Raw genomic sequence first — 464,904 nt, 5'->3', positions numbered from 1 at the left:
GCCTGTCCCTTCCTCTGAGAACTCCATCCCAGGGAGGTGCACACCTGTTGCTGGCTCAAACACACCTGTAGAAGGTGGATGAAGACCCCGGTTGGGTAGATCTCACCCAGTAAGAAGGAAGGGGATCAGGGACCCACTTAAAGAAGCAGTCTGGCCATGCTTTTGTAGAGCAGCCATGCTGTGCTGGGATATACTTCCACTCCCAGTTGGCTTGGGCTCTTCAACGCCTAGAGGTTGGAATGGTTAGGTCTCCCAAATAGCAAAGATGGTAACTCACCCCTCCCTTTAGGAGCTTTGTCTTAGGAAGTTTTCAAATCTCTGTTAGCCAGAGAACACTGGCAGGGTGGCTGGAGGCCCCAGTTGGGAGGTCCTGCCCAGTGAGGAGGAACAGTTCAGCAACTCACTTAAAGAAGCAGTCTGACCATGTTTTGGTAGAGCAGCTGTGCTGTGCTGGGGGATCCCTTCCACCCTCAGTTGGTTTGGACTCTCGAAAGCCCACAGGGTGGAATGGCTGAGTTTTGCAAACAGCAAAGATGCGTCCCCAATTTTAGTATTTTTTAAAGCCATCAAACCTTAGACAGAATTTAGGAAATGCATATTAATACATAGTATACCATGAGTAAATAAGAGCTATTAATGCAGAATGATATTCAAGTCATGAGGCTTACAGGAATTTTGGGTATCTAATTTCCTACTTAATTATTATTACACAAGATTTCAGAGTGACAGAATATAACCTTTCCTTTGCAGTAGTAGAAAGAAACCTCAATACATATCAGCTAAAAATTAAGCCTCTGTCTCTCATCTGTATTAAAGTGATTTTCTTTTTCTAGAGACAGAGTCTTGCCCTGTTGCCCAGGCTGATCTAAAACTCCTGGGAAAGTGACATTGTTTTAAAAGAAGTGATGTAGGCTGGGCACAGTGCCTCATGCCTGTAATCCCAGCACTTTGGGAGGCCAAGGTGGGTGGATCATGAAGTCAGGAGTTCAAGACCAGCCTGGCCAACATGGTGAAACCCCATCTCTACTAAAAATACAAAAATGAGCTAGGCATGGTGGCAGGCGCCTGTAATCCCAGCTACTCGGGAAGCTAAGGCAGGAGAATTGCTTGAACCTGGGAGGCAGAGGTTGCAGTGAGCCAAGGTTGTGCCACTGTACTCCAGCCTGGGCAACAGAGTGAGACTCTGTCTCAAAAAGCATAAATAAAGGAAATGATATGCCTATTGTACCAGCACTTCAGTGGCCACCAGCAAAGTCTGGTTAATATCAATTGGCTAAGCCATTTTGTCTAATTGGTTGTCTAGTGCCTCTTCCATCATGAATGCTTTCTGCTGGGCATAAGCATGTGATACAAAGATCTTCACACTTTGTGCCTATTCCTTTTTTTTTTTTCTTCTGAGGTGGAGTTTCACTCTTGTTGCCCAGGCTGGAATGCAATGGCACAATCTCGACTCACTGCAACCTCCGCCTCCCAGGTTCAAGTGATTCTCCTGCCTCAGCCTCAGGCATGTGCCACCACCCCCAGCTAATTTTTGTATTTTCAGTAGAGACAGGGTTTCTCCATGTTGGTCAGGCTGGTCTAGAACTCTTGACCTCAGGTGATCTGCCCGCCTGAGCCTCCCAAAGTGCTGGGATTACAGGCATGAGCCACCGCACCTGGCCATTTTGTGCCTATTCCTATATGTTCATCCACGTGCCACAACTCCAGACCTCCCTTTCTCCAGTCTTCTGATTTTCCTTCCAGGCTCATGACCAGCCAGCCGACACCATTCACCACTGCCAATGAGTCCATATATATTCTAACCTCAGACCACTTTTCCTTCCACACAAACTGAATGGTCAGGTGCACCACCCAAAGCTCCTCCTGTTACTGTGTTGTTGTTGTTGTTGTTAACTACTATGATTCAAGGCCAATGCTGAGTGATTGCAGCTATCATCCATTTCTACCTTGCACCTATACACCACACTGCTTTGTCTATAAACCAAGTTGGGGCTTTTTTCTCCTCCTTCAGCTCGTCATACAGGCCCTTGGGCATGAGCTGATAGAGGAGCAGTGGTGTAACTATGACAAGTGATATGGGAGTCTGGGCTACCTATTCATGTACTTGTTTGTTGCCCTCTGGTCCTGTTTGTGCTTGTTCCCAAATGTAGTGTTTTAGCTTACAAAGGATTAATGCTGGTCCTGACCAACTTAATGACTTGGTAGATCCAGGAGAACCCAACTCAGAAAGCATGGTCATTTGGTGCCTCGTGGTTAAGAGTTCCATCTCTATCTGGGCTCAGTACACTAGGAGCTATTTTTCAAATGGTATATAATTCCTGCTATAGATGTCATGACCTTGCCCCAAAACCCTGTGGGCCTGCCTTGTGATTTTCCTACTGGGGTTTGCAACAGATTGCATCTTACACACGGAATACCTTAGGCTCTGCTGGAGTATATGGTCCAAGCAGAAGGGCTACTTAAACCACAGCTGGGACCTGCTACCAGGATGGGCGTCATGGATATGTTGTACAGAACCCCACTCTCAGAAGGTCTTTACTCCTGGTTTAGTGCTGTATTATCACCATCATGAAATGGTGAATAATTTTGTTTTTAAATTTGGTGTTTTGGCTGGGCACGGTGGCTCACAGCTGTAATCCCAGCACTTTGGGATCTGCCCAGGTGGGCAGATCACGAGGTCAGGAGATTGAGACCATCTTGGCCAACGTGGTGAAACCCCATCTCCACTAAAACACACACACACAAAAAAAATTAGCTGACCATGGTGGCATTCGCCTGTAGTCCCAGCTACACGGGAGGCTGAGGCAGAGGAGTCGCTTGAACCTGGGAGGCGAGGTTGCAGTGAGCCGAGATCGCACCACTGCACTCCAGCCTGGTGACAAAGCAAGACTCTGTCTCAAAAAAAAAAAAAAAAAAAAAAAAGAAGAAGAAGAAATTGGTGTTTTATAAGCGCAGTCATATGGGACAATGGTCACGTGCATAAGAAGTGGAGTTATGCCAAGCTAGGAGGTCCAGCAGGCAGCACCAGGCACCATGCGATTGTCACACATGCACACCTGAGGGCAGTCATGGGCACTTAAGGGCCCCAAAGTAGCTAGGTAGGGACCAGTGCCGGCTGACAGCAGCAATAGCTGAGAAGCAGCAGCAGTGGTGGAAGCTGTAGGAAAGTAAAGGGATTCTGCATAAAGCCAGCCCTGGGACCTGCTGTGGAAGCCTAGCTTGCCTGGCTACTTCCCAAATCCCATCTCTGTGGCATTTGCACAAATCTTAATTTTCAGGCTTGAGAGACAGGACAGAAATTGCCAGTTCAGGTAGTATACACTGTCATTAAATTATTACCAAAAAAAAAAAAAGCATACTCAGACATTGTAATAAACCATATCAGGGAACTATTACAATTCTTCAGAGTTTAGAGTCTCTACTTTCAAAAACTTCTGCAACGTGGCAAATCAAATATCCCGAACTCCTCGAACTCCTGACCTTGTGATCCACCTGCCTTGGCCTCCCAAAGTGCTGGGATTACAGGTGTGAGTCACTGGACTTGGCTGAAAAATTTTAGAAATATAAATTTAGAAATATAAATTTAGAAATATAAATTTTAGAAATATAAATTTAAGAAATATAAATTTCTTAAATTTATAGAAATATAAATTTAAAGATGTCTGTATTTGACAAAAAAGAACACTATTTTCATAGGAAGTTTCGGATGAGCCAATTATTAATTAAAATTACTTTTTCCTTGTAATTAGAGATACGGTGATAGAATGTATAAATAAGCACTTTGAATTGTATAAAAGTTTGAAGCCATGGAGTTTTTCAAATGACCTTCAAAAGTTACTGGAAATGTCAAAGGAAATGTTACAATGTAATTGTTACGCCAGTTACAATTTTACAATTGCAAAATTACAATAATTTATACTTTACGTTAAAAATTAAATTCAAGGCCGGGCGCGGTGGCTCACGCCTGTAATCCCAGCACTTTGGGAGGCCGAGGCGGGCGGATCACAAGGTCAGCAGATCGAGACCACGGTGAAACCCCGTCTCTACTAAAAATACAAAAAATTAGCCAGGCGCGGTTGTGGGCGCCTGTAGTCCCAGCTACTCGGGAGGCTGAGGCAGGAGAATGGCGTGAACCCGGGAGGCGGAGCTTGCAGTGAGCCGAGATCGCGCCACTGCACTCCAGCCTGGGCTGGGCGACAGAGCGAGACTCCGTCTCAAAAAAAAAAAAAAAAAAAAAAAAAAAAAAAAAAATTAAATTCAACTTGAAACTGATCCATAGGAAGAGTTAAATACTTTTCAAAAAAATTTTTCAGCCAAGTCCAGTGACTCACACCTGTAATCCCAGCACTTTGGGAGGCCAAGGCAGGTGGATCACAAAGTCAGGAGTTCGAGACCAGCCTGGCCAACATGGTAAAACCCCATCTCTACTAAAAATACAAAAAGTAGGCCAGGCGTGGTGGCATAGTGGCTCACGCCTGTAATCCCAGCACTTTGGGAGGCTGAGGCAGGCGGATCACCAGGGCAGGAATTCAAGATCAGCCTGGCCAGATGGTGAAACCCTGTCTCTACTAAAAATACAAAAAAAAAAAAAAAATAGCCTGGCGTGGTGGCACACGCCTATAATCCCAGCTACTTAGGAGGCAAAGGCAGAGAATTGCTTGAATCTGGGAGGTGGAGGTTGCAGTGAGCTGAGATCACACTACTGCACTCCAGCCTGGGCAACAGAGGGAGACTCTGTCTCAAAAAAAAAAAAAAAAAAAAATTACACAAATTAGCCAAGCCTGGTGGCGCATGCCTGTAATCCCAGCTACTCAGGAGGCTGAGGCAGGAGAATCACTTGAACCTGGGAGGCAGAGGTTGCGGTGAGCCAAGATTGTGCCATTACACTCCAGCCTGGGCAATAGAGTAAGACTCAGGCTCAAAAAAAAAAAAATTCTACAGGAATCGTCAGTTCTACATGTACTGAAATTTCCTTCTTTCTAATGTTTTTTGAGACAGGGTCCAGCTTTGTCACCCAGGATGGAGTGCAGTGGTACAATTACTGCTCACTGAAGCCTCAACCTCCTGGGCACAAGCAACCCTCTCATCTCAGCCTCCTGAGTAGCTGGGACTACAGGTGCACACAACCATGCCCAACTAATTTTCATATTTTATTGTAGTGATGGGGTTTTGCCACGTTGCCCAGACTGGTGTCAAACTCCTGAGCTCAGGCAATCCGCCTACCTCAGCCTACCCAAGTGCTGGGATTACAGTCATGAGCCACCACAACTGGCCCATGTGCTAAAATTTCTATTTTGAAATAAGTTGTCATAAATTTATTCCTTTGCTATACAGCCTATAAAATAGTCTTAACAGCAATAGTGACAGTTATATCGGAAGAAAGATCCTTCTCAAAATTAATGTTATCAAAAAATATTTGCAGGCCAGCCACAGTGGCTCACGCCTATAATCTCAGCACTTTGGGAGGTTGAGGCAAGCAGATCACGAGGTCAGCAGCTCAAGACCATTCTGGCTAACACGGTGAAACCCCGTCTCTACTAAAAATACAAAAAATTAGCTGGGCGTGGTGGGGGGTGCTTGTAGTCCCAGCTACTGGGGAGGCTGAGGCAGGAGAATGGCGTGAATTCTCCTCCAGCTACTGGGAGGCGGAGCTTGCAGTGAGCCAAGATTGTGCCACTGCACTCCAGCCTGGACGACAGAGTGAGATTCTGTCTCAAAAAGAAAAAAAAAAAATTTGCAGTCTTGCATTTGCAAGAGTCACTGATATTGCTTTCAATTATATCCATTGAAAATGAATTTGCTGAAAACATATGATGGCCTAGGAAATGAATTTGCAGGCCAGGCATGGTGGCTCACACCTATAATCCCACTTTGTGGAGGCCAAAATGGGAGAATCACTTGAGGCCAGGAGTTTGAGATTAGCTTAGGCAAGGTAGGGAGAGCTCATCTCTACAAAAATATGTAAAAATTAGCTGGGTGCGGTAGCATGCACCAGTAGTCCCAGCTACTCAGGAGGCTGAGGCAGGAGGATTGCTTGAGCCCAGGAGGTTGAAGCTGTAGTCAGCTATGATTACACCACTGCATTCCAGCCTGGGAGACAGAGTGGGACCCTGTTTAAAAGAAAAAAACATTGAATTTGCAGAAAAGCAAGTCAGAAGAAACTTGCAATCAAGATATCAGATAATAAAGTCTCATTATTTATATCATATAAATTTAAGATTATGTTGTTACTTATATATTATTATTATTATTTATTTTATTTTTATTTTTTTTTTTTAGATGGAGTCTTGCTCTGTCACCCAGGCTGGAGTGCAGTGGCTGGATCTCAGCTCACTGCAAGCTCCGCCTCCCGGGTTTACGCCATCCTCCTGCCTCAGCCTCCCGAGTAGCTGGGACTACAGGCGCCTGCCACCTCGCCCGGCTAAGTTTTTGTATTTTTAGTAGAGACGAGGTTTCACTGTGTTAGCCAGGATGGTCTCGATCTCCTGACCTCGTGATCCGCCCGTCTCGGCCTCCCAAAGTGCTGGGATTACAGGCTTGAGCCACCGCGCCCGGCCGTTACTTATATATTATTATAACCCCTATATATTTTGTAAGTAATAAGATACTTTTAAAGAAAAACGTTTATATTTTAGTAACTTAAGTGGCACATTTTTTCTGCTTTTTGAACAAAGGACCCCATATTTTAGTTTCACACTGGACCCCAGAAATTATGTAGCCAGCCTTGCCTGTTACAGAGCACGTTTATGCTCCAGTCCCCATCAAAGCTGGCAGCCTTTCATATATGGGCTGGGTCAATGTTCCTAAGCATACAATGTATTTCACCCAGAATCCAAAGAGTTCTACCAGGCACTGTGCTTCTTTCTCACTAGTAAGAAATGCAAAATGCAGCAGTTTGTTTTTACTTCGGAGGCAATGCCATGACACATCCCAGGACCCCCTAAAAATCTTTACTGAAGTACCAAGTTTCTAAATTTTCACAAAGCCTGTCTCCCACCCCCTGGAGCACGTGTATCTCAAGGTGTCCAGATGCTAGTCACCTCTTTTTCATCATGCCTGATCAGCATGATGTCATCAATGTATTGGATGAATAAGATGTTCTGCAGGATGCCCGGGCAGTCTCTGGATTTGTCAGGGCTGTATTATAACACATAGTCACATAGTACATATTGTGACACAGAGATGAGTTAACATAACCTTGGGGCAAAACTGTAGCTGTCTTTTGTTCATTCTGTATGAATGTGAAGTTTTTCTGAGCCTCTTTTCTGATTGGGACAGAAAAGAACGCATTCACCAAATTGGTGGCTGCTTACAATTTACCTGTGGTCGTATTGATCTTGTCTAGGAAAGGTATCAAATCCAGCATGGCCACAGCATCAGGACTAATACTTGGTTGAGCTTGTGGTAGGCCATGATCACTTCCCATGATCCTTTCTGCAGGGGCCAGACTGGTTACTTACATGGAGATATGATAGGGACCACCAAGATTTGGCAATTTTGTTAATCTTTCCAAAGGATCAGCTTTTGCTTCTATTGATTTTTCTCTATTTTTTTTCTATCCTCTGTTTCATTAATTTCTGCTCTAATTTTTATTATTTCCTTCCTTCTGCTTGGTTTAGGTTTATTTTGCTTTCTTTGGTGTCTTAAGGTAGAAGGTTAAATTAATGATATGAGATCATTCTTCTTTTTTAAATATAGGCATTTACAGTTGCCAGTTACTCTTCAAGCTCTATCTTAGCTGTATCCCAAGTTTTAGTATGTTGTGTATTCATATTCATTCATCTCCAAGTATTTTCTAATTTCCCTTTTGATTTCTGTTTTAATCCACTTATTATTTAGGAGTATGTTGTTTCATTTCCAAATATTTGTGAGCTACCCAAATTTCTCTGGAACTCTTATCATGTTCTCATTTTATTTCATTGTGGTGAGAGAATATACTTGTATTATTTTTATCCTTTTGGATTTATCGAGGTTTGTTTTATGGCCTAGTACATGGTCTATCCTGGAGAACATTCCACAGGCACTTGAGAAGAGTATGTACTCTGCTCTTGTTGGGTGGAGAGTTCTGTAGATCTCTGTTAGGTCTACCTATTTTATAATGTTGTTCATGTCTTCTATTTCCTTGTTCATCTTCTGCCTAGCTACTCTATCTATTATTGAAAGTGGGGTGTTGAAGTTTCCAACTATTATTGGGTTGTCCATTTTTTCCTTTATTTCTATCAGTTTTTGCTTCAAGAATTTTGGCACTTTGTTTCTTAGGTTCATATATAATTGTTGTATCTTCCTGATGGATTAAACCTTTTATCATTACAAAATGCCCTGTTTTATCTCTATTCATATTTTTGTCATAAAGTCTACTTTTCTTTATTACTAGTTTCCAGAATTTTGATTTTGATGTTTCCCAGTATGATTTTCTTTGTTTTTTCTGTATGGGGTTCATTGAATTTCTTGAGTCTGATATCAGAGTTTTCTCTATATGTAGACAGCAACTATTATTTCTTCAAAAAATTATTTCTTCTAGAATTCCAATTATGTAAATAGTAGACCCCATGATTTTGTTTCACAGGTCACAGGTGCCCTGCTCATTTTTGTTTTCACTTTTTTCCCTCTTTGCTTTATTTTGGATATTTTTCTCTTGCTATATCTTCAAGTTGACTTATCTCCCCCCTGCATATTGTTTAATCATCTGTTAATCCATGTGGTGAATTTTCAGATATAGGACTATACAGTTATAGATTTTATTTGTACTTATTTATTTTTGAGACAGGGTCTCCCTCTGTCACTCAGGTTGGAGTACAGTGGCATGATCATGGCTCACTGCAGCCTGGACCTCTCAGCCTCCTGACTAGCTGAGAGTACAGAAGCATACCACCAAGCCCAGCTAATTTTGTGTATTTTGTTTGTTTGCTTGTTTGTTTTGTAGAGGTGGGGTTTTGTCAAGTTGCCCAGGCTGGTCTCAAACTCCTGGGCTCAAGCCATCTGCCCACCCAGGCCTCCCAAAGTGCTGGGATTACAAGTGTGTGCCACTGGGCCTGGCCCAATTATATATCTTCTACCTCTCTTCTCAATTGGCTCATGATTTTCTTTAGATACTTGAACAAGTTATAATAGGAGTTTTAACACACTAATCTATGTTAACTTCTTCATCCCTATCATTTATTATCTGTTTCTATTGACAATTTTTTCTTCTGGTCATGGGGTTACATTTTCCTATTTGGGAGCCTGTAGGGGGTCACATTTTCCTATTTGGGACCCTGTATAGTAATTTTTTTTTTTTTTTTTTTGAGACGGAGTCTTGCTCTGTCGCCCAGGCTGGAGTACAGTGGCACCATCTCGGCTCACTGTAAGCTCTGCCTCCCGGGTTCACGCCATTCTCCTGCCTCAGCCTCCCGAGTAGCTAGGACTACAGGTGCCCGCCACCAGGCCTGGCTAATTTTTTGTATTTTTAGTAGAGATGGGGTTTTATGTCATTAGCCAGGATGGTCTGGATCTCCTGACCTTATCATCTGCCCACCTCAGCCCCCAAAGTGCTGGGATTACAGGCGTGAGCCACCGTGCCTGAGCCCTGTGTAGTAATTTTCTTATTGGACGCAGGACATTGTGAATTTCATACTGTTGAATATCTAGGTTTCATAGTCTTCCCTTAAAGAGCGTTGAGCCTTATTCTGGAAGGCAAGTTACTTTCCTTGCAGATTAGTCTGATCTTTTGAGGACTGTACCCAAGCTTTGTTTCTGTGGGTGCAGAGTACATTTTACTCATGATAGTTTAGCTCCACTATTAGGGCATGACCTTTCCAGGTTCTTAAGGAATGCTCCTGATGATCAGGGAGGACTTTCCCCTATGGCTGGTTGGATCTCAAACATTCCAACCTCTCTGAGAGTTATTTATTTTACATTACCTTGGTCATTCTTTGCTTTGCCTTCTGGTGGTGTTGCACCCTGTGAATGCACATCTCAGTGTTCAGCAAAGTTTCAGAAAGACATCTGTGTAAACTTATGGAGCTTTTAAATCTATACAGCATCCTTCTCTTTGGAATTATTTCCTGCAAACTTCCAGCTGCCTCGATCTCCCTCAACCTTGATCTCTCTCCACCCAAAGTTAGCAAGTCAACTTTGTCAGGCATGAGATACTCTTTCCTGCTCTCTGGTTCAGAACGTCCCTCCATCAGGCAAAAAGTTGGAGCAATTGTTTGCTTCTCTTTACACGTGGATCACAGTCCTTCACTATTGTCCCTTGTATAAAAGCATCTATATTGCCCTGTTTTCTAGTTGCTTTTAGCAAGAGAATTAGTCTGGCACTGTTACTCCATCATGGCCAGAGATAGAAGTTTTGAGGTTATTAAATGTTAAGTGAAAGTTATACTTCAGAGGTCATGATGAAAAGTACTATTGTTCCTATAATGAAAATTCCACAGGAATTTTCCAACTAATAGCTGAATTGGATCCATTTTTGCTTAAGCTCTTGGAAAAACATGTCAAAATGAAAAAATGACTTATTTTACTACAAAGATTTGTGGAAAAAATTGAAATAATGAAAAAATATGTTTAAAAAGTGGTAAGTCAATGGTCGGGCACGGTAGCTCACACCTGTAATCCCAGCACTTTGGGAGGCCGAGGCAGGCAGATCACCTGAGGTCAGGAGTTCGAGACCAGCCTGACCGACATGGAGAAACCCCGTGTCTACTAAAACTACAAAATTAGCTGGGCGTGGTGGCACGTGCAGTAATTCCAGCTACTTAGGAGGCTGAGGCAGGAGAATTGCCTGAACCTAGGAGGCGAGGTTGCAGTGAGCCGAGATCGCACCATTGCACTCCAACCTGGGCAACAACAGTGAAACTCCGTCTAAAAAAAAAAAAAAAAAAAAAAAAAAAAAGTGGTAAGTCAAACACATAACCAAACACCAAATAATACTATATATTCTATTCTGGATATGACAACCACTGATTAGTTGGCAATTATTAGGCACTACTTTCTAATAGGAAACCCTATGAGCAATTTTTAAACATTTTTAGCCAACTGAAAACATCTGAGACATTATTCAACAAAGTAAAACAAGATTGTTATTTTAACCTGTGGTTAAACAGCATTTACAATCAGTCATCTGTTAACACAGCTATTATAATGATTAGGAAAAAGGGCTGCATGGTCTTTAAAAAACAACTTGGCTAGGCTGGGCATGGTGGCTCATGCCTATAATCCCAGCACTTTGGGAGGCCAAGGTGGGTGGATCACCTGAGGTCAGGAGTTTGAGACCAGACCAATATGGCAAAACCCTGTCTCTACTAAATATACAAGAATTAGCTGGGTGTGGTGGCGCACACCTGTAACCCCAGCTACTTGGGAGGCTGAGGCAGGAGAATCGCTTGAACCTGGGAGGTGGAGGTTGTAGTGAGCTGAGATTGTGCCACTGCACTCCAGCCTGGTGACAGAGGAAGACTCTGTCTCAAAAAAGAAAAAAAAAAAAAAATTAATAGGACACGAAACCAAAGTGATAAAGATGAATGAGGAAGTAAAGAGAAATTATCCTGACATTGAGAAGTAAAGAGTAACAAAAAAAAGTTTCAATCATAAGAAGAACAGTAATTCATTAAGAGGAAGAGAATAATCATTTCACACTGTATACATATATGAAAACATGTACACCTTAAATATACATAATGTTGTCAATTAAATCTCAATAAAGCTGGAAAGAGGAAGAGATAAATTGCAAATTAAAGTAATAAATAGGCTATTAAACTGATAATTTGTGAATTATATAAACTCATTGAAAAATATTCAAATTTCTTTCTGATTTGATCTCACACTAGCATTGAGGAATATGACATAAAACTCACAATACATGATTACAATGAGTACCTTGATGACAAATGAGTGACTTCAATTCAAAAACTACATAAGATTAATAACTGTGTAAAAAAGGCCAGGTGTGGTGACTCACGCTTATAATCCCAGCACTTTGGGAGGCCGAGGCTGGTGGATCACTTGAAGTCAGGAATTCGAGACTGGCCTGGCCAACATGGCGAAACCCCATCTCTATTAAAAATACAAAAATTAGACGGGCATAGTGACGCATGCCTGTAATCCCAGCTACTCAGGAGGCTGAGGCAGGAGAATCACTTGAACCTGGGAGGTGGAGGTTGCAGTGAGCCAAGAGTGCAGACAGAGCAAGACTCCATCTCAAAAAATAAAATAAAATAAAATGCAGAATGTCACGAAATGCCTATGTTAAGAGGATATTTGATAGAGTTTTCTGAAATTTGACAAAAATACTAAACATATATATATATAAAACCAATAATGAACTGTGCAGGTGAAAAATAACTTTTCTGAATTATCACTAATAAAAAGCAAATACTGATCAAACACACTAGCTAAAAAACTAAATCATCTTTCTATTCTCTTTAGAAAATATGATAAACTATCATCAAATGAAGAGATGATTAAAGAGTATATAGCCATATAATGTAAGGGGAAAAAAGTATGAAGAAGTATGCCTGGCGGTTACTTAACAAAAATGTTACTTTAAATTTTTGCATTATTTGTAATATTTTTCTTTTTTTTTTTTTGAGACAGAGTCTCGCTCTGTTGCACAGGCTGGAGTGCAGTGGCAGTGATCTCGGCTCACTGCAAGCTCCACCTCCCGGGTTTATGCCATTCTCCTGCCTCAGCCTCCCGAGTAGCTGGGACTACAGGCGCCACCACCTCGCCCAGCTAGTTTTTTGTATTTTTTAGTAGAGACGGGGTTTCACCGTGTTAGCCAGGATGGTCTCGATCTCCTGACCTCGTGATCCGCCCGTCTGGGCCTCCCAAAGTGCTGGGATTACAGGCTTGAGCCACCACGCCCGGCCTATATTTTTCAACTTTTAAAAATGTGTAACGTTGTATTTTGTTTTAGTCTAAATACATATTCAGTTGTGTACCTACTTTTGTATCTAAAATTATTATTCTTTTTCTTAAAGAACCCCCACTCGCCAAATGCACATAAACTTCAGGCCCCACAAAATTTGAATCTGCCCGTTAGCTACTTTTCTCTCCACCTAATTGGTCTACCCTTACCCATACTTGTCCTCTTCCAATCTGTTCTTCATGCCACAGTCTAAAGGATCTTCTAAAAGTTCATGTATGATTATATTTCTCTTATATTCTTTCAGTAATTTCCAATTAGCCTTACTATAGAAACCCAAGTCCTTAAAATAGAATCTGGGTCCTCACCACCTCTCTCCCTCTGCTCTAACCACACTGGCTTCTTCTAGTTATTGCAATGCACCAGCTCAGGACCTTTCCATATACTGTACTCTGTGCCTAGGAGACATTCCACCCAATACTCCATTAACAAATTATCTCCTACTCAAACTTCAGATTTCACTCAAAGATCACTTCCTCAGGGCACCTTAGACTAAGTGAGCCTCCCACCACCTTAAATGCTCACTGCACCCTTTACTTTTCCTTCATAGCATGTCTATTTGTAATCATATACAAGATTCAAGATTAGATTGTCAATCTCTCTGCCATTAGACTGCAAATTCCATGAACGAGGGACAGTGTCTCTTCGGCACTAGTGTAGCAGTGTTACCGGAAAGGGGTCCTGATCCAGATACCAAGAAAGGGTTCTTGGATCTCAGGCAAGGAAGAATTCAGGACAAGACCATAGAGTAAAGTGAAAGCAAGTTTATTAAGAAAGTAGAGGAATAAAAGAATGCCTACTCCATAGGCAGAGCAGCCTGAGGCTCCTGGTTGCCCATTTTTATGGTTATTTCTTGATGATATGCTAAACAAGGGATGGATTATTCATGCCTCCCCTTTTTAGACCATAGAGGGTACCATCCTGACATTCCCATGGCATTTATAAACTATTATGGTGCTGGTGGGAGTTTAGCAGTGAGGACGGGCAGAGGTCACTTTCATCACCCTCTTGGTTTTGGTGGGTTTTAGCCCACTTCTTTACTGCTACCTGTTTAATCAGTAAGATCTTTATGACCTGCATCCTGTATCTTTATGACCTCCTATCTCATCCTGTGACTTAGAATGCATAACCATCTGGGAATGCAGCACAGCAGGCCTCAACCTTATTTTACCCAGCCCCTATTCAAGATGGAATTGCTCTGGTTCAATCGCCTCTGACAGCAGCATCCTGAACAAAGTGGTCAACTAATTACACAATTTCTGGCCTCAAACAGTTTATAATCTAACCTTTAAAAAAAAAAAAAGAGAAAAGAAACAATTTTACAATTTGGGACATCAATACAGTGAAATAGGTTCTTTTTTTGTGTAAGAAAGTCTTCCTGGAAGTCTTGAAACGTGACTACCTAAGGATTAGTTATTCTAACTAGCTTGAAAAATTGGCCTAGGCCAAGGTTGTAACCAAGTATTCTGGTTGTCTAGGAACTGCTCTGGCCATATTTCCGGCATAATTGTTTCTTGCAGAAAAACTACTTAATTTTTTTAAAGCTTCTTTTGCCTTCTGTAGGCTTACTTAAAAACAAACAAACAAACAAAAAACAGTATTAAGATCCTTTTGTGGTTCATAAGCCTGATGATTGGGTTTTCACGCTATGGTGTGAGTTAACGACCCCTACCTCAAACCCGTACCTCAAACCTTGTTAGGACTCAGCACATTACCCCTCTGTGGTGAAAAAAACAAAATAATAAAGGTAATTCTTCTTTTTTTTTTTTTTTTTGCATAAGCCCTATCCTTGTACACATGAGGTTTCAAAGTGTTTCCATCATTATTTTTACCTTATAGTATAGTGTTTTCACGAGTTTCTGTATTTTTATTTATTTTTTATTATATTTTAAGTTCTGGGATAGTTTTCACGAGTTTTAAGAGACTTTTCTTGGCAAACAGATCAACTCAGAGAAAATACTTTTACCAGCAAGGAGGTTATACCCTGTTATATTAGTCTGGGGACATGACTTGACAGTTCACCTTGCCAGGAAGATCTCTGTGATTTTTTGTTTGTTTGTTTGTTTTGAGACAGAGTCTCGCTCTGTTCCTGAGGCCTGAGTGCAGTGGCTCACTGCAAGCTCCGCCTCCTGGATTCAAGCCATTCCCGTGCCTCAGCCTCTCGAGTAGCTGGGATTACAGGTGCGTCCCACCATGACCGGCTAATTTTTGTATTTTAGTAGAGACGGGGTTTCACCATGTTGGCCAGGCTGGTCTCAAACTCCTGACCTCAGGTGATACACCCGCCTCAGCCTCCCAAAGTGCTGGGATTACAGGCGTGAGTCACCGCGCCCGATCAGATCTGTTTTTATAGACGTCAGGAGAGGGGCAAAGTCAAATTGTTCCAGAGAGGCCACAGAAATATCTGGAACTAGTTTCAAGGGCTATTCCCCGCTAAAGATTACTTAATAATGCAGTTGGATGACCATGTTTCAAGATTTTTGTTCGATCTGCACAACCTCCAAAATCTTCCAAGAGGGTGTTTAAAAAGTCAGCAAGGACCATTAGGATCAGGACATCCCTAAATTGTTTCAAACTACAATGTCAGCTGAGGAAAGCAGAACATAATCAGGCTTTGGAGTTAAGAGAGCTGAACTGGAATCCAGTTCCAAATTTAATGGCTGAGCCAAATGAGAATGTTAAGACTTATTTCACAAGTTGTAGAGAAAATAAAAAACGATTAAACATCTGGGCCTTGAGTAAGTGCCCCTCGACTTGGAGATTAAATATGGTAGAGTCTACTTTCCTCACCAGCTGATAATAGTATCTGTTAAGTACAGTCTTCTTGTCTCTTCCTTAATCTGTTGCTTAGTATTTGCCAACTCTTTCCTGCTTTTCATCTTCTCTTCCCCCAATTTAAATCTTTCCACCAAGCACTCAGAAACAGGTCCTACCAGAACGCAACCCGAGCCTGCGCGTGAGGTATGCACGGGTCTCGACCTTTTTCCCGTTCTCCGCCCTTTTTTCCGGTTCTCCGCCCCTTTTCCGCCACTGCCTGGTGGCTCCCTCCCGGCTGCGCCTGTCCGTGGCCCCGCCCACGCCGACCGTCACGTGACCGCTCTGCGTGCTCCGCCCCCTGTCCCCGGCTCACGTGATCGCGCCTAGGGAGAAAACGCCTGACCCCAGCCACCGGCCTTCAAGGCAAGGCTTTTTCTTCCTTCGGCTGGTTGGCCTTTCGCCCTTCAGCTACCTGTGCGTCCCTCCGTCCCGTCCCGGGGTCACCCCGGAGCCTGTCCGCCATGCAGCTCCTGCCTCTAGCCCCAGGTCGGCTCCGGCAGGGCAGCCCCCGCCACCTGCCCTCCTGCAGCCCAGCGCTGCTGCTACTGGTGCTGGGCGGCTGCCTGGGGGTCTTCGGGGTGGCAGCGGGAACCCGGAGGCCCAACGTGGTGCTGCTCCTCACGGACGACCAGGACGAAGTGCTCGGCGGCATGGTAACTCTTCTGTTTCTGCCCCGCCCCTCTATCTCTGGGGCTGACTCCCCGGTTTCTTGCTCTCTTTCCCGGTGCCCATCCCCCCTCCCCGAACTGGCTGTCTTATCCCTGGGTAGGTTTGGTTTTCCCACGTGAGGCCCTTTATGCCGGTGTTAGGGACTGCAACACTCATTTCCCTTCTGGATTGAGGCACTTGCGTACAGCACACACAGCTTCTAGTCTGGACCGTACTGCTGTGGAGTTTACGTTAATATCTCAAGATAAACATGTGGAGACCAGTGGAGGATGGGTTGAACCAATGAGGATCAGGTGCTGGCTAAAAGCACTCAAACCCTGATTGTTTTTCTTTTGGATTAGAGGATCAAAGACAAGTCCAGTCCCCTTTATGAGGGACCTAGACGACCTCCACATTTGTGCCTGTATACAATGTCTGTATCTGATGTCTATAAAAATAAGACTGGGCTGGGCGCGGTGGCTCACTCTTGTAATCCCAGCTCTTTGGGAGGCCGAGGCGGGCGGATCACAAGGTCAAGAGATCTAGACCATCCTGGCCAACATGGTGAAACCCCGTCCCTACTAGAAATACAAAAATTAGCTGGGCGTGGTGGCGCGCACCTGTAGTCCCAGCTACTTGGGTGGCTGAGGAAGGAGAATCGCTTGAATCCGGGAGGCGGAAGTTGCAGTGAGCCGAGGTTGGGCCACTGCACGCCAGCCTGGCTACAGAGCGAGATTCCGTCTTAAAAAAAAAAAAAGCCTGAAGTGAACTAATCTGGTAGGCCGACCGTCGAACTATTGAGGGTGTGTTTTGCCTCACAAGAATCAAGAAAATTCAATTAGTCTGATTGAACACCTGACTGTTGCATTAGAGACTGTCAGTGTTTCATTTTCTATCTAATGGGTGTTGTCACAAGACTTCTTTTTTTTTTTCCCCCGAGTTAATTTTGCTTGTGTATTGCAGAATTCTGGAATCTGTGACCTTTGGAAACATCCACTCCAACCCCTGCCCCATGGAGGTCCAGAAAGCAACTTGCCCAAGACATGAGTAGTTGAGGCAGAGTCCTCTAACCCTGGGTTCAGCATTCCTCTCTTCGCTTTAAAACCAAATGTTTTATTGCTTTATTCGTTTCAGTTCTCTTTTTGCTTTCAGCTGAATGCTGAGACTATGAAATACTCCAGGCAAGATGTTCCTAACTTTTCTTGTGTAATTACACACCCTCGCTCAGTGTCCTTCAAGCCCCTGGTCCCAACCCGTGAGTGAGTTGTGAAATCAGTTTAGTGACTATCAACGTTTTTTATTTCCTCTGGAATAGAGTAGAATAGAAAATGGCCGTGTGTGAGTGTGTGTGTTACACTTGCTAAAGGTAATCATTATCTATCTTTCTTCCCGAGTTGTAAAATATATTTCTTAGGTTGTGCTCAAGAGCTTGAGTCTTTTATAGCTGATGTTTAAGATGCTTGCATTTCGATTACACACTTCTTCCTGCCATATATGCTTCATTGTCTGTTAGTTTCTACCAAGCCATGTTGACATCAATCTTGATTTAATTTTCCTCCTACACTTTAGTTTCACTACTCTTCCAACTACTGCACTTACTTGTCTGCTCACAACATTCCTTTTTTATTTAAACAAAAAAAAAATTGTGTCCTTGAGTGTTTTGTCCAGAAAAAGCAAGCCTTCTCTAGCAGTGACTACAGTACTCAGTTAAAAGGTCAGGGTTTTTTAGGTGTTGAAAACAAAATTCTTTACTTAAATATGAGGTATTCAGAGTTCAGTTTCTTCAATTCTTATAAACCACGGCTGTAGTCTGTGTGTATTTGAGGTCTCTTCCTTTTAGTATGTTAATCCAATTTGCTTCGTTAAGCCAGCAGCAGATTTTTTGAGTCAGGGTCTTGCTCTGTTATCCAGGCTGGAGTGCAGTGGTATAATCAAGGATCATTGCAGCCTTGAACTCCTAGTCTCAAGCAGTCTTCCTGCCTCAGTCTCCCTAGTAGCTGGAACTACAGGCACACAGCACCACGTCCAGCTAATTTTTTAATATTTTGTAGAGACAGGATTTCTCCAGGTTGCCCAAGCCGGTCTTGAACTCCTGGACTCAAGTAATCCCCCCACCTCAGCCTCCCAAAGTGCTGGGATTACAGGCATAAGCCATTGTCTCGGCCGAGATTCTTTTTTTAAATAAGTGTTTCTACTGGAGAGAGGTACCAAAGTTGAATAGAGGAGATAAGTCAGATTTAATGTTCCCAACTCAAGAATTCTGGATTCTCTTCTAGCCTTTTTCAGAATATTCTACCACTAATTGCCAAACAGGACTCCAAGGGGAAGAGCTAAGACAAGAGCATTTGAGAACTTACTTGGAGCTGAGCAGAGCATGAGGATTTTTATACTTGTGCTTCAGTCATCACGGGAGTCCTCTACTGTACATAGTATCCTTATCTTAAAAGGAAACTAAAACTGGAAGGTGGTTAAGTGACATGACTAAGGTTCACATAGCTAATACTGGACAAAGCCTGGGTATCTTATGATCTCAGAGTACCATGCTTTTTCTCCTGTTCTAGAATACTGTGATGATAATCAGATTTCATTCCACATACCCACACCAGCATAATCACATCATAGGTCAGTGAGTCTGCAGGTGACATTCGGGGATGCCAGTGACATCATGGAACTCCTTAATTTACATGTAAAACTTTGTATATAATATCTTCATTTTGGGGGAAAGAGAGCTCTAACCTAAAAAAGATTGCAGATTGCTGCCATAGTTGGCAAAATAAACAGTGGTCAACCCCTACCAGACTAACTCAGGTCAAAGGATTGTAGATAGTGCTTACAACATGATTTAGATTTATAGTGGAATGTTTCAGGCATCTTTGAAATGTTCTTTTATATAGTAGCATCATCTTTAACATTTCATTGTATTTGTTCCACGTATCTGTGGGACTCTGTTTTTATTTTTTATTTTGCCAGGACACTGTTCTTACCACTTTCTTGATTTTACTTAAACATCATTGTAGTGTGGTGGACACACTGTTCTTCACAGAAGCATAAGTTGCTCTTTTAAAAATCATTCACGGCTGGGCGCAGTGGCTCACCTCTATAATCCTAGCACTTTGGGAGGCCGAGGTGGGCAGATCACGAGGTCAGGAGTTCAAGACCAGCCTGGCCAGCATGGTGAAACCCCGTCTCTACTAAAAATACAAAAATTAGCCGGGCATGGTGGCATGTGCCTGTAGTCCCAGCTACTCGGGAAGCTGAGGCGGAAGAATCACTTGAACCCAGGAGGTGGAGGTTGCAGTGGGCCAAGATTGTGCCACTGCACTCTAGCCTGGGTGACAGAGCAAGACTCCATCTCGGGAAAAAAAAAATCATTTAAGAAAAGTGACATTGGCCTGACGCGGTGACTCACGCCTGTAATCCCAGCACTTTGGGAGGCCAAGGTAGGCAGATCACGAGGTCAGGAGATCGAGACCATCCTGACCAACACGGTGAAACCCCATCTCTACTAAAAATACAAAAAAATTAGCCGAGCGTGGTGGCGGGTGCCTGTAGTCCCAGCTACTCGGGAGGCTGAGGCAGGAGAATGGCGTGAACCCAGGAGGCGGAGCTTGCAGTGAGCCGAGATTGTGCCACTGCACTCCAGCCTGGGCAACAGAGTGAGACTCTGTCTCAAAAAAAAAAAAAAAAAAAAAGAAAAGTGACATTTGGCCAAAACCTCAGGCAAGTGATGGAAGAAACTATGATAAAAGGTAGGGGAAGAAATTTTTTTTTTTTTTTTGAGATGGAGTCTTGCTCTGTCACCCAGGTTGGAGTGCAGTGGCGCCATCTCAGCCCACTGCAACCTCCGTCTCCCACGTTCAAGCGATTCCCCTGTCTCAGCCTCTGAAGTAGCTGGGTTTACAGGCACCCACCAGCATGCCCGGCTAATTTTTGTATTTCTGGTAGAGATGGGGTTTCACCATTGGCCAGGCTGGTCTCAAACTCCTGACCTCAAGTGATCTGCCATCTTAAGCCTCCCAAAGTGGTGGGATTACAGGTGTGAGCCACTGTGCCAGGCCGGGGAAGAATAAATATGTCATTGCTTAATTGAAAGCAAGACAATTTCCATTTTTAGCCACAGAATTATCAGAAGTGTCATTTCAGAACAACTATACATGGAACCAGGAAAGTAAATGATTCTTTAGGGTTTTAATGAAAAGGATTCTGCTTGGGGTGAGCAGAGAAACATGTTTGCCCACATGAGGACATGAAATTGGCTACTGCTTAAAGACTCTTGCGTGACCTTAGCTTGATCAGCCGCTGTCTTTGCCTAGATCTTAAGGATTCATTTTTCCTTCTAGTTTGCATAGAGACACATACACATTTTGGGTACAGTATGGTTTCTTGTTTGGGACTTTTTCAATTAAGCACAGATGATTATTATCTTTTGTACTATTGTTAGCAGTATAAAGATGACAGTTAATAACTTTTTTTTGAGACAAAGTCTCACTCTTCTTGCCTAGGCTAGATTGCAGTGGTACAGTCATAGCTCACTATAACCTCAAACTTCCGGGCACAAGCAATCCTCCCACCTCAGCCTCCCAAGTAACTGGGACTACGGGCACGCACTACCATGCCCAGCTAATTTTTGTATTTGTTGTAGAGCCAGGGTCTTGCTATGTTGCCCAGGCTGGTCTCAAACTCCTGGTCTCAAGCAGTCCTCCTGCCTCTGCCTTCTAAAGTCCTGGGATAACAGGCGTGAGCCACTGCACTGGGCCTAAAGTCTAAATTCCTATATGGCCCTGCATCACTGACTCCTGCCTACCTCTCTGACCTCATCTTACCTCCCTCTCCCTTCTCCTCAGTAAGCTGCTTCCATCACCACACTGGCTTCTCTGTTTCCTCCCAGGTGCCTCTCTCCTTCCTCTGGCAGCCCTTGTATTGCTATATACCCAGCCTGAAACATCTTCTGAATCTTTGCGTGACTGACTCCTCATCGCATGGCTCTCTGTACAAGTTACCTCCTGAAAGAGAGGCCTTTCCTGACCACCCATCTAAAGTAGTTCCCCTTTCCTCCCACCAGCTGCAATCACATCATCCTGGTTTATTCTCTTCACAGCACTTATCACCACCTGAAATGACTGATTGTTTACCTGTTAGTTGTTTTAAGTCCCCGAGAGTGCAGGGATCATGAGGGCAAGGACTATCCTCTGTCCACCACTGCCTAGATTAATGCCTGGCACACGTTGTGTTTAATAAATGTTATTACACAATATTACCGTAAATCAGATATTCTTTCATAGTTTTACATATTTATCAGTTTGACAATTAAGTCCTATACAGTCAACTCTGGTCCTTTTCTCCACTTACTCTTTGAATCTTCATTTCATCTTCGAATGTCCTCATAGTAACTCAGGTTTTTTTTTAATCAAGCCAGTGTCTCATTAAGCCCAGTATTCTTTTCCTGAGGATGGTACCCAGTGATGGCTTTGAGGAGAGTATGGTTGATGACTTTGCTTCGGAAGGTTGGCGAAGATCTTCTGCATCTCTGGCGTCTCTTGGCAGCCTCTTCTGAATCTACTCATGAAATTATCAGAGCTTTTTTTGGATAAGTTAGAATCCTCATCCTTTTGAGTTTATGGATTCCATAGGTTTTGTATTTATATAAAACAATGGGGAAAAGTCATTTATACATTATTAAAAATGAGGCTCCTGTTAACCTACTTACATATTTAGATTAACGATCTTGTTTTTTTTTTGTTGTTGTTGTTGAGACAGAGTCTCGCTTTGTCGCCCAGACTGGAGTGCAGTGGCCAGATCTCAGCTCACTGCAAGCTCCGCCTCCCGGGTTCACGCCATTCTCCTGCCTCAGCCTCCCAAGTCGCTGGGACTACAGGCGCCCGCCACCTCGCCCAGCTAGGTTTTTGTATTTTTTAGTAGAGACGGGGTTTCACCATGTTAGCCAGGATGGTCTCGATCTCCTGACCTCGTGATCCGCCCATCTCGGCCTCCCAAAGTGCTGGGATTACAGGCTTGAGCCACCGTGCCCGGCCTTAGATTAGGGATCTTTAAGGAATTATTTCACAACAAAATATACTTAAAATTGCATTCAGTATGGTCTTAGGTTTCAAAGGTATCTCAGAATCATCATGAACTGACTCATATTACAACTAAAATGACCTCTTACAATAGTGCTTTTTTTGTCTGGAATCTGAAGAATATTAGTATTCCTTTTATTCGTATTTAAATGACTGTCTTCATATGTTTGTCCTCACTCTAGGGGGAACTTAATTGTCTCTGTACTTGTAAGGATCTTAGATTTTGAACAAAAGATGAAAAGCAGGACATAAAGTAGTTTCTGAGTAGCCTTTTGCCTGACAGTGTTCTGTGTACACCTGCTTACCACCTGGTTCAAGTCCTTATCCTGAGGTGCTGGTGGGTCTATGCAGACAACAGTAGCTGGTAGTTGAACAGTGTGCATCTGACCTCCACCACTGAATGTGTGAGGTGTGAATCAGTCTCAGCCCTGGGGCCTCGTCTGGCTTTCAGAATCCAACTGTTGTCTTACTTCTGTTCTATAGGGCGGAAGGTTCCCTTTGTATATCATTTCCCACATCCTACTTCTAAAGATTAATTCATGGAAATAGGTCTGCCCTCTCTGCCTTATATGGGGGCAGATGACTAATAAGGGCACAAAGATGTTATTGCCATTGACTGAACTTTCCCTTCCTGCAAGCATTTTGACCTCCTGCACTTTTACGCAGGATGGAGCTGGCTGGAACCAAACCTTTCTCTAGAATCATACAGGACTGTCTTTGGCTGTTGCTTAGAGCTGACCATTTGGGAATAAAAGATTGAGTAAGATGTAACCAAACAGGAATTCTGGCCTGTGTGTCTCAATTTATTGGAATAAATTGTTTAATGGATAATTACGTACTTTTACAGACACCACTGAAGAAAACAAAAGCTCTCATCGGAGAGATGGGGATGACTTTTTCCAGCGCTGTAAGTTTAAAAGCTAATTCAATTTTGTTAATTTAACTGTTTGTATTCTAAGAAGAAACACTCTTCTCGAGAATCTGGTATGATCTATGTGGTTTTTTCCTTGTTAAATGCCTGATTTGAAGGATTTATTTAATGTGATATAAACTCTTTTCGTTGAAATATTACCTCTTATCAATTGAAGATGAATTGCAGATATTTCTAAGCCAGTCTCAGAACTAGAGAATTTTATTTTAAACCTCACCATTTGAGGTTTGAAAATGGATTATAAAAAAATCAAGATATATGTATGCTGTGTGAACTTTTCCATGGTAAAACCCAATTAACCCTGATAGCCAAAACTGACAAATAGCAACACACACACCCCATAAATATAGATGCAGAAATTCAAAATAAAGTATCAATTCATTTTCAAGAACCATGTACATAACCAAGTGAATGGTAGTCTAGGAATGTAAGGGTAGCTTACTATCAGGAAATCCCTTGAATAGTAGCACAGTGTTAAGTTTAAGTGCTCAGACTCTGGAGCCGGACCGCCTAGTCTGGAATACCCTCTCTGCCTCTTTTCTAGCAGTGTGACCTTGGACAAACTAACCTCTCTGGCCCGTTTCCTCCCCATTTATAAAAGGGAGTACCAAAATCATCTTCAGAGTTGTTGTGAGGTTGAGTTAATAGGTGTAGAGCACTTCTGTCAGTGCCCGACTTCTTTTTTTTCTTTTTCTTTTTTTTTTTTTTTGAGATGGAGTCTCGCTTTGTCGCCCAGGCTAGAGTACAGTGGCGCGATCTCGACTCACTGCAACCTCCGCCTCCCGGGGTCAAGCAATTCTCCTGCTTCAGCCCTCTGGGTAGCTGAGATTACAGGCACCCACCACCATGCCCTGCTAATTTTTTGTATTTTTAGTAGATACGGGGTTTCACCATGTTAGCCAGGCTGGTCTTGAACTCCTGACCTCAAGTGATCTGCCCTCCTTGGCCTTCCAAAGTGCTGGGATTACAGGCATGAGCTACCTTGCCCTAGCCAATGCCTGAGTTCTTTTTTTTTTCTGAAGCAGAGTCTCGCCCTGTCACCCAGGCTGGAGTGCAATGGCGCGATCTCAGCTCACTGCAAGCTCCGCCTCCCAGGTTCATGCCACTGTCCTGCCTCAGCCTCCCAAGTAGCTGGGACTACAGGCACCTGCCACCACACCCGGCCAACTTTTTGTATTTTTTTTAGTAGAGATGGGGTTTCACTGTGTTAGCCAGGATGGTCTCGATCTCCTGACCTCGTGGCCTCCCAGAGTGCTGGGATTACAGGCATGAGCCATTGCGCCCGGCCAATGCCTGACTTCTTATAGTATATACTACGTGGTGTTGCTTATTATATGTCTACCAACATGATACAAGTAATTGAAAGAAGGAAAATTTATTGTTCTTCCCAATAGATACTAGAAAATACTCTGAAATTTTAGCATTCTTTCCTGGTAATGTATTAAGCTATTATAAGAACACATCCTGACTATGATGACTATTTCAAATACATAAGGTAAAAGACTCAGGGCATTGCTGTTAGAGATGAAACAAGTGCTCCATTTAATGTTGTTCCGACTAGTCATTGTCATAAGTCTTATGGAAATAAGAGGTAAAAATATTGGAAAAATTACTTCTGATTGTTTGGATTTTCTATCTAGGAACACAGGAGAATTATTGAAAACCCTTTAAAATCACTAGAATTCAAGATAAAAATGAAAAAATGAATTTTTTTTTCTTCCATGTAATCAGTTAGAAAAATAGAAGGTGGGAGACAAAGAAAATATTCATAATTGTTTATTTTTATTTTATATAAAGGTAGAGAAAAGGTCTCACTCACTATGTAGCCCAGGCTGATCTGGAACCCCTGAGCTCAAGTGATCCTCCCATCTCGGCCTCCCAAAGTGCTGGGATTACAGGTGTGAACCACCATGCCCGACCTCATTTATAATTTATAAACTCTCTAAGAGTAACTGGTTGGGGCCAGAAATGACTATGACCTATGTAAGTTACAAAATGATGTGAGTGGTAAGATAAAAAATATCTGATACATAGATATGCACATCATTTTATATACATTTCTTTTCCTTTTTTTTTTTTTTTTTGAGACAGGGTCTCACTCTGTCGCCCATGTTGGAGTGCAGTGGCATAGCTCACTGAAGACCTGAACTCAAACTCCTGGGTTCAGACAATCCTCCTGCCTCAGCTTCCCAAGTAACTGGGACTACAGGCATGCATCACCACACTCGCCTAATTTTTTTCCACTTTTTTTTAGAGATAGGGTCTCGCTCTATTGCTCAGGCTGGTCTCAAACTCCTGGCCTCAAGTAATCCTCTGCTTCAGCTTCCCAAATAGCTGGGATTACAGGTGTGAGCCACTGTGCTCAACTAAGACACAATATTATATAATAAAATGTTTATTCTAGTTGTAATCTTAACAAGATTGTTTTAGACTCAAACGATTCCAAAAGTTATCTGGAATAATAAATAGATGAGAATAATCAAAGTAATTTTTAAAAAAAATTACAGTGGCTGTATAATCCCAGCACGTTAGGAGGCTGAGGCAGGTGGATTGTTTGAGCTCAGGAGTTTGAGACCAGCCTGGGCAACATGGCAAGATCCTATATCTACTAAAAATACTTAAAAATACCTGGGCATTGGGCCGGGCACAGTGGCTCAAACCTGTAATCTCAGCACTTTGGGAGGCCTAGGCGGGCGGATCACCTGAGGTCAGGAGTTCAAGACCAGCCTGCCCAACATGGTGAAACCCCATGTCTACTAAAAATACAAAAAATTAGCCAGGCGTGGTGGCGGGCACCTATAAGCCCAGCTACTCGGGAGGCTGAGGCAGGAGAATTACTTGAACCCGGGAGGTGGAGGTTGCAGTGAGCCGAGATTGTGCCACTGCACTCCAGCCTGGGCAACAGAGTGAGACTCCGTCTCAAAACAACAACAACAACAAAATACAGGCATGGTGGTGCCTGTCTGTGGTCCCATCTACTTTGGTAAGTTGGGGTGGGAGGATTGCTTAACCCTGAGGTGGCGGAGGTTGCAGTGAGCTGAGATCGCACCACTGTACTCCATCCTGAGTGACAGAGTAAGACTGTCTCAAAAAAAAGAAATTGCTCTACCAGATGCCAAAATGTAATATTAAGATAAACTGTGTACTGGCTATAAAATTGATCAGAAAGCAAAAAGGGAAAGAGTTAAGAGTTGCCAATTTAAACTTAAGAAGTCAAACATCTAATAAAATTAAAAGGCAAAAGTAAAAATGGGAAGTATTTGTATCATGACTGAATTCTTCCTTAACTTAAATCTTATGTAACAAGAGGCCAACAGCCCTAGAGGAAAAAAATGAGCAAAGCATATGAACACACAAACAGTTGGTCGGTACCTGTGGAGAATGTTCATCCTCACTGTTATTTTAAAATGCCAAATCGAATTTGAAAGGCAAAAAGGCTTGCTAGTATTAAAAGGATAATACCCAATTTTGGCATGAGTCTGTGCTCAAATGCTCATTCCTTCTCTGCTGGTCCAAGTGTAAGCTAGTATTACCTTTCTGTGAAGTGGCTGGGTGATGTGTACCAATATGATTGGGTAGAATGGGGAAAGTCTGTTGCTGACAGTAGCTAATGGAAATATAATTACAGTAGGGAAAAAAGTCTGTGTCCAGTGTTTAAAGTGATATAGGAAATGTGTAAAGCTGCAGCTCAGCCTGCAAATGAACCACTGTGTCTCAATTAGATCCTGGTAGTATTCTATCTTTGGTTAAGACCCATCTCTCACCATGCTGTGCTCCTCATGTATAAATATTATTTCTGGCTGGGTGCAGTGGCTCACACCTGTAATCCCAGCACTTTAGGAGGCCAGGGTGGAGGGATCACTTGAATCCAGGAGTTTTAGATGAGCCTGGACAACATAGGAAGAATGTTATCTCTACAAATAAAAAAATGAAAAAAAAAGCCAGGAGTGGTGGCAAGCGCCTGTACTCCAGGCTGTTTGGGAGGATCACTTGCGCCAGGAAGTCGAGGCTGCAGTGAGCTGTGCTTGTGCCACTGCACTCCAGCCTGGGTGACAGAGTGAGACCTTGCCTCAAAAAAAAAAAAAAAAAAAAAAAAACCTCTATGGCGGATGAGAATAGAATTACTATTATCCTGCAGAAAGAAGCCACTTGAAAAAGAAATCTGTATTCTCAGTTTGTTTTATCTGCTTTGATGTCTCCACTATGTGACTTAAAGCAGCCCTGAAGTATGTCATGTGTAGAAAAAAATACATATATTCCATGAGAAACGACATATTTGAAGTTAGAGTATTAAGGAGCTTTTCTTTACCCTCTTTAGCAATGATGAGAAGTTCATCTTTCTTGTGTGACTTTGTCCTTTTTGCTTCCTTTCCTTTGTAGTATGTGCCAAGTGCTCTCTGCTGCCCCAGCAGAGCCAGTATCCTGACAGGAAAGTACCCACATAATCATCATGTTGTGAACAACACTCTAGAGGGGAACTGCAGTAGCAAGTCCTGGCAGAAGATCCAAGAACCAAATACTTTCCCAGCAATTCTCAGATCAATGTGTGGTTATCAGACCTTTTTTGCAGGGAAATACTTAAATGAGGTATGTTCAATGATCTCTTTCTTTTTTTATAATGACTTTTAAAATGTGAATATAATTCATGTTAATTTTATTATTAGTATCAATTAATGTTAAAGGATTTCTTGGTGTATGCTGTTTTCTGTGAATCTGCCTGTTAAGCAAGAACAAGTACACACATCATGTAAATATGTTCGTATAAGTACACATGTACATATTTACATGATTTGGGTAAGTACAGTGTATTTATATGATGTGGGTACTTGTTCTTCCTTTCAGTAGTCCCAGGAGCATGTATTTAAAAATTGTCCTAAGAGTGCTGCTGTCTGATGTGTCATCCTTTTTTCCTCAGGAATTCTGTTTGTCATGTGGCTGTCATGGTATCTTTGTTTCCATTCCCTGTTACCAGTACCTAACTGAAGACATTTTTTCATCTTAGAATCTTTCCTCAGATTTTTAGAATCTTTTCTGAATTATAACAACTTAATGCTTAACTCATTTTGTAATGTGAAAAGTGGCAACAAAATGTGGAGAGATTAGTGATGAAGTACCCAGAGTCAGGGTCCTGCAGGTCATTAAAGTATATGGCCAGCAGCTGGTACACCAGCCTTGTAGACCTAGATGGAGGGATACGCCCGGTGACCTGTCAAGGCTAGATTCCATGTGCCCACATTCACACATTGGCCTTAGCTGTTACCCAGAGTCCAAGCTTAAAGGAAATAGTTTGTTTCAGAATGTTTGGGGTTAGCTCTTACAGTTAAACTAGGGGTTCAAGACAAAGAGAAAATGTACTTATACTCTTTATCTGTAGTTGCTAGAGATCTTAATACCTGATCTGGATTTTCTGTTAATTCTCCCCTCCCCCCAATAATTGGGGGAATCTGCAACCTTGTGAGTCTGCAGGAAGGTGAGTCAGTTTGAAAAGGATCATGAGAACTAGGAACTGTGGATACTGGGTCATTTGGTTGGGGCTATGGGTCATAAAGACAGCTTAAACTGCTTTGCATGTTGAAGGACATCTGATGTGTATATAAAATTAAGAGCCCGTTAAAGTAGAAAGATTTTGTTTTCAGGGATTAAATTCTGCCTTAAGTGGATGGCATTAAACCTTGTAAGGATAAAGGGGGATAATTCTGTGGTTTCTTTATTTTATTCATCTCATCAGATAAATCAAGTTCGAAAAGTGGGTTTCATCTGCAGGGCAACTGAAATACAGATTATCCCTTATCCAAAATGCTTAGGATCAGAAGTATTTTGCGTTTCAGATTTTTTGGATTTTGAAATATATGCATGATATTGAACAGTCCAAATCTGAAACAGTCCAAATCTGAAAATGTGAAGTGCTCCAGTGAACATTTCCTTTGAGTGTCATGTTGGCACTCAAAAAGTTTTAGATTTTCAGATTTGGGATGTTCAATGTATAATAAGTCGATAGCTCATAGTCTGATTATTTGAACTACTTAGGGTCAATTGGACTATTCAGTCTATGGTATCAACAGGTCAGCATTCACCCCATGAATAGGCTGCGTGGGATAGGCTGTGTGGACTTTTTCTGTAGTGGGTGAGATAGTAAACATTTCAGGCCTTGCAGGTCATATGTCTCTGTTGCTACTATTCAGCTCTGCCACTGTAGCGTGAAAGCAGCCACAGACACTACACTATGTACAGGAATGTGGCTGTCTTCCAATAAAACTCTTTATCATTATTAAAATTTGAATTTATATAATTGTCACATTTCACAAAATATTCTTATTTTGATTAACTTTTATATTTGAAAATTGTTAAAACAAATTCTTAGCTTGCTGTTCATACAGAAGTCATCAGGCCAGATTTGGCTGACTGGCTGTAGTTTGCCAACTCCGGCTTTAGAAGTTCCTAGGATTATTAGAGTTTATTTTTGACTAGTGTCTGTTTCAGGCACTGGTCTAAAAAGATTCTAAAATTTCCTGTTTCTTTCTGGTCTGGTCATATCTAAGGACTTGTAACTGTCCCTACTTGTCTTGCTTTTCAGTACGGAGCCCCAGATGCAGGTGGACTAGAACACGTTCCTCTGGGTTGGAGTTACTGGTACGCCTTGGTGAGTGATTACTGAAGTCAGTGACAATTATATGCAGCCCTACAGATGCAGAATATGTTTAATTTAGCTCTGATATTGACATAACTTTATTTGCTATTACAATTAGTCATTTTAAAACCTTAAAATTTATTGACTTGTGGCCACGTGTAGTGGCTCATGCCTAGAATCCCAACACTTTGGGAGGCAGAGACAGGAGGATCTCTTGAGTTCAGGAGTTCGAGACCAGCCTGGGCAAAATGGCGAGACCCCATCTCAACAAAAAATTTTAAAATTAGCTGGGTGTGGTGGCATGTGCCTGTAGTCCTAGCTGCTCGGGAAGCTGAGGCAAGATGATCACATGAGCCCAGGAATTTGAGGCCGCAGTGAGCTATGATTGTGCCACTGCATTCCAATCTGGGCATCAGAGAGAGACCCAGTCTCATATTTAAAAAAAAAAAAAAAAAAAAAAGGTCTATTGACTTGTGAGTCAGTCCTTTCTGGGATGTTTTTCCTGCATTGTACATGGTTTAGCAAAGTAGTTTGCTTTTCTACCTGATCTACTTCTGGCTTTTTAACTAGAATGTACAATTGAAACTGTGCTTGTCTTTAATAAAACCCTAGTCAAAAACTCCAATTCAGTATTGACTTGAGTAATTATCTTTTTAATGTCTTATCACTGCTCAGAGTATAGTTTAGCCCAGCATGGATTCAGACTTCTACTTTGTGCACTGACCTCATAACAAATTTGACTTTCCTCTTTTTAATAGGAAAAGAATTCTAAGTATTATAATTACACCCTGTCTATCAATGGGAAGGCACGGAAGCATGGTGAAAACTATAGCGTGGACTACCTGACAGATGTTTTGGTGAGTTGCAGAAGCCCTGTAGCTCTGTCCTTACAGGGTTGGCTCACATTTGATTGAAGACTCTGCCTAGAAAACCTATAATCTTACTTGTTTGTGTTGGGTAATATAAATGCACAGTAACTTGGTCTAACTGCCCAAGAGTATTTCCAGCTGATTACAAACTCCTGAGGGTGTTTTCTTTGTGTATAAGCCAGGCTCAGCTCTAATGCTCTTGAAATTCCAGCAACAAATCCCTTTTCCAAAGGTTAATCTTGTCGACTATAGAGATTACTTTGTAGAGGTTTTACTTTGTAAGGGTACCTACTCTTGACCCCAGTTTTACTCACAAGCTACAAGATGGCAGCTTCACAGGCCCCCATTATGAGGATGGAGGGATAGGGATACTGGATTTATTTGGGCATTGGGTATTTATATATAAAAATTACTGAAAGCAGGTTAAATTGGGACTTTCCTATTCTGAGGCATTTCTAACGACAGTCTTCCATAGTATTATATATTCATTCACTCAATAGTTCAGCACCTAGTGTAGCCAGTATTCAGCAGTAAATGAAGCAAAGTCCCTGATTCTGTGGAAGGTAATTTTACTTACACTCACACAGTCTTATGTGTTGTGTCATTAACTGGTGATCAGTTAGAGAAATTAGTTAGGGTATGAGGTTACTTAGATAACATTTAAGCAGAAACTTGAAGTAGGTGAGAATGAGCTGTGCAGATCTGGGGAATAGTGCTACAGAGTCAGGGAACAGTAAGTGGGAGGGCCCTGAGGCAGGAGTGTACCTGGCGTATTTGAGAAACCACAAGGAAGCTGATGGGACTGGAGTGAAAGGTAGATGGAGGGGTTATAGGAGATAGATACAGTCAGTATCTTTTGAGTTATTGTTGGGAATAAATGAAATTACTTCAGAACAATGAAAAACAATATATATGTAGCATGCTTTCATTTTCATAAAGTATCTTCTGATAAGCAAAGGAAAAATGTAAGTCCATGTATTAAAGCTCTAGTGGGATGTATTTGAATCTAATGTTATTCACTACTTCAGTGCATAATTTATGACATCTACTTTCTGCATATTTTCGTAAGTTTAAGGTAACTTAATCTACCTTTCCCACTGTTTTAAGCTGACTCTCTTTTTACATTCTTTAAGGCATCACATGTAGATACCATAATCTCCATTAGTGTAAGTTAATACTAAAATGGCCACGTTACTGTTTCCTTCTTTGTGGGAGACATGATTTCTAGGTCATATAAAATCATCAAGATCTTCATTGCCTTCTTATGTTGGTATGCTTCTCAGTCTTTAAAGTATTGCCTAAAAACCAAATATATTTGTTCCAACAATATGCTTGCAAATGGCTATGACATGAGATCATGTGCTAAGATTGCTTAAAAGCTAGTAAGACCCTGTGCTGTCTGCTCACCAGAAGACATTTATCTATTAAATACTCATCTATTGGGTAAGGTAGGAGATGACAAATCTTTTTATGTGTCAGGCTAATGTCTCCTTGGACTTTCTGGACTACAAGTCCAACTTTGAGCCCTTCTTCATGATGATTGCCACTCCAGCGCCTCATTCACCTTGGACAGCTGCACCTCAGTACCAGAAGGCCTTCCAGAATGTCTTTGCACCAAGAAACAAGAACTTCAACATCCATGGAACGGTAGCTTCCCGCATCCCTTGTATTCAGCCGTACTCAGTATAATTAACTATATGATATACTTGTCAGGAAGCCTTTGAGCCATGTAGTGGGTTTTTCTTCACAATGTTTTAGAGGTAATTGCATCTGTTCCTAGTACAACCGATAGTATACTTGCATTGCAAGTACAGATAAAGTTCGTGCTACACATCCATTGAGCAGCTGGATAGTTGACAGGGAATGGTAAAGAATGCCATCTTTCCCAATTTACAGGCATATCACTCAGGCTCTCCTGGTAACCTCTGTGCAGGCTCTCCTCCCTCCTGGCATAGCCGGGACTGCACCAGCCTCCTGGTGGCCCTCACTAGCCTTTGAGGCATGGGAAGAAGGGGTGGCACAGAGCAATACGGATGGAAAGGGAAGTTGAATGGAAAAATGAACCAGGTGACATGATTAAAAGCCACGACAACCCATATGTTTGCCTCATGTGCCAATTACTTATACTTCATTTGGCTTGGTGTATAGACAGTTCCCTGGTTCAAAGATGGAAGGCCTCCATTGCCTCAGGTCTGTTATCCAGAAATTGTAATTGCTTGTAAGGTTATAGAAAGAAGGAGTCATAAAGTCAGACTCAGAACTACCACTTTCTAGCTCAGTTCTGACCATGAGCACGATGCTTAACTGCATTTTTTCATGTGAAGTGGGAGCTCTTGATCCCTTATGAACTACTGTATGAATTCAAGTACATAGAAACAATTAGCATATTGCCTGGCACATTATGGGCAAGTGCTTGTTAAATACAATTTCAAAGCTGAGTGAACTGGGTTTTAAATTAGAGGACCATTCGCAATCTGTGTTCCAAAAGAAGTTAATAAAAAGTTCCCATGGTCAAGTAAGTTTGGAAAGTTTGAGTTAAATAAGTCACTCTGCTGCAGGACTTCTCAGAGTTATTCATGATCGAATGTGAATTTCTAGCAGGAGGATATGCTATATAGCATTTCCCAAACTTAGTAACACTTTGAGGAGCATAGTTTGAGATATGGTGGCTTAGGGTTTTACGAATAGAGAAGAGAGAATAGTATATGGGGATGTTTTTGTTTAAATGGGAGGGCCCTCCAGATTTAGACTTGAAGTTTTAGGAAATTGCTGTAATAAGATTTTTCCTTAGGATCTAGGGTGACTGATGTCTTGGCTAGGCAAAACTTAGAGGAAGGCAGACCAGGTGCGGTGGCTTATGCTTGTAATCCCAGCACTTTGGGAGGCCAAGGCAAGAGGATCACTTGAGGCCAGGAGTTCAAGACCAGCCTGGCGAACATGACGAAACCCCATCTCTACTGAAAATACAAAAATTAGACAGATGTAGTGCACGCCTGTAATCCCAGCTACTCGGGTGGCTAAGGCATGAAAATCACATGAATCCGGGAGGCACAGGTTGCAGTGAGCCGAGATGGGCGCCACTGCACTCTAGCTTGGCCTTGGGCTGGAGTGCAGTGGTGCGATCTTGGCTCAATGCAACCTCCACCTCTGTCTCAAAAAAAGCAACTTAGAGAAAGGTATAGTTACTTGCCCATTTTGTAATTGTAGTAGACCAAAGGCATAAAATCAGAGTTGTAAATGTAATCTCGTTTTAGCCAGTAGTTGCCCAGTGACATCCTCTAAAATTTCTTAATGCTGCTAACAGAGGAGCCAAGACCTTTTATGGTTTGGGAGGTGCTGGGAAGCTGAAAAATGAGAGATTGAGTTAATCTGCAGAAATTTCTATTTTAGGAATGCAGGAAGGGAGAGAAGGTCTGAAGTTGCTTAAACAGGTTCCAATTAGTTCCTTCTTACTGAATTATGAATGAAATGATTCTATTTATCTATTCTAGTAATCCAGTATTTTGTTTGACTGTGGTGACTTGGTGTTAACATTTTTTTCCTTCTAAATTTTAGAACAAGCACTGGCTAATTAGGCAAGCCAAGACTCCAATGACTAATTCTTCAATACAGTTTTTAGATAATGCATTTAGGAAAAGGTAAGAGCTGCTGCTAGGTAACAATCTGAGTTGTTTTAAGGACTCTACAAATCAGCTCATGAAGAGGGGACCACCACATTGTTGTCTCTGAAACAAAAATAGAGGGAAGCAGGTCAGTGGGAGAGAGGCTTCGATGGGGCACCAGAAGCAGAGACATTCCTTTACACTCAATGAGGTGGCCTTTGGACCCCAGTACTAATTAGACTGCCCATTTTTAGGACTTGGCAAAAGTATTGCAAATTTGAACCATGTGGTAGAATTTTTTTCTCCTGCTTTAAAGAAAAGGTTACTTGGTTAAGAGAGCCCATTGTCGTCTGTGACAAATGACCCAACAGCTTAGACAAGATCAAAATATTTGCCCTTGCTGTTTGGAATTTTCAAGAAATTATCTTAATTCAATTTTTTAAAATCCATTACTTTCTCTTAGGAAGTGTTTAGTGTAGACCAGGGATAAGCAAACTTTTTCTGTAAAGGGGCAGATAGTAAATATTAATAGGCTTGCAGGTCATACATTCTGTCACAACTACTCAGCTCTGCTATTGTAGCACAAAAGCAGCCCTGGGTAATATGTAAATGAATGAGCATGGTTGTAGTCCAATAAAACTTTATAAAAACAGACAGTGGGCAAGCTTTGGCCCATGAGTCATAGTTTGCCAGCTCCTAGTTCAAACATCTTAAGCTTTTTTGTAGCACAGTCCTGTCTGAATTAATCTGTAGTACACAGTACTGAGAATGGACAACTCTTTCTTCTGTTTGTCTCTACTCTCATCACTATTGCCAATAAAAAGTAAAGCTAACGGGTTATTTAAAAACGAGTTTATTTCTTTGGAAACAATTAACTTTGGAATGAATTATGTTCTGGAATTTTCTAATCTATTTTTTACAATGGGAAGGTCTGGGGAATGGAGATTGGGGATTTGAGTTTTGGGGGAGAGTGTTTTGGGTTTTTTCTTTTTTTAAACGGGGGTGTCTTTGTTTTTGGTTGTTTGTTTGTTTGTTTTGGCAAGATAGTGATACCTCAGCCATTGCCCCTTTCTACCTTCTGTTCACATCCAGGTGGCAAACTCTCCTCTCAGTTGATGACCTTGTGGAGAAACTGGTCAAGAGATTGGAGTTCACCGGGGAGCTCAACAACACTTACATCTTCTATACCTCAGACAATGGCTATCACACAGGTCAGAGGCAGGGTTAGGTACTGCTGTGATCTTTGAGAATATGTCTTTCCTTTTTCACCCAGTGAGCCCTGGCAGAGAGTTCTAGTCTTGTTATAACTGGACATGCCAGAGGGAGTATCTTGCCCTCAGGACCCCTCCAGTTGGAGCACCACATCATTCACACATGGAGAAACCAGGTTTTATTATTTGCTGTTTCACACGTAAGATGACATGGTGTTCTAGAGTGGGGGCAGAGCATGAACTTGATGGGTTGGAGGCAGACCGTATGGAAGGCATTTGAGACAGGAAGGCCAAAAGAAGGTTGTCTTGTGGGGAAAACTTTCTTGCCATTCATGGAATTTGTTTTTTGAGTGTTTTTGGTTTTTTTCAAAAGCTGCAGGATGAGTCAGCTCTGTGTCCTTGACTTTCATGCTTTCTACTTGGACCTTCTGTTGTTAAAAGCAAACATTTTCTTCTTTTCCACATATATAAATGTCCACTTGAATGGGATTCACTTGAGACTTGCTTGCATAGGAGGAGATCGCTTAGGCATTAATGCATTATTGTGATTATTTTTTTGATGAGGGGGTGTGGGGGGAAAGAATCTCACTCTCTCACCCAGGCTGGGGTGTAGTAGCGCCGTGATTTCGGCTCACAGCAACCTCCGTCTCCCAGATTCAAGCGATTCTCCTGCCTCATGAGCTCTTGAGTACCGGAGACTACAGGCACATGCCACCACGCCTGACCAATTTTTGTGTTTTAGTAGAGATGGGTTTTTATCATGTTGGCCAGACTGGTCTTGAACTCCTGACCTCAGGTAATCTGCCTACCTCCGCCTCCCTAAGTGCTAGGAGTACAGACGTGAGCCACATGCCCGGCCTGTGAATATTTTTAAACACAAAGTAGAGAATAGTAAAATAGCCCCCATTATCCGGCTTAGATTTTCAGCTGCATGAGGCCACTCTTTTGAATTCTTCCTACTCTCCGTGTGTTTTTCTTTTGTTGCTAGAAGGTTTTGAAGCAACTCCCATACACATGACTCCAGGATTCAACACCAGATTATGCATCTGACTCTGGTTATTATGTATCAAGATGCAGACCGCCAGCCACAGTGGCTCACACCTATAATCCCAGCACTTTGGGAGGCCAAGGCAGGTGGATCACCTGAGGCCAGGAGTTCTAGATCAGCGTGGCCAACATGCCAAAACTCCTTCTCTACTAAAAATACAAAAATTAGTCAGGCGTGATGGCACATGCCTGTAGTCCCAGCTACTCAGGAGGCTGAGGCAGGAGAATCGCTTGAATCCAGGAGGTTGAGGTTGCAGTGAGCTGAGATCGTGCCACTGCACTCCAGCGTGGGTAACAGAGCGAGATTCCATCTCAAAAAAAAAGATGCAGACAGAGTCCACATACTACCTATAGTTATTGTGTCTCCTAACTCTTGTCATTTGCCATGAATTTGCAGGGAGAAGTGGGTCTTTTGTCCATCAGAATGTCTCACATTCTGAATTTGGCTAATTGCTGTCTTATAGTGCCTTAACTTGTTCATCTCTAGTCAGCATTTCCTATAGACTGGTAGATTCGGAACTTGATAGAAATTTGCATTTTCAGGTGATGGTGCATCCTGGCCTGCAGGTGTGTTCTTCCTATTGCATCATGTCATGAGACCCGAGGCATCTGGCTGCACTGTTTTTGGGGTGCTGGTGATTGATGGGTCAGGTGGTTTCAGCCTGAGCTCTTCCTTTGAGCTTTTCTTTTATTCCAGAGATGATTGTTGCCTAAATTCATTATTCCCTCAGAAACTGCAAAATGCTGATTTTGTAATCCTGTCCTTTCTTTTGTATTTATTAGCTGGAATTCCTCAGAGAACTACTTCCCCTTATCAATTATTTGGTTATTTTGAGATGCAGTTTATTCAGGAAACACAGGATAGGTGTTTTTGTTTGTTTATTTGACAGTTTTTGGAGTAAACTTCATTCAGTTGTGATGAGGCTGAGTAGCATGCATAATTTTTTATGTATTTGTGTTTCAATACTTTCCTGTCATTATTTTTGCTCATTTTGTCCTATCATAAGCCAGGGAGTCCCTTCTAGTCATTTATTTAGAGAAGATAAATTCGTTGTTTTCCTGCCTTGTAGTAACAAGAGATGTCTCCAGGCAAATTTCAGCTTTCTATTAAAACACCAGAATCAGTAGAACAAAGTTGTTTTAGTTTTGACTGTGGATTAAATGAGTGAAACATAACATGAGCAAGGCCCCTGTCTTGGCTCCATCTTTACCTTGTGTGTTTTGTTTTCAGGACAGTTTTCCTTGCCAATAGACAAGAGACAGCTGTATGAGTTTGATATCAAAGTTCCACTGTTGGTTCGAGGGCCTGGGATCAAACCAAATCAGACAAGCAAGGTAGGTGCCTGGCAAGCTGGTGCTGTGGACAGGTAGGCATTTGGCCTGAGAAAATAAGGTGTTTCCTCCTGAGAGAAGATTGGGTTCGGTTCCTCTTCCCACTAGGGCTGAGCGGCAGAAGAGCTTTTAAATGGAAATAGTGATTCCTTTTTTTTTCCCCTTAACTTCCCACTGCTCTCTATATCTGTATTTTCACCCCACATGTACATGTCCCATTAGGATGCGTAGCTTTCCTTTGTCTTTTGAGACTGGATCTTTGTTCTGGAGCAGTGACTCTCAAAAGAGGGTGTGCATCAAGATTGCCCTCCAAAACTGAAGAAGAAAAATGCTGCGTGCTTGGGCAATATCCAGAAAGAGTGTAATTGACTCACTTGGTCTGGAATAGGGACCCAGCATCTGCCTTTTTCCTTTTCGAAGTTTACAGGTGATTCTGAGAGGCAGCCTGGTTTGGGGCCCACTGCCTTGTAGAGCAGAGCTCCTCTGGCTTTTCTGTGAATCCCCTGGGGATCTGGTTAAAATGCAGATTTCTGCTTCTCCATTTCTGACCAGCTCCTGGGTGATGTCTGCTGCTGGCCTGACCTCGCTTTGAGTATAAGGCTATCAAAAACATGTCTTCTAGGAATTAGTCTTTCCCTGTGCCGGGCTTTTCCTTATGAATGCTTTGTTGCTTTCTTGGTTCTCTCCCTAGAACTGCCATAATACGCCACATTGTTCTGTTGTCATTCCCATTCGGTTTCAGTGTCTTTTTCCAAACATGGTACCTAATGCTGAGGCACTTTGTTCCTAGCAGTCATGAGGACCTTCATCCTCATCCAAAATACTGTCCTCCAACACTCAGGAGAAAAGAATTGACAGGCTCCGCCAGCTATGTCTTCTCTCCTTTCTGATATCCCAATTTCAATGTCAGTCCCATTTCTGAGAGACCAAAGAAGATGAACAAATACACACTTTAAGCTGAAATTGCTAAGTGGGTTTTTAAATGGGCCAGACTTTCTGGGTATATTGGGTACTTTAATTTTGGAGCTTGATATTTACTTGTTTAAAATGTCTATTTTTCACTTATTTCCTTTTACAACACTCTTGATGGAGTTCTGTTAAAATTCTTTTGGAAGGTAAAATGGCCTTCATAATTACCTTTTGTGTTTTTCCTTTAAGACCCATGTTCCTAAAGCTAGTCACTTTTCCCTACAAATTTCAGTGCCTTCTAAACAGGCTCCCTCTTTCAAAGGAGATAAGCAAGTTTGGAAGACCGTTAAATCTTACAAGTGTTTTCTCGAGGTGGTTGTTTGGAACTGATTGAGGAGACCATGTCAGCAGCCATGTTCTGTTTTTAGGAGCAGGGCTACCTCAGCCCACGTGGGAAGGAGGCTGAATGAGATCATAGTGAAATGTGTCGGCCAGCTGCCTGTGGAAAAAATTGTTCCTTTTTTTCTTTAAGTTAACATTGCCATCTAAATGTTAAAAATCAGAAACTTCACCTTCTCTAAGCAATCTAAATGAAGTCTGGTTTCTGAGAAGCCATTTCAACAATGTAGCTAACATGTATTGTTTAGTATGGGACAGGTGCTATTCTAAGTGTATTGCCTGATTCAACTCACTCAATCCTCACAGTTGATGAGATAGAGGTGCTGTTATCCCTATTTTGCAGATGAGGAAAATGGAAGCAGAGTAAGTTGTTTGCTGAAGATCACATAGCTAAAAAGCAGCAGAGCCCTGCATTTGAACTGGGGCAGTCTGGCTCCAAAGTCTGTATACTTAACCATTACATTATAGCTCAGTCAACAAGTATTTATTATCTTCTTTGCCAGTACAGTACACCAAGGAGCCTTGCACATGGCAAGGAGCAATCAAACAAAATCAGTTTTGTTGTTGTTGGTTTTTTTTGTTTTTTTTTTTTTTTGAGATGGAGCCTCGCTCTGTTGCCCAGGCTGGAGTGCAGTGGCGCGATCTCTGCTCACTGCAAGCTCCACCTCCTGGGTTCACGCCATTCTCCTGCCTCAGCCTCCCTACTTAGCTGGGACTATAGGTGCCCACCACCATGCCTGGCTAATTTTTTTTTTTTTTTAAGTAGAGATGGGGTCTCAATCTCCTGACCTTGTGATCTGCCCGCCTTCTCCTCCCAAAGTGCTGGGATTGCAGACATGAGCCACCGCGCCTGGCCACAAGATCAGTTCTTAAATCTCTGTGTCAGGGAGCACAAGATATTTAAGCTACAGTGGTCAGTGAAAGCCTCTGAGGCATTTGAGCAGACGTGGATGTTGAGAAGGATTTAGCCATGCAGAGATCTGTGGGAATAGTGTCCTGAGCAGTACGGTAAATGCAAAGGCTCAGATGTAAGGATAAGCTAGGCTTGTTTAAGAGACAGAAGGTAGCAGTTGTATTGAACTCCTTGTACTTCCTAAGTGGACCTTCTCTCTCATCTCCTGGCCTTTGTACAAGTGACTGCTCCTCCTTTCTGCAATGCCCATCTCGCACCCCCTTCAGCTGGCCAAGTTAATTGTCCTTTAGGGCCTTGGTTTAGGGCTCCCTCTGGGAAGTCGCTTCATACTTCTGCTCCCACATGGGGTAGATGCCCTTCCTATATGTTCCCAGCTGGCCTCACACTTGTCACACCCTATTGAGTTTGTCTTTTTTAGTCTAGGATGTCCTAGAAAAGAGGAACTATCTAAACTTAAAATATCCATCCCCTAACATATACTGGGGAACATCCACATTAGTTGAATGGATTTTTGCCAAGGTTGCAAAGTAAGTGGCAGATCAGGGACTGAAAGTTAAGTCTGTGCATTCTCAGAACCCATGTGTTTGTACATTGCTGCATTGACAGGTGTACTTTGAGAAGCATGAAGTGCCCCAGCTTTCCCCTGGCACAGGGAATGTCAGAGATGATGGGTGATGTTTCATGTGTTGGCAGCACAGTTGACTCAGTACCAGCCGTTGTGTGTGAGTGGCACCGGCTTGTGAGTTGGGCATAATGAGCTGAGCTGTCAGCAGCCTCGACAGCCAGATCAGTGCACATTTAACTGACTGGTGGACTTAGCTGCGTGTTGGCTATGCGGGAGAACTGGGACAAGGTCGTATGTATAGATGTCAAAGATTGGCTATTGACGTTTTCTCCTCTGACTGGTTTAGCTTTGGTGGTAGAAGTTCTGCAAAAGGAATTCTAGAAAGGAAAAGGTTAGTAGGAAAACTAGAATGATACAGCATGGTCCCAGGGAAATAGAAGTGAACTGGGAGTCAGGAAGACCACCTATTGGCTTTGGACAAAATCAGCCTTGGTTCCCCTAGTTTTGTGAAAGTAAGAGGATGTTAAGCCTCCATTATCAAGTGGAACCCACCTTCTTCCTTGTCAGGAAAACTGGAACTGAGGGGCAAGTCCAGCTGAAGCAACCAAGATAATGGGATTCTGCACTTTCTCATGCAGTTACAGTGCTTTTCACTAAGTGAATTTGGGGTGCTTCCTGGTGTGCTTGGAGCCTTTTCTTTGATAACTACAGAAATTCAACATCAGGATTTGGGTGTCTGTTTGGAAACCTGATGTGTTCTGAGAGCCCATTGCCATCTTGTTCTTTTCAGTAATTATGCAACAGTGTCATTCTTTCAGAGCAAGAGTAAGCAGGTTCTATGCGTGATACCCCTTGATTTAAGCCCCAGGAGTGTTTGTTTATTTGTTTGTTTGTTTGTTTTGAGACAGAGTCTTTTTTTTTTTTTTTTTTTTTTTTTTGAGACGGAGTCTCGCTGTGTCTCCCAGGCTGGAGTGCAGTGGCGTGATCTCGGCTCACTGCAAGCTCCGCCTCCCGGGTTCACGCCATTCTCCCGCCTCAGCCTCCCAAGTAGCTGAGACTACAGGCGCCCGCCACCACGCCCGGCTAGTTTTTTGTATTTTTAGTAGAGACGGGGTTTCACCATGTTAGCCAGGATAGTCTCGATCTCCTGACCTCGTGATCCACCCGCCTCGGCCTCCCAAAGTGCTGGGATTACAGGCTTGAGCCACCGCGCCCGGCCGAGACAGAGTCTTGCTCTGTAACTTAGGTTGGAGCGCGGTGGCATAATCTTGGCTCACTGCATCCTCCGCCTCCCAGGCTCAGGTGATCATCCTACCTCAGCCTTCTGAGTAGCTGGGACTATAGGCACACACCACCATGCCCAGCTAATTTTTGTTTTGTGTGTGTTTTTTGTTTTGTTTTGTTTTGTTTTGTAGAGATGGAGTTTCATTACGTTGCCCAGGCTGTTCTGGAACACTGGGCTCAAGCAATCAGCCCTCCTCCCCTCATTACAGGCATGAGCCGCCACAGCCAGTCTACCCCAGGGTTTTCTAGGGACTTTCATTGGATTAGGATATTTATATACTTGATTGCTAAGAACACTCTCAACCTGAGAGAGTGTGATTTATCAAATAATTTATTTTTTTGGCTGGGCACAGTGGCTCATGCCTGTAATCCTAGCACTTTGGGAGGACAAGACAGGTAGATCACCTGAGGTCAAGAATTCGAGACCAGTCTGGCCAACATAGTGAAACCTCGTCTTGACTAAAAATACAAAAATTAGGCTGGACACGGTGGCTCACGCCTGTAATCCCAGCACTTTGGGAGGCCAAGGCGGGTGGATCATGAGGTCAGGAGATCGAGACCATCCTGACTAACATGGTGAAACCTCATCTCCACTAAAAATACAAAAAATTTAGCCAGGCTTGGTGACGGGCGCCTGTAGTCTCAGCTACGCGGGAGGCTGAGGCAGGAGAACGGGATGAACCTGGGATGTGGAGCTTGTGGTGAGCTGAGATCGTGCCACTGCACTCCAGCCTGGGCGACAGAGCGAGACTCTGTCTCAAAAAAAAAACCAACAAAACAAAAAACAAAAACATAAGCCAGGTGCGGTGGCGGGTGCCTGTAATCCCAACTACTTGGGAGGTTGAAGCAAGAGTATTGCTTGAACCCAGGAGGCGGAGGTTGCAATGAGCCGAGATCTCACCATTGCACTCCATCCTGGGCAACAGAGCAAAAAATCTGTCTCAAAAAATATATTTTTGGTCTTGTCAAAGCTTTTTCTGTTCCAATCCGTAAATGAATTTTTTGTTTATTTGAGATAGGCACTCTCTCACCCAGGTTGGAATGTGGTGGCTCAAACATGGCTCACTGCAGCCTTGGCCTCCTGAGCTCAAGTGATCCTCCTGCCTTGGCCTCCCAAAGTGCTGGGATTACCAGCGAGAGCCACTGTGCTCAGCCCATAAATGAATTTTTAAATTTTTACTAGACAAAAGCAATACCCTGAAACTAATGTTTATCAAAGTCATCACATTGATGGGTGAATCCATCCAAATTCTTGGTTATATAAAAACCAGAGGTAGGTGTAATTCTTTTTAACTCTTCATTCATACTTGCTGTTCGCTAGAAGTCTCCCATCTCCTGATATAGTATGCTAATTTTGAGACTGTCTGCTTATTCAGATAACATTTTAGAAGAGGAGGCAGTTTATCCATTATATTTAGGGGAGTGTGATAATTATAGATTTCTAGGGAGAAAGAGTCCTGGAATGACTTGTGCTTACGGTACTTGTGCTGAATCTTAGTGACTTTGGATTTATACTGGATCTTACCCCTTTCTCTCCAGAGAGCAAAATGCCATTAGAAAGAGCCTCGGCTGGGTGCAGTGGCTCACACCTGTAATCCCAGCACTTGGGGAGGCCAAGGCAGGCGGATCACTTGAATTCAGAAATTTGAGACCAGCCCGGGCAGCGTGGCAGAAACCCCACCTCTGCTAAAAATTAATAATACAAAAATTAGCTGGGCGTCATGGTGTGCACCTGTAGTCCCAGTTGCTCTGGATGCTGAGGCAGGAGGATCAGTTGAATCTGGGAGGTCAGGGACACAGTGAGCTGTGATTGTGCCACTGCACTCTAGCTTGGGTGACAGAATGAGACCCTGTCTCAAACAACAAAACAAAAAGAAAGAGCTTCCCCCCACCTCACCAAAAAAGGAGCAAGCCTCCCATTATACAGGTGTTGGCTCTTGCAATTTTTGGTGAGATGACAGTCACCATTTTATATCTCTGTGGGTTTTTTGATGTTTCCTCTTTTCTTTTAAAACTGCCTTGAACATCATAGTATCTGAGGAATTGGCTTCACCTCATTCATGTTACAGGCGTCACTGAAGATCTGCTAGTCACACTTCAGGGTCTGTAGATGGCTTGTTGTCTTGATCTCATTCTGGAGATGGTGTCTCTCTTTGACCCTCCTTTCCTCCTGTGACCTCTTCCATATTGACACTCACACTTGATGACTGTTTTCCAAGCTGCTCAGTTTGCCTGGGGGATTTGGAACCAGGAAAGTTATCTGTAGCAGTGGGTCTTGTGTCATCCCTGGAGACATCGTTTTTTGTGTGTGAGGTTTTTCCCTCACTGAGTAACACATGGATTGCCTTTCTCCTAAAGTGTCTGCCTCTGGGCGGTAATTCCTAACAGCTGCAGAGTTAGACTAATTGATTCAGAGCCAGGATATTTATCACTCTGCCCTCTAAGAGCTGTCCTAGCCATCAGGAAACCTGGCCCCTGATAATATTCTGAACATTTTTTTTTTTTTTTTTTTTTTTGCCTTTCCTATCTGTACTTTTGGTTTTGTTTTCAAATTAATAGTTGCAGGGCTGGGGTGTTTTTGTTTTGTTTTATTTCCCTGTTTGGCCTCTCCTAAGATCATCTAAGTGTTCTCAACAGTTTTGAAGACTGTTATTTCCTGTCAGTAAGTGATGGCTTTTCCAGTTATAAGCTGGTAACTTTGCTCCAGCCACTCTTGTGTTTCATTTCTTCACCTATAAACACTGTGTCCACGGACTGCGATGAGGAATAAATGAGAATAAACGTCAAATACCTGGCACAGTAAACTGTAGTTCCCAGTTTTTCTCATTTCCTCTTTGTTTCCCCTGATGGAGTGTTTTAGCGCTTGAAGATTTTTCTAGCGCGTGACCAAGTGACTTCTATGCTTACGTTCTGTCTAGGCCTGCACTGTCCACTTGTGGCTGTTGAGCACTTGAAATGTGGATAGTCCAAATGGAGATGAGTTATTATTGTGAAATACCAGATTTCAAAGACTTGGTTCACAAAAAGTTAAATTTCATCGACTTTTAAAAAAATATTGTTTACATGTTGAAATATTAATATTCAGATATTTTTATAGGAGGTTAAATGAAATGTATACAGTTTTACCTGTTTTAATGTGGTTATTGGACAATTTTTAATTGCATGTGGGGTCCCTTTTATATTTCTATTAGGCTACTCTGGATTAGGCCCTGTAGAGGTGTTGTCTGCAGAAGGAAAATAGTCTGATAACCAAGGAAATAAGTCAAAGCATAAATACAGGACAATGCCTTTAGTTTCTAGAATGTTTAAAAACATCTAAGTTTTTTGCTCTTAAAAAATCTTGTATTGCTATATTTTTGGAATAAATTTTCTGCAGCCTTCACAGCCTGTTGCAAACATATTTTGGTAGTGTTGTCCCTTTGAGAAGCTATAAAAAGAGCTAATAATTCTCATTGGTGGCAAACATTCCATTTTTGAGGTCTTCCAAAATGTCTGGAGTTCATTTGAAGTCAAATTTAGTTAATCTGAATAATCAAGTTGTAAGACACTTCGTATAAAATAATTAGACCAACATTTTTCTCATGATTCACAGCAAACTCAAAGCAGTTCCAAAGGAGTTTTCAAAAAAACATTTTGATCAATAACAGAATGGGTAGAATAAATATGTCACTTCCCCAGGGGATATACTATTATACAAGCCTTGTAAGACTTTATATTTTGTTGTAAGTTATTATAGTTATATTTGAATCCATAAAACAGACCAAAGCATGGGCTGTATAAAAGGTAATAGTAAGTGTTGTTGTCTCATGGGTGGGGTGGGGGGAAGAGAACTTTAGTATAGATAGAAAAGGAAAATGAGACCAGCTATGTTTTAGATTGTTTTTCCCTCTTTTGCATAGATGCTGGTTGCCAACATTGACTTGGGTCCTACTATTTTGGACATTGCTGGCTATGACCTAAATAAGACACAGATGGATGGGATGTCCTTTTTGCCCATTTTGGTAAGTATAGAGCCCTCAATCAGGCCTGAGCCAAGACCACAATAAATTCTGGGTTGTGTAAAGACTTAAAAATTTAAACATTAAATAATAAATTTGGGGGCAGAAAAATCTTGTGGCGGGAAGGAGTTTTCTAAAATAAAAAATTAGACCACATGTGAAATTTAGAGTTCTGTTTCCTCCCCTCTTTTGCTCTCCTCAAGAATACCCACCATAAATAAAGAGAGGTGACAGGTTGGGAACACATTGGCAGCATATGTAAAAAGAGTCATTAGTCCAAATACATGAGTTCTTAACAAAGATTAATATCCCAGTGGGAAAATGGGCAAAAAAAGTGGCTAATCAACTTGTAGAAGAATTAAAAATGGCAAAACAAATGCAAAAAGATTACTTCAGTGCTAATCACAGAAATGCTTAACTGAAGGAGACCTCTATCTGTGAACTGGCAAAGATTTTTAAAACACCCAAGATTTTAGAAGTCTGAGAATTTGGAAAGTACTTTATATACTTTTCATACAAGTATAATCAGTATAACCTGTTAGAAGGTTAGTTTAATAAGACATACCACTTCAGAGTACACACGTCAAAAACAGACAAGTTAACTTCTGCCTGTCTGGTGAGTGAAATGTGGCATTTGGTCTTACTGTGCATCTGTTTGTTTAATAATGAGGTGAATTATTTTTTAACAGCTTAATTCCCATACCATACAATTCACTCATTTAAAGTGTTGGCTGGGCGCGGTGGCTCACGCCTGTAATCCCAACACTTTGGGAGGCCAAAGGTGGGTGGATCACCTGGGGTCAGGAGTTCAAGACCATCCTGGCCAAAATGGTGAACCCCTGTCTCTACTAAAAATACAAAAACATGCAGGCACCTGTAATCCCAGCTACTCGGGAGGCTGAGGCAGGAGAATCACTTGAATCCAGGAGGTGGAGGTTGCAGTGAGTGGAAATTGCGCCATTGCGCTCCAGCCTGGGCAACAAGAGTGAAACTCCATTTCAAAATTAAAATCATTTTTTAGGTGTCCAATTCAATAGTTGTTGGTATAGTCACAACCATCATCATCATCTAAGAGCATTTTCATCACCCTAAACCCCCAGACACAGTAGTCACTCTAATAGGAGAAAACTGGAAATCCACATATCTAGTAGAGAATTGATTAAACTGTGGTGCAGGGAATTGATTAGATCTGTTGCTTCCATTCCCACCACGAATCTACTTTATGTCTGTATAGAATTGTCTGCTCTGAACTTTTCATATAAATGAAATTACATAACATGTGGCCTCTTGTAACTGCTTTTTTCACTGAGCATAGTGTTTTCAAGGATCATATCATTGTAACGTGTGTCAGTACCTTATTCTGTTTTAGTGCCAAATAACCTTCTGTGTGTGAATGTATCACATTTTGCTTATCCATTCATCAGATAATTTGGGCTGTTTCCACTCTTTGGCTATTATGAACAATGCAGTTGTGATGTTTTTGTTTGTTTTTGAGATAGTCTTGCGCTATCACCGAGGCTGGAGCGAAGTGTTGCTGATCACAGCTCACTGCAGCCTCAGTCTCCCAGGCTCAGAGGATCCTCCCACCACAGCCTCCCCAAGTAGCTGGGACTACAGTGGCTGGCTGCCACATCTGGCTAATTTTTTTTTTTTTTTTTTAATTTTTAGCAGAAATGAGGTCTTCCTACATTGCTCAGGCTGGTCTCGAACTCCTGGGCTCAAGAGATTCTCACATGTTTTCCAAGAAGATTTTAAGGGGGAAAAAAAAAATCCTCCCCCTTCAGCCTCCAAAAGTGCTGGGATTATGGGTGTGAGCCAACACTTGCTATTATCTGTCTTTGTGATTATTGTAGTAGGTGTGAAGTGGTATCTCATTGTGGTTTTGATTTGTATTTCCCTGCTGACTATTGATGGTTAGCATTTCATCATGTGTTTGTCAGCCATTTGTATATCTTCTTTGGAGATGTGTTCATATTTGGATCCTTTGTCCGTTTTTTTTTTTTTTTTTTAATTGTGTTACTGATCAGGGAATCACTTTTCATTTGTGTCTTTTTGTGTTTCTTCCCTTGAGAAATGCCTCTGCATTTTTGTGTATCATAGTCTCCTTTTATGACTTGTCTTTTCCATATATTAAGATATGGGAGCCAGGTGCAATGGCTCACGCCTGTAATCCCAACAATTTGGGAGGCCAAGGCAGGCTGATCTCTTGAGTCCAGGAGTTCAAGACCAGCCTGGGCAACATGGCAAGACCCAGTCTCTACAAAAAATGCAGAAAATTAGCCAGGCATGATGGTGTGCATCTGTAGTCCCAACTACTCAGAAGGCTGAGGTAGCAGGATTGTTTGAGCCAAGGAGGTGGAGGTTGTAGTGAGCAGAGATCGTACCACTGCACTCCAGGAATTGAATGTATATATTGTTTCTTTTAATGTTTAGTGTCCTTTGTATATTTATAAAGATGCTTCTAAACTTTGAAGCCAGAAAGCTATTCTCCGGTATTTTCCTCTGAAACTTTTGTAGCTCTGCCTCTTACATCCAAGTCCTTGATGTATCTAAAATTTCTTTTCTTGTAAGGTATGAGTCAGGGATTCAGTTTCTCTTTTTTTTTTTTTTTTTTTTTGCTCTATAGATACTTAGTTGTCTTTTTTGCTCCATGGATCCATCTATCCCTGTGCCAATATCATTTTGTGTTATAAAGCTGTGCAACTAAATCTCGATTTGCATAGGCATACCTCTCTGCTTATTGTTCTCATGGGGATCCTAGCCCCTGTCTTCCACATAAACTTTAGAATCGGCTTTTCAGATTACCTGAAAAACGTTGGCTTTTGGTTGGAATTGCATTTAAGCTATAGATCAGTTAGAGGAAATTTTACATCTTTTAACTTTTCATACAAGTCTTATACTTTGTACCTTATTAAGTTTTTTTCTAATTAGAAAAAAAAAACTGATTCACTCTAGGGGTAAAAATCCTTATGCTGTGTATAATTTCTCTGCACAGTTCTCAAAGTGCCACTTAAGACTTGGTTCTTTTCCTTGTTCATGTTTTGTTTTTGGAGGTTATTCCGATGAAATACTGATGTATTAGAACAGTTAATTAGCCATGTGTGGCTACTTATTTAAATTAAAAATGAAATTCAGTTCTTCGGTTGCACTAGCCGCACATCATGTGCTCAGTAGCCATCATATTGAACAGCAGAGATGGAGAACGTGTCAGCCAGCAAGTTCTGCTGGACTAGCAGTTGGCAGACTACAACCTGTGGGCCAAATCTAGCCCACCCCGGTGTCTGTAAATAAAGTTATATCAGAACACAGCCACGCTCATTCATTTATGTATTGTTGATGGCTGCTTCCCTGCTACCTGAGTGGCAGGGAACTGTATAGCCAGGAGCCTAAATATTTACTCTGTGGCCTTTTACAAAAAAAGTTTAACAACCCCTACAGACCGTGAGTCTCAGACTTGGTCAGACATCAGAATCACTCGGAAACTAAAATACTAATGTCTGTGCCTCACCCTTAGAGATTCTGATTTAATTGGCATGAGATAGAATCCCTTGGGATTTTTCAAGTTTCCCTAGTGATTTTTAATATGCAGCAAAGTTCAGGAACCACTGATCTAGGCTTCTCAGATGCTTTTTTCTCCCCTGGACATTTTGACATTCAAGGGTGGGATTTTGAAGTTCACTCAGTTCTGACAGTTCACTCAATTCCACCTTCCAGCTTCACGGCTCAGGTTTGGCAGCATGAGCTTTTTTTTTTTTTTTTTTTTTTTTTTCTCCTCTCGTTTTCCAAGACAGTCTCGCTCTGTTGCCTAGGCTGGGGTGCAGTGGTGCCATCTCGGCTCACCACAACCTCTGCCGCCTGGGTTCAAGCAATCATTCTGCCTCAGCCTCCCAAGTAGCTGGGACCACAGGTGTACGCCACCATGCCCAGCTAGTTTTTTGGTATTTTTTAGTAGAGATGGTGTTTCACCATGTTGGCCAGGTTAGTCTCGAACTCCTGACGTCAGGTGATCTGCCCACCTCAGCCTCACAAAGTGCTGGGATTACAGGCGTGAGCCACCGCGCCCAGCCAGTGTGAGCTTTTTAAGTCTCCAGCGAGTCATGATTTCTGAGATCCTGAGCCGCACAGGATTGTTCAAGTTTCATTGTAGAACAGTAAGTTAGGAAATAATTGCTATCTCTAACTCCCCCTTTTCAGGTGGCTGCGGCATTCAAGGCCTTGCACAAGCTGTTACCCATTCCCCACTGTACTCACCCATGTTTAGCATTCTTTAGAGCAGTGATTCTCAAGCAGGCATTCCCTAGAATTGCCGGTGGGACTTGCTGAAACCCAGGTTGCTGTCTACCTATGTTAGGAACTAAGAATTTTCATTTGTAACAAGTTTCCAGGTGATGCTGCTTGTCCTGGGAACCACACTTTAAGGACCACTTTTTTAGAGCAGTGCTTCTCAGTTTTTTACTATGCATGGAAGTCACCAAGAGGTCTTACTAAAATGTAGGCTTTGGCTTGTTAGAGCTAGAGTAGGACCCGAGATTCTGCGTTTCACCAAGCTGCCTACCAGACTTTGACCATTTTAAGAGCAGCTTCTAACCTGGTCTTCCTGTCTTTGCATATCTCCATTCTGTCTCTAGATTCTGCCACTAAGCTTACTTTTCTAAATCACTGCCTTGATTGTGTTACCTCCCTGCTCAAAAACCTCCTATTGTTTCTAGGACAAGCCTGGGCAGCATGATGTTCAGGGCCTTATCCTGTGTGGTACCAGCCTGCCTCTCCACCCTCACTGTGCACTGCTTCCTTGTCTGAAACCTGGGTTTCAGGAAGCCACACATCTAAGTGGTCTGCGTTCAACCTATATTCATGCTCTTTGAATCTAAAACTTGTTCCTATTCCTAGATTCTTTCTCCTTTCACCATTTGTGTCTTAAACTTGCTCCTTCCAAATGCTGCCACTTCTTTCCTTCCACACCATGGAAGGTGCATTGAAGAGTGAGTGAGTTAATGTACTATACCTTCATTCTGACCATCAAGAGGTGCTTTGAACCTGTTACAGTCCTTTGCACACAAGTCTGTGGAATATTTCCTTATTGTCCTTGTTTCTATTAGGTTATAAGTTCCTTAGTCTGAGCTTAAAACAGTTCTTACATAGAGCATATGACAGTATTATTTATTTTAGTCTGGACTTTGAGCAACTTGCACTGTAACTTTGATTCTTGCTTAGCTACCTTGTCAGGTTCCATTGCTGACCTGATTCATGGAAGTAGCCTTGGAAAGGAACTATTACATTTTCAAAGCATTTGACCATCACTTGTAAAGGCCCTTAAGTACCAAAGATGCTGCTCAGTAGCTTTCATGTGCACCTGTTTTAGTCATTCCCTTCAGTTACTGAATGAACAGTCCAATTACTTTTGACTCCCAAGTCCCCTTTAGCAGTCAATTACTTTGTGATCTTTATCATAGTCTATGTGCCTCACAGAAACTCCACTTACTCTTCTATCTAGAGAGGTGCCAGTAACTTGACCTGGCGATCAGATGTCCTGGTGGAATACCAAGGAGAAGGCCGTAACGTCACTGACCCAACATGCCCTTCCCTGAGTCCTGGCGTATCTGTGAGTAATAGCTTGAATTGACTTAGACAGATTTCTCACTGACAACGTGGCAAGGTGCTGGTTTCCATGTGTCAAGTATTGAAATCTTTCATCTGAGTCCTCTTCATTTGTCACTGACTGTGAGTGGTTAGTAGATGGACAAAGGTAAATCCAGTGATCTTGGAAATGATGCTGCCGACCTGTCATCAGAATGTGCACTGTTAATTCTTCCAATTTATGTAGCAAGTGCATGTATCCACCCATGTTCTTATCAATTCCTCTTCCCTGTTTTTCTACCCCTTCCAATAACAGTACCAGTTTTTTTAATTAGGGATGTTACTGAGGCATGAAGTAGAGAGATGTGGTTCCTGCCTGTAACCATGCCATTACGAGTGCCTACATTGGCGGCAGCCAGCCAGGTCACAAAGAGGGGAACAGCCATGTTGGCCTCACTCTTTGGCCTCACTCTGGAGAAGGGAAAATCGGCTTCCATTTGGAATTGATTGATTCTTCTAACACCAAAGTGTTACAGTGTAATAAACCAACCAAAAGTACAATAACAGATCATATGGTAGACAGAAGTTAGATTTAAGTTGTACTTGGTGATAAAAACACTCATAAATAACTTAACCTGCAAATGACTCCACAAAACTCATTTTAGCCTTCTGCAACTTTTTAGGGTGATAGTTCCTAGTAGCTCTTAGAAATGAGTCATTTGGGCCGGGTGCTGTGGATCACGCCTGGTAATCCTAGCACTTTGGGAGGCCAAGGCGGGTGGATCACCTGAGGTCAGGAGTTCGAGACCAGCCTGGCCAACATGCCAAAACCCCATCTCTACTACAAATACAAAAATTAGCCGGGTGTGGTGGTGCATGCCTGTGCTGCTCAGGAGGCTGAGGCAAGAGAATCACTTGAACCCAGGAGGTGGAGGTTGCAGTGAGCCGAGATCACACCATTGCACTTCTGCCTGCGTGATGGGAGTGAGACTCTATCCCAGAAAAAAAAAAGAGTCATTTGAGTTGATTTCTTCTCCTTGCCAACCCATACATTTTACAGGTGCCCATTATAAGTAATTCTTGTCAAGAGTTTAGCAGACAAGGATGGCAACAGTCTACAAATGGAACAACCCATATACCTTGATCAGGTTAGCCAAAGGAACAAAGCCTCACATCTATTTTTGAGTTACTGGCTTCTCCATGGAAGGTTTTCTAATTGCTGTCAAATTGCATGTCTGGCACGAGCCAAGCTGATCACCCTTCTAGGCAACTAGGTATTTGTTACTATGCAACAACTGTCTTCATTTAAATTTTGAAATATCCCTACAGCAATGTTTCCCAGACTGTGTATGTGAAGATGCTTATAACAATACCTATGCCTGTGTGAGGACAATGTCAGCGTTGTGGAATTTGCAGTATTGCGAGTTTGATGACCAGGAGGTAAGAGGGACTTCTGCCTGCACTTCCCCCACTGCTTTCTTGCTGGTGCTTTGTTGGCTGGACTTGGTGGCATAAGATAGCAATTCCAAGGCTGCTCCCTAGGGAAGAGGTTGTGTTTCTTATCTGTGCTTCACTTTAGGTTTCCTTCCGTTGTAAGGCCATGTCTCACTTCTCTAATCTTTCTGGAGTTCTCTCCATTCCTACCACCACCCAAATACATACTTTAAATGCACAGTTCATGTTTTCAGAATGATAAATGCTTTGTCTGTTAGCTTCCCTCGTAGTTTGGAGTGAAAGAACTTTCACTTTTAAGTGAAGTCAACTTCACTTGAGTTGGAGTGTTTCCTAGAAAGCTTACCAGCACCTGGTGTATTCAGAAACTCCTGTTCCCACCACAGCATAATCCACTGCTGCTCCAGTAGATTAGAGTAGGGGTCAGAGGCCCAGGAGTCCATCCATGGAAGAAGGTGGTTTTTGGCCAACACAGTTTGGTGTGGATTTATCTGAAGGATCCCATGGACTCTAGTCCCTTGTGGTTTCTTACTGTTTATCAGCATATGCTTACCTGCCCCATCTGGCAACCCTCATCTGACCATCTGGAACGGATGCCCATCTGTGTTTCTCAGAAATGGACTCATTCTCCACTCCATTTGCAGCTGATAAGCACTTTGGACAAGCAAGAGAGCTTCCCTCAAACTCAGTTCCTGTTCCCTGCGCCCCATGATGTTTATCAGTTCGATAACTATTTTATAAGTGATAGTGTGAGGGCAGCTACCTGAAACCATTATAGGCAAAATTTCCTACCATCTTTCTAGCCTAACATTTGACTCCAATTTGGAGAACAGCATACAGATTATAGAGGGAAAAGTACTGTGTTAGACCTGTCTTATTTTAGAAATAATAATTAGTACTGTGTCCTTCCCCAGTATATCCACAACTACTTTTTAAAATAGGAAAACTTAACATTTGTATAACACAGGCAAGAGTACTTTCATATCCATTCCCATTTGAACTTCACAATTCTAGGGCAAAAATCACCTTTAAATGTTTGCTCTTGCTTTAGTAACTTTATTGCCAAGTCTTGTTTCTGAGACCTTGCCATTGGAAGCTCCTGCCTTCTGTTCTGTTTTAATTACAGAAGATAATGCATTTCTTCCCCATACCCCTTCTTGCCTCTGCCTGAAGGCACACAGGCTGTGTGGCTGGAGACCTGAAGCAACTGAACCCCCAGAACAGATGCTCCCTCATCTCAAGGAAGCAGTGAGCTCTTTGAGGATCTCGAGACCAGATTGAGAGTCTCCAGGGCCTTGATTTTTTTATCTACCTCCTCCCTTCCCATTTAGAAATAAATCACATTAAGAGTATTTCTTCACAGCTAACCCTTGCTCTTTTCTTTCCTCCATTCTTTCGTGTCCTCTAGGTGTTTGTAGAAGTCTATAATCTGACTGCAGACCCAGACCAAATCACTAACATTGCTAAAAGCATAGACCCAGAGCTTTTAGGAAAGATGAACTATCGGTTAATGATGTTACAGTCCTGTTCTGGGCCGACCTGTCGCACTCCAGGGGTTTTTGACCCTAGGTAAGTTTCCTTTCTCTTCATTTACTTGGCCAAGTTTTTTCTAGTAGTCATGCTGTTCTTGAAGGCAAAGGGAGCCCTTTTTGCTGTGAGATGATGATGATTCTGCTTTGGAGGGAATACTGTGTTCTTAGTGCACCAGCCTGTTGTGCTGGGAAAATAAGCTTTTGAAACTTTTGTTCTCCACTGCCAGTTGGTGCTTTAGCCAGAGGTACAGCCCTGCTCCCCACCAAACACGGGGTTCTTCTTTTCCTGCTGTGATTATTGTCATGGTACTTGATTGCACTGGTGACACTTGGGGCTTCTTTAAGTAAGCTGCGACCCACTGCTGCCCTGTTCCCTAGAGCTTCCGAGAGTATATGTCTTCATTTCATTTCTCAGAAACCCCTACTACAGAAACTTGAATGTTTGCTGGTGAATTTAAGATATTAAACACACAATGAAAATAGAAGGTATAAACTCAGGTGTTGAAATATATAAGCCCACTGCACGATATGGAGGTATAAAGGATGTTTAGCTATCACCTGTTAAGTCAGATTTGTTCCCCACACTGTCCCTCTTAGTAAGTTTTCAGCAGTAACACTGGGTGTCAGTACACCATGCATGGAGCTGCTGGTGGCAGGAAGCTTGTTATTTATCTTTTCCTTGAAGATCATGAAGTTTAAAAATCAAACTTTCCCTGGGAAAGGAATATTTTAGTTCTTACCTTCAGAATGTAGGAGAGGGAAGAATGATGTCCTAAGTTGATGGAAAGTTATCACTTAATTTTTTTAGCCATCTTTGTACTAAATTTTATCTTTAGTCCAAATTAGAGACAAATGAATGTGAATGAGTAGAAAAACTCGATGATAGACTATTCATTGTTTGCTTTTAAATAATGTATATAATGCCAAAGTGGCAGGGACACCAGTAAACTAAAACCAGATACCAATATAAGGAGATAATACTTATCATTATTTTATATCACTTAAACGAAATAACTGTTTTTATATGGATAATCCCATTAATACAATAAGAATGGTCATGGATTTTGACCACCCACTTTGGTCTTTCCTCTAAGTTAGTGAAATAGGTCCTAGCTTGGTACGAGTTACCTGAAATAGGAAGTCCAGTCCCGAAAATAAAAGCACAAGACTTCCAGTTTACATGTGCTGACTTTGCAATTTCCAACAGTTACTTAGCTCAGAGTGTCCTTTTAAACCAAATTAAGTTAGATGTCAATAGCAGTTAATGCTTTTTAACCATATACTCTCTGGCTGACTCTGTGAACTTAAAGCCAGCATCTGACTAAATCTTAAATGGAGGGTCAAGGAACTGGACCTCTTGGATTATGATGTGTGGCCAAACAGTCCCTGACCAGGCCACTGCTAGGACATGGACCTGCCTGGCTGGTTGGCCAGTGCAAGGTGGATGCAGCCAGCTGTCTGTTTCTTCTGAACATCTGGCTCTAAGTGTTAGAATTCATAGAATTTTCATACAGCCCTTAGAGCCCAAAAAGTAAATTTCAAATGAGGAAATTGAGCTTGCAGTTGTGATTTGCCCAAGGGTCACCCTATAAGGAAGTGAATACATTATTTCCTAAGCAAGTTTTGTTTGGTTTTTAACTGCAACAAATTGTCTTCCTCACATTTTAGAAGTTTATAACTAAAGTTCTAGATGCTGGCTTTGCTGATGTTAGCCTGGACGACTTAAACCTAACCTGATTTTCCGTTTTAAATACCTTAGCCCTTATTATTCCTTTCCTATCAAACATTTGGGCCTGTTGAGTCCTCCAAGATGGGGTCATCAGATGTTGTGAGCCCAATCTATCCCCACCTGCTGGAACACAGCCTCACACATTCTTTTACCTGGTTTTGGCTGCTTGTGTGCTTCAGCAGCAAAGGAGAATGGTTGGGACAGAGACTGTATGGCTCCCATACCCTAAAACATTTATTATCTGGCCCTTTACAAAAAATGTTGGTCAATTGCTGTTCTAAAATGCAGTAGTCCCACGCTTATCCACAGAGGATCTATTCCAGAACCCACAGTGGATGCATGAAGCCCCAAGGATAGTGCCAGGCCCAGTTGCCATCAGTCAGAAGATGTTTCCATTCGTGTCTTCTACCATCAAATTTTATGCCTTTTCCATCTTAACTAAGCTTTTGTCATGCCCTGTGGCCCTAACTTTTGCAGTTTAAGGTGTGGCAGCCAAACTAGAATTCTTTTTTCCTTCTTCATGATTTCACAGATAGAAGATTCATTCTTGGCTGGGCACAGTGGCTCACATTTGTAATCCCAGCACTTTGGGAGACCAAGGCATGCAGATCACATGAGCCCAGGAGTTCTAGACCAGCCTGGGCAACATGGTGAAACTGTCTCTGCAGAAAAAAACAACACAAAAATTAGCCAGGTGTGGCCATGCCTATGTTCCTAGCTATTCTGGAGGCTAAGGCAGGAGAATCACTTGAGCCTGAGAGGTGGAGGTTGCATTGAGCTGAGACTGTGCCACTGCACCCCAGCCTGGGCGACAGACTGTGACTCTGTCCCCCTGACAACCCTCCCACCAAAAATGACTCATGCTTATGGTGAGTCTGCTGTAGGTCTTAGCAGTCTCACTGTACGATTTTTTCTTGCCTTATTAAGTCAAGAGCATTCACTTTTTCACTTAAGAGAATCACTTTATGGCTTCTCTTTGGCATTTCTGAATTGGCAGCACCACTACTCTTGTGGTTTGGAACCATTATTAAATAAAATAAGGGTGACTTGAACACAAGCACTATAATAATGCAACAATTGATCCACCCCTACTCCCTCAAAAGAAAAAAATCTCAAATCTTGCTGCCTTCTGACACCTTTCAGGATTAACCTACTTGTTTTTCTCCTCTTGACTTGCACTGTGTGACTTTGTGTGTGCTGACTGGTGATGAAAATGTTCGGAACTGTCGAGGGCTCACGTTTTGTACCATAGACTTTCTCACTAGAGTCCCTTCTGGTGATTTGTTTCTTTTACACCAATTCGTGCTATCCTTTCCACTGAATAATATTCTGAGTGAGAAACTAGCGAGAGCTAATGTTACATTTGGTTTTTCCTCCCCAGATACAGGTTTGACCCCCGCCTCATGTTCAGCAACCGCGGCAGTGTCAGGACTCGAAGATTTTCCAAACATCTTCTGTAGCGACCTCACACAGCCTCTGCAGATGGATCCCTGCACGCCTCTTTCTGATGAAGTGATTGTAGTAGGTGTCTGTAGCTAGTCTTCAAGACCACACCTGGAAGAGTTTCTGGACTGGCTTTAAGTCCCGTTTGAAAAAGCAGCCCAGTCGGCTGACTTCCTCGTGCAATGTGTTAAACTGTGAACTCTGCCCATGTGTCAGGAGTGGCTGTCTCTGGTCTCTTCCTTCAGCTGATAAGGACACTCCTGAGGTCTTCGCTCTCACCATATTCTTTTTGTCCTGGGGCCACAGTTCTTGATTATTCCTCATGTGGTTAAAGTCTGAATTTGTAAATCCATTCAGATAAATGGCAGTACTTTAGGGGACACACACACACACACACACACACACACACACACACAGATACACACACAGATACACAGATACACCTTTTGATATATAAGCTTGACCTAAAATCAAAGGACCTGTGTAGCCTTTCAGATTGAGCACTTCACTATCAAAAATACTAACATCACATGGCTTGAAGAGTAACCATCAGAGCTGAATCATTCGAGTAAGAACAAGTACCATTGTGATAGAGAAGTAGAGATACATTTTTTTATGATGTTCATCACAGTGTGGTAAGGTTGCAAATTCAAAACATGTCACCCAAGCTCTGTTCATGTTTTTGGGAATTCTAGGCTGGTGCTGCACTGAAATAGAGCAGTAAGCTTGTGATAAAGGCCAATTCCAGATAGCTCTTGAAGGTGATAGCCATCTACTTTCCAGTGGCTGCCAACCACAGGGAGTGCCGGTTAACCCTGGAAGGATTGAGCAAGGTCCCTTCTCTTGAGACTCCCCTCTGAGATCTGAAAATAAAGTGGCTTAGAAACATCAGCAGGGAAGAACTGCCAAGAGTTGGTGAGGGTTGTCTCTTATAGGGTGTTCTGAAGACAGGGCTCTTGAACAGACAGGTGGAAGGGCTATACCGGGGATAAAGGAAGGAAGTGCCTGTCCAGCAGGGAGCTTGAATTTCAGTTCCATGCGTGAAGTCGTTGGCTCTAATCTGCATTTTTCTGCCTTTCTCTTCATTTGTTTCAAGATGGAAAATTTTCTTACAGTTGGTGCAAAGTATCAACTACTTTACCCTACCTTCTCCCCTTTTAGATGGGTTCTTCCTGAGTTTTGGAGTATTGTTAATTATCAGTATTCCTCCTGTCAAAATCAAATCTATTCAGGTTTCTTCACTGTTGAGAATATGTAAATTTTTTTATTTTTGGTGGGGGGTGACAAAGTCTCGCTATGTCACCCAGGCTGGAGTGCAATGGCATGATCTCAGCTCACTGCAACCTTTGCCTCCTGGGTTCAAGCGATTCTGTCTCAGCCTCCTGAGTAGCTGGGATTATAGGCACGCACCACTATGCCTGGCTAATTTTTTGTATTTTTAGTAGAGACGAAATTTCACCATGTTGGCCAGGCTGGTCTTGAACTCCTGACCTTGTGATCCACCCACCTTGGCCTCCCAGAGTGCTGGGATTATAGGCGTGAGCCACCACGCTTGGCCGAGAACACCTAAATTTTTATGTTTCTTGACTCAAAAACCAGTTCCATTTCTAATGTTTTCTTCACAAGAAGGCTAATTGGTGGTGAGACAGCAGGGGAGGAGGAAGAGCTGTGGTTTACAACTTGTTCAACTCAGGCAATAAGCGATTTTAGCTATATTTAAAGTCTTCTGTCCAGCTTTAAGCACTTTGTAAGACATGGCTGAAAGTAGCTTTTCTATCAGAATTGCAGATAGTCATATTGGGCTAATAGCCATTGGATTTATTCCTTTACCTCACATGATCCCAGCAACTGAGGTGGTATCTAGAGGTGAAATAGGCAAGTGAAATGGACACCTCTGCTGTGAATGTTTTAGAAGAGGAAATTCAAAATGTTGTAACTAAAAGCAAACTACATTGTTGAATATGGGTATCGGCTTTCTTTTTCACTTTGATTCTTAACATAATCAGTCAACTTCCACATTAATGAAAGTTGACCATAGTTATTTCCAAATAAAAAGAAACCAACTCTTACCAGGTCTTGGACTGTGATGTCATTCAGTTTTTTGCTGGTTATTTGCAGATTATTCAGTTTTATGCTGGTTTCTAAGAGCAGAACTCATAAGAGTGACATAGTCAGCTGCTGACGGCACCTCTGCCACGCCATTCTTACGCTCAGTTCAGTGGGTGAGCTTGCCTGGTGGGGTGTGGTGCGGCCCTGTCTCTACGCTCTTCTATTTTTGGTATATTTCCTGTCTAACCTTCAAGTAGCTTTCAATTCTGCTTTTTTTCTTGGACTGGCTCCATTCTGAATCTGTGCTAAAATCTTTCATAAAGAGACCTCAGTTGATAGCGTAACAGACTACACAATGCACTGATGTTTTCATAATGTTTTAGGGACCCACTGCAAGAAGCTTGCCTCCTCCTTTTAATTGTATTCATTTAGATTTTGATTTTCCATGTTAAGAAGGTGAGGTCCATGTTGGTGCCCTTCAGAATAGAGAACCCTATAAACATTAGGAATGAACAGAGGCCTTAGGAATGAATAGAGAGTTTGCCTTATACGATTTCCTGTTACAAAACTCTCCCTCTCAAGCAAAGTAGGGAACACCTTTTGAGCATCTTTGGATTTGACAAACGGTGCTGTTGCAAACACTCTTTTTTTTTTTTGGAGATGAAGTCTCGCTGTTGTCACCTGGGCTGGAGTGCAATGGCATGATCTCGCCTCACTGCAATTTCCACCTCCTGGGTTCCAGCAATTCTCCTGCCTCAGCCTCCCAAGTAGCTGAGATTACAGGTGCCCGCCACCATGCCTGGCTGATTTTTGTAACTTTAGTAGAGACGGGGTTTCACCATGTTGGCCAGGCTGATTGAACTCCTGACCTCAGGCGATTCACCCGCCTCGACCTCCCAAAGTGCTGGGACTACAGGTGTGAGCCACTGTGCCCGGCCCGCAAACACATTGTAATTGACAACAGTAGGGCTCTTGTACAAAATAGTCATGATGGCCATGGAAGTTTTACCTTATTCTGTGAGAAGTGTTCTTAAACTTATTAAGTGTCTAAACTAAGGTTTAGTGCTTTTTTAAAGGAAAGTTGTCCCAGGATTCATACTAAAGAAAGCAAAAGTTATTTCAACTGATCCACCAGTGGAATTAGATGGGTAGAGTTAGGTTCTTGAGTTTTATCACCACTTAGTTCCCACTGAATTTTGTAACTTCCTGTGTTTGCATCCTCTGTTCCTATTCTGCCCTTGCTCTGTGTCATTTCAGTCATTTGACTTAGAAAGTGCCCTTCAAAAGGACCCTGTTCACTGCTGCACTTTTCAATGAATTAAAATTTATTTCTGTTCTAGTGGGAATGTGTCCTTTGTTTTAGTTCACAAATAGTAATTTTGACAAGATGCTTTCTTCTGATGCAGTTGGTTTTAATCACTCACCTAGTACTAGAAATGGGCTTTCTAGTCAGATCCTATAGTCTCTATCTGTATAGCTCTTACATACATGGCCCCTACTGATTGATACCCCTGAATGAAGTACCATGTAGAAAATATTTCCTGACAAATCTTTGTGTATTTACAGCTTTGGAGAAAAAGTCTTACCTTGGCTGGCTTTGAAACAGACTAAGCTCGCCTTCAAAGGTGGTTTGCCATGTGATCCATTGCTCTAGATGAGGAATGACTTCTTACGGGGTCAGCAAACTTCTTAAAGGAATAGACGGCCAGTATTTTAGGCTGCCAGGCTATGTGGTCACTATCACAGCTACTTACCTTTGCTGTTGTAACACAAAGATAGCCATAGACAATAGATAAGTGTGTGACTGTGTTCCAATACAATTTTATTTTCAAAAACAAGTAGGTCATAATTTGCCAACCCCAGAGCTTATAGGTTGCCTCATATCTTAGCAATTCTGAAGACCACATAGAAAACAATGTTAGACACTCATAAAATTGCCAGATTACTATCAGAAAAACAGGTGATTTGGGCCAGGGGCAATGGTTCACGCCTTTAATCTCAGCACTTTGAGAGGCCGAGGCAGGAGGATCACTTGAGCTCTCTGGAGTTGGAAGACCAGCCTGGGCAACATAGCAAGACTCTGTCGCTATAAAAAACATTTAAATTGTAAAAATGAAAAATAGGTGATTTGGGTATATCACAATTTTAAGGTCATTTATTAGGGTCTGGGATTTGTACTCCTCTTGCAAGCTAATTAAGTAGGTCTGTTATTTCATGAGACTCCTGGGATAAAGACAAAGGACTTTAGTACAGCACAGCAAGCAGTAAGAGCCTGTCAGTTCACACTTGCACCCAAGTCCTACAGGTACGATGCAAAGGGCCCGGAGGGATGCCTGCACATGCAGTGGGTTTTGCTACAGGAAAAGAACATTAGGCTTGGGGAGCCTTTGTCCAGGCTGAAGTGCAGTTGTGCAATCGTGGCTCACTGCAACCTCTGCCTCCCGGGTTCAAGCGATTCTCGTGCCTCGGCCTCCCGAGTAGCTGGGATTACAGGCACACACCACCACGCCTGGCTAATTTTTGTATTTTTAGTAAAGATGGGGTTTTTGCCATGTTGGCCAGGCTGGTCTCAAACTCCTGACCTCAGGTGATCCACCCGCCTCAGCCTCCCAAAGTGCTGGGATTACAGGTGTGCGCCACCGCACCCGGCTGAGCCTGTTGTTTTATAGCAAGCACTCAGTGAGGCTGCTCTTTGTTCCAGAAAAAGACATTAACTTATCTGCTCACTACAGACAACGCTGAGGAATGTCCAGCATAAAAAGTGGTCAGCCTGGCCAACATGGTGAAACCTTGTCTCTACTAAAAATGCAAAAATTAGCTGGGCGCAGTGATGCGCGCCTGTAATCCCAGCTACTTGGGAGGCTGAGGCAGGAGAATTGCTTGAACCTGGGAGGTGGAGGTTGCAGTGAGCCAAGATCGCACCACTGCACTCCAGCCTGGGTGACAAGAGTGGAACTCTCTCAAAAAAATGGCCAGGACCTTGCGTTCTTGGCATATCCAGCCAGGAGGTGCAAGGATGCTTGGGGTTCATAGTGGATTGCCTCTCCCAACAGCTGTCAGCTGTTCAGTAGCAGGGGATCACCTGGCCGGATGTTTCTTCCCCCTCCAGAAGGGCTAGAATGCTAGATCAGGCCAAAAATAGCAATTGTAGACCTAAATGCTTAAGTGAGTTTTTTTGTTTTTTTTAACCTGGGACCTAAGGCCAAGAAACATGGGAAAGAAAAGTGGGTGCTGCTGGCCTTTCAGATTTCAAGACAAGACATCAAGACCTTAAAGTGATGAAGAGGGAAAGGATAACAAGGTTAAGCATCGGGTCAGATTTAGTTTTGAGAGCTACCTCGTCTGGTCTTCGTCTAAATACTAGAGAATGGCGGAAGAGAAAGGAGAGTCCCTGTGATCACTGACCAAATAGAAACGCAAGATGGTACAGAGCACCCATAAAGTCACTACATTACCATCCTGAAAACACTGGAAATTTGATTACATCACAGTCAAGCCATCAACAAGGAGGAAGAGAATCTTCACTTGCAGAGACTCAGAGTGAAGATACAGACTCCATTAGATCCATTTTTTAACTTATCCCAGCTATTCCCACTGAAACGAACCTGCCCTGTAGAACCAAATTCCCTACAGAAGTGGTGTTTGTTTCATCTTTCTCTACCACCAGTGGATTTAATTTATTTTTATTTTTTGAGACAGGGTCTCGCTCTGTCGCCCAGGCTGGATGCAGTGGCCCTATCTTGGCTTACCACAACCTCTGTCTCCCAGGCTCAACTGATTCTCCCATCTCAGCCTCCCAAGTACCGGAGACTATAGGTACACACCACCGTGCCCAGCTAATTTTTGTATTTCTTATAGAGACGGGGTTTTGCCATGTTGCCCAGGCTAGTCTTGAACTCCTGGGCTCAAGAGATCCACCTGCATTGGCCTCCAAAAGTGCTGGGATAATGGGCACGAACCACTGTACCCAGCCACCACCAGTGGATATAAAGGGCTGGTCATATGTGTACACGAAAGTCTGTTGAGGCGAGAGCTGACAACCAGAGAGCCCAAAGGATACAAGTTGAAAGCATCGTGCTGAGATCTCTACTGATGGCCTAGAATCACTGAATAAGACAAGATTTAGATGTGGGACACGGGAGCTAGCTCCTGGAGTACGGTAGAGTAGATGACATTTCTAAATCTTTTTTTTTTTTTTTTTTTTTTGAGATGGAGTCTTGCTCTGTCGCGCAGACTGGAGTGCAGTGGCGCAATCTCGGCTCACTGCAACCTCCGCCTCCTGGGTTCAAGCGATTCTCCTGCCTCAGCCTCCTGAGTAGCTGAGATTACAGGCGCCCACCACCACGCCAGGCTAATTTTTGCATTTTTAGTAGAGATGGGGCTTCATCACGTTGGCCAGGCTGGTCTCCAACTCCTGACCTTGTGATCCACCTGCCTCGGCCTCCCAAAGTGCTGGGATTACAGGCGTGAGCCACCGTGCCCGGCCTTGACAATTCTAAATCTTAGTCTTCGAGAGGAAGATTTCATGATCACCTGCTGGTGAGACTGATACCCGTATATGTCATCGTAACCCGCACCTTTAACTGATGACAATAGGTTCTCAAAGGATAGAAAGATACAAGGATGCTTGTAATTATCGTTTTGGGGGGATAAAAACAGCTCCATAAGATAGATTTATTTCCCTCAGCTTAATTTATCCAAACTCACAAAGCTAATTGTCAAAGAAGAGTCAGAATTTCAAAGATGTGGTTTCAAAGCCATCTTTCCATTAACTCTGTTGTCACCATGATCTGTGAGGCTGTGTCCCCACCTCATCATATGTGCGAGTGCCTACTCTGACTGGTGGTGAGCTTAGCTATGAAAGGGAATTATTCTGGCCGGGCGTGGTGGCTCATGCCTGTAATCCCGGCACTTTGGGAGGCCGAAGCAGGCGGATCGCGAGGTCAGGAGATCGAGCCCATCCTGGCTAACACGGTGAAACCCTGTCTCTACTAAAAATACAAAAAAAAAAAATTAGCCAGGCGTGGTGGCGGGCGCCTGTAGTCCCAGCCACTCAGGAGGCTGAGGCAGGAGAATGGTGTGAACCCGAGAGGTGGAGCTTGCAGTGAGAGGAGATCGCACCACTGCACTCCAGCCTGGGCGACAGAGCAAGACTCCGTCTCAAAAAAAAAAAAAAAAAGAAAGGGAATTATTCCATTCCTCCAGGATATTATTATGTAGATTGAAAAGACAACTCATCTCTCATACCTGTACTTACAGGGAAACTATGGTTTCAGACTAAGATGAGAATGTACCACTGCCATTCAAGTGTCTTCTTGTCCTGTGCTACAGCCTGGCTGGCAGAAAACAATTAAAAAGAGGGCTCCTCTCTGTATGCCTCATTTAACTATTTCCAGCATGTCTGTGGTAGCCAGCCTCCAAGATGGCGCCTAATTATCCTTGTGCAGTTTCCTCCCACAATGCATCAGGGTTGGTCCATGTGACCAGTAGAATAGGGCACCTGTGATGCTGTGTGACTTCCACAACTAGGTCCTAAAAGACATGGCCACTTCTGCCTTGCTCTCTCTTGGACAACTCTGGGAGAAAACTACTGCCATATCAATGACAACAAAGTAGATCTTTGGTGAGGTCCACGTGGTGTGGCAGGTGGATCACCTGAGATCAAGAGTTCGAGACCAGCCTGGGCAACATGGTAAAACCCCTTCTCTACTAAAAATACAAAAATTAGCCGGGCATGGTGGCGGGTGCCTATAATCCCTACTCAGGAGGCTGAAGCAGGAGAATTGCTTGAACCCGATCGCACCACTGTACTCCAGCCTGGGCAACAAGAGTGAAAGTCCATCTCAAAAAAATAAATAAATAAAAATTAAAAGCTAAAATTAAAACTGTGCCCCCAAAGGATTAAAAAACAGTAACACTCTTTAATTTACAAGATAGCATATTTTAAAAGAAAACTAGCTAACTAGATTTTGCATAGAATGAGTCTGCTGACGTCACAGCCTGAATTTCCACTGCATGTTTCATATGAATGCCCCAAATTTGCACCTGTCACCCATGAGCTTGCATAAAGAAATAACTACATGCTAATCTACCCCCAAACTCCTTTTTGTTTTTTTGTAGAGATGGGGCTCTGTTTTGGGGGTTGTGCAGGGGCGGTTTGAGACACGGGCTTGCTATGTTGCCTAAACTGGAGTACAGTGTTGTGATCATGGCTCACTGCAGCCTCAACCACCCAGCCTCAAGCAATCCTCCTGCCTTAGCCTCCCGAGTAGCTGGGCCTACAGGCACGTGGCACCACACCCAGCTAATTTTTTGTAATTTTTTGTAGAGATGGAGTGGGGTCTCACTATGTTTCCCATGCTGTTCTTGAACTCCTGGCCTCAAGTGATCCTCCCACCTGTCTCCCAAAGTGCTGGGATTAGAGGCATGAGCCATGGTGCCTGGCCTAAATCTTTTTTTTTTTTTTTTTTTGGAGACAGGGTCTCAGTCTGTCACCTAGGCTGGAGTGTAATGGCACCTGTGCTCAAACGATCCTCCTGTCTCAGCCTCCCAAGCAGCTGGGACTACAGACATGCTACAGGCATGCACCAGCATGCCTGTCTAATCTTTTCTAATAAAATTTCTGCCTGCCTTAAAGACAGCACAGGGAGAAATATTTGAGCTTGACACTCCTATCTCCTTGTGAGTCAACTTATATATAATATAAAGTTTTTCTCAAAAACAACAAAAAACCCAGTGTCATGGTATCGGCTTCTGGCGCATCTAGCAGGGAGCCGTTTTTACTACAGGGCAGGGCAGAGCTGTCTAGTGGTAGAGGCTCAGATTGTCTCCAAAGTGGGGGAAAATATGTACATTACATACTAAAATAATAGAAATAAGCACTGGTTCCCAGCTATTGTTACTAAAACCAAGTGGAAGCTTCTTTGTTGGAATGGTTGCTAAAATGTTCTCAGCACATGTTGGAAAATATTTTAATGGACTCTTGGCTGGCAAGCTCCAGTCACGAGTCCCAAGTTTTCTCTCTAGTGGGTCTTCGCAACTCCGAAAAGCTGGTGCGAGGGAGAGTCACAGCTTGGGAGAGTGGCCCCTCAGCAGCTGCAGCACGCCAAGATTCTAGCTGGGTTTCCGAGGCACCTGTTGTCCAAATCAAGTGACTTCTCCCTTTCTCCTCTCGATGCTGGGAAAGTAGCTCAGATGCACAATTGATTCTGTTCCCACTTACGTCCCTAAGAAAAGGGCTGCTTTGTGTACTTTTCCTCCCAGTCCCTTTTACCCAGAGTCTCCCAGATTAGGTGAGCCGCACACTAATTATGCCTGAGATCAACACGACAACTTGGGTTCTTTCCAGCAGTCTGGAGCAAGTGAGTACTCACTTTGTCATGTATCAGGGCAGGCTTCAGCCTAAAGCTCAATGCCCAGCAATGCTCCTGCAGAGGATGAAGCCCATGATGCCATGTCTGGTCCTCTGCACAGCAGGGGATAACAACACTCTGGTCTGCAATCATCCTGGCCCCTCTCTTCTTCCTGTAATGCCATCGAAGGTCTTGTTTAAGAGTCCAGCCAGGCCGGGCACGGTGGCTCAAGCCTGTAATCCCAGCACTTTGGGAGGCCGAGACAGGCGGATCACGAGGTCAGGAGATCGAGACCATCCTGGCTAACCCGGTGAAACCCCGTCTCTACTAAAAAAAATACAAAAAAAAACTAGCCGGGTGTGTGGTGGGCGCCTGTAGTCCCAGCTACTCGGGAGGCTGAGGCAGGAGAATGGCGTAAACCCGGGAGGCGGAGCTTGCAGTGAGCTGAGATCCGGCCACTGCACTCCAGCCTGGGCAACAGAGCGAGACTCCGTCTCAAAAAAATATATAAATAAATAAAAAAGAGTTCAGCCAAAGGTGAACACTGGCTGGATGAGGAGCGGCAGGAAGCTGCAGCTCCAGGTGTCTCTGTAGAGGGGCACCTTCCTGTCTCAAAGCTGCCCAACTGGCTGTTTCCAGACATGTCTATGAAATGTTTAGTCTCACAAATGCTGTGCCCTGCGGCTAGGAGAGATGCAAAGTGAGCTGAAGATATGGCCCAGTCTCCAAGGAGACTACTGTCAGGGGGAGAATTTACATGCATAAAATCATGGCCCAGAAACAAAGGTCAAGGCCCCCCACTGCACCGACACACAGCTGTCTGGTTTGGATCATGCAACATCACTCGGTGCCTTACATTGATACGAAAACCTGGGCATCCCCCAGTCCCAGCTGCTCTGAGCAAGCTAGAGCCCACTCTATCTTGTCAAGGAAGAAAGAATGCTTTGTGACTGTATTTATAGGGAGCACAAGGCAAGGTACTAAATGATCTGGCCTACCAATCACCCTAAGAATCTTGAATGTTTTGCTTTTAACTCCATTTCCTTCCCCTAGCATGAATTTTTTATTTTATTTTATTTTTTATTTATTTATTTTTTTTGAGACAGAGTTTTGCTCTTGTTGTCCAGGCTGGAGTCCAATGGCACAATCTCGGCTCACTGCAACCTCCACCTCCCAGGTTCAAGCGATTCTCCTGCCTCAGTTTGCTGAGTAGCTGGGATTACAGGTGCTCGCCACCATGCCCAGCTGATTTTTTGTGTTTTTTTTAGTAGAGATGGGGTTTCACTATGTTGGCCAGGCTGATCTTGAACTCCTGACCTCAGGCAATCCACCCGCCTCAGCCTCCCAAAGTGCTGGGATTACAGGCATGAGCCACCATGCCCGGCCATGAATTTTTTTTTTTTTGGAGACGAAATCTCGCTCTGTCGCCCAGGCTGGAGTGCAATGGCACAATCTTGGCTCACTGCAAGCTCCGCCTCCCGGGTTCACGCCATTCTCCTGCCTCAGCCTCCTGAGTAGCTGGGACTACAGGCGCCCGCCCGCTACCGCGCCCGGCTAGTTTTTTGTATTTTTTAGTAGAGACGGGGTTTCACCGTGTTAGCCAGGATGGTCTCGATCTCCTGACCTCGTGATCCGCCTGTCTTGGCCTCCCAAAGTGCTGGGATTACAGGCTTGAGCCGCCGCACCCGGCCTCCGGCCATGAATTTTTCAAAGAAAAGAAAACAAAACGAAACCCCTTCTGCTTGGAAAAATGTCCATCTTGGAAACTGGCACCTAGGATGCCTCTAGAATGATAGATAAGCATCTGTCATTGGCCCAGTAGTGAAGCAGCCACATTATTGTAGGAACAAATAGTTGGAAAATGATACCATCTCACGCTATACCAGGAATTACAATGCACAAGATACTCGCACATTCCCGATCTTATTTGGTCCTCATAGCAGCCTTGTGGGGTAGGCAAACAAGTGATGATGTCCTCTCCATTTTACAAGGGGAAAAAATGGGTTTGATCCAGAGCAATTGCCATTGTACATTTTTTTTTTTTTTTCTGGGGGGACAGAGTCTTGCTCTGTCGTGCAGGCTGGAGTGCAATGATGCGATCTCGGCTCACTGCAACCTCCACCTCCCTGATTCAAGCAATTCTCCTGCCTCAGTCTCCCAAGTAGCTGAGAGCTGGGTGCCACTGTGCCCGCCTAATTTTTGTATTTTTAGTAGAGAAGCAGTTTCGCCATGTTGGCCAGGCTGGTCTAGAACTCCTGACCTCAGGCGATCCTCCTGCCTCAGCCTCCCAAAATGCTGGGTTTACAGGTGGAAGCCACTGCACCCAGCCTAGGATTGTTATTTTTAACTCCACCCTTGCCAAAGATGAACTCTTAACGTGAGGAGAATTATTTAGGCCTAAAGTTCTTTGCTTATAATATTACAGGTTGGTATAAAAGTAATTGAGGTTTTTGCCATGGGGGGCGAAAAACCAGCAAGAGTAATCCTGATAAAACACACTGTCAAAAAGAAAGACCTCAGACACCAGTCCCCACCATGCAGAACATGTTCATGTAAGTTATTAATTCTTCCAGGTAACTCCTCCTCCTCCTTCAGATCTCAGCTCTAAATCACTTTCTCAAGGATGCCTTCTCTGTCCTCCTAAATTATACACTCATAGTACACTGAATTTTATCTCTAGGACACTTAACAATTTACACTACACATGGACTGATTTTCATAAACAGAGTTCATGATGTTCTCACTCATCATAATCTACTCAGTTCCTGGGGGTGGGTCATGGGACCAGGCAGTACGGACTTGAAAAAAAAACAGGCCAGGTGCGGTGGCCCCTGCCTGTAATCCCAGTACTTTGGGAGGCCGAGGCGGGCAGATCACCTGAGGTCAGGAGTTCGAGATCAGCCTGACCAACATGGAGAAACCCCCGTCTCTACCAAAAATACAAAATTAGTCGGGTGTGGTGACGTATGCCTGTAATCCCAGCTACTCGGGAGGCTGAAGCAGGAGAATTGCTTGAACCCAGGATGTGGAGGTTGCGGTGAGCCGAGACTGTGCCACTGCACTCCAGCCTAGGCAACAAGAGTGAAACTCCATCTCAATTAAAAAATAAATAGGTCGGGCGCAGTGGCTCACATCTGTAATCCCAGCACTTTGGGAGGCCGAGGCGGGCAGATCATGAGGTCAGGAGATCAAGACCATCCTGGCTAACATGGTAAAACCCCGTCTCTACTAAAAAAATACAAAAAAAATTAGCCAGGTGTGATGGCGGGTACCTGTAGTCTCAGCTACTCGGGAGGCTGAGGCAGAAGAATGGCATAAACCTGGGAGGCGGAGCTTGCAGTGAGCTGAGATTGTGTCACTGCACTCCAGCCTGGGTGACAGAGCGAGAACACGTCTCAAAACAAACAAACAAACAAACAAAACAAAACAAAACAAAACAAAACCAGAATATAGATATCACAGGATACAAGGACACTAAATAAGATGGAAAGGAGGGAGGGAAAGAGGAGACCACATGTAGATCGAACTGTGTTTCCAATAATGTGGAAGCTTAAATGTTAGGTCAGAATATTATAGATCACATGCATTAAAGCTTCATACTGCAGACACTTGTAAACGGTAAATTCCTTAAAAGACCCATGAAGTTGGTAGCAGCAGCAATATCAGCACTTGTCTTTGGCAAGCTTCTTCGAAAGCTTGTGTGTGTATATATATATATATATATATATATGAGAGAGAGAGAGAACAAAATAAGAGTAATAAGAGTAATTTTTTTTTTCGAGAGGGAGTCCCACTCTGTCTCTGTCACCCAGGCTGGAGTGCAGTGACACAACCTTGGCTCACTGCAACCTCTGCCTCCCAGGTTCAAGAGATTCTCCAGTCTCAGTCTCCCAAGTAGCTGGGATTACAGGCACGCGCCACCACATCGGGCTGATTTTTCGTATTTTTAGTAGAGATGGGGTTTCGCCATGTTGGCCAGCCTGGTCTCAAACTCCTGACCTCAGATGATCTGCTTGCCTCGGCCTCCCAAAGTGCTGGGATTACATGCATGAGCCACCATGCCTAGCCATAAGGAAATTTATTTCAATGCAAAGACCTAACATCTGAACACATCAAGTATATCTGTAGTAACGGTAACTCCCTTGTTCCTGGCAGTGGTAATTTGCCTCTTTCCTGATCAGTCTGCCTAGCGGTTTACCCATTTTGTTGATCTCAAAGAATCAACTTTAGTTTCATTAATTTTGTTTTTAATTTCATGACTCTTTATTATTCATTACATCTTTATTATTTCCTTTCTTCTGCATCTTTGTGTGTAACTTGCTTTTCTTTTCATTTCTTAAGGTGGAAGCTGACGTCATTGGTTTGAGACCTTTCGTCTTTTCTAATATAGATATTTAGTGCTATAAATTTTCCTCTACCATTTCCATTCTTAATCCCATAGTAAAAATGGGCACATGAGTACAGAGCTTATGTAAACAAAAGTAATCCTTTACGAAGGAAAGAGTGTTACCATGAAGCACCCAACAGCTGGAACACATCAGGTAGGTTCGAAATGTACTTTCTCCACCTCCCAGAGGCTGCACAGCCTCTCCTCCCTGCTTCTCTGCTTCATTCCGCTTTCCCTGCTTCATTCCGCTTTCCCTGCCATCTCTCTCTGTCCATGATACAAGGCCCAATGGTGCGCTCAGCTCCTGGTCTATAAATATTCCTCACTGATTAACTAGAATTCTTGTCTATGTAAAATTTTGAGGCCAGGTGCAGTGGCTTGCACCTGTAATCCCAGCACTTTGGGAGGCCGAGGTAGACAGATCACTTGAGGCCAGGAGTTCGAGACCAGCCTGACCAACATGGCAAAATGCCATCCCTACTAAAAAAAAAAAAAAATCTGCCAGGCGTGGTGGTGGGCACCTGTAATCTCAGCTAATTGGGAGGCTAAGGCATGAGAATCACTGGAACCCGGGAGGTGGAGGTGGAGGCTGCAGTGAGCCAAGATCACACCACTGCACACCAGCATGGGAACAGAGCGAGACTCTGTCTCTAAATACATTATTTAAGTTTTGAGAAAATCTAGTTGATCAATGGCCTTTCAGCAGAGACCTAAGATCCAATTAGCCATGGTCCAGGGGAACAGGGTATATAGAATTGTCCTTTCCAGGCTAAGTGAGGCAGGTCAGAAAGCCTCTTTGCAGACTAGTCTTTACTCTCAATTTGGAAGTAATTTATTTAAAATTTCAAAACAAGGGTTATGAGGGAAATACTCTGTGCACCATGATGTATCCCTTCAGCCTCACAAACCCTCTGGAGAGCTCTAGGATTTGCAGTTGGCATTTGAAAAAATATGGAGCACTTATTAAAATGGCAGATTCTCAGGGGCCAGTACCAGAGATTCAGATTAAGTAGCTACAGAGTCGGGGAACAGAAAAATCTGCCTTTAAAATATCAGCCTGGGCAGTGGCTTACACCTATAATCCTAGTGTCTTGAGAGGTCAAGACAGAAAGATCATGAGGCCAGGAGTTCGAGACCAGCCTGGGCAACATAGCCAGACCTCATCTCTACAAAAAATTTAAAAATTTGCTGGGCATGATGGCATTGATGCCCCTCTAGTCCCAGCTACTTGGGAGGCTGAGGTGGGATGATCGCTTGAGCCTAGAAACTTGAGGCTTCAGAGAGCTATGATCATGCCACTGTGTGATAGAGCAAGACCCATCTCAAAAAAACAAAATTCAGCACCTTCCATAGTTCCAAAGGCAGTCTGTGAAGACAGTGTGATAACCTCATTTTGTCTTGAAGTCTCTTCCAACAGATCCTAAACATTGCCTTTTCCTAACTACCACCTTCGTAACAAATAACTTTCCATGATAAAGGGGACATTGTTTCTGGCCTCCCCAACACCACCCTACACCCTTATCTTCCTTAAAGCCCACTTTCTTCCCCAGCACACACAAACTCCTATGCAAATTGTATTTAGATAAAGGCGATAGAACTGGAAGTTTTCTGATGGCTGGGCACAGTGGCTCACCTCTGTAATCCCAGCACTTTGGGAGGCCGAGGCGGGTGGATCACCTGAAGTTAGCAGTTCAAGACCAGCCTGACCAAACATGATAAAACCCTGTCTCTACTAAATATACAAAAATTAGCTGGGCGTGGTGGTGGGTACCTGTAATCCCAGCTACTCAGGAGGCTGAGTCAGGAGAATCGCTTGAACTTGGGAGGCAGATGCTACAGTGAGCCAAGACCGAGCCACTGCATTCCAGCCTGGGCGACGAGCGAGACTCTGTCTCAAAAAAAAAAAAAAAAAAAAAAAAAGAACTGGAAGTTTTCTGAAAGCTGGTCTTTGTGTTCCTCAATTTCTATGGTTGCTCTTACCTGCTCAGTCAAGCATCTTTTATTGATAAGGCCTCGATATGCTCAATCTGACCTAAACAAAACTGACTATCAATGTTTTCCTTGCAAAGATCACATATGCAAGAAAAATATTTGAAATGTTGACCATCTTTAAAAGAATCTGAAGACACCATTTATAGTCCTGAGTACAAGGTTTGAATTTAAGCTGTTGCCTCCCTGCCTGCAACAGCAGTAATTCAAGAATTCTAAGCTTTGGCAAGGCACTAAAGTTTGCTGCTTCAGAATTTTCAGAATTTAAACAAATTTTATTGCACCTGTAAATGGAAAAACGCTCTAGAGCACAGCCTCCCTAGAAAGCCACTTCAGAGACAGGAACCACAGAGAGTTTAATGAATCCCACGTGCCCACAAAGCGTGGCTCAACAGCCAGCAGTACATATGCCAGCAAACACAAACCAGATAGATGCCCTTAATGACCCAGGCGCATTGTAATCAGAACTCCTCATTTAGAAAGAGAAAAAAAAATGAACTCTCCTGATTGAAATAACTCCTTCCCCAAAACAAAGTCAAATCGCAATTTCTTTTGAAGTTTACAAAGAGCCCTGATGTTTTGTTGTTTGTATATAAATAATACTGAAAGGTACTCACATTTCTCAGAAACAGGAAGTAGAGAGCTTTCGGGGTTCACTTGCTGCCAAATGCAGCCTCGGCCAAACACGTGAGAACCACAATCATCCTTTGGAAACTACTATTTAAGATCAAAGGGTCTATCCTGTACCCTGCTATTCTCATCTCCTAGAATAGGGAAAGATTTGTCAAAAAACAAAACAAAATGAAACCAAAACCAACAGGCAAAAAAAAAAAAAAAACAAAAAAACAAAAACCCAAAAGACAAAAAACAAAAACCCAAACCCAGATCCAAGCCTGCAGATGGAATAAATGATTTAGCTTCAGAGTTGTTGGTATATAACCCAACTAGTCCCCACTCCCTCCTGTTCCAGCCTTCACCACACCTGCCCCCCGACCTTTATCCTTATATAAAACTTCTTTCTTGTACATTCAATTAAGCAAGAAGTGATTCACACCACACAAGCACACGCTTTAAACTTTGAATACTTACCTCCTAGTGTCTCTTTGCAGAGGATGAGCCTTCTTTGGGGGGATGGTTCCACGAGTCAAACCTTTGCACAAGTTTCGTGGCTCCTATAGCACTCTGTAGTACTGAAGCTGTTCTTCTGGTGGCTCCAGGAGAATTGTCTTACCAATTGGAGTGAGACCACTAAGTTTGGTTACCTGCCTTGTCATTTCCCCCCATGCAACAGAACCTCTAAATGAAAACACAGGTCTGGGCTGGGCATGGTGGCTGTAATCCCAGCACTTTAGGAGGCCAAAGTAGGAGGATCACTTAAACCCAGGAGTTTGAGACCAGCGTGGGTAACATAGCCTGACTCCATCTTTACAAAAATGAAAAAAAAAATTAGCTGGATGTGGTGGCAGGCACCTGTAGTCCCAGCTACTTGAGAGGCTGAGATGGGAGGATCTCCCAAGCCCAGAAGGTTAAGGCTGCAGTGAGCCATAATCACGCCACTACACTACAGCCTGGGTGACAAGGTGAGACCCCATCCCAAAGAAAACAAGAAGAACAAAAAGAAAACACAGGTCAGCATTTCATTCTATGTGACTTAGTATAATCACCTAAATGAAATGATAAATGAACCAAAATGGATGAGAACACACTGACATCAACAAACCCCAACGACACCAAAACAGTTCTGGGTGAACTGTCCATTACGGCAATTTAACAAACTTTTGCTCCTTTACTCAATAGGCGATGTAACTGAGAAACTAGAGAGCACTTACAGGAAAAGATGGTAGAGAAACGGGGCAGTGCCCGGCTCTGCCACTCACTCACACAGTGGCCTTGAGCAAACTGCTAAACCTCAACATGTCCGTTTCCACATTTTTTAAAAAAAGGGATATGAAGAAATAGTGTGGTAACGTCATGAGGGAGTCAATGAGTTAATACATACTAAGCGTTTCAGAAGCATGCCTAGCACATAGTAAGCACTTTGTTAGCATTAGCTATTGTAGTGTAGACCTTCACCACCACCCTTTTTTTTTTTTTTTTTTTTTTTTTGGATAGAGTCTTGCTCTGTTGACCAGGTTGGAGTACAATGGCACAATCATGGCTCACTGTAGCGCCCGCCTCCCGGGTTCAAGCGATTTTCTTGCCTCAGCCTCTTGAGTAGCTAAGACTGCAGTCGTGTGCCACCATGCCTGGCTGATTTTTATATTTTTAGCAGAGAAGGGGTTTTGCCATGTTGGCCATGCTGGTCTTGAACTCCTGACCTCAAGCGATCAGCCCGCCTTGGCCTCCCAGAGTGCTGGGATTACAGGCATGAGCCACAACGCCTGGCCCCCCTTCTTTCGTTTTTTTTGTTTTTTGAGACAGAGTTTCGCTTTGTCACCCAGGCTGGAGTGCAATGGGGCGATCTCGGCTCACTACAACCTTAACTTCCCTGGTTCAAGCAATTCTCCTGCCTCAGCCTCCTGAGTGGCTGGGATTACAGGCACACGCCACCACGCCCGGCTAATTTTTGTATTTTTAGTAGAGACAGGGTTTCACCATGTTTGGTCAGGCTGGTCTCAAATTCCTGACCTCATGATCTGCCCACCTCAGCCTCCCAAAGTGCTGGGATTACAGGCATGAGCCACCGCGCCCGGCCCCCTTCTTTCAATAAAACAAAACACCTAATTAGGGTTATCTGACAGTGTCTTTGAATTTGTCACCAATTGATAACTGTTGCTTCAATAAATATTCATGTGAGCCGGGCATGGTGGCTCATGCCTGTAATCCCAGTTACTCAGGGGGGCTGAGGCAGGACAATCGCTTGAACCTAGGAGGTGGAGGTTGTAGTGAGCCCAGATCATGCCACTGCACTCCAGCCTGGGAGACAAGAGTGAAACTCTATCTTAAAGAAAAAAAAAAAAAGGTTTTTTAGTAATAAAAATTGACTTTAAAAAAAAAAAAAAAAGTCCTACCTGTAATCCCAGCACTTTAGGAAGCCAAGGTGGGTGGGTCACTTGAGGTCAGGAGTTTGAGACCAGCCTAGCCAACATGGAGAAACACCATCACTACTAAAAAATACAAAAAAAACAGTTAGTCGGGTGTGGTGGGAGGCACCTGTAATCCCAGCTACTAGGGAGGCTGAGGCAGGAGAATTGCTTGAACCTGGGAAGTGGAGGTTACAGTAAGCCAAGATCATGCCACTGCACTCCAGCCTGGGCGACAGAGTGAGACTCCATCTCCAAAAAAAAAAGGGGGAGGATAAAAATATAAAAATTCCCAAACATTCCCCACACACCTTGGGTAGTAACCCAAGTAGAACCCCCCCAAACCTGATTCCTCTGAATGTTTCAGTAGTAAGCAGAATTATACAAAGCCATAATTTTCTATCACAGTATTTTTATTTAGAGAGCAGCTATGGCACGTGAAAGGCCTCTACCACCCGGTGCCAGCCTTGCTCCTATTTCATCAGCCCCTCCAGGAGGCAGTGTAGTAGTAAAAACACTCCCAACAGCAGGCATGGAAGCTGAACACCATGGGACAAAGACGAGGTGCAGGTGCGCACAGGGTGGAACCCCATCATCCCTGCGGGTTCCCCAAACACTCTCCATCCCATCTGTGTAAGGCAGTCACGGTGACCAAAAAATTACAAATACTCACTTTATGTTGAAATGGTGTGTTTCAGGGGTAGGAGACCTCAGGGCAACAACAGGGGTGGAGGGAGATTTCTAAAGAACTGACAAGGTTCTATTTTGGTAATGGCCATGGGGTGTCCATTTTATATAATAATCCTGTAAACTGTTTCCAGGCTTTTTTATTTTTATTTTTTCACTCTCGGCCTCCCTCTTATGCATACTTTATATACTTTTAAATGTGTATATTTCAAAAATTAAAACAATTGTTTTAAATAAAATAGGAATATGCGGTGCGAGCTTAAGGTTATTTTTCCTCAGAGGATAAGGCAAAGAGAAAATGACATCTGGGAGAACAAATATGACCCACCCAAACTTAGTAAAGTTGTTGCATTCCAGCATGTGTCCCTGTGTATCTGCAAAAGCAGCTCAGCCCACTCCTGTCACCTTTTTAAATCTAGCATATCATAAATAAACACACACAAACATCAACTAATAACTTCAATTTTTAATAATGGAAACAATTTTGCCATTCTATAAACAATTCTAGGGAGGAAAAATCTTCCCTACAAAAATAAGCTTAAACCCATCAAAATTATAAATATTATAACTTTTTACTTCTGCCATTTAAAATGCTCTCCTGCAATACTACCCTCCTTCATTTAACATCTTTCCTGTACCATCACATATTGAAGAGAAAACAGTATTACAGCAAAGCTTAGATAGTTTAACATAACGATTTGCACAATGGTTCTTAAAAAATCTTTGGCCTTAGTGGCCTTTTTTCTTCACTTACACATTAAAAATGCTGCTGCAGTAACCAGTGTTTGGGAAAGGACATCAGTCTTCAAGAACCATGAACTGACAGAATTTCAATACAGTAAGTTTCCAAATTGCAATCTGTAGTGCACATGACAGTGAGCGAGGTTCTGGATAAATACAGATGAGGATGCCTATTCAGACAATCTACTTCAAGTAAAAAAAAAAAAAAATTCACAGATACCCATAAGCTACTACTTTAGGTTCTAACAGTGTCTTAATCTGAGAAACAAATGCTTCACAAAATATAAGTTAACTGGGATGAATAATTAAAAAATCAGGTGGTGATAACAATATACTCAAACCCAGGCCATAGTCTGAATAGTAAAACCAGTAAAAAAAAAAAAAATTACGAAGGCATTCCCTGAACAATAAAGGTAAAGTGTTGGATGATAATGTCACTAAAACCTCATCAATGTACTAAAGAGAAGTTACATGCAAAATTAAACAAGATGTGCCATACATATTTGATAGCTGCTAATTCTATTTTTTTCAACTTTCCTTAAATGCTTAGGAAGATCTGATTGTCTCAGTAGATTGTGTGGCACAGCGTAACAACTTAGGTCTGCCTCCAACAAGATGGGTGTTCTCCAAAAAGTCAGAAGAGCCACCAAGAGAGGAACAGAAATGCAATAAAAGGCACAGTTCACTTAGGCAAAGAACTGAAGCACCTTGGAATTTCAAAAAGAATCCATTAGGTGTCACCAAAGTGTTAACAATTCCTTGGGAATTTATAAACAAAAAATATCTAGACTAAAAATAGAATATAAGGCCCCTCTGGAACCACTGCACACCTTTCCCTCTGTTCTCAGATTAAACTGCTGCATAAAATGAGGTTACTTAGCCTGTTTTAAGGAAGGCTTCTATTGCACATGCATTTCTTTGGTTGGTAATAACATGTACTTTTGTTAAAATATTTCCATAATGAAGCCCTGTTGTGTGGTTAGCTGGGTGTGGACTTTCCTCCCTTTCTTGGGGGCCTCCTACTCACAGTCAAGTTGCCCTTTAGAACTAAAGATCTGGTAGGATTGGGTCCTCATTCAATTGCCCTGTTCTATATTATGTAAGAACAGATTTCAATGTAGAAAAGAAAGCGGGGGGGGGGGGGGCGGGGGAGAGAAGGAGGGAAGGAACAAGGTAGGGTGGGAAAGAGAAGGAAAGGAAAGAAAAAAGGGAAGAAAGGAAAAGGGAAGGAGGAATAAAAGGGAAGGCGGTGATTGTCACAAAAGTTTACTTGATAAATATCCTAGCTACCAATCAAGGGAAAAACAGCTGCCCCTACCCGAATTCCATCTCAACTTCGAAAACCACCTGGGGGAGGAAAATTATATACTGTATGTAACTTAACAAGAGTTAGTGAATGGTCACTGTCCTGCCTATGCACAGCAGCTACACCAATTAGACCTTCCACTCCAAACGGGCAGAATGAAGAGGGTCAGGTCCAGTGTGAGGCCTACCTCTGCCCAGGTCAGCAGGCTCCACCGGCCTGATTTTCTGGTCGGTTGGCTGCAGAGTTCATGGGGCCCTCCTTTTGGTTTAGCTCCTGCCTCTGGCTCTGTTCCCACATTTTACCCACCAGGAAACCAAGCGATCCTAAAATGAGTTTAACATCTCCACACTGAATGCTTTTAACTCATTTACAAGCAACTACCCCTTTCTCCACTACCCCTAACTGAAAAGCCAAGTCACCTTCCACAGCCCGCTGGCCACCACCCCGCATGCCTTCTTCCAAACTTACACTTTCCTTTCTGTGTCAACCCCTAACAAAATCCTTCACAATAAATTCCTCAGAGTTCCTAGATTCCTGTGCCTTTCGATTCACATGGATAGATTCCTCTGACATTAAAAAAAGAAAAGAAAACAAAAAACCAGACAGGTAGTTTCAAAATAGGACAAGTATTCAGAAAGATTCCTAGTTAAGCTTTTTAAAACATCAACAGCATATCCGTAAGCTTAACAGCATCATCACATAATTAAAACAACCAAAAAAAAAAAAAAAAAAAAAACACACCCCCAGAGTTCATGCTTCCAAGCACCCTCGAATGCTCCTGACGACGCTACAGGTTCACAGCTTGCCAAGAGGTAACACTGCGGTGCTGAACAACAAGCTTGCAGCGCCCCTTACATGGGACGCTAAGGTGCAGGATGCTGTGTGACCAGGTTTGGGGAACAAAATCTACAGATAGAAAGGGGAAGACCCTAGCATAGAGGGGCAAGACAGCAGCCCTCTGAGAAGAGAGGCACTTGCTGTTGTTTTCTACATCGGTCCCCGCACCGGGCCTGGCGGGCAGAGAGCCCCCTTTAATCAGGCTTCCAGACCTCGCGGAGGGCTTCTTCCAGCTTGTGTCTGTAGGCTGCGTAGCGCCCCCGCAGGTTCTGCAGCTGCTCATCTTCTTCCTTGTCCAAGATACGCAAGAAATTCTGTAGTTCTGGAAGGCTGAAGGCTTCCCACTGTCAGGAAACAAAGAAAGAAGAACGCCAGGTGTTTCATGCTCAGTCAGACTTAGGAATGCCGACGGGGAGCTCCCGGAGGCGCGGCTGCCCTCCCCTCCCAGCCCCAGGCCGCAGAAGGTGTGGTCTGCAAGAGCTGGGGTGTTGCCAGCCTAAGGACTCCCTCTACTCCCACTCCCACCTCAGCTCACACCAATCACCTTCCTACCCTCTCCTCCCACTGTTGTTCAAGACTATCTCCCTAAAAGCCAGGGACCTCCGTATCCCTAAGTCTATTAGACACTTTCTGTCCTTACCTGATTTGACCCCCAGCAGCATTAAAAACTCGACACTCCTTCCATCTTAACCTCGAGTCCTCATTGTAACTGACTGCTTTCTTACCTCGCATAATCAATCTTATCACTCCCAAACAGTTCTCCACTCAGCCTTTTCTCCCTCGGTACGGCCCCTTGGTGCTAGCTACCATCATCTATCCCTCCATCGCTGGGACAGCTTCCTACCTGGCCTCCTCACTTGGCTCTTAGGCTCCCCAATCTGTTCCCCAAACAGAACATCCTTTGTAAAATGCACGCTGGCCAAGACTCTCTAGAACCATCCGATGACTTCCCGTAATTGCTGAGGCTAAGTCTGAAAGACTCTAAACTCTCCTGCCCCATCTCTCTCTCACTGAGCTTCACTTTCTACCCAAGTGGCACGCATTCTCCCCTCCTCCACTTTACCTGGCTATGAACTACTCATCCTCCCCATCTCAGCTTAAATGCTACTTTCTCTAAGCAGCTTTCCACATCTTCCTCCCCTCTCTTCCCACCCGGGACTAAGTGTATCAAAAGCCTTCACAGAGCCCTCATCACAACCAAGATTTTAAAATTACAATTATTTGCTTAGTATCTATCTCACCTGTACCTTACCTACACCACAGCTGCCGTACTTCTCCTATTTGGAGTTTATCTCTTGCCTTGAGGCTCTGAGCCTTGTTTCCTTAGCAGCTCCTAGAACTTATTTAGCAGGCACAAAATAAGTTTTTAGGCTGGGCATGGTGGCTCATGCCTATAATCCCAGCACTTTGGAATGCTGAGGCAGGAGATCACTTGAGCCCAGAAGTTCAAGACCAGAAGTTTGAGACCAGCCTGGGCAATATAGTGACACCCTGTCTCTACAAAAAATTTAAAAATTATCTGGTTGTGATGGTACCTTCCTGTAGTCTCAGCTACTCGGGAGGCTGAGGTGGGAGGACTGCTTGAGCCCAGGAGTTTGAGGCTGCAGTGAGCCATGATTGCACCACTGCACTCCAGCCTGGGTGACAGTGCAAGACCCAGTCTCTTTAAGAAGAAAAAAAAAAACAATTAAAACAAATTTTAAAAAATAGAAGCAGTGAATGTCAAGGAGGGTATCTAGCATCATCTAGGAGGTTTTTTCCAAACACATCCCCCTCTCCCAAAGGGGGGCCTGGATCCTGGTGGAGAATTGCTATCTGATGGTGTAGAGAAAAGGTTCAAAATAATCAAATACAAACAAATAGAGAAAAATAAGTAAATCCACCAAGTGGGCTCAGTGGTAGAAGAATTCCTGGAGATAAGTTTAGGCTGGTTATTAAAAAAAAAATGAGCAACATGGAGGAGGAGAGCAAAATTCCACGTTAGAATATTCTGTTAATTTTTAAAATTTCAACAGATTATCTTTCACCTATGTTGAAGTCTCCAAAATAAAGACATCATATAAATATCCCTCCCACCCCCTAACAGCTATGGAAATTTCTTCCTTCAGTTCAGTTTTCCTCAGATAACTGAGAAACAAGAACACCATACAGAAGTCCAGTACAGCAGTCCGGAACAATAAAACCCAATGTCAAGTCAATTTCAAACCTAAGTTAAGGCCAGGTGCAGTGGCTCACACCTGTAATCTCAGCACTTTGGGAGGCTGAGGTGGGAGGATCGCTTGAGCCCAGGAGTTTGAGACCAGCTTGGGCAATGTAGCGAGACCCCATCTCTAATTAGAATTAAAATAAAATAAAATAACTGAGTTAATAAAATTCTTGCCCAGTGTAGTTCTAGTTGCTACTTAAAACACTAAGTACAAGAAAAATAAAACACTGACTAGACTATGCTCATGTGTCTGGCTTAAGCTGGCAGAAGGAATGCTGCCTAACTGCAAAGCCAAGTCAGACTCTGCACCCTGCCTTCTCCCCAAAATGAGTCTGAATGTCTTGAAAAGCTTCAAAACACCAGAATCAAAACAAACTTCAAAAACATCTAAAACCACTGTCTTCCTAAAACTCCCTTCACTTCCATGTATACATTTCTAATTGTGACCCAAAGCCACCTTGTAAAGTGTTTAGTCCCACTTAACAGATTTTAAAACTGAAGGCTAAAAGATGAGAAGATTTACCCGAGGTCATGCTACTAATCTAACCAACAGTCGGAAACAGAGTGTTTCCCAACTTTTAACCTAGAAACCCTATTCTCAACTGCACCATGTAGGACATTTCATACCATTTCCTGTTTCCAGACAGAAGACTAGGACAGGAGCTTGGGATTTGCTCAAGTGTCATTTAAAGCTGACACTTGATCTAGAGGGCAGGCTCAAGTGCTTTTTTTCTTCTACTGAACTGGCTAAATACAATCCTCCCTGGAGACAACATGGCAAATGATGCACATGGAAACATAATTTCTTAATCAGTTGACTGGGCAAAGGGGAAAAAAAAGATTCTAGAAAGCTAAATGTCTTCCATGGTAAAGAGATCAAATTTCCTTTTATTTCCCTTTAGAAGGGAATTAGCCTGGAGACTTTTGTTAGCAGCAAACACATGGTGAGTGTCAACTTTCAAAGTTCAGCTGGACTGGAGTATTTTGGAGGTGGGAAGGGGGGAAAATGACTCTCTGGATGGAGATCAAGTAAAAAATTTTATTTTCTCCCATCTCTGACAGACTAATAACATAAGGTTATAAGAGAACAACACTGTAGGCTAACTTTGGGTTCATTTCTGACAATTCAAAATCTCTCTCCCTCTCCCTGCCCTCCAACTCTCCTCTCTTCCCATCCCCCATCAATAGCCAAGTCGCTAGGCTACTGCAATTAAATAGGGCCAGCTGTTCTGTACGGTGTAAAGCAATAGTGAACAATAACTTACCTCTCCAATTTCATGTTCACGAAGAACAAAACTAAGCGTGTCTGTTCTGGGCCCTGCTACCAAACGCAGGTAGAGTGGATGTTCCCGGTCTGAGAGCTTGCAGGCGTAGACTGGGTAAGGAAACAAGCAGCATGTTACAGAGTATTCAGCCATTCCTGAGACCACTTCCCCATTGTGATCCCCTCCTCCAGATCAAGGTAACCATTCAAGTTACCCCAGTCTCCAAGTCGCCAATTGGCTCATCTTATTATTTAATACCAGTAGCCCACAGTGGAATAAAATCTATTCTGTTTCTGTTCAAATATAAACTGTGCCTTGATTAAGGAGGAAATTATTTTCAAGAATAAATTTTAATAGGTATTAGTCCCAAAATATGCTTATAGTTAACTCTGCTCTTCCTTTTAGAAAACAAAGATAAGAGCCGGGCATGGTGGCTCACGCCTGTAATCCCAATACTTTGGGAGGCCGAGGTGGGCAGATCACCTGAGGCCAGGAGTTTGAGGCTAGGAGTTTGAGACCAGCCTGGCCAACATGGCGAAACCCTGTCTCTACCAAAAATGCAAAAAATTAGCTGGGCGTGGTGGCGGGCACCTGTAATTCCAGCTACTTGGGAGGCTGAGGCAGGAGAATCGCTCAAACCTGGGAGGTGGAGGTTGCAGCAAGCTGAGATAGTGCCATTGCGCTCCTGCCTGGGCAACAAGAGTGAAACTGTGTCTCAAAAAATAAATAATTTTTTTTTTAAATGGAAAAAAAAAAAAAAAAAAGAAAACAATCAACCTAAAAACGGGTCTACAACTCCTTTAAAAACAATAAAAATAGGCCAGTCATGCTGGCTCACACCTGTAATCCCAACACTTTGAAAGGCTGAGGCAGGAGGATCACTTGAGGCCAGGAGTTCAAGACCAGCCAGGGCAACATAGCAAAGCCCTGGTCTCCAAAAAAATATATATATATTTTTTTCTAATTAGCCAGGCATAATGGTGCCCACCTACAGTCCTAGCTACTCAGGAGACTGAGGATCACTTGAGCCCAGGAGTTCAAGGTTACAATGAGCTATGATCGTGCCATGGTACTCCAGCCTAGCCGACAGAGTAAGACGCTGTCTCAAAAACCAAGGCCAGGGGCTTGCGCCTGTAATCCCAGCACTTTGGGAGGCCGAGACAGGCGGATTGCCTGAAGTCAGGAGTTTGAGACCAGTCTGGCCACCAACATGGTGAAACCCCGTCTCTACTAAAAATACAAAAGTTAGCTGGGCATGGTGGTGGGCACTTGTAATTGCAGCTACTTGGGAGGCTGAGGCAGGAGAATCACTGGAACCCGGGAGGCGGAGATTGCAGTGAGCCGAGATTGTGCCACTGCACTCTAGCCTGGGCAACAGAGCAAGACTGTCTCAAACAAACAAAAGACAAATTTTAAAAAATGTATATACCATCCAAAGAACATAAAAACAAAGAGTTCTAGAAGCAAATCTCTCTACAGATTAATTAAGAATTAGCAGCTACAAACCAAGCAATCAGAATATAAGCTCTGGTAGCTTCAAGCACAGCTATGTCTCATGCTAGACACACCCATACAGTGACATTGCCAATCATGTTAAAGGATTTGCCAGCCATGGGGGTAATATTTCAACAAGTCACTATTACTTTCAGATTGTACAGCTGAAGTCCAGGTGAGCAGGCAAAGAAACTGGCAGATAAAAATGCCATCGAGCTTCTCTACATTATTGTGGCACTTCCAGATGCACTGCCTTGCCAATTTCTCTGTAGATATAAACTTCCCCCACAATACTAAGCTTGTGACCTCTGGAGGTAGGAACCCTGGTCTGTTCATCTTTGTATTCCACAGGGTCTAGCCCCATGGTATGTTTTTAAAAAGATGTATGCATACTCAGCAATGGGCTGGGTTTCATCCTATGTAACTGAAGAACATTACTATCATGTCAAGGTTAATATATTTTCTTCTATAGCTACATGAGGCTTTACCCAGAAAAACTAAAGAAAGCTTCAATAGTTTATTGTACACACACACACACACACACACACACACACACACACACACACACCCCAATTTCAAATCACATGTAGTTAATCACTGAATCACTACTGTCCACCACTGGTATCAATTTCTGGTCACTGCCTGACCTGGAATATCTCATTCCGTTTCATATAGTAATTTAATATTTAATATTCTCTTTCTATCCCCTGAATGTGGATATGAAGTTTAGTCAGACCCTAGATCAAAATGTTATTCACTCATCTTATAAGCCTCTGGGGGGCAGAGTACCAAAATGTCCTGGTGTAACACCAAGTGAGACAAGCTAAGGAATCAGGAGAGCCCAGGGCTGGGCCATTTCCATCAGTACGCTGAAATGTGCTGTGATGCACATGTGCCTCCCCAGTCGCAAGGTCTCAGCACAGGTCCACCAAACCACTCCATGTACCGATGCACAACAAATGTGGAATGTGCTATTGAAAACTTTAAACACAGAGGCACTCTTTTGTGTCCTAAAGAAAATTAAAATCAAAGCCACTCCTAACAATAACAAAAAACAGCCCCCGCCCCATCCCCCCAACAACAACACAAAATAGTCCATAACTGCCCATTGCATATGGATGCTTCCAAGCTCCTCAGACCCACAACTGTCCAACTCAAAAATGTGGACAGCCAGGAAGCACTAAGTGCATGCTAAGATCACCATGGCTTCCAGCATCGGACTCCAGGCTCTGACACAATTGACATGGATGAGACCCACCAGTCTTCCCTCTGCTAATGAGAACAGCAGATGTAAGTAGAAGCACAGACCATTTTCCTTTTAAGCTGGCAGCGTACCTTGGTCTTCCCTGTGACAACGCTTATAAAGTGCAAACTTGGCAGGGCTCTCAGTCACGAGAAACTTTTTGAGCAGGGCCTCGATCACTTCCCCGACAGTGTTTGTGCTGCTGATATGAAGTGTATTCATACAGCCATTGCTACTGGGAGAGAGTTTTCCAGAATTTGGAGAAGTCTGTGGAGGTCTGCAGAGTTCCATCTGTACTTTAATGAAGCCAGTGTAAATCCCATTTGAATTCTGAAGCAGGGAGAGAAGCACACACTTAGCTGGGTGGATGGTGGCACTTTAGGGAAGGAGCATATCAAAACAAAATGGGAAGGTGAAACACTCCTTTGTTCTCTTCTCTTGGAGGTTTGTGGCAAAACTTCACTAAAGATTGCCCCCAAGGGAATGACCTCAGAGGGCGGTTAACACACCAGGCAAAGTGCTTCCAGAGGCAAGGTCTGCAGGGCAGATGTGGCAACTGAAGAAGCCTCCTGATGCTGTGGCTGACTGCTGGCCCCAGACTCATGCCTCTGAAGCTACTGGCAAAAGGTCAGGGCCCATTTGCAAGGTTACAATCCAATGAAGCAGATGCTAGCCAAACCACAAAACTTATTAAAGCTTGGGGGATATGTCTAGGCTACAGGCTCAAAGGAAACAACATCCTCAACTGGTGACTATTATATGCAAAAGGAAGGTCACAATTAGGGCTCTGAAATACCAAAGTCAATAATGAGGAGACAGTAAGAAAATAGGCTATTTTCATTCCTAGTGGCTATATTCATATGCACTGAATTACCAACTTTGCTTAAACTTTTTAACACAGCATATATGCCATACAGCATAGGATGCATTTCAGGTCTCTTAAGCAGCATTTTAAAAACAAATTCAATCTCTTGAGGTTGCAGCAAGCCAAGATCACGCCATTGCTCTCCAGCCTGGGCAACAGAGCAAGACTCTGTCTCAAAACAAAAAACAAAAAACAAAAAAAACAAATTCAAGCCACTATACTTCACAGTACAGATCTTAAAAACAACTATCTTCGCTGATGGCAGAATTACTATTTCTTAGTTGACAAAAACAGTAATAACAGTTTGGTCTTCGCTTTTTATTTTTATTTTTCTATTCAGTATATTTGGGGCCAGGCGCAGTGGCTCATGTCTATAATCCCAGCACTTTGGGAGGCCGAGGCAAGCAGATCACTGGAAGTCAGGAGTTTGAGACCAGCCTGGCCAACAGGGTGAAATCCTATCTCTACTGAAAACACACACAAAAAATTAGCTGAGTGTGGTGGCGGGCGCCTGTAATCCCAGCTACTCAAAAGGCTGAGGCAGGAGAATCTCTTGAACCCAGAGGCGAGGTTGCAGTGAGCCGAGATTATACCATTACACTTCAGCCTGGGCGACAGAGTGAGACTCCATCTCAAAAACAAACAAACAAAAACAGTATATTTAAAAAAGATTTACTGTAATGTTTTATTAAAACAAACTGTCAAGTGTTACATATAAATGCCACAGTTAAAGTAGAACATTTAAAACTACCTTTATGGTGTGTTATTTTTCTTCCTTCCTGCAAGATCAATTTCCAATCCCAACTGATTGAAATCCCAATTGAAAACTGTTTTGTTTTGTTTTGTTTTTTTCTGTTTTTGAGACAGGGTCTCACTCTCTCACCCAGGCTGGAGTGCAGTGGCACGAACACAGCTCACTGCAGCCTCAACTTCCTGAGTTCAAGTGATCCTCCTGAGTAGTGGGGGCTGCAGGCACCCGCCACTATGCCTGGTTAATTTTTCTATTTTTAGTAGAGATCGGGTTTTGCCATGTTGACTAGGCTGGTCTCTAACTTTTTTTTTTTTTTTTTTGAGACGGAGTCTTGCTCTGTCGCTCAGGCTGGAGTGCAGTGGTGCAATCGCGGCTCACCGCAAGCTCCGCCTCCCAGGTTCATGCCATTCTCCTGCCTCAGCCTCCTGAGTAGCTAGGACTACAGGCGCCTGCCACCACGCCCGGCTAATTTTTGTATTTTTAGTAGAGACCGGGTTTCACTGTATTAGCCAGGATGGTCTCCATCTCCTGACCTCGTGATCTGCCGGCCTCGGCCTCCCAAAAGTGCTGGGATTACAGGTGTGAGCCACCATCAAACTCTTGACTTCAAGTGATCCACCCGCCTCGGCCTCTCAAAATGCTGGGATTACAGATGTGAGCCACTGTGCCCAGCCTAAAATTTTTATCTTTAAAATGATATGGATAATTTGTATCTGTTTTAGTCTCTATGGGGAAAGAAAAAAAGAAAAAAAGTAAGTAGAATTCTCCTTTGATGAAAAAATGTGTTTGAAAAAGAAATCTTGCTGCTGGAACGATGAAGAGGTTACCTTGGGATTTTTCCTCTCCCCTCTTTTTGGAGGAGTTCTACCAGGGAGGGGTTCTTTACCACAAGGGTTTCTATTGAAAGCTCCTCCCCAAGAATCACCGGATTCGGTAGGGCCTGTTTTAAACCAATCACCCTGTCCTTTACCAAACTCTGTCAGTTCACAGTAAACAGACTGAAAGACAGGGGTCCAAGTGCCCTGGAAACTGGTATCAAGGGCTGACAAGTGCCGTGAGGAAGGCAGGCCACTCAATGGGTAGGCGAGACCTAGATGCCAGCTAAGTTTAGAGGAACATGAATACTCTAGTTCTGCTGTCAGCTCTTGTTTCCCTGTCACCAGGCCCTGAGCTTTCTCCCTCCTGTACACCGACTCTGCATGCTTCAAACAGTGTGGTGCAATGCTGTGGAAGCCTGTGACGGCGACGTGGAAGACACTGAGTATTAAGTACCTTGTCTTACACTAATGACCGGCAAAGAAAACTATCCTATTATATACCTCTATATTCCAATCCATGGGCTCAAAATCCTCTCCCTGACACTTCCATACTTATTTTGTACAAGACAAAAACTTAGGGGCTTCTGATACCTGTAATCCCAGCACTTTGGGAGGCCAAGGTGGGCAGATCCCTTGAGCTAAGGAATTTGAAATACGCCTGGGTGACATGGCAAAACCCCGTCTCTACAAAAAACTACAAAAATTAGCTGGGCATCGTGGCAAGCGCCTGTGGTCCCAGCTACTCTGGAGGCTGAGGTGGGAGGATTACTTGAGCCCAGAGGTCGAGGCTGCAGTGAGCAGTGATCGTGCCACTGCACTCCAGCCCGGGTGACAGAGCAAAACCTTGTTTCAAAAAAAAAAAACCCTTACCTGAGGTCTTCTTAGAATCTGAGTCACTATTTCTGTATGTTAGGCAATGATGCTAAAAATCCTTTGAGGAAGGAGGGGTGGGTCACAAAATCCTTTAAAATAAAATTATAAGTGTTTCCCTTTTTTAAGGTTAACCCAGCAACCGATTTTTGAGACAAAGCCACTTCACAATACAGATTTAAATTGAAAGCCACAGAAATATTGCATTTTCCTGTTCTGTATACCGTGACTACTACCCTTCTACAAATGTTATTCAGATATTTAGAACTATAGATTGTAGTGCCAACAATTTATATTTGTTTTTTGACAGGTGTCAACCCAAATAGTATTGTGGGTACTTACCAAGGTCATCTTCAACTTGTCTGTGACTGCTAAGTTGTATTTATGAACTTTCTCTTTGATCTCCTCTTTGCTGAGGTAACTGTGGGTTTCCTTCTCTTTCTCAACATCCTAGAAGAAAAACAAGCCATGTCACATGTGAGCAATCATAGAAAAAACTGCGGATAGGCCGGGTGCGGTGGCTCACGCCTGTAATCTCAGCACTTTGGGACGCTGAGGTGGGTGGATCACCTGAGGTTGGGAGTCTGAGACCACCCTGACCAAAATGGAGAAACCCTGTCTCTACTAAAAATATGAAATTAGCTGGGCATGGTGGTGCATGCCTGTAAACCCAGCTACTCAGGAGGCTGAGGCAGGAGAATCACTTTGAGAGGCAGAGGTTGCGGTGAGCTGAGATCACGCCATTGCACCTCAGCCTGGGCAACAAGAGAAAACCTCTGTCTCAAAAATAAAAGGGGTAAGTCAGGATTTTAAAAAAATTCCACACAAGGGCTGGGCACGGTGGCACAAGCCTGCAATCCCAGGACTTTGAGAGGCCAAGGAGGGCAGAGCTTGAGCCCTGGAGATTGTGACCAGGCTGGGCAACATGAGGAAACTCTATCTCTACAAAAAATATAAAAATGAGCTGGGCGCAGTGGTGCGCACCTGTAGTCCCACCTACTTAGAAGGCTGAGTTTGGAGGATCACCTCAGCCCAGAAGTCGAGGCTGTAGTGAGCCATAATTGTTCCACTGTGCTCTAGCCTGGGTGACAGAGTGCGACTCTGTCTCAAAAAAAAAAAAAAAAAATTACAACCCATACAAGAACCGTGTTGTTCTTGCACATCACCTTGAAACACACACACACACACACACACACACTCTCTCTCCCTCTGTCTCTCCCCCTCCCCGCCCCAACTCCCTCAATGCTTCCCTTTCTCTCTTACTTTCAAACTCTCCAGGCTTATCCACCAATTACGGTTCTCATTCTTTCAGACTACAGTCTTCCTAGGGGATATATTTTTTTAAAAACTAATTTGTCAGCAGCTAGAAATATCCCTGATCTGTAAACTGTACACAACTACCAGAGGGTAATTCATCTTCCAAACAAATCCCCAGGCCAAGATACAAGTAGCCAGACTTCTCCTTCCTACCCTTCCAGTCTCACCCACTTCTCTACCTCCCCACACTCTAGAGGGAGAAACATCGGTTAAATCCTCTTCTCACTGTGAAGAATTTATCAATAATTAGCTGTCTAACTAGTTCCACCAGTGCATGACATTATGCAGCAGTAGACGTGATCACAAATGACCAAATTACAGCGTTTTGTCACCCTGACGAAGTATACCAGGCACCTAACTTGTACTGCCTTTACTTCTCCCAACGACCTAATCAAGGAGGCATTATTACTCCAGTTTCAGCAAATTAAACTGCTGAAAAAAAATGTAACTGTTCAGTGGAAGCAAATGAAAGCCTGCTAACCCTCCCTAACTCCAAACTTTACTGGGAGCTCTAAGAGCTTCCACAGGGGTGTTCTCATTTAATCCTCCCAACAATGAGCTAATGCTAATTAGCACCCCTATGCTACAGATAAGGACAAGATTTACAGAGGCCAAGCAGTTTGTCCAAGGACAACCCAACTAGTTGAGAGACCAAAGTTCTACTTTAATCCAGGTCTTCTAGGGTGTTACCACTAAATCCAATCGGTCCCCAAGGGTCTGGTGTGGGTAAACATTTAAAAACTTACAGAAAGGCTGCATAATCAGATTCAACACAAGGAGAGGAAGAACAGTTAAAATCTAATGATTTACGCCTGCAAAATAAAGCCTTTGTAAACACGTCTCTTTCTGCCAGACACATCACACCATTCTCACAGCTGGATAGTCTCCAGGCAGGCACTGGTTTCCATCTGCCCACTGGAAGCTAGTGTCGTAAATACACCAGGAGGGGCTACTACAGAACTTGCATCAATATCACGTTGAGTAAGAAAAGGCTCTCGATCCATTCAAACCTCAAGATCTTTGACTTGAGACCCTAAGAGGAGTGTGCTGACTACAAATGATCACGGTGACTTTTCAATGTCAGCACCAACCTGATGAAGTCTAATGGGTCAGTATACTGGGTAATACTGGATAAATACCAGCACAAGATAATGTGTTCACTCTCTAGCTTCAGGGGTAAGCTTCAAAGTCCCTTGGGAGCATCCTATTTGCCAATGTAAAACCCCAAAGTAATCTTATTTTTGGTATTAGTGTTTGGTGGGGGAAAAGCTGTGGATTAAAATAAGCTTTCAAAAGCTCCAGTGACTACTTCCAAGAAAGTGTTTTGTTTTGTTTAAGACAGGTCTCACTTTATCACCCAGGCTGGTGTGCAGGGGCATAATCACAGCTCACTGCAGCCTTGACCTCCTGAGTTCAAGCGATCCTCCCACCTCAGTCTCCTGAATAGCTGGGACTACAGGCAAGCACTACTGCACCTAGCTAATTTTTTGTATAGATGAGGTCTGGCTATGTTGCCCAGGCTGCTCTTGAACTCCTGGGTCCAAGCAATCCTCCCACCTTAGTCTCCTAAAGTGCTGGGATTACAGGTATGAGCCACTGCACTGAGCCCCAAGGAAGTTTTAAACATGTATCGCATCTCTGTCTTGCTCTTACCAATCCACAATTAGCTGGGCACCAGTCATAGCTGAAGAAGAAAATGAAGTAGTCTTGGATTGTGCATTGTTTTAACTGTCCAAAGACTCTTCAAAGCATATACTAAAAAGTGTACAATAAAGGACTTAAAATCTCATGGATGTGGGATGGGAAGCTGGCAGGGCAAAGGGGTGTTGCAGAAAGTGCACCACACCTGCAAGACTTGGGCTCCAGTCCTGAGTCTGTCACCAGCTAACTCTGTGCCTTGGGCTTCACTTCTCTGAGCCTGTTCCCTCATTTTCTACCAAACAAGGAACTAGAGTCAATCACCTCCTCTAAGGTGCTTTCTGGCCTAGGCTGATCTGATTGCAAAGATGTGGGGGCGCTTTCACAGGTGTGAGCAGGCCTAGAATAATCTGATTGAAAAGATCTGGTGCTGCTTTCACAGGTATGACCAAGGGCAAAAGAGTTCCATGTGAGGAATCACCAAAGGCTCACCATTAAAAACACAGGAAATGGCAAAGCACATACACAGCAGCATACATACATCCTAGGAGCTTACCACCACTCACATGAGAATTCTAAGAACGAGGAGAAGGAAAAGGGGTAATGGGAGTGATTAAGAGCAAAGAACAGGGTTAAGTAAAGCTGGTTAACCCTAAATTACAGGTTTTGCTGATGCTATGGGACTTAACACCCAGCCTTAGGCCCCTTCGCACAGGCAGACCCAGAAGCTTGAGGAAAATCCAAAGAGTAAGCCAGTCTGGAAAGAGGTATTTTCCCTGGATCATCCACACACAGATAACTGAGACATCCTTATGTAACAATTATCTTTCCTTCTCAGAGATTAAAAACTAAGGAAACTGGCTGGGCGTGGTGGCTCACACCTGTAATCCCAGCACTTTGGGAGGCTGAGGTGGACGGATAACCTGAGGTCAGGGGTTGGAGACCAGCCTGGCCAATGTGGCAAAACCCTGTCTCTACTAAAAATACAAAAATTCAGGCATGGTGGCAAGCACCTGTAGTCCCAGCTACTTGGGAGGCTGAGGTAAGAGAATCGCTTGAACCCGGGAGGCAGAGGTTGCAGTAAGCAGAGATCATGCCATTGCACTCCAGCCTGGGAGACAGAGCTAAACTCCATCTAAAAAAAAAAAAAAAAAATGGATCAACTGGAAAGAAAAGTATATCCCAGAAAAGTAGGTAAAACCCAAAGGGCCCTGATGCTGTACTTTTAAAGCCAAAAATGTAGCAATCATACACGCAAGCCTCATCATTCGGCAAATATTTGCTGAGCTTCTGCCATGTGCCAGGCACCTGCCTAAGTGTGGGGCAGTCAGGCTCAGCAGCAGACACCACGCCCGTCCTCACAGGGCTTGGTGTCTGCGCAAGTGGAGTGGGGAAGGTCAAAGGACAAACTGCTTCCAAAGTGGCCACCAAACACTGTTTCTCTGGGTCTGGTAGCAAAGAAGTCATAAGCTCAGGCCTTGGAACAGAGGACGGTGGTTTCATTTAGCATCAGAGGAAAACCCTTAACTCTACAAACTTCCCAATTGTTTACCCCTTTAAAACAGACGCTCCTGTCCGCTCACAGAGCAGAATCCTCCCCCTTCCTCCGCATACACTGATTATGAATCAGAACCACAATCTCTAGGAATGCAGCTGTATGCCCAGGAAAAACGAAGAGAAGAAAATGAAACCCAGGAGGGGCACAGTAGGTCTCACAGGTAAAGGGGTGGGAGCAAGAAGGGTTAAAAGAAAACAGTGCAGCAGACGTGGGATAGATACAACACCACGTGTCAACCCTGGCCTTTCATTGTGATGGCAGGAGAGGAAACGGCATGGGGCGCAGTCGTCTGTGGATAATGTGTCAGTTATTGTTCTTGGCAGGCAGTGAGGGCATCATGCCACGCCTGAGAGTGTCTGCTTGGTGAGTTACAAGTCATCTTTTCATAAGTCAGTTTTGTTTTGTATTCCCCAAACCCTCCAGCAGTTTCTCAGAGGAAGAGTTCTTCCACAAAAAAATATTTCGTAAATCCTAGACTCTTCTTCCCTCATTGTTTCCAGCCAGCAAGCCCTGGAGAGCTGATCTTAGGCTCGCTTCAGTTCCTGGGTGGGGTTACGTCACTGTTTTTCAGCAGCGAACTTTCTCAGATGGGACACACCCAACCTCACAGGCACCCAGGAGTTCTTGCGTAGCATGGCCCAGGCTCTACTCAAGAAATGCAGCCCAATCCCGCAGGCTCACAACTCAGACTTTCGAAGAATATGCCCCAACAAATCTGGGTAAAGGGTCTGAAAATTGTTTATACTCTTTTGGTTAATTTTTCTATAACTATGAAATTATATCAAAATTAAAAACATAACAAAATGCCCAATAAACATAGTGCAATTCAGAGTGACTATTCGGGCCGGGCGCGGTGACTCACGCCTGTAATCCCAACACTTTGGGAGGCCAAGGTGGGTGGATCATGAGGTCAGGAGTTCGAGACCAGCCTAGCAAACATGGTGAAACCCCATCTACAAAAATACAAAAATTAGCTGGGTGTGGTGGCGCACCTGTAATCCTAGCTACTCAGCAGGCTGCGGCAGGAGAATCACTTGAACCTGGGAGGCAGATGTTGCAGTGAGCTGAGACTGTGCCATTGCACTCCAGCCTGGACAACATAGCAAGACTCTGTCCCCGCCACCCCTCAAAAAAATAGTGACTGTCCAAAAGAGAGTGAAAAGGTGAATGTGGCCCTATCATTTCCTCTATTTTAGCTTAGTGACAGCCTGTGGACTATGATTTAGACATACTTAGGTCTAAAATCACACAGCTCTGCCACATTCTAGCTGTGTGACCAGAGGCAAGTTACTTAACCTCTCTGGGCCTCAGTTTTCTCATCACTGTAAAATGTGCGAAAGAATACCTACTTTATATAACTGTTATGAAGATATATAATACAAGCCATTATTCAACAACTATTTATTGATTGCCCATTGGTGCCAAGCTCCATGCCAAGCACTCAAAGCTGTGGACCCCGCCTTTCTGCCTTTGCTTGCCTGACAGCCTAGGAAAGTTTACCTCACTCCCCACCCCAGCCCCACAAGAGGTTTTTGGGTGTTTTTTTTTATTTTTTACTTTTTTTTAGTATTACAGATCTCTTTAAAAAAATAAAGACCTTTTACCAAAAACAAACAAAAAAGAGCAAACATTAATAGCACAGATGCTCTGATTGAGTGGGGGACAATATATGCACAGTGCCTGATGCCAGTGGCATGACACTCAGTAACTGGTACTACCCTGCCACTGGGAGGTCCCACAGCTCTCACAGGTGCTCTGACACCTGGTCAGGTTTGGGGTCCAGCCTGGGTCTGCAGAGAAGGGTGAACTTCCCAGGCCAACAGGTACTTTCTCCAAGTAAGGCTAGATTCCAAAATCATGAATTCCTACTTTTCATCTCATCATCTGTTTTGGCAATAGGCAGTCACCTGCTGATGACCAACAGACTGGGATACCCAGTGTAATAACAGACAGAACAAGTTCTAGCCTAGGAATTGCACACAGCAAAACATCAAGCACCTTTCACACAGAAAATGGCACATTTATTGGAGCAGTGGGCCCATCCCATGTTGCAAATGGAATTCAAGGCTAGCTCAAACTGAACTGAACCTAGGTCTTGACTCCTCTAGATGTCTTCTAGTAAGGACATCAAATAAAGTACCATGGACCAGACCGAAAGAGAAAAACATTCTCTGGGAGAGACATTTCCACTGAATTCATGGAGGGACTTATAAGCAAACCAAAGCAGGTTCGCACTGAAGCATGGTATGAAGTAAACAAGTGATTTCCAGAGAGCACTGTGGGGGTTTCAAAGGAAATTTCAAAAGAAAATTTCAGCATGTGAAGTTAGGTGCTCCTAAACTAGATTTTAAAGTATGATTAATAGGGAAAAATACTGTTCTCAGAAGTCTTTTAGGTACACAAAGTGGAGGCCATGTGATGAATACAAAGAGAATTGTCACACAAAGCTACAAAGCCCCAGGAGGGTCTTCCAGGTGGGGAGCACGTCTTGCTCAACCCTAGTGAAACGTATGAGAAGAGCCACCTGGGACAGTTTTGCATTTACATTTGATGTCTGTCCAATGTTCTTTACTTTCGGCACCAAAACCTCTAAGATATTAAAGTAGGCAGAGTTATCAAGCATGGTGTCTCACGCCTATAATCCCAGCACTTTGGGAAACTGAGGCGGGAGGGTCACCTGAGCCCAGGAGTTCAAGGCCAGCCTGGACAACATAGCACACCCTGTCTCTAAAAAAAACAAACAAAGAAATAGCTGGGCATGGTGGTATGCACCTACAAAAACTTGTTTAAAATAATAAAGTAAGCAGAGGTGTTGAGGGAGCCCAGAAAGTTTTCTCAAATAATGATCAGCATTGTTGATATAATGAGGGCTCTCCAGCAGTGTTTTCTGCAGTGGAGGAAATGTCCTGTAACTGTGCTGTCCATCAGAGCAGCCATGAGCAACATGTGGCTTCTGAGCCCTGGAAATGAAAACTGAATTTTAAGCTTCATCTAATTACTGTAGTAAACATTGCAAATACAGACTATAATAGACAGAGATGTAAATGAAGAACGACGAAGGAAAAGATCCACAATAAAACAGTGTAAAACAGGATGTTCTAGAGCAATACTGCAGACCAGGCACAGTGGCTCATTCCTGTAATCACAGCACTTTGGGAGGTCAAGGCAGGTGGATCCTTGGAGCCCAGGAGTTCAATACCAGCCTGGGCAACACGGGGAGACCTCGTCTCTACTAAAATTAGAAAAATTAGCTGGGTGTGGTAGTGTGCGCCTGTAGTCCCGGCTACTCTGGAGGCTGAGGCAGGAGGATCACTTGAACCCAGGAGGCGGAGGTTGCAATGAGCCAAAATCGTGCCACTGCACTCAAGCCTGGGCGAGAGCAAGACTCCGTCTTTTAAAAAAAAAAAAAAAAAGCCAGGCACAGTGGCTCACACCTGTAATCCCAGCACTTTGGGAGGCCGAGGCAGGTGGATCACCTGAGGTCGAGAGTTCAAGACCAGCCTGACCAACATGGAGAAACCCTGTCTCTACTAAAAATACAAAAAATTAGCTGGGTGTGGTGGCGCATGCCTGTAATCCCAGCTACTCGGGAGGCTGAGGCAGGAGAATCACCTGAACCCTGGAGGCGGAGGTTAAGCCACTGCACTCCAGCCTGGGCAACAAGAGTGAAACTCTGCCTCAAAAAAAAAAAAAAAAAATTCTACCCCTGAAGGAAAGAATCAGAACAGCTGTTTCTGGGGTGTCTGGCGCTGCTGTTCTTGTCCTTAAAAGTACAGTGTGCTGCTTGCTGCAGTGTTCTCACGGCACCAGTGTTGATAATCTGCCATGGTGCCACATCGAGAGACTCAATGCTTATCTTGGTGTATGGCCCTGGCATGCTGATTCATCCTGGCCACTCTAGGGCTGGGATTTTTCCCCCCTGCCAGATGACAGGATTTTTTTTTTTTTTTAATGGCAGGATACAGGGTGGGGCTCTATTTCCACTTATGTGAGGATTCAGGAGTTCATCTTGCCTGAATTCAGCTTGTAAGCAGGCAACTTTTTTAGTGCAGCTACATAAGATGGTCACTTTTTTCATGTTTCCAACAGCAAGGAAAAGGTTAGAGAGGGACTTAACAGCCTCTCCCCATCCCCCAATCCTCCTTGTAGCACTAGATGCATCACTGTCATCTCAGGGCAGGAAAAATAAGTGAAAAAACAGAGGGCAACTGGAATGAACAAGGGCAATGCACACAACATTGCAGAACAGCAGGGGGCCATGCTCCCCAAAGAGTGTTCCATGGAACACCAATCCTCCAAAATGTGCTGTGGACAGAAAAGGCCCTCCTGTTCTTCCTCCTCCTTCACTCCTCTTAGAGATTCCCAGTCTTCCTTAGAATGTTCAAGGCTCTAAGAAATCCTGCAGTTAAGAAACCAGGCCGGGCACCGTGGCTCATGCCTGTAATCCTAGCACTTTGGGAGGCCGAGATGGGAGGATCGCTTGAGCCCAGGAGTTCGACACCAACTTGGGCAACATTGCAAAACCCCCATCTCTATTTAAAATTTAAAAAATTAAAAAATAAACCAGTTGAAGGACACAACAAGAAAACCTTAAGAAACTTTTAATGTTATGAATGTGACATTCCTTAACTATAAGCAAATGAGTACATTATAAAGGAACAAATATTTCTTTTTTCTTATTATTCACTGAAGTGAGCAGATTCTATTCATTAGAGGATTATCAGCACACACAATCCCCATCTGTTAAACTTGAAATTTTAAACAACCTCTTTCTTGGTCCTTAAGGTTACTTGTTAAGCAAGAAGCCGGGGGGTGGGGGCGGTGGGGAGTCTAGGTGGGTATTTTAGACAACTTCTAACACATGGTCTACAAAAATAAAATGAAGCAGCAACCTTATAAGGCTGGAGTACTATACTAGCCTTCCTTAATTACACTTGTATGGAAGAAAAACAAGAGAGCAAGAGTGCACACAGAAAACCAAAGCATACAATCCGCTGCTGCTATACTCCAACTTTACCTCTCACTACGTCCTGCCCTACCAGTCAGTGCAAGCTAAGAGCACCACTTGCACCGCACCCTGCTCCTCACCTGGTGATCCTCTGCGTTCAAGGCCCACCCCACCCAGGAAGCCATCCTAACCACAACAGCCCTCAGTTACCTCCCTGTCCTCAGAACCCCCATGCTACCCTCATCAGTTCAGGTTTAGGATCCACAACACCTTCTACGCCTTGTTGCTTCCTGTGCATACTTTTGTTTCCCAAATACACAACAATGCTTTTACACTTTCGTTTGCTTGAGACAGGGTCTCACTCTGTCGCCCAGGCTGAAGTGCAGTGGGGCCACATCAGCTCACTGCAACCTCCGCCTCCCAGGCTCAAGCAATCCTCCTACCTTGGCCTCCCAAAGTTTTGGGATTACAGGCATAAGCCACTGTGCCTGGCTGTTTTTTTTTTTTTTTTCATCTTTCACTCCCAGAATACTATACTGGAACTACCTCAGTGCTGGATATAGAAGAGGGCTCCATTCCTGTTCAGCTGATTCTGATCTGGTCATAGAGCTCACTGTTGCAAGACTGCATTTGCAAGCCACTCTCTTTCATACATCTTATCAATTGGCATGAAGCTTTTTGCTCTTCTCAAAACTGAATGAATCTATAGAGGCATACAAAAGGCCTTTATAATGCCAGATACAAAGTTTGATGTACTTCTGTTATCCATGTGCATCATCAAAGAACAAGAATCCTTCAAAGCATGCCCCCTAAATACTCTCGCACACCCGGGGCAGCAAAAGCAGGAACAGGCCCAGCATGTTAATAAGATTAATTGCAGTTGTGACACACATTAAAAGAGCTTCATCTGGGCCTTCCATGACCTCACTTTTTAAACCCCCTGGTTACCAGCCCTCCATACCCTATATGGTTGTACTTTTAAAACCGGGTAGTGTGCCAACAGTCAAACAGCTACTCATTTGTTTGGAGCCAGAAAACAAACTTGGAGGTGGACCAGTCTCCTCTGAGTGCCCCAGCATGAGGTCCCAACCTCAAGGCATACCAGATTACACTCAGAAATCCCAATTTGACGTGTTTTCAAAGAGAATCAATTAAGATGCTGTTCATTTCTGAAAGGTGATATATTTCACAACTGGCTTAATTTTCTTCAAATTCTAGGTGAGCTATGTAAGAAAGGAAAGATTATTAGAGGCCTCTGAGCCACGCACATCCAAATCCACTAATCAGCTTTGACAATTAGAAAAGGAATGTGGCTGCACGGGAGTCAGCACTCCTGCTGCAGCCGTCCTTTCGGAGATCTCTGTGGGCTCCGTCTCAATGGAAAAAGCAGTGGATTCTTAGGTTTTCAAAGGCAGGCGTGCCCTCATGGACTCAGTTTTCCCTGGTTATTAAAAGAAGCCACTGGACTACAGTCCTTTTCAACAGTAAGCTTTCAAATATTAATACCATCTACAACACTATCCCAAACAATAAATACAAAGTAAGTTCACTGGATAGTAAGAAAATTAACTGAAAACATTAATAGAAGAGGATCGCCAAGAAGCCAGGAGGGAAGTGAGACTGACAAGGTAATTCCGAGTGGTAACACAAGCACCACCCAAATTCAAGATTACATATAACACCTCACTGTTCAAGGTGTCACCCAGCAGCCATACATCTCCTTCAGCTAACAGCAATTAAAAGCCATAGTCCACTCATTCAGGTTAACTGGGTTTAAAAAACCAGCTTTTATTAAGGTCAAAGTTTGGAGGTCAAGTCTCAAAACTGCCATATCCTTTATGGAACTTTCGAACCTCAGTGATAAGGACAGTTTCCGGAGAAAGGAAATGAACAGACTCATTTGGAGGCGAGCCAGACAGGAAGCACGAAGCAATGAATGCTGCAGCAACCGAAGAGGAGGCAGGTGGAGCCCATCTGGGAAACTCAGCCGGCTCCACCAGCAGCAGGAATCTGAACATCAAGGGCAGAGGCTTGCAAACAAATGGAGTAGCCACTCTGCCAGATGAAACCTAATTTGAAGGGAGAAGAAAGTCTGAAGAAAATTAGACATTTCTGTAGACCAGGCTAGCCACAGTGGCTCATACCTGTAATCCCAGCACTTTGGAAGGCGGAGGCAGGAGGATTGCTTGAGCCCAGGAGTTTGAGATCAGCCTGGGCAACATAGCAAGAGCCTCCCCACCGTCTGAACAAAACATAAAAATATTAGCCAGGAGTGGTGGTTGTGCACCTGTGGTTCCAGCTACTTGGGAAGCTGAGGTGGGAGGACTGCCTGAGCCCTGAAGGTAGAGGATACAGTGAGCATGACTCAGCCTGGGCAACAGAACAAGATCCTATCTCTCAAAAATAAATAATAGGCCGGGTGCGATAGCTCACGCCTGTAATCCCAGCACTTTGGGAGGCCGAGGTGGGTGGATCATCTGAGATCAGGAGTTCAAAGACCAGCCTGGCCAACATGGTGAAACCCCATCTCTACTAAAAATACAATAAATAGCTGGGCAAGGTAGCACGGGCCTGTAATCCCAGCTACACAGAAGGCTCAGGCAGCAGGATCACCCCAGGAGGTGGGGGTTGCAGTGAGCTGAGATCGTGCCACTGCACTTCAGCCCGGGCGACAGAGCGAGACTCCGTCTCAAAATAAATAAATAAATAAAATAATAAAATAAAATAACTAAAAGAATATATATGGATTGTTTGTAATACAAATGATGAATGCTTGAGGTGATGAATACCGCATTTACTCTGATATGATTATTACACATTATATGCCTGTATCAAAAAATCTTACGTACCCCATAAATATATACACCTATGTACCCACAAAAGTTAAAAATTTTTAAATAAATAAAAATAGACAAATGTAAAAGTCTGAAGAGGGCCACAGGGGGTTAAACTGTTTTATATCACTCTTGTTCCCATTAATTCCATCCACTTTCTTGTCCTGTATTCTCCTTCCGCCCTACAGGCCTCTCAAGATGGCTCTTTGATAAATCTGTTCACAGTCCTTAAAAGGCATAGCTGAGATCCCAAGTATACAAGTATTTGTTTTGCCTCAGGCAATACATGATGAAGAACGAAGAAAGATTACCCCCTGCTGCCATCAATTCAGGACATTGGTAGAGGCACAGCATGGGCCCATGGAGAACACCTACACATCCAGCTCTACCTGAGCAGCAATTTCCTTCAGAAGCGCAGCTCTAAGTTTTGGTTTTATCTGAGGCATCACCTTCCTCCTCTTGCCAAGGAAGTAAAAAGTCCTCTGGAGTTATTAAATGATGAGTCAGAGCAATTCAAATAAAAGGTGATTAGCACCTCAAAGAACCTCACAAAAGCAATTTCCAGAGGTACTCTTTGCTGTAGAAATCCTCTCCGTCCTCCTGCTTGGTTGCAGATAGGGTGTGAAACACTTACATCATCAAAAGAATGCCAGGAACACAGGTTGGTCAGAGTCAGAAGGCTCAGAGTGAGTAAGGAATGAACACGCACAGAAGACCACAAGAGGTGAGGCCAGGGAGGCAGATCCCCCTGCAGGGAGAAAGCCGAGGGTCTGGTGTCCCTGGCCCACTTCACTGAATCCTGCTGGCGTGACCCAGGACCAGCCCCCATCAGTCTTTGAGGGTTCAGGTGCTGCCTGAAACAAATACTTGAAGAGGGAAAAAGGTTTTTCTCAGCGACACCTCCCCTATCCTGCCTCCCTTTCTTTCCTGGTCCCTCATCCAAAACCAGACAGGGCAGGATTAGCCAACCCTAATTCTTGGGATGGTGCAGAGGCACAATCCCCAGCGCAGAGGTGGCAGCAGCTCCCCTTAGGGAACTGTATCATCACCCATTCCAGACACCATGCCACACCCTTCATAACTTGCCTCTGAATTCTTACAATAACCCTGGAATTGGGTAATACTATCATCCCTATTTTGCAAATAAGAAATAGAGGCTTAGGGAGATTTATTTTGCCGGAGGACACAGAGTTAATGGAGGGGCTAGGTGAGGTTCCTACCCAGGTATGTCTGATTCAAAGCCAATGAAGGCATGCAAGTGAAAGAAAGGAGGAAAGCCCTGCGGAGAAGACACCCAAAGCATGCTGAGACCCTAATGCTGGCCCGCTGCTGGTTTCTGACGACTTAGCCATTTTGATACAGAAGGTCAATATGGATTTTGGAGGGCGGGGTACTAGCACAACTGGCAACTTAGCAGGGAATCGGTAATCTGGCCAGGGCCACTGACAATTTTTAAAAAAAACTACATGTGCAGCACTCCAGAAATGACAAAACACCTTCATCTCCTAAGGATCATACGAGTGCTGTTAACGTGAAGCCTACAGAAGAGTTTTTTAATGAAAAGACCCCCCTCTCTTTAATGAAAAGAGAGAGAGAGAGAAACCGCATCCAGTATGAGAAATAGTTTCTGCCTGATTGGTGAGATTTAGGATGGGCCCCCCCACTTTGTTTCTCTTTCCATACAAAAATTTCAACATCTTTACAAAATTTTCAAAAACTTCTCAGACTGTACATCTTTGTTAATCAGAAGAGTAAAATCTAGGAGAGGAAAAGGCTTTCATGTGTAAAAAATAAAATAACCTCGGAAATAAAAATAAAAACAATGCAATTCAGCCCTTGGCCAGCATAACTGAACACCGCTTTGATGTGCCGCTCATGGGGCGGTCACCCCCAAATAAATAGCTTTAGACACAGAACAGAGGCACCAACACCACAAGGCTGTCCGGCCTCCTTAATGCAGACACGAACTGCACATACAGAGATGACATGTGGAAGCTGCTAGATAGTGCGAACCTGAGCTCCCTCAGGTAAAGATATGCAGTTGTAATCTGTGAAATAAAAAAGCTTCTCTATCCATTAAAAACAAAAACAAGCTGACCAATGTATAAATAAAAGCTACCCTCCATCTGCTCTGGAAAGCAGATTGCCAGCAATTTTTTTTTTTTTTTTTGGTAATTTACAGCAATTTACATTTTCTTTGTTGCACAAAAGTGTTGCTTATATAACCTGAGGGTTCACACATGCTCCAGCTCCTTTTCCTCCTTGGTGGCGTGCACAGGAAGCCGGAGGCCAGGAGGAAGGGGCCTCCAGCTCCACCTTTCCTCAGCACTGGGGTCAGTGGCCCAGTCGCCTCCCAACCCTGGCCGTGGTCTGCTGCTTGCAAAGGGACGGGTCAAGGAGAGCGGCAGTCCAGCTACCAAAGCTGGACTGGAAACCTGCTAAAGGCTGATGTGAAGCAGAGAAAAGAAAAAGAGAAACTGAATTTAACATAATGAACACATTAGCATTACAAGTCTAGGAGTTCACAGCTGTACTTCACTCAAAACTAAAGATCTAGGCAGGAAACCAGTGGCAGACACCATAAGAGAAGAGTCAACACAGTCTTAAACACAGGATATGCCCTGCCTAGAGCCACATCCTTATCTCCACGTGTGGCAGGGGGAACTGTTTCATCCAGAACATCTAAGGAAAAAACGAAGACAAGGATTACATCAAATTTCACACATTCTGGGCCAATCCCTTACACAATAATGTGAAGGTTTCACCTTTTTCACCCTTTCATCTAAGTCACCCATTTCTTCCTCTAGGAACTTGTTCATATAGAGTCCTCTAACATGCATAACAAAACAGAACACTTAAGCACCTAAAGAATGTCCCAGAGAAGAAATGAGAATGTTTAGAATGGAAAGCCATTTGCTCCTCGAGGTTAAACAGGACACATAGTTCAATGCTCTACTTCAAAATCAATCCCAAGTGTAACCCAACTTTGTCTAGGGTGTGTGTAACATATAAAAGTCTTTCAATTTAGAACTTGACTTCCTTAGGAACAATTTTTTTCCTCCTAAAAAATCAAAGTTAAACAGTCAACATCCAAGTCCCACCCTGCTGAGAGCTAAACTCCAATCACCATGTTTTCTGAGATGCCAACGCAGGGTGATTAAAAAGAAAGAACAACAAGGCTGGACATGGTGGCTCACACCTGTAATCCCAGCATTTTCGAAGCCCAAGGCAGGCAGATGGCTTTGAGCTCAGGAGGTTTGCGACCAGCCTAGGCAACATGGTGAAAACCTGTCTCTACGAAAAATACAAAAACTAGCCGGGTGTGATGGCACGTGCCTATAGTCCCAGCTACTTGGAGGCTGAGGCGGGAGAATCGATTGAGCCTGTGAATTGGAGGCTACAGTGAATGGAGATTGTGCCACACTCCACCCCAGCCTGGGCAAGACAGTGAGACCCTGCCTCAGTTTAAAAAAAAAAAAAAAAAAAGGGTTGGTAAGGTTTGATAGAGGAAAGTGCCCCAGGCTGGCTGAGTGATATTTACATTGCTGATTCTGAGTGTCAAGCACTGGTTCCGGCCATTCAACAGTTATACCTTATGTAACCCTCCCAGGAATCCCGAGGGTAGAAATTTTAACCCCATGGTATAGATGCAGAAACCAAAGCTAAGAGCACAGAAGCAGAATGTGGTGAACACAAGGCCTGGCCAAGCCCATAACCATGCCCTTTGTACTCAGACCAAAGGCCTCTAGAGCCCAGGAGAAAAAACTGTTGCCAGCTATCTGTGTGACCTTGGGAAAGTACATCTTTCCAGGTGTCACTTTCTTACCTCTTAATACGGAAGGAAAACAGGTTCAGTGAATCTGGAAGGAGGGAGTGAGCATGCATGCATAGCCAGTCCCACCCTCTCTCCTCTCTTGAGGGCAACATTATGCTGCACAGCCCTGGAGATGAGCCTCAGGAAGGCCACTTGCCCACAGAGATAAGCCATGTTCTGCACAGCAGATCTAACCCTGATCAGCATAAAGGTAAATTTTGGTCTCCAACAATGGAAGACTGGCTGAATTGAAGACCACCTTACTCCTGTCTTTCTTCTTAACTGATTCCAGGACACAGGCAGGGAACGAAGATGAAATTTTGTCCTCTTTGAATACCTGTAAAATGGGAAAATTTCTAAGACAGAACTTCTATTCATTTAGAATAGGAGTGACGACCCTCCTTCCCACAAGGGACTTGTAATAGAAAGGAAATAGACCAGGCGCAGTGGCTCACACCTGTAATCCTAGTACTTTGGGAGGCTGAGGCGGGAGAATCGCTTGAACCTGGGAGGGGGGAGACTGCAGTGAGCCAAGATGGCACCACTACACTCCAGCCTGGACGACAGAGCGAGACTCTGTCTCCAAAAAAAAAAAAAAAAAGACAGAAAAGAAAATACACACACACATTCCAAGTAACCAAAACACAATTCCAGAAAATTAATAAATGGAAACTGTTAACTAGGTACACCTACTTTCACAAAATAAATGTGTTTCCCTTGCAGCAGATAAACCATATTTTTGAAAGTACAGATATTGTTTTAAAAACAAAAACACACCTTAGAAATTCCCAATGCAGAGAAAAACTCTGGTAACGGCTGGTAACCTTCTCCACACACCCCCATTTCCCAAAGACCTGCCCCCAGCCCAGCTGAGCCTCCGTATCTGACTCCCCTACCCAGTAACCAGCTTCTACCACACCCTGCACCGGTCAACACTCCTGAGCCACTATGGATCTCAATTACTTTTGCTCCCACTTTCTTGCTTTTCTGTCCCCACTTTTCAATTTTCATGTGAAATGACAAATCTCCTTGCAGACACCACCAACAAAAAATATTTTCCTTTCTTTCTGCTTAGTAAATGAACCAATTTTGGCATTCAATAAATATTTGTTCAGCACCTAAATACTGTGCAAATAGTTGTGTGAGGCACTGGAATACAACAGTGAACAGAGCACAGGTTCTGCCCTTCAGAGCCCAGGTGGGACACGGACAGTGGCGGGATAAAGAACGGAGCACTGCAAGGAACACCTTGGGAAGGTTCCCTGCAGGAGGAAGTATCTAAGCTGGAAACTGCTTTGTAAAGTATTCTGTTAGAAAGTAAAGCCATTCTTAGCTTTACCTTTTAACACCCATCAAAGGTGTTATCCAGAAAGATAACAAAGTTACACCAGAATAAGAAGTCACCTAATGGAAGTCTTTGGAAAACCAGAGTATACAGTTGAAATCTGCTAATTTTAGACAAACAGAAAATACTTCAGTGAGCATGGTACTAAAGGGTATTTTTAGAGTCTGTTTCAGTTAACCACTCTGAACTCCTCAGTTCAAAAAAAAAAAGCAAGCAAAAGAAAGAAAACTATTTCAAATCTATAGCAAGTAAAAAATTATCTTCCTTCTTCATGCCTAATTTCTTTCATCCTACAACAGAAAATAAACAATCAGCATTCCATAGCTAATTCCATTCTATGCCTAACCACCTTATTTACTTAGTACTTGGGGAAGAAAGCTGACTACAGCTGTTACTTCTCATTGCTTATCTTGAGAAAACACTGAACAATGTAAAGCACATATGAGCAATAGGCAATAAATTAAGCACAAAAAAGCATGGCTCCACAAAAAAGTGATCATTTAACATAACTTTTTCTTTTCGTTACTTTCTAAATCTCAGTCTCACTAAGCCTCAGTTTCTTGTCAGCAAAATGAACATAAAAATACCTGCCCTTTGAGGGCCCTTGTTCAGAGTAACTGAGATAACACACATAGAACACTTCACTGTATCTGGCTGGCTACCATCATCATTACTATTACTACTATTATTGATGAAGGGCAGGCAAACTCCCAAATTGGGGCTTCGCCCACGAAGATTCTTGACTGCACTGCGGAAAGAGTTGAAGAGTGAGCCTGCGGTAGAAGGAAACTGCTTTACTGATGCGGCAGTGTCACAGCTCTGTGACTGCTCCAGAACAGCAGCTCAAGGGCAGTTCTGCAGTCATATTTATGCTCACTTTTAATTACATGCAAATTAAGGGGCAGGTTAATAAGAAACTTCTAGAAAAAAGGTGGTAACTTCCAGGTTGTTGCCATGGAAAGGCGTGGTAATTTCCCGGTGTTGCCATGGCAATAGTAAACTGACACGGCACTGGTGGGCATGACATGGAGAGGTGCTTTCACCTCTTACCTGTTTCAGCCAGTCTTTAATCTGGTCTGGAGTCAAGTTCCACCTCCTACCTCACTAATAGTATTTATTATCAAACTTGGTGTTTAATAATAAGTTAAAAATCTAACAGTAAAAATTAATGTGTATCAATTAAGCAATCTGACCGGAGACTTTCAAAATCAATATTAAAAGTGAACAAACCTGACTGGTGCCAAATGAATCATTTAAGTTTAGCATCTACATTATGCTAGACACACATACTAATCCATTTTGTCACACGAACCTTGCAAAATAATAACAATTATTTCACAAAAGAGAAAATGGAAATGGAGAGACTAATCTGCCCACATTTTAAACAACTGGTTGCGAGAGGCATTGAGATTCTAACCCAGATCCACGCAACTCCTAGAACCTTCTACTACCTTGTCTTTCTGATTTTGGACAATGATTTAGCCCACAAAATACTATGACCAACAGAGAACGTCATACCTTTTCATCCTGGACCTCTGACTTTTTAGAGGTGGAGGGGTACAATTCTAATATTTTTCAACAGAGACCTATTATTTAAATGACTTACTAAGCACTGTTAAACTGAAGTACAAATACTATATAGAGAACTGAAATAATTAGTAATAGCCTTCAATAGTTTTAGAAGTATAATTTTTAATACCAATAATAGGATCCACATTCCTTAAACTAAAGAGCAAGGCTAACAGCCAAAGACCAATAATGCTTGTGCTGAGGCAACCAGAGATGACCCCCCAAAATCAGAGCTGTCTTCTGTAACTACGGAGTAATTTGTGATTTGGCTTCATTTTTGTTTTTTGGAAAGTGCCTGTGCTTGGACTTACACATTTAAATTTAATTTAATTTTTTAAACAACAAAAGCCAGGCAGTGGGGGAAGGGTTGAGACTGGGAAAGAATTTCCCTTTTTACTTTCTGAGCCCTGAAACTGATTTTATTTTTCGTAACTGAGAGATTGCTTCTGTAAGTACACAATAACATGATGTTGAAACAGAAACTATGAGACTTAAGGAGAACTGGTTGACTTAAAACATATACCAGGGCCAGGCATAGTGGCTCATGCCTGTAATCCTAGCACTTTGGGAGGTCGAGATGGGCGGATCACCTGAGGTCAGGAGTTTGAGACCAGCCTGACCAACATGGAGAAACCCCATCTCTACTAAAAGTACAAAATTAGCTGGGCATGGTGGCGCATGCCTGTAATCCCAGCTACTTGGGAGGCTGAGGCAGGAGAATCACTTGAACCCAGGAAGCAGAGGTTGCACTGCGATAAGATCGTGCCACTGCACTCCAGCCTGGGCAACAAGAGTCTCAAAAAAAAAAAAAAAAAAAAAAAAACAACCATATACCAGTTTCTTCTTCCATTGTTAAAAGTAGGCTAACAACAGATCATTAGAGAGGAAATCGGATGATTACTGACCTTCTTGAGATGAAAGAGTACACGAGAAACTAATTACTGAACAGTTTGACAAATGGCCTGAGTAGATACTGCTGTACACAGGACATTGTATAATATTTTGTAAAGCCTATTGTTTTTGGAAGTATTTATGGTAAGCTTTCTTCAAGATTATTAGGGTAACTACTTCTGAAATGCAGCATTTTTTTTAAAGCTTTGTTATTTCTATTACGATTCTTCATGGTGAAATTTTGGTACTGAGATGGGCATTCTCTGTACCTTGATAGTACCACTCCAAAGGCAGAGAACCATGATTGACAACAGTCAAGTTGTGGATGAAATGACCAAGAACAAAGAATTAAGTATGTAAATCCCAGCTTCACAGGAACTCTTCTCATATTGCTTTTCTGACTAAAATTGCTGCTTATCAGGTCTCTGAATGTTAATGTCTGACTAATTAAGTCATTGCCCAAATCAGGTTTCCCTTTGCCCCATCAATATGATCTCTCGCATATACTGGCATGCTGCCATATAAAGTAAAAATCTGGAGATAGTTTATATTTTATATATAGGTTTATGTATTGTTGAGGATGCTTTTGTTGTGTTCTTTTGGACATAATAAAGAATTCTCTGTTGAAGAAAAAAAAAAAAAAGCAAGGCTAAAACGTAGTAAGAAATTGCAGGATGGCCAGGGGCGGTGGCTCACACCTGTAATCCCAGCACTTTGAGAGGCCAAGGTGGGTAGATCACCTGAGGTCAGGAGTTCGAGGCCAGCCGGGCTAACATGGTGAAAACCCATCTCTAGTAAAAATACAAAAATTAGCTGGGCATGGTGGCATGTGCCTGTAGTCCCAGCTACTCAGAAGGCTGAGGTGGGAGGATCACTGGAACCCAGGAAGCAGAGATTATACCACTGCACTCCAGCCTAGGCGACAGAGCGAGACTCCATCTCAAAAATAATAATAATAACAATTGCAGGTGTAAACCACATAGAACAAGCTTGTATCCCTGATATGTATATTTTCCCAAACTCAAATTTAGTCACTAACCTAGATATGGTCAGTGTTTGGGAAATCATTAAATTCTTCTTTTTTTGTTTTCCCCATCAATCAGCATATACCACACCTTTACTAGATTTCTTACCCTTTTCCCCCTTATCCAAGTACATTTTAAGGAATCTGACCATGCTTTGAGAATGAGAATTATCCCTTTTGCCTATTGATCCACTAGATAGTAACACAAGAAGGCCTTTGTTAGGTACGCATCCGAGGTTCCTGCCTTAAAAATCTATTCCTCCAAAATGGCCTAAGGGAATGAAAGGGTGAGGGGGAGAGAGAAATCAACATTATGTGTGTGCTCTAAATTTGGCACTTACATAATTATTAATACATAATTACTGCTTCTAACACTGAGCACTTTTTCCAAGAACGTGGCCCTTCTAGTTTCTATTTAAAGCTCTGAGTTTCATAACAAAAGGCACAATACATTATATGTGTTAATAGCTAAAATTTATTGAATGCTTAGCATTATTCTAAGCACTCTTCATGTATATCCGAAGACATCTCCCCCCAACCCCCCTTACACACACACACTCTTTCCCCATCAAACCTGAAGCCTTGTTGCTAGAGCCCTCACTCCCAGCCAGGTAAGATCAAGAATCTACCTTCTTCCACAGACACCGTACCCCAGAAACAACCAGGGAGTCCCATTTCAGCACGGGATGGGGTCTGGCCCCCAGCAGCAGCTTAAAGACACATTTCACACAGAAACAAGATGCAGCTGCAATCACTCATTATTCCCAATATTCCTTCTCAACAAACACACACACACAGACCATGGAAGCTTTATTTGCTTCTTGGCACTGACCACTAATCTAACATATATCTAGGTATCTATCTTGTTTTTGTTTCTTTATTTGAGACAGGGTCTCACTCTGTCAGCCAGGCTGGAGTGCAATGGTGCAATCACAGCTCACAGCAGCCTCAACTTCCCAGGCTCAAATGATCCTCCCACCTCAGCCTCATGAGTAGCTGGGACTACAGGCAAGCGCCACCATGCCTGGCTAATTTTTGTATTATTATTATTTTTTTGTTGGTAGACATGGGGTTTCACTATGTTGCCCAGGCTGATCTCAAATTCCTAGACTCAAGAAATCCACCTGCCTCCGCCTCCCAAAGTGCCAGGATTACAAGTGTGAGGCACCACACCCAGCATTTATCTTATTACCTACTTTCCCCACAAGAATCTGAGCACCACCTTTAAAGGCAGGGATTTTTTTTCTCTCTCTCTCCATTTTTGTCTCCAGCATCTAGAGCAAAGCTTGGCACACAGCTGGTGCTTAATACACTTTTTTTAAAAAGAAGAAGAAGGAGACTGGGCACAGTGGCTCATGCCTGTAATTTCAGCACTTTGGGAGGCCGAGGTGGGCGGATCACTTGAGGTCAAGAGTGCGAGACCAGCCTGGCCAACAGGGTGAAGCCCCATCTCTACTAAAAACATAAAAATTAGCCAGGCATGGTGTGGGCACCTGTAATCCCAGCTACTCAGCAGGGCTGAGGCAGGAAAATTGCTTGAACCCAGGAGGTGGAGGTTGCAGTAGGCCGAGATCAAGCCACTGCACTCCAGCCTGAGCAACACGTAAGACCCTGTCTCAAAAAAAAAAAACAAGAAAAAGAAAAAGAGAGATGGGGTCTTGTTATATTACCCAGGTTGCACTCAAACACCTGGGTTCAAATGATCCTTCCATCCCAGCCTCCCGGGCAGCTAGCTAGGACTTCAATACACATTTTTGAATGAAAGGAACAAACAGGGTTGTGTGGGCATCACATCCATAGAAAGAATCCCCTGCACCCCTTTTTTTTTAGAGACAGGGCCTCACTTTGTTGCCCAAGCTGGAGTACAGTGGCAATCAAAGCTTACAGCCACCTCAAATTCCTAGGCCCAAGCGATCCTCCCATCTCGGCCTCCTAAACAGTTAGGACTACAGGCCACACTGTGCCCAACTAGTTTTTTAATTTTTTGTAGAGACAGCCTGGTCTCAAACTTTTGGGCTCGAGTGATCCTCCTGCCTTAGCCTCCCAAAGTGCTGGGATTACAGGCATCAGCCACCATGCCTAGGCCAAAACCTGCTATGTACCAGGTACATCAGATCATTGTATCTAAGCATTGTTATTACCACTTACATACGAGCAAGCCCAGTTTAACTTACTCATGGCTACGGCTACCATTCGACTGAGGCCAGGATCTGAACCCAATGCCTCCGGCACTAGGGCTCTTTCCTTCCACAAAACACCTTCTGACATGTCAAGCCTCAGCTTGGAAACACACCCTGAGAGCACACATTCACAAGAAAGGGGTGTTCTATTATACTAATGGGAACCACTGAGCTCAAGTCTCACAGACTCAGAGGAAAGCTCGTGTGGTCCAGTGGGAAGACGGGAAGTTGATGGGGAGAGAGGGCCATGTGACTCCCCGCCAAATCCTCCAAATTCAAGGGATCACAAGAGGAGGCAGGAAAGGACTACTAAGCGTGAGACAAAAGTCAGCAGAACAAAGCTTGCTTCTGACTCAAAGCAAAACCAATAGTCATCCTGAAAGAAATGTTTTTTCAAAAGCTCCTCCATTTTTTCCAATTTCCAAGTCTTCTGCATTGAGTATACATTATTTTAGCCATTGGGAAAAAATATGTTAAAAAGAAATCTCCCTGCTTTTACAGGGAAAAAGCAAATGATAGTCACTACCTTTAAAAAAAAAAAAAAAAAAAGCCGGGCGCGGTGGCTCAAGCCTGTAATCCCAGCACTTTGGGAGGCCGAGACGGGCGGATCACGAGGTCAGGAGATCGAGACCATCCTGGCTAACACGGTGAAACCCCGTCTCTACTAAAAAATATAAAAAACTAGCCAGGCGCGGTGGCGGGCGCCTGTAGTCCCAGCTACCGGGAGGCTGAGGCAGGAGAATGGCGTGAACCCGGGAGGCGGAGCTTGCAGTGAGCTGAGATCCGGCCACTGCACTCCAGCCTGGGCGGCAGAGCGAGACTCTGTCTCAAAAAAAAAAAAAAAAAGATTTTGTGGCCTTCTCCTTAAAGGCCAAGAAATTAGAATTATGTCAAAGTATTAATCTTCCTTACGAAACACAAAGTTGTATTTGTCCCTCATAGCACCAAGCCAGGTGCAAGCAGCAGCTTTCTCATAATACTGGGCAATACAGACTTCTGAGTGTACAAACCCTTACATACAATGAGACAGCTCTTTCAAGATGCCTTTAGACTCACCTAGTATAGTGGCTCCAGAATGTAAATGGTTAATGATGATGGAATTGTAAGAAAGTAAAAAGAAATACCACTTTCAGTACCATTATTGTCTACTTTTTCTCTTCTTGAAAAAACAAATAATTTGTTTCCAGCACATTAGGTTAATAATTACTAGCATTTCAGGATGGGCACAGTGGTTCACACTTATAATCCTAACACTTTCTGAGGCAGAGGCAGGCGGGTCACTTGAGCCCATGAGTTTGAGACCAGCCTGGGCAACATGGTGCGTGCCATATATACATATATATGCATTTTTTTTCTTTTTTTTTTTTTTTAGATGAAGTCTTGCTCTGTCACCCAGGCTAGAGTGCAGTGGCACAATCTCAGCTCACTGCAACCTCCGCTTCCCAGGTTCAAGTGATTCTCCTGCCTCAGCCTCCTAAGCAGCTAGGATTATAGGCATGCACCACCACATCCAGCTAATTTTTGTATTATTAGGAGAGATGAGGTTTCGCCATGTTGGCCAGGATGGTCTCAAACTCCTGATCTCAAGAGATCTGCCCGCCTTGGCCTCCCAAAGTGCTGGGATTACAGGCATGAGCTACCATGCCCAGCAATATCATTATTATTATTGGCATTTGATTTTTCTACATTTCCTTTCAAATTATGCTATATTCTATTAATAGACTGTTGCAAACCTCTCCCTCCCCTCCCTCAGCAACAGGAAAACAAAGACTCTGATTTATTGTAAAATTCACAGACAACCCTTGAACCAAAAGAAAGCAGTCCACAAAAATGGACCCCTCTGTATCCTAAAGCCAACTTTTTGGAGTATGCTCCAAAATTCCGCCTTGGAATTCACCACCGGGCTAAGATCCCTGTTCTTCCATGTTTGTCGGTTTGCTCTGACCTTGTCATTAGTAAGAGAATGAGGGCAGTACAGGTTCCATTTAGGAGAATAATCTTATCAGGAAATTACTTTATATCTCACACTGTGCTAAAAATATCACATCCTTATCCCCACACTTCACCTCTGACTCCACCTCTCTCTCACCTCCTCCCACCAAGTAAAGAATTTATTTAACAGATGAAGGCTGCCTCTGAGAATGATCCGTCTAAAAACACAGGCAGGACCATGGAATGTGTTTGAAACTAGAGTCTCTGGGCTCTTGGTCACTGACCCACAGGACTTAATGTCTCTTCCACAGTTTGTTCTTTTTTCTGTTGCTCAGGCTGGAGTGCAGTGGCGCAATCATGGTTCACTGCAGCCTTAAACTCTTGGGCCCAACATATCCTCCTGCCTCTGCTTCCTGAGCAGCTGGGACTACAGGTGTGCATCACCATGCCTGGCTAATTTTTTATTTTCTGTAGAGACAGGGGTCTCGCTATATTGCCCAGCCTGGTCTTAAACTCCTTGAGCTCAAGTGATCCTCCTGCCTCAGCCTCTCAAAGTGTTGGGATTACAGGCGTGAGCCATCATGCCCAGCATAATTCATTCTTTTTTTTGAGACAGAGTTTCCCTCTCAGCTCACTGCAACCTCCACCTCCCAGGTTCAAGCAAATTCTCATGCTTCAGCTTCACAAGTGGCTAGGGCTACAGGTGTACACCACCACACCTGGATAATTTTGTATGTTTAGTAGAGACAGGGTTTCACTATGTTGTCCAGGCTGGTCTCGAACTCAGCCTCAAGCAATCCGCCCGCCTCAGCCTTCCAAAGTGCTGGGGTTACAGGCATGAGCCACTGTGCCTGCCGAAATTCCTTCTTATTAAATTTACTTTCACTAGTTTAGACAGTGCTCCGTAAGCATGCTTCGTTTTGTGTTTGTATTTGAGTCTCCTCCATGGCTGGCCCATCAATTCCTTAAGGCCCTGGCTATGTCTTTTATGTTGCCTTGGGAAACTTTAGTCAGCGGAAAACCTCATGCTGATGGGTTCCTCACTAAAAGCACACAGTTCCTTTGGCACCACGAGGATCTTTGTTCCATGAAGAATTTTTAGGCTATAAACAAGTCTTGTTCTTTTAGAGACATTCTGGCTTAAAAAAAAAAAAAAAAAGTATGTCTGCGGGTATCAAGTCTCACCCACATGTTGATTTTACTACTTTAAATTAGGTTTCCAGACATCTGACAGGCACTCTCCAAGTACTACCTAAATAACACCACCCACACTTCTACCACAGGGGAGCACAATGCAACCTGACTATTTATCTTTTGGAGACAGAGTCTCGCTCTGTCACCCAGGCTGGTGTGCAGTGGCACAATCAACGCTCACTGCAGCCTTGACTTCCCAGGCTAAAGTGATCCTCCCACCTCAGCCTGCACCACCATGTCTGGCTAATTTTTTTTGAAGTTTTGTAGAAATGAGGTCTCGCCCAGGCTGGTCTTGAACTCCTTGAGCACAAGTGATCCTCCTGTCTCAGCCTCCCAAAGCACTGGGAAGTGCTGGAATTACACGTGTGAACCACCACACCCGGCCCTGACAATATTTTTCAAGCAAATGTATCTTTGCCAACCTCCCTCTGGATTAAAAGTGCCTTGGGGGCACAGTTTTATCCTGCTTCTGTGCCAAGGCACTGGCATTTCTGAAACACAGGAGATGCTCCATGGGTGACTGGTGGAAGGACCGGAATGAAGGGAGCAGGCAGAGACCTGCCCTGGGCATCCTCAGAAGGCAGGCACAGAGGCAAGAAGACCACTAAAAAGGGTGCCTGGCCTGGTAGACAATCCAAATACCCTGGTCCCACCCTCTCTTTTCATCAAAGTGATTTTACTACTCTTACTTTTAAAAAATTTACTTTGTTGTGGTTAAACACAACATAAAATTTACCATTTGAATCATTTTTAAGTATATAGTTCTTTGACACTGAGTTCATTCACAATATTGTGGAACCATCACTACCATCCATCTCCAGAACTTTTTCACCTTCCCCAGCTGAAACTCTGTATCACCCAGCGCAGTGGCTCACACCTGTAATCCCAGCACTTTGGGGGCGGGCAGATCACCTGAGGTCAGGAATTCAAGACCATCCTGGCCCACATGGCGAAACCACATCTCTACTAAAAATACAAAAATTAGCCAGATGTGGTGGTGTGCACCTGTAGTCCCAGCTACAAGGGAGGTTGAGGCAGGAGAAAAGTGCTTAAACCTGGGAGACGGAGGCTGTAGTGAGGCGAGATAGCACCACTGCACTCCAGCCTGGGCAACAGACCAAGACTCCATCCGAAAAAAAAAAAAAGAATAAACTATACTATTAAACACTGACTCCCTATTTCCCTGTGACTACCATTCTACTTTGTCTCTATGAATGTGGCTACTCTAGGCACTTCACATAATTGTAATCATATAGTATTTGTCCTTTTAGTGACTGGCTTATTTCATGTAATGTCCTCAAGATTCATCCACATTGTTACATGTCAGAATTTTTCTCTTAGGCTACTACTTTACTGACAGCCTAAAATGGTCCACAAATTAAGGGACCAACATCAGGAAATCCCAGATATTCCATCAGTCGGGCAGGCCCATTTCTCTGGTAGGTTTTTGCCTGAGTGGGCCTTCGGCCTGGTGTGATTTTTTTAATCTCTGAGTTTATAGACTAAGGCTTGTGTAAACAACTTTCACTGCACAAAGTCAGGGCCACTCAGCATTTCCCCACCACCAGAAGAGAAGAGTGTTTGATGTTCTTTATCTTTCACTGCAACTGCATTGGGGGACTGGGATAATGGAAAAAGGTAGAGAATCACAACTTTGGAATCTTTTCAGCACTGCAAATTCATTAACAGCATTTTTTAAGCATCACGGAGATGTAACTCACATAAAATTCACCCATACGTATACAATTAAATGGTTTTTACTATATTCACAAAGTTACACAACCATCTCTATTTTCATCAACCCACAAAGAAACCCCAGATCCATTAGTAGTCACAGCCCCATATCCCACTCCTGCCCATTAATATGATTTTAAGCTTTATAATCTAGCTGACAAATATTCTTATACTCCTACATGTCCCACAGTACATAGCAAGTACTTAAGAGTCCAATGAACACATCTATTACTATCAAATGCATATATACATACATCACAAATAACCTAAAAAATAATCCTTTCTAGTAAACCTTATGTTCAGAAATTTTGTTATTAGACATATCCCAATTAACCTGAGATCCAAGTTAGGGGGTTAAAAAAAAAGGATTTATGATTTTTTTTCTTTTTTTTTTCCCCTGAGACGAAGTCTCACTCTGTCGCCCAAGCTGGAGTGCAGTGGTACTGTGTCGGCTCACTGGAACCTCTGTCTACTGGGTTCAAGCAATTCTCCTGCCTCAGCCTCCTGAGTAGCCGGGATTATAGGCACCCACCACCACAGCTGGCTAATGTTCATATTTTTAGTAGAGACAGGGTTTCACCATGTTAGCCAGACTGGTCGTGAACTCCTGACCTCAGGTGATCTGCCCGCTTCGGCTTCCCAAAGTGCTGGGATTACAGGTGTGAGCTACCGCACCCAGCCCAGATTTATGATATTTTTAAGACTAGATGTATATTCCTAAAATGGTAGCATTTTGGCCAGGCATGGTGGCTCACACCTGTAATCCCAGCACTTTGGGAGGCCCGAGGCAGGTGGATCACAAGGTCAGGAGATTGAGACCATCCTGGCTAACATGGTGAAAACCCCGTCTCTACTGAAAATACAAAAAATTAGCCGGGCGCGGTGGCGGGCGCCTGTAGTCCCAGCTACTCAGGAGGCTGAGGCAGGAGAATGGCGTGAACCCAGGAGGCGGAGCTTGCAGTGAGCCGAGATAGCGCCACTGCACTCCAGCCTGGGCGACAGAGCAAAACTCTGTCTCAAAAAAAAAAAAAAAAAAAGGTAGCATTTTTTTGTTTGTTTTGGTTTATACAATTAAAACAATTTAAAAGAAGTAAGAGTGACTAAGATATGCATTTCAAGACCAGGCATGGTGGTTCACACCCGTAATCCCAATAATTTGGGAGGCGAGGCAAGAGGATCACTTAAGGCCAGGAGTTTGAGACATCCTGGGCAACATACTGAGACCGTCTCTATTTTTTGAAAAAAAAGAAAGAAAAAAATATATAATATATGCATTTCAAGAGAGGGCTCTCCTTTAGTTCATCAGGGCTCTCCTTGCTGTCTCATGGGCAAACTGTATCTGTACACCTACTCTGTGCAGATTCCTGCCTCTCTCTTATCAAAGAAACCATGTACAGACGACTACACAACACTTCGTTATGTGTATTTTCGAAAATCCTGATGTTGCATCCTCTCAAATGAAGCAATGAACAGGATATCACAAGCCTTCAAAAAGGTAAATTATTTACTTATCATCACAGACAGCTACATACTAAACTAAAAACTGATGAGCATTACATGGATTTGAAAACTCTACAGATCTGTAACAGTACAGCTTAGAGGCCTGTACTTCCTCCATAAAGCAGTTTTGAATCAAAGTTCTCCCCTTGCACTCACTCCACTTGGGAGCTGATTTGTCTCAGGGTACATACTGGTGTAATGAGTTTTTAACAGTCAGTAAATCACAGCATATATGCAAGGAACAAAGGAGAAAATAAAATCATTTACTTGGAGATGAGAGAAGGCAATCTTATCAGTGAATTCATTCTATTTTATTTTATTTTACTGTTTATTTTATTTTATTTTATTTTGAGAGAGTCTCATTCTGTCAACCCAGGATGGGGTGCAGTGGTGTGATCTCGGCTCATTGCAACTTCTGCCTCCCGGATTCAAGGGATCCTCATGCCAAGGCCTCCTGAGTAGCTGAGATTACAGGTGTGTGCCACCACACGTGGCTACTTGTTGTATTTTTAGTAGAGATGAGGTTTCACCATGTTGGACAGGCTGGCTTTTTTTTTTTTCCAAAGAGATAGGGTCTCACTGTGTTGCTGGTCTCAAACCCTTGGGCTCAAGCGATCCACCCACCTCAGCCTCCCAAAATGCTGGGATTATAGGCAGAAGCCGCCGTGCCCAGCCACAGTGAATTAGTTCTAAGTGGAATACAGAGTTTTAACTAAAAATTTGTCAGATTATGGGGCCGGGGCAGTGGCTCACGCCTGTAATCCCAGCACTCTGGGAGGCCAAGGCGGGCGGATCACTTGAGGCCAGGAGTTAGAGACCAGCCTGGCCAACATGGCGAAACCCCGTCTCTACTAAAAATACAAAAATTAGTCAGGCGTGGTGGCAGGCACCTGTAATCCCAGCTACATGGGAAGCTGAGGCAAGAGAATCGCTTGAACCCCGGAGGTTAGAGGTTGCAGTGAGCCAAGATCAGACCACTGCACTCCAGCCTGGGTGACAGAGTGAGACTTCGTCTCAAAAACAAAAACAAAAACAAAAACATTAAGTGGGCAACCTTAAAAATAACTTCTTAACATATGTTAATATATGTATCTCCAGGCACCATGGTCATTATCATTTTTATTGTCTCTCCACATATGTTGGACCTTAAACTAGGTAAGCTACAAAATTTCCTGACATTTAGTTGTAACTAACTTTTTTTGGTTTCTTTTTTTAAAGAGGGGACATGAGAGAGGCACAGCCCATTAAGACACTGATTTTTCTATTACTAGATGTGTCTGAAATGCAGTAACATTTCCTTAATAAGTTCGCTCTGTATATGGTCATATGGCACTTTCTTTTTTTTTTTTTTTTTTTTTTTGAGACGGAGTCTTGTTCTGTCGCCCAGGCTGGAGTGCAGTGGCTGGATCTCGGCTCACTGCAAGCTCCGCCTCCCGGGTTCACGCCATTCTCCTGCCTCAGCCTCCCGAGTAGCTGGGACTACAGGCGCCCGCCACCGCGCCCGGCTAGTTTTTTGTACTTTTTAGTAGAGACGGGGTTTCACCGTGTTAGCCAGGATGGTCTCGATCTCCTGACCTCGTGATCCGCCCGTCTCGGCCTCCCAAAGTGCTGGGATTACAGGCTTGAGCCACCGCGCCCGGCCGGTCATATGGCACTTTCAAACACTAATCTCAAATCTATTTATATCAAATGCAGCAAAGCACACACAGCAAACACATCTTGGAAACCACTTTACAAGCCTGTAAGAAATCAGTGTTAGTCACAATAGAGGCAAAAGGCAAAGAACCAGCCATACAATCGCGCATGCACAAGTCATAAAGTTTACAGGAAAGTATGACTAAAAGTAAATAGTGCAGGGGTTTTCCAATGAGGATGATATACCTTAGGCAAAAATGTGTAAGAATCAGTATGAAACATCTAAGACAGCAATTCCCTTTAGTGAAACCATTCTTTAAGACATAGGAAAAGACTTTTTAAGACTCCTAAAAATCCTTTAGAAATAAACACCTCAGCCAGGCACGGTGGCTCATGCCTGTAATCCCAGCACTTTGGAAGGGCTGAGGCGGGTGGATCACGAGGTCAGGAGTTCGAGACCAGTCTGGCCAACACAGTGAAACCCCACCTCTACTAAAAATACAAAAAATTAGCTGGGTGTGGTGGTGCGTGCCCGTAATCCCAGCTACTCAGGAGGCTGAGGCAGGAGAATTCCGTGAACCTGGGAGGCAGAGGTTGCAGTGACCCCAGATTTGCACCACTGCACTCCAGCCCGGGTAACAGTGCAAGACTGTATCTCCAAAAAAAAAAGGAAAAAAAAAGAAATAAGGCCGGGCGCGGTGGCTCAAGCCTGTAATCCCAGCACTTTGGGAGGCCGAGACGGGCGGATCACTAGGTCAGGAGATCGAGACCATCCTGGCTAACACGGTGAAACCCCGTCTCTACTAAAAATACAAAAAACTAGCCGGGCGAGGTGGCGGGCGCCTGTAGTCCCAGCTACTCAGGAGGCTGAGACAGGAGAATGGCCTGAACCCGGGAGGCGGAGCTTGCAGTGAGCTGAGATCCGGCCACTGCACTCCAGCCTGGGCGACAGAGCGAGACTCCGTCTCAAAAAATAAATAAATAAATAAATAAATAAATAAATAAATAAACACCTCCTAGCTGAGGACAACTATCACTAAAGTCATCACTGGGCACAGCACAGAGATCCTATCAAGGTCCTGTCATGGCAGCGCTGCTTCAGGCTTGCTTTGAGGCACTGCTTCCTCTTTGGCAGGGAGATGATCAAATTTGTTTATCAAATTGCCAGTGACATCTGGAGGGGTAAGCCAGATCACAGGCTCAAACAGGGTGAATCCAAGATAGAATTAAAGGTACACTTAAGGTTTACACTGGGAATCCCCTGTCCCTGCCCCTTCAAATGCATGCATATATCATCTACATAACAAGAGAGAAATAAATGATCCCACTAAACTGTGCTGGTGCATAAATTTGGGGGTGTCTTATTTGAAAATCAGTACTAGCAAAGAGCAACACTTCAGAGGGAATCATAACAAAGGCTCTGAAAACTACACAAGAGCCTACTGGGGATGTTAGTGTGGGGAAAAGGAAAACTGGGAGAAATAGTAAAAAGTGTCTTTATAATCTAAAGAATCATGTACAGGGTGGGCTGGCCTTGTGCTCCCTGCAAGGCCCATACTATGAAAGCTATTCAGGGAGACCATTTAGCTTATTTCACCAAAGAGCTTTTCTGATCCTCAAAACTGCCCAAAAATGGCTGCCCTGGAAGTTGGCAAACTCTTTGTTCTGGAAGTGTTAAGCATGACCACTTTGGAAACAAGATCTTTTCGAGACATTTAACACTGATAACTCGGCTATCAAGATGGCAGGATTTTTCCTGAGTTCCCTGAGAACTCAGAGATATGACTATGTCCTAACTGGGTACCGTAGGACCATTTTCCTCACTGCTTCTTACCTGCAGAGTGGGCAAAGAATATGCACTAGAAGTCAAAGTGCTTTTAAAAATCCAGATGGCTGGCCGGGCGTGGTGGTTCACGCCTGTAATCCCAGCACTCTGGGAAGTCGAGGCGAGAGGATTACGAGGTCAGGAGATTGAGACCATCCTGGCTAACACAGTGAAACCCCATCTCTACTAAAAATACAAAAAATTAGCAGGGCGTGGTGGTGGGCGCCTATAGTCCCAGCTACTCAGGAGGCTGAGGCAGGAGAATGGCGTGAACCCGGGAGGCAGAGCTTGCAGTGAGCCGAGATCACGCCACTGCACTCCAGCCTGGATGACAGAGTGAGACTCCATCTCGAAAAAAACCAAAAAACAAAACAAAAACAAAAAAATCCAGATGGCTGCTGAGACCCCAAGAACACCAATTAGAATCTCCAAGGTCAGACCAAGCCAGACGGTTTTCAAGAGCTGTATGAGTAGCTGGGCTCATTCCTTTACTGTAATCCCAGCACCCCGAGAGGCCAAGGCAGGAGGATCACTTGAGGCCATGAGTTTGAGACCAGCTGGGCAACATAATGAGACCCTGTCTCTACAAAACATTTTTTAAATCATTAGTCGAGCGTGGTGGCACACACCTATAGTCCTAGCTACTCAGTAGGCTGAGGGGTGAGGATCACCTGAATCCAGAAGTTGGAGGTTACAGTAAGCCAATACTGTACTACTGCACTCCAGCCTGGGTAACAGAGCGAGACTCTGTCTCTAAAAAAATTGTTTTCAATTTGAAAACAAGAAGCTTGGCCGGGTGTGGTGGGTCACGCCTGTAATCCCAGCGCTTTGGGAGGCCGAGGCAGGTGGATCACGAGGTCAAGAGATAGAGACCATCCTGGCTAACATGGTGAAACCCGGTCTCTACTAAAAATACAAAAATTAGCTGGGCATGGTGGCGCGTGCCTGTAGTCCCAGCTACTCGGAAGGCTTAGGCAGGAGAATCGCTTGAACCTGGGAGGTGGAGGTTGCAGTGAGCCAGGATCACACCTCTGCACTACAGCCTGGCGACAGCAAGACTCCATCTCAAAGGAAAAAAAAAAAAAAAGCTTTATAAGTGATTCTGACACCACACCCACCATTGGCTAACCCACTACACCCTAGAGCTCTAGCCGGGAGCCTCTATCTACTCCCGTGGCTCCTACAACCAGTTTTGTAACTCCCACGTCCATTTTCTCCAGCCCAGATCTACCTCCCAACTAGCCTTCAGTCCCACATGATGGACATCCTACTGCAAGCTCTCCACCAGCCTCTCCACCTCCACGTGCTGCCATACCACTGCCCAACGACTCGTCCAGCGGGAAATGCTTCAAAAGGCCGCAAGGCCTGACATTCAAGAGTCTTCCTGACCTGGTCCAAATCTGGGGCCACCTACTCACTCAGTTTATGCCTGTCACACATGCACCCACCAAACAGAAGTATCTGCAATTTGAGGCACAAATTTTATCTCCACCTGCTGGCCCAACTCCTAGTGTTCACATGTCTATGATCCAGACACTTTTCAAAGTACAGTTCAAATACCTTCTCCTACACAAAGCCTGGTACCACCGACAGCCCCAGCACTTCCTTGGGACCTGTCCTCTGTACTTTCCATAGACGTCATGGCTGAACATATGCATTTCTAATCTTGGGTGCTATACGCAGTGCCCTTGAAGGTTGGACCTATTTCTCATTTGTTCTGTTTTATACTCCTAAAGGGTCTAAAAACAACCTTGGGAGGCTAGGGACAGTGGCTCATGCCTGTAACCCCAGCACTTTGGGAGGAGTGCTTGAGCCCAGGAGTTGGAGATCATCCTGGGCAACAGGGCAAAACCATGTCTCTATTAAAAAAACACAAGGCCAGGGCCAGGCGTGGTGGCTTACACCTGTAATCCCAGCACTTTGGGAGGCCGAGGCGGGCAAATCATGAGGTCAGGAGTTCGACCAGCCTGGCCAACATGGTGAAACCCCATCTCTACTAAAAATACAAAAATTCGCTGGGCGTAGTGGCAGACGCCTGTAATCCCAGCTACTCAGGAGGCTGAGACAGGAGAATCACTTGAACCTGGGAGGCGGAGGTTGCAGTGAGCCGAGATCGCACCATTGCACTCCAGCCTGGGCAACAAGAGCGAAACTCTGTCTCAAAAAAAAAAAAAGAAAAGAAAAAAAAACCAAAAACCAAAACAAACAAACAAAAAAAAAAAACAAGGCCGGGCGCGGTGGCTCACACCTGTAATCCCAGCACTTTGGGAGGCCGAGGTGGGCGGCTCACGAGGTCAGGAGATTGAGACCAGACTGGCCAACATAGTAAAACCCCGTCTCTACTAAAAAATACAAAAAATTAGCTGGGCGTAGTGGCAGGCGCCTGTAATCCCAGCTACTCGGGAGGTTGAGACAGGAGAATTGCTTGAAACCGGGAGGCGGAGGTTGCAGTGAGCCACGATCATGCCATTGCACTCCAGCCTGGGCAACAGTGCAAGACCCCGTCTCAAAAAAAAAAAAAAAATTAGCCAAGCATGGTGGTGTGTGCCTGCAGTGCCAGCTGCTCGGGAAGATCACTTGAGTCTGGGAGGTTGAGCGTGCAGTGAGCCATGATCATGCCACAGCACTCCAGTCTTGGTGACAGAGTGAGACTCTGTCTTAAAGAAAAAAAATAAAACAAAGAAAAAAAAAAAAAAAACCTTGCTGAATAAAACAACTATGGCTTTCATTTATGTTTTACCAGAATTGGGGTACCGGGGTTGGGGGGGTTCTCAGCTTAAAAGATAAAAGGAATCGGGTTAGTAAATCCTAACTATATAGAGATCATTTTTATTAATAATCATAAGAAAGGGGCCTAATTCCATCCTTTGTAGTTAGACAGACCTAGATTAAAATTTCAGCTTCTGCATTTACTAGCTAGATAAACTTGGGCAAATTACTTAACCTCTCAAAGCTTTAGCTTCTTCATCTATAAAATGGGGATGGCAAACATACATATACTTCATTGGGTCGTGATAGAAAGTAAACGAACTAAGGAATACAAATCACTTCGCACAGAGCCTGACCCAGAGGAGGCCCTCAGTAAACGCTACGGTTGTTATTGTTACTGGATCTGCAAAATGTACACACAGGCATATTCTCCCTGGCTCTTTCACTCTATTTCAACAGGAAAAAAAAAATGGAGAGTAGAGAAACCAAACACTGATCCCTTTTGAAGTATGAGGTTTCCCATAGGAATATGCAGTGATTTTTTAAATATTTCAGCATGAATATAAGAGGGGAGAAGAAGAACATAAGTATAATTAGACTAGAATTTTGACAATGCTGACTTATAGTAGATGGGTAGGGCGGGTCTAATCAGAAATTCTTTTTGGTTGTCATTGAAATAAATGCTACATCTGAATAAGATGCTGAGCAAAGCTTTAGGCTATGCGTTGGTTATTCATCTTCATCCCACCCAACTTGCACTAATCAGAAACTTCCTTGAGAGTTCCTTTCTCCTGTAAGTGAGGGTGGTTCCTACTTGAAGACACAATTAAAAATGGAACAACTAAAGAGACTGTTAGCAAGGATGTGGAGGAAACAGAACTCTCATCCATTGTTAGTGGGCATGTACGTCAGTCTAACACAGTTAGAAAACTGGTAATATCTACTAAAGCCAAGGATACACCTACTCTACAATGCAGTAATTCCACTCTTAGGTATATATATCCAAGAAAAATGGAGGGTATGTCCACCAAACAACACGTCCTACAAGAATGTTCAAAGCAGCTGATTGACAATCTAAATGTTCATCAAGAGAACGGATAATGATATATTCGAAAAATGTAATATTGTACCACAATGAAGAATTGCTGATACATGCAATAACATGGATGAATCTCAAGGTGTGGCACTGACTTGGGCAAAAGATGTCAGCTGCAAAACAGTGCACACTGCACGGATATGAAGTTCCAGTTACGGCAACATTAACTTAGCGTGATAAAAGTCAGACTAGTGGTTCTAGCCGGGGGCTGGAGAGATTACTGATTGTGAACAGTCACATAGGAACTTTCCCGGGTAACAGAAATGAACCACATTTCTACATCTGGGTGGTAGTTAAACATAGAGACTCATTAGATTGTACAATTAAGATTTGTGCATTTTATTGTGTATAAGTGATACCCCAATTTTCAAAAATTCAAATAAATATCTACACAAATAAACATTCTGTGAAGATACAACATGCCCCATTCTTAATCTCGGGAGTAAAACTATTTTTCTTTTTCTCTTTTTTTGGTAAGGATGGGAAGGCAGGATAGAAGGCTAGTAATACAAAGTCTGGCTTAATGAAACAGAATATACACCTAAAGCACACAAACTTCTCAAAATAAAAAAATTATTTTAAAAATTTTGTAATTTAAAAAGATAGAGACGGGGTCTCACTATGTTGCCCAGGCTGGTCTCAAACTCATGGCCTCAAACCGTCCTCCCACCTCAGCCTCCCAAAGCACCATGCCTCACCAAAGTGAAAATATTTCTTAAGAAAGGACAATCTCTCATGTACTTTATCCTATAAATGAGGGTGATAAAAGAACCCTCCTCACGGAGTTACTGTGATGATATACATATTCAATACATACTCATTACTTAATACATTAATTAATGAACACAATACATATTCATTACAATAATGGTTTGCCAAAATTATTTGCTCATTTCCTTCAGCCCTTTTGATCCATTCCACAAAAATTCACAACCTGAACTGAAAAAATTCAGAAAATCTGAATTTGTTGAAAAAATTCAGAAAATCTCTCTCAGCATGCAAACCATAAATAGTTCCCACCTTAATCCATAAGAAAGTCCTCAGGCTGTCACCAAAGCTGGAGTGCAGTGGCGTGATCATGACTCACTGCAGCCTCAACCTCCCAGGCTCAAGTGATTCTCCAGAGTAGCTGTCTACTGGCACACAGCACCATGCTCAGCTAATTTTTTAATTTTTTTGTAGAGACAGGTTTCGCCACCTCTACACAAAAATGTGTTAGGTTTCTCACACTAACATAGACACAAACCTCTGGGTATTCCCAGGTATCCTGGAGGTAACAGGATAAACATGGCATATGTATCTGAGGAGATCCTACTTAAAAATTTACAGGAACACCACATGTATACATACATATTATATATATTTTGGTTTGTTTGTTTTTGGTTGGAGACAGGGTCTCTGCTGCCCAGGCTGGAGGGGAGTAATGCAATCCCAGCTCACTGCAGCCTCAACCTCCTGGGCTCAGGTGATCTTCCCACCTTAGCCTCCTGGGTAGCTGGAACTATAGGCATGTGTAACCACGCCCAGCTAATTTTTTGTATTTTTTTTGTAGAGATGGGGTTTCTCCATGTTGCCCAGGCTGGTCTCCAACTCCTGGGCGTAAGTGATCTGCCCGCCTCGGCCTCCTAAAGTTCTGGGATTATGGGCATGAGCCACCTCGCCTGGCCAGAAAACATATTCATCTGTAAACAGATCTTATTAAGAAGATTACAAATTTGGCTAAGATAACACAAGACACTCCAGAGAAACCTCTGCTGCTCAATTCAAGCTATGCTCTAGGCCATCACTCTTCCTGAGCCCCTCAGGTACTCTTTCCCTCTCTCTGTATTTCAGCAACAGTTTTGACAGGTTAGGCATAGGATATTTAGAATATTTCTGGCTCTCTACCTTAAACAACTCTAATCAATGTGCTTCAGGCTTTTTAATGCAATTTAAACCGATGACAGAGTTTAAGCCATTTCCTCAAATTATAAATACCATTCCATCTGGCTTACTAGCCCTGCAGAGCAAAATATTTATTTTCAGCAATGTTGACATGCAAAAGCAAAAGAACAGGAAACTGTGTTTAAGAAAAACAAAATACCACAATAAGATTAACAAACTACATACAATTTTATAGTTACCTTTAAGGAAGTTGTCTTTGTATGAAAAGTATATTTTCGATTCAACTGCATACATACAACAATGAAGCTTTACATTGTTAAAATAATTAGTCAATCACTGGGAAACAAATGAAACTCTGAGATAAAGTGAAAAAACAAATTGCCCTTTTTAGAATTCACCTGCCAGTAATCTCTGGGTGCTTTTACCCAAAGACTCCAGTCTAAAATTCACATGCAAAACATTTTTTTCGGTTATAAAACAGAAGAGATGCAAGAGAGAAAAAACACAGAAGCCAAAAGAGATTGTCCTATCATCCAGAGTAGATCTTTTTTCTTTTCCTATTTTTATATTTAATGAAACATTATACATGCTGTTTTGTTGGGGTTTTTGGTTTATCTCTGTTTTGGGGTTTTATTATTTTTTTAAGAGATGGGGTCTCACTACATTGCCCAGGCTGAAATGCAGTGGCTATTCACAAGCACAATCATCCCATACTACAGCCCTGAACTCCTTCCCTGGCTCAAACAGTCATTCTGCCTTAGTCTCCCATGCAGCTGGGACTACAGGTGGTTGCCACCTCACTGGGCTCTACACATGCTGTTTTAAGATTCTTTTCTATTTGAAAAATGTTGTGAATATCTGTGCATCTAACACTTTTAACAGTAACAATAGCTAAATCTTTATGGAGCATTTACTATGGACCAGACATGTTCTAAGCATTTTACAAGGTATTAATAACTTTTTTGATATTCAAAATAATCCAAGGACAGCTGTTAAGCTACAGTTAACAATTGCATTAAGAAACTTGCCCAGGCCAGGCGTGGTGGCTCACACCTGTAATCCCAGCACTTTGGGAGGGCGAGGCAGGGGGATCACCTGAGCTCAGGAGTTCGAGACCACCCTGAGCAACATGGTGAAGCCCTGTCTCTACTAAAATACATTAGCCAGGTATGGTGCCATGTGCCTGTAGTCCCAGCTAAGGCACGAGAATTGCTTAAACCCCAGAGTGAGACTGAAAGAAAGGAAGGAAAGGGAAAGGGAAAGGGAAAGGGAAAGGGAAAGGGAAAGGGAAAGGAAAGGAAAGGAAGGAAAGAAGGAAGGAAGGAGAGAGAAAAGAGAAAGAGGAAGGAAGGAAGGAAGGAAGGAAGGAAGGAAGGAAGGAAGGAAGGAAGGAAGGAAGGAAGGAAGGAAGGAAGGGAAAAGAAAAGAAAAGAAAAGAAAAGAAAAGAAAAGAAAAGAAAAGAAAAGAAAAGAAAAGAAAAGAAAAGAAAAGAAACTTGCCCAAAGTCACCAAGTTCTAAGTGACAGCACAACTATCAGAATCCATTTAGTCTGAATCCAGAAGCTATACTTTTAAACCACTGCACTCTACAAATAATTTTAAATAATTGAGTATCTACTGTTTCCAAACTTCTCACTATTACAAAGTTCTGATGAACCTTCTTTTTTTTGAGATGGAGTCTTGCTCTGTCGCCCAAGCTGTAGTGCAGTGGTACGATCTCGGCTTACTGCAACCTCCGCCTCCAGGATTCAAGCAATTCTCCTGCCTCAGCCTCCCGAGTAGCTGAGACTACAGGCACCCGCCACCATGCCCAGCTAATTTTTGTATTTTTAGTAGAGACAGGGTTTCACCATGTTGGCCAGGCTTGTTTTGAACTCCTGACCTAAGGTGATCCGCCTGCCTCAGTCTCCCAAAGTGCTGGGATTACAGGCGTGAGCCACCGAGCCCAGCCCTTGATGAACCTGTTATAAGAAATCTTTTCATACATCCTTGACTTTTTTCCTTAAGATAAATTTTTAGAAGTACAATTGCTAAGCCAGAAGATAAAGGAAATAATTTAAATAACCAGGTGAGCTGTCAACCAGAACACATTTTAATCAGCTCATAAGGAAACTTAATGCAGTAGAAAAGATAATTTGCAACAAATAATTATAATTAGATGGCTCCACATATAGAAATAAGAATCACAGGCCGAGCACGGTGGCTCATGCCTGTAATCCGAGCACTTTGGGAGGCCAAGATGAGGTCAGGAGTTCAAGACTAGCCTGACCAATATGGAGAAGCCCCATCTCCACTAAAAATACAAAATTAGCCGGGCTTGGTGGCACATGCCTGTAATCCCAGCTACTTGGGAGGCTGAGACAGAAGAATCGCTTGAACCCGGGAGGTGGAAGTTGCTGTGTGCCAAGATCATACCATTGCACGCCAGACTGAGCAACAACGGCAAAACTCCATCAAAAAAAAAAAAAGAATCACAAAAAAAAAAAAAAAGAATCACTAGGTACTTTAAAGTCACAAGGGAGGCTATTTAGCTATTTCTTAGCTAAATAGCTAAAGAAATGCTGGTATTCAACTGCTTAAACGCCCCCTTGGAGTCAGTAACTTAAAAAAAAAGAGAGAGAGAGAGATGGGGGTCTCACCATATTGCCCTGGCTGGTCTCAAACTCCTGAGCTCAAGGGATCTGCCTCCCTCGGCCTCCCAAAGTGCTGGGATTACAGGCCTTTATTTTCAACTTTAACATCACCTGTTTTAAAGCTCTAAGTCACATGGAAACAACCCAAATGATGACTGACATTAATAAGTATATCTTATTTAATATCATGAAATAAGATTAATAAAAATGCAACGTATATATACATCAGAATATTATTTCACCTTTAAAAAGAAAATCCTAGGCTGGGTGAGGTGGCTCATGCCTGTAATCCCAGCACTTTGGGAGGCTGAGGCAGTAGGATTGCTTGAACCCAGGAGTTCGAGACCAGCCTGAGCAACATAGTGAGATCCTGTCTCTGCAAATAATAATAATAATAATTAGCTGGGAATAGTGGCACGTGTCTCTAGTCCCAGCTACTCAGGAGGCTGAGGTGGGAGGATCGCTTGGGTCCAGGAGGTTGAGGCTGCAGTGAGCCATGACACCACTACACTCCAGCCTGGGTAACAGAGTGAGACCCTGTCTCAAAAAATAAAGTAAAATGAAAAGGAAATCCTACCATGTGCAACAACATGAATGAACCTTGAGGACAATATTCTAAGTGAAATAAAATCAGTCACAGAAGGACAAATTCTGCATAATTCCACTTATATGTGGTTTATCTAAAATAATCCAACTTATAAAAGCTGAAAATAGAAACGTAGTTGCCAGGGGATAGGTAGAGAGGGAAATGAGAAGTTGTTCAATGGGAATAAAGTTATAGTTATATAAGATGTATAAGCCCTCAAGATCTGTGTGCAACATAATGCCTATAGTTAATGATATGGAACTGTACACTTTTGTGTTGAGAGGGTCAAACTCATGTTAAGTGTTCTTACCACAAAAAAAAGTGACACAGAAAAATTTGGAGGCAATACATGTTTATGACCTTGAGTGTGGTGATAGCACTGGTGTGTACATATGTCCAAACTCATCAAATTGTATACATTAAATATGTACAGGTTTTTGGTATAGCAATTATACTCAATAAAGCCATTAAAAAAAAATCAATTGATTAAAATAAAAGTAACGTGGTCCACTGGGGAGAAAAGGTTTGACTTAGGTCAAACTAGCTGGAAAGTAGAGAATATAAGACCCTCTGAGGCCTCACATGAATTAAACAGGTCAGTTATCTACCTACATTAAATCTGCATAAATGCAGTTTACCTTTCATTTCTTCATCATAGAATGGCAAGGAGATCTTTCATGTTGCATTTCCTCAAAAGATCTATGCAATATAATGACACATCACAGACCTTGTGGCCAAGATTCACCAGAAGTGGCTCTCTTATTGATTCCTCCCAGTAGGTAGTAAGTGTTAGGGGAAGCAACTATACCATAATAGGAAAAGTGTTTTAGAACCTTATTGAAGAATGCAGTTACATAAAATTTATAAAAACAATGTGAAAAAAGTATGAAGGAACCGATATTATCAGCCTAAAGCCAGTCCAACAGGTATCTTGGAAACCACAAACTACACCTGGGCAACTTGAGCAGGAAGAATACGATAAGAAAACAGAACCCTCTTTCACCCAAAGGGAGCATTCCAGGTGACTTCAAAAAGACCTTGTCATGATTTATGCCATTCTTCATAATTAAGGCACCTGATCATTTCTACTTGATCACTTTGAGACGTGATGGCTTAAAAAGAGTTTCAAATAAATTATAGAAATTGTAAAGGCCACACAAAAACGTTATCACCTGTTCAAAAGTCTCCCCTGCCCAACTAAGCCACATTCACTGTAAGTCAAATTACAGGTGGGCACAGATACACAAAACAAAAATATGTTTAGGAATTTCTTTTTTACAGAGTCTCTCACTGTGGTCCTAGGCATTATTATGCAGCCAGTATTACTGTTTATTATTTAAATTAGATGGAACTTTACATAAGTCACAAGTTATGAACCATTAACACAACAAATATTTCCTATTGTGTATATTCCATTTACCTCCTAAACCACAAGTATGCAAAGCTCCATTACAGCTTCAAAATAAATCAGCATACAGGTTTAAAAAAAATAATTTCTTAATCCTCAGAGCTTCCCATTTCAAAGAGAGAACTGAAGAATTTGCCTATGGCAGTAGCCTATGAACATGAAGACACAGCCCCTTCCCTATGACTAAGCAGCTCCAGGCCTTGGATTATAACTACACAATGTCTCTCACACCTGCAAAAGGAGATCCATAAAGATGTTTATTGTAGTACCATTTGCAATAGAGAAAAATGGGAGGAAATAATAATTAAATGTCCATCAACAGTCAAATGGGCACACTATGGCATGTTCAGCAGCTCAGAAGGAACTAGAACAAAGGTCAATCTCAAAACCAAGGTTCAACAACAGAAACAACCTATAGGAGAAACACACAATACGACACCACATATCCATAATAAAAATATAAAGCAGATGGATGGCAATGATCAAAATGAACTGGGGGAAACGATAGGTTAAGAACAAATGGGGCCAGAAATTGAGACCCAAGGGCTTCAACTATGATGCAATGTTTTCTTTTAAACTGAATGGTGACTAAAAGGTATTCATACGACTTTTTTTTTTTTTTTTTTTTTTTTTTTTTTTTTTTTTTGAGACGGAGTCTCACTCTGTAGCCCAGGCTGGAGAGCAGTGGCCGGATCTCAGCTCACTGCAAGCTCCCAAGCTCTGCCTCCCAGGTTCACGCCATTCTCCTGCCTCAGTCTCCCGAGTAGCTGGGACTACAGGTGCCCACCACCACGCCCGGCTAGTTTTTTGTATTTTTTAGTAGAGACGGGGTTTCACCGTGTTGGCCAGGATGGTCTCGATCTCCTGACCTTGTGATCTGCCCGCGTCGGCCTCCCAAAGTGCTGTGATTACAGGCATGAGCCACCGTGTCTGGCCCATACTACTTTTATAGAATTACTATAAAAGTAGTAATTATGCCTGAATTACTTTAATAGTAAAAATAACCCTTTCCTAGCAATTGACCTACTTCAATAAATTAACATTTATAATAGTTCAAAAATAATTCCTTTCTATTATAATCTTGCATTATTCAGTAGAAATATATGATAACTAGGACAGGCGTGGAGGCTCATGGCTGTAATCCCAACACTTTGGGAGGCCGAGGTGGGCGAATCACGAGGTCAAGAGATCGAGACCATCCTGGCCAACATGGTGAAACCCCATCTCTACTAAAAATACAAAAATTAGCTTGGCGTGGTGGCACACGCCTGTAATCCCAGCTACTCGGGAGGCTGAGGCAGGAGAATCACTTGAACCCAGGAGGTGGAGATTGCAGTCAGCCGAGATTGCGCCACTGCACTCCAGCCTGGTGACAGAGGGAGACTCCGTCTTTAAAAAAAAAAAAAAAAAAAAAAAAGGAAAATCTGATAACTACAGGAAAAGGGCACAAAGGAACATCCTAATTTTAGAACTAGCCCAGTCACAAATACACACTTTGGAGTGTTTCTAGAAAGGAACTACTTGAGGGACTGGGCATGGTGGCTCATGTCTGTAATCCCAGCAGTTTGGGAGGCTGAGGTGGGTGGATTGCTTGAGGCCAGCAGCTCAAGATCAGCCTGGCCAACATGGTGAAACCCTGTCTCTACTAAAAATACAAAAATTAGGCAGGCATGGTGGCACATGCCTGCCGTCCCAGCTACTCGGGAGGCTGAGGCATAAGAATTGCTGGAACCCGGCAGTCAAAGGTTGCAGTGAGCCGAGATCATGCCACTGCACTCCAGCCTGGGCCTGGGCAACAGAGCAAGAATCTGTCTCAAAAAAAAAAAAAAAGAAAGAAAGAAAAGAAAAGAAAGAAACTACTCATACTACCCACCTATCTCTGGAGACAATCCCTAGAAGTCTATAAAACTCATTATGCTTTTGAGACAATCTAAACTTTTCAAACACACACCAATGCTTTTTCTACAGAAAAATAAAAGACACCCACTCAGTCAGTTTGAACTTCTATCCTTCCAAAACCCAAATCCAAGCTTCTCCCACTTTCCGGAGGTATGCCCTTTTCTATGCAGCCCCCAAGGCGCCCGCTGCTCAACAACAGTTGCACAAAAGAAGAAATCAGGCTATCACTGTGGGCCTCCTTAAATGGATTTATTTTAACCTCTTCTGGATTGCTCTATACTCATTTACACAGCTGTTACTGTTTGCAAATTGCATCATATTATATTGGTCTCCCCATATAAACAGGAATATACGTAGGGAGGAAGCAAGTCTCTCATGGAATAACCTAATTGTATCTAGTACAAAGTTCTATGCATTGTCCATGCTCAATAATACTGTAAACATTTAAGGAATCCCAGTATGCCAGTAAGGGTGTGTGTGACTTAATTTTTTTTTTTTTTTTTGAGATGGAGTTTTGCTCTTGTTGCCCAGGCTGGAGTGCAATGGCGCGATCTCACTCACTGCAACCTCTGCCTCCCAGGTTCAAACGATTCTCCTGCCTCAGCCTCCCAAGTGGCTGGGATTACAGGGATGCGCCACCATGCCTGGCTAATTTTGTATTTTTAGTAGAGATGAGGTTTCGCCATGTTGGCCAGGATGGTTTTGAACCCCTGACCTCAGGTGATCCACTCGCCTCGGCCTCCCAAAGTGCCGGGATTACAGGTGTGAGCCACCGCGCCCAGCTACTTTAATTTTTGGAACTCACCCAGGTCCTTTACATTTTTCCTGATCTGAGAGGAAAACAAGCATGCAGCAATATACAACCACTTTCTAGAACTCCTTCCTTACTACTCCCTGAAACAAATTTCCAAAGCCTACCAATAACAGACTGCTTTTTAAATTACAATAAACCAGCCAGGTGCAGTGGCTCATGCCTATAATCCCAGCACTTTGGGAGGCCAAGGCGGGCGGATAGCCTGAGGTAAGGAATCCAAGACCAGCCTGGCAACATGGCAAAACTCTGTCTCTAATAGAAATATAAAAATTAGCCAAGTGTGGTGGTGCATGCTTGTAATGGGAGCCTTGGGAGGCTGAGGCAGGAGGGAGGATCGCTTGAACCTGGGAGGCGGGGGTTGAAGTGAGTCAAGATTGCGCCACTGCACTCCAACCTGGGCAACACGGCAAGACTCCATCTCAGAAAAAAAAAAAAAAAACATAAGTTATAATAAACCACAGAGAAACCCCCAACTTCTTTGGAATTGTGAGCGACTCTTATTACAATCATTATCATTTCCACCCATATTGTACATGCATATTTTTAAATAACAATGAATGTAATCAGTATGTTCATAAGAAATATAGTTTAGGAATTTCAGGGTAACCTTTGACATAAAAAGGAGATACTGCCTATTTTCAGAATCTGGTTCCCATCCCCGTCTCTATCCTCACCTTCTACTACCTGACTTCAAACTAGTCCGTCTAGGCTTAATTTAACCATAACCTTTTAATGTCCCTTCCCATTGTCCCTTGACCCCCACAGTCCAGGCTTCACACACATGCACAGAGTCCTCATCCCCTTATCTTCAATAATACAACAGTCACCCTAATTAGGCTGCAGCTTCCCTTCTTCTTACCGCTTGTTTTTTCTTTTCAGTATTTATTTATTTATTTATTTATTTATTATACTTTATGTTCTAGGGTACATGTGCACAACGTGCAGGTTTGTTACATATGTATACATGTGCCATGTTGGTGTGCTGCACCCATTAACTCATCATTTACATTAGGTAAATCTTCTAATCCTATCCCTCCCCTCTCCCCCAACCCTTCTTACCGCTTTTGAAAAGTATGTGCTCTCGCACCAGACCACCCAGTTTCTAATGTTGGTTAATTTAATTACCAGCTACTATTCAACCTCTCTGTGCCTCTTCTAATAACTGTACCACATCACAGAGGTGGTGTGAGAGTGGGATGAATCAGTATGTGTAAAAAGTATTGTAAGTGCACCACAAGTGTGAGCCATCCTTATCAACAGCAGCGTGCTCTTCACTGCCCTTACACAGACATTGACAGTGGTCATTAAATGGCTCTTTATGACTTTATGACTTTCCACTAGCCCATGTGCTCCACTAGCTTACTCCTCTTTGAATTCCCAGATAAAACCACAGCAATGGGTATTAGGCAGGGAAGTAATAAATGTGTGATACTATAAAACAGGAATACAGATACAAGCAGTCATCAAAAATTTCAAGGAAAATGAGTATTATAAAAACACTATGGCCAGGCACGGTGGCTCATGCCTGTAATCCAAGCATTTGAGGAGGCTGAAGCAGATGGATCACTTGAACTCAGGAGCTCGAGACCAGCCTTGGAAACATGTCAAACCCTGTCTCTCCAAAAAATGCAAAAATTAGCCAGATGTGGTGGCATGTACCTGTAGTCCTAGCTACTCAGGAGGCTGAGGAGGGAAAAGGGTGACAGAGGTTGCAGTGAGCCAAGACCGCACCACTGTATTCCAACCTAGATGACAGAGATAGACCTTGTCTCAAAAAAAAAAAAAGAAAAAGAAGAAACTTGCATGGATTTGAAAAACTTTTTGCACCAAAATAAACTTGTACTAACATGTCATAACGTGTCTGAGCAAAACCTAGTTTGAGGCACTAAGAAGGACAAACATCAGTTTGAAAAGAGCCCCTATCTGAGCAACATAAATAATTCTGCAAAGTTTTGTTTTTTATGAGACGGAGTCTCACTCTGTCGCCCAGGCTGGAGTGCAGTGGTGCCATCTCGGCTCACTGCAACCTTCGTCTGCCAAATTCAATCGATTCTCATGCTTCAGTCACCGGAGTAGCTGAGATTACAGGTGTCTGTCACCACGCAGGGCTAGAATTCTGCTAAAATTTAAGCAAAAATAAACATCAAATTTATGGTGAAGCTTGGGCAGAATGGTGAAATCACTGTTGCTTTTTGAAAAGTTTATGGGGACAATGGCCCCCAAAAATCAGTTTAAGTGGATAACCCTTCAAGAATTGTCGGGCGCAGGCCGGGCGTGGTGGCTCACGCCTGTAATCCCAGCACTTTGGGAGGCCGAGACGGGCGGATCACAAGGTCAGGAGATCGAGACCATCCTGGCTAACACGGTGAAACCCCGTCTCTACTAAAAGTACAAAAAAAACTAGCCGGGCGAGGTGGCGGGCGCCTGTAGTCCCAGCTACTCGGGAGGCTGAGGTTGGAGAATGGCGTAAACCCAGGAGGCGGAGCTTGTAGTGAGCCGAGTTCGCGCCATTGCACCCCAGCCTGGGTGACAGAGCAAAGACTCCGTCTCAAAAAAAAAAAAAAAAAAAAAAAAAAAAGAATTGTCGGGCGCAGTGGCTCACACGTGTAATCCCAGTTGGGAGGCTGAGGAGGGTCACTTGAGCTCAGGAGTTCAAGACCAGGCTGGACAACATAGTAAGAACTCATTTCTGTGAAAACATGAATTTTTTTTTCAAAGTAGGAAAAAAAAAAAAAAAAAGACGACGTTGAAGATAAAGCTCACAGCAGCAGACCCTCTGTGTCAATTTGCAAGAAAAAAGTTAACCTTGTTCATGTCCTAGTTTAAGAGGACTAATGATTAACAGCAGAAACAATAGCCAACACCACAGACATCTGAACTAGTTCAGCTTACACAATTCTTGCTTGTCTGTTTGATACAGGGTCTGGCTGTCACCCAGGCTGGAGTGCAGTGACTCAATATTGGCGCACTGCAAACTCTGCCTCCCAGGCTCAAGCCATCTTTTCACCTCAGCATCCCCAGTAGCTGGGACTACAGGCACGTGTCACCATGCCTGGCTAATTTTTGTATTTTTTGTAGAGATACAGTTTTGCCACATTGTCCAGGGTGGTCTCAAATTCCTGAGCTCAAGCAATCTGCCCACCTCAGCCTCCCAAAGTGCTGATTACAGGCGTGAGCCACCCCACTTGGTCCATATTTCTATCAGCATTTTGGTCAAATTTAATCAGTCTCTAAGAAGTTCCAAAACTTTCCCTCATCTTCCTGTCTTCTTCTGACCTCTCCAAACTCTTCCAATCTCTGCCTATTACCCAGTTCCAAAGCCAGTTCCACATTTTCAGGTATCTTTATTGGGATGCCCCTCTCCTGGTACCAATTTTCTGTGTTAGTCTTTTCTTCATTGCTATAAAGGAATATCTGAGACTAGGTAATTTATAAAGAAAAGAGGTTCATTTTGGCTCACAGTTCTGTCGGCTGCACAGGAAACATGGCACCAGGATCTGCTCCTGGTGAGGACCTCAGGAGGCTTCCAGTCATGGTGAAAGGAAAAGGGGAAGCAGGTGTGTCACATGGCAAGAGAGGGAACAAGAGAGGAGGAGGTGCCAGGCTCTTTTTAAACAACCAGCTCCCACATGAACAGAGTAAGAACTCACTTATCACCAAGGAGGTGGTACTAAGCCATTCATGAGGCATCCATCCCCATAATCCAATACCTCCCACTAAGCCCCAACTCCAACATTGTGGATCATGTTTCAACATAAGACTTGGAGGCAACACACATCCAAACCACATCAGTATCCACTGGTGTCAAAACCAGGGCATAATTAATGCAATGGCACCACACTCAAAATATATGTTTCATCTTCAAAGACTTTTCAAAAACATAACCAGCTAGTCCCTGTCAGTCCTCTGAAGTCTCTTATCAAAAGGAATAAACAAAATGATTGAAGAAACATATTTTAACTTGATAGGAAAAAAACAAATAGAGCCAGATCAAGATAACAGCATTTCTATTGAAACTTCTTAGATTTATTTTTTTTCTTTTTTTTTTTTTTTTTTTTTTTTGAGACAGAGTCTCGCTCTGTCCCCCAGGCTGGAGTGCAGTGGCACGATCTCGGCTCACTGCAAGCTCCGTCTCCTGGGTTCAGGCCATTCTCCTGCCTCAGCCTCCCGAGTAGCTGGGACTACAGGCGCCCGCCACCGCACCCGGCTAATTTTTTGTATTTTTTTAGTAGAGACGGGGTTTCACCGTGGTCTCGATCTCCTGACCTTGTGATCCGCCCGCCTCGGCCTCCCAAAGTGCTGGGATTACAGGCGTGAGCCACCGCGCCCGGCCCTTAGATTTATTTTCTAGCTTATTCTAGATGTGCTAATTTTGAGCTATTTGTGGAGCACCACCACATTCTGGTCATCACAGACTTTTTTTCTAAGAAAGTTAAAAATATACTCAAATGGTCTGTGAAGTTTACTCTTCCAGTCCATATCCACATCAAGATTTATTTTTCTCTTGTTATTTCAAATAAATCTTAACCACTTCCAATTCAAGGATGATGATCTCATGCTTCCATGAGATCTGAGCATGAGATGATCTGAGGTCTGTTCTGAGCTGCAGACCCCTAATTCTGGCTGCCAGCTGGATGCTACACAAATGTTGTGTATAGGCCCTAAAACCGAGCTGTTCTCCTACCTCACTAAACCTGTTCCCTTTCCTCCCAGTGTACTCCCCGTACCACAGTGGCGTGGCCATCCTCCCACCCAGCCACCTTCCATACCTCCTTCTTTTCCCTGGTCTCCTTCCTTGCCTCCCCTCACCCTGGTCGATAGGGTGCCAACGTGACACCTCAACTTCTGGAGTCCTTCTCTCTCCCACTGCAACTGCCCTATTTCTAGCCCTAATTACCTTCACCCAGCTTACTGCAATCGCCTTCCAAACAATATCCCTACCTCTCTTGCCCTCTAAACTCTGCCATAAACTGTTGTCAGTTTTAAAATCATAGGTCTGACCACTTTATTTCTCCCTAAGTGGCTCCTCCTTACTCACAAAATATTCAATCTTCAGGCTGGTAAGCACAGCCCTTCAGAGCCTGCCAACCCTCCCTCCTTTCCAGCCTAGTTTCTCACCAACCCTTGGGGTGGCAACCTTTGCTGCAGCCATACCACCAGTTGGTCCCAAATACCCCAGCACTCCCCTCTTCTGCCCGGTGGCTGCCTGTGTGGGCTTCTCTTCATGCACCACTCCCACATGTGCATACCCACCTCCTCCATCAATATCCACCTGCCACCAACTGAAAGGCCTAGTCACCCCCTCTTGTATTCTAAACACATTTCCAGATTGAACTCCTCCTCCACTCAACCATGGGAGAGTCCAAATACAATCCTTTCCAGTGAGAAGGCAGGCATCTCCTTCAATGATCCTCACTCCCCTGACACTCGGCCTTACTTTCCATTCAAGTCCTCTAATCTAAAAATAAATAAAAAACAGGCCGGGTACGGTGGCTCACCCCTGGAATCCCAGAACTTTGGGAGGCCGAGGTGGACGGATAACCTGAGGTCAGGAGGTTGAGATCAGCCTGGCCAACAAGGCGAAACTCCATCTCTACTAAAAATACAAAAATGAGCCAGGTGTGGTGGCTGGCGCCTGTAATCCCAGCTACTTGGGAGGCTGAGGCAGGAGAATCTTGAACCCAGGAGACAGAGGTTGCAGTGAGTCGAGATTGCACCACTGCACTCCAGTCTGGGTGACAGAGCGAGACTATATCTCAAAATATATACATACATACATATATAAATACATACATTCATTCATACATACATACATACATTACATACGATGACAACACCCTTACCACTTCCTTTGCCCTTGTGGGTTCATTTTACTACACCATCCTCTCCTTGCCAGACAAGCCTCATGGAAGAGCACCTCCACTCACTCTCCCGCTTCCTCTGCACTACTCACTCGCCACCCACTGCAGTGTGACTGTGCGCCTCCAGTTCACTGAAGTGGCTGCCCTCAAGGTCTCCAGAGACTGCCTCACGGTTCCACCCCAGGCCTTCTTGGCTTTTCTGCAGCACTTGTCCCATGACCAAGCCCTTGTTCTTGAGGTGGTCCCGACCTCAGATCCCAGGACAACCACGCTCTTCTTTTTCTCCAGCCTCTCTGACCACTCCTTGGTTCCTCCATGGACATGCCCTTCTCTGCCCACTTCTTACCTTCTGGTGCCCCCATGCTTCTGTGATATCCTCCATGCTTCTGTCTGAAGACCTTTTTTGCTTTACACATACAGTTCAGGTGACTGCATCTAAGCCCATGACTTCAACAAATTCCAAAGCTCTCTCTGCACACCATGCCTACCTTCTTGATAAGAAACCCAAGAAACTTGGATAGCCCACAGACATCTCAAAACACACATGTCCAGATTTACTCACTGAAAATTTATTGACTGCCTAGTGTATGCCATACATTCATTGCCTGAATGTGTCCTCCCTCCTAAACCTGATCTTTCTTCTTGATTTCTTGGTGAGTGGCAGCTTGCTAGCACCATCTTCCAAAGCACCCAAACCAGAAACCTACAACTCATCCTCGACTCCTCTTTCTCACCACCTGTATGCCCACATTCAGTGTTACTAACACCTCCCAATTAACCAGTATCTCCAACCCAGCCCCTCCTCCACTTCATCCCCACATTCATGCCTTCATTCAATTTTAACAACTTGAACATTTACTGAGAACTGGGTACAACTTACTCCTGTGTAGACATATGATCACATGTCCTGAGAGTAAAAAGAACACTTCAGGATTTCTAAGCACCCTTTTTTTTCTTTGTTTGTTTCGTTTCGTTTTGTTTTTGAGATAGGGTCTCCCTCTGCCACTCAGGCTACAGTGCAGTGGTGTGACCATAGCTCACTGCAGCCTGAAACTGCTGGGCTCAAGAAATCCTCCTGCCTCAGCCTCCCAAATAGCTGGGACTACAGGCACAAACCACCACATTTGGATAATTTCTCTTTTTTCAGTAAAGACAATGTCTCGGTCTGTTGCCCAGGCTGGTCTCAAACTCCTGGACTTAAGCAATCCTCCTGCCTCAGCCTCCCAAAGTGCTGGGATTACAGGCATGACCCACCATGGCCTAATTTTTAACTTTATATCTCTTTTTTGGATGACAAAAATTATACATATGGCAGCCCACATTTTCCCTTTTGATGAATGAAACACCTTAAAATCAATGAGTGCCTACATGAGTGGAATGCCTACGTGTAAATTCAGAGGTACTTCAAATATTTCATAACTGAAACATTTAGGATCTGGGAATTTGGTGCTTTTATTTGCCACAAAATGCAAACAACCTTTTAGTTTCACATAAACCATTTTTCTTTCTTTTCCTTTTTTTTTTTTTTTTTTTTTGAGACGGAGTCTTGCTCATCACCCAGCTGGAGTACAGTGGCACAATCTCAGCTCACTGCAACCTCTGCCTCCCAGGTTCAAGCGATTCTCCTGCCTCAGTCTCCCGAGTAGCTGGGATTACAGGAGCACACACCACGCCCAGCTAATTTTTGTATTTTTAGTAGAGATAGGGTTTCATCATGTTGGTCAGGCTGGTCTCAAACTCCTGACCTCAGGTGATCCACCCACCTCGCCCTCCCAAAGTGCTGGGATTACAGGCATGAGCCACTGCGCCCAGCTGACACAAACTATTTTTATATAATACTCATTTTCATAGGCCAACTTTTCCAATTAAAACAAACATAATATGTGAGCAGCTACCTAAATCAGCTATTTCTTCATATTATCACATTAAACATACAAAATCCAGCACAGAATTTCAGGAATACTAAGATCTGTTTAATGAAAAGGGCAGGAGTTGCTAGAAAAATAATTTTTTATGATTTTCATAACTAAAATCACAAGTTTATGTAACTATGCATTTAAATATAGTCCTTCTAGCTAGAAGAATAGCAGGGGGATGGGCACAGTGGCTCATGCCTGTAATCCCAGCACTTTGGGAGGCCAAGGCAGGCAGATGGCTTGAGCCCAGGAGTTGAGACCAGCCTGGGCAATGCTGTGAAACCCCGTCTCTACAAAAAAACAAAAACGAAAAATTAGCTCGGTGTGGTGGCAAGTACCTGTAGGCCCAGCTACTCGGGAGGCTGAGGTGGGAGGATTGCTTGAACCCACAGGCAGAGGTTGCAGTGAGCCAAGATCGCGCCACTGTACTCCAGCCTGGATGACAGAGTGAGACCTTATCTTAAAAAAACAAAAAATGAAAATTAGCCAGGTGTGGTAGTCTGCACCTGTGGTCCCAGCTACTAAGGAGGTTGAACTGGAAGGATCACTTGAGCCTGGGAGGTGAAGGCTGTGGTGAGTTGTGTTCATGCCACTGCACTCCAGCCTGGGTGACAAAGCAAGATCCTGTCTCAAAAAAATAATAATAATAAAATAAAATAAAAATTAGACAACTGACTCTGGCATTTTATAATAGGATTTAACTTGCTGAAAGTTTTCTAGGAATATTTACCTATATGTGTAGGCTGGAATAAAGGAGACACTTGAAGCAAGTGAAAGAAATTAATCAGGCCGGGCACAGTGGCTCACACCTGTAATCCCAGCACTTTGAGAGGCCAAGGCAGGCAGATCATCTGAGGTCACAAGTTCAAGACCAGCCTGGCCAACATGGCGACACCTCATCGTTACTAATAATACAAAAATTAGGTGGGCGTGGTGGTGCATGCCTGTAATCCCAGCTACTCGGGAGGCTGAGGGAGAAAGAATTGCTTGAACCTGGGAGGCAGAGGTTGCAGTGAGCCAAGATTGTGCCACTGCACTCCAGCCTGGGCGACCGAGCAAGACTCTGTCTCAAAAAAAAAAAAAGAAAAAAATTAATCTTCCAAAAGAAATGAACACACTCCCTCAATCCCAAAAAGCTGCACCAACCCTCAAGTACTGACTCTTCCAGGAAGTACAGTGGCTAACCAATCCCTTCTGTCCTACCATTCTCAGTAAGAAGATGATTCTCATACATTCATCCTGTCCTGGTTTTGAGGAACGTGGAACTGCTAGTGGGCTCTTATTAAATAGTTCTTGATACTGTATTTATAACTCCTGCAATATATAGAAGTTCAAAACAATCAAGTGTTCTTTTGGCTTACATGAAATCCATTCTTAAAAAAAGAAAAAGAAAGAAAGAAACCTGTTCTTGTTGGCACTAGATAGGGGATGAATCAAAGATATCACCCAGGTCCCCCTTGATTTCTTTCCCAAGAAAGACATTCCCTCTTTTGGAAAAGAAATAATTCTATATATTCTATTTATTTCTCAAACACCCATGACTAATCAGCTCACTTGGGTTTTCCCCATCCAAGTAGATATGACCTAATATAGCTGTTTCTAAACTAATTCATCTGGCATCTCAATACATTTGTGAAGCCCTCTCAGGTCCTATTGCTGTTACTTTCCCTCCAATCAGTAATTCTGTTCCAGGATAAACTAACCATTTGCCACACAGCTGGACAGGGCCTTTGAGGAAGAAACTGAAGCCAAAAATGGTTAAGTAACTCTCCCAAAGTTATCTCTGCTATTTAATAAAGGACCAGTCCTAGGAGCTGGGTATCCATACCCTTGGCCCAACATACTTTTCACCTAAATATCCTACCTCCACATGAATATATAAGCTATTACTGTTGTTTTATTATTATTCCCTCTGAAACCAAAAGAAACACATTTTAGTGCCTTTGCCCAACTTCTCCTTGATTATAATTCTGACACAAGTCTGATCAGATGAAAAGGAGGTGGTCAATTAACAAATATCACTGGGACTCCCTCTGTCCTCCGTGCCAGGCACCAAAATAGCACTGAAAATATCATGATGAACTAGAGATGTGGTCTGCCCTTGTGAAGCTCATAGGCAGGATAATCTGGAAGGCTTAAAGCTAAATTAACTCAAGTCCCCTGATGCATCCAACAATAAGCTAAAATGTCATCTTCCCCCAAATTACCAGTGCTTCATAAACATAATCATCAATTCATAAAGTAATTTAAATTTGATGTTTAGCTATCAATTGTTCAGGTCCCCAAACACAAATCACCACTTTGCAGATAAAAACAGACATAGAAGAGATGGGGAATAAATTCATTTTCAAAAACTGTTTATCAAGTGTCAATAGTACAGTCAGGTGAGAATGTATCATCAATTTACATGAGACAAGGTTAAAATTAGGAGAAAATCATTTTTTAGTAGTCTCTAAACATACCTGTGATTGCTACCACACTTACAATTACATAATAATCTATAATCTAGGAATACTTTCCACATACATTATCTGATTTAACCCCTCTATAATATGTTTTAAAGATCAAGAAACTGTTGCTCAAGGAAGTTAACTAAGGAACCTGCTCAAGCTCCCAGAGCTAGTAAATAACAGATCCAAAATTAAAATAGTCTCCCAATTCTAGATCCCCAGACCTTTCTACTGAACCACACTGCCTTCATAAAATCTCCTACCAAATTATTTCAATTAAGAATGCTGGATGAGCATGGTGGCATACACCTGTAATCCTAACACTGTGGAAGGCTAAGGCAGGAGGATCACTTGAGCCCAGGAGTTCAAGACCAGCCTGGGCAACACAGCAAGACCCCATTTCTGCAAAAACATTTTTTAAAATTAGTCAGTCATGGTAGAATGCACCTGTAGTCCCAGCCACTCAGGAGGCTGAGGTAGGAGGATCACTTGAGCCCAAGAGTTCAAAGCTAGCTACAGTGAGGCATGATCACACCACTGTACTCCAGCATGGGTGACACAGCAAGACTCTGTCTCAAAAATAAAAAATAAAATAAAATAAAACAATTCTAATACCATTAGAAATAATAAGTTAATCTTTTTCTTTTTGCTTTTTTTTTTTTGAGACAAGAGTCTCGCTGTGTTGCCCGGGCTGGAGTGCTGTGGCACAATCTCGGCTCACTGCAACCTCTGCCTCCTAAGTTCAAGCAAGCGCGTCAGGATAATTTTTGTATTTTTAGTAAAGACAGGGTTTCACCATGTTGGCCCAGGTTGGTCTCGAACTCCTGACCTCAAGTGATCTGCCCACCTCGGCCTCCCAAAGTGTTAGGATTGCAGGCGTGAGCCACCACACCCGGCAGAAGTAATAGGTTAATCTTTATTAAACATGTACTTATATGCCAGGTATAGTTCCAAACCTTTTATATGAATTAACTTGTTAATAACATATATAAAAAAATATATCAATAACATTACAGCTCAGCCAATTAAAAAATTTAAAGGCTATTAAAAATCTTCACAATGGCATTTGGAATTACTACAAAGCCAGTTTCCAACAACCAATTCATTGTGAAAAACATACAACCAAAAGAAGGGGAGGTTGGGGATGGAGAGAGAATATGAAAACCCAGAAGGCGCATCCGGCCTGTAGGACCAGGAGGAGGTTTCCCACTGGGTTCCAAGACTCATACCAATTTTACAGAGTACAAACGAACTCTGAACAGTTGGCCAAGTAGATCACATGACTCATTGAGCTTTAATGCCTGTACTGGAGCATAAGCAGGCCTGTTTCCTAAATGTGGAAGCATCCAGCATCGCTGAAACCCTCAAAGCTGAGACAGTCACTCTGTGGAGAGAGAACAGAGGGCTGGGAACCCAGCCACGGCCAGGGAACTGAACTCTAAGGACAGCAGCAGGGCCTGCCTTTGCAGTACGTTATACAGTTTGCATGTATTACCTTATTTGATTTGATCTCATGAAAACCAGAAAGACGACAGTGACTAAGTTCCTAAACCATGAGCACAAGACCTTCTGGAGGAAAAAGGAAAGCCCCAGGAAGCAGCGGAATTCGTCACCAGGTCAAGCGAGCTGCCCTGAGCAAAACTAGCCAGGATCCCGTGATCAGAGGCAGATAAGAGAGAAAGAGGAAGTTAAAAAAAAAAAAAAAAATGTGTATAATGTGTTAACTGTACATAAACTCTTGGGCAAAAAAACACACACTTTCATATGTCCAATCATTCTCTTTCAACGGGAGTGGCTTGCTTTAAAGGAAAAAGAGGTTGGTAAAGACTTGTGATTAGGTGCCCCCAGGCTTGGTCAGCAGGCCACAGCTCCTTTCCAAAAACAAAGGCACCACAGTGATATGGCATGCAGTTAAAAATAAAAAGTAAAAAAATAAAATTAATCCTCCAGGAATGACTAGAGCTCCTTGCTGATCAGTTACATTGAGATTCCCAATTCATTTTGGTTAATAAAGCCAATGAGACAGGCCTAATTTCCTGCCATTTTTCGCTCTTTGGCTGGACTATCTATTAGTTCACTTCAAATCTTTCAACCACTGTCAGTTCTCCATATGGTCTCCTACCCTCAAATGAAAAGGGGTATATAATCGCATGTAGGAGGATCTTTTAAAAATAACTGTTGCTGGCCGGGCACAGTGGCTCACGCCTGTAATCCCAGCACTTTGGGAGGCCAAGGTGGGCAGATCACGAGGTCAGGAGATCAAGACCATCCTGGTTAACACGGTCAAACCCCGTCTCTACTAAAAAAAAAAAAAAAAAAGCTGGGCATGGTGACAGGCACCTGTAGTTCCAACTACTGGGGATGCTGAGGCAGGAGAATGGTGTGAACCCCAAGAGGCAGAGCTTACAGTGAGCTGAGATCACGCCACTGCACTCCAGCCTGGGCGACAGAGCACGACTCCATCTCAAAAAATAATAGTAATAACTATTGCTAACATTTATTAATGCTTATGAACTTCCAGGCATCCTACTATTTACAAATGAGGAAACTAAGACTCAAAGAGGTAGAATGATTTGCCAGGTGTGGTGGCCCATGCCTGTAATCCCAGCACTTTGGGAAGCCAAGGCAAGAGGATCACTTGAGCCCAGGAGTTCAAGACCAACCTGAGCAACAATGAGATCCTGTCTCATAAAAAAGAAAAAAATAAAAATAAATTTAAAAAACAAAGAAGTACAATGACTTGCCCAAGATAATACAGCTAGTGATTTAAACACAGGGTGCCCTACATAGCTGCCTGCAATTAATCAATTAAGAACACACACCCTTTTAGCCTATAGTTCTCCCTCTTTTTCATTACTGAGTTTTAAGCCCTCACCTCAAACAAGCAAGATCCATTGTAACGCTAATTTTAAAACTGTAACAGAACTTCCTCCTTTAGGAATGGATTTTGTAAGTGGATTTGCTGATATCGGCGCTAGGTTTGCCTTTATGAAAAGTACTCCTTCTGCTATACAATAAGTCCACGTTCTCTTCCCCCAAATTTCATGAATACTTATTTGGATACAGAGACCACCAATATGACAGCCAAGGATCAAACCCCTGCATGGCAGCAGCCCCTCATACATGCTAATTGACACTTTCACGTGACCAAATCTGGGCGGAGGAAAGGCAAGAAAGCAATTTTAAAACAAACGTGGCCGGGCATGGTGGCTCATGCCTGTAATCCCAGCACTTTGGGAGGCAGAGGCGGGCAGATCACTTGAGGCCCGGAGTTCGAGACCAGCTTGGCCAACATGGTGAAACCCTGTCTCTACTAAAAAAAAATACGAAAATTAGCCAGGCGTGGTGGTGGGTGCTGGCAATCCCAGCTACTTAGGAAGCTGAGGCACGAGAATCTCTTGAACCTGGAAGTGGAAGCTGCAGTGAGCTGAGATTGAAAGCTGCAGTGAGCCGAGATCATGCCACTGCACTCCAGTCCTGGTGACAGAGTGAGACTCCATCTCAAAAAAGAAAAGAAAAGAAAATGCCGAAATATCTGAAAGGGCTGTACCTTCCTCCTAAAGGAACACTGGCAAGAAAAGCAATCCACAAGCCTGTCTGAACAAACAGAAACAGACCTTAAATGGACAAATGTAATATTGTTTCTTTATACCATCTACATAATATTTACATTTTCCCATAGCTGAGAAATTACTCACTACAGTCAAGTACCCCTGAATTTACCTCTGGCATGTCATGAAACCTGCATCTGCTTAAGGCCTAAACGGATAAACGTGCTAGTTAAATTTCTCATCTCAGAGTTCCTCTGAAATTAAAGTTCAATAAAATCAACTGAATTTTAATTCCCCTGGAATGCTCTGTTAACTATAAAACACTAAGGAATGCTAAAGTTAATTTTAGTACTGGTACTTTTCCTCCTACATAATACATTTAACTTTGTTGTTTTCTAATCTCTTTTTAAAAAATTTTGTTCCTATGACTTTGCTGGCAAAATATCAAAAAAGATTCCTCGAAACAAGCATTTGTAGAAAATTTTCACAGTAGCCAGACGCGGTGGCTCATGCCTGTAATCCCAACACTTTGGGAGGCCACGGCAGGCAGATGACCTGAGGTCAGGAGTTCGAGACTAGCCTGGCCAACATGGCGAAACCCCGTCTCTACTAAAAATACAAAAATTAGCTGGGCATGGTGGTATGTGCCTGCATTCCCAGCTACTGGGGAGGCTGAGACAGAAGAATCACTTGAACCCAGGAGGTGGAGGTTGCAGTGAACCAAGATCATGCCACTGTACTCCAGCCTGGGCAACAGAGCAAGACTCCATCTCAAAAAAAAAAAAGAAAGAGAAAAAAGAAAAATTTCACAGTAAGCTTGTTTGAGTTAAGAAATTGGGAATTAAGGAGGGCTCATAAACTATCAATCATAAAGTCAGAAATAACTCTTCACATATTTTTAAAAGATTCATTTGATAAAAAGATTCTGAAAGAAGAAAAAATATAAAGTAGGAGTTAATCAGAATAAAAGGGATTAAGCAACAATTTTCTACAAAGGCATCAACAAGGCTAAAAGTATTAAGTTGGTACAAAAGTAATTGAGATTTTTGCTACTGAAAGTAATGGCAAAAACTGCAATTAGTTTTGTACCAACCTAATAGATGCCAATGCCGATTCCTTTCTCATCACAATTTTTCAACAAAAGACAATAAGCCTATAAGTAAACAGTATAAATTATCTTTGGTGGGTAAGGTTTCCAGCAGTTTGTCCTACCATCCTTTTTTCAATACCTAGTATATTTACAAAATAAGTTAGGCTTGGCCAGGCACGGTGGCTCACACCTGTAATCCCAACACTTTGGGAGGCTGAAGAGGGCGGATAACAAGGTCAGGAGTTTGAGACCAGCCTGACCAACATGGTGAAACCCCGACTCTACTAAAAATGCAAAAAAAAAAAAAAATTAGCTGGTTATGGTGGGGCATGCCTGTAGTCCCAGCTACTCAGGAGGCTGAGGAAGGACAATAGCTTGAATCTGGGAGGTGGAGGTTGCAGTGAGCCGAGATCACGCCACTGCGCTCCAGCCTGGTGACAGAGTGAGACTGTCAAAAACATAAAAATAAAAAATAACTTAGGTTCTTCTAAATTCTACCAGAGTGGTTGGAAAACAAGCACGAAATTTATTGAAATTCAAAGATAAACAGGAACTTCCTAGTCACCCTTTTTCAAAAAAAACATGGTTAGTAGAAAACACATCACCCAACTCCCCACCTTCTGAATCCCACGGGTTTATTTATGGTGATGCTTTCTTAGCAATGCCTTCCCCATGTTATAACTACAGTATTTTTCTGAGTTTCAGTGATATCAGCCTGAAACACATTCTTAAGTATTTCAAAATGCCTGGGCTGGGCGCGGGGGCTCACATCTGTAATCCCAGCACTTTGGGAGGCCCAGGTGGGTGGATCACCTGAGATCAGGAGTTCAAGACCATCCAGTCTGATCAATCCCATCTCTACTAAAAATACAAAAATTAGCTGGGCATAGTGGCGCATGCCCGTAATCCCAGCTACTTGGGAAGATGAGGCAGGAGAATTGCTTGAACTGGGAGGCGGAGGTTGTGGTGAACCGAGATCGTGCCACTGCACTCCAGCCTGGGCAACATGAGCAAAACTCCCTCTTAAAAAAAAAAAAAAAAAAAAGCCTAAATATGTATTATCCCTTTGGTACAAACAGTGTAAGTCAAAAAAAACCCTGAAGTTCAGCTGACCTCAAAAAAGGAGAACCATCTACCCAACTAAAAATGCACAGACTCGAGCAGTGCTCTCAAGATTTTGCCTACCTAATAGACAAATGCGCAAAGGTCATGCATGGACAATTCTCACACGGGGGAGATTTACTCAGAAGTATTAAAAAAGTATTAAATTCACAGTTAATTAAAGGAATGCACCGGGTGCAGTGCCTCATGCTTGTAATCTCAGCCCTTTGGTAGGCCGAGGCGGGTGGATTACCTGAGGTCAAGAGTTTGAGACCAGCCTGGCCAACATGGTGAAACACTATCTCTATTAAAAATACAAAAATTAGCAGGGTGTAGTGGCGGGCACTTGTAATCCCAGCTACTCAGGAGACTGAGGCAGGAGAATCACTTGGTTCTCCTGTTGCAGTGAGGCGGAGGCGGAGGTTGCAGTGAGCCGAGATCGTGCCATACATTCCAGCCTGGGTGGCGAGCAAAACTCCATCTCAAAAAATAATAATAAATAATTTAAAAAATAATAAAGGAAGGCAAATTAAATAGCAATAAGGTGCCTTTAGTTACTGAAGTTTTCTTTCTCTGTTTTAATGACTATATCCAATGGAGGTAAGGATGTAATGAAACTTAAAAATAGACAAATATTGGCAATATATAACTACCGTCATAAAAAGTCACACCCTCATAATCAGTAAAATTCCATTTTTGTACAACTATCCTATAAAATTAATCCATAATGGAAAAGGTTTCATGTTCAAGGTATTTATTAGTGCTATTTACAGTAGCAAAAATTAGAAACCTCCACATTTTCCAATATTTGGGGAATAATGCCAATTCAATAAAATACAATGTAGACAACCAAATGACAGTTGAAATCAAGCAGCAGTATTCCATAATCATGGGTTTAAATAAGGACTCAAATTTGTCAGTATAGTAGCCCTCAAAAAATTAAAAACAGAATTACCATATGATTCTAGAGTTCTAGAGCAATTGTTACTTATGGGTATATATCGCAAAAAGTTTTAAGAAGGGTCCTTAAGAGATATTTGTACACTCATGTTCATAGCAGCATTATTCACAAAAGCCAAAAGGTGGAAGCAATCCAAATGTCTATGGAAGGATGAATGGATCAACAAAAAGTGATACATACATACAATGGATATATTATTCGGCCTTTAAAAGGAAGGAAATTCTGACACATACTCCAACATGAATAAATCTTGAGGACATCAAGCTAAGTAAACTAAGCCAGTCACAAAAAGACAATTACTGTACAAATTCACTTATAAGAAGTATCTAGACTAGTCAAATTCAGACGAACCTATATAGGCCCCCCATAAAGGCAGGTTTCAATCTGTTTTGTTCACCACCGAATCTCTAGCACTTAAGTCTAGCATCACTGTGAATATTCAATACTTGGAAAATGAATTTAGAAAACTACACACACACACACACACAACACACACACACTTGGTCAACCTACACTAATTTCTTTTTTTTGTTTGTTTTTTGATATGAAGTCTCACTCTGTGGCCGAAGCTGGAGTGCAGTGGCGCGATCTCGGCTCACCACAACCTCCACCTCCCGGGTTCAAGCGATTCTCCTGCGTCAGCCTCCTGAGTAACTGGGAGTACAGGCATGCGCCACCATGCCCGCCTAATTTTTGTATTTTTAGTAGAAATGGGGTTTCAGTATATTGGCCAGGCTGGTCTTGAACTCCTGACCTCGTGATCCACTCACCTCGGCCTCCCAATGTGCTAGGATTACAGGCGTGAGCCACCATGCCTGGCAACCTGCACTAATTTTAAGTGAACCCTTTGCTGATTATATTCTAAGTCTGTTAACTCCAAGATCTTCTAAATCTATCCTTCTGGTCTCTAATTCCCAAACTCACCCTTTTTCCTCCTCTAATTATCTCACTTTGTTTAGCATCTGGAAAAAGAACCGAGTGCTGCAATATATAATTAGTAAATTATTCTTAGCTGACTGAATCATGTAGCAGCAGTTAGCAATTACAGTCCATAAAATGCAAAATATTAAGCTTGCTGCTTTAATACTCTATGAAACATGAGCCCTCTTCTCTCCATAAACTGAAGGCAGAGTTGCACTGAGAATGTCATTAGGTCAGTTTTATCTTATTGGCTCATGTGAAAAAAAAAGGGGAAGTTCCTCACACAAAAGTTTCACAACCCCAAAATGCTGGTGTGTCCCTGGATAGGCTGAGAAGAAACTATCCCCAACAGTAAAGGGCAAGTTCCCCTTCACAAAGAAAAATCTTTCCAACACACCAGGCTGGTACCCCCACATCCATCCATCTGCAGCCACCAAAACAATGGAGATTCAAACCTCCGGCAAGGGCTGCCAGCTCTGCTTTAGCAAACAGCATTGTTCAACAAAAATATAATGCGAGCCACATGCATCATTTTCAGTTTTCCAGTAGCCATGCAAAAAATAAGTAACATTAAACTTACTTAACTCAAATATTATCAAATATTATCATTTCAACATGTAATTGCAATTTTTCAATTATGATAATATATTTTACATTACTTCTTTCTAGTCTTCAAAATCCAGTGTGTATTTTTCACAGCAATCTCAATTCAGACTAGCCACCTCTTGAGTGCTCAAAAACTACATGTGGCTAGTGACTGCTGTATTGTACAGCACAGTTTTAGAATGGTCACTTCTATCTCAGAATATATTTTCTGATTTGTTACATAGGTTTTTACATATATTTCACACACTCATCATTTTTTATGGGTTCTGACATCCTTCCTAGAGCATTATCTGGCCCTCTCCATTTAAAAAAAAAAAAAAAAAAGGGCCAGGCACGGTGACTGACACCTGTAATCCCAGCACTTTGGGAGGCCGAGGCGGGAGAATCATGAGGTCAGGAGTTTGAGACCAGTCTGGCCAACATGGTAAAACCCTGTCCCTACTTAAAAAATACAAAAATTAGCTGGGGATGGTGGCATGCCCCTGTAATCCCAGCTGAGGCAGGAGAATTGCTTGAACCCAGGAGGCAGAGGTTGCAGTGAGCCGAGATCACGCCACTGCACTCCAGCCTGGGCAACAGATCAAGACTCATCCCAAAAAAAAACAAAAACATTAAGCAAACAAAAGTTATTTAACAACACTACTGATAGCCAAACCAGAACTATCTGTTTAAACTATTAAGAAAAACCAGGAATACTCAGGAGGCTGAGGCAGGAGGATCATGTGGGCCCAGGAGTTCGAGGCTAGAGGGCACTATTATCATGCCTGTGAATAACAACTGCAGGTTAGCTTGGGCAACATAGAATGATCCCATCTCTTTAAAAACGAAAAAAGAAAAGAAAAAAAAAGAGCTGGAAAATAAACCAAATTTGGTTGATTTCTTTGGTTAATTTTGGTTAACATTTTGGTGAATTAACCAGTTCAGTTAACTCTGGTTGAAGTTACTAAAAAAACATTTTCTAACCTTGAAGATGATTATGTTTCTGTTGGAAGACAGTCATCAATAAGGAAATGTAATTGTTTTACACAGGGATGTAAAACAGGAAGGGATACATTTCCACGTCAACATTCCCATCTAAATAGATGTATAGGGTCAGGCGCAGTAGCTCTTTCCTGTAATCCCAACACTTTGGGAGGCCAAGGCGGGTGGATCACAAGGTCAGGAGTTCAAGACCAGCCTGGCCAACATGGTGAAACCCCATCTCTACTAAAAATACAAAAAATTAGCTGCACGTGGTGGCGCGCGCCTGTAATCTCAGCTACTGGGGAGGCTGAGGCAGGGGAATCGCTGGAACCCAGGAGGCGGAGGTTGCGGTGAGGAGAGCTCGCACCATCGCACTCCAGCCTGAGCGGCAGAGCAAGACTGCGTATCACTCAATCAATCAATCAATGTATAGCTTTACCGCACTACAAAATAGGTGTGTTCCTGAAAAACTACATTTCAAAGTTTCCTCAAATACACTAAAGGAGCAAGCTCTTTAGGGAAAAATTAAGAGAGACATTTTCATTTGCCTATTGGGTAAGCTTTTTATTTTATTTATTTATTTATTTATTTTTGAGACGGAGTCTCGCGCTGTCGCCCAGGCTGGAGTGCAGTGGCACGATCTCAGCTCACTGCAAGCTCCGCCTCCCAGGTTCACGCCATTCTCCTGCCTCAGCCTCCCAAGTAGCTGGGACTACAGGCGCCCGCCAACTCGCCCTGCTAGTTTTGTTTTTTTTCTTTTTTTGAGACGGAGTCTCGCTGTGTCGCCCAGGCTGGAGTGCAGTGGCGCGATCTCGGCTCACTGCAAGCTCCGCCTCCCGGGTTCACGCCATTCTCCCGCCTCAGCCTCCAAGTAGCTGGGAGTAGCTGGGACTACAGGCGCCCGCCACCACGCCCGGCTAGTTTTTTGTATTTTTAGTAGAGACGGGGTTTCACCATGTTAGCCAGGATGGTCTCGATCTCCTGACCTCATGATCCGCCCGTCTCGGCCTCCCAAAGTGCTGGGATTACAGGCTTGAGCCACCGCGCCCGGCCACGGGTAAGCTTTTTAAAAACATTGCCAAAAGAGGCTAGGGACTGTATATTGTTCACCACCCTAACCCCGGAGCCTAGAACAGTATCTGGCACATAGTAGGCACTCAATAAATTGTCAACTAAATAGATTAACAAATACATGATGAGTTTTCTTAAAACAAGGGAAAAGTATATAAAGTGAATTTTGACTAACCAGTAATCACAGGTATCACCAATACCATACCATTTTAAATCACTACTACCAGTAAGATACTGTGAAGGCTTATGGTCTAGTTTGGAAAGGGGGAGACACTGTGTACATTCGTGTATAAAGGAAAACTAACAGTACCAAATACTGGGACATCCATCCAAAATGAGCAGGCTTTCATTTTTTCAAGCACCTTAACTGCTAAGAATTTATTTTATGTAGTAGGTAAAAAATGCTAATCTCGGTCCTCATTAAACAAAATATAATGACAAATTGTAATTTTTGCTATGAAGGGAAAGAACAGAGGGCTTTTAGACTTTTTTGAGTAGACATGTTAAGGAGAATGGAGGGCGGCAACTCCTGGCCATGGTTCCAAGATGGGGATGGGGCCTGAAAGGAATTAAAGAGAAGGCTAACATGGCTAAAGTCCTCAAAGTTATTACATCACAGGGTGAACAATAAACGGGGGCCTTGTAATAGAGGCCTGCTTGTGATGAGAATAAAAACTTCCTACAAGGCAAATGTGTGTAGCTCTTCAAAGAAAGGAAGATATAAAGAGGCTAAGTTAGCCAAGATTTGTCATATAGAAGAGAAGCTCCTTTGCATGCATTTATCATATATCCTACTGTCTTTTCACCATCCCCTCTGAAGAGGGACTGCTAGCCAATGGCCTTTGGCCAAATTAGGAGTGAAATGCATGTTTCAAACTGGGACCTTTATTTAAAGACAGCTACTTCTGCTTGGAGACTGGGGGTGGAAAATGCAAGGGCTAATGCCCAGGGCTAAGAGCTGGTAATCAGGCCACACTAGAAAGCATTTGGTCAGCCTCGGGTCTTTTTTTCTCCCAGAAAAAGAATGTTAACAGTATGACAGGCACTGACTGCCAAAGGAAGTCTAAAAAGAAAAACCACATTATTGGATATTTTTAGCCTTTCTTTTCAAAAATGTTTTGTGTCACTGCTTTCCAAATAATTCCAAATCTTGCGAGTTAGCCAGAAGAAGAAATGGGATAAGGAGTATATTGCTCAAATATGAGGCTTTATAAGACTAGAAACTAATTTTCTTGAAATTCATTTAAAGGAATATGCCTTTGTGAATCTTGCTCACACAAACACAAAATTCCAATGGATTAATATCATGTAAGAACAGAACACATCAGACATGCAGACAAGATGTGTAAATCACGTTGCGCTAGGCAAAATGTCTAGTGAAAATGTTTATGCTCCATAATACGGGAATTAAAAATTAGCATTTAAAAAGCTAGTATATGCCAGGAGCAGTGGCTCACGTCTGTAATCCTAGCACTTTGGGAGGCCGAGGTGGGTGGATCACCTGAGATCGGGAGTTCAAGACCAGCTTGCCCAACATGGCAAAAGCCTGTCTCTACTAAAAATACAAAAAATTAGCTGGGCATTGTGACGGGCACCTGTAATCCCAGCTACTCGGGAGGCTGAGGCAGGAGAATCACTTGAACCCAGGAGGCACAGGGTGCAGAGAGCCGAGATTACACCACTGCACTCCAGCCTGGACGACAAGAGCGAAGCTCCATCTCAAAAAAAAAAAAAAAAAAAAAAACGGCTAGTATAGTCAAAATACCTATAATGTCATAAACCACGATCCTTTTACCCCAGTGATCTAGCTCTGAAACTTCTAATGGAAACACTAATAAAAGAGTGCAGCTCATTACTATTGATTCTAGCAGTAAGACACAACCAAATAACTGAGGCACAAAAGTATTTGAATAAGAAAGGGAAAACCAAAAGGGTGAAGATGAGGCCTGCTATGTGGAGTCTCATAGGCTTACTTACTGAAAAATTCTTTAGCACAATTTTTTTTATGTGTGGGTTGTTCAGAAGACAATTTCACGTTTCTCAAGACTTCTTGACTATCCTACTTCTAAAGCAAACTGTCTCATTTCCTTATTCCCATGAACTACCAAAGGCTCAGGAGAGGGAGCTTAGCTAAGAGGTAAGACACACTCCAACAGATCATAATTTTAGACCATTTCTACTCTTTGGAAATTTGAATGTGTCCTCTATTTACAGGCAGTTTGATTTTGGTGGGAAATCAAGAAGGCATATAATAAATTACAGAACTGTCCACATTTTTGATTCTGCTGAAAACAATGATTAGGTGGATCCTTTGAAACACAAGGAATCCACAAATACAAATTATAAACACTGTCATGACAATATGTGCACGTCAGGGAGTTGAAATTTTAAGAAACGGCCAGGCACGGTGGCTCATGCCTGTAATCCCAGCACTTTGGGAGGCCAAGGAGGACAGATCACTTAAGGTCAGAAGTTCAAGACCAGCCTGGCCAACATGGCAAAACCCTGTCTCGACTAAAATACAAAAAAAAAAAAAAAAAGCCAGGCCTGGCAGCAGATGCCTGTAATCCCAGCTACTCAGGAGGCTGAGGTATGAGAATCATTTGATCCTGGGAGGCAGAGGCTGCAGTGAGCCAAGATCCCGCCACTGCACTCCAGTCTGGGGAACATAGTGAGAATCTATCTCAAAAAAAAAAAAAAATTTTTAAGAAACTCTTAAATTTTAGGTGTCCTTATTTGCAAAGGGAATATGGGGCCGTAAAATTATTTTTATAGCTAAAAAGCAACAAAATGGAGAGTGTAATTTGAGTCAGAAAACCTGAGTTCCAGCCTTCTTGCTATCTAGGTGTGGGCCTTACACAATCACTAAATAATACCTCCCCCTTTCATTAAGTTAATGTTTCATACAGTTTTTGGGAGAACCATAAGATAGAGTACATTTGAAAATGGTAAAGATCAGGGGCCAGGCGCAGTGGCTCACACCTGTAATCCCAGCACTTTGGGAGGCTGAGGTGGGTGGATCACCTGCAGTCAGGAGTTCAAGACCAGCCTGGCCAACACGGTGAGACCCCGTCTCTACTACAAAATTTAGCTGGGCATGGTGGCAGGCGCCTGTAATCCCAGCTACTTGGGAGGCTGAGGCAGGAGAATCGTTTGCACCCAGGAGGCAGAGGTTGCAGTAAGCCGAGATCGCGCCATTGCCCTCCAGCCTGGGCAACAAGAGCAAAACTCCATCTCAAAAAAATAAAAAAAATCCAGTTATTATCAAATCAGAAAAACATTCATTCATTCAGCTTGCATTCACTGAGCAACTACTGTATATCAGGTACTGATCCAGACCCTGGGGATACAATAAACATAACATTCAAACTGCCACAAAAAGTTTTATGTTCATTCCCTTTATATCTTTTAGACAGTTTTGTTTTTGAGACAGGGTCTCGCTCTGTTGCCCAGGCTGGAGTGCAGTGGTGCAATCACAGCTCACTGCAACCTCTGCCTCCCAGCCTTAAGCAATACTCCCACCTCAGTCTGCCAAGCAGCTGGGACTACAGGCGGGTGCCACCATGCCTGGCTAATTTTTGCATTTTTTTTGTAGAGACGGGGTTTTGCCATGTTGTCCAGGCTGTTCTCGAACTCCTGGGCTTAAGCAATCCTCCCATCTCAGCCTCCCAAAGTGCTGGGATTACAGGTATGAGCTATCACACCTGGCCTAGACAGGTTTTTAACCCTTTTCCATTTTGTTGTTGTTGTTGTTGTTAAGAATGGGGTTTAAAATAAGGAAAAAAAAATGATAATATTTTCTTTTTTTTTTTTTTTTGAGACAGAGTCTCGCTCTGTTACCCAGGCTGGAGTGCAGTGGCCGGATCTCAGCTCACTGCAAGCTCCGCCTCCCGGGTTTATGCCATTCTCCTGCCTCAGCCTCCCGAGTAGCTGGGACTGCAGGCGCCCGCCACCTTGCCCGGCTAGTTTTTTGTATTTTTTAGTAGAGACGGGGTTTCACGGGGTTAGCCAGGATGGTCTCGATCTCCTGACCTCGTGATCCGCCCGTCTCGGCCTCCCAAAGTGCTGGGATTACAGGCTTGAGCCACCGCGCCCGGCCATATTTTCTTTATATCTATAAGGTTTTGTTACTGTTGGGGATAGAAAGAAGTTAGGCTATGTTCCCTTGCCTGGCAAGAGAATAAAGAAATTTCTAGTCTACCCACTCCCTCACCCCTTTCTCCCCACTCTGCATTTACCACAAACATCTTGTTTTCTCGGCATATTTTCAAGAATTCTAGAAACCTAATTTTTCTCACTTTTCCACTAGGTGGTACAACATCCAAAAAAAAATCACTGTATCTCTAATAGATCCTTCTAGCAACACCTCTCTTTCCATCTCTCTAGAGAAAGGATAAATTTCACTACTATGCTATATGTCAGAAGTGCTTATCTTATTCTTATAATCATCAGCATGAAAATGAAGAAAAAAGCTTATCTAACCTTAGAGAAAAGAAACGTTCTACATTAAGAGTGCTTTGCTTTAAATTTATGATGTTTTACTTCCCTAATTCACCAATCTTACCAGGAATTTTAAAACATTCGTATCACCTCTTTAAATAAACCACAATGCCCACTAAAATTCAGTTTAGAACACTTCGCCTGGCAAATAACTCCTACAACTCAGCACCTTACATGTCTTATATTAGAAGGGAAAAATATGCAGGCAATAAAACTTCAGATACACATATGAAGCTCTTCAAGCACGGAACTATGTTTTCCTGTCCTGATTTCCAACACATTATTTCAAAATACATATTAACGTTAGACTAATTCTAAATGCTAAATACTACTACCCTGAGTATATATGCTAGATGAATATTACATAAATTAATGCATACAACATAGAAACAATAAATGCACCAGGGGCGGTGGCTCACACCTGTAATCCCTGCACTTTGGGAGGCCGAGGCTGGCAGATTACCTGAGGCCAGGAGTTGGAGACCAGCCTGGCCAACATGGTGAAATCCCATCTCTACTAAAAATACAAAAATTAGCCAGATGTGGTGGTGCATGCCTGTAATCTCAGCTACTTGGGAGGCTGAGGCAAGGAAATCGCTTGCACCAGGGAAGCAGAGGTTGCAGTGAGCTGAGATCACACGACTGCACTCCAGCCTGGGTAATGCAGTGAGACTCCATCTCAAAAAAAAAAAAAAAAAAAATGCTAAATGCATATAAACCTGGAAAAGAAATCTGATGTCTTTACTCTTTAAAGCACTAAAGGATTGTCATACAATTCCAATCTGAATACTTTGGCCCTTGTGGCATCTCACCCCTGGAGAATCCAAGAACCAGCTAGTTTTCAGATTAGCAGACACCTCTGGAATAAACTTCAAACTAGCATGAGTTCCTTTTCATGTCAAGTGATGAAAGCAACATAAACGAAAGGAGAAAATGCAAAACGGACAAGGGGAAGAGAGAGCCAAGAAAGAGAAAAGCAAAATGGAAAAAGCATAAGCAAATGCAATTTTTCTGTAACCCAGGGAGGGTAGGCGTGGGGAGGGGAGGGCATTTCCAACTTCCAAACTTCACAGCAAAATCTCATGCTTTTAGAACACACTCTGCGGAAAGTAAGAGATCCCACTCAAAGTGACTCGTAAATAGTGGGGCCTTAAGTCTTAGAAACAATACAAGACGGACAACTATGGCACTGGGACTTGACTGGAGATTAACTGCGGTTACTGAATAAGGGCACTTGACTTTAGCTTACCCTTCACCGTCTCCTCTCCTCCTCCTGGTTTGAGACTTAAGAGCCTGAAAAGACTACAACTTCCGAATTTTAGAAAGAATTTTACTTCAGCAAGTGGCTAAACTTAAGAGGTCTGGCAAGACCACCCTGACAGATTGCACCCTCCCACACCCACCAGAAAAAGTTATCATCCGGCCCCTGAACTAGAAGCAAGAAGTTGCTTCTAGTCTCTAGGTCTCAGTCTGGTATTAATAGAAATGTCTGGCAAACGCCTATTTTCTAAAAGCAACAAATTTGTTCCATTACGATCTTCTGTAATCTGATGTGAGCGGGTTGGCCCGGCTCCCTGGTGCGGCTCCCAGTGCCAGGAGGCCGCGGGTTCTAGCACCGGGGTCCTCAGTCCAGCCGACGTGCCCCGTTTCGGGAAGGCCTCCCTAAGAAACACGGCTACGGCTGGCGAAACTAGCACAAGTTCCCTTCCCATCTTTTCCCAAGTCGTGCTTCCCACGGCGTGCTGCCTCCAAAAAAGGAAGAAACCGGCCAAAAGGTTAGCTGTCGCTGGCTAGTATTTAGCATCGGAGCTTGTTTGCAAAACATCTGGGCACCAAAAAACCTAGCGTTACAGGAAACGCACAACCCTGAGTCCCGCAACCGAGATTTAGTTAGCGCCTACGGTAGCGAGGCCCGCGGTACCCCTGGACCCCCACCCCACCGCGGCGCCCGGCCCAGGAAGAGGGGAGGCCAGGTCACCTGGCCACCCCTAGCTATTACACGTTGACCCCAAGCCACTCCGGGGGCCACAGATGAGTGAGCAGACTAACAGGAAGGACAGGCGCGCGAACCCGACCGTCGACCCAGCGGGGACGCTAAGGGGAAACATGGGGGAGAGGCCCGGGGACGCCTGCTGGCTCCGGGACTGCTCCCCGCAGGCGGCGGCCCGAGATGGAGCTGCAGAGGCCATCTGGCGCGGAAGGCAGAAGCCGGCCCTCAGCCTCCCCGCCCTTCCTCCGCCTTCTCTCGCCCACATGCACAAGCTCCAGGCACGTTCCCGGGACCCGAAAAGGCAGAAGCCACTTCTTGGCCCGTTCCTCCTTCCCGGCGAGCATCCCCCGAGCGCCCCGCAGAGACACGTGGAGTCAGGGGGTGCGGGCTGGCGGGTTCCCTGGAGCTCCGGGACGCAGACTGCAGCGCCCGCCGCTCGCACTCACTTGCTGGCCGGAGCGGGGCTTGCCCTGAGGCGCTCTCCTGAAGAAGGAGGTCCTGGCGGTGAAGAAGAAGTCCTCGGCGTCCTCCTCCAGGCTGCTGTAGCCGCTGCTCATGCTGCCGGTCCCGTAGCGCCCGGGCGGCCTCCCGGGGGCGCAGGCGGCCAGGGAGGGGGTGCGGCGCCCGCCAGCCCCGCGAGGTTCCCGGCGCGCGGCCCCGGGCCGTCCTGCTGCAGCTGCGGCCGCCGCTCAATCAGGCGTCCCGGCCCCTCCCGTCGCCTCCCCGCCCGGCTCCAGGCGCGGCTCGGCCCCGGTGCGCCCTCGACCCCGCCTCCCTGGGCTCCGCCCCGGACGGGTGACCGGCCGAGCCCCACCCGGCGCGGGCCCGACCCTCCTCGCCCGCCCGCAGGTGGGGGGAGCCCGGCCCGGCCCGCCCCTTCCAGGCGCGCGGGTTTCTCCCGGCAGCGTCGCGGAACCCGGAAAGCCGGGCACTAGGGCTGCATCTGGTGGAGCTGTGCTCGGGTCGCTTCCTCAACCTCCCGGAAACTGCAAATTCCTCTGCGAGCCGTCCGCCCGCCCCCAGCCTTGCTGGCTCGAGTTTCGGAGAGGGCGGGGGCAGAGCGGGGAACTTTCTCTGCTGTCCACACCCTGCTCGTCCCCCTCCCAGGGTCCTGTGGGGGTGGGTGGGGGTTGCCCGGCCCTGTGGAAGGGCCCCCCACGTCCCACGGCTTCCTGCAGCCGTCCTGAACCCCAGCAGCTCGCCCCGCCTGGAGGATTTCAAGTTGGCAGAGATGGGTGCGGAGGTCAACAACTGGGTTGAGTTTATTCGAATGAAAACATCCTTTCTGGTCATTCATTTGAGCTTCGGTCTTATCCTTTTCCCCTTCTTTCTAGCGAGGGCTCACTTCCAGATAAGATCGTTATCTTAGGCGCACTCAGTGCAACTGAAGGGTGAACTAGTTCTATAGTTACAGAACAATCGAGTGCTTATTAATTAAATGTGCTTTGTAAATGTCCCCGCCACAATCAGCCTTCCACGGTCACCCACAGGCATGGTTTAAGTGGTGGGGATAAGGAGATCAGGGAATTCTATTCATCCACGTACAAAAAAAAAAGTTTCCATGTTTTCTAAAATTCTTCCAGTCAGCTAATCCTCTTTTAAAGCCACCTGTGGGTAACAGTCTTTTACACCTTAGTGTTACTGCACTGATTTAAATCATACTAATTTCTTTTTTTTTGTTTTTTTGTTTTTTGAGACGGAGTCTCCCTCTGTCGCCCAGGCTGGAGTGCAGTGGCCGGATCTCAGCTCACTGCAAGCTCCGCCTCCCCAGTTCATGCCATTCTCCTGCCTCAGGTTCACGCCATTCTCCTGCCTCAGCCTCCCCAGTAGCTGGGACTATAGGCGCCTGCCACCTCGCCCGGCTAGTTTTTTGTATTTCTTAGCAGAGACGGGGTTTCACCGTGTTAGCCAGGATGGTCTCGATCTCCTGACCTCGTGATCCACCCGTCTCGGCCTCCCAAAGTGCTGGGATTACAGGCTTGAGCCACCGCGCCCGGCCCCAAATCATACTAATTTCAAGATCTTGACTGAAAGGTTCTTTTGAAGCTGCAAGCCCTGCTATGGTTAGCGAGCTTCAGAGGAGGTTTCATTAGAAGGGGAAGAGAGACGTTAGAAAAGAGAAAATGTCCAGCATAGCCAAACTAGCCAAACTCTCTTACATTATCTCCTTCAATCCTCCGAGCAACTCTGTAAGGTAGGTAGTACTATTTTATGCCGGTTTTACACCTAGAGCAGCAGCTGAGGCTTAAAGAGAGGAAAGTGGCTGTAGGCGGCAGTACTCGGACCGTTCTGCTCTGCGTTCTGCTGATCTGAACGTGGTCACAAACCCTACTGGGTTCTCTGCTTGGTCTCGGTCAGCCGGTCAGCCGTGCTCTTTTGTGGACTACAGGAGGAAGAGTTGGACCCGAAATGACGGGAAGGAGAGAAGAATTGGCTCATGAGTCATCCTACTGTCCCCAGGCTGAAAGAAGGCTTGCAAATCTGCTCCACCTTCAGGGCTTACACATCCATCTTGTAAAATAGTATATTACCCCACATGATTCACAACAACTCCAGAAAAAGGGCCTTTGAGTTACAGCCCATTTTAAAGGTCCTACAACATTAAAGTCTTCTTAGCCACACAGCCACTGAATGATAGGAAGCCAGGAATTCTAACTCCATGTAAGTTTCACCCAGTTTAAGCTGATCCCTGTGTGTGCCATGCACATAATCTAATGTAGGAGAATAGGGCTTTATGACAAATTTTTCTTTTTTAGTTTCTCTTATTTCATTATTCAGATATAATATTAGCGCAGCTCTTATTAAATATACCAATGTAAGAATAATGTGTAGGTTAAGGACTTAAATTACTCATTTTATTGTGGGTAGAAAGGGGGAAATAATTTTACCCAAAACAAGTTGAAGTTTATCAATACTTTGAGGAAAAATGCATTAAAATGCTTCATTGGGCGGGGGCTGTGACTCACGCCTGTAGGAGGCCAAGGAGGGTGGATCACCTGAGGTCAGGAGCTGGAAACCAGCCTGGCCAACGTGGTGAAAACCCGCCTCTACTAAAACTACAAAAATTAGTTGGGCGTGGTAGCGCGCGCCTGTAATCCCACCTACTCGGGAGGCTGAGGCTGCAGAATCGCTTGAACCGGGAGGGGCGTAGGTTGCAATGAGCCGAGATGGCGTCATTGCACTCCAGCCTGGGCGACAAGAGCAAAACTTCATCTCAATAAATAAATAAATAAATAGCTTTATGATGCACCACACCACAAAAATGATTTTTTTCATTGTATTATTTTTAAGTTCCAAAGGACCGGATTAATTTATATATCTGTCAGCATACCATCAGAATCAGTTATAATAAAAAGACATGATTGAGTGGGGTACAGGGGGAAGCTGAGGATAAGGATCACTTGAACTCAGGAGTTCCTGTCCAGCCTGACCAACATAGTGAGACCTGTTCTCTAAAAAAAATGATTTTTTTATAAAGGCATGATTAGGCCAGGCACAGTGGTTTACACCTGTAATCCCAGCAATTTGGAAGGCCGAGGTGGGAGGATTGCTTGAAGCCAGGAGTTCAAGACCAGCCTGGGCAACAAAATGAGACCCTGTCTCTACAAAAACAAAAACAAAAAACAAAAAACAATTAGCCAATGTGGTGTCACATGCCAGTGGTCCCAGCTACTCAGGAGGCTAGGTGGGTGGATCACTTGAGCCCAGAAGTTTGAGGCTGTAATGAACTATGATCTTATCACTGCACTCTAGCCTGGGTAATAGAGTAAGAGTCTGTCTCTTAAAAAAATAAATAAATAAAATAATTTAAAAAGCGATGATCAAATAATGAAATGGAAGCACTGCTTCTAAGCAACAAAAAACAAACAAACAAACATAAATAAAGGAAAGGGCCGAGTGAGGTGGCTCACGACTGTAACCCCAGCATTTTGGGAGGCCGAGGCCGGCGGATCACTTGAGGTCAGGAGTTCAAAACCAGCCTGACCAACATGGTGAAACCCCATCTCTACTAAAAATATAAAAAAATTAGCCGGGCATGGTGGCACATGCCTGTAGTCCCAGCTATCCGGGAGGCTGAGGTAGGAGAGTCACTTGAACCCTGGAGGCAGAGGTGGCAGTGAGCTGAGATCATGCCACTGCACTCCATCCTAGGTGACAGAGGGAGACTCTGCCTCAAAAAAAAAAACAATAAATAAATAAATAAAGGAAGGAAGGAACGAAGAATTGTGATTTTGTTTCCTAAAAGCAGCGTAATGATATTTGTATATTTTTCTGGTAACTTTTTTTTTTTTTTTTTTTTTTTTTTTGAGACAGGGTCTCACTTCGTTGCTGGAGTGCAGTGGTGCCATGTTGGCTCACTGCAGCCTGGACCTCCCAAGCTCAAGCAGTTCTCCCACCTTGGGCTCCCCAGTAGCTGGGACTACAGGCATATGCCACCAGGCCTGGCTAATTTTTATATATATATATATATTTTTGTAGAGACAAGATCTCACTATGTTGCCCAGGCTGGTCTTGATGAACTCCTGGGCTCAAGTGATCCTCCCACCTTGGCCTCCAAAAGGGCTGGGATTACAGGTGTGAGCCACCATGCCTAGCTTAGTAGCATTTTAAATTAAAATACTGTGAATTTAAAATTTAGTTCATGAAAATTGTATCTGTAAAAATTCAAAATGTCATGTTAAACAACCAGACATTTTTAACATTTCAAATTCAGGGAAGGGGGTAGAATAAATAAAGTTAAATGTATGCAACGAAGTTCAAGTTTCGTTTTGTTTTTTTGAGATGCAGTCTCACTCTGTCGCCCAGGCTAGAGTGCAGTGCTATGATCTCAGCTCACTGCAACCTCTGCCTCCTGGGTTCAAGCGATTCTCCCACCTCAGCCTCCTGAGTAGCTAGGATTACAGGCGCGCACCGCCACACCCAGCCAAGTTTTGTATTTTTGGTAGAGACAGGGTTTCACCATGTTGGCCAGGCTGGTCTCAAACTCCTGACCTCAGGTAATCCGCCTGCCTTGGCTTCCTAAAGTGCTGGGATTACAGGTGTGAGCCACCATGCACAGCTCAAGTTCAGTTTTGAAAGGACTTATCATCAAACACACAATTGAATTTGTATGTAGACTGTATCATCATTACTATTTCAGTGATATAAGATCCTAATGATTACATTTATAGCCTAATACGCCTTTGTTTCTACGTTAAATGAGGAATCGATTTAAAACTTTATTTGGGCAGGGCGCGGTGGCTCACGCCTGTAATCCCAGCACTTTGGGAGGCCGAGGCAGGCGGATCACAAGGTCAGGAGATCGAGACCATCCCGGCTAACACAGTGAAACCCCGTCTCTACTAAAAATACAAAAAAAAAAAGAAAAAATTAGCCGGGCACGGTAGCAGACGCCTGTAGTCCCAGCTACTCCAGAGGCTGAGGCAGGAGAATGTCATGAACCTGGGAGGCAGAGCTTGCAGTGAGCCGAGATCACACCACTGCACTCCAGCCTGGGCAACAGAGCAAGACTCCATCTCAAAGTTCGTGTCCTTTGTAGCGACATAGATGCAGCTGGAAACCATCATTCTCAGCAAACTATCGCAAGAACAGAAAACCAAATACCTCATGTTCTCACTCATAGGTGAGACTTGAACAATGAGATCACTTGGACACAGGAAGGGGAACATCACACACCGGGTCCTATTGTGGGGGGTGGGGGAAGGGATAGCATTAGGAGATATACCTAATGTAAATGACGAGTTAATGGGTGCAGCACACCAACATGGCACATGTATACATATGCAACAAACCTGCACGTTGTGCACATGTACCCTAGAACTTAAACTATAATTTTAAAAAAAAAGATGTGAAGTATTATAAACACACAAATGTTTTATAATTTTAATAATCCTGTATATCAAATCATTTCCCTTAATATAAAAGGGGAGACTTTAGTTACAGTTTTAACCTTTCTTGCTCAACAGATAAATCGTCATGAAAATAACAATTCTATATAAATGTGATTATCAATCAAAAAGTTTAAATCATATTCCGGCTAAGTACCCACTGCCACGAATAATAGAAACACAGATGTAATAAGTGCAGAAAAAATTTCAAACACAACTCACCCTTTGACTAAATATATTTAGAAGTAAAATATTTCTTTTGCTAATTTGTCCTAATAAAGATAACACGGTATTACAGAGGAAAAGTTTTGTGGATTTGATTATGTAAAAATTTAAATATTTTAAACACACACACATTCACACACATACATACAATATTAAAAGACAAGGAAAAAATGGGGGGAATGTTTGCAATATAAACAACACAGGACTGATATACTTAAAATATAGGGAGCTCATGCAAATCAATAAAAATGTTGAACACCCAATAGAAAAATAAGTAAAAGACAGAACAAGCAGTTCATAAAAGAAGAAATATGAATAATTTATCAGTCATTTATATGTTAAAACATTCACTCAGCCAACAAATATTTATTGAGCGTATACTATCTGCTAGACACTGATCTTAGCACAAAGGATACATCACTGGACAAAACAAACACAAATGCTTATTCTAATGGAGCTAGTATGTTAGAAGGAAATAAGTACTTTCACAAAAATTGTGGAAGAAAGATAAAGAATGTTGTACATGGACTGGTTACTGAAGGTCTCAATGAAGTCACATTTGAGCAAAGATGTATAGGAGGTGAGAGAGCTGGCCATACAGATATCTGTGGGAAAAACATTTCCAGGTGGGAGAACAGCATGTGCAAAGGCCCTGAGGCAGAAGGATGCTTGGCATGTTTAAATAAGAGCCAAGAAGCCAGTGTTTCTAAGTGGGCAAGTGGAGAGCAGAATAGTAGGAAGAATTTTGATGGAAAAGTAACTGATGCAGTGAGTCAAGATCGTGCCACTGTACTCCAGCCTGGGTGACAGAGTGAGACGCTATCTCAAAAAAAAAAAAAAAAAGAAAGAGAGAAAAAGAAAAGAAGAGAAGAAAAGATGACAGAGACAGAGGGGTTACTGTTTCTGTGTTTCTGTAATACCTGGAAAGCAATGGTATGGACTTCAGTTTTGGCTTTTACTCTGAGATGAGAAACCACCAGAGATTTTGAGCAGAGGAATGACAATATTTGACTTACCTTCTTAATGGACCCCTTTGTTTGCTGGGTGGGGAATAGACTGCTGAAGCTTATGAAAACTAAAGCAAATGAAAACAAAGTCTATTTTTTTTCACTCATGAGGTTGGCAAATATTTTTTAAAGCACATCACGAAACTACATGCATAATAAGATTTATATGTGTGTAATTATAATCATAGGTAATACTCTTACAATGTGCTGGGAACTAAGATGCTTCATCCAAAGATTTATAAAAGGTTCACACACATACTGACAAATAAGTATTACCTTGATACCTGTGTGATATGGAAAAAGCATGTCCTTGGAGGTCGAGCAGACCCAAATTTGAATGATAACTCTATCACTGACTCTTATGTGACCTTTAACAATTTAATTAACTTCTCTATGCCTCAGGTTCATCAGCAGCAAAATGGGGATGACAGTGTCCTCATATTATTTTCTTTGGTTTACTGTAAGGATTAAGTAAAAGAATCCAGGCAAAGTCCTTGGCGTAGAATAGGGTCAAGCAAATATTCATCTCTCTTGCCCCAAATATTAGACCTTATGGCATACTTAACATTCATCACTCACTTCTTTCTTGTTAACTAAACAAGGACTTTAATTCAAGAATCCCCTCAGGAAAAGAAGTCCAATCTCAGTTCAGGGTAAGGCCTGACGTGCAGAGTCAGTCGTGGTGGTCCCATTCCCCTTGCCAAGGATAGCTTTAGGCATGGACGGGTCTCACAGACCTGACCACTGGAACCAGAGGGAAAGTCAGCTTGGTGCCTTTTGGGAAGATATTTCTCACTTTAAAAAGAAACCTACAAAAAGGCTATCTTTTCTTCCTCTGGACCTTGCATGCTTGCATATGGTACCAAGGAATTCTGTAGCCATGCTGTGGACAAAACAGACACCATGAAGACATGGCAAAGTAGAACGATACAAAGACTTCATAGCTCTGCCGGGCGCGGTGGCTCAAGCCTGTAATCCCAGCACTTTGGGAGGCCGAGACGGGCGGATCACGAGGTCAGGAGATCGAGACCATCCTGGCTAACACGGTGAAACCCCGTCTCTACTAAAAAATACAAAAAAAAAAACTAGCCGGGCGAGGTGGCGGGCGCCTGTAGTCCGGGCTACTCGGGAGGCTGAGGCAGGAGAATGGCGGGAACCCGGGAGGCGGAGCTTGCAGTGAGCTGAGATCCGGCCACAGCACTCCAGCCTGGGTGACAGAGCGAGACTCCGTCTCAAAAAAAAAAAAAAAAAAAGACTTCATAGCTCTTTGATTAACCAGGTTTGTTTTGACAGCGCCCTAATTAGGACTTCTTGTTATGTGACATAAGATATTGTCTCGTTGCTTTTTTTTTGAGACGAAGTTTCGCTCTTTTTGCCCAGGCTGGAGTGCAATGGTGCTATCTCGGCTCACCACAACCTCGCCTCCTGGGTTCGAGCGATTCTCCTGCCTCAGTCTCCCAAGTAGCTGGGATTACAGGCATGCGCCACCACCCTGGCTAATTTTGTATTTTTAGTAGAGATGGGGTTTCTCCATGTTGATCAGGCTGGTCTTGAACTCCTGACCTCATGTGATCTACCCACCTCGGCCTCCCAAAGTGCTGGGATTATAGGTGTGAGCCACTGCGCCCGGCCCAGATATTGTCTTATTTAAGCCAGTTGAGTTGACCTGTTATCATCCTATAGTCCCATTGTTTTGTTCCTGCTGGAATAGTCATATCTCTCATAATATTTCTGCCAAGTTCTGTTCTCCTGCATTGACGTTGGTAGAATCAGTAGAGACAGATAGAAAAAGAAGTAAGAGTTTTTAAATGATTACTAAGTTGTTCCCCCAAAAATAATTTAAAAAGTTCATTCTCTCACATTAAAAAAAAAAAAAAAAAAAAAACCCATAACAGAGGTATTTAAATTGACTTTGAAAAGGAAAAAAATATGTTCTAAAATTTCTCTGAAAAATTCTGACAGGCCGGGTGTGGTGGCTCATACCTGTAATCCCAGCACTTTGGGAGGCTGAGGCAGGCAGATCACCTGAGGTCAGGAGTTCAAGACCAACCCGGCCAACATGGTGAAGCCCCATCTCTACTAAAAAAAAAAAAAAAAAAAAAAAAAAAAAATTAGCTGGGTATGGTGGGTGCCTGTGATCCCAGCTACTCAGGAGGCTGAGGCAAAAGAATCACTTGAACAGGGAGGTGGAGGTTGCAGTGAGCCGAGATGGCACCACTGTACTCCAGCCTGGGCAACAGAGCAAGACTCTGTCTAAACAAACAAACAAAAAAAATTCTATGACAAACTCAAAGATGATAAGAGTTGATTACATCAGGCTGGTAGCTGGAGGACAGGCTCTGTAGTAGCTGAACCGATACAATCAGCGATCAGCGGCTCTTCTCTTTGGTCAGTGTCTATTGGCTACAACTATCACCCTGGTTGCTTCCATTTTGTTCATGGCAATGACAAGAATAAATGGTATAATAACTGAAAGGCAATGTGTTTGGTTGTTAAGTATGCAGGGTGAGAAATCAGCCTGGGTTCGGCACAGGTGGCTCACACCTGTAATCCTAGCATTTGGAGAGGCCGAGGCAGGCAGATAGGTTGAACCCAGGAGTTGGAGACCAGCCTGGACAACATGATGAAATCCTGTCTCCACAAAAGATACAAAAATTAGCCGGGCATGGTGGTGCGTGCCTGTAGTCCCAGCTACTCAAGAGGCTGAGATGAGAGGATTGCTTGAGCCTGGGAGGTCAAGGCTACAGTGAGCCATGATCAGGCCACTGCACTCCAGCCTGGGCAACAGAATGAAACCCTGTCTAAGAAAAAAGAAAACCTGTAGTCCCAGCACTTTGGGAGGCTGAGGTGGAAGGATCATGAGGTTAGAAAATCAAGACCATCCTGGCCAACATGGTGAAATCCCGTCTCCACTAAAAATACAAAAATTAGCTGGGCATGGTGGTACACGCCTGTAGTCCCAGCTATTCGGGAGGCTGAGGCAGGAGAATCGCTTGAACCCAGGAGGTGGACATTGCAGTGAGCCAAGATCGTGCAACTGCACTCCAGCCTAGCGACAGAGCAAGATTCTGTCTCAAAAAAAAAAAAAAAAAAAAAAGAAATCAGACTGTGTTCAAATGTGGGCTCAGATGGTGTGACTCACTGCACATTATCTAACCTGGTTAAACCACAGTTCTACATCTGGAAAGGGAGGGTAATAGTATGCACTTACCTTGTAGGATTCTTAAAGGGATTAAGTAAACTAAGACATGCAAAACATTGTGCCTGGCACATAATAAAAGGTCATGATGTTAGCTAATATGATTACATATAAGGATAGTATTTCCATGTTTGGGCGCATCCTTAATCAAAGAAAGGATGTGTTACCTGTGGGCCTGGAGGTAACCCCGGTTTATAGGACAAGGTGGAGGAAAAGCAAATGGCTTTTCCATCACTAGATTTGTCCATCCAACATATCTAGGACCTAATGGAATGAGCTGAAATATTTTGGGCAAAGGGCACTACCTGGTACGAGGACTGCCAGATAAAGCCCATAGTTTGATATCTGTGTCCAAGTGAATTTCATCATAGGCTTCTGCATTTCCTCATTACTGTGATAAGAACTGGCCAAGGGAAAGCACGTATCTGATGAAAAAATCCTTGATCATCATAATCATGTTACCTTGTATCTCAGACCCTCAAAGTCCTTGACATTAATGTTTACTCTGACCAAGTCATAATTACCTGTCTCCTTTAAAAGATAAACAAACAACAAAACAAAAGAAAAAGAAACCAGACAGATAAATGGAAGAGCTACACCCCCAATTTTTTTTTTTTTTTTTTTTTTTTTTTTTTTGAGACAGAGTCTTGCTCTGTCACCCAGACTGGAGTGCAGTGGCATGATCTCAGTCCACTGCAACATCCGCCTCCCAGTTTCAAACGATTCTCCTGCCTCAGCCTCCTGAGTAGCTGGGATTACAGGTGCCCGCCCCCATGCCAAGCTAATTTTTGTATTTTTAGTAGAGATGTGGTTTCACCATGTTGGCCAGGCTGGTCTCAAACTCCTGACCTTGTGATCTGCCCGCCTTGGGCTCCCAAGTGCTGAGATTACAGGCGTGAGCCACTGTGCCCGGCCTATACTCCAAATTTGGGAGAGAGAGAAATCCTTCTTTAGTTGTGAGGCTTTCTGTTTTCTCTCTCTCTCTCTCTCTCCTTCCTTCCTTCCTTCCTTCCTTCCTTCCTTCCTTCCTTCCTTCCTTCCTTCCTTCCTTCCTTCCTTTCCTCCCTCCCTCCCTCCCTCCCTCTCTCTCTCTCTCTTTCTTTCTTTCTTTTCATTTTTAGAGATTGGATCTCACTGTGCTGCCCAGGCTGGCCTTGAACTCCTGGGCTCAGAGTGGTGTATAGCTGGAACTACAGGTCGTGTGTACCACTGCTCCAAGCTCCTCAGCCTCCTGAGTAGCTGGGACTACAGGCGCATGCTGCCACACCTGGCTAATTTTTTTTTTTTTTTTTTTTTTTTGTATTTTAGTAGACACGGGGTTTCACCATGTTGCCCAGGCTGGTCTCGAACTCCTGAGTTCAGGCAATCCACCCGCCTCCACTTCCCAGAGTGCTAGGATTACAGGCGTGAGCCACTGCACCTGGCTCTAGCTGACATTTTATTTCTTTAAAAAGAAAAGGGTTTCTTGGCCAGGCGCAGTGGCTCATGCCTGTAATCCTAGCACTTTGGGAGGCCGAGACAGGTATATCATCTGAGGTCAGGAGTTCGAGACCAGCCTGGGCAACATGGTGAAACCCATCTCTATTAAACTACAAAAAAAAAAAAAAATTAGCCAGGTGTGGCAGCATGCGCCTGTAGTCCCAGCTACTCGGGAGGCTGAGGAGCTCAGAGCCTGACCAACATGGAGAAACCCCACCTCTACTGAAAATACAAACATTAGCTGGGCATGGTAGTGCATGCCTATAATCCCAGCTACTCCGGAGGCTGAGACAGGAGAATCGCTTGAACCTGGGAGGTGGAGGTTGCAGTGAGCCGAGATCGGGCCATTGCTCTCCAGCTTGGGCAACAAGAGCAAAACTCTGTCTCAAAATAAATAAATAAATAAATAAATAAATAAATAAATAAATAAATAAATGAAGGGTTTCTCCTCTACTCCCACTCTACTCCCACTGCTTCACTTCACTAGTCTTAAAAAAAAAAAAAAAAAAGCAAAGAAAGAAAAAGAAAAAAGAAAAAGAAAGAAATGAGAAATAGGCCAGGCATGGTGACTCATGCCTGCCTGTAATCCCAGCACTTTGGGAGGCCAAAGCGGTGGATCACTTGAGGTCAGGAGTTCGAGACCAGCCTGACCAACATGGCAAAACATCATCTCTACTAAAAATTCAAAATTAGCCAGGTGTGGTGGTGGCGCCTGTAATCCCAGCTACTTGAGAGGCTGAGGCAGGAGAATTGCTTGAACCTGGGAGGCAGAGGTTGCAGTGAGCTGAAGTTGCACCATTATACTCCAGCATCCTGGGCAACAAGAGCAAAACTCCATCGACAGAAAGAAAGAAAGAAAGAAAGAAAGAAAGAAAGAAAGAAAGAAAGAAAGAAAGAAAGAAAGAAAGAAAGAAAGAAAGAAAGAAAGAAAGAAAGAAAGAAGGAAGGAAGGAAGGAAGGAAGGAAGGAAGGAAGGAAGGAAGGAAGGAAGGAAGGAAGGAAGGAAGGAAGGAAGGAAGGAAGGAAGGAAGGAAGGAAGGAAGGAAGGGAGGGAAGGGGAAAGAGAAAGAGAAAGAAAGGAGGGAGGGAGGGAGGGAGGGAAGGAAGGAAGGAAGGAAGGAAGGAAGGAAGGAAGGAAGGAAGGAAGGAAGGAAGGAAGGCAGGCAGGCAAGCAAATATGGCAAAATGTTAATGTGTATTTTATCTGAGTATTGAAAATACAGATTTTTAAAATAGTTTCATATGTATTTTTTTTATGTGTGAACTATTTCTTTCTTTGGTTATAATTTTTTTTTTTTTTTTGAGACTGAGTCTCGCTCTGTTGCCTGGGCTAGAGTACAGTGGCGCAATCTCAGCTCACTGCAACCTCTACCTCCCGGGTTCAAGCAATTCTCCTACCTCCACCTCCTGAGCAGCAGGGATTACAGGCATGCACCATCACACCTGGCTAATTTTTGTATTTTTAGAAGAGACGGGGTGTCACCATATTGATCAGGCTGGTCTCAAACTCCTGACCTCATGATCCATCCACCTCGGCCTCCTAAAGTGCTGGGATTACAGGCATGAGCCACAGCGCCCGGCCTTGTTATATTTGTTTGTTTGTTTATTTTTGTTTTTGTTTTTGCTTTTGTTTGAGATGTAGTCTCCCTCTGTCGCCAGGCTGGAGTGCAGTGGCGCGATCTCAGCTCACTGCAACCTCCGCCTCCGTCTCGAACTCCTGGGCTCTAGCAATCCACCCACCTCAGCCTCCCATAATGCTGGGGTTACAGGCCATACCCAGTCATATTCTTAATTTTATGGTAAAATAAACTGAAAGGCAGATGGTAATTGAAATTTTTTAAACAACTACATTTTAATACTGTGACAACCTTCATCCATAAATGATGGCATTAGAGCAGGGCCTCAGACCTAAAGCTTCTGAAAACTTAAGTCATGGTAATAAAGCAGACTCTCACCAACGATTTTGTGGAAAATATTTTGTTTTGAAATAGCAATAACTACTAGAATGGTTCATATTTTTTAAATTTTTATTACATATTTTTGAAGACAAGGTCTCACTCTGTCACCTAGGCTGAGTGCAGTGGCAGGATCACAGCTGGCTACAGCTTCAACCTCCTGGGTTCAATTGATCCTTCTGCCTCAGCCTCCCGAGTAGCTGGGACTACAGGCGTGTGCTGCTATGCCCACCTGATTTATTTATTTATTTATTTATTGAGACATGGTCTCCCTTTGTTGCCAAGGCTGGTCTCAAGCTCCTGAGCTCAAGCAGTCCTCCAACTGTGGCCTCCCAAGGTGCTGGGAGTACAGACATGAGCCACTGCACCTAGTCTAAAATAGTTTAAATAAGGCCCGGGTGTATAAAAATAGAATATGACCCTGTTTTGGGCACTATGGAAGGTTACAATGGCATTAAGAGAAGATCGAAGAAAGGAGAAAGCAATATAGCACCTCTACATCTAAAAATTGATTTCCCATAGTAATCGAAACAGAAAAAGACAGAAATCAATTTAAGCCGGAGAAACCAAATATAGTAACAATGTTTTAAAACTGTAAGTTATAGCTTCATAAATAAAAAAATTCTAAAACCACACAAAACCACTGGGGTCTAAGATGTTTGTTGGTAATTTCCACTTACTATTATTACTTACATATAGGTCACAGTTAAAAATTCATTGTTAGTTATTTCAGTCACGCTACAAAGATGATGCATATATGGTGAATGGAAGCAGTGGAGAATTCTAGCTTCCCTCAAATGAGAAAGAACAAAAACAAAATCCAAACTTCGACATTTGGATCTTTTTGGCAAAGATATAGGACTCCCAAAGGGCATTTGAAACTAAAAATTAATTAGGCAGGTTGTTCCTCAAATAGTTGGGAAATTTACCGAGTAAACACACATACTGTTTGCTCAGTATGTTTAATGAGTTTGCTCATTAAAGTACTAGTTCATTCATGTCCAGTGAAAGAAAGCCTACAGGGGGGGAAAACCCGAAGAGCAGTTGGTGGTGATGTGTGTGCGTATGTGTGTGTGTGTTTTGAGATGGGTTTCCCATACTGGCCAGTCTGGTCTGGAACTCCTGGACTTAAGCGATCCTGCCTCTACCTCCAAAGGTGCTGGGATTATAGATGCATGCCACTGTGCCTGGCTAGTTTTTTTGTTTTTGTTTTTGTTTTTGTTTTTGTTTTTGAGACGGAGTCTCGCTCTGTCACCCAGGCTGGAGTGCAGTGGCGCGATCTCAGCTCACTGCAAGCTCCGCCTCCCGGGTTCACGCCATTCTCCTGCCTCAGCCTCCCGAGTAGCTGGGACTACAGGCGCCTGCCACCTCGCCCGGCTAAGTTTTTGTATTTTTAGTAGAGACGGGGTTTCACTGTGTTAGCCAGGATGGTCTCGATCTCCTGACCTCGTGATCCGCCCGTCTCGGCCTCCCAAAGTGCTGGGATTACAGGCTTGAGCCACCGCGCCCGGCCTGTTTTTGTTTTTTTTTTAACTTCTGAGATATTTTTTCTGGAAAAGACTCCTCAGATAAGGAAAAAAGATTAACTCATTGAATATTTATTGAGCTCTTACTATGTATCAGGCACTATTTATTTTTCTTTTCTTTTCTTTTTTTTTTTTTTTTTTTGAGACGGAGTCTTCGCTCTGTCGCCCAGGCTGAAGTGCAGTGGTGCGATCTCAGCTCACTGCAAGCTCCGCCTCCCGGGTTCACGCCATTCTCCTGCCTCAGCCTCCAGAGTAGCTGGGACTACCAGCGCCCGCCACCATGCCTGGCTAATTTTTTGTATTTTTAGTAGAGAGGGGGTTTCACCGTGTTAGCCAGGATGGTCTCGATCTCCCGACCTCGTGATCTGCCCGCCTCCGCCTCCCAAAGTGCCGGGATTACAGGCATGAGCCACCGTGCCCAGCATATCACTATTCTGAGCGCTACTAAACTCATTTAATCCTCCTAACACTTCTCATCTTCCCCTGGAAGCGTGGTATAGACTTTACAACGGCAAGTGGCAAGGCAGCTTGAGCTCCCACGTTCACTCTCCTGATCACTACTGCACTACACAGCCTTCAGGCTCAAGTAACCTAGGGTGAGAGGAGTGTCAGGTGGCTTCAGAGGAAACCACAAGGGTTTCCAGTCACAAATGATTTGCAGTGAATTGATTTGAAATGTGTTATTAGAGAGTGTCTTTGTGTGACAGATATCGTATTCGAGGTTTTTAATGAGAGAAAATATTATTTTTATTCAATTGGCTGGGACATTGAACTTTCCAACATTGATTTTGATCAGTCCTTGCAATTAATTCATGTTCCCTACCCCCATGCTTCTGCTAAGGTCTTTTAACTATCTATCCCTTAGTTTGAATACAGGTAGGGAGAACCTGAACTTTTTTTGCCATGATTATGAGCCATCCACAGTGACATTACGTCTTATAGGGGCTTCCAGAAGCAGAGCTGAGGCTGGGAGATTAATGCTGTCCTCAAAGTGAAGAATCACCACTATTGGTCAAGTCATGTCATCTCTGCAGCCATGTGCATTTTGTAAACTGGGAAGAATAAACAGACATTTCTGACATTTTTGCTTGAGATTTAACTAACCTCAGAGCGTCAAGAGAGAGAGAGGGGAACAGAAATAAATAAAATATGGCTAAATAGGGACCATTTATCACAAACACAAGGCAGAGATCTGGTGACCATATCTGACTTTGAAATCTGTGTCTCATGATGACAGCTTTAGGAAAATAGAAATGCTTTTTTGTTCAAGAAAGGCATTCCAGGGAGAAATTGAGCCTTCTTAATAAATACAAATAAGAGACCTAACAGTGCCGTCAGAATTTCTATGGAGGCCTTAGTGGTAGCCTAAGCTGGGCTGCATAAATTGTCCATATCAAAGGAGAATTGCTGATGGAGATAGTTCAGCAATTGTTCTCCCTTGTTCTCTGCTGTGCTATATCCATGCCATAGCTATAGCTACATCCGCTCTTTCACTACCTTGAGTACTGAGATCTTATTATATGCATAGCACCATGGAAACTGGGTAAGACATAAAAGAAGAGTTAGATAGATTTCTGCCCTTCAAAACCTTATAAACTAGTTAATGAAAGAAATATTCCACATAGAACAATTATGTAATGATAACAGACTGTGATTAGCCAATCAATAAACCTGTGAAGAATGTGTCAAAATATAAGACAAAGGTCAGAAGAATGTGATAAGATTTGGTCAAGGGCCGGGCGAGGTGGCTCAAGCCTGTAATCCCAGCACTTTGAGAGGCCAAAGTGGGCAGGTCACTTGAGGTCAGGAGTTCTAGGTCAGCTTGGCTAACGTGGTGAAACCCCATCTCTACTAAAAATACAAAAAAATTAGCTGGGTATGGTGGCTTGTGCCTGTAATCCCAGATACTCAGGAGGCTATGGAAGGAGAGTCACTTGAACCCGGGAGGCGGAGGTTGCAGTAAACTGAGATTGCACCACTGCACTCCAGCCTGGGTGACAGAGTGAGACTCTGTCTCAAAACAAAATAAATAAAGGATTTGGTCAGGAAGCCTTCAAAGGAGGTGGGATTTAGTTTGATTCTTAAAGGAGAAAGATAGGTGAGAGGAAGAGAATAGAAAGTTCAGGGAGAAGACAGGTCACTGGCAAAAACTTAAGCACAATCTATTTGTCTGCTGAATCAAACACTTAAATAGGCTAGGTGTGGTTGGCACATGCCTGTAATCCCAGCACTTTGGGAGGCTGAGGTGGGTGGATCACCTGAGGTCAGGAGTTCGAGACCAGCCTAGGCCACATGGTGAAACCCCATCTCTACAAAAAATACAAAAATCAGCCAGGCGTGGTGGTGCACACCTGTAAACCCCAGCTACTAGGAAGGCTGAGGCAGGAGAATCGCTTGAACCCGGGAGGGGAAGGTTGCAGTGAGCTGAGATTGTGCCACTGCACTCCAGCCTGGGCAATAGAGTGAGACTCTGTCTCAAAATAAAAATAAAAATACAAATAAAATAAATAAGTAAAATAAAAAAATAAAATAGGCCAGGTGCCAGGCTCATGCCTGTAATCCCAACACTTTGGGAGGCCAAGGAGGGTGGATCACAAGGTCAGGAAATCGAGAGCAGCCTGGCCAACATGGTGAAACCCTGTCTCTACTAAAACTACAAAAATTAGCTGGGTATGGTGGCACATGCCTGCAATCCCAGCTACTTGGGGGGCTGAGGAAGGAGAATTGCTTAAACCCAGGAGGTGGAGGTTGCAGAGAGTGAAGATCGAACTACTGCACTCCAGTCTGGGCAACAGACCGAGGCTCTGTCTTGGGAAAAAAATTAAAAAATAAAATAAAATGGAGAAAAATTGACCAGATATGTGAAGGCCAATGTGCTAAAAAAAAAAAAAAAAAAAAAAAAAAAAGTACACTGAGGCCAGGCGCGGTGGCTCACACCTGTAATCTTAGCACTGTAGGAGGCCGAGGTGGGTGGATCACTTGAGGTCAGGAGTTTGAGATCAGCCTGACCAACATGGAGAAACCCCATCTCTACTAAAAATACAAAATTAGTCGGGTGTGGTGGCACATGCCTGTAATCCCAGCTACTTGGGAGGCTGAGGTAGGAGAATCACTTGAGCCTGGGAGGCAGAGTTTGCGGTGAGCCGAGATTGCACCATTGCACTCCAGCCTGGGCAACAAGAACTAAACTCCGTCTCAAAAAAAAAAAAAAAAAAAAATGTACACTGAAGAGTTAAGACTTTATCTGCAGGGAATTTGAGAACCAGCGGAGTCAGGGCATGACATGAAGAAAAGAGTGTTGCAGCATGGGGTGAGGGTGGAGGGCTGTGTTGTAACACCAACTTGGGAAGGATCAGACAAACAAGCTCTGACCATAGTTTGTGAAACTTCCTGTCATTTAGCAAGGGACACATGCAGTGCACAGGATGAGCACTTGTTGGGCACTGGGAAATTTAACTCCAAATCCTTGAACATCACTGGTGCCATGCTTGTACAGCCTGCAGAACTGTGAGCCAAATAAACCTCTTTTCTTTACAAATTTTGCAATCTCGGGTTTTCCTTGTAGCAACACAAAACAGACTAACACGGGAGCCAAGGGAGAGCTTTCCCCTTGTCCCTCTGAAGGTTTGCTGAAAAATCAACTAGCATAAGGTAGATTAACTGAAGAAAAGACAAACAAATTTATTTATTTAATTTTTTTTTTTTTTTTTTGAGACGTAGTCTTGCTCTGTCGCCCAGGCTGGAGTGCAGTGGTGCGATCTCGGCTCACTGCAAGCTCCGCCTCCTGGGTTCACGCCATTCTCCTGCCTCAGCCTCCCGAGTAGCTGGGACTACAGGCGCCCGCGGCCACGCCCGGCTAGTTTTTCGTATTTTTTAGTAGAGACGGGGTTTCACCGTGTTAGCCAGGATGGTCTGGATCTCCTGACCTCGTGATCCGCCCACCACGGCCTCCCAAAGTGCTGGGATTACAGGCTTGAGCCACCGCGCCCGGCCCAAACAAATTTATTTAACGTATATACACGAGAGCCTTCAGAATGAAGACTCAAAGGTACAGGGGAAAATGTCCATTTTATGTTTGTGTTCAACAAAGCACAGAGAGCCGTGTAAAAATACAATTGGAGAAAAAGGGTCTGATCAAATGCTAATAGACTGAGTAGGGAAACCCAGCAAGGCCTGTCTGCCTAGATTCTTCCTGGCCTCTCTGAGCATGCATTCCTTCCTTCTGGGTTTGGAGCAGGACCCTTGTTGACCTACAGTCAAACAAGGTAGGTCAGGTGATTTCTTTATGGACAGCTTTTACAAAGAAAGGGAGAGGAAAAGTCTGAGTAATATTTTGAGGTTCTATGGCTGGCTTTGGAGAAAAGGGGTTCTGGTTTCTATGACCTGCCTTGGGGAAGACAGATTCTAGTTTCTATGGCTAGCCTTGAGGGAGAATGGGATTGAGAGAAAGGAGGACAGGAAAAGGTCAGAGAAAAACTTTTGCTTCTTAGGCTGCTTCTGACACCCTCATTTTGGGGTATTGTTTTATGAGCCCTAGTAGTTTAAAAACAATCAAACAAAATTCAGTCTTCCACTAAGCTTGCGAGGTTCATGTGATGTGACTAGTGTAGGAGAAGAAGAAACTTTGCCCTGCACTCTCTTAGGTTCTGTACATGGAGGCCTACAAATTAGACTGACAAAAGACAGATTAACAGGAGAAAAAAGATATATTACATATGCATGTGGGAACCTCACAGAAAAGGAATGAAAGCACAAAGATGCAAATATTCCCCAGGTTTTATACATCATGTAATAAGTCCTGGAGGAGGTGGTTTTGGACTTCCAGGTGCAGGGGGCAGTAGGTTTTGGGAAGATGACTAGGAAATGTGTGGTGCATAAGGGTTGATTTGTAAGATTTGTTATGAAGACGCTAGGTGTAGTGACTCAGGCCTGTAATCCCAGCACTTTGGGAGGCTGAGGCAAGCTGATCACTTGAGGTCAGGACTTCGAGACCAGCGTGGCCAACATGGTGAAACCCCTTCTCTACTAAAAACACAAAAATTAGCCAGGTACGGTAGTACACAACTGTAGTCCCAGCTACTCAGGAGGCTGAGGCGGGAGAATTGCTTGAAATGGGGAGGCAGAGGTTGCTGTGAGCCAAGATTGCACCACTGCATCGCAGCCTGGGTGACAGTGAGACACTGTCTCAAAAAAAAAAAAAAAAAAAAAAAGATTTCTTATGAAAAGTCATCTCAGATGGTCAGATGGTAAGAGTTGTGTTTGTGTGTATGTAGTGTGTGTGTGTGTGTGTGTGTCTGTGTGTGTCTGTGTCTTTGGAGTCATTCTCCTCTTCCTGGTATAGAAGAGGACACCTTCACAAATAAATTTCTGCCAAACACAGTCGTACCTGCCTATAGTCCCAGCTAATTGGGAGGCTAAGGTGGGACGATCATTTGAGCCCAGGAGTTCAAGACCAGAAGACCAGCTTAGCAAAACCCATCACCCTACCACCTCCAGCCCAAAAAAAGAAAGAAATTTCCTTTACAAATGTAAATTTTCTTTGCAAAAGGAAAGGGTATGCTGTGTTTCTAGATTTTTCCCTGAATCTGCTGTTTCTCAGTTGCCTTCAGTGCAAAATAATTGCTTTACCAAAGTGGCATTTTTTTGAATGGTGTATTTTGATTCTCTTATAGCAGCATGTTGAAATAGCAAGAGTACCAAAATTCTTTTGAGGCTACCACATTATTTTTTGCTTCCTTAACCTACTGCTTGCCCCATGAACCCTCAAATAAAAAGGAGCAATCCTATTCAGCTTTGCTACAGGATTTCAAAATTTTATCTTAGAGCTTCCTTTAACAGAAAGAAGTTAATTTATACTAGTTATAATAATGTGTCCTCATCTCCCTAGCTAGAATATACATTAGGCCTATATAATCTATTTGTTTAAAACACAGAAAGAGAATTATGAGATATTTGTTGAAAGAACCTGTTTACATTAAGTCATGGATGTAGCAACTAAAAAAACACAACTTCAGTCAGGCATGGCTCATGCCTGTAATCCCAGCACTTTGGGAGGCTGAGACGGGCAGATAATTTGAGGTCAGGAGTTCAAGACCAGCCGGACAACATGACAGAACCCTGTCTCTACTAAAAATACAAAAATTAGCCAGGCATGGTGTTATGCATCTATAGTCCCTGCTACTTGGGAGGCTGAGGCAGGAGAATTGCTTGAACCCCAGAGGCGGAGGTTGCGGTGAGCTGAGATAGCTCCATTGCACTCCAATCTGGGTAACAGAGTATGAACTCTGTCTCCAAAACAAAATACAACTTCATGGCAAAATAGAATGCAATAAGCAGAGTCCAAAGGCAAATGACAGGAACTAATCTTGATTGTGGTCATGGTGGGTTACACAATTATATACATTTGTCAAAACTTCTTGCACTGTGCTCTAAAAAGGGTGAATGTGATGTGTTTGTAAATTATACTTCTACCTTAATTTTTTTAATGAGGTAATTGTAATTAACAAATGAGGAAAAGGTACTTGCACATTTTTTCATAAAGAGCAAATATCTATAATCTGCAGAACATTCCCAAACATCAAGAAGAACAAACACCAGCTGTGCGCAGTGGCTTATGCCTGTAATCTCACTACTTTGGGAGAAGGAGGAAGGAGGCTCACTTGAAGCCAGGCATTCAAGACCAGCAAAACCTTGTCTCTACAGAAAAATAAAAATAAAATAAAATAAAATAAAAATTAGTCAGGCATCTTGGCATGTACCTGTAGTCCTAGTTATTTGAAAGGCAAAGGTAGGAGAATCCCCTGAGCCCAGGAATTCAAGGCTGCAGTGAGCTATGATTGTACCACTGCACTTCAGCCTGGGCAACAGAGCAAGACCCTATCTCAATACAGAAAAAACTTGTTAAAAATATGAAAGTTAGACAGCTTTCTTACTGAGGTTCCAGAAAAACAGGCATTCTCACATACGGTTGTTTGGAATGCAGAATGGTACAATTCCAAGACAGGCTAATCCCGTAGTATCCAGCAAAATTACATATGCATTTCCTCTTGTAGGAAACAGTATCAAAGACACAGTGAAAAAAATATAAAGGCTTCATAGTCAAAGTGAAGACTGTACCATTATTTGTAGTAACAAAAAAAGGAAACAACCTAAATATCTATCAATTAGGCAAACTGGCTAATGGAATATTATGTAGCCATTAAAAAGAAATCAGGACCCTCTCAGTACACTGATATGGAATAACCTCCAGAATAAATCATTTAAAAAGAATAGTGCAGAATAGTGTTCATAGTATGCTGGCTATTTAGAAAAAAAATTTTTTTAAAGAAGCAACAGAATAACTGACGTGGTGACTCATACCTGTAATCTCAGCACTTTGGGAAACTGAGGTGGGCAGATCACTTGAGCCCAGAAGTTCAAGACCAGCCTGGGCAACATGGTGAAACCTCCTCTTTACAAAAATTACAAAAATTAGCCAGGCATGTGGCATACGCCTGTAGTCCCAGCTACTCAGGAGGCTGAGGTGGGAGGGAGGATCACTTGGGTCTGGGAAGCAGAGGTTGCAGTGAGCCAAGATGGTGCCACTGCACTCTAGCCTAGGGGACACAGTCTCAAAAAAAAAAAAAAAAAAAAAAAAGCAACCGAAGGAATAATAAAAATTAGTTATTTGTAGGGGGATAGAGCGAAACAGATAAGAACACCTAATGGAAGCACAACTGATGTGACTATGTCTAGGTTTATAGTTTTGATTGTGAAACTCTATGAATGTTTACATAACTAAAAATCTAAGTTTAACCAAAAGTGGGAAAGAGCAACTCCTAAATTGAAAACAAAATAAATGAACCTCCTGAATATTTAGAGGCACACACAAAAAAATGCTCAAAAATAAAAAAGGAAATATATCTTGAAATATGTATTGATGAAATGACATGATGTCTGGGGTTTGCTTGAGTTAAAGGAAGAAAAAAAGAGTGGACAAAACAAATGTGGCAAAATCTTGACAACTGCTAAATGAACATGATTTGTTTGTGGGGATTTGTTACATCATTCTCTCTCAGGTTGCCTTTTTTTGTTTTAGATGGAGTCTCATATTGTCGCCCAGGCCTGGAGTGCAGTGGCGGAATCTCGGCTCACTGCAACCTCCGCCTCCCAGGTTCATGCGATTCTCCTGACTCAGCCTCCTGAGTAGCTGGGATTACTGGTGCACACCACCACTCCCGGCTAATTTTTTGTATTTTTAGTATAGATGGGGTTTCACTATGTTGGCCAGACTGGTCTCGAACTCCTGACCTCGTGGTCCGCCAGCCTTGGCCTCCCGAAGTGCTGAGATTACAGGCGTGAACCACCGTGCCCGGCCAGGTTGACTTCTATAATAAGAGGTTTTAAAAGAAGCAGCTGCCCACTTTTATTAACTCCACCAGAACACAATCACCACCCCTCATGTTGTTTAACACAAAATCAGGTGGGACCAGAATTAATGTGAAGAAACTTCTTAGCATCCTTTCATCTTCAAAGCTCTTCAAAAACTCCTAAAGATAAGGTTTCACTGTGTCATTGAGAGGTATTTCAGTTAATAGCTGTATTTCTACATGGAGAAATTAGATAACTGGAGTACAATAATAATAGCTTGCTGTGTTTGGTTGATGCTCTTTTAAATGCTCACAGCACTTTCTCACCTAGTTATCTCACTGTTACCTAAAGGGTCTGTAATTACTGCCACTTCACAGAGGAGAAACTGAGTCTTGGCGAAGGTAAGTGATGGGTCCATGCTCACAGCTGACCTGCTACTGAGACCCGGGTTTCCTGTCAGCCAACTGGCTATCAGGTACTAGTGGAGAGTTGGTAGTCAGCTACCAACTATCATATACAGACCACAGAGTAAGTTAACATCAAGAGAGGAGATTCAAATTTGTATTTTAGCTTTTACACAAGCATTCTGGTTAAATAGTATACATATTAGAAAGATCACCTTTAAACCCTAAATTTCACATATAATAAAGTAGTCTAAAACTACTTAAAAATGTTTGCGTTCACATATGTGTGTTGTGTGTGTATGTGTTCATTTCTCTCCCTTGTCAACACTACAATAAAATGAGGAGTGTCTCTCCCCCTTTTTTTGAAAGTCAGGTTCATGGGCTCATGTCTACAAAGTAATCATGGTAGAACACAATGGTTGTTGAATGTTTTTACTGTTTACTGTCTTGGCCTCATTCCTTCCTATAGAGAAGGATTGAGCTTTGTAAGTTAATGTTCATTTAATAGTTACAGAACACATTGTTACAGGGCAAGCCTAAGTCTTGAACACCTTTTTTTTTTTTTTTTTTTTTTTTTTTGACAGGGTCATTTGTCACCTGGGCCGGAGTGCAGTGGCTCCATCTCAGCTCATTACAGCCTTGACCTCCCACCCTCAAGCAATCCTCCCACCTGAACCTGCAGAATAGCTGGGACTACAGGTGCACACCACCATACCTGGCTAATTTTTTTTTTTTTTTTAGATAAGAGTTTTGCCATGTTGCTCATGCTAGTCTCGGACTCCCTTTTTTTTTTTTTTTTTTTTTTTTTTCTGAGACAGAGTCTTGCTCTGTTGCCCAGGCTGGAGTGCAGTGGCATGATCTTGGCTCACTGCAACCTCCGTCTTCTGGGTTCACGCAATTCTTCTGCCTCAGCCTCCCCAGTAGCTGGGGTTACAGGCACATGCCACCATGCCCAGCTAATTTTAGTATTTTAGTAGAGATGGGGTTTTCACCATGTTTGCCAGGCTGGTCTCAAACTCCTGACCTCAAGTGATCCACTCGTCTTGGCCTCCCAAAGTGCTAGGATTACAGGCATGAGCTATCACACCCAGCCATGTCTCAAACTCAAGCGGAAGTTGTCCTCCTGCCTTGGCCTCAAAAGTACTGGGATTACAGGCGTGAGCCATTGCACTTGGCCAAACACCTTTTGTTTATGGAAAAAAAAAAAAAAGTTGTTGATTTGAACAGCACAGCTAAGTGTTTTAAAATTATTCTCAAGCTTGTGGAAGCAATACTGGCATGTGGAAGGCTATCTTTAGTTTTTAATTGTGGAGTGCCATCTTTAACTATTTGATTACGCTGACATTTTTATTTTATTTTATTTTATTTTATTTTTTGAGACAGGGTCTCACTCTGTTGCCCAGGCTGGAGTGTAGTGGCACAATCTTGGCTCACTGCAGCCTCTGCCTCTGAATTTCAAGCAATTCTCCTACCTCAACCTCCCCAGTAGCTGGGATTACAGGCATGTGCCACCACACCCGGCTAATTTTCATATTTTTAGTAGAGACTGGGTTTCACCATGTTGGCCAGGCTGGTCTCGAACTCCTGACCTCAAATGATCTACCCACCTCGGCCTCCCAAAGTGCTGGGATTACAGGCATGAGCTACTGCTCCTGGCCTATGCTGACTTTTTTTTTTCTTATGCTGACATTTTCAATGTGAAAAAGAGAGTTGGCTTCCACCTTAAATTCCCAGGTGGCTCTTAGTTCTTTGATTTACATAGCATATTTGGTGTTATTTGAATATTCTGTTTTATTTTTCAAAAGGCAGTGTTTCCTTCAGGTTTTCTTATAATTTGGGTCATGACAGCTTTTGCAAATTAGAAACAAAAAGAAGTCATGTGAAAAATTATAGGAATTAGAAGATATGCATTTTGACTCCATTAAAAAGATTCAATCACATTAAAAGTTACATAAAGAGGGTCTTTATGTGTTTATATTATATAGACATTAAAGTAATCTTTTAAAAAAATTCCACTCAAGTAGATAGAAAAAGTCATCTTATTTAAAACCATTTAATACCATGGAGAAATGTTCATTATTTAGTATTAAGTCAAAAATAGAATATAAAACTAAATATCCAGTGTGATTCCAATTTTATTTAATGATAACTAATGCATAGAAAAAAAGCCAGATGGAAATATACCATATTGTTTATGAATATAATTTTAGCCTAGTGGAAGTATGTGTTGTTTAAACATTTTAAAAATGCTTTCCTACATTTAACGAATTTTTCATAATAGATATATTTTATTTATTATATACATTTATCATAAGAAAAAAGATATCTTTTTTTTCCCCTTTTTGTGTAGAACAGAGTCTTGCTATATTGCCCAGGTGGGTCTGGCTTAAGCTATCCTCCCACCTATGCCTCCGTAAGTGCTGGGATTACAGGTGTGAGCCACTGTGCCTGGCAGAAAATAAAAGGTATTTAAAGGCTTCTATGCCAGTTTTTAATCTATAATAATTAATATTATTAATAATGTTTTTTATAGCTCTCAGCAATTCTGTATCATGCAGAAATGGCCTACAAAATGTACAGTTGACTAGACAATTCAAGAATTCACTTTTCTAATCTTTCATTCATCACCACAGCAAAAGGCAAAATGTATTACTCAGGAGGTTGAGGTGGGAGGATCGCTTGAGCGGAGTAGGTGGAGGTTGCAGTGAGCTGAGATGGTGCCACTGCACTCCGGCCTGGGTGACAGACTGAGACCCTGTCTCAAAAAAAGGGGGGGTGGGGATGTAAAGAATGATTCCCTATGATATTATTCCTTCTTATTCTCAGTAACCATTTGAGCAAAACTTGGAATAACTTGCTCTTTCCTGATAAACTAATTTAGTACATAAATGTACTTTGATAAATATAGAAACCCAAAGATGCAGCTAGGGGGTGGTGTTCATTTAGTTAATACCAGGAAACTACCAAATAGTATAATCTTGGAAAAAATCGTGGGTTGAGATATCATTGTCTATGTTGCAGTATTTTAAACTAGGTCAAAAATAGAAGTCCTACAGTTTCTATTTTCTTCAAACAGTTACTTGCTGGAAGTGGTGGGAATCATAAAAAACAACCAGGACCTTGCATCCTAGTATAGAAGCCACAACTGTGGAAGCTCAACAGCTGGGCAAATGCCTACAAAACACTACCATCTGCATTGGACGCATATGTCCCCCACCTCACAAGTGAAAAGGAGAGGAAGACTGCGACACCTCCAGGCTTCAGACACATTAATCCTGTGAATGGTGACCCACTCTTAAAACCAAGGTCTTTTAAATTAAATGTGGTATTTTACATTCCACTTGGAAATACTCTGGCCAGGCAGCGTAACAGTCTTGTAGATGAAACAGCCAAACTAGGTTGTTCTCAAACTCTTAGCCATTTTTTTCTTAGGAAAAAGAAAAATTTAAGAACTACATACACATGTAACTACTACTACTTCACAAATTAAAAAGTGAAGAGAGGAGGCCGGTCACAGTGGCTGATGCCTATAATCCCAGCACTTTGGGAGGCTGAGGTAGCTGGATTGCCTGAGGTTGGGAGTTCAAGACCGGCCTGACCAACATGGAGAAACCCTGTCTCTATTTTAAAAAATAAAAAAATTAGCCAGGCATGGTGGTGCATGCCTGTAATCCCAGCTACTTGGGAGGCTGAGGCAGAAGAATCACTTGAACCCAGGAGGCGGAGGTTGCAGCGAGCCGAGATTGCACCATTGCACTTCAGCCTGGGCGACAACAGCAAAACACCGTCTCAAAAAAAAAATATGAGGAGAGGAATATGGAAAATAGATTTTAAAGAACATATCAACTTGGAGACAGAGCATTTGACTTATTGGCTGAGTGGTTTGGGGTAAATTATTTTACTTTTCTTTTTTCTTTTTTTTGAAATAGAGTTTTGCTCTGTCGCCCACGCTGGAGCGCAGTGCCACAATCTCCGCTCACTGCAATCTCTACCTCCCAGGTTCAAGCAATTCTCCTGCCTCAGACTCCCTAGTAGCTGGGATTACAGGAACATGCCACCACGTCTGGCTAATTTTTGTATTTTTAGTAGGGAAGGGGCATGAGCTACCATGCATGGCCCACCATGCATGGTCTCCTTTCTAGTTTTTTAAGAGAACGAAAATGCTTAGTTCAGGAGATTCTAAAGAGAACCAAGTGACACTATGAATGTAGATGTTTTTGTAGAGACTCTCTACTACAACAATTGTTAAAGACTTGGCCAGTTGCACCGGCTCATGCCTATAAATCCCAGTACTTTGGGAGGCTGATGCATGAGGATCGCTTGAGCCCAGGAGTTTGATACCAGCCTGGACAACATGGTGAGACCTTGTCTCTACAAAAAAATTAAGCAATTAACCAGGCTTGCTGGCACATGCCTATAGTCCCAGCAACTTGGAAAGCTGAGGTAGGAGGATTGCGTGAGCCTGGGAGATCAAGGCTGTGATGAGCCGTGATTATGCCACTGCACTGCAGCCTGGATGACAGAACAAGACCCTGTCTCGGAAAAAAAAAAAAAAGGACTTGTCTAGCAAAATGCAGTAAGAGTATGTAGATGAACCAGTGGGGAAAGAAACTTCTCATTTTTCCCCCTCTTCACTCATTGGCATCTGAGTTAGGAGCTGTTGTGTCAAATCATAGTGCTGAAAACAATATACTGTATTCCCAAAGTTCTCTCCCTAGACTGGGCACCAATCTTTATGGTCTTGGATTTTTCAGTGATTGCCCAAGAAATCCCCACTGGTGTCCCTAGGTCGTCAGCCTCCCTCCTGCTGGAGAGTCTCAGTTCAAAGAATCCTTCTAGGTCAGGCATGGTGGCTCACGCCTATAATCCCAGCACTCTCGGAGGCCAAGGTGGGCAGATCACAAGGTCAAGAGATTGAGACCATCCTAGCCAACATGATGAAACCCCGTCTCTACTAAAAATACAAAAATTAGCTGGGCATGGTGGCACGTGCCTGTAGTCCCAGCTACTCGGGAGGCTGAGGCAGGAAAATCGCTAGAACCCAGGAGGTGGAGGTTGCAGTGAGCCGAGATCATGTCATTGCACTCCAGCCTGGTGACAGAGCAAAACTTTGTCTCAAAAAAAAAAAAAAAAGAATCCTTTTGTGCTTTTCCAGGGTGATCCTGAGAATAACATTGCAACAGGTGTAATGTGAGTTGCTGTGCTTCAGCCAACCAAACCTCCCTCTCCCCAGACATTTGCTAAGGGTTGGATGCTTCCCATCAGAAATCTATTCTCTGTGAGGCCTCTCCCTAACCACGCCTCACCTCTACCTCCCAAGGGTTACGTCTTTCTTGCATCCTACATTCAGACACTTTGGCTGAATGTATTTGTTTGCGTGGATTTCCTTTGGAATTCATAGGAAAGGTCATAGTCATGAAGAGGTAGGAAATCTGAAGGGAGAGAAAAGAGATCAGAAATAGAGCATTGACTTTCTTTAGATTTTTTTTTTTTTTTCTTAGCTTGGACCTCTTTTGTAGAAGGCAGCAAGACCTTTGAGGGTATGAAAAGTGGGTGAGAGAGACAAAGAGGGAGGTATGGAAAACAGGGGTGACGGGAGATCTCCAGGACAAACCACCTCATTGTTTTGCCTGACTCTGGCTCCATCAATGAAAGGTCCCTTTTCCCTTCTGGGCAAAAGAGAGAATCAGCATAATGAAATGTTCAAGGTTTGTTAGATGTTAGGTGCCTGCATTTCAGCTGAGGAAGGAGCTGTTCCATAAAGTGGAGATTTCTCTGTTTAGAACTGCCCTGCAGAAATCAAGCTGGCATCAAAGCCTGGTCTTTTTAGTTCTGTTTCTTTCCGAGTTTTGCTGCAGCTCATAAGTTATAATCAGAGGAAGGAAACGCCTGAGAGATCTGAAGGTTTTAATTGTTGTTGAGTGCAGATGGTTTGGATTACCGCACAGGAATGGAGCTCAAGGTCAGTGTCTGTAATCAGTTGCCGGAATGTATGATTTTAGCTGGACGGCACCATTTCTGGGTAAGAGCTGTGCAGCTACATTTAAGCAGCATTGGTGCCTGGAACACTGGCTGACAGATTAAAATGTCAGTTTATCAGAAATTGATAGCACAGATAAACCGACCATATTTGTCACATAAAATAAGATCTTGTCAATGAGCTTTAAAAGAAAACAGGAAGTGGACGTGATTGGAGGACAATAAGTCAAGCAAATTCCACCACCAAGATCCTTGGTTTCTTTCAGCTGAATACAGTAAGGATTGTTAGGGTGGAGGAGTTGCATGGAAACCGAGGCAGAGAGGTTGCAACGTGTGCCTGGTGCCAGCAAAAATCTTGTGGATGACTGAAACATTGGTGTTTTGTTTTGTTCTGTTTTTGAGATGGAGTCTCACTCTGTCATCCAGGCTGGAGTGCAATGGCGCAATCTTGGCTCACTACAACCTCCGCCTCCCGGGTCCAAGCAGTTCTCCTGCCTTAGCCTCCCAAGTAGCTGGAACTACAGGCGCGTGCTACCATGCCTGGCTAATTTTTGTATTCTTAGTAGAGATGGAGTTTTACCATGTTGGCCAGGCTGGTCTCCAACTCCTGATCTCAGGTGATCCACCCCCATCGGCCTCCCAAAGTGCTGGGATTACTGGCGTGAGCGACTGTGTCGAGCTTGAAACTTTGGTTTTGTATGAAACACAAATCTGATTTCCCCTGCGTGACATGGAACACTTGAGCTTTTCACCCCATTAACCGTGAGTAAAAAGGGAGATTCTTTTTAATTTCAGAAAGAGCCTAAACAAAGCAACTGCATTAACTGCGTCAGAGGGTGGAGATCATTTTGTTCCTACCCTGGAACACAGACTCAGTACTTTGTGCCATGCGAAGGGTCCTCAGGTACCTCCCATTGCCTTGAGTAGAAAGTGGGAAGGAGGTGGGGTAGAGAAGGTCTCTCTGGGGGAGAGAACTGCTTGTCTTGCAAGAGAACAAAAGGTACAGGGCTCTCTTTGAAATATGCACTTCCAGGCCCAGGGTTTATGCTGCTATGCATAAAGATTGATCAAGCACTTCAAAATGAGTAAGTAGTGTCTCGAAGATCTTTCTACACTTCCAGCCTGCTCATGTGAGAAACGAGAAAATAAATGGACATACATGCTGGCCAAAAGTGTGGGAAAATCAATAGTAATGCCAAATCAGAACGCTGGCTCAACCTTCAGTGTTTTCCTTGAAGTAGAAAGGTCCAAACAGCTAGAAGCTATGAAAGACTCCAGGTCTGATTCTTCGCTCTAAGCAGCACACTGCAGGGTACTTGTTCCTAAGCCAGCTCAAGGGTGGGTGTTGAGAGGGAGATTGCTTCAGAATGAATCTTTTTCTAACTCCACACCTTCTTTCCTCCATTCTGAGATGCACCCCTCACCTACCCCTCAAAGTCTCATATCCAGGAGTCGCTGTGCCGAAATGGGTTGTAACTGATGAGACTGTTTCCAATCTGAATGTCTTGAAGACAGAAAAAGATTCAGTTACCTAAAGTGTTCTTCAGGCTCTAAATTATCTTCTATGACGAAAATAGTAAAACTTTTCAAAGTAAAATAGGCACAATGATTTATGAAATTACGTAAAGAAAGATGAGTGTAGTTAATCTTTTTGGCAGGAGGCATTTTCACTAGCTGAGCAGGCTGGTGCTGTCAGCAAAGTTTCTGAGTAGACAAGGAAAACCTGGCACATTTCAGAGAGCTGGGCAGGGTGGTGGCACTGTGCTGAAAGACCTACAAGGGCAAGCCTTCATGATTTTGCAATAGACCCAAATCTTTTGGTTAGGGGATCTTTGACCTAGTTCATTTTTCTGTCTCCTACAATAAAAAATGTCATGGTCAGCTGGGTGCAGTGGCTCTCTCCTGTAATCCCAGCACTTTGGGAGGCTGAGGCAAGAGGATCACTTGTGCCCAGGAGTTTGAGACCAGCCTGGGCAACCACATCTCTACAAAAAATACAAAAATTGGCCGAGCATGGTGGGCCATGCCTGTAGTCCCAGCTACTCAGGAGACTGAGGTGGAAGGATCTGCTTGAGCCTGGAAAGTCAAGGCTGAAGGGAGCCAATATCGTGCCACTGCACTCCAGCCTGAACACCAGAGTGAGACCTTGTCTCAAAAAACAAAAACAAACAAAAAACAGGTCATAATCTCTTTTGAAAGGTTTTCAGATTTAAAAAGAAGAAACATCCTTTTTTGGGCTTTGGCAATGAGGTCTTCATTATACGTAACCCTTCAAATTTGCCTATAACTTTAAAAACATTCTCATTTTCATCACTGCTTTTTCCCCAGACTCAAGTAATCCTCCTACCTCATCCCCCCTAGTAGCTGGAACCACAGGCATACACCACCACACCTGGCTAATTTTTTTTTTTTTTTTTTGTAGAGATGGGTTTTCACCATGTTGCCCAGTCTGGTCTCAAACTCCTGAGCTCAAGTGAGCTGCCCGCCTTGGCCTCCCAAAGGGCCGGGCTTACAGGCTTGAAAAGCAACTACTTGCAAGTTGTATTATATTTTGTTTCAAAAGAGCACTTTACTTGTAACCACTGCTGCTAAAAACTAACCTGATGTTTTAAGGTGCTCAACTAAGTCCCTTATAAGCTACGTGTACAGTTCTAATGAATTCTTCTCTGATAGCCCTGCCAACAGTCAGAATTGTCCAAACCCTGGGCAATCTACAGAGATAGTCACCTGTCAGTGGGCTCAGTGTAGGCACAACTACTATTGTCAAGTTTTTACCAAAGGAATTCAAGAACTGGATGAGTGCTTAGATTAAATCAGTGTTTATAAGCTCTCTCTCTTTTTTTTTTTTTTTTTTTACCACAAGTAATATTAAACACATTTTTGCATTGTGATTCAATACATAGGTTTTACATATATATGTAAATATGTGATGTATAAATGTGTAAGATACATGTAAATATATATGTAATATATATGTAATATATATATGTACTCTCTCTCTATATATATATAAAAAACAGGTTAAATGAGTTGAATCCTCACCCCCAAAAGATATGTTGAAGTCCTAGCCCCTGGTATCTGTGGTTGTGACGTATTTGGGAATAGGATCTTTGCAGATATAAACAAGTTAAGATGAAATCAGTAGGATGGGCCCTAATCTAGTACAACTGATATCCTTATAGGAAGAGGGAAGTTTGGACACAGACACACACAGACAAGAGAATACAATGTGACAAAGGCAGAGATTGGAGTGATACAGCTGCAAGCCAGGGATGCCAAGGATTGCAGGTGGAGAGTCAAGGAAGGATTCTACCCAGAGTTGCACGGCCTTACTGACACCTTGATTTGGGCTTCTAGACTCCAGAATCAAGACAGAATAAATTTATCCGTGTGGATGTGTGTGTGTGTGTGTGTGTGTGTGTGTGTGTGTATGCATGTGTGTGTTTTCCTAAAAAAGAGACAAGGTCTCACTCTATCCCCCAGGATGGAGTACAGTGTCATGATCATAGCTCACTGCAGCCTTGACCTCTTGGACTCAAGGCATCTTCCCACCCCAGCCTCCCGGGAAGCTAGAACTACAGGCGTGAGCGACTGTGCCAGCTCTGTTGTTTTAAGCCACCGAGTTTGTGGAACTTTGTTATGGCAGTTCTAGAAAATGAATATAATAATTAAAACGAAAGTTTTGCTAACTGCTACCTTTACCTTTACCATGTGCAATTTTATTTTATTCTTTTTTTAAGCTTGTCATAACTCAGTTCGCTGGTTTCATAATCTAATGGGTTGTAATCCAAAGTGTGAATAATATACCAGAAATACCCTTGAAGGTTCTTTCCAAACTTGAGAGTTTGTGATTCTATGGGACCTAAGTGGGGCACAGATCAGAAGAATCAAAACACAAAAAAGGCTGTGCGCAGTGGCTCATGCCTATAATCCCAGCACTTCAGGAGGCCTAGGTGGGCAGATCACTTGAAGTCAGGAGTTCAAGACCAGCCTGGCCAACATGGTGAAATCCCATCTCTACTAAAAAAAAAAAAAAATTAACCAGGCATGGTGGGGCATGCCTGCAATCCCAGCTACTTGGGAGGCTGAGGCAGGAGAATCTCTTGAATCCAGGAGGTAGAGGTTGCAGTGAGCCAAGATTGCGCCACTGCACTCCACTCCAGCTGGGCAATAGAGCAATACTCTGTCTTAAAAAAAAAAAAAAAAAAAAAAGAACACAAAATAATACCTAGTTTTGTAGCCTACTCAGTATAGTCAATCTTCACCTTATAATCTCTTATAGTTTCTGAAAAAAGACAGAAATATTTTAATATTAGATAACACAAAGCAATAGCATTAATAAAAAGTTGTTTATTAAAGAATTTGGCTATTGCTGGCCGAGCGTGGTGGCTCATGCCTGTAATCTCAGCACTCTGGGAGGCCGAGGCAGGCAGATCACAAGGTCAGGAGATCGAGACCATCCTGGCTAACACGGTGAAACCCCGTCTCTACTAAAAATACAAAAAATCAGCTGGGTGCGGTGGCAGGCGCCTGTAGTCCCAGCTACTCGGGAAGCTGAGGCAGGAGAATCGCTTGAACTGGGAGGCAGAGGTGGCAGTGGGCAGAGATCGCGCCACTGCACTCCAGCCTGGGCAGCAGATTGAGACTCCATCTCAAAAAAAAAAAAAAAAAAAAAAAAGAATTTGCCTGTTGCTAATAATTCCCTTCCCCCAAATAATAGATATTAAAACATTTAATTATAACTTAAATGCGATGATTTCCATGGCTTGATTACTTGACAATTCCCACTCTATTGGAAACTCTTTTGAAGCTGAACAAAGGTGCAGAATTTCTAACATGGTTGTGTGATTAGTAGGTTCAACTGGTACCCCATCAAAAAGGCTTTTATTTTTTTCTTTTTTTTTTTTGAGACGGAGTTTTGCTCTTGTTGCCCAGGCTGGAGTGCAATGGCTCAATCTCAGCTCACTGCAACCTCTGCCTCCTAGGTTCAAGCAATTCTCCTGCCTCAGCCTCCCAAGTAGCTGGGATTACAGGCATGCACCATCACACCCAGCTAATTTTTTGTATTTAGTAGAGACCGGGTTTCACCATGTTGGTCAAGCCGGGCTGGAACTCCTGACCTCAGGTGATCCACCCACCTCGGCTTCCTAAAGTGCTGGGATTACAGGCGTGAGCCGTCATGCCCAGCCAAAAAGGCATGATTTTATAGAGTTTATAAATTGCAAGCTGGCTGAGGGAAGCAGTTGCTTCCCAGTGTGGCTGATGCCTGGGCAGCAGTGTAGGCGAGTAGTCAAGAGCGTTGACTTTCCTGCCAGGCAGTCCATCAGGGTCAGGTGGGTTTAGTTTCATGACCTTGGGTATTTATTTAGCCTCTCTTGCCATCAATTTAAATATCTATTGCTCTCTTTTTTTCTTTTTTGTAAAGACAGGGATCTCACTATGTTCCCTGGGCTGGTCTCAAACTCTTGGCCTCAAGCAATCCTCCCACCTCAGTGTCCAGAGGAGCTGGGGCTCCAGGCGTGCCCTATCACGCCTGACTAAATTAATTTTTTCATTTTTTGTAGAGACGGTCTTGCTATATTGCCTACGCTGGTCTTGAACTCCTGGCCTCAAGCAGTCCTCCCACCTTGGCCTTCCAAAGCACTAGGATTACAGGCAGGAGCCATCACACCTGGCCTAATTGTCTCTTAAAATGATAACAATAACCTCTGCCTCCCTGGGGTGTTGTTGGAATTAAATAAGTTAATGTACATAAACCATTTAGTATAGTTCCTGTCACATTGTAAACCCTCAGTAAATTTTAGGTTTTTTTAAAATTTGTGACAGAGTGTCACTCTGTTGCCCAGGCTGGAGTGCAGTGGCGTGATCTTGGCTCACTGCAACCTTCGCCTCCTGGGTTCAAGTGATTCTCCTGCCTCAGCCTCCCGAGTAGCTGGGATTACATGCATCCATCACCATGCCCAGCTAATTTTTGTATTTTTAGTAGACATGGGATTTCACCATGTTGGCCGGGCTAGTCTCGAACTCCTGTTGCAGATCACCTCAAGTGATCTGCCCACCTCGGCCTCCCAAAGTGCTGGGATTACAGGCATGAGTCATCGCGCCTGGCAATTTTAGGTATTGTTATCATTACTCTACTGTAAGTTCCTTGAAGGCAGAAACCATGATTTAGACATCTTCACATATAATCATAACTCTGAACACAGTCTCTTGTCCACAACAGGTGCCCAGTAACAAATGTTGGTTGCAGGAATTCAATGTCTGACAACATAACAGCACTCCTACTGTTTTTGTTTTTGTTTTTGTTTTTGATTTTGTTTTGAGACAGAGTCTTGCTCTGCCACCCAGGCTGAAGTACAGTGGCATGATCTCGGCTCACTGCCACCCCTGCCTCCTGGGTTCAAGATATTCTTGTGCCTCAGCCTCCTCAGTAGCTGGGACTACAGGAGCCCGCCACTACGCCCAGCTAATTTTTGTATTTCTAGTAGAGACAGGGATTCCCCCATGTTGGCCAGGCTGGTCTTGAACTCCTGACCCCAGGTGATCCACCTGCCTCGGCCTACCAAAGTGCTGGGATTATAGGCCTGAGCCACCACACCCGGCCACTCCTACTGTTTTATCTTCCTCACAGACAACACCGATTTCTCAAGGAAAGCCAATCTCCTGAACATTGTGGGCAGTAAATGCACCTCATTAATTTTTAAAACATTGTAGCACTAAATGGCAGCAGCAAGTGGAATTGCTCCCAGCTTCAAAGATGGGAAAAGCTTAAAGGGTATGCATGAGTTTCATCATCAGTCTGTCAACAGGGCTAGAAATAGAAGCCAGAATTCCTGCCATCACAACCCTTATGGGGCAGGCTAGTCTCCTTTTAAGAACCTGAGAAGAGTCGTGTTTAACAACCTATAATACATTTTTTGGAATAATGAGATTTCTCAAAGAAAAGAAAAGAAAGTCATTCCCTTCTTTTTTAGTTTATCATTCATAGAAAGACTATGCAACAATTTTAGGAATCATTTTGAGAAACCTTGCTACCTTAGACAACTATTTTTTATTTTTTTCAAAACACCCTTTCGTCGTTGGCCTGATGCACTCATATTTTCCATAGTTGTTATTATAGCGTGCATGCCACTGTGCCTCCTGCTTCCTTTACTTTGTATAATATCATACTCTTCCATGTTCTTATACTTCATCATCAATTTTTTTTTTTTTTTTTTTTTTTTTGAGACAGGGTCTCACTTCATTGCCCAGGCTGGAGGGCAGTGGCCCAGTCATGCCTCACTATAGCCTCAACCTCCCAGGCTCAGGCTCCCACCTCAGCCTCCTGGGTAGCTGGGACTACAGGCATGTGCCACCATACCCTTCTAATTTTTGTATGTTTTGTAGGGCAAAGTTTCTCCACATTGCCCAGGCTGGTCTCAAACTCCTGGGCTCAACTGACCTGCCCACCTCGGCTGCCCAAAGTGCCGAAGTGCTGGGATAACAAAAACAGGTGGCCAGATTTGACCTGAGGGCTGTAGTTTGCCAATCCCTGGTCTATGTATCAGTTATTTCCTTTGTAATTAGTGGTTTTTGTGTCCTGTTTAATACATCTTTTCCTACCCTCAAGATCTTAGAGATATTCTCTTGTGATATCCTCTAGAATCTTTATTGTTTTGGTTTTCACATTTAGATTTACATATAATTCAATTGGAGTTGATTTTTTATGTACACAGTAAGATAAGGGTCAAGATTCTTCCTTCCTTCCATAGATATTCAACCGTTCCAGAAGCATTTATTTAAAAGACCATTCAAGGGCACCACGTTTGTCATAAATTAAGCATCCATAAATATGTCAGTCTGTTTCTACGCTCTCAGTTCTGTTCCTGTGGTTTATTTGTTTATTTTTGAGCCAAAATCACAGCCTTAATTATATTGTTTTAATTTTTCTGTGAAAAAAATCCTCCCATTTTTGTCTTCTCCAAGATTGCTTTAACTATTCTTGGCCCTTTGTGTTTCCAAATATATTTTGGAATCAATTTGTAAAATTTCACAAAAAGATCTGTTGGGGGCTGGGCACAGTGGCTCACTCACGCCTGTAATCCCAGCACTTTGGGAGGCTGAGGCAGGCGGATCACATGAGGTCGGGAGTTTGAGACCAGCATCTGCAGCTCACCTAGGAGCTCTGTTCTCAACTGGGCTTGACTGAGTACCTTAGCTGGAGAACCTGTGTTCTACGTGTTTCATATCTTCTTCCTGGGACCAGAAGGAGCAGCTTAGGCAGGTTCTTTTCATAGTAAAGAGTAGAAGAACACCCAGCACTTTGGGAGGCCGAGACGGGTGGATCATGAGTTCAGGAGATCGAGACCATCCTGGCTAACACGGTGAAACCCCATCTGTACTAAAAAATACAAAAAAACTAGCCGGGTGAGGTGGCGGGCGCCTGTAGTCCCAGCTACTCGGGAGGCTGAGGCAGGAGAATGGCATAAACCCAGGAGGTGGAGCTTGCAGTGAGCTGAGATCCGGCCACTGCACTCCAGCCTGGGGACAGAGCAAGACTCCGTCTCAAAAAAAAAAAAAAAAAAAAGTAGAAGAACAAAAGAGCAAACCCCAGTAGGCAAGCTCATTTCAAAGTTTTACTTGCATCACATCTGCCAATATCCCATTCGCCAAAGCAAGTCATATGCCTGAGTCCAGAGTCAAGGGTAACTTTGCCCATGATTGAGGGCATTGCAAAAGTGTATAGCAAAAGGTGTGAAACAGGAAGGGTGAAGAAGTGCAATCTACTGTATGTCTTTATCAGAATAAGAACAATTCCTCCCATTTCTAGTTTGCTAAGGATTTTTATCATCAGTGGATATTAAAAGTTATCAAACTTCTTTTTCTTTTTTTGAGACGGAGTCTCACTCTGTTGCCCAGGCTGGAGTGCAACAGCATGATCTTGGCTCACTGCAACCTCCATCTCCCAGGTTCAAGTCATTCTCCTGCCTCAGGCTCCCGAGTAGCTAGGATTACAGGTGCCAGCCACCAGGCCCGGCTAATTTTTGTATTTTTTTTAGTAGAGGCAGGGTTTCACGGTGTTGGCCAGGTTAGTCTTGAACTCCTGACCTCAAGTGATCTGCCCACCTTGGCCTCCCAAAGTGCTAGGATTACAGGAGTAAGCCACCGTGCCTGGCCCACATTTTTAATATCTATTGAGGTGATCATATTTTTCTCCTTTGTACTATTAATATGACAAATTACACAGATTGATTTTGAATTATTAAAGTAACCTTGCTGTGGTGGGCAGCCTGTGAGGTGACCTGTGATCCCTGACTCCTGGTTGTTGACACCCTAATCCCTACTTTTGAGTGGGGGCTGGATCTAGTGACTTGCTTCTAATGAATGGAAAATGGCCATAGTGATATGAAAAGTCATTGCGGAGATTAGGTTACAAAGACTTAAACTTCAATCTTTCTCTGTCCTTCCTCCAGGGAAAGCAAACTGCCATGTTGTGAAGGCTGCTTCGGAGAGGCCCAAATAGCAAGGAACTGTCTCTGTCCAACAGCCAATGAGGACCTGAGTCCAATAAATACACATGACCAAGCTTGGAAGTAGATCCTTCCCTAGTCAAGCCTGGGGCATTCAGTGAATTTATAAATGGAAGTAAAACATGTAGAACAATTTTGGCATCTGGTAAAAGCGTAATACAATTTAGCAACACTACCTCTGAGTTTGCCTTTTCATATCTGTTAAATGGGGATAATATGATCTATTCCATAGGATTGCTGTAAACATGAAATAAAATAATGTATTAGTAAGCACTTAATGAATAGTCATTATTGTTTATCTTAACTGGCTAAACTGCTGTTTAGATGAAAGGTGTGTTTGTTTGTTTGTTTTTAAGAAAGGGTCTCACTCTGTCACCCAGGCCGGAGTGCAGTGGTATAACAGCTCACTGCATCCTTGACCTCCTAGGCTCAAGTCATCCTCCCACCTCAGCCTCAGCTAGGACTACAGAGGCACAACACCATGCCCAGCTAACTGGGTCTCACTAAGTTGCTCAAACTGGTCTCAAGTGATCCTCCCACCTCATCCTTCCAAAGTGGTGAAATTACAGGCATGAGCCACCATACCTGGCAAGATGAAAGCTTTTTAAAAATAGGAATTGCATTTTGGACTGGGTACAGTGGCTCATGCTTATAATCCCAGTGCTTTGGGAGACCGAGGCAAGAGGATCACTTGAGGTCAGGAGTTTGAGACCAGTCTAGGTGACAGAGGGAAGCACTGTCCCTTAAAAAATTTTTAAAGAGAAATTGCATTTTATTGATCTTTGAATTCTCTAACATAACAAAAACGGATGTCCAATTAATGGTTTGGAATTGACACATTCAATCTGTCTTTATACATGTGAAACAAAAAAACAAGCTTGATAGACTTGGACAAGTTGGAAATGTAACCTCTGTTTCTTCATCTATTAAGTGAAGGCAGTAAAGTTACTTTGTGTGATTTATTCAAGCTTCGTTCATACATTCATTCACTCTTTTATTCACTTAGTAAATATTTATTGGGCCCCAACCATATGCCAAGCTCTGTGCTTGGTGCTGGGGTTCAGTGATATGTAGAACAGATGTGGCTTGTGTTCTCATAAAGTTTACTGTCTGCATTCATCTGCTCATGTTGCCATAACAAAATACCATACACTGGGTGGCTTAAATAACAGAAAGTTATTGTCTCCCAGCTCTGGAGGCTGAAAGTCCAAGATCAGGGTACCAGCATGGTCAAGTTCTCGTAAGGGATTTCCTCCTGGCTGGCAGAAGGCCACCTTCTCACTGTGTCTTTACATGGCAAGACAAAGAGGGAGACAGAACATGCCGGCGACAGCAAGCTCTCTGGTGTCTCATCTTGCAAGGGCACTAATCCTATCATGAAGGTCCCCAGTCTCATGGCCTCATCTAAATCAAATTATCTCCCGAAGATTAATCTCCCGAATTATCTACATTGGGTGTTAGGGTTTCAACATATAAATTTTGAGGGGACACGATTCAGCCCATAGCATAGTCTAATAAGAAGACATAAATAATCACACACACACAAATCTACAATTACAAACTGTGATCGGTGCCATGAAGGCAAGGTTCATGGAGCCATGAGAAGAATTAACTAGGTAACTAGGCCTAATCTCAGGTAAGGAGTAGCTTATGAATGTCATAACCTATGAATTCTAGGCTTGGTGGAAGGCCCTTTGTTCTCCAGCTATCAGAAAGAAGAGAATAAAGTAAGTGATTCTGGCACCAGCAGAATCCCAAAATCACTGCTTGCCCCCACTGTCTATACCAGCAAGCCTTACTTTGTGTATGCAGCCACTCATAGCTGGGCATGGCCAAGCACTTGGGAACCTGGGAAGAGAGAGGAGACACCATATGGACAGAATTTGTTCCCCATTTAAATGTATACGTTGGAACAGCACAAAAAAAAGTGTCACAAATCTCTCCACAGAACTTTTACGATAGGGAGATAATTGCTGGAAATTACTGTATGGTGCTGTTAACACCAGATCAGAAGAGGCTGCCAAGCTTGGCTTCCTCCCACCCCCATGGCAGCCAAAAAACACAGGTGTCTTAAAGAAAAAAAAATACAAAGGAGAATGCCGAATGATCAGGAAGCTCATGTGTGCTGAAGCCTCAGCCCAGCCCAGTGCATCTCCAGACAGATCTCACTGAACCCACTTTCTCCTTTGCTGCCAGGTCATAACAAGGCTTCCGATTGTGCTCACTGGTGTGGGTGTGAGGATCATGTTCTCATTTCCTGTGGCCAGGTAGCCTCATGATTCTCTGAAGCCCATGTCCTGAAAAAGCAACAGCACCTCTTCTTTGTCTAAGGGCCTGGCATCTGCAGTATGTCATTTATAATGCACCAACCTGGACAAGCTTGGAGACAAACTGTCATTCTTTTATTTTTGTTTTTATTTTTTATTTATTTATTTATTTATTTTTGAGATGGAGTCTCGCTCTGTAGCCCAGGCTGGAGTGCAGTGGCCAGATCTCAGCTCACTGCAAGCTCCGCCTCCCGGGTTCACGCCATTCTCCGGCCTCAGCCTCCCGAGTAGCTGGGACTACAGGCGCCCGCCACCTCGCCCGGCTAGTTTTTTGTATTTCTTAGTAGAGACGGGGTTTCACCGTGTTATCCAGGATGGTCTCGATCTCCTGACCTCGTGATCCACCCGTCTCGGCCTCCCAAAGTGCTGGGATTACAGGCTTGAGCCACCGTGCCCGGCCTATTTTTATTTTTTTGAGATGGAGTTTTGCTCTTGTTGCCCAGGTTGGAGTGCAATGGCGTGATCTCGGCTCACTGCAACCTCCACCTCCTGGGTTCAAGCGATTCTCCTGCCTCAACCTCCCAAGTAGCTGGGATTACAGACACCCGCAACCACGCTCGGCTAATTTTTGTATTTTTAGTAGAGATGGGGTTTCACCATGTTGGCCAGGCTGGTCTCGAACTCCTGACCTCAGGTGTTCCGCCCATCTTGGCCTCCCAAAGTGCTGGAATTACAGGCATGAGCCAGCGTGCCCGGCCTCTAGACACTTTTTAACCCAAAATCTGGCTTGCCAGATGACTTGAGTCCCCCAAGATTAAGAAGGGTCTCCAGTTCGTCCTCTGGAGCAGGGTAGGACATTTCACAGAGCCACGCTGAGATGACAGAACCCTCACGTTTTCAGTGCTACCCAAGAACCTCGTGAGAAATGCTGCAGCTGACATTAATCCAAAAGCAGCTTAGATTCTTGTGGGGATTGTTCATATACGATAGGAGGGATGGGGTGGGGGAAACGCAGGCAGCTACATAGCTCCTAGAAAGACAATTTTTCCCTTTGTTTTTGGCTGCTGGATAGAAGCATATTTCAATTTTCTAGTCAGCAAGTTAAGCCAGCTGCACACACAGTGGCTTGACAAAGAAGGAGGCCAGTATGAAAAAATATTAAAATGCAAAACACATTTCAGAGGCAGCCTTCTCCTCACACTGCATGGTCACAGGGAGAATTCATAAATCAGAAACGGGGTCAAGTGTTGGTGTTGAGTTCAACTCTGTTTGTCCCTTGATATTATTATTATTATGCCCAGATGAGAAATATAAAGGAGAGAAGGCCAAGCGAAAACATCCGTCCTCCTAATCCATCAGCTGTGAAACATCAGTTTTAGGACAGCACCAGAATAAGCATTCCAAGAGAAGAAATCTGTATAATCAGCATCGGCCCACTTTTTCATTAAATCATTCATTTACAATGACACACCCTTTGCTTGGGGTTCAGGTCTCAAAGAAAATAGTACATCCAGAAATCTATTCTCTAAAGTTTGTGCACTTTATAGGCCGAAGTCTGAGACAGCCAAGGTCAAATCTGAACCAGCCAAGGCGGAAGGTAGAGTGAGCCACAGTTGTTCACAAGCTTAAGGGGTGAGGAGAAGAAAGGCAAATACATTACAGGCAGACCTGGTATTTTTAGTGGGCAGTTTGTCCCCTAAAGATGTTTTGTTGTTGTTGTTGTTGTTTGAGACAAGAGTTTCACTCTTGCTACCCAGGCTGGAGTGCAGTGGCACAGTCTTGGCTCACTGCAACCTCCACCTCCCCGATTTAAGCGACTGTTCTGCCTCAGCTTCCCAAGTAGCTGGGATTACAGGCATGTGCCACTACACCTGGCTAATTTTATATTTTTAGTAGAAACAGGGTTTCTCCATGTTGGTCAGGCTGGTCTTGAACTCCCAACCTCAAGTGATCTGCCCGCCCCGGCCTCCCAAGGTGCTGGGATTACAGGCATGAGCCACTGCACCCAGCCTAAAGATGTATTTTTAAGTTGCTTACTTGAAAAGACCTAGGAATACATTTCCTCATAAGAATAATGACGTTAAGATACTTGTATTCTTGGATCAGCCCACAGAATTCCATTTGGGACAGTGTAACTAAAAATCACCTCTGGTCACCCTAAGATCCCCAAGGGTGACAGTGATGAGATGGAGCTGGGAGGAACTGGTTGTAACTCATGGCAACGTTCGGGAGAGATTTTAGCAGCCAAGTGGGAAGGGGCCAACACCACAGGTGTGGAGTTGGTGCATTGCACAAAGCAGCTGGCTGGAGGCCAAGAAGAGGCTGAAATCCAGCCTGCCCTCTACCAGCCAAGCTGAGGCTGCAGGACAGGGCTGTGTCAGACAGAGCGGCGGCTTTTTTCTAACTTGTGCAAAGAGCTCTGGCCCAGATAAGCTCTAGGGGTTCCAATAGTTACAGCAAAGGATGGCTTTTCTGCAAGAGAGTATCAGTCGGGGAGAGGCGAGAGAGAAGCTGCCATTTACACACACATTTGTATGTCTGGGTCACTGAGCACTTGAGTGGGTTTACACTTGGCCCAACCAAAACCTCTTCTTGCAGCCAAGCTTAGTCCTCTCCAAATTTTCTCATACTACTTTGAGACTCCCTAGTTGACCTGGCTACTTCAGTGAGAGGATGGCAATTAAAACTGAACTCATGGCCAGGCATGGTGGCTTACGCCTGTAATCCCAACACTTTGGGAGGCCGAGGCAGGTGGATCACAAGGTCAGGAGTTCGAGACCAGCCTGGCTAACATGGTGAAACCGTGTCTCTACTAAAACAATACAAAAATTGGCCGGGCGCAATGGCTCACGCCTGTAATCCCAGCATTTTGGGAGGCTGAGGCAGGCAGATAACGAGGTCAGGAGATCGAGACCGTCCTAGCTAACATAGTGAAACTCCTCTCTACTAAAAATACAAAATAAAATTAGTTGGGCATGGTGGCGGGCGCCTGTAGTCCCAGCTACTCGGGAGGCTGAGGCAGGAGAATTGCTTGAACCCAGGAGGCGGAGCTTGCAGTGAGCCAAGATCGCACCACTGCACTCTAGCCTGCATGACAGAGCGAGACTCTGGAAAAAAAAAAAAAAAAAAGTGAACTCAGAAAAGGCTCATTACACCTTAGGGTTGGGGTTGGTGGGTGAATGAGAAAAAGGCTCCTCTGGAAATTTTCAGTAGACTAGAACCCCACCAAACAGACTGGGAAGTGCCTGACTGCAGCTCCTACGGGGGTGGAGTCCAGCGACTGTTCCGGAGACAGAGGAAGGGGAAGAAGGAATTGCCACCACATGGTGTGTTGGGGACGTGAGGAAAGGGAGCTGCAGGAAATGGCCCCACCCAACTTGAACGAAGATGAATGATCCTTACCAAGGACTCTGTTGTAATAGACGAAAAGCAAGCAAATGGTTCAAATAGACAATTTGCTGATATACGTATAGTTTTACCACATACACACACACACACGTTTAAAAAACCAAACAAGCAGCCAGGCGTGGTGGCTCACTCCTGTAATCCCAGCTCTTTGGGAGGCCAAGGCAGGTGGATCACCTGAGGTCAGGAGTTCGAGACCAGCCTGGCCAACATGGTGAAACCTCTGTCTCTACCAAAAATACAAAAATTAGCTGGGTGTGGTGGTCCATGCCTGTGATCCCAGCTTCTTAGGAGGCTGAGGCAAGAAAATCACTTGAACCCAGGAGGCAGAGATGGCAGTGAGCCACGATCGCACCATTGCACTCCAGCCTGGGCAACAGAGTGAGACTCCATCTCAAAAAAACAAAAACCAAACAAATAAAAACCAAACAAGGAAACAGACACCATGGACACATGCATGCCTCAGGATGTGAGGAGAAAGGCATGGGGATCTACGCAAACACTCTCTTCTATCCAGCCTCCAACTTGAGTTAGAGCAAGAGCAGTAGCTTCACTCTGCCCAGTGGAAAGGCTGTGTCTCCCATTACTCCTGCCTAGGCAGCAGGGACAGATGTGGACACCCCACAGCCCAGCAGTGCATGCTCTGCAGAGGCAGCTCTGGTGTGTGGAGTCACATCTCCCAGGCCAGTAGCTCTGACAGTGGGACTTGTGAGACTCTATCAGGGAGCGGGACATTAGCAGTTGCAGTTCCAGAGTTTATTATTCAGGGCATGTCAACTGTTGTAGGGAATCCCAAAATCCTAGCCTTCATGCTGTAGCCCGCTGTGGCTGAGACGTCACTCAGGGCCAGGCTCCTTCCAACCCATGGCTGTGACACTTTAGCTTCCCAAAGATGTGTCTGTTCAGCAGGTGGAAAGAAGAGAGAATAACGATTGTGCACGAGAGGTTTGAGGGGCCAGGGCTGAGAGTGGCCAGCAGCATTTCCACTCACATTTCATTGGCTGGAACACAGTCACTGGCCACACTTAACGGAAGGGAGGCTGGGGAAGAGAATGTAGCTGTGTGCCCAGGAAGCAGAGGAGAAGATGGGTATGGTATTTGTTTGTGACCCACAGGTAGGAGATTCCTTCCATTTCTTTGTATCTGTACTTGTTCAGGCAAGAGAGTTGCTGCTGTAACTGTGACTGATAAAGGCAGGGCCAGGAACCAGGGTGTAACTATCACCCTCTTATGTTCAGGCAAAATGTCACCCAGGTCCTCCCTTGGGGCATTGCTGTGGTCACCCACGCCTTTGTCTCCCAGCCTGGCTCCTGCAACAGGTTTCCTCTGACCAGGCGTCTTTTGAAATTGATCCGCCCCAACAGTTGCAACCCCCAGCTGCTCCTTTACTTCCTCCACCAGTAGCAAGAGAATCAATTATCCCTGGCCTCAGTGAACCTCGGCGTTTGCTGATCTGCCAGAGGATAGGATTCAAGGTCTCAGCCTTGCCCATAAAGCTATACTTAATCTGGACCTAATCGCTTCAACAATTGTTTTTTGCCCTTGGTCCCCACCTGGCAACAACAAAAACACCACCTCAGAGTTTTAGGAATCTAGAAACCCTGCCCCTCAGGGGAGACACGGACAGGCATGCATAATAACTTCCATTTGTGTAGAGTGGTGAGGAAAGTAAATGCTCACCATCTTTTTTTTTTTTTTTGAGATGGAGTCTCTCTCTTGTTGCCCAGGTTGGAGTGCAGTGGCACAATCTTGGCTCATTGCAACCTCTGCCTCCGGGGTTCAAGTGATTCTCTTGCCTCAGCCTCCCTAGTAGCTGGGATTACAGGCACGCACCACCACGCCTGGCTAATTTTTTGTACTTTTAGTAGAGATGGGGTTTCTCCATGTTGGTCAGGCTGGTCTTGAACTCCCAACCTCAGGTGATCCACCCACCTCGGTCTCCCAAAGTGCTGAGATTACAGGCGTGAGCCACCGCGCCCGGCCAATGCTCACCATCTTTAAGGCTGAGTCTCACTGTGGGCTTCTCACCGTGATAGCGTGTGGTTGCTTCCTCTCTACCTGTGAAAATTCCTGAGCATCTCTGTGTGGAACCCTCAATTCATATTCATTTTAGACTTCTCAGTGTTGCCGTTTTAGGATTTATTCATTACTGTCTCTGTCCTCTACCTTTTCACCTCTACTCTTGGTAATTTTGACAATGAGCCTCATGACTGAGCAGAACTGAGGCTCTGTCTCTCCTTTCGGGACCTTTTCAGGCACCCAGGTCTGTTTAACATACTTACTGAGTTCCCACCAGATGCAAGGCCCGGCTGGACAGTAAATTTTGAGGCCAGTGGCCTTGCTTCCAATGAGTTCTGCTTTGGAATGTGTTTTTCAAATGCTTTGTAACAGTGCCATGCAAATGGATTCAATGGTAAAATTAAAAAATGTAAAACAAGATGGTTTGCATTCCTTGGGGAATAAAAGCAGAAATGTCTAGGATGGCAAGCATTCTTAGAAAAGCTTTTCTCCTGTCTTATTCTAAATAGAGTCTGTCAGCAAGACTCTTTTTTTTGAAACAGAGTCTTGCTCTGAGACAGAGTCTCGCTCTGTCTCCCAGGCTGGAGTGCAGTGGTACAATCTCCGCTCACTGTAACCTCAAGCGATTCTCCTGCCTCAGCCTCCCGAGTAGCTGGGACTACAGGCGCCCGCCACAACGCCCAGCTCATTTTTGTATTTTTAGTAGAGATGGTGTTTCACCATGTTGGCCAGGCTGGTCTCGAACTCCTGACCTCAGGTGATCCGCCCACCTCAGCCTCCCAAAGTGCTGTGATTATAGGCGTGGGCCACCATGCCCGGCTGCAAGAGTCTTCTCTCCTTTTTTTTTTTGAGATGAAGTCTCGCTCTGTTGCCCAGGCTGGAGTGCAGTGGCGTGATCTCGCTTCACTGCAACCTCTGCTTCCAGGTTCAAGCAATTCTCCTGCCTCAGCACCCCCTAGTAGCTGGGATTACAGGCTCATGCCACCACATCCAGCTAATTGTTTGTTTTGAGATGGAGTCTTGCTCTTGTCCCCCAGGCTGGAGTGCAATGGCATGATCTCACTTCACTGCAACCTCTGACTCCCAGGTTCAAGCAATTCTCCTGCCTCAGAACCCCCTAGTAGCTGGGATTACAGGCACACGCCACTTTTTCATTACAGGCTAATAAAAAAATTAGCCATCTAATTTTTTTATTTTTAGTAGAGATGGGGTTTCACCATGTTGGCCAGGCTGGTCTCAAACTCCTGACCTCAGGTGATACACCTCCCTCGGTCTCCCAAAGTGCTGAGATTACAGGTGTGAGCCATCGTACCTGGCCTAAATTTTGTATTTTTAGTAGAGATGAGGTTTTGACCTGTTGGCAAGGCTGGTCTTGAACTCCTGACCTCACGTGATCCATCCGCCTCAGCCTCCCAAAGTGCTGGGATTACAGGCATGAGCCACCACGCCCGGCCAGCTCTTCTACTCTTTAGGTGTCAGTAATTGGTGCAAAAAGACATCCTCCCCTCAGTGCCTTCCTAACACAGTCTCCAAGTTGAAGACAGAAATTTTTCTCTATTCGTGGACCAGGCTTTTTTTTTTTTTTTTCTGGTTCTCAAGATATTTGTAGTTTACCTTCTACTACTTATGTATGCCAGTTTAGTTTGAAGTTGTTAAAAATATACCCAAAAAGTAGGCCAGGTGCGGTGGCTCATGCCTGTAATCTTAGCATTTGGGAGGCTGAGGCGGGCGCATCATTTGAGGTCAGGAGTTCAAGACGATCCTGGCCAACATGGTAAAACCCTATCTCTAGTAAAAATACAAAAATTAGCTGGGCATGGTGATGCATGCCTGTTGTCCCAGCTACTTTGGAGGCTGAGGCAGGAGAATCACTTGAACTCGGGAGTGGAGGTTGCAGTGAGCCGAGATTGCACCATTGCACTCCAACCTGGGCAACAGAGCGAGATTCCCTTTCAAAAAAAAAAAAAGAGACAAAACAAACAAACAAACAAACACCTAAAAAGTGTTGAGACATAACTACATTGTTTTCTTCAATAACGCATTTCTCTGTTGGCGATGGCAGCTTGTAGAAATGTGTTAGGGAGGGCTGGGCGTGGTGGCTCATGCCTGTAATCCCAGCGCTTTGGGAGGCCAAGGCGGGCAGATCACCTGAGGTCGGAAGTTTGAGACCAGCCTGACCAACATGGAGAAACCCCATTGCTACTAAAAATACAAAATTAGCCAGGTGTAGTAGCGCATGCCTGTAATCCTAGCTACTCGGGAGGCTGAGGCAGGAAAATAGCTTGAACCTGGGAGGTAGAGGTTGTGGTGAGCTGAGATCGTGCCATTGCACTCCAGCCTGGGCAACAAGAGTGAAACTCCATCTCAAAAATAAATAAATAAATAAATACAATAAAAAAAGAAAGAAAGAAAAGAAATGTGTCAGGGAGAGGAGGACTTTACTGAATTTAGGGGGCTAACAAAGAAGAATCAGTCCCCAATCCAATAAAGTTAGTATGGTAGTTTTCAGAGGGCAAGGGCCCCTTGGCTTCTTGTTTATAAAGATTCTTTTTAGAAATTATGCAGACTCCATTGTCGACCAGCAAATATTGTCTATCAGCTGACAGTTGAAGTCAATACTTACAACTGACAATGTATAGAACAACAAATCCCAACATTTGGGATACTGTATATTGAAAGCCAAAAGATTAATGTCAATGATCAAAATCTGCAATGACATTAGCTATAAGGGGACCATGTACATCAAAGGTACTATTCATTCATATAACACACACATTGTTGAGAACCCACTCTATGCCCAGCTGGGGTGGGCGCTAGGGATGCAGCCATGAGCAAAACAGACATAGCCCCTTTGCTGATGAAACTTACATTCTAGATGGGGGAGAAAAGAAATAAATAAAATGATGTTGCATAGTGGTAAGTGGTAAGAAGAAACTAAACAGAGTATGTAATATGTTAGAGGATGTGGTAGTGTGGAGGCTGCTTTAGTTTGGGTGGTCAAGGAAGTCCTCATTGAGAGATGACATTTAAACTGAGACCTGAATCAAGGAGACAGTTTAGAAAGGATGTGGGAGGATATTCCAGGCAGAATGAACAGCAATGGATCTCAGGACTGAGCTTGGTGTATTTAGGGGACAGAGCAAGAGTCAGCAGAGCTGGCGGTATATAGTGATTGAGCAGGGCAGGGGCATGAGCCAACATCAGCAAGGTAGGCAGGGGCTAGATCATGAGGGCCTTCTAAGGCTTGGTAAAGCATGTGGATTTTATTTTAGGGAAGTAGGGATTTTAACATCAGATGTAATCTGATTTACATTTAAGAAAATATTCTGGCCGGGTGTGGTGGCTCATGCCTGTAATCCCAGCAATTTGGGAGGCCGAGGTGGGTGGATCACCTGAGGTCAGGTGGTCGAGACCAGCCTGGCCAACATGGTGAAACCCTGTCTCTACTAAAATACAAAAAAATGTAGCTGGGCATGGTGGCAGGTGCCTGTAATCCCAGCTACTTGGGAGGCTGAGGCAGGATAATCGCTAGAACCTGGGAGGCGGAGGTTGCAGTGAGCTGAGATCACGCCATTGCACTCCAGCTTGGGCAACAAGAATGAAGCTCCATCTCAAAAAAAAAAAAAAAAGAAAAAAAAAAAAGAAAAAATATATTATCTAGCTGCTATATTGTAAAGGAAGCAGAGAACATGGAAACATAGACAGGAGGCTGTTATATTGGTACGAGTGAGATGATGGTGGCTTGGACATGCAGTAGCTGTGGGCATAGAGAGAAGTAGATAGACATTGGTTAGATTTTGGAGACAAAGACAATTGAATTTGTTCATGGATTGGATTTGGGGTGTAAGAAAAAGAGAAGAATTGGGCTGGTCACAGTGGCTCATGCCTGTAATCCCAACACTTTGTGAGGCCACGGTAGGAGGATCACTTGAGCCCAGGAGTTCAAGACCAGCATGGGGAACAAAGTGAAACCCTGTCTCTACAAAATATATTTTTAAAAAACATTAGCCAGGTGTGGTGGCATACACCTGTAGTCCTAGCTCCTTGGGAGGCTGATGTGGGAGGATGACTTGAGCCCAGGAGGTCGAGGCTGCAGTGAGCCATGATCATGCCATTGCACTCCATCCTGAGCAACATAGAGAGACCCTGCCTCTAAAATAAAATAAAATAAAATAAAATAAAATAAAATAAATAAATAAATAAATAAATAAAATTTAAACACCCAGAAAAATAGAGGAAGTTTCCCCAGCTTTTAGCTTGAACAACTAGCTGCAGAGGAGCATTATTTATTTAGAAGGGAAAGATGGGGGTAGTGACATGAAAGAGCAGTTTCGGAAAGGATGGAAAAGCAATGGTTTGGTGCTGAAGTGCATTTCATTCACTCATATGAAGATACTAGGAAGGCAATTTGAACTATGACCAAATTGCCTACAGTGGGTCTCCTAACCAGGATGTCAAAGGAGCTTATATATGTAAGATAAATGCTATGGGTACTCAGGCACAGTGGCTCACGCCTGTAATCCCAGCACTTTGGGAGGCCAAAGTGGGCAGATAACTCGAGGTCAGGAGTTTGAAACCTGGCTGGCCAACATGGCAAAACCGTGTCTCTACCAAAAATACTAAAATTAGCTGGGCTTGGTGGTGCGCGCCTATAGTCCCAGCTATCCAAAAGGCTGAGGCAGAAGAATCTCTTGAACCCGAGAGGCGGAGGGTGCAGTGAGCCAAGATTGCATTCCAGCCTGGACAACAGAGCAAGACTCTGTCTCTAAATAAATAAATAAATAAATAAATAAATAAATAAATAAAAATACTATGGGTCATGCACAGTGGCTCAGGCCTGTAATCCCAGCAATTTGGGAGGCTGAGGTGGGTGGATCACTTGAGGTCAAGACTTTGAGACCAACCTGGCCAACATTGTATTTGTATACAAATACAAAAATTAGCCAGGCGTGGTGGTGCTCGCCTGTAATCCCAGCTACTCGGGAGGTTGAGACACAAGAACCGTTTGAACCCAGGAGGTGGAAGTTTCAGTGAGCTGATGCAACTGCACTCCAGCCTGGGTGACGTAGTGAGACTCCATCTCAAAAAAAAAAAAGATAAACGCTAAAGAAGTGCAGACTACTCTCTGAAGCAGGAATGGTTGTGACTCCCTGAGGCTGAGGCATTTTTTGTTTTAGTGGCTCTCTTGAAGTTATGGAAGTGCATTATACAGGGGTCTTGTCTGGATATTAATTCTGACTTTGCGATCAATGAGCTGTTCAGTGGTACTACTTGGGACTGTATTGCCTCCAGGGAGCTTTTAGAAATGAGGTGGTTGGGGAGCAATTTTATTTTCATGATTCAGGAGATCGGGGGGACTATGGCATCTAAGTCCCTGGGGTCAGAAATGCCAAATGTGCAGCAATGCATGGAATATCTTCACACAAAGTAAAAAGGTCCAATCCAAAATGCATGTGCCTTGGGAAAGTTTGTTTTAAATTTCCAATTCTCTCTTCCTTCATCATTAAAATGAAGACATCACATGAAATCATCTCTGAGGTTAGATCCAGCTTCCTTATTCTATCACTCACAAGATACACAAACAATAGTGATATAATAGGCTTCAAGGGACCTGGTGGGAGGTTGTGGCCATGAAAATGCATCCCTCAGCTCTCCTGCTGCAGGGAGCATAATTGACTGATGGCTGCAGCTGCAGACCTCTGGACCCACCCCCATCTTATTTACAGAATGCTCTTGCTACAAGCTGCTGCTAGCCAATGACTGAGCAAGCAGGGCACAACTAATACAGATTCATTCTGTGCTAATACAGACTCATTCTTTACTAATACAGACTCTTTAAATGGCAGACTTTGGCTCAAGGATGCCCCATCAACCAGGCTGAGCAGTTCTTGTGACTGCAGCCCGAGAGTCTCCTATCAGATCCTCCTTCCTTCCCCATGTCCCTCACAGAGGTCAGACCTGCATTGCGTCTGAATGCTCTTCTTGCCTATTTCGGTTCCCTCTCCTTTTTCCTGCACGAGTATTCCCCAAGGAGTTTCCTGCACATCCAATCCCATCTTAGCTTCTGCTTCTCAAATAACTCAAACTAACCCAAGTAATGTCAGCAGTGGTCTGAGAAAACAAGAATAAGATGGGGTTTGGAGACTGGCTCCCTCATTGCTCAATAGGCTAAGAGGATGCTACCCTGAATGACATGTGGGGTGTAGATAGTCCCTCGCACAAGGTGGTGGCACAACTGCTATAGATTTCATCAGTGGTGGTTCGGGAAGATGTCCTGGTGGAGGAGAATGCAGTGCAGGTGCAGAGATCCAGGCATCGGAGAGCTATGGTGGTGGGGGAATGATAGCTACAGGGAGAGCAGAGTTGACTGATTACTGCTAAGTTGTACTGACATCCTACTAAGTGATAACAAGCAATAGAGACTGTGAGAGCTAGAGAACCTATTTGGTAGCTTTAAAAAGGGCCCTTCTCTCCTGCAGTAAAAGAACTGCCACAGCTGAGCAACAGACTGAGGATCTGGTAGTCCTAGAGCTCTAGAGATGCCTAAATGCTCAGCTAAAGCAAGTCAGTTACACTAAGGTCAGGGCCCTGTTTGGAGGAATCTGGTACTCTGAAACACAGGATGGGGGCATCCGAATGCATGCCCATCAGGATGTTGACTTGGCAGAGCCCTCTGAACCCTCCAGGTCTGCCAGGCTGGCCCATCATTTCATAGTAATAACTACCACTTTCACAGGCCGGCTTCAGGGGACCTGATGGGAGGCTGTGGCCATGAAAATGCGTCCCTCTCTAGCAAGGCAATAGGTTGCCCTCTCAGGAGCTGCCTCCAATTCCTCTACTGTCTCCCAAGCCAATAAACAAACCCAGTATAATCAAGACAGGGATGGGCTGGGCCTAATAGGGAGAAAAGAGATTATATATTAAAGGACCTATAAGAATTAGCTAGCAGGAACCAGTGGAAAACTTTGGAATCAGATTTGAGAGTACTTGGTCAAGGAGGCCAGAAAATAAGACTAGAAAAGCAAGACTTCCTTGACTAGGGGACAATTCTAGGGGGGGACACAGGCCCCTGAAAAGGACCCCAGAGGATGAGTGAAACTCACGCTAACGTGGCTCTTAGAAGCCTACTGCAATGTTAGGCCATGCTGAGCAAAGTGGAAATGCTTGAGTTGCCCTGGCAGATGGCAGAGAAAAGAATGAAGAAGCTGAGGAAAACGGACCCACAAGGACCCAGAGGACATGCTGTTCACCAACACCTTCAGGACTTGAGAGAGGCACCAGTATCACTAAGCAGTGGGGGCCCTCCTCTGCAGGTCAGCGCCGATGGCAGAAGTGGCAGTGGCAGAGCTGGACTTATTAATATCTGTGGGAATATGAGACCCCAGAGTAATAGAGGCCAGGTGGTGGCACTTAAGAGTCAGGAGCCAGGCAGCCACAATCACCAGAATGACTAGCAAGGTCAGGCTTCAGCCAGAGGGCTGGACCTGAAGGGAGCTGTGAGACAGTAGAGCATGCTGTCCCTAGGAGTAAAAGGGAGCCAAGAGGGTGCAGCATTATACTGACACTAGAAAACGTCAGGAAGGGAGGGGAAGGAGGCTGAGGGAGATCACTCCAGTCAGAAGCCACATCCCTTCAATGTTCCCATACTCGAGCCAGTTTTCAGATCTGTAACCCATTGACTGAAGGGGTGGCCAGGTCCCTAGGGAGAAGGAGCCTGCCATACTGCAGCAAATATCTACTGTAATAATTCTTGCAGCCATTCCTCAGAGAGACCTCTGACCATTTACTCAGGTGATTATAAAATAGAGAAAGGGGAATACTCAGTCATTTCAAGGATTATTGGACGTAGGGTCTAAATTGACTTGATTCCTTGAGTTACGCCAGCCCTTTTCTCACATTTTACTGGGCTCTGACAGAGAGAATACTTGACTATGGTTATAAGTAACCACACCCCCAGAACTGCCCACTATGAACTGGCTTCTGTCAGATCCACCAAGTCATAAAGTAGGAATAGAGGCATGCGGCTGGACATATTTGAATGACCATTGAGTATGAAAATTTTTGTGTCACATGTTAACAACCACCAGAAAGCGTCTCCCATGGAAAAGGTACCAATCAACCAAGTAGGCAGAATGACTTAGCCAGGTGACATCAGCCAATCTTCATCATCAGCCACTCCACAACAGGCATCATGGGCACATGAATGGAGCAGCCATGGTGGCATAAATGGAGCCCAGACATCATCCCAATGTATGAACTCTCACGTATCAAGGCCGATTTAGCTACTGCTGACTTTGAATGTCCAACTGTCAGCAAAACAGACTAACAACAGGCCCTCAATATGGCACTATTCCTTGAGCAAGAGAACTGGTTGCTTTTTGACAAGCCTACTACATTGGGCACCCTCCATCCCGGAGGGCCAGTGGTTGATCCTTAAAGGGATAGGTATATATTCTGAGTATGTGTTTGACTTTCTGCCCAAAATGCCTCAGCCAGCATGACTGTCTGGGGTCTTATACAATGCCTGATCCATAGGTATGAAATCACTTATGACGTAGCATCTGACCAGGGGACCCAATTATAATAAAGGGGGTACAGGAGTGGACTCGTGACCATGGGATCCACTGGTCATATCACACATCACACCATCCAGAAGCAGCTGGATGCAATAGCATGGCTTCTAAAGATAACTAAAGTACCAGCTCAGAGGCAACACTATGCAAATACAGAGTTCCATCTTCAGGATGAGGAATATGCATTAAATCAGAGATGTCTCCGTGGTGCTGTGTTCCCCATAGAAAGAATAAATGGATCTGGGAACCAAGGGATGGAAGCAGGAGCGGCCTTACCTACCAACACTCCCAGTGACTCACTGGGGGATTCTGTGCTTCCCATCCCTACAACTCTAGGCTGTGCAGAATTGGAGGTCCAAAGGGGGTACACTTTTGCCAGGGAACATGGAATTGCAAGCTGTAGTTATTGCCAGGATGCTATGAACTCCTGTGAGACCGGCAGGTGAGAAGAGTCACCATTGTGGCAGGAGTAATTGACTCTGGTCAATTACTAGCAGCAAGATGTAGGGCTGTACTTACACATGGGGTCAGGGAAGAATTTATGTGGAACCCACGTGACCCAGTTGGGCACCTCCCGGTACTTCCTTGCCCCACTGTAACTGTGTATGGACATTCATAGCAACCCCCAGTCTCAAAACAGCGTGATTGCCAGGAACTCAGGCTCTCAGGAGTGACAGTTTGGGTCACATAACAAGATAAGCACTGAGAACTGCCAAGGTGAGATTCTAAGGTGAAGGGAATTTAAGATGGGCAGGGAAAGCTGGGCACTTTTGTGGGTCACACTTGTAATCCCGGCACTTTGGGAGGCCGAGGTGGGTGGATCACCTGAGGTCAGGAGGTCAAGATCAGCCTGGCCAACATGGCAAAACTCCGTCTGTACTAAAAATACAAAAATTAGCCAGGCATGGTGGTGGGCGCCTGTACTCCCAGCTACTTGGGAGGCTGAGGCAGAAGAATCGCTTGAACCCGGGAGGCAGAGGTTGCAGTGAGCTGAGATGGAGCAGCCTGGGCGACAGAGCAAGACTTGTCTCAATAAATAAATAAATAAATAAATAAATAAATAAATAAATAAAGTGAAAAAAAAGGGGGGCCGGGGGCAGGGATGGAAGGAGAAAATGAATACTAACTGTGCCCCTGAGACCAACTGCAGCAATAGGACTTTCCCCTCAGGAAGAGAAGAGGAGCTGCTCCCCAATCTGCATGGAAAAGTAGACCTGTGACACAGAGGTGAACTGTGGCAGCTGTGAGTCCCCACTGCTCAGCTCTTCTGCTGTGGGGAGCATAACTGACTGATGGCCCTGGCTGCAGATCCCTGGACCCACTTTCTTGAAGCCCACACTTCCTACAGGCTGCACCCAGCCTGACTGAGCAAGAAGAGGGTATTCATGGAGGCCCATTCCTGCAAAAGGCAGGACTCCTTTAATGGGCAGGGGCAGGCTCTTTTTTTTTATGGAACTCCCCACTCGGCCAGATGTAGGATTACACTCCTGTAATCCCAGCACTTTGAGAGGCTGAGGTGGGAGGATCTCTTGAGCCCAAGGAATTTGAGACCAACCTGGGGAACATGGTGAGACCTCATCTCCACAAAAAAATACAAAAAAATTAGCTGGGCGTGGTGTGCGTGCCTGCAGTCCCAGGTACTGAAGAGGCTGAGGTGGGATCTGAGCACCTGAAGAGGCTGAGGTGGGACCTGAGCACCGGAGGCTGAGGCTGTAGTGAGCCATGATCACGGCCACTGCACTCCAGCCTGGGTGACAGAGTGAGATCTTTTCCACTCCCCTAGCCAAAGAACTCCCTACTCAAGGAGTTTTTAGAACTGTGCTGCACCCTCAGACTCTTCCCACCCAATCTCTCACCTTCCCCTCTCTCTTCACAGGTGTCAGCTCTGTGTGGCTGTGGGAAGGTTTTTCTCTTTCTCTGGCTCCCTCCCCTTTATCCTTCACAGACATTCCCACAGTAAATCTCTCTCATGTCCAATCCCATCTTGGCTTCTGCTTCTTTGATGACCCACACTATGCAGAGGTGTATCCTGAAGACTCAGTAATCTATTTTAAGGGGGAGAATTTTTCTCTAATAGATCTCTCTATGTTGCCCCAGCTGGTCTCAAACTCGTGCTTCAAGTGATCCTCCTACGTTGGCCTCCCAAAGTTCTGGGATTACAGGCATGAACCACCACACCTGACCAAGGTAGAGGCTTTCTATGGTAAAACAAACATATTGTTCCATCAGAGTTTCTTAAGAGGTATACATTTCTTGTTTAAGACATTAAGATTCTAGCTGGGCACAGTGGTGTACACCTGTAGTCATAACTATTCAGAAGGGTGGGGTGAGAGGATCCCTTGAGCCCAGGAGTTCAAGTCCAGCCTGGACAACATAGCAAGACTCCATTTCTAGAATAAAATATATATATATTTTTTGACAGAGTCTGACTCTGTCACCCACTGAAGTGCAGTGGTGTGATCTCAGCTCATTGCAACCTCCGTCTCCCAGGTTCAAGCGATTCCCCCATTGCAGCCTCCCGAGTAGCTGGGATTACAGGTGTGCACCACCACACCTGGCTGATTTTTGTATTTTTAGTAAATACGGGGTTTCACCATGTTGGCCAGGCTGGTCTTGGACTCCTGACCTCAGGTGATCCACCTGCCTTGGCCTCCCAAAGTGTTGGTATTACAGGAATGAGCCACCATAACTGGCCTAAAAAAAATTTTTTTTTAAACAAAATAATTGTAAGATCCAGAATTTTCCAATTTTCAATTACAGCAGGTATTATATCAAAATGCATTATTCATTTATCCAACAAATACTAATTGAGCCTCCACCATGTGCCACGGCCTGAGAATACAATGGTGAAGGAGGCAAAGTCCTGCTGTCAGAGCTTATATCCTAGTGGGAGAAGATAGACAATAAACAAGTAAAAAACACACAAAAGTCATTTCAAACATGTTGTAACTGTCATGGGAGTTGGGATCACTGTCATCCCATTTCTAGCTCTCCTTGGGAGAAAAATTCCTTGAAAGAGTTGTCTGTACTCTCAGTCTCTGATTCTTCTCCCCTTTCTATTTAAAACACATTTTGGGCCGGGCACGGTGGCTCATGCCTGTAATCCCAGCAGTTTAGGAGGCCAAAGTGGGTGGATCACCTGAGGTCAGGAGTTTGAGACCAGCCTGGCCAACATGGCAAAACCCCGTCTCTACTAAAAATACAAAAATTAGCTGGGCGTGGTGGTGCGTGCCTATAATCCCAGCTACTCAGGAGGCTGAAGCAGGAGAATTGCTTGAACCCAGGAGGCAAAGGTTGCAGTGAGCCGAGATTGCGCCACTGCACTAAGCGAAACTCAATCTAAAAAAAAAAAAAAACTCCACAAAAAACCACATTTCAATCTACTGACTTTGCTCTTGTCAGGATTGATCTCTCCATTTGCTAAGGCCAATGCTCATCTTAATTTCGACAGCATTGACCCTGAACCTTTGCTTTCATCACATTTTATGAGGGACAGTGACCCAGAGAAGAGCAAGATAGTCATGGGTCTGAAAAGAGAAGAATGTGTTGTTTTGTTCTTCAAATCAGAAACTGGGTCAATGGGCTAAAACTACAGGGAAACAAATGTATTCTTAATCCAAAAGTGCATAGTCCTAAACATGCCCTAGACACCTTTTTTTTGTTTTGTTTTGTTTGAGACAGGATCTCACTCTGTCACCCAGGCTGGAATGCAGTAGCATAATCACAGCTCACTTCAGCCTTGACTTCCTGGGCTCAGGGAATCCTCCCACCTCAGCCTCTCGAGCTGCTAAGATTATAGGTACATGCCACCATGCCTGGCTAATTTCTGTATTTCTTGTAGAGACAAGTTTTTGCCATGTTAGCCAGGTTGGTCTTGAACTCCCAGGCTCAAGTGGTTCATCCACCTCCACCTCCCAACGTGCTGGGATTACAAGTGTGAGCCACTGCACTCAGTCCAGACAACTTCTTCAATTAAGAAGCTTCCATTCTGGAGAAATGCTTACATAGAGGCTCGATGGTCACCTGTTGGACTGTAAGCCTGATCGGAAAGGAAGTCAGGTTGTCTGACATTCAAGGTCTCCTCTCCCTCTGAGATTTGGTGATTTCTGCGACCTGGACAGTGCATCAAATGTTTTTTTGACCCCAAATGGCATAATTCTCTTTGCAAAGGACATATTATCCTGAAGCATCTATCTTATTGTAATTCTTGATAACACTTCCAAATTTCTTTGCAGTAGTTTACCAGTGCCACAATTGGCAACTTTCAACTCTCCCTGGCCCAGTGTCAGGAATATTTAACCCCCCTTGTCCACCCTCACTGGTCAGTAGTTCTGCACTTAGACATATTGCTGCTTGCTTCTTATTTAAACTGAACCTAGTGTAATTATTGAACTGGACTTCCAATAATGATATTAACAAAGTTACCGAAAAGAAAAAGCTTACAACTTACAGACCTCTAAAGTTGGTACTGAGCATATAAAATATCATGTGATATTGAAAAGAGATTGTGTGGAAAGTGCTGCAGGATGAGGGCAGACAGAAAATGTTTATAGACTCACAGGCCTTTGGCGTGTGCCACCACACCCAGCTAACTTTTGTATTTTTAGTAGAGATGGGGTTTTGCCATGTTGGCCAGGCCGGTCTTGAACTCCTGACCTCAAGTGATCCACCCACCTTGGCCTTCCAATGTACTGGGATTACAGGTGTGAGCCGCCGCGCCCAGCTCCAAGTGGCTACTTTTGAAAATAAGGATGGAGGCCGGGCGTGGTGGCTCACACCTGTAAGCCCAGCACTTTGGGAGGCCAAGGTGGGTGGATCACGAGGTCAGGAGATCGAGACCATCCTGACCAACACGGTGAAACCCCATCTCTACTAAAAATACAAAAAAATTAGCCGGGCATGGGCTGGGCACGGTGGCTCGTGCCTGTAATCCCAGCACTTTGGGAGGCTGAAGTGGGCAGATCATGAGGTCAGGAGTTTGAGACCAGCCTGACCAACATGGTGAAACCCCATCTCTACTAAAAATACAAAAATTAGCAGGGTGTGGTGGCAGGTACCTGTAATCCCAGCTACTCGGGAGGCTGAGGCAGGAGAATCATTTGAACCTGAGAGGCAGAGACTCCAGTGAGCCAAGATCACGCCATTGCACTTCAGCCTGGACGACAGGGTGAGATTCCATCTCGGAAAAAAAAAAAAAATTAGCCGGGCTTGGTGCTGGGTGCCTGTAGTCCTAGGTACTTGGGAGGCTGAGGCAGGAGAATGGCATGAACCTGGGAGATGGAGCTTGCAGTGAGCCGAGATTGTGCCACTGCACTCCAGCCTGGGTGACAGAGTGAGACTCCATCTCAAAAAAAAAAAGGGCTGGCATGGTGACTCACGTCTGTAATCCCAGCACTTTGGGAGACCAAGGCGGGTGGATCACAAGGTCAGGAGTTCAAGACCAGCCTGACCAACATGGTGAAACCCCATCTCTACTAAAAATACAAAAATTAGCTGGTCTTGGTGGCGCATGCCTGTAATCCCAGCTACTCGGAAGACTGAGGCAGGAGAATCACTTGAACACAGGAGGTGGAGGTTGCAGTGAGCTGAGATCATGCCACGGCAGTCCAGCCTGAGCAGCAGAGCAAGACTCCACCTCAAAAAAAAAAAAAAAAGAAAAAGAAAAAGAAAAAGAAAAAGAAAATAAGGATGGAATTGGCTGGGCATGGTGGCTCACGCCTATAATCCCAGTGCTTTGACAGGCTGAAGTGGGTGGATCACCTGAGGTCAGGAGTTTGAGACCAACCTAGCCAACATGGTGAAACCCCTTCTCTACTAACAATACAAAAATTAACTGGACATGTTGGCGATGCCTATAATCCCAGCTACTTGGGAGGCTGAGGCAAGAGTATCGCTTGAATCTGGTAGGTGGAGGTTGCAGTAAGGAGAGATTGTGCCACTGCACTCCAGCCTGGGTGACAAGAGCAAAACTCCATCTTGAAAAAAACAAAAAAAAGAAAGAAAGAAAAAGAAAATAAGGATGGAATCAACCCAAATGCCCATCAATGATAGACTGGATAAAGGAAATGTGGTACATATACACTATGGAATACTATGCAGCCATATAAAGGAACGCGATCAGTCCTTTGCAGGGACATGGGTGGAGCTGGAAGTAATTTTTCTCAGTAAACTAACTTGGGAACAGAAAACCAAACACCGCATGTTCTCACCTGTAAGTGGGAGCGGAGCAATGAGAACACATGGACCCAGGGGGAGGAACAACACACACTGGGGCCGGTGTGTCGGGAGGTGGGGTTGGGGGAGGGAGAGCCTTAGGAAAATAGCTAGTGGAAGCTGGGCTTAATACCTAGGTGATGGGTTGATCTGTGCAGCAAACCACCATGGCACACATTCACCTATGTAACAAATCTGCACATCCTGCACGTGTATCCCAGAACTAAAAATAATAATTAAATTTAAATAATAACAAAAGAAAACAAGGACAGTGGAACCCAGGGTTCAAATCACTTGCCCGAGGTCTCCTGGGTCTCAGGTCTCAGTTTTCCCTCTACCCTTTCCTTTCTCTCTTTTTTCCTTCCCCTTCTAGCCAAGCGCCCTGGCTCCCCAAAGTAAATTTTCCCATATCCTTTAAAATACAAAGCATAAAGAAAATGTTGCTTGCTCAGAGTCACATTACAATATTTAAATAAAACCAACTCTAAGGCCCCCCCTAAATTTAGGGTCCGGGTGTGACTGCATTGTTTTTGTTCTTGGACCCACCAACCCCAGGGGTTTTCTGACGGCTGTTGGAAGGCCGTTTGCTCTTGTGTAAGGCGGATGGATATTGCTGTGCACATCTCATAATCTATTTGAAGATACTATCTCTCAGTCTCAGAAAAACTGAAAATATTTTGGAAAACATTTCGTAGTTGTAAAACTGGCTGTGGACCTTTGGCAAGTTGGTTAGCCTCTCTTTAATTGAAGCCTGCTGTTAACCACAAACACGCTTACAAATCATGTGTCTATGCCAAGTTCTATGCTAAATGGACAAATATTGTGAGTATTAAAGAAAACAATAATATTAGTTAACATTGATTGAAGTTTCCCAACAAACACCAGGCTAAGTACTTTTCTATGCATTGTCTAATTAAATCTCCACAGCTATGCTAAGAAGTAGACATGATTACATTTACTACATGCATATTGTTTTTGAGACAGGGTCTTACTCTGTCTCCCAGATTGGAGTGCAGTGGCATGATCATGGCTCACTGAGGCCTCAACCTCCCAGGTTCAAGTGATCCTCCCACCTCAGCCTCCTAAGTAGCTGGGACTACAGGCATGCACCACCACGTCCAGCTAATTTCTGGCATTTTTTATAGAGCCAGGGTTTCACCATGTTGCCCAGCCTTGTCTCAAACTCCTGGGCTCAAGTGATCCATCCACTCACCTCGGCCTCCCAAAGTGCTGGGATTACAGGAGTAAGCCTATTATATACATTTTGTATGTTATAGTGCCCGCCTATTACACACAGTTTATGGAAGAGGTTAAGTGACTTAACCAAGTCCACCCAGCAAATATGAGGCTGTATCCCTTGACCCTCCTTGCTCTTAATCTGTGCATACTAAGAGCACAGTTTAGTCTAGTACTGTAAAGTGCTGTAGAAGTAAGTCTAGGCTGGGCGCAGTGGCTCACGCCTGTAATCCCAGCACTTTGGGAGGCCAAGGCGGGCAGATCAAGAGGTCAGGAGATCGAGATCATCCTGGCTAACACAGTGAAACCCTAAACCCCATCTCTACTAAAAAAAATTAGCCCAACGTGGTGGCACGCATCTCTAGTCCCAGCTACTGGGGAGGCTAAGGCAGGAGAATTGCTTGAACCTGGGAGGTGGAGGTTGCAGTGAGCCAAGATCACACCACCGTACTCCAGTCTGGGTGAAAAAAAAAAAGAAGAAGAAGAAGTAAGTCTAGTGACCATCTTTGGGGATTATGGATATTCCTAACATCTTCCTCTGGTCTCTGTCCCTACTTCTGAATTTGAATAAGGGTGAAACCAAGATCAAATAGCCATCTTGGGCAAGCTTGAGGAGGGAAAAGGAGTCATAGAAACAGTAGCCTAAGGAATGTGTGGCGGGAGGTGGGGTGCTGCAGGTGAAGTATTCCCTTAGCAGTGAGCTCGCAGGATTGGAACATTTTCAGACTTTATGGACATGAGCATCAGCTCTTTTTCTTTTTTTCTTTTTTTTTAAATTGAGATGGAGTCTCTCTTCCTGTCTCAGGCGGGGTTGCAGTGGCGAGATCCTGGCTCACTGCAACCTCCTCCTGGTTGCAATTCTCCCACTTCAGCCTCCCAAGTAGCTGGAATTACAGGCACCAGCCACCACGCCCTGCCTCCTTTTTCTTTTCTATCTGTTTTTTGGAGGCGGAGTCTTGCTCAGTCACCCAGATTGGAGTGCAGTGCCGCAATCTTGGCTCACTGCAACCTCGCCTCTCGGGTTCAAAAGAATCTTCTGCCTCAGCTTCTGGGATTACAGGTGTGCACCACCACACCTGGCTAATTTTGTATTTTTAGTAGAGATGGGGTTTCGCCATGTTGGCCAGGTTGGTCTTGAACTCCTGACCTCAGGTAATCCGCCCACCTTGGCCTCCCAAAGTGCTAGGATTACAGGCGTGAGCCACCGTGCCAAGCTATTTCTTTTTTCTTTTCTTTTCTATCTCTTCTCTTCTTTTCTCTTCTGTTCTCTTTCTCCTTTCCTCTCCTCCTCTCCTCTCCCCTCCCCTCTTCTTGCCGTTTCTCTCTTCTCTTCTCCCTTTCTCTTCCCCTCTCCTCTTATTTCCTTTCCCTTTCTTTTTTGGTTTCCCCTTACATGTTAAATATATTGAAGAATAATTTACACAAAATAAAATGCATTCTTCTTTCTTTCTTTCCTTAGTTTTAAAGCAAGGATTTATCTCCTTTAGACTCCCAGTAGGAAAAGAGAAAAAAGAGAGAGGACAGGAAGGAGAACTTTGATGGAGGTGGGAAGGGGGTGGGAGGCGCTGAGACAGTAGATAAAATCCCTGTGTTATTTCTTCTTTTGTAAAATCACTTAACTTCTGTAAACCTTAATCTCCTCCCTCATCAGTAAAAGTGGGAATAATAATATCTTGATAGACTCGTGGTAAGCACGAAATGAAAGAATATCTGACAGACACAAAGAAGCTTAATTCATGTTAACAATGAAATTATATTGATATGATGATGTCTAAACCTTAGGACTGTGCAGGGAGTGCTCAAAAACACAAGCAGTCATTAGATGTTTGTTTTTCTTTGAATCCGTGGCACACACACAAACATATAGGAGTCAATGCTAGAGCTCCCTCTGGTGGCTTTGCTGTCACAAACACACCAACTACTGTATCCCTACCTCCCCTTATGGGGCTCAGGGAAGAGAGGCTGTGCCGGCTGCTGGCCAACGTATGGACAACCCCACAGGAGGGGAGCTCGGTGGAGGCCTTGCTACAGGCGCTTTCATCAGAAAGTTTTATCGTTGACTCCTAATGATTAAGAATAATTAATTCCCCAGGTATGAAATTGAACTGTATGAAATTAGCTGGTATTGAATCTTTACTGACAGAAATAGCAACCTTATGTCATTGAATCTAGTAATTGCTGCTATAATTAAAAATCTGAGTGTGTAAAGTGGTAAATCAGTTACAAAGGAAACAAACATACAACAAAGGAAGCAAAGTGCACAATGACTTTAAGAATGACTTTGTGGCCTCTGGGACCTTTTTATTAGCTTTCAACATTTAAAAATTCTTTTTAGAGATAGGGTCTCACTATGTTGTCCAGGAAGTTCTCGAATTTCTGGGCTCAAGTGATCCCCTCAAAGTGTTGGGATTACAGGCCGGAACCACTGCACCCGGTCTTCTGTAGGATCTGGAACTGGCAGAAGAATGGTCTGTGTCTCCACATTTAGTCAAACCCCTCAGGAATTTTAATAACTAGGGCTGTTTTCCTTATTTCCAGTATCTCTTCTAACACCTTCACCCTTATGTCCCCACCTTACCCCAGTTAGAAATTCAAGTGTTGTTGGGCTATCGTGCCCCACTTTTCTGGGAGTTTACTCCGACCTTCTCTTTCCTTTCCCACTTGGGAAAGGACCCACTCTCAGGGCCTTGAAGACAATTGATTCTGAAGTCCACACCCTCTGAGAAAGACCAGATCAAGGGCTCACAAAAATTACTAACCTCTGAGTCTTAACTTCATTAATTACAATTTGAAAATTGGAACAGATCAAACCACTCGATCATTCTCTCACCCTGCCCACCAAATCTTAAGGTACTAAGCCCTTTAAAATGGAATTTTAAAATGGATTTAAAATGTAAAGATTTTAGGCAGAATATATTACTCAGGAGACAATGGGTGAATTTATAGTGAGGTGAGCTTTTGGTGAACTGCTGGAAAGAATGTAAAATGGTATGAAATTCCTATTAAAGAATTTGACAGTACGTATCAAGGGCTATTAAAGCTCTTGACTGATAAATCCTCCTTCAGAATCTGTAGTAAGGGAACAAGAAGAAATGTAGGAAAAGATTTTCATACAAATATATTGTTGCAGCTTCATTTTCAACAGTAAGCAACAGCACCAAAAGAAGTAAAATTGTTGGCCAGGTGCTGTGGCTCATGCCTATAACCCTGGCACTTTGGGAGGCCAAGACAGGAGGATAGCTTGAGCCCAGGAGTTCGAGACCAGCCTGACCAAGACGGTGAGACCTCATCTATACAATAAATAAATAAATAAATAAATAAATATTTAAAAAACTAGCTGGGCATGATGGTGCCTGCCCATGGTCCCAGCTACTTGGGAGGCTGAGGATCCCCTTGAGCCCAGGAGGTCAAGACTGCAGTGAGCTGTGATTGCGCCACTGCACTCCAGCTTAGGCGACAGAGTGAGACCCTGTCTCAAAATAAATACATAAATAATATACAATAAAAAATTTAAAAGATAAGAAGTAGAATTGTTAAATCAAGTATGAAAGATTCATATATATTACACCTTAGAGCTCATGTTTTCAGAGAATATAGAGTAACAGGAAACATGGTCACATTGTAAGGAAGGGTGAAGACATACTTATGTCTGTATCTATCCAAAAACTGATTTTCAGTTTTATGAAGAAATACATATAGACAGTGGACACTGAAAAAAGAGGGGAATGAAAGACACTAAAATATTAAGGGCAATTATCTCTGGGTGGTGGGATTATAGGCAATTTTAATGTTTTTCTTAACCTTTTTACATTTTCCATAGTTTCTATAATAATCATGCATTATTTTTATAACAAAAAAATATGCAATACAACAGGAATTTGATCCTGAATCAAGGTTGTTGGGGGTGGGGGGGCGAAGCAGTTTGATTTGAAAAATTGGTCAAATTTGAGTTTCATCTTTTTCATGGTATTGAATTTAGAAACTGAATACCAGGTTTCATCAAACTCTAAAGGTGATAAATAACTAAATATGTTTTAAAATATTTTATAGTTGAAAAGTGCTTTCTTTCTTTCTTTTTTTTTTTGAGACGGAGTCTTGCTCATCTTGCTAAGTTGCGGAGGCTGGAGTGCAGTGGCACGATCTCAGCTCACTGCAAGCTCCGCCTCCCAGGTTCACACCATTCTCCTGCCTCAGCCTCCCGAGTAGCTGGGACTACAGGCGCCCGTCACCACGCCCGGCTAATTCTTTTTTTGTATTTTTAGTAGAGATGGGGTTTCACTGTGTTAGCCAGGATGGTCTCCATCTCCTGATCTCGTAATCCAGCCGCCTTGGCTTCCCAAAGTGCTGGGATTACAGGCGTGAGCCACTGTAACCGGCTTTTTTTTTTTTTTTTTTTTTTTTGTAGACCAAGTCTCCCTCTGTCACCCAGCCTGGAGTACACTGGCATGATCTCCGCTCACTGCAACTTCCACCTCCTGGGTTCAAGCAATTCTCATGCCTCGGCCTCCCAAGTAGCAGGGATTACTGGTGTTTGCCACCATGCTCGGCTCATTTTTTTATTTTTAGTAGAGACGGGGTACACCATGTTGGCCAGGCTGGTCTTGAATTCCTGGGCTCAAGCGATCCACATGCCTCAGCTTCCCAGAGTGCTGGGATTACAGGTGTGAGCCACCATGCCTGGCCCCAACAATCTTTCAATGTCCTCTCCATATGGAAAAGTGGGAGCAAAATAAGAATGAGGGAATGGTTTTTGTGGTTCTTGGCCAAATTCTGTAGCTTCTAGGAGTTTCTGCTTGAACAGTTCTTTTCAAGGACCAAATTGAAACCTTTCTGAAGTTTATCACTCTATCAGTGCTTGAAGTCAACAACACTGGGGATTATAATTGGGTTAGAGATCTAACATAATCAGCTGACACACATATCCAAAAGGCTAAAATCCTGGGTCTTGAGATATTGACAAGATTTAGAATTTTGTTAATGGCTTGAGAACTATTGCATTTATCATTGGGCACCTTTAAAGCCAGTGCAGTATTAAATTAATTCACAAGAGCAGATTGATTTGATAGACTATTAAAACAATGTATTGTCTGGGCACGGTGACTCCCGCCTGTTATCCCAGCACTTTGGGAGGCCGAGGCGGGTGGATCACGAGGTCAGGAGATTGAGACCATCCTGGCTAACACGGTGAAACCTCCTCTCTACTAAAACTACAAAAAATTAGCCAGGCATGGTGGCGGGCGCCTGTAATCCCAGCTACTCGGGAGGCTGAGGCAGGAGAATGGCGTGAACCCAGGAGGTGGAGCTTGCAGTGAGCGGAGATCGCGCCACTGCACTCCAGCCTGGGCGACAGAGCGAGACTCTGTCTCGAAATAAATAAATAAATAAATAAAACAATGTATTATAACACCACACTTTGGGTATACAAAAATAGTCAGGAAATAATCTAATACTTATGATCCCTTATGAAGTACATATCATTATGACCTACGTGTATATACGGAAAATTATGTGCTAGAGTGGCATTCTTTTTTTTTGTTTGTTTTTTCAGAGATGGAGTCTCACTCTGTCGCTCAGGCTGGAGTGCAGTGGCGCGATCTCGGCTCAGGGCAAGCTCCGCCTCCCAGGTTCACGCCATTCTCCTGCCTCAGCCTCCAGAATAGGTGGGACGACAGGTGCCTGCCACCAGGCCCGGCTAATTTTTTGTATTTTTAGTAGAGACGGAGTTTCACCGTGTTAGCCAGGATGGTCTATCTGTCTCTCTCTCTCTCTCTCTCTCTCTCTCTTTCTCTCTCTTTTTTTTTCTTCCTCTTTTTTTTGAGGCAGGGTCTCACTCTGTCACCCAGGCTGGAGTGTAGTAGTGTGATCATGGCTCACTGCAGCCTCAACCTTCAGGGCTCAAGCAACCTTCCTGCCTCATTTTAAAATTTTTTGTAGAGATGAGGTCTCACTATATTGCCGAGGCTGGTCTTGAACTCCTGGGCTTCAGCGGTCTTCCCGGTTTGGCCTCCCAAAGTGCTGGGATTACAGGCGTGAGCTATTGCGGCCCGCCAAGAGGAGCATTCTTAAATGAGGGGATTCTCACCCTGATCTAGAATAATTTTATGATCAACTTGTTGGGAAGCCTTCTTTCACGTGATCTTTATAAAGTTGTCTATCAAACCAAATCTGGGGCTGCCTAAGACATCAACTTCTGAATCTTAAATTCTGCAATTTTATAAGAATTGAACTAAAATAAATTAAATATCAAAATACTTTATCATTTTCTAAAATGTTTAGAGTCACATCAGAGAGCTCAGTATTACTGTTTCAAAATCAATATAAGAAAATAATGCGAGTTACTAAAGTATCTGTAGTTCAGGTACCTTTTGAGAAACTTTGCAAAGCATTTGTTTAAACCTTACACTTGAACTCTACATTTTTTTTTCCAAGCTGAACAAGCATATATTTGTTCTCCCTAGAGCTTCTCATAATACCTCTATTATCCTTGCTGCTCTCTCCAAAGTCATCCTATTAAATTACAAGCTGCATCCCCAATCCAAGGTTTTCTTCCTGATACGAAGGCATTTTCTGAAGTTAATTTTAAGGCTGATACAACTTTGCAGAAACTCCAATCAGCTCCAGTTGTAAACTTCACATCAGATACTACATAAAACGAAGGCATCAGTCTGCCAGAAAAGCTATTATTCATGCCCTTTACAGATTCCCCATTAGCTTTCTGTGTCCCTGCCAAGTGTAATTGAGTTGAATGGGAATTTAGCATATGTAAACCACACACGCTGAACACACTCTTCAAAACAGCTATTACTGTTCTGATCAAGAGTTAACTTTGTTAGGGAAAAACAAGTGGCAAACCCATGTATTTGGTCTTTTGTACTCAGCATTGGTCAGGGGACAGAGGAGAATCAGCCTCTTGGCCCAAACTGAAAATAGTTTCATTTCCATATGCAGGAAGGATAAATATTGCTGCCTGGTTTCAGTAATTCTATCCAGACATGCCAGTGAGCTCCCAGAAACTGACAAGACACTCAGATAATTTAATGCAAGTGCCCCCAAGCTTACTTTTTTTTTTTGAGACAGGGTCTCACTCTGTTGCTCAGGCTGAAGTGCAGTGGTGTGATCACAGCTCACTGCAGCCTTAACCTTGCCAGCTCAAGTGATCCTCCCACCTCAGCCTCCCAAGTAGTTGGAATCACAGGTGTGCACCACCACACCCCACTAATTTTTGTAGTTTTTGTAGAGACGAGGTTTTGCCATGTTGCCCAGGCTGGTCTCAAACTCCTGGCCTTAAGTAATCCACCCACCTCAGCCTCCCGAAGTATTGGGATTACAGGCATGAGTCACTGTGCTCGGCCGAAAAAATGGTCTACCTTTTAAGAAGAACCTTGATGTGGCCGGGTGTGGTGGCTCACGCCTGTAATCCCAACACTTTGGGAGGCTGACGCGGGCAGATCACAAGGTCAGAAGATTGAGACCAACCTGGCTAACATGGTGAAACCCCGTCTCTACTAAAAAATACAAAAAATTAGCCAGGCGTGGTGGCGGGCACCTTTAGTCCCAGCTACAAAAAAACAAACAAACAAAAAAAAAACAAAAGAAGAACCTTGATGTATCAGGAGAGGGAATGCTATAGTTGAGTCTGCAGAGGAGCAGACATCACTGCCAGCTGTACCCCTTCCCTTCTGGTCTCTCAGCAAATCAGGAGAACAGAGTGAGGATGGAGGTGCTGTCTGAAACCAGGTTGAGGATCTACTAGTTCCACTAGTTGAAGATCTTTGCTTTAACCAGTAAAAACTGATGGATTTCCCCAGCACAGTGTTCATGCTCTTTTTTTTTTTTTTTTTGAGATGGGATCTTACTGTGCCACTCAGGCTGGAGTACAGTGGCGGAATCTCAGCTTACTGCAACCTCCACCTCTAGGTCTTATGTGATCCTCCTGCCTCAGCCTCCTGAATAGCTGGGTGAGTAGCTGGGACCACAGGCACACACCACCACACCCAGCTAATTTATTTTTATTTTTATTTTTTGTAGAGTTGCAGGCCTCACCATGTTGCCCAGGTTGGTCTCAAACTCCTACATGCTCAGGTTCTTTTATCGGATTAAAAAAACAATGAACACACACATTTACATTTCATGTCCTATTTTCCGCAGCAGGAAGTATGTCTGTCAATAAGATTGCATCTTGAATGTGACAAGTCAGCAAGCAGATGAAAGTCTCTTATGTTATGACAAATCTGTTGGATAAAACTACTGATATACTCTATCTTCTTGTTTCTAAAATGATAACCCACCGTTAAGCTTCAGATGCAACAGGCAGGGAGGAGAGAAGCAATGACAATGAATGAACCTGAGCTCGATCCTCTGAAGATACATGCATAAGCCATGGAGATAAAAAGACCATACCATGGGGTATGAGTGATGGGAGTGACCGAAACACATCATGTCCACAAACACCAATAGTGCCTACCTGATTGTTCTTTTTGCTTGAATATCTTACTTCAGAAGTCGGCATGCAGCTTGATACTTTCCCATTTTGTGGATAATCCAGATGTACCAGGTCTCGGCAGTGAGCATGACATATATATTTACCCTCTGAAAGAGAAAGCACATTAGGTTCCCTGTTAGATCTATGTCGTTCTCTATTCATCCAACAGGCCGAGGGAAATTGAACCCCCTCCCCTACTCAAAAAGCCAGCATCCAACCTGGAGTAATAAAAATGAGTTTGTGTGGGGCCCATCTGTTCACAAGGCAGATTCATTTAAACCTAGACTATCTTGGCCTCCTCTGAAATTCAATCATACTATGACTGAATATCTTTCACAAAGACAGGAGATTAGGCTACGATACATTTTTTTTTTTCTTTTTGCAAGGTTTAAATTAAGACAACATTGGCTGGGTGCGGTGGCTCATGCCTGTAATTGCAGCACTTTGGGAGGGCAAGGCAGGTGGATCAATTGAGCCCAGGAGTTCAAGACTAGCCTGGGCAACATGGCGAAACCCCATCTCTGTCAAAAATATAAAAATCAGCCAGATGTGGTGGTGGGTGCCTCTAGTCCCAGCTACTTGGGAGGCTAAGGCAGGAGAATTGCTTGAATCTGGGAGGTGGAGGTTCCCAAGTGTAATCCCAAAGTGCTAGGATTACAGGCATGAGCCACCACACTGGCCTTACTTAGAAAAAAAAAAATTCCAGCCTGGGCAACATGGCAAGACCCTGTCTCTCCAAAAAAAACAAAAACAAAAACATTAGCCAGGTGTGGTGGCACACACCTGTAGTCCCAGCTACTTGGGAGGCTGAGTTGGGAGGATCACTTGAGCCCAGGAAGTTGAGGCTGCAGTGAGCTGTATTCAACCACTGCACTCCAGCCTGGGCAACAGAGTGCGACCCTGTCACCAAACGCAGTGGTGCAATTATAGCTTACTGCAGCCTCGACCTCCTAGGCTCAAGCAATCCTCCTGACTTGGCCTTCCAAAGTGTTGAGATTATAGGCATAAGCCACCAGCACAGCTTCACCTGTCATATATTCAAAATTCATACATGTTGTAGCATATGTCAGTTCTTCATTTCTTTTTACAGCTGAATAATATTCCATTATATGAATGTAACACATTTTGATTATTCGCTCATCTGTCGATGGCCATTTAGGCTGTTTCCCCTTTTTGGCTATTATAAATAATAGCCAAACATTCATGGACAAGTTTTTGTGTGAACATAATGTTTTCCATTTTCTTGGGTATATATCTTGGAGTGGGATTGCTGGGTCATATAGTAATTCTAAGTTTAACTTTTTGAGGAACTACCAAACTGTTTCCAAAGTAAGCATTTAAAAACATTTCTCTTAGCCACATTATGAAACATAACTAAGAGCTGCCACAATTTTATTCATCAGCAAATAGATTTCTCTCATCAAGAATCTAGTAATGGAACCCACTCAGGACAGGTCTAACATAATGAAATTCTTTTTTTTTTTTTTTTTTTTTTGAGGCGGAGTCTCACTCTGTCGCCCAGGCTGGAGTGCAGTGGTGCGATCTCGGCTCACTGCAAGCTCCGCCTCCCGGGTTCCCGCCATTCTCCTGCCTCAGCCTCCCAAGTAGCTGGGACTACAGGTGCCCGCCACCTCGCCTGGCTAGTTTTTTGTATTTTTAGTAGAGACGGGTTTTCACCGTGTTAACCAGGATGGTCTCGATCTCCTGACCTCGTGATCCGCCCGTCTCGGCCTCCCAAAGTGCTGGGATTACAGGCTTGCGCCACGGCGCCCGGCCCATAATGAAATTCTTTTTTTTTTTTTTTTTTGAGGCGGAGTCTCGTTCTGTCGCCCAGGCTGGAGTGCAGTGGCCGGATCTCAGCTCACTGCAAGCTCCGCCTCCCGGGTTCCCGCCATTCTCCTGCCTCAGCCTCCCGTGTAGCTGGGACTACAGGCGCCGCCACCACGCCCGGCTAATTTTTTGTATTTTTAGTAGAGACGGGGTTTCACTGTGTTAGCCAGGATGGTCTCGATCTCCTGACCTCGTGATCCGCCCGTCTCGGCCTCCCAAAGTGCTGGGATTACAGGCTTGAGCCACCGCGCCCGGCCCATAATGAAATTCTTAAGGAGCTTTCTTAGGAAAGAACGCCAATTGGTTTCAGTTGTAAACTTCACATAAGATACTACTTAAAATGAAGCCATCAGTCTGCCAACTATCTCATTGTTTCTAAAATTATAACCCAGGGTTAAGCTTCAGATAAAACAGGCAGTAAAGAGAGAAGCAATGGCAGTGAATGAATCTGAGCTCAGTTCTCTGAAGATACATACATAAGCCATGGAGATAAAAAGACCATTCTATGGGCTATGAGTGGTGGGCCTGCCTGAAACCCACATGTCCACAATGTTCCATCATATAGATAGACTATATGAACTGATTTAATAATAACTTTATTATTGGTCTATCTATATGATGGACTATTGTGAAGTGATCAATACATAACGTTGGAGAATAATAATATTTAATGTTATGATAAATTTTTTTTTTTTTTTTGAGACGGGGTGTGACTCTATTGCCCAGGGTGGAGTGTAGTGGGTGATCACAGCTCACTGCAGCCTCAACCACCTGGGCTTAAGCAGTCCTCCCACCTCAGCCTCCCAACTAGCTATGACTACAGGCATGTGCTACCATGTTTGCCTAATTTTTGTATTTTTTGTAGAGATGAAGTTTCGCCATGTTGCCTAGGATGGTCTTGAACTCCTGGGCTCGAGTGATCCACCCACTTGGCCTCCCAAGGTGTTGGGACTATAGGTATAAGCCACTGCACCCAGGCAAGACATTGTTAATGGAAGCAATCAAATTACAAAAGAGAAGATATGTTATGATTCTGCTATGGATTGAATGTGTCCCCCGAGTTTCATGTGTTGGAAACTTAATTCCCAAATTCATGTGTTGATGTTACTTGAAGGTACGGCCTTTGGGAAGTAACTAGGATTAGATGAGGCCATCAGGATAGGGCCCCCATGATGAGACCGGTGACTTTATAAGAAGAGTAAGAGACACCTGAGCTCACACACATGCTCCTGCTCCCTTGCCACGTGATGCCCTCTGCCATGTTATGATGCAGCAAGAAGGACTTCACCAGGTACCCCTTGACCTAGAGCTTACCAGCTTGAAGAACTGTAAGAAATAAATTACTTTTATTTATAAATTACCCATTCTGTGGTGTTCTGTTATAGTAATGCAAAACATACTAAGAAAATTTCAATTTTTATTTTTATTTTTATTGAGATGGAGTCTTGTTCTGTCACCCAGGCTGGAGTGCAGCGGCACGATCTTAGCTCACTGCAACCTCCACCTCTCAGGTTCAAGTGGTTCTCCTGACTCAGCCTCTTGAGTAGCAGGGATTACAGGCATGCACCACCACGCCTGGCTAATTTTTTGGTATTTTTTAGTAGAGACAGAGTTTCACTATGTTGGCCCAGGCTGGTCTCAAACTCCTGACTTCAAGTGATTCACCCGTCTCAGCCTCCCAAAGTGCTGGGATTACAGGCATGAGCCATGGCACCCAGCCCCAGTTTTTAAGAATATATACATAGAAAAAAGATAAGGATATATGCCAATGATCAATTCTAATTATGTTTGGTTGTTGAGATTACAGAGATTTTATGTTTTATTTGTGGTTTTTTTTTGTGTGTGTGTGTTTTCTACAGAGCTCATGTAATAATTTTATAATTATAACAATATTATTTATAAAGCATAATAGTCATGATGGTGAGAATATTATAATTGTGAGAAATGGCATAGTCCTCAACTAAAAGGGTGGCAATTAGAGCTGAAAATGGAAAGTCAAATTTGAAAGATGCCTAAAAACTAGTGTTATGGGCTGAGTTGTGTGCCTCCAAATTTCAGATGTTGAAGTCCTAACCACTAGTACATCAACATGTGACTGTATTTGGAGACAGGATATTTAAAGAGGTAATTAAGATGTAATGAGATCATGTGGATGGGCCCTAATCCAATATGACTAGTGCTCTTACAAGAAGAGGAAACTAAGGCCAGGCGCAGTGGCTCATGCCTGCAATCCCAACCCTTTGGGAAGCTGACATGGGAGAATCTCTTGAGGCCAAGAGCTTGAGACAAGCCTGGGCAACATAGGAAGCGATCCCATCTCTACAAAAAATAGAAAAATATTAGCTGAGCATGAGGTCATGCACTCGTAGTCCCAGCTACTTGGGAGGCTGAGGTGGGAGGATTGCTTGAGCCTGGGAGATTGAGGCTGCTGTGAGTTGTGATCATGCCACTGTATTACTGTACTCCAGCCTGGGTGATGGAGCGACCTTGTCTAAAAAAAAAAAAAAAAAGAGGAGGAGAGTAGGACATAGACAACACACAGGCCAAGACCAAGAGGAGGCCATGTGAGGACACAGCAAGAAGGTGACCATCTGTAAGCCAAGAGGAGAGGTCTCAGAAGACACAAAACCAGCAGACATGTTGATCTTGGATTTTCAGCCTCCAGAACTAGGAGAAGATGACTTTCTGTTGTCTAAACCACCCAGTCTGTGGTATTTTGTTATGGCATCCCTAGAAAATGAAGACAGCTAGTATTGTCAGGATTTTGATATGGGAAGGGAGGACTCTAAGATTACTTCCAGGTTGCCTTTCTCAAGGTAGACACTGACAGGAAAGATTAAAGATTGAGTTCTAGGCAGTTTGAGCTTCAGATGCCAGTGGAACTGAGCAGAGATGTTGAGTAAGAAGTTGGACGTGTGAGTCTTCAGGAGGGAGAGCTGAGATGGGGTTGGGAGATTGGGAGTAGTTTAGCTTATTAAGTTGTATGGGAAGTCAAGGGTGTGACTGAGAGCAGTCTGACAGAGGGTGACTTATTTTTGGAAAAAGCACAGATTGTGTGTCAGGCAGACTGGCTTTGAATTTTGTCTCTACCTCTTTTTAGCTGTGAGACTTTGCACCCATTACTATCCTACTCAGAACCTCAACTTACTGTTTGTGAGACAGAGGGGATAGCTGGGTCTCACAGGGTCTTGGGAGCCTTAAATGATGTACCATGTTAAGTTCTAGCATGTTCTAGAGTTGGAGTTCACACAAAGTGGCAGCTATTTCTATTTTAGTAAGAACTAGGGCAAGGAGAGAACACTGCTCCTGAAGAGGTGCTCAGAGGAAGGTGAACATTGAGGGGGACTGAGAAGGCAAAGTCAGAGAGATAGGGGGAGAAATAGGCAAGAGTGTGCGGCAAGGAAGTCAAGATCCAAGATGGCTTCAAGAAAACAATTGATCAGCAATGTGATGTGCCGTAGAGAAGTCAAGAAGATGAGCACGGAAGCGAGCACAGGAGACCTGGCTGTCAGGACATCTAGGGGGAGAGAGACCTCGCCTTGAAGTAAATGAGAGGTAAGGGAGCGGGTTTGTAGGCATAGGCCACTTCTTCAAGAAGTTTAACTGTGTTCTGCCAGGCAGTGGGGGGTGGGGGCGGCTAATAGGACTGGATCTTGTCTGCAAAGAACAGAGATGTGACCACGAGCTATGTATTTTATTATTCAGTAAAACATAGACATGATATTGAAGGGAAAAAGGCACTGAATCCCTCACCTGGCTGCTCGTCTTCTGTTTTCTACCCCAAAATGGGACTAGAACTGAAATCCTATTTAATTCCTTATTTAAATTCAAAATAGAATGGGATATATGATTCATTTCAATTCCTTATTCCATGTGCTTCTCCTTTTAATACTATGTACCATTTTTTTTTAAGTCCCAAGGCTCTCCTTTCTTATTTGGGAAATAAAGTTATTATGTTATTATTTATGTATGTCTATGTGGTAATAAAACCAACACAGACAAATTGAATTAGAGAGCTGTGTGCTGGTCAACAGTATTCTAAGAGGGAATTCACTAACAATACAGGAAACATTTATTCTTTTGATGCATTTTTGTTTCTCCATCATAATTATTTTTAACTTTTATTTCTACCATGTCAAGTCTACAGCAGGCCCGCTATTTTCTTCCATTAAAAGCTTACTTTAAAAAAGTGAAAACAGACTGGGTGCGGTGGTTCATGCCTGTAATCCCAGCACTTTGGGAGGCCTGGGTGGACAGATCACCTGAAGCCAGGAGTTTGAGACCAGCCTGACCAACATGGAGAAACCCTGTCTCTACTAAAAATGCAAAATTAGCTGGGTATGGTGGGACATGCCTGTAATCCCAGCTACTCTGGAGGCTGAGGCGGGAGAATTGCTTGAACCTGAGAAGCAGAAGTTGCAGTGAGCCAAGATCACGCCATTGCACTCCAGCCTGGGCACTAAGAGCAAAACTCCGTCTAAAAAAAAAAAATGAAAACAAAACCCATGCATGTCCAGACACAGTGGCTCATGCCTGTATCCCAGCACTTTGGGAGGTCAAGGTGAGAGGATTGCTTGAGCCCAGGAGTTCGAGACCAGCCTGGGCAACATGGAGGGACCCAGTCTTTACAAAAAAATACAAAAAATTAGCTGTTGTAGGGGCGTGTGCCTGTAGTTTCAGCTACTCAGGAGGCTGAGGTGGGAGGACCACTGGAGCCTGGGAAGTTGAGACTACAGTGTGCCATGATTGGACCACTCCACTCCAGCCTGGGCAGCATAGCAAGACTGTGTCTCCAAACAAGAATAGGGGAGCTATTTATCCCTTATTGTAAATGTTGTTTATTTGTCTTTTTTTTTTTTTTTTTCGAGACAGAGTCTCACTCCGTCAATTAAGCTGGAGTATAATGGCATGATTGCAGCCCTGAACTCCTGGCGTGAGCCACAATGCTTAGCCATAAATGTAGTTTTAATAGAATGGAATGCTCTTATATGGACCACTGATTTACAGGATTAGCACTGACATAAAAGACTCAAAGGAACTTTGGACTGTCATCTACTGAATTTCATCTATATTAAAAGGTACTTTTCTTTTTTTTTTACATGTAAACATCTCTGAAATGGGCATACATTTTATCATCAATGGCACAGCATGCTGAAATTGACAGCATTTTCCTTTCTTAGTGGTACATAAGTGACAGTGTATGTCACAATAGATGGTGCCTTAGAGATGAGGAAATAGGGTAATGCTGTGCCTTACTACCAGACAAGCTATTCTAGAAATACAACTACTTACTGATGTTGTAAGAGTCTCTAGATAATGGTAGTAAGATGGTCACGTGGCAAACACACAGCCTGGCAACATTTTCCATAACTTAGCATGAAGGCAGGCATCTCGCTACCCACAAACAAGCAGGTCATGGCTTAAGATCAGGTAGAATTCCTCTCCAAGTCCATTCCATCCCTCCCCACCCTAAAAACACACATTGTCTCTCTCTGTCTCTCTGTCTCTCTATTCTCTCTTTCTCTCTCACACACACACATACACCCACTCCTTGTGAGCTCCCTCCTTCCTACTACCAGCCTTGCAGAGGTCCGTACTAGCCTTGGGGTTGTCATTTATCAGCCACTGCTGAGAGTAAAGTGGGAAATTCCCTCTTTTACTTAATATTTAATTTAATTTATTTTATTATTCTATTTTATTTTTGAGACAGGATCTCACTCTGTCACCCAGGCTAGAGAGCAGTGGCACGATCATAGCTCACTGAAGCCTCAAATTCCTGGGCTCAAGCGATCTTCTCATCTCAGCCTCCCGGGTAGCTGGGACCTTAAGCACACACCACCACGCCTGGCTAGGTTTTTTTTTGTTGTTGTTGCTCCTGTTGTTGTAGAAATGGGGTCTCCCTATGTTGCCCAGGTTGTCTTATTCTTTTATTTTTTTTAGAGACAGAGTTTTGCTCTGTTGCCCAGGCTGGTTGTGCAGTGGTGCAATGATAGCTCACCACAGTCTTGAACTCCTAGGCTCAAGCAATCTTCCTGCCTCAGTCTTCCAAGTGGCTGAGACTACAGGTGCCCACCACCACACCCAGCTAATTACAACATTTTTTAAAAGATAGGGTCTTGCTATATTCCCCAGGCTGGTCTCAAACTCCTGGGCTCAAGCAATCCTCCTACCTCTGCTTCCCAAAGTGCTAGGATTACAGGCATGAGCCACCTTGCCCTGCCTTGATATTTAATTTCTGCTAAATCTTTATTTAGATTTTGTTAATAATAAAGATCTACCCATTTCCCGAAGCCGCAGGAAGCCCCAGGTTCTACCAAGCATTTTCTAGGTGCACCGCCGTTACCTGGGCACCTCCCACAATTCTCCTTCCAGGACTGCAAGCCCGTATGCATTTTCTGTTGCTTCCTGAGAAAGACCTGGGAGCCATGGCTTTAGCCTGAAAGTTCTTGAGTCTTTTTAGGAAGAATCTGAACTGCAAAACACATGTCCTTTATATTTGTAACTGGTCAAAATAACGCTGGAGTTAATGTTACATCTGTTACGGAAAATGAAACCTCCTGAGCGGTCCGGTCATAGAAAGAAGCTGAAGAGCCCTGTTGTTTTCATCTTTTGTTTAACTCAGGCAACATTTAAAGCACATTTGCCTACAAGAAATAAAACTTACTTGTGAAATGGCTTATAAACGAACTCAGATGACAAGAAACCAAAACAGTGGGCCTGGCTGAAGCATTCATCCCCAGCCCTGAAAGCCAGCTGGGTCTTTCTGTAACATCAAAGGCACAAACAATTGAACCAACATGGGGATGTATTCTGTCCAGCAGCCCTGGTGCCCTCAGACCATCCGAAGCAAGGTAACCTACCAGGTATGTGGGTTTTCTTCACCTGAAAGTTGATTTTGCCCGAGAGCTTATAAATCGCAGTTCCCATCTTCGAGCCTGGCCCTGTTGGGCAGCAGAGCACAGAGAGACAGCTGATGGTGACAGGCTAAGCCGGCCAGGCCTGGCTGACCTGCGTGACTCAGAGCCCACCAGGGAGCAGGCCCTCGGCCTATCTTCACTCCCTGGCTTCATGTATTTTTCCAAGTGGTCACCAGCATGCTCAGCAACTCTGCTCACAGGGACTGTCAAATGTTCACACCTGTGTCTGTAAGTCAAGTTAGAAGAGGCTGAGGGGCGTCTCTGAGACCACAGTGTTGATTGGAGGTGCCTTAGAGGTGGTTAAGGCCTCTGGGCGCCTGTGGAGGTGGTTAAGGCCTCTGGACCCAGACACTTTAGGTGAGCTCTGTGACCTTTGGCAATGTATTTAACCTCTCTGTGCCTCCATTTCTTCTGTAAGATGAGGAAAATAACAGTTCCCATCTCACTGAGTTTGCTGTTGCTGTTGTTTTTGAGATAGGGTCTCCCTCTGTTGCCCAGGCTAGAGTGCAGTGGCATGACTCTGCTCACTGCAATCTTGATCTCCTAGCTGGAGCAATCCTCCTGCCTCAGCCTCCCGAGTAGCTGGGAACATAGGCAAGAGCCACCATGCCTGCCTAATTAAAAAAAAAAAAATTTTTTTTTTTTTTGTAGAGATGGGATCTCCCTATGTTGCCCAGGCTGGTCTTGAACCCCTGGACTTAAGCAATCCTCCCACCTCGGCCTCCCATAATGTTGGAATTACAGAGATAAGCCACCATGTCTAGCCCTCTCTGAGTTGTGATAAGTATGAAAAGTGCTTAGAATATTATTCAGTACCATAGTAAGTGCTCTGAAAGGGTGAGCCATTGAAAGAAACTCTGGGTGTTTCTTGCTCAGAAAATTTGCATTTATGAGCAGGGCTGCTGATTGATTGGGGTACTGCTTTCTAAATATTTCTGAGAATACTAGGAAACCCCACTTCACATGATAGGTTAGATTACAATTCCCAGTGTTTGGAGGGAAAGACCCACTATAATAATAGCCAAGAATGAAGAGGAGAGGAGAGGAGAGGCTGCTCAGCATCTTTCTTCAACCAGCCCTGTAAATAGGGCTGTTTTCTATCTGAACCCGCAGTCGGCAATCCCTCCCGAGAGGGCGCAGAGCTGCTCAGTGTTGCTGTTGCCTTGTGCTCGAGCTCTTTTGAAGCATTCTCTCCCAAATGGCTGCCTTTTTTTTTTTTGAGACAGAGTCTCGCTCTGTCGCCCAGGCTGGAGTGCAGTGGCCGGATCTCAGCTCACTGCAAGCTCCGCCTCCCGGGTTCACGCCATTCTCCTGCCTCAGCCTCCCGAGTAGCTGGGACTACAGGCGCCCACCACCTCGCCCGGCTAGTTTTTTGTATTTTTTTTAGTAGAGACGGGGTTTCACCGTGTTAGCCAGGATGGTCTCGATCTCCCGACCTCGTGATCCGCCCGTCTCGGCCTCCCAAAGTGCTGGGATTACAGGCTTGAGCCACCGCGCCCGGCCATGGCTCCCTTTTTAATGGTTAGAAACCCGTAAGTAGCTGTCCTTTTCTCTCCCTGATCTCCCACTTTTGTTGACTATGAGGCATTTTTGCCCTTGGTGAAACCCTCTGAGGAAGATTGCATTGCTTTACTTTTCTGGTGTCCTGAGGCCGAGGAGAGTTGATTTCACCAAAGCCAGATCACATAGAGGGGAGGCCATCAGGATTGGGTGCAAACTCTTCAGCAGCACAAAAATAGCATTTCTTATTTCTCAGCTGGCTCTGTCACTTACCAGCCCTGTGATCCGGCTTCTCACTTTTCACATCTATAAAACAAAGGGGTGTTCCTGGAAGACCTCTAAGGTCCCTGTAAATTCTCTGCTTTCTTTTGAGGTTCTGAAATGGGTGTTTACACACCCTAGGGAAGGATGGAGACCGTGGAATCACACAAAGCTACAGGCTAAACATAGCTCATCTTTCTAGAAAGGTAACATTATTTTTTATATTAAAACAAAACTGGGAGTTTTTATGAAATACAATTCAAAGTTCCCAAGATTTTTAAAGTGAGGTTAAAAAAATGTTCATTTTGGAAAAAATAGTGGTGATGGTTGCACAGCACTGTGATTAACATTAATGCCACTGAATTGTAAAATTAAGAGTGGCTAACGTGGCAAATTTTATGTTTATCTATTTTTTACCACAATAAAAAAAATTAAAAAGCAATGTTCAGGTAGACTAGAGAGTCTAGAAATAAACTCACACATACTCGGTCAACTGATTTGCAACAAAAGTAAAAAGGTACTTCAGTGGAAAAAGGATAATTCCCTTAAAAATGGTGCTGGGACAATTAGATATTCATATTCTTTTTTGCATATTCTTTAATCAACTTTGATCCATACCTTGCACCATATATAAGAATTAATTCAAAGTAGATCATAAGGCTAAATGTAAAACCTAAAGCTATACAATTTCTAGAAGAAAACATAGGAGGAAATCATTGTGACTTTGGGTTGGGCAAAGATTTTCCAGGTGAGATGACAAAAGCGCAATTTGTAGAAGAAAAAATTGATAAGCTAGACTTCATCAAAATTTAGAACTACTCTTCAAAAGATACAATTAAGAGAATGAAAAGACAAGAGACTGAAAGTAAATATTTGCAAATCACATGTCTGATATAGGAATATATAAAGAATCTAAAAACTTAACTAGAAACCAAGCAACCCAGTTAACAAATGGGCAAAATACATAAACAGACTTCACAAGAAAAGACATAGAGATGGCAAATAAGTACATGAAAAGATGCTCAATATTATTAGTCACTAGAGAAATGCAAAATCAAACCACAATGAGATGCTACCACACACCTATTGGAATGGCTGAAATGAAGATGTGAAAATACCACATTTTGGTAAGGATATGGAACAACTGGAACTTTTTCTTATAGGCTTCGAGTGAGAATGTAAAGTGATACAACTACTTTGGAAAAACAGTTTATTAAAAAGTTAAATATACATCTACCATATGACACAGCCATTCTATTCCTACATATTTAACCAAGAGAATGGAAAGCATATGCCCATACAAAGACTTGTATACAAATATTTATAGTAGCTTTATTTTCAATAACCTAAAAGTGGAAACAACTCAAATGTCCATCAACAGGAAAATAGTTAAATTGTTGTGCAATGGGCCAGGCATGGTGGCTCACATTTGTAATCCCAGCACTTTGGGAGGCTGAGATGGATGGATTGCTTGAGCCCAGGAGTTCAAGACCAGCCTAGGCAGCATGGTGAAACCATGTCTCTATGAAAAAAAAAATTGTGCAATGGAATACTATTCAGCAATTAAAAATGAATTATTGATGCACATAAAATATGGATAATTATACTGAGTGAGAGAAGCCAGACAAAAAAGAATGTATATTGTATCATTCCATTTGTATAATGCCGTAAAAGATGCAAACTAATCTATAATGACAGAAAGCAGATCAGAGGTTACTTAGCGGTGAGAGGGATGGAGGAGTGAACAAGAAGGATTACAAAGGGAACATGCGGACACTTTTGTAGTGATGGATATGTTCATTATCTTAATATGGTGACTTGCAGGGTTACAAAGTCAAGCTCTTCTGAGATGGGAGTAGGTTGATAGAAAAGTTTGCAGGGTCTCAGCAGAATAAAAGCATAGTACTAGCAAGAAAATCTCTCACCAAGCTGAATTGCCACAAAATATGATGGCTGAGTCCTCTGAAACCTCTCTCTTTTCTTTGTTTGTCATAGTAATACTTTGGGTGAACAACATGTTGGTTAAGTTTCTCTGTATTTTTCCAAAAATATTTTCCAAACCATATTGCCTATTTTATTGTTGAGAGTATTTTGATTATAAATAATAAGAAATCTATCTCAGTAGATAAGCCAATAAGGGAATTTATTGGCTCACATACTGATAAGTATAGTAATACACTACATTCAGGTGTGGCTGGGTCCAGGAACCCAAACAAAGTCTTCGATTCTTGATCTATTTACATCTTTCTGCTCTCCTTTCCTCTTGACGGTGCCATTGCCAGGAAAGTCGTCTCAGGGTGGCAGGATGGCTCTCAGCAGCTCTAAGCCCACAGCTAGAAGACAGAGTGCTTATTTTCCTAAGAGTCCAGGATTGGCTCTGATTGAATGGACTTACAGCAAACGTCTATGTCTAGATGTTAGAAAATGCTGATTGGTCAGGCTTGGGTGTGTGTCCACCCATGGATCAACTGCAAGTAAGGCATAAATGTCTCTTCAAGGCAAATCACATATCTACTACATCTTCAATGTTAACCCCTTAAAAAACACTAATAACAAGCTTAATGTGGTGCTTTTTATTTCCTGAAGACTTGACTTTTGGAAAGTAATTGCATTTGTATTAAAGATACTTAGAATTGTGGACTCACATGATTAAAAAGGACATTTAAGGTCTAACTACTCAGTTTAACAAGTTTCCTATCTCCTAATACATTGAAGCTGTGGTTAAAAGCTACTTGTATTTCACGGTATATGATCATTGAATCTAGGGAAATGCACCATGAAGTAAAAAAAATAAAAAAATTTAAAAAAGCTACCTCTGCTGTATTAAGCATTTTCTGTAGTTAGTAGTTAATTTTTTCAGCAACGTGTGAGGGTGTTACAGATGAGGGAACTGAGGTTCTGAAAGGCTGAGTAACCTGCCCAAGGTCAAACTTGCAAATGGTGAAGAGGGTTAGAACCCAGGCCCGTGTGACGCTAAAGCTTGTGCTCCCAGCTGCTGTCATCCTCGGCAGACTCCTGTCTCCAGCATCATCAGTCACCACGAGTCACAGCTGTGAGGGGCCTGGCACGTGGCACCGCTACGGCTGGGCCTCTTCAGCCTCACCTGCCCTGTACACTGTTATCCAGTGCCCACCCTGGGGTTGGAAGGGGTGAAAGGAGGTGAACCTATGCTTTCAATGTCCTCTTCTGCTTAATGCTAAAGGGAGGTTTCCTTTGTAGCCTATTTAATACATAAGGTTTCTTTTAGTTTCCTAATGTCAGGCTAACAAAAGGATGTTCCTTTTTCAGTACTTTCTAATGTGCCTTTGAAGACCGCTGTAAAACCAGCAGGTTGATGTGGAACAAAGAGCCCTGACCTAGTTAGAAAGAAATCTGAATTCCTGTATTTCTGGCTTTTCCAGCAACTCCCTGTGTGACCTTTGAAATCCACTTAACCACTCTGAGTCTCAGTTGCCGGAACTGAAGTTGGATGAGATCAGTGTTTCCTGACGGTGGTTGACATACCATGGTGGTACCTAAAATCAACATTTTGAAATTTCAGTAGTTATGTATCAATTTCTTTTCTTTCTTTTTAAAATTCTTTTTTGAGACAGGATCTTGTGTTCTGTCTCCCAGGCTGGTATGCAGTTGTGAGATCATGGCTTCCTGCGGTCTCCACCTCCTGGGCTCAAGTGATCCTCTCACCTCAGCTTCCCAAGTAGCTGGGACTACAGGTGTGCACCACCATGCCCCACTAATTTTTTAACATTGTGTGTGTGTGTGTGTGTGGAGAGACAAGATCTCACTATGCTGCCTAGGCTGGTCTCAAACTCCTGGGTGTGAGCAGTTCTCCTGCCTTGGTCTCCCAAATTGCTGGGATTACAGGCATGAGCCATTGCACCTGGCCTGTATCAATTTTTTTTTAAATTTAAATTTATTTATTTTTTGAGACAGAGTCTTGCTTTGTCACCCAGGCTGGAGTGCAGTGGCTTGATCTCAGCTCACTGTAACCTCTGTCACCCAGGTTCAAGCAATACTTGTGCCTCAGCCTCCCAGGTAGCTGGGATTACAGCCGTGTGCCACCATGCTCAGCTAATATTTGTAATTTTAGCATAGATGGGATTTCGCCATGTTGGCCAGGCTGGTCTTGAACTCCTGGCTTCAAGTGATCTGCCCACCTTGGCCTCCCAAAATGATGGGATTATAGGCGTGAGCCACCATACCCCGTTGCTGGTATCAATTTTAACGTTTTAAAAATATAATCGTATATCAAATAATTCCCTAGGTATCACTTTTTAGGATGATGCTAAAAAAAGGGGTAAGGTACTTAGTAAAAAATAAGTAAATACTAGTAGAGAGTTATGCAAGTATGGCAAAAATTGTGAAGATGGCCCGTGAATGACATTTGGGAAACACTGGATTGGGCAGGAAATGAGAGCTATCATTTATTGTGCACTTACTGTGTGTCATATTAGTGCACTTTATATGCATTAATTTATTTAATTCTTAAAACATCCCCAAGGAATAGGTACTGTCGTTATCTTCTGGGTAGTGTCCTACCCAGAAGAGGACACTGGGGTACTAAAGGGTTAAGCTGTTTTCTTACAGTCATCTGCCAACACATGGCAGGACCAGGTTCTGACCTCAAGCCTTGTTCTCAGTCCAGTTCTCTGCTGGCGACCTTGATGGAGTGCGAAGGACTCACTGGGATTCAGTGATATGATTCTGCAATTCAGCAGTGCTCAGAGGAGGACAGCATGAGCTTCAGCCAGGTAACTTGTTAAAATGCAGATTCACTGAACTCCCACATTCATTGCACCACAATTCACAGTAGCCAAGATAGAAAATCAACTTCGCTGTCCACGGACAGATGAATTAATCAAGAACATGGGGTATACGTACACGGTGGAATACTATTCAGCCTTAAAAAAAGAAGGATTCTGCCATTTGTGATCGTGTAGATAAATATGGAGAATGTTCAGTGCAATAAGCCAGGCATAGAAAGACAATTACCACATGTTCTCACTTCTTTGTGGAATTTAACAAAGTTGAACTCAGGGCCAGGCACAGTGGCTCATGCCTGTAATCCCAGCACTTTGGGAGGCTAAGGCAAGAGGATCACTTGAGGCCAGGAGTTCAAGACCAGCCTGTGCAACATAGCGAGACCCTGTCTGTACAAACAGTTTTAAAAAGTTATCCAAGCAACGTGGCATGTGCCTATTGTCCCAGTTACTCAGTGGCTGAGGTGGGAGGATTGCTTGAGCCCAGGAGTTTGAAGCTGCAGTGAGCTATGATTGCACCACTACACTACAGCTTGGGTGACAAAGCAAGACCCTGTCTCTAAAAAATTAAAAAACAAACAAACAAACAAACATTTAAAAAAAGTTTTGAACTCACAGAGGCAGAAAATAGAATAGTGGTTACCAAAGGCTGGGGGTTGGGAGGGGTTAGGGGAGATAATGGTCAAAGGACATAAAATTTCACCTAGATAGAAGGAATAAGTGTGAGAGATCTATTGTACAACATAATGACTATAGTTAGTAACAACGTATCCTGTACTTGAAAATTGCCAAGTGAACAGATTTGAAGTGTTCTCACCACAAAAAAACAGGTATGTGAGATAATGCATATATTAATGAGGTTGATTTAGCCATTCCATAATAAATACATATTTCAAAACATCATGTTGTATACCATAAATATATATATGTATATATACTTTTAATCTGTCAATTAAAAATAAGAGGTAGATAAAAATGTAGATGCATAGTCCCTTCTCCAGAAATCCTGGCCCTTACATTGCCCGGGTATGGGAAAGCAGTATGAATAATCGCCCCAGATAGTTCTGAAGTGTGTGGACCTGCAGTCTCATGGTGAGAAATGAAGGCAATTCTAGGAATCGTTAGAATAATGAGCTCTATTTGGGAGATGAGCTCACTACAGACATCTCTCCCTGTTCACCTGGCTTGTCACGCCCACTTGAGGCTCTTTGCAGTCTTTGGGATGGAGGTCATGTGCTGATGATGTGCCTCTTTCAATACTGTCTTTCACACGCATCACAGTAGCAGTGAGGAATCAAATGGCCTTTATTCTCAAGTCTGTTCTAACAGTAGATCTATATGCTTCTGATCACACTACAGTAATATGAACAATAATATAAGAAACTCCAAAGCAGAGAGCAAAAAAAAAAAAGTAGACTTTGAAAATGAAATGTAGAAGCAAACAAATTCTGGGTCTGCAGGAATTTCGCCCACGCTCACCACTGCCACCTGCCAGCCCATTTTCCCATTCCGCAGCCAAGGCTCATTATGATCTTAAGTAGGCCAAGGAGATGGAACCGAAAAAGGCTGAAAATGCAGTGGGAGGATGTGTATGACTGTTCATATGAGACAATGAGGAGAAGAGCTGCCTGACCCAGGAATGGCTTTGCCAGTCAGGCCTGCTAAAAGGAGATGGGGGGGAAACAAAAGGAAAAATGAGTGAGGATGCTTTCACAGCATCTAAAAAAAAGGAAGCAGTCTTCCAGTTATAGCCCTCCTCAGACCCACAATCTTGAAAACAGATTTTAAAATATACACAAATATCTGCAATTCAGAGTAGAAAATGGCAACGAACATCACAAAAGTAGTTCAAATATTTTCTTTCTTTCTTTTTTTTTTTTTTCTTGACACGGAGTCTCACTCCATCACCCAGGCTGGAGTGCAATGGTGCAATCTTGGCTCACTGCAACCGCAGCTTCCCGGGTTCAAGTGAGTCTCCTGCCTCAGCTTCCCAAGTAGCTGGGATGACAGGCACATGCCACCACGCCTGGCTAATTTTTGTATTTATAGTAGAGACAGGGTTTCACCATGTTGGCCACGCTGGTCTCAAACTCCTGACCTCAGGTGATCCACCCGCCTCGGCCTCCCAAAGTGCTGGGAGTATAGGTGTGAGCCACTGTGTCTGGCCACTACAAATATATTCAAAGAGGTGTAGAGCAAGTTTGATGAGCAAATGAAAGAAAATATTTTCACAACTCTAAGTAAGACCTGATGCCTAAAAACTGGATAAAGAGGATGAAGCTGGAACATGAACTCTTCAGCTTGCCATAGTTCTCACTATTTCGGATTTTTCTTTTACTCAACTCCTTTTATTCATTTAAGTTATGCTGGGATTCCTACAAGCATAAGAGTTTGCAGTCCTTGGTTCCAAGCATGGTACGGATGCTCATGCGGTTGCTGCAGAGGATGTGATGAAACTGGCCATGTGGGCTGGACTGGCATGGACCTTGAATCTATGCAAAGGAGTTTGCACATTAAAAGTCGGTAGTTCTCAACTGGAAGGTGGGCCCCTTTTTAGACCCAGGCACCTTGACATCACTGAGTATAAGAGGTCTTCTTCTGGGGGTGTGTTGTCCGTGAGAATGTTGTGGAGGTAGAACAACAGCTGAGAGCCAAAGCTGTAGGCAGTAGGGAGCCACAAAACAATGTGACTTGGGAATGATGTGAGCACACTTGAACTTTAGAAACACCACTCTGGAGAAGCTTGGAGGACAGAGGGAAGAGGGATGATTAAGAGCAAGTACAGGATGGGCGTGGTGGCTCATGCCTGTCATCCTAGCATTTTGGGAGGCCAAAACGGGTGGATCACTTGAGATCAGGAGTTCAAGATCAGCCTGGCCAACATGGTGAAACACTGATTCTACAAAAATAAATAAATAAATAAATACATAAATTGCCGAGCGTGGTGGCACACCCCTGTAGTCCCAGCTACTTGGGAGGCTGAGGCAGAAGAATCACTTGAACCCAGGAGGAAGAGGCTGCAGTGAGCCGAGATTGTGCCATTGCACTCCAGCCTCAGCAATAGAGCAAGATTCTGTCTCAAAAAAAAAAAAAAAAAAAAAAAGAGCAAGTACAGCTAGCAAGTGGTGATGGCAATCTGGGTGGGATTTGGGAGCCTTCTCTCTACCAGCAGCTTTCCCATTCCTCCCTGAATTAGTCACCCTGATGAGCTCAGGAACTGGGCTGTGGGGCAGGAGATCAAACAGAGGTGATGAGGCCCTCTTTATTGAAAACATTTGTCCCTTAGTGGGTGCCGTGGCGTGTTCTTGTAATCCCAGCTACTCGGGAAGCTGAGGTGGGAGGATTGCTTGAGCCCAGAACTTTGAGGCCGCAGGGCACTGTGATCACCCCTGTGAATAGCCGCTGCACCCCAGCCTGGGCAGCATAGCAAGACTCTGTCTCGAAGAAAAAAAATTGAAAACATTTGTTCCTCCTGCATTTTTTGCCCCTTTCCTCCAGTTACAGGAGGAGGGAGGGTAGGACAAAGGGTTTAAAGAGTCCTGGTTTCTGGTCTTAGCCTGCAAACGACTCTGGATCATATGCAAATTCAGGAGGTGGTCTTCACAGGGAGCTCCCACTGAAGGCTGCTGGACCTTGGGGGGTAAGGAGAAAGCTTTTTGGAACCTCAGGTGACATCTTTATCCACAAAGCAATGCCCGTACAAAGAAGCTTATTTTTTCTTTTTTATTTTATTTTATTTTTTTGAGACAAGAGTCTTGCTCTGTGGCCCAGGCTAGAGTGCAGTGGCATGATCTCGGCTCACTGCAACCTCTGCCTCCCAGGTTCAAGAGATTCTCCTGTATCAGCCTCCCAAGTAGGTGGGATTACAGGTACCCGCCACCATGCCTGGCTAAATTTTGTATTTTTCGTAGAGACAGGGTTTCATCATGTTGGCCAGGCTGGTCTTGAACTCCTGACCTCAGGTGATCTGCTTGCCTCCATCTCCCAAACTGCTAGGATTACAGGCGTAAGCCACTGTGCCTGGCCAGAAGCTTATTTTTTCAAGCAAATCAACAGATAAAGCATTCCAGAAAAAGAACAGGGCAGCAGTTTAAAAAAAAAATATGGGCATCTTCTTTTGCCCTGACACAAGTCAGCACTCTTCCCTACCCCTCCCGCCCTGTGCCTGATGATTTGGGCTTGGGGGATGTAGTTGGTCGAGAAGCGACACTCTTTTTCTGGATTTCCAAAGGGTCCCAGCAGCCCGGAGGAGTGGGAGAGGAATGGAAATGAAGATACACTTTTCCCCACCTTTCCCCAGGGAGCCTGATGGTAAGTATTAGTTCTATATATGTTTTGTTGCATCTTAACCCGCTATGGGGACAGATAAATTTCTGTCCTTCCAGCCTCTCTAGCTGAAACCAAGTAGCTGAATGGCTATGACAATAGCCAAAAGGATAATTTAGGTGGGTGAGACTTCCAGTTTTTAAATTTCTTGCGTTGAGACTCCTGGCACACAAGTTTCACAGTCCTTATTATGAATCAACTCTCAATCATCTCAGTAAAAAAAATCTAAGAAGGCGCATCATTCAAACAATCTGATAGCTGCAATCCTAAAATGGCTTTTGACAAGAGACTTGGTAGGTGCTCGTGTTTATGTGTGGGTAGCATTTGTGCTCTTTTGTGCACGTGCTGGGCTGAGTGGGAGGAGGAGGGAGGATGGGACAAAGGATTAAACATTTTTAAGCACATATTTCATCATCAGCACTGGGCATGCCCTAGCATGCTAAACGACAGTGAAAAGGGGTCCCTGCCGATTTCTCCCCACATCCCCCCAGCAGGAGCTGGGAGGAAAACAATAGATTTGACATCTGGAGAACAGAAGTTCGGTTGCAATTTCTGTTTTTTATTTTATATGCCCTCAAAAAAAGAAAGAAATGAATAGTTTTGAGCCCAGAGAAGATCTACCCTGTAACATAGACTTTTTGGTATTTTCAAAGATGTTCATTCTGCTTTGACTGAGCTTCCCAGATCTGTCTGGAAAACCATGTCATAGAAAACAGTTCATTTCCAAAGGCATCTGCTTTCATGCCTCATGGTGTTCCAAAAAAGTTTACCGTACCTAAAGAACTTCAAGTGTGAAACTGAAAATCTGAAGCTTCATAAGTTGAGCGTTGTATAATTTCACAGACTCCCTTCTCCAGTTGAGATGAATCAACCGAGCCAGCAGAAGGGCTGTGTTCCCAGCATTTGGGAGAAGAGACCCCAGAGGGTTCTGAAGGTGGGAGGAGAGCTCAGACTCAGCCATTGCTGAAACTAAAATTGACTTCTTCTGACTATGCCTCTTTAAAGCTGTGTGACCTGGGCAAATTATTTACCCTCTTTGAGCTCCTGAAATCTCTCCTTTGGTCAAAATAAAGAGGGTTGGGGAATACTAATACAATGTTTCAGTGTAGAATACAGACACAGAGCAGCCATCCAATAAACGGCAGTGACAGGCACGATGGAGCTTTGGAAAACAGCGACATAGATGCATGGAAGAAGGAAAACATTCCCCACAATCCTGATACCTGTGGAAACGGTTCTTTTCCTGGTGCATAGGTGATACAGCCCACGTGTCATTTTCAGCGTCAGGTTATCCAGTGAGGACTTTCAAAATTAAAAGACAGACTTCTCTGACTTTAATTTTGGCCCGGGGAGATTTACCTACTTTTAGAGTTGATGTCTTCTTGGTGTCCCTGACACCAAGGACATATTCATGAAGGGATGTGGTCCAGAGCAGGAGAGGATGAAAGAACAGAAACTCTAACATTGGGATCCTAATCTCAGCCTCACAGGAGGGACTTTGGGCCTCTTTCTCCTGCCACTGCCCAAGGAGTGGGGATGGATTTCTCCATCAAAGAATATCACTTACCTGTCCACTTTAGGAGCACACCTGCTACAGGGGCACAATCGAGCATCACTACAGGGAAGGGCTCAGGGGGTAGTTCCAAACATCAGAGGCATTGCTTGGGTGGGTCAGCTGGGGGAGTGGCACTGGGCCCAGGTCTGGGTGAGGTGGGGTCACAAGTCTCTGCACCCTTTCAGACCATAATAGGGAGCTTGTGCACTGGTTGAGGTGCCCCAGTCCCCACACCCTTGTACAGATGACCCCGCAACCGTTTCCAGCTCAGTGCCGTAAACTGGCTTAGTCCAATCACCTTCTCTATCTGTAGATCTCTTTCATCAGAAGGCTACATCTGGAGCCCTTCGGGACGCTGTTCAGCCACTGGGCACCACTTTCACGTATTCTAAAGAAAGGTCATCTCTAGCTCCTTTGGGCTCATAGATGTTCAAAGTCCATCTATTTTAAGACTTTAATGTAGACTCCCCAGGGGCTGTAGCAATACCTCTAATTTCAATCAGTCATCTTGGTTCTTTGGTCCTTCTCTTTTTTTTCCAATGTCCTTTCCATTATGACCTCAATACTTTTTTTTTAGCTAGCAGGGATAGTAACAGAAATCCAAAGAACTGAAACACCAAATTCATATTTAACACATATTTCTAGGTTTCCAGTCTGGGAACCTACAATATATATGTGCATATATATATATATATATGCGCGTGTGTGTATATCTATGTGTGTATACACACACATATGCACACACACACACACACGCACATATATATATATATATATATATTTGCTTTAAAAAATCAGAAATTAGCTGGGTGCAGTGGCTCACACCTGTAATCCCAGCACTTTGGGAGGCTGAGGTGGGCAGATCATGAGGTCAGGAGTTTGAGACCAGCCTGGCCAACATAATGAAACCCCATTTCTACTAAAAATACAAAAATTAGCCGGGCATGGTGCCGGGCGCCTGCAGTCCCAGCTACTTGGGAGGCAGGAGAATTGCTTGAACCCAGGAGGCGGAGGTTGTGGTGAGCTGAGATCGCGCCACTGCACTCCAGCCTGGGCAACAGAGCGAGACTCCATCTCAAAAAAAAAAAGAAAAAAAAAAAGAAGTCAGAAATTAGCAACTGTCTTTAATGCACCATTACGGCTAGATTTAGAGGCTAACATCTATTGAGTAGTTATTGTGTGACAAGTTTCAATCTAAATGCATGATCTCTATCAACCCACTTAACCTTCATGGAGGAAGTCTGCAACAGTAGTACCGTTATTATCCGCATTTGACAGAGAGGGTGAGGAACTTGATCAAAGTCAGGTACACAGAAGGTGGGGGCAGGGAGTGGGATTACGGACCTAGGGAGTTTTGTTCTAGAGCCTATGCTTTTAGCCACAATGCTAATATGTGTCTTAAATCTCTTCAGAGCTTACATATAAAAATATATACACATATACACACACATATATATGTGCTTATAAACACATGTGTGTTTATATATATATATGTGTTTATATATATAAACATTTTACTGAGATATGATTGCCTAGATAATTAATATTTTAAGTATAGTCATAAAAAGAATAGGGAGTAAAAGGAAGTTTCCCCATTTTTCCCTGTCCCAACTTCAGGTTGGGACAAGTGAATGTATGTGTGTGTGTATATATATATATTCACTTAGATTCATTTCCTTGAGGTAGAGTTTACATACAATTTCCAGTTGGGTCAATTTTGATGCACAGGTAAATCACATCCCAATAAAATGTAAAGTAATGATATATCGACCCTCATGATGGCCCTTCCCAGTCTGTCCTCTCCTCTGTCTAGGCAACCTCTGATCTGATTTCTATCATCCTAAGAGTGTATATATATACACACACACATATATATGCACACACACATATACACACACACACATATATACACACATATATACGCACACATATATATACATATATACACACACACACACACACACACATACACACACACACACACACACACACACACATATATATATATATATGAGACAGGGTCTTGCTCTGTCACCCAGGCTGGAGTGCAGGGGCATGATCTTGGTTCACTGCAACCACCACTCACCATGCTCAAGCGATTCTTGTACCTCAGTCTCCCAAGTAGCTGGGATCACAGGTGTGCACCACCATGCCTAGCTAACTTTTCTATTTTTAGTAGAGATGGGGTCTCTCCATGTAGCCCAGTCTGGTCTTGAACTCCTGGACTCAAGCTATCCTCCCGCCTCAGCCTCCCAAAGTGCTGGGATTAGAGGTATGAGCCACCGCACCAGCCCAGAGCTAATATATTTTTGAAAATAATATGAGGGAGGTGGGAGAAAGGACTTCAAATCATATACCCATGCACAATCAATCATGTGACTTCTTGGAGTTTTGAGCTTCTAGTCATAGAATAAAAGTAATGAACCTGCCAGTATTTCCCAAATGTGTCCCCCCTTGATTATATGTTTGGTCATAAAGGTATCCCCATCACACTGTTGTGTCTGTTATCTTTCAGGGTCCTCTCCCTTCGGACCACATCTCTCTTTGAATATGTCCTTCGTGTTTAGGAGGTATACAAATGAGACAGAGACAACAAGAGCAGGTAGATATGCTGAGGCCAAAATTACATTCAAGTAAGTCTGGAAACAATGGTTCAACAAAGTTAAACATTTTTTTTTTTTTTTAACTGCAGAACAACATACATGTGCTAATTTATGTTGGGTGTCTCCGAGGAGGAGGAAATCAAGTACACATTGCTTCTCAGACTCATCTGGCCGCAAGATCCTTTATGATGGTAATATGGCTTGCATGTTTGTCCCCTTCAAATCTCACGTTGAAATGTAATCCCCAATGTGGGGATGGATCCCACATGCTGGCTTGGTGCCATCCTTGCAGTAATGAGTTCTCACTCTTCACGTGAGACCTGGTTGTTTAAAAGAGCTTGGAACTTCCTTCTCTCTTGCTCCCTCTTGCCATGTGATACACTGGCTTCTTCTTTGCCTTCCACCATGACTGGAAGCTTCCTGGCCTTCACCAGGAGCAGATGTCAGCACCATGCTTCCTATACAGTCTGCAGAACCATGGGCCCATAGAGCCCTTTTTTCTTTAAAAGTCACCCAGCCTCAGGCATTTTCTTTATAGCAATGCAAAAAATGGACTAACAGACGGAGTATATGAAAGAACAGTGAGTGTTCTGCCAACCATAGAATGTGATGAATTGAAATTCATCCTGCAAAAGATTTTGCTTCCTTCTTTGTTTTTTGTTCTCATTAACTATGAATGATTTTTTATTTTATCTTTTTAATTATTTTTTATTTTAAAAACACTTTGTTTTATGATTGCCTAGTCTTTTAAGTAAAGTCATAAAAATAATAGAGAGTAAAAGGGAGTTTCCCCATTTTTCCCTGTCCCAACTTCAACCCCACTTCCCAGAGTAAACAATGTCTAGAAGTCTGATGTGAACTTTATAACTATTTAAAGTGAGTGTGCAGCTGGACGCAGTGGTTCATGCCTGTAATCCCAGCACTTTGGGGGCCAAAGCAGGACGATCACTTGAGCCCAGGAGTTCAAGACCAGCCTGGGCAACATAGTGAGACTCCATCTCTACAAAAAGTATAAAAATTAGCTGGGCATGGTGGTGTGTGCCTGTAGTCCTAGCTACTAGGGAGGCTGAGGTGGGAGGATCGCTTGAGCCCAGGAGGTTGAAGCTGCAGTGGGCCATGATTGTGCTACTGTACCCCAGCCCAGGTGACAGAGCAAGACCGTGTGTCAAAAAAAAAAAAGTGTATGTGTCTGTATGTATGTACAGTATACTTACTTTTCTGTGTGCAAGTGGCATCATACTTACATCTTGCCCTGCAACCTGTTCTCTCTCTTATCCTTCCATAGCAATACATTAGTAAGTCCAGGTCTATTTCATTCTTTTTAGTAGCTTTGTAATATATTTTGATATCTGGTAGGGGTAGTATCTTCTTTCATATTCTTCCATGTTTATTCTTCCAGATGAAATTTAGAACATTTTATTTTGTTTCCCCCACAATATTTTTTGAATTTTAATTGTGACCACATCAAGATTATAGCTTAATGGGGGGGGGGGAGGAATTAATATCAATACAATATTGAATCCTTTCATTAAGAACAAAGGATACCTTTCCATGTATATCATATTTTATGTTCCTAAGACAACTTTTTAAGTATTTCTCTGATAGACCTTATACATGTCTTGTTAGGTTTATTTTTTAGGTATTTTGTTACTTCACTGATATTACAAATTTGCTTTTTTTGTTATTCTTGGTTATTATTTTTATAAAGAAAAACTATTAGTTTTGGTATACTAGTTTCACACATAGATACCTTATAGGATTCCTTCTTTTCTTTCTTTTTTTTGAGATGGATTTTCGCTCTCTGACCCAGGCTGGAGTGCAATGGTGCGATCTCAACTCATTGCAACCTCTGCCTCCCGGGTTCAAGCAATTCTCCTGCCTCAGCCTCCTGAGTAGCTGGGATTACAGACGTGCACCACCATGCCCTGCTAATTTTGTCTTTTAAGTGGAGACGGGGTTTCACCATGTTGGTCAGGCTGGTCTCGAACTCCTGACTTCAGGTGATCCAACCGCCTTGGCCTCCCAAAGTATTAGAATTACAGGCGTGAGCCACCGCACCCAGCCAGGATTCCTTATTTTCAGTTAATTATTTTTTTTTTTTTAATTTTCCTGATATATAATCATGTTGGGAGTAAATAATGCCAGTGGTATCTTTTCCTTTCCAAAAATTTTCAGTCACATTCTATCCCACTGGGTTTTTGCATCTTATGGTATGTTTAGAACAATATTACGTATTAGTGGTAATAGTGGAAATTCTTGCTTATTCCTCACTTTAATGGCAATATATCAGACATTGATGTTGGGTTTTAGTTTGTGGGATGTATAAAAATCATGTCAAGAAAATCTATTTCCATCCATTTCTATTTTACTAAGATTTTAAAAAACTCAGAAATACATGGTGAATTTTATTATATGCCTTTACAACATATATTGAAAATATCATAGGCTTTTTCCATCTTTTAAATCCATTGATATGGTGAATTACATTAATAGCTTCCTAATACTGAACCATATATGCACTACTGAAATGGACATTGAAGATAATTAATAATGCAAGAAAATTTCCCATAACTGAAAGACATGTGTTTCTAGCTTAAAAGGGCCTAATGAGTGTCTGGTTAAATAAATACTTTTTAAGCCAGGTGCGGTGGCTCATGCTTGTAATCCCAGCTACTCAGGGGGCTAAAGTGGGAGGATTGCTTAAGCCCAGGGGTTCGTGACCTGCCTGGGCAACATAATGAGTCCCCCATCCTTAAACAAACAAACAAACAAATAAATAAATAAATTTAAAAGCTCACTCCAAAGCACTTTATAGGGAAATTTCTGAATATTAGACATGAAATGCCTTTCACATACCCATTTTACAGAAAGCTACTAGATGTTCCACACTACAGTGAAGGATTAAACAAAGGAGAAGGAGGACTCAAGAAGTAAATGATCCAACTCAAGAAAGAGGTAAAGGGAATTCCCAGGATAAAGGCCCAACCAGGCCTGGAAAACAAACTGTCCACATTGGAACAAGAGAAAGGAGGGAATCAAGGAAAAAAGAGGGATCTGGGGTGGAGGTGGGGGTGTAGAAGTGCTCAGCTATCTAAAATGTTTAATTAGGCCAGCCATGGTGGCTCATGCCTCTAATCCCAGCACTTTGGGAGGCGGAGGCAGGTTGATCACCTGAGGTCAGGAGTTCGAGATCAGCCTGGCCAACATGGTGAAACCCTGACTCTACTAAAAATACCAAAATTAGCTGGGTGTGGTGGTGGATGCCTATAATCTCAGCTACTCGGGAGGTTGAGGCAGGAGAATCGCTTGAATCCGGGAGGTGGAGGTTGCAGTGAGCAGAGATTGCAGCATTGTATTCCATCGTGGGTGACACAGAAAGACTTCGTCTCAAAGAAAAAAATTTAAAAAAATAAATAAATAAATAAATAAATAAAATAAATAAAATGTTTTATTATATGAAAAATTGTATTGGGAAGCTATTGGCAAACATGGAAAGAATTAGAGATAAAGAAAACAAAAATTTTAAAAAATACAACAATAACAAGGTGGTACAAATTAGTTTGGACAGAGAAAGTTCAACTCTTTCCTACTGTTCATCAGATCGCGAAGATAGAGATAGAAAATGCTAATGTTTCTTTCTCTCAGGGACACACGGCAGCTATAAAGTGTCATAATGATCCCCTAAGAAATCCCTAAAGCCATGCACTATGAGAAACTTTGCTAATTGAAATAAACATCAGCAGCAGTGAAACATCCCACTATTGCCTGGAGGATCTAAGTCACACTGACACAAAAAAGGCAGCCTCGATTTCCAAGCCAGGTGCAGAAATTCAGATACGAATTTTGTGTGATTTCTAAGGAAACAGGAGCCTGGATCCCCCTCTGCAGTCCAGACCTGATGTTGACCCCTTCCCACACAGCCCTGCTTTGCACCTATGGAAACACTACTTCATTTAAATTTAACCTAAATTCTGGCCGGGCACGGTGGCTCACACCTGTAATCCCAGCACTTTGGGAGGCCGAGGTGGGCAGATTACGAGGTCAAGAGATCAGGACCATCCTGGCCAACATGGTGAAACCCTGTCTCTACTAAAAATACAAAAATTAGCTGGGCGTAGTGGCACGTGCCTGTAGTTCCAGCTACTCGGGAGGCTAAGGCAGGAGAATTGCTTGAACCTGGGAGGCGGAGTGAGCCGAGATCATGCCACTGCACTCCAGCCTGGGCTACAGAGCAAAAAAAAAAAAAAAAAAAAAAAGAAGAAAAAGAAAAAAGAAAAAAAAATAGAGGCTGGGCGCTGTGGCTCACGCCTGTAATCCCAACACTTTGGGAGGCTGAGGCAGGAGGATCATGAGGTCACGAGTTCGAGACCAGCCTGACCAACATGGTGAAATCCCATCTCTACTAAAAAAAAAAAAAATATATATATATATATATATATATATACACACAGGCCGGGCGCAGTGGCTCAAGCCTGTAATCCCAGCAGTTTGGGAGGCCGAGACGGGCGGATCACGAGGTCAGGAGATCAAAACCATCCTGGCTAACACGGTGAAACCCCGTCTCTACTAAAAAAATACAAAAAACTAGCCGGGCGAGGTGGTGGGCGCCTGTAGTCCCAGCTACTCGGGAGGCTGAGGCAGGAGAATGGCGTAAACCTGGGAGGCGGAGCTTGCAGTGAGCTGAGATCCGGCCACTGCACTCTAGCCTGGGCGACAGAGCGAGACTTCGTCTCAAAAAAACAAAAAAACAAAAAAAACCCAAAAAACAAAAATTAGCTGGGCGTGGTGGCATGCTCCTGAAATCCCAGCTACTCAGGAGGGAGAGGGAGGAGAATCGCTTGAACCCGGGAGGCAGAGGTTGTGGTGAGCCGAGATCCTGCCATTGCACTCCAGCCTGGGTAACAGAGTGAGACTCCCTCTCAAAACCAACCAACCGTAAATCCCACCCTTCTTCTAAATCCTAGAATAGCTCTGTAATTTCCTTTGATGAGATACTGCACAGTTCCTCTGGTTTGAGGTCTCTCCATGGTTGCATGGTCTACAGGTTTGTCTCCAGGGGGCTTAGGCTGATTGGACCAGAACAATTTGGAGGTTCTTGAGATTTGAGCCTTGCTGCTGCAACCGGGAGGGGAGTCTTGCCTCAGTAATAATGTGCGTATCTGAGACCCCTTAAGTCTCACCTGCCCAAGGTCTCTCTGTCTCCAGCTGCATAGGATTTGTACTGAATCTGGACATGATCACAATCTCCTTTGGCCCTTCACTGTTAGGGTATTACATATCTCCTGAGATCTGGGAGTTCTAATCAGACTTTGCTATCTTCTGGTGAAATCTGGCTTTTTTTTTTTTTTTTTTTTTGAGATGGAGTTCTGTTCTTATGGCCCACGCTGGAGTGCAGTGGTATGATCTCAGCTCACTGCAACCTCCGTCTCCTGGGTTCAAGTAATTCTTCTGTGTCAGCCTCCCGAGTAGCTGGGATTACAGGTGCCCACCACCACGACTGGCTAATTTTTGTGTGCGTATTTTTTTTTTTTTTGAGACAGAGTCTCACTCTGTCGCCCAGGCTGGAGGACAGTGGCACGATCTTGGCTCACTGCAAGCTCTGCCTTCCCGGTTCACACCATTCTCCTGCCTCAGCCTCCCGAGTAGCTGGGACTACCGGCGCCCGCCACTACGCCCGGCTAATTTTTTTTGTATTTTTAGTAGAGACGGGGTTTCGCCATGTTGGCCAGGCTGGTCTCGAACTCCTGACCTCAGGTGATTCGCCAGCCTCAGTCTCCCAAAGTGCTGAGATTACAGGCATGAGCCACTGCACCCGGCCTGAAATCTGGTTTTTAACAGCTCTCCTGTCTTTTAGCTGCTTGTGCAACGTGTAATATGTTGTTTGTCTCTGAGAACATTTCTCAGCCCCATCTATGCTTGAACGATTTGCTTCGGGAGGGCTTCTGTTTGTACATTTCACCTTCTGGGAGACTGCTGGTTCTTGGGTCAGCAGTCAGGACAGCTTCACTTTTTGGATGAGGGCAGAAACCCTCAGAAGCAATGTCTTTATTTTTGACCAACCATCAGCCAGTTTCTCATGGGATTGTTATTTTCTTCCAACAAACTTATGCTACCTCCTGATATAACTTTATTGAGGACGATTTAAAGTTGTAGTGACTGTAGTTTGAGGAACATTGGTATGAGTAAGATTGCTCATTAGAGCAGTGCCTCAGAATAAAAGGGGCTCGATTGCCTTAAGCAGAGGGAATTTTATTTAATGTAGGAGACCCCTCTCCATTCTTTGCTTTTGTATTTCAGGAACTAATAACTATTGATTTTTTTGTGTGTGTTATAATGGCTTGATAATATTGTCAAGGGTCTGAGTTATCGTTAAACCATTGGTAAGAACTCTGTGCGTGAAAATATTTTTTTCTGCATCTAAACTTTTTCCTCTCTCCTTGCAGAGGAAAAATAAATAGTCTTTTACAGTGATAGTTCCATATTTGTTTCAAGCTGGCTCCCTCTCACTTAGAGACAATTTGCCTTTTTTTTTTCAGAGATGGGGCCCTCACTATATTGCGTAGGCTGGACTTGAACTTCTGGACTCAAGTGACCCTTCTGTCTCCTGGGTAGTGAGGACTAAAGGCATGCACCACTGTGCCCGGCTGATCATTTGCTTTTACAGGCCACTAAATATAGAACAGATTTTGTGATGTCATCTTGTCCATTAGCCTTTCTTTTGCCCCACTGATGCACAGAGAATACATTCTACCAGGAGGTTACATCCTGCCCTCCAGCAGACAAGACACCAGAGTATCCATGCTAGAGTGTTCCTCTGCCAGTTCTTCCACGGCAGTTCTCTCTCTCAGGGCTTCTGATCTACATAAGTGTCCTTGAGAAAGCCATACAATGCTGGAGACAAATGGGGTGCTGTCTAATAAGCAGCCCCCTCCATTCTCTTCTTCCCTGTGGTGAGAGGTGGGTTTCTGTGTTGTCCAGATGTGCTTACATCTGCCTCCTTACAAGAAGCAGTAGACTTCCATTCGGTCATGCAATCTCAGTAACTGCTAAAACATGGGGCAGGAAGGGGTGAAAGGGAGAGCCAGAGAAGATCGTTAGTGTAAAGAGACTGTCTGAAAACAGGTAGGTCTTCTAGCTCTGATTTTCTGACCATCCTGAGAGTTTGTTTGTCTTATAAGTCATGATGAAAAGGAACTGAAAAAATATTTTTAAAAATAAATTAATGATAGGCTTTTGTCTTCAAGGGGGTGTCCTGGAAACAATGTTTGATTGGGCATTAGTAATGATTTGGAAAAGAAATGTTCAAGAGCTAGGCTGTGAAAGTGATGTCCTTGCCACAGAAATTAAATGACCAGGATGACTGCTGGGAACCCCAAAGTGCCCTGGAGCAGGTTACACAGAAAAGGAGGTCAGTTTCCATAAGCAGGAGCCTAAAATTTAGGGCTCATCCTATATATGGAGAGTCTAGATCTCAAATTTGTTTTGTTTTGTTTTGTTTTTGAGACAGAATCTTGCTCTATCGCCCAGGCTGGAGTACAGTGGCGCGGTCTCGACTCACTGCAGCCTCCACCTCCTGGGTTCCAGTGATTCTCCTGCCTCAGCCTCCGGGGTAGCTGGGGTTACAGGTGCATGCCACCACGTCTGGCTAATTTTTGTATTTTTAGTAGAGACAGGGTTTCACCACATCTCATATTTGTTTTTTAAAAAGAGCATGTATGCATTTGGTATGTAAACTCCTTAAGCAGGGTTTAACATAAGGTCTCAGATATTATGACAGTGAGCAATGCCAGTCCTGTTTCTGCAGATGAATGACATGGTGGTATACTATCTGACATCAAGAAACTTTCCTCCATGCTGCTCTTCAGCAACTCTGCTGCTGCTTTGTATTACTGTGTCTTAGTTTCACAGCATTTATGAAACTGGAAGGAACCTTTAAGATCAAGTCCAATCTGCACATTTTACAGACAAGAAAGCCCACATCAGAGAGATCTAAGTGACTTGCTCAAAGTCACACAGCTCTCAGTAGCACACCAGCTCTGACTCTGAAGTCCCACAAGCTCTCAAAGTAGCACAGCTCTCAGTAACCAGGTCTGACTCTGAAGTCCCTTGATCTTCCCAGCAGCCTACAATGCTCGTGAACTCTGTTTTTTATATATAGTTTGGGTTCCTCAACTAGATTAGAAATGGCTCCAGGCCATGGAATGTGGGCTTTCCTCATACACCCCTCCCCATTCTCCTCCTTCAAGACCATAGATTACCACGGTGTGTAAAATATGTACCGAATTCAGATTTACGACTTTCCTTCTGTATTTCTTCCTAAATCATGCCTTGGTGTAACTTACTGTCTTCTAGGGTACACAGAAGAGAGCTGCAGGGAGAGTCAGCTGAATTGTGCTGTTACAGGGAGTAAAGCCATTTGGGAGCCTTCACTTAATTAGTATTAAAATATCATGCACTGGTTTTGCCCTGAGACCATTTACATTTTCAAGCGGGGTTGATCGGGATGAAGGTATTAGTGAAACTTTGACATATTTCTGTCAACCTTTAGATGACTCTAGGATATTGATGAGTGACAGAAAGTTTAATCCTAGAGAGACAATGTGATGTTGATGGTTGCCACAATCCATTAATCTACACAGAAGGGTGGAACAAGGATCCCCAGGGATTAGCAGATTTCTAAGAATAAATTCATTCTTTTTTAACTCAAAATTCCATAGGGCTGTCTTCATAAGTCAATTCAGTAAAGCAAATAGTTATTGACTGCCCACATACAAAATACAAAACACTATGCTAAACACTGGAGATAGAAGAAAAGATAGTTCTTGCTCTTGAGGGGATATAATCCTATAAAGCACATATTTAAATAATCCCATTATGATAGAGTAATATTTCAACAGGATTTTTTTTTCTTGAGACGGAGTTTCACTCTGTCACCCAGGCTGCATGCAGTCTAGTGGTGCAATCTCAGCTCACTGCAGCCTCCGCCTCCCAGGTTCAAGCACTTCTTCTGCCTCAGTCTCCCGAGTAGCTAGGATTACAGGTGGCTGCCACCATGCCTGGCTAATTTTTGTATTTTTAGTAGACATGGGGTTTCACCATGGTGGCCAGGCTGGTCTTAAACTCCTGACCTCAAGTGATCTGCCTGCCTCGGCCTCACAAAGTTCTAGGATCACAGGCATGAGCCACTGCGCTTGGCCTCAACAAAAAAACTTTCTTTCATAATATTGTGTATAAGTGAAAAGATTGTTGGAATCAGGCTATCAATCTCCACAGTAATAAGAAAACTAACAAGCTTTACTTTGGAAAAATAGATAATCAAACTTTCTAAGTATAGATTTTCTACTGATGAAAGCTTTAAGTAAAATATTCAGTGAGGATTCGTATGTTCATATTCTGTTACTTACTCACCATTGCTCTGTGGTGTGATAAAAAGAGCAGCACACCAAGAATTAGATAATCTGGGATAAAGCTCTGGTTGTGCCTATGTAATAGTTTTGGGAGGTTAAGGTATCTAACCTTCTGGAGGTAGTTTGCTCATCTTATTTTTATTTTTTGAGACTGAGTCTTGCTCTGTTGCCCAGGCTGGGGTGCAGTGGCGCCATCTCAGCTCATTGCAACCTCTACCTCCTGGGCTCAAGTGATTCTTCTGGCTCAGCCTCCCAAGTAGCTGGGATTATAGGCACCCACCACCACACCCGGCTAATTTTTGTATTTTTAGTGGAGACGGGGTTTCACCATGTTGGCCCGGCTGATCTCGAACTCCTGACCTCAAATGATCCACCCACCTTGGCCTCCCAAAGTGCTGGGATTACACGCCTGAGCCACCGCCCCCAGCCTTTTTGCTTATCTTTAAAATGAAGCAATTGGTGAAGATGATTTTTCTTAAGTTCTCTTGGGGCTCTAACATCCCAAATTGTGCTAATCCATATCTGAAGAATGGTACATATAAACAGAGACTTGATATTATCCCTATTTTGACAGTGAGAAAGAATGAAAAAAAATTAAAGAAAAAATGGATGATTGAAATGTCCTAGGCATTATATTTTATAAATTTCTTATTTCTTTTTTAAATGAATTGCATGTTTTTTTTTTTTTGAGACGGAGGTTCACTCTTGTTGCCTAGGCTGGAGTGCAATGGCGCAATCTCGGCTCACCGCAACCTCCGCCTCCTGGGTTTTCAAGCAATTCTCCTGCCTCAGCCTCCCAAGTAGCTGGGATTACAGGTGTGCACCACCACACCCAGCTAATTTTGTATTTTTAGTAGAGATGGGTTTCTCCATGTTGGTCAGGCTTGTCTGGAACTCCCGACCTCAGGTGATCCACCTGCCTTGGCCTCCCAAAGTGCTGGGATTACAGGCATGAGCCACTGTGCCTGGCCTGCATGCGTTTAAATAAATTTCTTAATCACGCCTTGGTGATTATAGATCATAATCACTTCTGTGTTTTTTTTTTTTTTTTTTTTTTTTTTGAGACGAAGTTTAGCTCTTGTTGCCCAGGCTGGAGTACAAGGGCATGATCTTGGCTCACTGCAACCTCCGCCTCCCAGGTTCAAGTGATTCTCCTGCCTCAGTCTCCTGAGTAGCTGGGATTACAGGCACCAGCCACCATGCCCAGCTAATTTTTTTGTGTTTTTAGTACAGACTGGTTTTCACCATGTTAGCCAGGCTGGTCTTGAACTCCTCATCTCAGGTAATATACCCGCCTTGGCCTCCCAAAGTGCTGAGATTACAGGCGTGAGCCACGGGGCCTAGTCTTCACTTCTGTTTTTAAAGGAGGATCTGGCACTGGATAATCTGGCACATCATCAGATTATGTGTGATAATGTATCAAACACATAATACAATTGATGTAATTGTTAAGCACTTACATAAAATGCTGAGCTATACGGGTGTGAAAGAAACATAATTAGAATTTTGATTCAGTTGCAAGATGAAACATTATGAAGTGAGAGAATTGGCTTAAGTAGTGTAAGTAGTACAACCAGTGCTGCAGAGTATGAAGGCGAAAGCTGGGCTCCTGCGGGAACTGCAGATACCAGACTTGGAGGGGTCATCTACTCCCTTTAACCCCCTCTCCTCTGACCCTTGCATATTCCAGTCAGGCAGGACTGGACAGAAAAAGCAGGGCTTTATGTGGTAGCAAATATAAGGTGCTTTAAATTCTCACATCAAGAAATACCTGACTAAAATGTGATGCATAAACTGACGCAAATAAAAGAGATTTAAGGCCCACTGACCTTTTTAGTTTCCTATGGAAAGGAGGGGAACTCATTGTGACTTATTTTTTGTGTTCTGTTTTATTCTAAGATGTTTTAGTACTAGGACAAGTTAAGAGTCCCTGAGAATAAGAGCTGTTTTTGTTGTTTTTAAATACTAAACATTCTTCATCTCTCTCTAGTCAACTTTTCGGAATCGAAATGCCTAAAAAGCATACAATTGAATTGTAACAGTGTTCATGGCTTCTAATACTTCAGCCTCAAAATGCTTAACTTTATTTTCTCTCAATTTTCCCCCCAGATGACCAAGTGGGAAAATACCTTTTAAAGGCTTCAAGACTTTTTTTTCCCACGCCTCCCTGCCCACTTGAGGGAGGCTCCATTTAAAAACGTAACAGAAAAACATGGGTTTGAAATAAGGCATTAGCCTGAGGTGACTTACCCCCACCTTGGCTCCAGGGCAGCTTGGATTTCTGATTCTTTGAGCAGGTCAGTGATTTGGGGAACCAGTAAAAGAGCCGCGCTATTCTTCTGAAGGTCTCATGAAAGTCACTTCTTATGGCCATAGTGAGAACCAGGAGAGTTCCAGAACGACTCGCTACAGAGAGCATGGATGAGGAGCATAGTTAACACCCACATATGACACTTTAGCTGTGAACTGCCTTTCAGCCAATATGTCTGGGGACCACCTGTTAGCCCTAAATCCCCTTCCTCTGTCATTCTTTTGGCTTGTCCTTTAGGCCTTGGCCCTCATAACTAGAAACTGTATTAATAGATGTTCTTTCTAAAGAAAGAGTTTTAAGCTTTTTTAAAAGAAGCTCTAACCTAATGCAACACTTGGTAATTTTCAAGCATGGACCTCCTGACCTCGTTCATAAAAACACAATTATTTTCATAGAGGAGTGAAAAAAAAAAAAACCCAGTATCAACTAACTCAATTTCCAACAGAATTATCAGTGGTAAGTTGCAGGACTTAGTGGTGATGGGCAAGCAATCTCCCAAAGCCGTAGCCTTGATCCCATTTGTTTTGTGCATTTTTACTGGATAAATGAAACCTATTTTAAACTTTGGCAGGAATTTATCCCAGAAAAAAAAATTAGTTCTTATGAGTCAAAAAATGTGTAAAAGTGCCAGGCACAGGGGCTCACACCTGTAATCCCAGCACTTTGGGAGGCTGAGATGGGAGAACTGCTTGAGCCCAGGAGCTCAAGACCAGCCTAGGCAACAAAGTGCTGTCTCTACAAAAACAAACAAACAAAAAAACAAAACAAAAAAGCTGGGTGTGGTGGCATGTACCTATAGTCCCAGCTACTCAGGAGGCTGAGGTGGGAGGACTGCTAGAATCCAGATGAAGCTGCAGTGAGCTATGATTGCACTACTGCACTCCAGCCTGGGTGACAGAGCGAGACTGTATTTAAAAAAAAAAAAAAGTGCAAAAGAACATTTTCCCCCAGGGTCCTATTTTGATCTTTAACCATTTATTGAACAATTCTCTAGAACTTCTAACATTATTGAATCCCTTTCAGCATTTCAGCAGACATCAATGCCTAGTTGTCTACTACGCAGCTCGCACTGAGGTTCCCATCATCACTCCTGAGACTATGTCTAACAGTTGGTCTTTGTGCCTTCTGTTTATGTCAAAAGAAATAAACTTATTCATATATTCATTTAGGAGTTAAGTCGCTTAAACAGCCTGATGCTTGCTTTTTATATGCCACAACAAATTTTTGGAGCTGATTTACTCTCTAAAGAGAAACAAGGGATATTATTATATTGCCAATACGCCACAACAAATTTTTGGAGCTGATTTACTCTCTAAAGAGAAACAAGGGATATTATTATATTGCCAGTTTTTATTTCCAGATCAGATGTTTTTGTTTTCTATTCCACTTTCAGTATTTCTTAAGAATTTGGACATATTCTTCTTATAAGTGACAAGTGGGGAGCAAGTCCAACTAAAACAACAGTGTAAGAGTTTTTCAGGTCTTCTTAAAAGTGGGATGTGGGGTGGAGAATCCAGCTAAAACAGTACTGGTAAGATTTCTTTAAATGTTTTTCCCTTCAACTGTGTCTGCCCCAGCACTTACCAGTTTCAAAATTTTGTTTGAGTAATTGTAAATTTTCTGCAGCTCTCAAAGACAAAGCACAATGTATAAAACACATCTGAGTAAGGTGAAATTAGAAACAAAAGACTAGCTCTTGGCCAGGTGTGGTGGCTCACACCTGTAATCCCAGCACTTTGGGAGGCTGAGGCAGGCGGATAACCTGAGGTCAGGAGTTTGAGACAAGCCTGACCAACATGGTGAAACCCCATCTCTAATAAAAATACAAAAATTGGCCAGGCATGGTGGTGGGCACCTGTAATCTCAGTTACTTGGGAGGCTGAGGCAGGAGAATCACTTGAACCCGGGAGGCGGAGGTGGCAGTGAACCGAGACTGCACCATTGCACTCCATCCTGGGCAACAAGAGTGAAACTCCATCTCAAAAAAAAAAAAAAAGACTAGCTCTGGTGGTGGCTGTAATTCTGAAAAGGGAATAAATTGTTGACATTTCAGTTGAGAGTGCTTATTCCTACTGATAGTTCCTTTCTTAATTCTAAACAATCTATCTCTTACTTTTAACACAGATCACCACAAAAGGTAAACACTATTGCAAAAACAAAAACCAAAGAAATAAAAACAATCTAAACCAAAACAACCATAAAAAGTTCAGGATTATTGTAATTTTTTTCTGGATAATTTATTGATAAAGACACTACCATTTGTAAAGAAATGTTGATTTTTTAATATCTAAGAAGCATTTCTTTTTGACATGGTATAATCAGGTCTATAAGCCAATAATTTGGTAACCTCCAAAATAATGGCAGCTGGATTTTTTTTTTTTTTTTTTTTTTTTTTTTGAGATGGTGTCTCACTCTGTTGCCCAGACTGGAGTGTAGTGGTGTGATCTCAGCTCACTGCAACCTCCACCTCCCGGGTTCAAGTGATTCTCCTGCCTGAGCCTCCTGAGTAGCTGGGACTACAGGTGCGTGCCACTACACCCAGCTAATTATTTTATTTTTATTTATTTATTTTTTTGAGATGGAGTCTTGTTGTGTTGCCAGGCTGGAGTGCAGGTGGCACAATCTCAGCTCACTGCAACTCTGCCTCCCAGGTCCAAGCAATTCTCCTGCCTCAGCGTCCCAAGTAGCTGGGACTACAGGCGCATGCCACCACGCCTGGCTATTTTTTGTATTTTTAGTAGAGATGGGGTTTCACCATGTTGGCCAGGATGGTCTTGATCTGTTGACCTCGTGATCCACCCACCTCAGCCTCCCAAAGTGCTGGGATTACAGGTGTGAGCCACCATGCTCAGCCTAATTTTTTATTTTTAGTAGAGACGGGGTTTCACCATGTTGGCCAGGCTGGTCTCGAACTCCTGACCTCAGGTGATTGGCCTGCCTCAGCCTCCCAAAGTGCTGAGATTACAGGCATGAGCCACTGCACCCGGCTGGCAGCTCAAATTTTAGGAGACTTAATGGGATTATTTTTCCCATTTCTTTCCTAACCTTACATTCCTGTTTATTTACTTGAAGCTATCCTTTTTTTTTTTTTTTTTGAGACGAAGTCTCACTCTTGTTGCCCAGGTTGGAGTGCAGTGGCGCAATCTTGGCTCACTGCAACCTCTGCCTCCTAGGTCCAAGCGTTTCTCTTGCCTCAGCCTCCCAAATAGCTGGGATTACAGACATCTGCCACCATGCCCGGCTAATTTTTGTATTTTTAGTAGAAACAGGGTTTCACCATGTTGGCCAGCCTGGTCTCGAACTCCTGACCTCAGGCAATCCGCCCGCCTTGGCCTCCCAAAGTGTTGGGATTACAGGCGTGAGTCACCGCACCTGGCCAAAGCTATCCCTTCTTTTCATATACTTTATATTCACTTATTTCACTTTTATTTTTTCCGCTGTCCGTACTTTAACTTGTTTTTTTTTTTTTTTGTTTTTGTTTTTTTTTTTTTTTGAGACTGAGTCTGGCTCTGTCGCCCAGGCTGGAGTGTAGTGGCCGGATCTCAGCTCACTGCAAGCTCCGCCTCCCGGGTTTAGGCCATTCTCCTGCCTCAGCATCCCGAGTAGCTGGGACCACAGGCGCCCGCCACCTCGCCCGGCTAGTTTTTTGTATTTTTTAGTAGAGACGGGGTTTCACCGTGTTACCCAGGATGGTCTCGATCTCCTGACCTTGTGATCCGCCCGTCTCAGCCTCCCAAAGTGCTGGGATTACAGGCTTGAGCCACCGTGCCCGGCTTAACTTGTTTTATGCTAAGAGTTCTATCTACTAACTCTTCTATTTTAATTTTTTGAGACAGGGTCTCTCTCTGCCACCCAGGCTGGCAATCATAGCTTGCTGTAAGCTTTAACTCCTCGACTCAAGCAGTCTTCACAGCTCAGCCTTGAGTAGCTGGGACTGTGGCACATGCCAGCATGCCTGGCTAATTAACATTTGTTTTTTTGTCGAGACAGGGCTCTCGCTATGTTTCCCAGGCTGGTATAGAATTCCTGATCTCAAGTGATATCCCTGCCTCAGCCTCCCATAGTGCTGAGATTATAGGCATGAGCCATCACACACGTCTATTTGTTATATATACTATTTTTATACCATTAATTGCTATCTTTTCAAAATATAATATTTAAAAAAGACTACTAAAGTGAAGATACAACTTATTTTAAAGCTAATTTCATTTAAATAGTCACTGAAAATTAGCAGACTGGTATCACCATGCATTTATTTATTTAAAATGTTTTCAAAAAATAAATATTTTGAATGAGGATGCATTTTTGAGGGTAAAATACTGAAAGCAAGAATGCTTCTCTTCCATGTCACTGTAATGGGCGAATAAAAGAGTCAAACTTAAAAAATACTACTGTGAGGCCGGGCGCGGTGGCTCAAGCCTGTAATCCCAGCACTTTGGGAGGCCGAGACGGGCGGATCACGAGGTCAGGAGATCGAGACCATCCTGGCTAACACGGTGAAACCCCGTCTCTACTAAAAAAATACAAAAAAACTAGCCGGGCGCGGTGGCGGGCGCCTGTAGTCCCAGCTACTCGGGAGGCTGAGGCAGGAGAATGGTGCAAACCCGGGAGGCGGAGCTTGCAGTGAGCTGAGATCCGGCCACTGCACTCCAGCCTGGGCGGCAGAGCGAGACTCCGTCTCAAAAAAAAAAAAAAAAAAAATACTACTGTGGAATAGATATATTCCTATCAATACTATTAATAAAAATACAATATATCTCTTGAAAGCAAGAATGCTTCTCTTCCATGTCACTGTAATGGGGGAATAAAAGAGTCAAACTTAAAAAATACTACCGTGGAATAGATATATTCCTATCAATACTATTAATAAAAATACAATCTCCACATAAAATTTCTATTTATTGGTGTTCTTTGCTAGAGGTGCTGAAATAAAAACTAAATTGGCAAATATATCAAATAATCACATAATTTGAGTAAAATTTTATCTAATATTCAGTGATGTAAGCTTTTAAACTATACAAGATACCCATATTAGATGGTCAAATGGAAAATTAAAGAGGGATTAAATACTTCCTTGCCCCACACACTCTCAAACTAAACAGGTAACTGACAGTGGATAACTGTATTATTTAAATAAAGGCATTCACCCTTGCATTTATTTGTTATGTGTACATATGATGCCTAAAATTATCCACTACAATAATGCATCATAATCTCACATAAAATTCTAATCTTCTCATCTCTTAAAACTGATGGTTACTGATGTTCTTGGTACACAAATTTATTTTTCTTTAGGATATGTTCTTTTTATGATATGCAGATTGTATGTAATCACACTTCACCAGTCTGAAAAGCCAGAAACCAAAACCAAAAGAAAGAAAAGTCCTGTTGGATAAAATGATGAAATAATTTCTTGCTAAGCACAATCCTTTGGTCTAGAACTCTGGGTAGATTTTTCAGAGAAAACAATTCCTTTTTGGCTGGGCGTGGTGACTCACACCTCTAATCCCAGCACTTTAGGAGGCTGAGGCGGGCAGATCACTTGAGGCCAGGAATTTGAGACCAGCCTGACCAACATGGTGATACCTCATCTCTACTAAAAATACAAAAATTAGCCAGGCGTGGTGGTGCACGCCTGTAATCCCAGCTACTTGGGAGGCTAAGGCAGGAGAACTGCTTGAACCTCGGTGGCCGAGGTTGCAGTGAGCAGAGATCACACCACTGTACTCCAGCCTGAGCTACAGAGCAAGACTTGTCTCAAAAAAAAAAAAAAAAAAAAGAAAATGTTTCTTTTCAATTTGTATACCCTAAGTATATGAAAGAACTTCTATACTAAATTTAGAATTAGTGGGTTTAGAAGAGACACAAAATTGTTCCTACATCCAATATTCTGAGAGTAGTTTATGATTACCATCTATATTGTTACTTTCAAAAGACAACTTTTGCTTCACAAACTGAATATATAGAAACACATGAACTCTTTACAGTAAAATTGAGAAATTTATTTTTTTTCCATGAAATAGTAAGCAGAATTAAAGAAATATACAGCTTAAAACAGTTGAAATGACCTTAGAATTTTAATGACAATTATACATTTATGGCCAAAGGAAAAAAATGAGTAGTTTTTAATAATGAATTCACTTTAAAATGTCTGCTTAATAATTCATCTGAAATTACATGGATACAAGGATAACTGGGATCTGGGCACCTTGTAAAATAAAATAATGCCACTTTATCCTTCTCAAAAAAATTGTTATCCCAGTATAACAGTGGTGCGGTTCTGCTCCCCACTCACAGTAGCCACTGTGCTACCATTTACAAACGTGTCAACTCAGTCTTCCTGATTTGTAAGGATGCCTATTTTGGTTCCGCTTAAAAATATTTCCAGTAGGCAGTCAGAGAAAATGCCTTATTTAGCCCCACTCAGAGTAGAGGATCAGTATGTCAACACATTGGTCGGTCATGGCTTTCTTCTCGTGCTCACTGAGGTCAAATTTCCTCATATAATTATAAATGTTAAAAGATAAAATTACATCTTCACAGCAGCCAAAAATTTATATTTTTTTATGTATTTACAATATTGTACATATTTACATGACCACATCAAATACTGAATTGTAGAAACAAGTGACTATCTATAAAGGCATTCATTTAATGCCCAAGCGTTATTTTCTTGTGCAAACAGAAACTTTTCTCAAACTTCTATTAGAAAGCTAAAGACAGTCAACGTTGCGAAGGCCACCATCCATGGTTAAAGAGCCAAACCTAAAACACACACAAAAAGAAAAAAGGTAATCTCAAAAGTTGAATTTATGTATAAAGGCCCCCAACCTTAAAATACTTTTCAGAGGAATAAATAGCTATTTATTTTTAAAGAGTTTAAGCAACTACCATTTGTTCTATTTCTTACTGGAACAGCATGGTATTATCATAAATACATGAAAAACCGACGTAATGATGTAATTAAGAAACTGTTAGTAAGAACTGGATAATTTCTTTCTGGTGGGGTGGGATTTATAAACTAAGATAGAGTTGGGGCAGGGCGAGGTGGCTCATGCCTGTAATCCCAGCACTTTGGGAGGCCGAGGCAGGAGGATCACTTGAGGTCACGAGTTTGAGACCAGCCTGGCCTATATGGCAAAACTCCTTCTCTACTAAAAATACAAAAATTAGCTGGGTGTGGTGGCACATGCCTATAGTCCCAGTTACTCAGGAGGCTGAGGCAGAATTGCTTGAACCCAGGAGGCAGAGGTTGCAGTGAGCCGGGATCATGCCACCACACTCTAGCCTGGGTAACAGAGTGAGACTTTGTCTCAAAAAAAAAAAAAAAAAAAGATACCGAGTTGGGAGTGTGACATACCCAACAGAAGTTGAGAAATGATACCTTGCTAGAGAACACAATGCTATTTTGGGGAGCAGTGGGAAGTAAAGTTGGGTGAACAGGCTGGAACCAGACTATTATACTCTTTGAATGGAAGTATAAATTTAGACTTGACTTTCATGGTAACAGGAGTTTAGAAACTTTTGAGCCAAATAAGTCGTATGATTACATCAGTATTCTGAAAGATGATTTTGGCTGTAATACCCAAGACAGATGGGAAGAGCTTGGGGTTAAGAAAAAAATAGGTTGGTTATTACCATACATCACATATGAAAGGGAAAGGAAATCTGAATGAGGGTGACGAGGGGAAATATGGGAGCCAAACTTGTTGAGAGGGAATAAAGAAGATTAAGTGTCAAAAATAATTTATGTTTAAGGGAATAGGAGAAAGGTGGTACCTTCAAACAGGATTAAGGAGATTAGAGGGAAAATTGAGTTAGGACAGATGATTTTAGATTCAAAAAAAAATTTGAAGTGATAGTGGGTTATCCACATGGAGACAGAGTAGTATAATACTCTGAACAAAATCTGGCTTCCATTACTAGTTTTGTCACTTAACATTTAAGTTAAGATTATGCCATGTTATATCACCCATATATTGTCAAGAAATCTGCAAATAAAACATAGGAGGAATTGACTTACTAAATGTGGTTTAGGAAGTTGGGACTTTATTCCTCAAGGAATAAGTGGTTAAATATAAAAGTTTGTTACAAGCACATCTTTGGCCAGGCACGGTGGCTCACACCCATAATCCCAGCACTTAGGGAGGCCGAGGCAGGTGGATCACGAGGTCAAGAGATCGAGACCATCCTGGCCAACATGGTGAAACCCTGTCTCTACTAAAAATACAAAAATTAGCTCGGCATGATGGCGTGTGCCTGTAGTCCTAGCTACTTGGGAGGTTGAGGCAGGAGAATCGCTTGAACCCGGGAGGCAGAGGTTACGGTGAGTCAAGATCGTACCACTGTACTCCGGCCTGGTGACACAGTGAGACTCTGTCTCAAAAAAAAAAAAAAAAAAAAAAAAAAAGCACATCTTTATAGTCTCTTCTACTTGGTGATCTTTAAGCCTGAAAGGATTTAGCTAAAGCTGTGAAGAAACTGTAAACTGTATACTATAAAAAAGTTAGATAATTACTATAAACAAAATATTTTTAAAAATTAACAAGTAATTCTCCCCAAAAATGGAAATTGAACAAACATATTAAACAATGTTTGACAGCACTATAAACCACAGAAATATAAATTAAAATAAGATCTCAGTTTTTACTAAACAAATTGGCAAACGTTTAAAAGACATTATACATTCAATGTTGCCAAACGAATAGGTTTTGTCTGTTTAGGACTATAACAAACACCCTTTTAAAGAACAAAATTGACCGGGTGCGGTGGCTCATGCCTGTAATCCCAGCACTTTGGTAGACTGAGGTGGGTGGATCACCTGAGGTCAGGAGTTCAAGACCAGCATGGCCAACATGGTGAAACCCCATCTCCACTAAAAATACAAAAAACTAGCTGGGTGTGGTGGTGGGCTCCTGTAATCAGCTACTCAGGAAGCTGAGGAAGGAAGAATCACTTGAACTTGTGAGGTGGAGGTTACAGTGAGCTGAGATTGTGCCATTGGACTCCAGGCTGGGCAACAGAGAAACCCCGTCTCAGGAAAAAAAAAAAAAAAACAACCAAATTAGTAAAACCCAACACAATTTAAATTGGCATACTCTCTGACCCAAAAATTCCATATCCTTTTTTTTTTTTTTTTGAGACAGAGTCTCGCTCTGTCACCCAGGCTGGAGTGCAGTGGCATGATCTTGGCTCACTGCAACCTCCACCTCCCAGATTTAGGTGATTCCTCGTGCTTCAGCCTCCCCAGTAGCTGGGATTACAGGTGTGCACCACCATGCCCGGCTAATTTTTGTATTTTTGGTAGAGACAGCATTTTGCCATGTTGCCTAGGCTGGTCTTGAACCCCTGAGCTCAGGCAATCTGCCTGCCTCAGCTTCCCAAAGTGCTAGGATTACAGGTGTGAGCCACCATGGCCGGCCAAATGTGAAATATTTTTATTAGCATTACAAGGGTTTGAGAACCCATAGAGGAGCACCTAAGGGCTTGAAAAAGAAAGGGTTCTATTAAAGAGCCGAATATGACTTAATTTCTCTGAGGAATCAGGATAAGGAAAACAGCCATCCAAAAATTGCTTTATTGCCTCTTCAGGTTTTCAAATCTCTTTTGGCCTTATCTATTAGGATTCTGCAGATAATAAGCAGACACCTAGCTCCTCAAAGTACTGCATTTACCTATGGCTTTCACCTGCAAGGAGGTGTGCAGAGGACTCTGTGAGCTACTCAGCACCAGAGTCCTGGAATCTTAACAGGCAACTCTGACTCACCAAATTGAAAATTATGATTCCAATGAATTAAGTTATAAAAATAATGTAAATAGAGTTTGATCTTTACAAACTGATTCAAATAAGCAAGTAATTTGATTAACCAGTGCTTCTATAAAATGGAACTAATCAACCATTAAAAGGCATCACAAATACGCAATCATAGAGAGAAAAACCTGAGTTCTGACTTTTCGACCCTTTACCTATTGACACAGGGAAGATATAAGTACAGATGTGTATGAACTCAACTGCAAAGAAAATCATAATAATTATTTTTGTATTACTCACCTTTCTAAAATGTGGTTATTTTCAGCAAGTTCTTTAACCACCCCTTCCATCTCTTCCTTTAATTTCTTCATACTATATAAAATAAACAAGCACTTTTGCTCAGAAAAACTATGCAAATGTTTTAGAAGGATGTTTATGTTTCAGTTTTCTAAATTTAACTAGTCAATAAATAACTTTATTAAACATTGTACTACAACAAACATAAAAAATTTCAAAATGTAAGAGCAAGAGCACAAACTGCAATGAAAGCAAATGGAAACACTACAGTTTCCAAATGATAGTTTCTTACCCAAGAGTCATTTCTACTAATGTGTTAGAACTTGGATAAATTGGAGTCACGGTATGTTTGATTCCACTGGAAGCGGCAAACATTTTCTGAGGCAGAGTTTCTTGTAACTAAAACATCCAAAAAAAAAAAAAAAGAAAAAGAAAAAATCCCCACATTAATCACAGAACAAAAGTACTTACTACAGATCTGACATCAAGTGTTACAGCTTTTAATAAGTCCTTTATAAAAACTTTAAATTTTGATTTCAAAACTATCAATGATACAATACTTAAATCAACACCCTTTTAAGAAAGAAACTTTTCTTAGTTGATAAAAGAATGGTTTATCAGCTGTTTTTAGTTGTAAAACATCTACATTCTTAAAACTTGGCTCAAAATACATATTAAAAATTGGTGAGTAGAACTGAATGCAGGCACATTATATCCCATTTCTCCCCTTTCAATCACTATCAGTTATAAACTGAGAAGAATTTTAATTTTTCCTAATGAGAAAAAAGCTTTTTTTCTTTTGATAGCTGTACCTACCTCATTAGTATAGTCTTGATATTTTGATACTTCTTCTTCAATATCAAAACACTGATTAGTCAGAGATAATAACTGTTTCCTAAGATGAAGCATCTTTCTGAAAACCAAGAAGAATCAACTGATATGCAGTCTAGTGAAACATTCTTACTTCAAATGTACATTTATATTGTGCAGTCAACCACTAATCATTCCAAAAGTTTACTCACCTCATCCATTCTTCCGACTTACTCAAAAATGCCTCGTACTTTTTAACACATTCATCTGTAAAGTGCGTCATAGCTTTGGTTGCATGGTAATACAGTTTTTGCCTGTAATTTAGAAATAATCCAAGACACTTAAACCAATGTCACTGTTTCTACTTTCGATATTTATAAATTTTCAAATATATGAAATGTATCTTTTTCTTATAATGATTGTTGTGGCTTTAGAGTATTTAGAGTAGAAAGTAAACGTTTCTAAGACATTATAGCAGCAAGAAGATAAAGAGAAGGTTCAAAATGGATGTAAAAAAAATGCCTATTGAATGAGGTTAAAGTTAAGATGGTGGTTAAGTCTGCCCTCGCCTGTGCTCTATTATCTGTCCTTCTGTAATCAGAGCACATGAGGCAGAAGGTGACTGACTGGAACAGTAATCTTTCTCCCGCCTCCTTCTCCCATCATGGTAACTTCCCAATTAGGGAACAGATGTGTGAACCTCAAAAATGTGTACATATTGTAACAATCCTGTAAAATCAAGATTAAAATGTATTTTTAATTGTAATTAATTTCAACTTTAAGAAGAATCATAATAAAGATAACCAAAATAGCACCAAAAATAACTAATTATTAAACATAATCTGGATACTTACTTATCAAATTTGTGGATTTGCTCTTCATTATAAGCTAGTCCTAGAAATAGGAAAATATATTACTGTTGTTAATGTAGAATCATAACATTATACACAATATATTTTCTTTCGAGATCACTGCTTCAAAAAGGCTAAGAGTTTGAAGCAGATGTCATAGATCTGTGGCTCATGGGCTTCTTATGGCCCACAGATGCTTTTATTTGGTCTGTAAATAACAATGTAAAAAACAATTAACTGTTAACATTTAAAAATCAAGATATTTCTAACAAATTCTGTATTTCTAGCTTTTTTTGAGAAATGGGAAGACTGGGCAATACCTTTGGTGAATCTGAGTAGTGGCTCTCCCCTGTAGATGAGTCCCCACTGGCCAATCTCATTCCTTTGTTACCTGCCTGGCCTTTAGAGGTTCTGGAGTTCATGACCCTGATTTAAAGTATCCAAAAGGTTGATTTTAAGGATAGGGTTTTTTTTTTTTTAACACAATCAACCTTTTTCCTGACAGAATCATATCTCTGAAACAAACAGCTTAAGAAGCCACCCTTACAGATATGCCAAATTAATTTAACTGAATTATAACTAATTACTAAGAAGGATTTATTAAATTAACAAACAGCAAATTTTACTTACTACGTTCTGCTTTGTCTTTTTTGAACTGATAGTAAATCTCTGTCATGCAATTTAACAGGACTTGTAGTTTTTCTACACTATTTAAGGAAGAAAAACTCAAATAAATTAACTGAGTCAATGTGAAAAAGGACATTAATAAGAGCAGAAACTACGCATAAAGCTATAACTTACTTTCTATCTTTTGGATGAGTGCCTTCTTGATGTGCCCATGCATCTGCCAGCGATCCACCTGGAGATAATCTGCTGTCAATATCCTGAAGACTGGTTTCTATTGTTCCCTGAGAACTGGAAAGCTAAATAAAACCAAAGGTTCAGATCCAGGTTGCCAAAAGCCAGAAATGATTATCACAGTACCAACAAAGTCTAAAGTCTGGATCACATTTCTTTTGTAGATTACTTCAATTCAAAGGCACAGTAATTATTTCCATTTTTAAATACAAAAGAGTTCCTTACATTGATTTCCACCAGGGGTACAGTATGATAATAAAACATGAGACCAGCACTAGTACATCTTATAAAACATTTCATTCAATACCCTTCTAAAACCACATGTAAAATATTTCTAATCTTGTTTCCTTATCTGTAAAAAGTGGTTAATTCTCCATCTCACAGCCCTGTTGTGAAAATTAAATAGAACTACTAGAATAGTCCCAAGTATCAACTGTGTAGGTAGCAAGATTTGTGCTCTTCTTGTTTAAGAGGCCAAACCAAAGCAACTCCTCTTAAAAACAGAAAATGAAAAGAAACCTCATCTAAGATTCTGTTCATTTTAAGCTTAGGAAATTTATCACTTACCTACCTCAGAAATGCATACAGTATTTCTAAAATTTATGAAGAAAGGATGAAGGTTAGGCTTAAAGGATAAATAAGTCCAAAGATTTTAAAGGTCCTGATACACACTATTGCCTTTCAAATAATGTTGTCAGTAGCAGCTGACATTGCCACTAGCAAAAAACAAGGGTGCTCTTTAAACCACACTCTTGTCAGCACTGGCATTATAATTTTTTAAGCCTTGAAAATCTGAAAGACAAAAATAGTATCTTACTGTTATAATAAGCAATTTTTTCTTGCTATTGGATTTGAGCATTTTTTTTCAAGAGTGTTTTCACCAGACATATTTTCTTCATTTATAAATTATCTCTAAATGTTCTTTGCTCATCTATTTTTTTGCAGACAATTTTCCTTATCAATTTGTATGAGTTATTTTTATAAAAAACCCTTTATCACATTTTCCCAACTTATTTGCGTTCTAACATTTTTTAAACACATAGAGATCTTAAATTTTTATTTTATTTTTGAAACAGAGTCTCATTCTGTCACCCAGGCTGGAGTGCAGTGGCGTAATCTCAGCTCCCTGCAACCTCTGCCTTCTGAGTTCAAGTCATCCTCTCAACTTAAGCCTCCTGAGTAGATGGGACTACAAGTGCGAGCCATCACGCCTTGAGAATTTTTGTTTTGTTTTTTTTTTTGGTAGAGACGGGGTTTCACCGTGTTGCCTAGACTGGTCTTGAACTCCTGAGCTCAACCAGTCTAACCCCACCTTGGCCTCCCAAAGTGCTGGGATTATAGGTATGAGCCACTGTGCCTGGCTTAAATTTTTATATGATCAAATACATATCTTGGTTTTTATGCTTTATGTCTTTTTTAACATTAATGTTTAGAATGTGTTAACTTATACATCCAATATATGGAAAACAGTTTATGGAAAAAGTCATTTCTTACAGCATTACATAGAAGAGTGAAAAGCAAACTAAAGTACCAACAGTAGAGGAATAATAAGTAAGACTGTAATAAATCCACTGGCTGCAACATGGTATCATTAAGAAAATGGTGTTACCAAAAGAACCTGGAAAATGCCTACACTATAATGTTATACAAAAAGTAAAAATAACAACCATATGTTTGTAGAGTAATAATAATTTAATAATACACATACAAGAAAATGAAAAGATTACCCACATTTTAGCAGCATAAGAATCACCTGGAAGGCTTATTAGAAAGGGCCTTTGCTGGGTTCTGCCAGCTGAGTTGCTGACTCAACACATCTGAGGTGGGGTCCCAAAATGTGCATTTCTAATAAGTTCCCATGTGAGGCTGAAGCTGCTGGCCCAGAAGCCACTCTTCTTATTTTTTATCTTTTGAGACAGGGTCTCTGTCGCCCAGGCTGGAGTGCAGTGGCATGATCGCGGCTCACAGCAACCTCCATCTCCCAGGTTCAAGTGATTCTCTTGCCTCAGCCTCCCCAGTAGCTGGGATTACAAGCGTCTGCCACTACACCCGGCTAATTTTTGTATTTTTAGTAGAGACAGGGTTTCACCATGTTGGCCAGGCTGGTCTCAAACTCCTGGCCTCAAGTGATCCGCCCACCTCAGCCTCCCAAAGTTCTGTGAACCACTGAGCCCTGTGACCCAGGAGTCACTCTGAGAACCACTGCTGCAGGGCAATGGATAAAAACTTTTAAGAATCATTTTTTGAGTGCAGAATATATGTGGTATTTTTTCTACTTATAAATTTTACTTTTGTGTGGGAAAAATTTCTTTAAGGTCTCCAATAGGAAGCTAGGCACAGGAGGCTGAGGCAGGAGAATGGCACAAACCCAGGAGGCAGAACTTGCAGTGAGCCGAGATTGCGCCATTGCACTCCAGCCTGGCGACAGAGCGAGACTCCATCTCAAAAAAAAGAAAAAGAGAAAAAATGAAATCTAGGGAAAAGTAGTTGGTTTGAAGTGAGAAGTCCTGATGTCATAAGACTCCATTACCTCAAGCTATTAGTCATCTATGCTTTCTCATAAGAAATCTTAATCTCGGTCGGGCGAGGTGGCTCATGCCTGTAATCCCAGCACTTTGGGAGGCCAAGGCGGGCAGATCACTTGAAGTTGGGAGTTCCAGACCAGCCTGACCAACATGGAGAAACCCCGTCTCTACTAAAAATACAAAATTAGCTGGGCGTGGTGGCACATGCCTGCAATCCGAGCTACTTGGGAGGCTGAGGCAGGAGAATCGCTTGAACCCAGGAGGTGGAGGCTGCGGTGAGCCGAGATTGTGCCATTGCACTCTAGCCTGGGCAACAAGAGGGAAAGTTTTTTTTGTTGTTTGTTTGTTTTTTTTTAAAAAAAGAAATCTCAGTCTCACAGGAATGTCATAAAAATGAGAAACATTTTGAGATCCCCAAAAGAAAATATATTAATATTAATAAGAGATTCAGAGACTTCCTGAGATTCTTTTGTATTTTTTAGCAGGGTAGAGACTTGTCCTCATTTCTTTTTCTAGTTATAGAAGTGATTACTGCCTTGAGGATCTCAAATCTTTCTTTCCTTAACTTTTTATTTTAGAAAAAAATTTGATAATATTTTCTAATTTAAATCTTTTTTTTTTTGAGATGGGAGTTTTGCTTTTTTCACACAGGATGGAGTGCAATGGTGTGATCTTGGCTCACTGCAACCTCTGCCTCCTGGGTCCAAGTGATTCTCCTGCCTCAGCCTCCCAAGCAGCTGGGATTACAGGCGCCCACCACCACACATAGCTAACGACACAGGGTTTCACCATGTTGGCCAGGCTGGTCTCAAACTCCTGACCTCAGGTGATCCACCTGCCTTGGCTTCCCAAAGTGCTGGAATTACAGGCATAAGCCACCGTGCCCAGCCTAATTTAAATCTATTTCTAAACAAGCTCAAGCACTTTACATTCAACTGCATGTGAAATTACATTTATGAACTTGCTTTAACTGCCACAGCAACAACACAAGAGCACTATGGATTTAAACACCGAGAGAGAGAGAGAGAGACAGAGAGAGAGGTTTAAATTACAGTAGGCATTTGAATATGTTACAAAAAATTTCAAGGCAGTAAGAGTATTTAATATTGTAAAGAAGTTTCTAAAGATGGGAAAATATTATTTCTCTGCAGTGAGAAACATCATCTCTATAAGTTTATTTATTTAAATTATTTATTTTACAGACAAGATTTCGTGCTGTTGCCCAGGCTAGGGTGCAGTGGCACCATCATAACTCGGGGCAGCCTTTAATGCCTCAGTTCAAGTGATCCTCCTGCCTCGGCCTCCTGAGTAGCTAGGTGTGTACTACCATGCCTAGCACCTAAGAACGTTTAAATCTAATAGTGCCAGCAAAGGAATAGGTTATGAGCTTACAATTTTCATAATTTTGTAAATACTTACTCTCAACAATTTGGTGTGTATGTCTGAAATTTCACCTAACTCTGCCGCTTCTAGGTTGATCTTCATTAACTTTTCATATCTATATGAAAAGTCAAAAGAGAAAATTAAATGAGTATAATCAATATACAGTTTTAAAAAGATGCTTTATAAATAATAATTTGAGCTTTCATCATAACCATTTAAAAGTAAAAAACTGATTCAAAGTCTATAAGCCAGCAGATTGTTAAAAAAAAAAAACCTGATGCTGGCCAGGTGTGGTAGCTCACGCCTGTAATCCCAGCACCTTGGGAGGCCAAGGTGGGAAGATCACGAGGTCAGGAGATGGAAACCATCCTGGCTAACGTGGTAAAACCCCATCTCTACTAAAAATACACACAAAAAATTAGCTGGGCATGGTGGCATGCGCCTGTAGTCCCAGCTACTTGGGAGGCTGAGGCAGGAGAATCACTTGAACCCGGGAGGCGGAGGTTGCAGTGAGCAGAGATTGTGCCACTGCACTCCAGCCTACATGACAGAGTGAGACTCTGTCTCAAAAAACAGCAACAACAACAACAACAACAAAACCATGATGCCTGCCTGAAGGAGGAATTTTATCTGCTTCTATTTCAAATTTGCAGATCAAGGGATGGATAAAACAGAAAAGACCAATTAATTTCAAGTAATCATATGTCAGGATAATAGTAAAAATACATTTCAGAATTAATGAAGGTCAATAGTGATTATTGATTTCATTTATTGTATTTCCTCTGCAGCACAAATAGTATATTCTAGAAAGACGGCAGTTAAAAATATCATTCTTTCAAAACACGTTCTCAAGAATAAGATTCACAAGTAAGAATAAACTAAAAGTAATTCCTATACTTCTAAAAATACTACTAAAAGGCTGTTCTAGAATACCTCCTCCTATTTCCTTTGTTGATTACAGGTTTCTTATTTTCTTATTCACAGTTTCTGTTTTACAAGATAGAAATGAGATGTTTTTCCCACTACCTTTTCCTACCCAGTGGCTGGGAGGAAATGCCACTAAGAGATGGTGTTCATTTCTTACCAAGAAAACTGGCATTTTTGCCTTTGTGATGGTGAAGTAATCACTAATCTAAGGCTGATCTTTATTTTATTCTTTGAGATGGAGTCTCGCTCTGTCACCAGGCTGGAGTGCAGTGGCATGATCTCAGCTCACTGCAACCTCTGCCTTCTGGGTTCAAGTGATTCTCCTGCCTCAGCCTCCCGAGTAGCTGGGACTACAGGCGTGTACCACCACACCCAGCTAATTTTTGTATTTTTAGTAGAGACAGGGTTTCACCGTGTTGGCCAGGATGGGCTCGATCTCTTGACCTCGTGATCCACCCACCTTGGCCTCCCAAAGTGCTCGGATTACAGGCATGAGCTACCGTGCCCAGCCGCTGATCTTTAATATAAACCCTAGCACAGCATGCCATATTGTGCCAAGGATAACTAAATCAATTAAACAGAAATGGAACATTTAATAAGTTAACCCCTACTAGTAAGGAAGTAGTCTACTCACACTTTCACAGTTTTTTCAATGTTTCTGATACAGAAATCCAATGTGATCACAACTTCTGTCTTTTTGTGAACAGTTTCATTGTAATCATCTTTAATTAATTCACTAAAAAAAGAAAATTATTTTTTTATGTCAGGAGTTACTTTTTCTTATCTTTCACTAATTATACTGCAGTACTACTGTTCAAAAACATTTTATAACAATATTCTTGATATTTGTCAATTCACACTTTTTGAGACACTATTATTAAAAGCATTTCTGTAACCCTTATATATATCTAGGGAACTCATATTTTCATAAACCATTACTACTTAGGTTAACAGTTTAGAAACCTAAGGTATTAATATTACATTAAGAAGTAAAAACTAATCTACAATTACACAAATAGTTTGTAGTGCATTACAGTTTACACCACCAGAATTAATTTTTACTACTCATAGTAGACTACTGTCTGATTCATACTTCAAACCAATTACAGGTTGAATATCTCTTATCTGAAATTCTTGGGACCAGAAGTGTTTCAGATTTTGGATTTTGGAGTATTTGCATATATACATACTGGTTAAGCATCCCTAATCTGAGAATCCAAAATGTTCCAATGAGTATTTCCTTTGAGCATAAACTTTGAGCAAAAAGTTGTGACTTTTTTATTAGGGAATTTTTTTATTAGGGATGCTCAACTTATGATGTGATCTCTGAAGAGGGATGACACAGTAATATATAATTGAAGGGCTTTTGATCTACATCAGGGGTCCACAAACTAAGACTTGAGGCCTGCTTTTATATGGCCCATTAGCTAACATTACACTTTTAAAGATTGTAAAAACAAAGAAGAGACCATACGCAGCCCACAAAGTCTAAAATATTAGACTGAGTCTTTAAAGAAAATGTTTGCCAACAGTGGTTTACATTAAAACTATTTTCTCATGACTTATTGGACTATAAACTAGTAAGTAAAAGGAATAAAAGCTTCATGGATCAGCGACTGACGGTAGATAAGAGAGAAAATGAAAATTGTTAGTACATAGAGATTTTTCCAGAAACCAGTAAAAACAAGGAAGATTCTTAGTGGAACAAAAAAGCATAGGCTTAGGAACTTAGATATGTGAACACAGTGAAAAATATAAACACAAATTGATGGGTTTCATATAATGCTAACAGAAAAAAAGAAGGAGCCTAAAAAGAGTGATGAAATGCTTCATATCCATTTTTGCAAGAAGGGGTGGGTATGAGGTAGGCATACATAAACTGTCAAAACCATTACAGTCCAAGGGCACATACATAGCGACATGAGCACAGAAAATAAAGTTCTTAGCATCTGTCGGCCACAAGGCCATCATGATGTGTATGCAAAATTCAAAAGCTTTGAATGACGTATAGAAATAAACATAATTCCCAAAAGAGATCGTGTATTTTCCATTTTTTTCAGATGGAAAGATGACATTTATAAATCATGAAAAGTATAAAACAGGAAAAAATTATATCCATCTTACATTTCTTAGAGTCACTTTCAGGAAGAAACTATTTAAACTAGATGATTAGTTATTCTGATCTAGAATAACTATATTAAGCGGTCTAGTTTTTAAAAATTAGCTTTTAAATTGCTTGTTAGATTATATATTCATATTGCATAATTTCATTTATATGAAATGTCTGGAACAGGCAAATAGTGTATTAGTGGTTGCCTAGGGCAGGGCTGTTTAGGCGGAAATGGAGAGTGAATATTAATGGGTGCAGAGATCCTTTCTGGGGTGATGAAAATGTTCTAAAATTAGTGATGATGGCTGCACAACTCTGAACACAATAAAAACCACTAAACTGTATGCTTAAATGCATGAATAGTATATGAATTATATCTCAATGTTGTGAAGGCTGGGTGTGGTGGCTCAAGCCTATAATCCCAGCTGAGGCGGGCTGATTGCTTGAGCCCAAGAGTTTGAGATCAGCCTGGGCAACATAACTAGACCCTCATCTCTTAAAAAAAAAAAAATTAGCTGGGCATGGTGGGGCATGCCTGTAGTCCCAGGTACTTGGGAAGCTGAGGTGGTAGCATCACTTGAGGCCAGGAGTTTCAGGCTGCAGTGATCTGTGATTGTGCCACTGCACTCTAGCCTGGGTGACACTGAGGCCCTGTCTCAAAAAGAAAAAAAAATATGGTGTGATAAAAAAGGACTGTGTACTTCATTTGGGAAAATGGTAGGAAATTAAGGAAGACTCTGAGGACTTAAACGCTAGAAAGTACAGATTGTACTGGATTCTAACAAGCCAAAGACTTCTAACATAGTGAAATGACAACCGAGTCAAGGTCCTAGGAAAAGAAATGCATTTGCCGTCACATCCTATAGCGTGGTGTAAGTTTTAAAATTCAGATACTATTTGTTCTGTTTCACAAGGTCATTGTAGGACTCATGAAAAAAGAGCTGCTAAATGTTTTATAAATGAAATGTGAAACAAATGTATTATAATAAAAATCAAGTACCTAACCTAACTAGTTTGAAGAGAGAAAATATCAATGATGGGGCAACATCTACATGAAAATCAATTTCAAAATTTCAATCTATTACTTACATCAGCCATCGTATCCCCTTTCGCATTAATTCCTGATAAAGCAGTAAGGTACTGGCAATTCTGCAGGCATAACACACAACCCCTGTTATTGCCTAATAAAGAAATAAAATGTCAATATTTGGTGCTAATTGTGGTACAGGGTAAGAAAAACTTTTACACAAAATTATTCAAGCTTATACATTTTTATCAGGTTAATTAAAAACACAACAAACCAATTTCTAAGAGTTAAAAATAGATATAAATATAATAAATATGTTATCCTTAACATTATCTAACCATGCACTGTCTCAATGAAGAGAATTTTCTTATATAATGAATTCAAGAAAGAATAAAAAGTAAAAAAGAAAGCCCACAAAATAATGTAGAAAGGGTATCAATTTAAGTGAATAATTTCCTAAGTCATATAGGCATACATGAAGACACAATACATGTTATTGCTTCCACTATTGATAAGATACATTAAATTCAGATGTTTACATAGTAATTCAATTAAATACTAACCTTAGCCATGCTAGCATCCCCATCTAAATCATAACGTGGATGTACTTTAGGGAGGGAAACTGAAATATGAAGTAAAATAAAATGAGAAAGAAAACTTTTTGAAAAAATCACTTTATGCTTTATAGAGCAAACAGAATGTCTAAATTAAACATCAGTGGAAAAATCTTTAATGTACTTTTTGTGATTAAAAAAATTACTTCAAACAATAATGTTCATTCTCTAACAAATTACCTTCAATATTTCTAAGGAGTTTCATTTTTTCCTTAAAAATACTCCAACACAATGAGTTCAATGCTTCTCTTTAAATCTACATCATATCCCAACCTTCAAATAGAACCATAAAATTCTAGGGGATTCATTTTTTTTCTATCAGTAGAATGAATAATTTAAAAGATTCTCAAAATGCAGATCTAATTTTTCTTAGACTCTAAAGCTTGGCACAATGTTCTACACCTACTGGAAACAAAAAACATTTGCTGAAATTTATGATATAAAAGGTAATTTTGAGTGTTAGCAAAACACTTTTAAAAGAGAGTTACAGTGAAACGTATGACAAATGACTTTATCATTTTATGAAACAAAATATTTGAAGTCAAATGATGTCTACAAGCTTTTTTCAATTTTACGATACTCTTTCAACTACAGTAATTTAATTTTAATGTTTATGAAAGTTTTACACTAATGTGATCATCAGCTTTATAAAGATGACAATCATTTCTACAATGACAGATTTTGTGGATTTATTTTTTTGTTTTTGAGACAGGGTCCCACACTGTCTCCCAAGCTGGAGTGCAGTGGTGCAATCTCGGCTTACTGAAACCTCTGCCTCCTGGGCTCAAGCGATGCTCCTACCTCAGCCTCCCATGTAGCTGGGACTACAGGTGTGTGCCACCATGCCCCGCTAATTTTTGTTTTATTTTTTGTAGAGACAAGGTCTCACTATGCTGCCCAGGCTGGTATTTTTCTAATGGCTAGTAACAACGACAAGAAAAATCCCAACTTACTTTTTTCATATATTAATCCTATGGTATTCAGAGGTTCCCGGCTTACTACAAATATGGGGTTTTCCTCAGTAGTTTTAGGGAAATGCTGTGCCAGTCTTCCAGGTTCTAAGACTAAGCGTCGCCCTTCATAGATAAGTTCTTGATTTGAAGAAAGAATTTTGGTTTGTTTATATACCAGTTCATGAAATATAGTAGCACTGTGTGAGAAAAATTCAAAAGGACACTATAACTGGGGATAAAGCGTAATTTTTTTAATGAGTGCAACAACATCCATTCTAATTCATATTCCTAAGATCATAACCAGTCCATATAAACTTGCTTTGTTAATGTGGATACTACAAACTCCATTCCATGTAACCTGTCCATATAGTAAGCAATTCTAAAGTATTTTTATGTTTGGATACCTGTGTAATATACAGGATTCTTAATATTTTCTCTCTCTCTCTCTGAGTGTGTGTGCGACAGAGTTTCGCTCTGTTGCCCAGGCTGGAGTGCATTGGCACGATCTTGGCTCACTGCAGCCTCCGCCTCCTGAGTTCAAGCGATTCTTGTGTCTCAGCCTCCTAAGTAGCTGGGATTACAGGCGTGCACCACCACGCGCAGCTGATTTTTGTATTTTTAGTAGAGACAGGGTTACACCATGCTGGCCAGGCTGGTTTCGAACTCCTGGCCTCCAGTGATGCACCCGCCTCGGTCTCCCAAAGTACTGGGATTACAGGTGTGAGCCACCACGCCTGGCCAAGATTCTTAATATTTTCAAATACAGAATCAACATAGCAGAGAGGTTTAGAGCACTGACTTGAATCAGATACTTGGGTTCAAATCTCAGCTCTTCCACTAACTTCTTATATAACCGTAAGTGACTTAACTCCTCTGCACTGTTTCCTCATCAGTAAAATGGAAACAATAACAGTACCCACTTCACAGAATTGTTGTGAGGATTAAATGGCTTAAATACGTAAAGAATCAAGAATAGCATTTGTTATGTGACTATATGTTTGTTAAATAAATTAATAAAACTAGGTATTTTCAAAATGATGCTTTAGGGGAAAAGATAGCTTCCCCATGAATAGATCAATGACATCGAAAGAAATGTTTCAGCAACAATATTGTAATTTGGCTCTACAAGCCTCCACTGTGTGACCTTTTTAAAAAATTCAGTTTTTAATTTTTGTGTGTACACAGGAAATGTATATATTTATGAGGTACATGAGATGTTTTGTTACAGACATGCAATATGTAATAATCACACCATGGAGAATGAGGTATCCATCCAGTCAAGCATTTATCTTTTGTGCTACAGACAATCAAATTGTACTTTTTAAGCTATTTTAAAATGTACAATTAAGTTATTATTAACTATAGTCACACTGCGTGAGCTTTTCACAAAACATTTTGACATCATTGGAGATTCACATGCAGTTCTAAGAAATGATGAAGAGAGACACCATATATTCTTCCCCCAGCTTCCCCCAGCGGTGATATCCTACATACAGCAAAGCATCACAACCAGCTATTAACGCCAATACACTCATTTTTACATGCAAGTGTATGTACGTGTACAGTCATGCCTTGCTTATGATGGGAACAGTTCTAAAAAATGCATCATTGTGTGAACATCATAGAGTTTATTTACAGAAAACTACATGGTATAGCCTTCTACACACCTAGGCTATATGATATCTAGCCTACTGCTCCTAGGCTACAAACTTGTACGGCATGTTACTGTACTGAATACTGCAGGCAGCTGTAACACAATTAGAAACAGTATTTGTATATTTGAACATATCTAAACATAGAAAAGGTACAGTAAAAATATGATATGACAATCTTACGGAACCACTGTCATATATGTAGTCCATCATTGACCAAAATGTTATATGCAGTTGTATCACATGGGCAGTTTTTTTAATCACATGGGTGTAATGTATTTTTGTTTACATAAAACAAACACTGATTATTTCTCCTGCACCAGGTGCTTTAACCATTATTATGGTTAATAATAACCATATTATCTGCATATGGTTATCACAGGCAAATAACCATGCAAACTATGAAGACTTAGGCTTTGATATTTTAAACATGGCAGGATAGTACACTTAGTAAAACCTGGCTCGTTTATTGGTAGATGCCATTTGTGGTTATGTGATTATGTAACTTGAAAGAAGGCACAGCAATGAAAGTAGTTTTGTAAAACTTACAGTTAAAGAAACAAGCTAATTTAACTATACATTTTAGAATATCAATCCTTTTATTCCAAAAATAAGTGAAAAGGAATTTACTAAGCACTTAAATATAATTTTCTATGTGGGAAGTGGGTGCTTTTGGTGAAGCTGAGGCATCTTTTCTATTTCTTTTCCTAACTTAGGAAAATATTATATAACACAATATGTTGATTTAAGAAGAAAACAGAAAGAGATACTTACGTATTATAGCTATGAACATAAATCTTATGAGCTGTCATTTGTTGTAGCGAAAAAACATGAATTATCATTCGGTGAAGTATATCACTAGTTTCTGCAAAAAACTGGTCAAAACCCCAACACTTTTCCTGATCTGCTTCAAGGATGTTTGCAAGAACAGGGGTAAGTAGAACCTGAAGACCCCTAAAACAGTATTGAAAAGTTACTTGAAGAGTGACTATGTCATATTCTGTCTAGGTTAAAAATCATAATACCAGCAAATCAAAGGAACTGTCACTATTACTATATTAGACTAATTTTAAAAATTCAAAATCTGTCAACTTTTCAGAAAGCTAGATAACCTTCATTTAATATCACTCATGAATGAATAAGGGATTATAGCTTTTTCTCTTCTAGAAACTGGTCTTGTAATGTTGCCCAGGCTGAAGTACAGCAGCTATTCACAAATGCTTTATGCATTGCAGTCTCAAACTCGGGGGCTCAAGTATCCTGCCTCAGCTTCCTGAGTAGCTGGGATTATAGGTGTATGCCACCGTGCCAAGCCCCATTACATTTCTGGTAGTTGTTTTCACTGCTGATTTGTAGTACTTAAAAGTTCTTACTATTTAAAACAAAAAAAATTATATAATATACTTTCTGACATCTAAGCAATTTTTCTCAAAGAATTTATAACTTGGTATGCTAAGGACTGATTCAATAGATAAAGCCTGTCACCCTCCAGAAATGTGCTGCAGTTCAGATCATCAGATGTTTTTGATTCTGAGTTTTGGCAATTTAATTACTTAGCAAGTGTTCATTTCCTGAGCCCTTTACATTTTATCAGTTTTGCCTGAGATCCCCAAAATGAGTATTTCCTAAATCAAAATTTAACACAAATCACAATTATAATATTAAATTTCTGCTCTCCAACACAATGAATTTCTCTTAGTAATCTAGTTGCATGACAATTTCATTTTGGAAACTTTTTAAAATAACACACACACAAAACTGTTAACAACAGTGGTTTTTGAAAATGATTTCAGCATTGGAACTCCTGGTTTAAATGAATTTTCACAGAACCCAACATATAAAATGATAAGTGATATTTTATTAGCTTGTTTTATATATTTATTTCTTTAAAGTCATACAAAAATCACCCACAACTAAAAATAGATGTTAAGCCAGTAACTCATAACCTGTGTCCAATTAAGTATTATATAACTACCATACTCAGTCAGGAAAAATGGAAGTTAATTCAGTAATCACAAATACTAAATACTGATGCATGTCTTGGCTTTATTTCCAGAGTGAAAATAATTTACTTCCTACTTTTAATTTCTTTTACCTTAATTCTTTCTATTTTTATTTTTTTTATTTTTTTATTTTTTTTGAGACGGAGTCTTGCTCTGTCACCCAGGCTGGAGTGCAGTGGCCGGATCTCAGCTCACTGCAAGCTCCGCCTCCCGGGTTTACGCCATTCTCCTGCCTCAGCCTCCCGAGTAGCTGGGACTACAGGCGCCCGCCACCTCGCCCGGCTAGTTTTTTGTATTTTTTAGTAGAGACGGGGTTTCACCGTGTTAGCCGGGATCGTCTCTCGATCTCCTGACCTCGTGATCCGCCCGTCTCGGCCTCCCAAAGTGCTGGGATTACAGGCTTGAGCCACTGCGCCCGGCCTACCTTAATTCTTTCTTTGGGGTAACAGGATTCTTAAACAATATAATTTTTTTGATTTCTGTCTGAGACATTAAAGACCCATACGAACATCTGAAATTCTAAAAAGTACAAAAAACTATTATTTCTCACCCTTTGAATAATTTGAATTTTTTAAAATGAAGATAATACTAAATCTCTTCATTGTTTGCTTTTTACAACTCCAGTTGAGAAATTTACTCATATCCAATCCACTATTTGTTATCCATGAATATGGAGGTCATTATAAAAGATACTAAGGTCCTGAGCAGGATCCCCACACTGGCAAGAATTCCAAGACCAGTGATTACCAATCTCAAAAATGTATGCCCTGTGTCCTAATGCAGATCTGGGGAAATTATTCGTATAGCAGCAAAGACAAAAATCATTTATCAAAGCAATTAAAATAAAATCAAACTACACTTCAGTATTTGAATAGTATTTTAGGCAACAAAGATTTCTAACACCTAAGTGCAAAAGATGAGAATCAGGTACACTACACTTACCGAGAAAGACTGCAAGAAACAGGCATGTCTCCACTCCAGTCAATTGGTCCATTTTCTGCCTTCTGTACTCCAGATATTGCACCAGAAGGCTTTCCTGTAATTATTTTATACCTTGGGAGGAACAAAAGCAGAATAAAATAAGCAGTTGATTTTTGCATGACTTATTAATGGGCTATGCAAAAGTATTTCCTCAATTGCACCTACAATTATCTACTAGATGAAACTTTGTGATTGATGCTCACAGGATCCATAAAACAATCAAAATACTTTGAATCTGACTGACTGAAGTACAATAGTGGTTGTACAGTTATTTATATATGCCATAGTTAATTTTCATTTGCGATCTCACAGTGCTTTATAACAGCATCTTGATGTTCACAACAAAAATATTAATTTTTCCATCTGAAAAAACCGAGCAAACACAAAATAAGTTATGTCACAGAATGTCTCTAGACCATGAAAAAAAAGCATCTAATCCCTCTTACCCATATTATTAAAAGGCACAACTAAAGTTTCTGCAGAATGAATAGCATTCTTTAAAACAAAAAAGATAAAACTATAGTATACAGAGCACAGTATCAGATTCTTTGTACATTGGTAAACACACATTTGCACATTTTGGAAAAAGCATATTTGTTTAACGTTAAATATGCTCTGAGCAAATCAATATTTTTTAAAAAAATAGAACAAACCACTACAACTGATTTAGACCATTTGCTGCTTCCTCAGCAGTGGCAGTCAGGATTTCTGCCTTAAGAGATTTTTTCAAAGAGGAAATTAATATGGAAAATAAGGTGTGTTCATGTGAGAACTATCTAAGGAGTAAGGGCACATATGTGAGATTAATGCAAAAGAGAAATAAATAGAATAAATAGCAAAAGTCTTAAGGGAATGCTTACAAGTTTTAAAAAAGTTTAATTTTGATAAGATCCACATATAACTACATTCATAACATGCAAATGAGATGCTGAGAAATCAGCACTACTATAATGTTGGATGAATACATCCTTCATTAGTGAAGTAAAACAATTATTATTACTGAGTACTTCAATCACCTCTGAACATTCTTTAGCATCAATGTTCATAAAAAGTTGAGTTTCTAATAAAGTAGAATTCTTCTAATGGTATATCTGCCCACAAGGGTGTCAGATAAAATCATCAGGTATTCCTAGCTGCTTATGAGTCACATGTTTCCTTTATTAGGGAGCAGCACACACTTCTATTTAAACCATTTTTAGGGCAGCAAGAAATGCTGACATTGCTTTAAATGCTGATACTATCTATGATGAGAAAAGTAGGATTAACTGTTAGGCACAATTTATGTGTAATGAGAAAAACACAAATTATCAGTTTTTCTTAATGAAGAGATTTCATTAAAAGGGCAATGACATAAAAAAGGTTCAATAGGATGCTATGCCAAAATCATCAGTACAGTTGAATAGGTTATTCTTCCCATAAATATGTACACTGTCCTTGCTGGAAAACATTTAAATACCCAAGTTATAGAAAAAGTCATTGTACCATCTGAATTTGTTTTACGTCCTCCAACCAACAAAAGGAAAAACATGCTTCTCCCTCCATTTTTTGAGAAGAGATTAAATAATTATATTTTTACAGTTGTGATTATTACTTAAAGTCATGTTTGCTTCATAAAAGATAGAGCCAGGCTGGGCGCGGTGGCTCACACCTATAATGCCAGCACTTTAGGAGACCAAGGAGTGGGGGGCAGATCACCTGAGGCCAGGCGTTCGAGACCAGCCTGGGCAACATGGTGAAACCCATCTCTACTAAAAGTACAAAATAGCTGGGCATGGTGGTGGGCACCTGTAATCCCAGCTATTTGGGAGGCTGAGGCAGGAGAATTGCTTGAACCTGGGAGGTGGAGGTTGCAGTGAGCTGAGATCGGGCCACTGCACTCCTGCCTGGGCAACAGAGTGAGACTCTGTCTCAAAAAAACAAAACAAAACAAAACAAAAGGTAGGGCCAAATATATAAAGGTCCGAGAAATATGTTAAGACCTAAAAGAATGGTTGGATAGGTTATGCTGTCAGTAGTTGTTGTCCATTCACTAAACTCAATATTCTTCACATTATAGTTTTATGTGTATGCGGTTTGGCTTTCTCATGAAACAAGATTATTCACTAATGTCTTTTAAAATAAAAAGAAGTGTGGTCAATTATAGATTATTTGTACAATTAATTTCACATCTAGAAATCCATCTCTCTTTTCCTTGGCTTACAAAAAATGACTTTATACACAGTAACTATTTCATAATAATTATGGCAATACACCTCAACAAAGTAGGCACAGAAGGAACATATCTCAAAATAATAAGAGCCATCTATGACAAATCAATAGCCAACATCATTCTGAATGGGCAATTCCCCTTAAGAACTGAGACAAGACAAGGATGCCCACTCTCACCACTCCTACTCAACATAGTACTAGAAATCCCAGCCAGAGCAATCAGGCAAGAGAAAAAAAAAATTCAAATAGGAAAAGAGGTAGTCAAATTATCCCTCTTCACTGACAATATGATTCTAAACCTAGAAAACCCTAAAGATTTCGCCAAAAGACTCCTAGACCTGATAAATAATTTCAGCCAAATCTCAGGACACAAAATAAATGTACAACAATCAGTAGCATTTCTATACACAGATAAAGCTGAGAACCAAATCAAGAACGCAAACCCATTTACCATAGCCACACACAGACACAAAAATACCTAGGAATACACTTAACTGAGGAGTTGAAAGATCACTACAAGACCTAATACCGCTGAAAGAAATCATAAATGACACAACAAATGGAAAAGCATTCCATGCTCATGGGTTGGAAGAATCAATATCATTAAAATATCCATACTGCCCAGAGCAATCTACAGAATCAATGCTATTCCTATCAAATTATTAATGTTATTTTTCACAGAATTAGAAAAAACTATTCTAAATTCATATGGAACAAAAACAGAGCCTGAATAGCCACGGCAGTCTTAAGCAAAAAGAACAAAGCTGAAGGCATCATATTAGCTGACTTCAAACTATAGTGCAGGGCTACCGTAACCAAAACAGCATGGTATTGGTACAAAAAGATACACAGACTGATGGAACAGAATAGAGACTCCTAAAATAAAGCCACACATCTACAAGCAACATATCTTTGACAAAGTTGACAAAAATAAACAATGGGGAAAGGATACCCTATTTGATAAATGGTGCTGGGAAAACTGGCTAACCATATGCAGAAAAATAAAACTAGACCCCTACCTCTTACCATATACAAAAATTAACTCAAGATGAATTAAAGACTTAAGTGTAAGACCTCAAACTACAAAAATTCTAGAAGAAAATATAGGACATACTCTTCTATACATTGTCTTAGGCAAATAATTCATGATGAAGACCCCAAAATCAAATGCAACAAAATAAAAAATAGATAAATGAGAATTAAACTAAAGAGCTTTGGCACAGCAAAAAGAACTCTCAACAGAATAAACAGATAACCTACAGAATGGGAGAAATTATTTGTAAACTATGCATTTGACAAAGGACTAACATCCAGAATCTACAAGGAACTTAAACGAATTAACAAGAAAAAAACAAACAATCTCATTAAAAAGTGAGCAAAGGACATGAACACACTCTCCTCAAAAGAAGACTATGCAAGCTGCTGCCAACAAACATGAAAAAACCACGAATCATCAAAGAGATGCAAATCAAAACCGCAATGAGATACCATCTCATGCCCAACAATCCCATTGCTGGGTATATAACCAAAGAAAAATAAATTGTTCTACCTAAAAAGACACATGCGCTTGTATGTTTATCCCAGCAGTATTCACAATAGCAAACACATAGAATAAATCTAGGTTCCCATCAATGGCAGATTGGATAACAAAAATGTGGCACATATACACCATAGAATACTATGCAGCCATAAAAAAGAATGAAATCATATCCTTTGCAGCAACATGGATACAGCTGGAGACCTTTAGCCTAAGTGAACTAATGCAGAAATAAAAAACCAAATACTGTTATGTTCTCACTTATAAGTGAGAGCTAAATCTTGGGTTCACAACTTTTCCATCTGTGCCGTGGAGCCCATCATATTGTCTCGCCAATTCCAGAAATCAATTCTTGTAATTATCCCACTTATTTAATGCATCAAACATGGACATAAGGATGGAAACAATAGACAATGGGGACTCCAAAAGTAGGGAGGGAGGGAGACAAGGGCCAAACACTTCTTATTCAGTACCATGTTCATTATCTGGGTGATAGGATCAATAAAAGCCCAAACCTCAGCACCACACAATATACCCTTTTAACCAAACCTTCACACATACCCTCTGAATCTAAAATAAAAATGGAAATTAAAAAAAAAATTGTGACAATACATAAATGAATATACATTATACTAGTAAAATATGTAAGTGTCTGGCCCAAATCTGCAACACTGGAAAAAAAAAGTTTAATGTTACATTATTGCCAAAATGTTATTTTTAAGTTTCTTTCATTTATTTATTTAGAGACAGGGTCTCACTCTGTCGCCCAGGCTGGAGTGCAGTGGTGCAATCACAGTTCACTGCAGCCTCAATCTCCTGGGCTCAGGTGATCCTCCCACCTCAGCCTCCTGAGTAGCTGGGACTACGGGAGCATACCACCACCCCTGGCTAATTTTTGTATTTTTTTTGTAGAGACAGGGTCTCTACAAAACCCTCATGTTGCTCAGGCTAGTCTTGAACTCCTGGGCTCAAGCGATCCTCCTCCCTCAGCCTCCCAAAGTGCTGAGATTACAGGCGTGAGCCACCATGCCTGGCCCAAAATGTTATTTTTTAAATGGTAAAAGAAATCAGTTCACTTTAGGGTAAGACTGATGTTTTAGATCTGGTAATGATTCTAATATTCCACAGAACTGTATTATTTTTTTCAGTTGTATGGGAGAAAAGTGCTGATGAGTATGCAGAGTGAAATAAACAGTGAGCTGAAATAAGTCTAGAAAGCAGTACATTTTTAATGATGGGCCAAAGACTGAATACCATTTATACTGAGTATATAAGATATTTAAACATAACATGGAAAATTATGCATACTTTTGTAAGGCTGCATTCTTTTTAAAAACTCAGGTAGCTTAAAATATCAGAAATGATTGTTAAACCAATTTTCATTAGCATAAACCACTAACAATAAGATGAACCAAGATAGAAATCATTTTTTAAATGCTTCTCTGATTTTTAGATCGGGAAACCACTTACATCACTTCTTTATTCCTACGAGGCCCTTCAAAGGGTCTAAATGGCAGTGATCCAGTAGCTGCATGGTAAAATGTTACCCCAATGCTCCAAAGATCAACTGTTGCTCCATATTTCTTTTGATGATCTTTTCTTAGTACTGCTCTCTCATACATATCAGGGTGCTAAGATTAAAAAAAAGATGAAAAATCTATGAACTTGTGACCAATTTCATTATACAAACAAATGGATACTCAATAATGCTTAGAAATTCTATTTTGTTTTCCTAATAACTTCACTTTCCCAATCTGAAAAGACTATTTCACATCTTCCCCTCCCTCCTCAAACTTCCACCACCACCTCCTTTGATCCTCAATTTTGATGACCCTGCTTCATAATTTAATGTGGAAATGGAAGGAATCAGACCAGCACTCCCTTATGCCCTTTAACAAATACAACCTACCTGAATCTGTGTCCGTTTTCTTTTTTTCTCTTTTTTTTGAGATGGGGTGGAGTGCAGTGGCTTGATCTCAGCTCACTGCAAGCTCTGCTTCCTGGGTTCAAGCGATGCTCCTGCCTCAGCCTCCTGAGAAGCTGGGACTACAAGTGCCTGCTATGATACCTAGCTAATTTTTGTATTTTTTGTAGAGATGGGGTTTTGCCATGTTGGTCAGGCTGGTCTCGAACTTCTGACCTCAAGTGATCCTTGAGGACCTTGAGAGCCTTGGCCTTCCAAAGTGCTGGGATTACAGGCGTGAGCCAGGCCGGGCGCGGTGGCTCACGCCTGTAATCCCAGCACTTTGGGAGGCCGAGGCGGGCGGATCACAAGGTCAGGAGATCGAGACCACGGTGAAACCCCGTCTCTACTAAAAATACAAAAAATTAGCCGGGTGCGGTGGCGGGCGCCTATAGTCCCAGCTACTCGGGAGGCTGAGGCAGGAGAATGGCCTGAACCCAGGAGATGGAGCTTGCAGTGAGCCGAGATCGTGCCACTGCACTCCAGCCTGGGGGACAGAGCGAGACTCTGTCTCAAAAAAAAAAAAAAAAAAAAAAAAAAAAAAATAAAATAAAATAAAATACAGGCGTGAGCCACTGCACCCAGCCAATCTGTGTCCGTTTTCCAGGCCTCCTTTCCAGTCACAATGGAATTGTGCCTATACATGGCCAACTTTTCCATCTGTACTGAAGAGCCCATCATATCATCTCGCCAATTCCAGAAATCAATTCTTGTAATTATCCTACTTATTTAATGCACCAATGTTTCCCTCCGTTCTGATTCATTACTTTCTGCTTACAAACATGCTTTAATATCTCCCATTTAAAAAGATCTCTAAATTGACCACAAAACTCCTTTCAACAATTACCCAATTCTCTGCTTCCCACCACAGCAAAATTTCTCAGTACAGCTGTCCATGCTTATTATAACTGCCTTACTCCCTCATCTCCCATTTAGACCTAATGCATTAAATATCATATGTATGCTTTAACATCCCAAACTATCTTGGGCCCCGAGCCTCAGATTCATATATCCTACCGTTCTCTTGATGTCTACAGGCAGCTCACTCTTAACATATCCAAAATTGACTCTTGGTCTTCCCACTTAAACTTGCTTCCTCCTAAATCTTTAAGTAAATAGTACCACCACATATCTAGCTGCTCACACCCAAAACCTATCAGGCAGCCTTAATTTCTTTGCCTTATGCCTCAAATGCAATCTGTCAGGGTAAGTGTATTTAATTTAATGAAATTAAATTCTCTAGAATCAATTCAGAGGACTAACTTAACTGGGTTCACTGGGGATCTACTGACATTCAACACACGTCCTTACATATAGGAGACACTACACCAAGTTTGTCCAACCCGCAGCCTATGGGCCACATGTAGCCCAGGACAGCCTTGAATGCGGCCCAACACAAATTCATAAACTTTCTTAAAACATTGAGGTCTTTTGCGATTTTTTTTTTTTATAGCTCATCAGCTATCATTATTTTATGTGTGGCCCAAGAAAATCTATCATATTTTATGTGTGGCCCAAGAAAATTCTTCCAATGTGGCCCAGGGAAGCCAAAAGATTGGACACTCTGCACTATATACCACAGTCACTAAGAACAGACGGAGCTTCTAAAAAATTGTTTAGGAGCTTACAGAACCTAACAGATATTCTGATGGACATTTTGTTCTGCAGAGAATAACCAGTGGTCACACACAGCATGGCCTCCTCCTATCTGCCTTCATGAAAGTTACACACTGGCAACTTGAAGATTTTTGGAAAATAAATCTTAAAAGTATACTTATGGACCAAAGTAGAGTTACCATCTAAATGATCCCAAACCAAAACAATTCCTTATGACATTGTGGGATTTAGCTACAGCCCAGGGAACTGGGAACCAGTGTAGGAAATGCTGCTGGGACGGGCTTCTAAATGATGCAGTCTGTGAATCTTACTCCCAAAGGATCAATCTCTGATTTCTGGGGGTTGGGGGTGGGGGGGCTGGAGATGAGGGTGGGAAAAAGACTCTTTCGAGAAATACATTTTAAAGAGAAATCAGAATGCAGACAAGTATAAGACCTGGGTATTGAAGTGAGTGTCCAAACATATGCCTACTAGATATATGGGATCTCAGTGGCTCTGCTGGTTCTGTAGCACAGCACATAAAGTGATTTTTGTCCAAAGAAGCAACTACCAAACCTTTGACCTAGTAGCTGGTACTTAGTGTGTAAATGGTGTAGTGAAGAGGCCAAGAGTACCTGGATAGGTCTGATGCCTTCCGGAATATAAAGCCTCCTAGGAAGAGGAGACACAGTGATTCTAGAAGGAGACAAAGACGGACCTCCTCACAAGGTGCAATAATATACAGCCTAATTGGTATAGCAGGAAGCTATTCCCTGGGAGTGACTAACTTGGGGTGGCTTGACACATGCTGGTCTGATACATTTGTGCCCACTAGCTCTCTCCTGATGTGCTACCGGCTTGGTGTTACTGGGCCTGGGCTATTGCATCTGGAAGAAAAGCATAAGGATAAAGCTACTCCAAGGTTTTCAGAATTATATTACTGAGATAATATCCATTATATTAAAAACAGTAGAAGAGACAGTGTGTGGTGGCTCACATCCTGTAATCCCAGCACTTTGGGAGGTCAAGGTGGGTGGATCACTTGAGGTCAGGAGTTTGAGACTAGCCTGGCCAACATGGTGAAACCTCATCTCTACTAAAAATACAAAAATTTGCTGGGTAGTGGCACACGCCTGTAATCCCAGCTACTTGGGAAGCTGAGGCAGGAGAATTGCTTGAATCCAGAAGGTGGAGGTTGCAGTGAGCTGAGATGGCACCACTACACTCCAGCCTGGGCAACAGAGAGACTCTGTCTCAAAAATACACATATATATACACAAAAATATTAGCCAGGTGTTGTGGTGTGCACCTGTAACCCCAGCTATCTGGGAGGCTGGCACATAAGAATCACCTGAACCTGGGAGGTACAGCTTGCAGTGAGCTGAGATTGTGCCACTGCACTCCAGCCTGGGTGATAGATTGAGACTCTGTCACAATAACAACAACAACAAAAACAAAAAACAGTAGAAGAATGTTTTCTTTGGACTTTAACATACAAAAGAGAGAGGATTTAACATCTGGGTTGTAGTTCCTGGGAGCTTCAAAACAAGGGAGGTTTTCAATTAAACGCAGAATACAGCCAGGCTGCTGAGTCTTAGACTATTATTTATCTCATTTTATAACTTCTGGTGCGCACTGTATTTGAGTATTTCCCATTCTGAAATAGGAAATAAATAGATTGGAGTTAAATTTCAGCCTAGGGTACAGCACAGTCTTGGAGTTAATTTATTTAATGTTTTGCTTTTCTTGATTTAAAAGTCTTAGAGGCAAAAGCTAAACTGTGTTCCCAGGAGGTTACATGAAAGATTAATAGTTGGTATTGGGGAAGCAACCTCATGAAGGCTGGTACAGGACTGCTCTTTGCTTGTTATGGTAATTATCATGATTGGAAAAGGAGGAGACCAGACACTGAAGGACATACTGCAGTATATGTGACAGTTCTGAAAAATGATCCTCCTATATATAGTCTGAATGACTTTGGAATATTCTGTCAGATACTTGTACAGGTGAGAAATCTATTTCGAACTCCAGTTTATATATAACAAAGCATTTTTGCACAGTTTTTCCAAGAATGTAACTATATTTAAATCCACTTTGTTTAGTTAGAAACTTTACCAAAAATTGTTCACTACTTTGGAAAATCATGTCAATAACAATATTACCATTTGTGATGTGATTCACTAATACAACATGAGTTATCACAGCACTTGTATTCAAAGTGGTATTACATATAGGCACAAGCATGTATGACTACTTAATTTGTTTGCTCATGAAGCTGTTTCTAAATTTTTACATATTAAATATCTATTATTTTATTATAAAATATTTTCCTTTACATTATTCAGATATGCTATTTTAATTAAGTGTGCAGGTTTATATTATCTAGGAATTTCATTTCAAGATACTGAAGGGAACACTGCAAAATATTTATTATAAAAAGGGGGTATTGGTCTGACAGGGTTTAAACTACTAGCCTATCTGATCTGGCTAGCCCCTTGATTACGTCTTCAATTCTAACTCCTTCCACTTGCCTCTTTACTCACTAAATTCCAGCAAAACTGCCATATTTTCTGTTTCTCCAACTCCTGAGGTCATTCTTGTCTCCAGGCCTTTACAGCTCCTGTTTTCTCTGGGCCTGATGGAACCAGACTGAAGCACAAGAACATTCTTAGAGCAGTAAACCTTGGCAAGCAGTGCCCTCCTGGGAATGGCAGTGTCCTGAGCACTCATCTACTGTGGCTTTGGCCATGACAAGTGTGGGCTCCAGAGACAAGGAGCTGGGGCTGGTGAACTAGCTTTTAGAAATAGGCTGTTCTTACAGAAAGTGGGGTTGGGGAAAAAAAGTACGGGGTGAGAGAAAGAGAAAGAGAAAGAGAGAGAGAAATTGAATTTTTGAAGAAGTTATTTTATCTAATAATTGAATTTGAAGGACACTGGCTCGAGCTTGCTACTGGAAAGGAGGCAGTCTGGGAGAACATGGCCTTGAGCTATTTATTGGAGGCTCACTGCTCTAAGAGAAAAGAGAAGGGGAATGTCTGAGCTGGGGAAGTGAACGAATCAGGAAGCTGCCTTGTACCAAAGCTCTGGTGTGAATTCAGCAGTGTTGCTTCTAGAAGCAGAAAGCATGGTCTAGCCAAATATAACTGAGAAGACCACCAACAGAGAAATGAGAATGAAGATGTGCGTTGACTCAGTCACACGCTGAGGGCCAGGAAGAGACAAAAGGATAATAGCAAAAGCACAAATGTCACGTAGGACAGAGAAAGGAGCAGGCAAGAGGTGATTTCCTCTTGTCTAACTCTGCTTGGTGTTCTCGGCAGGCTAAGATGAAAGTCCCTGCTTTTGTGGCGCTTACATTCTCATGGAGAATTCAGGATATGAAGCCTGATTCCATTTGCCAGAAACATCTGAGTCCTGTCTCTGTTCCAGCCAAGAGTCTCAGGAAGCTTGAAGGTGAATTCATTACAACTGTACTTCCCTCTGCCATCTATGTTCTATGACACATTCTCCAGATCCACAATGACAGGGAGTCCACTGCATCACAAAGCAGCTCACACGTCACAACTCAGACAGCCAGAGGACCCCACAGGCATCTTGGGCCCTCAACAACACACGTCTACGTAGGGGAGAGGAGGCTAGACCGATGCAGTAGGGTTCAGTAGTACACAGCAAGTAGAGATGGAGGGAACTGCCGAGGAGTATGAGGACTGGTGGTTGAGTTTCTTTACTGCAGGGTGAGGTAGCTTCCACAGGGCCAGGGAATGGCCACAGCACAGCAGTCAGAACAGTGTGCCTGGCTTGCTTCTTTTTATCATTTCAGTGTCAGTTCATTTAGTCCTTAAAGGAGGCTTTCCCAGGCTATCTTTCTCCTGCTAGTCACTCTTTATCTTACCACCTTAATTTATTGTCTTTGCTAAACTTTAATGATCTGAATTTACTTTACTTGTTAATTATCTTTTTTCCCTACCAGAATGTGGGCTCCATAAGAGCAGGAATATCATGTATCTAGAGTCTGAGCACCTAGAACAGTATCTGGTATATAGTAGGCACTTCATAAATATTTGTGCAATGAATGAATAAAATCCATTTTTAGGTACCTTTTTTTTTTTTTTTTTTTTCCCCCCTGAGACAGAGTCTCACTCTGTCACCCAGGCTGGAATGCAGTGGCATGATCTTGGCTCATTGAAACCTCCACCTCCCAGGTTCAAACAATTCTGCCTCAACCGCCCAAAGTAGCTGGGATTACAGGCACACGTCACCACACCCAGCTAATTTTCGTATTTTGAGTAGAGATGGGGTTTCACCATGTTACCCAGGCTGGTCTCAAACTCCCAACCTTGTGATCTGCTCACCTCGGCCTCCCAAAGTGCTGGGATTACAGGCATGAGTCACCGTGCCTGGGTCAGGTACTTTTTTTTTAAAAAAATTAAGAGACAGGGTCTCGCTTTGTAGCCCAGGCCAGATTGCAGTGGTGCAATCACAGCTTACTGCTGCCTCAAATTTCTGGGCTCAAGGGATCCTTCTGCCTCAGCCTCACGAGTAGCTGGGAGTACAGATGTGTACCACCATGCCTGGCTAATTTTGTAATTTTTTGCAGAGATGGGGTCTTGTCATTGTGCCCAGACTGGTCTTGAACTCCCGGGCTTAAGCAATCCTTTGCCTGCCGAGGAAGCAATCCTTTGCCTGCCGAGGAAGCAATCATCGGCATCCCAAAGTGTTGGAATTATAGGCATGAGCCACTGCATCTGACCCATTCTTAGGTACTCTTATCTAAAAGATCATCACATATATCTACAGATCATTTTGGGGTTACCAATAGTTAGGATAACAATTTAAGACACTTAGTTCATGCCACTTAGAATACTCTGAATAAAGCTGCAGGGGGTGGTAGATATCTTGCATCTTATAAAACTACAACCGCACAATCCAAATGCAAAAAAGTCATAGATTCTATGACTTTTAAGACAAAATCCAGAGCCATGAACAATTAGTGAGCTATATATATTAAACTTCCTCATTACATGTTAAAACTATTTACTTTTAAGTATATTTTCTTAAGTGTTTCAAATATTTACTGACTTTACAAAAACACACCTACATAAACTTTTTCAACCACAGAGCTTTTCTAGCTTTCTAAAATTTCAAGTTAGATCTTCTCAGGGGAATTTTGTGCGTGTGTGTTTCTAACAATGGTCCTTTTAGTCATTCAATAACCAAACTCCCCCAAATAAAATTATCTGTTTCATAAACATAATGAATATATAAAAAACAGTATTATAACAAGCTTGTAATATATTGACTCCTCATCAAAAAAAGGGATCCTTCTGATACAGATCCATAGCATCAGTAAAACTCAAGAATTTAAGGGTGCTATAAAACTTTCAAGAATTTTTAACAGAAAAATAACTGCACCCTTGGAAACGAGTACCTAATTTCCCATGTTACACATATTCATTAGAATAGAAAATTTAATTTTTGTCATAAAAAGGAAATGGTATTTTATAGTGAATTGGCTGATCAATTACCCAATTATAATTACAATACATCAAGCTTCTTTAAATGAAAATATTAGCGATGCATGACTTACCAAATATTCTTCTGTGCCATACAGAGAAACAAACTGCTCATCATCTTCTAATTCTCTAGCTGCACCAAAATCTGTGAGTTTGTACACAGACTGTCCATCTTCCCCTATAACACGCATGATATTTCCTGGCTTGATATCACGGTGCACTATGCCATTCTCTCGAAGATGATTCATTCCACCCACTTCAACAATATAAAACAAAAGAAGTCATCATGTATTTAGGTGTATGTGTGCATGTCTCAAATTCATTGATATAGTCACTCAAACTTAATATAAATTTTTCCATAATTTGGTTCAAAGTAATTTTACTCAAAGAATAGATAATAAATAAACATATATAATATCTTATGCTTTAGTTATAAGAAGTTTTAGAATGAGGCCGGGCGCGGTGGCTCAAGCCTGTAATCCCAGCACTTTGGGAGGCCGAGGCGGGTGGATCACGAGGTCAGGAGATCGAGACTATCCTGGCTAACATGGTGAAACCCCGTCTCTACTAAAAATACAAAAAACTAGCCGGGCGTGGTGGCGGGCACCTGTAGTCTCAGCTACTTTGGAGGCTGAGGCGGGAGAATGGCGTGAACCCGGGAGGTGGAGCTTGCAGTGAGCCGAGATCACGCCACTGCACTCCAGCCTGGGAGACACAGCGAGACTCCGTCTCAAAAAAAAAAAAAAAAAAAAGAAGTTTTAGAATGATAAAAATTAATGTGGTCTAAGGAAGAATCCAGTGTCTCTTAAGTACTACCAGGAAAATGTAACAAAACAGTCTTAAGCATATGATTTCTTGAATTACTTTGGTTATATATATGTGGGTGACTGTTTAAACATAAAAATAATAAAGATTCCCAAAAAAGATATCAATCTTTCACCAGAGTTTTATATTTCTTTATCTTGCGAGAAAAATTCCCTAAAAAGTAAACTGGACTCAATATGTAAAACAGCAAAAAAGAAACAGAAAAACAGCAAAGTGTCAAACTTGTTTCCATAAACATGTATTCTCATATGCTTGACGCTATTCCAAAAAGCCCATTTTCTTTTCTCTTTTCTTAAGGGCAAAGCTGTCTACTTTGCTGAAATTAAGCTACTTTGTCTAACTGACAGGCACTGCCACTTAGTGATAACTTTATACATTTGCTTGACGGCTGATAGATGAATGTTTAAATTCAAAATATGTAAAAGGTTTAGGGGTATCAATGTATAATTATTAAAACTCAGGACTACCAGTATACTTAGGAAGATATCATATCCATAATTCCTATTTGATTAAACAGGCTGTAGCATACTAGTAATATTGTTTCTCTCTCATTGTGTCCTCAACTAACTAATCACTCTGCTTCCAGTGTCAAGTTCAAGAATTCCCACCAATCTTTTACCTTCTTTATCACTTGACTTCTCCCCATACCTCGAATATTTGATTCATTTATTTTAAGATGTTATTTCCTTTGATTGCAGTATTTTTTTTAAAAAATAGGTTCACTGAGATATAATTCACACACAACATTCACCTTTTTAAAGTGTACAATTCAGTCAATTTTAGTATGGTCAGAGTTGTACAACCATCACCACTAATTTCAGAATACTTTTGTCACACCAAAAAGACATCTCATACCCAACTCCATCTTCTCCTGATCCCCCAGCAACCACTAATCTGCTTTCTGTCTCTATGGATTTGCCTATTCTTGACATTTCATATAAATGGAATCACATAATATTGCGTCTGGCTTCTTTCACTTAACATGTTTTCAGGTTCATCCATGTTGTAGCATATATAACTACTTCGTATCTTTTTGTAAACAAATAATATTCCATTGTATGGACATACCACATTTTTGTTTATCTATTCATCAGTTGAGGGACATTTGGGCTGTTTTCATTTTTTATTTTTTGCTATTATGAATAATGCTGCTAAGTACACTGGAGTACAAGCTTTTATATGGATATGTTAATTCTTTGGGGTATATACGTAGCAGTGGAATTGCTGGGTCATTTGGTCAAAAGTTAAATAATTCTATAATTCTATATTGAACTTTTTGAGGAACTTCTAGACTGTTTTCCAGAATGGCTGTATCATTTTACAATCCTACCAGCAATGTATGAGGATTCCAATTTCTCCATATTCTTGCCAACACTTCTTGTTGTTCAATTTTTTTTTTTTTTTTGAGATAGGGTCTTGCTTTGTTGCCCAGGCTGAAGTGCAGTGGTACAATCATGGCTCACAGCAGCCTCAATCTCCTGGACTCAAGTTATCCTCCCACCACAGCCTCCCGAGTAGTTGGGACTACAGGTGCATGCCACCATGCTTGGCTATTTTTTATTTTATTTTTTGTAGAGACGGGGGCTCACTATGTTGCTCAGGCTGATCTTGAACTCCTGGACTCAAGCAATCTGCCTGCCTCCGCCTCCCAAAGTGCTGGGATTACAGGCGTGAGCCACCATGGTTGGTCCTGTTTGTCTTTTTGATATTAGTCATTTTCATTGGTATAAAGTGGTATTTCATTGTGGTTTTGATGAGCATTTCCCTAATAACCAATGATGTTGGTTATTAATTGATTAATTAACGTTGAACCTTTTTTATGTACTTGTTAGCCACTTGTGTATCTTCTCTGGAGAAATGTCTATGCGAATCCTTTGCCCATTTTTAAACTGGGTTATTTGGCTTTTTATTGCTGACTTGTCTGGATAAAAATTCCATGTCAGGTGTATGATTTACAAACATTTTTTTTCTCATTCTATGGGCTGTCTTTTCACTTACCTGATGTCCTTTGAGGCACAAAAATGTTTAATGTTGATGAAGTCCAATTTATGTATTTATTTTTGGTATTTGTGTTTTTGGTGTCATATCTAAGGAAGCATTGCATAAAGGTCTTTAGTTTTGAATGTAAGATGTTTTTAAAAAATTCTGTTATTAAATTTTATATATAAATGAAATCACATAAATAAACATACCCACATCTCGCAAAACAATTAAGAATTCAGATTCTGGTAGTCCATAGGCATTAGAAGGCTCTTCTAAAACAGTGTATAAACTCCCACATGGGCAAAATTCCATAATAAGTACTTTATGTCTTGTTGTTGTCTGAAAAAAAAAAAATCATTGATTGCGAATCAACATAAAAAATAAATTTTGATTATATGTCAGTACTTATCTGATTTCATTTAAATGTAGGATTTGTTACAATGATGAAAGCACTTAGGTTCACCTGAGATTCAGTATCTGTTGACCATACACATATAAGAATTAACATCTTCCAGCCAGGCGTGGTGGCTAACGCCTGTGATCCTAGCACTTTGGGAGGCTGAGGTGGGCGGACCACGAGGTCAAGAGATTGAGACCATCCTGGCCAACATGATGAAACCCCATCTCTACTAAAAATACAAAAATTAGCTGAGTGTGGTGGCACACGCCTCTAGTCCCAGCTACTCAGGAGGCTGAGGCAGGAGAATCACTTGAACCCAGGAGGCGGAGGTTGCAGTGAGCCGAGATTGCGCCACTGCAGTCCAGCCTGGCGACAAAGCGAGACTCCATCTCAAAAAATAAATAAATAAAAAAAAAAGAAAAAGAAAAAGAATTAACATTTTCCAAATTCCTATTAAGAAGTTGGATTTGTTTTTGAAGACAAACCACAGTAAAAAGTAGCTAAATCTGAACTACAAAATCATTGGTACAATGTTATGATGGTTTTGTTAAAATTATCTTTTTTTTTTTTTTTTGAGACGGAGTCTTGCTCTGTCACCCAGGCTGGAGTGCAATGGCCAGATCTCGGCTCACTGCAAGCTCCGCCTCCTGGGTTCATGCCATTCTCCTGCCTCAGCATCCCGAGTAGCTGGGACTACAGGCACTCGCCACCTCGCCCGGCTAGTTTTTTGTATTTTTTAGTAGAGACGGGGTTTCACCGTGTTAGCCAGGATGGTCTCGATCTCCTGACCTCGTGATCCGCCCGTCTCGGCCTCCCAAAGTGCTGGGATTACAGGCTTGAGCCACCGTGCCCGGCCTTAAAATTATCTTAAATTTCTTTTCTTTTTTTGTTTGAGACAGTCTTGCTCTGTCTCAGAGCAACCTCCACTTCCAAGGTTCAAGTGATTCTCCTGCCTCAGCTCCCAAGTAGCTGGGAGTATGGACATGCTCCACCATGCTTGGCTGATTTTTCTATTATTTTGTAGAGATGGGGTCTCACTATGTTGCCCAGGCTAGTCTCGAACTTCTGGGCTCAAGCAATCTGCCTGCCTCAACCTCCCAAAGTGCTGAGATTGCAAGCTTGAGCCACCACACCCAGTCACTTGAAATTCTTTATTTCTTTTTTTTTTTTTTGAGACGGAATCTTGCTCTGTTGCCCAGGCTGGAGTGCAGTGGCACGATCTCGACTCTCTGCCTCCCAGGTTCACTCCATTCTCCATTCTCCTGCCTCAGCCTCCCAGGTAGCTGGGACTACAGGCACGTGCCACCACACCCAGCTAATTTTTTTGTATTTTTAGTAGAGACGGGGTTTCACCATGTTAGCCAGGATGGTCTCAATCTCCTGACCTTGTAATCCGCCCGCCTCGGCCTCCCAAAGTGCTGGGATTACAGGCGTGAGACATCACGCCAGTGTTGAATTTCTTATGTATAACAGCACATTTAGGGCAACAGCTCTTCTAACCTCTTAAAATGAAAATTTTCTTATGATGACTACTGTTACTTCAAGGAATGGAGTCCTATCCTTAAAAATAAATGGGGAGCAGAACAGCTGAGTGGTCCCTCTCACAGCAAAGCTCCAGTCTGCTCATTTGCATCTGAGCTGCTCATTTGTTTTAAACCTTAATTTTAACATACCATTGATTATAATGCTTCATCAATTTAATAACAGCTTTACGGGGAAAAAGAAATACCATCAAATTACATATACACAATGATTATAAGATGCACACCAATTTCAGAACCTGAAAATGTGAATGAGTCTTAAAATCTACTATTCATCTCCAACTTTTTATCCTTTCTTTTATAATTTTTTTCTACATATCTCCAAAACAGTTTTATAAAATATTTTAAATTACTTTCTGGCAGTCATTTCAAAAGAGAGAGAGAAATAATTGTAATAGAAAAAAAAAACTGCCGGGCGCGGTGGCTCATGCCTGTAATCCCAGCACTTTGGGAGGCTGAGGCAGGCGGATCACGAGGTCAGGAGATCGAGATCATCCTGGCTAACATGGTGAAACCCCGTCTCTACTAAAAATACAAAAAATTAGCCGGGCTTGGTGGTGCGCGCCTGTAGTCCCAGCTACTCGGGAGGCTGAGGCAGGAGAATGGCGTGAACGGGGGGGCGGAGCTTGCAGTGAGCCGAGATCGCGCCACTGCACTCCAGCCTGGGTGGGTGACAAAGTGAGACTCCGTCTCAAAAAAAAAACACAAAAAAAAAACCTGTTGCTTTTAAATGATGATATATGTTGATTGTTGAAAATCTGGGAAGTATACATAATTCCATTACCTGGAGATAATGAATTAATATTTTGGTGTATTTTTTTTCAGTCTTTTTTCTATGAATCAAATAATGTCATAGATACATAATGCTGTTTGCATATTACACTGTATATATTAACATCATACTACATATATATTTTTAATCCTGATTCTTCTCACATAACATCATATATAAGGTGTTTTGAGAAGATTAAAATTTTGGTAAATATCTCTTTTCATTACCACTTAACTACTATGTGGTAAAATTAACTTTACCCAAAGAGAAGTCAGGCTTTGCCCCTGGCTACTGGAAAGTGATCTCTGGCCCCTGAAATGTCCTATCTGAAAGAACAAGACTTCTGTCTTTGTTCCTCTGGGGGCTTTGGCCACTGGAGATTCTAACAGCATGATTTATGATGGGGGCTTTAGAACACACCGTATGAGTTCCGCCCTCCAGAGGAAATGGAGACTAAAGGAATTACCCCAAAACTCTGGAAGGGGCTGGGGACTAAAGGTCAGCAATACAGGCAATAAGTGATCCAGCCTCAGTAAAAACCCTGGACACCAAAGGCTTGGGTGAGCTTCCCTGACTGGCAATACTCCACGCATACTGTCACACATCAATGCTGAGACAGTAATGTGTCCCTCAGGACAAAGAAGCTTCAAGTTTGGAACCCTCCCACATTCCACGCTTTGTGTCTCTTCCTCTGGCTGGTTCTAACTTCCATCTTTTTGCTACAATAAAATAGTAATTGTAAGTATAGCACTCTCCTCAGTTTTGTGAGTCATTCTACTTTCCAGCAAATTACCAAATCTGAGTGTCATGGGCAACCCCCATATTTGCATCCAACTGGTATGATGTGAGGGTAGTCTTATGGGAACTGTTCTCTCTGTGCAGTTTGCCAAACTCCTTCGCAATTGGTATCAGAAGTCTTGAGCAGACTTGGCAGTCTGGAAGGCTATGCTCTTAACCTGGAGTTTGGCTAATTCCAGGTAACTATCTGCCACACATTCTAATTTATTCAACTTATTTAACCACTCTTTATTATAAACAGCATGCCAATTAAATTTTTATGCATAAAATTATATTTCTGTTTACTTCCTAAGAAATAATCACTAAAAATAAAATCACTAAAGAGTATAAACTACATTTTTTCCTCAAAGACTTTATTGATTGCTCATGTTTAAAGGGATTAAAATAATTTCTATTTCCATTATTTCTAGATTACGTTTCCTAATGACATTCTTACATCCACCATTTCCCCTTAAAAAAATCAATTCTTTTATAATTGGACTTCATATCTTAAACTCTAGGACTCTTGAAATTTTTATTCTTTCGCAAAATAAAAAATTTTTATTTTTTTTAAAGTTTAATTTTTTTCTTTTTATAATTATTTTTTCTTTTTATAATTATTGATTTAACTTGTTACCTGTCTTTTTCTAGTAATAATACTGGTAACCATATTCAATACCCTTTCATTTCTTTATTTCTTTAATTTTTTGAGACAGGGTCTCACTCCATCACCCAGGCTAGAGTATAGTGGCACAATATGGTTCACTGTAGCCTTGATCTCTCAGGCTCAGGTGATCCTCCCACCTCAGCCTCCTGAGTAGCTGGAACTACAGGTGCACACCTCCACGCACGGCAAATTTTTGTATTTTTTACAGAGACAGGGTTTTGCCATGTTGCCCAGGCTGTTCTCGAATTCCTGAGCTCAAGTGATCCTTTCTTTTTTTTTTTTTCTGAGATGGAGTCTTGCTCTGTTGCCAGGCTGGAGTGCAGCAGCACGATCTCAGCTCACTGTGACCTCTGCCTCCCAGGTTTAAGCAATTCTCCTGCCTCAGCCTCCCAAGTAGCTGGCACTACAGGTGCACACCACCACGCCCAACTAATTTTTGTATTTTTAGTAGAGATGGGGTTTCACCATATTGGTCAGGCTGGTCTCAATCTCTTGACCTCGTGATCTGCCTGCCTCGGCCTCCCAAAGTGCTGGGATTACAGGCATGAGCCACCACACCCAGCCGTACCTGGCCACCCCCTTTGATTTCTTATACTACTGTTTCTGATTCCATTTTTATGATATTTTATTTCTATTGTTCTATGTATTCAAGAATCCTTTAGGATAGAGTATTTGGTTGTACAAACCCCAATTTTCAACAGTTTTTTTTAAAAAATCAATTTTTTAATATTAGGTTCTATCTCTTGACTCATAACTACAATAAATGTAAGATTAACTAAAGTTTTACTACTTACCTCTTCTTCAATAGCAAATAATTTGACAATATTTTTGTGATTGAGTTTTTTCAACACTTCAAATTCTCTCATTTGAACGTCCACTGGACGAAGGAAGCTTATGTTATTAAATACTTTGATAGCAAATAAATCACCAGTTTTCTTAAAAAAAAAAGAGAGAAATGTTTTACTTATTCATAATATTGTAAAAGAGATTAAAAGGTAGCATTAAAACTAGTTATTGCAACTTATTTTCTGATAGAACATCGTGCATCTTTTAGGCACAGGGAATCTGTACTAGGACTCTTGACTTTTCTAAAAAGTTAAAATGAATCAATTAACTGCTCAACATTTCTTTCAAATTACACCTTTTGGAATTTAGAAATGGATATTTTCTTTCATATCATAAAGCTTTCATGAGGATACAGTGGGGCAAAAATAGTCACACATCGGAAGATAAAAGCTATAATAATATCAAAAGCAAAATCATCTTTTAGAGAGGAAATAGAAAGTGAAACTCACAAGGGCTTCTCCAAGGCCTAATAATTTTAAACAAATCAAAGCAGGACAGAGAGACTGAGCACTATATTCCACCTATGAGATTTTTATTAAGAATATCAAAGTAATGCAATCAACTTTTCAGAATTATTTTGTAGCTAGGACAATGCTGGGGAGGGGAGTGGGGAAAGCAGGAGTTGCAGAGCGAGGCTAAAGCAGACTTCCTGGTTGGATTCTACCCCTGCTGCCCTGGGTTACTTTCTGCAACTCTACTTAGATGACCAGGGCAGGCTGTTCCTTCACAGACCCTCTCTAGAGGATTAAAGGCATTTATTTCTTCTTCTCTACTGATGTATCGCAGCATCCCACTCTCACTCTTTCATGACCTACTGAAGTAGATCACACACAAAATTACAAAGCACAGCTGTAGTTGGGAGGGAATCTTAGAGGTTCTAAACATACGCTTACATTTCAGGTAAATATCATATTCGTATGTTCTTCTTATTAACCTTCCTTTAAGATTCTCTTTCAGACCCTCTCACTTCCTTCCAATCACTCTAATGAGCAAGCCTCTCCCTCGTGGCCAGTCCAGATCTTGAGTTTAGCCTTACATTTCCCCCCATTCATCCAAGGTTGAACTTCCCTAGAGCAAGCAGGAAAATCCTTTTCTCTTTGAGCCTGGGTTTCAAGCACATTTCATGGCTAACGACATTTCATCTCTATCAGGACCTCTGTACTGTTCCTGCTTTGGAGCCTTCTTTATACTTTCCACAGATTCACCACTTGGAGCTATCATCCTCCTCTCTCACTCCAGAATCGCATGATCCTTTTCTTAAGGCCATTTAACTGCTTCATAATCCTATGTGATTCCCCTCACCCTGGTCATGCAAAATGCACAAATTGATATATATTCTTTCCAGAGGAAAATGAAAGATGAAAGAGCCAATGACCATTTTCAGACATATGAAAAGAGAAGAATTTAACTATAGTTCAGTTCCACTGTTTTTCCCTTAGTTCAGTAAGGGTAAAGACACTGCCAAATCTATATATCACCCAACAGAGTGATTTTTCTTAAGCTGAGACAGACCTCAAACTCAGTCTAAAACTAGGAGAAACCTAACAGAGGAGCAAGCAGGGAAAATAATACAATTTTGCAATATACCCACTGACCTCACGGTCATTATTTTCCAAACTTGTGTAGACTACATCATGCCTGTGAGATTATCGGGATATAGGTGGAAACGTACCTTTTCCCTTTATTCACCTACACAGTCATCTATTATTCACTAAGTCAAAGTGTATACAAATAATAGAGATCCATATATATATATTCCATATATATATGTGTGTGTGTATATATCCATATGTGCAGATCAACATATCCTTCAACTCTCTTCCCTTCAACTTCACCATGAATATACACATCCACACTCATACATTAGTAACTAAAAGCAATTTAATGAAAAAGAGATTAAGTAGGTAATATACTTTGAATGACAAGTAATAAATGTAAGAATTCGGTCATTCTAAGAAATAATATAAAAGGGTTAATATCATGGTAAAAATCCTTAAATAGTTAAAGGGAAGCAGGATTTTTTGGAGGATATAGTCCTAAACACTTGAAATTGCCGTCATTAAGAACAAACTTGGTTTCTCAAAGCACCTTCCTAGGAAAACTGTTGGGGACTAAATATTAGACTGGGCCTTGGCCATCTTTTTCGCGCGCGTGTTTGTGTGCGTGTGTGTGTTTCTAGTAGAGACAGGGTTTTGCCATGTTGCCCAGGCTGGTCTCAAAACTCCTAGACACAAGCAATCCACCTATCTTGGCCTCCCAAAGTGCTGGGATTATAGGCGTGAGCCACTATGTCCGATGTGGCAATCTTTTAATTAATTCTTATATTTCTCAAATCCTCATTTTAGATTTCCACACTATAATGGGTACATATTTGTTTCCTTTGGAGAGCTTCAGATTGTCTTGGGGTAGTCTAATCAGTCCTCGTTCATTCACTCATTTTTTCATTCAGCAAACATTTATAGAGTGCATACTATGTGTAGTCATTTACATGAAGCACAGAGTATTTAAGTAAGGAAAGAGGAGCAGGATATGTGACGTATCTTCTAGTGCCAGGCCCTTTCAATATGTCTCATCCAGTCTCTATCACTATTGACTATCTCTCATCCCATCAGCTTCCAATTTACTTCCTTTCTAATCCATCCTGCTACTAAACCCGAAACTGTGTCCAGGGACTGCACATTAGCTATAGTTATATTCACTAGGTCTGCCACAGTGCCTGACACATACCAAGTGATAATTAAAAGTTTGTTAATTTGGACTACAGGAAGATAAGATGATCAGATGTGTTCTCAATGCTAAATTCTGAGTCACTAGTCATTTTCTCTTTGGCATAAAACAAAAGCAATTTCTAGGATGGGGTACCCAGGATCGATCACAAGTAATCTGAGTAAGAATCCAGAGCTTGTGGATAATTCTAGATACAGGGAGAGGAAAGCTAAAAGTTGTCCGTATGGTACTTCTGATTCATTCTCTATGAGCCATAAAGGGTGTTTATAGTCAATATACTCTCCCCAGAGGAAACAGCCACTCCCCGATGTACGCTTATCTCATCATCACTGACAGAACTGACTGGTAGTCTCAAGAATACAGGAAAAGAGGAAGCAATTCCTCTCTACTAAAACTTTAGGGCCCTATTTCTGAAAATAAGGACTTAGGAAGCTCCAAACATCATTCAGCTCCAAAACAAATTCATAGCACTGCAAAATTAGTTATTATTTGTATTATGAATGAACTGTGTACTCCATTTTTCCAGCTTCTTTCCCAGAATAGACTCTATTTTTCCAGCGTCTTTCCCAGAATAGGAAGTTTAATTATCTTCGATTTCTTCATTTTAAATTATTTTAACTATTTTTAATTTCATCCTCCACATTGAATCTGACACAAAATCCTTTTTGGTTCTTGAAGTGCCTCTGGGAATAATCTTATTTTATTCCCACCTCCACTACCAGGTTCTGATTCCCTTATATGAAAATATGGTCTTTTCAACCTGGGCTCCTTGTTGAGAATCTCATTTTACTCCCATCTGCTTTGTAGGATGCTGTTTTAGTAGGGGTACTTACCCTTACCAGAGCCTATCAGAAACACCTGTGAGTTCCCCTCCAACTACACATCTGCCTCCCTACCATCCAAAATGCCACATCAAATGCTACCTCAACTCATTACACTGAACTTCTGTCAGTGAAATCACTCTCTACCATAGGGGAGCTGCAGTAATCTTTCCCAGTCCATTTTCAACCAATCTGTTTCCCTCCACTCACTAACACTTAATCTCTGCCACCACTGGGTAGATAGTTCACTGCCTGACACAGCTATGCCTTAAATAACCACAAAAATCATTAAAACAATTTCTTCAGACAAAGGGATCAAAATCACCAAGTCACACATTTTAGCGTAAGCATGTATCTCAGAACAAAATACATACAGTGATAAAAGGTCTTCAAAGTTTTCTCTGTACCAACCTTATGTCTTCCACGAAAGACATTTGCAGTAGCTCCTTGGCCTAAAATATCAGATAAAAGCCACAGATGATTAGAAGTGCTCTGCATCTTGGCTGGATCAGGCAATCCTCTTGTTATACTAAGAGAAAAAACAAATTTGCAAATATGTTTTAAGGGAGTAACACAGTTAAGAAACAAATGTTAGCTGTTTTTAGTCTCAAGTAAGATCACCCATTATCTGTTGCTGAAGTGTATAAACAGTTCAATATAAATATCTAAGTTTCAAAGTATTTTCAAGTCATAAGTTGCTAATTGATATGGTATAAACTAGTCAAAATATGAACCATTATGATTCAAGTTAGATTTTCCCCTGGAGAGATGGATCTGAATGTTCAGTTCTAGCCAAGGTAGATTTTTACTTTCAACTTTTTAATCAATATCACTTTCTGTGCTTAACTCTTTGGTGTCACCTTGTCTGTTTTCATTTGTCTAAAATTCTGCAGGGATGACTAAAATTTGACATAATGGTATAAACGGATTATTAAGAGTAACTTTAAGTTGAAGATTAAAGCAAGATGCCATTTTCCCCATGATCATCATTTTGATTACATTGTTTCCCTTTAAGTTAGTATACACTACACATACTATAATAAAATACAATAATATGACAAAAAAAAATTTGCGTTTCAGCTGACAGCAGTGGCTCATGCCTGTAATCCCAGCACTTTGGAAGGCCAAGGCGGGCAGATCACCTGAGGCCAGGAGTTTGAGACCTTGGCTAACATAGAAAAGCCCTGTCTCCAGAAAAAATACAAAAATTAGATGGGTATAGTGGCAGGCGCCTGTATCCCAGCTACTCGGGAGGCTGAGACAGGAGAATCACTTGAACCCGGAAGCAGAGGCTGCAGTGAGCCCAGATCGTGCCACCCCATTCCAGCCTGGGTGACACAGCAAGACTCCATCTCAAAAGGAAAAAAAAAAAAAATCTAAGTTTCTAGCAATATTCAAGGCTAAAATGTTGTGTGAGCTTTGAAAAAAAAAAACATTAACCAATGACATACATTCAATTTAATTAACTTATCACAGGGCTGAAAGAAACATCTATTTCTCAGTCGGGTGCAGTGGCTCATGCCTGTAATCCCAGCACTTTGGGAGTCCGAGGCGGGCGGACCACAAGGTCAGGAGTTTGAGACCAGCCTGGCCAATATGGAGAAACCCCTCTTCTACTAAAAATACAAAAAAATTAGCCAGGCGTGGTGGTGCATACCTGTAATTCCAGCTACTCAGGAGGCTGAGGCAGGAGAATTGCTTGAACCCGGCAGGCAGAGGTTGCAGTGAGCTGAGATCACGCCACTGCACTTCAGCCTGGGTGAAAGAGCAAGACTCCATCTCAAAAAAAAAACAAAAACAAAAAAACCCAACACCTATTTCTCTTCTAATTTTGTCTTTGTCCGTGAGAGTGATATTGTTACTTACCTCCTTCAAATGTTTTGAAAGACTAATTTAAGACATAATTTAAGGTGTTTTAAAATAAAGAAAAGTAATAATGTAAAATATAATAAATATAGAAAAAATTACTTTGTTTCCTTCAGAGCAGGGAAACACTAATGAAAACAAATGTTGCCATTGCATAATATTTCCATAAGCTAAAATTTCATCTACACAATCTACACAGAACTTGACAAGTATAAAGGAAAGGTGCAAAAATTATTATTCCTGAAAAGTTACGAACTCTTCTGAAATTAAGGATAGTTTCTCCAACCTCCAAGTATAAATATATAAACGTATCAAGTAGCCTGTATTATCAAGTCTTTAATACTGAAAAGCTATGGATCTATCAAGGTATACAAAATATCCAAGCTCCACATTGGACTAAAATTGATGTATGCTAACATAGCATAAACACTAGTCCTACCATGCCCCCTTAAACCTGCTGTACTGTCATCAAATCATGGATTTTAATATCCCTCCACAGTAAGTTAAAGCAAAAAGTAGTATGCTAGAGTAGGTATTCTGTGATGAATTAATGACCACCAATATGCCCAAGTTGGGTTAGGAATATGCAGAATGGTCAGGGGTCTCAATTTTACCAATCACAGATACAGCAGGATAGTTTTATATAATTTTACCACCCATCTAATTTAGATAAATTTTATATACGACTACTGGAAATAAGTAATAAAAATAAGATTTCCTTTTCGCAAATAAGGAATACACATTTGTCAGTTATTACATTTCATTTACGATACAATAATAAACGTCTCAACTATCTAATGAAAAACTTTCCCTAATCAATGTAACTATAAATGGCAAATAGTACCATTAGGTACCTATATGTATGTACCTTCAGAATAATAAGAAAAATATTTATCAGCTAAGGTATCTGTTCTCTATGCAGATACAAAACTATAGTTTCTGTTTAAGAGTAATCACAATAGTGGTCAGGGGAAATATCTTCTGAAACTATCTTCCAATAACTCCACAATAACATGCTAAAACATGACTCAGCACACCCACAACGTGCTTGCCATATAAATCGTCCCAAATTTTTGACAAGCATATAGGCAAGCACTCCACAAGTATGTTGCTGATGATGCCGTGTTCAGTCTACTTCCTTATACCGTCCAAAACGAAAGTTACTATTTGCTGAGGGATGAAAACAGGTTTGACAACATAGCCTAAGGACAAAGTTCCAGGATTTCCAAACTCTACCCCTATGTGATTCATACACTGGGGCTTCCAGAGTGGAAAAGACCTGTCTTTGGTTATACATTTGGCAATTACTTGTGAGTTGTTTTGAGGCCACCTACTAAAAATACCTGGGATAGAGACTACAAATTAAACTCATAAGTCAGGTAGACGAGGAGCAAGGAACGTCTGGGAATTCGTATTTCATAGGCATATATTTAACATATCTTAGGCTTCTAATTTCCGGTGTGAGTCAACCTCTGCGGACAGAACATCACTAAAACTCTAAGGAAACGTCTCTTTTTAATCCTCTGAAAAATCAATGCATTTAAAAACTGCCAGGTGTGTCGACTCTAGGAAAGAGGGTAGAAAACAGCGAGTCTAACTTCAAGGGAAAGAGGTGCCCCTGCCTCCCCGGGCGGCCAGGGCCCAGGCCCGGTAACGGAGTCGTCCTCTTTGTGCCCAAAGCCGCCGGACGGGATGCAGGTCGAGGACCGGCCGCGCGGCAAGGAGCGGGGATGCAGGGAACAGGGCCCGCCCGACCATTCCACCCGCTACGGCCGCCCCTGACACACACCCCAGAGGCAGTGTCCGCGCAGCCTGGGTCCTGGATGGCTTGGCCTCGGGTCGTGCTGGGCTTCTCGGTGCGCCCGCCCCCGCCCCCGCTCTGACTCAGCATCCCAGCCTCCCACAGGGGGCGGGAGCGCTCCCCGCCGGGAGGCGCAGGCCTGACCGACCGCGCCCCGCGCCGCCTCGGCCCCTCCGCCCGCGGCCGTCTCACTTACCCAGCCGGGTCTCCGCCGCGCCACCGCCGGCGGGCTCCCGCGGCCTCGAGCCCCAGGACACTTCCGGCTTCGCAAGCCCTGGCCGGGGGCCACGTGACCGACGGCCGGCGCGCCGGTGCGGGTGCGCGTGCGCACGTCTATGGCCCGTCCGGTAGCCACAGCAGCTGCGGCGGCGACTGCTGAGTCGGCTTCCCAGGCCACGGAATGAGGGGAATGTCTGGAGACACACCCAGTCCACTGTTCCCCTCGCTCCCCTTTACTCTAAAGGCGAAGTGAGGAGCCCTGAGCAGCGAACACAATAACTGGGATTCCCGCAACTGCAAATCCCGCCCCTACCCCGAGCGCCGGCCGACAGTGGGGCGGACCGACTCTGAACAAGGGATTACATCCCGATTTACAGGTTTGCAGAACGTGGGACACGTGGGGGGGCAGGCAGAGACGGCCGGCAGAGCCGGGAGGGATGGATTCTGTTTTAAGGGCCCACTTTGGCTGCAGTGGAACCAGATTATCGTCTCACAGTAATTCAGACTTTACATTCTTTTTTTCATTTTCCTATCACCCAGAAAGACGTTAAATTCTTAATGTAAATATGTTCATTTAACTCCCTCTTGGTATTTTGGAAAATGGCCGTTTTGAAGTATCTAACTCTAAACTTAAGAATTTAAGAACTAAAACCTAAATACTAAAATTAGGTCCTGCAATATTCGTACAGTCAAAATCTCAAGCAGCTATTCCCAATAAGGAATAGCTTTCTGAAGGGGTCCCTTCTGCCCACGGACAGCAAAACAGGCTTTTCTCAACGTAAGGAGGGGGCAGACAGACCGCTGCTCATCTAGGGCTACATTTCTGAGTGGAGGGGAAGAGGAAGATGGTGTGTCCCAGAGTAAGTACTACAGCAAACACGAATGAACGGGAAGTCATGAGGAGTGGCTCAGAGGCTTTTAGAAGTCATGAGGAGTGGCTCAGAGGCTTTTGAATGGAACAGACCTAGGGTTGCTGTCTTGGCCGCCAATTACTAACTTAAAAGCAAGTTTCTTACCTCTCTAAGCCTCAGTTTTATCAAATGCACAATGGAGATAACAAAAGTCCACTCTAATGTGTTCTTACAAAGCAAGTTACTTTATTAGCATTTTAAACAATGTATAAGTGATGGAATCATTCTAACAACGCATCTATTCACTGCTTACAATTCCAACCAATTTCAGTTCTCTGATATCTAATGACAAGAGCGAAGACCTGTTAAAGTTCCTTCCACCAGTAAAACCACAGCTCAAAGTTGTGGGAGTGATTAACTGAGCCAAAGGCCTTCATTCACATATTTACCACATTAAAATACCACACAGTGTTTTCTTATAAGGTCAACCACCTGGGAACCAGTTAACATTAGCATTAAGATTTAAATAAACTGTTAGGCACAGGGCTAAATCAGGCATTACAAAACCCTGTGGTTCCCTAGTCAAGTCACACAAATCCCCAAATATTTCAGCTTGTTAACAGTTTGTCCTTCCTCTCCTGAGACAATTATTTGGGTACTTGCTTTTGGTAATAAGGAAATTCATGATGGAAGTTTCCTAACTGTGATGGTGCTCTAGGCAACTTCAGAGAAGAAGATAGAAATTATGCATGACTATGTAACATGAAGAGTTTAATTTTTATTACACACTCAATTTCCATGCCCTGATTTCTCTTAGCTCGATAAACACATGTAAATCTTCTGCAGAGCTTTAAAGAGCTCCGAACGGGAAAACACCTTCCCATATATGGAATTGATAGCATAGTACAGGCCGCGCGCAGTGGTTTATGCCTGTAATCCCAACATTGTGAGGCCAGTGGGAGGATTGAGGCCAGGAGTTTGAGACCAGACTGAGTAACATAGAGAGACCCTGTCTCTACCAAAAAAAAAGAAAAAAAGTAGCCGGATGTGGTGGTGCACACCTGCGATCACAGCTAATCCAGATGCTGAGGCAGGAGGATTAGTAGAGTATGGGGCTAGAAGTTACAGTGAGCTATGATGTCACCACTGCACTCCAGCCTGGGTGACAGACTGGTCTCTATTAAAAAAAAAAAAAAAAAGTATAGTGATACACTATTAATTCCATATATGCTAATATGAGATAGCATCCATATAAACTACTATCAAGTCTTTATGTGCCAGCTACTGCAATAAGTCTTTTCACGTTTAACTCATTGAATTCATAATGAGTTTTGAGGTAGCTACCATTATTTCCCCCATTTTACAAATAGGAAAACTGAGGCTGGGAGACATTATTTAACTTGCCCAAGGTTCTAAACCAGTTACTGGCAGAACTGGTATTTGAACCTACTTAATCTGATTCTAGAGCCTGTGCTATATAAACTCTTACCCACTATGCTATGCTACTCATTAGTATCTGTTTAACAATTACTACTATTACAATAGCTGTAATTATCACTCGTATAGTACAGGGGACCCTATCAAAGAAACACTCAGCTTTCACTTATCTATTTCTGAAAACATTTTTTATTAAAGTATAAGGTGCATTTCACTGATTTATTTATTTATTTATTTTATTTTATTTTATTTTTTGAGAGAGTCTCTCTGTTGCCCAGGCTAGAGTGCAATGGCACAATCTCGGCTCACTGCAACCTCCACCTCCTGGGTTCAAGCAATTCTCTGCCTCAGCCTCCAAGTAGCTGGGATTACAGGTGCCCGCCACCACGCCTGGCTAATTTTTGTATTTTTAGTAGAGATGGGGTTTCACCATGTTGGCCAGGCTGATCTTGAACTCCTGACCTTGTGATCCACCCACCTCGGCCTCCCAAAGTGCTGGGATTACAGGTGTGAGCCACCGTGCCCGGATGATTTATTTTTATAATTGTCAATTTAGTTAAGTACTTTTATTATATGATGTAAGAAAAATGTTTGAAATGTCTTCTGGAATTAACCAGAACAAAATAAATGTGCAAAATTTAGAATAGAATTTTACAGAGTTTATAGGCCACTGAAGCCCATCATGAAACCCATTCATGAGGCCAAAGGGCAAAACACACCCTCCCTGAAAATCTCAATTGAGCTTTTAGAATTTAAACTTAAATGTCTATATGAATTCTGCTGCTCAGTTTTGTCCCTCCTCTCTTCTTAATTTTCCAGTGATACTACTGATAACTATTATTTCCTTTTGCTTTCTCAAGTAGCTATGAAAATGGAGGAAGGCAGGGGTAAGTACTTCCAGTAATTAAATGTTAGCTACCATTTACAAACATAATAAACACATAGGTATACTATAGGTATACTGTGTTCTAAATACATCCAATAAAAGAGTTAGAAAATAAATTGGGATTTTAAATTCTTTTTTTTTCTGAGACAGAGTCTCACTTTCTCGCCCAGGCTGGCATGCAGTGGCACAATCTCAGCTCACTGCAACCTCTGCCTTCTGGGTTCAAGCGATTCTCCTGCCTCAGCCTCCTGAGTAGTTGGGATTACAAGCGTGCACCATCGCACTTGGCTAACTGTTGTATTTTTAGTAGAGATGGGGTTTCACCATGTTGGCCAGGCTAGTCTCAAACTCCTGACCTCAAATGATCCACCTGCCTTGGCTTCCCAAAGTGCTGGGATTACAGTCGTGAGCCACCACGCCTGGCCTGGAATTTTAAATTCTATCAACAGATTCACATAGGCTTTTTCTAGTACATTAAAAAAAAAGACTCTCATATAACAGAACTAAGTTGCGTGTTACCTTTGAGGAGTGAGGTTAAATGAATTAAAGCATCCACACACTCATATTTGTAAACCTTTAAATGGGAAATTAGGGAGAGATTAAGATGAAAATAAAACTAAAGTATTTACAATAATTCCAGAAAAGACTTGGTAGATTTCACTACGTAAAATTTATTTATATATATATATATAAAAAAAAGTATAACACTGGAGCCTAAAACCATTCTCTTTTGTAGAATACATATTGGCATTGAAACAGTTTAAAGAAATGAAATGGCTATCTACAAAAAGTTAGTTTTGATTGTTGTATTCCCCCCATACTTTATGTGTCTTCACACATAAAGAAAATTTTCAAACATTTTATATTCAGCAATTTTTTAAAAAGTACACTGTTTTCCACTGCTATGGTCTTTATAAAGGACTTGACTTAAAATTTCAAATAAAAAAGAATTAAGGTTCTAGGATAACTGTATCTTTTAAGAGCATCTTTATACAGAACAATTTGGACCGGCATGCAGGCAACTTCTTTTGTTGTTACATACCTGTGTCAGGAAAATTACACCCATTTTACAGAAAAATCCCAAAACATATACTGCAGTAAGCTCAAAACAGTGTGAAAAAGACCAGCATGAATGGCACACAAAAATCGCTTCTTTATACACTAACTGGAATTCCTGATCATGAAGTAGGCACAGGGAAATCCAGTCCTTAGGGCTTTGCTCTCTGGAAGAACACCTGTAAATAAAGTATCAATGCAGTCAATACTAATGTCAGAAGGCATCACTTTCACTTGAAGAATGGCTCCAAGTTTCTGAGTGCTAGCAGTGTTCTTTTGTAACATATGATAGACATTTAGAACATTTCACATGCCTTATATATCCATATGTAATCCAAGGTAAGAACTTTCTGTTCTGGAGAATTTGGTAAGTCTAGCTATAACTTAGGCTGACATCACCCAACTGGGGAAGTAGTGAAAATATGGTATTATCTCTATGCTATGGAAATCAAATGGTCAGAAGAAAACATGCTCTTGACACCTTTTTACTGATTGGTACTATTTCAAAATTAACACTGGTAAATTACATATTGAGGCTAGGCGTGGTGGCTCATGCCTGTAATCCCAGCAATTTGGGAGGCTGAGGCGGGCGGATCACCTGAGGTCAGGAGTTTGAGATCAGCCTGACTAACACGGAGAAACCCCATCTCTACTCAAAATAGAAAAAATTAGCCTGGTGTGGTGGCGCATGCCTGTAATCCCAGCTTCTCGGGAGGCTGAGGCAGGAGAATCACTTGAACCCAGGAGGCGGAGGTTGTGGTGAGCCGAGATCGTGCCATTGCACTCCAGCCTGGGCAACAATAGCGAAACTCCGTCTCAAAAATAAATAAATAAATAAAATTTGAGGAGGAAACAAGTCAAAGCTAAACACAGCAATTCTAACCCCATGAGGAATTTACTATTTATTTGATGATTCAAAAGTACTTCCAAGTCAAAATTTGAGACTACAAAGGAATTGGCTAGAGGCTGTGCTAGGCATGGCCTAGTACTACACACTGCCATCCATAGCAGGTCAGGTGAGCATCAGACATAATTCACTGTTCTCAGTAAGGACAATGATATGGTTTGACCCTGTGTCCCCACCCAGATCTCATCTTGTAGCTCCCATAATTCCCATGTGTTGTGGGAAGGACTGGGTGGGAGATGATTGAATCATGGGGGCAGGTCTTTCCCATGTTGTTTTCCTGATAGTAAATGGGTCTCACGAGATCTGATGGTTTTAAAAATGGGAGTCTCCCTGCACAAGCTCTCTTTTTGCCTGCTGCCATCCACGTAAGATGTGACTCGCTCCTCCTTGCCTTCCAACATGATTGTGAGGCCTCCCCTGCCATGTGGAATTGTGAGTCCAATAAACCTATTTTGTAAATTGCCCAGTCTCGGGTATGTCTTTATCAGCAGCGTGAAAATGGACTAATACAGGCAAGAACAGTATTGATAGTGCCCTAGTACCCAGGAGATTCATTTAACAGATAATCTACTGACTATGTGCAGGGAAAAGAATGATCACTATATAGGCAAAAGAAAACCTTACAAGGAGACCATGCTTAAGGCAAACATAGAAAAATGGGTACAGTTCACACAGAAGTTGGGCTGCTATTAAGGCAGGATTTTTGAAGAACTACAAGAACAGTAAAGACCATTTCTGCAAGAAAAAACAGAAAGGTAGTCTCAGGTCAGAATTCGAAAAAAAAATTAAGTGCCAAACTGAGAAACATGAATTTGTTTAGGAAGATTATGAGGAAGGTGAATAAATATCAAAGGACTATTTGAAGAGTCAAACACATCAGCCTGGCTAGAACAAGAGAAGAGAGATCAGAGTAAGATAACATCAGCCTACACCAGAGCAGCAGAGACAGAAGAGAGGATGAGAAAAGAATCTGCAAGATCTGAGGATCAATCAGATGTGAAGGGAGGAATGAGCACAAAAGAATGAAATTCATTTTTTCCAACTAGAATAATAATGCTAATACTGAGATAGTTATGATCACTAAGATAATGTCATCACTGAAGAGAAGTTGGGCCCAGAAGGAAGACTTTTTACAAATGCTATGCCGATGAATAACCACATCTGGAGAACAAGCCTTCTACAGGGTACCTAGATCTACTGTTACAGACACCTCTAATAGTGAGGATTGAGTCCTTAAATTCAGTTTGACTGATCGGTTATTCAACAGGGGTTACTCGCATAGGCACTTTGCTTTTTTATGGGAGGATGGCGAAGGGGAGGGTTCCCAATGATAAAAAAAAAAAAAAAAAAAAAAAAAAAGCCCTCAATATTCTTCCACACAAACTCTCTGAGATGTTTAAGCTGACGAACTACAACTAAGAAAAAACTGACAAGGGAAGATGTTAGAAACACAGTCAAAGGATGACACACTTCTGTGCAGAGCCCTTTGACTTACAAATTCCACTGAATGTCTTCACCAAAAGAACCAGGTGCTACACTAAGTTACCTGCTACTGAATTTAATATAGTGCTTTGTCTTCAAATTATCTGAGTGAAGATAATAAAAAATAAACAATTCATCTTGTCACACTAACTTTATTTCTAGATCATGAGCTCCTTATGGGGAGGGAAAATTACTCATAGTTGTATTTGCAGCCATTACTGTAGTACTTGGTACATAAAAAGCAGTCATGATGTATGAAATGAATGACTACCTAAGGTAAGACCAAGACAGTTTCATCTCATGAACTTAATTATAACTATGAATACCAAATAAACATGTGACACTTTTTGTTGATTTACAGAGTTAAAAAAAAAAAATCAGTAATTTCGTAAATGTAAAAGGAGGCTTGATGGCCCAAATCTGAGGATTCTCGTTTTTGTATGTTTTACAGTTCAAATGTTTCAAAATAGGATATAAGCAAGTATCTCCTTCTTCTGTTTTTATATTTTTAGCCCCTTCTTTTCAACTTAATGTAGACAACTGTTCCTGAACATTTCTTATTCTCCTAATGCCTCTAGTTTCTATTTAATTACATCATGAAACTATAAAATAAAACTGGCATTTTCTCACCAATATAATCAAAGGTGTACACATTCAGTGTGCTTACCTAACTTACGATCTTTTGCAACAGCTTAGTTAAAAGGGACTTCACATAAACATCTATAATTGCAGATACATATTCTCTCTTGGCTCTCAAACATTACCTAATTGTATGAAGATACGTGAGCTTCGCAAATACCTACCTTTAAGTAATTTTTAAAAACTTTAGCATCAGGCTGCTGAAGCGCTTGACAAAACTCCTGGGGGGTGGGGAAAAGAGGGAGAAAGAACAAATGTATTCGTATTAAATCCATTGTAATTCATATCCACTTTTTTTTTTTTTAATTTTTTTTAAGAGATGGTCTTGCTCTGTCATCTAGGCTGGAGTACGGCGGTGTGATCATAGCTCACTGCAGCCTCCAACTCCTAGGCTCAAAGGACACTCCCACCTCAGCCTCCCAAGAAGCTGGAATTACAGGTATAAGTCACTGTGCCTGGCTCTTTTTTTAAAAAAGCTGTAAAAACACTTAAAACTTATCACATTAACCACTTTTACATGTACGGTACAGTAGCATTAACTACATGCACACTATTGTACAACAGGTTTCTAGAACTTTTACATCTTGCAAAACAAGCTTGCTTTCTGCCTCTTAACTGAAGAACTCCCCATTTTCCCCTGCTCCAGCCCCTGGCAACCACCACTTTCTGCTTTGGTGAGTCTACTTTAGATATCTCAAACAAATGGAATCATATAGCATTGTCTTTTAATAACTGCCTTATTTCATTTAGCATAACGTCCTCTAGGTTCATCCACATTATAGCATATGACAGGATTATTTTATAAATCAGGCTTAATATTCTATTGTGTATATATACCATATTTTGTTTATTTTTTGTCAAAGGAATTTAAGGTTGCTTCAAATTCATAGTATTTAATTTATCAAGATCAATTCAAACAGTATCTCACCACAAGAGGTTTATAGCATTTTCAAATGTTAGTACTTGTCAAACAGGCTGATTTCACTTTTGAGAACATAGCTCTCCTAGACAAGGTGGACTCATGCCTGATAAGAGTGGGACAAAAACTACATTGCTATGGCTGCTCACATCTAGTAAGAGGGATAACCAAACAGAGCAAGACCAAAAGAAAAAGAGAATTCTAATAGGGAATATTCTGCAAAATGTGTTGTCAGACATAAGGCATATTAAAAATGGAAAACTGAGGTTCCTTATCTTTCATAATGAATTACTAAATAGAAAAATAATTTTGCTTCATTTAGCAATCTGGAAGAAGATTAGCTGTAAACTGAATGGTCTAGTTCTACTTTTGGTGAGCACTAAGATCACAAGAATAATTAATAATTATTTTCATTAAAATACTAGTTTACTTATGTAACAAATGATAACCAAGAAAGTCATTAATATCTCTAAAGTTAAAGGTGGTATATTGTTAAGTAAGAGATCACAAATTCATTAAAAATGAGTTAAATTCATTTTTTAAACTCATGTGAGATCTATTTTATTTTTGGAAAAACAGCATTATAAAAGCCTCAAAAAAACACCATTGAGGCTGGGCGCAATGGTTCATGCCTGTAATCCCATCACTTTGGGAGGTTGAAGTGGCTGGATCACTTGAGGTCTGGAGTTCAAGACCAGGCTGGCCAACATGGTGGAACCCCATCTCTGCCAAAAATACAAAAATTGGCCAGGTGTGGTGCCACACACCTGTAGTCCCAGCTACTTGGGAGGTTTAGGTGGGAGAACTGCTTGAACCTGAGAGGCAGAGGTTGTGGTGAGCTGAGATCGCACCACTGCACACTAGCCTGGGCAACAGTGAGGACCCTGTCTCAAAATAAAAACAAAAAAACACCATTGAAAGACAGCTGTGTCATGGACTGAAGACTTAATATTGTTAAAATGTCCTCACTACCCAAAGCAATCTGCTGAGGAGAAGTGGTGTCTGCTGTTCTCTTACTCCTCTTTGGTGTCTGACTGCCACCACCTGTGAAGGGGCCCTTCCCCTTCTGCAGTACCCAGACCAGGGTGATGTAGTAGTGTTCAGGGAGTTGGTGAAGGTCATAACAGTGAATTATAACACACCTGGGCAGCTGGGTGAGGGTACCAGGAAATTTATTTCTCAGATCAAAAAAAAAAAAAAACAAAACCCTTGGATGGGGCACAGTGGCTCACGCCTGTAATCCCAGCACTTTGGGAAGCCGAGGTGGGTGGATCACGAGGTCAGGAATTCGAGACCAGCCTGGCCAACATGGTGAAACCCTGTCTCTACTAAAAATACAAAAATTAGCTGGGTGCGGTGGCCGTCGCCTGTAATCCCAGCTACTCGGGAGGTTGAGGCAGGAGATTCACTTGAACGCGGGAGGCGGAGGCTGCAGTGAGCTGAGATCATGCTACTGCACTGTAGCCTGGGCGACAGAGCAAGACTACAGCAAGACCCCATCTCAAACAAACAAACAAACAAAAAACCCTTGGATGCAGATCATGATGTTTGAGAACACAATACCATCACCCTTCCTACAATTCTATTTATATTATGAAGAGCAGGTCCTGGTGGATATAGAGATCAAGATGAATAAGGAGATCATGGAACACATCAAAAAAATCATGGGCAAGAATGAGGACACAAGAAAGGAGAGCAGGAGAAAAAGCAGCTCTCTCACCCATCTCGTTTTGGCCTTCAAAGTAGTTCTTATGGGAATCTACCCATGAAGTGAAAGGGCAGGCGTCCTACCCAGGCCTAGTGGCATTACCCAAGGAGAAGACAGGGAAGTACAAAGCAACACTGAAAGCCAGTGCCTAGCAGTAAGATCCAAGGCCACTACGGGCTAGGGTAATTGATAAGGGGTTACCTTGGTCACAGAAAAGCCCCTGGTTCTGGATAGGTGCGATGGCTCATGCCTGTAATCCCAGCACTTTGGGAGGCTGAGGCCGGCGGATCACTTGAGGTCAGGAGTTCAAGACCAGCTTAGCCAACATGGTGACCCCCCGTCTCTACTAAAAATATAAAAATTAGGCGTGGTGGTGGGCGCCTGTAATCCTAACTACTTGGGAGGCTGAGGCCGGAGAATTGCTTGAACCTGGGAGGCAGAAGTTACAGTGAGCAGAGATAATGCCATTGCACTCCAGTCTCAGCGACAGAGCAAGACTGTCTCAAAAAAGAGAAAGAAAAAGATGACGACTCTGGAAATGTCTTTGCAATAAAAGGGCCCTCCTCCCCACCTTTACACGTTATGTAAAACGACACAGGGGAAAGAGTATATAAAACTGAGCTGCTAAATGAATATCGCTATTCCATCAGGTCAACAAAATGCTTCTTAATGGCCAGGCAAGGTGGCTCACACCTGTAATCCCGAGACTTTAGAAGGCCAAGGTGGGAAGATCACTGAGGTCAGGAGTTCGAGACCAGCCTGGTCTCTACTAAAAAAAGCAAAAACAAAAATAAGCCCGGCATGGTGGTGCCTGCCTGTAATCCCAGCTACTCAGGAAGTTGAGCCACGAGAATCACTTGAACCTGGGAAGCGGAGGTTGCATGCAATGAGCCAAGATCATGCCACTGCACTCCAGCCTGGGCACTAAAGCAAGACTCCATCTCAAAAAAATAAAAATAAATTTAAAAAATTTTAAAAAGCTTCTTAATCATTCCAAAAACAAAAACAAAGCAATGTATAGATTCAAGGCAATCCATATAAAAGTTCCAAGAGCATATTTTATAGAAATAGAAAAAACAAAACTAGAATTTACATAAAATCACAAAAGGCCCTGAATAGTCAAAACAATCCAGAGAAAGAGCAAAGCTGGATGTACTACACTTCCAGATTTCACAATATATTTTAATATTACAGTATGAAAACAGTATGGTAACAGCAAAAGACAGACATATATCCTAGCTACTTGGGAGGCAGAGGCAGACGCAGAAGGATTCTTTGAGTCCAGAAGTTTGTCGTTGCTGTGAGCTATGATGGTGCCACCACATTTGAGTCTGGACAACAGAGTGAGACCCTGTCTCTTTTAAGACAGACATACAAACCAATGGAACAAAATAGAATTTGAAAATCAACCCTGCATATAGTCAACTGATCTTCAACAAGGGTACTAAGAATACACAATGGGGAAACAATAATCTCTTCAACAAATGGCGCTGGTAAAGCTGGATATCTATGTGCAAAAGAAAACGAGACCCTTATCTAACACCATACACAAAACTCAACTCAAAATGTATTAAAGTCTTTATATAAAGTCTCCAAACTGCAAAACTAGAAGAAAACATAGAAGAGCTTCAAGATGCTGGTCTTGGAAATAATTTCATTGATATCATGAAAAGCTACATTAGTGGGGCTACATCAAACTAAGAAGCTTCTGCACCATAAAGTAAGCAATCAACACAGCAGAAAGGCAACCTCTGGAATAGCTCAAGAAAGGGAGAAAATATTTGCAAACCATTTATCTGATAAGGGGTTAATTTCTAAAATATAAAAAGCTCCTCTAATTCAATAGCAAAAAACTTAATAACTTGATTAGAAAATGGGCTAAAGACTTGAATAGACTTCTCCAAATACAAATGGCTAACAGGTATATGAAAAGATGTTCAAACATCACTAATCATCAGGGAAATGCAAATCAAAACCACAATATCACCTCAGACCTATTAGAATGGCTATTATAAAAAAACAAAAGACAACAAGCATTGGTGAGGATGTGGAAAAATTGGAACCCTGCTACACAACTGATGGAAATGCAAAATGGTATACAGCCTCTATAGAAAATAGTAAGAGGTTTCTTCACAAAATTAAAAGTAGAACTACCATATAATCCAGCAATCCCACTTCTGGGTATTTATCTACAAGAATTGGAATCAGCATCTCAAAGACATATTTGCACTCCCATGTTAACTGTAGCACTTAAGATAGCCAAGATGTGAAAATAATCCCAAATGAATCTATCAGTGGATTAATGCATAAAGAAAATGTGATATATGCATACAATGGCATGTTATTCAGCCTTAAAAAATTGGGAAATCCTGACATATGTAACAACATGGATGAACCTAGAACACATTGTGTGAAACAGCCAGTCACAAAAAGAGACATAACTGTATGATTCCACTTATATTCGGTATCTAAAGTAGTGAAATTCACAGAATCAGAGAGTAGAATGGTGGTTGCCAGGAGATGGGGGCTGTGGGAAATGGGAATTGCTAATCAACGGGCATAAAGTCTTAAGTTATACAAGATGAATATGTTCTAGAGATCCACCTATATTTTACAGGTACATCACTGTCCCTATAATTAACAATACTGTGTTGTGCACGTAAAAATTGTTAAGATGGTATATTTCTCATGTAAGTGTTCTTACAATAAAAACACTATTGATGAAGAAACAAATTTTGCAATCTACATAAGAGATTGTAATTCTAGTTTTAATCAAAAGTTTGATACTTCATTAACTCCATGTACTACTGGACAAGAAATCTGGAAAATTATATGCCAAGAAACAATATTATACAAATAACTTCTTAAAAGTATAAGGTCACTTTCCAGACACTTTTCTCAAAATACAGTTTCAGATTTACAGATTAAGCCTTGATAAACTTGGTGTACACATAATGAACTACCTGGCACAAAGCTTCAGAACTCTGCTGTGGTCCCCTTCAGCAGTCTGGAAAAGCCTACTGGCTCCTTTAGAATGTTTTTTTTTTTAAATGCATAAAACATAATACATGGGATTACGACAGAAGCCAATTATATTGAACAATGGTTATCAAACTAAAGTATGGTAGAACAGTAAGGACTTATTAACTTGTTAGATAACAAGGTGTAGTGATATTACTTAGTAACTCAATTTCAAAATGGTGATAAGCATAAACAGTATTTTCAGATACTGGCAACAACTTATGTAATATGAAAATATTTGTGATTTCTGCTGGCAACAATGTCACAGGCAATACTGCTACTACTGTGATTGCTCGCCTACACAATGGTAAGAAACAGCTCTTACCTGAATTATTTCTGGAGCTACTTGCAAGGAGGGCAGGTATTCTTGTTGAAGATACTGAACACATTCTGGGCCCTGAAGATTAAAAGATACTTACAACTGTTTTCTTGCTTGACATTAATAAGCTTAAAAAGAATTGGAACAATACATGTACACTTTAAAGGCAACATAATATTGTGCTTAAGAACACAGACTCCAGAGCCAGACTGCCTTGGTTTGAAGCCTGGCTCTGGCAACTTTTTCTTTTTTTTCTTTCTTTCTTTTTTTTTAAATTATACTTTAAGTTCTGGGGTACATGTGCAGAACGTGCAGTTTTGTTACATAGGCATACATGTGCCCTGGTGGTTTGCTGCACTTGGACAAGTTACTTAACCTCTCTGAGCCTTGGTTTCTCCATCTGAAAAATAAGGTTCTTGGCCAGGTGCAGTGGCTCACGCCTGTAATCCCAGCACTTTGGGAGGACGACGTGGGTGGATCACTTGAGGTCAGGAGTTCCAGACCAGTGTGGCCAACATGGTGAAACCCTGTTTCTACCAAAGATAGAAAAAAATTAGCCGGGCATCATGGCACATGCCTGTAATCCCAGCTACTCAGGAGGCTGAGACAGGAGAATCACTTAAACCTGGCAGGCACAGGCTGCAGTGAGCTGAGATTATGCCACTGTACTCCAGCCTGGGCGACTGAGCGACACTGTCTCAAAAAAAAAATCAATGTATCTCTCCTTGATGGACTCTTCATTGCACTAACACCTGGAATTCCTGTTTAATATTAGTGCTCCTGAATCAAAGGATTTATGTTTCCTCCTTCACCTTGGATCTAGGTCACAGTTTAATGACCCATCACAGGAAACCTGTCTTTAACTGAGAGGCAGTAACCCTGCACTGTTTCCCAGATCCCTCCTACTTTCCTTCTCATCTTTTTCTTACGTCTACCCTGTCTATGTACCATTGCTTCCTATGCAATGTTCATCACTTTGTAACCTCACTGTTACCACTTTTTAAAAGTGTAGTTTTGCTTGTTTTGAATCAGGGAAAGTAAACTTATACCTCAAGTCAGTCAAAAGAATGAGAAAATAGAACAATGAAGCAAAACATTTTTTTCTTTTTGATTTTGAAGCAAAACACTTTAAATATAATATTGTTTGACTCAATTCTGTATGTTTAAATTAACACTTCTATCGATAAAACAAATACTTCCGAACTAGAAATACCATCCTTACTGTTTCCTTTCATTCCTCATCCACATCCACTTTGACTGTCTAGCATCCAAACAATGCCATCCAATCTCCCCTCTTGAGACTGTCTTCCCTTGTCTTTCACAATGCTCCTACCTCTGGTTCTACTTTTTCATTTTGTTTTGTTTTTGTTTTTTGAGACAGTCTCACTCTGTTGCCCAGGCTAGAGTGCAGTGCCATGATCTCAGCTCACTGCAACCTCACCTCCTGGGTTCAAGCAATTCTTGTGCTTCAGCCTGCCAAGTAGTTGGGATTACAGGCGTGCACCACCACAACTGGCTATCTGGTTCTACTTTTTTGTTGACTCTTGCTTGAGCCAAAGTTCTTTCTGTTCTGGTCTTAGAAAGTCTCAGTCATTCCTATGGCTTTACTTTGACTGACTTACACTGAGGACTCCAAAATCAGTATTTAATTCTAACTGCTTCAGACCCAATGTTCTGAACACTTTCCCTCCTAAATTACAAACCAACTGCCTACTGACTTCCCAACTCTACACATGTTAACACAAGGCTTTTGTCTATCTAGTCTCATCTTATTTTTTAGCTATCACTTCTGCCTCCATACTTTAGCTAAACAGAGTTAAGTCTGTAACTTCCCACCAAATCCACCATGTGACATCTAATCTGTCTTTGTACACCTACTTAACTTTGCCCAGAATGCCAGCTCCCTATTAGTTCCATCAATCTACATTTAAGGGCCATCAAAAATATCACCTCTTTCCTATAGCTTGCTTAGATTGCCCCCTCAGGAAAATTTGCCTGTTCAGCTTTAGTTCCACAATATTTTATATTATCTCCACTAAAGTACTACTTAAACCACTAGAGTTTTTTATGTGTTAGTCTCCCTTGATTCTGAGGGAGAATATCAGGAGATGCTTTATTTATCTTTATACAGTTCCCCTGCTGTCCCTAAACACACAGCTACCCCACCCACTTGCACACCTACTTGCAGGTAGCAAGTATAGAGGAAATGCGGCTGAACTGAAAACACTTCAAGTCTCTATCAGAATCAAAAAATCAAGTTCAAATGAGTGCACAGCTAAATGGAGACCACTGAGCAAAAGCTCACGTTCTTTATAGGGAGTGAGGGCAACTACTGCTTTTTAGCTGGCTGTAGCTATGTGGCAATACCAGTCCTGTGCTGGCATTCTATGGCTTTGAGAGAGGCTGGAGGAAGGAATTTTTGGTTAAAAAAATATATTGAGATTTTTAAATGTTGGCAACCAATTCCAGCTATTTACAAATACCCAGAATCAGCTGGGCATGGTGTAATAGCAGCACTTGGGGAAGCCAAGGCAGGAGGAATGTTTGAGTCCAGGAGTTCAAGACCAGCCTAGGCACAATGGTGAGACCTGGTCTCTACAAAAACCGCAAAAATTAGCCAGGTGTGGTGGCGTGCACCTGTACTCCCAGCTATTCAGGAGGCTGAGGTAGGAACAGTACTTGAGCCTGGGAGGCTGGGTCTGCAGTGAGCTGAGATCATGCCACTGTACTCTTGCCTGGGTAACACAGGGAGAACCTATCACAAAAAATAAAGTAAAATATATATTAAAGAAATAAGCAAGGCTGGGCACAGTGGCTCACGCCTGTAATCTCAGCACTTTGGGATGCCATGGTGGGCAGATCAACTTGAGATCAGGAGTTCAATACCAGCCTGGCCAACATGGTGAAACCCCATCTCTACAAAAAATATAAAAATTAGCTGGGTGTGGTGGCATGCACCTGTGTGGTCCCAGCTACTCTGGAGACTGAGATGGGAGGATCGGTTGAGCCTCCAGGAGGTGGAGGTTGCAGTGACCCCAGATTGCACATTGCATTCCAACCTGAGTGACAGAGGAGAGCCTGTCTCAAAAAATAAATAAATAAAAAATAGGCCGGGCGCAGTGGCTCACGCCTGTAATCCCAGCACTTTGGGAAGCCAAGGCAGGCGGATCCCTTGAGGTCAGGAGTTCGAGACCACTCTGGCCGACATGGTGAAACCCTGTTTTTACTAACAATATAAAAATTACCCGGGCATGGTGGCGGGTGCCTGTAATCCCAGCTACTCGGGAGGCTGAGGCAGGAGAATTGCTTGAATCTGGGAGGCAGAGGTCGCAGTGAGCCAAGATCATGCCACTGCACTCCAGCTTGCACTCAGTCTCCAAAAAACAAATACAAACAAAAATAAAGTAAAAAATCTGGTAGTGAGGAAGCCTACAAGATCGTGAAAACTGAATCTTGAAATTCTGGCTAAGATTTTTCACATCCTTAGTCAAACCAAAACATGTTACCCAAGACATGAAGGACAATAAATGGATACTGCTACTTTCATTCATCCCCTTTCCCCACATCCAAAAAAGTGAAAACGAAAGTTAAATTTTACACAAGATACATCTTTCAAGAACAAGATAATAACACCACACGAGATGAAAATGAAGGGGCATGGACTACAAGGCTTACCCGTTTGAGATGAATTGTTTTCAGTGTCACTGCACACTCAGATAAAGCCTGTGAAAAACAAGTTTAAGAATTTCTATATACTCAATTCTTGTTTTAGTGATCCAGCTCTTCTCTTTACTATCCTGGCCACTGCCAGGGAAATTCAAATAAATATTTCCAGAGAAATATTTAACTCCAGAGAAGGGATAGAGGAAGGAAAGGTAACAGGCAGGTGGACTAAGTGGGTTGAAGTAAAAAAAGGAAAAAAACCAAAAAAATACAAACTGTTGTTTTAACGTAGTACATTACAATTACGAAATCTAGCTTTTACCAGGTTGTGGGAAAGTGAGAAAGTGGAAATTGACATTAAATATTGTGAAGATGAGATTTGGGGAAACTATCATACAAGGAGGATCAAGTTGCCATTTCATGCTCTTAATGATTAGGGAAAACCACTAGGTGCAAGTTTTAGACTTAAAATAGTAGTAGGAAACTAATACTGAAACTTGAAAGAATGTTTGTGTCATATGTCCTTTCATGGTCCTAGAAAAAGTCAGGTGTTAAAGTTGAAGGAGCAGAATTTGTAAAATTCAGCAGTAGCATTGGGATTCAAAAAGAATTCATAAAAACTCCAGAAGGTATCATAAATCTAAAAAAAATGAACCCTGATCTGAAATCACTAAATTAAAAAAAAAATTCAATGAAACATAATATAATCAACCTGGCATTAAAGAAGAAATTGGGAATATATGAGAGCTACACAAGGTAAACAAAGATTCCTAGGTGCTTACCAATACTGTTTGTGCATCTGCCAGGTCAAAGGTTTGTTTTAAAGGTGCTAGGAAACATGCGGGGACAATGTGCTTATAAACAAAATCAGCAAATCCCACTGGTCCATCTTTACCTCCTGTCAAGAGAATTCAAATTTTCATCTTATATATAAAAGTAAGTCAATTAATTCATCACCAGGGAAAACCAACTCCCAGTTTCTCTCTCTGTTAGGGCTACGTTCCATTTCATCTCTAAGAGTTTTATGAAAGAGTTTGGGAAACGAAGGTTAAGAAATAAAATCATCTTACCCCAGAGTTCTACCAACTTTGAGAGGATGATAAAACATGTTTTCTGTGCAATTGGATCTGGATATTCAACTGCTCCTTGAATAACAGTAACCAACACTCTTTCCACATTCTCTGCACCTGAGAAGAAAAACTTTAGTTTAAGTAATTTCCAAAATTAACTAGGAAAGCAACCTGAAGTTCTCTTTTCATATACTAATGTATATGAAAAATCATTTACAGGTGGAGTGGGAAAAATGAAGGGGGGAAAAAAGCATTTACAGAGTTGCCAAAATCCCTTGATTTTTATTAACTGGGCACCTAAAGTTTAAACATTAAACACCGAAAAATCAGTTGGGCGTGGTGGCTCCTGTCTATAATTCCAGCATTTTGCGAGGCTGAGGAAGATTGCTTGAGCCCAGGAGTTTGACACCAGCCTGGGCAACATGGTGAGATCCCATCTCTACAAAAAATAAGCCCAGCATTATGGCAAGTGCCAATGGTCCTGGCTACACAGGAGGTACAAATGGGAGGATAGCCCAGGAGGTAGAAATGGGAGGATAGCCCAGGAGGTGGAGGTTGCAATGAGTCGTGATCATACCACTGCACTCCAGCCTGGGCAATAGAGTGAGACCCTATCTCACATATAAAATTAAATTAAATTAAAAAAAAAAAACCACCAAAAAACAGTTTGCCCTTGGTATCTTGTTCCCTGAATTTCCTATACAGAATTCTCCACAAAAATCTATACAGCTCCATTTATTTTATATTTCAAAATGGCAAATTTGCCATAAAGACTCAATTGTCAGGTCAATTCTGTAAGTAGTCATGTTATTTATATTGCTAAAGAACCAAATTAAAAAATATTGCATAAAGAAAAAGGGAACAGAATACAAATTAATTTTAGGTGCTTTATATAAAAGTGATCAATTCCCACCCTGAAAACAATAAACTGTCTTCCCATGGGACAACAAACTTCAAAATTTCTGTATTTACTTCAGTTTGCTCTTGGTCATACAGGTGTACAACAGTGACACAGACTTAAGCAGACTAATTGGACATGGCATGCGTCCCCACCTTGATTTGCTATAACTTCGCTCATCCCACTGCCTGTGACTGTTTGCAGGAAAGCAAAGTAACTCCTCCGCAACATCTGCTTCTCTAAAGCAGCAGACTGGTCATTTTCTTCTGCTGGCCGGAGCAGCACTTCAAAAATTGCATGAAGCAGGGGCATGAACATCTGTTGTAAAAATGGGGATACCTGTATCTGAAAATAAACAATCATTACTTCAGCAATTAGTAACAATACTAATATACAACTTAAAAAAACTATTTTACATAAAGCCTTTCTTTTCTATTTAGAATGCATACGTACATAATTCAGTTAGCAAATATCAATTTTAAGATAAAATCTATATAACATAAACATTACTAGGCCAGACGCAGTGGCTAACAGCTGTAATCGCAGCACTTTGAGAGGCTAAGGCGTGTGAATCACCTAAGGTCAGGAGTTCGAGGCCAGTCTGCCCAACATGGTGAAACCCCATCTGTACTAAAAATACAAAAACTAGCTGGGTGTAGTGGCGAGCGCCTGTAATCCCAGTCCCAGCTACTCAGGAGGCTGACATAGGGTTATTGCTTGAACCTGAGAGGTGGAGGTTGCAGTGAGTCAACATCGCACCACTGCACTCCAGCCTAGGTAACAGAGCAAGACTCCATTTCAAGGTGGGGGAGAAAAACCTTAAAAAATATTACTAGAAGACCCAAGATCATTCAATTTAAACCCTTTCCTACAGATTCAGATTTAGGTTAAAATTATAGACATATTTCACAATAAAATATTGCCATGGAATATTTTCAAAATTAAATTCTCAAAAAATGAATTGTTTTGCTAAACTATAAATCAGTTTATATGTCAACTCTTAGGGTTTTTTTTTTGGAACAAAGGTAAAAAACATCGTTTAATAACGTCCTCAATGCTTGCTTACAAATGAACTCTTGAGTTTTATGAACTCTTGGGCAAATCCATTAACTTCTCCATGCCTCAGTTTCCTCAACTATAACATATAATCCCTATCTTCTAGGGTAGGTATGAAAATCAAGTAAGTAAATGTACAAAAAGTGCTTAGAACAGATTTTGAACATAGAAAGTACTATGTAAGTGGCCAGGTGTGGTGGCTTATGCCTGTAATCCTAGCACTTACGGAGGCCGAGGCAGGAGGATCACTTGAGGTCAGGAGTTCGAGATTAGCCTGGCCAACATGGGGAAACGCTGTCTCTACTAAAAGTACAAAATATTAGCTTGGTGTGGTGCATACACCTATAGTTCCAGCTACTCAGGAGGCTGAGGCACAAGAATCGCTTGAACCTGGGAGGTAGAGGTTGCAGTGAGTCGTGACTGCGCCACTGCACTCCAGCCTATGTGGCAGAGCGAGATTATCTCCATACAAAGAAAAAAGAAAAAAAGAAGTACTATGTAAGTATTAACAACTTTTATTAGCCAGTTTAAATGTCCTACAGAAAACTGACTTTAATACATTGAATTACTTTTAACCCTTGCTTGGGTACGCAAATTATGGTGCTTCTTATTTCTTTAGACATTTAGTACTCAGTGTACTGTTTTTATATGCTCTTCTAAAACAGCCAACTAGTTGTTTTCTTTTGCTACACAAAGCATACAGGGTCTGTTTATATTCAAACATCTATTAAGCATGACCTATGTATCAGGCAGTGTGCCAAACACCACAGATGATAAAAATACATATGATCCATGATGCTCTCAAGTAATTCATTTAAAAAAAAAAAAAAAAAGAAAGAAACCCAAGGGCAAATCCAAAACATGTCTGAAGATAAGTACATCTGATCTTCAAGAGATTTTCAGAGCTCTGAAGGTTTGCGGTACCTTGAATTTGGCCGTAATCTGATTGATAAGAGGAATGAACTCCTGGAGATCTTTTGCTTCACAATCTTTGAGCATATGTTCTGAAGCAGATGGGATGAACGGAAGGACTTCTTCCTCCAGGCAAATAATCATTCGATGAAGGAAAGTACGGACTCCACTTCTGAGAATATCCTTTTGTAAGGGACAACTGAGGGCTGGCAAGAATGTCTGTAAACAGTCCAGATAAACTTCGGAACAGCCACATTGTTTCACAGTCTGCTTGTTGCTGAAAGCTTTACTGGTTCGACTATATAAGCAAAAATCAGGCAATCAGATGTAACTTTATTCTTTGAAAGCGTTATGGAGTATTCAAAAGCAACATACAACAAATTACAAAATTAACAAAACTAAATAACCAGACCTTTATTTTCCACATCACAATTACTTCCATCTTTAGTTAATATGGCTATTTGTAAACTACTGCTTCCAATTATCTTTCCAGAACAAAAGAGCTCAAATTAATTTAAATGAATGACATGGAGTTAATATAATCCTTCTAATGTGAGTCTACCTAAATGTTTTATTAAAATCCTATTGACTGGGCTGGCTATTGTGGCTCATGCTTCTAATCCCAGCACTTTGGGAGGCTGAGGCAGGCAAATCACTTGAGGCCAGGAGTTCAAGACCAGTCTGGACAACATGGTGAAAACCCATCTTTACTAAAAATAGAAAAATTAGCTGGGTGTGGTGGCACATGCCTGTAATCCCAGCTACTTGGAAGCTGAGGCACAAGAATCACTTGAGCCTGGGAGGCGGAGGTTGCAGTGAACTGAGATCACAACACTGCACTCTAGCCTGAGTGACAAAGCGAGACTGTCTCCCACAAAAAAAAAAAAAAAAAAAGAAAGAAAAAGAAAGAGAAAAATCCTATTGACAAAGTAGACAGAAAAGAGAAAACAAATCCACTCGTTATGACTAGGCTGTACTAGGTAATCTGCAAACTACTCATTTAAATTTAGAAAACTATCTTCAAAATTATTTATACAACTTTCTAATATCTAGCTCTTGTTCTTAAGTATATTATAGAATAATTTAACTTCTAATTAGCACTCTTTACAACTTTCATGCCACTGTTTATTGTTTGTCAACAAAAAGTATGGGTAGAGGGGGAAAAATAGCTGCTTGGATGGTCTTCAGGACACAAAACAACTAAAGAGAAACCTCAGGTTCTTCTCTTCAAGTAACCAAGACTAACCAAAGACATCCCATCCCAATATATCTTTAGTATATTAACTCTTTAGCTGATCCCCTTAAACACACAACCCATTTATACCAAAGAAGTCAGAGGGGTTAAAGATTTACAGCTGTCAAGGCAAAAATGCAAATGGTATGTAATCTATCCCCTTCTTCAACTGAATCTAACCGACTGGATTTGGAGGACAAAGATTTAGACAATTCTCTGGACTATCCAACTGTGGAAACACAAATGTGTGTGCCCACCAAACAAGTGGTTCTGTCTGTGTAGATACATGCACTTCACAGTTTTAACTGTGATCACACTTACCTTGCAAATCCAACAGCATGGTTGAGACAGTCTGCTAGAGAGGCTTGCCTTTCTTCATCTTGTGCCAGCATCAACTTTTCTAACAGAATTTTAAACTTCTCCATTAGTGGAGTCAACAAATTCCTCATTAAGGCTTGCTTCCTTTCTGCCGGGTATTCACTATTAACAATCAACACTCCAGCTGTCTCATAAATAAAAAGTTGATCATCGCTGCTCAGTAAGGACTGGTGGCCATTCTCCTAGAATGAAATTTAGTCTTACTAAAAGTTTTTATTTTTTGAGTTCCTCTCATTTAATGAGAAAACGTGCATTAGGAACAGGAAATGTAATCTATCACACCAACTCATGTATCAAATACTTATAAAGACAAATTTTCTCCCAGGACCATAGAATTAAAAGAAAACTAAATTGGAGGTCAACAGATCATGGTTCTAATTCCAGCCCTGACAAGACTCTACAAATGATCATGATTTATTAAAGTTAGCTTTCTAACTTGTTTTCTTTTGTAAAGATCTTATTTATAAGATTGTTATGAGGCTAGGCTGCATGTGGTGGCTCATGCCTGTAATCCTAGCACTTTGAGAGGCCGAGGCAGGCGGATCACTTGAGGTCAGGAGTTCATGACCAGCCTGGCCAACATGGTGAAACCCTGTCCCTACTAAAAATACAAAAAATTAGCTGGGTGTGGTGGCACACCTGTAGTCCCAGCTACTTGGGAGGCTGAGGCAGGAGAATTGCTTGAACCTGAGATGGAGGTTGTAATGAGCCAAGACCATGCCACTGCACTCCAGCCTGGGCGACACAGCCAAGACTCTGTCTCAAAAAAAAAAAAAAAAAAAAAAAAAAAAAAAGTACTAGAGGGCTACCTACACTTCTTTTAAATAATTAAGTAATAAATACATAGTAAAGCATTATTTTGCATGTGTCTGTGAGGGTCATTCCAGAAAAGATTAGTTGGTCCAAGTAGACTAGGTGGGGAAGACCTGCCCTCAGTGTTGGCGGGCACCATCCAATTGACCAGGGGCACTGAGAGAACAAATACATAAGGCGAATTGGTCTCTCTCTGAAAGCTGGACAGACTTTTCTTCTGCTGCCTTGAACATCAGAGATTTGACTCCACAAAAGTGCATTACACACAGCATTAACTGTGTGTGTAAACACTGTGCATGTACACAAGAAAGGTCCTTTCTGTATATCTGCATCTGTGAAACATAAAATTTCTTGTGATCTCAGTTCTTTGGGTGACTGCATATGTTGTAGTGACCCATTGCCATTTTTTATCAATTTCCTCAAGACTTAGGTTGTCTGTCATGGTTATTTCAGGTAAGCGCAGTTATAAAACTGAGTGGCACACAATTACTAACCATAGTGATATGCACTTACACATTTTGCTTTCTGATCTATTTCTTTATGAATACAGTTTGTCTGCTCCTGTTATACCCATGTAACTGTCATTTTTATAACTGAGTGCTTATACTTGCAAAAGCATATGTTATTATTGCCTATTTTATTGTGTAAAGTGGACTATGAAGTGCTGTCATGTTTTTACATGTTTCTCAAATACATTCCCTTTTAAAAATGTAAAGCAATGTCTTTCAAATAATTTTTTAAAATTACTTTTTCCAGGAGTATATTTTTAAGATTTTGATCTTTCGGAATTGTGGTTTTTAGGATTTCAGGATTTTAACGCTTGGGATTATGGCCCAATCCCAACGCCAAAATATTCAGATTGACAAGCACTTAATTTTTTTTTTTACCCTAAGCCTGAAATGACAGGGAAAACCTTTGATCTAGCAGTAGCAGCTGCTAAGAATGGCTAATACAATCATAGGACTAAACAGAATAATTTAGAAGTTGAATTTTTTTTCTCAATTTTTATTTTCTTTTCATTTTTAAAATTTTTAATATACTTTTCATTTTAACTTAACAGCAAGCTCATCTTTAATTTTTTCTTCTTCATAAAATGCTTCAACATTTTAACAATATATCTACCCCATGCTGCCAAATTGATCTGTCAACTCTTGATTCCTATTACTATATTTTATTTACTGTGTCAACAGAATTTTGGTAAATAGAACTAATCTTTGCACATACACCTCCCTCCACCACCCGTTTTTTTTAAATGCCCACAAAGGTAAACCTAATGGCATGTGTGGCTTAAATGATTTTTGGGTAAAATATCTTAAGAGACAGATACTTACAGGTGGAGAAAGCTCTAATAAATCTTGTATTCTATTCAAAATATCCTCAATGAAAGGATTCATTTGCTTACTGAAAAACAGCAAAAAGGAAAATCACAATTAATAACAGTGCTCAAAACAGTGGTAAAATACCAAATTCCCCCTTTAAGACAGAACTAAAAAAAGTTCAGTTGTAGGCTAGTCACTTCTGATTAAGATTAGCTATGGTTAATTTTTAAAAATTACCTTTATCTGCTCTGTAGTGATAAGACTGTCAAAATGACTTACAATCTTATAAGCCTAATAAGGAGTAGTTTTCATTCCCCGAAAATGGTACTAGTAAAGAATAATACAGGCCAGGTGCAGTGGCTGATTTCTGTAATCCCAACACTTTGGGAGGCCGAGGTGGGAAGACTGAGCTGAAGAATTTGAGACCAGCCTGGGCAATGCGGTGAGACCGATTCTACAAAAAATACAAAAATTAGCTGGCCACTGTCACACGCCTGTAGTCCCAGGTGCTCCGGGGGCTGAGGTAGGAAGATCACCTGAGCCTGAGGAGGTTGAGGTTGCAGTGAACTGGGATCAAGCCACTACACTCCAGCTTAGGCGATAGCGTGAGACCCTGTCTCAAAAAAATAACAACAACAACAAATAATAAAAACTTTTAGTATTGAACTAAGTACTTGCCTGATGAACAGGAAAGGAAGTGGCAACATAAAATGGGGGCTGGGTGCAGTGGCTCATGCCTGTAATCCCAGCACTTTGGGAGGCTGAAGAGGGTGGATCACCTCAGGTCAGGAGATCAAGACCAGCCTGACCAACATGGTGAAGCCCCATCTCTACTAAAAATGCAAAAAATTACACAGGTGTGGTGATGGGCACCTGTAATCCTGGCTACTTGGTAGGCTGAGGTGGGAAATTGCTTCAACCCAGGAGGCAGAGGTTGCAGTGAGTCAAGATCGCACCATTGTACTCCAGCCTAGGCAACAAGAGTGAAATTCTGTCTCAAAAAAAAAAAAAAAAAAAAAAAAAGTCAGGGGGGGACATCTACCTGACAAAACATGACTTGACTTGAACAGGAAGAACCAAATCTACCATAGGCACTTGGAAAATAATTTATATGTCTACTTTTTTTTCATTTCCATCTTCATTTTATTTTTTTGAGACAGAGTTTCACTCTTGTCATCCAGGCTGGAGTGCAATGGTACGATCTCTGCTCACTGCAAACTCTGCCTACTGGGTTCAAGCGATTCTCCTGCCTCAGCCTCCTCCCAAAGCTGCCTCAGCCTCCCATTAGCTGGGACTACAGGCACCCACCACCACGCCTGGCTAATTTTCTGTATTTTTAGTAGAGACCGGGTTTCATCATGTTGGCCAGGCTAGTCTCGGACTCCTGATCTCAGGTGATCCACCTGCCTCAGCCTCCCAAAGTGCTGGGATTACAGGAGTGGGCCACTGCGCCAGCCCTCCATCTTCATTGTAAATTCAGGGGGTTTGTTACACGGGCATATCATGGGATGCTGAGATTTGTGCTTCTATTGATCCAATCCCATCACCCAGATATTGAACACAGTGCCCAATAGGAAGTTTTTCAGCACTTGCCCCACTCCCTCCCTCATTTTGGAGTCCCAAATGTCTTTTGCTCCCAGCTTTATGTCTGTGTGTACCCAAAATTTAGCTCCCACTTATAAGTGAGAACATGTGGCATTTTTTTGTTTCTGCATTAATTTGCTTAAAGACCTCCAGTTGCATCCACGTTGCTGCAAAGGACATGATTTTGTTCTTTGTTATGGCTGTTTAGTATTTCATGGTGTATGTGTACTGCATTTTTTCTTTCTTTTTTTTTGAGACTGAGTCTCACTCTATCACCCACACTGGAGTGCGATTGCGCGATCTTGGCTCATTGCAACCTCCACCTCCCAGGTTCAAGCGATTCTCCTGCCTCAGCCTCCTGAGTAGCTGGGATTACAGGCACCCACCACCACGCCTGGCTAATTTTTTGTATCTTTAGTAGAGATGGGGTTTCACCATGTTGGCCAGGCTGGTCTTGAACTCCTGACCTCGTGATCGGCCTCCCAGTGTTGGGATTATAGGCGTGAGCCACCACACCTGGCCTATGTTTTCTTTATCTAATCCACCACTGATGGGCACCTAGGTTGATTCCATGTCTTTACTATTGTTTTACATCAATTCAGTAATTTAAAAAACAACATATTAGCTGCAATTTTATACTTACTTAAGAGATTTGACAAATCTAGAAAACAGGTAAGCCGTCCTGCTCCGAACTTTTGCACTGGAATGCCGCAGACCTCTATGATCTAAGAAAGCCATCTAAAGAAGGAGACACTTTTACTATTTCTGCACTTTTTCAGGGGTTTTGTTGCTATTGTCATGCTACATTTTTGTTCACACCAAATTTTACATCTTAGCTCCTAAAACGCAGGAACCAGGAATACACAAGTAATTCTAAACTACACACAAACAGTCCTCTGAGAACTTGTTTTAGTTGATTGGCTAATTGGGCACAAACTATCCATTTAAAAGAAATGGAGGAGGGGTTACTTTCAGAGTGTGCCAAGCATTTCTGAGAGGTTCTGATTCTGAGAAAAGTTATAGACAGAAAAATACAATGCTATCAAGTCATTAGCTGAAATCCATGTAAAGTAACAAAAAATCCAGAGTACTTACTAGTACACATGGAATGTGCTGAGGTTCAACTGTGAAAAACTTTTCATATCTAACAACAGTTTCGAAGAACTCCAACGTCACAGATGTATGCTGATAGGAACTGACTCCTGATGTTACCAACTAGAGCAGGAAAAAGTTAAGAAACCTCTTCTTATTTATTGGAACATCAAAATGCCCCAGTATTAACATATACTAAGTTCTAACAAGGAACTCCCATTAGCTTATACTGAAAACAGAAATTTATGGTCAAAATTATCTTCAGTATACTTACAGTTCGCATCATATCCTGCAAAGCACTAGCTTTTGAAACATCACCTGAGAAGTGAGCACCATGAGATACTGGAAGAGCTTCTGCCAACATATACAGCAATCTTATTGCTACTTCAACTTCCATAAACCGTGTAGTCTGCCAGTTCCTACCAAGGTATAATATGTCAGTGAGATTTAAAGATAAATTTTTCATACAGTGAATTATGCACAGGGTAAGACACCAACAAAAGTCTTTTTAATTATTAAAAAGTCATAGCAATTGTTAACTTTCCCAGGCAATATAATATATATCACAAAGGTAGAAAGGATCAAGAGAAATCAAGAAGACACTTCATTGTTTCCAGAGATACACATAAGATCTCAATAAGTAACATGGATTAGTAAGTCATATGAATCATTTCTTTTGACCCATATCAAAGAGCAAAAGAAAGAAGTAGGCTTGTTACAAAAGTAATGACAAACTTACTGCAGTGTAGAACTAAAAACTCTGCGAACAGAGGCCAACAGTAACTCTGGTGAAACTTGAGCAAGCCTGTCCAACAGTAACTTCAGTTGTTTTCTATATTCTACAAACATGGCTTCATCTTCACCCTATGATACAGGTTAAAATCCTCATTTAAAAAACTTAGGGTTGATGGGTGCAGCAAACTCCATGGTAAATGTATACCAATGTAACAAACCTGCACATTCTGCACATGTACCCCAAAACTTAAAGTATAATAATAAAAATAAATAAAAAACTTAAAAGACCTTAAAATTCATGTAAATATCCAGTTCTGTATTTTTCTGCATTTACACATTTTGTACTTTTATTTTTTGTCACTATTTATATAGAAAAACTTACTATGCTTAATAACTTCTCCCCTCTAGCTCACAAATAAGTATTTCTGCACACAGCCATAGGCCTCAAAAGCCTAGAGCCAGAAATAGTCTAAGAAGGTTAAAGGCAATAGTCTAGCACTAGAATGGGCTTTGAAATCTTGCATCTTATTTATTCTTGTAAGTCAATATCCACTGTAAAAAGTGGTAATACTGTGGTATAACTGGAGATATTAAATGTTAGGAGGCTGGCACATCCCAAGTGCACAGTGTGTTGGTCATCACCACCATTGTCCTTTTACAACTCTTAAGTTTTTCAATGCCTGAAGTGGGGGAATAAAACACTTTAGAACAAAGCTTGGCAGCGAATACCATGACTGAATACCTAGAAAGCACCAATGGCCCTTGTCTGATGGGAAGCTGACCCACTCACAATCTTGAAAAAGACTTTTAACTGGAACAAGTCTAGAGCGCCTCATTTCCACTCTACCAATACAGTCTTGTGACTGGAGTTCCTCATTCTTACAAAATATAAAATGAAATATGATCACCAATAATACTATCAATATTTTACTATGTTCAGTGCTACAGAGTATTTGTAAAAGGGCTGTTAATGGGACAGGTGTAGTGGCTCACACCTGTAATCCCAACACTTTGGGAGGCTGAGGCAGGCAGATTACTTGAGGCCAGGAGTTTGAGGCCAACTTGGCCAACATGGCGAAACTCCATCTCTACTAAAAATACAAGAATTAGCCGGGCATGGTCGCACGTGCCTGTAATCCCAGCTACTCAGGTGGCTGAGGCACAACAATCACTTGAACCCAGGAGGCAAAGGTTGCAGTGAGCCGAGATGGCACCACTGCACTCCAGCCTGGGTGACAGAGTGAGACTCTGTCTCAAAGAAAAAAAAGGGGGGGAGTTGTTAATGGATAAAATATCAAAAATGAAGGATTAAGAGGCTTCTATTAATTTCACCCAAGGTTGGTGTCAATAAAAACAGACTAATTTTTCAAGAACTTCAAGTTTTAAAGGGCCCTGAAACAATAAAAACTTGAAATATTAATTTGATATAAGTAAATAATAAAATTAAAACTCCTTTCTCCTCAACAAAAAAAATTTCTTACCTCATTTTCAAAGTTGTATTCTTCATCGTAAGTCAATTTTTTCATAACGGCCAACATGATTGCCTAAGAATAAAATTGAGAATAAAAGAGTTTTTGTCAGTCTCCTTCTAATTTGATATAATTTGAAATTAAGCTACATTTCAAGGCAAATTACAGACTAAGAATCTATCATTGGTTTAAAAGAAGCATAAAGTCAATTACCTCTACATTAGCTTTTTGCTGATCCGAGAGCACTGTAAGCTGTTAAAAAGTAAGCAATAACTTATTAGGTTTTCTAAAGTTGTACCTGCATATCAGAACATTTTTCTAACCAATTAAGACCTTTCTTTTTTTTTTTTTTTTTTTTTTGAGACAAGGTCTTGCTCTGTTGCCCAGGCTGGAGTGCAGTGGCACAGTCATGACTCACTGCAACCTCCAACTCCCTGGCTCAAGAGATCCTCCCACCTCACCCTCCCACAGGAGGGTGAGACCACAGGCGCGTGCCACCATGCTTGGCTGGTTTTCTTTTTATTATTTATAGAGATGGAGTCTCTCTATGTTGTCCAGCCTGGTCTCAAACTCCTGGCCTCAAACAATCCTCCCACCTCAGCCTTACCAAGTGCTGGGATTACAAGTGACAGCCATTATGCCCGGCCTCTAATCAATTAAGATCTTTGAAAACATGCACACAACTTTTTTGGAGGGCAGTTTAGCAGCAGCTGCCTATATTTGAAATGTACCTAACCTAACTTAAGATCAAGTAATGCCACTTCTAGTAAGTAACTTGACATGTAGACAAAGACACCTACAACATATTCTGCAAAAAAGGTTTTTAAACAAAGCCAAACAAGCCTACAAAACCATTAGGAGTTGTACAATGGGATTACCAGTAGTGATCATACCTTTCCACACTGCTGCATAAAATTTCTTAAAGTATACATAAAGATACATGTTATGTTTACTACAACAAAACAGAAACTAAACTCATTTGGGAAGGTATTTTAAGCTTGACTTGATTCAATTAATTCAATGTAAATATACAGAAATGACTCTTTCCATTTCTCCATCTATAATATGGAGACTAACACCACCTACAAGTTCTTTCTGGAAGTGGGGGACACTTTAATCATAAAAAATTGTTGCCAGGCTTGGTGGTTCACACCTGTAATCACAGCGCTTTGGGAGGCTGAGGTGGGCGATCACCTGAGGTAGGGAGTTTGAGACCAGCCTGACCAACATGGAGAAACCCTGTCTCTACCAAAAGTACAAAATTAGCTAGGCGTGGTGGTGCATGCCTATAATCCCAGGTACTCGGGAGTTGAGGCAGGAAAATCGCTTGAACCTGGGAGGTGGAGGTTGTGGTGAGCTGAGATCATGCCATTGCACTCCAGCCTGGGCAATAACAGCAAAACTCTCTCTCAAAAATAAATAAATAAATGAATAGTTTATGAGAAATGAATGATGTACATGTAAATTAAAATAACAAACCATGCTTATTAAAATTTCAACAGTATTCACAAAGACAGGTTCAAAATAAAAAAATAACCTAAACCTATAACTACCTCTGAAGCTGGTTAGTCTACTGAATTTAGAACCTGAAACTATTTCCTGGCCAATTCTTTTTTTTTTTAAGATGGAAATACATTAGTATTTAACAGTAAATATCTTTTAAGTAGTAGAATTATGGGTATTTTCTCATTTTTAATTTTTCCATATTTTCCACTTCTCCATGGCTCCTTTGTATTATGTACTGAGCAAAAAGAATAAAACAAAAACTTACCTGTTTCAAAATATGAAGATAATCATAACAAAATCCAATAATATTAGAAGAAATATCATCATCCTCATGAATTAGTAGCTGCAACATCAGTGCCACTTTTGTTTCAATAGCTTGTAGTGCCTCTTGAGCATTCTTAATATCCCCATTCTTAATTAATTTACTCCAACTAACTATTAATGACTGTCCCATTCCATTTACCAGCTTAGAAAATCTGGCCAGGAAGTCAACATCTTCTTCCTATAAGCAATGAAGACACATTTCTGTTTAAAACTGCGTGCCCAAGCTAAGAGGAAAAACTGAACTTTAGTATGAATCAAGTGCTAATTACAGGATTCAATTTTAAAGTGACATTATATATTTAACAATTCCAGGCTGGGCATCGTGGCTTATGCCTGTAATCCCAGTACTCTGGAAGGCCAAGGTGGGTGGATCACCTGAGGTCAAGAGTTCGAGACAAGCCTGGCCAACATGGTGAAACCCCGTCTCTACCAAAAAAGTAAAAAATTGGCCGGGTGTAGTGGCGTGTGCCTGTAATCCCAGCTACTCGGGAGGGTGAGACAGGAGAATCACTTGAACCCGGGAGATGGAGGTTGCAGTAAGCCGAGACTGCCACTGCACTCCAGCCTGGGCAACAAGCGAGACTCCATCTCAAACAACAAAACAAAACAAAAAATCTCATTTCCACTATGAACAAGTTGTGTGAGCATCTCCTGAGTTTGTGAGAAATTTGCAATTCCAGGCTTTCAAGTTTAAGAACTGGTATAACCTATTTTCTAAGGAGAATGCTACTGAGAACATTTTGGCTAGATGCAGTGGTTTATATTATAATCTCAAGGAGAGTTTATAACATTTAGAAGAAAAAAAAAACTAACATTATATTTAACTTAGTACCTATCCCAGTTTGTTCTAACAACTTTATATATAGGTTTTTATATAAATTTACCAACCTGGTCAATGCTGAAAAACCCAGCAGACTGTAATACTTGACACAAAGATTCTACTAGTTTCATTTTATCAACAGGGTCCATTCCTTTATTTACAACTTCAAATAAACAGTCACATGCTTCTTCCCGTAGAACTTCTATTGACATATGACCTAGCAGCATATTTATAAACCTGGAATGGGAAAATAAAATTGTTGTAACATTTTCAAAGTCATGAGTTTTAGATACTGTATTTTACAAGTTTATGCTATAAAAATAATAGGCATACTTACCTATCATTGGCTATAAGGGATAAGTCTATCCAAGAGACATAAGCCCCAACTACTTCAAGGCACTGACATGTCACTTCAGAATTAGTATACTGATAATTTTGTAATATTTGGTACCATGATTCCACCAGATTTGGAATGCACTGTTCCCTCATGGTATCTTTTATGAGAGTATTCCTACGAGCCTCCTAAAATACAAAACGCCAAATGCACACATTACCTTACAAAATGTTTGATAGCTGAATATACTTGCACAGAGTAAACTTGCAGGCTTGTTAACACATTCTCTACCAGTATTTCCTATTTACAAGCTCTAAGCTCATATCCTGTGATTCTTTGTATTTCCTCTTTCTGTTCTACTCCTCAGTGTCAATTTCTTAGTAAATACAAACTATAAATAAGCATTGCTTAGAAATCTTAAGCATGTTTTAAGGTATTTCTCAATACAGTAACAAAGTACTTATACTATGTGATGAAGAATACAGAAGCAACAACATTGACAACTCCTAAACAATGCTTCTTCCTTGCTCAGGGACTATATAGCAGTATTAAATAGAGACTACCTTTCTCAACAGATTCATAAAAGAAAATCAACTTGTGTATGTCGCTATGGTATTTGCCTAGTTAAAAAAAATTTAGGCTGGGCGCAGTGGCTCATGCCTGTAATCCCAGCACTTTGGGAGGGCAAGGTGGGCGGATCACCTGAGGTTAGGAGTTCAAGCCCAGCCCGGCAAAACCCCATCTCTACAAAAAATACAAAAATTAGCCAGGTGTGGTGGCATGTGCCTATAATCCCAGTTACTTGGGAGGCTGAGGTGGGAGAATTGCTTGAATCCGGGAGGCGGAGGTTGCAGTTAGCCAAGACTGCGCCACTGCACTCCAGCCTGGGCAACAGAGCAAGACTTCGTCTCACAAAAAAAAAAAAAAAAAAAAATTTAACGCAATACTTTAATTTCAATATACCTCTGGAAAAAAAATAACCAAGTTTGAGTTCCTTCATAAAATACAATCCAAAACATTAAGTAAATTTATAATTATATAACTTAAGAAAGTTTACCTCAAGAAAGCTTTCTGTTCCTTTTAGTATGTGCCCATTATCTCCTACAAAACTTAACATTAAATATAAAAAATCCATGGTTACTTGCCTCTGATGTATGCACCACATCACGATCCACCAACTCTGAATCAATAGCCATGAGGATTCGCAGGTACAGATCTACTCCCCTTGGATTTAGGTCCACTACTGAGAGAATGTCAAAAAAAAACTTGGGCCACTTAGTGAGATACTCTGTAACAAAAAGCAAGGCGAAGACTTGGGCGGCTTTATTTCGTATAAAGGTCTTCTCTGGTTGGGGATTCAGCATCTGACAGAGAAACAGTCCATAAAATTAAATGTAAATTGAAAAGACCCAGAAACATGTTGTCTTATTAAAAGGCAAAGCTTCATCAAATGTCAACATGGCTCAGATAAACTATGCAACAAATATTCTTCAAAATTATTTTGATAATTATGATTTTCAAAATTATCAAAAGTATTTAAGTGATTGGACAGATGAAGAACAATTAAATGAACCATTAAAGGCTGTAATGGTTATTCCTCATTCTTACACTTTGACAGAAAAGTTTCATGTGCAGAGTTTTAATAGTTCCTATCATTTCTTCTAAGAAAAAAAATTGTTTTTCTTCTGTCTACTTGCTCTTTAAGGAAAATAAAAACTCTAGCTACACAACTGCTTTACGTGTTAAGATTAGCTAAAATTAACTGAAAAGAACTCAACTGGCCCTTTATAAAGGGCTCTTGTGGAGAGCCTGTCCAGGAGGGCTCACCTTTAAGAGCCAAACAGAAAGCAGAGTTTGTCAAGTAGTGAAAAACAACTACATTTTAAAACCAAAGTTTCCACAAGGTGTCATGGAAGCTATGACCATTTCAGTCATTGATATAATTATTAAATTATTGCTAAACTCCCACTTCCATGATCTTTAAAACCAGCACCTTTCAAAAAAGCTATAAAATCAAATGGAGGAACACTGATCAAAATCTTTGAGGTAAAGTTCCAAACTCTTGCAAAAACAAGTTTAAATATCTAGTAATTTGAGGTACTGAATGAAATTACGATTTTACCTGAGCTTGCAGCCATGATATGAGCGTCTCCCTAATTAGTTGTTGTTGAACAGTGGTTAGTTCTGAGTATCTGTTCAAAATAGAGAAGAAAAAGAATAATGGCTATATTTGGTATCTATAGTTGTGAAAAATAACAGCCTCAAATATTTAAAAGGGAAAATTTGTATAGCTCTCAATTATCTAAAGTTTCCTAACATAAACTGATAATGCCACTCATCACTGCTTTACAGATAAGGACGAGAGTGGCAGGTAGGATATCAATATCAATCTTTAATTTGTGATTCTATTCATGTTGAAACAAATGACAGCTACACAATTTTTCAAAAGAAAGTATGTTTTGTGGTCTGTGATCTACAGAATAAACCAACAGGTGAACTAGGAATCCTCTCAGTACTGATTCGTTATTTGGATTAATTAGTAAGTCAGAGATTCTGAACACAAGCACCCATGCAGTCACTTAACTCTGAGAGCTGTCGTGTAGAAAAACACGCCTGGTGTTACCAGATATTCTGACTTTTCCAGAAAAGCTGGAAATCTAGATTTTTCTGTGAAATGTCTGGATTTTCATTTTTTTTTTTTTGAGACAAGGTCTTGCTGTGTTGCCCAGGCTTAAGTGCAGTGGTACTATCATGGCTCACTGAAGCCTCAACCTCTTGGCCTCAGCTTCCCCAGTAGCTGGGAATATAGAAGCAGGTAGCCACACCTGGCTAATTTTTTAAAAAAATTTTGTAGAGATGAGGTCTCACTATGTTGCCCAGGCTGGTCTCAAACTCCTGAAGTTCAAACGATCCTCTTGCCTTGGCCTCCCAAAGTGCTGAGATCATAGGCATGAGCCACTGCGCCCAGCCTTGGATTTTTATATGTAACCAACAAACTCAGCACTTTTTAAATTTTTGAGATGGAGGCTTGCTGTCACCCATTCTGGAGTACAGTGGTGTGATCCTGGCTCACTGCAACCTCTGCCTCCCGGGTTCAAGCAATTCTTGTGCCTCAGTCTCTTGAGTAGCTGGGATTACAGGTGCATGCCACCACATCTGGCTAATTTTTGTATTTTTCGTAGAGATGGAGTTTCACCATGTTGGCCAGGCTGGTTAGTCTCAAACTCCTGACCTCAAGTGATCCACCGGCCTCAGCCTCCCAAAGTGCTGGGATTACAGGTGACAGCCACCGCACCTGGCCAACTCAGCACTTTTAAAACACTCTGGGATACATCAAAACATATCTATAACCTGGATATAACATATACACTGTCAATTTATAACCTGTATTATGGTTTCCTTAAGGAAGAAAAACATTAAATTAAAAAAATGACCTCTCCCTGCAAATCTGAGTCAAAACAGTGAGAAAAGCCTTACTTGTATTTAACTTGATGTTCCAGTACTTGAAAGCAGAAAAACTTTACATGATCATCACTGAAAAAGAAAAAAAGAAAATGAGATAAGCAGAATATGAACTGAGGAAAAGAAATCGAAGGCAAAATAGTTATGAGTAGCACAGCAGAAAAGTTTCTCAAACTAGACCTTCGGCTTGTTTCATACTTACTGGTCTCATTTTATGACATTAAAATCCATTTACTTAAAAAGCTATGAGAACTTTAAATATTATACAATATTTAAAATTTCCGTTAACTCTGACAAGCAAAAAATTACCAAAATATTAAGATGCACTTTGAATACAGTGCTTTGTAAACAGAAAACCATCCCCTTAAATTCCAGATATTAAGATTCCTGGAACAACCCCTTCATTTTACAATAACAGGTTAGGTGTAAAATGACAAATGGCAGAACAGCCAGAGTCTGAGTGAAAGTAGAGATGGTCATCCAAGTCCTGCTTAAAATTAAACCCCAGTAGTTCTATTGTAGCCAAATCCAAAACAAGCAGGGCCACATGGACTGTCAGTCCAGCTTCAAAGTTTTCATATAGGAAACTAAATTACAAATATGGTACCCTTGCTTATAAGACGGGGGCAAAAGTTAACATACCAATTACCCACTTCCAATTGTCTTTCTAGGGGAGTGACAGAGTTGCAGTAAGCCAGCTATAAACACTGACAAAGATCCTTTAGGGACCAACAATCTGCCAATGAAGTGAGTATAAAAGAGTTCCTATTTCTGTAAAAAGTTAGTTGAATGCTTTAGAAAGATTTCATAGAAAGCCACACTGCAGAAGGAAAACATCTTGTATATATTTGACATGGCCTACATAACCAGAAAACTCGAGAGACGGGGACAAATATCTTAAAAATCTATGGATCGTCACTCATTGTACAGAGACCCATGCTTGAAATTGTAGCGGATGGGTTATAGGTGTGACCAACCTACAAATAAAGTGAATGCTAGTTAGTATACAAAGATATAGACTGTGGTCCAATATCAAAAGATTGGTCACTGAATGATTATATACTTAAGTTAAAATTAAAAAGTAAGATACAGGCCAGGCACGGTGGCTGACGCCTGTAATCCCAGCAATTTGGGAGGCCAAGACGGGCGGATCACGAGGTCAGGAGATCGAGACCATCCTGGCTAACACGGTGAAACCCCGTCTCTACTAAAAAAAAAAATACAAAAAACTTAGCCGGGCATGGTGGTGGGCGCCTGTAGTCCCAGCTACTCAGGAGGCTGAGGCAGGAGAATGGCGTGAACCCAGGAGGCGGAGCTTGCAGTGAGCCTAGATCGCGCCACTGCACTCTAGCCTGGGCAACAGAGCGAGACTCCATCTCAAGAAAAAAAAATAAAATTAAATTAAGATATATGTCATTTACAGTAACTTTCTTTACCAATGTTTTAGAAAAGCAGTTATCACTCTCAATCATAAGATAAGGAAGTTTTTTCGGCACTTTATTCCAGCTGGGATCTGGTCACAGGTACACAATATATGGCAAAGGATGGTTTTACTGAAAAGTTAATTCTGAAATGGCCAAACTGTTGGTTTACTGCTTTTCTCATTTCTACATGGAATGACTATATGTTAATGACTTTGCAAAAAAAAAAAAAAGTCATAAAATGTTTTTATGAAAACACTTTCCAAATACAGGTAAATTTAACAGTCCTGTCATGCCCATAGAAATTTAAATTGTCATGCAAATTTTGTTTTAATTACCTATATGTCCTCTGGGCTAGAGCTTCTGCACACACCTGCCAGGCATCTGGGGAAATCTTTAACTGCTCAAAATAGGCCAGGGCCTGTAAGATTGCAAAACAAAAAAATGCATTTAGAATAAACAATCTCAATGCCCTGCTAATACTAAACAAAATATTCTGAGAGTTGCAAACCTATAACAAGTCAGTAAACTTAATAGAAAAACAGCTAAAACATTAAATACAGGCTTCCGAACATATGCAACTTAGGGGTCATTCCTAAAAATAGGTTAAATAAATATAAATTCCATCAGTTAGATAATCAAACCTGTTTTTTTACAGCAGCAGCAACACAAAAATGCCCCACAGACTTCACTGGGTTATTATGAAGAATGAGAGCAAGTGCTTTGTCAACTGCCATACTACTGAGAAATTGCAGAGGATGAGTTAAGGGTGTGATCATTTTATAATATGCAATTATAAAATGGCATATAAAGGGCACTTTTCCTATTTAATAGCACATCTGCTATTAAAGCGGTGATTATAAAAGATAAAACATACTGTGTACCTTATCTGATCTACTGTTACAGAAAAGGAGAGTATTTCAAGTCTTTAATTATACCATGTAAGTTTCCTAAAGAGATTAAAATTAGAGTACAAATGCATGATATAAATTTTGAAAAATATTAAGTAACTGAAAAGGTCAAAGCTTGAGGAAGTTTCTTATCTCTAAGTTTATGAATTCAGGGCCTTGTAATTGCAAGTAACAGTGCCAACAAGGAGTACTCTAGAATGGATGCAGCACAAAGTCCATATGCTCTCTACCAAACTGTTGGGAAAATGGGAATTACTTCAGGCACTCTTCCCATCAGCATGTTGCACCAGATGCAGGTTTCACACATGGCAATGGACAAATAGTAGTGAACGTCTTGTGAAAAGTATCTCCAACAGACAAGAAAATTGCACAGCAACTGGAAACACTGCTAGATGATTTGACACCAATTATGTACTGATACAAAACCTGACATGAGGTAAAAGAAACATAAGCCTTAGAGAAACCTAATTTCAACTGGTAAATATTTTTAAAACGGTGGTGTCTCCCACTAGTTATGAAATCAGTTTATGGGTACTGAACAATTTTTAAAAATGAAATAGAGAATATTAGATATTCTGACTGTACCCTAGCAAGAATATTACTTTCTGTAACTTGTTTTAGTTATTTACGTGTATATGTACATATAAATATATACACACACACTGGGTCATCAAGATATAAAGTTATTTTTTTCTTTGGGTTACAGATCAAAGCCACTGTATTTATACTTAGGTGATAGTTTCCTATACTATGTAACTGTATGAATGAGGGAATGGGTTTTCATACATGGTCTCAATGGCTGCTCCCACTGACAGAAGACCAGGTAAATGAAGGTGATCAGGTGAAGATCACCAAATATAGTATTAAATATGTGGTATAACAAAAAAATACATTTGGGCTTTGCAGCCAGTTGCTGGCTCAGAGCTCTTAAAACTCTTGGGATTTCCCGAGCAACAGGACTGTCTTTTGTAATTTATAATGAGCCCCTTTGGGCCAGGCACAGCAGTTCACACCTATAATCCTCAACACTTTGGCCAAAGTGGGAGGATGACTTGAGGCCAGCAGTTCAAGACCAGCCTGGGCAACATAGTGGGACCCTGTCTCTACAAAAAATTTAAAAATTAGCCAGGAGTGGTGACATGCATCTATAGTCCCAACTACTTGGGAGGCTAAGGTGGAAGGATCGCTAGAGACTTCGAGGTCAACAGAGCTTATGTTAATGAGGTAACTTGCTGTGGGAAACCTAGACAGCCTCAGGATAGGGCTGGTTACCAGAAAGATCAATTTATTAAAGTGTTGGAAATTTAAGCCCTAACTACCAATCTCTGGGAAGGGGAGAGGGGACTGACGATTCAACTCTATAAAAACTCTTGAACTTCCAGGTTGGCAAACACATCGAGATGCTGAGAGGGTGGTGTTCCTAGAGAGGACACAAAAGCTCTGTGCCCCTTCCCTTATACTTTGCCCTATGCATCACTTCCATGTGGCTGCTCATGAGGTGTATCCTTCATAATAAATCAGTACAAGTAAGTCAACTGTTTTTCTAAGTTCTGTGGGCTACTCCATCATCAGAAATATGAGAGGTTCTGGACTCGACTGGTGTCTTAAGTGGGGGCGGTTTGTAAGACTGAGCCCATAACTTGTGGGATGTGATGCTAATCCTGCTAGTGTCAGAATTGAATTGATTTGTAGGACAACCAGTTGGTGTCCACAGAATCAGAGAGTTGGTTGTTGGTATTGGAAAACAGCCCAGAGTAAATAATGTCTCTCTTTAGAAGTTAAGACTATAAGAGCACAGGCAGCGATAAAAGATACTACTAGCTTAGTTGTTTCTAACAGCAGTCCATGAAACACAGGGTTTCCTTTAGGAATATCTCAGAGGCCAGGGGACAAGGTAGAAGTTAATCATGTATGTTGCACTATCACCTAATATTTCACTTACAAAAGAGGGGAGAGGTGGTTTCAGCTGCTAGCAATGTCATGACATACCCTTTTCTTTAAATAGTAACAGGTTTTAAGCCAAAGACGAGTGTTTTATTTTTTAAAAAGTGGGAGGCTGGGCATGGTGGGTCACGCCTGTAATCCCAGCACTTTGGGAGGCTGAGGCGGGGAGATCACGAGTTCAGGAGTTTGAGACCAGCCTGACCAACATGGTGAAACCCTGTCTCCACTAAAAATACAGAAATTAGCCAGGCATGGTGGTGTGCGCTTCTAATCCTAGCTACTCTAATCCCAGCTGAGGCAGAAGAATCCCTTGAACCTGGGAGTTGGAGGTTGCTGTGAGCTGAGATGGCGCCATTCCACTCCAGGCTGGGCAACAGAGTGAAACTCTGTCTCAAAAAAAAAAAAGGGCAGTGGAAGGAGAGGAGAGATAACCTGGAAGTTTTTAGTTTTTAAACAAAGCCTCTGTATTCTGAATCTATGCATTACTAACAATTAAAAAAACAAAATTCTACGACACTGACAAACAAGTCCTAGCTTTCACCACCTAGTTCTACCCCATACCTTTTCTCTAATGGTTTATTGACTCTATGTGACAAGAGTCAGTTCACTTTTATTGCCCATGTGAAAAACAGAGAATTACAGATAGACAAGTGAGCAACTAGGGTTGGCAGACAGTCATTCTTCTCACCACCAAACTGAATTAAGTTTCCACTACTCCCGAACTGCAACAAAAGGGCTGTCAGAATTCACTTTCCTTAAGATTTCTTCCCTTTCATTCGAATAAATTGTTATTCAGATTGGCTAAATGGATACCGAATTATGCCTGGAACTGGATGCTTAAAACGCGTCTGTGACAGAACCCATTTTTATTGACAAAAAGCAGAACTTCTGTATTAAAACCACTAATAATGCATTGGTTTTAATTTTCTGAAAAAGAAATCATGGTACATTTTAAAAAACTGGATGCTGGAACTTAAGAAATGAAAGATTTCAAGAGGCACATAAAAATAACAGTAAAGGCCATTTAATAACTAAACATACAGTCAAAGGCTTTTAATTATAAGCATGCAATAGCAAGCTAGACTAAAGGTAAAGATCTATGATGCTTCAACTACGTTTGAAAGTAGGTAGCATAAAACCCCATGGCAAGAAAGATTTGTTTACACAGAGAAGACATGGATTTTAAATGTCTTTTGATGTCCTAACTTGTTTGATAGTTTTCTTGTAATTAGCCAGATACTTAAATCTCAATTCCTATTATTTTCCTGTATCTGAAGGGCTACTTATTTAGTAGCAGAGACATGCACATGGTACTATATTAGAAACTAGTTGGGGTTTTTTTTACTGCTTTAAAAGATTTTTTTCTTAAAGTAAGAATAAAAAATGCGATAATATTTAGTGAGATTGTTAACCTCATTTAGCTCATTTATAGAAAGTATTCTTTGCTATGAAAAGTAAAAAGAAAATGCTTCTTTCCTTTCCACTTACCCTATACTTCAGAATGCCCACATGTATTTAAAAAAATTAATTATAGGCTCATTCTTTATATTCTTCTATCATTCAGCTATAGTCATGATTATAGTTGTAGGCTACATTAAATTGTTTACATTTATCCAACTATCCCAGCACTTTATAATGGATTCTTGTCATGTAATCATTTTACTTAAGACATAACCTATCATAACTGCTTATTTATGTCTGCCTAGACCATATAACAAGAATGTTAAATATCACTAATGTGGCCGGGCAGGGTGGCTCATGCCTATAATCCCAGCATTTTAGGAAGCTGAGGCAGGCAGATCGCTTGAGCTCAGGAGTTCGAGACCAGCCTGGGCAAGATGGTGAAACCCTATCTCTACAAAAAAATTAAAAAAAAAAAAAAAAAAAAACAACCATTAAGGTAAGTGTTAAAACGTTAAAACAGCTTGTATAGATCAAGCCAAGCATTGAGAAAATAAAATACACATGTCTGCTTCTATGGAAAGTCTCTCAAACGAATCCTTTGCATTACAACTTTTAAATAATTAGAAATAATGACTGATGTGGCATAAAGATCCGCCTTGAATCATATGAGATTTTAATACTTTTGTTTGGCCAGGTAAACAGAAAGTAAATCATAATACTCACTGTTTCTATATTCAAAATATATTCAAATATCTCAAATTTTTTTGTTTCTGTTCATTTCTACCCAAAGTAGACCTTTGCCAGGTACATTTTTATTCAAGTCCCCTAATGCCAATCTGTGGTGACATGGTTTAAAAAATGATTCAGCAGAGTAACTTACCCTTTGTCTAAAGTCTGAATCAGCATTTGGATTTAGCCCTAATAGAGCCTGTTCATCCATCCTTGCTGCTATACTTGGAGTTTTCTGGTTACAATAGGCGTGCCCTCTGATCCCACAGAAGAATTTATAAACATCTGCCACAAAAAACAAAGTTGAAAGAAAACATTACTTGATAAACAAATAGATGCTTATCCCGAATAACGTAAATGGATAAAATCATGCAAAGAAGCTTAAATGTTTAAAGAACTTCTTTTGGAACTTATTTAAATCACAATGAAAAGTTAGAGCCTAATTCTCAGAAAAATGGGCTCTGCTAACTACTCCATTAATGTGTAATTTCTAAAAATCTTAAAGTATGCCATTAAGGTCCTCAAGCTTTTTTAGTCTTCAAGATCTTCTTAATAAGGTATAGAAAGTAATCATTTTCTACTTTAAATAGTAGATGCACCTAATTTATGCAGTATTTTACTTATCTCTGGTACTTAAAAATGCAATTGTGCAAGTGCAGTTAAGTATAAAAATGACAAAACCTATTTTATTACAGTAATTATAATACTTTGTCTACTTACAGATACCAATATCACAAACCTTCTTTAAAACATTAGAATGGCTGACCTCAGAGTTCAATATCCTTTGGAGTGTTTACTAAATACCACAACAGAAGTCTAACGAAAGGAACAGGATAATGAAAAACCAGTCATTCAGCTTTTGAGCAATGGACTTAGTTTTGCATTTTATAGATCTCTGCTTTTGCCAGCCAATTCTAGAAATTTCAAAAAAAATTTTTCAATACTAGATACAAAAACCCACAAACCAGCCAGGCACAGTGGCTCACACCTGTAATCCCAAACTTTGGGAGGCCGAGGTGGGCAGATCACTTAAGGTCAGGAGTTCAAGCTAGCCTGACCAACATGGTGAAACCCTGTCTCTACTAAAAAGACAAAAATCAGGCAGGCATGGTGGCACACACCTGTAATTCCAGCTCCTCGAGTGTCTGAGGCACAAGAATCGCTCGAACCCAGGAGGCAGAGGTTGTAGTGAGCCAACCCTGTGCCACTGCACTCCAGCCTGGAGAACAGAGTGAGATTCCATCTCAAAAAAAAAAAAAAAGTCCACAAATGACTTAACACTGACTACTCTTATTTAAGATTTTTTTTTAATCTCTGAGAAGTAATCTACTTCTTCACAATATAGGTTCTAACATTCTCAAATAATAAGCCGCAAAAGGCATCCTAGTTTTTGATAGAATGTATATTCATTTGAGCAAACATGGAACAAACTCTAAATGATGTGAAAATGTTATTTATTTTCTCAAGACCTGTAAGGTAGGGAGACCGAGTCTTACTACTTCCATTAAAGGCTGTGGGGGGCCGGGCATGGTGACTCATGCCTGTAATCCCAGCACTTTGGGAGGCCGAGGCAGGTGGATCACTTGAGGTCAGGAGTTCAAGACCAGCCTGGCCAACATGGTAAAATCCCCTCTCTACTAAAAATACAAAAAAATTAGCGGAGCATGGTGGCACACACCTGTAATCCCAGCTACTTGGGAGGCTGAGGCAGGAGAATGGCTTGAACCCAGGAGGTGGAGGTTGCAGTGAGCTGAGATCATGCCACTGCACTCCAGCCTGGGCGACAGAGAGACTGTCTCAAAGAAAACAAAAAAAGGCTGTGGGGTATTTCATTTCAATTATAATAACCAAAGACGCCAAAAGACTAATTGGGTTGGGGGTAGGGGAGAAAAGCCTTTTAAGGGAATAGCAAAGCCAGGCTCAGATCCAGGTTACAGGATACCTACAACATGCTTTTCTATTTTCCTCTGAGCCTGCCTGAATCAAATAACTCAGGATATGGACTGAGAGCTTTGAAGACAGCTCAGCCCTTTCTCTTATGGTTCATATCATACTTGCAGACTTCAAGGCAGTGTAACTCCCTGCTGCCTTCAGATTATGATCCAAACACTTCTGAATGACTCCTCACTATTCTGCACCCCAGGTCAGCAAGGCCAGTGCTAGTGAACCACATGGCAGTTCTCCAATGGTATTCCACCTTTCATCTTTGCACACTGCTCTTTCTTCTTGTTAGTAGGTTAACCCCTGCTGTTCTTTGAAATTCAACATAGAAGCCATCTCTTTCAGGAACACTTATTTGACCCCTATTGTCCAACTCTCCCAAATTGGATTACATGCCCCATCCTAAGCTGTGCTATGTTGTCACTGCCAGCTTACTAGTTGTCTCTGACTAATCTTTTTTTTTTTTTTTTTTTTTTTGAGACAGTCTCACTCTGTCGCCCAGGGTGGAGTGTAGTGGCACAATCTCGGCTCACTGCAGCCTCTGGCTCCCGGGTTCAAGTGATTCTTCTGCCTCAGCCTCCCGAATAGCTGGGATTACAGGGGTGAGCCACCACACCTGGCTAATTTTTGTAGTTTTTAGTAGAGATGGGGTTTCGCCATGTTGCCCAGGCTGGTCTCGAACCCCTAACCTCAGGTGATCTGCCTGCCTCAGCCTCCCAAAGTGCTGGGATTACAGGTGTGAGCCACTCGGCCATCTCTCATAATCTTAAAGGGCAAGGACTGTCTTCACTATCCATCGCTATGTCCCTAGGACATAGTAGAGCATAGGTTTTGGATTTCAAAGACCGGGGTTTATATCCTCATCTTGTCATTTTTAAATTGGGGCCACTTGGACAACTTGCAAAACCTAAGAGAACCCTTTCTATGACATGGGAAAAAGACCATCTGCCTCATAAAGTTGTAAAGGCTTCAAAGAGATAAGGTATGCAGAGCATGGCTGGCACATAGTGAGCCCTCAATAGGTTGTTTATAATTAGAGGCAGGAACATGGGGGATGGAAACTACTTGGGGCATTCTTTTACTAGTAGATCAGCATTTTTAAAAGATAGAAAAACACAAAGAAAGGCACTGGTTCCCTTCGCTCCCCCTAAATGTTAAGAAAATCTGATGTATATTCCCCTGAAAAATGCACACAGAGGGAAAAAACAATTTCGGAGTTTCTAAGAATTCCAGATTGAGAAGTCCAATAAAAGCTTCCTTGAATTTGCTAGGGCTTTTTAAAAAAAATGCTGGCCGGGCAGGGTGGCTCATGCCTGTAATCCCAGTACTTAGGAAGGCCGAGCGGGGGAGGGATCACCTGAGGTGTACGGAGTTCCAGACCAGCCTGACCAATATGGAGAAACCCCGGCTCTACTAAAAATACAAAAATTAGCCGGGTGTGGTGGCACATGACTGTAAGCCCAGCTATTCGGGAGGCTGAGGTAGAAGAATCGCTTGAACCTGGTAGGCAGAGTTGCAGTGAGCGGAGATAGTGCCATTGCACTCCAGCCTGGGAGACAGAGTGAGACACTGTGTCCAAAAAAAAAAAAAAAAAAAAAAAAAGCTTAAGCTTGGTCAAGTCACTCTGAAGCTATCAGGAGAAAAATCAAGTGGCCCTAAGGAAAACAGCCAATAAACCCAAGGAAACAAACTAGTTACAGTTGTCACTACAAAAAGAATCCTCCACAGAGAAGGCACTTGGACGATCAATATGCACACCGGGCACGGTGGTTCACGCCTGTAATCCCGGCACTTTTGGGAAGCCGAGGCGGGTGGATCACGAGGTCAGGAGATCGAGACCATCCTGGCTAACACGGTGAAACACCGCCTCCACGAAAAATACAAAAAGTAGCCAGGTGTGGCAGCGCGCGCCTGTAACAGAGCTACTCGGGAGGCTGAGGCAGTAGAATCACTTGAACCTGGAAGGCACAGGTTGCAGTGGGCCGAAATGGCATCACTGCACTGCAGCCTGGGCGACAGAACGAGACTCCGTCTCAAAAAAAAAAAAACAAAAAAAAAAAACCCAAAAATTTGTTTTAATACGGTAAACAATTATGCATCGTGCAAAGGTTCTGGGGGAAGGCGAGCAACATACTTGAAATATTAAGCCTTAACTTTTCCTGGACAGCCATTAAGAATCAAACAATTTGGAAAATTCCTCTACACCTACTGAAGACTGTTTCAAAGACTACGACTGTATCTTTCCAGCCTTTTAACACCACGCTGACAAGTCGGTTTAATAAAACTGAACTCTCCCCCAACCCCCGCCCGCCACAACTAATTAGCACTTTCAAAAAGTACTCGTTTTTCTGGTTACAGGAAAACCTCATGCTTCTCTAGTCCTGCAGGATAGTGAGGAAGATTTGAGAAGAAATGGAGCGTCCGTGCTGGCCAATTACTGCACAGAAATAACACGTTTCCTCCTTTTTGTCCAGGAGTGGGGAAAGAATCAAGTTTGAGGTCTCCACAGTTGATAAGGCTACAACGATGACTAACGGGCTTGGGAACCACAGGCGATGCCGACCCTCCTCGGCTAGCCTTGCTCCCATCCCTCCCCCGATCCCTCCCCTAAAGGAAGCCTCGTGGCAATTCGGGTGATGAAACATCAGGCAACGGGCGGCCACGCACTCGGGACGCGCTCCTCGGCGGCGGCCCCGGATCGTACCCACCCCCACCCGGTCCGCCCAGCCTGGAGGTGCACCGCCATGGAGGGTCCCAAGCCTGCACCCTCCCGGGCGTCGGGACTCCCCTGGGCCGGTCCGCCCCAGCCAACTTCCTCGAAGCCTCACGCGGACCAAATCCGGCCCGGTCCCGCCGCCCCCGATCCCCGAGTCACCTTCCCTATCACTCCATCCCGCCTCCCAGCCTGCACTCCAGATGGTCAGCCAGCGAAGCGGAGCGGCGCGGCACGCAGAGAGCTCGAAGAGCGGCCCTCGTCCTCGTCGCCGTAGTCCTCCGCCACGGCCGCAGCGCCAACGCCAGAGACGGAGCTGGCCGGGACCGCGCGCCTCTAGTCGCTCCGCGTCCCCTGGCACCTTCTCTTGCGTGGCGCCGGGCAGGCAGGCAGGCAGGCAGGCAGGCAAGCAAGCAAGCAAGCGGGCGGGGTCAGCGCCCCAGGAAGGGAAAGAGCGCGAGGGCCGGCTAACGCCGCCGCCGCCGCCGCCGCCGCTGAGTCAGCGCGAAGCGCGCTCCCCGCGTCGGTGCCGCGCGGGCGGGCGCCGGCGCCAGCAGTCTCATGGAGAGTGCGGGCGGCAGCCCGCGGGCTGGGGCTGGAGGCCTACAACTCCCAGCATGCAGCGAGCGGGCGGCGCTTCCGGGCGGCGAGGTGCACACGCGCTCCCTGGCGCTCGCCGGAAGGCGTGGTCGCCGGGGCTTGAGGTGCATGCCGGGATGAGGCGTCCGGCACGGGAGTCCCTACCCAGCTCTTAAATCCCCGGCTGTGTCTGTCTGGTGTCAGAGCTCAAGCGTCAGGTTCGCCCCGTGCGTTCCACAAAGGCTTCTAGTAGTTAAGAGTACGGATTCACGAATCAAGATGACGTGGTTCTAACCACGTGTGAGTCAGTTTAATTGCTTGCCTACGGCCCCAAGTGTCCCGAGTCCAGCAGTGTAAAGATCTGCTGGTGAGTGCTGACAGTTTTTCAAAATTTATGTATTTATTTATTTAGTTATTCTTTGAGATGGATTCTCGCTCTGTCGCCCAGGTTGGGGTGCAATGGCGAGATCTTGGCTCACTGCATCCTCCGCCTCCGGGGTTCAAGCAGTTCTCCTGCATCAGCCTCCTGAGTAGCTGGGATGACAGGTGCGCTCCACCAGGCCCGGCTAATTTTTGTATTTTTCTTAGAGACGGGGTTTCACCATGTTGGTCACGCTGGTCTCGAACTCCTGACATCAAGTGATCGCCTGCCTTGGCCTCCCAAAGTACTGGGATTACAGGGGTGAGCCACCGTGTCCGGCCCAAAATTTATCTTAAACAGACTAAAATTCTGTCCATCAAAAGAAGGAGAGCATTCTTAGGAAGCCCTACTCACGGGTTCTTTCGATGCCACTAAATGTCACTTCATTTATTTGGTCACAGATTTATTAATGTATTAATGCAATATAGAGGCAGCGTAGGCTTAGGCTGCCTCGACTTGACTGCCAGGCCGCCTCCTTACTAGTTGACCGCAGGCACTTTACTTTAGTCTATCCATGCTTCAGTTTACTAGTATGTAAAATGGGGATTGTAATAGTACGGACCTCAAAGGGTTTCTGTGAGGTTTGAGTTAATACATGTGTTTGACACACAATGTGCTCAATATTTACATTTCATTGTTGATTATTCAATATGTACGAAATACAGACTAGGTTGCTGCCCCAGACTACAAACAAAATTTGGAGAGGGAGGGATGGTAAGAGCATAGAATAAAACTAATGTAACAGTTTCACGGCTACATTTATATAGCTGGACAAGACACTACACCAGGCATTTCCTATATAAAATACCTTGTGAAACCCTGTCTCTACTAAAAAATACAAAAAACTAGCCGGGCGAGGTGGCGGGCGCCTGTAGTCCCAGCTACTCGGGAGGCTGAGGCAGGAGAATGGCGTAAACCCGGGAGGCGGAGCTTGCAGTGAGCTGAGATCCCGCCACTGCACTCCAGCCTGGGCGACAGAGCAAGACTCCGTCTCAAAAAAAAAAAAAAAAAAAAAACCTTGAATCACTCTTGCATCATGTTTCTAATTTATGTGTTTAAAATGTCAGGCTAGTGGCTACAAGATGTAGCTAAAGGAGAATTGGGTTTTGATTTTTTTTTTTTTTTTTAAGAAAGGGTCTCGCTCTGTTACCCAGTCTGGAGTACAGTGGTCATAGCTCACTGCAGCCTTGACCTCCCAGTCTCAAGCAATCCTCCTGCCTCAGCTGCCCAAGGAGCTGGGACTACAGGTGCACACCACCATACCTGGCTAGTTTTGTTTTTGTAGCGGTGGGGACTTGCTGTGTTGCCCAGGCTGATCTCTAACTCCGAGGCTCAAATGAACCTCCCACCTCAGCCTCCCAAAGTGTTGGAATTACGGGTGTGAGTCCCTGTGTCAGGCCTTAATTTTCTTCACACGGCTTTCAGTTGGCTTCCTAATGAAATAGGTTCTTTGTTGTTGTTCTGTCATACAAATTTTCTTTTGATTGTAATCCTTGCATGCACTATGTTTCTACTATTCAAATTATTAATGCTAGGTATCTCTTGTTCTACTTCTGAGAAAACCAAAGTCATGGTATTCTCAAGACGAGAGATAATTCAACAAAGCCTGTGAATCTCCTTCATTTGGAATCTCTCTGGGTCCAATCTGTTTTCCACTGCTAGGTTGCTGCTGCTAAAGCTATATCATATGAAACCACCCTCCCTAAAAGCTCAGGGACCATCTCCAAATAGGAGGGCGAGTGCGACTGTAAGAGCTGGATTGATGGGTGGAATCTGGAAGCTAAAGTAACTCCATCTTTGGTACTAATCTGCCATGTTGGCTTCTGATTAACCCCTGTTCCCGGAAGTCCTCTTAAGATTTCAAGTTGTGTGAGAGCACATACTGTAAATCCTGCCTTTAGGTCAAAACCTTGATGTTATTGTGCTTCTGTTGTCTACACATCCTGATGTGGTTTGGCTGTGTCTCCACCCAAATCTCATCTTGAATTGTAATTCCCATAATCCCCTCAGGTTGTGGGAGGGATCAGGTGGAGATAATTGAATCATGGGGGTGGTTTCCCCCATCCTGTTCTCGTGATAGTGAATTTTCATGAGATCTGATGGTTTTATAGGGGACTTCCCCCTTTGCTGGGCACTCATTCTTCTCTCTCCTGCCGCCATGTGAAGAAGGACATGTTTGCTTCCCCTTCTGCTATGATTGTAAGTTTCCTGAGGCATCCTCAGCCCTGAGGTACTGTGAGTCAATTAAATCTCTTTCATTTATAAATTACCCAGTCCCAGGCAGTCCTTTATAGCAGTGTGAGAACAGACTAATACACATCCCTTCTGAATTACATATACCCTTTCCATATGGGGGTTAATGGCGAGGGGATCCACCATCTTGTTTCACTGTTGCTAGAGACACAGACATGGCTTCTATTCACAAGTTGCTATTAAATGTTCCTTTCTAAGAAAAAAATTCTCAGGCTAGGATTTCTGCCCTACCTATTTCCGTGTATCTTCCGAGTCTAGCACAGTGCCAGCCTGCTAGTTACAACTCAATAACTGAATCATTGCATGAATTCTTATATTAGCTGTGATGGTCAACTATCGAGTATGAAGGCTCAATACTAATCTTGGGCTGAGTGCCTCTGCAGTCTGTATGTTCAGCATATTCCAGGCCTCATCCTAAAGAATATGGCAATTCAATCTATTGTATTATAGCTGTCTTTACTTGCTGTTTTGTTTGTAATTCATTTTGTGGTTACTTCTTATGTTGAATGTCATACAAAGCCTATCTTCAGTTTATCTACCGTTTATCTACTAACATTAGCTCTTCCACATATGGTAGTTGAAATACCTAGAACTGTAGAAATCTCTTTCAATTTTGTAAACACATATTATTTCAGAACAAATAAAGAGGCTGGGCGCGGTGGCTCATGCCTGTAATCCCGGCACTTTGGGAGGCTGAGGCAGGTGAATCACAAGGTCAAGAGATTGAGACCAGCCTGGCCAACATAGTAAAACCATGTCTCTACTAAAAATACAAAAAAAATTAGCCGGGCATGGTGGCGCATGCCTGTAGTCCCAGTTACTTGGGAAGCTGAGGCAGGATAATTGCTTGAACCTGGGAGGTTGCAGTGAGCTGAGATTGCGCCACTGCACTCCAACTTGGGCAACAGAGTGAGACTCTGTCTCAAAAAAAAAAAAAAAAAAAGCTGGGTGCTGTGATGCACACCTGTAATCCCAGCACTTTGGGAGGCTGAGATGGGCAGTTCAGGAGGTCAGGGGTTCAAGACCAGCTTGGCCAACATAGTGAAACCTTGCCTCTACTAAAAATACAAAAATTAGCTGGGCATGGTGGCACATGCCTGTAGTCCCAGCTACTCGGGAGGCTGAGGCAGGAGAATTGCTTGAACCAGGAGGTGGAGGTTGCAGTGGGCTGAGATTGCACCACTGTACTCCAGCTTAGGCAACAGAGTGAGACTTTATCTCAACAACAACAACAACAACAACAACAACAACAAAAAGAACAAATGAAGAAGCACTTGGTGGAATCCAACCGAAGAGGACCTGAGAGAGGTATTACATTTGACCATTCCATATTCTGCCTCCTCCATCCATGAAGGGATGGGCAGTTTCTCATCTCAGATGAAAATGCTACTCATCAACGTGTTGACAAATAACACTATCATTTTGTAATTGCCCAAAAGGCTCCTTTTGTAACCGCCCAACAGGTTTCCTGCTGCCTAGACAGAGCCAATTTATCAAGACAGGGGAATCTCAATAGAGAAAGAGTAATTCACATAGAGCTCTCCGTATGGGAGACTGAGTTTTATTATTATTCAAATCAGTCTCCCTGAGCATCCAGGGATCAGAGTATTGAAGGATGATTTGATGGGTGAGGGAAGATCAGTAAATCAAGAGTGCTGATTGGTTAGATCAGAGATGAAATCATATTATTTGAACTTTGAGTTGAAGCTGTCCTCCTGCACAGAGTCAGTTCCTGGGTGGCAGCCACAAGATCAGATGACCCAGTTTATTGATCTGGGTGGTGCCAGCTGATCTATCAAGTACAGGGTCTGCAAAATATCTCAAGCACTGATCCTAGGTTTTACAATAGCAATGTTATCCCCAGGAACAATTTGGGGAGGATCAGAATCTTGTAGCCTCCAGCCCCATGACTCCTAAACAATAATTTCTAATCTTATGGCCAATTTGTTAGTCCTACAAAGGTAGTCTAGTCCTCAGGTAAGAAGGGTGTTTTGGGAAGAGGCTGTTATTGTCTTTGTTTTAAACTCTAAGTTCCTCCCAAAGTTAGTTCAGCCTATGCCCAGGAATGAACAAGGACAGTTTGGAGTTTAGAAGCAAAATGGAGTTGGTTAGATCAGATCTCTTTCACTGTCTTGGTTATAATTTTGGAATGGTAGTTTCAATTTTAACATAAAGCATGTATGCTTGCATATGACAATACTTTTATGTATTAATTGCCAACATTTTTGAGCATGTGTACCAAACCCAGTTTTTGTTTGTTTGTTTGTTTGTTTGTTTGTTTCAGAGTTTTGCTCTTGTTGCCCAGGCTGGAGTGCAATGGCACGATCTCGGCTCATTGCAACCTCTGCCTCCCAGGTTCCAGCAATTCTCCTGCCTCAACCTCCCGAGTAGCTGAGACTACAGGGATGTGCCACCACGCCTGGCCAATTTTGTATTTTTAGTAAAGACGGGATTTCTCTATGTTGGTCAGGCTGATCTTGAACTCCTGACCTCAAGTGATCCGCCAGCCTTGGCCTCCTAAAGTGCTGGGATTACAGGCATGAGCCACCGCACCTAGTCGTAAAACACAGTTTTAAGTGTTTATACATCAATCCTCACAACAACTCTATGGAGGCATACTATTATTATCCCCATTTTATAGACAAGGAAACTGGATTGCATAGAAGTTAAGTAGCTGAATGGGATTCATTTGTAGTCATTGAAATACAAAGAAAAAAATTTAAAAAACAGACCTGGGATTGAAACATACATAGTCTGACTCTAGAGTGTGTGCCACTAACCTGTCTCTCAGATGAAGGTCCATTAGGATTGATGACAGTGTAGAACTATAGTACTAAGTCTGTTCTTCCTATAAATATGCTCAGAAGGCCCTTTCTTCCAATGACAAAACCTTATTTGTACCTGTCCCATGTCTCCCTTTTCTTTCAATTGCTGAAGTACTTGAAAGAATGATGATAGATAATATTTGTATGTGTTGTTCCAGTATGGTTTTCACCGTGCCTCCATGTATCTTCTAATTTGTTCATCTCACATTGTAGGGATGGAGCAGGTATCATCATCGCCATTTTAAATTTACAGATGAGGAAACTAAGGTAGATCTATTTTAAGGAATGTATCCCAAGTTACATAACTGGTAAATGGTAGACTAGAACCTTGGACTCTTGATTCAAGATTTCTTGCCTCCAGTACACCACATTTGTTTCCTGTACGTACTCTTCCTTTCCTTCCCTTTTTATAATCTGGTTTTTCACTCCCAAGTCACTCAACTAAAACTCCTACAAATTTTCCAGTTGTGGGACTATTTTTATTCATTTATTCTTTTCTTTCAACTTCTCTGTTGACTATTTCCTTCCTCTTCAGAATTCTCTTCTCTTTTGACTTCTGACTCTATATTATTCTTAAACTCCTTTTACTTTTTTGACCATTCCTCTTTGTCTTCCTCACCATATCCTTTTGCTCCCTTAGCATGTTTTCTTTCCCAGGCCTTTGTTCTTAGCCATCTGGTTTTCTTTTGCCTGCACTTGCTCCCTTAGTAATTATCTATTTCTGTAGTTTCAACACTCAATTCCATGAAGATGATCTCCAGTTCTGTACTTCTGGTCCTAATATTCTGTACTGCCAACTTGCATTCGCAGATACCTGCATGTCTCACCAGCACCTCAACTCTAACATGCCTGCAATGGATTAAATGTTTGTGTCTCCCCAAAATTTATATGTTGAAACCCTAACTCCCTGTATGGTATCTGAAGGGGAGGCCTTTGAGAAGTAATCAGGTCATGAGAGTGGAGCCCTCATGAATAGGATTAGTCCCCTTGTAAGAGGAGCTAGAGAGCTCGCTCTCCACCATGTGAGGATACAAGGAGAAGACAGCCAGCCATCTTCAAACCAGAAATTAGGCCCTCACAAGACACTGGATCTGCCAGCACCTTGATCGTGGGCTTCCAGACATTTCTTTTCTATAAGTTTTTGGATTTAAAAAAATTCTCAGCTGGGCGTGGTGGCTCATGCCTATAGTCCCAGCACTTTGGAAGGTTGAGGCAGGTGGATCACGAGGTCAGGAGTTCAAGACCAGCCTGGCCAAGATGGTGAAACCCCATCACTACTAAAAATACAAAAATTAGCTGCACGTGGTGGCAGGTGCCTGTAATCCTAGCTAACTCGGGAGGCTGAGACAGAGAATTGCTGGAACCCAAGAGGCAGAGGTTGCAGAGAGCCGAGATCACGCCACTGCACTCCAGTCTGAGTGATAGAGGGAGACTCTGTCTCCAAAAAAAAAAGGAAAAAATTCTGTACAGTAATCATATACTACTTTGATAATCAGACAGGGTCTTGCTTTGTCACCCAGGGTGGAGTGCAGTGGTTCAATCTCTGCTCATTGCAACGTCTGCCTCCTGGGTTCAAGCAATCCTCCCTCCTCAGCCTCTGGAATAGCTGGGACTACAGGTGGGCACCACCATGCCCAGCTAACTTTTTTGTATTTTTAGTAAAGATGGGGTCTCACTGTGTTGCCCAGGCTGGTCTTGAACTCGTGAGCTCAAGCTATCCACCTGCCTCGGCCTCCCAAAGTGTTGGGATCACAGGTGTTAGCCACTACAACTGGCCAAAAAATTTAAAAACTGCCTATAATAAAAGGAAAAAAAGAAATTGTTTCATTCACTCTTTGACCATTTATCGAATGTTACCTCCCTCATGAGGTCTTTCCAGATTTCCTCAGCCAGGATTGTGCTTGATCATATCTTTGACACAGCTTGCTTGTTTTTTTTTTTTTTTTGAAATCTCTAATTGCATTAATATGTTTTAATATGTTTTTGTTGTGTATTAAGTTTGTGTGGTTATCTTACCTATTAGTCATATTTTGTGTGTATGAATGAGAAAATAACTTTATTTCATTTCAGGGAGCGGGCAGACATTCAGCCTCAGAACTTACGGAATTGCTTCTTGATGTCTGCGGCCTTGATGACTTTGAGCACGTTGAAGTTCACTGTCTTGCTCAGGGACCAGCACTTATCCAGCATGACAATGTCGCTGATCTGGACATCCCGAAGCAGGGGAACAGGTGCCTGGACATGTTCTTGTGGTACTTCTCGAAGCAATTGTACTTGCGGATGTAGTAGAGAGAGTCTCTGTGGATGACAGTGGTCCTCTGCATCTTCATCTTGGTCACAATGCCAGACAGGATCTGCCCTCAGTGGAGATGTTACCAGTGAACAGGCATTCCTTGTCAGTGTAGATGCCCTCAATAGTCTCTTTGGACCTCCTGAAGCCTAGCTTGCCAGTTTCCTTTAGCAGGATCCTCTTCTTGCTTTGAACAATGGTCAGCTGCTTGTGATAGGCATGCTCAGTCTCAATGTCCACCATCTTCTTGGCTGCCTGAGAAAAAACTAGACAATTATTATTATTATTATTATTTTGAGGTAGAGTTTTGCTTTGTCACCAGGCCGGAGTACAGTGGTAGTGGTGCGATCTTGGCTCACTGCAACCTCCGCCTTCCGGTTCAAGCAGATCTCCTGCCTGGGCCTCCTGAGTAGCAGGGACTACAGTTGCGCGCCACCACGCCCAGCTAATTTTTTTATTTTTAGTACAGACGGAGTTTCACCATGTTGGCCAGGATGGTCTCGATCTCTTGACCTCGTGATCCACCTGCCTTGGCCTCCCAAGGTATTAAGATTACAGGCATGAGCCACCACTCCCGGCCAAAACTAGACAATTTTTAAAGATTGAAAGCATTATCTTGATTCTGTTTATGGGTAATAAATATTTCTCAGTAAATATCTGTGAAATGTATTGAGTTGAACCAAAAAGAACATAATTATGAGCTGATAGCCACTGAGTTCTGTGTCAAATTCTCTTCGTGTGTTTCATCTCAATGTTCTTTAAACTGAAGGCCATTGTCACCAAAAGCTTATGTATAATGGGCTTCTTGGCAGAGAAAGAAGTTGGAAAACAGGTCAGGAATGCTGCCTTTATTGGTCCTGCTCCAACCATTAATTCCTCTTACAGGAAGTACATGTGCAGCAGGAAGCCTGAGAGGCAGAATAGAGCATTGGAGTATTATTCAGTGAAAGAAAACATGAATCCAGATCATTTGTCTGGTTTTTATAACAATGACGTCCTTTGTATGTCATCTGATTCTAATAGTAGATATTTAAATGATCAGTATCCACTAATAATAAGTACAGGGCTGGGTGCGGTGGCTCACGCCTGTAATCCCAGCACTTTGGGAAGCGAAAGCAGGTGGATCACCTGAGGTAGGGAGTTCGAGAACAAACTGGCCAACATGGAGAAGCCCCATCTCTACTAAAAATACAAAAACTAGCCAGGTGTGGTGGTGCATGCTTGTAATCCCAGCTACTTGTGCGGCTGAGGCAGGAGAATCGCTTGAACTGGGGAGCCAGAGGTTGCAGTGAGCCAAGATTGTGCCATTGCACTCCAGCCTGGGCAACAAGAGTGAAATTCTGTCTCGAAAAAAAAAAAAAACTAAGTTGAAGCACTAAGAGATTCCTAAATGAGACACCTTTAAAAAGTTAGGTTCTAGGCCAGGCGTGGTGGCTCATGCCTGTAATCCCAGCACTTTGGGAGGCCGAGGTGGGTGGATCACGAGGTCAGGAGTTCAAGACCTGCATGGCCAACATTGTGAAACCCCATCTCTACTAAAAATACAAAAGTTCGCCGGCTGTGGTGGTGGGTGCCTGTAATCCCAGCTACTGAGGAGGCTGAGGCAGGAGAATTGCTTGAACCTGGGAGGTGGAGGTTGCAGTGAGCCGAGATTGTGCCACTGCACTTCAGCCTGGGTGACAGAGCGAAACTCCTTCTCAAGAGAGAAAAAAAAAAAAAAAAAAAAGGTCAGGTTCTATTTATATGCCACATATTCTAAATATCTTACTGTGTGTACTGTCTTTAGTTTCAAGTTGGGGGAATGGGAACACTTGGGGTCCCTAGAACCACTGAAGGGTACTTCTAGTGTGGAATCCTTACATGGTTCTCATGGCCTAACCTACTGGTCACTTCTCCACTAAAAATGTGACCCAAAAAAGGTAAAATTTGCCTTGGGTCAATCTCAGAAAGTTAGACTTGTATCCAATAAGAAGAATTTAATATTACCTTGTAGATAAGGAACAGAATGACCATATATGTGACAGGAAATCACATACTTGTTGAACTTATTATTTATTTATTTATTTATTTATTTATTTATTTATTTATTTATTTATTTTTTAAGACAGAGTCACTCTGTTGCCCAGGCTGGAGTGCAGTGGTGCCATCTTGGCTCACTGCAACCTCTGCCTCCTGGGTTCAAGTGATTCTCCTGCCTCAGCCTCCCAAGTAGCTGGGACTATAGGCGCCCGCCACCACACCAGCTAATTTTTGTATTTTTTCACAGAGACGAGGTTTCACCATGCTGTCCAGGCTGGTCTCGAACTCCTGACCTCATGTGATCCACCCACCTGGGCCTCCCAAAGTGGTGGAATTACAGGTGTGAGCCACCATGCCCAGTAAACTTATTCTTTAAATGCTTATATAGTATTTACTCCAGTCCAAGTTCCTGTTCTAGGTACTTTTGAAACTTTTTAAATCCTCGTAATAACCCTTTGGGGGTTGGTACTATTATCCTCATTTCATAGATGGGGAAAATGAGGCATAGGTCATTCAGCTACTGAATAGGAGAACTGGAATTTGAACCCAGGTCATCTGGCTCTACAGTTCTATGCTCATAACTACTGTCCTTTCGAATTATTTGAATTGACCATCCCTGGACCTAAGACCACTGTTCTGATGAAATTCAAGGAGATTGCCTTTGAGGATTAGTCCAGGTAAGTAATGTCCCATTCCTTTTGATAATTTTATCAAGAAACATCTATTAAGTGCTTGATTGTAGGAGTTCCTTTGCCAAATGTTTCTTGAGTTTGGATGAACTTACAAGATAAGGAGTGAGTACCTATCTTTGGTGCATTTGGGTTAACCATGTAAAACAGGGGTATCCAGGCTTGTGGCTTCCCTGGGCCACACTGGAAGAAGAATTGTCTTGGGCCACATATAAATATACTAACACTAATGGTAGCTGATGAGCTAAAAAAAAAAAAAAAATCACAAAAAAACTCATAATGTTTTAAGACATTTTTGAATTTGTGTTGGGCCACATTTAAAGCCTTCCTGGGCTGCATGTGGGCTATGGGCCGTGGATTGATGTAAAGCTTACCAAAAGATAAGGGAATGTAAATGTTTCATATGTCTATAGTGCTCATAGAGTTCATAATTCATCACATTGATCCTCACATTTTACAGATGAGGAAACTGAGGCTTGGAAAGGTTGTGACTGACTTTCCAAAAGTCTGATAGATAGCAGAGTTAGTGCCCTAACCTAGTTCTCCTGATTCCAAATCTAGTGATCTTTCCTATATATTTAAATCCTTTTCCTGCAATAGAAATTTTGCTGTTACCTTGGCAACCCTGCCATACGGTGCCTGGAAACCATTGTATTGCCTTCTCTGTGTGCCACAAAGTTAAAAGTTTAACTGAAGTCAGCTTAACCACCAATCTCCCAGTCAAATTCCCTTCTTTCTGTGCTTCATTTTATTTATTTATTTATTTATTTATTTATTTATTTATTTATTTCAGTTTTTGATACAGAGTCTTGCTCTGTCGCCCAGGCCAGAGTGCAGTAGGGCAATCTCAGCTCACTGCAACCTCCACCTCCTGGGTTCAAGCAATTCTCCTGCCTCAGCCTCCCGAGTAGCCAGGATTACAGGTGTGTGTCACCACACCCAACTAATTTTTTGTAATTTTAGTAGAGATAGGGTTTCACCATGTTGGCCAGGTTGGTCTCATACTCTTGACCTCAACTGATTCACCCGCCTCGGCCTCCCAAAGTGCTGGGATTAGAGGCATGAGCCACCACAGCCAGCCTGTGCTTCATTTTAACATTTGCTAAGCTTAGTGCACTTGTCACCAAAAGCTTATTCAAGATGGGCTTCTTGGCAGATAGATCAAGTATGCTGTCTTTTTTGGTCCTGGTCCAGTCATTCTGTTTTAGTCTTGGGAAGTGGGTATGAACTAGGAAGCCTGAGAGACACAAAATAGCAGACTAAGGTAAGGCCTTTCCCTTACATGGCCTCACTTTCCACCTCTGATGTTGTAGTCATTCGCCTTTCAACTGCTTTTGTGAGGTGTGGCTATTCAGCAGAGGTGAAGGGCTTTTGCCTTTCTGTTGGTTTGAAGCAACAAACTCTATTTAGAGTGGTTTAGATAATGAGTAGTCTTTATTTTGGAGGAAATAACCATGCGGCGTCTTTTGTCAATAAAGGTTGCTAGGGATGGTGTAGTTCATTCATTTTTCATCCAGTTATGAAGTTAGGAAGGCTCAGATGAGAGCCTAAGCAAACTTTAACTAGTAGGTCATTTAAGATTTTGCCAGCAGGTGGCACTTCTCTTTACTCACTTGAGTCCCTTAATGTGATCTTAGACTTAAGTCTAGCCAGATGCTGACATGGTGGTGGCTCATTCCTGTATTCTCAGCACTTTGGGAGTTTGAGGCAGGCAGATCACTTGAGGTCAGGAGACAAGCCATGGCCAACATGGTGAAATCCCATCTCTACTAAAAATACACACAGAAAAAAAATTAGCTGGGCATGGTGGTGCACACCTGTAGTTCAAGCTACTTGGGAGGCTGTGGCAGGAGAATGACTTGAACCCAGGAGGCAGAGGCTGCAGTGAGCCGATATCATGCCACTGCACTCCAGCCTGGGTGACAGAACAAGACTCTGTCTAAAAAAAAAAAAAAGTTTAGCCAGACCCAAACATTTCTCTTTCCCTTTGTACCAGTGTAGTCTACAATATCTGTTTATCGATTGTAATATATATATACATATATATATATATATTTTTTTTTTTTTTTTTTTTTTGAGACGGAGTCTCACTCTGTCGCCCAGGCTGGAGTGCAGTGGCACGATCTCGGCTCACTACAAGCTCTGCCTCCCTGGTTCACGCCATTCTCCTGCCTCAGCCTCCCGAGTAGCTGAGATGGCGTTTCACCGTGTTAGCCAGGATGGTCTCGATCTCCTGACCTTGTGATCCGCCCGCCTCGGCCTCCCAAAGTGCTGGGATTACAGGTGTGAGCCACTGCACCCAGCCAGATTGTAATATATTTATACCTTCTTTCCACAAGGGATTTGAAGTTGCTTATAACATACAGTGTACAATAGTAAAATATGTAGAAAGGGAGAATATAAAGAATATCAAATTTGATTCAGGGTTCTTGGCAGCCACAGCAGTGAATGATATGGTTTCATTATCAGGTTTTTGGGTCAATGGGGAGGGGAAGAGAATAACTTTTCTAGGATTCGAAATAAAAAATGGAACTTCTGACCTAGAGCATTTCTATTGTGCCCTTCTCATCTCTCTAACCTAATTAATAAACTATTCTTGGCCTGTAAAAACTAAGGAATACTTACTTCTCTGCAGCCTCAGGGCTATGTAATCAGCATTCTTCAGTCTATCAGCTTCAGCTTTTCAAGATGCCAGCTTCACCCATTCATTCTTCTGCATAGATTGCCCTGGGCATTGGAAACAAAACCATATTCCTTAGGTAGGTTTGGGTGTGCTCACATCAATTCATGTTAAGAATCCCTTTCTCAAAGGCTGGGCAAGGTCTCTTAGGCCTGTAATCCCAGCACTTTGGGAGGCCGAGGCGGGCGGATTACCTGAGGTCAAGTGTTGGAGACCAGCCTGACCAACATGGAGAAACCCCGTCTCTACTAAAATATATAAAATTAGCTGGGCATGGTGGCGCATGCCTGTAATTCCAGCTACTCGGGAGGCTGAGGTAGGAGAATCGCTTGAACCCGGGAGGCGGAGGTTGTGGTGAGCCGAGATCGCGCCATTGCACTCCAGCCTGGGCAACAGAGCAAAACTCCGTCAAAAAAAAAAAACCTTTCTCACTGGTTGGAGAAAGAAGACCTATGTTTACACTCCAACAACATCAGAAAGCTATGCCAGGCCATGTCATAACCAAAAGCTAAATCTGTGTGATTGGTAATAATAGGTTTCTAGGGTTAAAAATAAATCGGTAAATTAAACTCTTTCAAGTTTCTAACAGGAAACCAGATTGAAACTGGTTTCCATTACCAATAAAGTTTGTATGGGATGGTGTGATCCGCAACAGAGTAGGCAGTGGTGGGGGCTGGCATGAGGGGCGGGCGGGAGAGACCCTAAAAATCCACCGCCCTTCGGTGGCAGGGGACTTCATGGTGTTTAGCCAGAGGTGCCCATCAACCCGAGCCTAAAGGACCAGCGTCTTGCCCCGCCCATCGCCGTCTGAGGTTAGGACAAAGATCGGGAGGCTGGACAGGGCTGGGGAGGGCGCTCCAGGGAAGCCGACCTGGCGTGGATTCCTACAGTTGCGGCCTGGGTCCCCACGCCTGGGAGAGGAGGCGACGCGGGGCCGGCGGCTTTGTGGCGCGCGGGTTCCAGCGCGGGGGAGGGGACAGAGGGCGAGCTGAGGGCCTCGAGTCCCAGCACTCCGCCCCGCTGCGGGCGCCGCGCATGGCCTGCCCCTTGCAGTCCGGCTTCCCCGCTCGCACGAACAGCCGCCTGGATGTGTTCCTGCGGCGGCATCTGCCGCCCGAGGTCTACGACGCGGTCCGCGCCTATGAGCCATGCATCGTGGTGTCCAACTCGGAGAACCACACCCTCAAGTACGTGGTGCTGAGCGACCGGCTCATCTACCTAACCGAGAACCCGCCCAAGTCCATCCGGCGGGTAGTGGCTCTGCGGGACGTCGTGGCCATTGACCTGGTGAGCGGCGCTGGTGGGCAGGCGGGCTCCGGAGCGCAGTGAGAATCCCCGGCTGAGGCTCCCAAATCCAGCCCTCCTGCGCGCGGGGAGGGCTGCCCCACCCTGCCCTCGACTCCCCTACTATTATTTGAGAACGAGGAACACAGGGAAGCTGTGGATTGCTGTGAGTACTCCTAATACAAACACGTTTCCCATTCTCCTTGTGTCTGCCTGTCCACCTCATTCTCCCGCCTCCCCTACCCCCACGTAGGGCTACAGGTTTGAGAACCGAGCTCCCTATCAAAAACACGTTTTAAAGTTGTTCCTTTGTTAACAAATCACCTATTCAGTGCCAGGCACTGTGCTAGACTCGGAGGATGCAAAAACGAAAGAGGCCCCCTACCTAGAAGCAGTTGCTGGAGGGCTAGAAAGCCAACACCCGTGCAAATAAATGCTGTGTGTTAAGTGCTGTTATATCTCATTTACTTTTTTGCCCCCGATGCTTACAGCATGTTAGGTGCTCAATAAGAATAAATGCATAAGGCCGGGCGCTGTGGCTCACGCCTGTAATCCTTACACTTTGGGAGGCCAAGGTGGATGGATCACCGGGGGTCAGGGGTTCAAGACCAGCCTGACCAACATGGTGAAACGCCGTCTCTACCAAAAATACAAAAATTACCCGGGCGTGGTGGTGTGCACCTGTAATCCCAACTACTTGGGAGGCTGAGGCACAAGAATCACTTGAACCTGGGAGGCGGAGGTTGCAGCGAGCTGAGATCGAGCCACCCGCACTCCAGCCTGAGCGACAGAATGAGTGAGACGCCGTTCCTTCCATCCCCTCCCCCCACAAAGAATAAATACATGAATAAGCAGATGCGTTAATGAGATGCGCACGGGACGCTTGGCAATCTCAGGCGGCTCACTTGATCCAAACTGGGCGCAGGGCCTGCTGGGAAACGTCTTGGAAGGAGGGGCGTGGACGCTAGGAGCTGGGCCTGAAAGACGTCGGGCCTGCCACAGCCTGTCCCGGGTTTTCGCGTCCTGCTCCTGTACCCCTTTCCTCCAGGAATAGATTTACCTTGTAAACCAGCAACAGACTGGAAGCACGGTCTCCTCTCCAATTACTGTTTTCCCCGCCTGGCTCCCTTTGTCTGAGATGCTCTCCAGGTGTGTTCTTGGTTTTTCCGTTGGGGGCAGGTGTCTAGCCTCCTTTTTTCATTCCCTTGACTGAGCCTCAAGGGAGAGGTTGGCGAGACGCTTGATGGAGCTGTTTTGCTGAGAGAGTCATGGCTTCTTTTGAACGAGTCTGTTAGAAAAGAATAAAATTAAATGAAAAAAAAGATTGTTTTTTTCTACTCGGAATACCTTTGTGAACTAATATAACTGTGCCAATTTGTTTTCTTTATTGAGGAAAAGTTCGGGGTACAACATTGCTTTTCCTCACTACCATTGTTTCCATTCTCTTGAACTAAAACAGTTTTTTTGGAGACAGTCTCACTCTGTCATCCAGGCTGGAGTGCAGTGGCACCATCATGGCTCACTGCCACCTCAACCTCCAGGGCTCAAGCCATCCTCCCACTTCAGCCTCCCAAGTAGCTGGGACCATCACAGCCGGTTAATTTTTTAAAAAATTTTTGTAGAGACAGGATCTTGTAGTGTTGCCCAAGCTAGTCTCAAACTCCTGGGCTCAAGTGATCCACTACAGACGTAAGCCACCGCACCTGGCCTTGAACTAATTTTTTTTTTTTAATTTAAATTTCCTTTACTAAATGTTTTTTTAAACTTTAGACTGGGCAAGGTGGCTCATGTCTATAATCCTAGCATTTTGGGAGGCCAAGGTGGGGGAATCACATGAGCTTAGGAGTTGGAGACTTGGGCAGCCTAGCGAGACCTTGTCTCTACAAAAATAAAAATAAATAGCTGTGTATGGTGGTGCATGCCAGTTGTACAAGCTACTTCATAGGCTGAAGTGGGAGGATACTTTGAGTTAAGGAGTTGGAGGCTGCATTAAGCCATTATCTCACCACTGCACTTCAACCTGGGTGACAGAACTAGACTGTCTCTAAAGCAACAAAAAACTTTAAAAGGGGCCAGGCGTGGTGGCTCACACCTGTAATCCCAGCTCTTTGGGAGGCCAAGGCTGGTGGATCACCCGAGGTAAGGAGTTCGAGATTCTCTCAAGAATCTAAGAATCTAGGCACGTGCCACCATGCCTAGCTAGATTTTGTATTTTTTGTAGAGACAGAGTTTTGCCATGTTGCCCAGGCTGCTGGGCTCAAACGATCCACCCACCTTGGCCTCCCAAAGTGTTGGCATTATATTACAAGCATGAGCCACTGTGCCTGGCTTGGTTTTTTTGTTTGTTTGTTTTTGTTTTTTACGTGTGAGAATCTAAGAAATACGGTAAAGCTCCTTTGGCCCTGAGCCAAGAATCCTACAAAAAAGGATACCAATTTATTTATTCATGCTTTCTGTACAAGGTTTACCTTTCAGGCATAAAGAATGTGTAATGACTATAAATGTCCTGAACAAATCTAAGCTTTCAACATTGTTGGTAGCTTGAATGTCCATCTTGCACAATATAGTTCAACTTTGGAAGTTGTGATAGGCAGAATAATTACGCACCAAAGATAAGCATTTGCTGAATCCCTGGAACCTGTGAATATGTTATATTACATGGAAAAGGAGAATTAAGGTTGCAGATGGAATTAAAGTTGCTAATCATTTGTCCTTAAAATAGGGAAGTTAATTTGAATTATCTGGGTGGGCTCAATGTGAACACTTTTTTTTTTTTTTTGAGATAGAGTCTCACTCTGTCGCCCAGGCTGGAGTGCAGTGGTGCAATCTCAGCTTACTGAACCTCTGCCTCCCAGATTCAAGCAATTCTCCCACCTCAGCCTCCTCCTAAGTAGCTGGGACTATAGGCGCGTACCACCATGACTGGCTAATTTTTGTAATTTTTTTTTTTTTTTTTTTTGAGACGGAGTCTTGCTGTGTCGCCCAGGCTGGAGTGCAGTGGCCGGATCTCAGCTCATTGCAAGCTCCGCCTCCCGGGTTTTTACGCCATTCTCCTGCCTCAGCCTCCCGAGTAGCTGGGACTACAGGCGCCCACCACCTCGCCCGGCTAGTTTTTTTTTGTATTTTTTAGTAGAGATGGGGTTTCACCGTGTTAGCCAGGATGGTCTCGAACTCCTGACGTCGTGATCCGCCCGTCTCGGCCTCCCAAAGTGCTGGGATTACAGGCTTGAGCCACCGCGCCCGGCCATTTTTGTAGTTTTAGTAGAGACAGGGTGTCGCCATGTTGGCCAGGCTGGTCTCAAACTCCTGACCGTCCAACCTCTTGCACTTTTAAAGATGTGTTTATGGCTGGGTGTGGTGGATCACGCCTGTAATCCCAGCACTTTCGGAGGCCAAGGCAGGCAGATCACCTGAGGTCAGGAGTTTGAGATCAGCCTGGCCAACATGGTGAAGACCCATCTCTACTAAAAATATAAAAATTGTCCGGGTGCGGTGGCTCACTCCTGTAATCCCAGCACTTTGGGAAGCCAAGATGGGTGGATCACCTGAGGTTGGGAGTTTGAGACTACCCTGACCAACATGGAGAAACCCCGTCTCTACTAAAAATATGAAATTAGCCAAGTGTGGTGGCGCATGCCTGTAATCCCACCTACTCGGGAGGCTGAGGCAGCAGAATAGATTGAACCCAGGAGGTGAAGGTTGCGGTGAGCTGAGATTGCACCATTGCACTCCAGCCTGTGCAACAAGAGTGAAACTTGGTCTCAAAAAATATATATATGTGTGTGTGTGTGTGTGTATATGTGTGTACGTGTGTGTGTGTATAATATATATATAAATTAGCCAGGTGTGGTAGCACACACCTGTAAGCCCAGCTACTTGGGAGGCTGAGGTGGGAGAATCACTTGAACCTTGGAGGTGGAAGTTGCAGCGAGCCAAGATTGCGCCATTGCACTCCAGCCTGGGCAACAGAGTGAGACTCTGTTTCAAAAAAATCAAAATTAAAAATTACAAAAAAAGTGGAAGAGAGAGGCAGAAGAAGAGTCGGTGGCCAACTGATGCAGCACGAGAAAGACTTGACTAGCCATTGCTAGTTTTGAAGGTGGAAGAAGGCCTTAGGCAAGGAATGTAGGCGGCCTGTAGAAGCTAGAAAAGGCAAGGAAATTGATTTTTCTCTAAAGCTTCCAGAAGGTCCTGCCAACACATTAATTTATTTAGTAGAGATGGGGTCTTGCCCTGTTTCCCAGGCTGGTCTCGAACTCCTGTCCTCAAATGATCCTCCCACCTTGGGAGGATTCTAAAGTTGTAACTGCCCAGTGAATTCACCTTGCCTGATGCCTAGACAGAGCCAGTTTATCAAGACAGGGGAATCACAATAGAGAAAGACTAATTTATGCAGAGCAGGCTGTGCAGGAGACTGGAGTTTTATTATTACTCAAAGTAGGCTCCCTGAGCATTTGGGGATCAGAGTTTTTAAGGACAACTTGTTGGTTGGGGGAAGCCAGGGAGTCAGGAGTGGTGATTGGTTAGGCAGGAGATGAAATCATAGGGAATGGAAGCTGTCCTCTGGTACTGAGTCAGTTCCTGGGTGGGGGCCACAAGATCAGATGAGCCAGTTAATCGATCTGGGTGGTGCCAGGTGATTCATCAGGTTCAGCATCTGCAAAATATCTCAAGCACTGATCTTAGGAACAAATAAAGTCCCTTATGCCTCTGAGCCCCAGCCCTCCTTGTTCCATGTTAGGCCAGATTAACTCTAGTTCCTGACATAGGTCACATTTATCTCAGGGGAAAAAAAGCCCTTACAAATAATGCAGATAAAATTCTATTCCCTTCACAAAGGAAAAAAAAAAAATTAATGGTAACAGCAGCAAAAAGTTAGACCAGAGTGTACACATGTTTGTTTTGAAGAAGGGTACAAGTGAGATTTCCCTTCCAGCAAAAATGAGCTTAAAGTGCACTTGACGATCTCAGTACATGTTGGATGTGGTTCATTTTCTCAAAGAAAGGGTTTCCAAGTTACCTGGGCAGATATTTTATAAAGGGCTGACATTTTCTTTAAAAGTTACTTTTGAAAAAATTCTCTAGAGTTCTGCTCCTGGGTGCATCAAAAATACTACTTAAGCCATACTAAGGTTAGACACTTCTTTTTTTGTTTGTTTGTTTGAGCAGGAGTCTCGCTCTGTTGCCCAGGCTGGAGTGCGGTGGCAAGACCTGGGCTCACTGCAACTTCCACCTCCTGAGTTCAAGCGATTCTCTTGCCTCAGCCTCCCGAGTAGCTGGGATTACAGGCTCGCACCACCAAACCTGGTTAATTTTTGTATTTTTAGTAGAGATGGGGTTTCACCATGTTGGCCAGGCCAATCTTGAAATCCTAACCTGAGGTGATCTGCCCGCCTCGACCTCCCAAAGTGCTGGGATTATAGGCGTGAGCCACCGCGCCCAGCTGGTTACATTTTTAAGTGTGAGAACAATGCAGAGCAGTCTATGAATTTCCTACAGATAACTGTCCTTCAAATCCATCCCATCGCATACAGGAAAGAAAATCTGTCAACTCCAGCAGTACTCGCCTCTCTTTCTGCTAGTCCTTTCACCTCTCCCCTCCAACCCTTCCGTTGATATCTGCTTTCTAGGTATCCCAGGCTCCAGGAGGCCTCTTGAACAAGAACAAATGCATCTTTTACAGCCTGGCCTGCTTGCTTGCCATGAACAGTTTGTCCTCCTTCAAGGTGGTTGAAATAATCACATTTTTAATCACTTATTTTATCCTTGGTGACATTATTGAACACCTGCTACTTGCTATGCAGTCTAAAAAAGAATAATGCAATCCTTTTCTAAAGGAGACAGTCACTGGAACATAATAGTTCAAAACAGTAGAATAGTGTTGGTGGTATAGTGGTGAGCATAGCTGCCTTCCAAAACAGTAGAATCTCCAATAGAGGTATTCCTAGGATGCTATGATACCACAAAATACTGTCTTCTGCTTTTGCATGGAAAGAGGAAGGGGAGGTAAACAGAATAGATTCAGGAGGTGGAATTGTATAAGTACCTAAGATCACAGGCTCTGAAATCAGATTGCTTGTCTTCAAATCCCAGTCCTGCCACAACCCTAAAAAAACTACTTAACTTCTCTCTGCCTCAGTTCCTTCATCTATGAAATGGAGAAAATAATAAGAACTACCTCTTAAGGTTGTTGTGAAGATCAGTTGAGATCATTCATGTGATACATTTAGCACAGTGAATAGGTCGGAACAAGTAATCAATGCTAGTTGTTATTACTTTGCAGAAATATGAAGGACTCTTGAAGGATGAATGCTGTTTTTCCAGGCATGCATTGTGAACCTGTCTATTATAGCAGTCAGCTCACTGCCTTATAATTAGCTGGATTCATTTTTGTCTCCACACAATATCTTAGTCATCTTTGTAAACCAGGCCTGGCAAATATCAGTTCAATGTGTAGTAGTTGAATGGGTAAACATATAACAAAGGACAAAGCTCATATTTCGTTAATTTACAGTTGTGGACTTCTATTTTTAATCAATTTTTAAAAACATTTTATCAGCACATTTACCTATATTATGAAGGGGGGAATGGAAGTGTTGGGCCGGGCGCGGTGGCTCATGCCTGTAATCCCAGCACTTTGGAAGGCTGAGGTAGGTGGATCATGAGGTCAGGAGTTCAAGACCAGCCTGGCCAACATGGTGAAACCCCGTTTCTACAAAAAATACAAAAATTGGCTGGGCATGGTGGCATGTGTCTGTAATCCCAGCTACTCGGAGGCTGAGGCAGGAGAATTGCTTGAACCTGGGAGGCGGAGGTTGCAGTGAGCCGAGATTGCACCACTGTACTCCAGCCTGGGCAACAAAGCAAAACTCTGTCTCAAAAATAAATAAATAAATAAATAAATAAATAAATTTGGTTCTCTCATTTGTAATCAGGAAAAGGCAATTAAACAAAAGAGGTACTATTTGATTTTTCTTTTTTTTTTTTTTTTTTGAGACTTTGTCGCCCAGGCTGGATTGCACTGGTGACATCTCTGCTCACTGCAACCTAGACCTCCCAGGCTCAAGTGATCCTCCCACCTCAGCCTCCTGAGTAGCTGGGATTACAGGCACACTCCACCATGCTCGGCTATTTTTTGTAATTTTTGTAGAGACAGAGTTTTGCTATGTTTCCCAGGCTGATCTCAAACTCCTGGACTCAAGTGATCTGCCCGCCTCAGCCTCCCAAAGTGCTGGGATTACAGATGTGAGCCACTGCACCCGGCCAGAGATCAAAGTTTCAAAGTTAAACTATAAACTAGGCTCCTTCCAAAATTAGTTTCATGGATGCCCAGGAATGAACAAGAATAGCTTGGAAGTTAGAAGCCAGATGGAGTTGGTTAGGTCGCATCTCTTTCACTGTTTCAGTTATAATTTTATAATGGCAGTTATACTTATAGAGTTGTTGGCTTCAATTGGTTAATTAAATACACTTAAAAGAGTGCTTAGAACATGGTAAGACCTAAATATACATTAGTTATTATTAATAACCTTTATTTACATATATTAAGTCAATTAAGGCACACTATGAATCTGTAAGATTGATATGGTCCCTTTTTCAAATTAGGGCACCTGGCTTTAGGAAATTTAGCAAATTTGGAAAGAAAATAATTGTTTTTTGAGTACTGATTATGTATTAGGAAAATGCAATTAAACAAAGAATTTACAAATTAAATTGCAATTAAACAAAAATTTAAACATTTAAAATGTTATCTCATTTATTCTTTTTTTTTTTTTTTTTTTGAGACAGAGTCTCTTTCTGTGGCCCAGGCTGGAGGGTAGTGGTGCAATCTCAGCTCACCACAACCTCCACCTCCCGGTTCAAGCGATTCTTGTGCCTTAGCCTCCCAAGTAACTGAGGTTACAGGGGTACACCACCATGCCTGGCTAATTTTTGTATTTTTTAGTAAAGATGGGGTTTCACCATGTTGGCCAGGCTGGCCTTGAACTCCTGACCTCAGGTGATCCACCTGCCTCAACCTCCCAAAGTGCTGGGATTACAGGTGTGAGCCACTGCACCCTGCTGAATTTATTCTTCCTAAAAATTCTGCCTGGTAGGTATATCAATTCAATGTGTTCAAAAACACAATTGCTCATTTCCATCCCCAAATCTGTTCCTCCTTGGTTTTCCCTATTTTACCAAATGACATCATCTTCCATTACCCTTGATTCAGTCTTTAACTTGCCACATCCAACTCATCAGTTGGTTCTTTTGACTTGTTTTCCAAAGTATATTCATGAACTTTCTGACCCTATTTTCTGTTGCCACCTGTACAGTTTCTTAACTAGACTTTTGAAATTGCCTCCAAACTCATTCCTTCCCATATAGCAGTTGGTGGAACTACCATTGCAAAATTGTGACTGAAACAGTGAAAGAGATCTGACCTAACTGACTCCATTTTACTTCTAACCTCCAAGTTATCCTTGTTCATTCCTGGGCATAGGCTGAACTAACTTTTGGAGGAACTTAGTTTATAGTTTAAAACAAAGATAATAATAGCCCTTTCCCAAAACAAACACCCTTCTTGGGTAAGAACTAGACTGCCATTGTAGGACTAACAAATTGCCACAAGATTAGAAATTATGGTTTAGGAGACATGCATCCGGAGGCTACAAGATTGTGACTCTCCTCAAATTGCTCCAGGGGATAACATCACTATTGTAAAACTTAAGGGCAGTGCTTGAGATATTTTGCAGACTCTGTACTTGATGGATCGGCTGGCACCACCCAGATAGGATAAACTGAGTTGTCTGATCTTATGGCCCCCACCCAGGAACTGACTCAGGGTAAAAGAACAGATTTGGCTCCCTATGATTTCGTCTCCGACCCAACCAGTCAACACTCCTGACTCACTGCCCCCACCCCAAAATTATCCTTAAAAACTCTAATCCCCGAATTCTCAGGGAGACCGTTTTGAGTAATATTAAAACTCTAGTCTCCCATACAGCTGGCTCTGCACGAATTACTCCTTCTCTATTGCAATTCCCCTGTCTTGATAAATTTGCCCTGTCTAGACAGCAGGCAAGGTGAACCTGTTGGATGGTTACATTGTGATTATCTTTGAAACATAAATCATAAATGAAATTATAACATGCTTCTGATTCAAAATCTCCATGAGCCTCCAAACTCCTTATTGCTTACAAAAGCCTGCATGATTTAACCCTGCTGTCTCTCTGACTCATCTCCTACCACTCTTCCCCAAGCTCTTTATGCCCTTCTATACCTCAGGGCCTTTGCACTTGCCTTTCTACCTAGAACACTCGAGATCCTCAGGGGGTTGGTTCTTTTGTGTAAGTCATATTTCAGCCCAAACTCGGCATCGCTTCCACAAGGCTGCCTCTCTGACCACTCAAACTAAAAGTACCATTCCCCCATCACACTGACCACATCTGTTTGTTTCAAAGCAGTTATCACTATTTGCATTTTATAAGATTAACTTGTTTAACAATTTGCTGTTCTCTATCTCCCATGGTAAATGTAAGCTACATGGGAGTAGGAACTTGCCTCTCTTGTTCATCCCTGTGTCACTGTGCATTACATTCCCTGACACTTAGATGATCAATAACTATTTGTTGATTAGAAGAATGAATTCATTAATAAATGCTCAGATCTATCATATGGCTTATCTCTTAGATAAGGAGTTCATATTTCCTTATATCCAAGTGTTGAGGGATCCCAGAAACTGACCGCTTATCACACTGGCCAGGGTTACTCAGGCAGTGGGTGGCAGAGCCTGGATAAAATCTTATAGGTCTCATGATGCTTGTGTTTAGCTCTCTTCACACTTCTTTGTGCATATTTTGAGATGATCCCTGTGTTGTTTAGCTGTATCGTGTGTTTTGACAGGTATTAAGAGTTATGTATGCTGAGGCCATATTATAGATGCTTCTTTTCTTTTCCAGGTTTCTGCTTTATTTTGACTCCTTTATAGCATTTTAAGGCTCTCATTATGGGAGACAGTAGGAAGTGGTAAACACCGCACTCGGCCAGGTTCTGTTCATTTTTAAAAGCCCCAGGATATGGGCTGGGTGTGGTGGCCCACGCCTGTAATCACAGCACTTTGGGAGGCCAAGGTGGGCAGATCATTTGAGGCCAGGAGTTTGAGACCAGCCTGACCAACATGGTGAAACCCCATCTCTACTAAAAGATACAAAAATTAGCTGGGTGTCTTGGCACATGCCTCTAGTCCCAGTTACTTGGGAGGCTGAGGCATGAGAATCTCTTGAACCTGGGAGGCAGAGGTTGCAGTGAGCTGAGATCGTGCCACTGTACTCCAGCTTGGGAGACAGTAGGACTCTGTCTCAAAAAAAAGTCCCAAGATACGGGATACTTAGTCATACGTCTTAGTATCAGAGGCTTCATCTCATCCATCTCAGCACATGTTTGCTTATTCACCATGACAGGGAGAAATTAACTTAGCAAATGTATGTACTGGTTTTTAAGCTTCTACCTAGAACTGATACGTGCCACTTTTCACATTTTATTAGCCAGAGTCAGGCACATTGCCATGCCTAACTTAAAAGGGGACAGGAAAATGTGATTCAACCATGTGTGCATTCCACATGTCTGGAAGAGAGAAAACAGTAATATTTGTGAGCAGTACTTAATGACTATCTCAAGCTGTTGACATTTATTGAGTGCTTACTATATGCCACTTAGATGCTGTTCTAAGTGCTTAGCTTGGAACTTCATCCTCATAACAACCCAGATAATATTCTTAGCTCAGTTTTACAGACAAGAGACCTAAATTACAGAGAGTTTAAGCAATTTGCCCAAGGTTGTCCATGAAGTGGCAAAATCAGAATTTGAATTTAGATCATCTGGCTCCAGAGTCAGTGCTTTAATCTCTAGCCTACAGCTCCTTCAGTACCCAGTAGATCATTAAAAAAAAAAATTTTTTTTTGGTTGCCTGAATTCCCACAAGACTTTAAGCCCTTTGAAAACAGAAACCCATCTTATATTTTGTATGTTTCAGTTTTGGCCTTTGTAGTAGGAGCTTAAAAATACTTATGGTGAATTGAACTGAACAAATCAGACACTAGATAATCAACTGCTGAAAGCTTAGGGGTCTTTTTTCCTCTGAAATTAAAAACTGATAAAAGAAATATGAATCAAGGCTATGAAAGCAAGAATAACGGATAAGATAAATACGGATTTATTCACAAAATATGGGAAACCAAGAAATAAGAGGTACTCCTTTGCATTTTGAAAGTAATATTTTAAAATTTACAAAGAAATCACAAACATCTCTATTAAAAAGTGGGCCAAGAGGCCACGTGCAGTGGCTCACGCCTGTAATCCTAGCACTTTGGGAGGCTGAGGTGGGCAGATCACTTGAGGTCAGGAGTTCAAGACCAGCCTGGCCAATATGATGAAACCCCATCTCTACTAAAAATAAAAAAATTAGCTGGGCGTGGTGCACATGCATGTAATCCCAGCTACTCAGGAGGCTAAGGCTGAGAATCGTTTGAATCCAGGAAGTGGTGGTTGCAGTGAGCTGAGATTGCACCACTGCATTCCAGCCTGGGCGACATAGCGAGACTCCTCCAAAAAAAAAAAAAAAAAAAAAAGTGGGCAAAGGACATGAACAGATACTTCTCAAAAGAAGATATACATGTGGCCAACAAATATGTGAAAAAAAGTTCAACATCACCAATCATTAGAGAATGCAAATCCAAACCACAGTGAGATACTATCTCACACCAGTCAGAATGGTGATTATTAAAAAGTCAAAAACAACAGATGCTGGTGAGATTGTGGAGAAAAAGGAACCCTTTTACAATGGGAGTGTAAATTAGTTCAATCATTGTGGAGGACAGTGTGGCAATTCCTCAAAGACCTAGAGGCAGAAATACCTGGCCGCTACACTCTAGCCAGGGCAACAGAGCAAGACTCTGTCTCAAGAAAAAAAAAAAAGAAAGACAGAAAACGTGGTACATATATACCATGGAATACTATGCAGGCATCAAAAGGAATGAGATCATGTCCTTTGCAGAGGCATGGATGGAGTCGGAAGCCATTATCCTCAGCAAATTAATGCAGGAACAGAAAACTAAACACCACATGTTCTCACTTATAAGTAGGAGCTAAATGATGAGAACACATGGACACATGGTGGGGAATGACATACACTGGGGCCTGTCAGAGGGTGGGGGGTGGGAGAAGGGAGAAGGGAGAGGATCAGGAAGAATAGCTAGTGGATGCTGGGCTTAATACCTGGGTGATGGAATGATCTGTGCAGCAAATCACCATGGCACAGATTTATCTATGTATTAGTTGGTGCAAAAGTAATTGCTGTTTCGGACCGTGGATTTTAAATCATTATAACTAGGCTCAAACACATCTTTATTCATTAAGATAGTAGCCATTACAATCAACACATTTTTGCCAACAAGAAATAAGTTTGTTAATTCCTTTAGCTTAAAAATCCGTGCTTTGGGGCTCAACGAACTCTTGAAAAGCATTTTCTGCATCCTGCTGGTTGTGGAAGCATTTTCCCTGCTCGAAGTTGTGAACATGCTTGAAGAAGGGGCAGTCAGTTGGTGAGAGGTCAGATGAATATGACGGATGAGGCAGAACTTCGTAGCCCAATTCTTTCAACTTCTGAAGCGTTGGTTGTATGATGTGCAGTCAGATATTGTTGTGGAAAAGAACTGGGCCTTTCCTATTGACCAATGCCGGCTGCAGGCGTTGCAGTTTTTGGTGCATCTCATCTATTTGCTGAGCATACTTCTCAGATGTAATGGGTTTCCTGGGATTCAGAAAGCTGTGGTAGATCAGACCGGCAGCGGATCACCACACAAGGTGACCATGACCTTTTTTTCAGTGCAGGTTGGCTTTGGGAAGTGATTTGGAGCTTCTTCTCCGTCCTACCACTGAGCTGGTTGTCACTGATTGTAGTATAAAATCCACTTTTCATCACACATCACAATCCAATTGAAAAAATTGTTCGTCGTTGTTGCGTAAAATAAGAGAAGACAACACTTCAAAACGATGATTTTTAAATTTTTTGCTTGGCTCATGAGACACGGCATTTATCAAGCTTTTGCACATGTCCAATTTGCTTCAGATGCTGAATGACCATAGAATGGTCGACGTTGAGTTCTTCCGAAACTTCTTGTGTAGTTGTAAGAGGATCGGCCTCGATGATTGCTCTCAATTTGTTATTGTCAGCTCCAATGGCCAGCCTTCATGCTCCTCATCTTCAAGGCTCTGGTCTCCTTCTTGAACCACTACTGCACTGTACACTTGTTAGCGGTTCCTGGGCCAAATGCATTGTTGATGTTGCGCGTTGTCTCCACTGCTTTATGATCCATTTTGAACTTGAATAAGAAAATTGCTCAAAAAGACAAAAATAATTTCCTTTTCCTCTAACCTCATTTCTATAGTCTAAAATAAATATAAAATATGGGGTTGGCACGGTGGCTTATGCTTGTAATCCCAGCACTTTGGGAGGCTGAAGCAGGTGAATCACTTGAGGCCAGGAGTTTAAGACCAGCCTGGCCAACCTGGTGAAACCCTGTCTCTACTAAAAATACAAAATTAGCTGGGCATGGTGGCATGGGCCTGTACTCCCAGCTACTTGGGAGGCTGAGGTAGGAGAATTGCTTGAACCTGGGAGGTGAAGGTTGCAGTGAGCCATGGTCATGCCACTGTACTCCAGAGTGAGACACCCTCTCAAAAAAAAATTAAATAAATTAAATAAATAAATAATAAAATAAATATAAAATAAACAGCAAGTAATAAGTCATTAGCAAAAAAAAAGTGAGAAACATGCATTAAAATGATGTGTAACATAACCACATTTATTTAAGGATGTATTCCAATATCGAACAGCAAATTTCAACAATGCAAAAACCACAATTATGTTTGCACCAACCTAATAGCAAACCTGCACGTTCTGCACATGTATCCCTGAACTTAAAAGTTGAAAATAAAGACTGGGGATGGTGGCTCACACCCGTAATCCCAGCACTTTGGGAGGCCAAGTTGGGCAGATTGCCTGAGGTCAGGAGTTTGAGACTAGTCTGGCCAACATGGTAAAATCCTGTCTCTAATAAAAATAAAAAAGTTAGCCAGGCATGGTGGCGGGCACCTGTAATCCCAGCTACTCAGGATGCTGAGGCAGGAGAATCACTGGAACTTGGGAGGCAGAGTTTGCAGTGAGCTGAGATCTCGCCACTGCACTCCAGCCTGGGTGACAGTGAGACTCCATCTTGGAAAAAAAGAAAAAGAATGTTGGAAATTTTTTTTTTTTGAGACGGAGTCTTGCTCTGTCGCCCAGGCTGGAGTGCAGTGGCGCGATCTCGGCTCACTGTAACCTTCACCTCCCAGGTTCACCCCATTCTCCTGCCTTAGCCTCCCGAGTAGCTGGGACTACAGGCATCCGCCACCATGCCTGGCTAATTTTTTGTATTTTTAGTAGAGACAGGGTTTCACCGTGCTAGCCAGGATGGTCTCGATCTCCTGACCTCATGATCCGCCCACCTCGGCCTCCCACAGTGCTGGGATTACAGGCATGAGCCACTGTGCCTGGCCTATGGAAATTTTTTTAAAAAAGTAATGTTTTGATAAAAGTAAGAGAAATTAATATCAGTTGCAAATATAAATATGGTGAAAAATGATATAGATACATTTGTGAGTGATATATTATTCTTAGAGACCCCACAACTCTCCATTCAAGATTGTCATCCTTCAAAGCCCAGACTGGTATCATTGTTGTTGTTGATGAGGTTCAAGGACCAGTGTAGCTGAAAAGACCTAGGTGGGATGTAGCATCCTTTTCCTAGGGCCAGGATTTGAAAGATTTTTTTTTCTCACTTTTAGTCTTTCTTGGCTGTGTATCTAGGCCCTGAGGCAATGATTTTTCAAGCCTAACACTGAAATACTTTTCACTATTATGATGAGGCACTGCCTACTTCTCAAAACTGGTCATTCTTTTGGGAATTTGTGGATGGATCATTCATGCCAGCAATATTCATAGATTCTAAAAATAGCTCCTCTACCCAGACTTCCTTAGGGACTGGTACACTAAAGCCCAGGTAGAATATAATGGAAAAAAAGACCACCTGGTGGAGATGGCAATGAGGTTTTTAATTATGACCATGAGAGGCTTTGCCAAGTTCCAAATGGAAAAGTAGTTTCTACTTAGGACTAAGCTGATGTACAATGTGAAGGTAATTGCTAATACGGTTTGATGTGGGGAAAAGCTACTCAGAATGTTTCCATATATTGGCCACTGTGTTAGTAGATTTTCGTGAGAGAACATGAACAAGAAGATTAAAAAAATATAAATAAATTTTAGCCCCCTAAAAAAATTTATCAGTAGATTCAATCCTTTGAGTTTACCATTGGTCCTCTTTTAGGTTCTTTGAAATGCTCTCAGAACAGGTAACTCGTTAAATTACAATGAATAATTTATTACTTGCTTTCCTTCCTTTAATGGAGACTGGAGAGCTAGAGTTTGCTGTGCAGAGAAGTTGGGTCCTGAAAGGACCATGGAAGCTGAAAGATGTCTCACAATTTAGCACTTGCTGAGTCTTGCTTACACTGATTTCAAAACTGTGGCCCAGTTGATCTCCAAACTTTTATCTACATTGTGCACTTCCATTATATGGATATTCGATTTTGTTTTCTTTATTTTTTTTTAAGACAGGGTCTTGCTCTGTTGCCCACGCTAGAGTGCAGTGGTACAATCTCAGTTCACTGCAACCTTTGCCTCCCGGGCTCAAACGATCCTCCCACCTCAGCCTGCGCAAGGACTACAAGTACATGCCACCACACCCAGCTAATTTTTCATATTCTTTGTAGAGACAGGGTTTCACCATATTGCCCAGGCTGTTCTCAAACTCCTGGGCTTGAGCAGTCTGCTCGCCTCAATATTAGATTTCTTATGGAGTATTCCACCAATGTTTTGAATTACCAGGGACCAAAAACATAAAAGTGAATAAAAAATGGTCCTGTTTTTGAGTAACTCATAACTTAGGGAAGGAGGCAAGCAAATGAGGAAGAAGGAAAATAGTTATAAGCAGATAATGATAATGAAATGTGAAAACGGATATAATAAGCAGAATATTGTAGGAAACCAGAAGACAGAGTGACATATTCTGTCGAGGGCATGACACAGGTAAAGTTTCATCAAGGAAGTAAAAAGCTTAGTCTTAGAGAATGGTTAGAAGTTTTAGGCAGAGAAAAATGGCTAGTGTGTTCCAAAAGGAGGGAAAAGCATGTGCTTGATCAGGTTTCTACAATATATCTAAACTCAAATAGGGACTTAGTAGAGCCAGGCCGGGCATGGTGGCTCATGCCTGTAATCCCAGCACTTTGGGAGGCCGAGGTGGGCGAATCACCTGAGGTCAGGAGTTTGAGACCAGCCTGGCCAACATGGTGAAACTCCGTCTTACTAAAAATACAAAAATTAGTTGGACATAGTGGCACGTGCCTGTAATCCCAGCTACTCAGGAAGCTGAGGTAGGAGAATCGCTTGAACCTGGAGGCAGTGGTTGCAGTGAGCCAAGATCGTACCATTGCACTCCAGCCTGGACAACAGAGCAAGACTCTGTCTCAAGGGAAAGAAAAGCAAAACCTAAAAAAATTACTAAAAGCCTCAAGATCATTAAATTCAAACCATTTCCTACAGCTTAAGATTTAGGTTAAAATAAAAGGTAGTCAGACATAGTTAGCAATAAAATATTGCCATGGAATACTTTCAAATTTAAATGATCAAAAAATGAATTGTTTTGCTAAACTGCAAATCAATTTATACGATTAAAATCTTAGGGTTTTTTTTTTTTTTGAACAAAGGTAAAAAACATCGTTTAATAGCATGTTCTCAATACTTGCTTACAAATGAACCCTTGGGTTTTATGAACCCTTGAGCAAATCCCTTAACTTCCTCCATGCCTCAGTTTCCTCAACTATAACATATAATCCCTATCTTCTATGGTAGGTATGAAGACCAAATGAGTAAATGTACAAAAAATGCTTAGAAAAGAGTTTGAACATAGGAAGTACTATGTAAGAGGCCAGGCGCAGTGGCTGACGCCTGTAATCCTAGGACTTATGGAGACTGAGGCGGGAGGATCACTTGAGGTCAGTAGTTCAAGACCAGCCTGGCCACCATAGTGAAGCCCTGTCTCTACTAAAATACAAAAATTAGCCGGGTGTGGTGGTGCAAGCAAAAACAAAAACAAAAACAAAAACAAAACAGAAATCATTGCCAACACCAATATCATGACACTTTCCCCCTGTATTTTCTTCTTCTTCTTCTTCTTCTTATTTTTATTTGAGACAGAGTCTCACTCTGTCACCCAGGCTGGAGTGCAGTGGCATGATTTTGGCTCACTGCAACCTCTACCTCCTGGGTTCAAGCAATTCTCCTGCCTCAGCCTCACAAGTAGCTGGGACTACAGGCGTGCACCACCATGCCCAGCTAATTTTTGTATTTTTCTTAGAGCCAAGTTTCACCATGTTAGCCAGGCTGGTCTCAAATTCCTGACCTCAGATGATCCACCTGCCTTGGCCTCCCAAAGTGCTGGGATTACAGGTGTGAACCACCATGCCTGGCCACCCCCTGGATTATAGGAGTTTTACAATTTCAATTCTTAACATTTAAGTCTTTAATCCATTTTGAGTTGTTTTTTTATAGTATAAGATATTCTGATTTCATTCTTTTGCTTGTGGACATCCAGTGTTTTTGGTTGTTTTTTTTTTTTTTTTTTTTTTTTTTGAGACGGATTCTAGCTGTGTCTCCCAGGCTGGAGTGCAGTGGCGTGATCTCGGCTCACTGCAAGCTCCGCCTCCCGGGTTCACGCCATTCTCCCGCCTCAGCCTCCCAAGTAGCTGGGACTACAGGCGCCCGCCACCACACCCGGCTAGTTTTTTGTATTTTTAGTAGAGACGGGGTTTCACCATGTTAGCCAGGATAGTCTCGATCTCCTGACCTCGTGATCCACCCGCCTCGGCCTCCCAAAGTGCTGGGATTACAGGCTTGAGCCACCGCGCCCGGCCGGTTTTGTTTTTTTGAGACAGGGTCTCACTCTGTCACCCAGGCTGGCATACAGCAGTGCCATCTCGGCTCACTGCAATCTCTGCCTCTTGGGTTCAAGTGATTGTCACACCTCAGTAGCTGGGATTACATGTGCGTGCCACCACTCCCGGGTAATGTTTTTTTGGTAATTTTTTTGGTAGAGACGGTTTTGCTGTGTTAGCCAGGCTGGTCTTGAACTCCTGACCTCAAGTGATCTCCCCACCTTGGTCTTCCAAAACGCTGGGATTACAGGTGTGAGTCACCATGTCTGGCTGATATCCAGTTTTTCCAACATATCCTTGTTGTGTATTTTTGGCATTCATGTGGAAGATCAGTTGACCATATATGTGTGGATTTCTTTCTGGGCTCTCTATTCTTTTGTTTTTGTTTTTCAGAGATGGGGTCGCACTCTGTGGCCTATTGTGGAGTGTAGTGGTACAATGGTAGCTCACTGCAGCCTTGAACTCCTGGGCTCAAATAATCTTCCCAAATAGTTGGAATTACAGGTGTGAGCTGCCATGCCTGGCCCTGGGCTCTCTATTCTCTTCCAATGGTCTCTATGTCTGTTTTCACATTAGTACCTTACAGTTTTAATTACTAGAGCTTTATAATATATTTTGAAATCAGGAAGTGTGATGCCTTCAGCATTGTTCTTCTTCCTCAAGATTGTTTCAGTTATTCAAGGTCTTTTTTTCTAGTTCCAATTTTAAAATTGGTGCAATTAGCATCTTTTTATCTTTTTTTTTTTTTTTTTTTTTTTGAGACATGGTCTGTTGCCCAGGCTGGAATGCAGTAGCACAATTTCAGCTTACTGCAACCTCTGTCTCCTGGGCTCAAGCGATTCTCATGCCTCAGCCTCCCAAGTAGCTGGGACTACAGGCGCATGCCACCACACCCAGCTAATATTTATATTTTTGGTAGAGATGTGGTTTTGCTCTGTTGGTCAGACTGGTCTCGAACTCCTGACCTCAAATGATCCTCCTGCCTCAGCCTCCGAAAGTGCTGGGATTATAGGCATGAGTCACTGCACCTGGCCTTTTTTTTTTTTTTTGGTAGGGGCACAGTCTCACTCTGTCACCCAGGCTGAAGTACAGTAGCACAATCTCAGCTCATTGCAACTTCTGCCTCCTGGGTTCAAGCAATTATCCAGCCTCAGCCTCCCAAGTAGCTGGGATAACAGGCGCCCGCCACCACACCTGACTAATTTTTGTATTTTTTGTGGAGAGAGGGTTTTGCTATGTTGGCCAGGCTGGTCTCGAACTCTTGACCTCAGGTGATCCACTTGCCTCTGCCTCCCAAAGAGCTGAAATTACACCTGTAACACCATGGCTGGCCAGCATCTTATTTTGTAACAATCTAGTTTGGATTATTATCAGGTTGTTTTTTTTTTTTTTTTTTTTTTTTTTTGAGACAGAGTCTTGCCCTGCCTCCCAGGCTGGAGTGCAATGGCACGATCTCAGCTCACTGCAACCTCCACCTCCTGGGTTCAAGCAGTTCCCCTGCCTCAGCCTCCCGAGTAGCTGGGATTACAGGCATGCATCACCATGCATAGCTGATTTTTTTGTGTTTTTAGTAGAGATGGGGTTTCACCATGTTGGCCAGGCTGGTGTCGAACTCCTGACCTCCAGTGATCCACCTGCCTTGGCCTCCCAAAGTGCTGGGATTACAGGTGTGAGCCACCACATCTGGCCTATCAGCTTGATTTTAATAGTGTATAAAAATTTTGCTTCCATATAGCTCTGTTCTCTCCCCCTCCTTTGTGCTATTACTGTCATACAGATTACATATTATACATTGTGTTCCCATCAACACGGATGTATAAATACTGCTTTAGGCAGTGGTCTTTTAATTAGATAGGAGATAAAAAGAGTTACAAACAAAATAATTCATTTCAAGGTCAGGCACCGTGGCTCACACCTGTAATCCTAGCTCTTTGGGAGGCCGAGGCTGGCAGATCGCTTGTAGTGAGGAGTTCAAGACCAGCCCGGCCAATATGGTGAAACCCTGTCTGTACTAAAAACACAAAAATTAGCTGGGCGTGGTGGCACATGCCTGTAATCCCAGCTATTTGGGAGGCTGAGGCAGGAGAATCACTTGAACCCAGGAGGCAGAGGTTGCAGTGAGCCGAGATTGTACCACTGCACTCCAGCCTGGGCAACAGAACAAAATTCCGTCTAAAGAAAAAAAAAAAGTCATTTAACTGTCTTTTATTTTTAACTATGTAGTCATTTTTTTTTTTTTTTTTTTTTAACCTATGTAGTTTTGGTTTTTTGTAGAGAGATGAGATTTCACTATGGTGCCCAGGTTGGTTTTGACTTCTTGGCCTCAAGCGATCCTCCTTCCTTAGCTTCCCAAAGTGCTGGGATCACAGGCATGAACCATGATGCTGAACTCTATGTAGTTATCTTTAAGAGATTTCTTAATGTGCATTCAAGTTACTCCCTAAGTTCTTTTATTTCAGCCTGAAGGACTCTGTTTAGTTAGTATTTCTTATAGGTTTGCTAGTGCCAGTATCTTTCACAAAGTAGAAGAGACCTCAAACCTATTCCATATTTTTCGTTTTACACATGAGGAAATCAATGTCAAAAGAGGTTAAGTGACTTGACTGAAGTCACACTGCTAGTTAGTAGTGGAAGCCACACTATAAATCAGATTTCCTGACTGCTAGTTTATAGTTTTCCCCACCATTCCAAATTTTTGTCAAGATGTCAACTGTGATTACCCAGTTTGGTGATGATGTACTTAATAATAGGGCACAAAAGAATGAATTAGCCTGTAAGAATTTAATTAGAATAATGTATTTCTGGTAATGAGATTGTTGTCTGCCTGATGGCTTTCCTTCAGAACACTTTAATATGGTTCACTCAGAATTCTGATTTCTAAGTGATTTTAATCCTGACCCGTGTACATTATTTTGTGTTAAATTCATTTTTTAGGCTTTCATAGTCTGAGGTTCTCTTTCATGTTTCAATCTCTCTTTGATGTCAGGCCTTTGATAAGATACTCCATAGGTGGACGATTCATGAGAATGCATGAGAAATGAAGACATTTGCCACCACACAAGCAAAATGGGTCAATTCAGTAATTAGGAAATCTGGAATTTGTGAGGGTTTTGTGACATTTGTTACAGTAATCATGTTTATGTTGTTCAGTAAGGCTATGAACATATGTTAGGCTAGGCATGGTGACTCACACCTGTAATCCCAGCACTTTGGGATGCTGAGGTGGGAGCATCACTTGAGTCAAGCAGGTTGAGGCTGCAGTAGCCATGACTATGCTACTGCACCCCAGCCTGAACAAAAGAGCAAGACCTGGTCTCAAAAAAACAAGGCCGGGCGCGGTGGCTCACATCTCTAATCCCAGCACTTTGGGAGGCTGAGGCAGGTGGATCAACTGAGGTCAGGAGTTTGAGACCAGTGTGGCCAACATGGTGAAACCCCCTCTCTACTAAAAATACAAAAATTAGCTGGGCGTGGTGGCATGCAGCTGTAATCTCAGCTACTCGGGAGGCTGAGGCAGGAGAATCACTTGAACCCAGAAGGTGGAGGTTGCAGTGAGCTGAGATTGTGCCACTGCACTCCAGCCTGGGTGACAGAGCAAGACACCATTTCAGAAAAAAAGAAAAAAAAAAGAGTGTCTGGCACAGTGGCTCACACCTGTAATCCCAGCACTTTGGGAGGCTGCAGCAGGTGGATTGCTTGAGGTCAAGAGTTCAAGGCCAGCCTGGCCAACATGGTGAAATCCCATCTCTACTAAATACAAAAATTAGCTGGGTGTGATGGTGGGTGCCTGTAATCTCAGCTACTTGGGAGGCTGAGAGAGGCAAGAGAATCGCTTGAACCCAGGAGGCAGAGGTTGCAGTGAGCCAAGATCATGCCACTGCACTCTAGCCTGAGCAACAGAGCGAGACTCTATCTCAAAAAAAAAAAAAGTATCTCTCCTTAAACATTGTCTCATAGTGAGAATACAAAAATTTACTTTATTGTAACATTGTCCTATCTCATAATGGAAGCAATTTTATTTTTAGACCCATAGTACTTTAGTTTCTTTATATCTGTATATATATTATAATATATAATAGAATATATGATGTATACCTGAGCCTTCCAAAGTGCTGATATTATAGTCATGAGCCACATGCCCTGCTGTTTCATATTTTGTGTGTCAGTTTGTGTAAGTTGAGAGCATAGGCTTCATTTTGAATCTCTGGTCTGCCACTCATTAGCAGTGGCAATTTAGGCAAGTAACTTAGTTCTCTGAGCCTTAGGTTCCTTGTCTTCCCTTATAAGATGGGAATAGTGGCTGGGTGCGGTGGTTCATGCCTGTAATCCCAGTACTTTGGGAGGCTGAGGAGGGCAGATCACAAGGTCAGGAGTTCGAGAACAGCCTGGCCAACATAGTGAAACTCCGTTTCTACTAATACAAAAAAATTAGCCGAGCTTAGTGGCGGGCACCTGTAGTCCCAGTTACTCGGGAGGCTGAAGCAGGAGAATCGCTTGAAACCGGAAGGCAGAGGTTGCAGTGAGCCGAGATCACACCACTGCACTCCCGCCGGGGCAACAAGAGCGAAACTCTGTCTCAAAAAAAAAAAAAGGAATAGTTTTAACAGCTGATGAAGTTGTCTGCAGATTAAATGATATACCTGTAAAGCACTTAAAGGATCATGTAATGAGTGTTCAATGAATGTTAGTTCTTATATTCTATGTGACATTGTTTCAATATTTCATTTTTTTTTTCCTTTCCCCATCTTCATGCTGGAGAGAATCTGGCCACAAGGATGAGAATTTTTATGAATCCTTTGAAGAGGAAGGATGGGGCAGTGGGCTGACCTCTCTCTGACTTCTAGCCTGGGGTAGGACAAAGCCATGCAGTGCCCAAAGGAGGCAGAATGAGAGTGGTCTAGGCAGCCAATGGCTCATGCCTGGGTATGGTTATCCCACTGTGTAGGGGGCTCCCAAGTCTGCCATCCTGCTTGATGATTCACTGAAAGGACTCACAGGATTCAGAAACGCTTTTATATTCACAGCTACATTTATTACAGTGAAAGGATACATATTAAAGTTAGTAATGGGAAAAGGTGCATGGGACGAAATCTAAGAGAAACTGGGTACAAATTGCCAGTGTTCTTTTTCAGTGGAGCAGCATAGACCTGCTTACTTCTCCCAGCAACGTGCGACAACATGTACAAAGTGTTGCCAACCAGGGAAGCTCACCTCAGCCTTGGTGTTCCATTAGTCCCATAGGCATGCAAGGCCTACATGAGTGAGTGACTTCAGTTACTCAGACGCCAGCACCCCCAATGCCTCTTCACTGCTCCCCACCCTTGAGCAAAAACAGGTGTTTACAATAAATCACATTGTCAGGATAAACTTATCTGGTCCAACTGGTACAGTATGGTCCAAGGTTTCAGACATGCAAAAACATTTTTAAATTTTTTTTTTTTAATTTAAGAAATTTTTGTTTTGTTTTTTTGAGGCAGGGTCTCCCTCTCATTGCCAAGGCTGGAGTGCAGTAGCTCAATCTTGGCTCCCTGCAACCTTGACCTCCCGCAAGTAACTGGGACTACAGGCACATGCCATCACACCTGGCTAATTTTTGTATTTTTAGTAGACACAGGGTTTCCCTATGTTGCCCAGGCTGGTCTGGAACTCCTGGGTTCAAGTGATCTACCCACATCGGCCTCCCAACGTTTTGTGATTACAGGCGTGAGCCACCGCGCCTGGCCCAACACTCTTTAACAGAAAAAAAAAAAAAAAAAAAAAAAGCAAAACGGAAATAAATTTTAATACAGCAAATGAAGACAGCATTTTGCAAATTTATTGCTCAAAGGAATTATCTATTTGAGGAAATCATCATGTTACACTTTGATAGATGAAATGTTACAGCTTTTACACCAAAAGTAAAAAATGAAATTAAAGAATGAAATGGTTACCAAGGTAATGCAGGTCAGGGGATTAAAGGTGAAGGGTCATACATTATTAAAAAGATCCAAAAGGATGACTGCATCATGATCTCTCATCAGTGTTCCAACAGTGGCCTCGTGCTAAACTCGAACATTTAGGCATACATTCAAGCACCTTTTTCCGCAAAAAGATTTGTACATGACTACTCTGGCTATTCCCATGATCATCTCTAGGTGGCATGGCATTGAGAACATAGTAGGTGCTGGTTCCAGAGAATACACTTCGAGAAACTCTCCTCTGGCAACCATTTCCCCTCTTCCTCCTCCTCTCGAAGGGACCCCTAGCGTGCGCCCCAAAACACTTTTATGGAGCAGAATATCCCAAGGTTTCGAGATGATCTCTCCATCGGGGGTCAAAGACTAGTCCTGATTCAAGGCTTTCTTTGGAACAGGTATTTAAACAACTCAGCCCTGCTGAGTTAACCCTTTCCTTCCCACTTACCTGTCCTTTTAGCCTCACAGATTGAGAGAAGGTGCACCTCGCTAGGGAGCCAGCATGTTGGTTTTCCTTCAGCAGGTAACATGGTTGTTTTAGAGTTTTCTCAGTGCCCAGATTTTACTTTGAGAATAGTAATTCGCGCATCACTTGGTTCCAAACCACTTGAGGGTTGTACATTCAGCACTGTCAGAGGTATTTAAGCCAGAACAATTCCATCTTGAATAGGGGCTGTGTAATATGGGGCTACGACCTACTGGGCCACATTCCCAGGAGGTTAAGGCATTCTAAGTCACAGGATGAGACAGGAGGTCAGCACAAGACACAGGTCATAAAGACCTTGCTGATAAAACAGGTTGCAGTAAAGAAGCCAGCCAAAACCCACCAAAACCAAGATGGCCATGAGCTGACCTCTGGTCTTCCTCACTGCTACACTCCACCAGTGCCATGACAGTTTACGAATGCTGTGGCAACCTCAGGAAGCTATCCTACATAGTCTAAAAAGGGGAGAAACCATCAGTTCCAGGAATTTCCCACCCTTTTCCAGAAAACTCATGAATAATCCACCCTCTGTTTAGCATATAATCAATAAATAACCATAAAAATTGGCTATTTTTTAATGGAGTAGCCTGTGGAGTAGCCATTCTTAATGCTTTACTTTCTTTTTCTTTTTTTTTCTTTCTTTCTTTCTTTCTTTCTTTCTTTTTTTTTTTTTTTTTGAGATGGAATCTCGCTCTGTCGCCCAGGCTGGAGTGCAAAGTTGCTTTCACTTTGCAGTGTGGACTCACCCTGAATTCTTTCTTGTGCCTGATCCATGAACCCTCTCTTGGGTTCTGTATCAAGACCCCTTTCTGGTAACAGCACCTTCCAAAGCAAGTTTTAGGCCAAATATTACATCATAAAGACCTTGCATATATTACAAAATGTTATAATTTATGACAGGGAGTGAGAACTTAGGAGACCATTTGCAACTAACTCCAACTTCCCCAGCCCCAGTTTCTAAGGTGAAAAGACAGCTAGTTGCTGTTACTGGAAAGAGGTCCCAATCCAGACCCCAAGAGAGGGTTCTTGGGTGTCATGCAAGAAAGAATTCGAGGTGAGTTCATAAAGTGAAAGCAAGTTTATTAAGAAAGTAAAGGAATAGCTGGGCAAGGTGGCTCATGCCTGTAATCCCAGCACTTTGGGAGGCCGAGGTGGGCAGATGACCTGGGGTCGAGAGTTTGAGACCAGCCTGACCAACATGGAGACATCCCATCTCTACTAAAAATACAAAATTAGCTGGGCATAGTGGCACATGCCTGTAATCCCACTCAGGAGGCTGAGGCAGGAGAATCGCTTGAACCTGGGAGGAGGAGGTTGCAGTGAGCCGAGATTGCACCATTGCACTCCAGCCTGGGCAGCAAGAGTGAAACTTGATCTCAAAAAATAAAATAAAATAAAATAAAATAAAATAAAAAATACAAGTAAAGGAAGAAGAGAACGGCTACTCCATAGGCAGAGCAGCCCCAAAGGCTGCTGGTTGCCCATTCTTAATGGTTATTTCTTGATTATATGCTAAACAAAAGGTGAATTTTTCATGCCTCCCTTTTTAAGACTGTATAGGGTAACTTCCTGAGGTTGGCATGGCATTTGTAAACTGTCATGGCACTGGTGGGAGTGTAGCAGTGAGGACAACCAGAGGTCACTCTCATCACCATCTTGGTTTTGGTGGGTTTTAGCTGACTTCTTTACTGCTACCTGTTTTATCAGCAAGGTCTTTATGACCTGTATCTTGTGCTGCCCTCCTATCTCATCTTGTGACTTATTATAGAATGCCTTAACCTCCTGGGAATGCGGCCCAGCAGGTCTCAGCCTCATTTTACGCAGCCCCTATTCAAGATGGAGTTGCTCTGACTCAATTACCTCTAACATTACCGTTTTTATTGGTGTGGCATACAAGTACAGTGCTGGGCCAATAATAATTTTTTTTTTTCTTTTTCTGAGATGGATTCTTACTTTGTCTCCCAGACTGGAGTGCAGTGGTGTGAATCTCAGCTCACTGCAACCTCTGCCTCCCTGGTTCAAGCGATTCTCCTGCATCAGCCTTCTGACTAGATGGGATTACAGGTGCGCACCACCACACCCAGCTCATTTTTGTATTTTTAGTAGAGACCAGTTTCACCACATTGGCCAGGCTGGTCTCAAATTCCCGACTTCAAGTGATCTGCCCACCTCGGCCTCCCTAAGTGCTGGGATTACAGGTGTGACACCACACCTGGCCCAATAATAATTGTATGCAATTATACTTAAAAGAGTTGATTTATCAAATGTATATAAATAATGTGATTTCATTGTTATACCAACGGTTTTTTGTTGGCAATTCTTACGGAAAAAAAAAAGTATGTGTCCTGATTTGGACTTTTAAAATTATTTTCAGGTATATATTTCTTAGATATTATTGCCTGTGCTAAAAAGGGTCGGGATAAAGGCGGTTCTTTCAACTTTCATAAACAGTCCTAAAAACAAATTTGATGTTATATGAAACATAAAAAATCTTAACTTATTTTCAACCTAAATAAGCTAAATAGCCATTCAAAATAGAATTTTACTCACCATACTTAGAGCTTATTTTAGGACAGTTAGAAAATTTTAAAATTATTTTATAGGATCTTTACAATATCTTTCCTATCTATCTGTCTGTCTGTCTATCTATCATCTGTCTGTCTACCTACCTACCTATTATCTATATTTTTTCACATTTTGGGGTTAAATGGAAGGTTTGGTTTTTGAATTTTCTTTTTTATTTTTTGAGATGGAGCCTTGCTCTGTCACCCAGGCTGGAGTGCAATGGCTTGATCTCGGCTCACTGCAACCTCTGTCTCCTGGGTCAAGCGATTCTCCTGCCTCAGCCTCCCAAGTAGCTGGAATTACAGGCGCCTGCCACCACGCCCAGCTAATTTTTGTATTTTTAGTGGAGACAGGGTTTCGCCATTTGGCCAGGCTGGTCTTGAACTCCTGGCCTCATGCAGTCGCTGGCCTCAGCCTCCCAAAGTGCCGGGATTACAGGCATGAGCCACTGCGCCCGGCCAGTTTTTGAATTTTGTAAAAATATCTCTGATGTAAACACAAAAAAATATTTCTTTAAAATTATACCATGTCTAAACTAAATCGCTAGCAAGGGATTGAATTCAGCTTTGTTCCTCTTAAGAGCTTCTTTTCGCTGGGCGCAGTGGCTCACTCCTGTAACCCTGGCACTTTGGGAGGGCGAGGCGGGTGGATCACTTAAGGTCAGGAGTCCGAGACAAGCCTGGCCAACATGGTGAAACTCTGTCTCTACTAAAACTACAAAAATTAGCCAGACATATTGATGGGTGCCTGTAATCCCAGCTACTCAGGAGGCTGAGGCAGAGAGAATTGCTTGAACCCGGGAAGAGGAGGTTGCAGTGAGCAAAGATCACGCCACTGTACTCTAGCCTGAGTGACAGGGCGAAACTCCGTCTTAAAAAAAAAAAAAAAAAAAAAAAGAGCTTCTTTTGTTTCTTCAGGCACTGAGAGCATGTTCTTTGGATTAAGCTTTCCTGCCTTGTTCAGTGCTCACAGTGGAAAAGCTTTCAGAAAACTCTTTACCCCCCAGTAGATGTGTCAATTAGACTTGCTTGCTCCTGAGTGGTCCTCTCTGGCTTCACAAACATGCTGTGATCTTTACAAAGAGACATTTTTTAAACAGAGATTTTTATTTTTGAATTTTTTTTTAATTTTTAAAAGTATAAAGGAGGAAATAAATCTTTTCCTTCTACCCATCTTAGGTTCATTGGCTTGGGGCCCTTGTAACAAAGGATAGATTAACAAGAGAAAAACATACACATTTATTTCAGTTTCATGTGACATGGGAGCCTTCGTAAGGAAATGAAGATCTGAAGAAGTGGTTAAACCTGAATGTTTTTATGCTTGGTTTGATGAAGAGAGGAAAGTCATGGAGAAATATAGTAGGACAAACAAAAAGTATGATCTCAGTGTAACAAATTGGAGAATGTTAGGCCTATTTGTTCAGAGACTTTATCCTTTCCTCTGGATACAGGGAGGGCACCTTTCGCATGAGGGCTCTGTGACCTGCATCAAAAGAAGGTTAGAAAATTATTCCTAGATTTTATGACCTGCTTCAGATCAAGGTCAAAGAGTGCTTCCTGTACATGTCATTCCTCAAGTTCCTTCAGCTTAAAACAATCAATCTGGCGAAGTGCCCTATTTTGGGGTAGTATGTCCTGAACTCCATCATAAGCAAATAAGGAAAAGAAGAAACCACCCTTTCTCTAACACTTTACCCTCTTTCCTCAAGTCCAAGTTGAATTAAATGTTTCTGTTAGAGTTTTGTTCTGTCTTACAATTTTGTGACCATAAGTTTTGCAACTGAGATTATTATTATTATTTGGAAACGGAGTCTCACTGTGTCGCCCAGGCAGTGGTATGATCTTGGCTCACTGCATCCTCCCCGTCCTGGGTTCAAGCAATTCTCCTGCCTCAGCCTCCCAAGTAGCTGGGATTATAGGCGTGCACCACCACACCTGGCTAATTTTTGTATTTTTAGTAGAGATGGAGTTTCACCACGTTGGCCAGGCTGGTCTTGAACTCCTGACCTCAGGTGATCTGCCAGCCTCAGCCTCCCAAAGTGCTACAATTACAGGCTTGCGCCACCATGCCTGGCTGAGATTATTATTCTTACTTTTGAGACAGAGTCTCATTGTGTTGCCCAGGCTGCATTGCAGTGGCGTGATCTCAGCTCACTGCAATCTCCGCCTCCCGGGTTCCAGCAATTCTCCTGCCTCAGTCTCCTAAGTAGCTGGGATTACACGTGCATGCCACCACACCTGGCTAATTTTTGTATTTTTAGTATAGATGGGGTTTCACCATGTAGGCCAGACTGGTCTCGAACTCCTGACCTAGTGATCTGCCTGCCTCAGCCTCCCAAAGTGTTGGGATTACAGGCGTGAGCCACTGCACACAGCTGATATTATGATTTCTAAATCAATCAATAAGAGAGAAAGGGGGAAATGAGAAATCACAGTACTTTTGGTACATAATCTTTTGGCACTACCACTATTCATAGTTTCTTTTTATCACATCTGTCATCATCCCGCCTTTTACATACGCAAATATGTCCACTTGTTTGTGTGACAACTATCAGTGTAATCACATATCACCTTACAGTGATGGAGGCCTTGTAGGGTATATAGAATTGGCTTTCTTTTCTTTTTTTTTCTTTTTTGAGATGGAGTCTCCCTCTGTCACCCAGGCTGGAGTGCAGTGGCACAATCTCAGCTCACTGCAGTCTCTGTCTCCAGGTTCAAGCAATTCTCCTGCCTCAGCCTTCTGAGTAGCTGGGATCACAGGTGCGTGCCACTAAGCCTGGCTAATTTTTGCATTTTTAGTAGAGATGGGGGTCTCACTATGTTGGCCAGGGTGGTCTCGAACTCCTGATCTCAAATGATCCACCTGCCTCGGCCCTGAAACTATTGGGATTACAGGCACGAGCCACCTCGCCTGGCCCGAGATCTTGTCTCTACAAAAAAAGTAAAATAATTTAGCCCAGCCTGGTGGCATGTGCCTGTAGTCTCAGCTACTCAGGAAGCTGAGGTGGGAGGATCACTTGAGCCTGGGAGGCAGAGGTTGCAGTGACCTGAGATTGTATGACTGCACTCCAGCCTCGGCTACAGAGCTCAACCCTGTCTCAACAAAAAAAAAAAAAAAAGAAAAAAAAAGAAAAAAGAAAAAAAAAATTGATTGATAACACATATTTCAGTTGTCTAATATAATAAGGCAAAGCACCCCTAAGACTGATACATAGGCAATAAAAGCATCAACAAATCTCCCATAAAAAATTTCTGAAATATTTATGTTATTACAACTTACTTAAGAACTTACCTACACGAATTTAAGCTAAGGAACACTGAACATCTCTTCGGACTTGACAATTCTTCCCATGAAACAGTAGTAAGTAGACCAAATTATTTCCAGCCTCCTCTTCTCATAAGTTGAAAGACCACATTTTTGTGCTTTTTTTTAGGAGCCCGCTGATAAATCTCAAAGATGTCTTAGGTGTAAAATATATCCTGAGATTTTAATATATTTCTTTCTTATAATTAGAATCTTATTTGGGGAAGGCAAAAATCAAGTGTTTATTAAAAGGGATTTTCACTTTTGGTTAAGAGAGAATCATGGGTGCCTGAGAAACAATGCCTGGTTACCTAGTTAGTCAAAGTGACAATAAAATATTTAATAATAGGCATAGAAAGCAACATGCTTGAAAAGAATGTTAGATATCGTGAACTCCCAGCTTCTCTTCAAAGAATCAGTATGTCAGTATGTTCAGCTCTCTTATTCTCTGTTCTCTATTTTAAAGTTTAACTTCTTGGTTGTCTTCGTCCCCTTCCCTCTAGTTTCAGTAAACAACTTTCCTGCTCATTCTAATCAGTAGTTCACATCTGTTCCCCTCGTCACCTGCTCTGTCCTGACACATCCTGAGTTACCTGTTCTGTAACCATCCTTCGTGCCAAACTACTCACCCCACCACTCTGACTCGTACCCCTGCTGTCTTTAAAATAGCCAATCGGAATTAGCTTAGACTGTGCAGTCCAACCCTAGCCAACAGGGGAATGACACAGGAGTAGGATCTACCTGCGTCAGGAATAAGAACCCCTTCCCCTCCCTCGTTCAGGTGTGCGCTTGCCATTGCTCCATCCACCAGTTGCACCCTTCTATGGAAGTGACAATTGTCTTGCTGAGAAAATTCTTTATCTGAGCACTCTTTCTTTTCAGCACTGAGGAACAAGCATTTGTTTCTAAGAAGAACCTCTTTCACAAGCATGGAAACTTTGTAAATGAGCACATTGATTAAACATGACCAAAATATATAACCTCTCTGTAAAATATAAAAATAAGCTTAAATGTATTATTATTATTTTTTAATTTATTATTTTTTTTTGAGATGGGGTCTCGCCCTGTTGCCCAGGCTGGAGTGCAATGGCATGATCTCGACTCACTGCAACCTCCACCTCCCGTGTTCAAGTGATTCTCCTGCCTCAGCCTCCCGAGTATCTGGGATTACAGGTGCACGCCACCACATCCGGCTAATTTTTTGTTTCTTTAGTGGAGATGGGATTTCACCATGTTGGCCAGGCTGGTCTCAAACTCCTGACCTTGTGATCCACCCAGCTCGGCTACCCAAAGTGCTGGGGTTGCAGGTGTGAGCCACCATGTCCAGGCAAGTGTATGTATTTTTTATCCTTTTGAAGTTCATAAGCATGGTGATTGGGTTTTCACACTCATGTGTGAGATGTACCACCCGCAAAGCTTGTTATGATGTGGGCACATTACCCATCTGGCATGAGAAGAAGAAAAAACAAAACCACATGTATATACACTTAAAATAATGCTCAAGTAGCCAGTGTTTCAGTATTCTCTCTTACTTAGGAATTATTTTGGTGTCTGATGACTATCTATTAACTCAATTTAATATCTGCCCAAGGCTTTAAGTTACCTAAGGATCTTGGAACTTATCTTCAATCTGAGATATTATAAAACATAAAGTTGAAGTAAAAACCTATCAGAATAATGATTTCATTATATTGAGCACAAATTTATATTTTTTTCTAATTTTTTGAGATCCTGTCTCAAAAAAATTAAAATTAAACTACTGTTCAAATCATAAAAATAAATAAGACTAATGGAATTAAAATTGTTTAGCCTAAATCAGAGAAAGTTGAGTGGTGATTTCAAGTACAGATTCATTAACTGGTTTGAATTACTCTACATATTTGAAAATAATTTTTAAAAATTGAATTTGAGTAGATACTAATAGCTTTTTATTAATTCATCTTCCTATCTTCAATTACTTCAATTTAGATTTTATAAATTGTATTACTTGATATTTCTTTCTTAGATTTGTGAAAAGAAAAATGAAACTGCATGATGACAGTAAACATTTTTATCTAAATTCTAGGTACTCACAAAAAGCCCACACAGGAATTCTGCCTGAGCCCCACCTGGTGTTTTTTTTTTTTTTTTTTGAGATGGAGTCTCACTCTGTTGCCCAGGCTGGAGTGCAGTGGTGCAATCTCAGCTCACTGCAACCTCCACCTCCAGGGTTCAAGCGATTCTCCTGCCTCAGCCTCGAGAGTAGCTGTGACTACAGGCATGTACCAGCACACCGGGCTAATTTTTGTATTTTAGTAGAGACAGGGTTTCACCATGTTGGTCAGGCTGGTCTCGAACTCCTAACTTCAGGGGATACACCGGCCTTGGCTTCCCAAAGCTGTGGGATTACAGCACTTTGGGAGGCCGAGGCAGATGGATCACCTGAGGTCAGGAGTTCAAGACCAGCTTGGCCAACATGGTAAAACCCTGTCTCTACGAAAAATACAAAAAATTAGCCAGGTGTGGTGGCACGTGCTTGTAATCCCAGATACTCTGGAGGCTGAGGCAGGAGAATTGCTTGTACCTGGGAGGTGAAGGTTGCAGTGAGCCGAGATTGTGTGATTGTACTCCAGCATGGGCGACAAGAGCAAGACTCCATCTCAAAATAAAAAAAGAAAAAGAGATGGGATCTTTCTATGTTACCCAGAGAGGGTTACAGTGGTCACAGACAAGTGCACTGCATAGATCATAGCACACTACAGCCTCAACTCCTGAGCTCCAGTGATTCCCCTGCCTCAGCCTCCAGAGTAGCTGAGACCACAGGTGGGCACCATTGTGCCTGTCTCACTCTTAGCTTTTCAAGCAAATGCTATTGCTGCTTGTCATAGAAAGTGAAGTAGGCTGTTACAGAGAAGATCTAAATGTCCTATCTATTTATTGAGAACTTTTCCCATTTTTATCCAGAATAGAGAACAGAGCACGTTGGAGAGAAGCACATTTCCAGTAGTTCAAACCTAGATGTTTGCTTCACAGAATCTGTGGGCTCTTACCTATAAATGGACATTGTCTCCTGCATAGAAAAATCTTAGTGTAAAATCAATTAATTATACATTTTTGAGACCTTTATGAAAAAATTATTTTTAAAATGGAAGTGGACTAGGCACAGAGGCTCGTGCTTATAATCCCAGCACTTTGGGAGGCCGAGGCAGGCGGATCACCTTAGGTCAGGAGTTCAAGACCAGCCTGTCCCACATGGTGAAACCCCATCTCTACAAAAATACAAAAATTAGCTGGGTGTGATTGCAGGTGCCTGTAATCCTAGTTACTCAGGAGACTGAGGCACAAGAATTGCTTGAACCCAGGAGGTGGAGGTTGTAGTGAGCGGAGATTGTGCCATTGCACTCCAGCCTGGGTGACAGAGAGAGACTCTGTCTCAACAACAAAAAATAAAATAAAATGGAAGCGGAGAGGGATGTATTTTAACAAATACTGTAACAAAACACTGTTAGCGTTTATGTAGCAATCTATAGTGTAAATAGTTTCTTGGGTTCTGTTGCTGAGCACATTTTTAGTAAGAACTAAAAAAAATAGAAAAATAATTGGGAAACCTAAGAAGAAGAAAAGGAAGATGTCCCAGTGGAGAAAATGAGGGGGGAAAAAAAAAAAAAAAGAAGTCAGTTTAAACTTGCCTTTGGGCCGGATGCCATGGCTCATGCCTGTAATCCCAGCACTTTGAGAGGCCGAGGTGGTGATCACTTGTGGTCAGGAGTTCGAGACCAGCCTGGCCAACATGGTGAAACCCTGTCTCTACTAAAAATACAAAAATTAGCCGGGTGTGGTGGCTCATGTCTGTAATCCCAGCTACTCAGGAGGCTGAGGCAGGAGAATCACTTGAACCCAGGAGGTGGAGGTTGCAATGAGTTGAGATCGCACCACTACACTCCAGCCTGGGTGTCAGGGTGAGGCTCCCGTTTTGAAAAAAAAAAAAAAAGTATATACACACACACACACACACACGTAGAAACAAAAAAACTTGCCCTTGGTTTTGGGAGATTTATTATACCAACATAGGTAAGCAGTTGTATTTGTCTTCAATTAGGTGAATTATTTTTTTTTCCAGATTGATGATTACCCAGAATTTTTGAGCTCGCCAGATGGAGAAATCAGCCAACACATTCGTATCATCTATTCTTCAACTGTTTTGAAAAAAGAGTGTAAAAAGTCAAACGGTGTCAGGAAATTCCTATTTCCATTTCATCATACTAAAGCTAACAACGAGAAAGGTAGGTACTTCCAGTTTGTCTCTGGATCTAAGGCAAAAAAAAGTATGTAATATATTTCTTAAAATTGATGCAGGATATTTTGCTCCTTAGTTCAGGTAAAATTCAGGTTCTTATCACACAGCCAGGAAAATTAGGCATGGGGACACGTCGAAAGATGAAAGAGAGTGGGATTTATTAAAAGAAAGCTCTCAGTGGAAAAAAGGGGTCTGGCCAACTGGCTCTCACCTCACAGATTGAATATCAGTCCGCCACACACACGAGCTGAAGAGACCAGGCTCATCCACCCGCACAAGGCTCGAATTCCCGGTGGTTCCAACCCTACTCTCCCAGCGCACATGTAGACCCGCCCAGACAAGGCCCTGGGCAGGTTTCCTTATCTTCCTCCTGCATCTATCATTCTCCAGTCGAAAGAAGTACATCTAAGGCCGGGCGCGGTGGCTCAAACCTGTAATCCCAGCACTTTGGGAGGCCCAGGCGGGCGGATCACGAGGTCAGGACATCCAGACCATCCTGGCTAACACGGTGAAACCCCGTCTCTACTAAAAATGCAAAAAATTAGCCGGGCGAGGCGGCGGGCGCCTGTAGTCCCAGCTACTCCGGAGGCTGAGGCAGGAGAATGGCGTAAACCCGGGAGGCGGAGCTTGCAGTGAGCCGAGATCGCGCCACTGCACTCCAGCCTGGGCGACAGAGCGAGATTCCCTCTCAAAAAAAGAAAAAAAAGAAGTACATCTAGCTGCCATTAGAATAAGGATAAGAACGAGGAATGATCTTAACTGCTTCCAGCTGACGGGGGCGCTGTTTTGGGAAAATGGCAGTCAGATCTCCCTCTGAGGCCCATCTCAGGGTTCCCTGTAGAAGGGGCCATCCTCTGGTGCTCTGGTTGCATGACTATTTGGAGTTTAACGGCCTGAAAGTGAGAAGAGATAAACTGGCTTATTAGAAAACATGTATCAAAAGGAAATAAGGGTGGTGGGTAAGGACAGCTCAAAGATCCTGAGACCTTTTACTAGTTTGCACAGGGAGCGGGGAGCCAAAAGCCTGAGTGGTTAAAAAAACAAAAATAAAAACAAAAAAAACCTTTTACTCTTTTGCTGGCATGTTGGGCTTCTGGGTTCCCTTCCCCTGAGTCCAATCTTAAGTCAACCAGTTTAAGGTTTGGGAAAGTAACTTTTTCCAGTTTGGAGGGTGTATCCAAAGGGAGTATCCCGTAGTACCGAGATACAATACCTATCTGTGAAGGAAGGACAGAGGAGGAAAGAGGAAAGAAAATGACTTTTTTCCCCCAAAGGAATCCTGGGGTTCAGGATGCATTCGAAAGGGGTACATCTTGAAGATGAATGGCTACTCCTCTATTAATAGAAAGAGGGGAGTGAGGCATCCCACATTCCCATCTCTTCCTAGCGAATACCCAGTATACATGAGAAGTGAGGCATCCCTCTTTCTTTCTTCCATCCTTATATCCCTGAGTCTTAGGGACCACATCAGGGTGCCATCCATGGGTATCAAAGTGGCTTTCACTAATGTTAACCGGGGAGCCTAGGGGCTGGGAATATATACTCTTACTCATGTACACCCTATCTCCCCTGCTGTCAGTAGCCATTGAGTTCCTTAGACTTCATTTATGCCATGGATATCAGCATGACCTTTTTTCATGAATTGGGAAGTTTGGCTTAATTGGCAGGAATCAGTCATGCTTACCTGTGCTGTGCCTTTTAACTTCTGTTATTGCCTGCACCTGGATCCTTCAGATCCAGCTTTCTTTCCTGGGGCTTTGACCCAAAGCTTGGAATTGAGTTTGGGACAAAAATGTGTCTGCGGGGGAGGGGGTTGCATAGACTCCTTATGATAAGCCAAATGCTAAGGTGGAATTGAGTCCTCCTCTAACGAGGGAGAGAAAAGGATGTCTGTGACATGCCCAGGTAAGTGGTGGCTATATTTATTCTTGCTAAGATCTGGGTGCGTGGGGCTTGGCTTTGGTTAACTCCCTTGGTCTTATTTTCCCAAATGGCAGGATGTGTAGGATAGTTTCTCAGAACCTGAATAGTGATCCAGATTTTTACATTACCCATCCCCTTTTGTTCCTTATGAGCTACAGACAGAGATTGCTGATTGGTTCACAGGAATAAACAGAGTTAGTCTAAAATGTGGGCAAAAACTTAAAAACAGCTAATCTAAAAAGTCTAGAATTTAATGACAAATATTTAAGTTTTGAAATATAATTTCTTTCTCCCCAGTCCTCATTTTTGCTAAAAACAAATCATGATAGGACTGAGTTGTTTGCAAAATAGACTTTAGTCTTACATTTGACCTGATTATTTGCATAAAGTGTAGCAAAGATAATTATTTTTACATAGGCCTTTTAGACTGGCTTTGATGAAACTCTGTTCCACAAGGAATCTCAGATAAGACTTTCTAAAGCTGAGCCCCGCCAGGGGCTAGTACCCTCAAATACCTGAAAGTTATTGCCTCTCCTCTTGAGGTCCCAAGAGCATGGGGTTCTGGATCTGTTAGAAAGTGACATTCTTTACTCACCACAAATTAGCAACCCGGTGTGGGGACTGTATAGACAACGTATCAGGCCAGTTTTCCCAAGAGGCTTTTATCAGTTCTGCAAGTCAAGCTTGACTCCTTAAAGGGAAGCATACCCTTCCAGTCAAAGCCTTGGTAAAACAACCAGTTTCTCCAGTTGCATCCTATTGCAAAGAAAAATGGATTTTTTTTTTTTTTTTAGCCACTCTGTGGTACATTGTTACCCTGTCAAACTAATGCAGTGCAGCCCTATCAAACTAATGCAATGCAATGATGTACTCAAACTTGAATTTCATTTTTCTTTATTTTTTCCATAGGTTATTGGGGTGCAGATCATATTTGGTTACATGAGTAAGTTCTTTATTGGTCATATTTGGTTACATAAGTTCTTCAGTGGTAATTTGTGAGATTTTGGTGCACCCATCACCCAAGCAGTATACATTGCATCCTATTTGTAGTCTTTTATTCCTCACCTCCCTCCTACCTTTCCCCCCAAGTTCCCAAAGTCCATTATATCATCATTTTTTTTTTGTTTTTGTTTTTTGAGATGGAGTCCTGCTCTGTTACCCAGGCTGGAGTGCAATGGCGTAATCTTGGCTCACTGCAACCTCCACCTCCTGGGTTCAAGCAATTATCCTGCCTCAGCCTCCTGAGTAGCTGAGATTACAGGCACCCACCACCATGCCTGGGTAATTTTTGTATTTTTAGTAGAGACAGGGTTTCACCATGTTGGCCAGGCTGGTCTCAAACTCCTGACCTTGTGATATGCCTGCCTTGGCCTCCCAAAGTGTCAGGATTACAGGCGTGAGCAACCGTTCCCAGCCTATTGTATCATTCTTATGCTTCTGTGTCCTCATAGGTTAGCTACCACAAATCAGTGAGAATGCACAATGTTTGCTTTTCCATTCCTGAGTTACTTCACTTAGAATAATAGTCTCCAGTCTCATCCAGGTCACTGTGAATGCCGTTAATTCACTCCTTTTTATGGCTGAGTAGTATTCCATCATATATATATATATATGCCACAGTTTCTTTATTCACTCATTGATTGATGGGCATTTGGGTTGGTTCCACAATTTTGCAATTGTGAATTGTACCACTGTAAACATGCATGTGCAAGTATCTTTTTTGTATAAAGACTTTTATTACACTGGGTAGATGCCCAGTAGTGGGATTGCTGGATCAAATGGTAGTTCTATTTTTAGTTCTTTAAGGAATCTCCACACTGTTTTCCATAGTGGCTGTACTAGTTTACATTCCCACCAGCAGTGTAAAAGTGTTCCCTGATCACCGCATCCACACCAGCATCTATTGTTTTTTGATTTTTTGATTATAGTCATTCTTGCAGAAGTAAAGTGGTATTGCATTGTGGTTTTGCTTTGCATTCCCCTGATCATTAGTGATGTTGAGCTTTTTTCCATATGTTTGTTGGCCATTTGTATGTCTTCTTTTGAGAATTGTTTATTCATGTCCTTAGCCCACTCTTTGATAGGATTTTTTTTTCTTGCTAATTCATTTGAGTTTGTAATAGAGTCTGGATAGTAGTCCTTTGTCAGATGTATAGATTGTGACGGCAGGAGAATCATTTGAACCTGGGAGGCAGAGGTTGCAGTGAGCTGAGATCACACCATTGCACTCGAGCCTGGGCAGCAGAGCAAGGCTCTGTCTCAAAAAAGAAAAAAAACTTACTTCAGTTTTCTATTAGTTCAGTCCATTCAGTTAATTCTTGTTTTGCTTGATATTTGTGAACAATTCAGCTCTTCATGAGTCCTTACATTTTTCTTTTATTCCAATGTCACAATCTCAAAAGTTATCAGAAACCTGCATTTGAAAGCACCTGTCAAAGTTCTATAGCTGATTATAAACCATCCTTTGAAGAGGATCAAGACAAGACAAAAAACTTAACATAACAACTTTAATTGTGATTGCTAGCCTATAGTCAGACCTTAGAATTTTAGAAATCCCATAAATTTTGGAACATATATTAATATTATTCCCTAAAATATAACCTGAGGAAGATTAAACATCATTTTGGCAATCCCATGTACCTAAACATATCAGGTAATCCTGTTTACCTCTCTTCTGTATGCCCCAGGGGCCGTCTGTAGCATCCAAAAACTAGCCATCAAGAAGGACAATTTTGAAACTGAAGTTTGATTTGGAGAAGACTGTTAAATATATTAGAGGCTTAAAGCACTTGATGTTATGAAAGAGAATACCAGATTACCTTATTTGTTTTGCCAAAATGATGACTTGGAAATTTTTAAAAAAGCAAAAACCTTTTATAACCCTTTACGAATTTTGCTGAAGAGCAGATCAGTGCCTTAAGAGTACCTTGTTGTGCTTTTATTTTAATTCTCAATTTGCAGAAAAACCATATTACCCCCCCCTCCCTTTTTTTTGGATATGGAGTCTTGCTCTGTTGCCTAGGTTGGAATGCAACAGCACGATCTCAGCTCACTGCAACTTCCGCCTCCCGGGTTCAAGCAATTCTCCTGCTTCAGACTCCTGAGTAGCTTGGATTACGGGCATGTACCACCACACCTGGCTCATATTTTATTTTTAGTAGAGATGGGCTTTTGCCATGTTGACCAGGCTGATCTAGAACTCCTGTCCTCAGGTGATCTGCTTGCCTTGGCCTCCCAAAGTACTGGGATTACAGGCATGAGCCACCATGCCCAGTCCATGTAATACCCTTTCGAATTTAGTCAGTCTGTTCACACACAGAATTTCTTTTGCAAGATTAATTCTTACAATAATTCCACAACTTGTTTAAACCTTTAGGTTTATCTTATCTGATTCAAAACAATCCTTTAACCCTAGGCAAAAATTTACATTTTGATGACTTCTGCATTTTACCAATAATCTTTAAGACTGTTTTTATTTCTCAAAGATTAAAGTTATGTGAACTAAAAGGTACCACAGCTTTCGTCTTCCCTTTAAAACGTATTTGATCCAAGTGCTTATCCTTCCTTAAGTCAATTAATTAGATCTCTTTTTATAGACATCACACACACAACACATGTATAACTAGACAGACAGGTAGAAGAAGATACAGTCTGGGGGACAGAGTGAGACCCTGTCTTTAAAAAAACAGGGAAGTCAGGCCGGGTACAGTGGCTCACGCCTGTAATCCCAGAACTTTGGGAAGCTAAGGAGGGTGGATCATGAAGTTAGGAGTTCGAGACCAGCCTGACCAATATGGTGAAACCTCATCTCTACTAAAAATATAAAAATTAGCCAGGTGTGGTGGCATGCACCTGCAATCCCAGCTACTCAGGAGACTGAGGCAGGAGAATTGCTTGAACTCAGGAGGTGTAGGTTTCAGTGAGCCAAGATCATGCCATTGCGCTCCAGCCTGGGCAACAGAGCAAGACTCTGTCTCAAAAAAAAAAGTTACTAGGCTGGACATGGTGGCTCACGCCTGTAATCCCAGCACTTTGGGAGGCTGAGGTGGGCAGACCACTTGAGGTTAGGAGTTCAAGACCAGCCTCGCCAATATGGTAAAACCCCATCTCTACTAAAAATACAAAAAAATTAGCTGGGTGTGGTGGCATACACCTGTAGTTCCAGCTCCTTGGGAGGCTGAGGCAGGAGAATCACTTGAACCCAGTGGGTGGAGGCTGCAGTGAACTGAGATCATGCTACTGCACTCCAGCCTGGGCAAGACAGAGTGAGACTCCATCTCAAACAAACAAAAAAAAAAAGTAACTAGATAGATAGATATAGATATAGGTATAGATATAGATATTTTCTTTTTCAGACAGCGCCTTAATTTGTTGCCCAGGCTGGAGTACAGTGGTGCAATCTTAGCTCATGCAGCCTGGTCCTCCCACACTCAGGTGATCCTCCCACCTTAGTCCCCGCAAGCAGCTGAGACTACAGGTGTGCACCACCACATCTGCCTAAGTTTTAAATTTTTTGTAGAGACGGGGACTCACTATGTTGCCCGGGCTGGTCTCAAACTCCTGGCCTCAAGCAATCCTTCTGCCTTGGCCTCCCAAAGTCCTGGGATTATAGACATGAGCCACCACCAGACTCAGATATATATATATATATGAAAAAAAAGGCAGACTGTAGCCTGCAGCATCTTAGGAGAAATGGGTCAGAAATCTAAGAGAATATCATAGCTCATGACTGCAAAATACTTGTCCACATTCCAGGAAGATTCATGGTTTGTGCTCTTAAGCAAATACTTACATTTATGACCTGGGAGGAAAGTGCCTATTAACCAAGCTTTGCTAACACGTTAATAAAGAGATGACAGCCATCTTCCTATTGAAAACAAAAAAGAATGTTAGAATCTGGACCCCATTTGGTTAGTTCTTATTTAATTTTAATAGTCTTATTAACATCCACAGATTTTAATGAAAGTTTATTTTGCCAAGGTTAAGAATGTGCTCATGACACAGCTTCAGAAGGACCTGATGACATGTGCCTAGGGTGATCAGGGTGCGGGTTGATTTTATACAGTTTAGGGAGATCTAATACAGCAGTCAATACATGCAATATTTACAGTGGTTCAATCTGGAAGGGTGGGAATGGGGTGAAGCAGGCTTCCTGGTAGTAGGTTGACTTAAACATTTTCTGATTGGCAATTCACTGAAAGAGTTACTATCCATAGAAAGGAACGTATGTCTGGATTATAATAAGGGGTTTTATAGACCAAGGTTTTATCATGCAGATGAAGCTTTCAAGTAGCAGGCTTCAGAGAGAATAGACTGTAAATGTTTCTTACCAGACTTAAGGTCTACATTGATGCTAATGCTTATTGGCTTTTCCTGAATTCCAAAAGTGAAAGAAGTATAATAAGTCATGTCTGACCCCTACTTCCTAGCATGGCGTGACCTAGTATTTCAGGTTAACTCTGGAATGCCCTTGGCCAACAGTAGGGGTCCATTCAGATGGCTGAGGCTAAATAATTTTGTTTTTGGCTTACATGTAGATGCTTAAAAAAAAAAAAGGAATTTTATAGCCAAAGGGTGGGGTCAGTGGGTAGAAAATTACTAAAAGGAAACATCAAGAGTGACATGGAATTCTGGCTAAAGGGACCTAACAGGATTCTTGCTGAAGACAGGCCAGGGTAATTAGACATCACCTGGGGGATGGTGGAGGATGAGGAAGCTGATCAGATGTAAAGAATGATGATACATGAAGGATGGGGGATTCTGGCTAAACCAACTTATCAGGATTCTTGCTGAAATTGGACAATACAGAGAAGAACATGGAAGTCCAAAACTCAAGGACTACTTGAGAAATTCAGGGGAGTCTGAGCAGAGTTTGGTTAAGGAGATAATCTTTTTCACCACCCAAGACCTGGGATACACACCTGGATGAAAAGATGAACAGTCACCTTTAGATCATGTTCATAGAGAGCTCAGCATCTGATGTAAGTGATTTCTCTACTGTGCCCAAGGAGATCTAGAAGAGAATGGGAGGATGAGGATTCAGGGATGTTGGTACTCACCTGGCTCTGCTGGTACTGCCCCGCCTTCATGTTTCACATTTTGGGCTCTTTCTAAGCTTTTTGTGTGAAGACTTTTACAAATCCAAGGACAAATGAATAAAAGTAGAATATTATGTATAGCTCAGTAATACACTGTTTATTTTCATGGTCTATTTTATTTTTGTTTGTTTGTTTTGAGACATGGTCTTGCTCTGTCACCCCAGCTGGCGTGCAGTGGTGCGATCTCAGCTCACTGCAGCCTCAACCTCCCGGGCTCAAGCAGTCCTCGTGCCCCAGCCCCCCAAGTAGCTGGGACTACAGGTGTGTGCCACCATACCTGGCTAGTTTTTTTTGTAGAGACAAGGTTTCACCATGTTTCCCAACTGGTCTCAGACTCCTGGGCTCAAGCAATCCACCTGCCTCTGCCTCCCAGAGTGCTGGGATTACTTATAGCCGAGCTTTATATTTTTAGAGACAGGATCTCACTCTGTCATCTAGCCTGGAGTGCAGTGGCACAATTACAGCTCACTGAAGACTTGACTTCCCCTATCTCAAGTGATTCTCCCACCTCAGCCTTCTGAATAGCTAGGACTGCGAGCACAGGCCATCACAGCTGGCTAATTTTTTTTACTTTTATTTTTTGTAGAGACAGTGTCTTGCTTTGTTGCCCAGGCTGGTCTCAAACTCCTATGCTCAAGCATTTCTCCCATCTTGGCCTCCCAAAGTTCTGAGATTACAAGTATGAGCCACCATGCCAGGCCTTTATTTTACATACATATATATATATGGTGAAACAATAAAGAATATGTATTTGGTCCTTGTGCCTAGTTCCTCACACAGAGCTTCTGAAATATTTAGAATTTAGAATTTCCTGAGTGATAAGAACATTGTTTGTTATTCATAACAAGCTCCTTTCAACAATAGAACACATGCTAATGAGATGAGGTTGAGAGTATGACCCATGAGGAGGTGTGCTACATTCGAAAAGAGCCTCATGAATTTTCTAATTTATTTAAACAAAAATCTGGACAACAGACATGGGAATGAATATTAAGGGTGTGGGGTAATGGTGGAAGGAACATAGAATTGGATCAGGCTGAGTTTATTGATTTGGGCCCACTAAGTAGGGACTCTGCATTTAATGTTGCAGCTTGGGGAGTTAAAAAAGGTTCTAATAGTTTATTTGCTTGGTTTGCTGAAATATGGTTTAAAAGATGGCCCACTGTGAGTGAGTTGGAAATGCCTGATCTCCCTTGATTTAATGTAGGAGAAGGGATCCAAAGGCTTAGGGAGATTGGGATGATGGAGTGGATTAGTCATTTTAGACCTACTCATCCCAGCTGGGAGGGTCCCGAAGATATATCCTTGACTAATGCCTTGCAAAATAGATTTGTGAGGGCAGCACCCGCATCTTTGAAGAGCCCTGTAATTGCTCTTCTCTGTATGTCAGATCTAACGGTGGGAACTGCAGTCACTCTACTACAAAATTTAAATACAATGGGAATAATTGGATTCTGAGGTGGCAGTGGCCAAGTGGCAGCACTCAGCTGTCAAAGGCAAGGCGGACATAGCTACCGTAATGGACAGCAGAGGCAAAGCAGCAATCAGAATAGTCTGACTCACATAGAGCTGTGGTATTGGCTAATTAATCACAGTGTTCTTAGAAAATGAATTGATAGGAAGCCTACTGCATTCTTACTTAATTTATATAAGCAGAAAACTTCTAGGTCAAATGGAAAAAAGACTAATTTGAATTATGAAAACAGAGAATCACGGCCCCTCAATCGATTTCCAGATTTGAGTCAGTTTACAGACCCAGAACCCCTTGAATGACGGGGAGGCCATGTCCCCTTAAGGAAGGACCTCACTACATTATGAACAATTTATGCAGTGAATCTTTCTCCCATCATTCCCCCAGGAGACCTTTTAGCAGGGTAACTGTGTAGCCTTTTAGCAGGGTAACTGTGCATTTGGGAAAGGGAAATGATCAGACATTTAGGGGACTACTGGACACTGGCTGAGCTGACATTGATTCCAGGGGACCCAAAACATCATTGTGGTCCTCCAGTTAAAGTAGGGGCTTATGGAGGTCAGGTAATTAATGGAGTTTTAGCTCAGGTTCAAGTTACAGTGGGTCCAGTGGGTCCCCGGACTCATCCTGTGGTCATTTCCCCAGTGCCAGAATGCATAATTGGCATAGACATACTGAGCAGCTGGCAGAACCCCCACATTGGCTGGTAGAATGAGGGCTATTATGGTGGGAAAGGCCAAATGGAAGCCATTAGAGCTGCCTCTTCCTAGAAGAATAGTAAATCAAAAACAATATTGCATCCCTGGAGGGATCATGGAGATTAGTGCTACCATAAAGGACTCGAAAGACGCAGGGGTGGTGATTCCCACCACATCCTTGTTCAGCTGTCTCCCATTTGGCCTGTGGAGAAAACAGATGGATCCTGCAGAATGACAGTGGATTATCGTAAGCTTAACCAAGTGGTGACTCCAAGTGCAGCTGCTGTACCAGATGTGTTTTCATTGCTTGAGCAAATTAACACACCTCCTGGTACCTGGTATGCAGCCATTGATTTGGCAAATGCATTTTTCTCCATTCCTGTCCATGGGCTCCTCCTACCTTTAAGTCAACAGGCCAAGAAGGCAGTTACAGTGTTGGCTGGGGTGATTGACCTAGACTATCAAGTCTAGGTCTACTACTGAAATCAGTCTACTACTCCACAATGGAGTTAAGGAAGAGTATGCATGGAATACAGGCGATCCATTAGGGCGTCTCTTAGTGTTACCATGCCCTTTGATTAAAGTCAGTGAGAAACTACAACAGCCCAATTCAGGCAGGACTACAAATGACCCAGACCCTTCATGAATGAAGGTTTGGGTCACTCCACCAGGAAAAAAAAACCATGACCTGCTGAGGTGCTTGCTGAAGGCAAAAATATACAGAATGGGTAGTAGAAGAAGGCAGTCATCAATACCAGCTATGACAACATGACCAGCTGCAGAAACGAGGACTGTAGTTGTCATGAGTATTTCCTCCTTCTTTCATTAAAAACATATTTGTGCATGTATATACTTGTACTAAGAAAATATCTTCGTTTTATTTCCTTTTTCCTTTAGCATGTGACATAAGATTTATTTACTTCTCATCAGCATTTAGGTATTGTTAACTTTATGAAATAGTATTTGGGTTGGGGATTGTTGCATTTCCGGTTGTGCAAAGGATAGTTGTATTATGCTAGGCATAATTATGACCTTATTATTGTCCTTATTTGAAGATTTGTATGATCTCAGGAGATGTGTATGGGTTCAGGTTGACAAGGGGTGGACTTGTGATGGTTAATACTGAGTGTCAACTTCATTGGATTGAAGGATAGAAAGTATTGATCCTGGGTGTCTCTGTGAGGGTGTTGCCAGAGGAAATTAACATTTGAGTCAGTGGGCTGGGAAAGGCAGACCCACCTTATTCCGGGTAGGCACAATCTAATCATCTGCCAGCGTAGCTAGAATATAAGCAGGCAGAAAAATGTGAAAACAGAGACTGGCCTAGCCTCCCAGCCTACATCTTTCTCCCATGCTGGACGCTTCCTGCTCTCAAACATTAGACTCCAAGTTCTTCAGTTTTGGAACTCGGACTGGCTCTCCTTGCTCTTCAGCTGGTAGACAGCCTATTGTGGGACCTTGTGACTGTGTGAGTTAATACTTAATAAACTCCCATATATATATGGAAGTTATCATATATGTAGAACTGGAAGTTTTCATATCCACCTGGACACATTGGGCTCTCTATATTTATTCCATTAATTCTGTCCCTCTAGAGAACACTGACTAATACAAGCGTGGTGGCTCACACTTGTAATTCCAGCACTTTGAGAGGCTAAGTGGGGACAATCACTTAAGGCAGAAGTTTGAGACCAGCCTGGGAAACATGGCCAAACCCTGTCTCTTCAAAAAATACAAAAATTAGCTGGGTGTGGTGGTGCACACCTGTAGTCCCAGCTACTCAGGAGGCTGAGGTGGGAGAATCACTTGAGCCTGGGAGGTTGAGGCTATACCGAGCCATGATTGCACCACTGCACTCCAGCCTGGGTGACAGAGGAAGACCCTGTCTGAAAAACAAACAAACAAACAAAAACTAAAAAAATCCTTAACTGACAGGGTTTGGAGGGCTCCCAAGTTGGTGACCACATTAAGTTCTTGGGATAGTGGTACACCAGGAGAGGGCATGGAGGCTTTGCAGCCCTCCCCTGATGCCCTGCTCAATGCATCTCTTCCATTTGGCTATTCCTGAAGATAATCCTTTATAATAAACTGGTAATGGTAAATGAAACACTTTCCTGAGTTCTGTGAGCTGTTCTTGCAAATTATTAAACCCAAGGAGGTGCTTGTGGTAAAGGGAGGAAAGACTTTTCCTCCACCTTCTTAGGTTTTGTGGCTGTGCCTAAGGATTAAACTGAGACAAGGCAGGTTAACAGGAGATAAGGATACACATTTTATTTGACATTAACAATTTTACATGGCAGGGGAACCTTCATAGAAGAGAAATGAAGACCCAAAGAAGCTGACAGACCTGAGCGCTTACATACCATGTCAACAAAGAATGATAAATTGTAGAGTTGTGACAAGACAAGGCAAAGGGTCTTGGGCTATGCACAGTGAACTGTGGGAAAATGACTAGGAAATATATGGTGAAAATTAATGGAAGATAAGACTTATTTTAGTGTTTGTACAGATTCATCTCAGTGTCCATGCCTCACTTCTGTTGATAAGAATGTTCTCAAAAAGTAAAGGAAACCAAGATCTGTGCAGGGGTTTCCTCTGCCCATTCCTCCCACCTCACCCTTCAAACCTAAACTCAAGCCTGTTGCTCACTGGGCTAGCATTGCTCTCACCATGGCTCTCAGCAATGCTGATGTGCAAAAGCAGATAAAGCATATGATGGCTTTTGTTGAACAAGAAGCCAATGAGAAGGCAGAAGAAGTAGATGCAAAGGTAGAAGAAGAGTTCAACATAGACAAAGATTGGCTTGTGCAAGCCCAAAGACTAAAGATTATGGAATATTATGAGAAGAAAGAGAAACAGATTGAGCAGAAGAAGAAAATTCAGATGTCCAATTTGATGAATCAAGCAAGACTCAAAGTCCTCAGAGCGAGATGACCTTATCACAGGTTTGTACCAGTTGCTGGAGCCCTGAATGATTCATTGTTGCAGGAAACAAGATTTCCCTCTGGTAAAGGCTACAATGCAAAAGGTAATCCCTATGTACAAAATTGCCACCAAAAATGATGTTGATGTCCAGATTGACCAAGAGTCCTGCCTGCTGGAGGACAGAGCTGGTGCAGTTGAGATATATAATGGGGATCGTAAAATAAAGGTTTCCAATACCCTGTAAAGCCGGCTGGATCTCATAGTCCAGCAGATGATGCCAGAAGTCAGGGGGGCTTGTTTAGGGCCAATGCCAATGGGAAGTTTTTGGACTAGGCCTTTGGGAGGTGGAGCTCATCCTCAGCTCTCCTGCTGTGATGTGGAAGCTTCTGATATTTGAAGAAACGCAAATGTCTCTGTAGCTTCCCCTTTACTGCCCCAGTATTGCTCTGTATTTATCAGTGATGCCCCTCTGTCACCAGTGCCTTGCCTAATTGGTCACAGTGGTGGAAAGCTTCAGGTAATATGATCAGGACTCACCTCCAGTTCATCCGAAAGTTAAAAAAAAAAAAAAAAAAAAAGTTCTCCTCTTCCTGGTATAAAGAGGTTGCATTTCTCATGGGAAATTTATGTCCTGGTGTTTTTTTTTTTTTTTTTTTTTTTTTTTTTTTTTTTTTTGAGACAGAGTCATGCTCTGTCGCCCAGGCTGGAGTGCAGTGGCCGGATCTCAGCTCACTGCAAGCTCCGCCTCCCAGGTTCACGCCATTCTCCTGCCTCAGCCTCCCAAGTAGCTGGGACTACAGGCGCCCGCCACTTCGCCCGGCTAGTTTTTTGTATTTTTTAGTAGAGACGGGGTTTCACCGTGTTAGCCAGGATGGTCTCGATCTCCTGACCTCGTGATCCGCCCGTCTCGGCCTCCCAAAGTGCTGGGATTACAGGCTTGAGCCACCGCGCCCGGCCTTACAGAATTTTGCTCTGTCACCCAGGCTGGATGGAGCACAGTGGTGTGATCTCAGCTCACTGCAACCTCCACTCCTCAGGTTCAAATGATTCTTGTTTGAACAAGAATTTGCCTCCTGAGCAACTGGGATTACAGGCACGCACTACCACACGTGGCTAATTTTTGTATTTTTAGTAGAGTCGGGTTTTTGCCATGTTGACCAGGCTGTTCTCAAACTGCTGGCCTCAAATCATCTGCCTGCCTCAGCCTCCCAAAGTGCTGGGATTACAGGCATGAGCCACTGTGCCTGGTCTATGTCCTGTTTTAAGGTAGAAAGGTATAGATCAGAGAGCCCTTCCTACATCTGCTGTCTCTCAAGCACCTTCAGGTCAAAATAACCAATATGCCAAAGTGGCATATTTTGGGTGGCATGTTCTGGTTCACTTCATGGGGAGCCCCTGAGTTATAGCTGGTTGGTCAGAAATACAGGTGGAAACCTGGGAGTTGCAATTGGCCTCTGAAGTTAGGGCAGTCTTGTGGGACTGAGCCCTTAACCTGTGGGGTCTGTGCTACTGCCAAGTAGTGAATGGCAGAATGGAGTTGAATTGTAGTACTCCCCGTTGGTATGTAGAGAATTAGAGAATTGGCTTTGGGTGAAAGAAAAAAAAATCGCACACTTGGTGTCCGAAGTGAGTAAAAATAGCTCAGATATATCTGTATATCTACATCTATATAGATATATTGATATATTAGCCTTTTTAAGGTATCTGTCCCTGTAATTGGGAGTTGATGAAAAGCATAGAAGAAGAACATGGACTTTGCATTTCACTAAGCCCAGGTTTGAATTCTGTTTCTCATATTTCCTGGATGTGTGACCTTCAGCAGGTCACTTAAACTTTGTGAGTCTCAGATTCGTCATCTCCATTACTAGCTTCACAGAGTTGTTGTATTACATGAAATAAGGTGGGCAGGGCAGGGTACACAGCTGGGGGGTGGCGCTGACTTAATGAAGTCAGCCCTTAAGATTGAATCTTTAGCATAGAAGAAGAAGGGAAGGATGAAGGTCCGAGGAGCTGGATAGGCCCTTCTACTTCTGGCATCCAGCTTGTGTAGCTAGACCAGCCCATTCAGCCCATTCATTGTCCACTAGACTTTATTCTAAGTCAGACTCAGAGCTACGATGTGTGAGAAAACTGTGTGGTGTTTTTACACTTTCATGGATGAGCACCTTTCCATGCTGACACACTGTGGCATGGAAACTGTAGAATTTGTTATTAGCAGGTTTATCAAATCCCTGGTTGTTCATCAGGTCTCCTGTCACACTAATTAGGGCATCTAACTGGTGTTGGTTGCCTTAAATGCATATTTATCCTTGTCCACAAGCATAATTATTCTTGGCTTTTTTTTCCCTTCAACATGTATAGGAAAATAAAAACACATAGAAAAATAATGTAGTAAAACAGATTGAAGTTTGATGACATTTAAATTCCTAGAAAATGCCGGGCGTGGTGGCTCACGCCTGTAATCCCAGCACTTTGGGAGTCCGAGACGGGTGGATCATGAGGTCAGGAGATCGAGACCATCCTGGCTAACACAGTGAAACCCCATCTCTACTAAAAATACAAAAATTAGCCAGGCGCGGTGGCGGGCACCTGTAGTCCCAGCTACACGGGAGGCTGAGGCAGGAGAATGGTGTGAACCTGGTAGGCGGAGCTTGCAGTGAGTGGAGATCGCGCCACTGCACTCCAGCCTGGGCGACAGAGCGAGACTCCATCTCAAAAAAAAAAATAAATAAATAAATAAAATATAAATTCCTAGAAAATTTGCAAGTGATGTTAAAATTAGTGAAGAATTTGTCCTGTGCTGATGTGCAGGGCTATTCATAGAATAACACTTGCCCCCACCTGTTCTCTACTTTCATTCCCAAAAGTACCATCTGACACTTGGGTGTGGGGGCTTTTGACAACACAAGACTACCACTGTCACAAGGAGCCCCAGCTACATTACAAGATAGAAAACACTCCCCTTTTCCATTATGTCAACAGTGATGCTGTATGTTTTCTGTTCTTCCAGCTGCTTGTTCCCTGAGTCAGGTATTGCTATGTATATAGGGCCCCAGTGGTTCACCTCAGAGACATTCTGCAATATGTGTCCTAAAGCAAGAGACAGGCCCAAACCTACCCGACCATCTATTTGACAATAGTCATTGCTAGAATCTTTAATATGTTACTAATGATGATGTCATGCCTAGAGCAGCGGCACCCGATAACTACTGAGCACTTAAATAAAGGTAATTATTAGGACTAACTCCAAACCTCTTGGGTAAAAAAGCCTAGGGGATATTTTTGTCATGCGATACAGGTGCCCATGGTCCAATCAACTCGGTCATCTGAACAAAGCAAGCTCAACGTTGGAAACCACTTCTAGTAAAAATACTTAGTTTAAATTATCACATTTGTAACAGGATTCCTAATTAGACCCCACTTTTCTGAATATATAGAGGAAAAGATGCTTTTCTTTGTAGTATACATATGTTCTTATATGGGCCACAATTAGCACTTTGAATTGCCAAGGCTGATCTCAAACTTCAAGCCTCAAGCAATCCTCCTGCCTCAGCCTCGTGAAGTGCTTGGATTACAGGTGTGAGCCAACATGCCATACCTGAATTGTACTTTTTACATTTAGATGAAAGAGGATGGTTATTAAACTCTAAATGAACAATGCAGATGGGAACAGAGTGACAGGATTGAACTGTATTAGTAGCAAAAGCTCTTTTTTTTTTTTTGAGATGAAGTCTCACTCTGTCACCCAGGCTGGAGTGCAGTGGCGCAATCTCGTCTCACTGCAACCTCTGCCTCCCAGGTTCGAGCAGTTCTTCCTGCCTCAGCCTCCTGAGTAGCTGGGATTACCAACACCTGCCACCATACCTGGCTAATTTTTGTAGTTTTAATAGAGACGGGGTTTCTCTATTTGGCCAGGCTGGTCTCGAACTCCTGACCTCAGGTGATCCACCCGCCTTGGCCTCCCAAAGTGCTGGGATTATAGGCATGAGCCACTACACCTGGCCACAAAAGCTCTTGAATTGATTGGTTTATTAACCACTTAGTTTCAGTTTCAGGTACATTCTAAAACAGCATTACCTTTTGGCAATGATGCAGATGTTCCATATCTTGTCTAATCATGTCTAATACAGTAGCTATTGGCCACCTGTGGCCACTGGGCTTTTCAAATGTGGCTAGTGCTGCTGAATAACTGAATTTAAGTTTACATTTAAATAGACACAGGTAACTAGTGTTTTCAAATATTCACTGCAGCTCTAGAAAAACAGAAAAGACCTTACAGGCTTTAGTGGTATGTTTTGAAATATTGGCATAAAATTAAATAGACATATCCCCAACCAGATTGAAACATAGTTTAACAAAATCTAAACCGAACCAAAGTTTAGTAATACCATAAAAGCCTTTATAAAATGTCTTTTCTATTATTCTAGAGGTGCGGTGAATATTTGCTCTCCATATTCGTGAGTTCCACATTCATAGATTTAGCCAACAGAAGACAGAAATCATACTAAAAAAGAATTGAATCTGTGCTGTACATGTACAGACCTTTTTCTTGTCATTATTCCCTAAACAATACAGTAGAACTATGTACATGACATTTTTTGTTGTAGTTAGTATTATAAATAATCTAGAGATTATTGAAAGTATATGGGAGGGTATGCATAGGTTGTATGAAAATACTATACCATTTTCTATCAGGCACTTGAGCATACTCAGATTTTGGTTTCCAGGGGAGATCCTAGAACCAATTTTCCATGGATACTGAGGGACAACTGTATGTATGTGTGTGTAATTTTAAAAAATAAATATAAAACCTAGAGATTTTCTAAAACCAGTGATGTGGGGCAAAAGTAAAAGCACAAGAAACTGACGAGTCGCTCAGGTTTCATGGATAGTTTTTACATATGAAAGCTTGACGATCTTCCCCACAGGAATGGGACTTTATGAATGTAATTGAACCTCTTGCAACAGAGAAAGCAGATGTCTTATTCTTGTAGTGTCCCTTCTAAAAAATGGTCCTCAGCTGGCCCGTACTACCAAGCATTCCATAAGATATGCATCATGCTAAATGACTGAAGGAATTCATAACCAAGCCACTGAAGAAGGGTGTCAACTGCTACATGCACACTAGACAACACAGCAGCAGATGACCCTGCACTCAGGCTCTCTTGTCATTATTGCCTTACACCTGCCAGACTCTGGTCCTTGGTGTCCGGGAGACCAGACTTTCCACCAAGTACAGAAACAGATTGAACTATACTTTATTTCTGAGTGGAGGGCACAGATGATCCTAATTCTCCAGACCATTGTTACAAAGTGAAATTTAAAGCTAACATAGGCCGGGCACAGTGGCTCACACCTGGAATCCCAGCACGTTAGGAGGCCAAGCCGGGCGGATCACTTGAGGTCAGGAGTTTGAGACCAGCCTGGCCAAAGTGGTGAAACCCCGTCTCTACTAAAAATGCAAAAATTAGCCGGGCATGGTGGTGGGCGTCTGTAATCCCAGCTATTCAGGAGGCTGAGGTGGGAGGATTGCTTGAGCCCGGGAGGCGGAGGCCGCAGTGAACCGAGATTGTGTCACTGCACTCCAGCCTGGGCAACAGAGTGAGACTTTTGTCTCAGCAAACAAAGAAACAAATAAAAATAAATAAATAAATAAAATAAAGCCAACATAGAAAGAGGCAGGGACGTGAAGACTAAAGTTGTTTTTTCTGAACTTTTTAATGACCATGCACAAAAAAGAGAGAATTCAAGTTTGGTTAGTGAATTGGATGGAATGAGGTTTAAGAGACAACTTAAGACTGTTACAGGATGATTGTGCAGGTAACACTAACATCCTAACAGATAAGCCTCGGTGATCTCGTCCTCCTTTCCAGCATGCCAGCAGTGATGTGCTCTAGATTTCCTGCTCTCCTCCAAGCTGCTTGCTCCCTGGGTTGGTATTGCTGTATCACCAGGACCAAATGGTTTACCTCCTAGACATTCTGTAATTTGTGATCTGAAGCAGGAGATGGGCTCAAACCTGTCTGATTGATGAGTCATAAGTGCTTCCATTTAATTCCAGCAATGTACAAAGGCATTATTTGCATCACCTTTAGTACCATTATTTGTGAAATGCCAACTTTTACAAGTGATTGTGTTGATTGGGGTCTTAAAGTTTCTTAAATTCCAAATAGAAAAAACTGATTCTGCCTATCTTGATGTCAAGGGGAATTTGTTGGGAGATTTTGGAGTCTCCTAGGGAATCAAAAGGGAAACAAAAGAGCCAAATAGTGGAAGACCAGGAACTCAGGTGCCTGTTCCAGGGCCTGAGCAGCCTGGCCAGGACCTCTTCCTAGGATCCAGCCAGCTCCAAAGACTTCTAGACCTGTCTCTCAAGAACAAATGTCACAAATCCGGGGCAAGACATTGATTGGCCCAGACTGGGTCAGCAGTCCACCTCTAGACCCATCAGCTATGGCTAGGGCAGGAGTGGATCTAGGTTTTATGGGGACTGAAACTCACACAATTTGGAGAGCGCCCCCCTTGAAATAACTAAGATGTCTGTTTTACATTGTACAAATACAATGCCCACAGCATTCCAAAGAAATCAGGACAGAAGAAATTACAAACACAAAGTGCCTACAGCCACTCTCAAGAGAGGAAGTGAGATGGAAGAAAAATCAAAGTGGGAAGAAGAGCCTGTGGTCGTAAATTGTTGTGGTTGAAGAGGTGGATTATTCTCTTTGCAATTCTTATAAAAACATTTGGCCATGTTAACACAGTTTTAGGGTCTCTCCTAAGACTTTGGAAGGAACTCATGCACTGAGGGGCACTGAAACTTTTTTTTTTTTTTGAGATAGAGTCTCACTCTTTTGTCCAGGCTGAAGTGCAGTGGTGCAATCTTGGGTCACTGCAACCTCCGCCTCCCAGGTTCCAGCGATTCTCCTGTCTCAGCCTCCCGAGTAGCTGGGACTACAGGCGCATGCTACCACGCCTGGCTATTTTTCTGTTTTTAGTAGAAACTGGGTTTCACCATGTTGGCCAGGCTGGTCTCGAACTCCAGTGATCCATCTGCCTCAGCCTCCCAAAATGCTGTAATTACAAGTGTGAGCCACTGCACCCGGCCAGGGGCACTGAAACTTAAGCATCATTTGTTTCACGGAAGGAGCAAAGTCTTTTTATTTTTTTTAATTTAAGGATGAGGACCCTCATGGTAACTATAGGAAGAGAGCAATTCTTCAAAAAAGGGAGAGGATGGAAAGACAGAATAACAGCAGACCACTGTCTTATCCTGCACCTGCTGCTATAACAAAATACCTTAGACTAGGCAATTTGTAAACAACAGAAATTTATTTCTCACAGTTCTGGAGGCTGGAAGTCCAAGATCTAGTCACCAGCAGACTCAGTGTCTGGTGAGGGCTGCCCTCTGCTTCAGAGATGGAAACTTCTTGCTGCATCCTCACATGGCAGAAGGAAGAAATCCTTTGTCCTCACATGATGGGAGGGGCAGTGGGACTAGGGCACTCCCGTCAACCTTTTATAAGGGTACTAATCCTGTTTATGAGGGCAGAAACCTAGTGACTTAATCACTTCCAAAAAGGCCCTACCTTTTACATTTTATTTTTGTTTTTTATTTTTGAGACAGGGTCTTCTCTGTTACCCAGGCTAGAGTGCAGTGGTGTGATCATAGCTCACTGCATCCTCAACCACCTAGGCTCAAGCGATCCTCCATCCGGGTGCACACTACCACACTCAGTTAATATTTCTATTTTTTGTAGAGATGACATCTCACGATGTTGCCCTGGCTGGTCTTGAACTCATGAGCTCAAGTGATCCTCCCACTTCAGCCTCCTAAAATGTTGGTATTACAGGTGTGAGCCACTGTGCTTGTCTGAGGACATGTTCATGTCAAGCCAAAGTTCTTTTTGCTCCACCATGCTACCCAGCTTACAATTTTGGACTTACAATTTTTGTGAGGATTTATGAACAGTCATTCAATCAGTATGTGTGACTAGGTCTTCTTCATAATCTCAATCAAATTGCTTAATTAATGACCAAATAACTATTTTTTTTAAGTCAAGGAAGAAAAGAATGGCCTTGCCTTTTGGAGAATCAAAGAGCCCAGAAGCCTGAATGAATCTCCTCTCAGGTGAGATTGTTGTTTGGAGTATGTGTTTAACTTGCTAATCAAAACATTTTTACATTGCAACTTGTTTTTCTTAATTTTTTTTTTCTCTACTAATGGCTTTGGACTGAGTTCTGTTAATCTTATGTATGCAATAAGGAAGAAAGTATTTTTGAGAGAACTTTTTCTCAATTCAAATCAGTTAAATAGTATAGTTTTTCTAATTTTCTATATATTACTGAACATATAGATGTCACAATATAAATAATTCATTAAAATTAAATTCAAAAACATCTGTTGAAGTCTAGTTCTGTGTAGGACACTATGTTAGGCCCTATGATGGATACAAAGATGAGTAAGTCATAGATCCTGTCCTTGAGAAGCCGATTCTAACCAAGATATACAGCATTTGCACAAATAAAGAAAATGCATAGTCCACCTGCTCAGTGTCCTGAATGAGTCTGAGCAATTTCAAAGAGATTTAAAGAGGAGACAGATGATATTCAGTTGTGGAGAGACATCAAGATGCCTGGTGACAGTTGGTAAAGGAATAGGGCGCCTGGAGATGGGAACACTGCAGTTGGAGGAATAGTGGAAGAGGAGATCCAGGCAGGAAAGGTATGCAACATGTGTTAACCCCATGGGATTGAAAATAGGACTTGAAAATGAAATGGGGCCCATACTTTGGAGGGTCTTAAAGTCCAGATGAAGACTTTACATTTCATTTCACAGGATATGAAAAAACTATTGAAAGTTTTGACCATGAGAATGATATAAAAACCATTACTACAGAAAAATAATCCGACGATTGTGCTTAAAATGGATTGAAGTGGGGAAAGACCAGAGATTGGTGGAAAGTCATTAGAATGTGAACTGGGGTAGTGGTAGCAAGAATAAAGAAAATGGGATGGATGGAAGAGACATTTCATAGGCAGAATCCACAGTACTAACATTTGGTTGAAACAGGAGAGATGGAAAGAGAAACTACTGTGGTTTCCAGCTGGGGTGACTGAATAATGATGCCCTTCAAAGAAATAAGGATGTCAGAAGGGATTACGCTCAAGTACTGGTTTAAATAGGTTAAGCTTGAGGTCCTACTGGGCTTATCTGGCGGAGAAGTTCATCTGGCAGTTGAAATTTCAGTCTGGAAAGTGGGAAAGAAGTCTGGGTAAATTTAAAAAGAAGGAAAAGGAATCGTGGTTTTTGTTTGTTTGTTTTTGTTTTTTTGAGACTGAGTCTTGCTCTGTCACCCAGGCTGGAGTGCATTGGTGTGATCTCTGCTCACTGCAACCTCTGCCTCCCAGGTTCAAGCAATTTTCCTGCTTCAGTTTCCTGAGTATCTGGGATTACAGGCGCCCACCACCATGCCTGCCTAATTTTTTGTACTTTTAGTAGAGATGGGGTTTTGCCATGTTGACAGGGCTGATACTGAACTGTTGACCTCAAGTGATCTGCTCACCTTAGCCTCCCAGTCTTGGGATTACAGCGTGAGCCACTGCACCTGGACAAAAAAAAAAAGGAGTTTCTTAAGTTGCATAAAGTTGCATAAGTTAAAGTATGATACTGTGTTTTTTTTTTTTCTTTTCTTTCTTTCTTTCTTTTTTTTTTTTTTTTGAGATGGAGTCTTGCACTGACGCCCAGGCTGGAGTGCAGTGGCTCGATTTCGGCTCACTGCAACCTCCGCCTCCCGGGTTCAACTGATTCTCCTGCCTCAGCCTCGCGAGTAGCTGGGATTACAGGTGCCCGCCACCATGCCCAGCTGCTTTTTGTATTGTAAGTACAGATGGGGGGGGCTTCACCACATTGGCCAGGCAGACCTCGAACTCCTGACCTCGTGATTCGACCGCCTTGACCTCCCAAAGCGCTTGGATTACAGGCGTGAGCCACCGTGCCTGGCCAAAGTGTGATACTGTTACACACACTCTCTATTTAGATATTAGAAGGGATTGTAGGATTCTGGGAGCTGCCAGTCAAGGGATATAGAGGCATAGGGAAAATTAATATGAATTGGATCCTAGAAAGACAGGTCATAGCAAGGGGAAATATCCAGATTAGAAAAGCATTGCAAAATGCTGTTCAGAAAAAGCGAACTCCTACCTGGGGATATTCACAAACCCGTGGTGGGCCATGCTGTGTTTCTTAGCTCGCTGGGGAGGGACCTTTTCTCACTGCCCTTTCTGTCATTCTCACCAGGTCTCACAGTTTGAACAAGAGGACCTATGAGTTCTCTTCCAAACCTAAATTTCATTATTATTATAACTTCCTTTCTTACAAAAAAAAAAAAAAAAAAAAAAAAAGCTAAGGAAGTTTCTTTTTCCTAAATACATTGCAAATTTGCTTTGTAGAATTTTAACCTTATGGCCAATTATTCTGGATAAGAAAATTGTTGGACAGTGGCCACAGTAACTAATTTTCTTAAAGATGCTTAAGTTCAAGGTTAAGGAGTTAGCTATAGTGTTCCTGTCAGAGTTCTCAGGGCTTTGGAGGGTCTGATTATATTTGAAGCTAAACATCAAAAAATTTACCAAGACAGAGTTGTCTAATGTGTTCTATTAAGCATTGCAAACCATAGCTTAAAATGCGCATGGGGACCCCTTTAAAATGCTGGCATTGGAGAAGGAACCAACAGCCTGTGTAGCTGAATTCCTTTCACCAGATTTCTCAAGGGGTGCTGCTGGCATTTGTGTGGTACCATTTGTACTTGTGCAGAATGGGGCCACACACGGTGAAACTTCAGCTTCCCTGGCTTTTGTCCACTAAGTGCCAGTAACGCTCCCCATTTATTGTGGCAACTAAAAAACACCACTACATATTTTCTTTTTAAAAAATGTTACTTTATTTATGTTAAGTTCTGAGATACATGTGCAGGAGGTGCAGATTTGTTACATAGGTAAATATGTGCCATAGTCACCATGCATTTTCATGGAACTACCTGGCTACTTCCAGCTCTCAACACACTTGTCAAATGGTCAAGATTTGTTTCCATTTCTCCCATTCCGTGCTCTTTCTCCCTTCTCTGTGCTGTCCTCTCTCTAGCCTTCCCTAGTATCTCAGTCTGTTTTCTGTTGTATATAACAGAATACCTGAAACTGGTTAATTTATAAGGAAAAGAATGTATTTCTAACAGTTATGGGCACTGAGAAGGCCAAGGTCAAGGAGTTGTATTTGCTGAGAGCCTTCTTGCTGGTGGGGACACTCAGCAGAGTTCCTAGGCTGTGCAGGACATCACATGGCGAGAAGACTGGGCATGCAAGCTCAAGTTGTCTGTCTATTTCTTCTTATAAAGCCAGTTCCATCCCCATGATAACACATTAACCCACTTATCCATGAATTGATTCATCCATTTATGAGGGCAGAACCCTCACTACCCAGTCACCTCTTAAAGGCCCCACCTCTCAATACTGCCAAAACTTCAATGTAAGTTTTGGAGGAGACAAATATTCAAACCACACCACCTAGCAAGCATCCTTGCTCTTCCTGTAAATTTTATGTTTGGGTTTTTACTGATAACACATTGTGATAATTCCTTCCTTCCTTCCTTCCTTCCTTCCTTCCTTCCTTCCTTCCTTCCTTCCTTCCTTCCTTCCTCTCTCTCTCTCTCTCTCTTTCTTTTCTTTTCTTTCTTTCTTTGGCAGAGTCTAGCTTTGTCGCCTAGGCTGGAGTGCAGTGGCTTGATCTCGGCTCACCACAACCTCTGCCTCCCGGGTTCAAGCGATTCTCCTGCCTCAGCCTCCTGACTAGCTGGGATTGCAGTCACCAGCCACCACACCCGGCTAATTTTTTTGTATTTTTGGTAGAGACGGGGTTTCACCTGTTTGTCAGGCTGGTCTCGAACTCCCGGTCTTGTAATCCACCTGCCTCGGCTGGTGGTGGTCCCAAGTGCTGGGATTACCAGCGTGAGTCACTGTGCCCGGCACATTGTGATAATTTAATAATACAGATTTAAAATGGTTATTCCTTTGGTGGGATTTCCATTTTAGCAGGCATGAAAGCCAGCAGCTCCAGGAAAAAAGTTCTATTTGGAGAATTTTGTTGTAACAGCTTTACTGAGGTATGATTGACACACAATAAACTGTGCATATATGTTTTCTCATATCTATCGCCCCATGAAACCGTTACCACAATCAGTATGTATCACCCCCCTCGTCTCTACACTGTGCCCTGGAGACTTTTTTCAAGGCAGTAAACTGGGGCAATCGTTAGGTCTCACCTTGATTATTTCCCATCTACCAGGGCTCATTGTCTTTCATTGCCTGGTGTCTAGTGTCCTGAAGTCTATTTTTGCATATATTTTATCCAATTTTTGGTTGTTTCAGGTGGGAGGGTATATAGGGTCCCATCTTGGCTGGAGGCAGAAAAAACTAGTAAAATTTTAGGTTTATACCCATATATAAAGAAGAGGATTTGCACTGGTGTTAGATCCTTCCTGGAGTCAGTGATGGTTCTGGAATTTCTATAAAAAAGATCTTTGGGGCAGCAATAGGGGAGGTTAGGGAATTCATTTACCTAGACTGTATGTCTATGTGGGGTAGATTGAAACTCTTTTTTCTTTAGCAGGCACAAATACATTGCTTTTATGTGGCATAGATACTTATTTGTACTGGCTCACTCAGGGGAAGACTATTGGAGATCCCAGGGAGTGGGGGCACTAAAGTCTCCCCTTCTTTTGGCTTTTGCCTTTGGGAGCCTGCTGTTTCAAGCCAACTCATCAATTTCATTTCCAGATTATATTAATGAAGATAATCCCGAAGTTCAGAAGGACCTCGATTATCAAAGATTCATGTATGCGTACTATTCTGCCTTTTCTACAAAGACAAAACCACACGCTTTTAGAAAACTTTCTTAACAAAGTTAAATATCCCATACAAGGTTAGTTAGAGAAGTCAATTGAATATGAGATCTCATTTGCCCCCAGCAGTCCTTCTGTGTAAAGTCAAATAGACTGTAGGGGCTTGAATTTGCTTACCAGAAAGTTAGAATCTAGGATACTCATTGCTGCTGCTGCTTTTCTTCCTCTTCTTCTTTTATTTCTTTTTTTTTATTTTTATTTTTATTTTTTTTGAGACGGAGTCTCGCTCTGTCGCCCAGGCTGGAGTGCAGTGGCCGGATCTCGGCTCACTGCAAGCTCCGCCTCCCGGGTTTACGCCATTCTCCTGTCTCAGCCTCCTGAGTAGCTGGGACTACAGGCGCCCGCCACCTCGCCCGGCTAGTTTTTTGTATTTTTTAGTAGAGACGGGGTTTCACCGTGTTAGCCAGGATGGTCTCGATCTCCTGACCTAGTGATCCGCCCGTCTCGGCCTCCCAAAGTGCTGGGATTACAGGCTTGAGCCACTGCGCCCGGCCTTCTTTTATTTCTTTTTTGAGACAGGTTCTGACTGCCTAGGCTGGAGTACAGCGGTGAGATTATGGCTCACTAAAGCCTCGACCTCCTAGGTAGCTGGGATTACAGGCGTGCGCCACTATGCCCAGCTCCACTGCTGCTGCTGAATGTGGTGTTACTGCTTTGAGATTAGTCTACACTCTTAATATATGCTGACTAGGCGATGTGAGGACTTAGCCTAGATCTTCTGGGGTGTGGAAATAAAGCTGACTTGGAATAATGGGGAAAGTTCATGTTTATTTCTATTTTGGCCACGTATAAGAATCTCCCAAGGGCTCATGGAGAGTACAGACTCCTAGACTCTACTCCAGGCTGTTGAATCCTCAGCTTTAGGGACAGGGTTCAGTTGTCTGTTTTTGGTAGCTACCTAGATGATTCTGTTAGCTAGCTACCAAGGTTTGAGAATTGCTGGCCTAAATAATCTACAACGACATCAATCTTCCCCTGGAGTATTGGAACTCCTGAGTTCATAATTTGTATCTAACTCACCCATCAACTTCTATCTCCACAGCTAAAACCCCACTATCATCTCTCATCACTTCGGCAACATCTGTAACTACACCCTCCACCTCCATTCTCAGCAGCTGCCTGCCTCTGCCTGAATCCATTATCCACCTTAAAGCCAAAATGATCTTTTCCAAATGTTCCTTTCTTGCTTAAAACCTTTCAGTGGTATTCCACAGCACAGCAAATAAACCTTTTAACACATTTAGACATCCCTGCAAGACCTGGCCATTGCCTGCCACTCCAGCTTGATCTCTTACTTCTCTCACTCATCTCAATAGAGCACTGCAAACTCTTTCCAGCTCAGACCTTTGAATTTCTTACCCCTCTTAACATTGCTTTTCACATGGCTCACTCTTTCTCATCCTTCAGATCTTAGCTTAAATGTCTGCATCCCAGAGAGGTCTTGCTTGATCACCTAGTTTGAAGTATGCCACCCGTCAACACACACAGGTTTTCTTTATCAAACTGCTTTGTTGATTTCATTGCACTTTCATAAGTTATAACTACATGTGCATTGCTTACTGTCTGTCTTCCCACTAGAATGCAAGCTCCATGAGAGCTGGGACCTAGATATTCTTGTGCACTGATATATTCCTAGTGTTGGCCCAGTGCTTGGTACATACTAGGTGCTTAATATTTGTTGAATGAATAATCATATTCTTTACAATGTAGCCTGGCTTGCATAATATTGGCTTGTGGGAGTGCGATTTGCTCTAAATCCATGTAATAATAAACCATGTTTGGGCAGAGTTGATGTATTTCCAATACTGCCCTGAAGAATGTGACTTATGAGCTTCTCGGGGTAGGGCTCTGCTTTGTAGCAGGGCACTGAGTGAAATTCTTAACATGGTCTCTGTAACTGGAAGGATTGAGGGAGGGGCAGTTCTAGGAATAGGCAGCCACATGCTCCCAGACTGAAGTCTTCATTTCAGCATGTAATTCCCCACATTTCTAGGATACTTTGAGAGTTCCATTGTTTTCCTCCAAATTAGAAAAATAAAAGAGGTTTTTAGTTCATGTTTGCAGCTGAGCGTGATGGCTCACGCCTGTAATACCAGCACTTTGGGAGGCCAAGGTGGGTAGACTGTTTGAGCGCAGGAGTTCAAGACCGGCCTGAGCAATATGGAGAAACCCCATCTCTTAAAAAAAAAAAAAAAAAAAAAAAAAAAAGCAACAATTAGCTGGGCTGGTGGCATGTCCCTCTAGTCCAAGCTACTCACACCACTGCATTCCAGCCTGGGTGACAGAGTAAGACCCTGTCTTGGCAAAAAAAAAAAAAGAGTAAATGTTTGCAGTAGTTGTTTTAGGTTACTGTGGAGGTTAAAACTCTGTTAAAAGTGACAGAAATGCATTTTAGGTTTAAAAAGGGAATTTATAGGAATTACTGGGTCAACTCATGAAATTCAGTATTCATTCAACGGATATATTTAGAAATGGAAATATATAAAGATATAGACATAGACATAGACCTATCTGTCAGTCTAATCTGGCATATTTGAATTGCTGGGCTCTGTGTTCTATTTTAAAGGTATTAATACTTAGTAAAATTTAGAAATGGAATCCTGGGAACGTAGGAATGGTAAGAACGGAATTTAGACACAGCTGGAACTGGGGGCTTGAGTGTCCCAGGACTCGGTCCCTGTCTCCTTCTCTGATGTTTGTTTGTCAATTGCATCTTCTCTCCCTGAACACCACATCCTCCATGGGGCAGCAAATGAGTCACTGACTGTCTTAAATTCACATTTTACAGCTTCCACCCACCAGACAAAGGCTAACTCACCCACTTTCTTATACTGAATTTTTAAATCCTGAAGAAAGTCTCTGGTTGCCCAGCTTGAGTAAATGACACACTGCTGAAAAATGTTCATCACAGCCAACAGATCAGGGTCTTTAAAAACATGGCAGCTTCTGTGTGCTCTGTGTGTAGAGAAGTAGTTTCCAAACAAAGAGGGTGAAGAGGGAGCTGGGTCTACTGTCCCATAGTTTTCTAGCACAGTCATCTCCGTAATTAAACATTTGAGTCAGAAGCCTAAACAAAAGGCAGGGTGGGATAGAAAACACTAAGTAGAGGACTAAAGGACATTATCATGTACAGAGATTTGAAGCATCTCCTAGGTGCCATGTTTTAGGCCTAATGATGAGAAGCTGCAGGTCACAAGACGGATGTTGTTACCTTGGAACATCAGACTTACATAAAGTGTGTATGATTACTTTTCAGGGTAATAGTAAACAACAGGCCTTTAAATACCTCTCGCATATTCATCTCTCATAGTAGTTAAACATACAGGCTCTGGAGCTACTTCAAATCCTGACTCTGCCTTAAGCTAGCTATTTAATCTTTCCGGGCTTGACTCTTCTCATAGGTGGAAGGGCTCATAATAGTACCTATCCCACAGGCATGACATGTAAGGGCTAAATCATGTACATATAAGGTACTTAAACTCTGTGTGGCACATAGTGAGTCTGTATTATTATCAAACGTAGCTCTTTTGTTACTGCTGATGATCAGTAAGTCAATCACAGAATAATCACTGTTCAGCATCCTCAGAATCTTTGATCAAGCCCATGGGGGGCTTTCTTCTTTTTCTACTCTCACTAGTAATACTGTGTTATTTAAAAAATAAAAATGCTGTTGTGCAATAATATGGCATGAGGTACCATTCTTAATTTTCTAAGAATTTCTTATACAATAGATTGTTCTAGTTCTATTATAGGTCCGAGTCCTGTGTTTATGTAAATATACTATGTGTGTAAATGTATGAATCCAGGGTGTTTAGAAACTCAAGAGTAAAGATTCAAAGACTTCAATATTTGTTCTAAGTCTTTATTTTTTGATTATTTCTCAAAATAAACTGAAAATATTAGATAGATATACTCTCTTTTTTTTTTTTTTTTTCCAGATAGGGTCTCACTTTGTCACCCAGGCTGGAGTGCAGCGGCAAGATTTCAGCTCACTGCAGCCTCAACCTCCTGGGCTCAAGTGATCCTCCCACTGCAGTCCCCCAAGTAGCTGGGACTACAGGCGCATGCTACCATGCCTGGCTAATTTTTTGTGTTTTCTTTTTGAGGCAGAGTCTCGCCCTGTCACCCAGGCTGGAGTGCAGTGGTGCGATCTCATTGCAACCTCCACCTCCCAGGTTCAGTCGATTCTCGTGCATCAGCCTCCCAAGTAGCTGGGATTATAGGCATGTGGCACCACACCCAGCTAATTTTTGTATTTTTAGTAAAGACGGGGTTTTGCCATGTTGGTCAGGCTGGTCTTGAACTCCTGGTCTCAAACAATCCGCCCACCTCAGCTTCCCAAAGTGCCAGGATTACAGGCATAAGTCACCATGCCCAGTGATATATTCTCTTACATATTAATATAATTTTCTCAGTTTATTACTGTTAACAAATATGTATAAAAATATAAAAAAATTATTGAGCATTGAGATAGAATCAATATACTTTCTTCCTCTCCTCTTTACTCTCCTCCATCCTTTTATTCCTATCTTCTTTTCCTTTTTGTCCCTCCCTACCTTCCGTTTATATACCTGTTTGAAAATTTTCACTGCATATATAGTCAGGAGCAGAATTGTTTGGTACATTCTATATATTAATCTGCTTGTTGTTTTTAGACATTCCGAATATCACCTCCCATTTTGTTAGCTATCTGTTAGCTTTATCTATGTGGTGTCTTTATTGAATATCATTTTAATTTTGATATTAATAAAATTAATCAAGAAGGTTTTGATTCAGATCAAGTTGGAGTAAGCACACTTTCCTCCACTTTTCCCACTGAATGCAAGTAAAAATCCTGAATGGAATACATACAACAATTGATTGCCTGATTTTTGAAAAAATCAATCTTCTCCATAGAATTTAAGTAAGACCCAGAATCACATAATATTCAAAATGTCCCAGATGCAATAAAAATTGCTTGACATTTGGAGAGCTAGGAAAATTTCAACATTTTATGAAGGACAATAGATAATAATCCCAAGATGACACAGATGTTTGAAGTACAAAAGATTTTTTTTTTCTTTATTAATAGAAATGGGGCCTTGCTGTGTTGGCCAGGTTGGTCTTGAACTCCTGGGCCTCAAGTGATCCTCCCACTTCAGCCTCCCAAAGTACTGGGATTACAGAAATAAGCCACCATGCCTGGCCCAACCAAAGACTTTAAGGCAACTATTATAACCATGCTCCAAGAAATAATTATGAACCCCTTTGAAGCAAATGGAACAACAGAAAGTCTCAGCAGAGAAACAGAAGACATAAAAAAGGGACCAAATGGAAAGTTTAGAATGAAAAACATACTGCAATAACTGAAATTTTAAAAATTCACTGAATGGCTCAATAGCTGGAATGGAGATGATAGAGGAAAGTCATTGAATTTGAAGATAGATGAACAGAAATTATCTAGTCTGAGCAAAAGAGAATAAAGATTGAAGGAAAAGACAAACAGAATCTCAGGGGACTGTGTGGCAGTATGAAAGATCTAGTATTCATGTCTTCAGAGTCTCGGAAGCAGAGGAGAAAAAGTATAGTGCAGAAAAATAGCCAGGCACAATGGCTCATGCCTGTAATCCTAGCACTTTGGGAGGCCTAGGCAGGAGGATTGCTTGAGCCCAGGAGTTCAAAACCAGCGTGGGTAACATAGTGAGACTCTGTCTCTAAAAAAAAGTAATTAATTAATTAATTAAATGTAAAAAAATTAATGAAAAGAAGTATTTGGAGGAATAATGACAGAAAATTCTCCAAATTTGGCAAAAGACATACACTTATAGGTTCAAGAAACTCAGTGAACCCCAAAAAAGATAAACTCAAAAAAATTCCACATCCAAACACATCATGATCAAACTGCTGAAAAAAAGGAAATTAAAGGATACTTAGAACTTAATGACAATACATATCAAAGTACATGCAATTGAGCTAAAGCAGACTTTAGAGGTCTGCTCTAAAGCTATATTTATAAATTTTACTGTATTCACCAAGAAATAAGAGAGGTTAAAAAATAAATGAGTTAAATATTCCACTTAAGAAACCGTAGGCTGGGGCAGGGTACAGTGGCTCACAGCTGTAATCCCAGCACTTTGGGAGGCTGAGACAGGGGGATTGCTTGAACCCAGGAGTTTGAGACCAGCCCTGGCAACATAGTGAGACCCCATCTCTACAAAAAAGTTTTAAGTTTATAAAAATGAAAGAGAGATTTCAAGCTGGGAACAGAGGCTCATGCCTGCAACCCCAGCAATTTGGGAGACTGAGGCAGGAGGATCACTTGAGGACAGGAGTTTAAGTCCAGCCTGGGCAATGTAGTGAGACCCTCATCTCTACAAAACAAAGTAGTTTTCTACTATCGTAGCGGTTCTAATCTCATGGGAGAGAGAAGATAACTTAATGTAAAAGGATAAACTTTCCCCCAAAATTATTGAAATAAAAAAAAAGATAAACCATCAACTCAAGGCAATATAGGGTAATAGTAATAGCTTGCACATATTGTTTCCAGTTTTGCAAACTCATTGCATGTATCCTCACAGAAACCTTATGAGATGGGTGCTATTATTGTTTCTATTTTAAAATTAGGAAATGAAGTCCTAGGTCCACTAAGATGTCAAAGACAAAATAAGCATAGATTTGGTTTTATTTGTGATTCTAGAATTGGGAGAAATGGTCTGAAAAGCTGAGCAGAGGAGGTTGACTTTATAGGCAGAGAAAGGCTGAAGCAAGCTGAAACGAGACAAAAATTGGATTACTTGTTTCAAAGCTACTGTTCTTAGAGGGTTAAAACAGAGGACACTACTTCATTATTGACTTAGGTTGACTGGAATCTGTTTTTCTGGAAAGCTGGTCAGTTTCCAAGTTCAGTTTGATTACTGGTACTAAGCACAAGGGACTCCCTTCTGTTTTGGTCTGTTCTGCTGGGGCCTCACGCAGGAGGCTAGTTGAAAACAATGGCCTCTCATAAACTTTGTTTAACAAAGGTCACATAACCATTAAGTGGCAGAGCCAGGATTGGAATTTAGGTCTCACCAAACTCTGCAACTTCTAAGCTTCCTTAATGTGTTTCCTTGTGCAGCAAAGTAAAGAAAGGTCACGGTCTGCTGGAGAGAATAGGGAAGGTAAAGGACACAGCATTGATTCTGAAAAAAGTGCTGATGCTATTGGGAAAATCAGAAGAGTATTACCAGGAGGGGAATTAAAGAAAACACCATTTAAAAAAATCTCAGGCCAGGCACAGTGGCGCAGGCCTGTAATCCCAGCACTTTGGGAGATGGAGCTGGAGGTGGGCAGATCACTTGAGCCCAGGAGTTTGAGACCAACCTGGGCAACATAGTGACACCCCATCACTGCAAAAGAATACAAAAATTAGCTGGCCACAGTGGCACGAACCTGTAGTCCCAGCTAGTCAGGAGGCTGAGGTGGGAGGATCACATGAGCCTGGGAGGTGGCAGTTACAGTGAGCCCAGATTGTACCACAGTACTCCAGCCTGGGTGATAGAGTGAGACCCTGTTTCAAACAAACAAATAAACAAACAAAACCCCTCTCTTCATATCCCTATTTGAATAGTTTTTTCTTTATAGGATCCATTAGCAATGTACAATTAGAGGACAATTAGGTTTCAAAACTAGAATGAAAAAGTCCTTTCAGTGGAAATATCAGGGCTCCATGAAGGACAGGCACAATGCTTTCAATATACAAAGTGCTTCATTATATGAAATAAAATGTATTTCAGAAATACAGTTTATTTCTGAAAACAGAAAAGTATACCAAAAGATTGCAGTATCATATCTCCTCTAGTCAATGGGTTATTACCAGCGAGGTGAAATGACTTCCTTGTTTTAACGAGCATTCCTTTTGTGAGAAAACATTTGTGTTCAGAGTCTTAAACTACCAGTTCTCTTTGTTGTTTACTGTGCAATTTTGCATGTCATGTTTAACACTAAATTCTACCTGACAGGGACCAGCAGGAGAGCAGTACACCGTCCAAGAACTCAACTCTCTGTCCTCGTCCAGGCGTCCAAAAGCTGTCCCTTCATGGCCAAGGTGCCTTTCGACCCCTACCTTCCCCCTCCAGGAGGAGCTCTCAGTCTGCACCAGCAACTGGCAAGGCTGTCAGCGAGCCATCTTGCACAACAAACACAAAAGAACCCCAGGGACTTCCAGATCACAACAACTCCATAAGTGAAATTCCTTTCAAGTGCAGTGGGAACGGAAATGAGTTTTACTTAGGAAATTCCCTCCTAGATTCCCCTTCGCAGAGCAACTCAAATTTAGAGAAAAAGGAGTCAGAACTTCATTTGTATGTTATTTCCACAACCTCATCAATATTCCTGCACTTAAAAAGTTCATGGAACAATTATAATATAGTAAGTGTACCCCTAAGTAAACCTTGACCTGAAGTTTTATTTATTTTATTTTTTAGAGTAAATAAGCCCTCCTCCCTCCTTTACCTCCCATTTTGGAAATTTAGCCTTGGAATTTAATAATATTTTCAAAAACAAAATGTACTGAACAATTAAGGAGATGATTTTATTTAGGTGATTGCAATAGGGAAAAATGCTCATTAATGAGCAGTTTCTGGACGGGCATGGTGGCTCATGCCTGTAATCCCAGCACTTTGGGAGGCCGAGGTGGACGGATCACTTGAGGTCAGAAGTTCGAGACCAGCCTGACCAAGATGGTGAAACCCTGTCTCTAGTAAAAAATACAAAAGTAAACTGAATGTGGTGGCGCGCGCCTGTAATCCCAGCTATTTGGGAGGTTGAGAATCATTTGAACTCGAGAGGTGAAGGTTGCAGTGAGCTGAGACTGCGCCACTGCACTCCAGGGCAACAGAGGGAGACTCTGTCTTAAAAAACAAAACAAAACAAAACAAAACTAATGAACAAACAAAAAAACACCTGGGGTTTTGTAGAGGCAAGTGAGTAAGGTGAGTCAAGGACGTCATGAAGAAGGAGGGAGACAGGTCTTATCTTGGAATATGTGTGAGCAGGTGGTCTTTTGCAGTTGCTGGGGTGACAAAGACCTCAGGTAAGGTTCAACGTTGTCAGTATTGCTTAGCTGTGCTATTGAAAGTGGGTTGATGGGGGAGACCTTGTTATAGGATCAGATAAATTTATCTAGAGATCACTAGGCTAAGTCCTTATTTTACAAACGAGGTAACTGAAACACAAATGTTTTTTTTTTCTTTTTTTTTTGAGATGGAGTTTTGGTCTTATTGCCCAGGCTGGAGTACAGTGGTGTGATCTCGGCTCACTGCAACCTCTACCTCCTGGGTTCAACTGATTCTCCTGCCTCAGCCTCCTGAGTAGCTGGGATTATAGGTGCCCACCACCAAGCCTGGCTAATTTTTGTATTTTTGGTAGAGAAGGGGTTTTGCCATGTTGATCAGGCTGGTCTCGAACTCCTGACCTCAGGTGATCCATCTGCCTTGGCCTCCCAAAGTGCTGTGATTACAGGCGTGAGCTACCACGCCTGGCCAAAACACAACATTTTAAAGTAATTTAGTCAAGATTATATAACTTTAGGGACAGAGTCAGAACTCCTATTTAGGGACCTTTTTATTAGAATCGATTTAAAAAATAAGTAATTATTAAAAGAGTAATAGAATCCCTTTATCTTCAGTAGTATATACCTTTTATTATTAATCTTTCAATATAATAATAATAATTATTAAGGGCTGTTTCAGTCAGAAGAAACTAGGAAGCCAGGGTTTTATAAATGGCTAAAATTATGAAAGATTACAAGACAATCCTTAATTTTTTTCTTATACTACTGTTTGGAAGACTTCAAATATTTAAAATTCCTTTCTAAATTTTTAAACTGCTTTCTTCAAATTAAAAATGTAAACAAATTACAAATAGAGGAAAACTCTGGTCTATTAAAAAAAGATCTCATATATTCTAATGGAAAAATGAAAACTTAACTGACTTTAAAAGATCTATGTGAATACTTCAAAATAACTGTTTATGCTTCCCTGAATTGCCCAGCTTCAGGTTTTAGCACTACTTTTAAATTATGCAGCAGACACATGGTTGGAGCACTCAGGCTGGCAAACTCATCACCTGCTAAGCTATAAATAGTCTTTGCAATAATAAATGCAATAACAATAACTAATATCTATTGTTAATTTCCTACTAGATAATAACAATAGAATGGAGCCTGATGCTTCATGGATATTAACTTGTTTAATTTTTACAACAACCCTATGAGGTAGGACTGTTATTCTCAATTTATAGATGAGGAAGTTGAAGCACAGAGAAATTAAATGATATATGCAAAGCCACATAGCTAGTGTAGAGCTGGGATTTGAATCTAGGTAGTCCGATTTTTTTTTTCTATGACCGTTGAAATAAATGTGGGTGGAGGAAGACTATCTTTATGAGTTGGTAGATACTCTCATTGAAAATAACGTTCTCTTAGCCAGGTGTGGTGGCATGCACCTACAGTACTAGTTACTCCAGAGGCTGAGACAGGAGGATCGTTTGATCCCAGGAGTTAGAAGCTCTGCTGCACACTACTGCATGCCAGCCTGGGCAATAAGCAAGACCCCATCTTTAAAATAAAAAGTAAGGCCAGGCGTGGTGCCTTATGCGTATAATCCCAGTACTTTGGGAGGCTGAAGCAGGTGGATTGCCTGAGCTCAGGAATTCGAGACCAGCCTGGACAACATGGTGAAATCCCATCTCTACAAAAAATACTAAAAATTAGCCAGGCATGTGGTGTGCATGTACTTGGGAAGCTGAGAGGAGGATTACTTGAGCCTGGGAGGTGGACGTTGTAGTGAGCCAAGATTGTGCCACTTGCACTCCCGCCTGTGTAACAGAGTGAGACTGTCTGAAAAAATATATATAAAATAAAATTTTAAAAAAATAAAATAAGTTAAAAAATTACAATAATGTTCTACTTCTTCCTTGAAAGAAGGAAAATGAATAACCAAATATTTCACATGTGAGAAATCAAGTTAGAATTCATTCTACTAACAATAAGCTTCTAGTTCAATATAAACACTTTTTTTCTTTTTTTTTTTTTGAGATGGAGTTTCGCTGTTGTTGCCCAGGCTGGAGTGTAGTGGCGTGATCTTGGCTCACTGCAACCTCTGCCTCCCGGGTTCAAGTGATTCTCCTGCCTCAGCGTCCCGAGTAGCTGGGATTACAAGCACGCACCACCATGCCTGGCTAATTTTTGTATTTTAGTAGAGACAGGGTTTCGCCATGTTGACCAGGCTACTCCTGAACTCCTGACCTCAGGTGATCTGCCTGCCTCGGCCTCCTAAAGTGCTAGGATTACAGGGGTGAGCCACTGTGCCCGGCCACATTAGACATTTTAACTTTCCCTGTACTTTTACATAAAATTAACCCAAACCATCTAATTAGAAATTACCAGCACTCATCCTGATTTTAAGGATTTCCAAAGAGCTGAGCCTCCTTCCATAATCTATTTTATCTGTAACATTCACCAAAAATAGTTACACCTGGGTTGTTAAGCGCCTTAAATTTTGTAAAGATGAAATGTGGTAATTTGCCTTGTATACATTGTGAAGATAGCTGCTACAGAGCTAAATATGGGATACCCCAAATTAAAATTCTGGATTTAAAGAAAACATAAATATTTGGAGAGGGAAGAAAGGCTGCTTTAAAAAAAAAAAAAAGAAAAAAAAAGTAGAACAATGACAAAAGTAGTAAGAAAAAGCACATATCTCCCCTGCCACCATCCACCCAATACACCACTCTGATATTAAGCACAAGACAGGTTGGGTGGATGAGGCGGGTGGATCACCTGAGGTCAGGAGTTTGAGACCAGCCTGGCCAACATGGTGAAACCCTGTCTCTACTAATAATACAAAAATTAGCTGGCCGTGGTGGTGGGCGCCTGTAATCCCAGTTACTCAGGAAACTGAGGCAGGAGAATTGCTTGAACCTGGGAGGTGGAGGTTGCAGTTAGCCAAGATTGTGCCATTGCACTCCAGCCTGGGCAACAAGAGCGAAACTCCATCTCAAAAAAAAAAAAAGCTTGTCTGCAGTGTCAAATCAGCAACATTTCAGAAATTCCTCTGACATGTCTTAAACTTCAACATAAATAAAAGATTATTTAGAGAAATTGCTGAACACTGTATGTCTATTTTGAGGACCCAGAATAAATGAGAAATGGCAACACTAAAGAATAACTCCATTAATAAGGAAATAGTTAATAAAAGTGTTGTATATCTATGCTATGGAATACTAAATAATCATTAAAAGGATTGATATTGGTTGGATGCAGTGGCTCATGCCTGTAATCCTAGCACTTTGGGAGGCTCAGAAGGGAGGATCGCTTGAAGCTAGGAGTTCAAGACCAGCCTGGTCAACATAGCAAGCCCCCATCCCCACTAAAAAATAAAAAGTGAAAAATTGGCCTGGCATGGTAGAACATGTCTGTAGTCCTAGCTCTTCAGGAGGCTGAGGCAGGAGGACTGCTTGAGCTCAGGAGTTTGAGGCTGCAGTGAGGTATGATCATGCCACTCAACTCCAACCTGGGTGACAGAGTGACACCTTGTCTCCTTAAAAAAAAAAAAAATTGAAGTAAATCGGTAAATCTTTTTTTTTTTTGAGACGGAGTTTTGCTCTTGTTGCCCAGGCTGGAGTGCAATGGTGTGATCTTGGCTCACCGCAACCTCCTCCTCCCAGGTTCAAGCAATTCTCCTGCCTCAGCCTCCCGAGTAGCTGGGATTACAGGCATGTGCCACCATGCCCAGCTAATTTTTGTATTATTAGTAGAGACAGGGTTTCACCATGTTGGCCATGCTGGTCTCGAACTCCTGACCTCATGATCCGCCCACCTCGGCCTCCCAAAGTGCTGGGATTACAAGCGTGAGCCACCCGCTGGGCCATCAATTGGAAAATCTATATACACAGACATGAAAAACCATCCACCATATATTAAGTTAAATCAAGTTCCAGATTAATATATGTGATATAATTTAGGATTAAATATATATTATAAAAATATATAAATACTATAAATTTATGTGTTTATAATTCATATGTCTTTATATGCCTGGAAGGTCCTAAATCAAACAGATGATAGATACTTTAAAAAATGTTAGACACAAGGTCTTGCTCTGTTGCCCAGGCTGGAGTGTAGTGGCACAATTGTAACTCCCTGCAGCTTCCAGCTCCTGGACTCATGTGATCCACCTGCTTCAGCCTCCAAAGTAGCTGAGATTACAGGTGCGAGCCATGGCACCTGGCTCCATGATCAGACACGTTGCATAGTGGGATGGAAGGGGTAGGGAAAAATAGAGAACCTTTATCCTTTACTTTATCTAAAGTAAAGGATATCTGTGTGATTTTGATAAACGATTTCATTTTATAATGAGCAAGTGTTATATTTAAAACTTTAAAAAAACTAGATAAGAAAAAATTCCCTGTGGTATTGTGAAACACTTGAATGAGCTTTATAAACAAATCGTGTACTATAGGAGGGCTTAAAGAATAGATATATAATATTGACTAAAGGTAGGGGGAATTGATCTTCAGTAAATAAAAATTCTAACAATTTCTACTTTTTCCTTTTTCAGAAAGCTACCCTTTTACAAGATCCCTTCTATGCTAGTAAGTTCAGTCCCGCTATTGGAAGTCAAAAGCCATATAGGTAAGAAGTGATGATGTATGATAAAGTTCCATGGGGGATTTTTCTCTCCTCTTTGCCTCTCCTTTTTTTGAGACTGAGTCTCGCTGTTTCCCAGGCTGGAATGCAGTGGCGCAATCTTGGCTCACTGCAACCTCCACCTCCTGGGCTCAAGAGATTATCCTGCCTCAGCCTCCTGAGTAGCTAGGACTCCAGGTGCCTGCCACCAAACCCGGCTAATTTTTGTATTTTTTAGTGGAGACAGGAGTTTTGCCATGTTGGCCAGGTCGGTTAGATTGGTCTGATCTCAGGTGATCCTCCCGCCTCGGCTTCCCAAAGTGCTGGGATTACATGTGTGAGCCACCGCGCCCGACCCTCTTTGCCTCCCCTAACTCTGTGTTGTATGTGTGGCTATCACAATTATATCTCTACCTCATCTGCCTGCCCTGACAGTTAAGTCCGCAAACACAAGTATCCACTGGACATCTTCTGTATGTCTCATAGGAACCTTAAAGTCAATATATTCAAAAGAGAACTCAGCATCTTCCTTCTGGAACCTGACTTTCCTCTTGTGTTTCCTAACACAGGGAATGATGTCATTATCCCCAGATCACCTAAGCCAGAGTCCTGGAAGTCACCCTTGCCTCCTCTCTCCCCTTCACCTTTTCCGGAATCCAGCCACTCACCGCATGCCTTATTTATTGCTCCTTTACTATCTCTGGATAACGTCCACTTCTTTCCATGGCCACTCGCTCAGGCCCAGTTATCTCAGTTCTGGGCTCCTACAGTGTTTTCCTGGCTGGTCTGTCTGCCTTCACTCTTGCTCCTCTCCAGCCCATTCTCCATTACAACAGAGGAATCCTTCTGAAGCACAAATCTGATCATGTAACTCCTCCTGGGAAGCCTTTGAATGGCTTCCCACTGCCCTTAGGCGAAAGGCTAAATAGCGTACAAAAAATGTGTGTGACATCTCTTTTTATGTTTCTGTCCTCAACTGTTGTATCCATCCTCACTCTTGCCCTAAGCTCCTGCTCCAAATGAACTTCTCACAATTCTCAGGAAGCTCCCTGTTCTCTTCCCTCTGGAGCCTATCATGATGGCACCTCTTCTGGAACACTACTGTACTCTTCTTCCTCTTCCTGAATAACTTCAGCTCATTGAGTCTCAGCTTATTGATCATTTTCTCTGAAAATCTTTCTTGACACTCCAGAACATAATGTCCTATGTTCACACTTTTTTTTTCTTTCTGTTTTTGTTTTTTTTTTTTTGGAGACAAAGTCTTGCTCTGTTGCCCAGGCTGGAGTGCAGTGGCGCAATCTCGGCTCACTGTAAGCTCCGCCTCCCGGGTTCAAGCAGTTCTGCATCAGCCTCCCGAGTAGCTGGGATTACAGGCACCCACCACCATGCCTAGCTAACTTTTTTATTTTTAGTAGAGACTGGGTTTCACCATGTTGGCCAGGCTGGTCTCAAACTCCTGACCTCATGATCCTCTGTCTTCAGCTCCCAAAATGCTGGGATTACAGAGTTGAGCCACCACGCCTGGCCTGCTCACACTTCTTGTAGTACTTACCAGTCTGCATTATGATGGCCTGTTTCATTATTTGCTGCCCTGTTATGCAATACATTCCTTAAGGGCAGGGACCCTGGAATGAATGGATAAATAAGATAAGATAGAGACTACTGATCATAAGTAGTCTGTACTACTTATGAGAACAGAGCATAAAAGGCCCTATATGCAAGGCTAAGGAGTTTGAATTGTATCCAGACTTCAGAGTTCTACTATATTCTTATCACAGGTTGGCTGTTTATGGTAGTAGTTACTCGTGATGTGACTCTCTCTTCCATTATTAGATTGTGAACCCCTGGAAGGCAAGGACTATGCCTTGTTACTCTTGGTCTTTTTCTTACTTAAAACAGTGCTTTGCACACAGTAAGCACTCAGTGAATTGACAGTGTTAGCAATTTTGATATCATGTAAGTCATGATATTGAGCTGATATTGGAGAGTCATGTAAATGAGCTGAGAGTAAGTTAATTTTAAAAGATGCATATTCATTCCCCACTAAAAGGGACCAACGTTCCTTAGAGGCATGGCTGATTCTAGGTCTGGGGCAGGACATACGCAAAATGAGTCTGAAAGAGTTTATTCCAGAAAGCAAGGACAGGGCCCTAAGTAAAGGGCACAGGAACCCACATGAAGGAGCTCCCAGTAACCAAAGATGGGACAACTTGAGCATCAGAAAAAAATAAGAAATGAGGCCGGGTGCAGTAGTTCACACTTGTAATCCTCGCACTTTGGGAGGCCGAAGTGGGTAGATCACCTGAGGTCAGGAGTTCGAGACCAGCCTGGCCAACATGGCGAAACCCCATCTCTACTAAAAATACAATTAGCTGGGCGTGATGGCGGGCACCTGTAATCTCAGCTACTTGGGAGGCTAAGGCAGGAGAATCACCTGAACCTGGGGGGTGGAGGTTGCAGTGAGCTGAGATCACGCCACTTCACTTTAGCCTGGGTGAAAGAGCAAAATATAAGAAGAAGAAGAAAAAAATAAGAAATGAGATGATTGAAACATAATGAATATATAAAAATCAGAAGTGTATAACGATGCATGATAGAGAGAGGGCCCTCCCTCCCTACCTCCAAGGAAATAAAACACATGGAACATTAGAAAAAAATAGGGCACCAAGCCGGGCACGGTGGCTCAAGCCTGTAATCCCAGCACTTTGGGAGGCTGAGACGGGCGGATCACAAGGTCAGGAGATCGAGACCATCCTGGCTAACACGGTGAAACCCCGTCTCTACTAAAAAATACAAAAAACTAGCCGGGCGAGGTGGCGGGCGCCTGTGGTCCCAGCTACTCCGGAGGCTGAGGCAGGAGAATGGCGTAAACCCGGGAGGCGGAGCTTGCAGTGAGCTGAGATCCGGCCACTGCACTCCAGCCTGGGCGACAGAGCCAGACTCAGTCTCAAAAAAAAAAAAAAAGAAAAGAAAAAAATAGGCCACCAATTCATTACTCTGCAAATCATCAAACAAATGGAAAAAATATAATGTATTCTTCCTTTCCTCCATGAACCGTATCCAGTTCAGGATAACCAAGTAGCCCTAGGTGATGAGTGCAAATTTCATTTTACAGAATTCCAGCTAATAAATGCAGAAGGCTTAACAGAATTAGAAAATTACAATTTTTTAGCCTGTAATGAAATGACAGATTCATTTAACTATCTTCAGTGGATGAAACCATTAGACAGAAAGGTGAAATGGGGCCAGGTACGATGGCTCATGCCTATAATCCCAGCACTTTGGGAGACCAAAATGGGAGGATTGCTTGAGCTCAGGAGTTTGAGACCAGCCTAGGCAACAAAAAAATTTTAAAATGCTGGGTGTGCCTGTGGTCCCAGCTACTTGGGAGGCTGAGGTAGGAGGATCACTTGAGCCCAGGAGATGGAGGCTGTAATAAGCTGTGATTGCACCGCTGCACTCCAGCCTGAGTGACAGAGAGAGACTGTCTCTAACAGAAAAAGAGATTTAAAAAACGACAAAAAAAAGGGTGAAGGGGAACTTCAAAATGGAGGGATCATGTTGTAAATAACTAAAGCCATTGTCTTAGTATCACTTCAGTGAGACAGCCAGACTTTGTGTGCCTCATTATTTGATGTGATATAAAATACACAGCACCACCTATGAAGTATTTTTGTTAAAACAGTTAAACCTGAATCTGACTTAAAAGTGTGAGTATGATAAGCCAGGTGCAGTGGCTCATACCTATAATCCCAGCACTTTCGGAGGCCAAGGAGGGAGGATCACCTGAGGCCAGGAATTTGAGACAAGCCTGGCCAATATGGCAAAACCCTGTCCCTACTAAAGATACAA

General features: G+C 42.4%; 5 protein-coding genes, 2 long non-coding RNA genes, 1 other non-coding gene and 3 pseudogenes across 29 annotated transcripts in view; 6 read left to right on the top strand and 5 right to left on the bottom strand.

The window, feature by feature from the left end:
• Window positions 1–14,509: 14,509 nt before the first annotated feature.
• Window positions 14,510–14,629, top strand: LOC123567818 (small nucleolar RNA U13; annotated as a pseudogene).
• A 1,398-nt stretch (window positions 14,630–16,027) lies between these two features.
• GNS (glucosamine (N-acetyl)-6-sulfatase) lies at window positions 16,028–61,255 on the top strand. 2 transcript variants are annotated; one of them, XM_005571445.5, is made up of 14 exons: window positions 16,028–16,374; window positions 23,294–23,353; window positions 27,758–27,964; window positions 29,952–30,017; window positions 30,764–30,862; window positions 32,354–32,521; window positions 34,430–34,512; window positions 35,569–35,687; window positions 37,966–38,069; window positions 46,036–46,137; window positions 51,629–51,736; window positions 53,041–53,151; window positions 54,572–54,732; window positions 57,806–61,255. In XM_005571445.5, exons 1-14 carry the CDS (start codon window positions 16,183–16,185, stop codon window positions 57,882–57,884), a joined length of 1,659 nt encoding a protein of 552 aa, XP_005571502.1. In that variant the 5' UTR covers window positions 16,028–16,182; the 3' UTR covers window positions 57,885–61,255. The 2 variants fall into 2 exon arrangements, with proteins under 2 accessions (XP_005571502.1, XP_015286638.1); XM_015431152.4 differs by lacking the exon at window positions 23,294–23,353.
• Window positions 61,256–77,800: 16,545 nt separating this feature from the next.
• Window positions 77,801–269,968, bottom strand: RASSF3 (Ras association domain family member 3). Of its 2 annotated transcripts, XM_045365562.2 has the most exons (6): window positions 269,824–269,968; window positions 234,397–234,521; window positions 90,093–90,200; window positions 86,539–86,776; window positions 83,710–83,819; window positions 77,801–80,582 (listed from the first exon to the last, which is right to left on the bottom strand). In XM_045365562.2, the coding sequence occupies exons 1-6, from the start codon at window positions 269,945–269,947 to the stop codon at window positions 80,433–80,435; spliced, it is 855 nt and encodes a 284-aa protein (XP_045221497.1). In that variant the 5' UTR covers window positions 269,948–269,968; the 3' UTR covers window positions 77,801–80,432. The 2 variants fall into 2 exon arrangements, with proteins under 2 accessions (XP_045221497.1, XP_005571501.1); XM_005571444.4 differs by lacking the exons at window positions 234,397–234,521; window positions 269,824–269,968 and adding an exon at window positions 163,146–163,394.
• A 5,896-nt stretch (window positions 269,969–275,864) lies between these two features.
• Window positions 275,865–324,730, bottom strand: TBK1 (TANK binding kinase 1). Of its 5 annotated transcripts, none has more exons than XR_012420435.1 (22): window positions 324,666–324,730; window positions 321,214–321,331; window positions 317,203–317,343; window positions 312,461–312,590; window positions 309,518–309,699; window positions 301,842–302,002; window positions 296,588–296,698; window positions 294,417–294,596; window positions 291,991–292,187; window positions 290,987–291,045; window positions 290,486–290,577; window positions 287,921–288,022; window positions 286,396–286,474; window positions 282,395–282,516; window positions 282,224–282,300; window positions 281,914–282,019; window positions 281,597–281,636; window positions 280,955–281,056; window positions 280,749–280,845; window positions 280,225–280,331; window positions 279,936–280,007; window positions 275,865–276,649 (listed from the first exon to the last, which is right to left on the bottom strand). XR_012420435.1 is itself a non-coding variant. In XM_065524528.1 (22 exons), exons 3-22 carry the CDS (start codon window positions 321,298–321,300, stop codon window positions 276,598–276,600), a joined length of 2,190 nt encoding a protein of 729 aa, XP_065380600.1. In that variant the 5' UTR covers window positions 321,301–321,331; window positions 322,460–322,557; window positions 324,666–324,730; the 3' UTR covers window positions 275,865–276,597. The 5 variants fall into 5 exon arrangements, 4 of the variants coding, with proteins under 4 accessions (XP_065380600.1, XP_015286636.2, XP_005571499.2 ...); XM_065524528.1 differs by lacking the exon at window positions 281,914–282,019 and adding an exon at window positions 322,460–322,557; XM_015431150.3 differs by lacking the exon at window positions 281,914–282,019 and having other exon boundaries at window positions 324,458–324,730.
• Window positions 324,731–324,800: 70 nt separating this feature from the next.
• Window positions 324,801–334,071, top strand: LOC135966258 (uncharacterized). Its single transcript, XR_012420441.1, has 3 exons — window positions 324,801–325,065; window positions 332,264–332,385; window positions 332,511–334,071. It is a non-coding gene; the product is annotated as an uncharacterized lncRNA (long non-coding RNA).
• On the bottom strand, window positions 328,514–372,140 carry XPOT (exportin for tRNA). 2 transcript variants are annotated; one of them, XM_065524526.2, is made up of 26 exons: window positions 371,808–372,140; window positions 368,113–368,210; window positions 367,143–367,276; window positions 362,342–362,424; window positions 360,598–360,654; window positions 359,243–359,312; window positions 358,266–358,484; window positions 357,124–357,308; window positions 356,855–357,023; window positions 355,908–356,144; window positions 354,350–354,388; window positions 354,149–354,211; window positions 352,672–352,796; window positions 352,207–352,351; window positions 351,936–352,055; window positions 351,484–351,578; window positions 349,269–349,338; window positions 347,068–347,306; window positions 345,525–345,810; window positions 343,700–343,889; window positions 342,647–342,763; window positions 342,359–342,474; window positions 341,589–341,636; window positions 337,920–337,991; window positions 332,111–332,167; window positions 328,514–329,097 (listed from the first exon to the last, which is right to left on the bottom strand). In XM_065524526.2, exons 3-26 carry the CDS (start codon window positions 367,200–367,202, stop codon window positions 329,071–329,073), a joined length of 2,889 nt encoding a protein of 962 aa, XP_065380598.1. In that variant the 5' UTR covers window positions 367,203–367,276; window positions 368,113–368,210; window positions 371,808–372,140; the 3' UTR covers window positions 328,514–329,070. The 2 variants fall into 2 exon arrangements, with proteins under 2 accessions (XP_065380598.1, XP_005571500.1); XM_005571443.5 differs by lacking the exon at window positions 368,113–368,210.
• A 7,611-nt stretch (window positions 372,141–379,751) lies between these two features.
• Window positions 379,752–386,365, bottom strand: LOC102142724 (small ribosomal subunit protein uS17-like; annotated as a pseudogene).
• C11H12orf56 (chromosome 11 C12orf56 homolog) overlaps window positions 386,241–464,904 on the top strand; it is a 114,947-nt gene continuing 36,283 nt past the window's right edge. For 7 of the 15 annotated variants that reach the window (XR_012420437.1, XR_012420436.1, XR_012420438.1 and 4 more), the window contains exons 1-5: window positions 386,241–386,688; window positions 421,160–421,322; window positions 442,507–442,579; window positions 455,384–455,792; window positions 460,985–461,058. Coding sequence is in view for 12 of the 15 variants with exons in the window: in XM_065524529.2 (XP_065380601.1) it covers window positions 386,437–386,688; window positions 421,160–421,322; window positions 442,507–442,579; window positions 455,384–455,792; window positions 460,985–461,058 (971 nt within the window). In the remaining 3 variants the exon portion in view is untranslated. Of the gene's footprint in view, window positions 386,852–421,159; window positions 421,323–424,168; window positions 424,203–434,397; window positions 434,472–442,506; window positions 442,580–455,383; window positions 455,793–460,984; window positions 461,059–464,904 lie in introns of those variants that run through there. The other 8 variants (XM_074007350.1, XM_045365559.3, XM_074007346.1 and 5 more) reach the window with 7 other exon arrangements.
• On the top strand, window positions 418,407–418,510 carry LOC123567804 (small nucleolar RNA U13). The gene has a single exon (XR_006690906.1). It is a non-coding gene; the product is annotated as a small nucleolar RNA U13 (small nucleolar RNA).
• LOC141406892 (uncharacterized) overlaps window positions 425,163–464,904 on the bottom strand; it is a 119,794-nt gene continuing 80,052 nt past the window's right edge. The window contains exons 3-4 of the long non-coding RNA XR_010579478.2: window positions 429,181–429,272; window positions 425,163–428,126 (exon numbers count right to left, since the gene is read on the bottom strand). This is a non-coding gene — a long non-coding RNA (uncharacterized lncRNA). The remainder of the gene's footprint in view (window positions 428,127–429,180; window positions 429,273–464,904) is intronic.
• Window positions 434,056–434,914, top strand: LOC102143381 (V-type proton ATPase subunit E 1 pseudogene; annotated as a pseudogene).

This window comes from Macaca fascicularis, chromosome 11 (genome assembly GCF_037993035.2).
Source record: "Macaca fascicularis isolate 582-1 chromosome 11, T2T-MFA8v1.1".
In the NCBI taxonomy this organism is placed as follows: domain Eukaryota; kingdom Metazoa; phylum Chordata; class Mammalia; order Primates; family Cercopithecidae; genus Macaca; species Macaca fascicularis.
This window is presented reverse-complemented; position numbering and strand designations above follow the sequence as displayed.

What these genes read in the sequence shown, in the direction of transcription:
- TBK1 (XM_015431150.3), bottom strand. Translation starts at nt 321,300, where the DNA reads ATGCAGAGCACTTCTAATCATCTGTGGCTTTTATCTGATATTTTAGGC. An exon ending in AAAAGACAAAGCAGAACGTA is followed by an intron (nt 281,637 to 282,223) that starts GTAAGTAAAATT and finishes TCCTATTTCTAG; the next exon opens with GACTAGCTTATAATGAAGAG. An exon ending in ATCAAGACTATACTAATGAG is followed by an intron (nt 280,332 to 280,748) that starts GTAGGTACAGCT and finishes TGGATGTTTTAG; the next exon opens with TTACAAGAAACTCTGCCTCA.
- GNS (XM_005571445.5), top strand. Translation starts at nt 16,183, where the DNA reads ATGCAGCTCCTGCCTCTAGCCCCAGGTCGGCTCCGGCAGGGCAGCCCC. An exon ending in AACCAAATCAGACAAGCAAG is followed by an intron (nt 38,070 to 46,035) that starts GTAGGTGCCTGG and finishes TCTTTTGCATAG; the next exon opens with ATGCTGGTTGCCAACATTGA. An exon ending in CCCTGAGTCCTGGCGTATCT is followed by an intron (nt 51,737 to 53,040) that starts GTGAGTAATAGC and finishes ATATCCCTACAG; the next exon opens with CAATGTTTCCCAGACTGTGT.
- RASSF3 (XM_045365562.2), bottom strand. Translation starts at nt 269,947, where the DNA reads ATGGCCATAAGAAGTGACTTTCATGAGACCTTCAGAAGAATAGCGCGG. An exon ending in GCCCTGGAGCCAAGGTGGGG is followed by an intron (nt 234,522 to 269,823) that starts GTAAGTCACCTC and finishes TTTCTCTTTCAG; the next exon opens with AGGGTAAATATATATGTCAT. An exon ending in CAAGCAAAAAGAACAATCAG is followed by an intron (nt 90,201 to 234,396) that starts GTAGGCACTATT and finishes TTTTTCTTCTAG; the next exon opens with GATGTTGAGAAAGAGAAGGA.
- XPOT (XM_065524526.2), bottom strand. Translation starts at nt 367,202, where the DNA reads ATGGATGAACAGGCTCTATTAGGGCTAAATCCAAATGCTGATTCAGAC. An exon ending in GGTTTTTCAGCATTGACCAG is followed by an intron (nt 356,145 to 356,854) that starts GTTGGTAAATTT and finishes CATTGCTTATAG; the next exon opens with GAAGAAGATGTTGACTTCCT. An exon ending in TTTTTAAAAATTACTTAAAG is followed by an intron (nt 329,098 to 332,110) that starts GTAGGTATTTGC and finishes CTTTATTTACAG; the next exon opens with GTGTTCTTCCAGAGAGCAAA.